The sequence below is a fragment of the Homo sapiens genome, chromosome 12 (assembly GCF_000001405.40).
Source record: "Homo sapiens chromosome 12, GRCh38.p14 Primary Assembly".
Classification (NCBI taxonomy): Eukaryota; Metazoa; Chordata; class Mammalia; order Primates; family Hominidae; genus Homo; species Homo sapiens.
In genome coordinates, this window is record NC_000012.12 from 40,692,028 (window position 1) to 41,162,315 (window position 470,288).

The window sequence follows — 470,288 nt, forward strand, 5'->3', positions numbered from 1 at the left end:
TCCCACATAAGTATCTTATTATTTCCTAATCGAAGCTCATTCTTCTCTATGAGGCGCTGGCTTGGTATTTTCGCCTGACAAATCTCCCGGAGCAGATGGTCCCTTCAGGGAAGCTTCAGGAAAGTGCTGGGTGTCTAGTTATGCCTGGACCCTCCCTCCCTCTTGGGGCCCCAAATGACAAGTCATCAAACCAGTTTCTCTCCAGCAAGGGTCCTTGATCCGGTAGCAGCAGGTTTGGGTTTCAGGCACTGCAGAGACCCTTTGCAGTTGGGTTTAGCAGCTACCCAAGTCTGCAGCCTGCGCTGGTCCTGGGGGTGAGAGTGATATCCCTGTTGTCCAATCAGAGAAGCGGGTTTCCCTGTGGTCCCCGCCCCACTTTCCCTGCTGCCCCAATAACCGCCCTAAAAGGCCGGGCTTCTGCTGTCAAGTAGCCAGGGTGGGCTCCGCCGAGGCGAGGAGGGGCGCCGGTGGGGAGATGCGCTCCCAGGTGTTTGCAGCGGAAGTGGGAAACCTGTAGGGTATGGTCCAGCTGTGCCGCACCGAGGCGAGCAGGAGCAGGGAACAGGTAGGAAGCTGGACTTTTCCTTCTTTGCAGATAAAATAAAGAATGCGCATTTCCATGCTGTTGCTTCCCTTCCCCCAGCCCCGCCCAGCCCTCGTCACCCCCAAATCTCCTGTGGTCCCTGCAGCTCTCGCCGTGCGGCGCGGGAAGGACTGGGGCGGAGGTGGCTGGGGTGCGGGGAAGCAGGGGTGCGGGATGCCGGAGCCCTGGGGTGCCGGGCAAGGCAGGACGGCAGTGCCCTAGAAGAGGGCTCCGAGCTCGGGGTCTGTGTCTCGTCAACTTTCCTTTCGGAGGCTGCCGCCGCCAGCGCCGGGAACTCGCCCCAGGGATGCCATATCGCCTCGGCAGGGGAGGGGTGGGGAAGCAGAGAGGTCGGCAGCCCGGGGCCTGCAGGTCTTTTTCTCCCGACGCCGGCCCGCACCTGCTCATCTTTCCCATCCCACCTGGGCGCCTGGCTAGCGCATCCCGGAAAACCTGGGAGCGGTTGCGGAGAGGGGAGGAAGCGACTTGTTTGTCCCCTGACCCCTCTGTTAAGATCTAGCTCCCTTCAGGAGATGGGGGTGGGGAAGAATCCCTGCAACTCGAAGGGCACGTTCCGATTAATTACGTCTCCGTTGAGAAGGCACCGGCCCTTCTCCACGATCTGCGGCAGGTGGGAGGGAGAGACCGCGGAGCCACGGCCCCTTCCCTCCTAGCCTGGCGCTGTCTACGGGAACCACCTTCACACCTAGTTTCTGAAAGGTGGATTTGGCTTCAGGGATTTCCAGGGAGTCAAGTGATTGTGCCCGGATGGGCTCCGAGCGGCTGCGAGGCTGCCTCCCTAGGTGACCGCATCTGGGTAGTAGGTGTTGGCCCAGTGCCGGTTCCTGCAGGAGTCAGATTGCTGGGAGCAGTAGGCAGAAGAATTGCAGAGAGATCCGACGCTGCATCACCCTCTGGGACTGATGACACCCTGCTTTGAAAATTCCTGAAAAATTGGGATGATGGGAAAGAGGGAAAGCGGATAGCTGCGACCTTTCCTTATTTATTTATTTATTTTCATGCCAAACCGGGCATGGGTATTCGTACGTGTGCTTGTGTGTGCACATCTCCAAGGTGGAGCTATATATAGCTCCTGCATACCCAGCCCGGCTTCCCTGCTGCTGAGCCGGCTGCCTTGGCCTTCTCAAGCAATCTGGAAGCACTGAGTGGGCGGGGCAAAAGGGAATCCAATTCTCCATTGGGGGAAAAGCCGGAGAAGAAGCATTCAGACTGCTGAAACCCTGCGTGAAATAATGTTTTTGTAACTCACGTAAAGATCAATATTTCATATTTCATGTTTTCAATATGTCATATTTCATGTTTTCAATATTTCAGTATTTTGCAAACATTCTTAGAGTGCCAATATAATCTTCATCCATTTCGCCGCATTTTTCGGTTTCTAAGTGTACATATGAACCTTACCAGCCCGAAGTGTAACGCAAATCAAATTAATACATGCCGTATCTGGGATATTTTATTAGACTCGGCATAATGGTTTGGTTATTTGGTAGTAAATTTATTTCAGTGGTAACTTATGGCTAACAGCATTTGGGGATCTGGGAATGGATCCACCCACTTTCCAGGACTAAGGAACTGCTAGAACCCTTGCGGGGGTAGATGTGAGGTATTTCTTTGTACAGATTTTACATGTGGACCTGATATTTAAATTTGTACTGCTTTTTCATATCACATCTATTTGTACTATGTGAACTTTCTTTTATAGATTGATGTATGTGCATTTATCTTTGCCATTCCCTGAAATTACTTATTCCTGATGACAACCTTTCCATTTTCACAGATGAAGAAACTAAGATTCAGAAGACACAAGTGATTGGTTGAAAGTCTTCTGAAAACTTTAATATTCCAACAACCTGCCGTGTAATTATACTGCATAGCAGTTTCCCCTCAAATAGAATACTTTTTAGCTTCCCAGGATTTTTGGTCCTGGCAACAAAATGTGGTTAATGTTGATACCAGGAACAATATAAACCAAGTTTATTCGGTTCTAGTCTGACATGTATCCCTACAAAATTTAATTCTGTGTTTTAAGAACAAAATTCTAACTTGCCAAGTCATTTTGAAGATAAATTATTTAATCTACCAAGTTACCATCATAGGCAGTGCGAGCTGGCTTTTAATTTTGCTCTGCAACTTCCTGATGATCTGATTTGGAGCAAGATAATTAAACTCTGAGAATCTGTTTTCTTGTCTTCAAAAGGAATTTTATAGCATTGAAATTTCAGGTTGCTATGAGGGCCATAAAAAGCATGCATGTTTCTATCATGGGGATGGGCGCATAGTGGGTCATTAATAAACAGGGCTACTGGTAATAATAACAATACATAGGTATGTATCAACTAAATGCATTTTAAAATTCATGGTTCTAACAAAACGATCACTCCTCTTCAGAATCTCTAGTAGACTATTTTCACTTGGGAACTTAATCATACTTAGTCTTATTTTGTTGCTTAATCCTCATTTGTATGTCTGATTTGTTTTCTAATTAGGAAGTACTTTGCAGAAAAAGACTACACTTATAATCTTTTTGTATACCCCACCACATTGAACACAGTCCTATAATAAGTAGCCTTAAAGATTCTTGTTCAGGAAGCATCATCCTAAGAAGCTGGATGGGTGCAGCAATGATTTGGGGATATTTTTTTGGTAGAAGGCTATGCCTTGGGAGGAAACTTCCTCTGGCTTTATGATCCTCTCCATGAGGAGTAATGGATGACATAAGGTGTTTCTATATCTTTTCATAGAATGACTCGGTTCTACAGTAGGGATTATGACTATGTACTGGTTCTATGTATTCTCTTGTATCTTGTGTCCCTTGAGACCAACTAGGAAGAGCTGAAATAGACAATTTATATTTCTGTATACAAAATATGTCCTGTAATTGCCTTATTTCAAAAAAAATCAACAAATTCTCCAATTTCCATCTATTTCTACATGTAAATTGGCCATGGTCTCTATCATATCCCACAACTTATTCTAACTCACCAGTAAGCTCCTCCTCAATTCCAATGTTTGTTTTCTTTTTATTGATGTATTATCGATTGTTCTCTTCTGACCTTCTATTTTCCATATTGTCCATCTTCTTGAAATTTTGCTCCTTGACACCACAATGCTCTGATAGCGTACTTTTTTCTTAATTTTTCTAACTTTCCTTTCTTTGTCTCCCTCTTATCTTCTCTTTCTACTTCTAGCTTTCAAGCAAATCCCCCAAATTGATGACAATTTATCTTATTGAAAATAAAGTTCTCCTTCTGCATTTCCATTCCTAATCTCCCTCCCATTAGCCATTTCCTTTACACTTACCCTATCGGCTAAGAGCACAGGCTTTGGGAGGAAGCCTGCAGGTGTTAATATTTATGTATCATGATGCAGTTAAGCGAACATCAGCAAGTCAACTGGGGATTATCATAGCACTTACGTGAGAGGATTTTGTGATTTGTAAAATATTAAGTGAGATAATGCGTGTTAAACATTCAAAATAAGGTTTGGCCCATGGTAATTACTCATAAAGAATAGCTATTAATAATAGAAGTGCTATTGTAGCAATTGTAATGCACAAGGTGAAAACTGGTTTTGCTTTTTCCCCATCAATAGGCATCATTCCTAAACTGGCTTTTATCAATGGAGACTACAACTTTACAGGCTTTCTGGCTTGTGGTTAGTTACTTTTTAAGACTTTCTTTCCTCTAGTCCAAGTGTTCACCATATAGTCAGTAATTGATTCATTTTTATTTTCAACTCTAATTTGTATCTTTCTCTGCTTATTCCAGCACTAGTTTCTTCTGGCACTCCATGCCTGGATGAGTCCAGTAGGCAAGTTATCAAAACTTCCAATTTATAAGTCTATCTGCTTTAATCTAAGATGCCATGTATTATTGGTATAATGTGTTTTCAATTTTCATTAGTGCTTCTACTTTCCTTTGAAACTTTCACTGTACTTTAGTTCGTATCTTAAAAAGCACTGATTTTGGAGCAGGAGACTCAGGTTCAACTCCTGACAACAGGACTGATCCGTTGTGTGACCTTGGAAATGTAGCAGCAGGAGGATGGGGCATTATTTCACTTCAATAATATGAATGACCAACTGTGTAAAGTTACACTCAAAAGTCTATCTATTTAATATTCAATTGAAAATAATATCTTATTATTATAAGGACATCTAAAATCATTAAAGAAATACTGGGAATAAAGAAAAATCCACCAAATTCCGCAGTACAAAGAGATCCTATTTCAATCTTCTAGTCTTATTTCTATTAATATAAATAGGTATTTTTCAATTATAGATTTGAGTTTACAGTGAACATTCACTTTTGTATTTAGCTTTTTAAACTTAATATACCATAAACATTTATTCATTTCATTTAATATTCTTACTATCCATGTGTTTTTTGGCTGTCAATATTCTATGATAGATCTTCAGATTGTTTTCAGTTTTGCATCGTCAAGAACATGAACCTTTGTATACATTAATATTTGCATTTCTGACCATTTCCTTATGACACCTTAGAAGTTACCCAGGCAAAAGTGTAAATATTTTTAGCCTCATAACACTTACTGCCAAATTGCTTCCCCCAAAATGTAAGCACAGATTTATTCTCTACCAGTGGTTGTACCAGTTTGGCCATACTCTCATTAACACTTGATATTATTTTTAAAAATTGGGATCATTTTGATAGTACAAATTGTGTATCTAGTTATTCTTCTGAGTTATTGTTCCTATGATTTTGGATGAGTTCAAAAATGTTATATTTATAGGTTCTTTGTATTTTTTAATTTGTGAATTTCATTTGACTCTTTATTGGAGTGTTCATATTTTCTTCATGTAATAGGAAATCTGAGGTATACTGCAAAAATTGTCTGCATCTTGTTCTTTGCATTTTAAAAAATGCTTTCTAACACACAGAAATGTATAGCTTTACTGTAGTTTATAAATCTATTTGCAGTAGTGTCTCTTTGTAGCTTTCAGGTTCAGAAAACTTTCTACCACTTAACGGAGAATTGAATATAAAAACAACATGTGACGGTGCTATTGCTGAACTTCTTTCCTCCTTTGAAGCAGAATCTGGCTTATGTATATCATATGTATATCCCAGTGCGAAATGGCTCTGGGGACACATAAAATCCACTCAGTCTATTAAGATCCTATTATTCTTTAGGCAGCTCTCCCATGAAGTGAATAGTACCTTAATTCTTTCTGAGCTACTATTGTCCATTTTAAAAGAGCCACAGGGCAGAATGCACTATGGAAGATATTAATGGCCAGGTTACTCAGCCAGAGCAGGGCACATTGTTTGCACAATTATCTGAATGACTCAGGCACTAAATCTGCTTCTGCCAGGATTATCCAGATGGTCCTTAACTCAGTAGATAATTTTTCACTCCTGTACTTGATTTTGATGGTGTAGACCTGAGCATGTCACCACTTTTCCTGCACTGTCTTGTTACTACTCAATTTGCTTAGGGCTGGTTGCTTTAGTTTCTTTTATGAGAGGCAGGTTTGCCCGGTTCTCCAGAGCATAGGTGTTAAGAGTTATGCAGAGCTTTGCATGAAACCTAGCTCAGTCAGTTACTAGCAGCGTGCTTTGAGGCCAGCCACTTAATTTTTTTTTTTTTTTTTTTTTTTTTTTTACGGAGTCTCGCTCTGTCGCCCAGGCTGGAGTGCAGTGGCGTGATCTCAGCTCACTGCAAGCTCCGCCTCCTGGGTTCACATTATTTTCCTGCCTCAGCCTCCCGAGTAGCTGGGACTACAGGTGCCCATCACTACGCCCAGTTAATTTTTTTGTATTTTTAGTAGAGATGGGGTTTCACCGTGTTAGCGAGGATGGTCTTGATCTCCTGACCTTGTGATCCGCCCGCCTCGGCCTCCCAAAGTGCTGAGATTACAGGCGTGAGCCACCATGACCGGCCATGAGACCAGCCACTTAAATTTTTTTACAACATTGTTTTCTGTGTAAGAAACATATTCAGAGTTTGAAGTCCCTATTTCATTCTCCTCCCTCATAGTCGCCTTCTTCTAAGTACATTCTATATGTCATAACCACAGTTGTCTTTCTAAAACCAATTTCATCGTATTCTTCCTCTGCTGAAAATTTTTTGAGTTAGTTCCCCTTTTTTTGTATTAGTAAGATGTCTGAAGTCTTTTGCATTGCACCTAAAGTCCTTTATTAAATGGTACGTGGTAACTTCTCTAGATTCATTTTCTGATTAATCAAATTTCTTCCATCTCCAATCTCCCGTAATGTCAATCAACTGAACGGTTTGCCTTCTCCTAATGCATCTTGTTTCCTCTTTTCTCGCAACACCCTCCCATGTTCCCCATGTTCTATTCTCTACTATAAATAACCTGTTTTCTTGTCTGCTTTTTAACTGACCTAACCTTTTCATGCCTTGGGTCAGGTGCCACCATTTCTTGGAGGACTTCCCCTGAATTCCCAGTCTTAAATTTTGACTCCCTGTGGATATCCCTGCCGTGTCACTTACCATACTATATTGTACTGATTGGTTACTTGTCTCTTGCCTCCACCGTAAGTCCTTGAGGATAGACACCATATGTTATTTTTCTTTGTGTCTGATAGAGGACCTGACATAGAGTTGATACTTAATAAATATTTTCTGAAGAAATGAATAAAAGAAGGTTAAGACTAAATTAGTTTTTAGGATTTCAACAAATGAAGGATTCATATCTTTACCCTGGAAACCAATCAATAAAAGCTAAAAATTATGTCAATCTTCACAATATTTCAAAAATTAACTTCCTGGTTTTGTTGATTTATACAGAGTAAATAAAAGAGAGTTTTTTTTTAATGAGGAATTTTGTAATGAAAAGCATGCCTAGGACAGCCAATAATTCCAAATTGCTAAATCAGTCAATAAATATCTTTTAAATAATTCTGCATTTTAAAAGGAAAGAGGAATGCATAGTTACATGGATAATGTCGATGTATAAATTTAGCTGTGTTGGAATTAAATAATGGCAAAGTTAATTTCACTTTTCTTTATTTAATAAAAGGTCTTCCATTGGTGTCATCTTTGGTAGATTACAAAGCATGGTCACATGCATAGCCTTATTTGATCCTTCGTAACAGTTTTGAAAGTTAGATTCAAAGGCATGGTTATCCACATTTACAGATAAAAAAAAAAAGCTCAGAGAAGTAACTAATTTGCCCAAGGTTACACGTTAGTGGCAAATCTGGACAAGTAAGATGATCTTGCTCATAGTTGAGTGTCCCATGTGTTATGGTTGGCCCAGAACATTTCACTGAGAGATGACTGCCATGATTTTGTCTAGGTTAAGGACAACAATCTTGATAATAATAATCCCCTGAAAGTCCTGAGCAATCTAGTAAAAATGTATTGCATTATTACCTATATAGGGTTTTTACTTAGATTTTTAGTAATCTGAGAAGAAACCAGCTGACAGAACTTTTTGCTTTAAACATATTTTAAAGTCTTATATTTAGTTACTTGATCATTTAGAACACACACACATACACACACACACCATATTACCCTTTCTTTTGTTTGTTTTGAAGTATTTGCCTTTTATATTAGGTGACAAGTACAATGCTCTTTCCCTTACTTTTTTTTTAAAACTTGAATTATTAAAATATTTTTTTCAGCCAGGCATGGTGGCTCACGCCTGTAATCCCAGCACTTTGGGAGGACGAGGCGGGCAGATCATGAGGTCAGGAGTTTGAGACCAGCCTGGCCAACATGGTGAAACCCCATCTCTATTAAAAATACAAAAATTAGCTGGGCATGGTGGCACATGCCTATAATCCCAGCTACTCAGGAGGCTGAGGGAGGAGAATCATTTGAACCCGGGAGGCAGAGGTTGCAGGGAGCTGAGATCATGCCATTGCACTCCAGCCTGGGTGACAGGGTGAGACTCTGTCTCAAAATAAAAAAAAAAATAAAAAATAAACTGGATTTTCTTTGTTTAGTAGACAATGTTCAACTTTAGTCTTCAGGTTTTGGCTTAGCATATATTCTGTGTAATCTTGGAGAACCAGATAGGTCAAATGCATTTTTTAGGAAATAGCACAAGTGATGAAAAAGAAATTTATGAAAAACAGATGGGTACTTAGTAAGAATGGCAATCTATCCTAGTTTGAAAATTACAAACACCGAGATATAAGATTGATTTTTAAAAATTGACTTGTGCAAACATCTTCTCTATAATTGCACCTCAATTACTAACAATCACTTATTGAGCACTCACTCTGTGTTGGGCATTTAAAAAAAAATGTGTTGCACATGACCATCTCAAAACTTTACAAAACCAGTGAAAAGGATTTTTAAAGTTTATTATTCCGATTTTGCAGATCAGGGAAGTTAGTTATTAAAAAGTTAATGCATGGAGAGGCTAGAATTCACACCCAGATTGTCTGACTCTGAAGTCCAAGTTTTTAATTGCTGTGTTATTCAGCACCAACCCCCAGTGCTCATGATAGCTGGTTTTAGTACTTTGTGAGTCACGGTTTAAAATGCTGCTATTCTAAGTGACCGGAATCTATCCCTAGACCCTCAAATAAATTTAGTATTAATACAAGGAATTAAATCATTCTAAATTTGCATATGTTTTATTTATGAATATCTTATTGATATCTTTCACTACAGTAATTTACATGGTGCAGTTTCCCAAGCATGAATTGGACCATTACAATGTGTCATTTAAATATGCCTCTAATAGGCCAATCATTTGAATTTTGACACAAGCACCAGAAGTTTTTATGCATTTCTGCCCTAATTTTGCTTTCTAACATCTCAAACCATAAACAGTAATTCTCTCCTAAGGCTTCTAATCTGATAGTATTTAATTGTCATGGTTACTAAAAGTACAGATTTGTTAACTGTAACAGACAAGATGAATATTATAAATAATATTTATAATATTCTAGCTTGAAAAGCTGTTTACTGTAATAGAATTTTATCTCAGATAAAACTTTCCTTTGTAGAGTATTTTTATACATTAAATGTGGTGTAATATAATTTAAAATATTTGTAAATGCCTAATGGATTGACTTTATTTTTCTTTTGGTCTACTTATATTATTTTGGAGAGCATAACAACTTTCAGATTGCTTGAAAATTAACCTGGTTTCTCAAAAAATGTTATTTTCTAATTTTGGTTTCTGCACAAGTTGAGTGGTAATGAACCTAAGACATCAACTTTAAGTAAAACACTGTATTATTACATTCTTTCCTTTTCCCTTTTTCATTAAAGAATGGCAGACATACAGAAAACATTTGGCCCAATGAGCTATAACAAAGTATTCATACTATGAAATCAACACTCATTTCAGAAGAAAGAATCTTGTCAGCACCCAGGTACCCCGCTTCCAGCCCCACTTAATCACTATCGCCTTACTGTTCTCCAAAGATAGCTTCTGACTAATAAGACTGTAGAATAGTTTTGTCTGTTTTTAGAATCTACATAAACGGAATCATGAAGTATGCATTTTTGTATCGGATTTTTTTTTTTTTTCCCTAGAGACAGGGTCTTGCTCTGTTGCCCAGCCTGTTCTCGGACTCCTGGTCTCAAACGATCCTCCCTGCTCAGCCTCCCAGAGTACTGGGATTACAGGCATGAGCCATCATGCCTGGCCCAGATTCCTTTTGTTCAAAATTTTTTGTGAGCTGTGTCAATATTCTTGCATGTAGCAATAATTTATTTTCATTGTACTGTAGAATTCTATTGAATGAATGCCCCCAAAATATACATATTTATTCTATTGTTGAATACTTGGGTTGTTTCCAGTTTTGTGTTATTACTGATAGTTCTCCTATGCATGTTTTCAAATTTATTAGACATTCTTTTTCTTTTTTCTCTTTGAGACAGCGTTTCGCTCTTGTTGCCCAGGCTGGAGTGCAATGGTGCGATCTCGGCTCCCCGCAACCTCTGCCTCCCAGGTTCAAGTGATTATCCTGCCTCAGCCTCCCAAGTAGCTGAGATTACAGGAGCCTGCCACCATGCTCCGCTAATTTTTTGTATTTTTAATAGAGGCCATGTTGGCCAGGCTGGTCGTGAACTCCTGACCTCAGGTGATTCACCCACTTCAGCCTCCCAAAGTGCTGGAATTGCAGGCATGAGACACTGTGCCTGGCCCAGAATTGAATTATGCTATATACGGTGTTCTGCCACTTCCTTTTATCTTGGACAACTTTTTCTTTCCACATAGTATAGTGCCAACACATTCTTTTCAGCACTTGCATAGTAACCCTTTGCATAAAACACAATTTATTTGTCTCATTGTTGGAACTTTGGGTAATGTTTCCAATGTTTTTTAAAAAAGAATGCTACAGAAACATTATTCTACGTGTAGTTTTGTATATTCCTGGGAATATTTTTCTAAGATATTTCCAGAATGAAATTGCTAGCCAAGAGGTATATATATATTTTTTACAGATTATTGATATTTCCAAGTTGCCCTATAAATTATATAGTATAAATTACTATGGTAATTTATAATCTTAGAAACATGAATAAGAATGTCTGCTTTTGCATATTCTCCCTAGTACTATTATCAGTCTTTCAAATATGTTTGGATTTTGTATTTCCAAATAAAATTATTACTGAAAAAATAATATAAATGAAGCATAGCTGTGTGCTAAAGAGATCATAAAACATAACATTTGGTATTTCCCTATAGACTAAATTTTGCTATTTTATATAAAAATATTTCAGTTATTTTTGGATTTGTAAAAACATTTCAGTTAATTTAAGTGGATCCTAAGTTAAACTCCCCTGCTTTCATCGTTATTTTTAGTATTACAGCTTTTCAATGGATAAAGATTTAAATCTATATTCTGGCACGTAGTAGATACGTAATTTTGGAAAATTTACTCAGTTCCTCTTACTTTGTGTGCCTTCATTTTCCGAAGTCATGAAAATAGATATGGAAGTTAAGTTTGCTATATCGCTCTCATCTGATTGTTTTCCAGGTTTGATTTAGGGAATTAGGCTACTTAGGCAGGTGCCTGTTTCTCACTGACCTATTTATGACCCTCTCAAAGCTGCTTGTTCTTCAGTGAGAAGAGTTTCTAGACATGTAAAGGGGCCTGTTTCCTATGAATAATCTACAAAGTAGTCTCTTCTGCTAGTTAGAAATGGAAAGAAGTGACGTGAATAATATTTCCTTCTTTCCTTCATTTATATTGTTGGTGAGAGGAGGGAGAGAGAGAGAACAGAAATGCAGATCTACCATGTGGTAGACGTTGCATTGGGGCTAGAGATACAGTAATGATTAAGTGAGACTTTCTCTTGCCTTCAAGAGTCTTCTAAACTAAGTGTGTAAAATAGATAAAAAGGTAGTTCAAAACTGCAAATGGGTGCCAACATGCTAGGGGAATTGTTCTATGCAGAGGACAAATAAAGACCTGGAGGCAAAGAACAGCATGACTGGTTCAAATAACAAAAAGAAATAAAGAAATATGGTATAGTATAAATTATACAGTAGCAAGACAAATGGCTGAAGAGCAGAAAAAGAAAGTTTCTTTAAAGTGTTGAAGTATGTGTCTTATTCTCGGAGCAATGGTTTAAAGAAAGGCAGTGATTTAATCAGATTTCATAATTATTTTTTAGGATTTAACAAAGTAAAAGACACTAGCTATGAAAGGGCTGTAATTTCAAAAATGTTAAAATAAGTCTAGATTTGAAACAGCATATCTAGATCATTCTTGATAAGAAAAGAAATTTTGAAAAATTGGCAGGCCTATACTCTCCAAATTATCTTTTAATAAGATCTAGTAGTAATTTTATTATTGACTTCATCTTGCTGTTAGGTATCTTATGAAAACTCCCTTTGAGTAGTTAAGAAAAGATAATTAAACATAGAGTCATATTTTTTCATCTTCATCTTTTTCACAGCTTCTTTGATTTCACAGCTTCTTTCTTGATTTTGGCTAAGACACATATATTTTAAAAGCCATAAAAATTCACGGATGTCCTAGACTTAGGATTTTATCCCTAGCTATGGCTTAGAATACTACCTTGCTTATTTTTATAAACACGTATGGTTTCCTGTTTGTATACAATCATATCTGTTATGGGGGTATAAGAAATAGTCATTTACAATATGACTAAATCACTAAGGAAAAGATGTACAGTAAAACTTGGATTTTGGAGATATTTTAAACTGATGGTTTCTATAAAATGCTATTCCCTGGAACTTCTCATGCCTCACATCACCAGGCTGAGAATTTTTTTGTCTTATTTATTTTTACAATGGTAAAGTGATTAGTTGTAAAGAGGAAAAATTGCCATTGCTACTGACCTAAATGATTGTTAGTCATACTGAAATGTGCTCAGAGAATCATTGCTCAACATGTGAAAAGCTTATCCTTGCAATAAAAATCCCTCTATTTTCTGATACTCTGATAACATTATATATTGAGAAGTCACAAAGATTTACTGATATATAGCAAGTGTAATTTCTTCTTTGTTTCCTCTTTACTTTCTGTCTCTTTTTAGTGCCTTCATTGTTCAGGGAAGTGTCATGCCAAGGTATATTGACAATACTGGTCCTTTTTGAGCATCCAAAAACAGTGGTATTTCTCGAAGCTAATGATTGCCTATTATTTGTTTCATTAGGGAATTAAAATTTGTCAGCCTTTTCTCCAGGATTTTGTTTCATCCAGAGAATATTTTCCTTCCCAATTGCTTGCAGTTGACACCACTATTTGAATCCTGATGAATTATTTCTGCTTCATGTTTGCCATAGACCTTCTGCTCAGCTTGCGTATGCTTATATACTTTACTTATCATAAACTTCCTTGTGTTTGAGATGGGGTAAGCGTTGTTGATGATGGGTAGTAATAGAGAATTATTCCATCTACATCAGATCACAGTTTTTTTTTTCAATGTTTAATAATAGGTTTTAGAATTCTGGGCAAAAGTAACATCTCTTTTTTTTTTATTATACTTTAAGTTTTAGGGTACATGTGCACATTGTGCAGGTTAGTTACATATGTATACATGTGACATGCTGGTGCGCTGCACCCACTAACTCGTCATCTAGCATTAGGTATATCTCCCATGTTGTGTTAGTCCATTCCTGCATTGCTATAACAAAATACCTGAGACTGGGTAATTTATAAAGAAAAGAGGTTTAATTGACCCACGGTTCTGCAGGCTGTACAGGAAGCATAATGCAGGCATTGCTTCTGAGGAGACCTCAGGTAGCTTCTAATCATGGTGGAAGGTAAAGAGGGAGCAGGTATCTCACATGGCAGGAGCAGGATCAAGAGAGAGTGGCGGGGAGGTGCTGCATGCTTTAACAACCAGATCGGTCAAAAGAACTCACTCACTGTCTTGAGACAGCAGCAAGGTGTTGGTGCTAAACCATTCATGAGAAATCTACCCCAGGATCCAATCATCTCCCACCAGGCCACACCTCCAACATTGGGTATTAAGATTTGACATGAGATTTGGGTGGCAACAGAGATCCAAACTATATCATTTGATGCTTTATATATATATATATAGATATATAGATATTTTTATTATACTTTAAGTTCTAGGGTACATGTGCACAATGTGCAGGTTTGTTACATATGTATACATGTGCCATGTTGGTGTGCTGCACCCATTAACTCGTCATTTACATTAGGTATATCTCCTAATGCTTTCCCTCCCCCCTCCCCTGATGCTTTAACCAGAGAGAAATCTTTGCCTGTGTCTTCACTGTATATCTGGTAAACATCTGCTCATTTCTCAAGGTTCCTCCATGCCATTTTTCAGGAAGGTTCTCCTGGCCTGACTTCTCCCAGGCAGATCGACACCTCCCTCCTACGTTCCTAGTGTATCTTGTATAAACTTCTCACATAGCCTCTTTAACACTTCATTATCCATACTTATGTCCATGTCTCCCTTTCTTTACTAGATTGTAAGAGTGGAGAATATGTCTTTTCAATTTTTATTTTGAATCTTCAATGCCTAGAACACTGCCTCAAACTTATAGGACCCCTCAAAACACAGTAATGTTTTGGATGTTTTTAAGTAAACAAAGAGAATATTTTAGAAATGTTCTTTTGTAATAATATTTCATATTCTGAAAATCCCAGAGGAAGGTTGTCTATTTATTAGCAGATGCCCACACTACTTCTTCCATATTGGTAGATATGATCATGATAATATATGTGCTGTATAACTGATACATTATAAGGCACTGGCTGTTCTCAATATTTACAGTTCATAAGAATTACCTGAGATTGTTAAAAAGGAGGAATCCTGACTCTCATCCCTACAGACTCCGGCTTAGTAGATCTGATATGGGACCCAGGAATCTGCATTTCTAACAGTGTCTCTGTTGCTTCTAAGAGCACATTCCAGAAACAAAAATTTTGATCAACCTAGATGGAGTTAATGCTTGTGCTTCAACAAAACATACATATAAAGACGTGCGCGCGCGCGCTTGCGCACACACACACACACACACACACACACACACACACACACACACCCCTGCTCAGATTAAGACTATAGAATTGCTTTTAAATACCTCAAGGATCACCACAATGCCAGAGCCATCACCATTACTTCTTTCTCTTACTCTGTTCATTGCTTTTCTCCTTTTCCTCTTTCATTTCTTTTCTTTTTCTTTTTTTTTTTTTTTTTTTTTTTTTTTTTTTTTTTTTTTGAGACGGAGTCTCGCTCCATCGCCCAGGCTGGAGTGCAGTGGTGCAATCTCAGCTCACTACAAGCTCCGCCTCCTGGGTTCGCGCCATTCTCCTGCCTCAGCCTCCCGAGTAGCTGGGACTACAGGCGCCTGCCACCACACCCGGCTAATTGTTTTTTGTATTTTTTAGTAGAGACGGGGTTTCACTGTGTTAGCCAGGATGGTCTCGATCTCCTGACCTCATGATCTGCCCGCCTCGGCCTCCCAAAGGGCTGGGATTACAGGCTTCCTCTTTCATTTCTATTATCTTTCTTCTTTTCTAACAAAGGATGGCTCTTTACAAACATTGCTAGCCAATCTGAGCATCCCTTTCCTTTCATGTTAAATACTAATTTATTTCAGTGCACAAAATGTTCTAATCTACTGTGCTTGTCCAGATATTTTTTTTGATGACTGATAATGAGTGACTGATTTGTCTCTAAAGGAAGTGTTTCATTGTGAGATGAAGAGGAAAATATGAGGAATAAAAAATACTTTGAAGTCTTCAGTTTCTTGGGTGGCCATTGGAAAGATGGTTTCTATATTGCTAATTTTAAAGTAAGATATTTTTAGTCAACCAAATTCTCAATGTGGCTGCAAAATGAAGCATAATTTATGTACAAACTAAGAGCAAAGGCCACTTGCTGTAATTTTTACATAACTGTTATCAAAAATTGATGCATTATTTTATAATATTAACTCTTCCAATGACTTTTTAGTCCTAGATACTTTTCTCAAATAGAAATTATATTATGATCCAGAATTTTGAATATAATTTGAAGTTACATTTTCTTCCATTTGTTAAATTTTACATTAAAGAGAACTTATGGTATATTACTCATACTATGCTTTCATTTTGGAAGTCAAAATTGTACCACTAAGACTCTCTATTAACATTTCTTAATTAACTATTGGGTTTCTGGCAAGCTATGAGCATACCTTGTAGCTTTTGTGGGTTTAGTTCCAGACCACTGCAATAAAGCCAGTATTTCAATAAAGAGAGTCACACACATTTTTTGATATTTCAATGCTTATAAAAGTGATGTTTACACTGTACTGTAGTCTATTAAGTGTGCAATAGCATTATGTCTAAGAAAATGTACACTCCTTAATTAAAAAATACTTTGTTACGAAAAATGCTACTAATTGTCTGAGCCTTCAGCCAGCCATAATCTCTTTTTGCTGGGAGAGGGTCTTGCCTAGATGCTGATTTCTGAAGACTGATTTAGGGTGGTGGTTGCCAAAGGTTGGGGTGGCTGTGGCAATTTCTAAAAAGATGACACTGAGGTTTGTGAGATCAGTTGACTCATCTGTAGCATGCAATTCTGTTTTATAGCCTTTTACCCACAGTAGAACTTCTTTCAAAATTGGAATTGATCTCTCAAATCTTGCTACTGCTTTATTCACTGAATTTATGTAGTATTCTGAGTCCTTACTTGCCATTTCAACAATGTTCACAGCATCTTCAAGAGGAGGAGATTCTATCTCAAGAACCACTTTCATCCATAAGAAGCAACTCCTCTTCTGTAACAGTTTTATCATGAGATTATAGCAATTCAGTCAAATATTCGAGCTCCACTTCTAATTCTATTTTTCTTGCTATTTCTACCACTTTTGCATTTATTTTCTCCACTGAAATATTGAACTCCTCAAATTCAACTTCTTCCAAACTCCTGTTAATACTGATACTTCGATTTGACTTCCTCCCAAATGTACTCAATGACATCTAAAATAGTAAATTCTTTTCAAAAGATTTTTAACTGATTTTTTCCCAGATCCATCAGAGGAATTAGTATCTATGCAGCTAAAATCTTATGAAAGGTATTTCCTAAATAAAAAAAACTTGAAAGTCAGAATTACTCCTTGATTCATGGCTGCAGAATGGATGTTATGTTAGCAGTCATGAAAATAACAGCAGTCTCTTCATACATCTCCCCCAGTGCTCTTGGGTGACCAGGTGCATTGTCAATGAGCAGTAATATTTTGAAAAGATTGTTTTTTTTCTGAGCAGTCGGTCTCAACAGTGGGCTTAAAATATTTAGTAAACCATGCTGTAAACAGATATGCTACATCCAGACTTTGTTGTTCTATTTACAGAGCACAGGCAGAGTAGAGTTAGCGTAATTCTTAAGTGCCCTAGAATTTTCAGAATGCTAAATGAGTATTGGCTTCAGATTAAAGTCAGAAGCTACATTAGCTACTAACAAGAAAGTCAACCTGTCTTGAAATTTTGAACCCAGGTGTTGACTTCTCCTTTTTAGCTCTGAAAGTCCTAGATGGCATCTTTTTCCAGTATAAGGCTGTTTCGTTTACGTTGAAATTATGTTGTTTAGTGTAGCCACCTTCATCAGTGAGCTTAGCTAGATCTTCTGAATAACTTGTTGCAGCTTTTACATCACCACATCCTGCTTCACTTCACATTTTTATGTTATGGAGATGACTTCTTTCCTTAAACCTCATGAACCAACCTCTGCTAGCTTCCAGCTCTTCTTTTAGCATTCATACAATGGAAGAGAGTCAGGGCCTTGCTCTGGCTTAGGCTTTGGCTTAAGGGAATGTTGTGGCTGGTTTGACTTCTATCAAGGCTACTCAAACTTTCTCCATTATCAGCAATAAGTCTGATTGTCTTTCTTATTTGTGTGTACACTAAAGTAGTACTGTTACATTTTTTCAAGAATTTTTCCTTTATATTCACAACTTAGCTATTTCGCCAGGAGCCCCAGGTTTTTTCTTAGCTTTCCACATAGCTTCCTTACTAATCTTAATAATTTTTAGCTTTTGATTTAAAGTGAGAGATGTGGGACTCTTCCTTTCAATTGAACACTTGGAGGCCATTTTATTTGACTTTTTTCCCAGAACCATCAGAGGAATCACTATGGCAGCTAAAATCTTATGAAATCTTATGAATCTTAGAGGCCATTGTAGGGTTATCTGAACTAATTTCAATATTGTTGTCTCAAGGAATGGGAAGGCCTGAGGAGAGGGAGAAAGATGGAGGAATTAGCCCTTGGTGGAGCAGTCAGAACACCTATTGATTAAGTATCAATTAAATCTTACGTAGGTGCAGTTCATGGCACCCCAAAACAATTACAATAGTAAAATCAAAGATCGCCAATCACAGATCACCATAACACATATAATAATAATGAAAAAGTTTGAAATATTGTGAGAATTACCAAACGATGACACAGAGATAAGAAGTGAGCTCATGCTGTTGGAAAAATGATGCCAGTAGACTTACTTGACACACGGTTGCCACAAAACTTCAATTTGTAAACAAATGTAATGTCTGTGAAGTGCAATAAAGTGAAGTCCAATAAAATGAGGTATAGCTGTACTGATAAATTTCCACTGAATATGGAAATCTAATATCTGATCTAAGGTGGTAGATATGAATATAGTGACTGGTATTCATTTAAGATATTTTTTGAGTACAGACTTGTAAAACAATGTTACAACTGTTTTTACAAATATTATTTATTCATATTGTCCTCTATTTCTAAAAAGAATACTGCAAAACCAAGGAATTTCTTATGGGTTCTTGCAAATATACAGGTAGAGACAATCTTGCTGTTCTCAACAATTATTTTATCTTTTTAGATTTCATAGTGTAACTCACACATAAGCTAGTTATTTCTACTTTTGAATTTTAAATTCAGCCTTTTTCCACATGCTTTGGAACCTCTTCTAGAAGAAGACACTAATACTTATATTGCTAAAAATATCACTCTGAGGTGTAATATCTTAGTTAAATTCGGCTTCACCTCAGCATCACTATTTCTACAGCTATCCTTTAAACCTGTCAGAGAGAGGAATCTCTTCTCTTTCATATTTCTAATCCCTCTACTGGTGCTGTGGATCTCAACTTTCCACAACATGAAGGGAAATTTTCTCTTGTGCTCAGAAGTTTCTACTCCAGAAATTTCAGTCTTTCCCTGTCAATTCTAGAATTCTCCTGCCTTCAAACTTTTGGGTTATGTTTCTCTACTAACTTTTCTAGCTATGTTTTTCTTTCATTTTTCTCTTCCCTTTTCAGAATTACTGGTCTGTAGTTTCAAAATCTCTTCCACCCAATTTATTGTAGAGAAAAAGTAAAGCCAATTTTGGTCAAGTCTTCTTTCTCCTCTTGGGTTCTGGGTTATATCCCTTCACATTTTTAGGGACCTCACTGTATTCATTATCACTTCTTCCTTGTATCCTAAACCTTACCCTCTCTATTGACTTCCTGATGTCAGGATTTATGCTTGGCTAACTCTCTTTATCTTAAAAACAATGCAGAAGAAATTAAACAAACGAAAACTCTCCTTAAACTTTTGCACCCCCAACTAATGACCACAGTCATTTCTCCTTCTTCTCTTTTGTAGCCAAATTTCTTTCTTTCTTTGTTTCTTCTCCTCCTCCTCCTCCTCCTCTTCCTACTCTTCCACCTTTTCTTCTTTTTTTAAGAGACAGGATCTTGCTCTGTCTTCCATGCTGGAGTGCAGTGGTATAATTAATAGCTCACCATAACCTCAAACTCCTGAGCTCAAGTGATCCTCCCATCTCAGCTTCCCAAGTAGCTGGCACTACAGGCACTTGCCATTATGGCTAGCCTGTTATTTTTCTTTGTAGAGAAGAGGTCTTGCTATGTTTGCTATGTTTTCCAAGCTGTTCTCTAACTCCTGGCCTGAAGTGATTGTCTTGTCTCAGTTTCCCAAAGTGTTGGTATTACAGGAGTGAGCCAATGTGCCCAGCCCCAAATTTCTTTAAACATTCATCTATGCTTACTTCACGGTTCTTTGCCTTGAATTCACTCTATACCTCTGAAATCTGCTTTTTATTATTTTATTAAAGCTGCACTTTACTAGGTCACTAAAATATCCTTATTTCATAAATTCTATGAATACTTTTCAGATGTTATCTTACTAGACCTTTCATCACTAATTAACACTGTTCAATTTTTCTTCTTGGAAAAAACTTTTGATAGTTTGGATTTGTTTTTCAGCAAATTTTCATTTATCTTCTATTCCTACTGTGATAGAGCATACTGCCATGTCAGTTGATGTTGTGCTAGGCCATATGATTTTCTGTGACCAATGTAATAGTAGTGGATAGGAACTAAGTAGAGGTTTCAAATGTGTATCTGCTATTTTATTTTATTTTATTTTATTTTTTTACTTAAAGACTAGTGTGATAGTAATGCTTGGTTCTTATACTCTGTCATCTGCCTTGAGAAGCACATATGCTAGGAACCTGCTGATCCAAGGTGGATGTGGAGAGATCTGAGCAGAGTTGAACTCAATACAAAGCTTAGAGCAAGCCCAACCAACCCCATAGCCTAACGTGTAACTGGCCCAGTCAAACTGTGGACCTATGAGCAAGAAAAAAATAAATGCCTGTTGTAATTTGGGAATGTTTATTTTGCAGCATTATCAGACAATAGCTGATTGATATAACTCAATTCCTAGAAATTTAATAAAACCATCTTCTGGATTTTTCTTTTAAATTTCAGGAACCATTGTAATATGCTATCGTTTGGATGTTTGTTCCCCAAAACCTCATTTTGAAATTTAATTCCCAATGTTGGTGGTGTAGCCTAATGGAAAATATTAGGGTCATCAGGGAGGATCCCTCATGAACGGCTTGCTGTCATCCTGCAGGTAATCGGGGGATGTGAGTTATTTCTTAATTCCCATGAGAGCTGGTTGTTAAAAAAAAGTCTGGCACTTCCCTTAGCACTCTTGCTTGTATTGCTATAAAGGAATACCAGAGGCTGTGTAATGTATAAAGAAAAGAGGTTTATTTGGCTCATGGTTCTGCAAACTGTGCAAGAAAAACACCACTAGCTTCTGCTCCTGCTCAGGACATTATTTTTGCATTCATTTCAAAACCAAGTACATTCCATTAAAAAGTTTTTAAATGAACTGAGCCTTTTATTTTGAATCCTATATCATGGCTTTTTTTTTTTTACTGCTTTCTCAAAAATATAATTGAAGTGATTTATGTCATCTAGAGGAGTATTTTTTCTCCCTCAAGTCATGGATTGATATAGTTCATGGGAATAGTTACAGGGATTTATTGAGCAGAAATTTAAATAAACTTGATGTTGGACAAAATCAATACTGTCATACTGAGGAGCATTTTATCATGGTTGTTATCATACTTGTTTATATTATACTAAATAAAGTATATATATATATATTTAAATGCAGAATAAACTTACTCAGTGATTTCTGTTTCTTTATGCTAATAACCTATTGATTATTTGGAATATTATCATGGGTTGATTTTTCTATTTATATAGAATGACATAACACATATAAATGCCCCCCACACACCATAAAAAACATTTGACTAATGAAAGTGCTAGAGAAGTTGGCTGTAGATGTAATATTTTTAAGGTCCTATCATGTTAAAAATATGCCATAAGGCATAGGAAAAGAAAGTCAGTATTTAGGGAGAATGAAGGAACTCTATATGTTCCCAATACAATAAACAAAAAAGTAAATGAAATGTCCAATCCAAAACCCCTGTGCATTATTACTATGAGAACCACTGAAAAATAGAGTCATATGTCTTTTCCACATTTAGTGCTTTGGTCAAATCTATTGTTTAATGACAGAATCATACCTTTTTCCCCTGTATTATGAAATTACGCTCTTCTCTATTTCTCACTGCTAAGAGGAACAGGATTAGGTCAAGTGACCTCCCTGGTGGGTAACTGGGATTCTGCCGATCACTGGAAAGATCTTATTTTATTCTTTGACTATCTATGTGGTGTGAGATGGGAATGATTACCAGCTGTTTTATTTTTTGTTTGTGTTATTCAGAAAATAGCATTCTCTACTTAAAGAACTTACAATTGGAATTTGACTTAGCATCTTGTCTGTTTGAAAATTCTTCACAGATAGACACATATTAAAGATTTTTGGATTTTCAAAAAGCAGATTTTCACTTTAAACATTAATAAACTCAAGAAAGTCAAGCAGTTTGGGCACTTCATGAAGAAAAGTGGAACAGTATGTGTGTTTCTGGAATCAATGGGTTGCTGGATAGTAACTGTAAATCTTACACAAATGATCCCATATTACTGAATAATAGCACCTTCCCCCATCTCTCCAACATAGGCATGATTAAAATGTTGATTATTTGTGAAGTTACGTTATCCATCTTTATTGGAAAATGAAAAGATACAGTAGCATGTCTAATCCTTTATTATCAAGATGCTCTTATGTTTTATATCTTCACAGAAATAGAGGTTGAGATCAATATTATATATTATTTGCTTTAAGAAGTGACATGTTGAATCAGCTTTCCTGCAGGCTTTCATTTATTCAGCCTTGAACTGATTACCTTGTAAGATGTCAGGGTTGTCAAAAATGCTATTTAACATGAATTTTTTTTATAGAAATGAAGCAACTAAAATGCAAGATTATATTTCAGTGAGCTAAAAGTGACTATATCATATGAATATTCTGCAGCTTCTGAAACTTTGGGATTTTGTACTATCCAGTTCCCGAGGGATTCTTACTGCCTCAGGACCTGCTGAAACAAAATATGCCTTTGATATTTAACTCTATGCTCTGTATGTGATCCACTCAAAAATAGACTGAAAGTCTTTTGTTTCTTAAAAAAGAGGTAAATATTGACTTTAGACAAGAACTTCAAGTCCTCATGGTCATTCTGCAGTGGATTGAAAAATTCTCTGTGAAAGAAAACTATTTTGTAAGCATTTTTGTAGAAAAATTAAAAAATGGATGTAGAAAGACATGCGATAAGAAAATCTAATACCATGGATTAAGAACTGAATTTCGTTTGTTTTAGATTTCCTCTAAGCCCATGATTGTTAAGCATAAATGTACATTGAATATCACTGGAATTGCTTGTTAAAACAGATTCCTTGACCCCGCTATCGAAAAGTCTAATTCATTAGGTCTGGAGTGGGGCCTGATAATTTGCATTTTAACAAGCTCTCAGGTGATGGTGGTACTGCTTTTTTGAGAGCCTCCTTTGGGTACCACTGCCCTAAGTAGTAACTTTAGTGCCAACACTTCTCTGTTAACTGGTAACTCTTATCTCAGAAAATGATAATGATGCCAAGAGTATTAATGGGAGAAAAGAACAAAACAGATTCGTTTATGCATAGGATAGCCGCATTAGCAGGATTTTTTTTGCCTTCATTTAACATTACTAATTTTTTTTATTAATTGGTGCAAAAGTAACCGCATGAACTTTTGCATGAACTTGATATTAAAAAACAACTAAATAGTCTTCCAGGGCTTGATTTGATTCCCCTTGTGTTGGAGAAAATATTGACATTCCTGTTGCTTTTAAGCAATAAATCTGTTAGGGTCTCAAGTTTTTATTACAATCAAGCCTTTGGGAGAGCCAGTGGAACAGATCTGAAGCTTTTTCATTAACTGATTTCAAATCTCTTATAATTTAGCAGTCAGAGGAGTTGATGTAATTTGCCATCACAAATCACTAGTAAATGCACCCTTGAGATTAAGAATCAAATTCCACAGATATCTGTAATATTTTAAAAGTCAGGATGGTAGAGTGACTCACAACCTAGTTGAATGTTAAAATCACCTGGGTAACTTTAACAATACTGATCTGATGCCTGGACACCACCATTCAGACATTCAGAGTTAGTTAGTTTGGGCTTGCATCTTGACATAGGGAGATGGATAGAGGATAATAGTTAAGGAGGGAGAGGTGCAGATATGAAGACAACTACCATTTCTTGAGACCTACTTTCTTTATGTCAGGCACTACAGAGGGCATTCTAAAAATACTATCTCTAAGCCTCACATAAACTCAAAAGGTAACTTTAAAAAAAATCTAAGGAAAGAAGCTTGAAAAAAAGGATAAACTTTTCCATGGCAAGAGATTGTTAAGTAATGAGGGACTGGCCCCAGCATCCTTGCAAGGGTACTAGATGCTTCCATTCCTTCTCTCTCTCTCTGTGTCTCTCTCTCTCCTTTTCTTCTTCCCTTCCTTCCCTCCCTCCTCCTTTCCTTCCTCTCTCTCCCTTTCTTCCTCCTCTCTCCTTTCCCTCCCTTCCTTTCCTCCTTCCCCTTCCTCCTCTTCTCCTCCTCCCTTTTCTTCTTTCTTCTTCCTCTTTTTTCTCCTCCTTCTCCTTCTCCTCCTTTATTCTTCCACAAATCTAAATACCTTGGGACAAGAGACAACCTCTAACAAATGTTGAAAGTCCCATGTAAGGAGGAATGTATCCTTCAAAATATACACTTGATAAAGCTTTGCCTACACCACCTGGGTGTTGGACATGGGCAATTACAAATGTATCTAGAGACTGAGACACTAGCTGCATTTCCAAGTATATCTGAAACTCATTGGCTTAGCCTTCAATGAAAAGGGCATTGGAAGATACATAGATAGTTTAGATTGAGAATTTGGCAACAATTATTACTGTAATTGTAGTTGAAAACCATCTGTGATCTCATTACGTAGTTACAGGGACAAGATGAGGGTAAACCTCTGATACTAAGAATAAATGAACCATATCAGAGAGAACACCAGAAATTCTTTCTTCTCTGATGTTAAGGAACCCATGTAGAAATCAGTCTACTTAAAAACAGATAAATATAACCTGCTCCCATGTATATTAACAACACTTTAAAGCTAACAATTACAAAGCTCTTTTAGATGTGTTTTATAATCTTATTTAATCTTCACAACATCTTTTTAGAGCAATGGGGAAAGAGAAAATAATGGTTTATATATTAATAGATGTGTACAAAGTCTTTTGTACATATTTTTATGTAACCCTCACAGCTAGCCAAAAGTGTTATTTTTTTTCTGTTTTATAAGAAAGGCTCAGAAAAGTGAAATAACTTGCACATAGTCATTGATTCAGTAACTACTGGAGACTGAGATCAAAACCTGAACCCAGTACAAGCAAAAAGTTGACTAAAATTACTACTCTCACTCTCTTTAACAGTCATTTGTATTAAGCTGAAACACAGTTGAACCTCTGTATAGAAGCTGTTGTTTTACCTAAATGTATATATAAATAAGAAAATCAATACAGGACATTCATTAACCTAAAATTATAAATAATAAATCCATTAAACTCAACTAAAATGAACACTGAGCTACTTTTCACATAAAGGGCTTTGAAGAATGTCATAGGGTATAGTTATTATATTCTTGATATGCATTGGATTTCCGACCTAAAAATTTTTTTCTTCCTTTCAGTTCCAAAGTACATTCTTATTTAAACTTCAGCTACCCATCCAAATTGGTATTTAAAATAAGTGAATTTGTGCTCATTCACCTGGTGTCAATATTTGTAAATATAAAATCATTTTCAGATGAACTTCATTTATTTTATTTCAAGTCAGTTTCTTGAAGGAGCCTTATGACATCATGAGGAAAGTCATTTCACAGTTTTATGTAGAAATATAGTTTTGTTTTTCTAGCATTGGTTAAGTTGAAGCTTTAGAATTGCGGGCACCACTGGATAAAATTGCTCCTGTAAACATGGGACACCTGGTGGATTACTTCAGCAAAATAGGGCCTTGTTGAAAAGTAATTGTGCCCATGAATTCTCACAAAACTAGGTTCATCATCTTTAGGTCTATATTAATCAGCTTTAGTGAGCTTTGAAGTTACTAAGAAAATGAGACTTTTTTGTAAATAGGTTATATATTTTGTCTTTAAAGAAGAAAGATTCTAAATTTTAATTGAATGACTTAAAAGTAGATTAAGTTTTAATTTTTTCTCAGTGTTTTATTTATGTTTTCACATGGAATTGGGTCTATTTAGTTTCTTTTATCTCATCTGACGGATATCTCTTTCTTAAAGTAATGTGCATTCTCATTTGAAACCAAGAACATGCTGAATAATTGTAAGGATATTTCCTGAGGTTCATGAAAGGTTTTTTGTTTTGTTTTGTTTTGAGACAGAATCTTGCTCTGTCGCCAGGCTGGAGTGCAATGGCGCAATTTTGGCTCACTGCAACCTCCACCTCCCAGGTTCAAGCGATTCTCCTGCCTCAGCCTCCTGAGTAGCTGGGACTACAGGCACGTGCTACCATGCCCGGCTAATTTTTTTTTTTCTTTTTTGTATTTTACTAGAGATGGGGTTTCGCCGTGTTGGCCAGGATGGTCTCGATCTCCTGACCTCATAATCCGCCCGCCTGGGCCTCCCAAAGTGCTGGGATTACAGGCGTGAGCCATCATTCCCAGTGTTTTTCAGTGCCTTCTCCGATAAGGAACCCGAGAGGCTTCCAGTCAACACTGGGGGCTGGGTTCAGTGAATTCAGTCATGCTGGTAGAGCCCACTATTTTTGTCCTAGTGGGCAAAAAAGGAAGCCTCTAGGGGCAATGACTAAAGTGTTCTAAAACCCATCATGTTGCAGCAGTACAACTAAATAGAGTCCTCACATGGCACTGTGAGGTAGACTACTATCCCCTATTTAAAGATGAAGAAACTGAGGTCAAGTGAGGTTACAAGTTTAGAGTCAATAAGTGATAGGGCTGGGATTCTGAGTCACATCTGATGGACGTCACACCTGCCCTTCAAAACTTTCTCTCACCCTACTGTTATCTTTATTTGAAAAGGCCTTTGTGTGCATTTCTGGGCCCTGGCTATTCATATGATGAATATCTGGGATTTTTTTTTTTCCCATTAGAGAACATTTTCCAAAGATGCCCTTAGAAGGATGGTTTCATCACATTTTCTTTCCCCTCACCTTGGATGTTTGGAGGGGTTGATTTTTTTTTAACAGAGGCTATTTGAGATCAGCATTATTTGGTTACCTGCATGTTATTACGGTTCAAAACTTTTTAAACACTGAACAACTGAAGTTAATCATTTACTTATTTGTCCCTTGAACAAGTGTTGCCCATTCAGTTAGAAATAATGTGCTCAATATGGAAAAATTAACAGTTGCTGAGTCATCAAAGGAAATAATGCAATTTATGGATATTCTTTTTTTATAATATTAGAGTTTGCTAAATAAATCAGTAATATATGAACACAATGGGAAGATGAATTAATAGTTACTTTGATTTAAGATTGAGGATAATTGTATTTTCGGAGTATGGTATTTATGGAGGCTTTATATATAGGCCTAATCATTTAGACATCATAAACTTCTTTAAGCTCAAAAATTGCTGTATAATTTCTAAGCTTTTTATAAGCAAATTCTAATTAGTTGTCCTTCTTAACCTGATGATCGATCGGGCTTATAAAAGAGTTACTAAATGTCACAACTGAAAGAAAAGAAGCAGTAGCTTTTATGAAAAAAGAGAATCTATCTTTGAATCAAGACTGAAACCTTAACTATATTCCATGTGTAATTGTGAAACTTAAATTATCTTATCGTGCTTTGAGATCAATAAGATATATCATCCTTATTTGCTTAGTATATTCTTGCATGGTTCAAATGAAATACATAACATGCTTGCTACATAACTGTAGATCTTAGACAACGAAGCAAATATTTATTATTTACCATGTGTCAGTACCATGCAAAGTTAAAAGAGTAGAGTTTGTTAAAAGATTTATCTTGGTCCGAATAGTTCGACATTCATCAATGTGGCTTTCTGTTTTTTTTTCTTTTGAGACGGAGTCTCGCTCTATTGCCCAGGCTGGAGTGCAGTGGCGCGATCACGGCTCACTGCAAGCTCCGCCTCCTGGGTTCAAGCAATTCTCCTGTCTCAGCCTTCTAAGTAGCTGGGATTACAGGCGCATGCACCACGCCCGGTTAATTTTTTTTTTTTTTTTTTTTTGTATTTTTAGTAGAGATGGGGTTTTACCATGTTGGTCAGCCTGGTCTTGAACTCCTGACCTCGTGCTCTGCCTGCCTTGGCCTCCCAAAGTGCTGGGATTACAGGCATGAGCCACCGCGCCAAGCCTAATGTGGCTTTCTTAGACTTGTCTACTCATGACTAGTCTAAGAATTAGACTATTTGTTTTTATTTTCACCTATATTTATCTCTAAAATATGTTAGAATCAAAAGAGTAAGTTTTGAAAAACATATTTATTGGTACTAATTTGGTCTCTTCGGTTCTAGTTTTTTTCATTGACTTTTAAAGACTTAATTAAGAGTATGCTTATTTCATTGTTAAATACTATAGCTAGATCACAGGATAAGTAACACTCATCTCAAAGGGGTGTGTGTGTGTGTGTGTATGTGTACACACACACGAGTCATGCAGTACAACCAGTGAATTAAGGCACAGAGTCAAATACCATTTCGTTTATGTGACTGTTTGTTTTGTGTTTTTGAGAAGTGAATTGTATTTGAAATGCAAAGACAATACAGTAGATGGATAATTGAATGATATTTTAAATCTCCTTGAAAGTTTAATAATCATAACAATTTTTTGTGTAATTAAAATATATTGTCAGGCCAGGCGCGGTGGCTCATGTCTGTAATCCCAGTACTTTGGGAAGCTAAGGCGAGTGGATCACGAGGTCAGGAGATCAAGACCATCCTGGCCAACATGGTGAAACCCTGTCTCTACTAAAAATACAAAAATATTAGCTGGGCGTGGCAGTGCATGCCTGTAATCCTAGCTACTCGGGAGGCTGAGGCAGGGGAATCCCTCGAACCAGGGAGTTGGAGGTTGCAGTGAGCTGAGATCGCACCACTGCACTCCAGCCTATTTGTAACAGAGGAAGACTCTGTCTCAAAAAAACAAAAAAAGAGAAATATATATATATATGTGTATATATGTTATAACATATATACACATATATTTATACATATATGTAGTCAGATTGTTTAAACTGAAATCCAGCTATGAATGTGTAAAATATAAAGTGAAATATGTTTTTTCTCATTTAAGAAAACAAATGCATTAGTTGAATCTCTCTCTCCTCTTTCGGAATCCCAGGCATCACACTTATCTAGACATCTCACTTATCAGAATTATGTTTCACACAGTGATACTTACATAAAGGATATAATGCATTCCATCTCCGTCCTCTTTCATAGCAATCTCATGTGCCAGTTTGTCATGTTTCTTATCACATTCTCTGCCCCAAAATGGCAAAGTAGCTACATGGATGATGACTATAAAAATAGGCAGGACCACCTCCTTTTTTTTATATTGAACCTTTTTTTCTAGGTTTTAAGGTTCTTTATGTCATATAAAGGTCTCTAAAAACATCAACTTATTTTCCCTGCCAAAGAGAAATGCCAAAGAAAAATTTGACTTTGATTCTCAATCTCAAAACTTAATATATTCATTTTTATAATTTATCATGAAGGATGCTGTCTGCTGAATTGGGACATCTTACATTAATTATTATTATTATTATTATTATACTTTAAGTTTTAGGGTACATGTGCACAATGTGCAGGTTAGTTACATATGTATACATGTGCCATGCTGGTGTGCTGCACCCATTAACTCGTCATTTAGCATTAGGTATATCTCCTAATGCTATCCCTCCCCCCTCCCCCCACCCCACAACAGTCCCCAGAGTGTGATGTTCCCCTTCCTATGTCTATGTGTTTTCATTGTTCAATTCCCATCTATGAGTGAGAACATGCAGTGTTTGGTTTTTTGTCCTTGCGATAGTTTACTGAGAATGACGATTTCCAATTTCATCCATGTCCCTACAAAGGACATGAACTCATCATTTTTTATGGCTGCATAGTATTCCATGGTGTATATGTGCCACATTTTCTTAATCCAGTCTATCATTGTTGGACATTTGGGTTGGTTCCAAGTCTTTGCTATTGTGAATAGTGCCGCAATAAACATACGTGTGCATGTGTCTTTATAGCAGCATGATTTATAGTCCTTTGGTTTGAGCCGTGGGGAACAACAGGCTTCTCTCCATCAGCTAACAAACACCTTGTAGGGGAGCTAAGCAGGGACAAAAGAAGTACAGGTCCACATTTCCTTCCTTATAATATGGAAATTCAAACTAAACATGCAGTGTCTGTGGCTCATTTGGTGACAAAAATTTGATCTTGACCTGAACTCACTTGTTAGGATAACCTGTTCTGAACTGGTTTAAGGCAATTTGTATCTTATCTATTCCACTTGGTGTGAATATTCACAATATTCAGTTTTTGCTGAAGAAATATGGATGTCTTTGATTATATGTTGTTATTCCAAACATGTATATACACACATATACACAAGTTTCTAAAAATTATAAAAAATACCTAGGTCCAAAACATATCTGGCCCTATGAGCTTTGGAAAAGTGGTTGTAAGGTCTCTATTAGATATTGTCCATGTCTTCAAGCCACTTGTAGTTTATTGAGATTCGTGACAGTAAACTCCACTCTCAAACAGAGAGTCAAAATAGTTATTGAAAGTCTAACAGTTGGCCGATATATACATATACATACATACGTACACACACATGCACGCACACACTATCCATGTTTTATATATATTATATATAGTATGGATTTTGTGGTACAGGAGAAAAGTAGTGTTAATGTAGAATAAGTCTAGTAATGTAAAATATTTCAGAGAGTAATAGAACTGGTTCTTTCTTTACTAAGTGTATTTGAATTTATTTCTTAATAAAATAAAGCAAAACCACAGCCAGTAAGAAAACCTCTGCATATATGCTGAAGGAAAATGTATATAAGGCAGTAAAATTTTCATGAGAGCCCTCCAACAAATGCATTTTTTTTCCTATGTAAAGGAAAGGTGTTTTGAAGATAGAGTTGTGTAATCAGTTTAGAGCAAAGAACTAAATAGAATTTATTGGCTTTCACTCTCGCCTTACTAGATCTGACTTTAGGCAAGTTACTTAAAATCTCTCAGCCTGCTTTATTGTCTATGAAATATTAATAATAAAAGTAGCCGCCATAGAGAGCTGTTAGAGGATGACATGGGATAGTGCATGTACTGGCGGGAGCCTGGCACAGAGGAGGTAGGCCGACTTCGCTCCTTATCTGGAAGCTGTTCCATCCAGGCCTAACAGATGATGTTTTTAGACTGTGGAATTCCACATAATTAATTCTTAGCTATTCAGGATCATTATTTTCATTGCATATTAGATTTCCCTTTGCTGGGCTAAATTGTTCCATAATCTTTTAAGATTTCATCTCTAATAACTAAAGTAGTTGTCTGGTGAAGAAGCCAACCTCAGCTGCTTTACGCTTTCAGTTTTATTAACCCGAAAGCCTCCAAGATGACTCTCATGAGACTTCCAGATTGAACCTTCAGAATTTTTCCAGAGAGTGGAGGAAACTGGAACTAAGTGGAATATGGCTATATAAATGTTCATCTGAGTGATTTTTGAGCTTTGAAAGAATATATACTTTATTATCCCTGATTTGTTTTTTAAAGTGTTTTATGAAACACTTGATGTGTTATTCATGGACTTAGAGGTGACTGAAACTTTTATAGCTGTTATTCATTCCAGGCATGAAGTGATCACACCTTTTGCCCTATTAGGATTGTACCACAGTAAGCAATAAGTTACAAAAACAGGGGATATATGGCAATGGGTGATATTCACAACTAGAAACTCCAACATATTTCTGCTAGATATAGTGAAGTCATACTAGTTTGAAGGAACTACTGATGTGACCAAGAATCTCTGCATGTGTTTAAATGGTTTATCTAAAAGGTAAGTGGAAGAGACGGTAGCAGGGCCTCATTATGACTTTCATGGACCCTAGACACTTCTAACTGCCTGGGCCTCTCCTTCCAATAGAAAGAGAAAGAGAATTATAAATTATAAAGGAGAAGCAGAGACAGAGAGAGTTACAAATTATATTCTGCCTTGGTATAAAGACTGGATTCATTATTATATATTCATTATTTTATATATACTATTCCTTGTATGTTGAGGCTGGATTCATTATTATATATTCATTATCTTTATATTTTTTCATTTCTAATTTAAAGACAAATTAGAACATTTTTGAACCTCTAAATGTAACATGTACCCTAGGCACTGTGCCTTCTGTGCCTGCCTAATGTGTAAGTCGGTCCCGGATACTAGGAGAAGTTTGCTAATCCTTTCTCTTAAAAGCCAGTTATGGTCAGATTCTGCCATATTCTGGGAACAAAGAGAGGGCACCACTGCAATCCCTGGATTTCTACAGGAGTGTCTTTCAGGCATAGAGTAGAGGCTTGGCTCATCCAACTACTGATTTCTTCAACAGAGAAAAAGAAAACTCAGCTTCAATATAGGCTGATAGATCCTGTCTTGACTTCCAACACAACTTAATTTCTGTCTGCCACTATCCTAGGCTATTGGATCTCCTGACTAGCAAAATAAAAATAAAAGAACTTAAAATTATTTCATTCTCCTTTCATTTGTGCTAGAAATATTTTGAAATAGATACATAAGTTTTTTGGAAGAACCTATCTCAATACTCAGTATTGAAAATGCACAGACTGTCCTCCGTGATCATGAGCAAACAGAAGAACACTTACTTTGGTTCAAAAGATAGTAATATTTAAAATAAGACAGTATAGATTTATACATTGTTTACTACAACACACGATAAAGGATTTTTGAATTTATTATGCTGGTATCGAAAATAAACCAAGGACATGCTTTTCCAATTAAGGTAGAATAAGAATCATGGATGAGAAAATACTCTGAAACAATGAGAGATTGTGTGGAATGAAAAGCACTATTGCTACATTTAAAACCTGAAAGAAAATAGAGATCATTGATGGAATTTTACCAAATCAGCCATGTAGATGACAAGTTCAGGAAATTCTCCTGGAACTCAGAAAAATATAAAGAGACCAAAATTACAAAAGACAAATGACATGTGACCAAGAAAGACTTGTTCCACTTACCTTGACTAAATTTGCTTCTTCCTAAGTCTCAGGCCCGTTACCTCCCTTTTCTATGGGATTTACCTTAGAAAACTTGTAATTGGGCCAGGTGTGGTGGCTCATGCCTGTAATCCCAGCACTTTGGGAGGCCAAGGCCGGTGGATCACCTGAGGTTGGGAGTTCGAGACCAGCCTGACCAACATGGAGAAACCCTGTCTCTGCTAAAGATACAAAATTAGCAGGGTGTGGTGGTGCATGCCTGTAATTCCAGCTACTCAGGAGGCTGAGGCAGGAGAATCACTTGAACCTGAGAGGCAGAGGTTGCGGTGAGCCGAGATCACACCATTGCACTCCAGCCTGGGCAACAAAAGTGAAACTCTGTCTCAAAAAAAAAAAAAAAAAAAAAAGGAAAGAAAAAAAAAGAAAATTTGTAATGGGAAATTTTTTCTCTTTTTCTCTATCCCTTTGAGATGTACATAAATCTTTTCCCAGCCCAGCCTCTAGCCAGTTTTACAATCCAGGAATGTCTTTCTCAAGGACCTGGGAGCCATCCCTTTGAAATATAATCATTAAGGAAGATAGTGCCCCTACCCCTATCTCTTAGTTTCTATAGGAGAGTAGAATCTAATTTCAACAAGTGCCAATTAGCAAACACAGTTGACCTAATCACGAGTCTCACCATAACATCCTTCAGTACATGTCCAACTAGCTCACCTCAGCTCTTAAAATCTCTCTCACTTATTGTTTTGGTGGAGTTGAGTCTAATCCCTTTCCACTATTGCAATAGTCTTGAGTAAAGTTTTTCTTTCCTGGTTAAATTTGGCTGGTACAATATTTCTTTGACACAAGGAGGCCAGAACTCTGAGATTACATAGGCGTTTAGTAGGCATTCAATTAAAAAAAAAAACAGCAAACAAGAGAAGCAATAATTTAAAATAGTGAGGAAAAAAATGTTTCATGAGTTCAAGGAAGTCTTGAGTCAGCATTTGTGTAGTAATAACTGATGAGAAGACATCAATACACAGGTATGGTAAAATATCTAACATTTCAAGAAAAATAAAACCTTTGTTTAATGACTAGGGAGGGGGAAAGAATGTGGCAAACAGAAGAAAATAAATTTTACCCACTCCAGAATTAGAATATAACTATTCTTTATTATTGCTGATGTGGTAAAAAGTAACACAAATATTAAAATATTTTAGGAAAATTAACATGTTAAAACAATTCAGAAACTATGTTCTGGTTTAAAATAGTACATATGAAGAAATTTGATAAAAAGGATGTATTAGTTCATTCTCACACTACTATGAAGAAGTACCACACACTGGGTAATTTATAAAGGAAAGAGGTTTCATTGACTCACAGTTCTGCATGGCTGGCAAGACCTCAGGAAACTTACAATCATTGTGGAAGACAAAGGAGAAGCAGGCACCTTCTTCACAGGGTGGCAGGATGGACTGAGTGCAAGCAGGGGAAATGCCAGGTGCTTATACAACCATCAGATCTCCTGAGACTCACTCACTATCCCCAGAAAAGTGTGGGGGAAACCACCACCATGATCCGATTACCTCCACCTGTTCCCACCCTTGACACATGGGGATTATAGGGATTACAATTGGAAGTGAGATTTGGGTGGGGAGGCAGAGCCAAACCATGTTAAGGGATAATTCAACAATTCTTTTCTTTTTATATTAATAATATCAATAAAAGATGTGAAATTTATTTCAAGTTTTAAAAAACTCTGTTGGAATAGAAATAGAATGTTTGCCTTCAAAATCAGTAGACAAACTAATAAAGGAAAATGAATTAAAATAAGTTAGCCATCACAATTTTCATAATGTATATTTTCTCTAAAATACTTATGTTTAAAATTCTCATGTTTTTTATTAGAATTTAAACATTATAATAAAATTAATTATGAAAAATCTAAATAAAATTAAATAAAAAATTCTAATCTGATTTTTAATCTAAAAAGTCTTTTATTATTAGAATTTAAAAATTCTAATAATAAAATTATTTCTTTAAAATACTTCCTCATGTTCTTTTTTATTATAATAATTAAAAATTTCTAATAATAAAAAAGAACATGAGGAAATATTTTTAAAATGCGTGATACACTATAATAAATGTGATGATTACACTTCTTCAAGGACAGTGTCAAAAAAGGAAAAACAATACAAAAATCAAAGACTCTAAGATTGGGGCAAAAAAAAATTCCGGATATATGCTATTTACAAGAGAAAAGTTTAAAAGTTTTTAGTCATTATGTTTAAAATGACATAAAGCTGTAAATAAAATGAGAAGAATGTCAGGCAAATATAATAGCAAATGAAAAGCAGAAATACTCAACAGAATTCAAAGCAAAGAGGATACATGGAATGTAGAGGATTCGTTTTATAAATGGTAAGAAAATGTACATCACAGATTAAAAAAAAAAAGAATGGTCCTGAATGAGCCAGAAAATGTACATGCAAATTTTAAGAACACTATTATAAATACAAGGAGATTCAAATGATAAATAATATAAACATATTGGATTTAAGTGATAGAACTAATAAGATTAACTTACATACTAAACTTGTAACTTATTTAGAAAAAACACTTTATTTTCAAATTTCCATGTAGCCAAACAAAATCAATCCTATATTAGGCCATAGACAAATTGTTGAAAAATTCTAAAAAGCAAAAACTACGCATGCTACACCCTTTGTCTATAAAATACATATAGGATATTTATTAAAAATCCTAACATAAAAATATGCACTGAATTTGATAGGCCTTCCCAGATGCAAGTGATTTATTAAGGAAATATACTTAGGACAAATCTGTAAGTAAGGGAAATAGAATAATGCATTTGAGTGGGATGAGAGACTGAAGTCTAGTCTCAGTCACTCCCAGTGTAAACACACATCCAAATGACCCTGTAGAGGTGTCCGCCCTCAGGCAGAGCAGCAGGGCTTGGCTGGTGTGTCATGCCCAGAGTAAAGCAGATCTTCTTAGGCCAGGACAGTTTCCCAGAGAAGAGTGCAGCTATGTGGTCACAGTAGCTGGGAGACATTCATACTGATTAGTAAAAAAGGATTCCGGGTTGAGGACTGACATCAACAACAGCCATGCTTTCAATTAACATTAATTTTAGCAGCTAGAAGGAGAAAACATAATGAAAGTAGTATAAGTAAGAAAAGGCTTTGTTTTTTTCATGAAACAGGAAGTCCAGAGGCAGGCAGTTTAGATCTGTGCATTAACTCCAGGACATTCTTAAGTATCTCTGCTTTTTCTCCCTGCCTGTCCCGCTCCATAGTATCCTAAGCGTGTGGTTTCATTCTCATGTTGAAGATGACTGCTAAGCCTTTGGGCAAGTGACCATATCCAGGCAGGAACAAGGGGAAGGGTAGAGGACCTAAAAAAAGGCAACTAGTAGTAAGCTCTGTAAGACTTCTTCCAGAGCTCTCCTGGAAATACTACCTAGCGACTTCTGTTAATATCTCACTGGGTAGAACTAGACCCTACTTGTAAGGACTTGGCAAAAATGTTGGCTATCCACATTCTATAGGAAAGGAAGGCAGATGAGAAGTGGGATTTGGAATGGCTCTAAACACCAACAATGTTTACCAAATCAAACCATTTTACATTTGAGATAAATGACTCTCTTAATTAACTCTTAGGAAAATAGTCACTTTTACAATTTTATCATGCTTAGAAAATAACAGAGATTAAAAAGTACATATAAAATGATGCACAAGCGTCCTCCTCCTCCTCTTTCCGGGTGAGTGCTCCCCCAGTAGGCAGGCAGCATGGTGGCCAAGGAGACAGGTGGCTGGAGTCCCCAGGTCAATCTCTATTGTCCTACCTGCATCAACTGGGCATCCAAGGCTTGTAATTCTGCTCACAGAATATTTCAAAGAAAATTGAGCTGCTCACAAATTATTACATAAGAAAGCAAAAGATGAAAAGGAAAAGCAAGAAGTGTCTTTCTGGACTGTAGAAGGTGATATTAACACTGACCCGTGGGCCAGTGTTAATATCCATACACTGGTAAACTTAGGCCACATTATCCACTGATGACAACAAGACTGGTGCCAAGTTATAGGCAAAGATGATTTTACTGATCATTCCTTGGGAATGTCTGAATCTGAACAGGCTCTTAAAGATACTTCTCAAGTTAAATTTTTCTGATCTGAAGATCAAAAGGGATGCGACTTGTATCTAAGCTGCTAGAGAAGTGTTGAATATTGCTGCTGGGCTGGTTAAGCCAGGTGTAACTGCTGAAGGAACAGACCATGCTGTACACTTAGAATGCATTGCAAGAAATTGTTATCCTTCTCCTCTGAATTATTATACTTTCCCACAGAATTCCAGACAGTCCTTGGAAGAAGGTGATATTGTTAATGTCGACATCACTCTTTATTGCATTGGTTATGATGGGGACATGATTAAGACATATTTTATTGGCAGTGTGGATGAGGATGCACGGAAATTTGTTCAGACCACGTATGAGTGCCTCATGCAAGCCATCAATGCAGTGAAACCTGGTGTTTGATACAGAGAATTGGGAAACATATTTCAGAAGCCTGCCCAAGCAAATGAATTTTCAGTTGTTTGAAGCTATTGCGAGCATGGAGTCCACAAACTTTTTCATACAGCTCCCAATGCACTCCATTGTGCCTAAAATAAAGCAGTTGGTGTGATACAATCAAGCCATGTATTTACAGTTGAGCCAATGATTTGTGAAGGTGGATGGCAGGATGAATCCTAGCCAGAAGGTTGGACTGCAGTGAGGAGACAGCTCGGTTCCACTATTCCTTGCTGGTCACAGACACTGGCTGTGAAATGCTAACCTGGCAACTTGATAGTGAATAGCCTCACTACATATCCCAACTTTAATTTCTTCCAAAATAGCACATCTCAATAGTACCTTCTTACTGTACTATGCATTTTTGGGGGAGTAGAGAAAGGAAGGGGACATTTTTTATCATTTGTTTTGTTTTGACCAAAGGTAAGAAAGGACTATAGCAATTTCATATGTGTCCTCAAGAACTTGTTTTGAGTCTAAAAAAGCTGAGAAGATTAAAGGAAACATTGCTCAACTCCTTTCAGTGCTGTCCCCTCCCTCTAAATCTTTCTACACACCCATTTTCTCATTATCAGGCTTTTTAAAGTTTAGATTATGGCAAAAGTAGCCATGCTCCCAGTGGTGGCTGACTGTTGCAGGGCATGAGAATTTTGTAGTACACTGCTATGCCAAACCGCTAGTTGGTCAGAAATGGGAGGGGCAAAGCCCCTTTTCTTCTCTTCTTTATTTTATTTCAAGGGCATACCTTGGAGATTCTCAGAGAAGGGTGGACGGTGCACTGTGGAGGATGATGGGGAAAGAGTTCTAAAGTGTCTCCAGCTGTGAGCACAGTGAGTCAAGTGTGCTGTTAGATTCTGTTTAGTAAACCTGATGGTGACTATAGCAGGGATGTAACTGTCCATGGTATCCTGAAAACACACCTCACCTTTACATAGTTGAGAACCTCATTAGAAATGACCTCAGTTGCCCAATATCTATGTTCCTTTTGACAGTTGTCCAAATAGGAATGTATCCAATGACTACACATCAGATCCTAAAGTCATTGTCATTATTAGAGTGGACTTAATTAATGGGTATTTGCTAACTTTCATGTAATATAATTTCATACCACTGACATGTTATATCATAGTTGTAAGAGAATATCTTTTCCAGAGTGTCTGAGGCCTTATTGTTTTAAAATAGTTATAATAACATTTCCATTGCTTTTATTATTTTATTGATTTAGTAAAGTGACTATATCTGGTTTCAATTTGGGGGAGTATGTGTGTGAAGTTTTCATCAATCTGTAATATTTGTGATGGAATGCCTTGCAATGTAAACGTTAATATAATGTGTAGAATGAGATGTAAAAGTTTAAATGACTATCAAAAAAGATATTATGCAACGGGCATAGTAAAGCCTGAAAATAAGTAAACTAACAATTAAACAAACTAAGCATTAGAAAAAAAGAGTAAAAATATATACTTGAGGAGAGTAAAGAAGAAAAAAGTCACCAAAAACAAAAGTTTAAATTTAAAAATTGGGATAAAAATGGGAAATGCCATTTTTAATTTAATATTTGTTCTTTGACAAGGTCATTAAAATAGACCAATCCTTGGCAAGACATATAGGAAAACAAAGGAGAAAAGAAATGTATAATGTTAGAAATGGTGGTGGGAGGGATATAACAACATATTTTGGGTGTTTTTTCCCTTAACAATAAAGCAAATACTATGACAATTCTATATTTTTTAAAGAGGCCAAACAGGAATGAATTACAAACTTTTTAGTAAACCATAAATGACTAAAATTGATTTGACAGATAATATAAAACCATGGGGAAAATGGATAAAGCAACCGTTAATTTTCAAAACACCATTGGTCAAATTGAAATGGAAACAACAGTCTGAGCAAAAAATCCTCAGCACAATTTAAAAATATAAATTTCAAAAGTTTTTTAAAATGTACATATTCTTTAGATATTTTGCTCGCAGGGATTTTTATTGGGGAAAGAATGAAAAGATATACATAAAGATTGATGTGACCAAGTATGCAATATACCATAGTTTATTAGCACTACTTGTTATAGAAAGTATTGATAATAATTTCAGTATTCAACTGCAGAAAATTAATATATTCCATACAATGGAATATATTAATTAGGTTGAACTGTATCAAATTGCCACTATTGACCATTTCTAATCAACAAAAACAGTGAATTCAAACCTAATAAATACACACAAATACATATTTAAATATCCCAGTAATTTAACTGTGGTTATCTCTGACTGGGGCTCTTTTGGGTGATTTAAACAGTCTAATTAGATTCTAATACAGGAACAAAATAAGCACATAACATGCATGTATTACTTTATAATATTTCACTAAATTATGAACTCTTGGGGAACAGGCATTTGGTTTTGGTAATCATTACATTCTTGGTGCAGAAGGAAATCTGAAAATATTTGTTGAATCAATGACTGAAAAAATATTTGTACTATAAAATAGGAAATGTTAAATTGCAAATGAGAAAAGCTAGAGAAATTGCTCATTAAACCATTTGCCTCACCGTATGGAAGGGTCAGAGCAATTTTAAGCCTATAGTGCTTAATTTAGGCAGTAATTTTTCTGCAAAGTATTCAGTATGTATAGTATCTGATAATGTTATGTCTATTTTCTAGCTATCTTTGAAAACATCTTATTAAATTTCATAAATTTAACATGTGGAGAACTAAGGAAAATTCCAATGATAAATGGGGACATTCAACATTAAGAGAACATTCCCGCATAAAAGTTTGGAACAGAACTGCAGCATAATATTTTAATTTATCATAATGATTTATGAAATTACATCAAATACATTTTACTGTCTCATTATCCAAAATTCTCAAATTTCAAAAATGAAATATTTGAAGATGTCAAATAATTATGTAGACCATGCTGACAGTCTGCCAGGAAACCTTCATTGCAGAATTGTAGTTGAGTTGTTTTCTCCTCTAGTGCATAGAGGGGAATGAGAAACCACTAACTGTGATGGTCTTTAATGTCATGCAAAAGAACATTGAAATCCATATTTGCTCAGAAATCCTATTAGTGTCTCTATTGAGGAAACCTCAAAGAAAAGCACTGAAGTGTTAATGATTTGCCTACAGAATTTTTTGTCCAAATGTTTGGATAAGCTGACAGGAATTAATTCTATAAAAATCCTTTCTTTCAAATTATTTCACTAATATAAAACTCCCTAATCCAGTAGCATTCTTTGACATTTTTCTTAATATCAAAATGCTAATTTTGCCTACATAATATTAATAAATGAAGCAGGCATTTTTTATTACTCTCTCTCCTTACTCATAGGGTTGGTGTATATTTTAATTAGCTGCAAAAGTTACAACTGCCTTGTTATTTTTACTAGAAAATTTATTCTTGTAGTCACCTAATGGATATGATAATCAGTACGGAGCCTAGAAGCTTCTGCATTCTGTTTATAAAAGAGACACAGTTCCTGGGTATGAATTTGGGCTCTGAGTGGAGACAGGTAAACCAGGAGAGAATATTTATAAACACAGTAAGTAGATGTATTTGGTTATAATATTTTGTTGGCTGATGTTACACTTGATTTGCAGTTTTCAAAATACAAAATACAGTGCCCTTAAAATACAATGTTGCCTCCTAACGAAAAGCTTATAAACCTGAATAAGGCTATATTTTTTTTGCTTATTTTTTTTGGTCACAAACAAATAGCTTAAAAATGATGGCTGAAATACGCATTCTAGATGTGGATTCCTTATGTTAAAAGTCAGATTTTTTTTCATAAATTAAAATATATTCAGTGGCAAAATTTGACAGCACAATGTGGGGTTCATATTTTTACTATCAAGCTATTATTCTCAAAAGTGTTCAGGTAAGGAGGTCTTCCTGCCCTCCCCCTTCCCCTGCCAGAGGAAGAGGTACAAGAGATTTTTGGCATCATGAGATAAAGAAAGGCAGCAGGCTTAAAAAGCAACTAAAGGACTTGATTGTGAGGAATTCTTTATTCCCAGTAGTGTTTGTTCAACGTTGAACTAGGAAGGGATTGCAGAATATTTCCAATTTGATAAAAAAAAGTATATAATACATTCTAAATATTTTATATTTAAAAAGAATAAATATTCTTTCTTGTCTTTTTACATTTATCTCTACTGCCACACAGCTCCATTTAATGGAATTTAGAAAGTTTGTCTCTGAAAGAGTACAGTCTTCAATTGATCCTCACGTTTGTCAAGAACACTGATGCTTGATTTGATTGCAGCTCCAGCAGTTAAAGGAGTGTTCATTTCATGATCAAGTAGCCTGAAAACACTTCTTTAAAATGAATGTTTCTTTTATATTTGGTGATTCACTGCTCACCAGGGTCTCTGTTCCTGGGTTTTCCCTGCAACTCTCCTTCTGACATTTCCATTAAACTGTAAAAAGTAAGTGTTGACTGATTAACATCTTAAGAGCTCTGTAAAAAGCCATATTCATGAATCAAAGTCAGTGTGCCCCACTGGTAATTAACTTGACAAAATTCAGCTTTCCAAGCTAATCATCCTCTGGCTGCTTTATGTAATTGCTGTCAATTCAGATCTACAAAACAATTGGAGTCCACTAAAAGGCAGAGAGAGCATAAGAACTAATGATTAGGCCAAGTTCTCTAGCTGAGAACATATTCTGATTAAAATGCTGGAGTATAATGAGGAAACAGAAACATTCAAAATGTTGACTTGAGGGTTCCACATTTATAATTATATGAAAACAGCCTATTTAAGATCAAACTAATGGTAAGGGTTAAGTGGTGAGATTCAATGTAATAAATATCCTAGGGTTTACCACATAAAAGTTACTGAGCAAGACCCTGAAAAGGCAGTAGACCTTTAGGGCACAGCAGGGCATCGTGGATGAAGAGCACTGCTTCTGCACTGAGACATTTAAATACTGGCCTTTGGCTAGTTGTGTGATTTGGGACAAACTGCTCAGCTTCATTCAGCCCACATTTTCTCATTAGGAAAATAGAAAAAATGATTTTACTTAGCTTATACATTTAAGGATTAATGCAAATAATGACTTAATCTGTTACCCGGAATTTCGTAGATGACAAATAACTATCACATATTCTATTATCATTACAATTTATCACTAAGGGAAAAGTCAAGTATGCAAATTAATATAACATAATAAGCATGCTAAGAAAAATACAGATGAAATTGCCCATTGTATTTACAAATGGAGAACCAACATCTGGGTCAGGAAACCTTGAAGGAAGAGAAATTGATTTTGGAGGTGTTTTCTCACAAGAAGTATAATTTATCAACTAAGTTGAGAAGATTTATTTCAGTAAAGTTAGAGCAAAGTCATTCATCAGGAAAAGCATGATGTGCAACAGAGGAACAGTAAAACAATCATTTTACTAGGCATACGATTTTATGATAGTGTAAAAGAAGATTATACTGCAAAGAAGGGTTGGATAACTATTGTGGGTTGACTATTTAAATCATCATTGTTGAATGTTTCAAAGGATATTTTGTTCATTCCTTAAAGACCAGAATATTTCAATACCAAAGAGTTCCACAGAACCAAAACAGGCTTTCTCTCCCCATAAACTCTCAGTAGACATATATTCAATAATTAAAGCTATGTATACTTTCTTAGATTAAAATGACTAGCTTTTATGGAAGTCAATTTAGTACTCTTATTTAGAAGTGACAAGAAACTTCAAACAATGTAAGAAGATTCCTCAAAATACACATTTGGTACACACAAAGAAAGAAACGTAACTAGAATATTTTAAATATTATTAAAAGCCTATATTTGTTTGGCTAAGGCAATGGGCGTCGTTCCCACGGAAAAATCACCTATAGAGTTTATCAAATTAAACATCTCTTGGGCTGAGTCTTAAAAATTCTGATTTCATTTGTTTAGAGTGAAGCTCAAAGCATCAGTAATTTTCAAAGATATAAGGGAATCCTAACTGTGAGAAAGGAGACCAAAGATACTTCCTCTTTCTCTCCTCTGAAATCATGTAAACAAGAATAACAAGAAAAATGTAAACCATGTTTTTGACAAAAATAGGGATATCTATAATCTTGAATCACAATTTAAGATGAAGAGCTGTCAAATGCAATAAATATCAAATCAGCGTGCAGGAAGATACTGACAGAGGGCATATGCAGTTACATATCTCAGACACAGCCAGCCAAATGCAAACATTTTCCAGAACATTGGGGGATGCTAAAGAGGAAAATCTACAGTCCTCGGTTTGAGTCAATAGAAACAACATGTTTGAGCTGGCTGTAGAAACTCTCCTGTCCACCATTTGTTACTAAAGAGAGGTGGGGGAGGTAGGTCTCATTGAGGAAATCACATTGCTTGCCATCTTTGCTGGAAGAGACATGTGGAATAAGCAGAGGAGAAAACATCTATTGTGATTACCCTGCAGCTGTCTCAGAAAGATGGGGCAAGACATGCTGGCCTCATACAAACATCCAATCCCCAGGGTAAGCTGAAGGAAAAGGCAGCACTCTGTGAGCCAGGGCCAGTTTCTCTTAAATAGACCACTATTCGGACACACACAGACACACATACAGAATCAATCAATCAAACATGAGCACTTGGAAGTGTAAAAGGTATATAAATTATAATGAAGATCTGGCAGTCATTAATACATAGGCACAAGTAAAATGGACAGAAATATAGTAATACAATATTCTAATTTATATAGGATATTCTAATTTATCTCTCAGACCACGGCAAACAAATAGACCAAAAGTAATGCATAGATCTTAATAATATAAGTATAAGATATGGTTTAAGAAGCTCTTGCAATATTCACATGAGAAAAAAAATAATAGATTAGAAAGAAATCGCTAACATATTTCCCAAAGGAAAAGAATTAGCTTCACTGATCACAGTGAAATAAGTGGCTCTCACAAGTGGCTTTTGGGTTAAAGATGAAGTTCAGAGCAAAAGAGCAGATTACTTGGAAAGTAAATATAATAAAGCATTATATATGAAGACCTATGGTATACAATTTAGTCACAGTAACTAGAGACAAGTTCCTAGCCACAACCACTTGCATTGATAAAGAATGAAAATAAATAATTTCGGTAACTAACTCACACATAATAAAATAAGTTAAACAAATGAAAATATTTAATAATTTAAAGCAGAAAGTAATGTCTTAGAGAACAGACAAAACAGAGCTAATAAATCAACCCAATAACTGGGTCTTAAACAAACAAACAAAGGAAAAACAATGGCTAACCTAATCAGGACGCTGATGGTGAAAGCACAAATACATTAAGAATTGGAAATGGGAAAATATCTCAAAGGCAGAAGACATTAAAAGAATTGCATAAGGTTAGTTTTTTCAACATTATAAAAATAAATTTTAAATCCTACACGAAATCAGTATTTTTCTAGGAAAATAGAAATGAGTGAAACTGATCCTTGAGAACACAGACCAATTGCTAAAGAAAAAAATTCAAAAACTTTATCATGGAGATATTCCCCCTTCCAAATCAGTATAAATCCAGATTGATTGGTGGATTTTATATATAAATTTTTTATCTTCAAATAGTTTGAAGCACTACAAGAAACAGATGCTTGTAGCACTTCAAGCTATTTGAAAAGATAGGAAAATAAATATTTACACTTGTATTAGTCAGGGTTCTCTAGAGGGACAGAACTAATAGGATATATATGTGTGTGTGTGTGTGTGTGTATATACACATATACATGGGAGTGTGTGTGTGTGTGTGTATATATGTGTGTGTGTATATATATATATATATATATATGAGTTTATTAAGTATTAATTTACATGATAGCAAGGTCCCACAGTAGGCTGTCTGCAAGCTGAGGAGCAAGGAGAGCCAGTCTGAGTCCCAAAACTGAAGAACCTGGAGTCCGATGTTCAAGGACAGGAAGCATTCAGCATGGGAGAAAGACGTAGGCTGGGAGGCTAGGCCAGTCTCTCCTTTCACTTTTTTCTGCCTGCTTTATATTCGCCGGCAGCTGAGTAGATTGCACCCACCAGATTAAGGGTGGGTTTGCCTTCCCCAGTCCACTGACTCAAATGTTAATCTACTTTGGCAGCAACCTCACAGACACACCCAGGATTAATACTTTGTATCTTTCAATCCAATCAAGTTGACACTCAGTATTAACCATCACACAATTATATTTTCTAATCTAGCATTACATTACTACCAAAATCTGACAAATTAAAAAGATATATAGACAATAGAACTTGAAACAAAGATCAAAATAAAAGACTAGCAACTAGAATGAAACATCACAAATAAAGAGTAATATACCACCACTAAGTGTGGCTTACTCTAGGAACTCTAATATGGTTCTGTATTGAGGCATCATATTAAGAGATCATAAGAGAAAAATCAAATATTTAAATACATAGAGACTGAAATTATTTGCATAATTCAGCATATATTCTGTATTTTTAGAAACTTTTAATAAGATAGTAATAGGCTTGTGTATTCTTAATAAATAATCTATAAATCCCAAAGTGATTTTGAAGAACAAGTGAAGGGGAACTGCTGTATCACATACCAAATTTAGCATAATTTCATAATAATATGATATTTGTTCAGAGTGTACAATGTTGAACAAAACATAGAGCTCGGAAACTTATATTGATGTCATTATATGGATACACCAACTAGTGCGGGAAAAGAAAACTATTCCACAAATGGCACTGGGAAAATTGCTGTTTTATTTTGGGAGATGGGGCAGAAATTTTTACTTCATACTAATAAAATCAAGTCCATTAGAATTTTGAAGGGTAAAAAAAATTTAATCTTTAGAAAAACAATTTATGAAAATATGTGGGTGACTTTTGTGTTGTGAAGCATTTCTTAAACAAATTACAGAAAGCAAAAGGGAAAGATTAAAAATGTAAAGCTTCATTTTGACAAAGGACATCATTAAATACAGTTTGAAGTCAAGCCATAAACTAGCGAAAGTAATATACAAGACCTACAATTGAAAAGGAACCACAAACAAGATATAAAAATTTTATAACTCAGTAACTGAGAGATAAATGACCCGTTAATAAAGGGTCAAATATTGTGAACAGGCATATCAGAGAAGAGAAAATCTCAATAGTCAATAAATACATGAAATGAGGCTCCATGGCACTAACAGTCAAAGAAATGCAAAATAAAACTACAGAGATTTAATGTTTTGTGTCTACCAAATTTGCAAAAATTAAAAAGCATAGCAGTGGAGAGTTGTACCTGTAGTCGATGGGATTTTGAACTAGTAAAAGCACTCTGGAGCTCAATCTGGCAATATTTAGTACCATAGAAGATTCATAGGTTCACAGAAGATTCATAGATTCAACCTAGCAACTTCACTTCTAAAAATATATGCTGGAGAAGAACAGTGGTTCTTAACCTTGGGTGCACATGACAGTCATACCAGTACCCAGGCTGCACTACAAACCAGTTAAATCAGAAATACCAGAGACATTTTTCTGGCATCAGTATGTTATAAAGCTCCTCAGGGGATTCTAGTGTGCAGTGGAGCTTAAGAACCCATGTAGGAGACTCTCTCACAAATACCTAAGAAAAATGAGAAGAAATCTATGAGCATATTAATTTTAATCTTGTTTGTAGTAATGAAAAACTGCATTTCAAATGAGTAAAAAACTTGGATAGTCAATAAGGATAAATCTCAAAATCTCAGCATTTAGTTTAAAAAGCTAGTTGCAGAATGAAACATATTGTACCATTTATATAAGATTTGAAGGCATGCAAAACAATCCTCTAAAATGTTCTTGATCACATAATGTGCAGCGTTTTGAAATGTGTAAGAATGATTAAAAAACAATTTCAGGATATTTCTAGACCTCAGGCATAAGGATGTCAGATTTAGCAAATAAAAATACATTCAAATTGTATATCATATGAGACATACTTATACTAAATATTTATTCATTGTTTATCTGAAATTCAAACTTAACAGGGAGTCTTGCATTTTATATGGCAATCCCACTTGGGAGGGGATCTGGAAAGGTAAACAGAGGCTTCAGCCATATCTGTAATGTTTTATTTCTTTAAGAAATAATTGAAACAAGTATGGTCAAATGCTAGAGTTTGACAGAGGTTGTTTACTACAGGGGTAACTTATATTTTTCTGTGTCCTTGAAATACTATTATAAACATATTTTAAGGAAAATACAAGGAAAGAACAGACCTCAGTTGTAGTAACAATACAAAGGAGAAACCATATTGAAATAAACATTAGTAAATGTCCAAGATCAATAAGAAGAAAACATATTACACTACCAAGGATTAGAAAGGAGGATATGAATAGACAGACATGCCATATCTTGCTTTTGGATTGTTAGACTTTACAGTGTAAAGAAATCTGAGCTTCCTCTGTTAGTCCATACATTCAATAAATTCCCCTCAAAAATTCAACATAAATTCTTATGAACTACACAAAATAATGGATTCTAAACTCATAAGGGTAAATAAATTCACAAGATCTGCCAGATAAATCTGAGTGATGAAAAATAAAGGGTAGATAACTCAACCTTGTAATGAAACATGTTATAAATCTACTGTAATTAAAACAGAGGAGTATGTAAATAATCATAGTTACATTTGAGCTGAAGTTGTGACCTTTGATTTGGATGGCTATAGAAGTAAAATTGTGTCAATCATTGCAAAATGCAGATTTACCCCAGTATATTTTAAAATCTATGCCATCCTCCTTATCTTTTTACTTTTTGCCCCAATTCAGATTTATGTCACCTTTCTTCTGGAAATTATAGTAACTCTAACTGCTGTTCATACTTACAGTATTTTCTTCTTCAAGTTTCTCCTAAAACCTTAGCCAAAATGATTGATCATAAACACAAAATGTGTCAACTCCTTACATAAAATAGTTTAATGCCTCTTCATTGCATCCTTGGCAAATGTCAGGCATGGTAACATGGAATAAAAGACAATTTAGGGCCCAGCCTTGGCCTCCCTCTTCAGCCTCATCTCTAGCACTGAAATAACTCTGAGAGCTTCCTCTTGTCCCCTCCTGATATGGTTTTATTGTGTCCCCACCCAAATCTCATCTTGAATTGTAGCTTCCATAATCCCCACATGCTGTGGGAGGGACCCAGTGGGAGGTAATTGAATTATGGGGGTGGGTTTTCCCATGTTGTTCTCGTGATACTGAATAAGTCTCACAAGATTTGATGGTTTTATAAAGGGCAGTTCCCCTGCACACACTCTCTTGCCTGCCGCCATGTAAGATGTGCTTTTGCTCTTCCTTTGCCTTCCACCCTGATTGTGAGGCCTCCCCAGCCATGTGGAACTGTGAAGTCATTATACCTCTTTTTCCTTATCAATTATTCAGTCTTGGGTATTTCTTCTTAGCAGTATGAAAATGGACTAATACCCCTCCTATACACCTGGCCATTTCTCACTGCCTGGAACTTTTACCTTTTTGCACTCATTTCCTAGCATCCTATATATATAATTGATGGTTAGTAAATGAAGTGACCTATGGAATATCCACTGAAGTCTTTTCAATAAACAATTGCATACATGCCCAAACAATTGATATTTAAAATAGACAAAAAACAATAAACTTCCTGGGATAGCAAGCTGGACAGATATTTCTAGTTTTATTGACTATGTCCTTACACTGGTTTATTTACTTCACTTTAAATCAGCTTTAATAAATCTGTTTTTTGATATCAGTTAAATGTAGAAGAATCAAACCATAATCCGTATTTCTTCATTTTACAATGGTGGTTCCAAGAAAAACTCTAATGAGGAAGCTTCCCTCATCTTTTTGATCCATCCCTTTTTCTTCCTATATATGCTCTATAAATTATCATACACCACAAAAAGAAATAAAAGTGATAAACTAAAACAATGGGTTTAATTAGAAATAATCTGATCATTTAACTTTAATTACAAGGCTATTGGTGTATTTAAATTTCATTTTAAATGACATCTATTGAGCAACTATTTGCACCGGATATTATAAATATCAACTTAATACTTGAAATAGTATGTGCATTAGGCATTAATTCTATTTTACAGATGATGAAATGTGACATTGAGTTACCACTAGTAAATGCCAAATCTCAGAGAAGTAGACATTATATCATTTCACTTCAGACTTATTTTCCTTGATACAAGTATTTATCCTATTTTTACTTATCTTTTGTGATGGATATTTACAAATAACAACTATTATTAGATGAAATAAATTTTAATGGAAAATTTTTGAAAATTCTAGAAATGAATTCATAATGTATTATCATTTCTAATTGAATACATTTGAACTTGCTATTATGTTTTTTTATTTTTTCTTTGAGAAGCAGAATTTATTTTCCTTTCTTTCCCTCTTTACTGTAGGGGGAAAAAGTCTAAGCTTTCAAAACTTCCAAGAGTTTTGTATATATATTCTGAAGAAATGAGACAAAACTCCTTCTATTTATAATAGGGCTTTTTCTCAAGTCAGACAAACTGACCCAATAATATCACATTACAGTGGGATTTTGGCCTAAAGTACTTAAAATATAACCCGTGTAACCTAGCCACAACTGAATGAAGCCAATAATGCTCTCCTACTGTTCAATGATAAAAAGAACTTCAGGAAAGTTTCATTTATCCTGCTCTTTCACTGTTCAGCAAGGTGACTGCCAAGTTGAGTTTACAATAGCTTAAATGGGCTAAAACTAAAAGCATTTGGTAGAGTGGTATTTCACCATAGTAGTTCTTGTGCTCAACAGCTGAACTGAATTTACACGAAAAGGGAAGGAGGAAAATGGTTTGTCTTTTTTTGCAGAGAATTCTATCCAAATTCACTTGCATTTAATTACTTCATATTTTGGAAATGACATTTTCAAGTGAGTAAAGTTTGTCTTTGCTGCTTTTCAACTCTTTCATCTTTCTTCTTTAAGTGTATATTTTTAATTTAATTTTTTTTTTTTCTGTGAGACAGAGTTTCAGTCTGTTGCCCAGGCTAGAGTGCCATGGTGTGATCATAGCTCACTGCAGCCTCAAACTTCTGGACTCAAGCAATCTTCCCTAATTTCTATATCTTGTCTTCTCTCATGTCCTTTGACTTCTATTCCTAGAGACCTGTCAGCCTTTGCTATTAATTCTCTTATAAGGCCTTATAAGCAATCAGTTTTCAGTCCTTAAAAAGTGATTCATGGTGCTATGATAATTTTCCTCCTCAATCATTAATCAAATATGCCAGGCACTGAGTGAAGCATTAGCATATGGTGGATGAGCAACTAATATTGGATGAGACAATGATACAATAATGAGTAAGACCCAATCCCTACTCTGGATGAGATTATTATTAAGTAAGCAAGATGGAATAGCCAGTAATTAAATTCTGTTACCTTACAGTAGGTAATGAGTTAAATATATGAAAACTGTATTATGGGAATGCGGCGAGCAGGACAAATTATTCTGCAGGTTGAGGCCGGGGGAATGGGAGGCTTCATTAAAGAAGAAATGTCTGAGTCTTGTTGTGAAGGATGTCTAGGGAGAATAATTGGGACAGTTTTCTAACCAGTTGAGGTATTCACAAGCAATGGGGTTGGGCAAGGACCAGTTGTGTCCTGAGTCTTTCTATTGAGTTTGGAACGAACACAAGGTGTGGGGCGGGAGTGACAAGTGATAAACTTGGACAGTTAGACTTGCTCTAGACATTCAAGGACTTTCTTTGTGATGCTATTGAGTTTGAATGTAATCATGTGGGCAATGCAAGACAAAATAATTTTAAAAAAAATTGCAATGAGTGACATAGAGGCAGGGAGATTGTTGGAATAGTTAAGGTTGCCAGCTCTGCCACATACTAGCTGTGTTATGAAATTACTTATCTTTTTGTACATCAGTTTTGTCAACAATATGGTGCTAATACATATGACTGGTGTAAAGATTAAATTAGGTAACAAAGGCTAAGTATTTAGAATGGGTGTTTAGGAAAAAACAAAACATGTTTCTTGGCCACATAAATGTCTTCTTTTGAGAAGTGTTTGTTTATGTCCTTTGCCCACTTTGTAATGGGTTGTTTTGTTTTTTTTCTTGTAAATTTTTTTAAGCTCCTTGTAGATTCTGGATATTAGATAGATTGCAAAAATATTCTCCCATTTTGTAGGTTGTCTGTTTGCTTTAATGATAGTTTGTTTTGCTGTGCAGAGTTCTTTAGTTTAATTAAGTCCCATTTATTAATTTTTGCTTTGGTTGCAATTGCTTTTGATGTTTTCATCATGAAATCTTTGCCTGTGCCTATGTCCTGAATGGTATTGCCTAGATTTTCTTCTAGGGTTGTTACAGTTTTGGGTTTCACATATATGCCATGGAACACTACGCAGCCATGAAAAAGAATGGGATCATGTCCTTTGCAGGGACATGGATGGAGCCAGAAGCCATTATCCTCAGCAAACTAACACAGCAACAGAAAACCAAACACCACATGTTTTCACTTATAAGTGGAAGCTGAACAATGAGAACACATGGACACAAGGAGGGGAACAATACACACTGGGGCCTGTCAGTAGCAGGGGTAGAGGGAGGGAAAGCATCAGGTTAAATAGCAAATGCATGTGGGACTTAATACCTAGGCGATGGGTTGATAGGTGCAGCAAACCACCATGACACACATTTACCTATGTAACAAACTTGCACGTCCTGCACATGTATCCTGGAACTTTAAATTAAATTAAATAAAAAAAAAATAAAAGAACAAAACAAAACACGGAGATGAATGCATGAAGGGAATGAGGGTGGAAAAGATCCATCAATTTCAGTAGATTTCTGGAATGGAATAGCCTGCATTTGGGAACTGGTGTGTTGTGATGGGAAAGGTAGAGAAAGAAGTGAAATTTGCGCTGAGGTTTTCTAGCATGGTAGCATAAAATGCTACAGAGGGCCACAGGTGATTGAAGGAATTCCTGTTAACATTTTTGTACAAAAGATGCTACAAATCTTTGCAAGAAACTGCTGTATCTTTCAGTTGATATTAGAATACATAGGACTGAAACTTAGAATAGAAGTAGTAGTTAGAAAAGAAATATTTGGGAACTAAGGGCGTAAAAGACAGCTGTTAAAGGCATTCAGGTTGAACGTGTGGATTAAAAGGTGGAAAGAATTGTTTGTTACAGCAGTTTTTAAGGATGACCAGAGGAGAAATTGCTAATGATAGATTCATAGATATATTGGGAAGGGAGATCTTTTGGTGCAAGAACTTCTCATGGAGGCGTTTAACACCTATGTTACATATCAGGAAAATAAAATTACTGTTTTGGAGAACATTTGGAAAAATAATCATATTTATTTTATGTGTTTATTTTCAGCCCTTTGTTTCCTAAACAAATGTTTCCTTACATGTTTGTGATTGGACTGTAGCAATGTATAATCTGCTTCATTCACTTAATATTTGATGCGATCCATATTGTCACATAATCTTCATAATCACCGTATTTAGCAGCTATAAAAAGCCCATATTGAATTGCACCAAATTTCCTTGACTATTTCCCAACTGGGAGATATGTTAACATTTTCTTCATTTTGTTCTGCCAAATATCTTCAGAACTAAAATGACTTTATCAGTTTCTCATTTTTCCTTATGTTGATGAAGAGTCAAACTCTGTAAAATATTTGAAGAGATTTATTGTGAGCCAAATATGAGTGACCATGGCTTATGACACAACCCTCAGGAGATGCTGAGAACATGTGCCCAAGGTGCTCGGCCCACAGCTAAGTTTTATACATTTTAGGGGGCCATGAGACATCAGTCAATACATGTAAGATGTACATTGGTTCTGTCTGGAAAGGTGGGATAACTGGAAGGGGGCCAGGTTTCCAGCTTATAGGTGAATTTAAAGATGTCCTGATTGGCAGTTGGTTGAAAGAGTTTATCTAAAGATCTGGAATTAACAGAAAGAAAATGTCTGGGTTAAGATAAGGGATTATGGAGAACAAGGTTCTTACTATACAAATTAAGCCTCCAGGTGGCAGGCTTCAGAGAGAATAGAATGTGAATGTTTCTTATCAGACTTAAAAAGGTGCCAGCCTCTTAGTCAATTCTCTCCTGGATCAGGGAAAAGGCCTGGAAAAGGGCAAGGGAATTCTCTACAGAATGTAGTATTTTCCCCACAGAAGACAACTTTGCAGGGCTATTTTAAGATATGGCAAAGAAACATATTCGGGGTTAAAATATTTTGATTTCTTTCCTTATCTGTCATGTGATGTTATGCCAGAGTCAGGTTGGAAAGTAAGGTATGTTGTATAGGGTTAAATAAAACCCCTCTGATGAGACTTTGTGGTTTGTAGGGAGTGACTCCCTGGTCCCTTGGATAGGAATTTGGGCAAGAGAAGGAAAAAAATCAAAGTTTAGTTCTCACGTAGGTAGTCCTATTTATGAAACTGGATATAAATCACAAAATGTCTATTCCACAGAATTGATATTTACTTTAACAGTAAAACATATTCAACTTTCCAACAATTATTGATGCAACAACTTAATTATTGGTGGCATTCTCACTTGCATTATTGTCATTTTCCATCAAGGTACAGGTATTGGCATCAAATGCTCCTTTTTAAAAAAGACCAAATATTAGCAGTCTTACTACTACCAAATTATACTTAACTGTTAAAACATTTTAAGGTATCAAAATCTGCTTCAAATAATCTTGGCTATTCCAATACTTATTAACGAGCTTGATTCTGTATTTATTATTCACTAAAGAATCAACCATATAAGCCATTATCATATATGAATACATTATTGGCAGCAAATCTATAAGGGTCTGCAGCAATCTCAATTCTTGCCTCCTTAGAAGAAAGAATTTGACTGAGGGGCATAAGGCAGAAAAAGAGACCAAGGTAAGTTTAAGAGCAGGAGTAAAAGTTTATTTAAAAGCTTTAGAGCAGGAACAAAAGGAAGGAAAGTACTTTGGAAGAGGCCCAATAGGTAACTTGAAGGAAAAGTGTGGGGTTTGATCTTTTGAGTTGGGGTTTTATATATTGGCATACTTCCAAGGTCTTGCATCCCGTTTCCCTTGATTTTTCCCTTGGGGTGGACCGCCTACATGCACGGTGGTCTGCTAACACTTGGGAGATGAGTATGCGCAGTGTGCTTACTGGAGGTGTAGGCACGTTCACATGAAGCATTCTTCCCTTTTCCGGTGGAATGCCCGCGGAAGGTCATATACCAGTTAAACTCTGCCATTTTGCCTCTGAAGTGTGCATGCTTGAGCCCACTCACCCAGTTCCTGAGGTCTTATCAGGAAACTGTCAATCACCAGGTTCAGGTGTTTTTATCTATTAGGAAATTGCCTTTCCCTGATGCTGGCTGTAACCAATTATTACTTTAGAGAGGCAGTGTGACAACTGCCTGGCCATCACCTGATGGTTGCCTGACATTCCTGGTGGGGTACGGGGAGCCCTCTCCTGCCCCACTCCTACCTGACTATCTACTGTAACAAATATAGCCTAGACACATTACATCTAATGGAGATAATTAATCTGATAACATAGATCAATGTGAAAACTCATTCTGTCTCTATCATTTAGTTTCCAGTTGGGAAATTCATGTTTTTGTTTGTCTCACTGGGTGCATAGTTTACAAATGAAGTAATTATCATACATGGCATTTCTATCTCGCTTTTTCAAACCAGTTGAATTTTGTACATATTATAATAGTATTCCAATATTTTGTGAAGGGATGTGTGTGTGTGTGTGTGTGTGTGTGTTAGTGACTATTTTAGATAAGGTGGTCAGAGAAGGTATCTTCAGAGAAGCAAGCCGTGCAAAGACATGGGAGAAGAATTATAGACAAAAAAAGATGATAAAATACAACATGCCAGGAGCCTAGTGAGCAAAAGCCAAGTGATAAATTCCAGAGCACAAGTGATGAGGTGGCTGGCCTGGTGCACAGTGATGCATGATGCTTTTGCCTTGTGTTCTAAGTATGTGGACCCACTAGTGGATTTTAAGTGGAGCTGTTACCTAATACTATTTGCACTTTTAAAATATCAGTTTGGCTGCTGGATGGAGAATAGCTTGCAGAGGGGAGAGGAAGTAAGGAATCTAGTCAGGAAGATATTGTTGTAAATTAACAGAATAAATAATAACACACGGAGTGGTAAGAAAAATTAGCCATATTAATGTCGATGGACTTGACTGTGATTTGATGCCAAAAAAAAGTGTTTCTTAATAGGAAGTTGAGATACAAATAAAGACAAGTACATTACAAGCAACAAAAAACTACTTTGGTAACAAAGGCTTCAATTTGCATGACTTCTTTCTCAGCAATCAGTAGTCTGAGTTGAGTGAAATGGTGTATTCATGAAAGGAGAGTATTAGATACTAAATTAGATCTCTGTGCAGGCAGAGAGACCCACATTGTGGAGGGCATAAAATACGAAGTTCAGAAGTTTGTACTTCATCCTGTAGGCAGTCGTATTAAATGCAAATATTTGAAGAGGACCATGGAATGTACAATTTGGTGCTTTAGGCAGTGGTTTTTAGTATGTTTTGAGGGAATAAGAGTGCACACAAGAAGACTTACTGGGGAATAAAATAATAGATGGGATATAAATGAATATCTGAGCAGAAGCCAGGTTCATTGTTAACTGTTAGGTGAGAGACATTGGAAGGGACTGTCTGTAGGGTTGAAGAAGGTAGAATGAAGGGTAACTCCATTTTATTTACATAAAAATTCATCATTAATCCCTGCAACAAACTCGTGAGGTAGGTAAGATTCTTTTACAGAAGAGGAAACTGAGATGGCCATGGCATAGTAGCTTGCTAAATTCTCACAAATAGTGAGGGACAGAGTGGGATTTCTAAGCCCTGGTAAATTATATAACACAGTCTCAAAATCTGCTGAAATAATTAAAACTTTCTAAAGATTGATTGTGCACACTTATTGTACATATTCTCAGAATATTTATTTCCTTGCTGAAATAGTTGTTGTACTTGAAAACTGTTGTGCTTATTTACATTGTTGTTGCTAAGCTATTTAAAACACAATGTAAAATCAAAACTTTATTTAAATAGAACTTTGGCTTTTATCCTCAGTGTATTCATTTAATCACAAAAAGTAATGTTAATGTGTTTGTTCCTAAAGTCTTTTGTATTGCTGTTTTGTTAAATCTATTTGCTTACTGATTTAATTAATGATTTGTCTATGACAGACCTAATTGGAGATTACTATGCTTAAAAAAATGGGATAAAGTCAAAGAAATAAAGCTGTAGAAACAATTTAGTGGAAGAGAAAATGCTTTGACAATAAGCAGTAGTCTAAAAATTTTAAGTGCGATATATATTTTTTATCTATGTTTTCTTGCTAAGTTAAAATTAAAATGTGCTAGACTTGAAAACAGACAAAACACCCCTGAGGTTCTTTTACCTGGTTTTATACCACAGTATTCTTTGATATTAGTGAATTATTTCAGTTTGCTTCTTTGCATTGTTATAGGAATGATTAACCTGGTGTTCTCCTGATTTATTAGTGCTATCTGAAAAGCACCAATACTTTATTATCTCCCTGGAATTCTTTTTCATTTTGTAAGAATCATTGAGAGACTGAGCTATATAATACTTGTATAGAGCTGTGTCTTCTTAAAGATTTAAGGTTAATCATTATAAATTAATAGTCATTGATTTCACATAGTGGACCAGTCATTGTAGCAAACTGAATGTACAGTAAACAGCCTATACCTCTATTGTCCACCTTTCAGTTAACACACCACAATTCACTGATTTCTTTGACTGAAAAAATATTTCTTTTTTTATCCTTATGCTTAGTCCTGCACAGGAGTGTACAGATATTGTGATGTATGTTAGTACTACTTGAGACGTCTTTCAAATGAACAAAATAAGACTTCCTCTGGGTAAATAAGAGCCAGAATATAAGTATAATTCAATATTTTTTTTGTTAATAACCTGGTAGGACTAGGGTGAGGTCATAAAGAAAATGAGGAACTATCTATACAATGGTAATAGTAGTAGTTACATATGTGGTTTTGTTTTTTGTGTTTTGTTTTTTTATTTTTTTTTTCATTTAATCCTTGAAACCACTCAGGCAACCAGCTTATTTATAATCATGCCATTTTCATGGATAATAGAAAATAAAGTTCTGATAGGTTAAGTAACATGACCAAAATCACAGAGTTTACATTTCATGAAAAGTAAATCTATATGTCGTGGCAATAGGTGTTGTGCAGGGCTTCAGTGAAGCGGTGTGAGGGGGAGAGCCTGGTGAAAGAGAAGAGTTGGAGTCTAGGGTGTTAGGGATGAGGTTTTTCACTATTTTACGTATGTGGTTAGGAAGTTCTGACTCTCAAGAAGGAAGGAGTGATCCACTGTCTCAAATTCTCCTACTAGTCCCTATAAGATGAGAACTGAAGTTTGGACCTTTAATTTGGTGGTGTAGAGGTCACTGAGGCTGTGAAAAGAGCTATTTCCTGGAGTGTTAAGAAGATAAGCCTGATTGAATTGGTTCAGAAGAATGAGAGGAATGGAGACAGTATTAACAGCTCTTAAATGTTGCTATAAAGGAAAGCAGAAAAATGGGACAGTAACTGGATGAGGATGTGGGATCTAGGAAGGCTGATTGTCACTTCTAAGATGGAAAGTTTTTTAAAAATCAGGTTTGCATGATGATGAGTTCATCTACTAGAGAGGAATTATCAATGAGGCAGGAGGGGAATATTCTGGAGCATTGCCTCTAAGTAGATATAAAGGTATGGATGTGTTCTAATATATAGGGAGGGATTCACTGTAGGTAAAGTAGGGAAGCTCATGTATTTTAACAGAAGAAAAGACATGATGCATGAATACAGATGAAAGTTAGTTGGTGGGTGTGGTGCTGGTGATATTTGAAAGTTCTCTTTTGATTGCGTTTTTTAAAAAAGAATTAGAAAGCATGGGTATTAGCTGTGCATGGTGGCTCACACCTGTAATCTCAGCTCTTTGGGAGGCTGAGGCCAGAGGATCGCTTGAACCCAGGAGTTTAAGAACAGTCTAGGCAAGATAGTGAGACCCCCATCTCTATTTTGAAAATAAAAAATAAAAAATAAATTAAAAAGCATGGACACCAGTTGAGAATCAGAAAAGAGGAAAAATGCTACTAAGGGAAGAGAAATGAGACAACTCAAGAAAAGGCACTTTGGAGAAAAGAAAATATATTTATCTTGAGGATCTTATGTTTGAGATCCTCTGGTCATTCAAGAAGAGAGGATATCTAATCCTTTTGCTCAGTCAGGAGATGAAGTCTAGAGATAGATTTGGGTATTTATGGCACAGATATGGTAATTTAAACCATGGTGTAAAATATATGGCCAGGGAGAACTAGCAGAGTGAGAAGAAGCCAAGGTCATAACTTGAAGAATTTCATTATTTGTTTAAATAATGGAAGAGGAGCCAGCACAGGAGGAAGAAAACAAAGATGGGTAAAGAAAAGTAGGATCAAACAGCAATGGCAATGACAAAATGGACATTTATAGAGTGTTCAGTTTTTAAATGGAATCTAATAGGATGAAGACCAAAAAGAGACCACTGCATTTTTTAAAGTTAGGAAGTTATTGATTATCTAACTGGGAATTATTTCAGAAGAGTGATGGGTTTGAAATTACAATAGTGTTGGCTGCAGATTTGATATATTTGACTATGAGAGTGAAATGAAACATCCTGGGATGTTAATAGTTTAAACTGAGTCAGAGGAAGTTTTATGTTTTTATAAAAGTTAACTAAGTATCTCCTGTGTGCCAGACACTATTCCCAGTAGCCTTGGACAAAATGGACATTGTGGAAAACATATAGACAAAAATTTCTATCCTCAAATTTCTTACATTCTAGGTTAGGTTCTTTCTTTTAGCCTGGAAATTTTGTATCAGGAGAAGGAGTCAAAGGAGAGAGAGAAATAAAGGAGGTGTCTCCAGGGCACTGCAGAGCTAAGAGAAATTCACAAAGTGTTTAGATTACATCACAAGAGGAAACCATGAGAAACTGTAAACCAGGCAACCCTGGTTTTCAGTTTATGGCTTTTACATGAACAAGGATTTTGTAAAGAAACACTATAATTCAGTGAAAACAACAATATACTAGGGTGTCAGAAGACTGTGGTATCAGACCCACAGCATTACCAGTTATATGAGTTAAGGAAAGAATCCTGCAGAGCCATAGCTTCTTCTCTGCTAAGTAGCGATAACATCTACCTATTGACCTCCAAGTGTTGTTACATTGGTCAGATGAAATTATATGGTCTCTAAAGAGCCTCATAAATTAAAGCGTTTACTATAAGAAGGTGCTAATTGACAAAGCACATCTTCAGAATCTTGTGACCCATATTTTGTGGTTCTCAAATTGAAGCCATTTTTATTATCATTATTTATTCGTATTTATCTGAGTTCTACTGGAGTGAATTTTTTTCATCTTCTTGATGTTTTTATTCTTAAATTTAAATTTGTAAAGTATTTACAAAACATTTTATTAAGTTTTTTTATGAGCCATTAACAAAATAAATTTGGAATATATAATTCTCCTTGACAACTGTGCACTAACACAGAAACAAAGGCTTTATTATGCCCTGTATGGTCACGTGTTTATAATAGATGAGCCTTGGCTTACAATGACTGCTTTGTTTGATGTTTATTAGCCCATGCCTTGGTGCAATTTAACTTGTCCTAAATTCACTGTTTCAGAACTACAACGTGTGTAGCACATTCATTGTCCTTTGAATAATACTCTGTTGCTTGAGTAGAATCTCAAGAGACTATAACCTTGGGATTTTAAGGTTCTTTCCTTATATGCTCTAGAAAACCCTTAATGAATGTCGATTATGTAAAGGCATTAAAACATTTTAAGTGGTAGAAACTGTCCTTATATGATTTTGAAAAAATGTCTGTTTTTAAAAAATATCTACGTAGAGGATCGGGCTTACCTCACATTCTCCCCTTAGTGCTGATGTTAATGAATGTGATCCAGGTGTCAACTTCAACTAGTGGTTATTTTATCCAACTTCAAATAAGACAATTCTACGGTATAGTATATTGTTTATAATTCTAATCTTGATTCCAGGAAGTTTCCATAATTTTGATGATTATTACTTAATGTTTTACAATGGTTTCACAAAAGTTAAAGACAAAAACATTTTAAACATAACATTTTAAACTCTAGAACACTTTCTTTTTAGATACCCTTGATTTATAAAAACAGAATTTGTTTCTCCTTATTTTCCTCAATATTACTAAATAAAACAAACGGGTAATTAAGGTACTAAGGTAATGAGATTATCTCATTCAATCAATTTATGTTATAATTAAAACTGAAGTTTAAAAATATTCTGTGACTGCCCAAGCTACATGATTGGAATGTAGAACCTAGAATCCCTTCATTACCAGAGTATATGTCATTGCCTTTGGTGGTTTTCATAATTAAATATCTTCACATATGGTAGTGGTAGTTATGGTGAGGAAAGAGTGGGGTTGACCACAATCCTGCCATGTTAATTTTACCTTGCAGGGGCCTGCAACCATGTGAATACTCTGAAGCTCTAGTAATTTTGACCAATTCCCACTAAAAGGAGTGAAGAGAGGCAAACCTTATTCTTCCCTCCTCCTCATCTCCTTCCTTTTCATCTTCTTCATCTTCACTATTTGTTGCTTTCTTAACTTTCTGAATATACTGCTATAAAAAAGAGGAAAATGCTGAAGAAAATTACAATGACCTATAACTCCATGACTCAGAAATAGCCACTCTCTTTATTCTCCTATCTTATCATTATTTTTATTAGTCAGTTTTCATACTGCTATGAAGAAATACCCAAGACTGGATAATTTATAAAGAAAAAAAGAGGTTTAATAGACTCACAGTTCCACGTGGCTGGGGAGGCCTCACAATCATGGCGGAAGGGGAAGCAAACACGTCCTTCTTCACATGGTGGCAGCAAGAAGAAGTGCCAAGCAAGAGGGGAAAAGCCCCTTATAAAACCATGAGATCTCGTGAGAACTCACTCACTATCCAGAGAGCAACGTGGACGTAACTGCTCCCATGATTCAGTTACCTCCCAATAGGTCCCTCCTATAACACGTGGGGATTATGGGAACTACAATTCAAGATGAGATTTGGGTGGCGACATAGCCAAACCATATCATTATTTTTCTGATGCATTTTTTGTAACAGATATTTTAGAAAATTGAGACTATATATTTCACACTATTTTATAACCTGCACATAGATTTGACAGTGTCTGGAGCAACATCAAATATGCTTACATGTTCTTCAATATTATGAATTTTAATTGTTCTATAACATTTTAATATAAGGATATATTATAATTTAATTCATCTCCTATTGTTGGAAATTTATATTGTTTCTATTATTCACTGTTATGAAAATCAAATTTTTTAAACTTTGCTTCATATCGTTAAATTACCTTCAGAAAGTTATCAGTTGATATTCCACCAGTATGAAAGCCCTCATGTTCTTCTATGCTTCACAATATTTGGTACACTATAGATGTGTGTGCATATACACATATATAGGATAAATTATAATATATGTTTAAATAAGTTAAATACATAAGTCATAATAGTACCTCATTTTTTGGTTTTGTTTTACATTATTATATATTGGCAAGGCTAAATACCTTTCATATACTACTGGCTATCCCTATAGTCATCCCTTGTATCTACAGGGAAATTGATTTCAGCACCGTTACAGGTATCAAAATTCACAATGTTCAAGTCCCTTTTATGAAATGACATGGTATTTTCATATAACCAATGCACATTCTCCTGCATACTTTAAATCATGTCTACATTACTTACAATTCCTAATACAATGTAAATGCTATGTAAATAGTTGTTATACTGTATTTTTTTATTTGTACTTTTTTTTACTGTTGCATTGTTTTTTAATGGTTTTGAAAAATCCTTTTTTATCCACAGTTGTTTGAATCTGTGGATGTGGAAAGCGCATATACAGAGAGCAACTGTATCTTCTTTTGCATTTCTTAATCATGCATTGCCAGGTTTTTCTTTTGAGCAATCATTTCTAACAGTTATTTGTATTTTGATGATATTTTCTCTTTTTCTAGTATTTATGTTGCAAGTTTTTTCTCCAGTTGTCAATGTTATGTTCATAGTTTTAAAAATTAAATCTACCTGTATTCTTTTTTGCTTTATCACATCTATTATTAGGTCCCTTTCTGTACCTCTACTCTGTGAAAAAGAACTCTATGCCTTCTATTAGTACCATTTTCAATATCGTTGTTGCTTTATAATATGTCCTCATATTTTAAAACTGATTTCTATACATTTAAAAAAATTTCTTGGTTGAGGCTGGGTGCTGTAATCCCGGCACTTTGGGAAGCCAAGGTGGAATATCCCTGGAGCCCAGTCATGATCAGCCTGGACAACATAGTGAGACTCTGCCTCTACAAAACATAAAAAAGTTAGCTGGGCATGGTGGCATATGCCTGTAGTCCCAGTTACTTGAGAGGCTGAGGTGGGAGGATTGCTTGGGCCTAGGAAGTTGAAGCTGCAGTGAACCATGATTTTTCCACTGCATTCCATCCAGGGCAACAGAGTGAGACCCCACCTCAAAAAAAAAAAAAAAAAAAAAAAAAAAAAAAAAAAAGAAGAAAAGAAAAAGAAATGGCTTGGTTGTTCTTACTATTTATTTATTTATTCCAGAAATAAAAATACTTTTTCATTTTCTTATTTCTTATTTATTTATTCTTCCAAAGAAACTTATCTGGGAAAAGAGAAGTAATAGCAAGTTTGTGTGTTGATAGGAATTAACAATGGGTGTTGGAAAACATTGATGATACAAGAAGAAAAAGAGCTGGGCAAGGCGGGTCACATGATAATCCTAGTACTTTGGGAGGCTAAGGTGGGAGGATTGCTTGGGGCCGGGAGTTTGGGATCAGCTAGGGAACATAGTGAGATCCTCTCTCTACAAAATATTTAATTAAAAAAAAACAGCTGGGCTTGGTGTTACAATCCCAACTACTTGGGAGGTGGAAGCAGAGGATACCTTGAGCCTAGGAGTTTGAGATTACAGTGAGCTATGATTGTACCAGTGCATTTAAACCTCAGTGACAGAGCGAGACCCTGTCTCTACAAAAATTAAAAAGGGGAGACTTCCTGGAGTGATTAGAGTAGGTGAGAGGGATAAGATCTTATGTATAAGGGGGAAGTTTTGATCTTGTAGAATACAGTCTTGTAGACCCTTATTATTATATGGTACTTGCCTAGTAAGGGTGGAATTGAGGGAAGGGATATTAATAGCTTAAGGAGAGAAGAGTTAAGTTTGAAATACTAATCTAGAAGAATGGGAGCAATGAATGGTTTGGTTGGTTCAATTTCAGGAGATTGTTCATAAATGTAAAGTGAAAACATTCTGTATGATTATATGGTGTGTTTTGTTTTTCTAGCCACATTTAGATACATAGTTGCAAGCACAGAAAAGGTGTAACTGATTTTAACTAGGGTTGGATCCAGTCAAGGATACAGTGAAGCAGGAGAGGAGCAAGGGAGTTTTATATAATGAAGTGATTTTTGTAATGTGTCATGAAATTTAAGCCAAATAAGGAAAATAGTAAGAGCATGAGTTGGGGGTGAGGGAGCAGGTAGTAGGATCTATGGATTTTAGGTCTTGGTGTGGTAGAACCATTGGAGTTAAGGAACTTAGAGCGAGTGATCTGGGAAGAAAGAAGGCCATAGTCAGAGAGTACAGTGCTAGAAATTGAGATTATAAGGGGAGTGTCCTCATTGGTGTAACCATAGGAGCTGCAGTGGCATGGATGACAAAATTACCAAATGATAGGAAGTCAATAACTAAAAGGTCAGTGTTTCAGAGGAGCCATGTGTATAGCTATTGGAACTGCCAAAAATTACAATAAAATTAGCATTGGAGATTGTGACAGTGGGCAAAGATGTCTGAGAAACTAGTAGGTAATTGCAACAAGAAGCAGTACTGGATGGTACCGTCAAAGGCCATGAGTTTCAAAGCTGAGGGTTGTTAGGAAAGGCATTTGCACTAGGTGTTCCCCGAGCCTAGAATGCTTTCCCCTAGATCTTGCAAATAGTTTGCTCCTCTTTATTAATTAGTTCTTTGTTCACATGTCACCTCCAAGAGGCTTCGCGTCATCATCCAATTTGAAGTAGTCCCTCAAGTCATTCTCTGCTTTGTTGCTTGCTTTATATTTTAACAGCACTTATAACTAACTGAAACTATCTTGTTTATTTATTTGTTTTTATATACTGGACACTCCTTCTTAGGGGATATATTTTGAAAACAGTTTTGCTAGTCTTTTTGTGTGGCTAGTTCCCAGACTTGTGATTACAGCCACATAGTAATCAGTCAATAATTAGTTTTTGATTGAATGAATGAATATTTATAGGATATCTTGGTCAGCTTGGGCTGCAATAATAAAATTACATAGACTGAGTGGCTTAAACAATAATGCAGTTCCTGGTGAGGGCTCTCTTCCTGATTTGCAAACGTCAGCCTTCTTGCTGTAACCTCATATGGCAAAGAAAGAGTGACTCTGGTCTCTTTCTCTCCTTCTAAGTATATTAATCCCATCATGGGGGTTCTACTCCTATGATCTCATCTAAGTATAATTATTTTCCAAAGGCCCCACCTCCTAATGCCATCACGTTAGGGGTGAGGGTTTCAATATTTGAGTTTGGGAAGGACAAAACTTTCAGTCTATTTCATAGATGAAATATTATCTTCCACATTCCTGTGACTTCTTTCAGAATCCAAATATATTTTTTAAAGCATCCTCTAGCTCAGAGCATTCATTCTTATAAGAATTCCTATTATTGACCCTTTCCTCAAGAAACATGAATTAAAATATAAGAAGAAATAAAGTATAAAGGTAAGGCTTGCTCTGTGATAGTTAAGTTTTCAAAGTTAGGACTCACAGATATTGTCAGTTATTACTTCAAGCAATTCTCACCAGTGTGTTAATGAACTTGAAGTACAGTTATCTTTTGATGTATTGGTTTCAGCTTCCACTATGCTGTTTTGCTCAGCCAATGACAACCTTCCATAGATTTTCACCACACAAGGATAACCTTGTTGCTCCCCTCACTATGACATTCTTTCAGAATTCTTTGCACATTCTTTTAGAAACCAGGGTGAGCATGAATTGAAAATCTCATTGGTAAGAAAAAAATAAAACCATTTATCTATCTTAAGTTAGTCTTTCTTTATTAAAATAATCAAATATCTTTATATTTTTGTGCTAAATACAAAGTACTATAGATTTATTTTCTTATGGCTTGACAATAAGCAGACATATTAGGTAATTAACATGCTATTTAGTTTATATATAGAAAAGTAGAAATAGCATGGTATAGTAGAATGAGCACTTGGTGTTGTCGAGGATTAATTAAGATAACAAATGTAAATCTGTCTCCCCTTCTTTTCTCTTTAATGGACTAAATATGTGTTATTCATCTTCTTACACTTTAATTTGGTGCCTTAGAGAAAGAAATTTTTTCCACATTGTAGATAGTTATTATCTAGTATGATTCTAATTGTTGCTGCCCTATTTTTATAAAATGCCATTCTGTAATCACATCAGTGATTTAATGTTTCTAATAATTTACATTTTTAAGCCTCTGGTGTTATGAATATTTTATACAGTAGTTGATTTCTATTTATATATTCAGAATATTTGAAGTTCAAAACAAAGTGTTTTTTTTTTAATTTGTTGGTGTTCTGAGAATTTTATAGGAGATTTGAAGAGAAATATGTCACCATTTTAAATTCTGCAACCAGTTACTGAACACCTACCAACTGAAAGACCTTGGTCTTTTTCGAAGTAAAAATTACTGAGACAATAATTGCAAAGGTTATTTAATTTCCTGTTACAATGTAATTCTTTATATCTGCTTAAAAATTGTGTCTTCTGTAGATTTTGAAACATTTATGGACACTCCACATTGTAATATTTTGCATCCCAGCAAACTGTGTAATCTGTTTTTGTTTTATTTTGTTTTTATTATGAAAAACTTCAAATATGTACAAAACTAGATGAAAGAGTATAATGAACTGCTACACATACATAATCCAGTTTCAACAGTTATCAACTCAAGATGAATCTGATTTTTTTATACCGCACCCACTTATATATAACTTACCTCTTTGAACAAAAGTTCTCAAAAAACAAATCTGAAGGAAAGAGACTTTATTCCAGTGAAGAGTTTGCAAACCAGGGGAGACACAGCCTTCTTGTAATGAAAGTACATTCCAGACAATAGAGAGAGGATTCAGGTTTTATATATATATATATATTCTTTTTTTTGTTTGTTTTTGAGATGGAGTTTCACTCTTGTTGCCCAGGCTGGAGTGCAATGGCCCGACCTCAGCTCACTGCAACCTCCCACTCTGGATTCAAGCTATTCTCCTGCCTCGGCCTCCCAAGTAGCTGGGATTACAGGCATGTATCACCATGCCTGGCTAATTTTGTATTTTTAGTAGAGATGGAGGTTTCATCATGTTGGTCAGGCTAGTCTCAAACTCCTGACCTTAAGTGATCCATTTGCCTCAGCCTCCCAATGTGCTGGAATTACAGGCATGAGCCACTGTGCCTGGTCAAGTATTCAGGTTTTATAGCAAAAGTTCCTGCTCAGTTTCCCAATAAGGTTTGTTTATACAAATGGAGGATTGAAACTTGCTTAGTTCTGATTGGTTGATAGAACTGAGCCCTGATTGGCTGGGTCAAGGGAGCTCTGATTGGTTGGTTTCCAAGCCCAAAACCAGAGGTCTCTGTTAGGTATTTTGTCTTTTTCTTTTTCCTTTTTTTCTCTTTCTTTCTCCCTCCCCTCCCCTCCCCTTCTTCCCTTCCCTTCCCTTTCCCTTTCTCTTTCTCTTTTTTAGACAGGGTCTCACTCTGTCACCTAGGCTGGAATGCGGTGAAATGCTTATGGCACACTGCATCTTCTACCTCCCAGGCTCAAGTGATCCTCCCACCTGAGCATCCCAAGTAGCTAGGACCACAGGCACCCACCATCATACCTGGCTAATTTTCTGTATTTTTTTTGTAGAGATGTGGTCTTGCTGTGTTGCCCAGGCTGGTCTTGAACTCCTGGGCTCAAGAAATCTGCCCACCTCGGCCTCCCAAAGTGCTGGGATTACAGGCGTGAGCCACCTCACTTGGCCCAGATATTTTTTTTTTTTTTTTTTTCAAAAAGCCACTGTGGGACTGGGGAGTGAATCAGGCAACAACTTATCTTGGCACCTACAACAGGAACTGATTTGACTTTATTATAGAAAGGAAGTCCTGTGATACTTTTATAACGTCTTTCTGAGAACACAAGAGTAGGTGACCACTCCCTTACCCAGCTATGGCCACCAGGTTCTGTCTTAAATATAGACATCTCAGTTAGCCACGGGGGTCCACTTTGCCTGTTGGTCAGGGACATACTTTAATACCTTAGATCTGGAATCAACCACTCCTCCAAGTTCTGATTGCCTTAGTATTGCAAGCCCTTAATCTGGGTGCCAGGGGATTTTATTGCTACCAAGCTGGGTTTGTTTTGGTTTTTTGCTTTTTTTAGTTGACAGTATAGGAAATATGTTTTGTTTTGATTTTGAATATAAAATATATTTTCAGTTCATACTGGCTTTTACAATGGAAATTTAAGGTTTCTGAATTTTTAATTACTTCTTACATCTGTACATCCTTCTTCCATGTGAAGCATCCCATGTGTCATGAAAACAAGAGATGACTATATATCAAAATTATATCACAAATTTATATCACAAAATTACACATTTGTTTTATCCTATAAAAAACACACAAGAATATCTACAATACAAACACTGCTACCAACATTATTATTATTGACAGCAGTTAATGTTTTTTTTTTTGCAGTTCTTTTGCAGTTCCTTAGATTATAGCTCACTAGGCGTGTGCAAATTATTGTGTTTTAAAATCGCTTGGAACTGCTGTTCGCAGTGTGGCTATACCAGTGACTGGATACACATTTGGATCTATTTATTTCATATTATTTTGTGATTTTAAAAGCTTTTTATTGAAAATTGGATTTTATTTTCTAATTACCCAAAATATTTACATGGTTCAATGAAAAAATACAAAACAAATTATATTTAAGTAAATCTAGTTGATAGCTCACACCCTGAACTCTATTTTTTTATCCCCTTATAGGTGACAACTTCAAAAAATAAATAGTTCATACTTACATTGTTGGTCTTTCAAAATAATGCACACACACACACACACACACTTCCACTTTGATATCATAAAGGCCAAGGATGTAGTCCATGTTACCTGTGTTCCCCTAACTTAATTTAATTTTATATGATATGCTCCAGAACACTGAATTGTTCCCTTGGAAAAAAATTACTCTGTCAAATAAAATTTAGAAAAATGGATTTGTCAAACTAAATAGGTTTTCTGGAAATGTGCATTATAATCTTCAGAGAAGATTATCATACATGTAGCATTTCACAAATGTATTTCATAGGTAATCTATTTGTAAATCAACATGATAAAATCTCTAAGTGAAATACAGTTTGGAAAATACTGACTTAATTCATGTACTATGGAGTTGTCAACAGATTTATCTAAAGACTTCCAATTTTTAAATATTTTTCATCTATACCAATTTTTAGAAAAACATACTCAGTAATTTAGTGTAGTAACACTTCTTTTTAGTTAGACACCATTTAATTTTCTCATAAAATAGTAGTGGGTATCTTTTAAAAGCATCCTAGACTTGGGAAATTATAATAAGATTTGTTCTTCTACCAATCTTCACTGGAGCACTTCTGTTCTTTAATCTGCGGTTTCCTTTTCTTTTTCTTGAAAAGTTTTAGTAAACTATTTTTAAATATATGATTCAGTCAGTTTTGATTCCTGGTTCTCAGTTTGGTTGTGGACATGTGGCATTAAAACATATTTTGGTTTTATTTTATTTCTTAGATAGATCAGCTTAAATACTTTAAAAGGTAAGGTTTTTTTAAAAATCTACTGGTTGGTAGCTGTTGCTTGTATGAGTATTTATATTTCAGTTATTTTACTTGTATTATTTTAAATTTAACATTTTTTTCTCCATAGTTAGAGGGTTTTTTGTTTGCCTGTCTGTTTTACTGTTCACTTGGATTTTGGGGACTGTTTGTGTCTTCAGTGAACAATCATCAAAGGCTAGAATCATAGAGAAATTAAAATGTTACTTTAGAATAGGCTAAACTTCTAAGCTTAATTAAACTTTCAAATTAATATCAGAATCCTAATTTAAGCTGAATGGCAATGCAGGATAACTGATTTCTCTGTTTTTGTTAGGGACACTTTTACAATACAATCCTAATTTAAGCTGAATGGCAATGCAGGATAACTGATTTCTCTGTTTTTGTTAGGGACACTTCTACAATACACATTGACTAGCACAGACATCACAAGGTCTTTACATTCCAGACTGTATACACTTGTTCCTCTTTAATTCACAATCAGCCTCAAATATATTAATCTCTGGGTAACTACAAGTAAGTATATATTTAAAGAAAGCTAGACTTTATTTTCTTTCAAAGGAATAGTAAGTACAAACATTATGAATTTTACTGTTACACATATACAAAGATCACCTCTAATATAGCCATTTACAAGTACAATGTCCAAAGTAGAAATAGCCTTAAACTACCACAAGAGGGATTTAGGGCAAACCTTTGACATTTTGTAGAACACCTTCATCAGTGACGAACTGCTAGATATACTCTTTAACTGTGAGTAAAAATCATGATGATAAGACAAGGAATTGGTCCATGGACAAATAGAAGTCATCACCTTAGAAAACAGATTAACATTTAAATGTTCTTAAGAATTCAGAGAAATAGTCAGAACTTATCCAAAATAACAGTATATTTAGGCAAAAACTTTACAAAATTTTAGATAAGTAATATGTACTATCATAAAAACTGAGCATAAGTTCAAAACAAAAAAAAGTAAACATCTTTATATAATATATGAGGATAAACGTTCTACTGCATAGAATAGTAAAAGAAGGAAAGGACTTGTGTCCTAGCAGCTGGGTTTGAATCTTCACTCATGCATAAGAGCTGTCTGAGTCCCTGCTTTGTGCTATACTGTGTGCAGGTACCACAGATAAAATGATGAGTAAAATTATACATGGCCCCTTTTCTTTTGTGGCTTACATTATAGTGGCTAAGACAGGAATTGAGTAAATAATAATAATAATGAAAGCATGTAATTAAAAAGTGAAATGGGTGCTCTGAAATTAAAATATAGTTTGAATATTTGTCCCCTCCAAATCTCATGTTGAAATCTGGTCCCCAGTGTTGGAGGTGGGGCCTAGTGGGAAGTGTTTGGGTCATGGGGCAGGAGCCCTCATGAATAGCTTGGCGCCCTCCCTGCGGTAACGATTGAATTCTCACTCTGTTAGTTCATGTGAGAGCAGGTTGTTTAAAAGAGCACAGTGCCCATCTTCACTTCTCTTCCTCTCTTTCTAGCCATGTGACAAATCTGCAGCCCCTTTGCCATGATTAAAGGTCTCCTGAGGCCCTGACCAGAAGCAAACGCTAGTGCCAGGCTTCTTGTACAGCCCGCAAAACTGTGAGCCAAATAAACTCCTTCTCTTTATAAATTACCCAGACTGTTTATAAATTACCCAGCCACCTTTATGGCAGTGCCAAATGGACTAAGACAGTAGGCAAATAAAATGAGCTTAGAAATCTTCATATTAATGGAAACTTAAATCTTGAGCAAAGGTCAGGAAAGAGTTCACTGATGGAGGAATTTAAGGGGAGATCTGAAGGTTAAGTAATATATTTATTAAGTAAATTTAGTAAGTAAATGAAGGGTGAGGGGCTTGTGCAGCTGACAATATTCTAGAGTGGAAAAATGTAGTAAGAACAAACGTTTTGCAGAGGGAAGAAACACATTGTATTAGGAAAATGGAAAGAATGTCACTGTGGCTAGTGTACAGAGAAAGGAAAGAAAATGAAAGGAAGGTGAGGCTAAAGAAAGGAGAAGAGGATACACCACAGAAGGCTTTGTAGGCCATTTAAAGTATTTGGGTCTTTGTCTAGGGTGCCACAGAATAAAATGAGGAAAACAAAGTGGGGCTTCAGAGCTATGTAATATCCATGACTAATTTATTGAAAAGTGAATTTCAATGAACTTACTGAAAATATGTTGAATTATCCTCACAATCACAAAATCTTATTGGCTTCTAAGTACACTTATTTCCCACTCAATGGTCTGAACATTTCCTGTAGCAGCTCTGCTCCAGATTTCAGACTCTAGGCCTGGGATCTCTCAGAATATCTCATTAGGGACTCAATATCTACCTGGACAATACTTTTCTTATAGCATGGGGTGTAGGAGATGGGGGCGGAAATAGCATGAGCCAAGCCAAACCATGGAAACACTTTTAAGGCTCTGTTTAGAGATGGTTTATTTCCATCTGTTCACATAAATGCTTTCCATTAACTGAAGCAAGTCACATGGCTAAATTCAAACTTAATAGAAGGGGTACTCCTTCCATAGAGGGAGTGTGGAGAAATGTGATTATTTATTGAACCATAATATCTACCTGAAGGATTTTCTGGAAGCTATGGGTTAGGAACGTTAAAGAACAATAGCACCAGGCAGATTAAGCAGGCAAGGAAGACTTTATTCAAGACTATTGCAGTATGGGAGAAAGACTGTTGCAGTAGGGGAAAGAGATTAGCCTCAACTCCAGTGAAACAAAAGGCAGAAAATGCTGAGATGAACTAATGCTGAGATGAACTAATGGAATAGTACTGAAGGACATTAAGAAAAGAGGTTTGTCTATTTGATTAAGCCATCTGTGTTTTCTAATTGTTTTTTATTGATGTTAGGCTCCTACTCTCCCACAGAGACTGGTAGATAAAGGTATTAATACTATCTTTTTTGATGACTACATTTCAAAGAAATGGCCTCCAGGCCCTTGAGAAAGACTTTCCTGGTATAGAAGATTTACTTCTCAAAAGTGCAGAGAAAGAACTCACAATTGCAAGTTTTAAAAAAGCAATGGTCTGAGAAAAGTGAAGTCAGGGGCTTATTGTTAGGAAGAAACCTGCCTAAATTCTAATAAAGTCGAGGGAAAAATGTAAGACTGTCTTGGTCAGAAGAAGGAACAACCATATGCTTAGAAGCATTTCAGCAATGTCCCTTAGAATTCCACCTTTCATGAGAAGATACTCTCCAGGCATTGTTGGATTTCTTCTTTGAACCATTGATTGTTTAGCAGCATATTGCTTAATTTACCAACATTTGGGGATTTTCTAGTTATCTTTTGGTTTATGATTTCAAATTAAATTTCCATTGAGATTAGAGAACATATTTTATTTTATCTGTGAGTCTGCTTTACAAAAATATTTGTAAAATGTTCCATAAGCACTTGAAAATAATGTGTTTTTGTAGTAATTGGGTACAATATTTTATATTATATATATTAGGTCATATAGAATATATATTTTATATATGTATATAAGGATATTAGGTTAATTGAGGATATTGTTGACAAGATTGATAATGGATATATATGCAGAATATGGTAAATAAAGGAATCAAGAATAACTCTAGATCCTTGCTTTGTGGCTTGACTTGAGTTGCAGTGTGAATGATGAGGACATTTTTCTGAGAGGAAAACTCAGAAAGGAACAGGTTCGAGTAATATGTCAAATTTGGCCATGCGAAGTTTAGATGTCATTTGACATACAAGTGGAGATGTCAATCCAGGAGTACAGTATAAAAGTTTGGAGCTCAGTGAAAGGATAGGAAGCTGATTCACAGATTTGGGAGTCTAATAGTATCACCTGGACAGAGCATTTAGCTAGAGAAGAGTCCTAATGTATTTCAACTTCAGAGATAGAACAGAGGCAAAGGAACAAGCAAAGGAGAACAAGAATGAGTCTTTAGGAAAGTGAGAGGAAAATAATAAGTTTGGTTAACAGAGTCAAGGGAAAAAATGTGTTTTAAGATGGAGTTCAGTGGCTAACTGTGTCAAATATTTCTAAAAGGTGAAGTAATATGAGAACAGAAAAATGACTATTGATTTTGACAATCCAAGACCTTTGATGACCTTGACAAGAATAGTTGGCAAAAGATGGTATAACACCCATATTTTTTGCCAATAGAAAATTTAAAACATTGTTTAATTCTGAAAGAATAAATAAATTCACACATTTATCAATCTCCTGCTGTATACAGGTCACTGGGGACACAAAGATAACAAATGATGTTTTAAGCTTTGATGGAGCTCATAGTGTTGGAGGGAATCAGACATGCAAAAACAAACTAAAACAAAATTTTACAAGTCCTGGGCAAAAGATATATCCAATGTTGTGGAAGCTGGAGATGCCTATGGTTATTTTAACTGTGGGAAACTAAGAGGAGGAAAGACTGGGGCTTGAGAAGTGCTTGACGGTTTTCTTGGCAAACATTAGAGGAAATTGCATTCCAGGCTGGGCACGGTGGCTCACGCCTGTAGTCCCAGCACTTTGGGAGGCCGAGGCCCGCAGATCACTTGAGGTCAAGGGTTCGAGATCAGTCTGGCCATCATGGCGAAACCCCATCTCTACTAAAAATACAAAAATTAGCCGGCATGGTGACATGTGCCTGTAATCCCAGCTACTTGGGAAGCTGAGGCAGGAGAGTCACTTGAACCCGGGAAGTGGTGGTTTCAGTGAGCTGAGATCATGCCACTGTACTCCAGCCTGGGTGACGGAATGAAACTCCGTCTTAAAAAAAAAAAAAAAAAGAAAGAAAGAAAAAGCATTCCAGCATTTCAAAAGCATTGAAGAATGTGCTCTAAAGGCTCAGAGGCAGAGCATTTAATGAAATAATCAGAGAACTGTACCATCACCTCTGAGATAATTAGAAATGTGTGTATGTATTGGATGGGGCTTGGTCCTGCAAATTTTAGGTGTTACTGGCCTTTAAAAGGGGTGGAGGGTACTAAATATCCTGTAATCCTTGGGTGGATTCTCTTGATCAACTTATCTGATGCACCCCAATAGGGTGTTTCCCTGTGGAATTGTAATAGAATATATTAGAGTGTGATACATGGAAGGACAGGTGGTGGTGGAGGATGAGAAGAGATGTTGGACAGTAGAGAGATGCAATGATAAATAATGGCAGATATTTTAGAAATAGAATACATTTAACCTGGAGACCAATCAGTTGGGTCTGAGGTCAGGCAAGGTTGTGACTGCCACCTTTTAGATGTGAGTCACTGTGTGGATAGTGGTGCTTCTCAATCAGACAGGAATATATGGACAGAGCAGATGTGAGCCTGTGGGAGATGTTGAATTTATTTTTGAACAGGTTAAATTTTAGGGGTCTATGGGAAATATTCAAGTATAATGTCCAGTATAAAACTGAAAATAGAAATCTGGACTTCAGAAGAGAGATTGGGAATGGAGATAGATTTGAGAATCATGGGTTAATAATAATGAACATTATAGTAATGAAAAGTTACTTTAAACAAATGTAATGATTCAAGGAAATATATATTTTTAATATGATCAAGGAGAGTATTTAGAAATTTCAAATTTCCAATTTATTTTACATAGTCTCTCCTTGGTCTGAAAATTACTAGGGGTCAAGGGGTCAATAATACTATGATATAAGATGTTTACTTCTTAATTAGTTCTTAATAATTGAATTATCTTATTTCTGCTGACCTTTCCTTTTTTTTTTTTTTTTTTTTTTGAGACGGAGTCTCGCTCTGTCGCCCAGGCTGGAGTGCAGTGGCACGATCTCGGCTCACTGCAAGCTCTGCCTCCCGGGTTCACCCCATTCTCCTGCCCCAGCCTCCCGAGTAGCTGGGACTACAGGCGTGCACCACCTCGCCCAGCTAATTTTCTGTATTTTTAGTAGAGATGGGGTTTCACCGTGTTAGCCAGGATGATCTCGATCTCCTGACCTCTTGATCCGCCCGCCTTGGCCTCCCAAAGTGCTGGGATTACAGGCATGAGCCACGGCTCCTGGCCCTTTTTTTGTTTGTTTGTTTGTTTGTTTGTTTGTTTGTTTGTTTGAGACGGCGTCTTGCTCTGTCGCCCAGGCTGGAGTGCAGTGGAGCGATCTCGGCTCACTGCAAGCTCCACCTCCCGGGTCTACTGACCTTTCTTTATATGTTACTTAAATACTACTTGAAAAGTTATCAAACTGAGATAATTTTCTTTCCACTTTTCTTATTAATTTATATTTTAGTAAGTAAAAATAAAGTGTTTTCCTTAAACAATTGACTTTTCTAACCTAGTAAATTATAAGGCCCATTAATGTTTCTTTAATACTTTGTATTCCCAAAAAGGAAAATCTTAATGTAATAAATGATTTTGTTGCAATATTTTATCAGTTATACTTCTAAAGACTGATCATTTCTATACTGATATACTTCTAAAGCTTATACATTTATAGACTGATAAAAATAATTTTAAAATAAATTTCTTCACAGTACAAATGGAGATTGGCTTTACAACGTTACTCATATTCTCGATGTATCCTTTAAATTCCTTTACAACATTTGTATTACAGTTTATAATTTACAAATTATTAATAGTTGCTGTGTTACTTAATTGTTACCACAATTCTCTGAAGTGGATGTCAGTAATGTTATTTCATGGAAAAAGACACTTTAGCTCAGAATTGAAGGTCACGTAGCTGGTAAGGGTTGAGGGGCCCTCAAGTTGGTTCCTCCACCGCGAGCCCGCAGATCTTTGTCCATACCCGGGCAATTTCAAAGCCATGTCAGTACTTTTGTTAAAACACCTGTTTGTACTGCTTTTACAAATCCCTTATAAGCACACACTAATTAGGAAATCATATCCTTTATAGAAAATGGCCAAGACGTGATCCATCTTTTCCTAACCCTCTGTCTTTTTCTCAACTAGGCACTAGTAAGCATCTTGTATGAAACTGAAAAAGTACTACACTTTTTGGGTTATAACAAAGCAAGGTTATTTTCATCTCTAACAGTTCCTGGCTGATCACCGTGTTCCATGCCACAGAAAAGCCTTTAATTCCTTTAAACAACGTACTGAAGCCAAGAATTAGCATTCTTTCTGGCTGAATTGCAACTGCACACAGGTTGGCCTCTCATTTTTACAACAATGTTTTCATTAGGTCAGCTGAAAGGCTGACTTCTCTGAATGCAAAGTGAGAAACAGACAAGGAAGAGGAGTTTGAGCAAGAAATAATCTCTAGTGAGTCCCTTGTGTACATTTTCTCAAATTTTAAATAGTAAGTTTATTCTTATGTGCAATCAAGGACTATTTATTTTTATTTTATTATACATAAGAATCTTTTATTTTTATGTTATTGCATATGTTCATATATAAACATATATGTTTACATGTTCTTTCAAACTCTGGTGGTGTCCCCAAAACAGTGTGCTGTGATGATCAGCATGAACCAATCATCCCAAAGCAGGGTCTACAGAAGGTCTGAGTGGGTATAATTGCTTTCTAGTGGCAATTCATTATTGCAAATTACAAAGTCAGATATACCATAGTGCATCTGTGTGGAATTATAAAGTATTCATTATTGTTATTTTCATTCCTAGATTCAACATGCTTTAAAAAAAACATAAAATAAAAATAAGCAGAATAATTCTATGAAGATGAATTTTAGTAGTTGTAAACAATATATCTTTTTTTCTGAAACACATGAGCAATTGATTTTTATTAGTGGGAGGGGAAGAATAACATTGCACTAAATTCAATCTTCTGATAAACATGATGTTAATGTTATTAAATATCATAGCCAATTGTAATTATTTTGGAAACAAGAGCAGACTATGAAGTGCATCTTGTGTTTGCCCATGGCCAACAATTAAAATTCAATTTATACAGGAGAAAAAAATAAATACATTATAGATTTGGTGTTTAATGATATTTATTCTGACATTTATGAACTGAACTCTAGTATGTTTCAATTAACCCAGTGTAAGAGGAAACAACCAGCAATGTGAGGGCTTATTTAGTTAGATACAGTGCATAGGAACTTGTCTTCATTTAAAATTTTTGTGTTTTGTTCATCATGAATTTTTGCATCAATTTTGCTGCTTTAGGATATTGCATTAAAATATTATTTATCTTTATTAGGGATTTTTTTTGGAGTTCCCTTAAATTTTGCACCTGAGGCAAGTGCCTTATTGTTTCATCCTGGTCCTGGCCCTGTACTGTTTAGATATTTTAAAGGCAATAATAAATTGTAATATTTATAGAAATATACCTCTAGGAAAGGTTTCATCCTTGGCCCAGTAATTAGTTATGTGTAAATATCTCTAACAGAACATTATTAAAAATAAAAAACGGGAAACATATGTAGAGAGGAGAAGACCTAAGGGCCTATGAACTCTGTTGCAGAGAAGTGAGAAGAGAGTTCTGTTAGGTTGTTTTGCACTCAGGCACAGTGTTCTTTTGACAGGTAGTGAAACAAAAACTGTAACCCTATTGAGATTGGAGGAGCTCTATAGCCTTAGTCATGCCAAGCTTTGTATTTTGTTAAATACTACCAAATCCCTCTTTATAAAGCAATCAACTTTTTTTAGCGCCTCAGAGTATGCCACTGTTACCTGGAAAGAGGGGGTTCCTTGGAGAATAAATTGGCAGTCTTTGTAACCTCAGTTATTCTGGAGAGGCATTCACCAAATCAGTGATCCAGAGAAAGAACAGCCCTCAGGCCCAGGGTTGCATTCAGAAAATTTTCAGAGGAAATCATTAAAATCTCTTTGAGTCTTTTCTAAAGGGCCAACTTAGATGCAATATTATCTGGAACTGGAAATAAAACTAGCACTAGAATAATAAAATTTTCAGTAATAAAGCATATATAAATGGAATCAGAACATTTCTATGGTAAACTTTTGTTAAAATACAGCCATTAGATTTTCATATGCATGGATGTGTGTATATGTGCATGTGTGTGAATGTGTGTATTTTCAATGCTTTAGGTATTGAAGCCATGAAAAGAATTAGTAAAGGGTGTATATATAGCCTATACCAATTCACATATTGGGTTCAAATAGGAATTTTAGAGTCTAGATGCCATATAAGGAATACATAAAGCTTAACATATAATATGCCATTAACAAAAATATAATCACAAATATTTCTAAAATGTGTATAAAGAGGGGATGATCAGAGATTGTGCAAGAGACTGAGACTGGCCTGACTTGATTCATGCTTTTTCTGTTACGTGAACTTTATTGGATAGTCTAAAGCACATGGTATATGCAAAATAATAAATATAAAATATGAAGCTATTACATTTTACTAGTGACAATGAAATAAGCAGGGGCGGGTGCATTATGAAACTAATGAGGTGGAAACTCCCTTATTAGTGTTTCAATTTTAATTCATTGTTTTCCAATCCTGTGAGCTGAGTCTTGCTTTGCTTATTGAGTCAGAAACCTCAGTGCATTTTCATTTGTTCATAATTATAGTCTGTCCATGTACTAAAGAAGCCTGCTCTAAGAGAAACCCAGGAAATAAATTCAATAGGATCTCATGAAACTTTTAGAATATTCTAATAAGAAATCACATTAGACATAAATTTAATTCTGCTACAATTAGAGAAAAGATTGAGGCTTGTGAAAGCTTGTTGAATTAGGATCACACTCAGAGAGTATTAGAATCTGGGCTAGAACCATTTCTCAGGCTTGCAAACTAAAATTCTTTTCTTCATATCAGTCTGTCATCCTGTATTCTTTCCATGAATGGTCACTATGTATATTTTTTACTTTGGCTTTAGGATAATTTGCCGAGAAGCTTAATTTTGAAGTAAAATAAAGTCAATGTCTAGTGTTATTTATTTCTTTTATAATGTTGTTCTTGCAAATATTCTGCTAGATATGGGAAACTCTATATATTTAAGAGGGATATGTTCTTATTTAGACAGCCCAGACAGAGGAAACCTGACTATTTATCTAATCTGTGCTGATGCAGAAAGTCCTCAATTCAGGATTAGTCAATGATAGTGTAAATAAGTGGGAAAGATATGTATTGCTGCTTTCATGAGCAACTGAGCTGCAGAATTAATAAGCACAATAGGCACCTATAAGCTGTGGGTTGCCTATGGCCCTACCCAAGGAGAACGGCCAGTTGTAAAATTGGTTAGGGTGGGTGGTGTATTTATGAGGTGTCCAAAAAATAAAATATGAGATCTATTATAATTATTTGGTAATACTAATTATTTAATAATATCAATTTTATATGATTTTTAATTTTTGTTTAAAAGACAATTTAAATGGTCTTGATCTGCACCCTCTTCCTTAATGCTATGCCGAGGGAAATACACACATAGCAATTTGGACAGAACACATGGCAAGTGGCAGAGGAGGATTAGAATCTAAGTCTCCAGGGCTCCTGGCTCCTTAGATTTCTCAGAAAATTATGCTTGTAACTTTATATGGTCAAGTAAATTTACTGGAGGAGAAATCTGGTTATCCAGATACTGGAATACTAATTTTGGCTTCACCTCCAACCCTTCATATAAACTTTTTTCTCATATTTATTTCTTATCTGCAAAATAATATACTGCAGATGTTATATGGAATTGTGAATTATTCACATAATTCGGAATAAAGTTGTTTCTAAATTGCCTTCAAGTATTTGTGCTTTAAAGATAGATTATTTTTTATCCATGTGGTACAAGTAAAAAGCAAAAAGAACATGAACTTTCTTTGGCTGAAGCAATCACGCTCATTTGTTTGTCATCACATATTGTGTCTTATCACAATGTAATAGATGACTTCCATAGTAAGTTACCTAGAGGAATTTTAATTATAATATGAGAAGTTAAAGCCAGAGAATAAAGAATTAAAATCTAATCTGGTATTAAAACTAAGAAGAAGCAAAATAGAGGGGAGATATTAATACTTGCCACAGCGTTATAAGTTTGAAAGATTAACTTTATACCTATACCTGTACAATTTTTGCCATGTTTTCTCTTACCCAGTAATTCAATACTGTAAGTTGAGTATTTAGGCTTATGAAAAATAAATATAAGTATCATTCTGTACCTTGATAATTTCAAAATGAATATTGAGCTGATGTTGGGAAGGCATTGAATATATCTTAACAGGACAATCAGATTATTATGGCTGTGACATAAGAATGTTTCTCTGGAATCAATGCGCCAGATAAACTGGAAAAGGAGGCTAATTAAAAAGTTGTTGTAATTGTCTAAGCAATAGAAAGAAGGGCTTCATTAGCATGGGGACAGTGAGACTAAAAAGATTGTAGACCCCATTAAAATTGCCACTTCACATGCTGTTAATTTCTATGGGAAGTGGAACTAAAATGCACTGTGTCAAGCTCAGGTAAGTGGAAAAGAAGTATACATATCGTGTGTGCGAATATATATCGTGGATTGGATATACGCACATTGGATATACATATATTCCAAACTTTTGTAACTAATCTTAGATAGGCAAATGTGTATAAACTTTGCTTTGGTTGATATATTAGTTCTTTTAAAAATTCATGCAATATATCCACCATATGTTGACTCTAATATTAATGTTTCTGTCAAATAACACCTTCAAATAAGTTTAAACTCCATAAAAATTAATACCTGAGTTAAAGACAACTGAATTCCATATTTGTTTTATGAGACAAAGTGCTGATAAAACACTCTATGTAAGCCTGTAGCCTACTCCTTTTCTGCTCTGACTGGCTTGGCACTTTTCGTTTTAGAAAACGATAGTTAAGTCGTTTTAGTTTTAATTTTACATTCATCCTGTACAACAGTGAGGATTCAGACATTTTTCCATCCTTTCAAATTCTCAAAACCTATATTTATTTTTAAAAATATAAGAATAGATGTGTAAACCTAGGAAATGATTTTAATATACATAGTTAACATTTCATTGACTTTCATATGTTAAATCTGTGCTGTGTGAGCAGCAGGAAGCTACAGAGACTTCCGAAAACAAAACAAAACAGTGTTAGCTTTATGATAGTGCTCAGCATTCTTCACTTTAAACAATGTTTTTCTGACCTCTGACCAGAAACTGTATATATATATATATATATATACACATATATATATATATACACATATATATATATATATACACATATATATATATATATATACACATATATATATATATGTTGCTATTCTAAGTACTTTCTGGCAAGTGTGAGCTGTTATCCCTGTTCTTAACAAGCAAATTTTGCACAAAAATTAGAGCATATTTCCAAAGCAATGTATCAGCAAACATTAGTTTACATTATATATAATTGTTAGAAGCATATCTTTAGTATTGGACACAGAACTCCAGATATGATCTCGTCAAATGCAATTTTCATGGAACTTATTTTTGTCAGCACACTTACCATCTTCTTTCTCTACAATTTAAGCTCAACGACGGAAAAGATGTGTTTGACTTGTTCTCATTGGTTGTCACTGTATTTGCAATGCCCTGAAGAAGCTGGAGTATAGAACAAGCTGAAGTAGGCAGACCCTCATGAGCAAAAACATGTAATTCCAAACAAGGAAGATTGTAAGATAACATAATAACTTGGTTGATATAGGTGGGACGAGTTGATCAGGGAAGAGAGAAGCTCAAAACAAATTGAAGACTACATTTTTTTTTGTAAAATTAAGATCTGTAAGTGAGGATTGGTGACAAAAGGAAGGAGCCTCATATTTGAAAGAGCTCCTCAGAAGGTTGCCAAGTAGTGTGGGGTTTGTATTGTTGGAAAGGCTCTCTAAGGAAGGCAGTCACGATTGTGATGTCTAAAGAGAATTTCAAAGACTGGATTCATCTCTGAATGTTTAAGGGAAGACATCGATCTATCAGTAGTTCAATTATTCATGAGAGGGAAATTTGCAATCTCACAAGACAGCACATATTTAAAGAATGATTATAGAAAATATATGTGATCTGATGAGAGTCTCCTCCAAGGAGAGAAAAACTAATGGTGATTGTCAACTTTCATGAATATTTTAACAAATAAATAAACTCAATGTGATAAAGTCTGCTTTATAACGTATTCTACTGCTTCCTCTCCAGTGTAATTTCATGAATAACTACAGAAATCACACACTTAACTCTCATCTCAATATATAATTTAGCTATTATTGAATCTTCTTGCACTAAGAGAACATTTAAATTATGCTTTTAGTCTTCTACTTTTGGCCTTTTTTTTTTATTACCTTTCTCTAGTTTTTTAAAATCAAAGTTTACTAAAATATTTAAAAGAGAAATTAGAGCAACTAAGTCTTTTTAAATTTTTTATTAGTATGGTTAAATAATAGTTGTACATATTTATAAGGTACATGTGATACTTTGATATAAGTATACAATATGTAATGATTAAATAAGGATAATAGAGTTATCCATCATCTCAAGTATTTATCATTTCTTTGTATTTGGAGCATTCCAATTCAACTGGCTTAATTTAAAATGTACAATAAATTATTGTTAATTTTGGTCACTCTTTTTTGCTACTGAACACCCGCTCTTATTCCTTCTATCTTACTATATTTTTGTACCCATTAACCATCCCCTCTTTATTGTTCTTTCTAATGTTTAATAGGAAAGTGGTTATTTATCTTGATCTACTATATGGAGGAGAGATTTTAAAAATAACTTTAGATGCTGTATTTGGAAGGAAACTAACATATTTAAATGAAGACCACAATTAAATGTTTTTAAATATAATGCATGTTTCTTTAATATAAATGAATTATATATAATGTAATGTATATTTCCTTTGGTAGATATTAATTTGGAAAAATTTTTAGGTATGAGATATAATTACCTAGAGGCCTAGAAACTTGGGTAAGTAGTTTATCTTTAGTTCTATAATTATTTTTTTCCATTATATTTTGGGTACTAAATAAATGTCTCTTTGATTACAGATCTAAGCCTGATATCCTAGTAGGGAATAACATATGTATATTAGGACTAGGCCACGGTTTATCTTTTTTTCTGTTTACTTTTTACTTCATTTGAGAAATCGTTTCTCCTAATCACAAGTAAAATATGAACATACTTTAAGTCTGGAAATCAGCAATTCAAAAACTAAAGTGTACAAATACATAAATCCATGAGTTTAAAGAAAGACAGTAGAAAGACAGAGTTACATAATAAATTTTGTTATGTGTAGGCACCAGCAAGTTTTTTCTTATAAATTAAGACCTAAGTTAGACACAAATAACTAAGACAATGGTGACTTGAAATGCTAGAAACATTGCGGGGTAACATTGCCAAAAACAAGTAAGCAAACAAGAAAAAGCCCCAGAGATCAATGTGAGTCAAAAACGTAGTGTAAGTAGTATGTTGTCACTGCATAGTTACTTCATGAGTCAATTACAGATATAGATAGATTTTTAATAGTATAAAACAAAAGTTTTTTGAATTATACAGTGTAGCTTATTAATTATCCATTGTAAAAGTTACAATAGCAACTATTTAGGGCATTTGCCTCATTCCACATGTTGTATGGTAATGTTATTGCAGCCCAAAGCACTGATATTTCTCTATTATTCCTTTGTTTTAAATTTCTATTCTTTTTTATTTAAAATGGGCCACAAATTATAGTTTCTGTGTTATACTAGCCAGTGTACAGTTGGGACTCATTACTGAGTATAGAATTCTACAACACTGTAAGACAGATAAGATCAAGAGTTCTCAACAAGAGTTGGACACATAAGATAAAAGTAAAGCCTTTATAACAAACCAAAATTCACTGAATTGCACACTTAAAATAGATCAGTTTTGGGGTGTGCAAATTATATATCAATAAAGTTACTTTTTTTTCTTTTGTTTTGTTTTAAGATAGAACCAGGAGAGGATTTCACTTCCAGCCATTATTGATTTGTGACTCGTAATTCTTAGGTCTTCTGTGAAATACTGTGGGGTCAATTACTCATGCCTCATTTTTATATTTTGAATTGCTCCTTTTTTCCAGATACATTCCCAACTTTAAAAATGCCCATTGAGCTTACATTCTTAAAAACAAACAGGAAACAAACAAAAATCTTTCTCTATCCCTACTTCCTTCTTTTCTGACTTCTAAGTTTTAGACTTAAGAAAGGAATAGTCTCTGTATTATTTCAACATCTTTAACACCTCCCTTTACTATTGGGTTGAGAGTGACTTTGCAGAATTCACCAGTTACTCTTGAATTGCCAGCTATAATGATTTCTGTACAATTCTCATTTTTCTAGAACTCTATCAAGTAGGCGACACACTTAAGAAACTCTTTTCATTAAAGCAGTTTTTGTTTTTGGCTTCAGTGACCTATTTTTAACATGTTATATATTTTCTCTGGCCACACTTTTATACTGTTATTTTGTTTTTTGTTTATCTTGTATATCCCACCTCTCCCAGTCTTAAATTCTTCCCACTTATGTCCCCTGATTCTCTTGGCATTAACTGTCACACCTCTATAAAAATGGCATCCCAAACCCTAACTCTAGCCTTGACCTCTCTCTTTACTTTGGGTACATATATTCAACTTCCTTTTTGATCAATATAACATTTCTCACTAAACCTTAAAGCGAAAATCATCTGTCTTTCTCCAGACTCTATCTCCAATATCAAGTAATAGCATATCCATACATCTAGTCAACCATGCTAGGATAGTCAGGGTATCTAATTACTATGTTTTTTTTTTTTAATTCTCTATATCCAATCAGTTACCAAGTCTTATCAATTCTATCTTGAAATTTCTTTTATATATGAAACCTTTCTGTGTGTATATAATAATAAGCTCTTCCTAGGACTTAAAGGAAGGGAAAGGCTAATGTTACATATGCTGTCTGGGAACACAGCATTTCCTGAATACCTTACTCTTTGGTAACACCTAGGCGACCCTCCTGGCACAGAGTTTAGCCTAATGTAAAAGAACAAGTCTTCAGGGTCAGCACAGGATGAGTACTATCACATATGGCATATTGCAGTGAATTAGAAAAAGATTCCTTCTGTAATATACATCCTTCTTTTTAAAAAAGTCACAATGTAAATTTTTTAAGAAAAATATATTTTACTGCCATCTATGGGAAAAAGTCTGGAATGAATATACAAATCTGCATTGTCTATGCTCTGATATGTCGTGTTCTAAGGGGTGCATAAACTGCATGAGCACACATGGTAGCTCTGCGTAATGCTGTGCTTTTCAAACCCCGGTCCAACTGTTTAGTAGCTTAACCTTGGTAATATACTCAACAACTTTGAGCTTCAGATTCATCACCTATGGCATGATTAATAACAGTCTCTTTCAGTCAGTCTTTGGGAAGGGTAAATATGGAAATATGTATAAGTAATAAGCAACTTCAAATTTACCTGTAGATGTTTCCAGTCTACTGCCTCAAAAGCACATCATGACAAGATACCAGATTATGGAAGTCCTTACGCTAATGTAAAGGGGCAATGAAAACACTGTTGGTTTTAACATTTCACTACAAATCATTAAACATGTCTTCAGGAATATTTATTTGAGGTCATTTCAAAAGAACCAGAGGAACAGTCATCCTATTTTTTTAATAACTCAGGATGTAGCCTGGAATCTAATTGTACCTGAATGTTGGACAAAACTATGTGAAGGCTTATTACCAAACTATAAAAAAGTATCTTGGCTTCACCATTTCCATGTTATCATCATATTTTATTGTTCTCCTATTTCAGAGGTCAGCAAAGCACAGGCCATGGACTATATCCAACCCCTGTACTGTTTTTGTAAATAAAGTTTTATTGGAACATAGCCACATGCATTCATTTATATACAGTCTAGGCTGCTTTCCTGATACAAGGGCAGAATTGGGTAGTTGTCACAGAGACCATATGGTCTGGAAAGAACAAAGTATTTATCTGGCCTTTATGCAAAATATTTATGAACCCCTGATTTTTTATCCATTTTAAAATACCAATTCACTTGACTTTCCATTTTGCTCAATTCTACAAATAGACAAAAAATATTATATTAATCTGGAGCATATTGAGTCTCATTTTGCCTTTCAAAGTATCTTTTATGAATGAACATAAACCTAATTATAGCATGCTGGCTTAAACACGAACAATCCCTTAGGTTTTATCTTAAAAAACAAAACAAAACTAACCAAAAAAAACCTAAGACAAAGCAACTTGTTCATTTTTGCCAGATTTTTATTGGAACTACATAGAAAATATTTCCTATAAGAAATTGGCTCTCAACGACTGATTGTTTTGTCATTAAAATATAATAGTGGGGAAAAGTCCATTTAGTAGTTTTAGAAGAGCCATGTTATTTGATGATACAGTGACTGAGTTAGTTGCCTGTTTGAAACTATTTTTGGTTGATAGTCAGGAAATTCCATGAGTGCCTACTTCATTCATTAAATCAAGTAGTTGAAACCTTTCCTTTTCATATGGAAAAATGACTAAAAATTAGGCAGCATATTGTTATGGAAAAATATGAACAGTCAGGTAGATGTAGTCTTACTCAAATACTAGCTGTATAATTTTGGGATAGACTTTAGTTTCCACATTTCTGAAAGCAAAATAAATAATCTTTATTTTTTTAAGGATTTTTGATAATTATGTTAAAATCTTAGTAAATAACAGTTTCTTAATTAATAGTATGGTAAAGATTGAGTTCATTAAGTAAAATATGTCAAATTTACTCAGAATATTCTTCAAAAAGTCTATTTCTCAAATTTCCCCGTCTGTTTGTGTGAATTTATTTAGCAATTTGTTTTGTGTGCTACTTCTCATTCTTAAAAACAAGTTAAGAACTTAACCTTACTCACCTTTTTCCACTTACCTTTTAAAATAATTCTACCAAGGACACTTATAATTTAAAAGCTAGTTGTCTGGTATCATTTGGATGTGTAGATACAGCTAAAGGAATAATTAGTTATGGAGTAAGAAAATAAACAGCAAACCTTAAGAGATTAATTTTTTTATTGAGCTTTCCGAAGTCCTAAACATCAGTGGCCAGGGATTGAACCTTAATTATAAGTACAGCCTCCAAAAGCATTGCTGTCATTTAAGACATTCTTTTAAATGTGTTTCTTTAGAGTTAAGCCATGAAAGTGAAGTTTTCCTATTATTGACTGTAAAACAGTTAAGAGATGCTTTGGAATCCAACATAGAAGTTCCTCAAAGTTAAATGAAAATAAGAGCAGAAGTTAAATCTATTTTTAAAAGAAGAAATTGAATATAAAAAGTGTCATTGCCATTGATATCAAAGTGCAGGTATAATCATAGTTCAGCAGGATATATTTTAGCTAGATTATGAAAGCTTTTCACAGATGAGTGCAGTTCAAAGCAATCTGATTCTGGTTTCTGTTTCTGCCATTGTTATGAGGACTCTTTTACATTGGAAGACTAAATCTCCCCAAACAGGTGTCATTCTGGAGCAAATTGAAAGAGTTTGAGCTTGGATTATAGTGAGGATTCCTAAGATCTTCTGGACCACGTGTCTTTCTCTTGAAAAGCCTTCAGACCGAAGTGTGTTCTCTTTTTATATCCTATTCTAGACCATAGTCCTACCATGCCTAAAAGTGACCTGCTTTGGAGATACGGCTGATCAGTACAGGTATATGGAAGAAATTCTCTGTGAATTTTGTAATTCACAAATTTTAAGAAGTTGCTACAATTGTACAGGATGATCATGGGAAGCTATGTATCTCAGTTTGTCTACCCAAGATGGGCATCCTGGGAGGATGACAGGTGAACTTGTCACATACATATCCCAATTGGGAAAAGGAATAAGGAATTATCTGAATGATTAGGTTTTGAAGTTTAAGACCCCTAGGAATTCAAAATATTCGAGAAGAAAATTCTGACAATGATCAATAATTTATTTAGTTAACAACACTGTGGGCAGCTACAATATGGTTTCAGCTACAATATGGCAGCTACAGTATTTCAATTGATTCCCATGCTACCTATCAAAATAAAATAAAATTTGAAAGTCTTTCTTATATTTGCATGTCTGATATTTTCATAGAGAGTGCCATTGTGTGAGAATAAAATGTCAAATTCTCTATTCTCGGGAGGCTGACATGGAGGGATCACTTGAGGACAGGAGTTTGAGGCCAGCCTGGGCAACACAGTGAGATTCCATCTAAGAAAAAAAAAAAAAAAAACACCAATCCTCATTTCAAGGTTCATCTCAAAAATCCATGAATCAAAAGAGGAGGCCTTTAAGGAGAGGTTAAGGCATTCTATTCAAGCCTCTTTTTTTTTTTCAGAGGTTCAGGGTTTGTTGAGTAGGAAGGTATGATGTGGCTCCTGGAATGATGCTCATACCAAAGGGTAGAATTTTCATTTTTAAAGAATTTTGTGCAAAAATGATGGAAATCTTTTTTTTTTTTAATTTCTAAGGGTGATATGACTCATTAATGCATCAGGCTTTCTTTTACACTAGACAGCAATCACATACTCACTACTAAGGTTACCTCTGTTAGCAAGAGGTATCTCATCTATAAGCAGCTAATAATGGGAACCAAATAGATGAAATAAATCAGATGTGAAACAAATATAAGACCCTCGAAATGTAAGTGACCAGCAAAGAGAATAGTGCATCTTGGGACATAAGCTATGACTATATTAGACCTTCAAAGCCATATTTGCACAGATAGGTAAAGTGCTAGGAACAGGTGAATGCACAACCGTACCTGTGGGACAAAAGGCCTCAGATGAGATAAAGAGTGAAGTCAGAAGAAGAGAGATTTTATATAAGCCACCAGAAGACACAATAGCACTGCACTCTCACACTTGGGTCTCTGTCTCTTTGGACATCTGTCTTGACCATTCCAATAGAAAATTTAAATCTTGGTTCAGGCTGGGCCATTGATCCTGGTCCCAGTCCTCTATTGAGTATGTGTCAGAGATTCCTGGGTGAACTTTCCTCTCTTTTCCTAAGGGTTCCATGGGAGACAAATATTTCTTCTGCATGTATTAGGAACAAACTTAAATGTGGTACAAATTTTGTTATTTTATTATCTTGTATGGGCTAATGGGAGGGTTAGTCATTGTTAAATTTCTGCCTCCCATTAAATTTCATCATTAATCAATTTTTTTAAACCAATATCTGGGTTGAAATGAGTCACCAAGGTGAAGAACTGGAACATAAAAACCCAAAAGCAACATGATCAAGTGAATATAGCAGAATAAAAGGCCCTAAATTTAATTGTTTCTGTGTGTACACTGTGTCTTCTCAATTGTTCTCTATTATAGTCAGAATGGATCCTTATTGATTTATTTAACGCATGTTTATATTTTGGTTTCTGCATCTGATCTCATATTTTCTCAGGAGAATATAATGCTTTTCCTTTAGAATACAATGTTAATTATCAAGGTAACTGAGATTTGGAAATTTAATGGGCTCTTTCTGTTCTCTTCCTACTATTAATTTTTTATTAGTCATCTTGAGAGAATAAATATTTTTAGAATACCATCTGAATATAATTTTGTCTTGTCACATGAGAAATTGTTAATTTTTGAAGTTTAATTTTGTTACATAATAGTAATTTGAGTGAAACCATCCCCTATTACCTATCTATCAATATGCACACATATTTTTTAAAAGTTCCAATAATAGTGTTGTACATCATAAAGTGGGACAAATTCAGCAGTGATATTAAAGTATTATAGTTTTATTTGAAGTATTAATTTCTAATAGAAGTTGATAATGCTGAGTAAGATGGTGTTTTGGATATGAACCATTAACAGGCTTTGAAAAAATAAAAAAAAGGTCAAACCCTTTTAGCTTAAATGTATTTACTGATTTTATAAATGTAATTTATGAATATGCCAAAACCTTATATAATAGTCAAAACAACAACTTAAAACTTCTTAGGGATTAAAATGCAACTGATCTTCTATAGAACAAATTGAAAATTTTTGCTAAAAGTAAGAACATTTTAATCTTCTAGTTAACTAACTATAATTTCATAATTACTGATTTGTAGATATCCACTTTGGATCATTTCTAGTGTAGTTACTAGATGAGGTCTGTCTAACACTGAAATTTGCTGGAGGGACAATTGGAATGATGCATATTTGAGGAAAATTTAGGAAAATTGGGTTACCCAAGTAGATGGAGGTGTATGGACTTATTTTGTTGATAAGAGAAAGTGATTTTTCCAGCTTCATAACTGATCCCCTGATTCCAGTATTCTCTACCTGAAAAATAATGGGCTGCATTTTATAATATCATAGTTGAGTGAAAGAATCCACAATCTATATGGGGTAGCCAAATAAAAAAAATTTAAAATGACGAATTGTCTAGTTTTTCCAAGGTATAAAATGATGACTTAATCCTAACAGAAGCAATAGAGGAAGGGTGTGCATGCTGTTGCCAGAGACATAAAGGAAATAAATATGACAGTATTTATGATAGATTAGATGAAAGGAATAAAGAAAAGAGGAGAGAAATTGGTTTTGGGGTTTCTTCTATAGCATAAGGGAAATTTTCAAATGAATGTAAGTAAGAGTATAAACTGTTTTGTTAGAGAACAATATGAGTTTGGTCTCTATTTTGCTTTTAAAGTACCAGTGGGAGCTCAGCTTCATTTATTCTATAGGACATAGAAAGTCGAGTGAAGAATAGAGTCAAAGATTGAGTCCTAGCTCCATTAAATATATTTATTAAAGATTTTAGAGTGGGTGATTTCTCTGAAAGAATTAGTATAACAATAGAAGAACATAAAGCTGGCATTTTAAACATAATTATCAGATGAACAGTTTTGAATAAAATATAGCTGTGTGAGATCAAAAAATATATGTGAGAAGATGCAAGCTGAAAGCCAGTCTTGCCTCCTATAACTGACTCAAAAATCTCAAAAGATTTTGTGAGTTTTGAATTTGTTTTTTGTTAGTTTGCTTGACCTTAAAATGTTGACTTCTACAAAGTGAATAAAGTAGATTAAAGGCTGATCATCAGACTCCCTTGATAATGCAAATTACATAGAACACAACTCTAGTAAACATCAATTTCAATATGTTATTGACAATGTGACTTCTCTTACCTTAAGCATTTTCTTTCATATGGTATTATCACCATTCCAGTAACAATGTTTCAGGTAAAACATGATTTAAAACAACTTGTATTTTAGAATCACAACACTCCTTTACTCGTTGTGTGAAACACGTAAATCAGGTAATAAAAAACCAAATAGATGAATAAAGAAGGGAAACTCTTCTTATGCTAGAAATTCATTTTGAGAGATGTCATTCATTAATGCTGAGGTAAATATTATAAAAATGAAAGACACTTTTTCTTAACATTAGTAAATAAAATATAGATGGAAATTATATGTGTAACATAGTTACAAATTTCTTACCAATTAATTTCTTTATACTGACCATCTTCACTTGTAGATTAAATTTGTCAATTTTATGCTAAATTTTCAGCTAACAGTAAAGAAAAATAGATATTCTCTTCAAGATTCCCACAGTGTAGTTAAAAATGTCAGCTATGTAAACAAATTATTACAGCATAGTGTAATCCCCTGTTACAGAAGCCCAAAGGGTGCTATTACTCATTTTGACTGGGTGGTTCAGGACTAGGGAAAATATGAATCTTTATCAAACTTCTAAAAGAAAATATAATTTCTGAATTTAGACCTGCATTTGTCTGGAGATGAGTCTTCATATGGCGCTATCAATATATTTTTAGAAAGTGGGGATTTAAAATGTGAAACTTGCACCTGTGGTCTGCTACTTACTTTTCTCACACAGCAGTTCCCCCAATAGTAGTACTTTAGTTAAATGCATTAAGAAATTGAGTGGAAAAGCTTTGGTAATTGTTTTATTTAAGGTAATGGAACTTATATACAGGCAATGCAATGAGTCACTTCAGTTTTTCAAGATAAATTGAGATAGTTTTAAAGATTATATCGAGGGTTCTCTTTCTGGCAGGTTATAAATGAAAAACTCTAAAATGTGACTGTAAGAAACTTGTTTTTAAATGTTTTGCTGAGCGGGCTAGAAAAGAAAGTATTCCAAGAGGATAAAGATGAAGTGAAAGCAGGGACCCTGAGAGGCAAGCAAGTGCCAAGCTTGGAATGTAAGATAAAGCCTGGTTTGCCCAAGTTGGAGACTGATAGAAAAGCTCCCCAGAGAGCAGGATCCCAAAGGGCAATACTGTAAGAACAGGTTCAACAGGGTCGTGTTCTATATGGGAAATAAACCTATCACTGGGAATATACATCAAAGAAATGTACTTACCCACACCTTCCCACTGATTGGATTGGCACAAATCTGCCCTTAGAATTCAGAAATATAAGGTAGCTTTCACTCAGGTTTGGGGGCAGAATTCACCTGCGTGGTCCAACAAACCTCAACTGATACTTTTGTGTGGTTACAGATTCATAGTCATGGGGTGGATGCAAAAGGAATCCTTCGTAGTGTGAACCTAAATTCAAGGCATTTCCTAGATACAGTTCTAAGGAAATGAGTAAATCATCTGAAAATTATAAAATGTAAAAAATAAAATAGACTTAAAGCTAACAAAAGCATGACAGGAGATCTAGACTTACAAAGATTTCAGATATTGGAAGTATCAGACACAGAAAAAAACTATTTAGTATTATATTAATTTTCTTTTGCTGTCTGTATTGTTCCATTTTTGCATCACTATGAAGAAACACCTACAGATGGGGTAATTTATAAAGAAAAGAGGTTTAATTGGCCCATGGTTCTGTAGGCTGTACAGGAAGCATGGTGCCAGCATCTCCTCAGTTTCTGGTGAGGCCTCAGGGAGCTTTCACTCATAGTGGAAGACGAAGTGGGAGCAGGCACGTCACGTGGCAAGGAAGGGGGTGAGAGAGAAGGGGGAGGTACTGTCTCACCTGTCTGTGTGAAGAGACCACCAAACAGGCTTTGTGTGAGCAACAAGGCTGTTTATTTCACCTGGGTGCGGGCGGGCTGAGTCCAAAAAGAAAGTCAGCAAAGGGTGGTGGATTATCATTAGTTCTTGTAGGTTTTGGGATAGGTGGTGGAATTAGGAGCAATGTTTTGTGGGCAGTGGGTGGATCTCACAAAGTACATTCTCAAGGGTGGGGAGAATTACAAAGAACCTTCTTAAGGGTGGGGGAGATTACAAAGTACATTGATCAGTTAGGATGGGGCAGAAACAAATTACAATGGTGGAATGTCATCAGTTAAGGCTATTTTCACTTCTTTTGTGGATCTTCAGTTGCTTCAGGCCATCTGGATGGCTTAGCTTGGGCTCAGAGGCCTGACAGTAGGATACTCTTTTAAACAACCAGATCTCACATTAACTAACTGAGGGAGGTTCACTTATTACCATGGGGATGGTGCTGTCATGTATGAGGGATCTGCCCCCATGAGCCAATCACCTTGACCTGGCCTCACCTACAACATTGGGGATTACATTTCGACATGAGATTCAGAAGGGACAAACACCCAAACTACATCACTGCCATAACAAATTATCACGCACATTGTGTCTTATGACAACAGCTCTGTAAAAACATAGTTCTGTAGGTCAGACGTCCAGTATGGACATTACCAGACTAAAATCGAGGTATTGTTAGGTTATATTTCTCTCTTGAGACTCTATGGGAAAATCATTCTCCGACTCATTTGGGTTATTGGCAGAAGTCAGTTTCTGTGGTTATAGGACTGAGCTCCTTATTTTCTTGTGCTGCTCTAGGTTGAAGGTTGCACTCAGCTTCTAAAGGCCAAAGAATGCCTTTGTGTACCACCTCTTCATCTTCAAAGCCAGCAACAGCTGATTAAGTCCTTCTCACATCACATCTCTCTCTAGCCCTTTCAGTCTAATCTGGCAGTGTTTCTGGTGATATGAAATTCTCAACAACTCTGTGAGTGTCTTGTGTATGTCACAGGGCTTTACTTCATTAGATAAGAGGCATGTCCATGGATCTTTCCAAGGTGATCCCTTCATTTTTGGCTTCTGCTGAGATGGCTGAAGGGACTTATAAGGTAGAAGATGTTTACAAAGTGGTTGCTTTGAATATTATTAGTAGAAGTATGGGCATTAGAGACTGTCCAATCTTCAGAACTGGAAATCCAAGGGAAACTGAAGCAGGATAAATTAAAAGAAAATTATGCCTAAACACATAAAAATAAAATGCAGGACGTCAACAATAAAGAAGAACTGGAAGCAGAGAAACAAGGGAAAGCATCAGTGAAGGAAAGGCAATTGGACTGATAACTTCTAAATTGCAACAATGGAATCCAGAAGATACTAGAATGTGGGATCTATCTAGAAGATTCCATCTCTCTGTCAATACCTTCCATGTCACTCTGCTCACTTCCATCTTTCAGTTATACATTATTTAACCGGCCTCATTATTGTATTTATTCCCTTGTCCTTTAAATTCAGTTTAGCACTTCTAATATCTAATAAATGAGTATAAATCTGTGTCACATATTTAATTATTCATTTATTCAACCAATATTTGTCATCAGCTCACTATGATGTTCGTTATAGGCCAAGATTTACTGGAATACTGGGGATATATTAAAAAATCTGCCTCTATATCAAGTTATTTATTTATATCAATTTTTCCAATTTAGAAGTTGTAAGTATAAAGTCATACTGTTCATCTTATTTATAATATAACCTCTCAATTGTTTATCACTTAAAAACCTTTATCTTTATAACTTTTATCTTATATAATTTTCGAACAATTCCATGGTCTCTCCTAAATGTTACAGTTGACTCAGGACTTGGCAGCTATCATCAATCAACAATAATTTGTTTAGCACCAAATATGTGCTCACTACTCTGCTTAGCACTTTTGGGCACACGGGGAAAAGTGTTACAGCACAGCTGCATCTTTCAGTGTCATTAGAGACTATTCATTATATTGCATTTGGCAGACTCTGCTTTTTGTTATTTTTATAATTGAATTATTTTGGATTTTTAATAACTTCTAGTTCCTCATCACTTGTATTAGAATAAATTATAGAATAGATGTTCAAAGTTGTTGCTTTATTTTTCTGAGCATGACTAATATAAGAAAATCTCATGACTTTTCATTTCATTTCATCAAAACAAGAATTCCTTATTAAGTAAAAGTAAATCCAGGCAGTCACAGGGATTTAGTGCCTGAGATTCAATGAAGAATAAAATAAAATAACTGTGAATTTTTTCATAAAGCAAACATAAGCTTTATTTTTTCCCAGAATTACACAATGACATTCACCTGGAATGTAGGAAAACATTTTGCCAAATTCTAGATGAATTTCATTGTGTGATTCATCTGGAATTTAACATTTTGCTGAATTTAATAATTTACTAAATTTTGCTGGATGTATAATTTTATCTGGAAAATATATAATGTGGCATCTCTTATGTAGAGGATAGAATATTAGTGTTAAACAGAATTGGTTTGAACCCTGGCTTTGCAAACTACTAGCTGTGGTTGCTTAGGCAAGCTGTGTATCTCCCCTGAGCCTCATCTCACTATTAAAAATAAAAAAATACTAGAATTCAAACTCAGTCTTTTTTATTTTGAATTATATTAACTCCAAACTTGGCATGAGCATATTTGCAGAAAGTCCAATGTCTCCTCCCATCGTCCAAGATTCCTAGAGAATTGCTCCATCTAATGTTATCTGCCCTGCTTCCAAATGCCAGGCTCAGAGAAAACCAGGAAGTTCATCCATTGATTTCTGTCACTATACACACAGCCGCTATGGAAAAATAGTTCCCAGCACATTCTAACTGGTGATTTTGCATGCTACTGAAACGGATTCCTCAACACTTGCGAGCTTCATGATACCATCTGTCATGTAGAAGCACCTCAGCCAGTGTTCCTACATGTCCACCCTGATGCAGTAGCCAGGACAGGAAAGGCTGCCAGCTTCAGCCCTTCTGCAGGAGCCTCTAAACCACAGTTCTGAGCCTGGCCATGCTCTCCTTTGCCTCATGGTGACCTATTTGGGGCTCCTGATAGCCTTTCCTGCCAGCAGCCTCAGTCAAGAACAGAAAGACTTCAAAGAGGTTCCGGTAGCATTAAAATCACAAAAGGATCCTTCTCCAACAACCCCAAATGACCCCTTGGAAAATTTGCTAACACCTCTGTGACCCAATCTTGAGGAGGCTTGAGTCAGCCATAATTTAGCAGATCATAAAAGGACCTATTATTACCTTCCCCCAGGGAAATAGATACCTCCTAGGTGACTAGAGGCAAGTAAAGTGACTGTTTAAAGTTCTTTCTAGGTTTAAGTTCACTAGTAAAGCTTCTCTTTCTTTTATGTTCTGCCTCATCACATATATCATACATCGTGCTATTGTTAGGATTAATGAGATGACATATGTAAAGTACCCGCTACATAGTAGACACTTTATACATGTTAATTTTCTCTCGTGTTCGATATTCTTAATTTTTAATTTAGATCTTCATTGCTATTTTTCATTTTCACTATATCCCACATGAGATTATAGAATCTATAGAGGGAGTTATGTCTTATATATCTTTCACATCCACAGATTATTTAGTATAATTCCTTGCAGTTACATATTAATTGCTATATAATTATTATTTCAGTGAATACTTTGAGATTGATTTTTTCCATATATAGATAATAAAATCTGCTTTTTAAATTTCTTTGTGTGACTTTCTGCTATGAAAGTTATTACTCTGAGAAGAAGCTTGGCAAGGAAAGGAGATGAATTTCTAATCCAACTATTTGCATTTTGATAACTGAATCACCCATCAGTCAATAACACTTAAATTGCTTAGAAATTTTCTTGAACACTTGAAATAATGGGTTCCCTTCTTTCTCAGAAATGGTGAGGCAAGAATACATTTGTAAGAGGCATACTGTTGCAATGAAAACAACCTAAAGAAATTGAAATTTGAATTCTGAATCTCCACTGATACTGACAAGGGAACAGGCAAGTCATTTAGTGATCCTTATTTGGCAAAAAGGGGATGACAATGAAAAGATCATTATAAGGATTACAGAAAATACATGCATGCTGTGCTGTGATAGGAACTCTTTAATTTAAAAAATGCACACACATGTTGAAAAAGTTGGAAAATAAAAGAAATAACTCATAATCTCATATCTCATGGATAAGCTTTTGTTAACATTTTGAGATATTTTGAGTTCATATATACCTAAATTTTAATATCCTATTTTTTACTTCATGTTTCATTGTGTTGAATTTTGAACTTTTCCATGTTGTAAATTCTTCAAAAATATTATTTTAATGCTATACTTTATATAATGTGGACATTTCTCATGGTTATACCAAATTTTTTCTATTGTTTAACTTAAAATAATTGTATTATCATTTTTGTAAAATTTCCATATTTCTGTATATTTCCTTGGAAAATATGATGGGAACACGTGGAAGATTCTTACTTTTTAGATTTACACCTTTGATATCTGCTAACTTAACATTTCTTCTTCCATCTAATCTTGAAATACCTCCACAGACCCATGACTTGTATAAATCTATTATTTTGCTGATCTTCCCACATGTGTGCTGCCCAGGGCTAGTGTTAATAGCATGCACTTTGCCTATATTAAGGAAGTCTAGCAGCTGCATGACCCTCTGCTTCCTTCTAGCTGCAAATTCTAGTACATGGAAAGACTTGTGCAATACATGTGACTCCTGCTCTTAAGGTCCAGACCCAATTGGCCTTTGAGATTTGTCACATCCAGCTGATGCCCCTTGCTTCCTCTAAAAGGCAACACAGATGAACTTCAGGAGCCAGGGAATCTCCCCGACAACTTCCAGCGGTGGGCAGTGTTATGGATAGGAAGCCACATGCCCAACTTGACCCAGTGAGCTGTTACCACCTTTATGATATGATCACTTCATTCTACCAGAAGAGCTCTTAGAAAACTTGACCCCTAGATTAGAGCTTTCAATGAACATCTATGGAGAATTTAAATGAATAGGCACTAGGAATTTTCTCTGCGCATCACTATCTCCCTTAGAAAAATAGACTGCTTTGTCCTCATCTCACTGCCTGTATGTACCTCCTTGCCTTCTCACTGCTGTCCAGACTTTGGACCCTAGCAGCACTGAAAATACCAGGGATACTGCTGCCCAGTAAACTGCAGGCAAGAAGGGTGTACAGCACCCCTCATTCAAAACCACTTTCCAATCTTAGGGGAGAATTTTCTGTCCACATCTCCTGTCCCACCGCCAACCAACACAAGAAAGGCTGCGATGTGAATCTTTTTTTGTCCATACATTCTTCTCTCCAAGTCTGTTTCTGAAGCCCCTTTAAAAATTCTTTCCATGTTAAAAAATCCCCCAAAACTAATTCTACCTAATTCACATCAATGACCTTAATTCAAACTCAAGGAAGCCCCTTGTAATAATTAAGGTCTGGGCTTTTATTCTCAGTTAGCCAAGGATTGTCTTCATAGAATCCCTGCGTTTTAGTCTCAGCCACAGTTTGTAAAAGAGAGGCTTTCCGGTAGTCTATGCCTGGGGTTAGGAAAGAACACTTTCCTCAAATTCTTTATTTCATATTCTCACAACAATTTTGTTATTACTTGTTTCCGTTAGCGTTAATAACTACCCTTTTTAAGTGCTCTGTTTCACAAATTTAATATTTGCACACATTGATGCCTATGATAGATATTTAGTTCATCAACTTTTTTTGTTTTATATTTTAGCAAATGAAAAGAGACTCACTTTTAACATGGCATTAGTTACCTTTGATTTTGCTTAACCCATGTCATTGTCTTATTTCCAGAGATGGTTTATCACCTTGTTCCTGACAATACGTATACGTAGAGTAATTGCTCACCTCAATTACCAAAATATGTCCCAAATTCTCTGCTATGGTCTAAAATTCCTGTGGTCAAATTTACCACTTGAATTGTTCTTTGTAACCAAAGTTGGATCATTTTCTCTACTAGACCAGTTAAAATACATGTGGGCACTGAATTTTTCTTTTGATGAAGGGATGTTGATTCAGTTATCAGACTAGCTTAGGAATAAATTTGGGTGGACCTAAGAAATACATGTAGACTATTCCTTTAAATATTGTAGTCATACACCTATATTTTATTACTCTAAAATCTACAATGTTCGTTTACATCTATAATCATTTTTAACCCTCACAAAAAACTGTGAATTATGTAGCTTGTGCACAGAGCTAATAAATAGTAGAAACTACAAGATAACGTAGATGTCACTTTGTTAAGATACGCAAAAATGGTCTCCAAAAATATACTACATGTCAGAAAGTATCCTACCCACATCTTCCCACTGAGCACTGGAAATGATGGCTGACTGCATGATATTTCAATGATTGGGAGAGATGTTTATATTGATGTAAATAAAATAAGGGCTGAAACTCCTGAAGATGTAGTCTGATCAATCTACTCATGTTTCAGAGTACTTGCTATGTGCTCAGCACTGTTTAGAGTTTTATGGGCCATTCAAAAGAACACAATGTTGTTCTATTTATCAAATAGCTCATAATCTGTGTGAGGAAATCAATTTAACCTGAAGAATTATTAGAAAAAATAATCAAGAATTCATAGAAAAAAATTAATATTAGGGTTTGGAGCACTGATCATGCAGGAATTCCGAAAAGGCAAAGAACAATAGGGGCTGGAGTCCTCAGAGGATGATTCCTTGAGGAAATAACACATGAGTTGAGCTTTGGGGAGAAATGGGACCCAGCAGCACCCAAATCTCAGCTCCTCCACCCACTTTTTAATTTTGTTTGGAATGTTACCTAAACTCCTTGAACCACACATGTTGACAGTGGTAAAATGAGGAGGCAATGCTTATTTTACTTATTGTGACTATTAAGTAAGATGTTTTATAGAAAATACAAGTGCTTGATAATAACAAAAATCTCCATTTCTTTTTTACTTTTAAAATCTATTATTTAAACTTGTTTACTATTTAATGACTTTTATTTGTCTTTCTTTTCTTCTCTGGACATGTAAAAGGAGGTAATGAAAAACATTCAAGAAGACAGAAAATGAAAATTATTGTAAACCACAGCACTAAAATAATAGATACAGAAAGCCTTGAGGACACAGACTTATCTGTGGGTTAGTGGAAAAAATAAATTCTTGATTTTCAAAGACTACCTCTCTTCTACTTTTTATCTTGATATATAATTATTTGTCTTATATTTATTATTGAACTATGAGGTGTTGACTTTTGTGGGTCTTTTTAGTTTTAATTGTTTATTTTTATCCTCCAAGACCCTTGGCAAAATTCCTTGCATATAGTTTTTTAGGAAATGTTATTCATTTGTGTATTCATTAAGTAAATATTTCTTCAGCAGTGAAGGAAACCAAAAATATTTCACCCGAAAATATATTTCTTTGGCCTATTTTGAGATGACTATTCAGACGGGTTACAGACCACAGGAATAGCTCTGAAAAGCTTCCCTTTGTGGGGGGAGATTTGCATTTGTAGGGAAAATCTACATTAGTGAAATAAACAGCCAGGCTTTCTCCGGAGTCCTCCTTAGCCTCATCTAAAAAAGATTAACTCACAGAAAAAAAGAGACTCAGAGTCTAACAATCTTAAAGGTCTGATGGAAAAACTTACCACAGGCTAGCGTCTCATCTTTCTGAGGGCTGCTACCTGTGAGGCTTCATCTGAGTAACAAGACCATCTTGCTGGCCACACCTTTCCTCCTTTGCCTTCTGTAACCTGTCTTGCCATGCTCCAATCCTTTATTTTTTCTGTAACCTCAGGATGGTATACAAACTTCAACTATCTGGCTCTTCTTTTGAGTCCCACACTTTATGCATAGTTCCGGTGTCCATATGCACATTAAGAGAAATTTGTATGCTTTTTTCCCCTGTTAGTCTGTCTTTTGTTACAGAAGTGTCCCAGCTAAGAACCTATGAGAGTTAGGGAAAGAAATTACACATTTTGTCCCCGTCAGCACCTACTTGTGGGGAAAAAAAAAAAAAAATCAGGTTGTATATGTAATGTGGAACCAGATCATGAAACACTTTGGACTCTGACATCAACATTTTAAACTTATAAGAAAAACAATAATGCCCTTATCTCTTTCTGTCACTCTAAATTATGCCTTACTCTAGCATTCTTCAAAGAGCATAAGCCAAGCTGTGTCATCCTTTAGTACTTCTTTTATGTGGCTTCCTCTTCCTGGAATCACTCCCCTGTCTGCCACCTGGAAAATATCTACTCTTGTCCCAGCACTTAGATGAATGAAACATTTTCTGACCTTCTCCTTCCCCACCCCTTCAGGGAGGTTATTCTAGTTTCTCCTTTCTGCTTGCTCTGAATCTAGTACTTATTTTTATCACAGCCTTATAACATTATTCCATCCATTCGTTCAAATCTTTTTCTATTATAATGTAGTACTATTAGACCGCAATTACTTTTGCACCAACCTAATACATTAGAAATGTAAATACTAGGGAAGTGGTGGTAAGGGGGAACTCATTTGCATAAATTTAGGTCATTTCTCTTATACATACCTAGTAAGTGTTCCACAATTCAAGGTTTTACCCAGATGTGCGTACAACCTGAAAATCTTCAGGATGCTGGCAAAATAAGAAATTTAGTTTAATAACCCTATCATTGTACAATGAGGAAACCAACTGAGATAAATAGGATCATTGAGCAGCACTTTGCATGAATATTTTTTAGTTATGCCTGTAAGAGACAGCAACATTATTTTTGTATTGCTGAAGTGCTTTGAGAGTAATGCCCTGGTGACAGCATAAACAAAATACAAAGGCCAGTTTGTTTTTATATATAAATGGGGGATTGTTGGTGAAGAGTTGTGCCAGCCAGTACAGAGTGGAATAGTGTTTTATTCCTCTCAAGATAGATAGATGGCTGAATTGCCCAAGTTCCTGCTGTTTTATAGCCTGCCCCTTGAATTTAATAATGAATAACTACTTTTTTTTTTTTGCATGGTTGGTGAGGAAATATATAATTTAAATGAAACTGAACAAATCATATCATCACTAAAAATATGTTCACCTGATATTTTACCTAAATGATATATTGCCAAAAATATTAAATATCCTATTTATTAAACATTATGGGGTTTTCAAAGTAAATTATGTCTTTATTAAAATGGAACTGACACCTTGTTAATGCATTACACTTTTAAAATGTACAGAGGTTTACAGCACAGAGAGATGGAGAAAAGTTACTATAATTCTGAAAAAAGAGACGGGAAAGCTTACTTCTAGTAGCTCCCATTGGGAAGGAGTGATTGGGAAAGGCTTCTCAAACAGAATAAACTTGAAAAGTGAGTCTGCCAATTGAGGAAGGAAGAATTAGAAGATAAGATTTGAGTGGAATCATGGAGGCCATTGCACACTATGAGAGAATTTTATTTTTGTTTGATAGATATAAAGGAGTTGTGATTATTAATTTTATGTGTCAATTTGGCTAGGCTATAGTACTTACTTAACCAAACACTAATTTAGGTATTGTTATTATGGTATTTTGTGGATGTGGGTAATATCTGCAATCAGTTGATTTTACGTAAAGTAGATTTCCCTCCACAATGTGGGAAGATCTCATCCAATCATGTGAAGGTCTTAAGAGAAAACCCTGAGGATTCTCAGATAAGAGAAAATTCTGCTTCAAGACTGTAGGATCACCTACTGCCAAGTTTTGAGCCTTTCAGCCAGCCTTGGGGATTTCTTACTTGCCAACCCTACACCCACATCCTCTGAACCAATTCCTTAAAATAAATCTCTGTAAACATGTCTACATGTATACACACACACACACACACACACACACACACACACACACACACACATTTTTTTTTTTTTTTTGAAACAAAGTCTCGCTCTGTCGCCAGGCTGGAGTGCAGTGGTGCGATTTTGGCTCACTGCGACACACACATTTTATTAAGCAGAATCTATACATTTAACAGAACCTATACATATAGATTATATGTGTGTATATGTGAACCTATATAGAATACATATATTCAAAATAGATGTATTTAGAATATTTAAAATATATGTATTCTATTTATAGGCACATATATATAGGTTCTGTTGGTTCTGAAAAATACACACACACACACACATATAATGCTTATTCTATTGTTTCTCTTAAAAACTAATAAATGGAATCAGGAGTTATAACAAGTTTTAAACAAAACTATACTTATTACCTTTCTGGCAGAAATTAGATTCTGTAATTTTAAGCTCTTATTGGTCATTAGTTTATGCCAGATTTATGCTACATGCAATACAGTAAACAGAAGCATAAAACAATGCCAGTTTTCAGGGATTTCTGTAATCGTTGCTAACAGTTTTTATCACTTGTGTGTGGTAGGCAATGTGCTAAGTGTTTTTTAAATTTTTTACTTAAGTAATCAATGCAACATTCCTATGAGGTGGATATTTTTAACATAGATATTATTATATTTGTAATTTGACAGATGAATTAATTGAATTTACAGCTAGTAAATGTCATACCCAGTGCCAAACCTGGGCTATAATGCATGAAATATGTATTCTGCCACCAAAATGCACATCTGCTCATGTAATACAATTTAACTATGATCGATGACCAGTGAACAATGTAAAACCATGCTTTTAAATATTCATAAAGAAAAACATAGGTAGCTATATTTCTTGTAGAAAAGGGTTTCTAAGCACAGGAGGCTTCATGGGTTGTGGAAGGAGGCTACTGGCTTAACCACTAAGAATAGAGAAATAGCATAGAATGTGATGACCAGCTCTAAGAAACATTAAAGCAATCATGGTATTTCAAAACCTCCATTAACCAACTTCAAGTCATACTTTAATAGATTTGCTTCAGACCTTTAGACTAGGGCTCTTCAGAATACGGCTCTGTGACTAGTAACATCAGCCTCACCACTACCCGAGAGCTTCCTAGAAAAGCAAACTTGGAGACTTCATTCCAGATATTATATATCAAAATCTCTAGGAGTGGGGCCTAGAAATCTGTTTTAAACAGCTAAGTGATCTATGCTTGGGTTAAAGTTCAAAAAGTACTGTACTAGAACAACAGGGCTGACAAAGAAGAGTGCCCTGATGCTGAGGTGAGCTTCCCCAGGGAAAGCAAAATGAAGACATCAAGCTGGAGTGAACTAGAATTAATAATGGTTAACGAATGTTCTGTCTTAGGCATCTTGCAAGGTGGGAATCTGGGACAGAAATAACTTCAGGAGAGACAGAACTTAAGGAGAGTCATGGAGAAAATGAAATTCTCTCACTTAAGTGAAAATGAGTTCGGACAAAAGTCAGAACGGTAACACCACATAGACCAAAAAGGTCAGGACTGTGTGTGTCTAGGATCAAAGCAAGGTTAACAATGAGGACAAAGCTTGGCAAGCCAAGGAGACAAAAGTCCTGGGACAAAAGAATCACTATTCTCAAGAGAAACTAAAGATGTAAGAATTCAGAGCCACAGGTCTGAAGTTGAGTATAAACTAATTATTTGGAAGTAGGCAGCCCACATCTATTAGTTCAACCCTCTCACAGTTGTCAATTCCCCATCTTATTAGCACCTAATAAAATTATATCTTGTGCCACTGGTGCATTCACCTATTGATTCAAAAAATATTTTTGGCACCCCCTATGTGCCCAATACAGTGATAAATAGCAGAGATATGAGGGTAAGTGAGACAAATGTGATCCCAGACATCAGGAAAGAGATACTGAATAAATAATTACACAAGTAAGTATTTAATAACAATTATTCTAAGTTCTACCTAGAAAAAGTATGGATATTGTGAGTATCACAGGACACCTAACCTATCCTGCAAGGAAGACTGGTGGGAATATGATCTGGGAGTTTTTCAGAGGAAGTAAATTTTAAATAACAACCTCAGATAAGGTGTTAGCTAAGAAAAGAACTGGAGAAAAGCATCCCAGGCCAAAAGAGCAGCTTATGCAGAGACAGAGAGTATGTTAGGATAGAGTGGGAGAGTGCCCAGGGTGACTGGAATGTAGTGAGTGGGGGAAAATAGCCAAAGATGAGGCTAGTGATGATACAGGACCTGCCATGGCCTGTTGAAGACATAGCATAGCATCATATGTATAATAAGAAAACATCAAACATTTTTAAGCTAGTAAATAATGATGACACTGACATTGAGAATATTCTTCTAGGTGCTCTGATAGAGTTTTGGTACAGAGAAATCTTTTAGGAGTTTATTGCAATCATTCAAGCAAGGGAAAATGATGGCTTGGACTAGGTTAATGGCGATGAGGAGAGAAAGAATACAATGGATTCGGTATATAGTTATGCAGTACAAAACAAGGTGCTAGTGTCCATAGAGGAAGAAGAAAATATAAACTATGACATCTAAGTGGCAGATGGGTGGAGACTGGTCCCATTAACGAGAATAGGGAGAACTGGAAGATGATCCCATTTTATGGGAAATGTCAAGAGTTCAATTGTGATTGCTTGAGTTTGAGATGCCTGTATATATACCCGAGTGTAATATAAAATACATAAGTGGGTTAATGAGTCTGGAGCTCAGAAAAGAAATTTGGACTGGAGATGTAAGTTTGGATGCATTATACATGATAGATCATGTTATTAGAGTGGATGAAAATATCTAGGGAGAGAGGATGAAATGAGAAAAAAATTCTTATCCTTCAAACTTTAAAGCATGATAATAAAAATGTTGCACTGGGAAAGGAGACTGCAAATGAATGGACAGAGAAGCAAAAAGAAAAGGAGGAGAGCCTGTGTCTCAGAAGCCAGGTGAGATGTTGCTACTGAAGAGTCATTGATTGTGTGACACAGCCCCAGAGGTTTAATCAAATGGAGTGGGACAGACAGATTCACTATCTTTTGTTTTCCTATACTTACTGTACTTTCTTAGTCAATCTTGCCCAACTAAAGACTTTTTTTCAGACAAACAAAGCTGCACAAATTCATTGCCTATAGACCTGCAGCACAAATAATGCAAAGGAAGTTCTTTAGGTGGATGATAGCCAAGGGTGTTCCCCAGAGCAATGGATTACGAAGGCCCAAGGTATAAAAGTCTATATTCTACCACTCAGCCATTAAAAAAAGAACAAGATCATATCCTTTGCAGGGACAAGGATGGAACTGGAGGCCGTTATCCTTAGCAGACTAACACAGGAACAGAACACCAAATACTGCATGTTCTCACTTATAAGTGGGAGCTTAATGATGGGAACACATGGACACATAGAGGAGAACAACAGACACTGGGGCCCACCAGAGGGTGGAGGGTGGGAGGAGGAAAAAATTCAGGAAAAATAATTAATGAGTACTAGGCTTAATACCTGGGTGATGAGGAAATAATCTGTACAGCAAATCCCCATGACATAGGTTTACCTATTTAACAAACCTCCACATGTACTCCTAAACTTAAAAGTTTTCAAAAAGTCCACATTACATCCATGCTACTCTCTAGTCAGAAGCAGAATACAATATAAGCATAACATTCTAACTTATTTTTTAACTTTATGTATATATGTATATACATAAAGATCAGTAAATTGAATTACTGTTCAAGTCTCTTAGGTTATCGGATCATTACTGAAGGAAAACAAGGCATTGAAAAGTTTTTGGAAACATGAGATTTGATAAATCATGGAAAATATATAGGAAAATACCAGTCACAAATAAATCTCATAATCTATAGCCTAATATTGCTTGATAATATATATAATAAAATATATTACTTATAATCAGATGTATTATTTGAAGTTTGTTTAATTAATTGATATTTTTATACTTGATACAATCTATTATTGAGTAATTATTTAATAATCTATATATAATAAAATCCATCACTACATAGAATTTGCACTAAAATTACCTGTATGACCAAGTCAGAGTATACAAAGGGTAAAATTATGATAAATACTGAAATTAAATTACCTTAAATGCCTGATGAGTTTATTTTTTCCTCTCAGCATTAAGAAGTTGGTAAAAATTGATATAAAAATTAGCAAACACTTTAAAATGTGTCCCATTTTTTGGCAGAACATAACCCTTGTGTTTCTACACTTGGCTCTCCTTGTGAGAGATAATATTTTCTGAATCATTGAGACCTGACAAAACAAAAGGCTTCAGAAAATCTGGCTAAATTCATCAGCCAGTCAGTAAGTAAGCATTTATTATAAACCAATTTTATGCAAGCTCTGTACTAGATGTGTACAATACAGAAGCATAAAGCATGGTGACAGCTTGCATAAAGTTTATATATTAATAGTAACTAACAACTAGGAGCACTTACTATATACAAGCACTATGCTTGGTACGTTTTTTTCATGTTCTTTCATTTAATCAGTCCTTACAATATTCCCATGACATAGGCATTATTATTAGTAGTAGTATTTTCATTTGAGAAATAAATACAGTGAGGTTTAATGAGCTTAGGTAACTTGGCTATGGACAAACAATAACTAAGCGTACAATATGACATTAAAGTCCAAAGTGTGAGAAATGAAAGTTCATGCTTTTAACAATTAAATATACTCTCTCTCCCACTTTACAACTAATTGGGAAGGTGATATAGTTTGGTTCTGTGTCCCTACCTAAATCTCACCTTGAATTGTAATCCTTTTTATCCCCACGTGTCAAGGGTGGGACCAGGTGGAGGTAATTGGATCATGGGGGTGGTTTTCCTCATGCTGTTCTCATGACAGTGAGTTCTCACGACATCTGATGGTTTTATAAGTGTCTGGCATTTCCTCTGCTTGCAATCACTCCATCCTGCCACCCTACGAAGAAGGTGCCTACTTCTCCCTTGCCTTCTGCCATGATTGTTAAGTTTCCTGAAGCCTCCCCAGCAATGCAGAACTGTGAGTCAATTAAAATTTTTTATTTTATAAATTACCCAGTCTTGGGTATTTCTTCGTAGTAGTGTGAGAATGGACTAATGCAGAAGGTAAGGAAGATACATTTGAAATAATGAATAATACAAGTTAGGAGGAAAAAGTGCTCTTTAATTATCCTTATTAAAAAATAATATTTTCTACTGTTAAGCAATATTTGTGAAATTATTAAATTAAAAAATCAGCAGGCTTCCCAGACAACTGAGGTTTTCTCACTTTTGATAGAGAAGAAAAGTGACGGCTTAATCATTGAGAGTACAGACATAGATCATACCCTGGAAACAAAAAGTTAGAAAGGTTAAAGGCATAAAGCGTTTTCAATATATCTGGCAGTCGTCTCCACATCAGATGAACACATCAGCCTTAACAACTAGAAAAATAGGAGCCAGCTAAGAACATTCTCAAAGAGCTGAGGAGAATCTCCCTGGAGAAAGCAAAGTGAAAACAACAGACTTATTAGAAGTAATAACAGCTAATCAGTGTTCTGTGTTAGGTTGAGCATGAGCAGGAATCCATAACAGCAGAGAATTCAAGTAGGTTAGGGCATAGGTAGGATTGTGGAGATAAGAAAACTTTCCCACATAAGAATGAGTAAGTTTGGACACAAAGTCAGAGCAGAATGTGGGTAACAGCAGGTCAAACTAGAGTTTTGTTTTTTTTTTTTTTAAGATAGATTTGACAAGCTAGGAAGGCAAAATCCTGGAAGAGACAAGTAGCACAGATTTTTAGAGAGAATAATAATAATAACAAATACCCTTAGCCAAAGGTTTAAAGTTCAAAGTGAACCATTTATTCAGCAGCAAGCATCTCAGTTCTAGATGGTCAACTCCATCACGGTAAATGGTAATTCAAAATTTAAAAATCAGATCATCTGACATTAGCGATAACATACATTGATTCATTTATCCATGCACTCAGTAAGTATCATTTGGTAACATCTATGTGCCTATCACAGTGATAAACACCAGGCCTCTGATAAATGAAAGTCAAATGAAACAATATGTTCTTTGCTGTAGTGGAAATTGCATTATAGTGGAAGAGTTAGGTATTAAATAAATAATTATAAAATTGGGTTGTTAATTATAGTTTTGATCAGAGTAATAGAGATAAGGTAGAATTTTGTGAGCATAAATTGAAGAAGGAAGTTTCCTAGTTTGCAAAGTAGTAAAGAAGATACAACCTCAAATATGAGACTGTTAGCCAAGTAAACATTTGGAGAAACAGCGCTCCTGACAAGGAGCGTAAGTTTCATAATTTGGAAAAGAATAGGGAGATTGCCAGTGTGGCTGGAATGTGGTGAAGGAGGGGGAAAGAGAACAAGATGAGGCTAGAGGGTTGGTTAGGGGCCAACTGGATGTTTTATGCCATATTGAAGATTTAAAATATTAATCGTAGTGGGAAAACACATTTTGAGTCCAGTTGGTATGATGACATCCACATTTTTAAAAGACACTTTGAGGTATTCTGATACAATATTTGGTGTGAATTAGCAAGCAGGAGTGTGAATACGGGGAAATCATTTATAAGGCTATTTCAGGAGTCTAAGCAAGAGATAGATTATGAGGGCTCGAACTTGGTTATTGACAATGAAGATCAAAAAAAAAAGTAGATGGAAGATGGATACAATATATAATTAGGGGATAGAAAAAGGAATTGTAGCTGTAGGCATCAAACATGAGCAGATGGTGTAGGATGATGCCATTTACTAGAAAAGGAAGAACTGAAGGAAGACCAGATTTTGGGAAAATATTGAGAGTTCAGTTATCTCAGAATGAAATAACCAAGTAGAAATATTAAGTGGATGTGTCTACAGTTAGGAAAAGATATCTTGGTTGGAGACAGAGTTTGAGTTCATCAGTATATACATATTCTATAAAAGATGACATCTATAACAGGAAGACAGAAGGAAATCCAAGTTTAGAAAAAGAAAAATGAGTTGTGTATTGCCTGAATTTGAGATGTTTGTATGACACCCAGGTGTAAATATTAAGTATGAGGTAACTTCAGTATGGTCATGAAAAATGGACTTAAAGGTAGAAAAAATATAAACTTTATTTCTCAACACAAGTTCATCAATGACAAGACACTTTTGTAAGCAATGATACCAGCCATTTAGTCCATCTCTAAAGAACTAAGAGTCCTGGGAATTTAATCGTGCCAGTGCAGTCTTTTTTACATTATTAACTGAAGAAAAATGAGTGCCCTTTACAGACTTTTAAGATTAGGAAACAAAAATAAATCAGAAGGAGCCAAATCAGGACCGTAAGATGTATGTCTGATGATTTCCCATCAAAACCCTCCCCAAATTATGCTTGTTTGATGAGAAGGATGAACAAAAAAAGCAGTGGCATGGTGAAAGACTCTATGGTGAAGATTTCCCAGACACTTTTCTGCTAAAGCTTTGCCTATCTTTTCAAAACACTCTCATAAAAAGCAGATATTATCATTCTTGGCACTCCTGAAAGTCAGTAAGCAAAATGCCTTGAGCATGCCAGAAACTGTTGCCATGAACTTTGCTCTTGGCCAGTCTGTTTTGCTTTGACTAGACCACTTCCACCTTGCTTTGATTATCTTTGTCTTTGTCTTCAGTATTTTACTAGTAAAGCCATGTTTCGAATCCTGTCAAAATTGTTTGGAGAAATGCTTTAGAGTCTTGATCCCACTTGTTTAAAATTTCCATTGAAAGCTCTGCTGTTATCTGCAGCTGACCTGGGTGCAATGGTTTGGGTACCTGAGTGGAAATTTTGCTCAACTTTAATTTTTCAGTCAGAATTGTGTAAGCTGAACCAATTGATGTATCTATCATGTTGGCTACTGTTTCTTCTGTTAATTGTAGATCTCTTCAGTTAGGGCATGAACAAGATGAATGTTTTCCTCACAAATTGATGTGGATGTTGTGTCACTGCAGGCTTTATCTTCAACATTGTCTCATCCCTTCTTAAAATGAGTTATTCATTTGTAAACTGCCCGTTTGTGGGGAGGCATTGTCCCTGTAAACTTTTTGAAGAGCATCAGTGATTTCACCATTCTTCCACCCAAGCTTTACCATGAATTTAATGTTTAATTTTGCTTTAATTTTAGCAGAATTCAAGTTGCTCTGATAGGGTCTCTTTTCAAACTGATGTTTTATCCTTCTTAGTGTCTCAAACTAGATCTTGCTTAGACATGTTTTAACAAGCTAGTACAACTTTATTTTGATGCAAAAATAATTGAAACCCATGCTTAGATTTTCACAATATGCATTTTTGAAGACCCCCTTGTATGTAATTTGGCTAAGGGTCTGAATTTCAGAAAAGAAATTTTGGCTAGACATATAAGTTTGAATTTATTATATATGATCTTTCAAGTTACAAGAGTAGATGAGAATATCTAGGGAGAGAACATGAAGGAGAAGAGGAGAGGGGAAGAGGGAAGAGGAGAGGAATGATGAGAAGGATACAGGAAGGGAGGAGAGGAGAAGGAAGGGGAAGGAGAAGATAGGGGAGATAACTTTTGGACCATAGATCTTTGAGGGAATATAAAGTGCATCCACTTTAAAGGCATTAAGCTGATCTTAATACCTGATCACTTACACGACAACAAGCTATGATTCACTTACAATTACCTACCAAGGGTTACTGCATGGTGGAGGTAAAGGAGTGGTTGAGTGTGCTCACTAGGCTAATTTATCTAGTTCCAAACTTTACTGCTACTAATTGCTCTAGAGACTACTGAATGCGGTAATGTGACTCTCATTAAATGAATAAAATAATTCCAAGTGACTTGCACTTCTAGACTTTTTTCTGGAAGTTACATAGAACAAAAGACAGATCAGGTAAAAGCAGTGATTAGGTTGTGGGCTTTGAAATTTCCATCTATTCCTTTGAATATAACAGTAATAATATTGAAGTAGGAAAGGAGTAACATTTATAAATGTTAATAAAATTCAAAACAAATGTTGACAAGATATGTGTACATAAACAGTTCACAAGCCACCTGCCATTTTACAAATGCTAGTCATTTTATTTAATAATTCCATAAAATTTTATTTCAGGTACTATTGCCATTTCGCAGTTGTTGTTTTGAAAACCCTTCAAGAGACTGTATGTTTGAAAAGAAGGTTGGGAAACCAGTTTAATATTCCACTGGTACAAGAGCAGATGGTTGCCTGACCCCGTATTAGACTGAGGGATTGCAGTCACATGCCTCTGTTAATAACAGGATGGGTTGATGGATAGAGGGGAGGGTAAGATTTAAGATGCATCAAGAGAGCAGGGCTTAGGGTAGGAAAGGCAAATTTTAATGGATTCAGGTTATAGGGTCTTCAGAATTTTATCTCAGGGTAACTGGAGCACAGTGGACTGGCTATTTTTACCATTTTAAGAGCTCTTTATATTTTTTTAATGTATAGGCCAAATTTCTCTCCAGCATCACATTCTTTTGGCCTAAAGAAATAATTTTAATATTACTTGTAAATCAGGTGCATTGGAAATGCATTATCTCAGTCTTTTTTTTCTTAATCTGAAAACTGTCTTTATTTTGCCTGCATTTTTGAAAGATTTTCACTGCGTATCAGATTATGGATTGACAGTTGTCTTTATTGTTACTGTCGTTTCCTTCTTCAAAGATATCACTGCTGTGTCTTCTGGTGTACACAGTTACTGACAAAAAAGTCTGACTTTTTAATGTTTGTTCCTTGGTGCACAATACAATTTTCCATATTCTCACTGCCTTTAACATATTTTTAATTTTTATTTTCGTCAGTGTGACTGTGATGTATCTATGTGTTGTATTTGTTTATTCTGGTATTTATAATATTTGAGGTTCTCTGAGCTTCTTGGATATGCGGTTTAGTGTATTTTCTTCTTTTTGGAACATTTTCAATAACTATCATCTCAAAATTTCTTCTACCCCCTTTTCCCTCTTTTCTTCTGGACTTTTGCACGACTGATATTTACCATCTGATATTGTTCCAGAGTCCTTGGAAGCTCTGCACTATGTTTTTCTCCCCATCATTTTTCCTTTTATGTGTCAATTTGGGTGATTTCTATTAGGCTATCCTTAAGTTCATTGAATGTTTCCTGAGCTGTATCAAGTGTACTGGTTGGTCTATCAAAGAAATTCTTAATTTCTAATATTATCTTCTTAAAAAAAAGTCTAGTACTTCCATTTGACTGTTACTTAAAGTTTCCATCTTCCTGCTTAAATTCTCACTTTGTTAAGGAAGGTTTCCCACTGTGCCCTTTATATCTGTTAGCATTTTAATCGCTGATATTTTAAATTCTCTATCTGATAGTTTCAATATCTGAGCTATCTGTGAGTTTGGTTTAGTTGGTTACTTTGCTTTTGAAAATAGTTTGCTGTGTGTGTGTATGTGTGTGTATCTCATAAATTTGAATGCTAAACATTGTGTATGGAACAGTAGAGGCTGAGGTCAATGGTATTTATACCTGAAAATGAGCAGTCCCCTTCTATTGGGTTGTTAGTGTGTGGAAGGAGATCTGAATTTTTAGTTTTTTCTTACCCTGGCTATCTTCAATGGGACACAGGCTTCAAATTTCTCTAGCGTGGCCTGATGCTTAGAGAGAAGGCTGGGTTGCTGTTGCTTGTTTGTTTTCTTTCCTATTTTTTAAATCAATGTTGTAATCTGCTCCCAGCTCTCCGCTGACTCTATGTGCCCTTTGCACAGATGATATCTCTCTCCATGTTCTTTACTGCACTCCAGAGGTAGAATGCTGTTGCTTGATACTCAGTGCTAGGTTATATCGGAGTGCAAGGATAACAGGCTCTCTATTCTGCTCTAATCTCAGCCTTAAAGAGCTCCTGTGTGTCTATGCTTCAAGAGTGCGGGTTTTTCAGCATTTCTGCCCCTCCTCCCCATGAAGGCCAAGCTACCTTATATATGCAACTGGTCTTGGCAGAGAGTTTCCCGCCAATCCTTTAGCAGTAAGAGATTTCAACTTGCTATTTGGTATTGCTATAGAAGCCTAGATCCAGTCCTCCCCCAGAGAGAAGTGTGGTTTTATTTGTTTGTTTGTTTTTACCATTCCCCCAGCTGTAATGTGTCTCTTTGTTCTGTGGTTATGAGACCTTACCCACCCGCTAATGTCATAAAGTGTTTCTTTTGTAAGAAAGGAGAGTTCAGGGAAGTGCATGGCATCACATGTCTATTCCTCCACAGTTCCCAATCATTTCCCACCCAAATGGACCACCAGTGGGGGCTCTCTGGTCTCCTTCCCTAACGCCAATCTTCTTTATGAGCACTTGAAAAATATCCTTGGAGCCTGCAAGTGATTAAAGCTTTTCTTTTTGTCAGATGTCCTGAGCTATTTCAGATTGACATGGTAGCCCATATGGCCTCTGCAGATCTTTAAAATTTTAGCTCATTAAGTCTCAATCACACACATATTGTCCCTAGTGTGGCACTTCTTTCTCCCATACTCCACCACTAATGAGACAGTTTGTGTGCCCTGCTTTTCCTTGGAGGAACTTGTCCCTTTTTGACTTATGGGTTACATGATTACCTTGTAGTCTGAGCTCTCTGACAAACAATAAAATCATTATTTTCTAGTTTATTCAGTTTTTTCATAGTTATGGTAGAAGCAATATTCTTTGCAGCTTTCTACATCCTAAATGAAGGCTAGTTATAGAACTTTTTTGACTATCAGTCATATTGATGTAGAGCAGCCACACTATACCAAGCACAGGAACGGTACAGAATAGTGATAATTCATACAAAATAATCACTGATTCTATACCTGGAGAGGACCCTAAAGGATGGATACTTACCTTGGGCTGGGATCGAGAAGCATAAAATCCCTGGAAATGAAATAACATATATTCCCTCCTCTATAGCTCTTCATTCCTTTCTATTTCACCTCCTCACTTCTGACATATACTTGCAAGAAAAGGGGGTGTCCACATCATATAAATGGTTCCCTCAATTATTATTATTATAATTATTATTATTTTTATACCCCTCCTCTTTTTATCCCCATCCCTACATGGTGAGTAGTTCTCTAGTCTAGAGAGTATGGACCAGAGACTTGATCACCAACAGAGCTAACATGGTAGACATTTCCAAAGAGCTAGCATAAGGAGGGCGAAAGGTGGCTCTAGCCTTGTCTAAAAGCTAGTGCTACCCTCTTCTTACATTTAAGATTTCTGCTGCACCAAAGGCCAAAGCCTCTCATTTTCAAGGACTCTGGAATAGTACTGCAAGTGCTCTAAATGTAGAGTGATTAGAAGATCTTAGTTAATTAAGACAGATACAGGTTAGGAGTGGACTTCATTAGATCCTTCTCAGAGCCTGTCAGAACCTCAAAATTATTTTCTGTTCTTATGTTTCTTCAAGTGGAATCTATAATTCTTATCCTACTTTGTTAAGCCATTGTACTGTTTAAATTACTGTTGTGTATTTTTAGGTAACTACCTTGTAAACCTATTCAACCATAGGAAAAAGGCACATTTGGGGTTAATTTTAAATATAATTACCTTTAACATTTTCTTTTATCTCTTAATGTCTTTTAATATTATTGTCATCCAGGAGGGATGGGAATTTAAATAGGATGGTTCAAAGCATATTTATAGCTAACTTGCATGCCTGTGATGAAGCAAATTTAACCACAATGATTTTCCAAATTCTTTGTTTACTTAGACAGTATAACTGCCTTTGATAGTTTCTTAATTTTCTTCCCTCAACTGTCAATGGTAAAAGTACAGATCTTTTGGAATAAGCATTCCCTGGGTGTTCTTTTAGATTCAGTCATTGTTCAGTTGACCAAAGAGAACTTACTATAGCTCAACTTTTGCCTATCCATACTGGAACATTAGTTAAAATTTTGAGTTGACTGTGTTAAAATCAAAATTTAAAAACACTATGTTTTGGGGTTAGTTACGGTTAATTATCTTTAAATCTCTCAAGTCATTGAATTGTGAGCTGAGATGTGCTGGTAAATGTGTAACAACTGACTCTCCCAGGGAAAAGAGAAAACCCTAATGTGCAGCATTTGCTGATTTTGGTCATATAAATATTTCCACCATGGTTGATTCCAAGCTACCAACATGATGTCATCGAACATCATATAATTGGGAAGAAGTACTCAATAGCACACTATTATACAGAATTTCCACCATACAGATAAAATAGGTGTAAATAATCTCTATAGCATTAATAATATTAAAATGTATAGGAATGATTTAGAGTATTTAGCATTTTAAAAATATAATTTAAAGCTTATCATTTAATTATTAATGATGACTGTGATTTTTTTAAACAACCAGCTTGCAAAATTCCTGAAATTAAAATAGGCTCTTCCATATTGTGACAGGCTGATCTCAACAAACCACTGGTTCTAAGCCTTTGAGGACAAGAGCTTTTAAATTCCAACCACCAGATTGGGTTTTGACTCACAGCCCACATCAGTGAATATTTGCGAAAGAAAGAGCTCAAGTCAAGGTTAGCCAATAAAAACAAACGAACAAATAAACAAACAAACAAAAACCTAGGTATTATTCTTTGAATTCATACATCTGCATGGTCCAAACTGGTTTTTCTTTCACTTCCATTCCCTTGTTTTTCTCTGTGCATGTAATTTAGATTATTTTTCAAACATAATTATTACTGGATCATATAGTGGTCACTCTAGTCAAGAATTTTGCATCTGACGATTTTTCACCAAGAAGGCAGTCTAGATCATGTGTTATTCACATAAATTAGGAATTTTATTACCTACTTTAAATCAATTATTTCTAATTGAAATATTGTGTATTTCTATATAAAGTAACACTTTGTTCAGAAAGATCCCTACAACCATTCCCTAGAACTAAAATATTAGTTGTATTTTCAAGATATTTTTATGACTTCCTCTTTAATTTCATAGGACAGATGTCTGTGATAAAATCTTTTCCAGGAAATTACAGCTGCTAGTTTCAAGATAAAACTCCTTATGAAGAAGCAAAGTTGATTGATTACCTTATGCAATAACTCCACAAAATGAATGTTTTACAAAATAACTTGCTGGTACATTAATATCCTTCTCTGGGGGTTAGTTTGGGGCAGGAAATAAAATGTGTCCCAAAGTATGCATATCAAAAGGAACTTATACAAAATCATCTTATTAAATGAATCAACAAATTTTATATCTTGAACCTATAGTCAAGTAAGAATGGAAAGAATATATATATATAAAACATTTATTGGCCGGGCACAGTGGCTCACGCCTGTAAGCCCAGCACTTTGGGAGGCCAAGGCAGGCGGATCACGAGGTCAGGAGTTCAAGATCAGCCTGACCAGCATGACCTGTCTCTACTAAAAATATAAAATTAGCCAGGTGTGGTGGTGCACGCCTGTAATCCCAGCTACTCAGGAGGCTGAGGCAGGAGAATTGCTTGAACCCGGGGGGCAGAGGTTGCAGTGAGCCGAGATTGTGCCACTGCACTCCAGCCTGGGCAACAGAGTGAGACTCTGTCTCACACACACACACACACACACACACACACACACACAAAAGTCAAAACTCATTTGTAAATGACTCTATATATTTGGAGAATTTTACAACTCTACAGATTGTTTTTAATAAAAATCAGGTGACACTAATCTCTATTGTTAGTCGTCAGGATAGTGGCTATCTTTGGGGCTGGTAGAGGATGGATCAGTGTGCATTATTAGTGTGAACAATATATACTTGTATGCTGTAATCATGGTATGGTTATTTTAAAAAATATATGCAAAAGTTTTTAGATAAGTACCTTTTTAATGATAATGAGGCTGAAAGTCCATAAATGAAGCCTGTATTTTAAATCAAGTATTGTAGCGAATTTTGTTTGGGGCATTTATTCATTCATGCATTCCTATAATAAGCCCTCTTTTATATTCTTCAGCTTTGTTGAGGTATACTTGACAAATAAAAATTTTATGTATTAAAGGTGTATATGAGTCACAAAGTGATGTTTTGATATCTATATACAAATTGCTAAATGATTTCCACAATAAAGTTTGTTAACATAGCCATCATCTCACATAGCTACCTTTTGTCCTTTTTGTGCTGACAATACTTAAGATCTACTTTCTAAGAGAATTTCAAGTGTATAATATGGCATTATTAACTATAGTCACCATGTTTTACGTGAGGTCTCTAGAACTTATTCATCTTACAACTGCCACGTTTGTACCCTTTGACCAACATCTCCCCATTTCCACCACACCCTAACATCTAGTACCTAACCTTCTATTCTGTTTCTATGAGATTGATTTTTTTTTTTTTTAGATTTCACATATAAGTGAGATTACATAGTATTTATCTTTCTGTGTATGACACTTCAGTTAGCATAATGTTCTCCAGGTTCATCCTAGTTGTTGCAAATGACAGGATTTCCTTCCTTTTAAAAATTGAGCTGGAATAGTGGCTCATGCCTATAATTTCAGACCTTTGGGAGGCTAAGACTGCAGGATTGCTTGAGGGCAAGAGTTTGAAACCAGCTAGGCAACATAGTAAGACCTCATATCTACCAAATATAAATAAATAAATAAAGTAGCTAGGCATGGTGGTACATGACTGCTGAGGCAGGAAGATCACTTGACCCCAGAAGTTTGAGGTTACAATCAGCTACAACCATGGCACTGTACTCCAGCCTGGGTGACAGAATGAAAGCCTGTCTCTAAAAATAAATAACAAATAAAAATTGATTAATATTTAATTGCGTGTACATCAAATTTCTTTATCCGTTCATTCATCAATGGACACTTAGGTTGTGTTCATTACTTGGTTATTGAGAATAATGCTGCAGTGAACATGGAAGTACAGATATTTCTTCAAGACAGTGATTAAATTTTCTTTGGATATACACCCTGAAATCGGATTGCTTGATAATATGGTCATTCTGTTTTTAATTTTTTTAGTATCATCCATAATGTATTACATAACCCTTTGCTGGTATTTTATACAGGCAACACAATATGCCTTTTGAAAACACTGAGTTGAGGATATTTGCATCTATGTTTATCAGAATTGGCCTGTAATTTTCTTTTCTTGTAGTGTGTTTATCTGGCTTTGGTATAAGGATAAAGCTGGCCTCATTAAAATGAGTTTGAAAATGTTCACTTCTCTATAATTTTTCAAGCTGTTTGAGAAAGATTGGTGTAAATTCTTTTCTAAATGTTTGGTAGAATTCACCAGTAAAGTCATCCATTTCTGGGCTTTTTTTGATAGAAGATTTTTGATAACTGATTAGATTGCCTTACTTGTATTTGTCTGTTTAGATTTTCTATTTCATAATTCAATCTTGATAGGTTGTATGCTTCTAGGAATTTATTGATTTCTTCTAGATTATCCAATTTGTTTGGATATAATTGTTCATAGTAGCCTCTTAGAATCCTTTGTGTTTTGTAATATCACCTGTTATATCCTTTTTCATTTCTCATTTTATTTGAGTCTTTTCTCCTTTTTCCTTCGTCTCACTGAAGGTTTGTTAACTTTATCTTTTCAAAAAAAAAAAAACTCTTAGTGTCATTGACATTTTCTATTGTTTTTCCATTTTCTATTTCACTTATTTCTGCTCTGATTTTGTTATTTTGTTTCTTCTACTAATTTTAGTCTTAGTTTGTTCTTCTTTTTCTCATTCCTTGAGATGTAATGTTAGGTTGTTTATGTGAGATCTTTCTTTTTTTTTTAATGTAGACATTTATTGCCATAACTGTCTCCTTAGAACTGCTTTTGCTGCATCCCTTAAATTTCGGTATGTTGTGTTTTCATTTTTGTTTGTCTTAAGATATTTTCAAAGTTATCTTTTGATTTCTTTGACTCATTGGTTATTCAGGAGCATATTGTTTAATTTCCACATGTTTGTGAATTTTCCAGTCTTTCTGTTATTATTGACTTCTAGATTTGATTATAAAAGATACTTAATATGATTTCAAGCTTCTTAAATTTGCTAAGACTGATTTTGTGGCCCAATGTTTGATCTATCCTAGAGAATGCTGTGTGTACACTTGAGAAGAATATGTATTCTGCTGCTGTTGGATGGAATGTTCTGTGTATGTCTTGTGTTCACTTTGTCTATAGGTTATTTAAGAAACCTATAGACAATGTTTCTGTTTATGTCTGCTGTTTTCTTACTGATTTTCTGTCTGGATGATTTATCCATTGTTGAAAATGGGGTATTGAAGCCCCTAATACTATTGTATTTGTGTTGATTTCTCCCATCAGTTCTGTTAATATTTGTTTTATATATTTAGCTGCTATAGTATTGGGTGCATATATATTTACAATGGTTATATCTTGATGAATTCACTCTTTTATCATGATATAATGACCTTTGTCTCTTACGACAGTATTTTACTTAAAGTCTATTTTGTAAAAGACCATTTTGTATATTTAGGGTTCCATTTGCATGGAATATCTTCTTACATCCCTTCACTTTGTATGTGCCCTTAAAGCTCTAGTGAGTCTCTTGTAGGTAGCATCTAGTTAGGTCTTATTTTTCTGTTCATTTGTCTGTTTTAATCCATTAAGCTACTCTGTATCTTTTGTTGAGAGAATTTAATCCATTTGCATTCAAGGTAATTATTTTAGGTAAGGACTTAATACTGCCAGTTTGTTAATTTTTTTTTTTTTTTTGGTTGTTTTGAAAATCAATTCCTTCCTTCCTTCCATCCTTTTTCCTTCCTTCCATCCTTTCTTTCTTTCTCTTTCTTTCCTTTCTTTCTTTCTTTCTTTCTTCCTTCCTTCCTTCCTTCCTTCCTTCCTTTCTTTCTCTTTCTTTTTTTCTTTCTTTCTTTCCTTCTTTCTTTCTTTCTTTTTCTTTCTGCCTTCCCCTCCTTTCTTTTCATTTTTTGCTGTCTCCATTTTTGACACAATAATTTCAGTTTTTTCTTATTTGCTTCTAAAAAGAAAAAAAAAAAACAGGATTCATGTGCAGAACATGCAGATTTGTTACATAAGTATACATGTGTCATGGTGGTTTGCTACACCTATTGACCCATCCTCTAAGTTCCCTCCCCTCAACCCCCAACCCACAACAGGCCAGGGTATGTGTTGTTCCCCTCTTTGTGTCCACGTGTTCTCAATGTTCAACTCCTTCTTATGAGTGAGAACATGCAGTGTTTAGTTTTCTGTTCCTGGGTTAGTTTGGTGAGATCGATGCCTTCCAACCTCATCCGTCTCCCTGCAAAGGACACGATCTCATTCCTTTTTATGTCTGCATAGTATTCTATGTTGTATATGTACCACATTTTCTTTATTCAGTCTATCATTGGTGGGCATTTGGGTGGGTTCCAAGTCTTTGCTATTGTAAATAGTGCTGCAATAAACATACATTTGCATGTGTCTTTATAATAGAATCATTTATATTCCTTTGGGTATATACCCAGTAATGGGATTGCTGGGTCAAATGGTATTTCTGGTTCTAGATCCTTGAGGAATCACCATACTGTCTTCCACAATGGTTGAACTAATTTACATTCCCACCAACAGTGTAAAAATATTTCTATTTCTCCACAGCCTCGCCAGCATCTATTATGTCCTGACATTTTAATAATGGCCATTCTGACTGGTGTGAGATGGTATCTCATTGTGGTTTTGATTTGCATTTCTCTGAGGATCAGTGGTGTTCAGCTTTTTTTCATATGTTTGTTGGCCGTGTAAATGTCTTTTTTTTGAGAAGTGTCTGTTCATATCATTTGCCCACTTTTTGATGGTGCTGTTTGTCTTTTTCTTGTAAATACGTTTAAGTTCCCTATAAATTCTGGATATTAGACCTTTGTCAGATGGGTAGATTGCAAAAATTTTCTCCCATTCTGTAGTTTGCCTCCTCACTCTGATGATAGCTTCTTTTGCTGTGCAGAAGCTCTTTAGTTTAATTAGATCCCATTTGTCAATTTTGGCTTTTGTTGCAATTACTTTTGGAGTTTTTGTCATAAAGTCTTTGCCCATGCCTATGTCCTAAATGGTATTACCTAGGTTTTCTTCTAGGGTTTTTATGGTTTTGTGTTTTACATTTGAGTCTTTAAGCCATCTTGAGTTAATTTTTGTATAAGACGTAAGGACGGAGTCCAGTTCCATTTTTTCTCCATATGGTTAGCCAGTTTTCCCAGCCATTTACTGAATAGGAGATCCTTTCCCCATTGATTATTTTTGTCAGGTTTGTCAAAGATCAGATGGTTGTAGATGTGTGCTGTTATTTCTGAGGTCTCTATTCTGCTCCATTGGTCTATATGATTGTTTTGGTACTAGTATCATGCTGTTTTGGTTACTGTAGGCTTGTAGTATAGTTTGAAGTCAGGTAGCGTGATGCCTTCAGCTTTGTTCTTTTGGCTTAGGAATGTCTTGGCAATGCAGGCTCTTTTTTGGTTCCATATGAACTTTAAAGTAGTTTTTTTTCCAGTTCTGTGAAGAAAGTCATTGGTAGCTTGATGGGGATGGCATTGAATCTATAAATTACCTTGGGCATATGGACATTTTCACGATATTGATTCTGCCTATCCATGAGCATGGAATGTTATTCCATTCGTTTGTGTCCTCTTTTATTTCGTTGAGCAGCAGTTTGTAGCTGTCCTCGAAAAGGTCCTTCCCATCCCTTGTAAGTTGGATTCCTAGGTTGATTTTCTTTGAAGCAATTGTGAATGGGAGTTCACTCATGATTTGGCTCTCTGTTGGTCTGTTATTTGTGTCTACCCTTGTGACACAGTGAAAGAGAAACCCAGTTACTGTAGCCTTGTAGTATAGTTTGAAGTCAGGTGGCATCATACCTCCAGCTCTGTTCTTTTTGCTTAGGATTGTCTTGGCTATTTGAGGTCTTCTTAGATTCCATATGAAATTTAAAATAGTATTTTTCTAATTCTGTGAAGAATGTCAATGGTAGTTTGATGGGAATAGCATTGAATCTATAAATTATTTTGGATAGTATGGCCATTTTCACAATATTGATTCTTCCTATCCATGAGGATGGAATATTTTTCCATTTGTTTGTGTTCTCTCATTTGCTTGAGCAGTGGTTTGTAGTTCTCCTTGAAGAGGTCCTTCACATCCCTTGTTAGCTGTATTCCTAGGTATTTTATTCTTTTTGTAGCAATTGTGAATGGGATTTCATTCATAATTTGGCTGTCTGCTTGCCTATTGTAGGTGTAAAGGAATGCTTGTGATTTTTGCACATTGATTTTGTATCCTGAGACTTTGCTGAAGTTGTTTATTAGTTTAGGAAGTCTTTGGGCTGAGATGATGGGGTTTTCAAACTATAAAATCATGTCATCTACAAACAGAGACAACTTGACTTCCTCTATTCCTATTTGGACACCCCTTATTTCTTTCTGTTACCTGATTGCCCTGGCCAGAACTTCCAATTCTATGTTGAATAGGAATGGTGAGAAAGGGCATCCTTGTCTTGTACCAGTTTTCAAAGGGAATGCTTCCAGCTTTTGTCCATTCTACATGACATTGTCTGTAGGTTTGTCATAAATAGCTCTAATTATTTTGAGATATGTTCCATTAATACTTAGTTTATTGAGAGATTTTAACATGAAGCGATGTTGAATTTTATCAAAGGCCTTTATTGCATCTATTGAGATAATCTTGTGGTTTTTGTCTTTGGTTCTGTTTATGTGATGGATTATGTTTATTGATTTGTGTATGTTGAACCAGCCTTGCATCCCAGGGTTAAAGCTGACTTGGTCATGGTGGATACGTTTTTTGGTGTGCTGCTGGATTCAGCTAGCCAGTATTTTATTGAAGGTTTTTGCATTGATGTTCATCAGGGATACTGGCCTGACATTTTCTTTTTTTGTTGTGTCTCTTCCTGCTTTTGGTATCAGGATGATGCTGGCTTCATAAAATGAGTTAGGGAGGAGTCCCTCCTTTTCAATTGTTTGGAATAGTTTCAGAAGGAATGGTACTAGCTCCTCCTTGTATTTCTGGTAGAATTCAGCTGTGAATCCATCTGGTCCTGGGCTTTTTTTGGTTGGTAGGCTATTAATTACTGCCTCAATTTCAGAGCTTGTTATTGGTCTATTCAGGGATTCAAATTCTTCCTGGTTTAGTCCTGATACGGTGTACATGTCCAGGAATTTATCCATTTTTTCTAGATTTTCCAGTTTATTTGCATAGAGGTGTTTTTATTATTCTCTGACGGTAGTTTGTATTTCTGTGGGGTCGATGGTGATGTCCCCTTTACCACTTTTTATTGTGTCTATTTGATTCTTCTCTCTCTTCTTCTCTATTAATCTAGCTTGTTATTTATTTATTTTTTTCAAAAAAACATCCCCTGAATTCATTGATTTTTTTGAAGGGTTTTTCGTGTCTCTGTTTCCTTCACTTCTTCTCTGATCTTATTTATTTCTTGTCTTCTGGCAGCTTTTGGATTCTTTTGCTCTTGCCTCTCTAGCTCTTTTAATTGTAATATTAGAGATTGATTTGAGATCCTTTTAGCTTTCTGATGTGGGCATTTAGTGCTATAAATTTCCCTCTTAACACTGCCATAGCTGTGTCCCAGAGATTCTGGTACATTGTCTCTTTGTTCTCATTGGTTTCAAATAACTTCTTGATTTCTGCCTTAATTTATTTCATTATTTACCCTGGAGTCATTCAGGAGCAGGTTGTTCAACTCCCATGAAATTGTGTAGTTTTGTGTGAGTTTCTTAATCCTGGGTTCTAATTTGATTGCACTGTGGTTTGCAAGACTGTTCGTTATGATTTCCATTATTTTGCATTTGCTGAGGAGTGTTTTACTTTCAATTATGTGGTCGATTTTAGAATAAGTGCCATGTGGCACTGAGAAAAATGTATATTCTGTTGATTTGGAGTAGGGAGATCCATAGATGTCTACTAGGTCCCCTTGATCCAGAGCTGAGTTCAAGTCCTGAATATCCTTGTTAATTTTCTCTCTCATTGATCTGCCTAATGCTGACAGTGGGGTGTTAAAGTCTCACACTATTATTGTGTGGTAGTCTAAGTCTCTTTGTAGGTCTCTAAGAACTTGTTTTATGAATCTTAGTGCTCCTCTATTGGGTGCATATATATTCAGAATAGTTAGCTCTTCTTGTTGAATTGTTCCCTTTACCATCATGCAATACCCTTCTTTGTCTTTTTAGCTCTTTGTTGGTTTAAAGCCGGTTTTGTCAGAGACTAGGATTGCAACCCCTGCTTTTTTTTTTTTTTTTTTTTTTTTTTGCTTTTCATTTCCTTGGTAAATTTTCCTCCATCCCTTTCTTTTGAGACTGTGTGTGTCTTTGCATGTAAGATGGGTCTCCTGAATACAGCACATTGATGGGTCTTGACTCCTTATCCAGTTTGCCAGTCTGTGTATTTTAATTGAGGCATTTAGCCCATTTACATTTTAGGTTAATATTGTTATGTGCGAGTTTGATCCTATCATCATGATGCTATTTGGCTATTTTGCACACTAGTTGATGTAATTTCTTTGTAGTGTCATTGGTCTTTATGTTTTGGTGTGTTTTTGCAGTGGCTGGTACTGGTTTTTCCTTTTAGTATTTAATGCTTTTTTCAGGAGCTCTTGCAGGGCAGGCCTGGTGGTGACAAAATCCCTCAGCATTTGCTTGTCTGGAAAGGATTTTATTTTTCCTTTGCTTCTGAAGCTTAGTTTGGCTGGATATGAAATTCTGGGTTGAAAATTCTTTCCTTTAAGGTTGAATATTGGCCCCCCATCTCTTCTGGCTTGTAGACTTTCTTCTGAGAGGTCTGTTGTTATTCTAATGGGCTTCCCTTTGTAGGTGACCTGGCGTTTCTTTCTGGTTGCACTTAACAGTTTTTCCTTCATTTTGACGTTGGAGAATCTGATGATTATGTGTCTTAGGGTTGATCTTCTCATGGAGTGTCATCTTAATGGCATTCTCTGTATTTCCTGAATTTGCATGTTGGACTGTCTTTCTAGGTTGGGGAAGTTCTCCTGGATAATATACTGAAGTGTGTTTTCCAGCTTGATTCCATCCTCCCCATCTCCTTCTGGTTGTCCAATCAATTGTAGGTTCAGTTTTTTTATGAAGTTCCATATTTCTTGGAGGCTTTGTTCATTCCTTTTCATTCTTTTTTTCTCTATTCTTGTCCGCATGTTTTATTTCAGTAAGGTGGTCTTCAAACTCTGATATCCTTTCTTCCGCTTTGTCAATTCTTCTGTTTTTACTTGTGTATGCATCACGAAGTACTCGTGCTGTGTTTTTCAGCTCCATCATGTAATTTATATTCCTCTCTAAACTGGATATTCTAGTTAGTAATTTCTCTAACCTTTTATCAAGGTTCTTAGCTTCTTTGCATTGGGTTAGAACATGCTCCTTTAGCTCATCATAGTTTTTTATTACCCATCTTCTGAAGCCTACTTCAGTCAATTCATCCATCTGATCCTCCATCCAGTTCTGTGCCCTTGATGGAAAGATGCTGCAATTATTTGGGGGAGAGGAGGCACTCTGGCCTTTTTGGTTTTCAGCATTTTTTCATTAATTCTTTTTCATCTTTGTGAGTTTGTCTAGTTTTGGTATTTGAGGCTGCTGACCTTTGGATGGGGTTTTTCTGGGGGCCTTTTTGTTTTTGTTGTTGATGCTATTTTTGTCACTTTGTCCTTGTTTGTTTTCTTTCAATAGTCAGGTCCCTCTTCCATAGGGCTGCTGCAGTTTGCCGGGGGTTCGCTTCAGGCCTTATTCATCTGATTCACTCCTGTGCCTGCAGATATGATTCAAGGAGGCTGAAGAGCAGCAAAGATGGGTGCCTGCTCCTTCTTCTGGGACCTCTGCCCTTGAGGGGGACTAAGCTGATGTTAGTAGGATCGCTCCTGTATAGGGTGTGTCTGACAACCCCGGTTGGAGGGTCTCACTCAGTTGGGTGGCACAGGAAGCAGGACCTGTTTAAGGAAGCACTTTATCCCTTGGTGGAAAGGGTGTGTTTTGCTGGGGGGAAGCCCACTTCTCTGGGCTGCCCAGAGTCTTCAGAATGACCAGGAGGAGAGGCTAAGTCTGCTGGTCCCCAGAGACTGCGGCCACCCCTCTCACTAGGGGCTCAGATCCAGGGAGCTCTGAATTCTGTCCCTGAGCCTCTGGCTGGACTTATTGGAAATCCTGTAGGAAAGCCCCACCCACTGAGGAAGGATGCCTCAGGGTTAGACCTGAAGAGGCACTCTGGCCGTATTCCACAGCAAGTGTGCTGTGCTGTGGGGCCAAGTCTTGGGACCAAGCTATCCAGTCTTCCTGGCTCCAGCAAGGGAAAAGCACAGCCTGGAGCTATGGAAATAGGTGCCGCCCTTCCCCCCGCCCAGGGAGCTTAGCATGTTAGGCATTGTAGGTCCCAGTGCTGGCTGCTGTTCCTCCCTCAAGGAGCTCAAATGGCTTAGACAGCAGGCAGCTGCAGCCAGTGCTGGTCGCCCCTCCCCCCTGGAGTTCAGTAAGCTTAAGCAGATTCCAGCTGAGAGGCTGTAAGAATCTGCACGTTCTGGGATTGGGACACTAGGCTCTGGTGGTGTGGGTTCACAAGTAGGATCTTCCGATCCGTGGGTTGCACATTTCTGTGGAAAAAGGACAGTTTACCCAGCTGGGTATCGTGCTCACTCACCACCTCTCTTGGCTCGGGGGAGGGGGTTCCCCTTCCTTGTGTCGTTCTCAGGTTGGCTGCCGCACCACACTGTTCTTTCTTCTCTCCGTGGGTCATGCCAGCCTTCTAGTCAATTTTGATGAGAGAACCTGGATACCTTGGTTGCCAGTGAAGGATTCACATGCTTATTATGTTTTTATAAGAAGCATGGCACTAGCAGCTGCATCTGGTAAAGGCCTCAGAATACTTTCAGTCATGGCAGAAGGCAAAGGGGAACCAGCATGTGCAGAGATGACATGGTAAGAGAGGAAGAAAGAGAGAGGGTGAGGAAGTACCAGGCTCTTTTTAACAACCAGCTCTTGTGGGAACTAATTCACTCACCTCTGATGGAGGGCATTACTCTATTCCTGAGGTATCCATCCCCATGACCCAGACACCTCCCATTAAGTTCCACACTGCCACATTGGGGATCAAATTTCAATGTAAGGTTCAGAGGGGACAAATATTCAAACCATAGCAGTGGCTCTGATTCTGAGGTGTGGACACATGTGGAGTGGCAGTGAAGTCAGAGTCCAGAATACAGTTGTGTAGAGTGACTATAGGACCTGGAGTGTAGGTAACTCTCAGGGACTCTGACTCTGGTGTCTGAGACATGGGCACTTACAGTGGAATCATAGAGCCAGTGGTCTGGAACATGGGTACAAGTGGAGTGGTCATGATTCTAGAGTTTGGTGGGGTTTGGGAGGTAGCATCACAATAATAATTCCTTTTTAGGGGGATCACAGCATCTCCCTCTCCAGGTTGTTCACAGTGGCAATGGCTCTTGGTGACCTCAGTGGTGAAAGTTACCAGTGTCCCTTGCAGAGAAGATTCACGGGAAACCATGTTGGCACCTGATGCATGGCTAATACTGATAGCCCCCACCATTCTAGACATCTCTAGATATCTCAGGTGTGCCATTCTTCCCAGTGATTTATTGTGTGATTATTCTGGGCATTTTGTTTATTTATTGTTTGTTTTGTTTCATTTTGTTGCATAGATTCTTTTGAACCTTTGAGCAATCCCAAGGATGTTTTTCTTGCCTTTGTAGGGAAAATAAGGCTGATGTCTCCATCTCTGTCAACTTGATGACGTCACTCCACATTAAATCTTCCTAAAGGAATTACTTACTGTTTGATTCGTAGTTCTCAGAAGCTCAAAAGTTCTAAAATAACCAAGAGTGTACACATATTTCTTGAATAAATAATTTGAGACATAATGAGACAGGTCTAATTGTCTTGAGACTGGAAATGTGTTTAGGCTAAATTATTTTTCAAATATTTAAATGTGTTACTAGAGAAGCTAAGTAGGATGTAATTTTAAAAGCTCTTCCTTAATATGTATCCAGAGAGACAGATTGGCAGGTATCCAAAGCTATTTGGTGACTCTCATGGGGCAGAACTTGTTGCTGAGATTTCTTGATTTAAATATGAGTTGAATATGCCTTCCTCCAGGAGCATTTAGTCACTTAAAAAGAAAAACTGCCTATTTTAAAGTAACTAAAATTAAATATGATTAAATAGAGATTATTAGAATTACTTGTTATACTTTGATAAACTTAAAAGACTTTATGTTTTTCAATTATACTTGTAACCATTAGTAGTAGTATTAGTGGTCTCATTTTACATGGAGATTAAATTGCAATTAGCTCATTTTCATGAAACCTGGGAAATGATTTGGTATATGGATATTTGAAAACTATTTGAAACATTAGGGGAAATCTTGGGCATTTTAATGGAACCAGAAATCCTTTAATGTTACATAAACCATGTACAAGTATCTCAAATTTTGAAACATGTTAGGATACCTGTTCACTATAGATATTTATTTTTAATTTTTTTCTTTAATTGAATCTCTTTCTTAATGATTGGAGAGATGCTTCAAATAGAATTGGATGACATTAGAAGTATTTTTTTTCTCCTGGTTACCATCTTAAAAGGGAAATAGAAACTGAAGAAAGGGGACTCCAGCTATAAAACCAAGGGAGCTGGCTTTATTATATTTTCCTCACTTTTAAAATATATTATTGATATTTCAAGCATTTAGATAGTATTCAAAAACAAAATCAAAATTTGTGTTCCACTACCAGCTTAATAAATAGTACTATGTGCAATTGAAATCTTCTGTGAATTTCTTTCTGGTAATACCCTCCTCTGCTCCCCAGAAGTAACTATGATCCTGAATTTGATATTTATATACTTCTCAATGTTTTTTATAATTTCCAGTCTAGACAAAATATAAATCTTTTTTTTTTTTTTTTTTTTTTTTGAGGCAGAGTCTCACTCTGTCACCTAGGCTGGAGTGCAATGGCATGATCTCAGCTCACTGCAACCCCCACCTCCCAGGTTCAAGCAATTCTCCTGCCTCAGCCTCCTGAGTAGCTGGGATTACAGGTGCCCGACACCATGCCCGGCTAATTTTTGTACCTTTAGTAGAGATGGGGTTTCACCATGTTGGCCAGGCTGGTCTCAAACTCCTGACCTCAGGTGATCCGCTCGCCTCGGGCTCCCAAAGTGCTGGGAAAAAATATTATTATACTATCTTGCTTGTTTTTACATGTTATGATTGGAATTGTGATGTATGAGTTCTTCTGTACATTTTCTTCCTCAACATTAAGCTTGTAGGCTCTATGTTGATACTTGTAGCTCTATTGTATTATTTCTGAGTGAATTTTTAAAAATGCTATTAAAGTGTGATATAACGTAATAAACATGGCTTTTTGTCATATGGAACTCAAATTCTGTCTTATTCCTTATATCTATGTACCTTTAAGAAAGTTATTTAAATGATCTCAGCCAGCTTTAAAAAAAATCTATAGAATAAGGTAATAGCATCTTCTTTTTTCTTCCAAATTTTATTTTAGAACCAGGGGCTACATGGACAGGTTTATTACAAAAGTATACTGCTTGATACTGAGGTTTGGAGTATGATTGAATCCATCACCCAGGTAATGAGCATGATACCTAACAGGTAGTTTTTCTGACTCCTACCCACTTCTCCCTGTCCCTCTTATATTCTCTGGTGTTTGTTGTTACCATCTTTATGTCCACGTGTACCCAATGTTTAGCTCCCACTTATAATTGAGAATATAGCATATTCTTTATAAAGTAGTCTTGGTATAATGATGTAATGGGGGTATATATTTAAACACATATATGTATGTATGTATACACACAAACATATCCACACATATATACAATAATATATTTTAGTAACATAATAACAAATATTAATTCTTTTCCATATTATAATTTTCTTTTCTATCTCTACTTTTTAAAATTAGTTGTGATTACTATAAATACTTTTTATATAACAGGGACTACTTGTTGGTATTCTGGGATATAAGAATGCAAGGAAAAAAATTTGAGAAAAAACATTCTGTTATGTCTGTGGTTCTCAGCAGCTTGATGCAGTGAAAGAGGCCTGAGCTATGAAGTCATAAATCCTGGATGTGACTTCCAGCTCATTGGTTCACGGTTGTATGACTTGACCAAATTACTTAATTTTCTTTTAGCCTGATTTTTCATTGGCAAAATGGAAATAGATGCTACTTAACTAATAAGGGCTTTGTGATGATCAAATTAAATCAGTTTAGTAAAGTACTAAACATTTTTCCAGGCTTACTGTATATGTGTAATGCAAATTAGCAATTGTATATGCAATTGTATATGTGTAATGCAAATTTACCATCAATTTATTAATATGTCAAATATTAACAGAAGTCTTTTGTATATGTTTACTTATCCACATTTCAGGGCTTTATTTTCCATCTTCTTTTCACTTTACACTTTCAAACCCTGAGTTATTTCATGGACTTCCATAGCTTAAGCAGTTCTGGACACTAACAAACCAATGTATTCAACTACAGACTCATTATCCAATAGATTATTGGAAATTTTATGTGCCTAACTCTTCATCTTCCTAGTTTACCTCTCCTTTGTTAAATCTAAAATTATTTTCTCATTATCTCACCATATTCTTGTAATACTTAGTACTACTACTCTAGTGTTTAAATATCTCTAAAATATTTTCCTCATCACCATATCCTTACATTTGCCTTGTTTAGTGCCTCATCACTTCTGGTGGATTAGAAATGATATTTTATTAAATGTATCCCTTGCCCCTGCTTATGGCATCCAGTCTATCATTCCCCTACAAAATCTGGCCATATTACTCTCTTGGTGAAATCTTGAAATATTTATATTTCTGCAGAATAGCATCAAACATCTTAACAGCGTTGAAATTGTCCTATATAATCAATATTTTAACAGTTTTTAAAAGGTCTATATAAATCAGATTCTATATAATTTTGCCGTATCACCTGATAAATTGTCCATTGCATCCAAAGTTCTCATCATAGAGAAACTTGAGTTTCTCAAAGCTTATCATGTAATGTCCTCCCTCCCTAAAAATGCATGTGTTGTTCTCTTTCCTGGAAATGCCTTCAAGCCTTTTCTTCCAACACTAAGCCTTGAGAGGAAATAAATTAATGTTTCTAAAGTCCTTACTGTATCAGAAACTGTGTTAAGTAATGTAAAGACATGGTAATAGTTGAATTTCCTAATAACTCTATGAGGTTGACAATATCTCAATTTTAGAGATGAAGAAATTGAGGCAGGATTTAAACTCTCATTGGCTGACTCCAAAAACTGTATTGTTAACAATTGTGCCCTAAATAATTTATTTAATTCCCACAAAAACCTAAAGAAAGATAGATATTTAAGTTGATTTTTACGCGATAAAACTGATGCTCTTGTAGTACAAATGGTGTATCCTAGTCATATAGTTAAATTCAGCAAAGCCTAAATTTAATATCAAATTTGACAAACATTAAAGCCCATATTGTTTCCATTATAAACCCCTGTGTCTTTAAATATCACCCCTTCCCTCAATGAATCATTTCCCAATGCTCCCATGGGTAAATGATAATGCCAATGTTTCTTCTGCTGATATGCCTCGCATAGTGGAATAAAATAAGAATAATTAACATTTATCTAGCAGTTATTTTACATATAGACACAGTTCTATGTGATTTAGTTAATTATCTAATTTAAATATCTCAATGAGTATCATAGCGACCGTGTGCATTACTCTCCAACAGTGTGGTGGCCTGTTTTCCTTATGCAAGTGTGAACACCTTGGAGGCAACAACTGACTGATACATATTTGACTTCCTAGCATCTAGTGCAATTCCTTGTGTGTAGAAGGTACACAATAAATATTTTTAATTAAATGAATGGGCTATGTTAGAGAGTGTCTATGATATTGGTAGGACACAGAGAGAAAAGTAGAAAGCATGCCTTAAATCTTAGAGAACAAATAAAATCTTCTCCCACAGTACTTATCCCTTGAACTCAGGAATGCAGAATCTTTGGTAGGATGCATTCTTTTCCTAACTTGTCATGGCATTTTTTTTTTATGTTGGAGACAAATTATGCATTTTCCAAATGACAGTAGTCAGTTAGACATCTTAATAGAGATAACAGATTTATACCCAAATTGGCTTTGATTTATACCCAAATTTTGATTTATCTTATTGACCCCATTCATATTATAGAGTTCACTCCTTATTTTACATGCACTATAAAATTCAAAATATTGGAAAGCCTCTTGATCTGCAAAGACATCACATTTGTCTAAAGTGGCCATCTCTGTTTTCCATCCATTTGGAAAGATCGTTTAAGTGTTTTTCTCAGGCATAGCCAGACTTCTGAAAAATGGAAATTGGCTCTTTATTACGACCTTGTCTTTGTTTTATGTGAGAGTACAATTGTCTACTTTTCCTCCATCATTTCCATTCAATGCTTACTTGCTGCATCTTTTCTTTGATTTCCCCAGGATTTACTATCTCCACAGTGTCCCTTGTGCCATATATTTCTCTACTTTGCTGGGTTCTAATTTTCGTCTGTTCTAGGATGATGACAATGATGATGATAATGATGAAATGCTGATGATGATGTGTGTATGTGTGTCTTTGTGTGTTTCTCATCTCTGTCTCCATCTTTAGACAATTGAATCCTGAAACTTAACCAAGCAGATGCAAAGTTGCAGTCTTTGTTTCAGAGTTGGCTATGGAGATTTGTATGTGAGAAACGATATTGGCTTTCCTTCCACTCACTGAAGAAAGAGGGACTAAGCTAATGCTCTTCCCAGCCACCTGGTTATGCACTGTTGAATCATGCCATTTTAGGAAACTGAAATTTCTAATTCTTACATTTGTAATTATCGTAGGTTTTGTCAATAATTTAGATTTCCTAAATTATTGTACTCTATATAACCTTGTACCTAATAAATTTCAAAATATTCAAATTTCTATTTATAAATAAAATGATCTTTTTATATGAAATTGATTCTATATATGATTAAATTGATAAAACTTCTGTGATTTTTCAAAAAGTCTGAGGCCTTTAAATCTTCTATTTAAGGAATAAATAATATTACTCATAGAAGAGAGAAATATTATAAAACAAAGTGTATGTAGTTTACTTGAAGTTTATTAGCTTGGTGACAATACCTGCAAATATGAAAATAGAAGCTACCCGGGGCAGAACAAAACATTGTGGCACATGGAATACATAATAGACAAAGGAATTGTATGGCCAATTTCTCAGACAGCCATTTGGAATGTTTTAGCATCTTTATCAGTCAAGTGCAACTGTCTTCTCTATGGCTCAGCAGGGATTATACTTCACATGCACTTCAACATCTCTGAAGTCTGCACCTATTGTCATCAGCACCCCTACTACCTTCAAGGGCTGATATCAACTGCTATTGATTTGTTGATGAAAATGACCATGATGACACCACCAAGGGTGAACACCTCCCTACAGCATAATTATCAATTGGCAAACTTTGGTTTAACTCTGACAGTTATCCTGTACTCTAACCCTGAGTAATGAACTTGAAGGTTTCACTTTGATTTTACAAATGATCAGGTGGAATGACATAGAAATATGAATTGTGTGTGTGTGTGCATGTATGTGAGAGAGTGTATAAAAAGAGGCTTTGGGAAGACATGACTTTAGTCATCTCAGTGACCTTAATAACATCATGTTCAGTCCACTTTTGGTGGAAAAATAAGGCTTAATTGATTTTTATATCTAAGACACTTTGAAAAATAGACAAGCATTTTATACATATATGTATTTGCTGGTTTACATGAATCTCCCATCCTAGTATTTTTGCAAATACTGTTACGACATTTTAAAATGCTACCTTTGTTTTCCCTTGATGAATATTAGCAAAATTAAATGTACATTTTGTTTTAAAGCCTGTTTTTTTTTTTCAGGCAATGAAAACAATGCTGTGTTCTTAGAAGCTTAAATTCTAAGAGCAAGAGCTCTCAGAACCACTGACACACCCAGAGTAAAGGTGCTTATGTTCCAAAATAATTAATATTGATGAACACTTGTACCCATATTGATGATTTTTAAGAGAAACTCCTTCCACATTTTTGAAATGAAAAATTAATTATTTGTAAATTAAACTTTTCTAAAAAAGGTTATTCAAATGAGTCCTGGTAAAAATCTCCATATTTTATAGCCACATATTTTCTCTTTCTTTCATTTATTTATTTATTTTCTTAATTTTCATTTAGCCTTGTTGATGTTCCAGAAATGATAGCGAAAAGCCAATTCCTTATATCTCACTTATAATGTAAAATATCAGCCTAAACTTGCAGAAAGTATATCTTTTGAATAAAAGACAGCAGATGCTGTAGCATTTCTGCCAAAGAAAGAGTCCAGTATAAACATTCTGCAGTATGCAAATGTCATCTCCTCTATGTGAATATTTTCCCCGAGTGGATGTTGCAGGGTTGGAGGCTTCTGCCTATGATTTAGGTTGTAATTTTATTTGTGGAAATAAACCAATCGTGGAGCTCCAATTGTCTTGGTGGTGAGGTGATCAATAGCCCATTACTGGATAGAACAGCGACTACAGGAAGAGCATTGAAGATTTTAATGCATGAATTATGCATGCAGCGCTCATTCTTTAGTCTCCGAACAGAATGACAGGGTTTGTGAAGTCGCCTCAGATAGTTTCTTGCATTAAGTGACTGCAGTGAAATGCTTAATATTTTCAGGCATAGAAGCAGCATTGACTCGGGCCAGCCGAATTTGGAAGATGTAAATCTCCCAGCTCACAGCACGGAATGCTTTATTTGAAAGTATTGCTATGTAGACAGCCGGCTTTTCTGTCATCTAACCTGCTCTCCCCAGGTTGGCTGAAGGATGGGAGCGGCTGTGCCTGCCTGTGAGGTCACAGCATGAAGTCCTTTTAACTTGCTTTCTGCTGCAGGAGAGAGGCGTATTGTGGTATAACTGTTGCTGTATTTATTCAAATGGACAATTTGCAATAGATATTATACCCAGGACGACAGATAAGTCAACACATAAGGTAAGTCCAAGGTTTTTTTTATAGGTTAGGTAATTGTAAACTAGAATATGCTGAGTTAGGATAATGGTGATGCGATATTAATAAGGTTGACTCAGACCTTAGTATTGCAATGCCAGCATCAGGACTCTCAATTGTTACGTTAAACGAGAGGTGACTTTCTATATTTGATAGTATTGGACCATAGGGTATTTTATCTTGCATGCAAAAGCTTTCCAAGAATGTACTAGAGCTCGAATGTGTAGAAGACTGCAAACTGGGGAGGGGCAGCAGTAGAATGAGCTGAATCAATAAGTGGAAATTACCTCCTTGTGGGGAAGTTTTAGCACGGCTGTGGCATCGCGTTGGCTCAGATTATTTCCTTAATGTCAACATTTTCAAATTCTAGTAAAAGATGTGGGTAGACACCAGAAATGCTCAATCCTTCTCCCAGAAGCAGAGGAAAGCACCGAGGTACTCAAACTCAAATACTGTGTTGCATACAAATTGAGCAGATGGAATTAAAACAATTTGGACTAGCATGTCCTTGAGGGAAGACCTTGCTGTCAAACAAACCATTTGACTTCTACCTGTGCTGGTTTGGTTTTGTTTTTCCCTCTTGTTAAGAATGCCTTACTCCAAAATGTATGGATAGATGACGTGTTGTGACATTTACCCAAAAAAGAGTTTTATTTCTTGTTTTTTTAAAAATTACCCCTATACAATTATAGGACCCACTACATAAGATCCAAATAAAATTTACAAAAACTCTGTAAAACTGAAAAACACAGTACTATACGAGTATATTTGTCAGAAGTCATTGTTAATTAAAGTTTCTTGCTTAAATATCATGGCAAATGATTAATTCCTGAACATTTCTTTAGGATGAGAAAACAGAATTAATAAATATAAAGCAAGAGACACTAGATAAGTAAAATTCTTTAAGGCTACTTTTCAATTTATATTATTAGTGAACATATATTACTAGTGAATATATATACTAGTGAATTTATATTACTAGTGAATATATATGCACACACATACATATATACTATAATTCATAGTTTATAAAACATAATATATGCACTATAATATATAGGTATATCTACTTCCTCATGTATGTTTATTAATACTGTTTTTAAAAGTGTGTTTGCTAAATCATCTATCAAGACCAAGAATAGATAAGGACAAGTATGTTTTGGGAAAAAAAAGTATCACTTTATTTTTTTTAAAAAGAAAGAAATTTAGAGTAATGATGATAATAAGAGCACAGCATAAAATGCTACATTTTATGCATTTCAATTCTGCTACAATGTTGCTATATTATTTGGATTTCCTGTTGTCCAGGTGTTGTGCACAGAACTCCCAGCATTACAGAATGGTTTAAATCTTCAAAGCTGATCTAGTTTAGGTATAAGAGGAAACTCACACCTGAAGTTTTTCCTTAGGGAGGGGAAAAAAGGAAGGAGATATTACTACCTATATATCTTAGAAGTCTCCTGATGCTGAGTCATGGTGTTCAGTTCTGCTGAAATGCCTCCTGGCTGAGGTGGCTGATTAACAGCTAATAAAATGGAATCTAGAGGAAAATGAGAAAGAATGGAGGGGGGCAGAAACTTAAAGATATTTATTGCCTAATGACACACACTAAATTCTGAGTAATAAGTAGAATGGCAGTGCTACTTGTTGGATCTGGCTGAGTTGACAGTAGGAGAATAAAAGCTCCCGTGCTGGGTGACAAGATCATAGCAGTAGAATTAATGGCCTAACAAGGGGAGAGTGTATAAACAAAGGGATTCAAGAAGCACTGCCCTTGTACTTATCTAAACCTCTCTGTCTTCTTTCTAGTCTCAACCCAAGCCATTAGCCAATCTCATTTAAAAGACATAATGTTCAGATAAAGAATAGTTTCCAGATCACGTAAGGAAAATCTAGAATAAGATGTGCTCAGTTCCTGCTTCCCACGGTGGTTATAATTAATTTTTATAGGCTATCAATTGGGAGGAACCAACAAAAAATTGATGAGAATTTTTAAATATCTTGTTTGGTATATATGAGGCACCAAAATGAGTTTAGATAGTGATTATTATGGCAACATATAATCGTATTAGATATAATTGGAAATGGAGACTGAATATATTACAAAAATATATATTAAAAAGGAAACAGGGCAAATGGAATGAGAGAGTAGTGAAACATCAAACATAAGATTTTGAAAGAAAAATGTACTTAAACTGTAGTTGATATACATTATTAGTGACTCAAAATCAATGTATAAAAAATTCTGAAGTAACAGGTTTACTAATATAAGGGTTTATAATTTCTTTAAAAATAAATTTTAAGGGTGACTTAGAGTGAGAAATAATTGACAATAATATTTTAAAGTAGAAAGGTGTAATATTTCTTTATAGGGAATAAATACTGATAGAGCTAAAATATATTTGTACTTATGTTGTAATAAATTGAAGTAGAAATCTCTCTATATATATTGAGAGAGAGGGAGAAAGTATAGTGTATATATATATATATATATATATATATATATATATATATATATACTCTTTATCTGTCTACCTAACTATCTAGTTTTCTACTTAGTAACTACTATAAGTGATCTGTAACTACCATAATCCTAAGTGGTAGTTACATATACATATACATATATATATATATATATATATATATACACACACACACACACACTATATATGAAACATATATACTATAAGTTAATATATAGTATAGTATATATATTTACAGTATATATACTATAAATATATACAATACAGTATATATACTATACATATACTATATATACTATACATATATAGTATACTATATATACTGTAAATATCTATAGTATATATACTATAAATATATACTGTAAATGTATAGTATATATATTTACTTATAGTATATACATTTACACATATAATTAAATGTATATACTATATTTACTTAGGATTGTGGTAGTTACAGATTACTTATGGATGATTAGGAGGCCTACAAGTATTTGAAAAGAGGTAATATACCCATTTTCAACAAAGCAAGCTAATATGAAAATTGAGGAAATCAGAGCTTATGTTTAGACAACAAGAAAATTTCCCATAGGGCACTTCAGTAAACAGTCCTGATGAGTTGCAAGCTTTGTGAAATTCACAGAAAACTTTTGCAAGTATGAATCTACAACAAAGAGTGATTGTTGGGAGATATCATCTTCTTTTCTCTCCTATTCGAGAAAAATGATTAAATTGGTTCCCCCTCAAAATGTTTTCCCTGAGTAATTAACATATGAAACATCTTTCTTTCAGATATGCTCTTAAGGGTTGACTCTGAGGAGTGCCTCAGTTTAATATAGCTTTATGGATGCTTCACCAATTTATTCCCTCTTATTGTAAATATACCTTTTACTCCATTTTCATTGTTCATCAATCTCTTTCTTCTCACAAGACAACTCAGTGCAATAAGGAAGCATTTATTGAGAATCCTCTTGTTTGGTTTTGCTAGGTACTCTGGTTTTGTAGATGCAAAAGATGAAGGGCCTGTGCTTTCAATGGGAACAAACAAGTCAAATGCAGGGGGAAAAAGATAAAACATAGGAGCACCCAAAAATATTTGGTAAAACGTTCTACTGTCATAGGAGAAATGAGGAATTATGCACAACATTTTTTAAATGGCACCTGGAGGAAGAATATGTATAAAAGTATGGAGGCTAAAATTAATAGTATATATTTTAATGTTGGTACTGAAACAGAGGGATTGGATGGGTGGTGTAGTTGAGAATAAACAAGGTGGGGCAGGTTATTAGGAACTTAGCCACCAGAATAACATGTTTAGACTTGACTTAATAGGCAGTGAACACCCACAGACATTGTTTAATCTCACTGGAGGCATTTAATGATAAAGAAGTATCTGACTCCTGAATCAGATAAATTCTCAGCATTTCTTTTTAATGGCTGCTAATTCTAAATTAAATAGTCATGCACCACATAAATATTTTTTGATTGCATATTTGACAGTGGTCCCATGAGATTATAATGGAGCAGAAAATTTCCTGTTGCGTAGTGATATGGTAGCCCTTGTAATGACATAGAGCAACACATTACCTTTTTTCTATGTTTAGATACACAAATACTTACCATTGTGTTATACTTGCCTACAGTATTCAGTACGGTAACATGCTGTTCATGTTTGCAGCCGAGGAACAATAGGCTATGCCATATAGCCTACGTATGAAGTAGGCTAGACCATCTAGGTTTGCGTTAAGTACACTTCGTGATGTTCCCACAGTCAAAATCACCTAACTGCTCATTTCTCAGAATGTATCCTCATAGTTAAGTGATGCATAACTGTATTGTATTAACCATGTCTTTTATTTTCTGAATTCTGATACTTTAGCTTTGCAGACCCTGGAAGGACCACCCTTCCTAGGTGTTAGCTGATTACTGGAGTTAGTATACAACTTGCCCCTGAGTACATTTTTCAAATGCAAACCAACCAATCCAGAGCCCCACTACTACAACCACCTTCCTTATCTGGGCTCTCACACTCTGGGCCACTATCCACTTGGCTAATCACCCCGGGGACACATACCAGACAAGTGACAAATGAAATTTTTCAAACTAGCCAATCCTAAGCACTTACCTGCTCCTGTTCGTTCTGGTGAAAACCACACAGTTCCCCCTCTCTCCCTCTGCCTCCTGACCAGCCCCAGTTCTTCTCCATGTTGCTCCTTGTGGTGTGCTGTGCTCTCTGCTCTGGTGATCTGTGGGTTTAACAAGTTATCTTTTTTTTTTGAGATGGAGTTTCATTCTGTCGCCCAGGCTGGAGTCCAGTGGCGCAGTCTCGGCTCACGGCAACCTCCTGGAGTGCAATGGTGCAATCTCGGCTCACTGCAACCTCCACCTCCCAAGTTCAAGCGACTCTTCTGCCTCGGCCTCCCGAGTAGCTGGGATTACAGGCATGTGCCTCCACATCTGGCTAATTTTTGTATTTTTTAGTAGAGACAGGGTTTCACCATGTTGGCCAGGCTGGTCTTGAACTCCTGGCCTCAGATGATCTGCCCACCCCAGCCTCCCAAAGTGCTGAGATTACAGGCGTGAGGCACTGCACCTGGCCAACAAGTTGTCTTTTCAATGACAGTTGTCTCCAGATCTGTTGTCTTTAACAAACCTAAATAATAAAACCTACATTAAAATAAACATTTAAAAATTTTCTAAATTTTAATACAAACTAACATAAATAGAAATATTATATTCCCAGGACATGAAATAAATTAGCCAAGTCTTTTTTCTTAAAAAAAAAAATCATTACCTTTTTACTAAACTGTTATCTTATTTTGAATTTAAGGATCAATTCTGAATGAATCTCCTATAAAAATAAGCTTAACTATTTTCCAAGTTGTGGTTGATAAAGGGAGGGTATATCCTCTAGAAATGTGAATGGGCAATTAGAAGTTTTCAGTCTTATGTCAAGATACATAAGTCTAAAGTTTTAAATATTTTCCTGAGATTGCTTTAATTTGTAGTATGTCATATCTACTGCATGGAAACAAGCATTTACTTTGTCAAACAACTAAATCAATGCTGAGGGAAAATGCTATCTTTATACTTGAATATAGAAATTTTGAAACTGTAACTACCAAATGCTAGTTTTGTTTACATAATGTCTTTAATATCTGATGAGGAACTACACTACACATCCTAACAAAAATAAATTCTGTTACATTAAGCCACAAAATTGAATTGAATTGCACTCTCTTGAGAACAGTGTCCAAGGAGAGATTGTTAATCAGTGAATGCAAAACTTTAGAACAATGAACCAAATGCAATTAAGCAGAAGACTAACAAGAATCATACCACACAGAAAACCGTGCTTTGAAGAATATGTATCACAAGATCGTATCTTTTGGTGGTGCACTCCATTATTTTAAAACACCATCACTGAAAGAAGAGAACAGTAAACGATTTTAAGAGGTAGAATAATTCAAATATTAAATGCATGTTTGATTTTTACGGCCATTAACTGCCCTTTCACCCGTTCTGCTCCTAGATTGCATTATAAGTTATTACTGTAATCGTAATAGCCCTTTGAGAAATAAACTTTTGAAAAACTCAAGTGGCAAATTGATGGCTTAGGTTGGGAATAGGTTAGAAAAGATACTAGTCATGATAGCAGATGGAAGGGCAGCAAGGTAGGTGGCTGGGAGGGAATCTGGAGGCGGAGCTGTGCCAGAAAGAACATAGGAATTTAAACAGATGGAAGATGATATATCAGTTGGCAGGGAGAGCCGCTGGGTGACAAGCAGACGAATCTATTGAAGAACTGGGTGGATAGGCAGCCAATAAGTGAATTAGATGAACCAGTAATAAAAGAAATAGATCAGTATGAGGGCATCCAAGCTCCAGAACAAATCGACAAGAACAATAGAAAACAACTACAATTGTCCCTTTGCTTGAACCTGAGGAAACGACTTTTATTGTAATCTTTTAAAGTGCTTAGAAGTGATGATGAATAAATGATGATAAATAAGATGATGATCATCTTCTATAGAAGGAAAATTTTAGTATAAAATTTAAAGATGCTTACCACTAAATAAATATATTCTATAAAATTATTATGAGCATACAATTTATTTTATGTCCTAGTTTTGGGTTTCCTATAAATTGAGTTCTGGCCCTGGCTTGGTTAATGTATGAGGCTACGGGGACCTGGCTGGAAAATAATACTGATGCATAGTAAAAGTGGAGAATAAGAACTTTAATTCCTTTCAAAAAAGAGAATTTACCAGACTATGGCAAATGTGAATATGATATTATCTTTATAAAAATAGCTTATGTTGTTTTTGTCTATTAAAAATGATAATAGCAGTGTCTCAATGAGGATAAAGAAGACCATTACAAGTCATTTGGTCTCTCTTCTGCCTTCAGACTTACCTACCCTTAAATCACCATATTCTTAGGCAATTATTCATACTTGCAAGCACTTAGTATAATTGTGTAGTGCAGTTTTGCACTTTTTAAATGACAGCTGTCATTATGGGTTGATAGAAAGTACCATACCCAGGAATATTTGTAGGAAGGACTTGGCTTAATAGGACCATTCTGATTGACCTTCAGATAATTACATGGTTTCTTAGCAGAGAAGATACTTCAATTTGCCACATTATAAGCTTAAAATTCACATTCTTTTTATTCTTCCATCTAACCTATAAACTTATTTTTCTGGTACTGTCAACTATGTTTCTCAGGCCAGTCTATTACTTTCTATTTTACTAGCCAAAGCCCATATGCCATTATGCCTGAAACTGTGTTGTTTTACTGCCAATATGATCATTTCTAAAATATCTGTATTCCCATCAATCCCACACACAGAATCAGGGATCATTTATCTCAAGGGTTGTCTGAGTTATATGAATATTCTTTTCAAGTGAATTTTTTTTAGCTGACACTTTAATCTCTTGAATTAAACTTCTGAGCCCAGGCTAGTAGCAGTGTCTTCCGAAATTCTAAATGCTATTTATACACACACACACACACACACACACACACACACACACACACAAGTTGGAGCAATTTCCTAAAGAACCAGATGAGGCAAATTCTACACATATGCCAGGCACTAGGCCAGACACTGAGGGATACAAGGATAAATAAGATATGAACCTTTTCATCAGAGTTTATATTTTGGTGGATGAACAGGTATATATATGTGTGTGTGTGTGTGTGTGTGTATATATGTATGCATATATATATACACATGTATGCATATATATGTATATGTATACAGGTGTATATATACGTACATATACAGGTATATATATACGTACATATACAGGTATATATATACGTACATATACAGGTATATACACATATATGATAATATATAATCGTATATATGTGTATATATAGTATATATGTATAAATAATATATATGTATATATTGTATATATGAATACATAATCATATATGTATATATTATAATACATATAATATGTATGTATATATAACACATATATGTGTATATATATATAAAATCAGATACTATGGTACACTTTAATAGATGCAATGATATTATATTCATGTAATATATGTGTATATCATCCTCCATAATTGTAAATCTCTTGAGGTTAGGGAACACACTAATTTATTAATTAGTAAATATTTATTAAGCCTCTTTTATGTACAATGGTTATGCAAAGGGAAGATTTTTCCCTGTTGCCATGGGCAAAACAGTCTATTGAAAAAGGGAAAAGAAAGGAGCAAACTTTCTGTGAAATATGATGGTACACAGTATGTACAATAAGTGCATATAAATTGGGCTCTAACCAAAATCAGGAGAGGACATCAAGGATAACTTCCTCAATGAAGAAATCAAAGGATACATAGGATAGTTTTTAAACTATTTAAGTATTTGTATAATGGTTAATTCATTGTTGTTATAAAATAATGGTGTTGACTGTAAACTTCAGATGTTCAGACTAAAAAAGATACATGTATTTAATGAACACAATTTGAAAGGAAGCCAACTATGTGTTTGGTGTTGAGATAATTATTTAAGTATTAGCTCACTTAATCCTCTCCAGAACACTATGATATCCTCACTTTTAAGTTGGATGTTACGCTATTACTAAAACTCTTCAGCTCAGGATTAGGAGATTAAAGTTTCTCTTCCATATCACCATAATTTTGCTAAATTTTCTTGGCACTTTGCAGAAATTTTAAATGTCAATGCATTTATATATTCAGTGATATTTCGGAACCCCTATATTCATTAGATTGTTCATCTCCCTTTCCTTTTAACTAAAATATATATAATGGGGCCAGTACAATGTTGCATGTTAATTTTTATTCAGATGCTATTGATTAGGAGATTGGAGTGGGGCCTCAAGATGGCTGACTAGAAAGAAGCCTTTCATGCCCACCTCCTCCATTTTAAAAACCAAAATAGTGTATAGACAGTCACATATTGAATATATTACCTGAGAGACGGTGGTGGAATTCAATAAGGAAGTGACAAAAACACCAAAAGCAGGAAGGAGAAGGGAGAGAGAGACAGTCTGCCTGCCCAGAATCAGCTGGAAGCTGGGAGTGACTTCCCAGCCCAGGGATTAGGTGAGCAAGACACATCCAATGGCCCACATCACTATCATGGAATTATGCAGTCCTGACTATAGGAGAACCCCTTATTATTCTCAACCCCTGAAACTATCATAGGGAGTTGCCAATAGACTGCAGAAAGAAGGAACTGCTCCAGGGAGGGAGCTTGCACTGGGTCCCACACCCTTTCTGAGACCTAAGTGGCTACAGCAAGGTGCCATTTTTAAACCTAGCTTTTGACAGGCTTTCTGTTGTCCTGGGGTGCAGCAGCGTTGAGTCTGAGGTGTTAGGGAAACTTGGGCTGTCCCTGATGGGACTGAGGAGCAAGCCGAGAATGTTCCTACAGCCAAGGCTAAGAAGCAAGTGAGGTGTGGGCTGTAGCGGCCACTGCCAGGAAGCAAGCACTGCTAGGACAGAGACTGAGACACAAGCAGGATGCAAGTTGACACTGAGACATGGATGCCAGCTGGGTGGACACTCCTGTAGCCAGGGCTAGGGCCTGAGCTAGGCTCAGGCTACCACTGGTAGTGGTGGAGTATGAGACAGACCTGTGTTTTCTACCAGCTATGGCCACTGAGGATAACCCCACCCTCTCCAATGGCAGGGTCTCAGTATCGCTGCTACTGCTTCTCCCCGGAGCATTGCACCTGGCACCTGAGGATTACCCTACCCCACCCACAATGGTTGGTGCTTGCTTTCCCCACTCGGGGTACTGAGCAAAAGGCCACCCAGCCCGGCATTGCATCTGCAAGACAGAGCACGTAGCCTGTGGCCTTGGGGATGGCCCAACCCAATTTACCACTCTGGAACCAGAGCACTCCTACTAGCATCCTGAAGTTGGCTCTAAACTCCCAGCCACTACCACTTCAGCTGGCACTTATCTGCAAGTGCCATCTGTGAGCCTGGAAATGGGCCCGCCTAGCCCATTGCTGCTACCACCAACATCAACACACACCAACTGAGACCCAAATAATTTTTCTGCCATTGCTATTGCCATCCTCCATGCCACACCAGCTACCCAATGTCCAAGTATCTGAACACCCACTTGGCCTACTGCTGCCACTACTGGAATCTGAGCAAGACATCTGGAGTTTCAAGAGTCAGCCCTCCAGTAACTGCAAACAAAAGTACCTGTGTATATCACCCAGTGGAACAAAAATAGGCAAACTCAACCCACTGCTGCCAGCACTGTGGCCTGAACACTGGCCCACCTGATATCCTAGTACCCAGCATAACTTCACCACAGCCTCCACTAATAACCATACCCTAACCCACCAAAAAATGACAGGCATCACTAATGCTGTATGTAGCAAAAGAAATTATACAGAGACACACTTAGAATCAAAGTCAAAGTACCCTACCCGAACAACTCCATAGAAATATCCTTAGGAAAAGTTCTCCCCTACACAAGTAAATTCAAAAATAGGAAGAAGCAACAGTTACACCATATGTGCAGATATCAATGCAAGGATACATGAAGCATGAAAAAACAAGGAAATGTGACACCGCCAGAGGAACACTGTAATTCTCTAGTAATAGATCTTAATCGAAACAAAATGCAACATTTCAGGCAAAGAATTCAAAATATTTATTTTTCAAACACTCAGTGAAACACAAGAGAAGTCTGAAAATGATACAAAGAAATCAGAAAAAACAATCCAGGATATGAATGAGAAATTTACCAAAGATATTTTTTTCCTTAAGAAAAAACAAATAGAAATTCTGGAACTGAGGTACTTTTTGAAGGAAAAACAAAATACATTTGAAAGTATCAAAACTGGAAGCTAGATCAGGCAGAAGAAATAATCTCAGAATTTGAAGATAGGTCTTTTGAAATAATGCAGTCAGACAAAAATATAGAAAAAAAACTTAAAAAGAATGAGCAAAGCCATTTTGACATTTGAGACAACATAAAACCATTGGATAGTCAAGTTACTGATATCTCCAAGGGTGAAGAAACAACAACAAAAAGATTAGAAACTGTTTAACGAAATGATAGATGAAAATTTCCCAAATCTAGCAAAAGATTTAGACATTCAGATAAAAGAGGCTTAGCAATCCCCAGGTTGATAAAATACAAATGTGTCTCCATGGCACATTATAGTATGACTGTCTAAAGCTATAGATAAAAAGCCAATCCTAAAAACAGCAAGAGAAAATATCTAGTCATCTATAAAGGGAACCCCATTAGATTAAAAGCAGATTTGTCAGTTGAACACTTACAGGCCAGAAGAGAATTGGATGATCTACTCAGTGCTGAAAAAATGTCAGTCAAAAATGCTATATCCAGCAAAATTATCCTTCATTAATGACGTAGAAATAAAGTCTTTCCTAGTCAAGCAAATGCTGAGGGAATCCATAACCACTAGACCAGTCCTACAAGAAATGCTCGTCCTAAACCAGAAAGCAAAAGAACAACATTCACCAGCATGAAAACAAGTAAAAGTGTAAAATCACTGGTTAAAATAATAATACAAAGGAGGAAGAGATAAAACTCAAACAGTGCCACTGCAGAAATCCACCAAACAACAAAGAGTATCAATAAGAGAAAAAGAAAAGGACAAGGAATATATACAACAACCAGAAAACAACAATATGACAGGAACAAAGCCTCACGTATCAATAATAATCTTAAATATAAATGAACTAAATTCTCCACTTAAAAGTTATAGACTGGCTGAATAGATTAGAAAACATGAACCAACTTTTGCTACTAATAAGAAACTCACCTTACCAGTGAAGACACATATAGACTGAAAGTAAAGGAATGGAAAAAGATATTCCACATAAAAGGAAACCAAAAGCAAGCAGGAATAGCTACATTTATATCAGGTAAAATGGACTTTAAGTGAAAAGCAGTTTAAAAAAAGACAAAAGTCATTATATAATCATAAAGGAATGAATTCAGTAAGAGAATATAACAATTCTATATATACATGTACTCAACACTGGAGTACCCAGATTTATAAAGAAAATATTACTAGATCTAAAGAGAGAGAGGCTATAAAGAATAATAGTGAGAGACTTTAACACCCCACTCTCAGCATTAGGCAGATTATCTAGACAGAAAATCAGCAAAGAAACATTGGATTTAAACTAGTCTTTAGTCCAAATGGACATAATAGACATTTACACAACATTCTATCCAGCGATGGCAGAATATACATTCCTATCATAAGCATGTGGAAAATTCTCCAGGATAGATCATATGTGAGACAGCAAAACAAGTCTCATCAATTTTTTTTAAAAATTGAAATTATATCAAGTATCTTCTCAGACCACAATGGAATAAAACTAGAAATCAATACCAAGAGGAACACTGAAAAGTAAACAACAAGCTCCTGCATTAACATTGAGCCAATGAAGAAATTAAGATGAAAATAAAAAGGTTTCGAAACAAATGAAAATAAAGACAGAGCATACCAAAACCTATAGGGTACAGCAAAAGCAATGCAAAGAGAGAATTTTATAGCAATAAATGCCAACATCAAAAAAGCAGAAAAATTCACAATCTAAAGGAACTAGAAAAACAAGAACAAACCAAATTCAAAATTAGCAGATGAAAAAAAATAAAAATGAGACCAGAACTAAATGAAATAGAGACTAAATAAACAATACAAAGGATCAGTAAAACAAAAAGTTGGTTATTCAAAAATATAAACAAAATGGATAAACCTGCAGCTAAACTAATCAAGCAGAAAGACCTAAATAAACAAACTAAGAAATAAAAAAGGATATATTACAACAGATACCACAGAAATACAGAAGATCATCAGAGAACTATTATGACCAACTATACACTGAAAAACTGGAAATGGATAAATTCCTAGAAACATACAACCTACCAAGGTTAAATCAGGAGGTAGAAAACCTAAACAGACCAATAACAAGTAGCAAGAGTGAATCAGTAATAAAAAGTCTCTCAACATAGAAAAACCCTGTATCAGATGGAATCACAGTTGAATTCAATCATACATACAAAGAAGAACTAATAACTACCTTCCTGAAACCATTCCAACAAATTGAAGATGAGAGTATTCTCCCTATCTCATTTTATGAGGCCAGCATCAACCCGACACCAAAACCAGACAAGAACACAACAAAACAAGAAATCCCTAATATGTCTAAGGAACATGGACACAAAAATCTGCAACAAAACACTAGCAAAATAAATCCAATAACATAACAAAAAGATAATACACCTTGATCAAGTGGCATTTATACCAGGTATGCAAGGATTGTTCAACATATGCAATTCTATAAAGGTGATACATTACATTAATGGAATTGGGGACAAAAACCATATGATATTCCAATAGATGCAGAAAAAAAATTTGACAAAATTTAATATCCCTTTATGACAACAACTCTCAACAAACTAGGTATAGAAGGAATGTACCTCAACATAATAAAGGCCGTATAGGACAAACGCATAGCTAACCTCATACTCAAAGGGGAAACGCAGAAAGCCTTTTCCTTAAGAACTAGAAGAAGACAAGGATGCCAGCTGTCATCACTCCTATTCCACATAGGATTGATACCTAAATGTCCTGACTTGATCACTGTGCATTATAAACATGTAATAAAAGTATTCATTGCCCCATAAATTTATACAAATTTTTTTTAAAAAAAGAAATAAATAAAAAGATATTTTTAATTAGGAGAAAGTCAAATATAATTTGAAAAATAAGCCACTCATAAACCCTAATCTAAGTTAAGTTAAAAAGGTCACTTTGCTTGAGTATGGAAAATGTGACTGGCAAATACAGAATAAAGTGCCATTTGAGGAAATACGTACATTTTACAAGATGTTTGTTGCATGTACCCTGCTGAAATATCAGTGAGTATCTTGATGAACAAGTTTTCAATAAATTTATATTAATTAGCTTGTTATTGGTTCCTCTAAAATATGTATTGTTAATAGCAGGTAGAAGGAATAAGTTCAGTGTTCAATAATAAAATAGGAAATTGTAGTTAACAATAATTTACGGTATACTTCAAAATAGCTAGAAGAGAAGAATTGCTATGTTCCCAACACGAAAGAAAACATAAATGTTTGAGGTGATGGGTATCCCAATTATCCTGATTTGATCATCACACATTGTATATAGGCATCAAATTATCACATGTACCCCCATAATATATATAACTTATGTATCAATAATCATTGTAAAAGAAAAAATAATAATTTTTAGTTTCCCTGAGGAGATGCTTTAGACACTTTTGCTTCCTTCCTATCTCTGTCAAGCAAAACTAAATATTAAGTAGTAGAGTCTTCTGTGTAAGATTGAAGATTATGGAGGGCAACAATCTGCTTTGTTCATCTTTGTATTCCTAGTGTCTAGCACAGTGCCTTGAACATAGTAGATGTTCAATAAATGTATGTTGAATAAAAGAGCACATGAATTATTAATATGAATACATTATTATTTGTCACACCATCCAATTAATAGACTTTTAGGGATTTGTTATGTTTAATGTACATATCCAATGTAAGATGAATTCTGTAGTAGTCGATCTTGTTTTTTAATGACGAAAATGTGTCTCAAACTAACGTAGGCAAAAGGGGGATTTTATGCAATGATATAATACCACATACCTGAAGGCTGTATAAGCAAATGCTATGAAGGATGGAGTCAAGGTGTAGCTGGACCTAAAGTATACCTTAACTAGAGACATCCAGAATCAACACTGTCAGCTTCTCTGAATACGGGCTTCATTTCCAATGAAAACTAACTCCTTTATGCCTTAGAAAACATACCTGATCCTAAGTCTAGGTATTTTCATATCTTGCAGCACTTCCAATCCCCCTCCTACCAGTAAGTATGTTTTTGTGATAGTTTTTACAAATATTATGTTGTAAATGGCCAGTTCAGGTGATAAAGCATAAATATTTTGTTGACATATTGATTGGAAAATTAATGGGAAAACATTAGGTTGAAAACTTGAACAGATATTCTGTTCAATAAAAGTTCTTTGAATATTTTAATAAAAAAGAAATTGTGGCTTATGCTGAAGTTAATGAATATTAGGGATAAAAGTAATTAAAATATTTTAAATTATTTTAAGTAATATTTGCCATCTTTTCAGACTCCATGGAAACAATATTCTGCTTATCTCTCCATATCCCCAACATTTGGCACATTGCCTGGTGTATTGTAAATTGTTGGTTTACATTTGTTATTAATATATTGATAATAAGGTCTTCTCGGCTCACATATGAATGGACTACAATTAGGCAGTTGTGATAAGAAAGTATGTACAAAACTAGCAAATGCATCCCATATTGTGACCCACTCATACTTAAAGGGCAAATTATATAATACAAATTGTTTAGAGATAAATGCCCTGCAAGATAAGCAAGGATCTAGACCAAAAAGAATATGTCTGGTTGGGCCTGGTTTGTATCATATTCTTAAAAATAGCCTGAAATAGTACATCGTTTCTTTGGAATTCATTGAAGATGTTAAATACGTGGGAAATCCTTGAGAGGAGTAGAACTAAGTAGAAATAATAATAAAGATTTTGAGAGAAGTGGTTATTTCTGCCAAATTAGCTAGAAGAACAAGAACATGGCTAAATATTTTCACATAGATATATTTGGATGAGACTTTTGCAGGAGTGCGTGAATGCCAATATTGTTAATTTTGTAATAAATGCCATATTTTATTGAAAAAATTCTTTGGCACAATGATTTTTTTTTTTTTTTTGAGACGGAGTCTCACTGTGTCGCCCAGGCTGGAGTGCAGTGGCACGATCTCAGCTCACCGCAACCTCCGCCTCCAGGGTTCAAGCGATTCTTCTGCCTCAGGCTCCCGAGTAGCTGGGTCTACAGGCATGCGCCACCATGCCCAGCTAATTTTTGTATTTTTAGTAGAGACGGGGTTTCACCGTATTGGCCAAGCTGGTCTCGGACTCCTGACCCCACGATACACCCGCCTCGGCCTCCCAAAGTGCTGGGATTACAGGCATGAGCCACCACGCCTGGCCACAATGATTTTTTGAAGTTATTGAATGCAAGCAAAATCACAAATATTGTTTTTTTGTGTGTGTTCTTTACTGAAAGTAGAATGTAGCCCTCACCTATGAAAATATGAATGCCTTTAAGCAAAGCCTTCCCTTAATTTAAATTGAACCTAAAAAAATGCTTCTTGCAGTAGTGAAAAAAATATTTTTGGTAATCTAAGAGTGATATTATTTAGAATTTCCCTCTCTAATCCTTCACCAAGAATAAAATGAAATCTTAGAAACGGAAGAAGTCTTATAAAGATTGTGACTAACCCTTTAGTTTTTACAGGTAGAAACTGAATTTCTCATGATTGATTCTTGCTGTCTAAGGACCTACTATTTATGCATACCCATGCAATGAAAACTAAGTTTAAAAGCATAAATAGTTAAAAGTGTAATAATAATTGAAAATTGCAGTAACGTTTTTCTTAATTGTATAATTATTGATTCAAGTTTAATGTTCTTTATGTGAATTACATTTTTAGTTTGAGGGAAAATATTTTTTAATGAATTGTTTTTGCTTTGCTAAGTGATCTATTTCAAGAAACAGTCTTTCTCCAGAAAATAAAGGAAATTTCAATGAAAGAAAAAGCACTCTTCTGTTATTCCAAACATGTATATTTCTTAGATCTTAACCACGGAAGAGTAATGTTGAAAGAAAATCATTCATGAGCATTGATTAGGAAATTGGTGCCCATTGAGATATGCTCAGCATCAATATAAACGTAATTTTTCTTTAAAAGAGCTAGTTGTATGTCAGTTGACTTGCTGAAAATGCTTCGGTTATATTATTAAAAACAGAAATTTCAGTGGCTTTTAACTTAGGAATAAACAAGAGTAAAGGTGAGAAACTTGAAATGCAAGTTTATCAATCTCCCTTTGTCATATAGAAAATTGATTAGAATTGTTAGCCCAGTAAAGTGCAGATATATAATAGATACTAAATGTAGAAAAACTAAGAACATAATATTGGCTACAAATTAGACAATGCAAGAAGAATGAACACAGGTTAATTTAACTTGTTAGTCTCAAATATATATTATCACCTGTTTCACAGCAAAATTATACTATTTATTGTGTTTTATTGACAGAACAGAGTACCAAGTAAAAGAAGAACTATTAGACTATTAAAAAATAAAAAATGCCATCACATCTGAATTTATGTTAATGAGATGGTGTTGAATAAAGCTCCTAGATAGCCTCAAGATGGGGCTAGTCACCAGAAAGACCAAATAATTAGAGAGCTGGAAATTTCATTTCCACCCGCCAGCCTCTGGAGATGAGAGGAGGGCTGGAGAGTGAGTTATATAAACTTTTCACCAATGAGATTCAGGGAGCATCCCACTTGGTGAGCACACTGGGGTATGGGGAGCGTGGTGCACCCAGAGAGGGCACAGAAGCTCTGCACCACTCCCCAACCCCCATAACTTGCCCTATGTATCTCTTCTATTTGTTCCCGAATTGTAGCCTTTATAATAAACCAGTAAATGTAAAGAAAGTGTCAAAAACAATAAAAAATGAATATTAGTGGAATGGAAATTAAATATTCCCCATTAACAGTAAAAAATGATTACCGACAGATTGAGTTGGGGAATGTGAATTACATAGTGACTTTCGAGTGTGATCTAAAATGAATTCAGCAAACAGATCTATGGGAAATAATCAGTTTATAGGTGATAAAAAATTACTTCAGCAATAACACTGCGGAGGAAGTTAGAAAAACAGTAAACTCATACAGATAATTGATACAAAAAGGACAGAGCAAATTCTCCAGTAATTAATAAATAAATGGCAGGGATTGGGGTGAGGGTAAAAAAAAAATGGCTCACGCCTGTAATCCCAGCACTTTGGAAGGCTGAGGCGGGTGGATCATGAGGTCAGGAGACCATCCTGCCTAACACGGTGAAACCCCGTCTCTACTAAAAATACAAAAAATTAGCAGGGCATGGTGGCGGGCGCCTGCAGTCCCAGCTATTCGGGAGGCTGAGGCAGGAGAATGGCGTGAATCCCGGGGGCGGAGCCTGCAGTGAGCCGAGATTGCGCCACTGCACTCCAGCCTGGACAACAGCGAAACTCCGTCTCAGAAAAGAATAAGAACTCAAATGCTTCCATGAAGTCCTGGCAGCATTTTCATTGCTCCCATGTGTCGTCACTCCACATAGCAGTAGAAAAGCTTCACCAGAGTCAAGTCTCCACCACAACAATGCTCCTGCTCATTCATCTCATCAAACTAAGGAGACTTTGGGAGAGTTTCAATCAGAAATGTATAGGCATCCTCATTACAGTCTTTTTCTTTCTAATTTAAATTTTTGTTGTTGTTGCTGCTGAGGCAGAGTCTCTCTTTGTCACCCAGGCTGGAGTGCAGTGGCACATTCTCAGCTCACCAAAACCTCCATCTCCTGGGTTCAACTGATTCTCCTGCCTCAGGCTCCCGAGTAGCTGAGAGTACAGAAACATGCTACCATGCCCAGTTATTTTTTTTTATTATTTTTATTTTTTTCTGAGATGGAGTCTCACTCTGTCGCCCAGGCTGGAGTGCAGTGGTGCGATCTCGGCTCACTGCATCCTCCGCCTCCCAGGTTCAAATGATTCTCCTGCCTCCACCTCCTGAGTAGCTGGGGTTACGGGCGTGTGCCACCACGCCCGGCTAAATTTTGTATTTTTAGTAGAGACGGGGTTTCCCTATATTGGCCAGGCTGGTCTCGAACTCCTGACTTCGTGATCCACCCACCTCGGCCTCCCAAAGTGCTGGGATGACAGGCGTGAGCGACTGTGCCTGGCCCTCCTTATAGTCTTGATTTGGCTACTTCTGCTTCCTTTTTGTTTTCTAATCTTAAGCAATCTTTAAAGGGCACCCATTTTTCTTCAATTAATAACGTAAAAAAGACTGCATTTACCTGGTTAACTTCCAGGGATCCTTAGTTTTTTAGGGATGGACTAAATGGCTGGTCTCATGGCTTATTAAAGTATCTTAAACTTGATGAATAAAGTTTATATTTTTTATTTTTATCTTTTAATTATATTTTTCCACAAACTTTTTGAAGTCCCCTTGTATTTCAATTGCAATTTCTGTAGCAAAGTACTTCAAATCAGCCAAAACTTTTTTTTTGTTTTAACGTTTATATTTCAGGGGAAAAAAACTGAATTCACTAATGGTTGCTCTTAATTTGTGTTACTTTCAAATGTTGTGTTCACTATTTATGCAAATTAAAACTGTAAACTGAAATTTTAATTTTATTAGTTTCATGGAAAAGTTTAGAAAGCAGTGGATTTATAATGTGAATAGCAATTACAATTATATTTTACTAGTTATATCCCAGGCACATTCTTGAATAAGAAGTTGAATTACAGCCTGAAGGAGTGGGCTGTCCCTCTCCTGTTGGGGATCCTCCACTGGGAATCAGTGGCCCCCAACCGTTTTGGCACCAGGGACAGGTTTCATGCAAAACAGTTTTTCCACGGATGGGGTGAGGATGGTTTTGGGATGAAACTGTTCCACCTCAGATCATAAGGCATTAGATTCTCATAAGAAGCGCACAATCTAGATCCTTTGCATCACTTGCACGGGCAGTTCACAATAGAGTTTGCGCTCCTGTGAGAATCTAATGCTGCCACTGATCTGACAGGAGCTCAGGCAGCAATGCTTGCCTGCACTCTGCTCACCTCCTGCTGTGCGGCCCCCTTCCTAACAGGCCACAGACCCATACCACTCGGCAGCCTGGGGTTTCGGGACCCCTGTTCTAGAGTTTCTAAACTCTACAAATATTTTTTCTAGGAATAGTCAGCTTTATGCCTTGACAGAATGGATTCTCCAGGCTGTGATTTGACATCAGAATTCATATAAGGATTCATGTATAAAGAACGCATCTGATACTCTTCTCTACTTCCCTTTAAATTACTATTTCCCCCAATTTCATTTATATTAAGTCAAAATTCCTATAGTGTTTAATGTTAGCAAAAATGGTACTGTGCTCTAGGCTAGATTATTAATTCCTTTCATATTGTTACCTCATTTATTATTGTGTTGAAAGCTTTATTGACTATGTAAGCTGTCACAATTTTTTTGGAAGTATTAGTGTTTATATAATGAAAAATTAAGTAGGTGAATAATGTATGAGTTAGCATCTAGCCCCTCACTTGTTTTGAATGAGTCAAGAGATTCAGATACTATTTTGAAAGTTATAATAAACAGTAATATGACCACATTCAGTTCTCTTTTAAAACGATATAGATGTAATAAAATGAAGGAAGGATATTTCGAAAATGCTCTTTTGATTTTTTTTCAAGTCCTTTCAAGGATGCATGTCACATGTCTGGTTCCTAGCAAAGGTACTTGGTCTTTAGGTCTTCTCAAAGTTGTAAGTCCTACTGAAGTTGTACTGTACTGAGTTATACATGATGGTTTTATATTATAGTTCAGACACTCTAGGGCACCAGGTGTGTTTTTTTTTTTTTTTTTCCAGTAACAGTAGGGACTGGTTATAAAGGAGAAAAATCACTTCTTTCCCTATGGATTAATTGCCCTCTTAAATAAAATAATCAAATACAGTATAAGAATATAATGTAATCATATTTGTGATAGATCCAAATTACTAAGGTAATGAACTATCAAAAGAAAACATTCCTGTGGAGTTAAAAGGATCAATAAATATTAGTGTGGTTGTACCATCAAACACTGGACTAAGAACCGAAGAACCTGAATTTAGTCCCTTGAGATTTTAGACAAATGGCTTAATCTCTCTAAGCTTCAGGCTACTGATCATTAAAATGGGGATTAGTAATACCTGGCTTCACCAATTGTCAAACTGCTCATGAAGTACAAGTGAAATATTCCCTGAACTGCTTATAATCTTTACACTTATTTAAAAAAGGTGTAAAGACCAAGAAGGTAAATTTAACATTAGCAACAACAAGAAAACCTACATACTTGATTAATAAGGGTGATTTTATTTGATTAATATATATGTAAAGTTAGTCATTCAGGGAAAGTAAAACATAAACAAATGTAATAAATACATTAATGACTGACTCCAAAAGAAGCATATTATAGCTTGGAAATCATAGTGAATCTCTCAACCAATTCCTGCAAAACTGACTCATAATTATGCCCCAATCGAGTCTACCCTCTGATTCCCCTAATAGCAATCATGGAGCTTGGTTGTAATTGATTAGGAGAAACAAAGGTAACTGTGCTAGCCATTATATTAGGGTCTCTAATTTATTCTCAAACTATCTGAAGAATTTCTATTAAGGGGACTGAGTCTACATAAAATATGGAATGCTAACAACACTTTCTTAATTACCTTTGTAGTAATTGCTAATGTATAATAATATATTAAACAAATAATAGTGATTTGTATTATTAAAATAAGGATTTTCAATTTCTCAGCATGCCATATGCAGCCAAAGCCAAACAAATTCAAATAAGGAAAAGACTCTTTTTTTAAAGCCTGTGAGACACAGAATACTATTTTAGTGAGATACATATATGGTACATACAGTATATATATAGTACATACAGTATATATGCATCTCACCAAATATATATATCTCACTGTATTCTGTGAAACATAGAATACTATTTTAGTGAGATCTATATATATATATGTGGGTACTATACATATATGTAGTTAAGAATCAATTCCAATCAACTCTTTAGAAAATGATATTGATGTATATTTGTAAATGCTTGTATCTTTAGCATTATAATCTATGCTTGTTGAGTCAATTCTATTTAATTTGAAATTGTGATTTTTACACAGGCACCCAACAATTTGCTAATTTTTCCTGAACTCTCCTTCCATGGACATGCCCTGTAAACCTACCTATATTGCTCATTATGAAATTAACTTATGACAAATCTTTGTTCATTTTACATTTTTCTAAAGACTGTTAGCTTGCATTCATTTGGCTTGAAGTTTCTATAGACTAGGCCACAGTTATTTTTTCTTTCTCTTGATTTTTCAGATATGAATTTGAATTGATTCATTACTTTTCAGCCATTATGTTAGATGCATTCCAAACAGTGCCCTGCAGGGCTATCCAGAAGGAGTTTTGGTAAAAGGAGTGAGTAGTTATTGAAAGCTCTATTCCTTTATATGTTATAAAACAAAATGGATTTGCTAAAGCCTTCCATCTGTTCCTTTATCATTCTTTGCATTAAAAAAAAAAGCTTTTAGAAGATGCAGACCCAGTCTGAATCTTTTATTGTTCCCATTTCAACTGACATAAACAAAATTATTCAGCGATGATATTAAAATATGAGCTAGTCTTTATAAGTTGCATGACTAGATGAATAAGTATAAATAGTTTTTGTATTCTTCAGCTGTCTATGAGATTATGGTTGGTGTAGATTTGTACCAAGTGATCTGAGGGGTTTCTTTAATTGTTAGTGGGAGTTGTGGATAAGGATATTTACTCATTTTTGCATTATTACTGTACTAAATCTAAGCCAATTATAAATGATCAGTCCCCATTTTATTCTTTTTCATTTTGAAATTTAAAATACCATTTTCTTGGCATAAATGGTGTTTGTTTGGCATTTTGAGGTTTACAAAAACCATTTGATTGGCACGAAACGATTTATTTCCATCCAATTGTCTTGAATAGGGAATTACTTTCATCTAGATAACTTTCAGATTTTAGGGCATGAAATGGAAGTATTCCTGCTGGGATTCTGATTGGGACTGTATTTACTGTGCAGTGAACCTTCATTTGCTACAAATCAAGGACTTTTCCAAAGCCTTTGAGTAGACTTCTGATAGTGGTAGTAATTGGGACTCTGGATTAAAGGTGGTAACAGAGTTTCCATGTGCTCTGAGATCAAATAACATTTTAGTAAAATTAGAGCTTAGAAATAGGTGTGACTCTCGTCTCTAGTTTGTATATACTCTTTTCACTTTTCTCTTTCCCTCTCATTGTCCTGGCATTTTTCCAGTGCACTGGGGATGAAAGCCCTAGTTTAGAAAAAAGTATATACGTGCACACTCACATGTGCACACACATGTATTTGCTTTAAATCATATTTCACAAAGGAGTAGGTAATCCGCATGAAATATGCAGTCAAAAAGGAAGTCTTATCCATATTTTGAGACTCTGCTGGGACATCTATCTTTCAGCCATTCTCAGCCTCTCTGGGGTTAGTCTTGCTAGAGAATTATATGCTCATTTTTGTTAAAACAACAAAACTACATTTGTAAAGTTGTTATTCATACTTTTTTCTCCCCTTATTGTTACCAGCCAGGTCCAGGTCCATTCTGACCATGCACAGTAAATTAATCACTGTGACGTGGGTTTTGCAGAAGAGAAATTTATTCACACAGACATCCAGCAAGGAGGCAGGAGCACACCTCTCAAATCTGCCTCCCCAAAGATAAGGCTTAGCGATATTTATGAGTTAGGGAAGTGGGGTGGTCTAAGGCATGGGGAAAGGTGATTCGCAGTGGGGAAAAATGAAGTAATGGGTTTATTCTGTGCAAGTATAGTCAGGATTGATGGCATTTCATAGGACATATGTACAGAAAATGGCAGCATTAGCATAATCTGAGGGTCAAGTTTTGGGCCCTCTGAGGTGAAAAGGACATCTTTCCGGTGCCTGTACAGGCTCCAAGTTGAAGGCTAGGTGGTCTCAACTGGCTTGAACTGGACAGGAGCTGGCCCAAGTTCTTGAAAAACAAATAAATCAACCATTACCATGGTGACCAATGGATGTTGTCTGTAAAGTAACCAGTGAAGGTTAAGTTTCAGCATTCAGCAGAGAGGCCTTCAGCTACAGTGGCTTTCAGCTTCATGGAAAAAAGAAAAAGAATAATAATAATAACAAAAAGCAAGTCAGTGAAAGCAAACAGGGCTGTCAGACCCGATCAAATTAACCCCTCGGTTTCCTTATAGTTACTCAGCCATACTTAAGGTTGGTATGAAAGCCATTTTTCTTCTTATTTTATAGATGAGGAAACGTTCAGAGAAGTTGGCTTTTGGGTTGATCAGCAATGCTTGGTTTTAAACTTGGCTGGCTCTCTCTGGGACCAGTGCTCTTTCAGGTACCTGGTATGACTGTGGCTTGGCTTTCAAGCTCTTTACCAGATTTCCTACATATCATTCATTTACCCAAAAATGTTTATTAGTATTTTAAGAATCTTGTGTGCTGCCTTTTTTTTTTAGTGCCATATTCTCTCAATTCTAAATGGCACATTTTTCCCACTACTAAAATTAATGTCCCAATGGCATTTTTTTTCAAAATCTGAGAATAAATTGATTCAACAGCTGATGTCATAGAAATGAGGAAGAACAATATTTGCGTTCCATCACTATGCCTAGAAAACCTATTACATGTCTTGAATTCCCTCTTCTCCTACCTCTGAAAAAAATGTTTGCTTTTGTGTGAAAACTTTATGTATCTCAGTTACTATTATTTCTATTCTTACAATCTTCCTTTATTAATTTTCATGATTCTAAATTTATTTTTTAAGTCACTCAGTTTTTTCAAGAAATAATCCTTATTGCATAGTTTTTTTTTTATCCTGAGAGAATTTGATCTAGTATCTACTAGTTTTTCAAATGATCTTGCTAAATAGTTACTGAGGTTTTTCAATAATGGCTGGACTTATTGGAATGTATTTTCTCCATTGCGTTAACATAAACATTATCCTGTCTTCAAACTTACTTATATTCCATGACATCTTGTCAGTATTTTTCAGCCCTGGTATGAAAAACAATATGTAAGAAATTAAGTTTTATAATTTCTTGCTGACTTTTTCTGTCTTTGCCTTAACTGCTGGAGGTTTTGTTACCAGATATGACAGGACCTGAGCAGAGTGAAATCAAGGTTGAAAAAAAATTGAATGTCTGAACCATTGACCCTAAGAGCAAGAGGGAAGGAAGAAGTGGAAAGCATTCCAAAATATTATGTTCAAAGGACTATGGAGCTCAAAACCTCAGCATAAAGAATTGAAGTGAAATCAATGGCTCCATTATTAGTGGATTAACTAAAGTATTGAACAGGAGACCAAGACTGGATTTTTGTTGAATGAACCTTGCCCACATGAGAAAAGTTAGTGAAAGACTCAACTGAACGCTCAATCCAAGGCATCCTTTGTATTTGATCTGTGACATCAAAACTGTTTCCAACATGTGATGGTCATGTTTACATTGTCTTAGTCTGGCTTCATTAACTCATTCACCATTTATTTATTCAACACCCACTATCTGTAAGACACTGTGATAAACAAGTGATATACAAGATAAACAAGAGATATACAAGATAAACAAGAGATATACAATCCTTTTTTTTCCCCCTATAGACTGTAGTCTATTGGGAAACTTGGGCAATAAAATAGGTAATTACAATGAAGGCTATAGCTTTGATATCAGGAGTTAGTCTAGCTCCCTCTCTAGCTCTATCCGTCTCCTTTCCCAAGCCCCTCTGCCCTTACTTTTTGTTTAAACAGCTCTGATCATATCAAGTTATTTTGAATAACTTTAAAAAATGCAGGAAGATATACAGTCCACTGACCATATGCCTCAGTAGTGAAAAAATGTGTTTATGTATACCTGCCTCGGAATGAAGCTTCCTGTACCTCCAAATTTATAATAATTTTCCAAATATTTTCTCAGCTTTTTTCAACACTTCTTTTACAGCATCCTAGATCAAAATGATTGATTTTAGAGATTTTTATTAAATATTCTTTAACTCATTCCTACTGTATGCTAGGTACTATGCTATCTCTCAAGGATATAATGATAAGTAAATAGACAGGCTGACATGCTATCTATACTTAGGAAGTTTACAGTCTAGTGGTAAATACACATATTAAATTAAAAATATGCAAATGACAAGTCAGCTTGTCATACATGTTAACAGGGAAATTGCAAGAGCATAGAATTTCCTCATGGGATAAAAGTGAGTGGGAGAGAATTTAGATGAATGTGAAAAGACTGACTCTTGGTGAAAGTTTGATTTATTTTGAATCCTGAAGAATAAAGATTTATTCAAGACACAACATGGGGGAATAATTAGTTATTCCCACATTCTCATATTTAGTTTCATCTCATCTCATATTTCTAGATTTAAAAGTTTGGTCATGGTTTTTTAAAGATGTGAATTACCTTAAGTCTCTAAGTCAAGACTCTGTGTCTCTAAACTTGGATCAGAAACTAGCTGGAGAAATAAGAAAAGAAAAAAAAGACTGTCATGCAAATGTCTAACCATTTAAAATATGAGGATTTAAGGAGCCAAAGGCAGATCAGCAAGTGAAAGCTTTTCACTTCCGTTAACATTTCTCATTCTAAATTGGAAGTTATGTGCTATGACAACATAAGAAGAGGATTTCTAACTCAGAGTAGGAGAGCCAAGGAACATATTCTAAAGCAACTGATTTCAGAATTGAGACCTAAGTGATAATTAGGAGCTAATCAGAAGAGCAGATGGCGGAAGGAGAAAAAGTGGAGGAAGATAGCCCAGAGGAGTCAGGGAGTCAAGAAAGAAGAGGAATTTGAGAACGAGCCCAGAGGCAAGAGGGCTGAAAAGTCCTGTAGTTCAGTACTCGGAGGGTGCTGGTATAGGGGAACAGTGGCAATGTGTCACTGGGGAGGTGATAGGGAAGGCAATGAGAGACCCTTAGATTGTATTAAGAAGACAAGTGACTTGATTGAATTTTTGTCTGCAAGAAAGCTCTGGCTACTGTTGTGAAAACATTTTTGAGTGAGGCATGACTGTGAAGCAGAAAGAATACTAGAGGGTAGTGCAGTAACCTTGGATAGAAATACTAATGACCTAGTCTAGTGGTTACCAAACTTTGTTCCTCAAACACTCCCAAAATAATTTTGTAAAATTGTATATCATCTCATATACTTGTGAATTGACATAAACATTCATCATAAGTTTAAACCGTTGCAAAATGTAATTTTCAGCATATTGTAAATTTTGCCATTTTAAATTGTCTGTTGTATTACTCTTAATAGTATCCATTAGAGTCTGAATAATACCGAGATTCAATGCTCGTCATTATCTATTTAAAAATATTTGATATATCTCTTGCACAACTCTAAAAATTTTGTGCCATTTTTTTCTTTTTAATTTCTATTTTCATTCTCATGGATTTCACTCTTTTATTATATATCATATGCTCAAAAGTATTTAATTATCTAATAATGCATTTTAGTTATAAAATGGTTATAATTTAATTTTAAACATTTCCTATAAGGTTTTAAGTGTTAATTATTTTTCTAGAATGAGTTGTCAATAAAATTTTTATTATTGAACACTTGAATAAATCTATATAACTACATTTCAAATTCTGAAAAAATTGTTACTGACAAAAGAAGTACAACTTTATTGGCAATGTATAGCTTAATGTAACAGACGGGCTTTTAAAATTTTAATCCCTCTACCTTTGGGAGAATGTTACTTATTGCCAAAATTAGACAGAGTTTAATATTAATTCTGTTTTGAATTTGATCTATTGTCAAAAATTATCTTTAATAAACTTAATTTTGTTGAATGCAAAGAAATGGAAATTGCTTGACTTACGAAATAATTTAGTTGCTAGCCATTCACTTTCTCAATAGCCATACCAGTATTTCTCAACATTTATATCAGTTATCTTTTTGTTTGGTGCTCCCAAAGAGTTTACATGCTCAATCAATGCACATTAAATTTTGGGTGGGTGAGAAGTATGTCTTTCTTCTGTAAAATAAGAGGAAGGTAACTAGGAAAGAGGGAGCTGGAAAGTAGAGCCTGCACTTGTGTCTGAAGATAGAGCTGAAGATAAATGTATCTTAAGTTAATTATCTAAAATCTTTTTCCAAGTACAACTTGGAAGGATTTGTATGCCCTCAGGAATATATATACACCAGTTTAAAGACCACTCAGATAGATTGAGGCAGTGACAATGACAGTAGAAAAAAGTGGAAAGACATTAGAAAGAAAGAGAAATATAAGGTGAAAAACTCAATAAATTTCTGTATTGTGTTAGATTGGTAGCATGTATAAAAGTTCTAGAAGTCAACAAGAGTGGGCTACATTTTAAATATTCCTCTGGAGAGTAGAAAATCGCTGAGTAGGGAAATAGAATGATTTGCCTGGTATCTGGAGATAATGAGTTTATAGGGCTGACCTGCAAGGCTGTACAATTTTCTCTGCAGTCATCAGCCACAAGGGTGAAGATGCAGAGAAAGCACAAAGTTGAGGGCTTTGCGTGCTAATTTCAGAAAGTCGATTTTGAGGGATAGTGAATTATTATGAATGAAAATTGATAAATTTCAATTTCTCTGGGCAAGATAAACTAAAAGTGGACTCAAACAGAGGAATGTATGTGTAGTAGTAAGGAAGATTTGCCAAAGTATGTCAGGCAGGGAAAAGAACTTGAGGAAAAAGTCCAGCAGCAGGAGGTCTGGGATGTCCTGCAAGGTTGACTTTGAGGTAATCCATACACAAAAATAACTTGAGAATGCATAGTTCCGAGAAACAACCCCTGCAGATCAAAGCAAAGAAAGCTGCCATAAAAATAATCAGAATGACATTCAGGAGACAAAGTTCTGGAACATTCTAGACTCTCTCTCTCCAATGTTTTACAAACATATACTTAAAGCAACTATACAATATATAACACACTGGACATTATATTATTTGAAACTATTGACATACATATTAATAAGAGTTTAGATGTCAACGTATAATATGCAAAGGGGTACATAACTTTTTAAGGGGGTTTTGTAGGCAAAAACTTTGAAGACCACTGAAATGAAGTACTGAGAACTAGAAGCAGAAATTTAGAGATAATGATGTTTGTCTAGATGCTGGGGAATATGTGATGCTGAAGGTTGGTGCTGGTAGACTTAGAGTCAATTTTAATAACAAATCTACACAACTTTTCCAAAGAATTGTATGACTATGAGTATTCCAAAGGTGTTCACCAAATAAGCCATTCTAAGAATTTGGTAGGGCTGTTGAAAATAGCAAAGGCAGTATGGGCAGGTAATACCTCTTTTAGTGGAAAAGAATTTGATAAATTCATCTTCATTACTACATTCTAGCTTGCAGAGGTTTGTGGGCAGTGGAGATGTCTTAGGAACTTTGATGAAAGTTGACAGAGAAAGCAGCCTGGGGTTAGAAACATTTATACCTTTAAATCATTCACAAGAAATGAATGACCTGAAAGCAGGTGGGTTCTCAGAAAATAGACAGAACTATGGTGCTGCTCCAGTAGAGAAATGAAGTTGCTTCCCGTGGAAAAAGTCAAGTCAGAACCTTGATGCCTTCCAGCAAAATAGTATTAAATTGATGAATTAAATTTTTCTAAATGTGTTTTTGCATACTCATACAAAAGAAAATCTCGGAAAAGTCAGTCATTGTCACCTTCCAGGTACAAAAAGCTGAGCTCTGCATACACAGCCCTTCATATTTCCAGAGATAGCCCAGGCCCTAAACAGGATTTGGCCAGCTTCCTTGACTCTCTGTATGAATCTGCAAGTTCCTTTGTGTTTTGTTTTTCTTGTCTCTGGTAGTGGTGGTGGTGGGATATTACTTTTTAATTCTGTGTACACATTGCCACAAATTTAGCAACTGTTAAAACATACTTGGTTATCTCAATTTCTTTGGGTTAGGAGCATGGGCACAGCTTAGCTGGATCCTCGGTTCAGAATCTCACAAGGTTGAAGTCAAGTTTGGCTGGGCTGTGTTCCCTTCTGGAGCTTGGTGTTCTCTTTCAGTTGTTAGCAGAATTCAGTGCCTTGTAGTTACAGGACTAAGGTCCTGATTTCTTGCTGTCAGCTCTGAGAGGTCACTCCCTATTCTTTGCCCTTCTCACTGCACCTTCATTTGGCCTCTCCCAACATAGCAGCTCACTTCTTCAAGGCCAGCAGGAGACCCCTTTCTCTTCTGGAAGGGCCCAAGCCCTCTTTTAAGGACTTTCACTTGATTAAGACCAGCCCATTCAGAATAATTTCTCTTTCAATTAAGTGAGAACCAACTTATCTGAGACCCTAATTAAGATTAACAAACAATATGAAAAAAAGCTGAACATCACAGATTATTAGAGAAATGCAAATCAAAACCACAATGAGATACCATCTCACGCCAGTCAGAAGGGCAATTACTAAAAAAGTCAAGAAACAACAGATGCTGGAGAGGCTATGGAGATGTTGGTGGGAATGTAAATTAATTCAACCATTGTGGAAGATGGTGTGGTGATTCCTCAAAGATCTAGAACCAGAAATACCATTTGACCCAGCAATCCCATTATTGCATATATACCCAAAGGATTATTAATCTTTCTATTACAGAAATACATGCACACGTATGTTCATTGCAGCACTATTCACAATAGCAAAGACAGGGAATCAACCCAAATCCTCAACAGTGATAGACTGGATAAAGAAAATGTGGTATATATACACCATGGAATACTATGCAGCCATAAGAAGGAACAAGATCATGTCCTTTGCGGGGACATGGATAGAGCTGTAAGCCATTGTTTTCAGCAAACTAATGCAAGAACGGAAAACCAAACACTGAATGTTGTTACTTAGAAGTGAGGGCTGAACAATGAGAACACACGGACATAGGGAGGGGAACAACACACACTGGGGCCTGTCAGAGGGTGGGGTTGGGGGAGGGAGAGCATCAGGAAAAATAGCTAATGCATTCTGGGCTTAATACCTAGGTGATGGGTTGATAGGTGCAGCAAACCACCATGGCACATGTTGACCTATGTAACAGACCTGCACGTCCTACACATGTACCCCAGAACTTAAAATAAATATAAAAAATTTAAAACAGATATAAAGAGGAGATGATGGTGAAAGGGGATGAAAAGGTTAAAGAATATGGAGAATAGACCCATAAGTAGGTAAAATAAATGACTAATAGACTAATAGTTCCAGAAGGCGAGAACAGAATTGAGAGATGAGGAGAGGGGTAAACTATGGACTTTAGTTAATAAATATCAATATTGGCTCATCAATTGTAACAAAAGCCTCACACTAATGTAAGATGTAGGATATAAAAGATAAGATAATAGCGGAAACTGTGTGGGCAGATGAAGGGGGTATATGGGAACCTATCTGATCTTTTTATCACAATTTTTCTGTAAACCTAAAACTGCTCCCAAAAAGTTATTAAAATAAATAAGTAAACAAATTGTGCAATGGAAAAAAAAACAACGACAAAAAGATTTTCTTTTTTTGCACTTTTGCCACACAGTATTTTTTCACTTTTGTGTAACCTAATACAGAGAGTAATATCCCATCATATTGACAGCTTCCACCCACATTCAAGGGAAGAATCAACAGGAGCATTATGCTGGGGGTCAGGGCAAGAATTTTGAGATCTTACAATTCTGTTTACCACAGGAGTGAAGGGTACAGAATTATAGTGATATTTGATTATCTATATCCTGTCACTTTATTATAAAATTACTTGATTCAAGTTTTAATAAATTTTTACCAATGCTAATGTTTTCAATTTGGCTTGCTTAAATAATTCACCATCCAAAACTTTTCTACTTTCAACATTTAAAACTGAAGACTGCTTTTTATAGCTGATGTCAGTAAAAAATCTATTAATATAATTATTAATCATACTTTTCCAAAACTTTTCCAACTATACTGTTTTCCTTGAAATAGAACACCCATTATCTTACATATTACATTTGAAGTCTTCACCTGTTACAAACCCTATAAGACTTTTACATTTTTTCTAATTCTTTACATAATATTGATCAGAAATCGGATTTTTAAACTCATTAGGCTCAATTCAACAGACAAAATTCATCTTTATAAACATATATTGCATACTTTATTAGCTAGTCAGTTTGCCAGGATATAAAACTGAAAAAGATTATTCTGTTCTCAAATAGTTTGTGAAAAATTTCCTGATGATACATTAGGATAATTTTTAATATTTTGTCTGGATGTCTTCTAAGGTCTGGTGCAATATGTGTGATGTCTTCTTTAATAACACTTATCCAGTTTTGATTCTCTGGACACCAACTGGGTGTTCAACAATTCAATTCAATTGTGCCTTTAATTTATTGGAGTTAGTGCAGACCCCACAGGTTAATGGCTCAGTCTTACAAGATTGCCCCCCACTTCAGATGCCAGTTGCAAGCCTCAAGCTTCCTGTATTTCTGATCAACGGGCTACAAATTGCAGGCTCCCACGACATCTTACACAGGTTTAATAAATTGCTGTAATGTCTCATAGAACTCAAAAGAATGCTACTTACTATTACCAGTTTATTATGATGGATGCAACTCAAAAACAGCCAAAGGGAGGAGATATGTAGGGCAAGTATGGGACAAGGGGCAGGAGCTTCCATACTCTCTCTAGGCATGCCACTCTCCCAGTAACTCCATGTGTTCGCCAACATGGAAGCTCTGCAAACCCCAGCATTTAGGGATTTTAATGGAAAGTTATTACTTACACATGATTCATTGGCCATTGGCAGAAAGTTTGAGGTGGGGCTGAGAGTTCCAAACTTCTAATCAAGGCTTGGTATTTCTGGCAACCAGCTCCCTCATCCTGAAGCTATCTAGGGGCCCACAAAGAGTCACCTTATTACTACAAAAGATACTTCCATCATCTTTAACACTCAGGAAATTCCAAAAGCTTTAGGAGCTCCGTGCCAGGAACAGGGGACAAAGACCAAATATCTATGTTACCACTCAGGGTAATGTAACTACCAATTCAGAAATTATCACTGTACAACATAATTTAAATTACTTTGGAAAGAAACACATGGCTACTTTAAAGTTAATTGAAGCCTATTTGCTAACTTAAAGAACATATCACATTTTCTTGACATTTGCCCCAACTGAGTTGGCTTGTCCATGTTAAGTTTTTTTCTCTTTCTGCAGACTTAAGTGTTTTGGCTGCATTTGTCTCAGCCCATTTATAAAACATTAGATGAAATGTTTTATCTAATGCTCCTAGCACTAATCCTTAGGGAACTCTGATTAAAAGTTTTCTATTTAGAAAAAAATACATACTCATGTTTAAATTTGCCTGTTTAAAAAAAAAGTAGAAATGTCTCTCAAGTACCTAGTGAAACATTTTTAAAGTTTTTTAATGGAATCTTGTTTCATAAATTAAGAAAATAAGTGTAAGTAATTTCTACTAGTTTTCTTTCTCTTTGATTTTTTTTTCTCTTAGCCAGAGATTATTTAGGAATGTATCTTCCCCTTGAAATACTGCTGGATTGCTCCCCAGTGCACCATTTTATTGTAGAAGTGAGATTCACTCACTCTATAATAATCCTTAAGAACCGTTCTGTGCCTATTTATATTTACCAATTTCTTTAAAAGAACCCTCTTCAAAAAAGTTATTTTCAGTTTACTCATTAATTTTTTATTGGTTTCCTTTGAGTTTACAATATGTATCTTTACTTAATCACTTTTGAATAATATTATGCCACTTTCTATATAGTACAACCACCTTTACAACAGTGTACTTCCAGTTCTTTCTGCCGTCACTGTTACTGTTGTCATACATGGCATTTTTACTTATGTCTTAAACCTCACAACATATTGTTACTATTTTTGTTCTAGATAGTGAATTTTCTTTTACAGCAATTACAAATTAGGAAAAAGTGGGAGGGTTGCTTGAGGCCAGGAGTTTGAGGGCTAGGAGTTTGAGACCAGCCTGGGCAGCCGAGTGAGGCCCCTGTCTTTACAAAAATAAAGAAAAAAAAAAATAGCTGGGCTGCACCTAGCTTCTCAGAAGTCTGACGTGGAACAATCACTTGTGCCCAGGAGTTTGAGGTTGCAGTGACCTATGATTGTACCACTGCATTCCAGTCTGGGTGACAGAGTGAGACCTTGTCTCTTAATACACACACACACACACACACACACACACGAAATATTTTTCTTATTTACCCTATTTTTACTTTTCTGATCCTCTTCACTTCTTTCTGTAGATCCAGGTTGTGTTCAGTGTCATACTCTTTCTGCTGTGCAGCCCAGTTTCTAACAGGTCACGGACTGGTACCAGTCTACTGCCTTTCACATTTCTTAAAATGTGGGTTTCCCTTTATGGGGTTTACAGAGGTTACTGATTTCTCCTGTAGTCTGACAAAAATAAAATGTTACATGTGTTTCCTCTCCTTTTGGAGAGGTTTGGCTTTTTTTGTTACCCAGGTTACTCGGTGGCTTTACAACTTCAGGTCTCTGATACACTCAAGGAAAGTTATGAATATCATCTGGCTTTTTTCACATTGTTACACAGAGGCGAGATTCTTTGAAGCTTTCAGCATCCAATGCAGAAGCAGAAGTCCACTCACAATTCACTCCTTCAGTGATTGTATGCTGTATTGTCAATGTAAAGGTCATGAAAAAAATCTCCTTGTTATTTCATGAATTTAACACTCTTTTCTGAACTGGGTAAAGACTCCTTCTTTCACTGAATTTGCCTTAATACCAAGCTACATCTGTAATCTTTATAAATACTGAATACATGCTTATTGAAAGTTACAGAGCAAACTGGTTTTTCTCCCCATTTCATCCTAACTGTATACATAATATTTTGAAATCTACCATTACTATAAACTAGAAGCATTTTTATATTTATTAAATATTTACATCTTTTCTCTACCTTATTAAATGAAGATGTATTAAAGAAAGCATGTTTTAACTTTAGTCATTTAAAATATAGCTATCACATATTTGCTGTTTTATAGGCATTGAGGAAGATGTTCATGAGAGCACTGTCCTAATGACAAAAATTGGGTTCAGGGACCTTGATATTTTATGAATTTAAAATGATAATCTTAGAATTATTGCCAAATAGAACTGCAGGAAGTATATTATGTTCAATGCTGGACTGTTAGAGGTTCTGAATTAATGTTTATGAATATAAGATTCATCCATGATACTTAAGAAAGCTAAAATTGTTGGGATTTTCCTTCTATATACTGTTATTTCAGTTAAAATATAATTGATGAATAGATAATTTATAATTCTAATTCTAAAATACTGTAATTCTGTATTAGACAGAATAGGCTAAGATAAAATAGGCAACAATTGTATTAACAAATATCCATAAAACCTTAAGTATTTGACATAGTAAAGGTTTATTGGCTATTCACATCACAGCTAAATGCACTAATATCCTATCTCTTAATTTATGTATAGCAAATAACCTCTAAGGATTCCCTGTAGTAGGAGTCCCCAGCCCCTGGGCAGTAGACTGGTACCAGTCCGTGACCTGTTAGAAACTGGGTTGCACAGCAGGAGGTGAGCAGCAGATGTGCAAATATTACCACCTGAGCTCCACCCCCTGTCAATAGTAGCATTAGATTCTCATAGGAGCTGGAACCCTATTATAAACTGTGTATGTGAGGGATCTAGACTGTGAGTTTCTTATGAGAATCTAATGCCTGATGATCTGTGGAACAGTTTCATCCTGAAATCATTCCTTCTCATCTGTGGAAAAATTGTCTTCCACAAAACTGGGACCTGGTGCCAAAGAGATTGGGGATTGCTGCTGTATAGAACAACAAAGGGCTGGAGGATTAGGTGGGATCTGGACCGACCTTCCTTCCTTCCTTCCTCCCTCCCTCCCTCCCTCCCTCCCTCTCTTCTCCTTCTCCTCCTTCTCCTTCTCCTTCTGCTTCCCTTCCCTTCCCTTCTCTCTGCTTTCCTTTTTTTTTTTTTTTTTTTTGACAGAGTTTTGCTCTTGTTGCCCAGGCTGGAGTGCAATGGTGCGATCTTGGCTCACTGCAACCTCTGCCTCCCAGGTTCAAGTGATTCTCCTTCAGCCTCTGAGTACCTGGGGTTACAGGAGCCCGCCACCACGCCCAGCTAATTTTTTGTATTTTTAGTAGAGACAGGGGGTTTCACCATGTTGGTTAGGCTGGTCTCGAACTCCTGACCTCAGGTGATCTACCTGCCTTGGCCTCTCAAAGTGCTGGGATTACAGGCGTGAACCACCATGCCCAGACCTATTTTTCTTTTTCTTTTAATAACTTTATTGAGATATTATTCACATACCCTACAATTCACCCATTTAAAGTGTACAATTCACTGATTTATAGTTGTGCAATCATTAATCTAATTTCAGAACATTTTTATTCCTTAAAAGAAACTCTATAAGTGTTGGCTTCATTCTGCCCCCATCCCCTCCTCTTACCCCTGAGCAATCACTAATCTACTTTCTATCTTTATGATTTACCTATTCTGGACACTTCATGTGAATGAAATTGCACTATATGATTTCATACCTTTTGTGAATTTTCTTTCACTTAGCATAATGTTTTCAAGGTTCATTGATATTGTATCATGTAAAACTACTTCATTCCTTTTTATTACTGTATAATATTCCATTGTATAAATATACCACCTTTTCTGTATCCGTTCATTAGCTGATGGACATTTGAGTTGTTTATGCTTTTTGGCTATTATGAATAATGCAGCAATGACTATCTGTAAGTTTTGTGTAGATATATGTTTTTATTTCTCTCATGCATACAATTAAGGGTGGAATTGCTGGGGCATATGGTAACTCTATTCTTAAATTTGGAGGCAAAGTTACCACCAAACTGTTTTCCAAAGTAACAGCACTATTTTTACATTTCCACCAGCATGAATAAAGGTTCCTTTTTCTCCACATTCTCACCAAAATTTCTTCTTGCCTTTTTTATTAAAGCCATCATAGTGGGTGTGAAGTAATAGTTTATTGTGGGTTTGATTTGCATTTTCATAATGAGTAATGATAGCAATGATTTGGATGTCTTTTCATGCGATCATTGTCCATCTGTGTATCTTCTTTGGAGAAACACCTCTTCAAATCCTTTGTTTATTTATCTAATTGGGATTTTTGTCTTTTTAAGTATTGAGTTATAAGAGTTCTTTTATAATTCTGGATACAAGTCACTTATTAGATATATGTCTTGCAAATATTTTGTGCTATTCTGTGAGTAGTCTCTTCACTTTCTTGATGATATACTTTGATGCCCAAAAGTTTTCAACCTTAATGAAGTCTAATTCTATTTTTGCTTTTGTTGCTGATGCTTTTTGTATCCTATGTAAGAAATTTTGGCCTAACTCGTGGTCAAAGATTTACTCCTATGCTTTCTTCCAAGAAACATACAATTTTAGCTCTTACATTTAGATTTATGACTTATTCTGAATCATTTTTTTGGTATGGTGTGAAGTAGGGGTCCAAACTTATTTTTTTTGTATTTGAATATTTAGTTGTTTCAGTACCATATACTCATTGAACTGTCTTCACATTCTTTTCAAAATCTATTGACCATAAGGGTAAAGGCTTATTTCCATACTCTGAATTCTGTCCTATTGATCTATATGTCTATTATTACCAAGACTACATTGTCTTGATTATTGTTACTTTGTAGTGAATTTGAAATTTAGAACTGTGAATTCTCCACTTTGTGCTTCTTCTCAGTACTCTTTTGGATATTCTGGGTCCCTTGGATTTTCATATTAATTTTAAGATTGGCTTGTCAAAATTTGCAAAAAAGTCAGGTGAAATTTTGAAAGGGATTACATTCAATCTGTAGAATACTCTTGGGAATATTGACATGTAAAATATATTAAGTCTTCTGAACAACGAACATAAGATGATTTTCCATTAATTTAGGCCTTTTGTTTCTTAAACAATGTTTTGTAGTTTTCAGTGTAAATTTCTTGCACTTCTTTCATCAAATTCTTTCCTAAGTATGTTATTCGTCTTGGTGCTATTGTAAATTTAATTATTTTTAAATTGTATTTTTAGATTGTTCATTGCAAGTATATAGAATATGATTATTTTTTGCATATTTATCATCTACCCTGAAACCTTGCTGAATTCATTTATTAGCCATAATTTTTTTAGTGGATTCCTTAGAATTTTCTAAATACAAGATTATGTCATCTGCCAATAAAAATAGTTTTATTCTTTTTTCCCAACCTGGGTTTATTTTATTTCTATTTCTTATCTATTTGCTCTGTCCAGAACTTTCAGTAAAATGTTCAGTAGAAGTGGTGAAAGAGACATCTTTGTCTTATTCCTGATCATATGGGAAAAGTATTCAGCAATTCATCTTTAACATAATGTTAGCAGTGGATTTTGTGTTGATGCTCTTTATCAAGTTGGGAAAGTTTCCTTCTATTCCTAGTTTAGTAAGCATTTTTATTATAAAAAGTGTTGGAGTTTGTCAAATGCTTTTTCTACATCTATGCAGGGTGATCATATGGTTTTTGTTCTTTATTCTATTAATATGATGTATTGCATCAATTGATTTTTGGATTTTAAACTAACATTGTGTTATTGGGAAAAATCTCACTTGGCTATGATGTATAATCCTTTTTACCTATCTAGCCAGATTCAGTTTGCTAATATTTTGTTGATAATTTTTACATTTGTGGATCTCACTCACCTGTTTATTTTTTTATATATTTTACATTGATAACTAGATGTCTTAGATAATAACATCATAGCAACTCTGGATACTGATTTCTCCACCTTGCTATTGTTATTGTTGTTTAGTTTTTGGTCATTTGTGTATTTGTTTTGTGATCCAGCTGAAATAACTTTGTGAAGTCTTTCTGTGCAGGATGTTTTTAAGGGCCAGGCCTAAAAGTTACATACATCACTTTTGCCCCAATCCCAAATGCCAGAATTTGGACATGTGGTCCACACCTAACTGCAAGAGAAGCTGGGAGATGTAGACAAGCACAGTGTTATTTGGTGAGCACCAGAAGTCTCTACCATCATTCAAACTTCTAGTTATCAAATATCTCTTTTCCACATTTAATGTACCTTGTTGTCCAAGGAGTTCAATCGTAAATCACTGAATTCCAAGTTGAAGAACCCTCAAGTCAGGAAATGCATCCACTTGGTCTAGTGACATAGAAACTAAAAAGACAAGGTCTCCCCACACCCCATCTGCATCCATACATGCCCCTAACCTAAATGGTGGGGCAGGGGAAAGAAAAATATATCTACCATTAATAAAATGGAAGGCTGGATGACACACAATGATCACTAATCTTTCTATGAGATATTGGTCAAAGGACACAACATGTCAGCTAAGTAAGAGGAATAATTTCAACAGCATGGGACTATAGTTAATAACAATGTATTGTATTTGAAAATCTCTAAGAGTCCATGTTAAGTGTTTTCACTACAAAAAACAATAAGTATGTGAGGTAACGCATATATTAATTAGCTCAGTTGAACCATTCCACAGTGTATACATATTTCAAAATGTGTTGTATATGGCAAGTATATATAAATTTTATTTGTCAATTTAAAAATAACTTGTCTGCAGAAATACTAGAATCCTTTAGGACAGATAATTTTTGAAGTTTTTCTGCTCTGACAGTGAGGGAAGTCTCCTGAGACTCATTCATGCTCTGCTCTCCAAGCATGAATTTTTCTCTTTACTTTTCTCTTTACTTTGAATGAATTTTTTCTCTTTACTTTGTTAAACGTTTACTAATATAAAATGGAGTCACACTGGTTCCTTTCTGTAAAGGGAGAGAAGATGGGCTTTCTGAGTTTATTATTATTATTATTATTATTATTATTTTGTTGATATCTTTGGTGGTACTTTTATATTTGTGCTACTGTGGTTAGAAACACCACTGGATTACATCTTAGCTTTGAACCTAATTTTGGGACCTGTTGTAATTTCTGGTTTTAGCTTTACTACTGGAGAAATTATTTGCTTTGAGAAGTTAAAAGTGTTATTGAGTCCCAACTTACTAAGATCTTTTAGATTTTATTATTTCTTGAGATAATAGCTTCTATTTCTTTTCTTTATTTTTATTTCTAATGTATTTCCTTTCTCTCTGGGCATAAGATCTTCACCACCATAAATAAAAATAATTATCCCAATGGAAGTTTTTTATTTATTAGAACTAGGAGGCCGTTTGAATGCTAAGTTTTCTCTATACAAAGATCATTAAGATTTTAATTTGGATGAAAATTTGTAATTTGTAAGTAAAATTTCAAAGCAAAGCTTCTAATCCAGTCTGTTAAACGGGATTACAGAGGATTACATCCTTGGTAGATGGGAGCAGAGATTCAGGTTGAGTCAGTACTTATGTGGTTCAACCTGAATCTGAACCCAGAATGCCAGAGGAACAGTCGCTATAATAATTTCTATAAAGTCTACAAAAGGGTAATTAAGGATGCTGAAAACTGACCTCAGCAGTAGCATTCCTTTACTCTTCACTTCCACGGACCTAACTCCCCTGCTCTCTGCGTTAGCCTCCCGGAACTACTTTCACCTCCTTAAAAATTGCCCTCTTTGCTCCTCTTGATGCTTCTGCACCTGCTCCCTCTGGGTGATAGGTTGCCATTGATCCTGTGGCTGATTGTACTGCATCCCAGCCTGAACACCTATCCCTGACAATTTCATGGTCTTTGTCTCTACGTGCAGTCAATTATAAATTCTGTGTGGATTGAGACCAACTGTGTTTTCTCTTCCCAGCAGCTGTAACCTCACATGTCCCCCGCCACTGGTACTGTGCTAGAAAGCAATAATAGATGCTTTAAAAAGAGTTGTCATATGAATAAAATCTCACCCACTTCTCAGTTTTGCTTGAGTTACGGACCTTGAAGTTAGTTATTTGCTATTTAGAAATTTTGATACTACACTGTCATTATTCATTTCAGATTTTTTTCAGAAATATTAAAGTCAATATTTCTGTGAAAATTGAAAAAAAATTTTATGATTAAATTTCTATTAATTTTGAATAAAATGCTACATTAAGGAATGAATGTTTTGATAGTTTATAAAACACAAAATAATACTATAATAATTTAAGTGATATACAATAATAATTTAAGTAATATTCTTTAAGGTTTGATCTAAGGACACAAATATATGCATTAAATATTGAAAAAAAATAAGGATGACAGGATACTAGATCCATCATTTCATTCCTCTTTTTTTGTTTTTTGAGACAGGGTCTTTGTCACCCAGGCTGGAGTGCAGTGGAGCTATCACAGCCCACTACAGCCTTGCCCTCCCTGGGATCAAGTGATCCTCCCAACTCAGTCGCCAGAGTAAGTTTGGACTACAGGTGTATGCCACCATGCCTGGCTAACTTTTGTATTTTTTGTAGAGACAAGTGTCTCACTATGTTGCCCAGGCTGATCTTGAACTCCTGTGCTCAAGCAGTCTGCCCACTTCAGCCTCCCAAAGTGCTGGGATTACACCTGTGAGCCACCGTGTCCAGTCTTCATTCCTTTTTTATATACATATATTATTATAGTCAATTCATCAGAATGAACTATAGTTCATAGGAAAATATTTTGTATATAGTTTCTTGATAAACAATGCTTGTTATTATGCTAAACCTATTGCAAAATCTATAGTGGTTTTTCATATCATGTTGCTTTCATGGTTTGCAAACCAAACACAAATGAACTATTAGAACCACTAATTATTTTGTCTGTTAGTGAAGATATTGGAATGGAAATTATTTTGAGTTTCAAAGGTAAATGATATACTCTGAAGACAATTATTATTTTTCTCATTTAAAATGTACATTGATATGGTTTGGCTTTGTCCACACCAAAATCTCATCTTGAATTGTAACTCCCATAATTCCCACGTGTTGTGGGAGGAACCTGGTGGGAAGTGATTGAATCATGGGGGTGGGTCTTTCTCATGCTGTTCTCATGATAGTGAGTGGGTCTCACAAGATCTGATGGTTTCAAAAGTGGGAGTTTCCCTGCACAAGCCCTCTTGTCTGCTGCCATGTGAGATGTGCCTTCACCTTCCACCATGATTGTGAGGCCTCTCAGCCACGTGGAACTCTAAGTCCAATAAATCTCTTTTTTTTTTTTCTAAATTGCCTAGTCTTGGGTATGTCTTTATCAGCAGCATAAAAATTGACCAATACATACAGGTTCCATTAGAATTATTCAAAGAATAAAGCAAAAATATTAACATAAAATGACTGAGTTACTGGAAAATGGGACTACTCATGGCAGAATCTGTTGTAACAAAAGACTTCTTTGTCAAAATTGTCATTTCATTTGGGATCTCTTTTTCAATTCTCAAGGCAAAAATAAGATAATTTATATGTATAGTTTAATTTGCAGTCTAGGGAGACTTGGTATATAACTCTAGCCATAATGTTTATTTCAACTTCCATTTTTTTGACATAAGGCACTCAATCAGACAGATAATAGATTTTCATTTCCAAACCTAACATTTCTGGCAGTCCTGGGCAGCACTTTCTGGAGGGAAATCAATAAATCAAATTTTAATCAGTATTTATTGAGCACCTGCTAACATAGATGCTATGGTAGGGAAAGGTTATGGGTGAAGGAATGACAGAGGTTTATGAGATATTGTTGCTGATCTAAAGAAATTTTTATGCAGAATAGATGCACATAAGACACATGCACGCACACACACACATACCAACCCAAACACACCGTCACACACAAATAAATAAAAAGCTTATTATCGTTGAGCTTGGCCAGTTCATAAATGGTTGGTCTGAGTGGAAAGACTAATGAGAACTACAGCATCCTTGGTTTGCAGATGTTTCCATCTTGTGTTATATAGAGTTAGCAAACAAGTATCTAAGAATAAAAGTGAGTGAATAGATGCAGTTCCTCCTTGAAGCATACCTGAATTTTGTGCTCTGTCTACCTGGAGGAGAGAGATGAGTGAGGATTCTGCCAGGACAGATAAACATAAACCACTGTCTCACAACCTTTTATTCCCTGGAATAATCCTAACTAATATTTCTCTTGCTACCATAAAAGACAATTCTTTGTTGGGAGTCAGTTATGTAACTAGTGAGAAATCCCTAAGTAGTGACTTGGATCTGTTACAGAGAAAAAAAAAAAAAAAAAAAAAAAAAAAACAGAAGAAGCAGCTAGAGGATGATAAACACAGGGTATGGTATTCTGTGCTATGTTCAGGAAGCAGGCTGGAGCTGAGATAGATTGAATACTATGGGACTTACATAATACCTAATTGCAATAAGTTTTCATTGTATGACTCTAGGGAGAGGAGAAGTATGGCTTACCCTTTAAAAGATCATTCTAAGCAATTTTATAGAGAGTAGACTACAGGGAGGTCAGTTGGGAGGCCTGGACTACAGTAGTAGTGGAAATATGGGGCAAAGTGGTTGGATTTGGGATATTCTGAAGCTAGACTCTAAACATCTTGCTAATAGATTGGATATCAATGGAGAGAAGAAGGACAATCAGTAATCTCTGTTTTGTGCTTGATCAACTGAGCGAATGTTAGTTTCATTCTCTGAAATGATCCCCAAAGAGACAGAGGAAGAGGTAAAATGTTTTGTATAAAATGTTAAGGTTATATTTTGCATTTTACATTTCCAAAATAGAATTAATTTGGCTAAAAATGATCATGTTCAATGGAGTGAGTCAGACCAACTTGCATAATTCTAAGATAATTTGAATACTCATCTGTTATTTTTCTTTTGGCTGGAGGTTATTGTTGGTGGTGGTAGTTTGACAGAAAAAATGCAGATTTTTTGGCCAACTATGAGAAGGAAAAACTTGACACAGAAAAAATCTGGTTTATTGAGTGATTTCTAGAAATGGAAGGTATTTCTATTTTCCTAAAATGTGAATTTATATTTGTTTTTTGTCCACCACTGAATGAGATTGGATAGTCTTTGAGAGGAAATGATAAAAAACTATTTTTACTTTTATGGGGCCCCTTTCTTGAAGTTACCTCGGAAGTCATCTACTGTGAATCTTGATTTTATAGTAGGAGAAAATTGAGCTATTATAAATACCAAATGAATTTTAAAAAGATCTTACATATTTAATCAGTCAGCACAGACCTTGAGCTTAAGAGATTTCGGTAGGGTTTTTCCGTTGCTTTGTTTGTGTGTGTGTGTGTGTGTGTGTGTGTGTGTGTGTGTGTGTGTGTGTGTTTTCCCTATCATGATACAGAAAATCACAATCATTATTTACAAAATTAAAAACTTTTAGTGTATAGTTATGTCAAGTGTAACAAATCAATATCAAGTATCAAAATCATTAAATGAATTTGTGTGGACTCAAATAAAGGCTTCCACAATATAAATGAAATGCTCTGCTTACCCTGCCTTGAGTATTTCTAACTATATAGTTATCTTGAGAGGGCTTAGCGAAATGCCTCTGATATTCAAATGGCCTTTGAAATACTGATTATACTGTTTACAATAATAGTTTGTATTGCATGTACTAAGCATTTTTTCTTTCTTTTTTTTTTTTTTTTTTTGAGATGGAGTCTGGCTGTCACCCAGGCTGGAGTGTAGTGGCGCTATCTTGGCTCACTGCAACCTCAGCCTCTTGGGTTCAAGCAATTCTCCTGCCTCAGCCTCCTGAGTAGCTGAGATTACAGGTGCACACCACCACGCCCAGATAATTTGTGTAGAGATGGGGTTTCACCATATTGGTCAGGCTGGTCTCGAACTCCTGACCTTGTGATCCACCCACCTCGGCCTCCCAAAATGCCGGGATTACAGTCGTGAACCACCGTGTCCAGCTGTACTAAGCATTTTTATAGTCATTTTCTTGTTGCATATTTACAGCAACCTTATGAATCTGGTACTATTATTACCCCATTTTAAAAAATGCATAAACTTAGGTTGAGAGGAAAGATAATTGCCTCAAACCATAAGAAGGTAAGCAGCCCATCCAGGACTTAAACCCCAGTCAGGCTGACACCAACCCCATGCTGCTGTCTACTCTCCTCTGCAATTTTAGTAGTTAGTAACCCAATAAAAGTATCACAATCATGTGACTAAATTCTTACAGAAAGTGGAACATATTATAATGAAGACAGAGAGGCATTAGGTAAGAAACAGAAAATGCCTAAGTAAAAATTCTAAAAAGTGCTATAAGATATACAAATTATTTTAACCTTTTTACACACAAATTGCAAGAATTATCATTAGTATATATTCCTGAAAATTTTAGCAATTTGATTTCCTGTCATATTATACATTATATGTAATGAAATATGGTGTATTATAAAATGTATAAGACATAAGCTTAACTCATGCCTCAAAGGATAGTTATAATCCTCCTTATTGAACACAACTTTGACAGAGCTTTCTTGGGTTAAGCTTTTGATTATAACACATGTATTTTAAAACATAATATAGATTCTCCATATTGGTTTGATTGCTAAAATATTTTTTAAACCAAAACATGTAAAATTTGAGCAATTTTTCTTTGCTTCTTCCAAATGTTCCTGTTAAAGTTTTAGTGTGTTAGGCCAAAGGATATTTATAATGATATGAAAAGCCTTAACATATGTTTTTGCAGTCCATGATATTTGCCCAAGGATCTTCCTTTTAGAATACAATACAATTTTAAGATGTACCAATATGTTTTAAAGGCCATATCTGTAAAAACCCAAAACATAATTCAATTCTAAATTTCTCCACTCTTTCATCCTCTACATTTTTTTTTGTCAGTTTATTACTCTGTAGACTAAAAATCTGTAATGGTTCCTCATTGCCCCCAAACTAAATATGTAACAATAGCTATCAACTATTGGAATATCTGCTGTGTACTGGGCCCTTTAGTACATTACCTCTCATCCTTCCAATCACCTGCTACATATAGAGACAGGAAAACTGGAGCACAGGGAGCTGACCTTGAAACCCATGTCTATTTGATTTGAAAATCTTGTATTCTTTCCACTAGAAATGATGGTACCTCCTATTTAGTAAATGCCTACCATGTTCTAGGCACTATACTCAGGAGTTTGGGTTCAAATCCCAGCTCTACCATTCCCAACCCATGTATTCTTGGGATCATTACTTAAACTTTCTTTGCCTCAGTTTTCCTATCTATAAAATTAGGTAAATAATAATAATAAGAGTACCTTATAGGGTTATTGGGAGGATAAAATGAATAATCTATATAAAGAATTTAGTATACAACCTAGTAAATACAAATACGTATTAGTTATCATTATTTTTATTAGGAAATACTTCAGATATACAAAAACCTATAATGATAATAAATATCAAAGTCACAACGAAATTTAAAGGATAGAACATTATAAACACAATTGGAGCACATGTTATTTTGTAGCTCAGTATTTATCCTTCTTGTGCATGCTTTTGTTCTTTCATTATAGATGTGTATATTATTTTACAGATGTCTAAATTATAAAGCAATATATAGAAACATTTTCAAATTTTTTAATGGATGAGACCAACTGCATTTTTTCTGTAACCTGCTTTTTATGATAAATATGACGCTTGCAAAATCCATCATAATTGACAAATGAGGCTCTAGTTCATTTATTTTCACTGCTATGCACTATTTATGAATGAAACTGCAGTGAAACTAGAATAAGTCTATTGTAGGAATGAAACTACAGTTCATTCATCCACGCTATTATTGATGTATATTTAGGTGTGTTTTAAAACTTATACTATTTCATAAACTGCTATAGCATAATAAATGATGATAAAAATAATATAAAACACTTTCTAATGCTTACTTCTCAGGCAATGATTTACATATGTTGAATCATTTAATCTCATAAAATCTCATAGGAAGAACTATTATTATCTACAATGTACAGATGAAGAAAGTGGGTCAACTTGACACATCTGGTACATGGTGTTCCTGGAAATAAAAATAAGGTAATCAGGCCAAGATGTAGCTGTCTTGACCACATGTGCCTTTGGGCACACGTATATACAAGAGTGCTCTAGGACTAGTTCTCCATCTTGTCTGCACATTAGGATCATCTGGACACTTAAATATAATGACTCATGCCTAAACCTCTTTCCAGATAAATTGACTCAAAATAGCTGGGGATCAAGTCTAGACATAAATATTGTTTAATCTGATTTTTAATTAAACTTCTTGTTCTGAGATAATTGTAAATTTGCATGTTGTTGTAATACTATTTACCATTTACCCAGTTTGCCCCAGGGATACCATCTTGCAAAACCATAGTAAAACATCACATCCAGGATTGACATTAATACAGTCAAGATCCTGAACATTTCTGTCACCACAATGATCCCTCCTGTTGCCCATTTGTATCCACACCCATTTCCCTCCTGCTCATCCCCTCCTTAACCCCTCACAATCAGTAATTGGTTCCATATTTCTGTAATTTTGTCATTTCAGGAATGTTATAACATTCTATATAAATGGAAAGTCAATTCCAAAAGGTTGCATACTATATAATGGAATTCCATTATATAGGATTATATTATAGGATTCTATTACACAGTGTGGGATCCCATTATATAGGATTTCATTATATATACCCTTTTGGGATTGACCTTTTTTAATCTATCAAAATTCTCTGCAGATTCATCTAGGTTGTTGCATGTATAAATATTTCACTTCTTTTATAGCTTATAGTAGATCATGGTATGTAAGTACCACAGTTGGTTTAAACATTCACCTGTTGAAGGATATCTGGATTGTTTTCAGGTTTTTTTGGCTATTAAATATAAGCTTCTATGAATATTTATTTACAAGTTTTTGTTTGAATGTATGTTTGCATTTCTCTGGAATAAACACCAAGGAATGCAATTACTAGGCCATATCACATCCTGACTTATTCTTGTCTTTTAAGTAAATTGTGTTAACTGGCCAACACCTCTCTCTTTGATCACACTTAAAGGTCAAAAAGTCAGTGTCTATCTCAAGGTAACATTATTTTTTATCTCCAATAATGATTTTACCACCAATATTTTTAATTTTGATATGAATATTATTTCTAAGAAATTGGAGATCACAAAATAGCTACAGGTTAAATATTGCTGACATCATTTAGTAAAAGCCAAAAAAAAAAAACCCAGAAAACAGTTTAAGGTTTTCTAATCTACAGAGCACCCTACAAGGAAATTAATATCTGTATGCAACCATCTCACTAGCTTTGTTTACCAGACACGGCATGTGAGAAAGAAAACACTTCAAGTGTTTAAACATTTCTAAAATCAAATTCAAAAAAGCATACTTTTCTAATGAGATGTTCATTGACTTGAAACCAAAGTAACAAGAATGCTTTGAAGAAAATATACCCAACAATTTGTATAGTAAAGTGAATATAGTGTTCCATTTAAACCTCATAGAACCCCATGAAAAAATTAACCAAGTAAGATTGGATGATATCCACATCCTAGAGGCATGTTTCTTATTTATTGGAAATTTGACTAAACCATCAATATGACCACCTTTATTCTCAGATATTTTTAGGATACTAGAGCCAATGAATATAATGTTCTATTAAGGAGAATATGTTTAAATAATCACAGAAATTAAATATCTTATTCCATTATTATTTAAAAAGTTGTATGTGTCTATTTTTATACCAAAACATTTCCTATTAAACATATATGTATATATAATAACTTTTCTTATTAGCTTTGTTTTTTCCTACCTTCTGCAACCAGAAATTTCTCTGCTTCCTTGAGACAGAAACATAATTGTGTATCTGTTGGACAAATACTATTTTCCTTTTTTAACAAAACTTTTTGATAGAAGAGCTTTATGTTGGCATCATTTTAATGAATTCAATACATTCATTAAAGAAGTGGTAAGCCTAATAATATATTTGCTTCTGTGCATTATTTTTCTCTAAATTTTGGGCTACTTGTCTTTGTATACTGTTTCAAAACCTAGGCACTCAAGTGTGTCATTTTCCATTGCAATTAATCACTTGGTTTTGAGCTGCTCTAAGAACTGAATTTCGCCAAAATAATTGTGAGTATGAACTTTCCTGTTTGTGAGCTTCTTGAACAAGTTGGCATATTTTCCCTTCGACAACTGTCACCATCTGACAATTTGCTATTATAGCTAGACTAACATTAAGATTTAAGTATCTAACTCTGGGCTCAGTGAAGGTCAGGCATATTTAGACAGTTTTCCACAGAAAAGTTTGAAGTTAATACCCTGAGTTTCCTTGAATTGCATTTAATAACTTCCAGGTTAAAACCCCAAATGGTAGAATCAAATAAACAGACTCATGGCATAGGTCCTGAGAGATGAGCAACTGGAGAAAGAGGTTCAGATGAGATTATTTCCTCTGAAAGTACTAGTTCCTATTGTCATGGAGGAAAGAAGATCTAGATGAATATTCATATAACCCAGTTTTCTGCATTGCACATTACAGAAAGTCTACAGAGAACTCTCTGGGAGAGTGAGTCAGAAACCAAAATCAATCTGGGACAATATATCATTTATTTTCATACTGGAATGACTTTCAAATCGTCTACTTTTATTGTTGTTAATGACACAAGTTTCTCCTATGTAACAGTCTCTGAATCAAACTAAGAAAAGGCATAAATATACTGATGAGGTTTATATAACCCATGTCTAAATAATCAGAACAAATCACTAATGGCATTTAAAATATTCCAAAATGCTTGTTACTTCAACTTGTTCTCTCTATACCATTTCATATGCCTGTTTTTCTGATACTTACTTCTTTTGTTGCCTTATCCAATCACAATCAGGATTAAAGCTTGGGAAATTGAGAAGTGACCCAAATTTATTATAGGCAATTATTTTTCCACTTCTGCCTATCTGTCCCTGTAAACTTTCCCCTCATCATCTGATGCCTAATATATTGAAGTCCCCATCCTGCTATCTTCACCTCTTCCTTCCCCACCAAAGAAACAGTTTTTTCCTTTTTTTTTTTTTTTTTTTTTTTTTTGAGATAGAGTTTTGCTCTTGTTGCCCAGGCTGGAGTGCAATGGCACGATCTTGGCTCATAGCAACCTCTACTTCCTGGGTTGAAGCGATTCTCCTGCCTCAGCCTCCCGAGTAGCTGGGATTACAGGCATGCACCACCAAGCCCGGCTAATGTTGTATTTTTAGTAGAGACAAAGTTTCTCCATGTTTGTCAGGCTGGTCTCGAACTCCTGACCTCAGGTGATCGCCGGCCTCAGCCTCCCAAAGTGGTGGGATTACAGGCGTGAGCCACTGCACCCAGCCAAGAAACAATTAAAAAAAAAAAAAGAACCCTGTTCTCTGATCATTCACAGTAAGTTATAAATAGCTCATAAAATTACTAAACATATACAAAAACAAATCACATTTTACAAAGAGGGCAAAATGGTCTAGACTTAACATATAGAAAGCAAGTCAATTTTTTCTCCAACTACAAATGACTGACATGTTCAATTAGTTTTACCATTTTTAAAAAAATCGGAGTCCATTATCCAGAACTCACATGAGGAAAAGTTTAGACAAAAATGGTAAACCCAAATCACCTACGCAAGATCTTTATGAATGGGTGTGATAGTCCATTATGTGTAATGTTACTGAACTAGTAGCTGCAAAACTTTTGTCTATTTTCCATTTTCTGATCCCTCTTAGGAAGTAATAACACATTTTTGTAATTCAATAGCTATCGCCATGATTCCCGAAATAGGGGCCTACTAGAGTATTTTACATTTTTTGAGTGACACCCAACTTCTTTATCTTTCAGATCTCAATATTTTGTTTTATGAAAGAATCAAAGTAAGAAACCTAAGATATGAAAAAACACTTATTTCCAAAGGAAGAGATCATCCTAGTTGTTCGAAGGCTTACATGCTTAATGCACTTTCTATTTGTTAATGAGACTTGTTCACATTATATAGCTTTCAATTAGTTGTTTTGAATTAATTTTTCATAGTCCATATAAAATTATAATATTACAAAAATAAAATCAACACGACTGAGGAGTCTGAAGGGCAGCGAGGTCACATATCCCAGCCTTGGTTTATTCAGAGATTGATTAACAGGCTGTGCCTTGGAGTTGGCTCATGTGCAAGAACTAAATCAATGTCATGGTTTTTCATGTTGAAATTTTAAGGCACCATGATGACTTTAATTATATATATTAAATTTATCAAATATTATAAACAGCACACTTTACTGTTTCTTTATAGAACATTGGTTGGCAGCTCTTTTCGAAAACCAGTCACCCATCAGAATTTTATTTACTACTTCTCCAAAGGATTTTCCAATATTCTTCCTACAGTTAAGTAAAGGCCATTTCTCTGGCATGTGTTTTCTAAAGTCCCTTAGCTTACTCAAATATTCTAAGAAAACAACAAAGATCCTGCTTCTCTAAGCAATACCAGACATAAAATTCCCCAAAGAGAAATAAATTGAGCATTTTATGCTGAACCAAGAATGTTCTCCTTCTCTCTCCTTTTTTATATGTTATGCAAAATGAGCCAAATGATGGGGATTAGGAATGAGAAAAAGAAAATTAAGAAAGGAGTGAGACAAAAATCAAGGGTCTAGTATTATATCACCTAAAAATAAGATATGTGTCAGGCAGCAAGGAGGGAGATTACAGAAACTAACTGAAGGCTGAAATAAAAATATGCATAGATTTGTTCTTGATTTCCTATGTATAGGAGGAAATTATGGTCCTCTGTGAGAAGACAGGTTATGAAGTTCACAGAGACACGTAAATTCTTTGTTACAATCAATCCTACTTGTGTTATGACTTTTGCCTTTTGTGAAACTTTATGTCCTTGTTTTTTTTCTCTGTTGGGCATTTAGAAATTTGTATCAAGATAAAGAAAAAATAGGTAACTCATTAAAAGCAAGAAATTCGTAGTGATTATTGCATGCTACATGAAAATAAACAGCATTGTCTTATCAAACAAGCTGAATAAAGATTGTGAAAAATGTCTGTAGTAATACCTTTGCTCCAAGAATTTTAGTGCTAACTGCTGCAAGGAATACAAAATGGTGTAATACAGAGTGTACTCTCAAGGAACAAATTTATTTGAGGTGACGCAAAGTCATAAATAATGTAAATATTATATAATAAAAAGTAAAAAGCAGATTAGCAATAAGGAAAAGGCAGATTATATAGTGGATACATACTATGAGTGTATTCATTTATTCAACAACTATTTCCTGATTGTCAGTAAACCTAAAATCAGCTAGATTTTAGAGATCCAAAGATTATTGTGAATTGGACAATTTAGGAAATCTGAGTAAGAGGATTTCCTTTTAGTAAGTTTTTATGTACGTTTGAAGGGGATGTAGGAGAATATTCTTTCCTAAGTGGATGTAAATACGTTTGCTGAGTAAATGGTTATAAAGAAAATAATAAAGTCATCAAGTTTTCAGGATATAATGATAAATACCTTTGTCTGTAATGCCAAGTACAAATACATTTCTGCTTAAATGATATAGAAGTGAGAATGCTAGAAAGGAGAGATTTTAATCATTATTCAAAATATTTGCTATTGGTGCTATGTGCAAAAAGAAACTTTACTCTTAAGCAAGTAGATGATGTAGTAAAAGATTGTGCGTCACTTAGTACTCCTTTGACAATAAGTGTCAGAGAACCCAGCTAAAGCTGACCAAGAAAAGAACAGGTTTGTATTGATACATACGACTGAAAAGTTCAGAAGTAAATATGGCTGTACGAATACTCTGGAACACAGATGATTTAATCAGGAACTTGTTTTTATCCTTCTCTTGACTCTATTTTCTTCTCAGGCTCCATGACACTTTTTTTTTCAGTTTTAGGCTTATATCCTCAAAGCATTCAGTCCGGTAGAAAAGAGAGGGAAACTTTGGTTTGCTTCTGAGTAAAGTTACTGTGTTCTATGCTTGGAACTTCTAAGGTCAGAAGCTTATCTCTTAGCCAATCACTGGGGCTAAAACGATGGAATTACACAGATTTACCCGTAGTAGACTACAAACCTATCTTTCACCTCCTGTGAATAGAAGAATTCAGTAATTTAGTGTTATAACTGGATAAGCATAGAATCTATGTGCTCCCACATACATCCACATAGAATGAGAATGGAGGAAGTTTATTTCCCAGAGAATAATTGTTGTACTGGAAACAAGTGCAATGCAGAAGTTTTGTAAACCCACCCAAATATTTACTCCAGGGTGTTGTATAATAGCACTATGCTGAAAGGGTTGGATGAAAGAACACTTGGAGAGAGAATGAACACGTACTATGGCTATAAATTGTGTGAATTTGAGCTATATACATAAACTGGAATGGAAAGGGTGATATTCATGTGCAAAATTTTTTGAAGAATGACCTGGTAGAGCTTGGTGATTGTCTATTAGTTTATCCAATAGTAGATGTTTTCATAGTTACACATATTAGGGCTATACTATGGCCAGAGGTTCCTAAACTTTTGCAAGTTACAGCACTCTTAATTTTTCGGTTATTTTTGCATGGCACCCCTTCACCAAAATAAATGATTAAGAAATACATTTAATAAATATTGACTACTCCAGTAGGCCCCTATTTTGGGTATCACAGCTATAGCTATTGACTTACAAAAATGTGTTATTACTTCCTAAGAAGGATCAGAAAATGGAAAATAGATAAGGGCTTTGCAGCTATTAGTTCAGTAACATTACATATAAAAGACTACCACACCCATTCATGCAGATCTCGAGTAGGTGATTTGGGTTTACCGTTTTGTCTAAATTTTTCCTCATGTGAGTTCTGGATAATGGACTCTGATTTAAAAAATGATAAAACTGATTTCACATATCAGTCATGTGTAGTTGGAGAAGAAATTGACTTGCTTTCTATATGTTAATTCTAGACCATTTTGCCCTCTTTGTAAAATGTGATTTGTTTTTGTATATGTTTAGTGATTTAATATGCTATTTATAATTTACTGTGAGTGATCAGAGAACAGCGTTTTTAAAAAATTGGTTTCTTTGGTGGGGAAGGAAGAGATGAAGATAGGAGGATGGGGGCTTTAATAGGCATCAGATGTTGAGGGGAAGGAGTACAGGGACTGATAGGCAGAAGTAGAAAAAGAATTTTCTGTAATAAATTTGGGTCACTTCTCAGTTTCCCAAGCATTAATCTTGATTATGATTGGATAAGGCAACAAAAGAAGTATCAGGAAAATAGGTAGGCATATGGAATGATATAGAGAGAACAAGTTGAACTAACAAGCATTTTGGAATACTTTAAATGCCATTAGTGATTTGTTCTGATTATTTAGACATGGGTTAAATATACCTCATCAGTATATTTATGCCTTTTCTTAGTTTGATTCAGAGACTGTTACATAGAAGAAACATGTGTCATTAACAAAAATAAAAGTAGATGATTTGAAAGTCATTCCAGTATGAAAATAAATGATATATTGTCCCAGATTGATTTTGGTTTCTGACTCACTCTCCCAGAGAGTTCTCTGTAAACTTTCTGTAACATGAAACACAGAAAACTGAGTTATATGAATATTTATCTAGATAATCTTTCCTCTAAGACAATAGGAACTAGTACTTTCAGAGGAAATAATCTCATCTGGACCTCTTTCTCCTGTTGCCCATCTCTCAGGATCTATGCCATGCCTAATCATATGATAGAGCTGAAAATAGTAGTCCATCTTCACTAAGCCCACCTGGTGTACCTTCTAAGCTTAACATGAGTATCAATATTCATGCATACATAGTCTCCTATTGTAATGCTTTGAATTTAACATATTTCATATTTAGTATAAGTAAAATAGTTTATAATAGCAAAGACCTTTTAAAATTATTTTTTTTCTTACTTGCTTTGCACATATGAAGCTTTGATTTTTACATTTTAGCTTCTTTGTGGTTTTATTATCTGAACTGTACATTTGACTCATTTGAGCAAATCTCCTTACAAGCTAGAATATTTAAGATGCATCTGATCGTCTTTCAGTAATTATTCCAGAATATTTATTCATCACTGACTCTATGTCTTGCACAATATATATGCTTTTAATTAGGCCATGTGTTACAATCACCTGAAGATTTCCTCAAGCCTAAATTTTAATCAAGCCTGACTCCAAACAGAATAACTAGAGTTTTGAACCAGGGGAGGGGTATGTTTTTAGATTCCCAGGTGATCCTAATTTGCATTCATGGTTGAGAATGATCTAATTCAAGCAATGCTTTTTTAAGTTAAATGTATTCTTCAGCTATTTGTTGACTATTTCTGGTATTGAGAAAAATGAGGATGATATAGTCATGGTGTCTGTTCTTTTTCAGTCCACATTCTTGTCAATTAAAAATATTATGAAAGTCATACAACTGTGACAGAGAAATGCAAATGTATTTCTCCAAACTTAAAGCATAAGCGTCATAATATTTCAAAGGAAACAAGAAAATTCTAGTGATTTTTGAATTGATATTCCTTTTCTCCCTTTCCAGCTGCCTGCTACCTAGTTCACATGGTTTAGTCACAGGATAAGAGAAAAGTTTTCAAGCATTTTCTACAGATGTGAATGTTTGATATAAAAAAAAGACACTCTGGTTTAAAGAATGTTGCTAGGAAACACAGTTTGAAGATGAACTCCCCTACAGAGCTGTCTTCCATCCTGTAATAAGAAAGTGTGGTGGTAGCATGTCCTCATTTAAAAGCAAAAAAATAATCTATTAACTGTGTATCCAGAGGGAACTTGTTACAGGCTTATTTAAAACTTATTTGGAAATAGTTTTGGTTTATTATATGCACCACAACTTCCAGGAATTCTTTTGTTTTTTAATTGGTGCAAGGATAAAGTTGTGAGCATATAATATTTTGTCCAAATAATCACTATAAGAGAAATGCACTTAAATACAATAATGAACTCATGTTAATTTTTGCTTTAATAGTAATTTCTATTAAAGTAATATATCCTTTATCATAGGAAAATGTGGATATACAAAAAATATGCTAAGATAATAAGGACTGCCCATAATGCCACCTAAGAGAAATAATCATGCTTTGGTGTTATTTATGTTTTATTTCTTCTAAATACTCAAGGCATGTTGGCTAATTGTTGTTATAGGTTTGTTCTGACACACTGCCATTTAGCAAGTAAAACAGTTTAATCCACTTATATTTATTATAATTTCTTATGTACCTTGATGTATTTCTAAAATCTTATTTTATGTTCTTTTAATTACCCATTTTTTTCTTTTTCCTTATTTTCTGCCTTCTATTTGATTAGTTTATGTACCATGTATTATTGAGGTCATAATATCTAATATTTAGCCCTGCATTTTCATATAATCCAGTATAAGCTTTTCCTGATTCTGATTATTATAAAGCATTTGAAAGTGTAATTTTAAGGCTTCCCTAATATTTTTATCATATTGCTCTATTATATGTAAACACATCAAATTATTTAATCAGAATAGATTTCTCTATGAGGAATCACTGTATCAAAGTATCTGAATACTTTTAAGATACTTGATGCATATTACTAAATTATTTCCTGAAAATGTTGTCTTAGTTACTACTTCTTGTAGCAGTATAGGAAAATATTAATCATTGCATCCACATAAACATCGAGTATTGTTAATTTTAATGCTGTGCAAATTTTATCAAATAAAATATATATACAGCATTAAGTTGCATTTTTTATTCATATGTCATACATGTATGTTCATTCATGTAAGTTTAGCATGTTCTTTATTCATTAGTCTATTAGTATTATAATAGTCTTTCATATATTAACTGCTGTGAGTTCCTTATAGCTATGTCTGTAATCTTTTTGAAGTTTTTTCCCAATTTACATTTTGCCCTTAAAATTCATTCATAACTTTTATATATACAACTTAAATTTTTTCCTTTGTATTTTCTTATATTCAGGGAGTTGGTGTATTTATTTCCTTTTTAAGTTTCTGTAAGTTAATTTGATTTTTATATTTTGACTTTTAATTCATCTGAGTTTTTGTTGATATATGAAGTGAGATTAGAATGCTTATTGATTTTTTTCTAGCTATTTAGTTGCCTCAGTGCCCTTTATTGAGTCGTATTTCATATCTTTACCTGTTAGCACTTTCACAAATAGAGGATGCAAGCAATATAAATGTAAGCCTGGTTTAAATCTTAATTCCACCACTTACTAGTACCAGAAACACCACAATCCTGGGCAAATTGCTTAACCTACATGACTCAGGTGTTTCATCCCTAAAATGGACACAAAGAAGAACCTATATGAAGGTTTTTGTGAGGGGTGAGATAATACATGTAAGGTGTCTGGCACACAATAAATGCTCAGAAAATGTTAGTTCTTATAGAATCTGTTTGTTCTGTAAAGAACACCATTTTTTATGAAGTTTTTATTATGATTTTCAATTGGTGGGATTATAGTTATTTTATTAGCCTTGAGAAACAATTTGGTAGAGTACTTAAGCACATGGACTCTAGAGCTAAACTGCTTGGTTGTGAATCCCAACATGCCTACTAGTTAACTGTGTGACCTTAGCTACTTCACATCTTTGTGTCTCAATTTCTCTATCTGTAAAATTGAGATATTCATAGCATTTACCATAGAGATTTTCTGTGAGAACTCCAATGAGAATTAAATGTATTTACAGTGGTTAGTAGTAAGTGCTATGTATGCATTAGCTATAATTTGTTCCAAAATAGTCTTAATGTCCTTTTCAAACATTTTTCTTCTCTAATAAATTTGAGACTTATTCTTTCAAGTGTAGAGAAATCCCATTTGTGCTTTGATTGAAAGTATGTCATTTTGGAAAACTTTAAGAATATTGAGTCTTGTTATCAGGAGCTGGTATAGTTTTCCAATTTGTCAATGCTTCTTTTAAGTCTATCAATAAATATTTATAGCTTTTCATTTCTTGTACTGATTATTAAAAGTATTTCTAGGTCATCAATCGTGTGTTTGTTAATACTGCAGGCTGAGGCTTCACCTTTCTTATTTCTAAGTAGACATTGTTAGTACAAAAGAAAACTATAGTTTAGTTTATATTTATCTTCTGCTTAGTCACTTTGCTGAACTCTTAATGTTCATATTTTATTTAAATCCATTTTCTTTGATATCCTGGTCTATAATCATACCGTATGCAAAATAATAGTTCTGCATCCTCTTTTTTGATTGTTGTAAATACAATTTTTGCTTCATTTTGAACTATATTTGCCTAAGCTCCAAAACAGTGCTAAATTCTGTGTTTCCAGTATGGTAGAAGACACTGGGATAAAAAACAGACCAGACAGCGATGGGCCCTGTCTTCACAGTGTTTTAAATCTATTCCCATGGACTTAACATAATATTGATCTATCAAATCCTGTGTGTTGGTTTGCATTATTTAGGGGAGATGTTATATAACCTTCATTAGATTATTAAAAGGGCTTATGGCTGTAAAAGTTAAGAGTCTTTTATCGTAGATTCTGGATATTAGCCCTTTGTCAGAGGAGTAGGTTGCAAAAATTTTCTCCCATCTTGTAGGTTGCCTGTTCACTCTGATGGTAGTTTCTTTTGCTGTGCAGAAGCTCTTTAGTTTAATTAGATCCCATTTGTCAATTTTGGCTTCTGTTGCCATTGCTTTTGGTGTTTTAGACATGAAGTCATTGCCCATGCCTATGTCCTGAATGGTATTGCCTAGGTTTTCTTCTAGGGTTTCTATGGCTTTAGGTCTAACATGTAAGTCTTTAATCCATCTTGAATTAATTTTTGTATAAGGTGTAAGGAAGGGATCCAGTTTCAGCTTTCTACATATGGCTAGCCAGTTTTCCCAGCACCATTTATTAAATAGGGAATCCTTTCCCCATTGCTTGTTTTTCTCAGGCTTGCCAAAGATCAGATAGTTGTAGATATGTGGCATTAATTCTGAGGGCTCTGTTCTGTTCCATTGATCTATATCTCTGTTTTGGTACCAGTACCATGCTGTTTTGGTTACTGTAGCCTTGTAGTGTAGTTTGAAGTCAGGTAGCGTGATGCCTCTGGCTTTGTTCTTTTGGCTTAGGATTGACTTGGCAATGCAGGCTCTTTTTTGGTTCCATATGAACTTTAAAGTAGTTTTTTCCAATTCTGTGAAGAAAGTCATTGGTAGCTTGATGGGGATGGCATTGAATCTATAAATTACCTTGGGCAGTATGGCCATTTTCACGATATTGATTCTTCCTACCCATGAGCATGGAATGTTCTTCCATTTGTTTGTATCCTCTTTTATTTCATTGAGCAGTGGTTTGTAGTTCTCCTTGAAGAGGTCCTTCATGTCCCTTGTAAGTTGGATTCCTAGAATTTACAAGAAAAAAACAAAAAACCCCATCAAAAAGTGGGCGAAGGATGTGAACAGACACTTCTCAAAAGAAGACATTTATGCAGCCAAAAAACACATGAAAAAATGCTCGTCGTCACTGGCCATCAGAGATATGCAAATCAAAACCACAATGAGATACCATCTCACACCATTTAGAATGGCGATCATTAAAAAGTCAGGAAACAACAGGTGCTGGAGAGGATGTGGAGAAATAGGAACACTTTTACACTGTTGGTGGGACTGTAAACTAGTTCAACCCTTGTGGAAGTCAGTGTGGCAATTCCTCAGGGATCTAGAACTAGAAATACCATTTGACCCAGCCATCCCATTACTGGGTATATACCCAAAGGACTATAAATCATGCTGCTATAAAGACACATGCACACGTATGTTTATTGCAGCACTATTCACAATAGCAAAGACTTGGAACCAACCCAAATGTCCAACAACGATAGACTGGATTAAGAAAATGTGGCGCGTATACACCATGGAATACTATGCAGCCATAAAAAATGATGAGTTCATGTCCTTTGTGGGGACATGGATGAAACTGGAAATCATCATTCTCAGCAAACTATCGCAAGGACAAAAAACCAAACACTGCATGTTCTCACTCATAGGTGGGAATTGAACAATGAGAACACGTGGACACAGGAAGGGGAACATCACACTCTGGGGACTGTTGTGGGGTGGGGGGAGGGAGGAGGGATAGCATTAGGAGATATACCTAATGCTAAATGACGAGTTAATGGGTGCAGTACACCAACATGGCACATGTATACATATGTAACAAACCTGCACATTGTGCACATGTACCCTGAAACTTAAAGTATAATAATAATAATAAAGAGTCTTTTATCCTAATTTATAGTGATAAATCAGTCTTATTAATAACCCGATTAATTTTTGTGATGATTTATATGTTCTTATTCACTGTTACGGACTTTTTAAAATTTCAAAATAACTGTGATAGTGTTACCCATTTCCTTATACGTGTACTTTATATATATTTCTAATTACCCATATTCTCAAAAAACAATAACTAATTTTTCATAGAGAAATGTTAAAATATGTCGAAAATAAAAAGACTTTAGGTACATTAATTTACATTTTTAAGAGTCTTATTTTGAGTGTTCAAAAGTAGTACTGGAAACATAATTCAGTCTGTAATCATGGCTTGGTCACCTATGGTTTCTGTAAACATAAATATAAATACAGATATGGTTTACAATCTTAACTTGTTTTAGACTCCCGATTACAACGTAAAGAAATGTGATTAACAACAACAACAAAAAAAGGAAGTATATAGAATTTGGTTTTCTTTTGCCAGGAATTAATCTTTTTGTGGACTGCAGAAATACTGGGGAAAGATAGCTGATTGGTAGGAAAGACAGCAAGGTGTTTACTGGGCCTGATAGAGAGACTACGGGCCCATTTTATCAGTTTAATAAACAGAGTTAAGAGTCTAACAAGCTGGGTGGCTTTCCACAAACAAAACAAGTTTGAGAGTTGCAGCAAAAGGAAGAGATCCTTTCCCCTGATTTAGCATCTAGGAGACAACCATTCAAAGGAGGGATACTCATGTAAAGAACACAGCCTTGCTTCCCCTCCTGCCACTCGGTTCACTCCACAGCGTCTTGCCAGTGGGCGTTCAGGCCTGTGCCAGGGATGCGCTCCATGGAGCCAGTCAGCAGAAATCTCTTGAAAGTATTTTGACTGAAGCTGTAAAAAGTTGAACCATTTGAAAATTCCTTCCCAGGTTATTCTCTGTAAGGGTTAAACCTGCTGCCTTGGGAAATTCACTTCCTATCTGTATACCTGTATTTATAGTGGGAGGGAGATTCTTTAATAGGTTGGTGAGAAGTAGCTGGGCCTATAATTAAAATCACTGCTCTTTATTAACTAGATTTTAGCCATAATGTTGAGTGGAAAAAACAAAGATGGGGGATGTGATAAGTGATTAGAAAGAAAACAAAACAAAATTGTTAAGAGTCAAATATAGTGGTCCAGTTTGAATGGAATTGAAGGAAAGAAAAGGGGCAATTGGAATGTCATTGCTTCTCTTTTCAGTCTCTTCAATTTATCCCTTTACATATTCTGTACAAATACTAAGCAATTTTTTTAGATAAGTGGCATAGTTATAACTCTCAAAACAATTTGCTAATTTATACGTTCAGGAATTTAAAAACTGTTTACTAAGCATTTCCCATGTGATAGGTGTTGTGGTAGGTTCTCGGGTTTTTGAAGCCCCAAATCAATGGGAGAGTCAGACACTGAGAATTATTTAATCATAAAATGTAATACTCATCCTTAAAGAAGGGCAGAAATGGTATAAATCTCAATGTATTATTATGAGTATTAAAAAAAGATAATTCACATAAAGAACTGGCAGTGATCGTGGCAGTTTACCTATCATATGTACTCCAGTGATGAGAAGAATCATGAAGACGAGCATTATGCTGAGGATGAAGATGTTAGGGGACAGGTACTGCCATTTATTATCATTGGCAAGCTGCTTGACTTCTCTAAACCTCATTTCTCGATGTGTTAGTTGGAGTCAATAATAGTTACCTACACGTAATTTTGAAGATTAAAGGTATTTGTGAACCACCGGTATTTGAAACAGTGGGTGTTCTATAATTGAGTTATTTCCTTTACTAGACTCCTATCCATGCGATATTAATCTCTAATACTATATGGATATTATCAATAAAAAAGAAATACAGATACATGAGTGGTATATTCTGAGAATAACATTAGATATGGACTATCTCTAAGGTCATTTTTAAACAGAGCGAATATCACCTTTCCTGTGACTCCCCACTGTACTTTATTTCTCCTTATAATTTTGTTATTTTTTAATAGACTTTAAGAGTTTTAGGTTTACAGCAAAGTTGAGCAGAAATAACAGCGAGTTCTCATATACCCCTTGTCTCCTCACACATAGCCTCCCCCACTGTCAACATCCCGCACCAAAGTGGTACAGTTGTTAAAATCGATGAACCCGCACTGATACATTATTATCAACTGAAGTCCTTAGTTTACATTAGGGTTACTCTTGCTGTTGTACATCCTATGGATTTGCATGAATTTATAATGATAGTATCATACAGAATAGTTTCACTGCCCTAAAAATCTTCTGTGCCACTGCATTCCAGCTCTGTGATCTCCCTATTCATTTCTCCCTCCTTGCTAACCCCTAGGAAACACTGATTATTTTACTGTCTCTGTGGTGTTGCCTTTTCCAGAATGTCATATAGTTGAAATCATACAGTATATAGTCTTTTCATATTGAATTCTTTCACTTAGTAATATGCATTTAAGTTTCCTTAATATATTCTCCTGGCTTGACAGCTCATTTCTTTTTAGTGCTAAATAATACTCCATGGCCTCGTTGTACCACAGGTTATTTATTGATTCCTCTACTAAAGGATGGGTTTCAATTTTTGGCAATTATTAATTAAGGTGCTATAAACATCCTTGTGCCAGTTTTTGTACTGACATACATTTTCAACTTCTTTGTGTAAATACTAAGGAGTGTGATTGCTGGATCATATGGTAAGAATATGTTTAACTCTGTTAGAAACTGCCAAACTGTCTTCCCAAGTGGCTGAACCATTTTGCATTTCTACCAGTAGTAAACGAGAGTTCCTGTTCTTCCACATCAAATGCTAGTGAGGATATGGAACAGCAGGAACCAACAACATTTGGTGTTAGATTTTTGCCATTTGAATTGGTATGTAGTGATATCTTTTTATCATTTTAATGTGCAATTTCCTGATGATATATGATGTTGAGCATCTCTTCATATATTGATTTGCCATTTGTTTATCTTCTTTGGTGAGATGTCTCTTCAGGAATTTTGACCGTTTTCTAGTTGAGTTGTTTGTATTCCTATTTTTAAGTTTTAAGAATTTTTGCATATTTTGGATAACACTCCTTTATCAGATGTTTTCACAAATATTTGTCCCTGCCTATGGCTTGTCTTCTCCTTCTCTTGACCGTGTCTTTTGCAGAGCAGGAATTTTAAATTTTAATGAAGTCCTGCTTTGCAATTCTGGTTTTCATGGATTCTGCCTTTATTGCTATATCAAAGAAGTTTGGATTCTGCCCCTATTGCTATACCAAAGAAGTTATTTCCATACCTACTTTCTCCTAGGTTACCTTGTAGGAGTTTTATAGTTTTGCATTTTAAATTTAGGTCCCTGACTCATTTTGAGTTAGTTTTTGTGAAGAGTGTAAGGTACGTAGCTAAATTTTTTTTGTTGTTGCGCATGGATGTCCAGTTATTTTAACACAATTTGTTGAAATGACTGTTTCTTAATTAAATTGCCTTTGTTTCTTTGTCAAAAGTCAGTTGATTATCTTTATATGATTCTATATTTGAACTCTCTATTCTGTTCCATTGATCTATGTATCTGTATTTTTCACCAGTACCACAGTATCTTGGTGACCATAGCTTTATAGTCTTTATGGCTTTAAGTCTTGAGGTTGGACAGTGTCCGTCCTCCAGCTTTGCTCTTTTTCTTCAATATTTTGTTGACTATTCTGCTTCTCTATGTAAACCTTAGAATCACTGTCAATGTAAACAAAATAACTTGCTGCAGCTTTGATTGGAATTGTATTGAATCTGTAGATCAAGCTGGGCAGAACTGATATCTTGACAATTTTGAATTTCCCTCACTATGTTTTTATCTTTGTGTTTTACCTAAATATTTGTTCAAGGAAAGAATAATTTGAACTTTTCCATACTAGAGCCCTGTCTAAAACGTTTACCCTCTTTGCTATCCTTAGTTTTGGTCAAATAACTAGTTGGCTGTGAAGGCTGAGCAAAGATCTACCACTAAGAATTTGTATTGTGAGCCTGTCTGAAGGTGAATGATGTATAGACTGGATGCGAATAGCAAAAAGTGATAAGAAAGACATAGCTACAGTGGAAATGAGCTTCTCTCAGGGTCTAAAATCTGTTACTCTGCATACTCCTTAAAGTGTTGCTCTCAATGGATTTTGTTTGTTTGTTTGTTTCGTAAAATAATATGTGTATTCCAGATGAATCCAGGAAGTTTCTCATTCTAAGAAAAACACTAAATCCCAGCCACATTAGAATTTTTCCATGAGAGGCTGTATTAGGTTACTGACTCCTATTAAAATAAAAATATTAATTACAGAAAACAAAATGGAATCATTCCCAAAGAAGGAGACACAACAAGAAGAGATGAAAAATCATAGCCAAACAATCATTATCACTGGCATATCGGAAATAGTACCTGACTTAGTTAAGATATTGTGCTTCGACAGGAATGCTAATCATGTTTCAGGACATAACTTGTCCAAAAACTATATACTCACAGCTTCCGGAAGGGAAGTCCACTTCTGCAAGGGCAAGAGATTTGAAACCTGAAACTTTGTAATTTTTTTGCTGACAGGGTTGGAGGGTGATTTGCTAACATCTCATTATACAATGTATGTTAAGAGAAATGTAAAGGTCAAAACATGGTGCTTTTTGTTTCTGCTGGAGTGCTCAGTCAGAGAGATTCAGTTCAGCACAATATCAATCATTACAAATTCTTCCCCGAAATTCAAGACACATTAATCAAAACAAATGGAACTCAAGAAAAATGAAAACTGGGGGGGGTGAATAAACAAATACATGATTGAGTTGAAAACATAAAAATATTTATTAAAATACCAAAAATATTAAATAGAAACATTCTGATGTAATGATTTCTGATACAGTTCAAACTTAAATAAAGAATGTATGGTCACATAAAATGTAAGTAAGTATATCACCTTTCACCTAAAGTTTTCCAGTTAAATGCAAAACCTTCCTCTTTACCCTAACTAGGTAGATAATTATATCACTCTGCATAGTCATGTTAGGAGTTTAATTTTCAAGCTAAATCAAAATCACTTAAAATGTCAATGATAGTTTAAAATTTAAGAATAGAAATTTGGACATATCAAACTCAAAATTGATGCTTTATTGAAAAAAACTAAATGTCTTTAAATTGCTATAACAAACTTTATATGTTCAAAATTAGTTAACAAAAATAAAAGAGGACAAATTTCTGCATTCTTCAACCTCCAAATTTCTAATATCTTTATTCTAAGAAACTGCAGCTATTGTAGTGATATTCCTTCAATCCTGAAAACACTCAGGAAGCAATTTTTTTTAAATGTTTTACCTTGGCAGGAACTTTAGATCACAAGTCAAAGGTATCTCTTCTAAACTTGTAAAGAAAGTAAACAATCTACCAAGAGAACAAACAGCTCCCAATAGATACAGCTCTTACTGCTTCCTCCCCTTATTTTGTTTCTTTTAGTTAGAGAGCCATGACAAAGGAAAAACAAAATAATTTCAGATTTATATTTCTGTTGCTTCTTTTTTCTTCCTTCCATTTTGTTCATTGCATAAAACAAATTGATTAGGAGGTTCTCTTGCTGGGCTTCAAATATCATTAATATGTAGATGACTTCCAAGTAGCTATCCCCCACTCCTGTCTGACTTCTAAATTCTGGTCTTATTTATTCAAATGTTTACCTAGTATCTCCACTTGAATGTCTAATGGGAAACTCAAATATAATACGTTCAAAACTAAATTATTGGTCAACTCACTTTCCCATCAAAACTCAAGTTCCCCTTTGTTGAATAGCAACATCCTTACACTCTAATAGCCACCCCAAAAGGCAAACACTCATCCCTGAATTCCTCCCTTTTCCTCATTGTCTGTTCCAATATCTCTACAGGTACTAAGCAGTCAATGTTTATCTTTCACTGGTTCATACCCTCCTTGAAGCCAAGAACCATATTTCTTGGATCTGTTAAATCCCTAGGACCTTTAAAGATTTTAAAACAAATAAAATTACCTATATAACAGCTTCTTCATTTGCTAAGCAAATGATTACTTTTACATACCTACATTGCAAGTGATACTGGCACTTCACTGCATTGAAGAAGTCACTAGATCTTGAAAGATAAGCTCTATTGTATCCTTCCTCCCAATTGTTAAAACCCACAGCAGATATACATGAAGAGTGAATGTTGATTTAAACTGTGAACTTTAGTTAATAATAATGTATTAATATTAGCTCATCAATTGTAACAAATCGACTACAGTAACGCAAAATGTTAATGGAGAAACTATACAGGAGAGAAGGGATATATGGAAACTCTCTGTACTTTCTGTTCAATTTTCTTTAAGTCTAAAACTGTTCTGAAAATAACATATAAAATATGTCACAGAAAAAATATTTCTCTCATTTTATGCCATTGTATTCTCAAGACATCTAGAGACCCATTTTTTCTCCAGTCCCCAATGCCTTGTCTTTTAATACCTAACTTTTTATTTAATATTTTATCTATTAGCTGAGTATATTTCATTTCCCTTCCCACAAGTGAAAATAGATAATATATAATGCTGGCTTCATGAAGACTTATGAAGAAATCAATTCTATGAAATAAAAATATTTCTGAATGAGTTTATTACAACTGAGTGGGGAATTTGAGTGTCATTTCTAGAGAATTTGGTCCATATAAATTCAGTCTTGGCAGCTAGCCATTAGGGGTTTTTGAACTGGCATATTTGAGAAGTGTTCTAACTTCTCAGTGGAATAAAGAAGAGGGGAAAGAACATTATAGAATGATTCTTTTCTTTAATAAATTTCCATATAAAAGGGTTTTGAAAGTCTGGCCTCAAGGTAATTCCAGAAATAGATTTCAAAGACTGCGACTCAAGTTTCTGTGTTATAGTAAGCTTAAGTTTTATAAAGTGTCAAATTGATGATCAGTTATATGGAAGCCTCTATTTATAATAGTATAGTCCATTTTTATACTACTTTTAATTTGCAAAGGTGCTTTCATATATTATCTTATTTGGTATTCATAGTCATCCTGGGAAAATTGTAGAACAGATGCTAACTCCTAAATAGATAACCACAATTTCACAAAGTAAAGAAAAAGAAATGCATGGAAGTATCCTCAGTCCAATTTTATCAGTCCATTTTCTATTGCTTCAAAACACCTGCAACTAGGTAAGTTATAAAGACAAGAAATTTATTTCCTACAGTTATGGAGGCTGAGAAGTCCAAGGTTGAGGGGCCATATCTGGTGAGAGCCTCCTTGCTGGTGGGGACTCCGTAGAGTCCTGTGGCAGCAGCAACACAGGGCGTCATGTGGTGAAGGGACTGCGTGTGCTCGGGTGTTTGCTCAGGTCTCTCTTCCTCTTCTTGTAGAGCCACCAGGCCTACTCCCATGATAACCCATGAATCCATTAATCCATGAATGGATTAAAATTCAATCACCTCTTTAAGGTCTCCTCTTTAAATACTGTCATGTTAGGGAATGTTTCCAACACATGAAATCTGGGGGACACAAGAAAACCATAGCACCAATGTTAACCATTTAATAGTAATTCTTGTGCTTCAAGATTTTTTTTTTTTTTTTTTTTGAGACGGAGTCTGGCTCTGTCGCCCAGGCTGGAGTGCAGTGGCGCGATCTTGGCTCACTGCAAGCTCCGCCTCCCGGGTTCACGCCATTCTCCTGCCTCAGCCTCCCGAGTAGCTGGGACTACAGGCGGCTGCCACCATGCCCAGCTAATTTTTTTTTTTTTGTATTTTTTTAGTAGAGACGGGGTTTCACCGTGTTAGCCAAGATGGTCTCGATCTCCTGACTTCGTGATCCGCCCGCCTCGACCTCCCAAAGTGCTGGGATTACAGGCGTGAGCCACCGTGCCCGGCCGCTTCAAGATTTCTTAATGAAGGTAGTTGCATCGATGTTCATAGGTGCTTTTCTTTTAATTATCAGCTCTATTCTAAGACACCTAAATCTTCTGAACACACACACACTTACATGCTGACACACACATGCTGACACATGCTTACACTTATGCACATGTATTTATTAATCACACACTGTGCAAAGTATTTAAGCCCCAATAGGAATATAAAGATATGTATAAGGTATGTTTTTTTTTCCCTCTCTCTCAGAAACTTATAGTATAGTTAGGGGTAAAGAGAAATGATCACAGGTATCTTACATACATTTTTTATATAATTCTCAGAAGTATGTATTATATTACTATTCCCATTGTACAAACACTGAAATGACTTGCCTAAATCCACTGAGCCATGTGCATCACTTCTGACTAGACTCACAGTCTGTACCCTTGTCTCCTAGCCTCACTGCCTTTTGATAATATAAACATCTAAAATGCTATGAACATAGGCTCAGATTTCCTAGGACAGTTTTATAGTTGGTTATTGTGTTCTATTTATTGTCCATTAAGACATATCAGAAACACCAAATTTCGACAAAGAAAATACTTCTCCAAAATACTTTCTTTCCTCAACCTTTTAAGTTGTCCTCAAATATATTTTTTCTAATTCAGTTTCCCAATATTCAACTGGAAGTGGCCTTGCATTTAAAAAGTAAGCAAGAATATAATAATAAGATACCAGCAGGTGAGACAAAGGACCACTTGAAGATTTTTGACAAGGGAGAAGACCTCAGAGGAGGAGGTTGTCTGAGGAGACACTTTCCTATAAAGATAAAATTTAATCTGGATCCTGAAATAGAGTTGAAATTCTTATTTTCTCATTTACAAACTGAAGCTAATAATAGTAGCTACATCATTTGTTTAGATGAAAATTGAGTTAATACTTAGGCTTTTAAAACAGAGCCTGACTTAGAAGTTGGAAGATGGAGTACATATATCTTAACTACTAAGCTAAATGTTTTTATCTTTTAATTTCTATTGCCTAGCATAATGCCTAACACATAAAAGTATTTAATAGATAATTGTTGAATGAATGATGAAATGATAGTGTATCATTGGTAAATTTTGAGTCAGAGAGTATAGTAAGAGAATTATAGTTTTTGGAGGTCAAATTGACATTTGTATTGTTCACTAAGCTTCAGAGATTTGGATATATGTTCTTTACAATAATAAATGCTTAGACTGTTTCCTCTTGGTGGAAGGGATCAAAAGGTAGATCCATCAAGTTTTCTCTAAAGCTTCTGCCTAACTAGGTGCTAAGCTTTTGAAGTTTGAGAATTTGCTTCTACTGTTATTACTAACTGGGGCTTGTATGAAGCATTTCACATAGCAGGTACTCAGGAAGTATTGATTGATTGATAAGACTTGGATTTGATACAAGGAAATAGTTGCTTACATTCAGGGAGAATAATTAAAGATACCAGAAACTATAGAATCACTTTCCTTTAGATACCAGTTTTTGTATAATATACATCTCTTTCTGTAATTTCATATGACCGGAGGCATGTATTGACCCTTGCCCTACTGACAAATTAATTAATATTTGATATAAATTCGAATAAAAAGGAACAAAGCTCTCTGTATAGCCCAAGACCGTGTTGTGGATATAAGTCTGAAACCTCAATGGTTTGGGGGCACCAGGTTAAGGTAGCCCCGTAATTTCCCCAGTATCTGTTCTGGTAATGAAACCTTTAAAAGGAGCCAGAAGAGCAGAGCCTTCATAAACCAAAGCACTTAGGATTAAATATTATGATGATATTTTCTTGTAGAACTATTCAACAACTCTCTGTGAAAGAAACAAAAGTTCAACACATGGCATTTAAGGTGCCATGATTTTAACACACTTCTCTTTCTCAAATATTTTCACGAGTATATGCCCTAGCCATGCTTATTCTTCAAGGGTCTCTGAATTTGACCTTTATTATTCTCCTTTCTCTATTGCTACTTCCTCCTGGATCTGCTTGCCAAGTATGGAACAATAATTTGTTTTTAGTAATTTCTCAATAAACATATTCAACAGATTTTAATGGAGTATCTTTGATGTGTTAGGCATCATGTTATATGATGTGGGGGGTATAGAAAAAGGAATGAGATAATCTGCTGTTGAGGAGCTTGTAATTTAGAAATTCCCTCCCTGAATAAATCTCTTTGATTTACCAGTACTTATGCTACTGCTACAATATGTCTGGACATGGTAGATACTTAAGAAATATGTATGCAATAAATTAATAAATAATTTTAAATTACCATTCATCTTCCCTTATAGGATTACTTTGTTATATATTCTTCAAAGAAAATGTAATGCATTTCTTGGTCTTCGAACGGGTTTTGAATAAAAACAGATGTCTGCATGGTTAAATTGCACAATCATTGAGATTAACTTATATATGTTTCAAATATAAATACTTGAACAGTTTTAATTGAATTGAAGTGAATTTAACATAAAATTCTCTTATGTTCTTTCTAGAAATGAGGGCCTAAATAATTTTGGTATGAATCACTTATCAGTTTAAGTACTGATACAATGACCTGTATTCAATGACTCTTTTACCTAAAAAACAGAATGTCAATGATTACATCATGCTCCCAGGAGGACTGTACCTTCCATGTTGACGTCTCTTAATCTGAACAGCAGCTAATAGGAGTTATGAGATCATCAGTCTCATTCTCCCTTCAGGGGTGGTCTCGTGTCAGAAGACACTCAGAAGTTTTGTGTACCTTTAGATTTGTGAAGTGGAATAAATGCCTGATATTTTAACAAAGATATTCAGATACTGTGCAGCATGCAGCAGCCTCGAGCATCATAATCCTATGCAGCAGCATTAGGTAGAACGACTTAGAGTGGAACCTCAGAAAGCACAGTGGCAGCAGTGATGAAGCCTTCTTATTAGATGTGGGCATCTCCACAGTGGAGTAAGGCCATACAAAGGGATTATTACAGCACAGGAAGTCTTTAAAACTCTCAGGGTACATTGAGTGAGCTCTTGGATCTGGCACTATTTCTTTACAGGTCTTATCCTTTTATGCTTATATGTGAGAGCAAAAGAGAAAGGAGTTTGAACATTCTATCCTGCTGACATAGGATTTTTTTCTGCTGTATTAAATTCAAAATTCTACTTTGGATCTAGATATGATTCACAGGTATCACAAAGCATATTTCTTTTGTAGTAGTCTACCAATCTCAGATCGGTTTGAATTGCAGTTGAGCAACAATGGTAGTTAAAACACATTCAATCAGGTCATTATCGTCCAATAAGACAGTCTCACATAAAAGTCAGAAACCTTCTAGTTATTAGTCAAAGCAATACATCAGAATGCCTTGTTTATTATGATATGGCAAAATGAATCAGATGTAGACATAGAGGATATTTATTCATCATGTAGACCAAATGCCACACAAAATATACCATAGACATAATTTTAAGAGACAGACTATTAAATATCATGCATCTTCTAATTTTTAGAGATGTGTTGGCTGAACGTGTGGCCCTGGAACACATTTGCATGCACATAGATACCTATACATTGTTCTCTGTGAGCAACGAAAATATTCCAACCTTCACTTAACATACTTACTACGACAATCCTTGAACTTTAGTATGCCTACAAATTTCCCGGAAAACTTGATTAAAATGAAAATATTAAGACTATTCTTCAAGAGTTGCTCAGAAATCGATCTTAACAATCACGTGCCAAGTGCTGTTAATGTAGGTGGCCCTTGGACCACAGTTTGGGAAACACTGACTTATTGTTATGAAAAATATGTTAATTATTAAATATGCAAAATACTGGTTTTTTAAATAATCTAAAGCAAAGACAGATACTAAGTATCTTTTAAAAAAATTAAGTAATAAACGATAAGGGATTTAAATCTGTACGGAATAGAAACCCTTGCTCTGTGCTCTGTTACTAGCTATTTGTATTAGAGCAATCCATGTAATCCCTTTAAGTCAGTCCATCTCTAGAAATGGCTGCTGAGGAGAAAAAAATCTTAAGGCTTTGACAGATATGGATGTTAATTAAGTGCTGACAGGACGGCATGCATTTTACAGAACAACTGACTGCTTACATTTTTGTATAATTGGATTTATAATTAAATTAATTGCTCATTTATTTTTGAAATGATGTAATGCAAGCAGAGGAATGTAAAAATAGTGAAACTTTATTTGTGATATTTATAGCATATATTTTTACTGGGATAATTTAAGCCCATGGTGTCACACAGGACTATAATTGCTACAGCCACACGTATTCCCTGGAATTTCAGGAAACCATCATTTTTAGGTGGTAGCAAAAATAGGAAGGCCCACATAGATTTTTGTCCTACATTTTGGGAGTGTGTGTGTGTATGGTTAGGTGCCTTGTAAAGTTTGAGAAAATGCAGAAAAGCCCTGCTGATTCCAAACTATCTTGCCTGTGGAACTGATAAGGTACCAACTCCACACAGTTATTTTGCTTAGAATTACAAAATTTGACATGCTAATGGAAAATGGAGATAGTAATAATGAACAAATCAAGTGATATTATTTCTTGCTTATCAGCAATGCTGAGAATTACTGATTCAATCAATGAACAAAAGAGGCACTGTTTTAGCAAGCAAGATTTAGAACTCACAAATGTATTTACGAGATTCCACTCAACCTCTTTCCTATCAGTATATTAATAAGAATCAGTTTATTACTCAAGGGCAAAGCTATATTTTAGGTTTGGCAAATAATTGCTGCTTAAAATATTAAATGAATATTAAAGGAAAGATAAAACATGGTAGATAGGTTTCAGTAGGAGTTGCAAAGGATGAGGGGATGTGAAACTGACAACCGCTCTGTTGTCGATGATTTACATGAAGAATCTGTGTAGAAGAGATTGAAGGGAGCCAGGCAATTAATGGGAGTACTGAAGGTGACACAGTAACCTCAGATACATAAATGCAGTAGGAAGTAACAAGCATATCTGCTTAAAATCTTATAAGCCACTAACTTGTACATTTTCGTATCTGATCCTGACCAAATCTCTCACATTTCTAGAGCTGTACTGAGTTAATAGGGATCGTGTAGATTGCCCAAAAATGCATAGCTAGTAATACAGCCAGGGTTTGAATCCTTTTATTCTAGACACATTTAAATTCTCTATGTTTTAGTAGTTTTTTAAAAAGATATTTAAAATCCGTTCTTGATCTAGATCATAAAAAGGATTTTTTATATTCAAAAATTAGCATATTTTTAATAACGCTAAGTCAGTGTTTTCCAAAATGTGGTCCAGGGTCCACTTAACACCATTTGGGGTGCACTTGTTAATTAGACAGATTCCTGAGTAAATCGCAAGATAATAAGGATTTCTATGGAAATAGCTCAAGCATCTGATTTTAATCAAGCTTCCTAAGTAATTTGTAGGCATACTAAAGTTCAAGAATTATTGTAGTAAGTGTGCCAAGTGAAGGTTGGAATGTTTGATACTCTGGGGATGTTACATTTCATGAGATGTTTTAGAATGTGTTGTATTGCTCCTCTTTCATGTATACGGCACACACATTCAAGTGACAGGCTGTTTGAGGGGCTAAGGCTGTTGCCATCTGAAGACCAATGCAGCTCTATCTGCTCATTGAACAACATATTTTATTCTGACAATGGAAGGATACTGTTTGTAATCATTTGCAGAAAAGGGGGTATTCTCCTTGTGTGTGTACTGTATTCCTTGGCTTAGAACAGTATGGTCTTCAGAAATTTTTATGAAATGTATTTGACCACTGCAATAAGCTGCTTAAACATTGTTAATGACTTCATAGAAAATGGTTAGACTTTTGTTTATAGAGTGTAAAGAAATCAGTGTGAGGCTGATCTAAAACATACCATTAGTCAGTTAAAGGGGGTTTCATCACCTATATTTAAATTGTATTTAATAATCCAAAAATTAACTGGAGAGAGATAATATTTATATGAAAGTGCTTAATTGACTTTGTATTTCATTGTATAGTATCCCCTTTTAAAGGGGTAGCAATTTTAAAATTCAAAACTAGTTTTATTTCCAGAAAATTTCATGTATTCGTTTCATGCATTTCACTTTTATGTACATATGCTGCAAAGCTTTACATCCACACACACATATCCATATACATGCATTACCTAAACCTCACAATAACACTCTTAGTAGGAACTTGGATCTTCATTTTAAAGACTGACACCTCAGAAGATGAAGGGACTTGAGCAGCAGAGGAAGAATTTCAGATCGAGTCTGAGAGGAAATTGTCCCTCAGTTTTGAATTGTAGAGTAGGAGATATTGGTGTCTTTTTGTCTGGAATAATATGTGCTTAACTTGAATAAGCTTCTGATAATCTCTTGGAAATAGAACTTTGTAGTGAATGTTGTTCAACATCAAATTTTAGGTTAAATATTTTTTTAAAAAATGAACTTTCACGAGGTTGAAATAGAGGTACAATTTATGGATAAAGGCACATTTTTTTGTACCTGATGTGCCAAAAAATTTTTTTTGTAAAAGTGATATGACCATTTGCTGATATATATGAATATTTCTTCAATATTCTTGAGATGTTCTCTGTCAATGTAAATGATTGTCTAATCATCAGTGCGATGAAAAGCTAGTTTCATTTGTCATGATGGAACACACTTTCATTACATAGCAGTACTAAATTCTTTGTAAATAATAGTTGCTAATATATTGTTGAAGCATTTTATAATAATTTATTTGGACTATCCAGCACCAGAATAAAACATGACAAGAGCTAGATGGAGGTCTGTCCAGCAGAAAAATGCATATCTAGATATAGGACAGATTTCTCAAATGAGAAAACCCTAGTGTTGTCTAAAGGAAAGAGGGAGCAGGAAGAAGAATGACAAGTAGAGGAAGAGAGAAGGAGAAAGAAAGACGAAGATGTGTCATACTGCCTTGCCTTACTATATTGAGAAGTGCTGTTGTTTTAAAATATGTGTAAGAGATTTAGTAAAGGATGCTGGAGAACAGAAGGTGAATTCTCCTGGAAATTAACAGAGTGCCAGTCCATGTCAGGGATCCATCAGTCATGGAGACCCACAGAGCTGCATGAGGTTGTGAGATGCAGCAGCAGCAGCAGCAGTACCTGGCATAAGGCCTGGCTGGGTGTACAAGAGGTCACAGGGCTCTGAAGGCTGACACGTTCAGGGAGCTGGCCAGCACAGCATGGCCTCAGGAACAGGAATGCACCCCCAGTTCCTGCTTCTGGTCCTTCTGTTATTTCAGTTGTTGAGAAGAAACAAGTCTGCTCCTGTGACTGGCACATGTTTGTCAGAGTTGCTTTTTTTTTTTTTTTTGCCTCTGTCACTTCATTTTTTGCAACACTTTCAGGTCCATGGAGGTCAGGGGGCTAGCTGTGAATTACTAAGTGGTGTGGCCTCAAGAGAGAAGTAGTAGGGGCAGTTTCTTCCACATTAGTAGGATGGGCTCAGCTTGCTGCCTTCTCTACTGTGCTGCTGAAGGATGTGATCAGAGAGTCACAAATGATGGGATAACTGGTGACACAATAGAACAGATCACCAGCAGAAAAATAAATGTGTGAACAACATATGAAAGATACTTTTATACCCGAATGGCAAGAAATCTATATCATAAAATAAATTACATGCTGCTGGGGGATGTCTCACTGTCCTAATGAAAGACAAAACATTTTGAAGTGAAGGAAAAGATAGCATGGAATAACACAGAGAGGCTCAAAATAATGAAAATAACTTTTCATTCTGATTAGAGTGTACATATTCAGAACTGGAAAACAGACTTCCAGTAATGCCCAATAAACCACATATTTCAAAATGCTTTTAAATATTGATACTTAAAATATCCTTTTCTGGAGTATATTTATAAACTGCAGGAATCCCTAACAAGGATCAAAGCCCCAGTAATAGACATTTTCTTTCCTTCTTTCTTTCTCGTCTCTTCTCTTCTTTTTGAGATGGAGTCTCGCTCTGTCGCCTAGGCTGGAGTGCAGTGGCGCGATCTCGGCTCACTGCAAGCTCCGCCTCCTGGGTTCACGCCATTCTCCTGCCTCAGCCTCCCGAGTAGCTGGGACTACAGGCGCCTGCCACCACGCACAGCTAATTTTTTGTATTTTTAGTAGAGATGGGGTTTCACTGTGTTAGCCAGGATGGTCTCAATCTCCTGACCTCGTGATCCGTCCACCTTGGCCTCCCAAAGTGCTGGATTACAGGCGTGAGCCACCCCGCCCAGCCCTCTTCTCTTTTTCCTTCTCCTTCTTCTTCTTTTTCCTTCCTTCCTTCCTTTCCTTCCTTCCTTCTTTCCTTCCTTCCTTCTTCCCTCCCTCTTTCATTCTTTCTTTTTTTTTCTTTTTTCTTTCTTTCTTTCTCAGAGTTTCACTCTGTCACCCAGGCTGGAGTACAGTGGCATGATCTCCACTCACTACAACCTCCAGCTCCTGGGTTCAAGCAATTCTCCTGCTTCAGCCTCCCAAGTAGCTGGGATTACAGGTGCATGCCACCATGCTCAGCTAATTTTTTGTATTTTTACTAGTGATAGGGTTTCATTATGTTGGCCAGGCTGGTCTCGAACTCCTGACCTTAGGTGATCCACCCACCTCGGCCTCCCAAATTGCTGGGATTACAGGTGTGAGCCACTGGACCCAGACCCTATTCTTATTTTAGGAAATTAAAGTTCATTTTGGATAGGATTATAGTTATGTACATGGTCCATTCATTTCATCATTTATTCAATAACTCCATATCAAGTGACTTCTGTGTGTCAGGCATTAGCGCCACAACAATGAACAAGATATGTATCCCCTGCCCTGGTTGGCTTACAGCCTAATGGAATAATAAATGGTTACTGAATACTTTCAGTCAACATTTTGCATGCACAACTTTATGCAAACCTTGCAATTGTGCTATGAATTAGATATTCTTTCCATATTAAAAGGTGAAGACAATTAGGTTCAGAGGCTGAGTAATTTGCCCAAAGTTGCAAGCTAAAGAATGGTTGAGCCAAAATTCGGCAAGATATGGCTAACTTTCCCTGTACACATTTATGCATTTTGGCACATGTTCCCATATACTGTGGTCATTATTGAGAAGGAACTGTTAAATTACATTCTAGCCCTAGAAAAGTTGTCTGTATTTTATTTTCAATTTACTGAGATATCTTGCTGTATGTGGACACAACTAATCTTTTTTTAGGCCTATCCCACTTCTTTCCAGATTATCTATACAGTTCATGGGTAAATAGACCAAAATATCACTGATGTACTCTATCAAAATGAAAAATAAGAAGCAAACTTTCACAGAAATTGCTCTTAATTCTTCACCTTTATTTATCTGTTTCTTTTTCTCTCTGGTCAGTGCTGCTTTCTTGCCCCTCAATAGCAACACTGCAGTAGCATCTCTTGCTCTTAAATGTGAATATCTGTGGGAAACATTTAGAATTCTCAAATTATAACAGTTTATTATTACACAAATTAAGATTTCACTCTGTCACTCAGGCTGGAGTACAGTTAGGATTACACAAATTAGGATTTGTGTAATAATAATAAAATTAAAAATAAAAATAATAATATGTCATCTAAGTTAATTTTTACAAAGTCAATTGCTTGATTGGCATTAAAGTTTTGGCATTTTTATGTGTTTGCTTTTTCTAACTTTCTCTTCATTAAAATATAACTTGTCTTATTTTGTATGTGTAACTCAATGAGAAAAATTAGAAACTATCAGGACAAAAAAAGTGATCAAATTCACATTTTTGTGACAAAGTTTAGATAGGCATAACCAGTGTGTACACATTTCAAAAATTTTCACTTAAGTCTATATGTAGATAACGATGTCATGCACAATCAAAATAAAAAGCTAAAAATCTTTCCACAGATCATGTAATTGATTTTCCTGTCCTCTAAAAGAATTGTTGGCCGGGTGCAATGGCTCACGCCTGTAATCCCAGCACTTTGGGAGGCCGAGGCGGGCGGATCACGAGGTCAGGAGATCGAGACCATCCTAACACGGTGAAACCCCGTCTCTACTAAAAATACAAAAAATTAGCCGGGCGTGGTGGTGGGTGCCTGTAGTCCCAGCTACTCGGGAGGCTGAGGCAGGAGAATGGCGTGAACCCAGGAGGTGGAGCTTGCAGTGAGCCGAGACTGCACCACTGCACTCCAGACTGGGCGACAGAGAGAGACTACGTCTCAAAAGAAAAAAAAATTGCTTTTCATTCTTCACCTCTATTAAACTGTTTATTTTCCTCTCTGCCCAATTCTGCCTAGGAAAATAAATTAATAAAAATTTAAAATTTCAGGCTTATATATATTAAAAAGGAAAAATATGTTTATCCTGGCCCATATATTACCATGGTCCAGGTAAAAATTTTGTCCAGCCTCTGCCAAATGCTAGGATTCTTGCAAATCAGGGAGTATATGTGTTCTCAAAATCCATTAAAAAATAAATAGACTCCTATATTTTTCTCTGACATAATAGTATGGTGCAAGCAATCAGTAGGATTTTAATGTTGCTGTTTTAAATATGTTCGACTATATTTATACGTTGAACACTACAACATGTGTTTTCCTTTTAAAATTGTTTTTCATGCTTTTTTTTTGTTTTGTTTTTTTTGAGATGGAGTTTCGCTCTTGTTGCCCAGGCTGGAGTGCAGTGGTGTGAAGATCTCGGCTCACTGCAACCTCCACCTCCCAGGTTCAAGTGATTCTCCTGCCTCAGCCTCCTGAGTAGCTGGGATACAGGCATGCGCCACTAAGCCAGGCTAGTTTTATATTTTTAGTAGAGATGGGGGTTTCACCATGTTGGTCAGGCTGGTCTCGAACTCCTGACCTCAGGTGATCTACGAGCTTCAGCCTCCCAAAGGGCTGGGATTACAGGTGTGAGCCACTGTGCCCAGCCCATGCTCTATCTTAATTTATGTTTTCATTCAATTCTATGTCATGAGATTTCAGTTATGCTATTATATATTCTTTTAAAACAATGATTTAATGTCTTTTCAAGATGAAACCCCTATTGTGTCATTATTGATGAGTGCTCTAATGCCCTAGGCCATATCATTCTTAAGGTGATCCAGTAAGCAGTGGTTGAGGCAGGAAGTCACCAAATGACTCAAATCTAAGAATGCAACACTCCTGTATAAGGCCCTGCCTACCGCAGGAAGGCCCATTCCCACCGTGCTGTGTTTACCATGGTTTCAGTGAAAATGATTAACACTTTTTCACGTTTAATAGCATACAGGTCCACACAACTATGTCATTGCACTGGCTTGTTCACATATCTGTGTACTCTTTTTCTGTGAACTTCTTAAGAGCAAGCAAACTGTGCCTTTCTTTTTTGAGTCTTCATAGCTACATGCTTAGTCACAGTGGTGGATTTTACCACGGAGATGATGAAACTTAAGTAGCAGGGCCCTTCACCTGCATGAGGCTATTCCAGGGTCCTGGGTGAAACTTTAGCAGTGTAATCACATGGTCGTACATGATTGCAAAATTTTTAAAAGCAAGATATTTTAATTAGACTGCTACATGGTTTTGTATTTTCGTTTATATTAGTAATTTTATTTTCTTCTTGTCCTGAAAGAAGGCTCTCCAAATGGACAATTTTGGCCCCACAAAACCTTGATTGTCCCCTGTTGACATGCAAGGAACACTTATTTGCTTTTTTCTTGAATAAGTGAAAGAAGTAAAAGGGATGAGGAGGAATGAATATTTTATTAATTAATATATTGTAACATTTAAAATTAGCATGTCTGGCAAAAATTTTCCTTAAGCCACTAACAGAAAATGCTAACATCATCACCCTTGTGTAATGTCTGTGAGTTTACAAGCTCTTATACAAATGTAACTTCAATTGAATCTTTGAACCAGGCCTTCCGTTAAATGTAACCTTCAATTAAAGTGAATGATATCAAAATGTTTACAACTGTGCTATTTGTAGAAAAGACTTATTATACTCAATGGTTACAGAGGAAAAGAAACCTAAACACATGATTGAGTGACACTCATGATTGCATTGTGTCAATACTAGGATGTCAGCTGAAGCCTTCTGATACTGACTCCAGTCTTTGCATTACACGGTGTTTACAAATATATTTAAATAAATGAAAACTTATTCTACAAACGAAAAGCATAAAGTCACATAGGTTAATAATGTTTTCCTCAAATGATGAACATTTCCAATTTCCTTCCCTTTCTTTCTTCTCCTCTCCTCCTCTCCCCTTCCTTCCCCTCTCCTTCCTTCTAATTCTTTCCTTCTTCTTCTTTTCTTTCTTGATGCAGGTGTTTAAAATTATCCAACTGCCATAGAGCTAAATTCTTTTTTGGAAAATTGAACCGAACTTCTACTGAATACAAGATGAAAATGTGGTTGCTGGTCAGTCATCTTGTGATAATATCTATTACTACCTGTTTAGCAGGTAAGAAATATCCTTTGTATATTCTACATATATTATGTCAACATAATTGATATGCGTGTTTATTAAATGTATTGTATGAAGTAAAAATTCTTATTTTCTCGACATCTGGGTCAGATAAGTAGATAAATATGTATCAAGGGTGACCCTATTTCCTTTTTAATTTCAATTAAGATTTCACAAAACATTGTCAATCTTGGGTAATAGTGTGCTGGTGAATGTTTAAAATCTAGATCTCTGGGGAGATCCCTGGAGTGTAGCATTTGTCTATTACTGGGGAGTAAATTATCCTACCATGGCCAGTTTCAACCTGACATCATTTAATGTGGAACTGGAAAGATGTGCAACCGCTCACCAGTCTGTAGTATTTTCACCACCCTGATATAAGTAACCACAATGGCAAAGAGAATATAAAATATAGTAAATAAAAGAGAGAAAACAATGGGTTTTAAGCATTTATTCCCTTTGTTCTTAGTATAATTTATTCATTTGTAAATTAATACAATTTTTAATACTGGCCATGTTTAACAACTGATTCACAAAATTTCTGAAAATTAATAATCACTTCTTAAGAGCTATAAGCAGATGCAACACACTACTGAATCTTACACAACTCTTTTGCCAATTTGATCAATATAATTTAAAAAATGGATTAAAGTAATCTACAGTGTGTGTAGGGACATAAGACTAATAAAACAATTTTGAGAGTACATTCATTTTAGGACAAAGAAATATTATATTTCTGTCTTTCAAAGGCAAGTGTGAAGCATTCAGACCTATTTCCTACAATGAGAAGCACATCATATCTTTATCTGAAAAACTGATATAATTACCCAACTAGTACTTATTGAGCTAGGTCATTTAGTACTTATTGAGCTAGGTCATTATTATGAAAGTATTAGAAAAATTGAATTCTAACAACCAATTTTTCTAATACTTTCATGATAATGACCTAACCCAGTAGATACTTGTTGAGTGACTGTTTTGTTCAAGACATAAATGGTCCTCATCCTTTTGTATATAAATCCCCATTGATCACTTTAATGATTAATCTGACGGGCATCATTATTAAGAACATAAAAAAATATTATTTTATTTTGGGGAATAATTTTTATTATGCTCACTCCAAAACTCAGAAAAGATCATTTCATTAGTACTTAAGGATTTTAATGACATTGATAAATATATATTTTATAACCAGGGTAATTATGCACACACACCCACATACATAGATGTAATTACATGCATAATATATTTACATATATATAATGTAAATATAATAAAGAAAAAATTTGGTAAAGTCATTGTGAAGTCTTATTTTTGTGAATAAAATAAAATAAAAATTATCTTATTATTACTGAAAATTCATACGAATTCTATTGACTGCAAACTTCGGTGCTGCAACTATCAATGTAAAGATAAGAAATAAGTATCTGCACAGATGTGAAGATACTTCAACCTTTATAGTAAAGGGCCACTACTCTCATTCCATTGTCTAGCATCTCAGCTATTTAAGTAATGTTTGAAACCACAATTCAAATAATTGCTTCAGGATCAAAATTGTTTTTTCTTTCATTTTTAGAGTTTACATGGTATAGAAGATATGGTCATGGAGGTAAGTTGACCAAAGAGTAGACCTTGTAAACATCTTTTCTCTATTGAATCATATTTTATCTCTGCTTTAAACTATTAACTCTCTAAACTTTAAGGCAAATGGTTAATGTTAGATCACTATGAAATTTTGTAAGGTGGTCTTTCTGAGATTATAAGCAAACTGTTTGTTGAATGAGTGGATACATCATAAACAAATATCCTATTAGAGGATTGTAGCAAATGGAAAATATTCAATTTGGCTGGCTTTTTTTCCTGCATGCTTTGTAACAATGCTATGCGACTAAATTTGGAAGCAATATTTTAAAATTTGTAAGCCTTGAACTTATTTTTGAAAGCCTCTTGCTTTGTTGCAAGGGAGATAACTAAAGTTAGTGAAATTGGAATCTTAAGATTCAGTTCAATTAAAAGTCCACAGGTATTGCAAAATTTATTGTTTAATAATCCTTCCAGTTTAGAGCCTACTTCAACTACCAAACAGATATTGCAGAAATAAAGTCAGCATGGTATACTGGAAAAAATACAGAGTCTAGAGTAAGACCAGCCTGAATTTGCATTTTCAGCTCAGTACTTACTAGATGATTTTATTATCTTGCATAAATTATATAACTTCTATGAGTCTCAACTTTCCAATATGTAAAAATCACAGAATTGTTGTGAGGACTAAAAAATGAATTGCAATGATAACTTCTAGCATAATGACTGGCAAGTAGGTGCTTAATGAGTGTAGCAACACTAGTAACTTACAAAAGCCATTGCATGATGGTAGGAGAATGAAAAATCATGAAGAATCACTGAACAACCAGTGCTAGAACTTGCATGCCAAATCAAGGTTACCCATTGTATTAGTCTGTTTTCACGCTGTTGATAAAGACATATCCCAGACTGGGAAGAAAAAGAAGTTTAATTGGACATACAGTTCCACTTGGCTGGGGAGGCCTCAGAATTACGGCAGGAGGCGAAAGGCACTTTTTAATTTATTTATTTATTTATTTTTGAGATGGAGTCTCGCTCTGTCACCCAGGCTGGAGTGCAGCGGCGCGATCTCGGCTCACTGCAAGCTCCACCTCCGGGATTCACGCCATTCTCCTGCCTCAGCCTCCCGAGTAGCTGGGACTACAGGCACCCGCAACCACGCCCGGCTAATTTTTTGTATTTTTAGTAGAGACGGGGTTTCACCATATTAGCCAGGATGGTCTCAATCTCCTGACCTCGTGATCCGCCCGCCTTAGCCTCCCAAAGAGCTAGGATTACAGGCGTGAGCCACCGTGCCCGGCCGCAAAAGGCACTTCTTACATGGCCGCAGCAAAAGAAAAATGGGGAAGAAGCAACAGCGGAAACCCCTGATAAACCCATCAGGTCTTGTGAGACTTATTCACTAAGTATTTTTTAAAAATAGCCTATGGCTGCTTTTTCCAATTCCTTGACCCATATTCTCCTTTTAATCTGCTGCAATCAGTGTTTCCCACGAGCACTCAACAAAAACTGCCTCATTCATGTCTCTAATGTCACACATTGTAAGTCCAGTGGTCAACTCTCAGGCTTCCTACTTAACCGGCTGGCAGCAGTGCTGCAGTTCCAGGTATCACACAGAGACATAACAATGTCTTGTAGGCAAATAGAGCATGCTTGTTTTTTTTCTTGTATCTATCTACCTTTAAAAACAAGGAGACCTTTCCCAGAAACCTTACACTACATGTCCAGAGTTGGGTCACACATTCACCAACAAGCCCATCGCTAGCAAGAGTAATGGCATCACTCCCTGTCAACCTTTACGTCTGAGTCATGTGAGGGATAGGTTGATCCTTGAACTAAGCTGAGCTTTGTCATGAAAGTAAAGGGCAGAAGAGGAGCTGATTAGTCAACCAACAATGTCTGCGAATTACTCAGGTGAATTGAAATTGAGAATTTTCTCACAAATGAAAAAGTTATATCCAATATGTCATCCAGCATATATAATAGTTTTTAATGATTATTTTACAGCAACATTAGTAGCTAGTGTTCAAATATATGTATTAAAACAAAAACATTTTAAATTTGAAAAACAAAGTACATAAAAGATTATAACAAAATCATCAAAACCAACTTCACTCAATGTCTTTAAGAATATTTTTCTTCTTAATTTTTTTTTAGATTTTGTGAAAGCAATATTGTATTCTATTGAGATAAGAGAGCAAATATGAATAAGTTGCACATAATCTGTAATGTTTAGATATTTAATTAATAACTAAATCATTTGACAGCAAATATTTTAGATGCTTTTTTCCACTTGTAGTCTGCATTTACTTTACTTTCAGAAAGAAAAAAAAAAACCTGCAGCTATTGTAGGACCAACTTACACCCAGGCTAATCTAAAATGAAAATAAGTATCTTTCATTCCTTTGTAATTCATTGAGAAAAAGTATCTTAAAAATGAAATAAAATAGCAGTATAATATATATTTTGTAAGAATTGGGATATGAAATAATATATAATTTATACTTTGTACATTTAGAGTTATGATATGACTGTATAATATCCAAAGCTAATATTTAAAAAAAAAAACTATCTTCATTGCTTAGCTGTAGGGAGGACAGGTAGAACATTTCATATATCTTTACAGTACTTGCACCAAGATTTCCTGTATATTTTTTCAACTAGACTCACATCAGTCAGTAAGAATTATTTTCAGTACATATTTCTATCTCTAAATATGATTGACATTTTATAGCAGTCAGTGACCTGTCTCTATTTTGATCTATGGTCCCACATAGCCCCATTAATCAAAATAGACTAGAGTTAGACTGAAACAGGCCAAGTTCTGGAAGTAGGCCCACCAGCCCAGTCATGCTATATATTAGGATGTAGTAAGACGTGAGGTAGGTGTCAGAAGATGCCCAGCCAGGTATGTAAAACAGAATCTAGATGCTTCAGAGGTGGGTCACAGGACAAGGAAGTAGTTCCTCTAGAGAGATGTGACAGGCTCCCCTTGGGCAGGTAAAGCCAAGCAAGGAGAATTTAGTTCACTTAACTTTCATACTAACCTGACTATATTCTTTATTCTAATAACTGTATTTCTGCAAGTTTTTGAGGCCAACTCCTTACTTTGTATGTTTAGTTATAAAAAAGTACTGCAATGTTACCTATTACCCATGACCCTAAAAAACTGGGGCACCAGAGTGTTTAAAGGCTAAGCCCATCTTCTGTTATCAGCAGGAAATGGTTGGCAGTGGAGATAGGAAGCTGTAATATGTGGAAGAAGGATGCTTTGTGACAATTTAAATATTATCTCATTTAGAGAGTTTCAAGAGAGCTTACACCACTCCCCACCCAATAATCACTGTAACACTGTAAATGTAAAAATTTCCATTTTAGTCTTTTGAAATTTTGATGCCATTACCTTTTTCTAACAGATTTTTCCTAGGACTCTTCTTACAACATGCTTATGTAAAATTGTGTTTACTAACTAACAGATTGAGGTGACATATAATAGACTGGGAAGTGGAGTTTGTCTCAAAAAGTATATAAAATGAATACAAATATCTCTGAAGTACAAATCATAATTTTACTTTCAATTCCTGGAAGTAAAATAGAATAGCAATATTATAGTGGATACTCTCCACATAGTGGTAGGTGAAGTAATCCCATTTGAGATTATATAAGTGACTAATTATATTAATGGCGAAAGTGAGAATGAAAGAACAGTAGCTTTTGCCTCTCATTTACATTAGTAAATATGACTGCAAATATTCTTACATTATTTATTTCTATCTTAGTCTTTTTGATCACATTTAAGAAATGTACTTATGTCTGTAATAGATTTATGATAATCACATTATCTGGTAGGAAATAAATGTATTTGCATTAAAAGCAGATCAAAATAGTGATATGAAATGTTAAAGCTTCAATTAGCTTGAGAGGTCATCTATAACTTTGTGCTCCTTTTAAGAAGAATCTATCTAGTAAAAAAAAGGAATGTATTAAAAAATAATTTTAGTTTTTAAAAACACAATCTCTATCTGTGGTTTGTTTCTTATGCCTTTTAACCTCATAATACTTCCAAAGCATCAAAATTTGTCATCTAAGTGTTTCCATGGCTGTAGAAAAAAATCAATAGATGACAGTATTTTCTGTAGGCTGAGAACATAATGCTTACATTACTGGATCCTTTGCTGAGCTTTGTATTGAAATATCCCTCAAAATTCTTCTCCCTGCATCTGAGCACCCTAGTTGAGCTAGCGTGGTCGGAAACTAAGGTACAGCCTGCGAGGGAGACATGAGGATCATATTCAAGAGGTTCATGCTGAACCTGGCAATGCAATACAGATGCTTGTTTTGAGTAATGTTTCTTTCAAGGGCCCAAATATGTTCCTAAAATAAAATATATACAGTAATTTCTAAACCGTCAAACAAAATACATTATGTGACTCAGGCTTGAAAAGTTTAGAAAGCAAGAAGAATATAGTTATGAAATAAAATCCTTAATAGAAAAATGAATGTGACGTGAAGTGTGTCCTATTCTGCTTTTTGTTCTAGGAAAGAGCAAAGGGAAATATCTTAACTGCAATATTCTCTCAATGTGAAAAATAATTTCAGTATTTTCTTGGAGATTCGCTTCTTATTTTAATCCTTGAAAGCTTGCATTGTCTGTTCCTATAAAGGTCAAATATAAGTGGGAGTATTGGGAAATATATACATATAATTTGTGAAAAGTATTGTAACTGAGAAGAAAAAGTAGCATAAGGCACCAATGTTATCCAGTTTGGCCTATAAAATTCACTCCAAAATTGTATATCCCCTTTGAGGGTTTGCTCATTCCTTATATATAGGAATAACCCTATATACACACTCAGTATAACTTTATAGGCATGGCCTCATCATTATTAGTATGTGACATTCTATAATTTTCAATGAAAATTTTCCTTGCTAGCACCTTTTTCTTTTTTTAAAAATACATATTATTAAGATAAAAAAGCTACTTAAAACATATTCTCAGTTTTCTGAAAGCTGACCAACTTTTATCTCAAAAGCATAATATACCTTAAATGAAAGGATACATTATCAAAAGAAATACTTAAGACTACTCATTTCATTAAAATATGAAAATCTACTAATCTTTACATAGAAATATGTTCATGTGAATTTGTCTTTATTGTATTTGAAGGCGCCAAGCAGTACTTTCAGTAATCAAAGCAATTCTGAATGACCATAACTCACCTTACTTCAAAGAGATAAAAAAGCTTCTTTTAAGGAAGCAAATGAAATTATAAATTAAATTTAGAATTCTGGACGATGACCCTCCATATAATGACACTTCTAGAAGCCACTTTAGAAGCAGACACTAGACAGGCCAGGGCTGTCTGTTTCTACATTGGAAGTACAATTGTGTAACTGGTCTTTATTAATGTAAGCCTGTACCTCTTTGAGATGAGTTCATATTTTAGGAAGTCATATTTAATCACTACTATATTCCCCATTATTAAATGAGACTGATATTTAGTTTCTAAAAAATCTTTCCAATGTGCTGCTTGTAGAATGCAAGTCAGAGAAGGTTCAAAGGAAAACTCTTAACCCTGAAGACCTGAGATTCTCTTAACGATGTCTTTCACTGAGCAGATCTTTTGATTTTAAGAAAATCCAACTTAATCCTTTTTTTTTCTTTGATAGATCATGCTTTTGGTGTTGTGTCTAAAAACTTACTGAAGTACCCAAAGTCAGATCAAGGACAGCTAACACCTATAGTGTATCAAATTGTTGCTCCCAACATGACCATCTGAAATTTCTATGCTACCACTGTTGTAAGAAGTGGAAACTCAAGATCCAATCCAGTGCAGATTAGTGGCCTTATGTTTAAAGTGTATGCATACTTGCAACACAAATTCATTTCTCCTTAAATCTCCTTACATGTATAGCCTTCTCCATTGGTAATAACATTTACATCATCACTAGGCTTGTCGCATAAATATCGAAGTACTTAGAAGATCTTTATGAACTTTACACTCCCCTAAGCAATATTTATTTTTAGTTTTCTAAATATTTATGAACTTAGACTTAAAATAAATTGTTTTAAAATAATTCACACTAAAGTCATTATTTATCAAGGATTATAGTGGGAATAGAAATTATCTTACCTTCAAGAAGAGAATCTAGATATATTGATTTCTCTACTTGTCTTTTTAAGCATTTTTATATGCATTGAGAAGAAACAACAAGATCTTCAAAATGGCAGGTGAACTAAATTGCTCCAGTCAGAAACCCTGTGCAATTGGGAGAGACTCAAGGAATAGCTTATGAAATTGTCCAACTGAGAAGAAAAATAGCGTATGATTTTTATCAGAGATAAGCACAAGGTCATTTCTTTCAGAAATCAGAAAATCCAGACCTTCCATAAAAAATGAAAGTCTTCAGTAATCAGGATTCAGGATTCATTTCTCATTTTTTCCCTGCTGTGCTGTTACAACCTGAAGAGCCAGAAAATATCAGGCATCTTCAGTAAAAGTATTAGAAGTGAAGCAGAAAACATTATATTCATTTATGGCTTTTACAGCCTCAAGAAGGATATGGAACTAGAGACAACCTACAACACAACTTTCAAAATTATTAGCAGAGAGCATCTCTGTGACTACCTCATATTTGTAATCTTAATAATAATTGTGGTAGGCACATGGAGTCCTTAGGACATATGCTCATGTTCCTTTCTTTTCTGAATGTACGAGCCCTGTAAAACAAATTGCTTGCCTAAGACAATAACTAGAAAAGTTCATGGCAGGAGCTAAGTCTCAGTTCCTCTCATTCTTCTGATTCTGATCCAGCTATTTCCTATCTGAAATAGGATGGTGGTTATGGAATATGTCTGAGGTCTATAAACTATTGAATAAAAGTTTCAGCAAATTTCAACCAAGAATGAGGCAGCTCCCTTTGAAACATTTTGGGTTAACTTTTTTATTAAATAAATTAATTCTTCATACCAGTGGTGGGGGCGGGGGGGGGGGCAGAACTAACTTGAGGATTTTAGTAACCATCTATATGTACAATAAAAATGTACTGAGTGTCCCAAACAACACAGTGCTAACAGCACCAGAGCCAAAGGAGTGAAAACTTGGCTTTTGGTTTTTAGAAGCTTCATGATTAGTTGAATAGCTTATATACATAAGAAACATAAACAAAATTTTGAAGAGATTGGCAAATTCATGAGAGTGTTTTTAAAATTAGCATTTATTCATTGCTGATTATAAGCTAGGTACATTGCCATCTTTCATGAATTGTCTCAAAATAATTCTGATAATAACCTTTTCAGGTAGATTTTATTATCCCCATTTTATAAAGAGTGATATTGAGCTTTGGAGAGATTAAATAATTTGTCCAAAGGCACACTGATAATGTTACTGAAACAAGATTTAAATGACATAATGAAACTATTTGTTCAAAAGGAAGCTCGAACAGCACTCTCATCTTCAAGTTTAGTGTCAGAGAAGACAAAATATTTGTGTGCCATTGTCTTTACCTCTCTCTTAAAAAACAACTGGAGGAGTGAACCATCGCTTAGATTGGGCAGAGACATTCCAGTGACCTGTAAGAATATTCGTTCTTTCTAGCCACACAGATGATTATTAATTCATTTGAGGCATATGGCTTTGCACTGTGCTCTCTAAATGCTGCCGCAGTGGTGGCATGTGAATGATTTTCTTCTCCTCATCCTGCTATGAAGTGTCACTCTTCCCTGCCAGGGAGAATAGACCATGAGGAATAACTGCTTCTCAACACGGCTGTTTGTGATAAATTTTAAACCAGTTGTTCAGATCCAATATCCGTGTAATTTATTGATTGATTGTTCTAGATGGTGCTGAGTGCCAACGCTAGTCACATGTTTAGAAAAAAATCAACAAAAACTGGCTCAGAAAAGAGACTGATTTTCTCAACATCAAGAAGCTCTCCTTTGCATTCAGACTCTTGTTCAAAAATCATTAGGCTCCTTTTGTTTTCCAGACAACCCAGGAGAATGATGTACACAGATGAAAGACGTAGCCACCTGTTCTCAAGCATTTGCAATCTAGCAGAACAGAAAGTTGTACCAAGAATCATAGCAAGTGTATTAAGTACCATAACCTTTATGGGGAGCTACAGGAACTCAAAAGAGGACCAATAAAAGCCAGGAGAGATGAGAGGTTTTGGCTTCCTGTTGGAACTAACTATGGCTAGGTCACCAAAGGATCATGCAAATTTTGATAGGACAAGAAAAGTAGAATGATGATTCTAGGAAAACCGAAAGCATATGCGGAGGCTCAGGGGCATGAAAGCACAGCTTGTTTGGGGAAGTGGAAAGTAGTTAAGTTTGGCAACACATGGTACATTTGGAAAAATGACAGGAGATGCACAGAAAATAATTTTAAATGAAGAACCTGATGTTTGGCTCAGTATTATGGAGGCAAATATCTTTGTTTTGAATTAAAATGGAGATTCTGTTTCTGATTTTTTTCAAGTAATTTTTTTTCAATGTTCTCAAATTTTCTTTGACTTATAAAGCAGTACAATGTAAAACAATTTCATATTTCTTGTAGTTTCTGAGGAAGACAAAGGATTTGGACCAATTTTTGAAGAGCAGCCAATCAATACCATTTATCCAGAGGAATCACTGGAAGGAAAAGTCTCACTCAACTGTAGGGCACGAGCCAGCCCTTTCCCGGTTTACAAGTAATGTACCTCGCTTCTCTTTTCAGAGTGGAGTGTCAGAGTAATGATCACAGATCAGCATCTATGAACTTGTACAGATGTAATATAGTGCTTTCTGCAAATTCCATGGACATTAACAAAAATATTGGCATACAAACTATTAAAAAAGTTGCCTAATGCTCAAATAGCAGATTTTCTTAAATATATGCAAATAATTCTCTTACTATTTTTTGCACAGATAATGTTACTGGCATTTGACATTATCCACTTATAAATTGTATAATGGAAATCATGTTTTTAGGCCCATGAATGGTTACATAAAATTATGCATAATTTAAATATACAGATTTGAGGATAAAATGTTTTTGTTATGTACTGGCCTGCATAACTCATACCTACAGATATGGATAAATTTTTATATTAAGTACATTTAAAGATCTTGCACAAATAACTGTAGAAAGCACCATATTTTTCAACAGTCTCATATCTATATTCCACCCAACACAGCAAATTTCTTAAATGTCTCTACCTATAGGAAAATCTATATAAACATACCTCTTACTATTTTTCTGGGTTACATATGTATGCTATCTAAAACAACTTTATAAAAAGCAACAATGAGTTTTCCTGCTTCAGATGGGTCATAAAAGTATACTAACAGTTTCTCATCTGATGCAAAGAATGAGATGCAAAAATCAACCAAATGCCAGTGGATTTAAATTTCACCTGTGCAATGGTTCCATGAAGACAAAACAAGTGACTGATGGAGAAATTGGGGGCTCTAGTGTGTTAATGTCACCTGACTTAATTGAAAGTTGTCACTCAACAAAGTTAATTTTAATATTTTTTCCTTGATACAAAAGTAACTTTCTATTATTATAAAAAGTTCTTACAAAAGAGAATATCCCTTTCCACCCATTTGATTCTAACAGTACTCAGTTTTTTCCTGCCTTTGGCTATAATCACAAAATTATTCTTAAGATAAAATTGTGAATTTAGATACAAAATCACCATCCCATTGAAATTATTTTTATCGTTTCAATTTCATACATGGAAATATGATATAAGTAGGTATTTTATAAATTATAAATAACACATTTGTTCTCAAAATATTTGATGGGCTAGACTTATTTCCACCCTTAAGCCATATATAATGAGAGCCTATTTGTCATTGACATGGAATAGTAGAACTAATAGGATCTGTAGAGGAGATCCAATCCAAGAAAATTTTACAGGAGAGGAAGCTGAATCCTGAATAAGTAAATTTGCTTGCTCAAGAACTAGTAAATCACAGATCCAAGACTGAAACACAGTTTTTATGACTTCCAATGAGGTATGCAATTTTTTCATTATTTATCTATCTGGATAGATTGATAGAATCCCAAAAACTCTTTCAGTGACACTTATGCTGTGACACTCTGTTGTTAACAGTCACACAAGGGACCTTAGCAAATCAGTCTCTAGGCTAGAACAGAGGCAACCAAAAGAAAGGGCTGCTCTCAGATAACATTCTAGAAACATGGAAAAGGCTATGCTTCTCCTTGCTGCCCCCATGCCCCCACCCCACAGGCACAATAAAAAGCAAAGCTTTGCTTTGCCAGTAAGTCACCAACTGCCTCTCTCAGGTTGCACCCAGCACTGAAATTCCCACTTTGAGTTTGGCCTGGTTATCCATACACTAATAGACAGAACTGGAGAAGACAGATAGATGTTTAATCTTGTTATGAAGACAGTCTGCATTTGACAGGAAAAAAAAAAGTGGGGGGAAAGAACAGAAAAAAAATCAGCTCATGATGGAAATAGTTTGATGGAAAAGAACATTTAAAGTTTTTAAAATGTACATAATTTCAGGACAAATTATACTAACCTTGGTAATCATCCAATTTTTCATTCATATAGTAGTTATATATTTGTAGCATGTTCTGGGACAACGTGCTATTCATAGCAACATCCTGAGAGGTACAACAGGGTACTTTACTTCTGACTTATAAGCCTTGAGGCTTTCATTATCTTGCCCCCATCCCCAAAGAAACAAGCATTACAATAAAAAAGTATTAAAAGGGATTGTAGCAATAGTCTATGTTTCTGAAACTAGACCAGTGAACTTCTTCAAAGACAGAAAAAGGTAATCCTTATATGATGTCACAAGCACAATCAGATCCATGTGGAGGAAGGTAAGATAATAAACAAATATTTGGAACCAATATAATGAGGGAGAAATTACAAAAATTGGAGCTGCCCAACAAAGAAACCCACTGTCTTGACAAGAGCTAAGCAACTTAACACTAGATGGTTCAGGCAGGGACAATATTGCCATCACCTGGGGGAAGAGGAAGGCTTTATTCATTGGATTGTAATTTAGTAAGTTTTAAAAATGCAAAATCACAGTTTTCTATACTTGCTTTTAAATTATCTCCTATACTGCGAAAATTGTAACTAATAATGTTCCAGTAACTTTGATTTGACAACAGATATTCTAAAGTCATTAGGACTTTTGGGCATGATTATTACTCTAATTAGAAGTGGCCAGGAAATGAGCGATGTGGCCACGAGCCACTACTACTTGAGCGATTTGACCACAGCTCTAGGCTTATGACTTTCCTGAGGACATGGAACTTTAAAGGATAAACCCTGATAAAGAATGATTATAAAATTATACAGTTGGTTCTCTTAGTTGAGAACTATTTTCTACATGCATTCTTTTCATCATCACATCAGAAAGTTAGATCCCTGTTTCCAGTCTATTTATAACACTATCCCTATCAGTTAATGCTCTGATTATCTGCAGCATGTCTTATATTGTTATGATATTATGTGGTTGGGGAGAAAAAGAATTGTTCCTCTTTTTCACTTTATTAAAAGTAATCTTAGAGTAATGAGAAAAGACATAAGTGACCACTAACTCTAGGCTGAGGAAAATCCAGATTTACTTGTATATTTGTGGCTCGGAATAAATTTTTAAAAACCCAACTGACTTTTATCATTTTCAAATTGTGTGACTGACCTCTAGTGGTCAGAATATGTCACTTATTGAGCAGAACCCACTGTCAATTAGTTTGTTTTATTGAAAAATTACTTTGAAATTTAGAGTCAGATATTGATATTTTGTATTTTATTTATGGTAGAACAATGCTTTTAATACTTTATACAGTATATCTGCATATGTATGAATCTAACTGGTGCATAGATGGCTATCAATTACATCCCAAGAAATCAATTTATGGAGAAAAACTCAACAAAATATTTGTCACTTGAGATACCTCACAAAAAAAAGACAAAATACGTCATGTACTTTGATGTTTCCTTGTCTGTACTTGAGCTAAATTACAAATTATGGTCCTAGAGACTCAGAATCATAGAGTACAAAGAAATACCACCTGAATCATATTCTTAATTGTCTGACTTCACATGGAGCCGTACCCAAATTATTTTAGAACTGTGTTAGCTCCGTAGAGTTTCTAGGTCTCATGACCTGTGATATGACCTTTGTGTCTTTTTCTCATAGATGGAGAATGAATAATGGGGACGTTGATCTCACAAGTGATCGATACAGTATGGTAGGAGGAAACCTTGTTATCAACAACCCTGACAAACAGAAAGATGCTGGAATATACTACTGTTTAGCATCTAATAACTACGGGATGGTCAGAAGCACTGAAGCAACCCTGAGCTTTGGATGTAAGTAAACTGTAACTTTTAAAAAAGGGCAAGCGTGTTTAGGTGAGTTCAGCAAGAAGAACAATCAGGAAAGGATAGTGAGAGGAAGGCATCATAGATGAGGTGGATCTTACAAGATGAGTGGACCCTAATTGTGTAATGGAGACAACAAAGCACCACAAGGCATACTATGAATGCACTTGAAACAGTGAAAGATGATGTTGTCAAATAAAGGAAGGCCAGCGTCTGAGGATCTTGAATGACTCTTTAAAAGTTAGCATCAGGCTGGGCGCGGTGGCTCACACCTGTAATCCCAGCACTTTGGGAGGCTGAGGCTGGTGGATCATGAGGTCAGGAGATCGAGACCATCCTGGCCAACATGGTGAAACCCTGTCTCTACTTAAAATACAAAAATTAGCTGGGCGTTGTGGTGCATGCCTGTAATCCCAGCTACTCGGGAGGCTGAGGCAGGAGAATTGATGGAACCTGGGAGGCGGAGGTTGCAGTAAGCCGAGATTGTGCCACTGCATTCCAGCCTGATGACAGAGCAAGACTCTGCCTTAAAAAAAAAAAAAAAAAAAAGACATCAATGGAAGCAACAAGCCATGTATTATCAAAGGGGCACTATCACCCCTAAGGGGGTGAAAATTGTCTTTTGGGGGAAGAAAATGTCACATATTGCAACATAATGTCTGTGACTCTTCAAAGATCAACCCAATATGACAATATTGTATTCCCTAATATTTAACTTCTAATAGTAGGAATAAATTTAATTATATTTTAGTTAATTTATTTTAAATTTAAATTACATGAAACATTTCTTTTAATTAGGGCTAATAATGAAAAACTGTGCTAAGCTAAAAATTAGAGGTTGTTTTGAAAGAAAATTTTACATTGGGAGATGAGTTGGACCAGGTGATCTCCAGTATGTGATTTGTCAGCACTTAAATCTTTTGCAAAATGAATTATAGGATGAAAACAATGTTTTAAGAAGTCCTTCATGGTAGGGTTTATCAGGAGGGAATGAGAAAGGTCCAGGAAGAGAAGTAAGATTAAATTAGTGTGGTGAGAGTGGAAATGTAAATAATATACATTAACCATAAGGAAAGAATTAACAGGTTGCATTGCACAAAAGGAAAGAAGACTGTACATTTTTTTTCCAAGTTATGTCTAGTCAGAGGGTAGAAACATTCTGTTCTCATTAATAATGGGATGGGAGCAAGAAAAACCAATTTCAAGGATGGCAGGAAGCATTTAAATGGTTGCTTCACATGCAGAGGTTATTTTGATATTGAGTTATCCAAGTTGAAATGTCAAGTAAGCTATTGAGGATAGGGATGGCATTCAAGTAAGACACCAGGCCTAGAGAAGTAGATTTGAAAAGTCCTCTGCAAAAAAGTAACACTTAGCATAGATGAATTTTCAGAGGTATACACTTTATACTGAGAAAAGTAACAATTCAATGTTATAATTTGGGTGCCGATCACAGGTTAGGAACAGGAAGAGAGGCAGAAAAAAATAGAATGAGTATCAGTAAAACAAATGAAGAACTGGAAGAATATCAAGGAATCAAGTGAAATGTAAGTTCCAAATACATAGAAAAGAGTAAAGAAAATTAGAACTGAAACAAACCCAGAATTTGAGAAGGAGCAAGAGATTGGTTACTTTCACGTTCCCTAATGAGGGTCCTGCCTTTCACCCTTATTCCTTCCCGATATCCAAGCCCTCCCTCAGGAAGAGAAATACCCTTCAAATGAGTCCATTCCTCTAAGTCATTCCTTCTTACTTACTTTCTTTGGTAGGTCCCTGGTTTGTCTGATTTCATTGTATTTCCAGATACCCTGACTGAGATTCTCCCTAAGTCTGAAACAAAAGTCTTCAGGATATTTGTGATTTTCAGGGTTGTCAGAATTCTTATGCAGGCTGCTCCCAATATCCATAGACTTTGAGCTCATAACAGAACTTTTTAATAGTCTATACAAAATCTCAGCAATGTAAGAACGAGGAGCTGACTTTACTAGGCTTCACCAAACCACTGAGAAGTGCTGTATCTCACGAATGAGTTATTTGCTGAAAGGTAAAATTGATGAATGTCTCTCTTTCTATTGACCAGAGAGTGAATGTTTCTCTTTTTTTCTTTCGTAATTAGATCTTGATCCTTTCCCACCTGAGGAACGTCCTGAGGTCAGAGTAAAAGAAGGGAAAGGAATGGTGCTTCTCTGTGACCCCCCATACCATTTTCCAGGTAAACTTAATTCCTCTCTGACTATTAGCATCTATGAAACAAAATGGACAAGTTTCCATTTTCTTAGTAATAATGCTACATTATTAATAATCATGGCTTATTATTAATTAAATGAGACTGAATATTTGCATACCTTGTAATGTGTCACTAATTGTTGTGGACACTTTCTTTCTTGGCTCAGTCACCTGGCTCTAGTCCCAAGGATCTCTAATCATTTTAGTTTATAAACATATATATATATATATAGTATTATGTCATCATTAAAGTTCCTATTCCATAGGGAAATTCTGTTAGATTTTCTAGAAAATATTCCTGAAATAGAACAGTACCAAGAAAGGATGTATAATCAATCATTTTCTTAACAAGTTAGTATCTATGAAATACTGTGAACTGTATGTAACTAAACCCTAGAAGGGATAAAGACATAATAAATTATTAATCTCCTTAGGAATACCAATCAGCAAGAATAATCATCTACTTTATAAATGGGGCTAAATTAAGTGTCATCTGTTATGAAATTCAATTTTGAATCTATGTTTTCTGTAATTTTATATGGCTAAGACAAAAGCCACCAAAGTGCTAATTAAAAGATGAATTCCTCATATACTTTCACCAATTTTCATTTATTTATCAAATATCTCTTTGAAACAATATATAAATACCTGTTTTCACAATTTAAAAATCATGTTTCTATTCTTTTAGTTCTAATATTATGCCTTAAATTTGACTTTAAACATCTCCATAGAGAATGAAACGTAACAGGCTTTTAAACTCCATACAGGATTTTGTGTGGGATACATCAATCTGATGTGTGTGTATGTACATATACACACACATATATTTCACACAAAATTATGTTATATATTCCACATGAAATTGTGTGTGTGTGTGTGTGTATATATATACACGTATATATACGTATATACGTATATATACATGTATATATATATATACGTGTATATATATATATACACATATATATATATAGAGAGAGAGAGTTGTGGTTGTTTACATATCAAATATTTGTGATTTTCTCCACAATAGGAGAAAGATGATTGCTTGATAAATACAGGAGGTACATATAAAATTCAAAATTTTCTAACACCCTTTCAATGAGAAAAACCTTTTTCTTAAGGAACTATTGAAATTATATATATATATATATATATATATATATGTATGTGTGTGTGTGTATATATATATATATATATATATGTATATATACATATTTTAAAAACCTACCATTTTCATAGTGTTTCCCACAAAGTAATGACCAAAACTATCCAGTGACTACATTTGACCATATTCAATACTGGATGGACTTCACTGCATCACTCATTGACTCAGAAAATCTCTTATGAGTATTTGTTATACAGCAGGCACAATGTATGCCACAGAAATGCCTCAGTGGAGCAAAACAGGAAAAGCTACCAGCCTTCAGAGGTCTTCCACGGGGAGAGTCAGACATTAATAAGATAAATGGCTAAAAGACATGCCATGTTAGATATTGCTAAATAAGGATAGATAGATAGATAGATAGATAGATAGATAGATAGATAGATAGATAGATATAATGCAGGGAAGTGGGGAGAGTAAGTATTGAGGGGAATGACTGAACTCAGGAGGAGCATCACTAGAAGGAAAGTTGGAATAAACACCTGAAGGAAGTAAAGGAGCTAACAATATGAGTATCCGAGAGAAGAGCATGCCAGGAAGATGCTGAGGTCAGACTATGGAAGACCAAGGAAGCCAGGGTGGCTGTCATAGAGTGAATAAGGCAGAGGGTAGTAAGAAATGAAATAAGAGAGGTACAAGAGCTGCATTATGGAGGACCTTATGATCCATAACAATTATTAATACTTTGGCTTTTACTTTGAATGCGATTTACATTGGTGGGCTTTGAGCAGAGGAGACACATGACATGACTTAAGTTATAGAAAGGTGACTCTGGTTACTGTTTTAAGAAAGGACCTGGGGAGGACAAAGGTGGAAACAAGAGATCTGTTTGGAGGTATTGCAATAGTTTAGGTAGCATATGATGGGCCAGAGTGGTGGCAGTGGAGGTGGGAAGATAAATCCAAGCATATTCTAGATAAAATAGAATATACTAAATTCTATATAGAAATCTAGGTATACTTTGGTTAAATTCTAGATATATTTTGAAGGAAAAGCCAATAGGATTTGCTTGTTGACTTTATGTGGTATATAAGATAAATACAAGAGTTGAGGGTGGCATAAAAGTTTTTGCTGTGAGATCCTAAAAGAATGAAGTTGCCATTACTTCAGCTGAAGGAATAGATGTGGACATGTTAAATGTGAAGCATCTGTTAAGCTTCCAAACGGAAATCAAGGTGGCAGTTCTATATGTGTGTAGATGTCGGGGGTGATGGAATATCAATTTATGATTCATCATTCAATAAGTTGTTTTCAAAACTATGGGACTGCAATGTGCTTACCTAGACTTCTGGGGCAAAAGCAAGAAGTGTCATATATCTACCGATAAAAGCAACATTTCTTAAGTATGTGCTGGCACTTACTGAAAAAATAATTTTATGGTTATTTATTGTTTAATCCAGTCTATAATCCGAGGAAAACAGATAGCTTTTGCAAAGATGATTGATTTTATCATCTGTGTGGGGCTAGGAAAGACACAAAGAAGATGGTCTGTTGAGTCCTTGAAAGAACTAGATCAGGGCTTAGCTCTTGATTGACAAAGTCACATCTCATCCGTAAGTCGGAGAGTCAGCGTGGCTATTGCTCTGGTGTTGGTACAGCTTATTTTGGTGATGGTGGGTGGGGAAAGAGGTGAGAACATCAGTTCTGCCTCCCGTTTGCTGTATGACCTCAGGCAAGTCACTTCACCCTATTAGGCCTTGGATCCCCCATTTAAAAATGGCAAGAGCCATTCCTACCTTTGTTGTAACGATTGCTGACAGATTCTAACAAATTGCAATTATTGTTTTGTCCAAGTGAATGGCTTTAAAAATAAGTAAGATTTGTTAAATAAATTTAGATTAATTATATTGCAAGTCCCACAAATCCAAAGGCCACATCTATCTTGTTTAGCAGCACTTGGAAGGTACTTAGATTTTGCAAAATAAGTAAATTAGAGAATCTACATCGGGCATTCAGTCAGTTAGACCAGTTGTTCTATAGTCCAAGACTTATGTTCATACAACATCACGACAATAACTTCTCGGATTTAGCATTTATCCCTTATAAGGATCAAGTACCATCACTTCTTTCATTCCTTTTCACACATCTCTTATGAGTGGGGCACAGGAAAATGTCTTACATTTTAGAGAAACTGAGTAATAGAGTGACTAACTGGCCTGATAAAAAAGTCATACTGAGAATTAAAATTCAGGTCTCTGTATTCACATAACCACTGAGGATTCAGATTACTCTAAATGCATTTTGTGGGCAGTATCTTTCATACATTCTATAGTTACAAAAGTCCTTTCTCTGTAAGGAAATACAAAATTTCTTGACATTTTTGGCTTTGGTGGTGGGGCAGGGGGAGTGGGGATTTAATTTTTAACAGAAATCCTTACAAAATTTGGATTTACATTTCAACTGAGAATAGGAAATATTAATTCAGAATCAGAAAAGATCAAAGTCTTCTTTTAAATGTACTATACATATCAGCTTGGATGAAAGACTACTTAATACTCCTTTCTGAATGTGATACTTCTTTACTTATCCCAGGAGCCCTCATTTAAGAAATTTAAGCAGCTCCCTAAATATTTTCCTATACTAATTATCCTGTGACCCTAAATCAGCAAGAAGAAAACAAATGAAAAGAATTCAATTATTCACAGATATAAGTGCCTAGAAATATATGTTAACCGTAATTCTGAGTTAGAGGCTAATTATGGTAGTCTAATTTTCTGCCTCTTTTTATCTGTATTCTGTTTCTTCAATAATAAACATATGCTGCTGCTTCTATAATTTGAAAAAATCAATGTTGAAAACCAAAAGAATATAATCATATTCACTGCCTGTCTTGATGTTGTATTTTGCTGGAGAAAATTACATAGCTAAGCTAAATATAATGCCCAGGTTATTATTCCCAATTATGTGAAGCTTATATAATGTGCATCTCTTTTAGTTTTTCATAGTCATTGTGCTTTCACACTCTCTTTGAAAGCTTTGCTAGCCACGCTGAGTTCCCGAAAGCAAAATAGCCATTTGTCATGATTATTCATCTTTAAAAGAAGCCTGAGTGCTGTGATTTCTTGGTTTTTCACCATTTTACACCTAAAATCCTATCTAGTCTGACCTAGAGAGATTCCCACTTATATTCTTCCCAGTAGAAATTGTCTTTATGTGATCAAGATGTTTTGAAGGGAATCATCATTTTTTGACCTAAAGGTATGCATTGCCCATTGTCTCCTTGTGTATTTGTTGAATGACTCCTGGGGAGTCATTCATCAAAACAGAGAGGAAAGAAGGAATAGAAAACTATAGGAAATGCAGCAAATTAAGGAGGAAATTCAGTTTTCCATTTAACTAGTTAGTGTGTTCAGCCAAAGGAATTTCATGTGGGTAAGAGTTACCATATGATACATCTCCTAATATTTAATTAAACCAGTACCATACTTTTCCCTGTTTCTGTGGTTTCCCTTTTTAATGTGACCACAATAGGTTATGTAAGCTCATTTCTAACTCTATAAAATAGGTGCACACACACACACACACAAAAAAAAAAAGATAAAGCAATAATATGGTAAGTAATCTTAATTATATTTATAAAATGCAGTTTGGCAGATTAATCATGGCTTTCGAGTTATTAGACATGGATTCAAAATCCTATTTCTTCTTAATAGTCATGACATTCTAAGCAAGTTATGTAACCTCTTCGAGTTTCACTTAGCCCATCAATGAAATGAAAGCAAGAATATAATAGTTTATTAAATAATAGAAATAGATAAATAGATGTAATTGCTTAGTGTAATGCTTATATTCATGTGAAATATGGTACATGTTTAAAAGTGTGCACTGTTTGTCTTGGCTTTCTCCTAACATTTGCTCCACAATAGCCTTTATTAGATTAAGTGATAGCTTGTTACTAGCCTCTATTAAATTATGTAACAACTTTGGGAGAAGCACTTAATATTTAGAAGGCAATATTTTCTCCTAGATGATCTTAGCTATCGCTGGCTTCTAAATGAATTTCCTGTATTTATCACAATGGATAAACGGCGATTTGTGTCTCAGACAAATGGCAATCTCTACATTGCAAATGTTGAGGCTTCCGACAAAGGCAATTATTCCTGCTTTGTTTCCAGTCCTTCTATTACAAAGAGCGTGTTCAGCAAATTCATCCCACTCATTCCAATACCTGAACGTAAGTATTTTATTTGTTACACTCTGTTTTCGCAAGGTTATCTACATATGGTATACTTACCGTAATGAAAAGAAATATCCAGTGAAGACTAGCTGACTTTTCAGGAAGGACAATATAAAAGGGGATGCATGTTGAAGGGGCCAAAGGCTTGGTCCTAAGCTTTTTGCGTTGAGAAGATTTAGCTAATAAAATTGCTGTAAGAAGGTTGAGTTCGGATGAGTTGCCTCTAGCTCGGAAAATACACAGGGGACTGATACCTTAGTCCAGTTCTAGTGTATTGGTTACAGTGGAAATCACTGACATCTACTTTTTGTTTTGTGGCCATTCCTACTTCTTAGTAAGCTCATGAAGAAATCAAAGGATTGGTAGATCAAAACAAACAATAGTAATTGTAGAATTTTTTAAGTCATTTTGATTATTTTGGTATTTTTAAGGAACTATTTACATGATACAAATAAGTAAATAAATGGTCTTTTCTAATCTACATAATCAGCATGAGGTGCTACCCTGGTAGCACCATGGCAGATGACACTGACAATCTGATTGGCCTTTCCCCAGGCTCCAATTGAACTACTTCCCTTTTAAAAAGCACTGCTGCTTAAGAGAATCAAATCACAGTATACTTGCTTACTTTACATTATTTCTATCCAAGTCCTTCTGCTACATTAATATCAGCAAATTCAAGCTCATGAGAGCATACCAGCTTCAGATTAACAGATTTAGGTTTGGCTCCTGCCTTTACCCCTAAGCACAGTGTGATGATGGGAAAAATGCTATAATACCATTGAGGTTCCATTTTTATTTTTCTCTGCAAGGCAACACTCACATAATTGGTATTCAAAAAATATTGTTGACTTTCTGGCTCATTTTTCTTTTCTCAGTTTTAAGAGATAATCTCACCCCCTACTTCATAGACTGAAAAGGAGCCATCATGTAAAAATTCTCTTGATTTTCTTTCTACTCTTCCCCAGAAATATACTTGCAATTCAGCACTTCTATTTATTTTCTTACTTTTTGTCTCCATAGCAGAAATATTTCTCCCCTCGCTCAAGCTAAGTTCTCCAGTTGTTCCGGTTCACATTCCATTTGTTTCAATTAGAAACTTCACTACAACACTTATTTTCTTCTTTCCTGAATCCTCAGATTCTGCTCTACCTCATTATCTCTGCATATTCTCTTGTATTCAATGCAATTTTGAATTATTATGAATTCCTATTTGCTAAATCCAAAGGACACTTTGAAGTCCTTATTCTGTTTGAACTTTGACACTGCCTCTTCTGCCTTTCATGAACTTTTCTTTCTTCACTTAATTTCCTGAACTCTTCATCTCCCTTCTGCCTCTCTGACAAATTTCATAGAATATTCTTCACAAAATATTCTTCTTTCTTATATTTTTCTCTAATCTTTTCCTAGGTATTCTCACCCACTTACACATTTTCAACAGTATACCTTTGCAAGAGACTTCAAGTTCACATCTCCGAAACTTTTCTTGTGTTTAGATGTCAATTCTTCCTATATCCTGGACTTGTCCCCCAGAAAGCTCTCACAGATGTTAAGCTCAAAGTGTCACAAATACATGTGTTACTTCTCTCCAAAACCTTCCTTTTATTTAGCTTATTTAGCAATACAGTTTCATTTCTAATAACTCAAGGTAGCATTATTTATTATCAAATCCCAATTTCCACTGATCTTCAGGACAGCTAACCCTGTGGTTCTTAATTAGTAGGTAAGCACCTGGGGAGTTTTGGGAATAATGCAGGACCCAGAGATACTGATTCAGCAGGCCTGGAATATGACCCAGGAATCCACAAGTTGAACCAGTATCCTAGGTGATTCTGATGATTGAGCCTTTAATCTACACCTTGAGAAACATTGATCCAAGGAGCCGTCCTGTTGATTCTGCCTCTAAAATACAATTTATATTTACTGTTTCCTTTCTGTTTTCACTGTAACTATGCCCTAGTGTTGGCCCTCACCTGTTTTGCCTGAAGTATTGAAACAGCCTTTTTGGACCTCTGAGACTGTCTTCTATATTTCTCCTCTCCATGCTCCATCCTTTAAAAATGCCAGCAAGGTCTTCCACTTAAACCAAAGATAAGATCCATATTACTTCTCTTACCAAGTCCCAATGGTAGTTACCTGATACGATTTGGCTGTGTCCTCACCCAAATCTCACCTTGAATTGTAATAATCTTCACTTGTCAAGGGTGGGGCCAGGTGGAGATAATTGAATCATGGGGGGCTGTCTCCCCCATACTGTTCTTGTGGTAGTGAATAAGTCTCATGAGATCTGATGGTTGTATAAAGGGGAGTTCCCCTGCACATGCTGTCTCTTGCCCACTGCCATGTAAGATTTCCCTTTGCTCTTCCTTAATCTTCCACCATGATTATGAGGCCTACCCAGTTATGCAGAACTGTGAGTCAATTAAACCTCTTTCCTTTATAAATTACCTAGTTTCAGATATGTCTCTATTAGCACCATGAGAACAGACTAATATATTACCTATTGAGAAAATTCATCTCAAAATATTATTTTTTCAGTCCTTCTAGATTGTGGGTTCAAGCTCATATACTTCAGCATCATTTGAGTTCCTAGACCTTTTAAAATTCCTTGCACACTCCTGGAGCTTTGTCGTAATATGGTGTTTGCTCAAGCTAAACTGGTCCAATTTAAATGCCATATTTGCCTCAGAGTGCTATAGCCCTTACCTACTTCTAACTACCGTCCTCATCAGTCACTCTTTCAAAGTACCCATTTTGATTTGGCTTATATATCATTATTTATTTATTTGTCTCTTTAGCATTTTACAGTGTGTGGTACACACTCAATTTGTGATCCTAAACAATGCCTTTCACCTTTCTAAGCCTGATTTTTTCTGTAAGCCTGAAGGATTAATACATCTTTCAGGACTGATGTGCTAAATAAATGAAATAAAGTGTCTAGTTTGAAGAGTGCTGTGTTGTCTGAGTAAATGTTTTCCTTCTTTCCCTCTCTCCTTCTCTCTTTTCAATTTGTTTCCCTTTGCCTTTATCTCTGTGGGCATTTCTTCTTTTCTCCTTAGTTTCTTGCCTTGCGTCTTTCTTTTCTACTCTCTTCTCCTTCTTCTCTTTCCTTCTCCCTCATTTTCTTTCTCCACCTTCCTGAGTTCCATGCAGCACTGATCACAATGTTTGACACATATCTGTTGCTCACTAAAGACAGGATTTTTTTTAGTAAATTGAGTCACAATGGTTATGCAGCTGTCAGAACGAGCCAATATTATTGAAAATACTGAGAAGTTATACTATATTCATACTGTGCATAAACAAACAAGTCTATCCATTATGATATGACCTGTACCTGTACAGAGAAAAGCTTCCATGTTGGAGCAGCTCTAATCCTGTAGAATTACCATGTTTAAGAATAACTAATATTGTGCCTAATAATTAGTGGATATTTGTGTTTCTCTTAATATTAGGAACAACAAAACCATATCCTGCTGATATTGTAGTTCAGTTCAAGGATGTATATGCATTGATGGGCCAAAATGTGACCTTAGAATGTTTTGCACTTGGAAAGTAAGTATACTGACACTTTTATTAATATATATAGAAATAGTACCATTTTAGGAAATAAATAATTGTTTAGCTATAAACATAAAGTAATTGTCTTTTAAGTGTGTGAAACTTTAACCCTTGTATCTTCTATTTAAAGTCCTGTTCCGGATATCCGATGGCGGAAGGTTCTAGAACCAATGCCAAGCACTGCTGAGATTAGCACCTCTGGGGCTGTTCTTAAGATCTTCAATATTCAGCTAGAAGATGAAGGCATCTATGAATGTGAGGCTGAGAACATTAGAGGAAAGGATAAACATCAAGCAAGAATTTATGTTCAAGGTAGATACATTATTTTAATTTTGTATAAATTTCATCAGTATCTTATTTAGAGCCATTTCCATACATGAAAAACTACTATATAATGATTAATGGTTTTAAAAACAGTGATGCATGTTACATCATGGAGAAAGATAAAATATTTCTCATATGTCTAATGAAGTCACAACTATGAGTTATAGAAGTTACGAACTTATTACCAGTTGAACCATAGGTAATAGCAATAGATTGATAGAAGTGTTATTGGTAATTTTCAGAATATACACTTAATGTAGTTTGTTTACTCATTTTATCACTGTCTTTTTTCAGTATCTTTTTATTTATAGAAGAAGCTATGTGTTATGACTTAGTTTAAGTCAGTGGTTTGCAAACTTAAGCATGCATCAAAATCACATGGAGGGCTTGTTAAAACAGATTGCTGGGCCAAACTCTCAGAATTTTTCATTCAGAGGTCTGTTAGGGGCTCATGAATTTGTATTTTTAACAAATTCCCAAAGGATGCTGATAATATTGGTCCTGGAGTCACACTTTGAGAACCACTGGTTTAAGAAATCTTTTTTTTTTTTTTTGACAAAATTATCATGGCACAAACCTTTGATTTTCACACATTAAAATAAACTTACATTTGGGAAGACAGATTTTTTTTCAGGCCACACTGGAAACTTTCCAGACTGAAATAATTTCTATAATGTTCCACAACATGAACTTTGCAGGTCACAAGTGAATAAACATCGAGGGCTTCCACAATATTATTCGTTTTTAACTCTGGCTACTGTCCCATTTCACTTTCTCCCGTCTCTCCCAAAAAGGAATAAAAAATTTGACAGATTCACGCATTCTCTCTAAAAGTGTTGTCTCCATCTCCAGTTTTTCTTCTCTCTTAATTGCACTCCAACATGATTTGCATCTCTGCCTCTCCACAGAAACCTTTCTTTTCATGACCACAGACTTCCATATTGCTAAAGCTAATGATCAATTCTCAGTTGTACTTTTTTTTGATCTAACAGCAGTGGTTGCCACAGTTGGTCCCTCCCTTCTTCATGATTCACTTTCTGCACTTCATGTCTGCAACCTACTTTGTTATTAATTTCCTTGTATAATCTTTCATTCTCCATTGCCTTTCAACTCCATACTTTTCTAACATTGGTGTGATCAGGGTTCCATCTGTGAACCCCATCTCCATTTCAGTCACTCCATTTATGATCCCACTCGTGATCATGGCTTTAGACACACTCTGTACCCTGAATGCTCTAACCCAAACATTTACTCTGAACTTCAGACTCGTATGTCCAATGCCACAGTAACATTAATGCAATACATATCAAGTCTGCATGAAATGGCCTCCTAAAAGGAAGAAAATACTAGGTAAGGTCCTTTAAACTTTTGAAATAAATCCACCACTTTCTACTAGGTTTCTAAAGCTTATAGACCTGTTTTTATTCAACATATTAAGAAAACTACACTCCAGGTTCTCAACAGAGTAAAATTTTGAACTGTCTAATATCTAAAGCCTTAGAAGAACCAAGGTGACAGAGCACATATTTACAGAAGGTAATTTAAGAGAAATATTATTTATTCTTTACTAATGCAGCATACTAAGTATTATCTTTAGGTCTGATCACATCACTAGAAGGTTACATAATTAAGCCATATATAGACTGTGTCAAGCCAATTCAATTATTCATTACATGATGTAATAGAAAATGTCTGTGTTGTCTTTGTGAGGCCAAGACAGGAAGGGTGCTGATATTCCTGTATTATGTATTGCTAAGATTGTATACAAAATAAAACCTTTCTCCCTTACAATGAACATATCCACCAATAGTTTAAAAAATATCTCCCTATGTTACAAATATAATGATGAGTGAAAACATGTACTAAATAAGATTATATATGCTTTAAGATATATAGGTGTACATATGTCTACATGTATAATGTATACATTATAATGTATAATGTTGATGGTATTTGGTGAGATAAAAATGTTTTCTAGTTTTTAAATTTCTAGTATTTTATTACTTGTTAAATGTTTTTTATAAGATGCATATATTGCTTTTGCCATAAAATTAACACAAGTTCCCAGTTTCAAAGAAAATTAAATATTATTCTCCACTCAGGATTCTTTCTTCCTACTTCCTTTTTGTATTAATTTATTTATCTGCATTTATTTGGACTAGATAACTGAAATAATCAAAAAGACTGTCAAATTGTTTATTTGCTTGTTCTCTAAAAATATTTTTTCTTTGGAAAATTTTTAGCATTTTCTCATTTTTATGGATGTCTCTTTAGCTATCAAGTAGATCAGACTAAAGAATGAGACTGAGATCAATTTTACCAATGCATGGATTTCACCAATCATGGCTACTGTATATAGTTTCTAATATGGAAAGAGTATATTTAGGTGTCCAAGTCATTTTTCTAGCGCCAAAGTGAGATGTTACCGTGGCCACTAGCTGAAAGTTCCATCAAAATGAAGATAATGTATACCTGAGGGAGTGGGAAAAATATCTGAGTCTTTATCCAAAATGTTAAGAGATGGTATCATATTGAATTGAGATGTAATTCTTTAAAACCTCAATTATCATTTTGACAGACTTGAAAGGTTTATGTTATGAGCAGAAAAAAATCAGTTATTTTAGTAATAATTATAACTCAGCTTTTCAACAAAACATGATTTACAAATGGAAAAATAATGGCTGAGTTATAGTTACCTCCTGCTGTAATAATACAGGATTTGCGTAGGTTAAGCCTATGCAAAGACAAGGCCTATTACTGAGTTCAGGATGCATACACTATCTGATGTATTCTGCAGAATTAGGTTAACTAAATGTAATATTTATACTCTGGAGATTATGATGGATCTTGAGCCCTTCATTTAACATTTACAATGTTCCTTACTTTTTAGCATTCCCTGAGTGGGTAGAACACATCAATGACACAGAGGTGGACATAGGCAGTGATCTCTACTGGCCTTGTGTGGCCACAGGAAAGCCCATCCCTACAATCCGATGGTTGAAAAATGGATATGCGGTATGTATGTTCAAGTGCTTTGCTGTTCCTGAGTCCCTGTTCAAGCAGTGTTTCAGGGTAGTCCTGGGATAAATTTAGCAGGAGAGACAATACAGAAAGGGCACTTGGGCCCTGAAATATAAAAGCTTCCTAAAAAAGACAAAAACTGAACATAAAGTATCTTCTTTCAGTTTAAACAACTTTCTGTAATCTTACTCTACCTTCTCTCTCTCTCTCTCCTTATTTTTTTCCTTTGTTCCACTTTTCCACCCTCTTCCTACTCATCCATCTCCAATACCTGATATTGTCCTCTTTTTCTTGCCACTATTTTCCTGTACCCCACAGAGACAGAGGTAAGAGTGAAGCTCTAAGTCCTACCTTTGGCCCTGGGGACAAGTAGCAGCAGTGGGATTCTTCTCTACCTTCCCACTGTAATCTCCCAGCTGGTCCAAGAGGGGAAAAGGTGGACTCTCAGCTCTGTAGGATGAATAGAACAAGAGCCTTTGGGCATGGTAAGTGGGTTTTCCTTTCCCATGCCATGAAAATCCCACTCAGTTCATCTTAGGTAACAGTGGGGGCAGATGAACATAATGTATCTAAATGAAAAGACAACCAAACCCAGACCTAAGTGAAAGTATTTCTATTAAAGTTCATTGAGAATATGTTTCAATTTTATTCTTTTCAGTATCATAAAGGGGAATTAAGACTGTATGATGTGACTTTTGAAAATGCCGGAATGTATCAGTGCATAGCTGAAAACACATATGGAGCCATTTATGCAAATGCTGAGTTGAAGATCTTGGGTCAGTATCATTTCTAATTTCTGTTAAACATTGTTAAAGCAATATGTCATATCACACAAAATGTTTATTGAGCCTACACAAAATACCCAGTATTGTGTTAGGTGTACAACATATGTTGGTTGTTTACTGATTTATTTATTGCTAATTATCATAATTCAGACTAACGAAACAATGGAATAGAATGAATCTTTGCCACAACAAAAGTCTTCTTCAGAGCATCAGCAGCAGTGGCCATACCTAGGAGCACATTAGAAGTGCAGAATCCCAGGCTCACCCCAGACCTACTGAATGGACACTTTAAAAAGATACCCAGATGATTTTAATACAAAGATAATTTTGAGAATGACCAGACCAGAGGATGAAGAGTCAAAACCCAGATGAAGATATGCTTAGGCCTAGAAAAGCCTCCAGAAAGTACATAGTTACGGATGATTGTAATGTGTTGAAATATATGGATGAAATCTGCTTGGAGTCTGCCAAGGGAAGAGGAGAGTGAGCAGTGGATTAAATGTGTGGATGCTGAGGAAAGTCTGAGCATGACATCAATGAAGTAACCTTTTTTAAGCCTCTGTATTCTGTTCTAATAATTATTGCTCTGTACTTGGAGGTAATGATGAACTACAAATGATCATGTCTCCTTAATTAGTTGATTAGATCCATTATTCCCATAGCTGTTTATAGATAGATCCTGAAAGCAGGACTCCAATTATTTTGGCATTTTGCAGGGTGTTTGCATACAGATGATGCTCAGTAATTGTATAAAGAAGGAGAGACTGCATTGTTTAATGAAAAGTACATGCTTTGGAAACAGAAGGACCTAGATTCAAATGTGACTCCCACTTATTACTACCTGTGGTACCTTTGCCAAATTAAATAATCCTAATAGATTTCAATTTTCTCATTTATAAACTGGGAATAGTTCATTCAACATGTGGTTTAGAGGATTGACTAGGACCATATGTCAGTGTGTATAATGCTGGTCAATTTTTTCCAGCCTTTCACTTTACTTTCCTTGTGGAATTGAGTCAAAGCAACAGAATTCAGAGTTAATTTTAAGGTAAATGTGTATAAAACATTTGATTGAAATTGAAGTTATTTATTTATTGAGACAGGGTCTCACGGTGTTGCCCAGCCTGGAGTGCAGTGAGGCGATCACGCTTCACTGCAGCCTTGACCTTCTAGGTTCAGGTGATCCTCCACCTCAGCCTCCTGGATAGCTGGGACTACAGGCATGCACCAACATGCCCAGCTAATTTTTTTGTATTTTAGGTAGAGATGGAGTTTTGCCGTGTTACCCAGTCTGCTCTCAAACTCCTGGGTAAGCCATCTGCCCACCTCAGCCTCTGAAACTGCTGGGATTATAGGTGTGAGCCACCCATGCCTGGATTCTAATTAAAGTTTCTAATAATCAATTCAGTTATCATCAAGAATTGTACATTTGAATTGGGTGAATTTTATAAGTCAAAGTTATTAAATAAAAGTTACAAAGCATTAGGTATAGAATGCCTATTGGTGACAGCTGATCATATTTACCGAGATTAATCCTTTCCATTAACTATTAAGGAGAATAAAAGATTCTACAACACAGAAGCAATGTTTAGGCTTTACAAACAGAAAGAGAAAGATAACAATTTGTTTTCTTTTTAGCGTTGGCTCCAACTTTTGAAATGAATCCTATGAAGAAAAAGATCCTGGCTGCTAAAGGTGGAAGGGTGATAATTGAATGCAAACCTAAAGCTGCACCGAAACCAAAGTTTTCATGGAGTAAAGGGACAGAGTGGCTTGTCAATAGCAGCAGGTCAGTGCTGAAACTAGAAATCCAATTGCAAAATCTGTTTGAAAAAGTTTATTTTATAGAAGACTTGTTTATATGTTAATAATGAAAATGTTTTTTGCTCTGAATTTTTTTTTTCACAGAAGATCCTGTAGTTCTAAGATGGACAGAAATACCTATCCCTGTCAGTATCTATTATAATGAAGGTTTAATTAACAGGACTCTATAATGTATAAGGAATTTAGAAAATTGAAGCTCAGAGGTGTTTTTTTGTTGTCTTGTTGTTATAAATTGCCCAATGTCACACAGCTAATAAACAATGGGAAATAAAGTAGGATCTCTCTAACATATTTTTCCCCAGTATAGGCATCTGGCATCTATATCCATTCATATTCAACTGAATTTTGTGCAGTTAGCCTATTAAATATTTTTGTAGAAAAATAAAAAGGTGATTTCAAAGTGCAAATAATCTCTTCCTATCTCAAAATGAACAAGATGTTATCATCATCTTCCTTATAAATGGACCATCTACCAATGTTTTGGTGGTTTGGGGACAAAATGAAAAAGCAGTGTACAACTTATATAGATTATTTGTATAAAAGCCACACTGAATAGTTTATATGTATCCTAGAAGAAGTAATATTGAGTGCAAAAATTATGACGAGGAGAAAGCCAGGATGGGAAATGGGAGGGATGGGATGTGTGGGTTGGCTTGAGGGTGTATGTGAGGGTGTATGTGAGGGTGTATGTGAATGTGAGGGCAGCATGTACAAAGGCCCTATGGTGAGGAGTTTAGAATGTGTAAGAAATTGCAGAAACTGAAATCAGTGTGATTTGTCTTTAGAGGAAAATGGAGGAGACTTTTAAGAGATGAGACATAGTAAGCCACATCATAAATGACAAAGTTTTCTATGCTAAGGGGCTTGGGCTTCATCTAAGAGTAATATAAATCTGTTTAAAGTCTTAAACAAGGGAGGACAAGGATCACTTTTGTCATTTGAAAGACTGTTATTACTCAGATGTAGAAAATACATTATTTTCTTCACAGTAACCCAATAAAGTAACATGGGAATTATCATCCATATTTTGATGTGTCTAAAGCTTGGTAAAGTTAAAGTGACCTTCTGCAAAAATATATTCATGCTATCTAAACTAGAACTTGAAGTTGTAAGACATTGATATAAATTGAGAATATGCCAGCACAGCCCTCTTATTAGGATGAGCACAGGCACGGCTGTTTATGGAATGGGGCAAGAGGGCAGGGACATCAGGGGCTTCCCTGAACACACTGACTTTTAAAGTTAATATGTTTGACCTCAGGGTTGTTAAGATTTTAACAAAATGATACTACAAGAAGGGTTAAAGGAAAAGTCCATTTGTTCAATTTGCCGCTGAAACATTAATGGTCAGACAATGAGCAATGCAGAGACCATGATCAAAGGGCAGCTACATGTGTAGGTGCTTACTCCTTCCACAGCCTAGAGCAGGGCATTCCCCAATGGACAAACCATTAGTTCTCTTCCGTGATAATAAAATCTTTTTCTGATTCTGATGAAGACCCATGTCATGGACCTCTTCAACCAAGGATTTCCCAGAACTATGTTTCATGGACTTGTTTTTCCTAAATATCAATATGTGTTCAAAAAAAGAAGAGAAAGATCTAGCTCCTGAAATTTTACAAGTTTGATTGTGTTCTGATATTTTTAAAGCCTTTGAAATCAAATTGCATTATTTCCTTGATTAAAGAGTCTATAAATCTAATTTTTACTTAGTACTTTAACCCATTACTATCTCAGTGTAAATACTATTTAATAGTAGATATAGTATTCATATGCAAATATATTTGAATTGTAAAATAAGATGTATAAAAAGCTAAACATAAAAATTTTGGTGTCTATTTTGAAAAAGAATACACAAGGACTAACTAAATATTGGTCTTTAAGCATAAATATAATCTTATTCTTCTGAATATAATTATAAACAACATTTCCACGTAACTAAGTTATTTCTGTATCTGGTTAGTGCCTAAAGAGTGGTTTATATGATATTTGGAAGAAGCTATGTATCTTGATAAATAGTAATTAGGTTTTCATTTTATGATTTTATTTTTGGCTCAAATGATATATTTTCTGCAGCAGAATTTCTTTGTAATTAGCAGAATTAAGTTAGTTGCTAATTTAAATTCAATGGATTGCTATTAGCTCTAAGGTCACTTTTATTTAAACCACTTATAGGAAGGGATCTTCATTAGTCTTTTCTACTCCAGAGGTTATTCTGGAGTAATTTTGGTACCAATAAGTGACCAATTGGTTAAAGACCAGATTGTTCCTAGTTTGTTTGACAGCTGATCTATATCATAGTATCTGGAAATAAGGATAAGATCTTGAGAGTTTAGTCTATATTACTTTAAGAATAAAGAGAATTATTACAAAAAAATCAGGTTTTCTAAATATTTTTATTAAAAAGTAATTTTAATCTCAAAGGCAAAGTACCTGAAAGTATAAATGAGACGAATGACACATGGAATTATGTATACCCTTTAAAGATGGTAAAAGATCAATTGAAAACTAACATAAGTAAGCTAAAAATATTAGCATGATTTAAGAAAGAATCATCATTGTTTTTTCCACTGCTACTTCATTATAATTTTTGTTGTGCTTCTTGAAAAATAATTAAATGAAAGGGATGTGGGAACTTGGCTGAGGATTTATACTAGAGGGTAGTGAGAAAAAGTGTGACCCATTAATATTGGTACTGTGTTAATATGTGTCCTCCAAGAAGCTGAAGCCAGGAAGATTAGCTATGTAAGAAATTAATTAATGGCAATGCATGGGAGGGAAAATAGAGAGGAAGCTGGTGGAGGCTTGGAAAAGTATTTTACTGAGATACAGGTCTGATCCCAGATGAAGGACAGAGGGAAGGAAGGAAAAAAGATTGTGTTGAAATGACTTGGACTGCACTGCACTTCTAAGAGTATGGTCATGCCACTGGAAAGTCTTCCATTCAAAAATGCATATCAGAGGAGTTTGCTGTCTTCCAGGAGCAGGCCTGGTTTAAAATTCCTCCCATGGTCAGTCATTGGCTAAGAACAGCCTGTGGAATGTGTGGCTTTGAATAAACACAGTGATGGATTTCTGAGTACGGCGTCTGGGACAGAGAATAAATTACACTCCTCAGAGTTGGAGAGTGGCATATTCTCAGAGCTTCCATGATCTTAAATAATTACTTTTATCATTATATTATTTTGATACTTCATTTCTCCTTCAACAACAAAAAGTACTCTGAAATGAGCTTCAAGTCAGGACTGGATTGTTCAAGAAAGGAAAGGAAATCCTGGACTATAATGTTAGCGGAAATTTTGTTATTTTCTTATATGAAGATTTTTATCAGTAAGGTAGATAGTTTTGCTTCTTTTATCAGACTTTGCCCTTAAAATGGATATACGTTTGCATGTTTTGTGCAAACTTTCAAAGATAATTTAGTTTTGAAAATTATCTATTTAAAGAAAGTAAAAAATCCAATGACAGGCAATTCAATATTTAATCTAAGTGTGAGTTTCTATACAATAAAACTTAGTGAGTTTTTAGTGTCCATCCCCTGAGGAAGAGGCTGACAGGTAGGGAAATATGTGTAGTATGAAAGACTTAGTTTCTGTTCAAAGAAGAATTTCCTAAATATTAATTTGTTCCAGAAGTTGTTACTAAGGAGGTTTTAAAATATTTTTTAAAGTTTCTAAAAATAAAATACATTTATATTTCTCTGTAGCCATGGAAATGGCAATCTGTCCTCACCTCCTAGTCTGAATTGAAGTCCTGAGGTTACATTTCTGGGAGACCGGGGCTCATTTCTTTCAGGCCTATGACTGATTTCAGCCTGTCCCATAGTGGAAGGTCAGTTAGAAGACTACGGCAATAGTTCAAGAAAAAGATGAAAGTGGATTTCCAAAACAAAATGTCAATGATGAGAAAAAATATTATAACTAAAGGCTAGAATTTGTCATCTTACAAAAATGTCTGTGGTCGCATGATTTATATAGAATGTAATAATTGAAAAATATTAGTGTTTGTAATCTAAGACATAATAATGTATTTTACTAAATCAGGTTTGTGAATTATATATATTTTTATTTCACTAGAATACTCATTTGGGAAGATGGTAGCTTGGAAATCAACAACATTACAAGGAATGATGGAGGTATCTATACATGCTTTGCAGAAAATAACAGAGGGAAAGCTAATAGCACTGGAACCCTTGTTATCACAGGTAAGTTAATGTTTGAGGGTGCTTAATTTCTAATGTATTAAAAAACATGATTCAGCACTAAGCATCTAAACAGTCAATGTATTTGTAAGTTTCTTTTTCAAAAGAATTTCAGGCAAGTTTCTTGCTTGATGATATTGTTCTTGGAATTTGGAAGTGAAAACATCTTATTATTTTGCACAAATAAAAATATATTGGTTATTATTTTAATATACCAGATAATATTGTGTCTTATATCTTCTTGAATTGTGCTTTACATTTAAAAATATATAGATCCTACGCGAATTATATTGGCCCCAATTAATGCCGATATCACAGTTGGAGAAAACGCCACCATGCAGTGTGCTGCGTCCTTTGATCCTGCCTTGGATCTCACATTTGTTTGGTCCTTCAATGGCTATGTGATCGATTTTAACAAAGAGAATATTCACTACCAGAGGAATTTTATGGTATGTGTTTTAAGTTTCATCTTATTAACACCCCAGTGATTCCTATGTGTCTGCATTGAAAGTTCTATTACTATAATCACATTTTATATCATCTTTGTTTTTCATGAGACCAAAAAGCAGGCAAAAAAGCTTTCTGTGGTTCTCCTTATATTAACTGTTGTACTGCTAAATCTTTCTAAAATGGCTAGCCCTGAGGATTTTGGTATAAATATTAATCAATTAATATTAATTGGGCTTTAGGTATGATTTCCCCCTTAATTTTAATACAATTGATGTGTATTACATCAGTATATATGTGCCCTTGGTTCTAGTGCCTTCCTTTTTACTTTAAATGAAGAGCATAGAACTTAATCTTTGTTATAATGATGATCTTAAAGCATTTATGTTATGCTTTAAGAGTAAGAAAGAGACAAAATTATATATGTTGGAGAATTTGGAGAATTAGTTTATGTGATTTGAAGAGGGTTAAATGGCTATATTTTAAGAATTGAAAGGTGTTACATTCTACAAGTCCTATAGTTAAACATAGTGATATAGAGAGTCAAGGTGTAGAAAGAAATAAAATAGAGGGAAAAGACTGAGAAGTAATGCAGGCAAAACAACTTGTGTAAGAACATTGTTGGTGTCTTGGTAGGCTGTCTAGGTTACAGTGTATTTAAAAAGTAAATTAATCACTGGCCCTATCAGCCTCTTCTTTAGAAAAGCAAACATTTGTAAGACTAAGGACATATTTAGAACATAGGCATAATTAGGAAAACTTTTATTTTAGAAGTCAGTTATTAATATAAAAAAGAAGCACAAATGAACTCAGTAGGACATTTAGGATTGTTTAAGTCCCATAAAATCTGAAGATTGATATGTACACATTATTATATTATGCTTTCATATTGTCCAGCTATGTTTTTAGCTTTAGAAGAGTTGTAATTTAACTGATCTAGCTACAACTGTACACCTCTAGTAAACATACCAATACTCTTTCAGTTTCTGAACCAAAATTATACTTTAAAGAATAACAATTGAGAATTGGCAGAGAACTGTAAATTTTGTATTTTGACATTATATACCATGTAATATATTTTCCTTATAGATCTGAAACTATTTTGCACATGCCCAAAATTAGTCAAATTGGCACCAAAATCTCCAATACTTTATTTAAAGTGTATTTTATTTTGCAAGAAAAGTAAATACAACTTGGGTTTTATTCATTTTAAAGGAAAAAAGTAAGCTAAACAGGGATCTTACTTTCTCAAAAAGTAGGCTTCTGAATTTGAAAGAATTATCTTTGGTGTTATAAATTGAATAATTTCAAAAGTAAAGTCTAGAAGTTCCACAACCATAGTTTATAAAGTAGTAACTAATAGCTGCAATGAAGTCTATGTAAATAAATTTGCAGACAAAAATTGCCCTAAACTGAAACTTCATATTTAGAGCTTATTTATATTCTTTAAAATACTAATTACATTGTGCTGGTACATGTAAATAATGACTGCAAAAAGAAAATGGAAAAAAAAAGGAATTTAAAGAGAAAGAAAAATAGATCCCAGTCCCCTTTAAAAAAAAAAACAGGAAAACAAAGAAATAACTGGAATACTAATTAGGAAACAAATAATAAATTAGACCATAAAAATGTAAAAGACCTTGTGGCCACTTAGTGCACACTCTCCCTTTTCAGATGATAGCTGCAGAGATTCACATAGTTACCCCTCCAGCTAATCCAGAGCAGAGTCCTGACCGCAGGCTCACCACCTCAGGTTTCAGTTCATTCCATCAAATAATGATCTGACAGTGGGAGCAAACCTACTCAACTGACTAGATAAGCATCTTAATTGAATCAGAATATCAAATGCACATGTTTAGCATGTCATAGATGGACAGATGCATTCAATTATCTCGATTTTTAAAAAGCCTGGATAAGAATCATTTTAAAATAAATAATTAAACTGAATTCTATCTTTCAAACCAACACAAGACTAATGAAGCTATCCCTGGCACCTTCCTTCTCTTTTAAGGCAAACTACAAAGTTAAACTTCACTGGTCAATATGCCATGCAAAATTTAAGTAAAAACGCTATAAATATTTGATCCACCTTTTGGAAGATAGTCCTAACAGCTATTAATTGCTTCTAGGATTGTTAATAGATCATTCTCAGAATTAGTGGCTCCTCCTATGAAAATCTTAGTGAATATATATATGTCTCTTAAATAATGATTTGGTATTTTATGTAGTTCTCCCAATATTTCAACAATTGAATAGCATTTGTTCATTAAGAATATGTACTAAGCACATGCCATAAGCAGACACAGTTGTAGGCACTAGGTTAAATAAAACACTGAAATAGACATGGACACCAGCCCAAAATAAACCAATGATACCCCAAGAGTTTAAGATTCAGATGTAAATGTTTTTTGGTAGCTATTACAGTTAACAAAACCAACATAATTAACATGTTCTAACAATTTTCATTGCTAAAAACTAATACAGGAAGTTCTGACTAATAATAAAAAGGAATAGGGAAATCAAATTTTAAACTTTTTATTTCAAGAACCTAAGTTTTTATTTTCCAATTTAGTTTCAATAATAAATTGAATTCAATAATTAAGTATGCACTGATTTTAGCTTGCTATTCTTGATTTTAACCACTAAGGGGCAACCTTGTATAAGGATTCAAATTTCACAGCCCGGTGTAATTTGGGACTTCTTTTCCTTCATGAAATTAAACAAATGCATTTGCTCCTACTTATGAATAAATTGTGAGATTATAGGTGATTTTTAAATGTCTTCTTTATATTTTTTCTAATTAAAGTTATGTAATTATTAGGAAAAATGTAACTGTACATTTTTAAAGATGTATATTTCTTTTAAGAGTTTAATGGGAACACCAAAAAAGCAAAAATAACACTGTCTTTGTATTTAGTAATCCTACTTTATGTAAAACTTTGGGATTAATTTATTTTTTAATGTAACTTTCAATTTTAAGGCAGTAATTGCACACCTAGTACTGATTATAGAAAAACACTAAGGAGTTAAACATCTAAAAATTTCCTGAGTATTATATTAATATGTAATAATTGTCAGATGTTCCACTGGAACTTGAACTCATGCATGGGGGATGTTAAAAATACAAGCTCGAAGCAGAAATTTAATAAATCTGAGGCTTTGATACAATAAGATATTAAAGCAGTTTATCTGCCATTCTTTTATTTTGTTGATGTTATATGGCAAATGATCATAAATGTTTCAAGTCCAATTATAAAGTGGCTCCTGTTTTGGCTTTCTAATTCAATAGCTACTTAATGCCTTGGAGTAAATACAAAAGGCAGAGCCATTTTATTTATTCATTTAATGTATAACTTTTCTTGTTCCAGAAAAGACTTAAGACAATCTATCAAAAATATGAATTTTAAATATCTCATTTTATTCCTCTTTCAAGGTGGCACCTAACCTGTAGAATTTTTCAGTAGCCCTCAATTTTTGACATTCACTTTGGGTCATTTTCTTTCAACTGTTTAACAACATTCCCTGCTTAGAGCCATTAAGTTAGTTAATTACATGAGTTCCTTAAAATTTCCAGTTTTGGAGATTGTCACTATTTCATATATATATATATATATACACACACACACACACACACACACACACACACACACACACACACACATATGTATTACTCTTATTACAAATACATGTTAAATTTGTAATACTGTGGGACATTATTGCCTGTCTTATATGAATTCATAAATATCACTTGAATTGTTCAGAGATTGTGTCACAAACCAACCTGGGCTTTAGGCTTCATTTTCTCACCTCTTATGTGGTGACTCTGATCCAGGGATTAAAATTCTCTAAGCCTCAGAATTTCCCTCTGTAAAACGTGATTAATCATTCACTTACTTCATTCAGGTTACTTCACTGGGTTTGAAAAACTAGTTACTTCATGAAAGAGTGCATATAGAGACTTGGCACAGCATCTGAGAGTATTGGGGACACGAATAAAGTATATAAGTGGTTATTAATACTTTTTATAAGAGAGCAATCATCCCCCATTGGAAATTCCAGAAGCTTTTGCTAGCTAGTTTTTCTTTCTTTCTTTTTTTTTTTTTTTTTTTTTTTGAGCCACAGATCTCATTTTTCACAATTTAATACTTGCACTGCTTGCTGTGCTGGATACTTAGACTGAGACCAAAAAAAAAAAAAAATCTGGGTATTTCATTGCTGAAGGCAGTGAAGAGGTAATAATAGCCAACATTTATTGTGGGCTTACTGTTTAGACAGAATTGGGTTAAATGTTTTTCACATATTTCTCAGTTGATCTTCACAGAAATCCTCTGTGGAGTGCATATTATTGTGATTTTCTCAGTTTTCAAAGTGAGGAAAGTGAGTATTAGAAAAGTTGAGTAACTGGTCCCATGTAATCATACAAGTCGCTAGAGGCTAACAGAAGATTTGATACCAGGTGGCCTGACTGCCAACCCTGTAATCTCCACCACTTTGATTCATCTTTTGGTTAATGTTCATGTCTGTGTCTATTTAAATAATTCTCCCATAAGTATTTGATGCTCTACAAGGCAATACTGTTCAATTCACATTTTATTCTCTAATCTGGTTTAATGAACCTTGTATGCTCACTCAGATTGCCCAAATTACTTCATTCTCCCTACACTGTTGGCCACCTTTGCAATACACTGTAAGTCATGTCTACACAGTTTCAAGTGGTCTAACTATGAAGTTCCTGGCAATTCCTAATGATCCCCTGTAGACAGGTATGCTAGGTGTGTGTTTGCAGGTATGTGGGTGTGCATTTTTTCTGAGTGCATAAGCAATACCATTCAAGAGAGAAGAAGACAGATTTCTCACCCAAACGTTATTTTCCTTTTTTAAAGAAAAATTTTATTAAACATATCAAAAAAGGTCTTTAGATTTTACAAATATGTATTTAAAACTAGATCATGCTGTGATCTTGTACAGAAATTTTGTTTCTGCAAGACAAGAAAAAGGAGAGGAAAAATGATAAAACAGAAGTCAATTTGTTTTTTTTTTTGTTTTTTTACAATTTAATCTTTTATTTTTATTTACATTTTATGTAGAATGCTTATAACTAGAAAGAAAGGTTTCTTTTTTTATATACTTTAAGTTTTAGGGTACATGTGCACATTGTGCAGGTCACATATGTATACATGTGCCATGCTGGTGCGCTGCACCCACTAACTCGTCATCTAGCATTAGGTATATCTCCCGATGCTATCCCTACCCCCCCTCCCCCCACCCCACAACAGTCCCCAGAGTGTGATATTCCCCTTCCTGTGTCCATGTGATCTCATTGTTCAATATTTCATTGTCTCTATTCACTATTTTGGTTGTTGTTGCTGTTTTTGTGGGTTTTCTTCTTTTCTTTTCTTTCTTTTTTTTTTTTTTTTTTTTTTTTTTGAGACGTAGGTTAGCTCTTGTTGCCCAGGCTGGAGTGCAATGACGCAATCTCGGCTCACTGCAACCTCTCCCAGGTTCAAGTAATTCTCTGGCCTCAGCCTCCCAAGTAGCTGGGATTGCAGGTGCCTGCCACCACACCTGACCATTTTTTTGTATTTTTAGTAGAGATGGGGTTTCACCATCTTGGCCAGGCTGGTCTCGAACTCCTGACCTCAGGTGATCCACCCGCCTCGGCCTCCCAAAGCACTGGGGTTACAGGCATGAGCCACCGCACCCGGCCTCTATTCACTGTTGAACAAGAAGGTTAAGATTATCCAGAATTATGTGGGAGAAAACGAGGACGGTTGGGCAATAATCCTTGGTAAGAATCAGATTCGAGCCGAAAAAAATTAGAGCAGGATACCAGGCAGCCACAGGGAGATCGTGGAAGCCCTGAAGTATTGTAACTTTGGTCCCATGTGGAGACATTTTTGGTTATCACAACTGTAGAGGTGTTGAGAGGGTGTGTGTGTGTGTGTGTGTGTGTGTGTGTGTGTGTGTGTGTGTGTATTGCATCTATTTAGCTATTAAATATCCTATAATGCACAAGACAGATTCCAAAAACCTAGTATTATCTGGCCCAAATTATCGATAGAACCAAGCTTGAGAAACGTCCTCAAGAAAGATATTAAAAAAGAGACTTAGCAATACTGGGACTAGCCACTGCAAGGTTTTAAGCATGATGTATTGGAAACAAAGAGATGTTATATTGTTTTGAGCATCTGAGAGTATTGGGGACACGAATAAAAAGAAACTAGATTTTTCAAAATGCATATCCAAAATAGTTTAAGTAGTAGAGGATGGGTTTTATGTGCTTCTTGAATTTAAGACTCTTAAATTTTGATGAGCAGTGGAAAAGAGGGAGAAATACATAAAAAGTATACAGGCTCCTGGCACAGTCTTGTGACACACAAAACATACAAAAGCATTCGGCCAATGTCAAATTGCTCTATTTTTCTTATCAGTAGTTAGTTGGAAAAGAGTTAATTAGATAATTCTATCATACTTCATTCTGTATGAATATATAACTTTTCTGATCCCCTTTTTACTACCTTAATAAACCTTTACTGATACCTAACTGCTATATTTTATTTGCTATTTACCAGTGTTAAACGAAGGAAGGTATCTATGTTCCTGGGTGTGTTTTCAGTTGGGCTAGCTTCTTTTAAGATCATCACACTTCCCATGTATAGACCATGTTAGCTGATGTCACTCTCTAGCCTAACTTCTCATAGTCCTTACTAAGCATTTGTTGATAAGAATGCCAGGTGAATGGAATTAAGCATATATATATATAAGAATGCCAGGTGAATGGAATTAAGCATATATATATAATATAATATATAAAATGTCCATTCTGATCACTTTTTTCTACAAAGTGGTCCAAGAAGATTTTTAGAACTCTAAAGCTAAGGGGAACCAACTTGAAAACCATATAAATTAAATGATATATGAGTTGTATTTCAACTCTAAAACATAGGTTCCAAATCAAAGGCATTGATGTTTTTGTCCATCATTCAAAATGCTTAGGAGAAACCTCAAAGAAAATGGTCTTTTGAGTTTTCATTTAAAATGGCCAGCTGATCAAAATTGGACTCTTCAGCTGTCATTCTCGTTGTTTATTACATACAAAAATAGCCAAATTTAGAGATTTTCAACACGTCTACTCTTAATTTATATGCAAACACACTCTTAGTAATTATCTTAGTAATCTTAGAAATTATCCTGGACAACTTGCCTTATTTATTTTTTTGTATGTCCAATGACATCACTTCACTTTAATAAGTTGTTTTGTCATTTTATTTATGTTTTTGACTCAATCTTAATATTGATGCATTTCTTAAAATAACCCTAACAAAAACTAGATAACATTAGAGAATTACTGTTAATTATGTTATGTGTGAAAATGGTTTTGCATACAAAAATTGGCCTAGGGTGGTGGTGCACACCTGTAATCCCAGCTACTCGAGAGGCTGAGGCATGAGAATCATTTGAACCCAGGAGGTGGAGGTTGCAGTGAGCCCAGACTGTGCCACTGCACTCCAGCCTGGGTGAAAGAGTGAGACTTTGTCTCAAAATTTAAAAAAAAAAAAAAAAAAAAAAAAAAAGAAGAAAAGGAAAATGGTTTTGTGATTATGTAAGAAAATGACCTCAATTTTTTGAGATTCAAGCTAATGTCTTTAGAAATTGCTGATGAGTTGATGAGTTGAGTAGTATTGATATCATAATATCCGGAATTTATTTTTCAAGTGTTCAGTCCTAGACAGAAAGACAGAGATAGTGGACAGAGAGAAGTAAATATAGAGCTAGTTAGCTAGACAATTAGATAAGGCAAATATGGCAAAAAGTTTACAATTGTTAATCTAGTTGGCTGGTTTATAGATGGTGATAGTACTATTCTTTCTACTTATGCTTGAAAATTTAAATAGCAAAAAAATAAGTAAAATAACAACATATCATATATGAAGAAGCACCACATCTACTTACCAAACACTAAATCCAGTTATCTGATCTATTAAGCACTACCTTGGAAACAGCTTGACTTGGTGAAACTAGGGCTATATATTACCTATGGAGCCTTCCACAAGTAGCTTAATGTAAAATCTCAAGGTCCTTATTTCTAAAATGGGAATATTAATAGTAAATCTTTGGGTAGTGTTACTTCTGGAACTCAGAAGTGAAAAGGAGATAGTCCTAGTTTCATTATTAGGGCTATGAAATTATAAATATAATTACATAAATTGAATAAGAAAATGTATGTAAAGTAGCTAGCACATTGCTAGACATTTAAAAAACATTCAGTAAATTAGATTTGGTAATAGTAGGAGTTCAATAGTAGTATCAGTAGTGGCAGTAACAATAGAAGTTATATTAGCCATTTTAATAGTAATAGGAGCAGTTTTAGTAGTATTAATAGCGACACTAGTAATATTAGTGGCTATAGTTATAGTAGTTTTGTGTCTTCCTCTGTAAAATACAGCTAAAAATAGTACGTATCTCATAGGCTTGTTATTAAGAGTAAGTCAGTTCGCATGTATATTTATAACAACCTTTGACACCTAGTTAACCCTAATTAAATATCTGCTGTTAGTAGAGTTGGTGGTGGTAGTAATGTTTGCAGTTGGATATGACATATTTGCTATAGTATTTTTGCTTTCTCTACTCTAACAAGCCAAAAGTAAAGAAGAAACGTTTTATTATTTCATGGATATAGCATATATCAGACATATTTAATAATTTTTATGTTTGTGAAACATATTCTTTAAAGGATGCACTTCTTTCCAAACATCTATATCTCTCCCTTTACTCTGAACTTGAATGGAACAAATTATTTAAATGACAATTATGAGCTCTAAGTTTTATCTAGACCTTTTCTGTACCATATAGAATCTTTCTTTGTTCACTAAGATTAATTCAATTTGTTAATACAGCGTCATCACTGAGACTCATTTACATTGCAGAAATGATTTTGCAGTTAGTTTACGGGGGAAGGTGAAGGAAGGGCTGGGTATTTATATGTTGGAAGTCTTTTGATTTAAACTTGGGAAACTTCTAAGTGGTCAACCACATATACACTTTGGAACATCCCTGAGCTTTGCTATCACAATTTCCAGTATGTGATTCAACTCTCCTCATCTGAAGGGAGGAATTTTGTAATTGAGCCAAGCTGTGGCTTTTAGTAAAAATACAGTGAGCATTTGTATCTAATTTGTGGCTAGAATGTGCTGAGGCCCATGATCTTTACTTGCTTTGTAAGCGTTCTGCCAACCACTGAGGACCTCAACTTCTCTTGAGGTATGGAAAGTGCTAGTAGTATTTACAAAAACTTTAGGAGTGCTTTCATACATACACAACTATATTGGGAATGATACTTTATATTTTTTCTTCTTTCCTTCTGAGAAGTTTTATTGCTACATGTTCACCAAATGTAGAACCAGTGAGAATAAACATTACAGTTGCTTCTTACTGCTTTATGCAAGTGGGCTTATCGATAAAAGAGTTAATTTTCAAACTAGTTTAACATTAAACTTTTAGAGTAGTTTAAAAATCGTAAAAGAGTTCATGGTGAAAAATTAATAAATATAAATTTAATATAATGTATTCTAGGATATAAAACAGTTTGTGCTTTTTATTACATGTGACAGTATAAGAAGAATGACCACATTATTCCTATCAGAATAAAATAAGTGAATGTATAAACAGCACCATGTTTCAAAGAGAGTTTAGGGAAAAAAGATAGCAATTTCATTAAGAAAGAAAGAAGATTAGATACATCACATAAATATTTTTAAAAGGGCAATTATGATACCACAATATGTTTATTTTTATATTACTTTCTGCCCTCAATTTTTTGTTGTAAAGTTCAATGAAGAAACATTTTAAATTGCTAAGGTGATTTTTTTGAAAATTCAAATCTAATGACATGGCTCATTGAAATAGTGGGAGTTTAGTAACAGGGTTATCTTTCAATTAGACACCGAAGCAACCAAAGTACTGAGTTCATTTAATGAATAAATACCAAAAAAGTGCTTTTTACTTGTATGCAGACATTATTCTTTCCAAATATAACTATCATTTTGTGTCGTAATAGTTTGAAAGATTTTACTTAATACATTTATATTATTGAATATTTAGTATCAAGTGCATTTGTATTAAGGATGTCAAGAAACATCAAAACAGTCTATTTAACAAATATGTAATGTTTATTTTATTTTACAATAATTATTTTATATTTTATTTTTCCTCACTAAAAATTACTTAGACATATATGTCAATTAACTTTTATGATAGACCAAGAAAAACTCATATTTACCTTCTCTATATATGAATCTTATTCTCTGCTTACCTCAAAAAAAATTTTAATATAAGTAATAAAATAACATCTTTTACCTCCTTTGTTAGATGAATTCTATTTAGTATAAGAAGTTAGGCCAGCTGCAAAGTTGGGCACAGTCCCCCAAACCACCCTCACTTCTGACACCAACTGCAAGTTCAAGGGGTTGCAAAAATCACCCTCAGTTTCCATGCTTCGCTAGAAGGTATTCACAGAATTCTCTTAAAGCTGTTATATACATGGGTACAGCTTCTTACAGGAGAAGGATACAAATTAAAATTAGCCAAAGGAAAAAGCACACAGGGCAGAGTCAAGAAGTACAAAACACAGAGCTTCTATTATCTTCTCCCCGTGCAGTTAAAATGCATTACTCTGACTGCTCTGATGTGTGACAGTATGCTTGAAGTACTGCCAACCAGCAAAGCTTACCAAGCCTTTCTGTCCAGAGTTTTTGGGGGGACTTCATCAACTAGACATGATTGATGGACTCATTGCTCACATGGTTAATCTCAGTCTCTAGGTTGACTGATACCACATGAATCGAAGACCCTACTCTAAGTCAAAATGTCCTATTTGTGGCATGACCAGGCCCTTCTCTAAGACTCTACAGGTGTAGTTAACTCTTGCCCGAAATCACATGGTTGGATTTTCCAGTATGACCCAACTCCTACTCTATGACCAGCCCCAGCTTGAAGACTATAGAGGTGTGGCTAACCCCTACTCTAAATCATATGATTGGACTATCCTGTATGACCCAAGACTTCCCAAGCAAAGAAAGATATTATAGAGATTACCTTCTAGAAGCTGAGGGCAATGGCAAGACCTCTCTTTGGGCAAGGCTAAACTCTTTACTACACATAGGGGTGGGAAAAGTTAGAAGTTCAGTTTTCTTGTATGTTAGTGATATTGTTTTCTCTATAAATTTTCACACCTTCCCAATAACCTTTCTATTTTCTTATGAAAATAGTGTATAGATATTTGAAATATATCATTCCTGGTAGTTTATCTCATAGATATGGATAGCAATAGTTTTTCTCAAGTCAGTTATTTTATCTCATAACATTATCATTATCTTACCTGAAAAAACCATTTGAAATTACTGAAAGAATGTCTATTTAATAAAAACACTTTAGATTATTTTAATGTATCTATTCAATATTTGTTGAATTCTCTTGTATGTCAGATATTACATTAAGTACTTTGTATGTAATAATAAATAAGACCTGGTTCTTTCCTTAAGGAATTACAGTCTAGTGGAAGAAATCAACAGTGACACGATTACGGTAGAAAGGAATAGTTACAATGAAACTGTACAGAGGGCAATAACTAATCCAGCCTTACAATTTCAGATATGGGAGGGGTATCCAAAATGTGGGTTGAACATTCATAGCCAAGTAATGGAAGTGGGAGGTGGGGCAATCCAGGCAATGCAAGTGATATATGCAAAGTTTTGACGTGAGAACACATAGCAAAGTATACCCTATTCACTGTGGCTGGGGCACAGGAGTTAGGTGCAGGGGTAATCTGTGGAGGCTGAAGGTGTGTGTACTTCACTCTCACACAAGAAAAGCCTCATTATTTGTTTAGTAAATGCTGTCACTGTCATGGGTTATATGTACTTGCTAACATAATTCTGAATGTAGCTGAAAAGAAGTGAATACATATTATCTTAAGAGCAGATACCAAAATTCTTGACAATTTGACAAGTTCATTCAAACAAGGCATATTTAGCGTGATTATTTGCTTGGCACTGTGCTGGACTTGAGAAGACAGCGCATACAGCTGTATACATATATAACACAGGGATACAACATGTCTGCTAAATAAAACAGACGTATTTCCTCACATCAAACTTATAGTCGGCCAGGGAGAACAACTTCAACCACATAATCACAAAAGTGTTTAACTGCATTTACGATATGTAATATGACAGAAGTTTCATGGTAGCATAATAAAATATAGAAAGGGTACCTGCCTAGTCCACAGAAAATGGAAAGACTTGCTGGAGAAAATGATTTCAACTGGTATTGGGTAGAGGTGAAGGTGATAGGGGAGGGGGTATTGAGGTTATGAGGGGTATGAATCACAATTCCAGAAGACAAGACAATGTGATGAACCAGAGACTGAAGAGAACAAGATACATTTGTGGTCCTAAAAAGAGAATGTTCTGCCTGGAGAGCAGAGTGTGAGTGAGATGGCACACTAGGTGAGCTGGAGCATCAGAGAGAGCCTAGAGAATGGAATCAAGTTGGCTACAATAATGCTATGGCTTTTGTCCCAGGAAAGGGAAATTTTAAAGGTTTCAGTTTATCTGCTTTTATGGAGACAAGTGAGTTGGGCCCAGCTGCATTTTTAAAAGGTTATTCTAGGTAACCAATAGAGGAAAGAATAGAGTGGAACAGTGGTGGAAGTAGTGATCAAATAAGATGTAGGGGTTCAGGTGAGAGATGTGGGTAGTTTGGACAAGAGGCAGTAGTGATGGAAAGAATGGATAAATTCAAGAATTTATGATGAGTTTATGAGAAAGTTGAAGAAAGGGAGGGGTTAAGAATGTCCTAGAAGTTCCTGGAAAGTCAGATGACTAGAAAAAAATGAGTATTTGAGGAAGGAAAGCCAAATGCTATCAAGAAGTCAAATAAGATGAGCTGAAGCAGTGGGACTCAGATGAGAATTGATTGAAGAGTAAGAAATGAAGAAATGGAAAAACTAAAAACAGAATAGATATTGTCAGAATCCAAGTAAAAATCAAACAATCAAACAGCTTAATATGAGAAAATAAGAATTATTTATTTCCAAGAGAAAGAAGAGAAAAGAAGAGAGAAGTAAGAGATTGGTAGTAGGAGTGGCTGCCAACAAGATGGCAGAGCACTGGGAGAGGTGAAGGTTACTGGGAAATTCCCAGTAAATTTACGGCCAACAGGACTTTTAAAAACAGAATTATGCAGTGGATGATACTTTTCAAGGTTGATTTACCCTACCTTTTTTTTTTTTTTGATATAACCAGTTCCAGCTCCTTCAGTTGTTCAGTAAACTAACTTTACTAGGTAAGACTTCATGCTATTTGGTTTTCTGATAAAATAGAGAAAGTGCTGAATTTCTAGTCTGGAGCTCCCTGGTATGACAAAAATAAATAAATAAATAAATAAATAAATAAATAACAGACCAAGAGGACAGAAGGAAAAAAACTCCCCTATTGCAGGAATTTGTAGAAATCTTGGGAACTGTTTCAATTTTTGACCAATCTATACCTCAAGGGACTGGAAGATCTCAATCGACATTAAATTAAGACTGGCTAATATCAAGGATTAAGGTGTGTGGCCACTGATCAGTTCTTTATATGGAGATATTAATATTCTGTTCCAACTAACTATACCAATATGCTCTCTCAGCTATTATTCTTAACCTCATTAATCCAGCAAGGGTTGCAAACCCAAATGTTTTCCAAGAACTGGAGGGAACATGATATATGAAGAGGTTATTGGTAGAACCTATGGTGAAGCAAAACGTTCACTCCATGTACAGTCATGATACATCATAGGTATCTAGATATTTATCACTGAAATAGTAAATCAATATTTTTGGTTCATAGGAAAACCAAATGTCCATTTAAAAATTGAGTTTTCCAAGTTTTCATTCTAAGAAAATATCTTGGAGATAATTAACATGAACTTTGACATGCTCCTGCTACCATACAAGCTGAGTGACCTTAGTTATCTTAGTTAAATTACTTGGATTCCTTAAGTCTAACTTTTACTGTTAATCAAATGGATATAATAAGACCTATCTCATAGGGCAGTTGTCAAAAAAGAATTGAATAAAAGTGTGTGTATGTGTGTGTGTGCCTGTATGTGTGTATGTATGTGTATATGTGTGTGTGTATATATGTGTGTGTGTGTGTGTGTGTGTGTGTGTATGTATGTATGTATGTATATACTTGCACAGACCAGGACCCGGTATAGAGTAGGCATTGAATAACTATTAGCTATTTTTGGAAATTACATTGAAATGGTGTCTCATCATCACAAGCAAAATTTCCTCAAGACTCAAAAATATGTGTTGAACACTCTTGGAGGCAATAGAATAGAGCATTGAACAAAACAAATACTCTTGTCCTCGCAGAACTTATAATTTGGCAACAGAGTACATGTTAGTGGAATTGTACATTTTCTCAATTTCTGCAAACTTTTAGTATCTTTGTAAAATGAACTGTGGCACATATTAAAACTAGTCAATTAGATCAGCTTTGTGAAACCAAATCAATCATTCTTCCAAACCATATAGTATTTGTTTGTACTCATTGATACTTAAAACTTATTGATACTTATTAGACCTTAATATTTCTCTTTAAGAGATATCAATGAAATAGTTTCATCCCTTGAGTTTCTCTCGATATAACCCTCTGATTGTGGAAATAATAGAATGTTAAAGATATGAAAGCTAAAAAATACCTTATCAATAAATTATTCACTTTATTTTTCAGTTGAGAAACTGAAGCCTAGAGCAAGGACATAGAGTTAGCATGTCTAAAACACATTCTTTAAGTGGTGTTCATTTTGTTAGGGGAAAAAACTACCTCTTGGATCTTAAATGCCACATAATTGGTGAAAAATGTACTGATTTGAATAATTGCTGTTTTTGCTAACAGCTGGATTCCAATGGGGAATTACTAATCCGAAATGCGCAGCTGAAACATGCTGGAAGATACACATGCACTGCCCAGACAATTGTGGACAATTCTTCAGCTTCAGCTGACCTTGTAGTGAGAGGTAAGAGTTTCAACATTTTAAAATTACAAAACCAAAAGTATTTGACTTGCATAAACATGTATAATCTTCTGGTAACTCTGGTGCAAATTCTTACATATTTAGAGTCTCAATCCCATGCTTAAGAATGGATCTTAAGCTTCTTCCCATGCCTAAGAATGATCTATGCCAGACAAGTAGTAAACAACACTGATTTTGTTTGTTTTACTAACTACGTATCTTCTAGAAAGTTACACCACATATCTCCTACTAAATGTTTGTGCTTTGTAGACTTACCAAAAGTTCTCGTTTCCTGCTAATACTTTTTAGTGTGTTGTGTATAGTGCTGTTTCCTTTTTTATTTCTATGGAAAAGATATATACTGATGCTGTTTACTATAACCTCAACTGTTATATATTTATCACTTTTGTCTTAGAGTGTAAAGTTAATTTATACATGTATCATGTTTTTATTTGTTGCTGGTTTTTTCAAATTAGTGTTTTCGTTCTTATGAATAATATAATTGAGATTGTGATGGAATATACATTTATTAAAAATGCAACCCCTTTGCTACTGGCCGCTGCCATAGCAGTGAGGCTGGCTGGGAACACAGCACACCTTGTTTAAAATAAAGAGCTGGCTCTTCACTGACTGCCCTTTAGTTTTGCACCCAAGAAGTACCATGTGTTGACCCCAGCTTGCTTACCTTTAATATCTCACTTCATGTAACCAACTCCAACCATCTAACTAATCCACAAAAATACACTTTAACTTCCATGTCAGTTGCTTTATTCACAGTATTCCTTCCATGTCTTTTTCTCATGATTTGTTGACCAAATCTTATTCATCCTTCAAGTCTTAAAGTATATACTAAGTTCATGAATCCTTCTCTTGATGTCCCCAATATGAGCTCCGATCTTCTGAATTTTCATAACATATATTGCTTTCTCTCATATGTTTTATAGCAGTTGGTACACAGTTATCTACTCTCCTAAGTTGTAAAATTCATATATGTTTTTTTTTTAGTGAATGGCAGAGTTCCTTTGCATTGTTTCGTAGCTCTCTCTTTCTGTCTCAGTGTCAGTTAAAATTACTATTTTTTCACATTTCACCTACTAAAAATATTTATTGAACATTAATTGTACATTTTGCCTTTACTTTTCACACTATCAGATAAATTGGCAATAAAATGATATTTGTGGCTTGTTTATTTTAATTCTCCTTCCACATCTGGGTCAATATAATTTTACTCAATCTCATGCAGCTCCTGCATTTCCCTCTAGAGCAATGTTAATATGGGGTCCCTAAGCAACACTGGGCAAATGCTGAAAACTCTTCTACTCCATTTGAATATATTCTCCAATAGAGTTTTAAGAAGTCTAGTTGAAGTTTCTTCATCTGAATGAACTTGGAAATACATTCCACAAACCACTTATTGAATAATAACAAATAAAAATGAGACTACAAAATCCTAAGTCAAACAAAATTCATTTAGGTTCAGTATTTTCATTTATTTTGTTATCTGGGACATTGATTGTTTTCAAGAATTATTAGGGAGAGGGATTAGAGGGATTAGTTCACCATTCTTCCTAGTCAGACCACTAGCTGTTAAGTCATTTCCAGAAGTAGCCAAAGTGTATATTTAATTGAAATTGCTTGCATATGAAAATAATTAGCATTAATATTGCAATAGGAGTTATGTTACAGTGTGTGGACATAAATGTCTTCATATGATTACATTGTAGTAAACTCATAGTACTATTACCATAGAATACTCTGTAATATTCAGAGTGAAGAGGAATTTTACAGATGAAATGCAAGGGTAGTCATGATACTAGCCACACATACTTAGGTAATTAATTATCACCACTATATGTATTTTTATAGAGAATCAATAAAAAGAAGCTATAGCCAATATTATGTAGAAATAAAAACGTATACAGCATTTTAAGTCCTTGCACTATAGTAGGATGCTAATAAAACCATACAGGTACATGAAAATACTGCTTACCTCTGTTAAAGTCAGCAGAGTCATAACCATTCTTCAAACTTTATTTCTAATAATAGAAAAAGTATCCATTTCATATCAAAAGAAATTTGCAATTAAAATAGTCAAATATATTTGACTATTGCAGAACTTGTGTCAAAAACATGTATAGATGTTCTAATATGCTTTATATATTTAAACCAGAAGGTAGACAATTAAACAGTTGTTTTTATTTTTTAATAATAATGGTGAGCAATGTATAAGACATGCCCTGCCTTAAGTGATATTATTATTGGTCTATTTATTCATTTAATTATACTTTTGTATCTAGTTCAGGAAATCATAACCTGGAGTCTATGAACAGGCTTTAAGGGATCCATGGACCACCAGAAATTGTACATAAAATTCTACGTGTATGTACATTTTCCTGGGAAAATGATTTGTAATTTTCATAAGATTTTCGTAGCCAGCAATGTCCCACAAGGCATTAAAAAGCTAATCTATTTTTTATTTCCCCATCTAGATCAAGACTCTCTAATAAAATAAATTGAAGAGATGATTATTCACTTTATGCAAAAGAATAAAATACTAATACATTTCATGTAGTTAAATCTAATAGCACATTTAGATTGTGAATTGCTTTTAAAAGATTCGATTTGCACTCAACCCTTCAAAATTACATGTTTGTAAAAAATATTAAATATGTTATGTAGTAGACAGTAGAAATCTATAAGAACTTTCCATATTTGAGATGGACTAATTTTAATCCATATTCAGATATTGGTAATCTGAACTGCAGCTGCTGAAATTAGTGGTGCAATGAGAAGGACAGTAAACACAGTAGAGGGGAAAGCAATTTCATCTGAGGATCGCTAAAAAATTTTTTATAACAAAATTATTTCTGTGTATAAATGATTATGCCTTATCAGAGAAGACTGAAACAAAAGTATAAATATTTAGACATAATTAAGATTGTGGATTTCTTTTAGCCTACATCACACTGAAGGAAATGAATACATAGTAAGAACAGTGTTGCTGCCCTAATCAACATGTGTGTGTGCGTGTGTGTGCATGTGTGCACGCATTTGTAATTGTGGGTGGAAAAGGGTGAGTATATGCATACAGCATGATGAAAGCAATTTCTATCAGAAAAGAAGTGTGTTTTAATTTATTCCTTGCCTTTTTATTGTATATTGAGCTTAGAATGTAAGCAGTCAAGTAGTTAAATCTGAATGCCTCTAAATATAAAACTAAAATTAAATGTAGGAAAAATATAGTCAATGGAAAATGTAGCATTGGATCTGATTTCATGGGGCCTTTTACTGAGAGAAAACACTCCCGCTGTGAGTTTTTTGTGTCATGTATGGTAGGATTTAGAAATGAAGAAAGCAGTGGCAATTGTCGCCAAAGAAAAACAATCTGTAGAAAATGTCCCCGATAATAAGATATGAACTATTGTAATTCTGTAAAAGCATAAATGTGTACTTATAGAAAGCTATAGCACTTTAATTTATTTACCATATAACTGGGTCCAAAGATGCTTGAGGAAAAGAGGCCAGTAAAGTTGCATGCATTGTCTAATCCTCCAGCTCTGCAAACAACTTCAAATCATGAGATTGTATTGACCATGTAATTTTCACTTTTCTTTTCCAAAGTTGGCTTTTATATGAGTTATATCTGTTAACTTTGGCAACATTTCTGTTAGTCTTTCTATAGTATAGAGATTATTTTTGCAAGAGTAACATTTCTTCAAATGCTGTTGTCCAGGAGGTCTAACATATAAAATCGAAGATGAAGATAAATAAATAAACATTTGTGTCGTCACAACCCTGGCAAAAGCAGATTATCTACTCTGAAATAGGACACCTTCAACCAGCCCCCTAAGGATTCTAACAAATTTAGATAAATAAAATATGAATCTATATAAAAAATGAAAATTGATGGCCAGGTGTGGTGGCTCACAACTGTAATCCCAGCACTTTGGGAGGCCAAGGAGTGCGTATTGCTTTGAGACCAGCCTGAGCAACATGGCAAAAAACCCGTCTCTACCAAAAATACAAAAATAAGCTAGGCATGGTGGCAAGAGATTAAAATGCTATGCTTGATATGATGACATTTAAATAACTTATAGAAGATTTTAGTGAAAGTTTATTTTTTTCCTATGAAGAACACATATTGACCTCAATTTTCCAATTTTCCAAATAATATTGTTGGTGAAAGGAGTAATTTCAGAATCACCCCTTTAAGACAGGGGTTTGTATAATATACCTGAAGGAATTTAGAACTTAAATCACTATAGATTACTTAATATTTAAGAGGCCTTAAATATGTTGCGTTATGTTTAAAATGTTTAAAATATTTATATTTTAAAATGTTAATATTAATATTTAAAATGTTAATATTTAAAGGTCTTAAATATGTTGCCTTATATTGCCTTAGCTTTAAAATAAGAACCAGGTATTACACTTCAGATGTTTTTAGGCTTCTGGTATAAAAGTCTACATTAAGAGTATTGATACAAATTTCCTCTGTTGTTGCAATAAAATTTTTATTTCTTAGGTCCCATAAAAGTATATTTCGGGTTGCCTCGTCAAAGTAAGTGTCTGATGCTTGTGAACAGCCCTGTATGAATATTTTTTAGCAAACAACATTTCTAAAGCTCTTCAGCTAAAAGAGTGTCATTTAGAGGCAAGAGTTTTGCAGGATTTATACAGCAAGATTTATTTTGGAAACCTATGTGCAGCTTGCCAAATCTAAATTCTCATTCATGAGTGCACCTTTGGACAACATTCAAAAATAGACCATAAAATTAGGCCCCAAATGAAAAAGAAATTAGGCTTTAACTTGTACATGTATTACCACTTTCTCTGGTATTTCTGATGTATTATAAATATTTTGGCAATGCTTCTGGCTAAGGAACACTTTCCTGCCACCTGGGTGAACAAAACATGTTTGCCACTGAAATTGCCAAAATAGAAAATGCAATTAAGATTATATCTTATATACTATATATTTGTTTACATCTTATGTGTTACATTAAATGACGTTTGTTCACTCAAATCTGAGTTTAAAAACAAACAAAAGAAAAAGAAAACGACTTTGCTATCTAAACTTTTTCTTTTGGCCTGGTTCTCAACTCTAACATATGCTGTATAGAATTTTAAAATGTTTTGGAAAAAGAGTAGCTGAAACTAAAGCAAATGATATGAAAACTCTGTAAATCATTTTCTCCTCAAAAGAAGTTTGTGTTGTTTACATTATTACATTAGAAGCTTATTTATTTAACCTTACGTGGACTTGTATTTAGGTGAAAACACCGTGTAAGTGAGTGTGTGTGTGTGTGTGTGTGTGTGTGTGTGTGTGCATGCAGCTTTCCACTTTATTTCTAAGGAAAAAATACAGTTACAGAATGGAGAGAGATATTAGTTAGAGGTCATCTTTATTGATATACCCTGTTAAGGTTTTTATTGCTTAGCCTAATGACGTGGTTACCAGATTTTTTCTTAAGAAGGCTATTTAGTTGATTACTAAACCACTTTTAAACTCTTGGATAAGTTAAAGTAACACGGTCGAACAAATAAATAAGCCAATAAGCCTGATGGAAGCTGTCAGTATACGTTTTAGCTGGAATAATATTGCAGTATTTTAAAGTACTATAATAGTTGCCTAAAGGTCTTTTCTATGGAAAATGCTCTTGGGTATTTTACTCCCAGCTGGTTTACATTAGCAGAGTTAATATCCAGAGTATCCCACTCTTCACTGTCCAGACAAAATTAGTTCTGAAGCATTTACTTGGAGATGATGGTCCAGGAAAATTAGTATTCTTTTTTTGTAAGAAATATGGAATAGATAAACATTTTCTTTCTCTAAGATAAAAGTGTTCTAATGGTCCTATTATTGGCAAATCATGTGTTAGTTACGTCTTTTCTCCTTCCCACTTTTTCACAGTAACTATATGAAATCTCTGCATTTATGTTCAAATTTGAAAATACAATTTTAAATGTAGAACTAATCCTATGGGTTATCTAGAAAGTTCCTACCCCTTCATTTAACAACTTGGACTCTGAGAGAAAGAGTTCCTCCCCTGTATTTTCCATCTACATGGTGGCAAACAATAATCTTGGGACCCCAGTCCAGTCTTCTCATTGTACTAGACTTTCTCCAGAAAGTATGGATAAATAAAATCTATAGTTAATTTCTAAAACTCACTATACCAGAAAGATTATCAAGTCTATTCTGGAGCTGGTAGGACAAATTCTTTTACTAATTTTTACTAAATAGTAAAAGTTATTGATTTCAGTTTCTGCTCTTTTCTCTTTCTGTTCCTACTATCTGGCATATGCTAATACAAAATATATAATTTTTAAAACATTGTAGGAAAAATAAAGCCAAAGACATGCATTATAAACAGATGTAATCATTAATTCTTGGATTATTTAGGGTTCTATTTGCATGACTAGCTCAGGGACCTTGGATATTAGTGAGGGCCACAGGACCGCATGTTGCCATGTGAAAAGTTTGTGTAACTCTTGGTGCTAAATCAGATTTTAAGCTTCTGTGGTATCTGGCATAAATGTTCACATTGTGTTCAAGAATCCTTACATTCAACATATTCTTAAATAAGCAAATATGGCTTTATGTTTGAAATTATTATTAAGGTATGGCAGGCCAAAATAAATTAAAAAGGACTTTTAAATTAAGCAATTTAAGTATTATGTAGTTGAGAAGAATAGACATAAAAGTTCTATATAATATACACACCAAGTTAAACAGGCGTGTAAGTATACACACCTCATCACACCACACACACACACACACACACACACACACACACACACACACGCACGCATTGGAAGAGATCCAGGAAAGAGACGATCATATAAAGGCAGAAAGATCTGGGTCCAAATCATCACAGTCAAATCAAAGAGAATGGTTGAGGTAGTTTTTCAAGTATTTGGGGCAGAAAAACACACATTTACCTCAGATATTTGGATAATTGCCTCCACTTTCCACTTGCTCTGGCCAACGAAGTCTTGCCACAGAGACAGACTAGAGATTCCATCTCATCAGCCTTGCAGAACTGAGACAGGAAAATGGTCCTTGCTGCCCACACTGGCTGGAACAATGACAACTGGGCGCCATTCTGAGCCATCCTGACCCCACTCTGCACTAACCACAGCAATGCATCCATTGATAGCAAAACCTGCCTAGAAATTAAGCCTTCCCCTTCCCACTGAGAATCAACAAATTCAGATCAAAGAAATACGACTGGGCTGGTTCTCCATAATTGTAATACACAAAAGCTAAAATATTGAGCTGAAATGCATATTTGGTTATAACAAATGCAGAATTTAGAAAATTTAAAGTCAGAACTTAGTGGTTATTTAAACAAAAACTCTAGTAAAAATGACAGCTTTCCCAATTACTTCTGGAATTTTAAAGTACATCAATAATTTGAAATTGTATTTTTCAATGCAAGTTCAGCGTAAATTGAGGTACACTCAAGAATTTTTTCAAATATGGCCACAAAATAGGTAATTCACTCAGAATGATTCACATTATTTTAAATTTTAAGATAGGTCTTGAAAATTATCTAGATGAACACTTCATCTTACAAATTCAAAACTTAAAATATAAGGATAAGAAGATACTATGTTATGCGCTAATATAAATTTAGATTTTTCTTTCCCTCCACACTAGAGTACAGTGAGAAAAGCTCCCGTGGAGGATTTCTTCTTTTCTGCAATTAATTACTCCCGGGTCTCTTATAATCAAACTGGTCAGCTTTTGGCAAACTGGAATTTCTTTTTTTGCTGCACATTTAGTGTGTACCCATGGCTCCCTTAAAAAATAATCGGCCAGGGGAGGCAGAGGCAGGAGAATTGCTTGAACCCAGGGGGCGGAGGTTGCAGTGAGCTAAGATCATGCCACTGTACTCCAGCCTGGGCAGTAGAGCGAGACTCCATCTCATCTCAAATAATAATAATTATAATAATAATAATCAGCCTGGTGCAGTGGCTCATGGCTGTAATCCCAGCACTTTGGGAGGCCAAGGCGGGTGGATCAGGAGGTCAGGAGTTCGAGACCAACCTGACCAATATGGTGAAACCCCATCTCTACTAAAAATAAAAAAATTATTGGGTGTGGTGGCACATGCCTGTAGTCCCCCCTGCTTGGGAGGCTGAGACAGGAGAATCACTTGAACCCAGGAGGTGGAGGTTGCAGTAAGCCGAGATCGTGCCACTGCACTCTAGCCTGGGCGACAGAGTGAGACTGTCTCAAAAAAACAAAACAAAACAAACAAACAAACAAAAAATAACCCTTCTACCACTCAGTTTGATTCCAGGGAGACAGTAGGAAAGCTTTACAGAACTTAGCAGGCCTTGGGAGCTTTTAGACACTGCATGCATTTCAGTGCTCCATAGTGATTCATACATCCATGCGTATTTACCAGATAATTATGCCAAATTAGGCTACAATTATGCCAATAATGTCAAAGTTCAAGAGCAATACAGATAATCAGAGATACCTACAAGTCTCGAAGAATATGAATAAATGGCAATTAGTTCATATTTTGAAAGTAATTGTGATGTATGTTGGTAAAATACTACATTTTTCCAACTCAAATCTTTAGGCTGTGAAAAGGTATTTATATAAAATGATGAATATAAAATGAAAATAAAGATATATAATTATATAATTTAATATATAATGACAGAATGTAACTACATAGCATGTTATAATAAAATATATATTATATGTCATATAACATGTATTGATTATATCATAAAATGATATATAACATTTATTAAAGACATTGTTTACCAGATTTAATTTTAAAGGACAGGTATCGTTACTGTATTATATTCATTTTACACATGAGAAAATTGAATCTAATGAGGCTAAGTTAATCACTAAAGGTCACAAAGCTACTAAGTGGAAGAACAAGGTTTGAATGCAGACAGTCTAATTTCAGGTAGAACACCCAGCTCATGGCTGTAGCACACTATAACTAAAACTTAATTCAAATATATTCAATGTGATAAAATAATCAGTGTGGAAAAGCTAAGCTGCTGGCCTTTTACTTTCTTGGCAATAAATGTTTATTCTATAGAGTGTCACTGATACTGATCTTGCTATTTTATTTTTGCTCATGTTATATTTATGGCTGGCCTATTACAAGGGAAACTATAGTAGTTATTTTTTTTTCAGCTACTCAACTTTACACAGTTATAATTACAATAGCAAAACCAATAAATGAATTGTACTAGATGGCTTGAAAGCTTGATTTTATAATGTGCTCTTTGGCCTAAAAATAGGTAAATGAAATTTTGATGTGTGTTTTCCTGCTTTTTAAAATAATGTATAATTCATACAGTTAAAAATAGTTCATTCAGAATATTTAAATATCTTAGATTATAATGTCTACACTTATAGGATTTTCCTATAAATTTTACCACGTCATCCTACAAAATTGCTGTGAGGTGGTAGTACAAGGACTGTTATTCCCATTTCATAGGCAAAGGAAGTTTAAAAAAGAAAAAAAATATATTTTCAACTATCAGTTATAAAGCCAGAATGTGGCCAGATACTAGTGTTCCAAATTCAACTACATGAATATGCTTTTCCCTTCTTGATGTTTAATGTTCCCAAAGACAGAAGTCAGACCATATAATTTTGTATTGTGCATCTCTATCATTGTTGGTACATGGTTTGTCAAATTAATTAGGTAATTCCCTCAAAACACTCTGAGTTATTGATAATTCCAAGTTAAGTTAGAGAGTAGAGTAACATTTTAGCTCGTTTAAAATTAGAATTTCATTAATAGTTTCCCTTTTCAGCTCATTTTACTAAATAAGACAAAAACACCTTAGCCTCATTGCTGAAAATATAACCAAGAAAAAACTTAACGACGTAAAATCCCTTTCGAGCAGTTTTATTACCTATGATTTTTGTGCAGTCTGCCATTTCCAGTCTCGTGACTATGCAGTGCTTTCTTGAGGGAGCCTTTTGTGGGCTTGCTTTCCACCCAGTTTCTGGAAATTTAATTTGGTCACAAAAGTTTGGGCATATTAGAATGAAGGAAACTCAGAAAAAGCTTTTACCCTCTAAACTCATCATCGGTTTATGAAGCTACAGAGAGATTTTAGTGCTTTTGAATTCCTACAATAGCTTCTCCAACTCTAATTGTCACTACTGGGATTAAATGAAACATACACAGAGAGAGAAAGAAATGTTTAAGTATTCTGCAACTGACGCTTAGCTAGGATACCCCATTAGATCAGAGCAGCAAGGCACAGTTCTAAATCTTTTCTCTGCCAGAGTGCTTTTCCATCATCATGTTTAACTGTACACTATACTCTCATAACTGATTGCAGATTTTGGCATAAATCCAAAAAAACCTTTTTCCCCTAAAAAGCACAACACTATTTTAATTGTTATTTGCTTAATGCCAGCTAACAGTGATGATCATTGTGTGGACATGGGAAGACATAAGGGAGTGGCTGAGGTTCATGTGCATTTTCCAGGGCACCCCTGAAGAGCCAACACCTTCACCTAAAAGTGCATTGGGATGCAAGTGAGTGAGAGTTAGCATGCTACCAGGATAACTTTGAATCCACTTTATCCTTTGGGAAAAAAATGCAGAAACTTCTGAATTCTCAATCTTATTAGTAGCAAATTACTTGTGACACACCAGAGTGTAGAGATCCCTTGTGTAATTATTCCCAGAATGGTCTAACGTCCGTCACTCTGAAGAACCCACTTCTGAGCATCTGCTTCCTGCACTCTTAGCGACTCTCAATAATGAGAGCTTGACCCCGCCCCTCCTTCACACATTCCTGAGAATTTCTCGAGAAGAAAGGAACTGTTACTGATAGAAATATGTCAGATCCCGCTGATGTGTAGGGTCTAAGCAACTTGGAGGACCACTATTTGATATCTTTCTACATTGTCTGGTAGATACAGTGACTAATTCAAGGAAATGGCACCCCTCTCTGGAGGAGTTTAGGAAGGCTCCCTTGGTGACTGTTCACAGCACCCCCTTTTCAGACTTAAAATCTCAAATCACAGATAAGCAAACTCTGGTAAAATACCAAAAACTACCCAAACTGCGTTCAAAAGAAAAAAAAAAGAATATATCTAAAATTAGGATTTTCAGTTCTCATCAAAAGGATTTAAAATTTTATATGCTTAAAATGTCAAATGTCTTACGACCTTTTTTTTACTATTTACCGTAAGGACTGAATTTACAACAAGCAGTCAGCATAGGCAAGTTTTCCTAGTTTCCGTTTCTTCTATTTAAATAGCTATCTCCAGGGGGCAGTAGTGGCTATAAAATGGTATAATTCTAATAATAACTATCCTTAGTTATGCGTAGGGGAATGAGGTAGGTGATCACTCTGTTAATTACATGGTTTTCTATAACAATATTGCTGTATTAATATACACATACTGTTGTTAAATGATTACATGGTTTTCTATAACAATATTTCTGTATTAATATACACATACTGCTGTTAAATGATTTGCATGGTGTGATCTAAAAGCTGTGGCCTTTGGTATTAGGTAAATCGATTAGATATCCACTTTGCCTACCTAACCTATGGTCTTAGGCTAGTCTATTAATCACTGTAAGCCTCAAGTTCCATATTTATGAAAGAGAATATGAGTAGTTACAGTCCATACATTGTTCATGGCAACTTTTTATAAACATTGTCCTTTACTTCCTTCCCTTTACTATGAATGTATATATCGACATAAGAAATAAATAAAATATAACTCAAGACACAGTTCTCACAAAACAGCCTTAACCGTTGATTAACTTTTTCAAACCATTGCTTCAATCTATCCTTATTACTTTTATTCTTAGAAGTCTTCAAGGCATAACCATATGTTTCAGTAGATAGACTTGCACTCTGTGGAATGAAATTTACAAAGGATCCACGAGATTTGTTTCATTTATTTGTTTTTTGAGGAGAGACTTCAGTTACAACGCTTGCTCCTTAGAAAGTCAGTCACTGTGTATGAGGGAAAGGTTTTAATTGGGCCACAGCTTGTGGCATCGGTCTTCTCCCTTTGGCCCCCCGTCCTCAGTGTGTAGGGGAAGATACCTTTCTGTGTTTATTCTTTCACCTTACCCATCAAGGAAATAGGGCAAATCCCCCAAGTGCATGGCTTCCTGCCCCTAATTGGGCATCCACACTCTCCCTTCAGCCTTGATCTTTCCTCTTGCAGGTAAAAACAGAAAAGGTGGAGAGAAAAACATGGTGGATTCCTTTCTCCCCGTCTGTGCAAGCCTGCCTCCAACCTGGTGATCGTTGACACTCACCATTTCTGTGAAAGACTTTTTTTTTTTTAACATATTATACTAGATTTGACTAACTCAATCTTGTAGCTTCTGCAGTTCTCCCCACCCCCAACCTAGTTCTTAGAGTATGTTTCCCCTTTTGAAACATGTAAACATACTTTGGGCATAAATATTTTTTAAAATATAACTATAATGCTTCACTAATACCTTAAAAATGCCTAGTGAACTAACTCAGTACATTATATAATGGCCAAGTGAAAGTTTTGTGTTTTCATGTCCTGTTTTTCTTTGAAATTATATAGCCCAGAAATTAGCTCATTATCTGAAAAACGTATGAAGAACTGATGAATTGTATAATACAGGAGTATTGCCATTGAATGTACTGTTTGATTTATTCAAGCAGGTAATGAACAATGTTGTCAAACTCTCTAATGAGACATCATAATTAGGACATAAGCTAAAAGGGGCATTACTCCGGCAGTCTTTTTTTCTTAATCCTAGTACCATACATATTCTTTGGCATGAAAGAATGAAAAGCATTAGTAAACAACTGAAGTCCTACCATGGCTCTGTAGGGTTTTTGGAACAATTCCTGGAATTGGAAAGTGAAAATGGATAGCATGTGGGGGAAACCCTCATCTGAGTAGCAAGATTTTAGTAAAGATGACTAAGCCATTAACAGCATGCATTCATATTTAATTTTATTGACTCCTGCCATCAGCTTTTGTAGATCGTTTGGGTGGAAGGTTGTGATTTTTACTGGGAGGACTTGAGTAGAAGTGGATGATTAAAATTGAGGAGTATATAATTCTTTCTGGGACTGCTTAAATGTTATTGTTTGAAAATACCTTCACTTTCCCCCTTTGGTCAAAGAGATGTGCTTAAAATTCTTATTCCTTCACAATAAATAATTTTGATTTTCTTAGACAGGTTTGTGTTTAGGTATGAGTTTCTCTTTTACTTCATCTAGCAATTCTCTCTGTGGTCAGAAGAACTCTGAAGAAAGCTTTGAGGGAAATGAATATAACTCTTAAATTATTATATGTGTGTGTATATATATAGTTTAACTTTAAAAATAATTTATTAGTCATCATAAAGAAATAAATGTCTCTGGCTCAAGATGTTACTTATTTCCTTCTTTTATATTTTCTAGTCTCAATTACTGTTCCAAAAGGAGCTATCTTAGAACTTAGACTAGAGATCCAGATTAATTGCCATTTTTGTAAGATGTTTAAAATCAATTTGAGAATTTTCATGTGTCTGTAAACAGCACCATGGAGACATGTATGAATCGTATTAAGGGCATCTTTCCATGTAGTCCATACTGAAATTATACAACCAAGACCAGATAGGAATATTTTTTATTTTATTTTATTATTACACTTCAAGTTTTAGGGTACATGTGCACAATGTGCAGGTTAGTTACATATGTATACATGTGCCATGCTGGTGTGCTGCACCCATTAACTCATCATTTAGCATTAAGTATTTTGTTTTTTAAAGAAATAATAAAAATTCTAAAGGAAATCATAGGACAGATGTGACTTGTACCAGAAAGGGAAGGACAACCTTAAACTATATCAATATCAAGTAGAAGAATTATACAGGTTCATTTATCTTCCTTTAGTCTTGTTCTTATTTCTAACTGGGATCTAAATTTACCTTTATCAATATCAGAGGTTAAGAAAATTACCATATTCCTATTAAATGGTAGAGATATTTAATAAGATTCAGCTTCATCTTAGTACAACTTCAAACATCAACATGATCAGAAAACATTGATTTATATTTTAAAATAGGATATTGGAGCCATTGTCTTAGATAATTTTCAAGGCAAGAACAAGCCTGCAATAAATAATGAGACTTTGACATTCCTTGGCGAAGAAGATGTCTCCTGCCCTAATATGACTGTCACTCAGCAATTTCAATTTTATGTTTACTTGATTTAAAAAGGGAGGATAAATTGTTCTGAAAAGTTTTTTGTTTCCTTAACATTTCAAAGTTTTCACTGAAATTTGTTGTTTTGGTAAAAATAAACAGTTAACTACAGAATATTTTTACGTGGTGCTTTGCTTTTAATTACTTACTAGGGAATTACCAGTGGAAAAAAGAATGTCACCAGTGTTTTTCCTACTTACACCAGTTCTGCAGCATGAATATTTATATTAAATGTATGTGCTATATGAATTCCCCAAAGGGTCAGTAGTTTTGGGGGGTTTATTTCCAACTATAGTTGTTTAGAAAGCCAGTGTTTAAGAGGGAGAGAGCAGGTTAGGGCTACTATCTAAGTAGTGGCACCAACTCAAATGATACGTGGGGTGTAGTCACAGCTACTTTACATCCTGTTTATAAATTGAGACACGAGGATCTTAATTTCTAGTCTTCTATCCAATTTGATTTATCAAAAAAATGAATCTTGATTATTGATTAAGAAAATATGGTCAGCTTACTATGTGTGAATGGTCATTTGGAAAATTTATATATTGTTTTCTCACTATCTTTCCTCAAATGTCTAAATTCCTCTTCATTGAATGTTACTACATTTTTAAAGCAGAAATGACAGAACTGATTAACTATATTTCTCCTCATTTTTAAAAATTAGTTTACATATGAATGAAAACTGAGTAAAAATCAAATCTATATTTTGTTCATACATAGGTATGTTTTTCTAAAAACATTAGTAAAATCCAGGAAAGATTACCAAATATATTTATAGCAATCAATAAAGAGTGGGAATGTATTGAATATGAATTTATAAATGGATGATGTGTTTATCTTTACTTATCTGAGTTAACACTGAAACAAAGATTTAAAAAGGCATGATTGGCCAGGCATGATGGTACACACCAGCACTTTGGGAGACTGAGATGGGATCACATAAGCCCAGGAGCTCAAGGCCAGCCCAGGCAACGTGGTGAAACCTCATCTCCATAAAAATAAAAAATAAAAATAAAAAATAAAAAAAAGCTATGATCAGTATGTTACAGTTTTTGTCATATTTTCCAAAATATTCACTTGTATACAAGTAATTCATATTCTTCCCAAAAAGAAAAGTCAGCAACGGAAACCTAATAACATTTTTGAATGTGATACTGACAATGCTGTTTTAAAAATATTGTTTTTAGGATAGTTGTTGAAAATTTGGTCTCATGACAAATTGATTAGGCTCAGATTCTAACTTTGACATTTACTTGCTGGGTGAACGTGGCCATTTTATTTAACCTATTCCTGTCTGTTTCCTCACCTGTAAAATAGGAAAAATAATAGCACTTACATCATAGGGTTATTGGTAAGAATTATAAAAGATTTGGCAGTGACTTCAATATAAGTACTCAGAAAAAAGCATAATTTTTATTAAAATGTACAGTATAAATTTCCCCTTTTTGAATGACTAATAATTTTATACCATGTAAATTTTATATTGTTAGCAGTTCAAGTCCAAAGAGAACAATAGTGTAGACTTGTTGTCATCCAGGTAATTACTTGGAAGTCTTTTGCAGACAGGCACATTTAAGCTGTATAATCTAAATTTGAAAATAGATGTTTTCTCATTTTGAGCGTGTTATACCAGAAAACCCTGTCTTTGATCCCATCTCTGTACTCTGTCACTGATTAGCTATGTATCTCTGACAACAGCCCTTATAGACTTCGGTGTCCTTTTGTAAAATGGATTATATATATATATATATATATATATATATATATATATATATATATGTTTTAGTGGACTCTTAAATGTATGTGATCTACCTTAAATATTGAAATGTTTCTATTATTTGTCTGTAGTGCATGATTTAATTGTAAAAATGTTGAAAACATAAATTTAGAGAAAGAGAGTAGGGGTGTGGCAAATGAGACTCTGCATTGAACCATGAATGACAGAATGACAGGAGATCATTCAGGCCGTTTCCCCAGTCCTTTACTAGGTTAAAAAGTGACAGAAACAGGTCTCAGTAGCTGTTCGTAAACTTGTTTTTAGTCAACTTTGAAGAACCCCCAAGGTAAGAAACATAACACTAACAAGGACTTTGATAGATCATTATTTTTGTATGCCCCATAGGTGAAATTTTATGGAACATTCTCAGTCAGCATTCTCTAAGAGGAATTTTTAAAGTGAGAGTGAAAGAATATAATGGGTGCAAAACAAGAATAGTAAGAGAGGGGGTCATGCAAATAGGAAAGAAAGAATAGTCCATAGAGGCAGCCACCATCTGAAGTACAGAAAGGTAGCCCAAAGAAGGGTAGCAATTTGAACACTATGATTTTGAATGGGAAAATAAGAATCAAAAAAATCAACACTGAAGTTTGTCCTGCCAACTGCAATGAAAGAGGAATTCAATCAGCTGGATAGGCTGAGCACAATTAGTGGTATCCACTCTTGATGACATCCTGTGAGCATTTGAAAGAATCAGGAAACAGAAATAGCATAAATAGTAGGGATATGATATATGAGCGTAATAAAATGTATTTCAAAAACTCGAGAGCATGGGTAGGGGGAGGTGGTGACAAGAGAGGAGTGAAGATAAAACTGTATTTATAAAAGCATAAAACAAAAAGCATGCTTTAAATAACTTTTTATTCCCTCCTCCATATTGTTCTTTTTCTCCTCTTTCACCTCTTTCTAACTCCCCAATATTAATGTTAGTGAGAAAAATGGATAAAAAGACTTTGCCAGGTCTAGTCAGAAATATATTTCAGTTCTTTTTCCCCTAACTTCAGATCTTTAATAATTACAGCCAAAGAAAGAAAAAAGAAAAACAGAAGACAAATTTGTCATCTAATGTATCTAGGCATTTAAAATCAGGTCAGATTCCAACAGTCTTTTTCAACTGACCAATTTCTCTCTTTTATGTTAACTTTGGGGTAAACAGTTCTCAGAATCCTTAGCTATCTGGCTGAGAACAGCCTAAGAAACTGGAAGGAGATATCAGTAAAGTAATAGTGAAATAAGCTGCATGCATCAGGCCATTTGCTTACATTTTCCCTGGTTTCCTGAAGGATTTATTGAGAGCGCATGGTAATGGAAACTAAAAAAAGAAAAAAAAAAAAGAAAGAAAGAACTCAGGGTTAGAATTATGTATGGTTGGGTTTTTTTCATTGACAAAAGAATCAGAAGAGTGGTCAGTTCTTAAATGCCTTCCTTTGTGCTGAGAACAAAGTAGTTTTGTCATTTTATTTTCTACCTCAACACTTTTCTGTCCATTCTAAACAAAAAAAATAAGCAAGTAACATCAGCCTACACTGCTTGAAAACCTTCCTGCTGAGAGACACTGCAGGGCTGGCCCTGGGTTGAAGTCCGACCGTCCACGTTTGTCTCCGTGCTCTATTTTTTGCCACAAACTGATTCCTTAATACACAGAGTATCTTCACATTCCCAAATTTTCCTCACCTACATCAAAATTACTGGAAAACATTTTACTTTCTATGTTGTCCTATAAACCAAAGAGTATCTGAGACAAGTCTCAAGAAAGTTTATTTTGCCAAGGTTATGAATGCACCTGTGACACAGCCTCAGGAGGTCCTGACGACCTGTTCCCGAGGTTGCTGGGATACAGCTTGGTTTTATGTATTTTAGGGGGACATGAGATATCAATCAACACATGTAAGATGTACATTGGTTCCATCTGGGAAGGTGGGACAACTCAAAATGGGGGGCTTCCAGATCAGAGGTAGATTTAAGGATTTTCTGATTGGCAATTGGTTGAAAGAGTTATTACCAATAGAAAAGAATGTCTGTATTACCATACAGACTTGTGGGTGGCGGAAATCAAGGTTTTCTCCCGCAGATGAAGCCTTCAGGTAGCAAGCTTCAGAAAATAGATTGTAAATGCTTCTTATTAGACTTAAGAAGTCTGTTCTATCAATAATTCCCAAAGGGAGGAGGGTGTAATGAGGCATGTCTGGCTGCCCCTTCCCATCACTTCCTGAACTAGTTTTTCAGGTTACTTTTGGACTGCCCTTGCCAAGAAAAGGGTTCCTTTCAGATGGCTGGGGGGCTTAGAATTTTATTTTTGGTTTACTGTCCCTGCTTTCTTTTAAGTAATAAGTGGTAAATGAATACTCTGTAAACAGATCCCTGGAATGACTGACAAAGTACTAATTAATAACTCCTGCCAGGTAGCTAAGATGCTCAGAAATCTTTTAAAGAAGTAATGACAATAATAATATTGTTAATAGATAAGGTTTCCTGATGGCTTTCTATGTACCAGGCTGAGAACTACATTCTTTAAGGACATTATTTCAGTCCTAACAATCATCTGTTTTGTTTTGTTTTGTTTTGTTTTGTTTTGTTTTGTTTTGTTTTGTTTTGTTTTGAAAAGGAGTCTCACTCTGTCACCCAGGCTGGAGTGCAGTGGCGCAATCTTGGCTCGCTGCAACCTCTGCCTCCCAGGTTCAAGCAATTCTCCTGTCTCAGCCTCCTGAATAGCTGGGATTATTAGGTGTGTACTGCCATGCCAGCTGATTTTTGTATTTTTCGTAGAGATCCGGTTTCACTATGTTGGCCAGGCTGTTCTTGAACTCCTGACCTCAGGTAATCCACCTGCCTTGGCCTCCAAAGTGCTGGGATTATAGACGTGAGTTACCACACCTGGCCTAAAAACAATCCTATATGTTCGGTTTTTATTACTCTTGTTTTACAGATGAGTAAACAGGAACTTAACGATTTTAAGAAACTTGCCCAAGATAAATCAGGGCACAGAACTGAAAGCTGAGTCTATCTTAATTCTAAAATCCCTGTTTTTTAATACAATTATGATTTTAATAGTATTATTTTTCTCAGGCATTTTTGGGGAGATATTTGTAGGCAATTACTAGATGGAAAAATCTACTTCATATCAGTGGAACCATTACCGAGTAAAATTCCCACACCAGGGTTTTGAAGATACCAACACAACCCTTTCCATTTGTCTTCTCGATTCCACCTCTTCATGATGATATAGTATTTCAAGACAATTGGAAAAATGAAGACTGTATTGTGGATGACAATTATGTTTACAGAACTGCCTGAACATTAATTATAATAAATTTATTTATCTATACACCAAATATTTATGAAGAACCTACCATAAGCCAGACATGTATCCGAGAAAACAATGGACAAGTATAATTATAGTGTTTTGCTCAACAATATTACCCTTAAATGAGTGGATGACTGAATTATTATGCATATAATGTCTCAACAAATACACTAATAATATGCAGCTTTATTCTGACCTTTATGAAATATTACTCATTTGACACCTCAAGAACATCAGAGAATAACAGCAGGGAAATGATTTACATTTTAATGGTTAATGACTAACCTATGATAATTTTGTCTTAAATTCCCTTTAACGTTTTCTGAATGCCATACCCCTATGCTCAGAAAAAGTAACTGAATGCATGCATTACAGGGCTTTTTCTTCATTTGAGAAATTCTTTTATTATTCACCTCTAATTTTTTATTTTAACACTCTGAAATATTCTACTTAGTAATTGACTTAGGATGCTGCATTATGTGAAGTAATGAACTTCTTGGTTCTGATCAAGAATGTACACTGTATTTCAATGTGTTTTCTTACATATGAAAAATGCAATATGTTCTCTCTGAATATCAAATGTGTTCTGTTATGTGTCTATTTTCAATTATTTAACATTAAGAAGTCTAAGTATACTATTATAGGTTACAAATTTATAAAAGTTCGCTTGCTTTTCTTATATGTGATATATTTCCAAATAATAAAATTTACTGTCATGGATAGGGTATGTGTCTTGTGTTATTTTAACATTGGTGGTGATGTGTTTTTGTTGATCTGCACACACTTTCTTTCTTGGGACCACTTTAAGGAAATGGGTGAAGGTTTGGGGTGTTGGCCATACCTCTGCAAATACCAATGTTCTTATAAAGAAAAAGGCCATCTAAGCTAAGCAACCCAACTGATATATAAATATAAAGGTATATATTTCAGCTGAAAGATAAAGACAAATGTCCTCTTTAGTATTACATTAATTATGAAAAATGATGGTGCTACTTAATAAAAATTATTAATTATTATATTAAATATGCCTAAATCAATTGGGGGTGGACTCCTTTCTGGTGCAAATAGAACAAGTGATATGTATGTTTAGTTATAAACATTCTGAAATGTCTATACTAGGAGCTGTCTATTAACTGAGAGACTTCTTTAGCTTTTGAAGTGATAGATGCCACTTCACCACTTAAAGGACATTTTTCTCTTATTTTTATTTGTCTTATTTGAAGACAAAAAGCTCTTCAAAGCCCAAAAAGTTGTGTCTCACTTATCTTTTAATTTCTATTTCCCAGCACAGTGCACTGTTGAAAGGAAAAAGGAATCATATTGGTACTGAGTTATGAAGCATCTATGAAAACCTATTTTTAACATTGTTTTTTGTTCTGCCAGAACAATTCTTCTAAGACTCTTCAATATAATTTGAGGTTTTAAGAGCATTCCTGGTATATCTCTGAATTGACAATTATTTTCTATATATTATATAAGTAGAAACATTTTTAATATTACTTATTCTTATGACTATAACTAACATGAAATGTATTATGCAAAATGATACATGAAATTATTCCCAGAAATTTCCACTTCAAGTAAAATGAATTACCTATAACATTTAGAGTTATAAGAAAGTATGTGGGCCAGTGCGGTGGTTCACACCTGTAGTCCCAACACTTTGGAATGCCTAGGCATGAGGATCACTTGAGCCCAGAACTTGGAGACCAGCCTGGACAACACGGTGAAACCCAGTCTCTGCAAAAGAGTACACACATGCACACAAAAATTAGTTGGGTGTTGTGGAGTGCTTGTAGTCCCAGCTACTTGGGCGGCTGAGCTGGGAGGATCTCTTGAGCTGGGGAGGCAGGGAGAGGCTGCAGTGAGCCATGATCATCCCCACTGCACTCCAGCCTGGGTGACAGAGTGAGACCCTAACTCAAAAAAAAAAAAAAAAGCCACAAAGAACAAAGAGGATGTGTTCAGTTCTGGGGAGGCAGAATGACAATAGACCAAATGTTCCCATATCTAAACTGAATTGTGCTACCATCTGATTCATGCATTCAGCAAGAATTCATTAAATCATGCTATGCTACAATCTGTTAGGTCCCCTTGGTGCCAATTGCATATAATGAGTCAGAGATTACTATATCTGCATAACAATGTCATTTTTAAATGATAGCATTTATCCCCTTCCTTAAAAAGAGATACATGAAATCATTCAGTGAAAACTACAAATGATATCACTTCTTATAATCTATATTTAAAAGAAATGCAGACACACTGATTATATTGGACAAATGTTCTTTAGATTAATGGTTAGAAGACATTTTTATATTCTAATGTGTGTTTGACTCACTAGATGGAATTCACTGATTCATTACCCACATTTTCATTTCAGGCCCTCCAGGCCCTCCAGGTGGTCTGAGAATAGAAGACATTAGAGCCACTTCTGTGGCACTTACTTGGAGCCGTGGTTCAGACAATCATAGTCCTATTTCTAAATACACTATCCAGACCAAGACTATTCTTTCAGATGACTGGAAAGATGCAAAGACAGGTGAGTTTTATTTGTCTGATTAATCCGTGCATGTTTTCAAAGTGAATTCTTTTCTCAAAAACAAAAATTTGGAGGTTTTAAAAATGTCATTATCTACCTTGAAAGGCTTTCTTTCTTAAATTTTTTAAAATGTATTCTAATATTTTGGTAATGAAGAAAATTACATAGAATTTACACATTTAAATGTGTTAAAGCTATAGAAAAAGAAGTATCATTTCTAAATCAATATATAATGGAAAGCAAAATGAGGCCTCCTGGGTTTCTTACTTGAGTTTTGTGTGAGATTTACTGCCCCAAAATCATCGGGAAGTCTATTTTTGAGCAAATAGCATTTATAGCATAGTATTTATGACCCTTTTTATTTGGGTATATATGTACTATAGTTCTGAATTTCTAAAAAACCACATTGATCATAAATCTTAAATTAAGCATCCAAATCTTACTACTATAACCCTTTATGTGAATGATCTCACCCGGTTTGAATTTCCTCAAAACAGATTTTTAAAGACATTTTGGATCTTTCAACCTTTTTCTTTTCTTATATTAAGATTTTCTAAAGTTGATCGGGAAAAATTAACTAAGAATAAGTGGGTACTTTCCTTTGTCTACAACTTTGCCATTTGTCATGACTAGCCTACAATATCACACATTAATACATATATTTTCTCCTGTAAAATGGAAGATTGAAGACCTTTTTGATAAAATAACCTGTTTATCTTTGTAACTTTTGACAATATTTTTAAACAAACTTGTCATTGCCAGAATTCTTTAAGATGGAAAAGAGGAGACATAGAAATATTTTCCCAGTTGTCACAAGAGGAGAAATGAGACACGAGTGTGTGAATAAAATGTTCCTCCTTTTTAAAAAACTAAAAAAAAAAAAAATACTCTAATCTCCCAAATCTGCTTTCATTTTAGATTTATCTTAACATAATGGAAATCCCATTTCCAAAATGCCTATATTTGTATTGCTCACTAAGATATTTTAATTTAAATTTACTTCTATTTGATACTTCTCTCCCTCCAGGGAAATAAATCAAATATAAACTTGAGGTCTGTTGCAAGGATTTAGGATATATTTTAATATCAGATGATTCCCCACCTAAGTGTATAAAGTTGCAATAAATTAGAAATAGGTGAAATATTTCCATTACATTATGCTTATTGTTTTAAGAATTATCTGTAAATATTCTTGACAAAATCAGATCATCTGAAAAATAATTTTAAAAACCTTTTAGATACTTTATAAACCTAAAGCATGGGCAGTTTCTACTTTTCTGAAGAGAATGGAAAAGTATGATAATAATGAAACTATTAGAAATCTAGCCACATTAAAATAAGTAAATGGTTTAAATTTGGTTTGGCCCTGAAAAAAGAAATACTAATTGCAATCATTTTCATTATTTATGTATGCTTACTATGTAGCTCAATTTAAATATGCTTCTTATTTTAAAATATCCACTAGAAAGTAAGTTCCATGAAGGTAAAAACTGTTTTATTCACTGTTCTATCTCTAGCACCTATATCAGGGCCCACAGTGCTCATTCATTAAACATGTTTATTGAGTCCCCACTGTGTGCCAGAACCTATTCTAGATGCAGTATGTATAGGTGAGTAGCAGTGAACATAATAACAACAATAAAACCTGTCTTCAAGGAGCTTATATTATAGTAGAAGAGATGCCAATACAGAATTAAAATATATAGTAAGTCATGTGGTGATGAATGCTAGAGAGAAACAACAGAAAAGAGGAATGGGGAAGTAGGAGATGTGTTTTAAATAGGGTATTTCTCATATTCTCACTCATAGGTGGGAATTGAATAATGAGAACACTTGGACACAGGGTGGGGAACATCACACACCGGGGCCTGTCTTGGGGTGGGGGGAGGGGGGAGGATAGCATTAGGAGATATACCTAATGTAAATGATGAGTTAATGGGTGCAGTAAACCAACATGGCACATGTATACATATGTAACAAACCTGCACATTGTGCACATGTACCCTAGAACTTAAAGTATAATAAAATAAATAAATAAGTAAATAGGGTACTTCTGATATTAGTAATAGCCACTGCTGCTTTCTGAAAGTTCCTATTTCCATTATATATCTTTTCCAATTCTTCTACTTTCATTGAATTTGGGTCTTTGAATCTAAAGTATGTTTTCTGTTGGCCACATATAGTTGGATTTTTCATCCAGTTTGATAGTCTCTGCCTTTTGATTGAATTAATCAATTAACATTTAATGTTATTATTGATACAGTTGGATTGTAGCTGCATTGTATTTTTGCTTTCTAAATATTTTACTATTTTTGTTCCTCTTTTCCTTGTTCACTGCTTTCTTTTGGAAGAAGTGAGCATTTTCTAGTGTAACATTTTAATTCCTTTGATGATATTCACCGTGTGTGTGTGTGTGTGTGTGTGTGAGTGTATGTGTGTATGTGTGTATATGTATAATCCTGCTCTGAAGGGAAGTTTATATTCACTATACATGTGTATATTCAAACACATACATACTTAATGAATACTCTAGGGCTTACCAGATACATTTGAATTTATCAGAATAGGTTTTATAATTTTATTAGCTTAAATTTTCAGTGAATATGAAAGTGTTTCTCCTACATAGTTCTATTTCATTCTTCCTCTTTTGTGCTATTACAGTACTATATATATATACTATATATTATATTACTATATATTAATAGCATATATAGTAATATAGTTATATATTACTATAATACTGTATATTAATATTTTGTTATATATGCTATTATAGCATATTTTATTATATGCTATTATAGCATATTTTATTTTATGCTATTATAGCATATTTTATTATATGCTATTATAGCATATTTTATTATATGCTATGTCATATATAGTAATATATATATTGCTATAATAGCATATAATATATGATATTAATATTTAGTAATATATTATTAAATATATTACTCACACACAGAGGATTAAATATATTACGCACAAAAGAGGAAGATGAAATAAAGCTATCTAGGGGAAACACTTTTATACTCAGTGAAATATATATAAATATATATATTACATCTCTATATGTCACAAACCCAATAATCTTATATTAATATTATCACTTTCTATAAATGTTTGCCTATTAAACCAATATGTTTATATTATCCTTTGTTAATTTGTCTGTTATATTATCCTTTATATTTACTACTTCTAATCCTCCTCACTTGTTCATGTTGATTTGAATTTCATCTGTCTAAGTCTATTTTGCATTGCTATAAAGAAATATCTGAGGCCGGGTGATTTTGAAAGAAAAGAGTTTTATTTGGCTCACAGTTCTGCAGGATATACAAGAATCATAGTGCCAGCATCTGCTCCTTGTGAGGGCTTCAGGAAGCTTTCATTCATGGTGAAAGCAAATTGGCTTGTCACATGGTGAGAGAGGGAGCAACAAAGAGAGAAGCAAGGTGCTAGGCTCTTCGTAACAATCAGTTCTTGCATGAGCTAATAAAGCAAGAACTCACTCATTATTGGAAGAAAGGCACAAAGTCATTCATTGGGAATCCACCCCCATGACCCAAACTCCTCTTATTAGGCCCCACCTCCAATATTGGGGATCAAATTTCAACATGAGATTTAGAGTGGACAAATATACCAACTATGTATCACCATCTGATATGATTTCTTTACAACTTTGCTCCTACCTGTCCCCTTTGTGCAGCTAGTATCAAATATATTACATTTAAATATATTATAGATCCAATAAGACAATTATATATATACATGCATATATAAATGCACAACATATGTGTGAATATATATACATACATATATAGTTTTCTACAATTACTTTTAAATAAGTTAAGAGAAGATAGAAGAAAAAATAAGTATTTATATCATCTTTTATAATTACAAAATTACCTTTACCAATGCTCATTATTTTGGGGGAGTTTATTCAAATTGCTGTTTGGGATCAACTACTTTCAACTTGAAGAACTTTAATTTTTTTTTGTAAGATAAGTCTTTTACTAACAGTTTCTCTCAGTTTTTGTTTATCTAGGAGTGCATTTTGCCTTTGGTTTTAAAATATATTTGCTTGGATATGATATTCTTGGTTGACAGTTTTTGTTTTTCTTTTCTTTTTCACTGCTTTGAATATGTCATCTTAGATGCCTTTTTTAGGCTGAGAAGATTGTTTTCTATTCTATTTGCTGAAAAGTGTCTCAAAATCCCTTTATATTTACCAGTATATTTATTATATCTGGGTTCCTCATTCCTTTCTGTAAAACTCTTTTTTTATCTGGTATAATTTGCATTACTAAGAAACTTATAGCATTTCAAATTGTTCAGGTTGTTGGACTCAAAGGTTTTTACATTTTTTCTATCAGAAAATGTCTTTAATTTCATCTTTAAGTATTATTTTTATTTCATACAAAATCCAAATTGCTCTTCATTTTACTTTGATCACTTTAAAAACATTGTTCTGTTGTCTTTTGTCTCCATTGTTTTGGGTGAGAAGTCAGTTATTGTTTTAATCATAATTCCCTGCACTTGATATGTCCCTTTTATGTGACTGCTTCAAGATTTCTTTTTGTATTTGCTTTTCAGCTTGATAAAATGCATTTATCCTAATGGAGCTTGGCTTCTTGTATTCTTAGGTTGATATTTTCTTCAACTTTGGAAAATTCTTAGCCATTCATTACCTCTTGAAATATTTCCTCTGCTCTACTCTCTCTTCTTGGTTTCTCTTGACACATATGTTAGATTGTTTGATGTTGTTCCACAGATAATGGACAGTGTGTGTGTGTCTGTGTGTGTGTGTGTGCACGCACGCATGTGTCTGTTTATCTGCGTGTCTGTGTTTCTGTATGGATAATGGCTAATTTCCTCTCTTGCTTACATAGATAATTTATTTTGTTGGATTCGGTCTGTGAATAATCCCATTAAAATACTTTTGACCTTCTGCTTTATTGTGTTCAGGAATTTTTATTTCTAGCATTTGGCTGCTTTTAATATTGTTCACATAATATTCCATGGGAATTTCCTATTTGTTTATACAAGTTGTGCATGTTTTCCACTTGACATTTTTACATACTTAACATAGTTATGCTAAAACCCTATGAGATGATTTAAACATCTAGACCATCTTAAAGTCTAGCTCTGTTGATTTATTTTTTCTTTCTTGACAGTGGGTCATATTTCTTTGTTTGCTCATGTGTCTGATAACTTTTTGCTCAATTCCAAACATTGTGTATAGAAGAACAGTGATTACTAAAGTAAATATTAATTGATGTCTGGGAAAGTGCATGTCATTACTTTAGGGACTGAGTCAATCAGATTTGTAGTTGAGATGATCTGAGCATTGTTAGATTCAGTTTAGCACAGGCTTCAAGTAATTCGAATGTATGATCAGACCTCCTACATATCTGAGTGTCTGGAGGTTTTCCTGTCCTGCTATCAGATTTCGGCAGACTCTTCTACGTTGGACCCCACAGAGGGCTCTTTCAGTTCCCCTGCTTCTGCCCAGATACCTGCTGCTGATAATCAGTCTAAAGCCCAGAGTGCTCGGGCTTTTTACTCAGTTCTCCTTCTCTTCCCTTAGACTTCAACAGGTCCAAAGCACCTGTCCCTCAAGGGGAAGCAGATCTCTCTCAGCACTCCTGCCACTATCTCATGTTTGTAGTATCGGTGCCGCAGAGGGAAGTCTTTTTTGGCTCTTTTGTTCTGCCCCAAAACTTTCTTGAGTACACATGATGAAGGCCTATGAAAAATAATTGTCAAATTACTATAGATTCTCCTTGTTCTTTGATCTCCCCACGTTTTTAAACAGCCATACCAGCCTATACTTTGTCTGTAAATATCTGTTAGAAGTTAAACTGTTTTCTTCTTGCTAACATCTGTGACTACAACCTTCTTTCATCACTGTTCTACCAATGATGAATTTTAGTCCATTGTGTCTTCACAAACTCAGCTCTCTAATGGGCTTTGAAAGATGGTGGTTTATAGATTATCTATGTGTTGTTTTTGTTAGTGTACTAGTGAAGTTCTCTTGTGACTGCATCCTAAGTGGAAGTGAAAAATATTTTCTGCAACAAATACAGAAATAAAAATCATATGGTTTTTATTTATAATGTGACCACTAGGAAACAAAGGTACAGGATTAAATTCAGCTTCATGAAGGTAAATACTTAAGATATGAAATAAATATGTTTCAAAGATATCAATTTTCAGTGTTCCAAAGATTAAATTTAGAATAATGAGATGAAGAAATAGACTATGTACTTTTAAGGCAATCTATTGTAAATTTTACTTCTCTTGGACTGTTTTTAGCAGATGGACAGCAGACAGCTTGATGCTGTTCCTGGAGTTGTACAAGATGCTCAGGTCGTTGTTAGAAAATTGTGTTTGATTCTATGCTGTTGTTTTCAGCGGACAAATGATAGAATATTGTTAGTGATGGTGTGTGTGTATGTAAGAAGATGTTGGCCAGAACATGAAGAGGCATAGTAACCATGCTATGAGAAATAGTTAAGAGAACCTGGAATAGATTATGCAACATGAAGAAAATATGTTTATATTTAAATTTCTGTGTTATGTAAGACTGAGTTGATTATTAAAATTTTTCTGCAGTTAACATCTTTGCACATAAATGTTTCTCTATACTTTAGATTATTTCCCTAAAATAGATATTTGTAAATTAAATTGTTGAGTGTAAACAGCCAAAACCCATGAGCTGTATTATATAATCGCTCTGCAATAAAGTAGAACCAGTTTTTATTCCCATCATCAGTATTTGAGTATCTCTTCTGCCATATCTTTACCTAGTATTAGTATTATCTTTTTAAAAATGAAAACTCTCTAGGTTTATTGTAGGACAGTATCCTTTTTTTTTTTTTGCCTTTCTGTTTCTTCAGTTTTTGTAGTTCTCATTTCAAACATGAATTTCTAGATTTTTATGAGGCTACATTCGTATTTCCCTTAGAGAAGGATCAAGGATTCACACCTTCTGAGATGCCAGAACACAGCTTGCTTTACTTTTGCTTCATGGAAATTTGCCTAACCTATGGCTCCTTCCAGAGTCCTGCCAGGCGATCCATGGGTTGGGTCTAGGACCTGTAACATAAGACTGAGTAGGTGCGTTAGAACCAGTGAGAAGCCTTTAAATTCTCATTTCCAGTCTCAAACAGACACCTGAATTTTTATTTAGAATCTCTGAGTGAGTAGGTTTGTTCTGCGTACTTACAAATATTTGGGTTTTAGATTGAAATGGGGGACATCAAAGATTCTGCTTGTGTTCGGATCTTAAAGAAATACCAGGACTCACTCAGGTAACTTGTAAAAGTCTACAATGGAGGGGCTTACATTGGCTGGAGTTATTCTTGACACAATCTGTTTTTTAGTCCTGAAGTCATTCTGGCTGTTTCCAAAGCTGCTCAAACAATTAATCAGTGTGCTCTAAAGGCAGGGTACCACGAGCATGATTTCCAGGCAACTAAAACACAATGAATTATTGGTCTTATGATACCCATGAGGCTTGATTCTCTTTTCCTCAAAGAATGGTGGAAACTTCTTTTTATTCTAAGCCTTAGGGCCTCAAGGCATTTGTAAATAGATCTTTGAATTATTGCTTACAGCTGGTTGCTAAACTGAGTACTTTGGCCTAAGTACTAAAGTAAGAACTAAGGTCTCCTGCTTTATATCTCTTTGCTTAAAATTTACACTAAAAGTAAAACAAATTTTTAAAGAACTACCCATTTAATACACAAAGTTTAGTTTTTTTTAAAAGAGAGATGCCTCTAACAGGCATTATACTGTTAAGATCTGATTTTTCACTGCTGAGATTAACTGTATTGCCTGACTCAGAACTGACCCGGTTAAAAATCAGGTCTAGAACAAGGTCTGCTCCTGATCCATCCCCAGTATTTGCCTCCATTATGCAAAGTACTTTACTCTCTTTCTGGCTCCAAGAATAACAAACAGGTTGCAAGGAACTTGGCTGAAGAAAAAGGACACAAAGTCTCTCCGTTCCTGTTTCTCTTCATTTGGCTTGAGGCATAAATCTGCTTCCAAAGCAAAGCTGACTTCTTTAGGGAGCAGGCCTCTGCTCCCAAACTGCATAGGTGATTTTGGAAGCAGTAAAAAAAGAAGAAAGAGAAGAAGAGAAAAGGATCCAATAGTTCCTACCAGGGCTTAAGGAATAGGAAAGAAGATTGCATTAGGTACAAGTCCATTTATGAAGACATTTAGGGCTCACAATAAAACATATAAAATGTGTTTTAAAAGTAAAACCATGTTTTTAAAAAGCATACAAAGCGGCAGTGGAAGAGATAAATGAGAATCAACTCACAATTGAAGGGAAAGGAAGAGGCCTTAAGAAGATAGAGTAGTACTATCTGCTTTAGACAGGACAGGACAATTTATGGGCTGAATACATGACAATATAGAGTCATGGAGTGATGGATATTATGTGGTGGGGCAAGGTAAAACAGTGCCCTCCTTCTCTTACCTGCCTGATTCAAGGATGGAGAAGACACTAAAGTGATTGATATAGACAAAGCTATGCTTCTTGCATTGAGACACTGTCCACTCTAAATAGACACAAACTTTAGAATTTGTATTACATATATATTTTAAGCAAAAATGTATTAAGTACTTCTATTTGTAAAACATCATGCTGGGCATACTAGGCCCTGAGGGGTTTCAAAACATGAATAAAAAGTAGAAGAAATGTATACATGGCCACAAATGATAGCTAGGAACAAGCAAGGGGGAGACAGAAGAAGTATATTGAGTGTGGGCCTCATGTGGACCTAGCCAGTCTTGGAGTTCCATTTGTAGTGATGATATGGGCTACTTAGCTCAAGATAAGAGCTGGGAAAATAGACAGAAAGTGTTTTAAATTATGTACTTCTGATGTGGTTGGGGTCAGAAGTGCCACCGAGATTTGCAGAAGTGAAAGCAGCTTAGAGAGAAGAGACACTTTTAATTCTTGGTACATCTTTTAAAAATGATAGACGTTAATCATGTTTTTGCTAAATTATTCCTACTACTTACATAGATGGTTTTATTGAGGGGATATTATAACTATCTACCAAAACATGTTTGTTTTAGATATTTGTATTCTCGTAGGTACTGATGTTAATATAAATTATCAAGAAGAAGAATAATTGGGTTTGTTCTAAAAAGAAGAGTTGTCAAGCTATTAGTAATCCTGGTGGGAATACTATTTTTAAATATTTACAGCAAATTCCTTCCTTAATAATTCAGAATGTCCATTCTGGAATTCCATCCCCTTAACTTGCACTTCGTTTTCCCCCTTTGAGAGAGTTTTATGCGTCTTTGGACCAAGGGGTTCTTCCTAGGGTCCACCTGCTTGAGGTCATGACTCTGAGTCTGGTTGCTTATTCTTCCTTTCTTCATCTCACTCGTTAAAATCAAAGCCTTGGCTCCTCAGCTGGAATCCAGATCTAGCATAAAATGACTCCTGTTGACTTTTCTTGCCTTACCTACCATCATTCCTTCACATATTTTTGGTGGTCAACTATGATCTTCTACTTTATGAAAATGTCTTCCATTTGTTTGGGATATTTTCATACTGGATCCTCACACTTTTTATATGCACTCAAAATCAGTCAATCAACTGCAGCTTCTCCACACATCCACCTGGTTCTTCTTTGTCTGTCCTAGCAGATACCTGCCCTTACCTGTTGACCTCCCAGCTTCCTGGAAAAGCCCCAGTGTAGCCTTGACTATCATAAGAACACAATATCCTCATTCTTTAAAATGCTTCCAACATTTCCATCCTTAAAACCCTTAAATTGTGCTGGAGTTTTGGGACTAGGAAGCAGGGGAGCAGGTCAGACTGCCTCAAGCCTCCTAAAACACTTTTGTACTGTACACCCCTCAACCCCTGCCAAACTCAAGAATTATAAACTCACAAATAGCTCCATCAGCTTCTGCCTTTAAGGTTCAGTATTAGTTTTCTAGGGTTGCCAACAAATTAACATAAACTTGTTAGCCTAAAACAACAGAAATTTACTCTCTCATAGTTTGGAGACCAAAATCAAGGTGGTGGCAGGGCTGCATCCTCTCCAAAGGCTCCATTCCTTGCTTCTTTCAGCTTCTGATGGCTCCACATATCCCTTGGCTTGTGGCTACATCACTTTCATATCTACCTTGGTGGTCTCATGGCCTTCTGCTCTTCTAGGTGTGACTCTTCTCTGTGTCTTTCTTTTATAAAGACATTTGTCATTGGATTTAGAGCCCACCTAGAAAATTTAGGATAATCCTACCCTAAGATTCTTAACACTTACAACCTTAATTTGAGGGTCTGCCAAGCCTTTTTTTTTTTCCATATAAGATAACATTTACAGGTTCTGGTAATTTGGACATGGACATTTTTTGGGTGGAGAAAGGTACCATTTAACCCAATACAGCCTGTTTTCTATAAGGGGTTAAAATCATTGAAAAGTGTCCAGTAAAAAAGGGCTACCTTGGCCGGGTATGGTGGCTCACGCCTGTAATCCCAGGACTTTGGGAGGCCAAGGTGGGTGGATCACGAGGTCAGGAGATCAAGACCATCCTGGCTAACACGGTGAAATGCCGTCTCTACTACAAATACAAAAATTAGCCGGGCCTGGTGGCATAAGCCTGTAGTCCCAGCTACTCGGGAGGCTGAGGCAGGAGAATGGCGTGAACCCAGGAGGCAGAGCTTGCAGTAAGCAGAGATCACGCAACTGCACTCCAGCCTGGGTGACAGAGTGAGACTCCGTCTCAAAACAAACAAACAAACAAACAAACAAAAAGGCTACCTTACTCAGCGTTATCAGTTATCACTTCACTCTGTAAACAGCCCTTCACAAACCAAAACTTCACTTTACTTCTTTCAATTACCTAGAAAAATGTCCTTATGCATGTGAATTAAAACAAACAGTTTCCGATTTGGTGTGAGGGAGGAGTGAAAGAGGAGATAAAGAGGTAGAAATCCTTAATGAATCTTAATAAATCAAAACAGAGGCGAAGGTAAAGGGAAAATTTTAATCAGAAAGTCAAAAATATATGTCAAATCTACAGAACAAATCCATAACAAAATAAGAAATTAGATGGCAAAAGTAGTGTCTAGCAGAGTTAAAATTATGGCAGGGTGAGATGGGACAGTCTGAGCCATGCGAGAATTTGTCCAAAAGTAGAAACTGGACCCTGGGGTGCTTAGCATTTATTGTGTTGATGGACACGTCATCTTTAAAAATTATGTATTCATGGTCTACATTGCCAGATAAAACTTCCCTAAATGATAAGATATTGCGTCATAGACAAGCCTACAGGTACAGGTATTTATATGGATAGGTTGATTATTAAAAACTCGTGGAAATATTTGAGGCAAGCTTATAATAATGCACAGATCTACCTTGGTTGCATGTTTTATTATACCTCAATTAAATAAGCAAGCTAAGATCACATTCCACCCATAATTTATCATCTAATCTATATTAGTATCTAGTAGCATGAATTCTGAGGGATACTTAACAAATCTTAATAAAATTATTATGACATTTATTATCACTTGTCCAAATGATTTGAGTATAAATCTATAAAACCAAGTAAAAAGGATATAAACATTAACCTTTTCTACCTAGTTATAAATCGTTTGCTAGCCATAGACTATATCAGTGGCAATACATAAAATTTTGCTGCTCCAATTGTACCTTTATCTCAGGAAATCTTTTTAGATTGCACCTTCAGAATACAGCTCCTTGCTATTCAAGGTGCAGCTCATGGACTAGCACCAAGCCTGGAGGCTTGTTAGACATGCAGAATTGCAGACTCCCTGCCTCAAACTTACTTACATAGGTGATTCATATGCATATCACTCTTTGTAAGTTTATTATATATTAAACCTCTTCTCTTACTCCCTTGAATTTAACATTTTGTCATTCCTAGTTGTAGTTTTTACTTCAACTCAGTGTAATATATACCATTCTCCCTGAAATAGTAAAATAAAAAGGGAAGTTATAAAAGTGATAAGTTAATCAACCTGTATTCTCTATTTACTATTTATTTTATTCAGATCCCCCAATTATTGAAGGAAATATGGAGGCAGCAAGAGCAGTGGACTTAATCCCATGGATGGAGTATGAATTCCGCGTGGTAGCAACCAATACACTGGGTAGAGGAGAGCCCAGTATACCATCTAACAGAATTAAAACAGACGGTGCTGGTATGTATATACAAGAAACTTGAAATTTTAAAAGATTTCTAAATACAGTGCCACTTTCATATATGGTTGAATGTATTTGAAAATAATGCTCTGAGGTAAGTGATTCATCTGAAAAGCATGTGTGTGTATTTCACTATCAAGACAGTCAAAAATCAAAAGAGGAAATATGAAGTTTAAGAATATTTTAAGACAGTCAAAAATCAAAAGAGGAAATATGAAGTTTAAGAATATATTAATTAAGAATTAATATAGAGGAAGAGGTGAATAGGAACTACTGAAATGCCACTGGAGACCATTGGAATGACGTAAGTATTTAGATTATAAACTTTAATGTAAATTCTGAATCTTAACTAGGCAGACTCTTGCTTGATTAAACATGTTTCATGATTTAGAAGGTTCATAATTCTGTGTCTCTCTCGAACTCATTTATAACTGAATGGCCAAGTCGGTGGATATTTTATGGTAAATACCAACTGCAATTAAATAGTGCCAAAATTTTAGGTTTGATATTACTTGGAAATAATTTTTTCCTAACATTTAAGGATAAGTAGACATCATGGTAAATATTCTTCAGAGTTACATGCGAACCACTGATAGTGAGCATATCACTTCTAGATATGATCTTAAGTATTCAGAGTCCAGAGTGTTCACCATTACCCCGTGGAACCAGCTCTAGATATGATCTTAAGTATAAATTATATTCAGACATTTAGGTATGAAAGAATTAGATTGAATCTCTCCGAGACATTGTTTTTGTTATTATTATTCTTAAAAAATATTTAATGTTGTCACTTCTACTTTGAGATTAAAAAATAATTTAAGACAGATCTTATGGTAATCATGTCTAGATGATGAGCCTATATATTGTAAAGAAATCATTTTCTGAGATAAATAATACAGATAATATTTGCAACAAAATTCCAAGAAAGAAGGAGGGAGGCCTACATCTATTATCAGTGTCAAAGAAAGTATCCTTTCTCTCTGACGATTTTTACTTCAAAGAATGGTGTTCAGCTAAGACTTAGGTCATATTGTATTAGTCAAGAAATCACAGAAAATTAATTAAACTCCATGATTAAAGGTCTGTATTTGAGATAGGTAAGTAAAAATATTTTACCTGAGATGTTTGTTTAGACCAATTTAATCACTTAGTATTTTTCTGCAATTTTAGTGAATGCTTGTTAAATCAAATCAAATACATGATCTGTCAGTATAAAATTACATAGGTAAACCACCAGTGGAATCATGCCACAGTTTCTTTATATTTTTGTTTTTAAAGAAAGAGCAACAGTGTTCGGTCCATAATACAGAAGCCTCTATTACAAACATATGCAGCTCTAGGGAATAATAATAAAAACCAAACACAAGAATCCTGGCTATGTGGTATCTGTCTCCTATAAAGCTTCATCTTAGATTACCTACATATCCTGATGAAATTTCTGTGAGGTAGAGAAAAGCAAACACTAGTGTTCATTTTGTAGGTGGATATGCTAACACAAAAAATTTAGTGTTTAGGTCATATCTAGTATCATAGTTAAGGTTGAAATCTAAGTTTCTATTAGAACTCTAATAAAGATTCATATAAATAGATGTGTTTCTAGAATCCTGCTTGAGAAGCCGACTTTGAGAAAACTCAATGTATGAGAACAGCTGTCAGATCTAAATTTGAATTCTGAATCTTGCAATTAGTCATATTAACTTAGATAAACTATTTAGTGTCTCTGAGTTTATTGCCCATTAATGAACATGAGCATAGGACTACCTATGTCAAAATGTTATTATGAGGATTAAATGAAATGGATGTGAAAATATTGAACATAGACCAAGTATTTTAGTGCTTTGGCCCCTTAATTTCAGAATTATCCTTTTTTATCTAATAAATTACATTAAATTACATGAAACTTTAAGAGATAGTTTACTTATAGCAGTCCCTGTTTAAAGACATTAGAACTCATAACTATATTTAGAAGTTAGGCCAAGGAACTGAGGTAAACAGAAATGTAGAGAAGTGATATTAAGAGATCACAGTAGCATTTTAATGGAACTCTGCCATTCATTTAAAATCTTCTCTACACCATCTAAAACACTGAAGTTTGGCAAGTCCTAGTCAAATGAGCTCAGAGAGGCTACATTTTTTTTTTGATATAGGGAATAATAAAAGAAGAGCTATCATTAGAATCAGAACAACATTTTTCCTTAGTGATATAGGGGAGAAGGAAAAAATAATAGAGTATTTCCTGCTCTAAAGGCACAGTTGTTACTTTAAACCAACTTATTTTTGTCATCACCTTCTTTAGGCATCACCTCTTACATTTTCTCAAATGGTATTTTGTTAAGGACTTAGTTCCCCATCTGATGTGCTTACAAAATAACTTCCCTTACAAGCCATTAGAGCCAAGGCCAAAAGCAAACACACCTATTCACAGAGTAAGATACAACCTTGTAGTGATATGAGATGATTCATTCTTCTCAATTGTAAAAAAAAAATTAATTCTGTAACTTCTAACACATTTGTTAATCTATCATCAGAAAATATTTTGAGATCTTTGATTAATAAACTCATTACTATAGTTTACACATTTGCAGTATATTGTCAGACACAGTGCTTAGTTCTCTGTTTGCATTGCTTAAGTTAATTCCCACAATAACTTTATGAAACAGATGAGGAAGTTAAGATTACACCCAGCTAATGTGAGGCAGAGCTGGGATTCAAATCTAGGTGTTTCTCATCTAAAGGCTTTGCTCCTAAACCACTTTCTGAAGACAGTGGGCAGTATTGTGGCTCCGGGCCACTGATCCTTTGGTGGAATGCCCGCATTATTATCTAAAAGCTATGTAATTTGAGGCACATTACTTAACCTCTGAGCCTCACTTTTTTTTTTTTTTAGACAGTTCAGTGGCTCTTTTTTTGGAGTGCAGTGGCACAATCACAGCTCACTGCAGCCTCGACCTCCAGGTCTCAAGCTACCCTACTGCCTCAGCCATCCTAGTAGCTCGGATTACAGGGGCTTGTCACCACGCCCAGCTATTTTGTGTGTTTTTTGGTAGAGACTGGGTTTCTCCATGTTGCCCAGCTGATCTTGAACTCCTGGGCTGATGCAATCCACCCACCTTGGCCTCCCAAAGTGTTGGGATTACAGGCATGAGCCACCGGGTCTGGCCTGAGTCTCACTTTTTTCATTTCTAAATGGGAATCATTTATCTTAAGGGATGATTTTTATGTTTACAAACATATTAGGAAAGCAGTTAGCACTGCACTGCATAGTATTTGCTCAATAAAATTTATTTATTATGCTATTAAATGTCCTTTAAAAATTTAATATGCTTACAAGAAAATATGGTCTCCTGTCTACTTTGTAATGGATTACCCATTTAGCAATACATTTCCAATTTTTATAAGCATAGAAGAAAGATCATATAATTTTATGTAATTTTCAATAATCTTTTAAAAGTCATTTTATGTATTTGATATAAAATTCTACAGAATTTCTCTACTGTTTTGCCATTTACTTGCTTTATTAAAATTGAATATGCATCAAATTGGACATTTACATTTTTCATTTTTATAAGAAAATAAAAATACTTTCTAAATGAGGGATGTTTGTCTTGTCGTGTACCATTATAACAACTCTCTAAGAGATGCCAGCATATGCTATGTGGGACAAAGGCTGGTTCCCATTTGATGGAAAGGTTGGTCCCCAGCCTCATTATGCTGATTGAAAGACATGACATTATCCAATGCCACACATGCCCTTATCTGTCCAATTACTTAATGTTAAGATCTCAGCGCACACTTGGGTGCATTCTTTGGATTCAGACACGTGCATTATAAAATGGATGCTCCCAAATGAAAAATTAGAAGATGTATTTGTAATTCATTTTAACCCATTTAATTTTGACTGTAGAAAAGAGATAACAAAAGTACCCTTTGAAATAATGTGTCATTGTAAGACATGCCCCCATGGCTAATAGCTCTGCAGGTTCAGTTGGTGAGTCCACATCCTAAAATGGTACATTCAGGTTTGTTTTAACAGCTTTCTTTATTAGCCAGATCAAGCCAGTCAAAGAAAGGAAAGAGAAAAAAGAATAAAACCAGGAACAACACTTTCATATTATGTATAAAGCCTTGATTTCATGCCTAATGAAGGTCTGTTGTTCTTTCATTTAGTATTCTTTCTCATTCTTTCTTTTTTCTTTCTCTTTTTCACACATATTTGATAAAAGAGAAGAATAGAACTAAGAAAATATTTTATAGCTGGTAAGGTACTATGTGATGTTAGTTGCTGTCATTAATACTTAAATAGATAAATCTTTAAAAGAAGCAAAGAGGATAGATTTTTAAGCCATCTGAAGACCTGAATTAAAGATGGCAGCTTCTCCACATGTAAGCAGTATAATCTGGGCAAGTTAATTAGTGTATTCGGGACACATTTGCCTTTCCTATTAAGAGAGGGGATAATGCCAATTCTCCATGATGCTGATCTGGGTATCCAATTAGATGAAGTATATGAAAATAACTTCTAAGTTCTAGATGTGTGTATTATTAAGCTGAGATCATTCATTCAGCAAACTTTTATATTTAACATATCGAATTAAAACTAGTTGTACATATTTATTTTTTACCACTATGAGAAAATCATATCCAGTACTGGAATCTGATTTTATTCATATTGTTATCTTTAGTGCTTCACACAACACAATGTCCATAGTTGGTACTCAAAAATATTTGTAGAAGATAAAAAGGAGAAACCAGGAGGGTAAGATGATGATTGGGGCTATTGGAAGTTAATTGAGGATGATGAAAAAAAAAGGAGTGATCAAGGCAACAATAGATTTGCATATTATAATTTAGAAGAATCTATTGCCAAATACATTGTGTTTTGATGATTGAAAACAAGTTTAACATATACATTCGATGCTATTGTCCATATACTGATGAAAGAAGAAAGCGGTCATTTTTTAACTTAATTTAAACAAATAGTCTGTAACTGGTTTGGATTCTTCATAAGAATTTTACTGTGGATAATTATAATTTTAATGTAAAGAATTCTTTTCTGCCCATCCAAACATTTTCCCCAACTGACTTATTCTTAGATTATCATTTCATTGTGCAACTAAAAACTCATTCTGCTTCACCTATTTAAATTTCTTGTTTGAAAACAAGGCCTATAACAATAAACAAACCTACAATTTCTATCTGATGAGACATAACTATCTGTGACCCTCTATCTTTTTAAGCTACAATGGGAACATCATTTTAACATGGTGGATTATATTAGGGGTGTTAGCAATCCACTCCTCTATCAGAGCAAGCGCTCAGAAGAGTTGCAAAGAACTATTCTCATTTTAATATTAAAATATTATATAGTTCATTTGATTTTTTTGATAGCTCTTCAGAATTATATACTTAAGTGCTTAAAGTATAATAAAAAAGAATGTATGTATAAATATAGAATTAATGCAGGTGTTAGACTTCAGTCCTTTTGGTTTTCCAAACTAGAGCACTATTTACATAACCATGTTGAATCTCTTACTAAAAAAATTGTATTAAATCACCATGAAATTCCAATGCAAGTTAAAGTAAAAAGTTACATTCATGATTAACTTTTCATCTGTAAAAATGACTGTATAAGTTAAAGTTATAATTAACAAGAATTAAAGTAGTCAATATGTTTTCAATCAAGAGCTTATCTTCATATACTTTATAATTTTTATAATTTAGGATTTGTCACAAGCCAATTTGTACATTCTTAAATAAAACATCAAAGCCCAAAGAGATACTTATATGCAAATTATTTAAGCATTCAGATCTGAAAGGAAAATTGGCAGCATTAATTTCTTTTCATGGGAAAGAATAGTCATGGCATTGGCTTGATTTTCTTTAAAAAAAATTTTTAGATCTATGACTGAAATACAGAAGCACTCTTATAAGCATCATAAGGGAATTACTATTAAATAGAAATTAAGACAAAAGGACAAGTTAAAGCAGCTCACTATTTTTAACCGTTCACAGTAAAATTATACATGTTATTAATAAATGATTAATAATTCAATAATTTTTCTGAATAGTTTAAATTCTTTTTAATGATTTATTGTGTAAAGAATGTCTAGTTTGTTTCCTGTTAAGTGCACTGGAGCCTAAACTTAAGCTTCCTTGTACTTAGGGTGATTTACTTCCCTGAAACAAATCATGCTTTGGCCAAGTCCCCATTTCTGCAGGGCTGAGTGCAAATAGAGCACCTAACTCCTCTATTCTCAGATTCATGTTAAATATGTAGGTTTTGTGTCAATTCCACCTGTGAAAAACTTTTTCTAATATGCTAAGGCTACAATTGAACATTCAAAGCTAAATGAGAGAAATTAAATCAATAATCCAAGTAAGATATAAAAACACTTTATTAAGAGAAGCAGTTACTGTTCTTCTGTGCTTTTTTTTTTTTTTTTTTTTTTTGAGACAGCATCTTGCTCTGTCGCCCAGGCTGGAGTGCAGTGGCAGGATCTCGGCTCACAGCAAGCTCTGCCTCCCAGGTTCACGCCATTCTCCTGCCTCAGCCTTCCAAGTAGCTGGGACTACAGGCGCTCACCACCACGCCCAGCTAGTTTTGTTTTTGTATTTTTAGTAGAGATGGGGTTTCACTGTGTTAGCCAGGGTGGTCTTGATCTCCTGACCTCGTGATCCGCCCGCCTCAGCCTCCCAAAGTGCTAGATTACAGATGTGAGCTACCATGTCCGGCCTATTCTGTGCTTTTGTTTATGTCCCATTTTCCATGGACTGAGCTCAGTGAATGATCTCTGAAGAGCAAATCAGTCTTGAAAATATATTACAAAGTGCTTAAAAGAAACATGATAAAATGGAAAGAGATATTCAATCTAATTTAAACATACTCCATTTTTAGGTCTGTTCCAAATAAAAAGGCTAATATTGCTTATAATGAAAAACATTTCAGTAAAATGCTTTAACAAATAATACTTGTCCTAAGGAAGGCAATATTTGATTCAACAAATTGCAGTATAATATTTTAGAGTTATTTTTGAAATTATTTGCCTGTGACTACTATACTTGTACTTAAACACCCTTATTGTTTGATTATAGGACAACTTACTTTTTGTTTTCCTATAGCATGAAAAGTTTTAACTTCAGAATATGAGTTATAGGGGTAAAAGAGTTCCTAGAAGTTATTTTAATACTCCAGCTCTTAATATATATTATATCTAAAGTGCTACAAATTATTTTTTAACCCTGTGTAGTCAGTTTCATTTTCTAACAGTCATGTAATCACAGTTGAATAGTAAAATAAAATCTCTCAAACTTCATATTATTAATAATTTCTCTATGGGGAAACAAAATAATCATATAGTTTTATTTTTTTTAATTTTAAGTTAAGAGGTACATGTGCAGGTTTATTATATAATGTAAACTTCTGTCATGGGGGTTAGTTGTACAGATTATTTTGTTAACTAGGTATTAAGCATAGTACCCATTAGTTGTTTTTCCTGATTCTCTCCCAACTTCCACCCTCTACTCTTCAATATGCCCCAGTATGTGTTGTTCCCTTTTATGTGTCCAGGTGTTCTCATCATTTAGCCTCCACTTATAAGTGAGAGCATGCAGTATTTGGTTTTCTGTTCTTGCACTAATTTGCTAAGGATAATGACTTCCTGCTCCATCCATGTCCCTGCAAAGTACATGGTCTTGTTCTTTTTTATGGCTGCATAGTATTCCATGGTGTATATGTACCACATTTTCTTTATGCAGTCTATCACTGATGGGCATTTAGGCTGATTCCATGTCATTGCTATTGTGAATAGTGCTGCAATGAATACTCATGCATGGGTCTTTAGAATAGAGCAATTTGTATTCTTTTGGGTATATACTCAGTAATTGGATTGCTAGGTCGAATAGTATTTATGTTTTCAGGTCTTTCAGGAACTGACACACTGTCTTCCACAATAGTGTATAAGTGTTCCCTTTTTCTCCACAACTTTGCCAGCATCTGTTATTTTTTGACTTTTTAATAATATCCATTCTGACTAATGTGAGATAGTATCTCATTATGGTTTTGATTTGCCTTTCTCTAATGATCATTATGTGGAGCTTTTTTCATATGATTGTTGGCCATATGTGTGTCTTCTTTTGAAAAGTGTCTATTCATGACCTTTGCCCACTTTTTAATGGGGTTGTTTTTTCTTGTAAATTTAAATTCTTTATAGCTGCTGGATATTAATTAGACTTTTGTCAGATGATTAGTTTGCAAAATTTTTTTCCCATTCTCTAGGTTGTCTGTTCACTCTGTTGTAGTTTCCTTTGCTGTGCAGAAGCTCTTTAGTTTAATTAGATCTAATTTGCCAATTTTTGCTATTGTTACAATTGCTTTTGGCATCTTCATCATGAAATCTTTGCCCATTCCTATCTTCTGAAATCTTTGCCCATTCCTATGTCCTGACTGGTATTGCCTAAGTTGTCCTCCAGGGTTTTTATAGTTTGAGATTTTACATTTATGTCTTCAATTCATCTTGAGTTCATTTTCATATATGGTGTAAGGAAGGGGTCCAATTTCAATCTTCTGCATATGGCTTGCCAGTTATCCCAACACCATTTATTGAATACGGTGTCCTATCCCCATTTCTTGTTTTTGTCAGCTTTTTCAAAAATCAGATAGCTGTAAGTGTGTGACCTTATTTCTGGGTTCTCTATTCTGTTTCATTGGTCTATGTGTCTGTTTTTATGTACCAGTACCATGTTTTTTTTGATTACCGTAGCCCTGTAGAATAAAGTTGGGCAGTGTGATGCCTCCAGCTTTGTCCTTTTTACTTAGGGTTTGCTTTGGCTATTTGGGCTTTTATTTTATTTTATTTTTTTGGTTCCATGTGAATTTTAAAAGAGTCTTTTCTAGTTCTGTGAAGAATCTCAATGGTAATTTAATAGGAATAGCATTGAATCTATAAATTGCTTTGGGCAGTATGGCCATTTTTATAGTATTGATGCTTTCTATCCACGAGCATGGAATGTTTTTCCATTTGTTTGTATCATCTCTGATTTGTTTGAGCAGTGGTTTGTAGTTCTCCTTGTAGAGATATTCATCTCCCTAGTTGTCTGCATTCCTAGGTATTTTATTCTTTTTGTGGAAATTATAAATTGGATTGCATTCCTCATTTGGTTCTTGGCATGACTGTTGTTGGTGTATAGGAATGCTAGAGATTTTCCCACATTGATTTTGTATCTTGAGACTTTGCTGAAGTTGTTTATCAGCTTAAGAAGCTTTTGGGCTGAGACTATAGGGTTTCTTTCTTTTTTTTTTTTTTTTTGAGATGGAGTCTTGCTCTGTTGCCCAGGCTGGAGTGCAGTGGTGCAATCTCCGCTCACTGCAACCTCTGCCTCCCGGTTTAACGCCATTCTCCTGCCTCGGCCTCCTGAGTAGCTGGGACCACAGGTGCCTACCACCACGCTCGGCTAATTCTTTGTATTTTTAGTAGAGATGGGGTTTCACCATGTTAGCCAGTGTGGTCTCGATCTCCTGACCTCGTGATCCGCCTGCCTCGGCCTCCCAAAGTGCTGGGATTACAGGCATGAGCTGCTGCACCTGGCTATGGGTTTTCTACATATAGGATCATGTCATCTGCAAACTGATATGGCTTGACATCCTCTCTTCCTATGTGTATGTCCTTTATTTCTCTTGCCTGATTGCCCTGGCTAGGACTTCCAATACTGTGTTGACCAGGAGAAGTGAGAGATGGTATCCTGGTCTTGTGCCAGTTTTCAAGGTGAATGATTCCAGCTTTTGCCCATTCAGTATGATGTTGGCTCCGGGTTTGTCACAGATAGCTGCTATTATTTTGAGGTATGTTCCTTCAATACCTAGTATATTGACAGTTTTTACATGACGGGGTGTTGAATTTTATCAAAAGCCTTTTCTGTATCTATTGATTTAATCATGTGGTTTTTGTCTTTAATTCTGTTTATGTGATGAATCACATTTACTGATTTGCATATGTTAAACAAGCCTTGCTTCCCAGAGATAAAGTCTACTTGATTGCCATGGATGAGCTTTTTGATGTGCTGCTGGATTTGGTTTGCCAGTTATTTTTTTTTGAGGATTTTTTCGTTGATGTTCATCAAGGATATTGGCCTGAAGGTTTCTTTTTTGTTGTATTTCTGCCTGGTTTTGGTATCAGGATGATGCTAGTCTCATAGAATGAGTTAAGGTGGAGTCCCTCCTCCTCAATTTTTCGGAATAGTTTCAGCAGGAATGGTACCAGCTCTTCTTTGTACATTTGGTAGAATTCAGCTGTGAATCTATCTGGTCCTGGGCTTTTTTTTTTTTGGTTAGTTGGCTATTTATTACTAACTCAATTTTAGAGCTCATTATTGGTCTGTTCAGGGATTCAATTTCTTCCTTGTTTAGTCTTGGGAGAGGGTATGTATCCAGGAATTTATCCACTTCTTCAAGATTTTCTAGTTTATGTGTATAGAGGTGTTCATAATATCCTCTGGTGGTTTCTTATATTTCCGTGGGGTAAGTGGTAATATCCCTCCTTGTCATTTCTGATTGTGTTTATTTGAATCCTCTCTCTTTTCTTCATTAGTCTAGTTAGCAGTCTATTTTATTTTTTTCCAAAGCACCAGCTCCTAGATTTGTTAATCTTTTGAATGAAATTTTGTGTCTCAAACTTCTTCAGTTGAGCTGTGACTTTGGTTACTTCTTGTCTTCTGCTAGCTTTAGGATTTGTTTGCTCTTTGTTCTCTAGTTTTTTTAGTTGTGATTTTAGGTTTTTAACTTGAGATCTTTCTAACTTTTTGATTGGGCATTTAGTGCTATGAATTTTCCTCTTAACACTGCATTAGCTGTGTCCCAGAGATTCTGGTATGTTGTATCTTTGTTTTCATTAATTTTAAATATCTTCTCGATTTCTGCTTTAATTTTATTATTTACCCAAATATCATTCAGGAGCAGTTATTCAATTTTCATGTGATTGTATGGTGTTGAGTGAATTTCATTCTTGATTTCTAATTTGATTTTGCTGTGGTCCAAGAGATTGTTTCTTATTATTTCATTTCTTTTGCATTTTCTGAGGAGTGTTTTATTTCCAATTATGTGCTCAATTCTTGAGCATGTGCCATGTGGCAATGAGAAGAATATATATTCTGTTATTTTGGGGTGGAGAGTTCTGTAGGTATCTATCAGGTCCATTTGATCCAATGCTGAGTTCAGGTCCTGATTATCTTTGTTAATTTTCCATCTTGATGATCTGTCTAATATTGTCAGTGAGGTGTTAAAGACTCATTATTATGTGGGAGTCTGAGTCTCTTTAAAGCTCTCTAAGAATTTGCTTTATGAATCTGGGTGCTCCTGTCTTAGGTGTATACATATTTATTATAGTTAGATTTTCTTGTTGAATTGAACCCTTTACCATTATGTAATTCCCTTGACTTTTTTTATCTTTATTGGTTAAAAGTCTGTTTTGTCAGAAACTAGGATTGCAAACCCTACTTTTTACTGTTTTCCATTTGCTTGGTGGATTTTTCTTCATCACTTTATTTTGAGGCTATGAGTGTCATTGCATGTGAGATGGATCTCTTGAAGACAACATACCAATGGGTCTTGGTTCTTTATCCAGCTTGCCACTTTGTGTGTTTTAATTGGGGCATTTAGTCATTTACATTTAAGGTAACTGTTGATATGTGTGGATTTTACACTGTCATTATGACGTTAGCTGGTTATTTTGCAGACTTGTTTATGTGGTTGCTTTATAGTGTCACTGGTCTGTGTAATTCAGTGTGTTTTTGTGGTGTCTGGTGCTGGTCTTTCCTTTCCATATCTAGTGATTCCTTCAGGAGCTCTGGTAAGGCAGGTCTGGTGGTAATAAATTCCTTCAGTGTTTGCTTATCTGAAAAGGATCTTATTTCTCCTTGGCTTATGAAGCTTAGTTTGGCTAGATATAGAATTCTGGTTTGGAATTTCTTTTCTGTAAGAATGTTGAATATTGGCCCCAAATCTCTTCTGGCTTGTAGGGCTTCTGCTGAAAGGTCCATTTTTAGTCTGATTGGCTTCCTTTGTAGTTGATCTGACCTTTCTCTCTAGCTGTCTTTAGCATTTTTTCTTTCATTTCAATCTTTAAAAATATGATGATTATGTGTCTTGGGGATGATCTTCTTGTGAAGTACCTTACTGTGGTTCTCTGCATTTTCTGAGTTTGAATATTGGCCTCACTAGTTAGGTTGGGGAAGTTCTCCTGGATGATATCCTGAAATATGGTTTCCAAGTTAGTTCCATTCTTCCCATCTTCTTTTCCAGGGACACCAATGAGTTGCAGATTCAGTCACATATTTTTTGAATTTTTTTCATTTCTTTTTATTCTTTTTTCTCTATTCCTGTCTGACTGTCTTATTTCAGAAAGCCAGTCTTCAAGCTCTGAGATTATTTCCTCTGCTTGGTCTATTCTGCTGTTGATACTTGTGATTGCATTATGAAATTCTTGTAGTGTGTCTTTTAGCTCTATCAGGTTGGTTACATTCTTTTCTAAACTGTCTATTTTTTCTGTCAGTTCCTTCATTGTTTTATAATTATTTTTAGCTTCCTTACCTTGGGTTACAGTATACTGCTCTAGCTCAGTAATCTTCATTCCTGTGGATAATCTGAATTCTATTTCTGTGAATCCAGCCATCTGAGCCCAGTTCAGAACCTTTGCTGGAGAGGTGATTCCATCATTTGGAGGAAACAAGGCACTCTGGCTTTTTCAATTTTAAGCCTTCTCAGAGGATTCTTTTTCATCTTTGTGGGCTTATCTACCTTTAAGCTTTGAAATTGACAACCTTTGATTTTTTTTCTCTTTTATCCTATTTGATGACCTTGAGGGTTTGATTGTGGTATAAGGTAGATTCAGTAGACTAGCTTCTGCAAGATTTTATGGGGCCAACATTCACCTCCCAATTCCTGGACTGCATGCTATAACTCTGGGGGACTCATATTAGGCCCTGACTTTGTCCTCTGGCTCCTCAAGGTTTGGAATCCACTGCACTGGAAGGGAGGGCTAAGGTGTAGCAGCTGTAGCAGAGTGCTAACAAGTGCTGGGGTATCTGCCTCCCTGCAGGTGTTCACCACAGTGGCAGAGGCAACACAGCTGGCAGGCAGGAGCAGAGGACCCCTGCTGGAGACTGTGTGTGGGCATGCTGGAGGTGGTATTAGCTCAGGGGCTGGGTACTGGTGGGAAAAGTCTGGATGTCTTCTCTGTGTCCCCTAAGCAGGTGTGATCCACCATATAGTTCTGCATATAGTTTTATTTGTTTCTGTGCAATTAATGTACATACTTCACCAAAGAATTTACATAGCTAATATCAGAAGTTTTCATGTAGGTATCTTTGAATCACAATTATTAGGAGCTACAATTCAGTAAAAGGATACCTTGCTTTCAGCACTCTAAGGAAGATGTGGCTATTCCAAAATGGGAGGGCATTTGGGGACTAATATTTCATCTCTTTGAAATGTTAACAGATTTGAGGATGGTATGTCAGACTGAGTCAAAGCATTTGCATGGGAAAAGGTATGTCCTCTATAGAAACATGGACTTCATCCAGATGGCTGGGTAGCTGGGTGGTGCCCAGATTGCAGGAACAAACAATGAATACTTTGTTCATCTGTACAAGGCCAGTTAGGTGCTAAGCATACAAATCCAATAAGGTACAGTGCTTACCTGAAGGAGTTTGAAGGAGAGAGAAAAACTTGGAGAGAATCAATGAAGAGGCCATTGGACTTGGCAGTTAAAAGCAGTTTTGTGTGGTTTTTTTTTTTTTTTTTTTTTTTTTTTTTTTTGAGACGGAGTCTCGCTCTGTCGCCCAGGCTGGAGTGCAGTGGCGGGATCTCGGCTCACTGCAAGCTCCGCCTCCCGGGTTCACGCCATTCTCCTGCCTCAGCCTCCCAAGTAGCTGGGACTACAGGCGCCCGCCACTACGCCCGGCTAATTTTTTTGTATTTTTAGTAGAGACGGGGTTTCACCGTTTTAGCCGGGATGGTCTTGATCTCCTGACCTTGTGATCCGCCCGCCTCGGCCTCCCAAAGTGCTGGGATTACAGGCGTGAGCCACCGCGCCCGGCCAGTTTTGTGTGTTTTTAAAGAGAAATTTCAGTTATTTAAAGAAATGGATATGAAGCAGCTATATCACCTGGGGTATATACCCTGGGGTTTGTCATCTTGCACCAGGAAAACTTAGGACATGGACTCACACGAGGAGTTTAGCAGCAGAGGTTTAATAGGCAGAAGAGAAGTGAAAGAGAAACAGTTCTCTCTCTATAGAGAGAGGGGTCCCTCAGTGGAAAAGACTGGCTGTCAGTGAATGTGCCAAATTTTATAGTCAGGTTTGAGGAGGCGGTGCCTGATTTACATAGGGCTCACAGATTGGTTTGATCAGGTATGACGTTCACACAATGCATGCGGAAGGTGGTTGTCCCACTCTAATGTTAGCATGCAAATGGGCTTTCCAGTTGACTGGTGCCATCTTCTCTGCTTCTCACTGTACACTTGGCCGACAAAGGGAAGAGAAGATGGACCATCTTGAACATGTATAGTCCTTACTTCCTGCCAGCATTCACCCATGCAAGCTCCCAGCTTGCTTGTTTATGTCTGCAGCTCAACTTTACAGGCTGCTCTTTGTTAGAAAATGATTTGTGGCTGCCTTTCAATAAAAAGCAAAGCCTTACCAAGGACTCTCATTCAGTTACTTTCTGCCTAAGTGATTTCTTAACTTCTATATCGTTCCCCCCTCTGGAGTGGTAACCCTAATTGCTGTTAGTGGTCATTTGAATGATGACTCTTTCTGGCAACTTCCTCCTATAAAGGGGCATTGTGTGGGGAACAGCAGCTATGGCTCCTCCTGGGGTCAATCTAAGGGTCCTTGGAAGAAAGGCATGTCCATGTATGGTTCTGTCTGCAGCACCATTTGGAGTTTGATTGTTTCTAAATGAGAAGAGATGAATGTTAGTTCGAATATGACTATTAAGATTGCCACTATTAGTGGAGGTACCATAGGCCACAATCATAACAGTAGGGTTTGTTACCTGTCAGTCATTTTGATGAAATGAAATACTGGTTTGCTTCTACCAAATGTTGCTGTACTTTATCAGAAGTGTTGATATAAAAGCAACATTTTTTTTTCTTTGAGAAAAACATATATACCCCCGTTGCTTTGCCATTAGGGGATAATTTCTGGTCTAGGTCATCTTTTTTAACTTGCAATATGATTGGGAGAAATATGTCATTGGGTGGCTAGTGTAATTTTAGTGTTAACCCTAGCTAAATCTTTCCTGCAATTAATTCCTTCACAGCTTCCACCAACTATCTATGACATGCTTAAACTTTCTGGCTTGTCCTAAACATCCTTCTTTTTAAACAACCAACTATTCTTTTTAGGACATGTATTTACCATCCTTCTAATCCTTTCATGACTTCCATGAACCATCTATGACATGCTTAAACCTTCTGACTTGTCCTAAACATCTCTCTTTTAAACAACTAGCTATTTTCTTTAGGACAAGTATTTCTCATACAAGATCCCTTCTTATATAAAATCTCTTTCCTTTATAACCTTCTTTGCACCAAACGGTAGCATGAGCATGGAGAACTAAAAAAGCATACTTGGAGTCAGTGTAAATGTTAGCTACCTTTACCTTGCTTAACTCAAGTGCTCTTGTAAGAGCTATCAGTTCAGCTGGTTGAGCACTTATGCCTGGAGTGAGAGACACACTTTCAATAACATTCAGAGTGACTACTGCATATCCTGCCTTCTGTACTCCTTGCTCTGTAAAGGAGCCTCTGTCCATGAAGAGGGCCCAATCTGGATTTTCTAGGGGAGTTTCCCTGAGATCTTCCCTGGCCGCATAGGTCTGTACCACAACTTGTTCACAGTCATATTCAGGTCCTCCAGTTCCCTTGGGGAGAAAGGTGACTGGGCTTAAGCAAAAACAAGTTTTTAACTGGATGGTGGAACCCTCTGATAGTAGGGCTTGATATTTAAGGAGCCTGCTGTCTGTTAACCAAAGGCTTTCCTTAGAGGACAGTAATCCCACCACATTATATGGGGTATAAATAGTCATGTCATTTCCCAGGATTAATTTGGAGGCTTCTGGGACCAGTAGAGCCACTGCAGCAATGGATCAGGGGCATGCTGGCAATCCTTTAACCATCAAATTAAGTTCCTTACTCAGGTAACCCACTGGCTGTTGAGCTGGTCCACAGACCTGTGTTAAAACTCCCAAGGTCATTTCCTTCCTTTCTGATACATACAGATTGAAGGCCCTTCCTATGGAAAGGCTGTGACTATGGCCTCAGTGAGATGGAAGTCCTGAAGTAGTCTTCATTCCCCATTGAGTTTTATGTGCTCCTAACATTGGGGTGTTGAATGGGCTGCTTCAGGTTTTGAAGAGGCCCTGCATCATCAGGTTATTAGTAATGGCTTCTAGCCCTTTCCTAGCCTCTGGCTTCAGTGGATATTGTTTCTGGTTAGGAAAAGAAGTGGGATCCTTAAGATGGATCTGGACTGGCCTAGCAGTTACAGCTCAACTCATTGTTCCTTCAGTTGCCCACACTTCTGGATTGATATTAGCTTCTACCAGGGGGTGACAGAGTTTGTCCTGGGGCTATAAGGATGCTGGTCTGCCTGCAAGTAAAATATCTCTACCTAATAAAGGAGTGGAACTTTTTGGCATGATTAAAAAAGCATGTGTCAATAATAGGTTTCCCCATCTGCAACCTAAGGGGTTGTGAAAAATATTGAATTAGACTTTTTCCTGAGATGCCCTGTGATGCCTGGTCATGCTACAGAAAGAGGGGAGGCCTGGATTAGAGAGGAGAAGAGAGAGAGAGACTGGCTCTAGTGTTCACAAGGAGATCTACCTTCCTTCAATTTCCAGAATCACCCAGGGCTCCTGTGCTGTATGTTGGTTTGAGCCACTGGAGCTCCGGGACCCATCAATCCTGTTGGACAATCTGTGAGACTGGTTTGGAACCCGGTGACCTTCATCTCTGGGGGCAGTCCGACTTCCAATGGTTCCTTCCACAGGCTAGACAAGGTTAAGGTGGTTTTTTCTTGCTGCCTGGGCACTCTTTCTTAAAGTGCCCTGACTTGCTGCACCTATAGAAACTAGCAGATGTACCTCAGGGATCCTGGGCTTTGTATGTTTGCAGAGCAGCTATTAGTGCCTCTGTCCTTCTCTTTTGCTTCCTCTCTTTCTCCTGGATCTCCTCCTCCTGGTCCCTATTATAAAACACCAAAGTGGTCACCCTTAGGAGGTTCTCCAAGATGCTATCTGGTGCTATAGCCTCCTTCTGTATTTTCCTTCTAATATTGGGAGGTGCCTTTTTAATAAACTTGTCCCTTAGGATGAGCTGTCCTCGACTGATTCAGGGGATAAAGGTATGTTTTATGAGTGCCTATCAGTCTTTCCATAAAGGCTGCAGGATTCTCATCTGGTTTTGTTCTATCTTGGAAAGTATAGAGTAATTAATAGATTTTGCCCTTGCTCTTCATAGGCCCTCCAATATGTGCATTAAATGGTGTTTCCTTTTCCATCCATCTGTGGCATCACCGGTGTTCCAACTAGGGTTTGTTTTTTTTTTTAGAGGAACTGCTTCCCTTCCTATCGGGAATGGTGTTTCCATTATTTCTTTGCCTTCCTTATCTCCTTTTTCCTTTTTAATCTACCACAGGAGACATGTTGTTCATCGCCAGAATTTTCTGCTGCCTGCAGAACTGCCTGCTTTTCCACTGTGGTTAGGATTTGGCTTAAGAGCAGCAAAACATCTCTCCGTGTGTGGTGAAACACTTGAGTTAAATTTTGGAAGGGTTCTATATACCTATCAGGATCATCAGAAAATTGGCCTAAATCTTCCTTTATTTGCCTAAGATTCTGTAATGAGATGGGAACTTGAGGTGACCCCAAATAACGGGGATTCTCAGATGGCTCCTCTGGAAGTTGCTTTTCTAGTCTTAGGGAATCATTCCCTTTGGGCCTGCCTGATATGATTGCTACACTTGCAAAGGTCTAGTAAGAAGGCCATGCCCTTGTGCAAAAGAAAATGAGCCATTTTTTCTTCAAAGTCTCAGGATCAAAGGAGTCCCTGTGCTTCAGAATGCACTCCAGAGGAGTACAGGCCTTAGATGATAAAGAGAAGGAAAAAAAGGCATCCCTTTAGTCTCCTTCCTTTTGATGTGACCCAGGGTGGGAGAAAGACAGTGGGGGTGTCCCCCTGTTGTTTTCTCTCCATGGTTCCTGGCATCCTGGCACCTTGTTAAATGTGCTGCCCATGGTTGCAGGTGTGGCTTCCCCAGCCATGGAACCAGAGGAACTAAGTGGTGGGTTTTAGTCACCCTCACCCATGCAACTCTAGTCCTCTGCCTAGACTTTGGGGCTCTCTGAAAAATGGATCTTGGGAAAGACTATGTAACAGTTGCATTTGGGCAATTGTTGCACTCGCCTCCTTAATGGAGGAAGCGTGCTGGTTTGAGCTCTATATCCTGCTATTATGGCCCATGCTAAAGTGTTTACCCTTAGAGAATCATTCCAGTTAACTTCTGACTTAAAATCCCCTTACTAATTAAGTACCATTCTAATTGGAGGCAGAATAGGTATCTTAAAAGAATGTAGGGACCAAATGGCCATTTTCCTGAAGGAAGGACAGTATTAAGACTAAAATTTGGTTTTGGAGGACATTTTACTCCTAATTGCTGAAGGCAGAGTTTTCCCATTCACAGAAACAGCATAAAGCCTGGTTTCTAGTAGAGAGGCGTAAAAAGGGGAGAGAATTGGGAAGCTAGAGTGCTTGGGTAAAGGAGAGGATTCCTATTCCACTAGGTGGTGCTGCTGACTTTGAGATGCCATGTGCTCTCCAGACCAAGGGCAGAGTGACCTTGACATGCCATGTGCTCTCCAGATCAAGGGCAGAGAGAGAGAGACCTGGAAATGCCATGTGCTCTCTAGAACAAGGGCAGGGAGAGATGCTCACTGGGGGTACCCTCTGTTTCTAGAACATCACAAAAACACCTTCCCTTGAGCTATATGCCCATTTACTATGACATTATCTGATCTTGCCAAACAGGATTCCTTCCCTGAACCATAAATCTTCCCACACATTGCATACACAGAGAGGATAAGAGTTATGACAGTTGCCAACAGGAAAGAAAGAAATTATGATAGGAAAGTTGGAGATCTTGTGGCCGATAGCCCATCAGTGGGGACAGAGGCTGGGGTCAGTCCAGTAGCCTTTGGATAACACCAGGGATAGCCCCAGCCAGAAATCCTCAGTTGCTCCAGGACTCCTTCCAGCCCCACATGACGGCTGAGTACTCCATGAAAGGAAGCTGGTTCAAACATGGCCAATATGCCAAGCAACCCATGGGTTCTCCATGTTCTCCCCAGTAAGCCTGTCCCCCAAGTCTTATATGGCTGGCAGCCACGCTAATTATTTTATGGCTGAAGGGGGTCCAGTATTTGGTTTGATTTGGTTCTTAAATGGAGGCCAATAGCCTCTGAATGAAAGGACAGAGTTGGAGTCTGCTCCTCTACTCATTGTTTCAATTAATGTTGTACGCTGGTATCATGGATGAGGTCCCCAGTATGAAATGGCTATGTTGTCTGGGGTATATACCCTGGGATTCATCATCTCACACCAGGAAAACTTAGGACATGGATACACACAAGGAGTTTAGGAGTGGAGATTTAATAGGCAGAAGAGAAGTGAAAGAGAAACAGCTCTCTTTCTGTAGAGGGAGAGGGGTCCCCGAGCAGAAAAGACTGGCTGGCGTTGAATGCGCTGGATTTTATAGTCAGGTTTGAGGAGGTGGTGTCTGATTTACATAGGGCTCACAGATTGGTTTGATCAGGTATGATGTTTACATAGTGCGTGGGGAAGGTTGGTCACTGTACCCTAATCTTATTATGCAAATAGGCTTTCCAGTTGATCAGTGACATCTTGTCTGCTTCTTACTGTACATGTGGCTGAGAAAGAAAAGGGAAGATGGAGCCGCCATCTTGAACATGTGTAGTCCATAGTTCCTGCCGGCATTCACCCGTTCAAGCTCCCAGCTTGCTTGTTTATGTCTGCAGCTCGACTTTACAGGCTGCTCTTTCTTAGAAAATGATTTGGGGCTGCTTTTCATTAAAAAGCAAAGCCTTACCAAGGACTCCCATACCCTTACTTTCTGCCTCAGTGATTTCTTCTTAACTCCTATATTGGATATATTGTGGGTTGTTAAAAAGTGATTATGGAGTGAAGTACAAAAAAAAAAATAGCCATATATCAGTTCTTCCATGCAGTACAGTGGCAGAAAAGGATGTGATGGCTTAGGGATTAAGAAGAAAGCAGTATGACAGAAAGATTTTTAAGATCAGAGACTACAAAGGGTCTTTCTAGCAGGGAAACTGATACTACAAGATGATATAAGAGAACGGGGGAGAGAGTACTTTGGAGTCACTGACGGCGCAGTTTCAGAAAAAATTGGGGAATTGAAAGTGAGAGCATAAGAGACGATATTAGATTTATAATATTTCTAGATATTTGGGGAAACATTATCCAATACAAATGCATGGTTTCTTAACATTTATTTGTAGAATGAAGCATGAAACTAACACAACATTAAGTTGTTAGAAGTTCATAGGCTTCAAAAGTAAAAGTGGCAAAATCTTTTTCCAACAGTCTATGTAATCTTTCAAAATCATACTAACTGAAAGGACAGGAAATGGGCACACTTCCTATGGCACCAAATCAATTTTTATCTTGGCAGAAAAACTGATTATTACAGCTACTGTGAGCCATTGTTATTATAATTGAGTGGATCATTTGTCCAGTATGTTTTTCCTAGTAAAAGAAAAACATTTGTGGTTTCTGTGGTGAATAAGAATTCTAACACCAGGAAAAAAATGCAGGCCCTCTTTTTGTTGTTGTTTTGCATATATTTGTTTGTTTGTTTCAGCACCAAATGTGGCTCCTTCAGATGTAGGAGGTGGAGGTGGAAGAAACAGAGAGCTGACCATAACATGGGCGGTAAGTATTGATGAGTTGCACATATTATAGGTTGCTGTATCTATATTTAACTTCCACCCCATTTTGTTTCCTGAAATAAATTGAGATGAAAGTGACTGCCTACTGCACAAGCAAGAATATATTACTATTTTTTTTTCTTAAATGCAAATCAGATTTTATCTGGCTTACTGTGGCTTAGTGTGTAGCTCCTATGCAAGAATGAATCCTGGATGCTAAGAGATCTGTTAGCCTAGATGATTAAACATTCAGCTGTCTGATTCCAGAGATACTTTGATCATTGTAGTCTGGTAATCTAATTGTAATTTTAAACATTGTCTCTGGACATTCTAAATTCCAAAGATTCCATTTACAAACTTTGTATCAAAACCCATTTTTAAATTGGAGACTGCCTCCTCACTTGAAGCTTACTTTGATCACTGGTGTAATCTAGCATGATAGGTCAGTCTTAGAAGTCACCCATGGGACTAGTTACTGAGGTATCCAAAGCATTTTATTACAGTTTCGTGAGTCAAAGAGTTCTGTATCAGAGACTACAATCTCTAGAAAACAATACATCTTGGCTGGATTTTTGAAATAGGAAAGATATTGGGAGGGGTGGGAAAAGTTGTCTGACAAAACTGTCTGACTTAGACATCTGGCATTTATCCAGATAACATGGTTTATACAGATTCATTTATTCATTAAATACACTTAGTGTTGAATCACTGCAGATAGTCAAAGAGCACAATTTAGGCTCCAAAGGATTTTGAAGACTGTGGAAAAAATGACAGGTTTTATTCTTTGCATTGGTCAAATGGATTTATTTAATAAATGAATGTTTAGCAAAACTTGACTCACTGTGTGCTTTGTAGTCATTTTCTATACTTAGCATTTAAATCACATTTTAAAGCAAGATTTAGCAAAAAAAAACTAATCTGAATCGTAAAATATTTATTTCTAAGTTTAACTGCCAATGAAATGTCCAAAAATGCAAATATTATAAAAATTAGAACATTTCGCTCTTTCTCTTATGGCTTTTTATAAATTCTGTGGATATCTGCTACAGAATAAGATGGGCCTTATAAAAAATTCAGTATTGGAAATTCTCCTCCAAAGATTCAAATTCAGGTTTCTGGAGATAGAGCCCGAGAGTTGTTATTTTTGAAATTTTCATAGCTGATTCTGTTATACTCTAAATTCCAAAAACTAAGTAGAGAACTATCAATAAGAAAAATGTTTAAACTATTGTAGAAATGTTAGGCTATACTATCTAATAATCTAAAATCACATACCTATTAATATATTGTGCAACCACATACAGCTTCTACCATTTGACCTTTCCACATTTCTATATCTTCCTATTTAATATAAGTATGTCCAAGCAATAGTGTTATATTTACTTCAAGGTTTTGCCTCAAGACATCTTAAATTTGATTTTCTGGTAAAAAAAAAAAAAAGTAAATATACAATGTGCACATTTACCTAAATTGCCAAAAAAGGCTAACTGACAAGTACTCACTAGAAGTAGCTGTAAGTCAGTTTTTATTAATAATAGGTGATTAGGGCTGACATAGACTTCTTTATAAGGCAATTTACATGAGTGACAAGAAACCTTGAGAAAATGATGAAAAACCAAGCACTTGCTTTAGAATTGGAGATAGAAACCCAAAGCCATCCTCCTACAAATGAGTGCAATATTGTCCCTTCCTCCTTGTCACCTACTTTTATTCCTCTTACCAGTTTCTTTTCGATCACAAGGTAGATATTCTAGGCTAGAGTCTTATATAACTCTCTTACCATTGCCTTTCAATTCTAATGAAATTCATTTGCTCATCCCTTTAATACATATTACTTGAAGCCCTGTTCTAGGTGCTAGGGATAAAGAGGAAAACAAAACTGACAAAAACGCTGCATTCATAAAACGTGTATTCTAGTAGTTGAGAGAGACAATAAAGTAGATAAATAAGTAAACTGTATAGACTTTGTTAGGGTTAAAGAAAAACAATAGGTAGGGTGCGGGACATGGAGCATTGTGTTGGAGTCTTGCAGTGGCAGAACCTGTGGTCGGAGAAAACGTCGAGGTGATTTTACCTCGGGAAAGTGAGGGGGTGGGAGGAGTCACATAACATCTAGGAGAACATTCTAGGCAGAAGAAACTGAAAGGAAAAAGGCCCGGAGTGAGAGGCCCCTGAGGTGTTCTAGGAGTAGTGAGGCTACAATTTGGTAAATAAGATCATCCCATGTTTAAGTATGTTTTTCCTCTGACATTTGGAACCAGCACTAATGTATGAACTGTGTATGTTTTTACAAAGAGCACGCCTCCGTGTGTGTCATTATCCCCATAGCATTTCCTCCCTGTTACCTGTATTACTAAAACCTACTCAATCTTTTAATTTCTATTTAGCCTTTGTCAAGAGAATACCACTATGGCAACAATTTTGGTTACATAGTGGCATTTAAGCCATTTGATGGAGAAGAATGGAAAAAAGTCACAGTTACTAATCCTGATACTGGCCGATATGTCCATAAAGATGAAACCATGAGCCCTTCCACTGCATTTCAAGTTAAAGTCAAGGCCTTCAACAACAAAGGAGATGGACCTTACAGCCTAGTAGCAGTCATTAATTCAGCACAAGACGGTAGGTGAAAGAAAGACCTTCTTACCTGAGGAGGGAGGAAAAACGTATTTCTCTAGCAGGCATTTAGTTTGTTTCCTTTCAGGCCTTACTTATTAAGACCTTTTTATAGCATTATGCATTTAGTAAATGAGTACTATTTTGAACCAAATTAAACATCACCCTCTTCATCTAAATGATGAGAATGTTGCTAGAGTCTTTTTCATCATTTAGATCATGCCCATGGTATGAGGAAATCCCCATTAAAATAATTGGCTCTGACTTCCATTTTTGGGCTCTTGATTATAATTTTGTAGTCAGAAACTCTCCATACTTGAACAGAATCTCAACATGTCTGTATATTCATAAAGTTTATAATTTAAAACTTCTATAATATGGCCGGGCGTGGTGGCGCATGCCTGTAATCCCAGCACTTTGGGAGGCGGAGGCAGGCAGATCTGTCTGGAGGACAGAGCAAGACTCCGTCTCAAAAAAAAAAAAAAAAAAATTTCTGTAATGTATATATTATATATATTATTTGTAAAATGGCCCCAAATTCTAACCTAAAAATGTGTTTAATTGCAGCATTTACGTAACTTTTTATTACAATACAGAACACAAATTTTGTTAAAGGGAATCTAGACATAATTATATGAAAAAGAGGTCAGTTGAAATTGTTTTCTTGAAAAGGGAAAAATTTGTCCTGTAGGGCATTTAGGAAAAAAACAATGCTAATACCAGCTCTTTTTGTTTTTCTAGAAACTTTAACTTAACTAACCATGGTCATAGAAGACTTTATATATTTATACAAATGATACACAGTTTTAGATTGAGCATAATTACATTATTTTCTCTGATTTCTGTTTAAGCTGCTATACTTTTGTTATTTATATTCTTGTTAAAAATAATACCTTTCTGGCCTGGCATGGTGGCTCACGCCTGTAATCCCAGCACTTAGGGAGGCTGAGGCAGGTGGATCACCTGAGGTTGGGAGTTCGAGACCAGTGTGACCAACATGGAGAAACCCTGTCTCTACTAAAACTACAAAATGAGCCAGGATTGGTGGCACATGCCTGTAATGCCAGCTACTTGGGAGGCTGAGGCAGGAGAATCGCCTGGACCCGGGAGGTGAAGTTGCCGTGAGCCGAGATCAGGCCATTGCACTCCAGCCTGGGCAACAAAAGCGAAAGTCCATCTCAAAAAAAAAAAATAATAATAATAATAATAGCTTTCTTTATTCATGTGCACTGTGTAAATAATTAATGACTAGAAAAACAAATAGAGATGTCATTGCCTTCTGATCTTTGGCAATGTACATTTACCCTTGGCCAAGTTTCTCTTTGCACATGTGTGAGAAGCACAAATAGAAGAGCTTGAAAACTAAAGGTGTGTGAGGTACTCTTCTATCATTAGAGGAAATGGGCTCTATTGGTTCACCCAACTTCCATTGTTTTCACTCCAAGATAGACATTTAGCCATGCCTTATACCTCAACAGAAATTCTCACGTATATTCATCGGTCACAGAATTATTAGTTTTAGTATTTGTTAAAAATGTAATATATAATTAAATCATCCTATGATCTTTACTTTTATTAAACACCATTGTATTCTATATATGTATGTCATAATACCATGTCATATGTCTTAAATATACATAACAAAATTTAATATAAAAGGCAGTTATTCATATATGTTAAAGTATATATGTGTGTATATATAAGTATATATGTATATATTTAAAGTTATATATATACTTTTTACTATATTTTTTACTGCATACAAAAGTATGTGTATTTTAATATATGTGTGTGTGTGTGTGTATGTGTATGTGTGTATTTTTTTACTTTTAAGTTAGCACAACCAAATATGTCAAAAGAATAAAATGTAGAAATAATTTGTTTATTATCAAACAGTGGAAAAGTCCTGATGACAAACTTATATTCTCTATGCTTGTGCTCATTCAGCAGAAATATGATAACTTGGCTGAGCGTGGTGGCTCATGCCTATAATCCCAGCACTTTGGGAGGTCGAGGTGGGCGGATCACCTGAAGTCAGGAGTTCGAGACTAGCCTGACCAACATGGAGAAACCCTATCTCTACTAAAAATACAAAATTAGCCAGGTGTTGTGGCACAAGCCTGTAATCTCAGCTACTCAGGAGGCTGAGGCAGGAGAATCACTTGAACCTGGGAGGTGGAGGTTGTGGTGAACCGAGATCGCGCCATTGCACTCCAGCCTGGGCAACAAGAGCGAAACTCCATCTCAAAAACAAAACAAAACAACAATGAAATATGATAACTTCACTCAGTTTTAATAATTTGAAGAACGAGTACATCTTACAGATAAAATGAGTGTCTTAAGCATTTTACAAGTTACCTTCTCACCTTTTTACTGCTTTACTTGATGCTAAAATAAGTTTTCAGGCAAATAGCTTGTCATCTATTTAGTCATGGCTATTTGTATTTAATTATATTTCTTTCCTAAATATTTCATGAGTCTCATAAAACTTGCATGTGTTGAAACTTGTATAAGTGTTAATCTCTTCTTCCACTGCTGAGAAATCAATCATAGTGCTACACATTTGCCTTGTTTTAGAAAGTCAACAGTGTTCATGTGTAGAACATTTTTAAACATTAAATAGGATTATGGCATTTTAATGAAAGACAATAAAAATTGATCACCCCTGCTTAAAGCCTTCATTGGTTTCTTTGTGTAAATTTCATAAGGGATGTCAGTTACTTTTTTTCTGTGAACAGAGACCTTTTTGATACATATTTGACTTGATGCCCAGTTGGAAGATTAGACATATAAAAGCTTTCTTGAGCCCAGGAAACAGTGGATGTTACAACTTGTTTCAAAGGCTCTTAAAAATTTTTTTTTAAAGATCTTAGCTTGAACATAAAAAGGGAAGTTTTATTAATAATATTGCTGTTTGTAGTTAGTTCACACAAATAGCAAATAAGAGAAAATGTATTATATTGAACAATTTTCTATAATTCCAAATTTCCTATTTCTGATAATATAGAGTTGACAGCTAAATATTAATAATTTTAATTTGCATCAACAGGCTTTCTTAAGCATATCAGTTGAGAGAAATTAAAAAAATAGTTTTTTTTTGCTCACAGATGTAATAGAAATTGATGAAGCTTTCTGTATTTGGTAAAAGTGTGTGTGGGAATGTGTATGTGTATATGTCTATATTAACATTTATGTAAATGAATGTGTGTGTGCACATGTATCACTAATGCCATAAAATAAAGTAACATTAGAAAAATACAGGAAGAGGTAATGAAATAATTGCACTTAGTTTGAAAATAGTAAAGCTATTTTAGAAACATTAAAATTAAAGTATGGTCCAACATCATTCATATAGCAAATGATGCTATTCGAATTTCTTAAATGTAAATATCTCACTAATAATATAATGTTCTCATAAAATTTCAGCTCCCAGTGAAGCCCCAACAGAAGTAGGTGTAAAAGTCTTATCATCTTCTGAGATATCTGTTCATTGGGAACATGTTTTAGAAAAAATAGTGGAAAGCTATCAGGTACGTTAAATTTTTATCAAACTAAATACATTTATTCATAAATATATAAGCATACGTTTTCAAATGTGTTGTATGTTTCAATGTCCCATTAATTTATGTGGCAACTAATACTTTATTCTCTGTGTCTAGTATTGTGGTCATATATAAGTTAATTGTTAAGAATAAAACAGGGGTTCCTAACTGGCCTATCTAGGGGAGATGTAAAGAAACCTAAGTCCTGGCAAACAATTGGCCAAAATAAAAACTATGGTAATAACACTTATGATTACCCAAGGTCTTTTTAGGAAAACATTCTCATAAAAAGCTAGTGAATCTCAAGTTTTTTGGAAAGCATTTTGGTAATTTATAGAAGCATCCTGAAAATAGTCATCCTCTTTGAGTCAGTAGTTCCATTTCGAAAAGTCCCTCCAAAGTAAACAATTTTAAATATACCGAATATGTCTTATGTTATCTATGAAGTAACAATCAAAATGACCCAAATAAAACTTCCCTTGAGCTTAATTTTAAAGAACCAGTAAGAATCAGTCAGACGCAAATGAGAAAACTTGTCTTAGTCAAGGGAGTAAAAACTGGAAAATCAAAACTAGAGAGATTAGTTAGGGTCTTTAATACAATGCTAATGCAATTTAGACTGAGTTATGTAGGAAATGTGAAATCATCATCTCACATTTTTAAGTGCAAGAAGTGAAAATTCAAAGGAATTAACATGGTTTTTCCTTTACAGATGAGCAAATGGATACCAAAGAGATTTGACAACTTGCCTGAGTTGTCACTTACAGAAAGTGTCAGAGCAGTGTCTAAAACTCAAGTTGTCTGATTCAAAGTTCGGGGTTTTATTGCCACACATCACAGACTTCCCTGTTTTTTTTTTCAGTGAGTGCTGTCTAGGGCTGCCTCTCCACCCACCCCACTCCCCCAGCCAGCTTGCATTCTCAGCTTCAGCACCCTCCCTTATCCCTTGTCCATGGAATATTAGCCCCATGAGGGCAGGGTATTGTTCTATTCTCAGTGCCATGCAAGACCAGTGCTGAGCACCTGGCAGGCTCTAAATAGATATTAATTGAATACTGATAGGAATAATGAAGTATGATTAAATAAAATGTTACAATTGGGCTTTCTCAAGGCCATGTTTCTGAGATGTAGCTGTAAAAGAAACTCAAGGCTTTGAGCAGACACACCCAGACCAACAGGAAGCTTTTTTTTTTTTTTTTTGACACAATAGGTTATAATTTGGGAAGATCTTAAAGAGCCCTCAGATCATCTATGCAAGGGTTCAGCTGAATTTATTACAGTACACAGAAGAGTAGACTGGGAATAATTAGACTGAGAATACCCAATATTCATAACTTACTAACCTGACAATTGTGTTTGCGGCTAGTAGGAAAGAGAGAAATTCACTAGATGTTACAAACCCCTGTAATAAATACGCCTGAGGTATCTTTGGGAGAAGACATCAATGTGTAGAGCTTGGAAAGTAAAATTTTGGAGCACAGGATTTTTTTCTTCTTTTATATTATTTATTTCTAACTAATAAATATTGAAAAAAGGATAATTTAACATATAACCCATATCATTGAGTCAAAATGCCAAATATATGACATATTTTACTTTATTTAAAACATGCTAGAAAATTATATATTATCTTTGTTAATGCCAAGAATTATATATTGACGATTTGCTTACTTTTAACAAGAAGAAGACAAAAGAAATAAGAGGTAGGAAGCAACATAGTGGAACCAATGATTCAGATGATAATTAAATTAAATATGCTTTTTTAATTGGGAACTAAACCTTGATTAAGGATTTTCACATAGTCAGTAAAAAGTAATCTTTATCAAAGAAGATTTTTTTCAAATGATAATTTCAAGGGAAAAGTATGTACCATGAGGAGTTGGTTTCACAGATGTCTGACCTTTTCCAACTTACATTAAGTAAAAACTTATGCACTTTGCTGCTGAGCAAACATGGGTTTATATTTCAGCTCTGTCACTTAAGAATTTTGTAGAAAATTGATTTGAACTTTGAGTTTCCTCACCTATAAAGTGAGAAAGTAACCACTGCCTCATAGAACTGTTATGTGAAAGATATTAAATAACCTGTATTTAAGAATTTTCCCTGTTTATGTCATTGGGCATTCCAAGATGGTGGTGATGATGATGATGCTGATGGCAGTGAGGAAGATGATGATGATGTTAATGATGAAAAGACTGATAACACGTCTTGAGTTCTTATTGTGCTAAACACTTAACTAAGCTCATTTTATTAAATCCACACAACCCTAGAGGATAGACACTATTATTATCCCTATTTTAGAGATGAAGAACTTGAGGATTAGAAATGTTTGTCTGAGTAATAATTGTCATAATCAGATTTTAATCTAGTTCTTGCCTCTCCAGAGAACGGTTGATTAAAATTGCTGGAAGTAAATCATAGAATTATTCTTCCCATTCATTCTTTCTTAAAATCCTTTTAAACCTTTTACACAGGGTCTTGGATATCAAAGAGACAAGCACGAACACTTAAAAGAGAAAAATCCATATTATTTATTGTTCTGCAGGAAATGCTCCTGTGACTGTGGCCGGTAGGGGGGAGGGGGGTCTTGACTGACTATAATGTGGTTATTGTTTCCATTTTAAAATATGATGGGAGAAGCCAATGGTTTAACAAGATAGATGATGGTGAAAACCAATACCCCAATGCACTTCCCATGAAAATGTACGATGGATCTCTATTTTTCTGTGTATAAAGATACACAGAAAGAAAGCAGCACATTGAAAACATAAAATATAAAGCTGGAAAGCCCTGACTCCTGCCTGATTGACACCATCTCAAGGTTCATTTCCTGACATTTCAAATGAGAATTGTGAGCAATTGAATTTAAAGACAATCTCTTCCCTTGTGGTTTTAAAGTGTATCTCAGTAGAATGTTTATGTCACTTAGTATTTTTTTATCTTACTTGGTTAAAGAGCTCCCCACTTTCAATCTTAATACCCAGGGAGTTTTTCTATAGTGTAGGTAAGCTAGAAGAATACAAGAAGTCTTTCTTATCAAGGGCATTTTGGAACTTTGGGCTCTTGCCCAGGAATCCACAAAAGACTTAGTTTGCTCACACAGTGGGTAAAATATTCACTTAATTAATTTAACAAAAATGAGTAAAATAGGCTACCAGGAATAATGAATGCAAAAACTTTAGCACCTAAATTAGAGATTAATGCAGATGACTGATTTCAGTCATCATAAAAGATGAACAATCCTGTATAGTCTACTCAAATATTTTTAAAGTTTAAATTATTATGGTGAGCCGAAACTGATTACTTAGAAAGTGCTTTATTTTCTTATTTTGGAGAAGACATCCGTTTTGGTCTGAATCTCTTTGAAACAGAGCCTCAAACAAAGATGTGGAGAAAGGTTGTTTATTATTGTTGTTAATTGTTTGTTTTCAATATGATCCTAGGAAGCAGGTATGAGGAAAAGGCAGAGTGAACAGGAAAGAGGGGAGCTCAGATACAAACGTGCTATTTGTCTTGTTGGCAACCACTGTGGGCAACTGGTACTCCATCCCTTGAGACCTTTGAGGAGTTTTATAAATGTGCCTCTGAAGCTGCCCTGCTTGGGATGAAAAGGGAAGCATTCATCCACTTCTGAATGTCCAGAAATGTGCTCATTCAACACATAAACCTCACTTTTGTGAAGTGAATTTGAGCCATCCTGTTGCACTTCATAATAGTTTCTTACATGTTTATGTAAATAAAAAATGCAGGATTATATTATTATTAGACATTTTAATCTAGGCATTTTGGTTAATTGTGAAATTACAATCCCGTTATTTTATAGACAGGGCATCTAAAATATGTAAAATATCAGGATAGTTACAAATAATCCTTTTCTTTTTATTCTTATATTACATATAACATATTTTTATTCATTTTATTCATACCTTAGATATAATTATAAATCTTGAATGCAAAAAAGCCTTTATTTAAAGATGAAAATTATAATCCATAACTTTTCTTAAACTTTAAGAGAAAAGTAATCCTGTAATTATTTGACAAAAGTAATCATTTCTAATGAAAAAATCGATAACTTTTTTAAAAATTATTTTATGGGTAAATAATTTCTACAGTTTATCCAGTTATTAGATATATTTCTTTGATATCTAGCTTCTATATGGGTTCAAAGGAAATAACATTAGATACTTCTGAAAGGAGGCAGAAGAAAGTATTACTTTAGCGTATTCTAGGCCACATAGTAACTATTTTTATCCAGCAAAATTATATTCCTCTCCAACTGCTTTAAGAATGGCTCAGAAGAAGTTTGAAATCATGCAAACAGAAGTAAAACAGGAAATAAATGATAAAAATTATAGTGACAAATACTTCCAAATGGAGACCACTTTTATATTTTGAAAGTAAGTCTGCTTCAAAGTTTTTGGGATTTTTAAATTTTTTATTTTTTATTTTTTTTAGTCAATGTAAAACAATTTTGGGCAATGAAGTAAGACTTTGATTCGCTTTTGGCATCTTTAGTCATTCCTGCCCTGTATGCTTTACTATATTCTAAGGCTGATAAAAGGGTAGATATCATTAAGAAACATTTGAAAATATGATGATCAGCCAACACCAATGGTAATAGAACCAGTTGAAGAGAACTTTTCATAGCTGAAGACTCTAAATCATGGCAAAATATAACTCATCCTGAATGTTTGCAGATTCGGTATTGGGCTGCCCATGACAAAGAAGAAGCTGCAAACAGAGTTCAAGTCACCAGCCAAGAGTACTCGGCCAGGCTCGAGAACCTTCTGCCAGACACCCAGTATTTTATAGAAGTCGGGGCCTGCAATAGTGCAGGGTGTGGACCTCCAAGTGACATGATTGAGGCTTTCACCAAGAAAGCACGTGAGTCTCACGTTTTGTTTTTAGACTTGTCAAAAACTACCACTGGATTCAATCATGATACGAATATATTTGAAGGAAATTTCCTACCTAGCTACCTGAGCACATTTTTCAATATCCTTTACAGCCACACAAGATTTCCCTTAAAACGTGAATTATTGTAGATGATGAAAAAATGTGAAAAATACCCTCACACGTTAAATATTCCATTATAGAAATAAAGTTAGAGAACTATCCTTTTGTAAAGGCTGTCCTCTCAAATTCTGTGCCATTAACTTGTCTTTACCCTGTACTTATTAATTTAAACATTGTTTTCATAGGAGTACATCAACAGCATGTGAAAACTAAAATTCTGCTTATTTTTACATGCTTTAATTTATAAACCTCTGTCATTGCACAGTGCAATGCAAGTTAAGTGTGTAGCATTATGCTTACTCTCTTATTACTGTATGTTCTAGTACTGTATGTTTTAGGTGGTTCATAAAACAAGACCGCCTATCCCTGCTCACGTTCTGGTCATTCTAATCTCTCTGGGTTCATTTTGATATCTCTGTTCTTGAACCCAAGTGGAATAAGTAAAAAGGAGAATTTTTATGTAGGACTCTAGGGAATGTCTCAAGAATCTGAAGATGTGATTACCATTAGAGTGTGAAAATTTATGAAATTCACTTTGGGACAGAGACTCTCCCAGTGAGATGACAGAATGTAGTGACAAGAACTAGAATTTGGTGTCTAACATGTGTTTGAGATCTGTCTCTGCCACTTGCTAGATGTATGACAATAGATAAATTACCTATTTAAACCTCAGTTTTCTAATTTGTAAAAGGAGCATTCATTTTTGTTCTTTTTCCATTTGTTCATGTATTTATTCATTCATCAAAAATATGCTGTGTGCTCAGCACTATTCTTGATGGTGAGGATACAAAAGGGATCAAACCAGTCCAAGGTGCTATTCTCGCATGGTTTACAAGCTAATGAAATGAGATAGAAACTTCAAACAAACACAAACTCTGACAAATAAATAAGTGGGATTAAAGCAGCTGACAGGGCAATAAAATGAATAAATAGACAAAAGTAAAGTGACTTAGATAAAAGTGAAATTCTGATTGGGTGGCCAGGAAAGGCCTCTGAGAAGATGCCAGTTAAGCTATGATTTGAGTGATAAATGATAAGAAGAACCCACTATGTGAATAGCTTTAGGCAGAGCCTTAAGGTTCTTTGCACTCTAAGTAGTACAAAACCTTAAGGTGAAGAGCACTTAAAATATTTTAGGTGTGGAAAGGCCACTGGGTCCAGGGCATAGGTTCTGAGTAAGGAGGGGGAAGTGTTCTGGGGCCCAATTACGGAGAACCTTGTAAGTAATTGTGATGAGTTTGAGTTCTTTCTAAACATGATAAGAAGCCATTGAAAGATTTTAAAACAGAGAGTGATATCTAATTTATGATGTTGTTTTTAAAAAAGTCATTCTGGCATCTGTACAGAAAATGGATTGTGGTGGGTTAACAGTGGAAGCAGAAAAGCCAGTTAGGAGACTATTTCAGCAGTCAAGGAGAGAATTGATAGTGGCTAGCACTAAGTGAAAATGGAGACAGAAGTGGAAAGTTTTCTGTAGGCAGAGTTGACAACTTGCTGCCAATTTGGATGTTGGCAATGAGTGGGATGAGAGACTAAATACCAAATTTCTGCTTGAGAAACTAGGGGGTTGGTTGTGCCATTTGCTGACGATGGCAAAGAGTCATTGGAGAAAGATTTGAGGATACTCGACATTATATTACATTTGAAAAATGTATTACATTTGATTATATTACATTTGAGAAATCTTTTAGAGACTCAAGTAGAAATAGGCTGATATCTGCCTAGACAGAGAGACCTATAGCCACATATGTCTAGAGGTTGAAAGAGAGATTAGGGCTAGAGACAGAACTGTGAATATTTAAAGCCATGGGCCTAAGTGTCAGTACTTAGGGAAGATCCACAGAGAGAGTAGAAAAGGTACATAGATGAAGTCCTAAATCATCCAACAGTTACAAGTTGACAGAGGGAGCCAGCTAAGCATGAATAATGGGAAGCAGCAGCCCATGAGGTAGAAGGAAAACCCAGTTGTTAAGATCTGAATTTAAGAAAAAATGAGAGATTCAAGAAAGAAGATGGTCAATTCTGTGAAATGCTCCAAAAATGTTAAATTTAAAAAAGAATAATCAAGTGACATTAGATTTAACCAAGTGGAGGTGATTGATGACCTTGCAAATAGCAATTTCAAAAGACTAGTGGAGAAAGAAACCCAAGTGGAGCATGATGAGAAGAGAATAAAAGTCATATTACCTAGCTCACAGGGCCATGGGGTACATTAAATGGACTCATGGATGTAAAGTGCTTAGCATAGTGCCTGGCATATAGTAAACACTTATTAAAACTAGATGGTGGTGGTCATTATCATCAGCATTATAATACCTGATGCAATAGAGTATGCAGAATTGAGATTGGATATAGTGACCACTGATTGCATATTACTACTTTTCACAGCTCCTAGCCAGCCTCCAAGGATCATCAGTTCAGTAAGGTCTGGTTCACGCTATATAATCACCTGGGATCATGTCGTTGCACTATCAAATGAATCTACAGTGACGGGATATAAGGTATATACAAATAGTGATGATTAATGTTTGCAATTCTTGCTATTTCAGTGAAACCCAAGATGGGTTTCTTTTCTTTTTTTGAGATGGAATTTTGCTCTGTCACCCAGACCGGAGTGCAGTGGTACAATCTTGGCTCATTGCAGCCTCCACTTCCTGGGTTCAAGTGATTCTCCTGCCTCAGCCTCCCAAGTAGCTGGGATTACAGGTGCCCACACCCACACCCGGCTAATTTTTGTATTTTTAGTAGAGACAGGGTTTCACCGTCTTGGCCAGGGTGGTCTCGAACTCCTGACCCCAAATTATCCACCTACCTCAACTTCCCAAAGTGCTGGGATTACAGGCATGAGCCACCACGGCTGGCCCCATTCAACTTTCTTATTCTATTTAATAGTTGTAGAGCAGAATCAGATAACGTAGTGCCATGATACATTTTGAAATGGAAAACATTATCTTCAGTGAATTTCAGCAAAATGTTATGTCAAAAGTGTAAGATAAGTAGAATACTTTAAAGATAAAATAGAATAATCAGAGCTTAAGGAGGAGAGAGAACGAAACTATTTTTGTTTGGCAATGATTATGATAGGGTTGCCCAGCACCCAGAAAACTCCTTGATAAACTGAGTTACTGTTTATAAATGAATAAAAAGGAGAAAAGCTTATTTTAAATATATTCTTTATATCACACACTATCACATTTTTCACTGGATACCAAATTTTATGGAAAATGGTAAAAATAAAAATTGAGAGACAATTTTCAGACCATTTCAATATATTTTAAAAGTTCTCATTTTGGACTTTTTTCTTAAAAAGACTCATTCTTTCTATATTTTTATTTTGGGTCATCTCAAAAAATAAAATTCAGATGCTTAAGTCACATCTCCTTGGATAATCCTACAAACTTGCAAAAATCAACTATTGTGAATTGAAACTAACATGATTTTTTTCATCTAGTTTTAAATTTAGTTTTTCCTCTTGTTTTAAATTTATTACTTTTTGTTAATCAAAGTATAAGCATTTTTATTCTGGTTTTAGTGTTAGAGCATTGGCTCATTATTATGACTTTACTGCATATTTACATTTCTGTACTTTATAAGGTACTCTACAGACCTGATGGCCAGCATGATGGCAAGCTGTATTCAACTCACAAACACTCCATAGAAGTCCCAATCCCCAGAGATGGAGAATACGTTGTGGAGGTTCGCGCGCACAGTGATGGAGGAGATGGAGTGGTGTCTCAAGTCAAAATTTCAGGTAAGTGAGTCATTTAAGACACATTTCAACTAAGTACTTGTGAGTTTCTAGACCCTGTGGATTCCCAAGGGTAGGGATAAGCCTGATACACCAGTGTCCATATTTTCCTAAGTAGATTGGACATATCAAGGATTCCCTGAAACTTGGTATTTCTCCTCTTATGAGTCACAAAAGTAAGTCTGTGACATACCACATACTTCTTGATTATTATCTGGATGTCAAAGCACAGTTGAAATCTTTCAGACATAAGACGAACGAGTTTTTGGGATCCAATATACAGTATGGAACATATTAGTTTATTTGATTGTGGTAATCATTATACAATGTATACATATATCAAATCTTCATGTTGTTCACCTTGAATATATTTAATCTTTGTCAGTTAAATATTTTCAAATAAAAAGCACAATTAAAATGGCATAATTTATTGAATACTATATAATACTAGGCTATTATTTAATAATAACCAAACTTCTATCAAAAGGAAATACACTAGGCTATTTTTAATACTCTTATAACTCTTTCACTTGGACTATAGATATTGATATAGTAGTAAAAGAGAAAAACACTAAATTATAGCCCCTTTGTCTTTTCTCTTTCTCTATCTTATCTATTCCTTTTCTACAAACTCTATTTCTCACACCTTTGTTTGATTTGGAAATACATATATTTGAGGCAGTCATTTCTTTTTTTTTATTTCTGGCAATCTGTTATTTAATTTTTGACATATTTTTCTTAACCTATATGCATGATATAGTTTAATTATACTGAATTTCAATAGATGTTAATTTGAGAAATGTATGAGAGGCTTTGACATTACCAGAAGATCCTAGAACAAAGATGATAATAAATAATTTATAAGAAAATTTGGTTAATCTGTACAACAAACCCCATGACACAAGTTTACCTGTATAACAAATCTGCACATATACCCCTGAACTTAAAATAAAAGTTAAATTTTAAGAAAACTAAAAAAAAAGAAAATTGAAAATTTGGTGATTTTGATATAAAGAAATAAATATGCTATATATTAAACCAACAAAAAATCCTTTACCACAATGCCAGAGTATTTAATGGTATTTAATAAATGCTGGCTTCAATTGTATGCCATGTTTTTGTGAAGTTTGCCACAATACATATATACATCCTTTACAAATCAAAATAGAACTTTGATTTTTTTTAGTTTAATCATCAGCAATTTTGTCTTTTAAGAAAATAGAGAAATTACAGAGATGTGAAAGGAAAAGAAAATAATCATGTTCCAAATACCCTAAAATAGCTACTGTTAATGCTTAGTTGAATTTACTTATAGTCACTCTGTATACATATATAATTTCATGTTTCAGCTTCCATTTTTGTAAATTATTTAAAAATTATAAATGATATTCTTTCAAACAAATATGCAAACTCATTAAAGTTTTTTTCTATCATAAATAATACTTTTAGAGTCCATTTTCATAAATTAATCTTTCTTCTGGTTAAATTTAAGACAAAGTGTTTTAGGTTGCTAAATTTCTTCAAAAACACTTACTAATTTCTATTCCTATTATCATTGAGTATAAGTGCTTTTCTCACTGTACCACTCTAATATTATTGTCTTTTTAGTCATTGCTAATTTGACAGGGGAAAATAGAATTTTCTTATTTTTGAAACATTTTCTATATTCAGAACTTTGTCAACATCTTCAATAGTTTTACACTTAGTGGGCAGTTTCACAAAAGGAAATCAGAGGGAAATATGGCCATTATTTCAAGGAAGGTAAAGCACAAATAACTAAATAAATTGCTCTTGAACCCTGGGCCTTCTTTCTCTTGTGTAGAAGCCAGCCACAGCGAGCTTTTGCTCTCTGTACTCACCCTTGGTTCATCATTCCTCACCGAAAGGAGAACCTAGCTTCTGGGATTTAGACTAGAGGTTTTCAGCAAGAGATGATGTAGCAGTGATGGTAACATCAGTTTACCTATCACTAATGGCACTGGTAAATGTTAAACAGTAGAATCACTAGGGATAGGGGAAAGCCCTGTTTATAATGTTTGCCTGTTTCTGTGGTGTAAATATTCTCATTATGTGTGATTTCAAGCTTTCCAAGTGATGTCACTTAATATGGAGCTGTGAAGAGCTACCCAGTAGCACATCATTATATGTAATTGCCACCATACAGGTATAATAAGAACCTAAAAAACATTTGACAACATTATAATATAGTAAAATATTAAGAAATGATGGGTTTTGAGTATTTACTACATTTGTTTTAAGCTTTTAAATTTAAGTTTACATAAATTCTATTTTAATAATTACATTTTTAACACATTGCTCATACATTTCCTAAAAATTTAACAATTGGATTTCAGGGGTTGTATCGGTTGATTTCAGCATACCACAGCTGTAATTTGATATTTCAGTATATATAGCTCATGTATAGAAGAGTATTTTTTTAATCCCAAACTTAGGATATTTTTCATATTTTTCTCTTTTTGCCAACTAATGGACAACATTCTTATTGATTTTAGAATTTCTATTATTTATCTCTTATTCTGACCATAACTGTACAAATAAACTGTAGAATTAACGTTATGAAATGTCAGATGCTTGGTGAATAACACCATTCTAGAATATTCTTGTTTTTAAGTTTGGATTTTCAAATCATTTAAATTATTTTAATGAGGCAAATGTGTAAATACAAACAGAAATTACAGGTTTTTTTCTAAATTTAAAAGACTCTTAGTACTTTCTTTTGGTTTTCATGCCCTAAATACGTAGCCAGGATTATAACACACTACTAGATCTTAATGTTTATAAGCATTATGCTGTTTGTTCATTCATTCATTCAACAAATAGACATTAAATGCCTACAATACAGCAATCACAGTTCACATATTTAAAATGTGCTAAGATTTACATATTTCCACATCTCTGCCTGGCCCTGCTGCAATTCTAATGATCCTCTTGCCTCCCAGTGTTGGCCTCTCAAGGCCTATTATCTATGCAATAGACAGGGGGGTTTTTTAAAACACAAATCAAATCATATAACTCTCCTGTTAGAAAGATGGCTCACAGGGAATGGTGTGAACCCTGGAGGTGGTGCTTGCAGTGAGCCGAAATCGCGCCACTGCACTCCAGCCTGGGCGACAGAGCGAGACTCCGTCTCAAAAAAAAAAAAAAAAGAAAAAGAAAAAAAAGAAAGAAAGATGGCTCACAGGTAACATCTACATTTCTTACTGTGGCCTATAGTGGTCTATATAATCCACCCTCTCTCTCATCTCAATTAAGTGCTTTGTCCCTTTCTCTGTTGACATTTCTCTTCTTGAACACACCAGTGTTATCCCTGCCTTGAGGCATCTCTACTTGTTCTCCCTTCTGCCTGGAATTCTCTGGATCTTGGCATGTTAGTTTCATTCTCATCATTCTTGTTTCTGTTCTGATGTCACTTCCTCAGAAAAGCTCTATATATGGCCAGCAATTAAGGTAGCAGGCTACTCTGAGTAAATCTTCCTTATATCATAGCACTGTTTACTTTTCATCCTAATGTTAGTAACCATGTAAAATTATCTTATTTATTAATTTGTATTTGTTTATCATGTCTCTCCATCCTTACTTGAAGCTAAGCTCCATGGGAGCAAGCTCTTGTTTGCCTCAGTTGACCTTTGAATCTCCAGCACTTAGGGGACTATCTGGCATGTAGCAGGGTTTTAAAAAATAACTGTTGAATTAATTCATGATTTCTGTATAGAGAAAAGCCCACTAACAAGAATAACTTGGGCAACTTAAAACTATAGTTTTCATCTCTAGAAAACTGATATACTTCCCCATTAGGTTCATGATTTATATTATTTCATGTGCTGATCCGCAAATTTGATTCTTAAAAAAATAAGACTTCCTTTTAGACATATTTTGGAAATATTTCAGATTTGATTATCTGTAACTGCACTTCTATCTGACTTGAACACTGTTATCCATTGCTTTAATAACTTATTCCTTATTGAATATTTGTAGTGCATATCAAGGCAAATGTAACACCACAAATGTTTCATCACACATATACTATCTCTAATAATTCTATATTATCCTTCAAAAACCGTTTTTAATAATTATGAGCAAATTAAGAAAATATACATATAGCTATAATTTTCAATATTAATTTCCATAAGCTAATTTGGATTACTACATATTTTCTATAAATTTTAGAATATCAATTGACAAGGATCCTTGGTCATAAATAAATATCCTCAGAGAAGCACATATTTAATTATTTGTAGTGAGCATGCATATTTTAAGTCTTTACTTTTCTTTTTAGTTTTAAATAGACTATAGATAGCTGAATCAAGAAAGACTGCAGAACATTTTAGAGTCTGAACATTTTTCTACGGAAAAGAAGTAGTCATTTGAAATTTTTAAGGTAGGAGTAACATGATCAGATTTTCTCACTTGGAAAATCATATTGGTGATTGTCGAAAATATGTATAGGAGGGGACTAAGATATAAGGAGATGAAGTACCAGGTTATTGCCATAGAATGATTAAAAGATAATGATGTCCTGGGCCGGGTGCAGTGGCTCACGCCTGTAATCCCAGCACTTTGGGAGGCCGAGGCAAGCGGATCGCGAGGTCAGGAGATTGAGAGCATCATGGCTAACATGGTGATACCCCGTCTCTACTAAAAATACAAAAAAAAAAAAAAAAAATTAGCCGGGCGTGGTGGCGGGCACCTGTAGTCCCACCTACTCGGGAGGCTGAGGCAGGAGAATGGTGTGAATCCAAGAGGCGGAGCTTGCAGTGAGCTGAGATTGAGCCACTGCACTCCAGCCTGGGCGACAGAGTGAGACTCCACCTCAAAAAAATAAAAATAAAAAAATAATGATGTCATGATGTCCTGAACTGGAAAGAAGGCAGTGGTGGATGTCTAGGGTAGATTCTAAAAGAGCAAGGCATTTTTTCCATTTGATTTAAAGTTACTATATATTCATTTTGTGTATTTTGTCTTCTAATAAATCTGTAATTTATCCTGATATTACCACTGATGATGTAATCTGTATATTTAACCTAATATTTTTGTTAACTCCAAGATATTAAGTTAAACTGTATAACCAAACCCACTGACTTAAACACTGTGATGGAAAACACATTTTGTTGTTTTGCTTTGTCCTCTCCTGCCAGTAGCAGAAGAAGGTCTAGAAAACTATTTTTTGGGTAGAACTTTTATATGTTTAACTCCATCACTACTCCTGTCCTCCCTTCTCCATTTCCTAAGTATTGCAGTGTAAGAGGGACAAGAGGATAGTAGGATGTTTAGATTCATTTCATATGTTATTACATTTAGTCTGTGATTAAGATACAATCAGATATTATCATTCAGGAAATGCTGTCTCTTCAACCATCTTGAAATAACCAAATATTTTGTTTTCCTTTACCCCATTTTTCATGGGATCAATTTGAGTATTCAAGTATATAAATCTAGCCTATATATTTTAGATTGACAAATAGCTTACATTTAAATTACCTCTAAAATGCATATTCTCTTCATTACCATTGAATCATGACTAATCACTCAAAGCCTTGCCTAACCACATAAATGTACTTAGCACTCCCAGTTTTGTAACAAACATGAAGTTGGAAGATAAATTATTTGGACAAAGTAATATTGTGTGAGTCTCTAAATTCAACTTTGGGAGGCAACTCATAGCCTTGATGATTATTAACATAACTCCTGCAGTGACTAGGTTTGATCCAGCAGTTGTTGGACAACTCCCAGCACAGGGAGTTTCCAGAGCCTTAATTGTCCTTCAGAAGCTTTGAGTACAACTTCTAGAAGCACATTTTAATATTTTAACTATATGTCAGGCCGTGAACAGCACCTCTGTATCTAAACTAACCTAGGTTTTTTCAAATTTTCCCTAAGGTTTCCATTAGCTGCTACCAAGTTCTCACAACAACTTCAATATTTTATTTTGCTCATTTAGTTAGACTCAGAAATAATTTTGCTGAAACATTCCTTGATGGAACACATGTAAGAATGGAAAGGAAATTTTAAAATAATCCTCCAAGATGTACTTTCTACCAGAATAATTTTCATTAATGAAATAAAGTCTTAGCCTCCAGAGTTATATTTTAGTATTATAATGTGCCAATGATTTTTTTCTACGATAAAATAAAACTTACTCTTCAAACATTACAGATTTTCAAAAACATTTTGTTCTCTAGTAAATTAATTCATTCAATAAGTGTCTAAACACCAACCATATGTCAGGCATTCTGCTGGGCTATTGGTTACAATAATTGCAAACCCTCCTGAAGCTCCCATTCTAATGGATATCAGAAGAATAAAGAACCAACAAACAAATAATAAAACAATTAGATTTAATAAAAACACAAGGAAAAATGAGTGGCTCTTTATATTTTTCTTTATATTTAAAGAGAAAAACAGGTACACAAGTTTTTGGTAGGATGATTAGGTCAAGCCTCACTAAGAAGGTGATGTAGGCTGAAATCTAAAGGACAGGAACTAGCCATATGACAAAAGTGTGGGTAAAGGAAGAGCTTGTCATGTCAAGGACCTGAAAGGAGGCTGGTGTAACTAGTGTGTAGTGAGGATACAGAGTCATATGGGATGAGGTTGGAGAGGTAAGAGGGGTAAAGTTATGAACAGCCTGGCATTGATTACATCTAAAAGGCAATACTCAGATGTTTGTAATTTCTTGTAAGTTCAATAGAAAAATGTTGATGTGCTTTCAGGAGATGAAGGACATGATCTAATTTAAGATCATTTGCTGCTTTTGTGCAGAAAATAGATTGGAGTGAGACAAGAGGGGAGGGAGTTGATAGAGCTAGTGAAAAGAAAGCAAGTCTGAGACACAATCAGAACAAGGCACTCTCTTTCAGAAATAATTAATTTATAGGCTACTGTAGGTTTTTTTATGACTCTAAGAAGCAAAGCAAATCATGACAAGATCTTTTCCAGGATAAATGGTTAAAGAGTGTATGTGAAGACTCCAGCTTCTTCTTTTCTATGACTTCCCAATTCTTCCCCTTCTGCCTTTTGGTGGCAGGAGAGTCTGGAGGGAATGTAGTGTCCACATTTTTACCCCAGGGAGATGCAGGAGGGCATTGAGAGCAAGAAGAATGATGCTGAGATTCTGAGAGAAAATGCTTCATACCTTCTAAAAAAATAAAGAGTTTTTTATGGTAATCATCAAGACTAACTTAGAGAACCAAGCCAAATGTGGACTTTTTAGGAAACATGAAATGAAATGAAAGAAGGACAATAAATTAGCTCTTAGCTTCTAAATCAGTTTCATGGTATATAAATTGATATTTTTAGTAGCACCATTAAAATTATAGAACAAAAGCTCCAGATGTTGAAGTGATATGATGATGATATTTACAAGCAAGATTTACCCAAGATTCAGAAAATAGTGATTAATATAACCTAATCACCAAGGCCCACAGATAATAGTGTAGCCATTATATTTAGTTACTTCCCATATTTTCATTTTCAGTATTATGATAACCTCATAATGGATATCTTTGTATATAGACCTTTTTTCTGGATTCCCAATTATTTTCTTAGAATGATTGCTAGAAGTGCAATGACTGGATTAAAGGGAATGACTTTTTAAAGGCTTGGCATATACTTGCCAAACTGTCATCTAAACAGCAATGCCTGCATTTTATCATTAAACAAATTTTTGTAGCATTTTGTCCTTTTAAAAATCTTTGTTAAGCAAAAATACTATTTCACTATTTTTTGTTACTATTAATGTAAATATACAGATGTATTTGACAGCTGTTTATAGTTCCATTTCTGTAAAATTCTGTTCATGCCCTTTCTATGTTTCATGTTAAGAACTTTCTTTAAAATGTTATAATCAATGTATAAAGGAAGATTATAAAACTTTTCCTGCCATATTTGTGTAAATATTTTTCCAGGTTTGTTTTTAAATGTTATTAATGATGGATTGGTATGGTTTATTTTTATGCAAAATGATGAATTCTGATTATAAAAGTTCCCAAATATTTAACGTTGAACATAAACAGAAAGTCACAAAATAATACATATAAGGTCATGCATCACATAACAAAGTTTCCATCAATGATGTACCACATATAAGATGGTGGTCCCATAAGATTATAATTCTACACTTTTGCTGTACCTTTTCTATATTTATGTATGTATATATATATACAAATACTTGCCATTGTATTACAATTGGCTACAGTATTCAGCACAGTAATATGCTTATGCTGTGGAGGTCTGTATCCTGAGAGCAATAGGTTATAAATACACTATGCCTTCTAGGTATAGTCATATGTTCGCACAATGAGGAAGTTGCCTAATGACATTTCTGTGAAGACATTCCTGTCATTAAGCAACGCATAACTATAAGCCCATTTATATGAAGTTTAAAATTAGAAAATACATTGATGTTTAAAGGGGTTTGTGTGTTTAATACACACACACACACACACACACACACACACACACACACATATTTATATATAACATGTGAAACTTCCTCAAAAAATTCAGTCCAGTGTTGCCTCTGTGGAGTGATGGGGGAATTATCAGGAAGAGGCTTCTGGGGTAGTGCCTGTGTTCTATTTATTTGCCTGGCTGGTGAGTACAAAGGCATTGATGGTATTGTTTTTAAATTATGTTTTTAGGCCAGACATGGTGGCTCATGCCTATAGTCCCAGCACTTTGGGAGGCCAAGGTGGGTGGATAACTTGAGGCCAGAAGTTTGAGACAAGCCTGACCAAAGTGGTGAAACCCCATCTCTACTAAAAATATGAAAATTAGCCGGGCATGGTGGCACACACCTGTAATCCCAGCTACTCAGGAGGCTGATGCAGGAGAATTGCTTGAACCCAGGAGACTGAAGTTGCAGTGAGCCAAGATGGCCACCACATGCTAGCCTGGGCAACAGAGTGAGAGTCCATCTCAAAAATAAATGAATAAATAAATAAATAAAGTTTTAAAAATTACTAATTTACATAATTTATTTTAAAGTGGCAAAAGTCAAAAGAAGGTTGAAGTAGTTGAGTAAAGGATAGTTAGTTTGGCACTTTGGAGGTCTATGTATTAGTTTTCTAGAGCTGTCATGACAGTACACAGACTGGGTGGCTTTGTTCATTTTCTCAATTTTGGGGGCTAGATCAAGATGTTGGCAGGGTTGGTGTCTTCTAAGGTCCCTCTCCTTGGCTTGTAGATGGCCGTGTCTTCCCATGGCCTTCCCTCAGTGTGTGTGTGTGCAAGCATGTGTGTTGTACTTTCTTCTTCTTATAAGGACTGATTTGTATTGCTTTAGACCCACTCTAATGACTTTATTGAAAGACCCTATCCCAAATGCAGTCACTTTCTGAGGTACTAGGGGGTTAGAACTTCGATATATGAACTTGAGAGGGACAAAATTCTGCCCAAACAGAGGTCATTGGTAGGTTCAAGAGAGCAACTTTCACAAAATAGTGTGGGTGAAAGTCTTATTTCTCTAAGCAAACCTCATAGAACTCACATTTTAAAGCGAGGAGGCAAAATAAATAATATATAGCAATACATAAAGTTTTGTCAGATAGTGATAGTATCTGAAGGTAGCTGAGGAAGGTAAAGAGAGGTGGGAGAGAGCAAGGGCATCTGTTTTCACTAAGAGTGCAGGGAGGGGCTTATTCTGATAAGGAAATGCTTGAAAAAAAATGGAATAAAGTGAGAGAAAAGTTGAAGAAGTTATCTGGAGAGAAGGAAATGTATTCCCACCAGAACAGTACGAAAGCCCTGAACTGGCTGTATGTTTAGATGTTCAAGGAACAGCAAGGAGACCAGTACGGCTGGGGCCAAGCAAGCCATGAGGTGAATCTGAATCATAGAGTTTTATAGGTCCTGATTAAGGACTTTAGATTTTATCCTAAAGGTGATGAGAAGCCATTGAACCAGTTTAAGGTGGGAAGTGACATGATCAGATTTATATTTTACAATAGAGCATCTCAACCACTCTTTGGAAGGGAAGTAGAAATCTCATGAATGGTGGTGCAAATCTCTGTGAATCTCTGGAAACAGGGGGATCAGTTAGGTGATAGTCCAAGCAAGAGATGAAGATAGCTTTGACTAGTGTACTAAGAGTAGAAGTGGGAGGCAGTTATATTAAGGATTTATATGGAGGAAGACCCAACAGTATTTTCTGATGATTTTATGAGGTATGTGAAATGGATATGGCAGAACTTTAAGGATTTAGACAGACCAGCACAATCATCTCCTGAAACAACTAGCAGAATTATATATTAAAACAGAATCATCTACTGAAAATACATGAAGAAAAGAAGGAGTACTTCAAATTTTGACAAGCTGAGTTCAATATGCTAGTTCAATATGCCTATGAGACATCCCAGTGGAGAGAGAGAAAAAGAGAATCATCTAGCAAAACTGAGAAAGCAGCTGAGGTCAGATGACATAAACTTGTCAGAGAACCAACTGGCATAATTATATAACTTTATTTGCAATGCATACCAGCCTGGATGGAGATGGAGGAAACAGAGATAGCAGATGTTTCTTGGTGTTGCCCAAAGTTGGCAAATGGCATGGTTAATATAAGTGGAGATCAAGGAAAACAAGGATTTATTACTTCTAGTTAAAGAATAATTAAAATTGCTGAACAGAGTCAGTATTATATATTATGAATATTAGAATATTTTCAGCTGTTAGTAACAAACTCTCAACTCAACTCTCAACTCAAAATTGCTTAAGAAAGCCCCTGTGGAATCAGTGTCTCAAAAATATAACTAAAGAACAATTTTTCCCCATTTCTCCACTTGAGAGGCCTCAGCTTCATTCTAAGGCTTGTTCCCTCTGTGGTTGAAAGATTCTGCAGATGTGTTAGGAATCACACAGACCCTATAATGTCCAAGAAAGAAGAGGGTCTGTCTCTTTTGAAGCTTCATCTTCAAAGGAAGCCCAGCTTTTAACAGAAGCTCCTCAGAAAAACCTTCCCCATAATGTTCAGAAGTGTGTCAAAAGTCTTTCCTTAAACTAGTTAAATATCATTTCTATAATTGCTCAAAGCGATCAAGATTCATGGCTGGTCTGTGATTGAGAAAACCTTCCTTGATGAGTGAATAATATCTGAACAAAATATGAAGAGTATTAGCAAAGAAGCAGAGAGAGAAAGATTTTTTGCATGATGTTCAAAGTTAAATAGTGAGGTAAATAAACACAGACATAGGATATACATTTAGAGAAATTAGAGACGAGGAAATTAGGTCAAAGAGCAGCTTCATAAAAATGCAGAGAAAGTTACTTTGGGCAGTATGGCCATTTTCACGATATTGATTCTTCCTACCCATGAGCATGGAATGTTCTTCCATTTCTTTGTATCCTCTTTTATTTCATTGAGCAGTGGTTTGTAGTTCTCCTTGAAGAGGTCCTTCACGTCCCTTGTAAGTTGGATTCCTAGGTATTCTATTCTCTTTGAAGCAATTGTGAATGGGAGTTCACTCATGATTTGGCTCTCTGTTTGTCTGTGATTGGTGTATAAGAATGCTTGTGATTTTTGTACATTGATTTTGTATCCTGAGACTTTGCTGAAGTTGCTTATCAGCTTAAGGAGATTTTGGGCTGAGACAATGGGGTTTTCTAGATATACAATCATGTCATCTGCAAACAGGGACAATTTGACTTCCTCTTTTCCTAATTGACTACCCTTTATTTCCTTCTCCTGCCTAATTGCCCTGGCCAGAACTTCCAACACTATGTTGAATAGGAGTGGTGAGAGAGGGCATCCCTGTCTTGTGCCAGTTTTCAAAGGGAATGCTTCCAGTTTTTGCCCATTCAGTATGATATTGGCTGTGGGTTTGTCATAGATAGCTCTTATTATTTTGAGATACGTCCCATCAATACCTAATTTATTGAGAGTTTTTAGCATGAAGGGTTGTTGAATTTTGTCAAAGGCCTTTTTTGCATCTATTGAGATAATCATGTGGTTTTTGTCTTTGGTTCTGTTTATATGCTGGATTACATTTACTGATTTGCATATATTGAACCAGCCTTGCATCCCAGGGATGAAGCCCACTTGATCATGGTGGATAAGCTTTTTGATGTGCTGCTGGATTTGACTTGCCAGTATTTTATTGAGGATTTTTGCATCAATGTTCATCAAGGATATTGGTCTAAAATTTTCTTTTTTGGTTGTGTCTCTGCCCGGCTTTGGTATCAGGATGATGCCGGCCTCATAAAATGAGTTAGGGAGGATTCCCTCTTTTTCTATTGATTGGAATAGTTTCAGAAGGAATGGTATCAGTTTCTCCTTGTACCTCTGGTAGAATTTGGCTGTGAATCCATCTGGTCCTGGACTCTTTTTGGTTGGTAAACTATTGATTATTGCCACAATTTCAGAGCCTGTTATTGGTCTATTCAGAGAGTCAACTTCGTCCTGGTTTAGTCTTGGGAGGGTGTATGTGTCAAGGAATTTATCCATTTCTTCTAGATTTTCTAGTTTATTTGCGTAGAGGTGTTTGTGGTATTCTCCAATGGTAGTTTGTATTTCTGTGGGATCAGTGGTGATATCCTCTTTATCATTTTTTATTGCGTCTGTTTGATTCTTCTCTCTTTTCTTCTTTATTTGTCTTGCTAGCGGTCTATCAATTTTGTTGATCCTTTCAAAAAACTAGCTCCTGGGGGCTTTAATTTTTTGAAGGGTTTTTTCTGTCTCTATTTCCTTCAGTTCTGCTCTGATTTTAGTTATTTCTTGCCTTCTGCTAGCTTTTGAATATGTTTGCTCTTGCTTTTCTAGTTCTTTTAATTGTGATGTTAGGGTGTCAGTTTTGGATCTTTCCTGCTTTCTCTTATGGGCATTTAGTATTATAAATTTCCCCCTACACACTGCTTTGAATGTGTCCCAGAGATTCTGGTATGTTGTGTCTTTGTTCTCGTTGGTTTCAAAGAACATCTTTATTTCTGCCTTCATTTCGTTATGTACCCAGTAGTCATTCAGGAGCAGGTTGTTCAGTTTCCATGTAGTTGAGCAGTTTTGAGTGGGTTTCTTAATCCTGAGTTCTAGTTTGATTGCACTGTGGTCTGAGAGACAGTTTGTTATAATTTCTGTTCTTTTACATTTGCTGAGGAGTGCTTTACTTCCAACTGTGTGGTCAATTTTGGAATAGGTGTGGTGTGGTGCTGAAAAAAAATGTATATTCTGTTGATTTGGGGTGGAGAGTTCTGTAGATGTCTATTAGGTCCGCTTGGTGCAGAGCTGAGGTCAATTCCTGGGTATCCTTGTTGACTTTCTGTCTCGTTGATCTGTCTAATGTTGACAGTGGGGTGTTAAAGTCTCCCATTATTATTGTGTGGGAGTCTAAGTCTCTTTGTAGGTCACTCAGGACTTGCTTTATGAATCTGGGTGCCATCCCCCTCAAGCTACCAATGACTTTCTTCACAGAATTGGAAAAAACTACTTTAAAGTTCATATGGAACCAAAAAAGAGCCTGCATTGCCAAGTCAATCCTAAGCCAAAAGAACTAAGCTGGAGGCATCACACTACCTGACTTCAAACTATACTACAAGTCTACAGTAACCAAAACAGCATGGTACTGGTACCAAAACAGAGATATAGATCAATGGAACAGAACAGAGCCCTCAGAAATAATGCCGCATATCTACAACTATCTGATCTTTGACAAACCTGGGAAAAACAAGCAATGGGGAAAGGATTCCCTATTTAATAAATGGTGCTGGGAAAACTGGCTAGCCATATGTAGAAAGCTGAAACTGGATCCCTTCTTTACACCTTATACAAAAATTAATTCAAGATGGATTAAAGACTTACATGTTAGACCTAAAACCATAAAAACCCTAGAAGAAAACCTAGGCATTACCATTCAAGACATAGGCATGGGCAAGGACTTCATGTCTAAAACACCAAAAGCAATGGCAACAAAAGCCAAAATTGACAAATGGGATCTAATTAAACTAAAGAGCTCCTGCACAGCAAAAGAAACTACCATCAGAGTGAACAGGCAACCTACAAAATGGGAGAAAATTTTTGCCACCTACTCATCTGACAAAGGGCTAATATCCAGAATCTACAATGAACTCAAACAAATTTACAAGAAAAAAACAAACAACCCCATCAAAAAGTGGGCAAAGGACATGAACAGACACTTCTCAAAAGAAGACATTTATGCAGCCAAAAAACATGAAAAAATGCTCATCATCACTGGCCATCAGAGAAATGCAAATGAAAACCACAATGAGATACCATCTTACACCAGTTAGAATGGTGATCATTAAAAAGTCAGGAAACAACAGGTGCTGGAGAGGATATGGAGAAATAGGAACACTTTTACACTGTTGGTGGGACTGTAAACTAGTTCAACCATTGTGGAAGTCCGTGTGGCAATTCCTCAGGGGTCTAGAACTAGAAATACCATTTGACCCAGCCATCCCATTACTGGGTATATACCCAAAGGACTTTAAATCATGCTGCTATAAAGACACATGCACACGTATGTTTATAGAGGCACTATTCCCAATAGCAAAGACTTGGAACCAACCCAAATGTCCAACAATGATAGACTGGATTAAGAAAATGTGGCACATATACACCATGGAATACTATGCAGCCATAAAAAATGATGAGTTCATGTCCTTTGTAGGGACATGGATGAAATTGGAAATCATCATTCTCAGTAAACTATCGCAAGGACAAAAAACCAAACACCGCATGTTCTCACTCATAGGTGGGAATTGAACAATGAGAACACATGGACACAGGAAGGGGAACATCACACTCTGGGGACTGTTGTGGGGTGGGGGGAGGGGGGTGGGATAGCATTAGGAGATATACCTAATGCTAAATGACGAGTTAATGGGTGCAGCACAACAGCATGGCACATGTATATATATGTAACTAACCTGCACATTGTGCACATGTACCCTAAAACTTAAAGTATAATAATAATAAAATAAATAAAAAAATAAAATAAAAAATTCAGAGAAAGAGTAATGGAAATTTACAGAAAGGCTAGGATGTTAGCTTCAAAATGCAGGATTGTTTTGGATTCAAGAAACAGAAATTGCTGACAAGATGGATACTGAGATTAAAACAATTTATGATGCTGGGTAAATTGCCAAGGATTATGTCAATAAGTTGAGTTGTAAGAATTCTGGTGCAAACAAAGTCAGTAAACACAGGTTTATCCTTTAAAAATATATTATTTGGCTCTATCACTGTTAAATAACATTTAAGTAGTCAAGTAGAGAGGAATATTTAAGGATTGGTTTACATCATTAATGACATAAAAATTGTAAATGTTTTTGTTTTGTTTTATATTTTAGATTAGTTATTCCACAATTTTGAAATCTATGAGGCAAATCCTTCACCTCAAATAACTGCATTTGGTGATGTGTTCTAAATTTAGAATGTTATACTGGGAGGGTAGAATCTGGAAAGAATATTGCTGAAGGAACTAAAATTGGAATCTAGCATGAGGAGGAACTCCCATATATAGTGAGTGCTTTGGAAAAGGACGTCAGAAATTAAAGAAATTAATCATTTTTGGAGAATGTAATTATAGTGAAGAATTTTCGGAGAATGAACCAATAGTCCTAAGGGAGATACCTTTATTCAAAGATGATTTCATTTTTCTGAGTATTGGGTATTAGCAAAATTTTAATTTTACTAAAAAGTAATGTGTTTCTCTTACCTGTAAGTATAACACCAAGGTTTGAGAAACTTCGTTGTAAAGTTTCAACCAATTTATGATATATGCATGAATAAATTATTCATGAGAAAATGGATAATCTTTTACAATGATTTATATGAAGAATTTTAATTATTGGTAAGCCTAATTTTGTATTTTTCTATGAATGTTGATTTACTAATGACATAAAAAGTTACATTAAGATATCTATTCTTTACACTCAAGTGGATTGAAAACATCCTGTTCCTAAGGATGAACTAAGATACACCTACCCCCGCCCCAAATCATAGGATATTACTTTACCTTCTCTTCTGAAATAAGAGCAACACAAAAGTTAATTAAAACAATCAGATTATCTTTAATAGATATATGCATCAACCATCAGAACAAGACTTCAAAATTCACTTTCCTTTGAAACATTATAGGCTGTGTTGAAATTTGTAACCCTCTTAGGAAAATATAAAAACAATTGTCTGTTCTGAGAAAGGGAGTTGGGTTTTAAATTTTCTCTCCTGAGGTTTGACACTTATTCACTATAACATAAATTTGAAAACCATTTAGAAAGGAAAGTGACTTTGTGATTTTTAAAAATAAAACCCTTGAAATTTCTCATAAATATTACTGGAAGCCTTTAATGCCATAGTAAGAGGGAATATAAAATGCTTAAACTGGAAAGTGATATGTCAACATATTAAAATGGTCCATTCGATACTACATTAGGGACCAGCTTTAGTGATTTATGAAGGAGCATTTAGGTCTCAAAGTAATTCCCATAGTTGGGTAAGGCTAGAAGCCAGGCCTCTTGGTAGATTCTTCACAGTATGAGAGCAGTGCAAAGGACATTCCAGAGGCAGTTTTTATAGACACATTCTGCAAAATCATCCAGACCAAAACAAAATAAATAATTTAGAACAATTTCAAGAGTATGAGATTATCCAGCCAGTAGTCCTTCTTCTATAACCTTCCATTTTAGGGCCTGCATACTTGACTCTCACTTCTTTTTCTTAAAAATGGGCTCAAAAGCAAATAATCAGTCTTGGGTCACATGGCCAGGAGAAGTAAGAAGAGTGAAGGTTATTGAAGGTTACAGAAAATGCAGGAAGAGTCGAGGGTGTGGCAGAGTACAGAGACTAACTCCTCAAGTCCCTTAGCCCATAGAGATGCCTTAGAATTCTGATGTGCCTGAAAGTTGTGAATCTTTAGGATATCAACATCCATGTAGATGATTCATCCAATGCCATAGCTTCTTAATTTATCTAACTTTTCTTTTCTGATGATCTTGTCCTGTGTCCTGCCTCAGCCACCCACTCATGATCACAACCGAAACAGGAATTCACAGATTTCAGTGTGAATTTGAATTTGAGGGATTTCTGAAACTTGGATGGTAAAAAATTACATTATAATTTTCATGAATTTCTAACTGAAATTTGGCATTTTAAAATATATGAATTTAGGTCACATATTACTCTGTCACCAATAACAATCAAACATATTCTCATATATTTCAGCTGTTGAAGTATTACTTCAATAATACATTTCTTAAATCTGCTCCTAGATCCTGTTATTTAATGTGTTAATAAGCATACTATTTGAATGTGTTAGTAACTTACATTTGGTTTCTTGATACTTTTATAAATGAATTTCAATACAATAGGTTTTTAAAAAACTCTATGTATTATATTTTATGCATGTAATAAGAGCATTATTCTCAGTATTTTCAGAAATCCACAGACCACTAAACGGGTCCATGACACCAAAAAGTTTAAGAACCCCTGTAAATCTTAATATTACTAATAACTGCAAATTTTTTTCTTTAATTTTGATTTTAAATACTGTGTTCTCTGACCACTGATTCTTCTTTTTCTAGTTTATTTCCTTAAATCTCCTCCCAACTCCAGCAGTTCTTCTACTTTCCCCTACCCAGACTACCAGTGATCTTATTGCTTATTTCTTTTTTTTTTTTTTTTTTTTGTCCTTCATTCATCCTCATGTCCTCAGCTCCTGCCTTGAATGTCAGCTCAGATTCCACGGTTCATATTGAAAACAACTGCCCTATATACCTTGTCCCTTTCCCTCTTTATGCTTCTCACTTGGCCAAACCCAAACTCATATTAAATATAACTGTTCACATTTTATGTGTCCACATCCAGGCAGAAGGCAGAAGCCATATGCCCCTACCAAGATCTCCCCTTTGCATTCCCATCCCCCTTGCATTCCCATCCCCAACATTCACCCTCTCACCAGCACCACATACCTAGAGACTCTGAGATATAATCTGTTCATGCCCTTCAGCCTTGTTTATGACAGTCACCTACAGAAACCCAGGAGTCTCTGATTAACACGGATCCAGGTGCCCATTTTCTGACATCTCTATTCATACTTTACTCTTAAAACCTTCCCACTGTTCCCTCTAAAACTCACCATCAGTTATCAGTAGAGTCTTCTGTAACTTCCATCTACTCACTGAGTGCTTCCTTCACCTTTTAACTTTATCTGAAGTCTTGCTCTCCCTGATGACATTGCTCCTTCTGCAGTCTATTCAAAAGTGGTGGTTCTCTCTCATACCCCTTGAAGGCTGCACCTGGTGGAGGGTAGTTGACCTTCCTTTTTGTCACTTCTACAGTATTCTCTTTCTCTCTTGCCTAAAAAGCTCTGCTTGGAATCATACCATCACCCTCTCCCACCCATTTCCCCTTCTTGTCCAAGTTTTCTACTAGCCTCTAGGGCCACTCTTACTCATTCCATGGAGACTTTACTTTTCAGATAATTTTCATTCTTTCCAAATGACATTGGAGAGAATGCCATTCTCTTTTATACTTCTTTCATAAGTTCTAGTGATACAATGTAGGCATAAATGATTTTTGCATTACTCTGTCCTCTCCATTTCTTTCTCTTATTGATGTTCTTCCCACGGTTCTACCCTAGCCCTTTTCATTACTATCTACATAATCTCAAACATCCTATCCTCTGCCCACTTCCTATCTTTACTCTTACCTCTGGTACTCAGACTCCCAAAAGTTTTTGACCTATCAGGAAGGACAAGCCATTGATCTGACCACTGTCTGTGTCCCTTACCTTCCTTGTATCCTCACTCTTTCCATATCCAGCTTAAATCCCACAGCCATATAATATAATTATTCCCTTGCATAGACCACCCATTCCACCCAGAAGTTCCCTTTTGCTACTCTAACTTCACCATACTCACTTGGCTAAAGGAGTGGATTAAATTTAACTCACTACTTGCTCCAAGCCTACACTTTCATGGCTAAAGGTGGCCAGAGAAGAATGCCAACACGAACACTGGTTTCACCTTGAATTCATGACCACAAAACTTCAAGTGGGCCCATAGTGCTGCTGGGCCATTCCACTAGATTTTCCTAGCACATCCACTCTTTCTTTCACCTAGAAACCTATTTCACACCTTCTTTTTTTCTTTCCTTTAATTTCTAACACATCTTTACCATCTTCTCTCTTTAGTCAATGACCTTGCTTCCTATTTCTCTGAGAAATAAAAGCAATCTGAAGCAGTCGACACCTACACATACGCCCATGTGACCTGCCTTTCTTTCTAAGATCCTGGCTGAATGTTCTATGTTCCTAAGGACACCCCTCCACATGGAAGCCAGATTCTAACACCTCTCGTTAATTCAAGAATATTGCTTCAACTACCCTTTCCTTCCTCTTCTACATCATTATATTTCTTTTTTTCTATTTGATTTTTCTCATCACCATACAAGTATTCTGCAATATTGCCCACTTTTAAGGGGGGAAAATACAAATAAGACAAAACAAAACAGAGCAACAATTGAAAGAAAGAAGAAGGAAAAAAATGAAGGAAGGAAAGAGGGAAGGAAGGAGAGAAAGAGAAGAAGGAGAGAAAGAGAAGGAAGGAAGGAAGGAACGAAGAAAAACAAAAAAAGAAAATCTCTTCCAGTAACTAACGCATGTTCTATTATCTTCTTTGGAGTAAAATTCAACAAATAATTTATCATCTTCACCACCTAATTCCTCTTCCAAAATTCTATCTTAAATTTGTTCCAATCAGATTTTCACCACAACACCCTGTCAAAACAGCTCTTGTCGAGGTTGCTAATGACCTCCATGTTTCTAATTTAGGAGTAGTCCTCTCCTTACTCAAGCTCTCAGCAGCACTGATGCATATGGCCACTTTCTCTTTCTTGGCTTTCTGGGCACCAGTCTGTTTTGATTTTTCTTTTCCCCTTAAGAGCTGCCATTCTCAGTCTCCTTTTCTGGTTTCTGGTAATCATTCCAACCTTTGAACTTTAAAGTCTCCCAGGACTCAGTACGTCAGTAATTCTTTTCCTCTTAGCCCTTAGGTAATCTCATGCAGTCTCGAGGCTTTAAGTGCATGACATGTATTTGTAGAAAACAATCAAATGTCAGTCTTCTCTGATTTATTCAGCTGCCTGATTGCTATCTCCATTCAGACATCTAATTTAAACTCTTCCCCATCTCCCTTTGTTTGCTTTTTCTGCAGTTTTACCCATCTCAATAAAGTATCTCCAATCTTCTTTGAAGTAATTTTTGGCATCATTTTCTTTAACACACCACATTCATTTCATCAAGAAATCCTGTTGGTTTTACCACTAAAATAAATGTATTGAGAAACATCCACCTCTGCTGCTACCATCATAGGGTCCAGTCACTGTGCCTTGTCTCCAGGATTGTTGCACTAACCATCTAATTGTGCTCTTCGCTTGGTGCTTAACACCTACAATTCATTCTTAATATAATGACCACAGTGATTATTTTAAAATATGTCAGCTCTTCTCATGTCTCTGCACAAAAACCTTTAATGGCTTCCTATCTGAGAAGGGGACTAGATCATATTCATATTTGTATTTTGCCTGATCTCTGCCAATCTGGGTCACTACCATTAACTCCCCAGCTCATGACATATAAACCAGTTTCTGGAAAACATAAGCCTGTTTATTTTATTTCCCAATGTCCTGCAAAATTTGATTTAACTAATTAAGATGTCTGTAATTTTTTTGTTTTGAGATGGAGTCTTGCTCTATCACCCAGTCTGGAGTGCAGAGTAGCACAATCTCGGCTTACTGCAACCTCCACCTCCCAGGTTCAGGCAGTTATCCTGTCTCAGCCTCCCAAGTAGCTGGGATTACAGGTGCATGCCACTAGGCCCAGCTAATTTTTGTACTTTTAGTAGAGACAGGGTTTTGCCATGTTGGCCAGGCTGGTCTTGAACTCCTGACCTCAGGTGATCCGCCTGCCTCGGCCTCCCAAAGTGCTGGGATTACAGGTGAGAGCCACTGCACCCAGTCAAGATGTCTATAATATTATTATAAATTTATGTATGTTTTTATTATTTATATGTTGCATTAGTCCATTCTCATACTGCTATAAAGAACTACCTGAAACTGGGTAATTTATAAAGAAAAGAGGTTTAATTGACTCACAGTTTCACAGGCTGTGCAGGAAGCATGGCTGGGAAGGCCTCAGGAAACTTATAATCATGGCAGAAGGGTAAAGGGGAAGCAAGCACATTTGCACACAGTGGCAAGAAAGAGAGAAGGGGGAAGTGCTACACACTTTTAAACAACCAGGTCTCATGAGAACTCACTCACTATCACAAGAACAGCAAGGGAGACATTCATCCCCATGATCCAATCACCTTCCACCAGGTCCCTCCCCCAACACTGGGGATTACAGTTCAATCTGAGACTTGGGTGGGGACACAGCCAAACCATTATCATATGCCTTGATTATTTAACATAGGTATGTTCTCTTTTTGCATAAATGAGAATAATGGTGTCTACCTTTGATATGAGCCATAAATGAATAAATTAAACCTGTTTTTATATATCTTAAACCTTTGCCACCCAATTATAACCGGAAGTATGAGTGGGAAAGACAACACTCTATATCAGCATTTCTCAAACTTTCTTCATTATTGCCTCCCTAGGAAGCCTCGTTACATATTATTTTTCCAAGTGTTACCACTTATGAAATTTTAATACCAAAAATCTACTGTATAGCTGTTTATGTTATGTGGCCCTTTAGAGATCCAAAACTATTATGAGATTTCAGATTTTCCCACCCCACAAGAACCAACTTTCACTTAGTTGGAGGCCATGTTGGCCCTATTGAGAATGCATGCTCGGTGGAGATTCTCACTCATTCCACTCCCTGGAGACACAGTAAATTCTATGAATCAATCAGTCCAAACCTTCAGTGAGCTGTGTTTTTAGAACATATTGCTTTGTGATCTTTTTTTTTTTTTTTTTTTTGAGACGGAGTCTTGCTCTGTCACCCAGGCTGGAGTGCAGTGGTGAGATCTCGGCTCACTGCAAGCTCTGCCTCCCAGGTTCACGCCATTCTCCTGCCTCAGCCTCCCAAGTAGCTGGGACTACAGGTGCCCGCCACCATGCCCAGATAATTTTTTTTTTTATTTTTTAGTAGAGACAGCATTTCACCGTGTTAGCCAGGATGGTTTCGATCTCCTGACCTCGTGATCCACCCACCTCGGCCTCCCAAAGTGCTGGGATTACAGGTGTGAGCCACCGCACCCAGCCTGTTTTGTGATCTTATATAATTAATTTTGTATTGAATTGTACTTTAGTCTTATGCTATTGGCTTAGACTGAGGGCAATTAAAAATAAAGTAGAGAAACAAAACCAAAAAAAATACACAAAATCTACTATTATATTATTCTACAATTGTTGAGGATATATTTCTATAAAACACATACAAAAATGTCCTCTTTTTAAGGAACTGTGAATGAAAGTTCTCTCAGGTAGGGGTGAACCTATAGAAGTGAGCACCCTGGTCTAGGCCAATAAATAAATATTTAATGTCTAAATAAAATAATTTAATATTAACATTAAATTAGTCTTGAAATTCCTGCATACTATGTATTTAATGGAGAAGATGAGATCTTGTAAGAGGAAGAATGCAAGGAGGATCACTTCTGTCTAAACTCTGGAACAGTTCATCTCCTAACATCCACCCCACACAAACACACACACACACACACACACACACACACACACACACACACACACAAAGAAACCTACAGTTAAATAATCCATTCTCTGTGAGCAGTGTAGATATTACTTATTGGAATGTATTAAATAGCAGACTCACTCTCCACACACACACACTCTAAATAGCTTATCAGCATCTTCCTTCAGTAGAGAACTGTGGGGGTAGAATACTGTGATAAATATGCTTTCCCAATTTCTTGTATTTCTAGTACTGTGTTGGCATCCAGTACAGTTTATATCCCGGATATCTGCCCAACTAGACTGTTCCATAAACTTTGTCTCTGGTCTTAAGACCAGAAGTAGATAAGCTCTTCCTGAGACATTACTTGTTTTTATCTTTTGGATAAAGACATTGGAAACTCAATGGCTGATGTATTTCCGTGTTTGCACTGCATGGCCAAAGCTCAGAGCCAAATCTGCTACATGCCTATAGCAAAATATATAAAGTATTGTATATTTTACTTTAAAATGTCTGAATATATATGCAGTGGCTTTAAAAAGTGCCTGGAACAACACAGACACAATAAATATTAGCAATATTTGTACTAGCTTTAGTTGATGTTGCTGCTATTTTGGTATTACCTCTTATTTTGTATCATGTTTCCTAACTTTATCTTTTTTCCTCTCAATTTTCTTATTTGTTTTCTTTATCATACTTTATCTATCTTTGTAAACTATCAGAAAGTCTTTTTAGAATGAAGTAGCCTATAACTTATAAGTAAATATTTATATTTTATCCCCCAAAGAACCTGGCAAACCATTTTGACTCAGTGTTTGTTTTTTCAATTTAACTAGCAAAAAAAGTTCTCTAGATAAATACTGTTGGATTACAATATCTGGAAGACTTCAATAGTAAATGTCTTAAGAACATTTATTTATCCTCAAGAACTACAAAACATGAATCGGATTTCCAGTATATGCTTTATAATTAAATTTAAGCCAAAAAGAATTCTTGAAATATTATTTAAAGTTATAAAGAATGCATCTAAAATGTGAGAGCCAATAAAATCTAAAGAGAAAATTCTTAAAATAAAATGGACACAAGAAGAAAAATGAATTAAAAAGCACTTACATATTTAGTAAAATAAATGTGCTTAGAAAATAGAGAACTGGCATGTGTGATCCTAAGACTACATAGATATTATAATCCAAGCAGAAGTCTAAAATATAAAGCAAACCAATTTGATAGAGAAATATTTGAAGTAGAAAAAATAATGATGCCATCACATTTGAAAAATATAGTCTTCATAATTCTTACATTCTTTCAAGTATCCCAAGTGCTTTCGTGACATTATATAGTCTGAGTTTATTTTTAGAAAGCCTTGGTTTTTATAAATAAAAAGACATTCTTTCTTTTTATAGAGTCACTATGAATGGCTGACTAAACTTCTAAACATATAAATACACTGCCATGGATATATGATACCCAAAATGAATTTGATGTAGAGGAAAAAGTAGTTCACAGACAAAATTTATTTAGATTTTGTCTCTTTCATGTTTTCACTAAATATATATATATATATATATATATATATATATATATATATTTGCCAATAATGCAGTGTCAGTTCTTTATAAGGTGGCTTATTCCTGGAAACTCTTGTTATTTTGTAATTTTGTTAATTATGTTGCCCTTTATATTGATGATTTAGATGTTTGAACATATCTTTTGTAGCTCTCTGCAGCCACATGTTATTCTTTTTGCTTTTGCTCCTGGGACTGAAAACTGTCGTCATCAAGAACTTTTAACTAATCTTTAACAGATTTTAAAATAACTAACATATATTTAAATGTCATTACAAATAATATAATGCTAGCTCATATTTATTATTATACTTGTTGAACTTTGGATTCAGTTAAAGGAATAAAGAATTATTTAACTTAGCATTTTCTTACTCTGACTTTTTAATCCTTTTTTACCCATTTTTAAAATAAATACAGTGTACCACTAAGGCAAAAGTCCCCAAAACTCTATTGTCTTCTTGTTCTTTCATTCTTTAAAAATATATATTGTATGCCAGCTCTTAATTGTGTTCATGGAAACTTGTAAAACACTAATCAATATTCTATAAGCCAGATAAAATAAATATAAAAGGAAACATTTTATATCTGAATTTTAGAGGCTAATTCCCTTTCCTCAAAGAAAGAGAAGTTATATTATTCTCAAATTAAAGTGAAAATGAGTATGCTTTCTTATTGCTACTTGATTATTTAGGACTATATAGTGCCTTAAAGTCTCTATACTATCCTTTCTGGTATAAGATTTATTTTTCTAAAATTTGAGAATGATAAAATTAGTAATAAATTTTGCTAGGAGTTATAGCATCGATATTGGGAAAAAATAAGGCAACTATATTACAGGCACTAGTAAACATAGTATTATACATATTTCCTAGAACATATTTGACTATAAACATTTTTCTACAAATTAAGTAGATATTGTTGTCAATGCCTAATATCTTACCTATTTTTCATGGAACATAACATGTATGAGGCAAGGTTAGTTATACACAAGATGAAAAATCATGGTGAAAATATGATTAGAGTATCTGCTTTAGCAAAGAGAGAAATGGTAATTCTCTCCTCATTTTAAACATAAACAAGTTTCCTATCTTTATAATTAACCTATTGATAATATAAACCAAAGCACTTATCACAGAACATAGCAGTTGCTCAATTATTTTATTGATCTTCAGCAGTTACTAATACATTCTGTAAGCTAGCACACAAATAAGGTACTTCACATAGAATAATGTCTTTAAATTACACTATCAGTTGCCATGTCACATTTAAAGAACTCATTCTCTAGTTATTAGATGTACTTGAATGTACTTATGTGATTTAGAGAATGTCAAGTCATGCAATATATTTTTGCAAATTTGATGAATTTTCATTTATATGTGTTAATTTTAAAATATTGTTTCAATCATTTAATATATTTTCTACACAGCTCTGCTGCATGGTCAATGAACAGTATGTCATTTGTGGTTTATCGTCAGCCATTTTTAATTAGACGAAATCCAACATTGCAAGTTTTAAAACTGAAGATTAGGCATCATTCCAAGTAGCAAATATTTTTGTTTTGGTTTTCTTCTAGGTTAATAACTTCTCTGACATTTGCACAACTGTGTTTGAAATATAGTCTAATAGAATATGTATTTGCCTTCTATAAAATTAATGTCCTAGACGATGATAAAATATGTTGAAGTTTTAAGGGAATTATTTTTTTTATTATCTTGGATTGGTCTATGAATTAATGAAATGGAAATTAATATACATGAGAGGATCAACTATAACTTTACATTAATTTAGAGTATTATAAGCAGTGGCTTAGAATAAGAGTTTACTTTTTGTGAATATCCAGGATAACTTTCACTAGCTTCTCCCTTTTTCACAATGCATTTCTTGGTAAATATTTTGTTATCATCACGACAGTGGGTGTTTCTAAAACCCATTCATATATTTTGCCCCATCTCTTCTTCCTTAGTGTGTTTTCCTCCTCCTCCAGGAAACCCCTTTTCTGCTGCCACCTGGAAGTACCCTCCTTTTTGCTCCCCTCATATCTTTGGCATTCTAAGTGCAATTGTGTTTACCACACCGTACTACAGTTGTGGTTTACTATCATTCAACCAAGATCTCTTGAGAAGAAGAAAGGCCATTTCTGCACCCAGTACTGACCACAGAAGTAGTGGGTTCTTATTAAATTGAAATTCATGAATGGAGGTTTGGCAGTTAAGTTTTTTCCTGTTATATTAAAACTGAGAAGCAATCCTAAAGAAAGAAAAATGACTTGGATAGAAACTCACATTTTAATCACATTTAGATGGTTCCTGCCCACTTAGTTAAAACAACTAGCATCTTTATCTATAAGTTGGATCATGTCAATGTACCTTTCTCAGCAGTGACTTCCTCTCTCTTCCCTCTCAGCTTCCCACACAGGGACATTACAGCCACGGATTTGCTCTTACTTTGAAGAAGCACGGGTACCTCAGTACCTAGATCTTCTTTTGAGTTTGCACAACCTTGGAGATGCAGAGTAGTTAAGTTGTAGTCAGAAGAGCCCTGATTCCTCCCGGCTTGGATTAAGTGGTACCCTAAATCCTAAATACCTTCTAATGCCCTTTAGTCTGGGCCTGGCCAGATACTTCTTTCCTGAGTCCATTACCAGAAATCTTTGGAATGTGGCCTGCAGAGACCACAGACAATTGGCACTCATTTTTCAACAAACAAAGTAGGTTAGAAAATAATTTTCCAGCTATAATAATACAAAGAGCCACCAATCATGAAATATTTATTTATAATAGCAATGCACTCTGTATCTTTGTTAAAATAACACAATTAGCTAATTGTTACTATCACCATTTTACTGATGAAGTCACTGAAATTCAGAGAGTTTATGTAACTTGTCCAAAGTCCTACAGCTGGTTAAGCTAGGAGCCAGAATTCAAATGATTTAGTTCTAACACTAAAGCATGTGCTCTTAATCTGTATACTATGTTAGGATGGGATTAGTTCCATATGGCAATTTTTAGCAAGAACCTGATATTGGGACATGACATAGCAACAAGAGAAGAGAAACAGAGATACCCAGAAATACACAGGTCATTCTATAAGTAACTACTATATTGCAGAATAAATAGTGAATGCCAGATAGGCACAGCTAAAATTTCTAGCACTCCAACTCCAAACCAAATTTTGTTAACTATTTGGGAGAGGACCTGACATAGCTTCTGCCATTATCTAAACAGACAGAATCCACATGATTCTTGGAGGAGGAAAAAATTAAATAAACTCAGATTACTTTCTTTTAATCTTCTAGACTCCATCCGTACAAGTGGAAAATTCATCTGACTCAGTTAAAACTAACATATTTAAAGCACCAATTATATAGTCCAATTAAAGTATTATCTAAATATAACATTTAGATCATAATTTATTATATTATAAATATTTGGATATTTATAAATATTATATTTAGATATTTATAAATATTTATAATATTTAGATATTTATAAATATTTATAATATTTAGATATTTATAAATATTATAAATATTTAGATATTTATAAATATTATAAATATTTAGATATTTATAAATGATATTTATAAATATTATAAATATTTAGATATTTATAAATATTATAAATATTTAGATATTTATAAATATTATAAATATTTAGATATTTATAAATATTATATTTAGATATTTATAAATATTATATTTAGATATTTATAAATATTAAGATATTTATATTATAAATATTTAGATATTTATATTATTATATTTAGATATTTATAAATATTATTATAAATATTTAGATATTATTTATAAATATTTAGATAATATTTTATTTCCTCTAAAGAAAGAGCCATGTATTCCTGGTCCAAGATTATATTCTAAACACAGGCTTAACTTAAAATAGACCATGATCACTACAAAAAGGAAGAAAGGTGATAAATAACACTTAAAAATCTCACATGTACATTAGTAGACCCTTTACAAGGAAAATATTATTAAAGTTTAATGTGCAACTAATTTAGCTCGGTGAAATATTTTTGATATGTATTAAAAAATCAACCTATGGCTAGCTAACAATGTAATTCTCAGAATATGCAATATCAACATAAGACTCTGTTCATATTTCTGAATTAAGCACTTTAGTGGATATTGGTTTAGATGGGCTGATTGCTTGATTTTAAATCTTATTTGATGAATTTGGAATGGAAGATTAAGAAATAAAGGTAGAGAGGTATGATTGGAGTATAAGTTATATTTAGACTGTGAAAAGGGAGAAGATTAAGTTTGTGGTCTTTGCTTTTTGTTTTCTGGCGTTTTGGCGTGATTTTTTTTATTTTTATATTTTGCTTTTCTTATACATAAGCATGAGATGATGAGATCCTAAACTTCTAATGCACAGGCAATAAAGGTGAAGAGTCGTGAGAGATTCTAGAGCTATACTGGAGATCAAATCAGTTGGACTTGGCACCCAAGTTGATATATTACAGGCGAGGAAGAAAAAGCACTTTGCAAATGACGGCATTTTCTATTATGAATAATTAAGTGCATGGTACCTCATGAACTGAACTAAGTAGTGCAGGAGGATGGACAATTTTTATAGGAGTAGTGGCAGGAATAGGGAGTATAGAGGGAGAGAGAAGTGGTCCTGTGACAAACGCAAGAACCTCAACATGGAAAAACAGGTAAAGTGAACAAGAGATAAAACAATCCAGGTAAGACATAGTAAATCCAAAATGAGTCAATGCTCCCAAGCTTCTTTTTAGGTTTCCTAACATTTCTCTCAACACCTAGAAAATTCATTATGAATTACTTCATACATGTTACTATATCATCATTGACAAACACCTAAAAGTCCCTGTTTCCACTGTCAAGATAAATGAGTATAATAAGACACAAGTCTTGAAAAGAGAAAAAGCAATAATAACCAAAAATTGTATGATGGAATGAATAAAAGAAGCCTGGCAATACTGATAGAAATGCTGGTATTGAAGGAATTTCAGTTCCATTCACTTGTGGGAATTTGATTTGTTCAATGTAAACAAAATGGTTTCTTAAAGAATTTCCCAGAATTCCAAATGGTTAGAAAGAAGTAACTACTCTGCTGATTTTATAAATAAACTCCTGCAAAAGTGATGAAAGTTAATCTTTTTTTCCCCTTTTTTTAACTTAAAAAGAATTTGAAAAGAACTTAAAATTTCAAGGTTTAACACCATGAAACTATGACTAAGGATGAGCCTTTTCAGAAAAGAAGGAAGTCTGAAAAATATATAAACAGAACCAAGGAAATTCTGTGCAGATACAATCCAAGGTGATTAGAATTATTTTATATCTTCAGGTTGAGAAACTGAACAAGCACAATCTCTTAGAAATTTTTTAGACTAGTCAATGTCCAATTCTAGCCAGTGACTCCTTACACACTTCAGACTATAGTTAAAATAGCTGAAAAATTATTTCTGCTGTGAAAGTACAAAGAGAAGATTCAGCTTGTTATGATCCTCTTAATAGTTTCAGTGATTCAATGAATTTGGACAATTTCTTATAAGAACTTCATGTGCATATAGCAAAACAGAGAGACACCAATTAATCCTTTTTGATAGATGGATGACACTGAATTGTGAAATAAGGTCCCAAGATCTAACAAACAAATGAATTCAAGGTCATAAAAAGAAGAAAAATCTTAATAGCAAATACCAAATACCAATACACTAGGAGAAAAATCTTAATACCAAATACCAAATCTTAATGCCCTTAATACCAAATACCGATCTTAATACCAAATACCAAAATACAGCCTCAAACAGGTGAATCACTCATTTGTCATAGCCTCAAAGCCAAAGATGACTGAAGACCAACAGAACTTTTTGCCCCAGTTTTATCCTGAGAAAGTTTCCAGGGTAGTTCTGTCTCTGCATCACCATTTGAAACCAGTGAGAGAATGGGATTATTGGCTGTCATTGCTATTGAGGCTTTTAGAAACCTCTAGTCATTTTCAACTCTCAACTCATTACATTAAGGAAGGCGGCATCACTGCATTCTCTAGTAATGTTTAAAGATGTTTATGAAGCAGCCAGGATGTAGAGGAAATAGTACTGGGCTTAGATTCTGGTTTATGTTCAATACCTAAGTTTACTGTCTTTTAGGTATGTAAATATAAGCCCTAGGTCCCTAATCTGTAAATACAAATAATGATACATACTTTAACTGTATCTTATAAGAATTTAGTAAAATAAATGTTGTAATGTGTCCTAGACAAATTAGGCACTTACTAAGTGGTTTAAAAGAATTAAAAAATCCATTGAACAGGCCAAGTGCAGTGGCCTGAGCCTGTAATCCGAGTACTTTGCAGGGTCGAGGTGAGAGGATTGCTTGAATCCAGGAGTTCCAGACCAGCCTGGGCAACATTGTGAGACCCTATATCTACGAAAAATATAAAAACTTAGCTGGGAATGGTCATGCATGTCTCTAATCCCATCTACTCAGAAGGCTGAAGTGAGAGGATCACTTGAGCCTGGGAAGTAAAGGCTTTGGTGAGCTGTGATCGCATCTTTGCACTCACTCAGGCAACTGAGTGAGTTTGTCGGAAAAAAAAAATGAACAGATATTTGTTAATGACATATTATGGATCAGGCTGTCCAGAATCTTATGAATAAATGAAATAATTTTAAGGAAAATTGAGTCTCATGGCCAGTTAGTTTCACTCTTTCTCTTTATTGTCAATACCCACAAACACCAGCCAGTCTCCACAAAAAAAGAGAAGCAAAGCAATAGAACGAGCAATTTTTGTGGTGGGGGATGATTGCAAGGGACAGTCTTTCTTTGTATGTAAATAAACCCACAGGGCCATGTATCTGTTGAAAATGTCCAAGAAGTCCTAGTCACAGTGCTCAACTGGTCCTTCAAGACTTGCACTGAAGAGGAACCATTAACCTTGGCATAGTGGAACATGTAAATTTTCAAACTTTCTCTCTGGTTCTACTTGTCTCTTTGCCTCAAAAACTAATTTGGAGAAGGCAAGGTAGAGGCAGTGGAAGGAATAATTTAGCACTTGTTTTTATAAGTATGGCAAAATGGAATGGGCATTTGAAGTTGCCAGTCTTTCTAACTTTGATTGAGGCTGAGAAAAGTTACTCCTGGTGATAACTCAGTGTATTTCACAAAGTTGGGGCTGTAAATGTGAGAACATTCTGTCAAATAGCTATTTCCAAAGCCAAGTGCACAGATTACCTAATAAACTGGCTCTGGTTGTTGGTTAATTAATCACAAATTAAAAACTTGAATGTTATTTATAAAATATTTTGTATACGTTGGGAATAAAACAAACCCATGAAACCCATTATACATAATTCTATGTATTCTATAGAACAGAACCCAGATACCAAGGTCTGAGTCTCTTCTGTCTTATTCCAGACTGAGTATGTTCTCACTAAATACTCACTAAAAAATCAAATATCTTTTTAAATGAATGAACTACATTTAATATTGCAAATTCACAATTCATAGATGGTTTTTACTTTGCATTTTAACCCCATTATGTAAGTATTAGACTCCCAATTTTACAAATAAGTAAATGGAGCACAGAGAGATTTAGTACCTTATGAGAGGCCACACACTCAAGTGAGTGGTAACAGTATGCAGATAGAATTGTCTCACCTCAAGTCTCATGCTTTTGTGTAAATGTCACCTTGCATTTCTAAAGAAGTAGGTAAGCCAGTTTTAAAAGTCCTCATAATTATGGTCTCACCTTGCCCCAAAATATCAAAATTGGGCTTGTTGAGCATGTGCTTATTGGCCAGCTTCTTATAAAAGCTAGAAGTTGCTTTTATATTTCCCAGCAAATCAACTGGTCATCACTCTATTGGAAATGCTCACTCCTTTCTCAAAGAGGAAATGCATCCTGGTGATCTGGTGTTTTCTGACAGGGAAAGGGCCAGAGTCAACAGTAAGGAACAAATACAACTGCCAGGATAAGCTGCCAGAAAACCATGTACCTCTGCCAAACAAACAAAGATCTATTTTGCTTGGCATGTGGGTTTGGGTTCACAATTGCCAAACGAATAGGAGCAGAAAGATTAGTGGGCTTCACTGGATGGAAAAACCCACCGAAGCCACTAGCACTTAGATGATCAAGCACTTAATGTATATTTATAAACTAATATCAACTTTGATTAGCATAAATAAGGGAAAATGTAACAAATATGTTTGCAAATTTTATGGCTCAATGCTTGATATTCTCAAATATATTATGGTTTGCCTAGAATTACAGACTCAGGGCTGTAGTAGGAACCTTAAAACTTATAACATTAAACCCTATCATTTTACAGAAGGAAAATCCACATCCTTGAGAAGTAAAACAGCCAAAGATCACAGAAGCATCAGAACCATGTCTTGAGCCCAAATATTCTCTGTTGCTAAAGTTATATAACTAGCTATTGACAGAACTAGAGGTAGGTCTTAAGCTGTCTTTTTTCTTCTCTACCTAGCTTAGTATTTGAGTGTTGCTATCTCAAGTAGGCAAAGGGAAATAAAATCATCAAAAGCAAAATAAGCAAGCTGATACACAGACAATATCATAAAATAGATATTTTAGGGAAAAAACAAAAATCATCAAATGTGCAAAAATTCTGCTGAACCTCAAAGATCAAACCCATTTTATTTTCTGATTTCTCTTTGGGTCTCTTCTTTAGAAACTCTTAAAACCAATTAGTGTGACTATCCATTACTTTATTTTGTCAAAGTCATGAAGTTAATGCTTATAATAATCTAAAATTGAAAATTACATTAACGTTTTCCCCAAGAAACTGGTTTGAAGCCAATTCAGCTAACTTTCTAAAAAGACACCTCCTTTGTTAACATTAGACCATTCATAAAAATAACAATTTTGATATATAGTTCAAAGAAAATGTTAACAGTAACCTCACTGAATTACAGCAGTGTTACTGAAAATTGTATGCTAGTTTCCAGGCAAGTACAACTTTTCTACCTTACAGATTTGCAAGTTTTACATCTCAACTCTAGTCTATACTTGCATTGTTGATAACATTTAGACAGGATGGAAACCTGGAAAGAAAAAAATTATGCAAGAGAAAATGTGCAAGGAGAAAGAGACAAAGATGAGACAGAAATGCTAAAAATGAATCAAGCAATAATTCAAAGATTCCTTTGTTTCAGACATTTCATAAAATCTCAGTTAATACATTTAAAACATTTGTTTTTACCTCAATAGCTTCACATTGACCAAGTGTTAATTCAAGGAAGTAAATGGGACTGCATGAATTTTTTAAAATTATCATTGTCAGAAAATTAACCATACAATAAAGTAGATTTCAGTGTCTCAAAGTAAAACATACCTCTTCTTCTTTTAATGTTTGTTTTTATATATTTCTGCCACAAAATTTAATAAAATAAATACCTAACTGATTTCCTCACCTAGTTCTGACAGCAATCCAATGGAGAAACAAACACAATTCAGTAATTTGCAGAATGGAACACCACCAGTAAAAGAACCCCAGAAAATTCCCAACTGATTAGACTAAGTCCAAAACAAAGCTCTTCACCATAAATTTACCATTTTTTCAGACAAATTCTTATGAGTGACTAAATTTGCAAAGTGGCAAACTCACACCAGGCCTTTCTGTACAAATAAATAAGATAAAAAATGCTGAAAAATTCGAACGCTGCACCTACCTTGACTGCGTCCCAGTGGTTACTCATAAAAATGGATCCAGTACTCTGACAAGTTCACTGAAAGTGTTGTCTTCAGTAGCTAAAGAGAGCACTTGCTTTTCTTGTGTTGATTAGCCTCAAGCAATTGGGAAAATAGCTAAAAGCTGAGAAAGGCAAATTAGAGAGGTTTTAAATGATACAGGTGAGCAAAGTCCTGAAACACGTTTTTCCAATTACCACAAATTTACCAGAAAACGTACTTTTCCACAGCTATGGGCAGAATATAATTCCTGTGTGATGGTCCTTGATAGAAAGTTACTGTGGTCAACAAGTTTGGGAGATACTGATTATCCTCTGTTGCTTTGATGATTCTCAACATGCATTTATTTGCACTTTTTAGATGAGAGTAGTCTCTTTTTTGCCCCAGAACTCCTCTTTTGCTCCTGGATCCACACAGCCCTTTCACTGGGCAAAGTACCGTTCCTCCTGAGATAAGAATGAAAGCTACCATCTTCTTACATGGCCCTGCTTCCTTGGCCAGAGTGATTGGTTGAGTGATGGAAAGCTTCTCCAAACTAGTTCAATCAAAGAAGCCACTAACTCAGCCACAGTTATTGGTCTGGGGATAGGTGTGTGACCTGATGTTTGCAAAGCAGAGCCTTTCCTTAAGAATTTTTCATTAGTGTTGGGGTAAAACGATAGCCCAGTCTGTTTGTTCTTAAGAATACGTGATGTGAGCTAGGAGCTCATATCTCTCTTGAGAGAAGTCAGTCTGAGAATGTGAGGCAACAGGCCGGGCGCGGTAGCTCACGCCTGTAATCCCAGCATTTTGGGAAGCCGAGGCGGGCGGATCACGAGGTCAGGAGTTGAGACCATCCTGGCTAGCACAGTGAAACCCCATCTCTACTAAAAATACAAAAATTAGCCGGGCATGGTGGCGGGCGCCTGTAGTCCCAGCTACTCGGGAGGCTGAGGCAGGAGAATGGCGTGAACCCGGGAGGCAGAGCTTTCAGTTAGCCGAGATCGCGCCACTGCACTGCAGCCTGGGCGACTGAGTGAGACTCCATCTCAAAAAAAAAAAAAAAAACAATGTGAGGCAAATTGTAAAAGAACAAGAGGTGAAAGCCAGAGACTTGGAAGATGCAGGCATTCAATTATCTGCTCCAGTGTGCCTGTAAAACATCAGCTGTTAGGTTGGGGTTCTGTTTCTTAAAACCAAAGATCCCTGACTACCATGCTACACAAACACTGGAGCTGGAAGCTAGACTCTTACAGAAAAACTCAGTATGCCCAGCTTATGCCATTGTTTGCTTTATTTTATCCAACTACTTTTCCAGAAATACAGTGCAGGTCTAGAACAAGAAATAAACTTCATGAAATGTAGTAGGAATTGCTACCATTTACTGGGAGTTATCTATTAATCATGCATTTCTGAAATGCTTTACATAAAGCAGTTGTTTTCAAACCGTGATAAGCAGAGTCCCACATGTTCCATGGGGTGATAGAGTTGCGGGAAGTACAGGTGCCAGCATGAAAATAGAGAAGACAAAAATCTGGTGGTTTCCTGCTCTTAAACCCATCTTTGAGTAAAGCATCCCCCTTTCACCCAGTTCAATAATGGATTTCCACATATAATTACTTCTGAAGAAAGGTTATGCTACCTCTCTAGATAGATAGATAGATAGATAGATAGATAGATGCCATGAGACATATTATTATCCCTATTTTATAGTTGAAGGAAAAAGGTTTAATTTTTTTTTAATTTTTTCAAATTAAAAAAATTAAAGAACATGCTCAAGATTACCCAGATTATGCAGCCAGTAAAAGGCAGAGGTAGAGTTTGAACTTTGCTTTGCCTGTTTCCAGAACGTCTGACTCAGCTGCCATGTGATACTGTTCCCAATATATCCTTGTGGCTCCTACTAGGACAGGCACTCATTGCTTGCTTTATTTTATTTTTTTATTTTTTTGAGACGGAGTCTCGCTCTGTCGCCCGGGCTGGAGTGCAGTGGCGCCATCTCCGCTCACTGCAAGCTCTGCCTCCCGGGTTCACGCCATTCTCCTGCCTCAGCCTCCCGAGTAGCTGGGACTATAGGTGCCTGCCACCAAGCCCGGCTACTTTTTTGTATTTTTAGTAGAAACGGGGTTTCACCGTGTTAGCCAGGATGGTCTCGAACTCCTGACCTTGTGATCCACCCGCCTGGGCCTCCCAAAGTGCTGGGATTACAGGCGTGAGCCACCGCACCCGGCCTCATTGCTTGCTTTATTGATACTCATATTAGCCAGCTTGTCCTGTTAAAATTAAATAGCCAAAGATCAAACAGAAACCTGTAGTCCGACAAAGCCAGAGTTATTGACTGGATGTAGCAAGGAAACACACACCAGAGCAATCATGGAATACCATGCAGGTGCGAAGGAGAAGTGTCTTATGTAAGGTTTGAGTTCCTGCTGAAGAATTCTGAGGAGGGTGGAAATAAACTGGCAGTCAGATCTGGATTAGTTCTGTTTCTGAAGTGGGAATAGGAGAAGCAGGAATTAACTAGAGCTGGGGCTGTCATGAGGGGAGTGCAGTCCAGCAATTGGGTATTCCCACTAATAGGTGGGACAAGAAGAGCAGAGCTGGGGCATCATTGGTAACAGCACCATCCACTTGGTGAGGAGGTCATGATGGCATTCTACAGCAGCTCTGTGATCTTGGTAGTGTTTCCTGTGAACTTTACAGTTGGCATTATCCATGTCTGTCATACGAATCTGAATAAAGGTTTTGTTATTTTTCTGCCTCAGCTGATTTTCACTCTAATCATAGGGATGTTTTTACTCTTTCAGTTCTCAAACGTGCTGTCCCAGCAGGAGTTTTATTGAACTCAACAATTTTCAACGCAAGCATCCATTCATGTGTACCTAATATACCTCATATATATTAGGCACACCTCTAGGCAGTGGGGAATCAACCATCTAATAAAAACACTTTCTTCCATATGGCCAGGGCCATTAATAGACCTCGGAAGAATAAAAAATAATGTCGGACCAGGACTAGTTGGAGGACTCCTGGACTGAGTAGTAAAATCATTGCCTTCTGATATTATATTATGAATTTTTAATATTATCTCTTTAATAGGAAAAAACTATTTTCTGAGGAAAAGTAATCATAGGAAGGTATAACCCCTTTCTTTGTCCAGGTTCCTAGAAGTTAGAGAGATTATGCAATATAGAATAAAATAAAAAGAAATATCAGGGGTCACACTGAAGGTCACAGTGGTTTCCTCTAACCATCTTCTTCCTTAGACCCCCTGTGCTCTGTAATAAGAAAAAATTCAGGGCCTACAATGGAGGCATAACTCAATCATTTAACATTATAGGTTGAGTACTTTCTATGCACTAGGCTTGGTATTAGTCAACACAGCTAAAACATAATTTGGATATCATCTCTGTCTTGAAGTTGTTCATAATATAGAGATATTAGCAGTTGTGGTCACAAAATGTGACACCACAAAGAGAAAATTCTAAATGTTATGGCATCGTCAGCAATAGGCAAGCAGTAGAAACAAAGACTGCATCACAGTGTCCAGATTGAAGAATCAGAAAGGAAGTTTGTATTAAAAACCAAGTAGAGCAGTTTTCTACTTATCAGAAAGCCTGCAGTACTGCTCAACTTTTAATTGAAATGTCTGTTTTCAGCATCACTCTCCATATAGCGGGAATTCTCCCTGAAGGAAGTATGAAATCAAAGTTTAGATTTAAAAAAAAATCAAGAATTCCCATGGAAGAGATATAGTACTCCAAATTGGTTTTACATTTCTTCTGATAGAGAAAAATTATTCACAAGATCAATGATTTGTTCAGGTTTAACATTCATCAGCTATGTGAAAAGCAAAATATGTGTTTACTATATAACACATAAGTACCAGAATTATGATTGATAGCAGTATTCTGATATATATGTTGTTAGATTCAAAACCAATATATATTGAAAAACTCCTCAAGAATATATGTCATTTAAAATGACATTAGATAGTACTTCAATTCGGTCTCTAATTTCTGTTTGGAATGTGGGATAGAAGTAAAGATGAAGACCAAAATTACATAAGCTTGAGCCATTAGAGAAATTAAATATAACACACGTAAACATGGAGAGTTTATTTCAAATATCCTGATGTCAAAGCCACAAATTATGAAATTGTATTTGGTTTTCATACTAGTACCAAAACATCAAGATGGCATCCACAATTCACTAAATTTCTTTCGAGCAGCCACAGTTTGTACTTTGCCAACCCACATATTCAGCCAAGTACATAAACATGTCCCCATGATAGATGTAATTTGTGGTCAAAAGACAGAGCATTGTGGAGACCCTGCAGTCATCCTCAGACAAAAAAGGCTTCAGAATGATGATTTCCAATTCCTATCACAAGAACAAAAAACCAAACACCGCATATTCTCACTCATAGGTGGGAATTGAACAATGAGATCACATGGACACAGGAAGGGGAATATCACACTCTGGGGACTGTGGTGGGGTGGGGGAGGGGGGAGGGATAGCATTGGGAGATATACCTAATGCTAGATGACGAGTTAGTGGGTGCAGCGCACCAGCATGGCACATGTATACATATGTAACTAACCTGCACAATGTGCACATGTACCCTAAAACTTAAAGTATAATAAAAAAAAAAAGGCTTCAGGATGGATCATTTACACTGGGTCAAACATTGACGTTTAAAGGTTTTACTGTGTGATTGAGGTTTATTATTGGGCATCTTATCAGAATAAAATAATGTGTGGTCTGTGGCATATTTTAAAAAATTTGTAGAAAAGTAGAAGATAAAAAAAATTACAAGAATACAAAGATCTCTTTGAAACAGTTTATGTGTTAGCTTTTTTCCATATGACATTTATTATTTTCCTTCTGTGCCCTTGCCTTGATACATTAAGTGCAGAGCGCAGTTTCCTTCTGCATTTCTAAAACCAGTCCCTTGCTAAAGCTACCTGCAAGAACACGGCAGAGAGGTCAAAAGTGCATGGCCTTTGCAGCTGGACAAATTTGAATTCTAATCCCTTCTCTGCCCTCTAGTGACTATTGGACTTGAGCAACTCATTTTACCTGACTCAGTTACAAAATATATAAAATTAGGGTAAAAGACCTACCATTGTAGGTTGTTGTAGTCATGTCATAATCTACATAATGAGCCAACATAGTCTTGTAGCTGGCTGTAGGGCAGTAAGTAGCATCTCTCAAAGTAATGATAAGTTTACTATTGTTATTGATAGTGTCCTTAGGAGCTCTGCTACTTGAGGGCTGTTTATATTCCCCTTGTTATCTGCCCTCACCTTTTGACCCTCACTTTCCTGCTCATTTCTAAGAACTACTTTATCTGTATCCGATAAAGCTTTCCCTCTTATGTTTCCAGGCAGCTCCAAAAGCCCCAGGCAGGGCAATGTTGAAGACAAGCAAGCAGACAGACACTATTATCTTCCACCTTATAGGGAACATGAATGTGCTTTTAATGACCAGAGATTCAGGAGAAATGCACTAAATCTCCCTGAATATAAAAGGACCATGCCAAAGAATGAGCTGTTTATGGTCACTTTTAATGTGATAGATAATAATAATTTATTTGGTGGTTTCAAATTTAGAGAGTAAACTTCCAAAAATTAATGAAAACTGTTATATTAGTAAGCCATTGACTAAATTTTTTAGGTCTTCACTCATTCTAGCAGCATGTTCATTGAAGATAGTGCCAGCCAGGCATGGTGGCTTATGCCTGTAATCCCAGCACTTTGGGAGACTGAGGCAGGAGGATCACATGGGCCCAGGAGTTTGAGGCTGCAGTCAGCTATGACTGAACCACTGCACTCCAGCCTGAGCAATAGAACAAGACCCTGTATCTTAAAAAATAATAATTAATTTATTTAAAAAGAAGATAGTGCCTAATAGTTGTGGACATTGGGAAGAAAGAGTATGACTTTTTGGTCCTACTTTACAATAGTTTCTCAAAAATTCTCATGTCGGCAGGACACGGACCCATAAACTTACTTGACTACAGGAGTAGCCCTTCTAAGTGTCACCCAAGACGTAAATTAAGTCCATAGCATATTATAATACATCATTTCAATTTTTAATTCACAGTGTAATATCTCAGGGCAATTGTTCTTTAGATAAAAATTGAATGAGATTATTTAATATCAGAAATACATTACTTAAGTCATTCTGTATAAATGTATAAATGTCTTAAAACCATTGGGATGTGAAATTATGCAAGATTTACCTAGCATACCTATGTTGTCATTGTTTCAGGAAAAATTATTAGTATTTTTACTGTATCTCTTTTTTTACATTTTATTATTATTATACTTTAAGTTTTAGGGTACATGTGCACAATGTGCAGGTTTGTTACATATGTATACAAGTGCCATGTTGGTGTGCTGCACCCATTAACTCGTCATTTAGCATTAGGTATATCTCCTAATGCTATCCCTCCCCACTCCCCCCACCCCACAACTTTATCTTATTTTTAAAACTTACTTTTTTAATGCATGTATATATGTTTCTTGACATTTTGCCTTCTGGTAGGAATTTGGGACTGCTGGATCATAGGGACAGCATACACATTTGTGATCATATTATTTTAAATGATTAATCATGTTGTGTAAACAGTTCACATGGTCTCACACAGAAAATCTTTGATCAAAAGCTTTTGTTTTTCTTAAATCATGTAAGAATAAGAGATTCTGTTTTGTGAAAGGACCCATTTGTTTTCCAGGGCTATGCAATCTCGCCTTAGCTGAAGCAGACTAAATGAGCAATAGTGACATGTATCAATGAAATAATATGCACACTTTTGGTTTACCTTGCAGGTGCACCCACCCTATCCCCAAGTCTTCTCGGCTTACTGCTGCCTGCCTTTGGCATCCTTGTCTACTTGGAATTCTGAATGTGTTGTGACAGCTGCTGTTCCCATCCCAGCTCAGAAGACACCCTTCAACCCTGGGATGACCACAATTCCTTCCAATTTCTGCGGCTCCATCCTAAGCCAAATAAATTATACTTTAACAAACTATTCAACTGATTTACAACACACATGATGACTGAGGCATTCGGGAACCCCTTCATCCAAAAGAATAAACTTTTAAATGGATATAAATGATTTTTAACTCGTTCCAATATGCCTTATAAACCACTTAACCTGATTCTGTGACAGTTGCATGATTTAACCCAATGGGACAAGTTACAGTGTTCAATTCAATACTATAGGCTGTAGAGTGAAAGTCAAATCACCATATACAGGTGCTTTAAATTTAATAACAAGTTGTGAAATATAATAGAGATTGAAATGTTGGTTGTATGTGGTAAATGTAAGAGTAATACAGTCTCTTGTACTTTCCTCACTGTTTTGGGTACTGCATATTATTGAATGGCCCCTATCATTCATGACATCTTGAGTTTTCTTGAAAAGACAATAGAGTGTAACAAATATTTTGTCAGAAATCCCATTATCAAATCATGAGTTGAAAGATTTTGACTATTGAAAACCAAATTCTAGAACTTACTATCAGTATTCTTATTTTCAAAGGAAATAATTTTCTAAATATTTGATTTTCAGAATCAGTTTTTTAATAGTAAAGTTAACATACCATATAGATTTTTTTTTACTTTTATATTCTACTCTGAAGTTATTTTATGCTTTTCTTATCAATTTCAAATCTCAAAAATCACAGCTCTTATCTAGAGTATCATAATATTGCTATATTTGTTCATATGTGGAGTGACAAATTTTGAAAAGTAGAGTGCTTCCTTTTTTATTGAGATGTGACAGTCTTTACATGGTTAGGAATAAGTGACAGTTAAGTGAATATCACAATTACTAGTATGTTGGTTTTTCTGCTTCATTCCTAAGTATTACGTTTCTTTATTGCAGATGTCAGATCAAAAAGTCACCTGTAGGTTGAAAAAGCTACCGTATTCCATTTTGTAAAAATAACAATAATAATAATAATAATAATTAGTTTTAAGCTCATTTCCCACTTCAATGCAATACTGAAAACTGGCTAAAAATACCAAATCAATATACTGCTAATGGTACTTTGAAGAGTATGCAAAACTGGAAGGCCAGGAGGAGGCAAATAATATGTCTTTCCGATGGTGTCTCCCAAGTGTTGGTGCTTTGGGTTTTTATAAGTTGTGAAAAGGAAGATGCACATTTCTTCATTCTCCATGGTGTGCATGGAAATGTGTTTGAGTGTGGATGTAAAAGAAATCGAGTAATAAAGAATTAGCTGGCTTGTGAAATAGTGCAGTGTTGGATGCTTCAAGAGGTATAATCCTATTTTATTAGCACAAACTTGCTAGCTAATTAGAGTTTATCTTTTTAGAAAGGACACCGTATAGGTTCGTAAAAAATATTTACAGGAAGCAAAATAGATCTATTACTACTTTACCGACTTTACCCCCTTTCTTTAATTTGTATAATTTTTGTACTATATATCGATGTGTAAATGTTTAGAGTCTTCATTATGAAAATATCAATAAATATTTCATTAGTTTACATTTAACTCTGGTATAAAATGAAACTTTTAAAAATAAGTGAAATGGATGATTTCCCAGTGGAAGTATGTCAACAGTCTTAAGATCATTGCCAGATTTCATAAAATATTTAAGTATTTGAAAAAGAAACAAAATGTCTTCATACTTTAGGGAAACGAATACCCTGTATACCTTCTGTACAAATGTTTGTGTTTTCATTGTTACACTTTGGGGTTTTACTTTTGCAATGTGACCCATGTTGGGCATTTTTATATAATCAACAACTAAATCTTTTGCCAAATGCATGCTTGCCTTTTATTTTCTAATATATGATAATAACGAGCAAAACTGGTTAGATTTTGCATGAAATGGTTCTGAAAGGTAAGAGGAAAACAGACTTTGGAGGTTGTTTAGTTTTGAATTTCTGACAGAGATAAAGTAGTTTAAAATCTCTCGTACACTGATAACTCAAGCTTTTCATTTTCTCATACAGTTGTACAGATTTAACTGGGACCATCAGTTTTAAACTGTTGTCAAGCTAACTAATAATCATCTGCTTTAAGACGCAAGATTCTGAATTAAACTTTATATAGGTATAGATACATCTGTTGTTTCTTTGTATTTCAGGAAAGGTGATAGTAGTTTTATTTGATACTGATAAATATTGAATTGATTTTTTAGTTATTTTTTATCATTTTTTCAATGGAGTAGTATAGGACTGTGCTTTGTCCTTTTTATGAATGAAAAAATTAGTATAAAGTAATAAATGTCTTATGTTACCCAAGAAAGAACAACTGTCCTTTCAATTTACCTCAAGTTTAAATTTTTTAGAAGGTTTTCATTACAAGTTCGATAGCAGGGAATAAATATTCTGGTTAAGCAACAGTTCAGTATTTGAAGTACTACAAAAAGTACACACATAGAAACACACACAGAGTCATTATTACATTGAAATAAGTTCACCTGGTAAATAACTTCAACCCATAAAGATGTCAGTGAATATCATTCAATGTAAAGTGAAACACTAAAGCCAGCTGCTAGATGCTAAGAAAATGAGACTTTGTAACCCTGAATGAGCGAGTCTGGAATAGAGGTATCTGCATAATGGCATGAATCTATAGGAGGAGTCTGCTACAGGTAAAGCTTCTGAGTCCTGAGACAGGCTGGGCCCAGAAAACTGCATCCCACGGCTGCCTGTGTCCTGCCTTCCCATTTTCTCCTGTGTTCTGATCGTGGTTTCGCATTGGAATTCTCATCTCCCTTCCTGTTTCATGAAGCTTGCTTCACCCTGGATTCTGGTTTTCCTTTTTGGACGTTGTCTCTGTTTCTAGACCTTAAGTATTAGATTACTTCCCTTCTAATATTTTGTATTTGGTATTTGACCTTCAACTGACCCCAGCTCAGATTCTCCAGGCTTTGGGAGATCAAAGCTTCTTTCTGCGAGAGTGTGTTCCATGTTAATGATTCTCAAACCTGGTTGCCCATCACGATCACCTGGAGAATTAGAAAAATTAAAATGAATTCCCTGGACCCCAGTCCAGATTTACCAAATAAGAATCTGGGGAGTGAGCTATATTTTGGAGGGAATGTTCAGTACTATCTTACAGGGAGTTGGGTTTGAGGTTTTCATGATCACTGCAGGCTAGATTAACTGATAGTGTCAACTGAAAGAAGAATATATTTCAATAGCCTGTCTACATAACTTAATATCTCTTCAGAAAAAAAAAGAATCCATAAACTTTGCTTGCTTAAAATGCTGATTTGTTTATAATTATTCTTATCTTTTGTTCTACATCTTAATATCAAAATACAATACACTTTTTGTCTGGCAAAAATATCCCCTACCTTGTTTGTATCCAGACTGCAGACAAAAATGCACCTCAGAAGATTTCTTCTCTAAAGGAATGTGGACTTTTTCTTTTTCCTTCATGATACTTGGAAAATGAATTACATTTTAATACTTAATTTCCTGAGTCTATCATCTTCTGGAGGTTGCTAATAAAAAAAAATGATGAAAGCCTCCCTCAAACTTCAGAATAGACACATGATGACTTTGAATGAATTGACTTGTAAACTAGTTTATAGGTTTCACCATTGCTCATCCTATTTTAAAACCAAGTTTCACTTTTCCATTACTAGAAATAAGTCTGCTACCTGGGGTAATTATATCAGTTCCTACAATGTCATTACTAATTTTGCTCTAGAATTCAGTCAGGCGCATCTTAAAGCACAACCGTGAAGTTAATCCTTTTTCATTCAGGATCATTTTCTTTGACACATGCTGCCTTGAAAGCAAAGTCAAATATCTTAATCTTTTCTTGCATTTGTTTCCCAGAACTGCAGTAAAAATTAGCACAAACCAAGGGGTTTACAACATAACTTATTTTCTCACAGTTCTTGGAGCTGTAAGTCTAAAATGAAGGTGTCAGCCTGCCTTCTGGAGACTCTGAGGGAGAATCTGTTCCACACCCCTCTTTCGTAGCTTTTCATGGTTGCAGGCAGTGCTTGGTATTCCTTGGCTTGCAGCTGCAACACTCTAATCTCTACCTCTTGTCATACGGCATATTCCCTGTGTGTCTTGGTGTCCGCATTTCTCTCTTTTATCAGGACACCAGTCACTGGATTATGGACCACCTTAATATCCAGCATGACCTCAATTTAATTACATATGCAAAGACCCTATTTCTAAATAAGGTCACATTCACAGGTACTGAGTGGACATATATTTTGTCTCAACCTAGTAGTTCTCATTTCCTCTTTTTAAAACCTGATATGCATCACTCACACTAATGTGGATATGACTGAAATGCTGCTCTAAGCATCTTTTCAGAAAGCATTTATGTTGATAATTTACAACAATATGGATGAAACTCAAATGCATTATGCTAATTGAAAAGAAGCCAGATTCAAAATGCTGCGTGATGCCATTTATAGAACATTCTGGAACAGTCAGAATGCTCGTGGTTGCAAGGAGTTGAGAGGAGGTGGAGGGTCTGACTGCGCAGAAGCAGCATGAGGGAACTCTTAGGGGCAGTAGAACTGGTTGTGGTGACTCAAATCTATGCATTTGTCAAAACTCACAAAATTGCCCATCAAAAGGGTGAGATTTACAGTATGTACATTAAAACAACTTTTTAAAAAATGAAATTTTGAAAAGATCATGACCATTGGACAGATCTGTGATAATATTTTAATGCTACCTGTTATTACCTGTAAGATCTTGGAGAAGAAATGTAACCTTCTGAGGTTCAGTTTCCTCTTCTGTAAAATAGGGATAATACTTCTCCGTTGTTCAGAATTCTTTTAGTTGCAAATGACAGACACTCAACTCCAATAGCTTTAATAAAAAAAAAAAAGAGAGTCTATTGGCTCAAATAATGTAGTCTCTAAGATGGAATAGATATAAGGTCTTTAGTAATGTTCTCAGGGTTTCTCTTCATCAGTGGATTCAGCATCTCTGGCAGGCTATCTTTTTGTGGGAGGAATCCGGGGTGCTGACAGTTCCAAACCTACATCCTCCTGATCAATGGCCCAAAAGTATTAGAGCCTCTCTCATTCTGACTCAGCATACATAGAAAATCTCAGTGAAGACTCAGATTATCCCCAGGAATTTGGTATATGTTATTTGCCATTTTGGATATCCTGTCCACCCTTCTGAGTAGTCAAAAGGTGGCACAAACATTGTAATAGAAATACCCACCAGCCAGGAGTGGTGGCTCATGTCTGTAATCCCAGCACTTTGGGAGGCCGAGGAGGGTGGATCACCTGAGGTCAGGAGTTTAAGACCAGCCTGCCCAACATGGTGAAACCCCACCACTACTAGAAATACAAAAAAATCAGCTGGTGTGGTGGTGTGTGCCTGTAATTCCAGATACTCAGGAGGCTGAGGCAGAAGAATTGCTTGAACCCCGAGGGCAGAGGTTGCAGTGAGCCGACATCGTGCCACCACTGCAGTCCAGCCTGGGTGACAGAGTGAGACTCTGTCTCAAAAAAGAAAGAAAGAGAGAAAAGAGAGAAAAGAAAAAGAAAGACAAAGGAAGAAAGAGAGAAAGAGAAGGAAGGAAGAAAGGAAGGAAGGAATGAAGGAAGGAAGGAAGGAAGGAAGGAAGGAAGGAAGGAAGGAAGGAAGGAAAAGAAATTAATTCCCACCATGACTAGATGGAGTGGAGAAAGATGGTTCCCCCAGAAGAAATATCAGGTGGCTGTCAGCACGAAGACCCTCCTTTTACCACATTTTAAATGTGCACTATTCCTGGTGATGAAAGGTGAAGGAAAACCATTGTCAATCAGTCCCATCTACACTGCTTTTATTATTTCTAAGAATGACATGAATATCCAAGGGACTTTGAAACTTCATTAGAAAAGCTTATCCACATTACTCAGGCACTTCAATTAATTACAGGGAAGAGACGTGTCACATTAAAGTGCTGCAAACACATGCACTATTTTAAGTGAACTATATTCGTTATCCACAAAACCTCAGTGGCATATAACAATAAAAAAATTGCTCACACATTTGGACAGCAGTAGGTCAGATACGTGGCTTTGCTTATCTGAACTGAACTCCCTCACATGTTCGGGAGTCAGCTGACTGTCAGCTGTTCAAAGCTGCCCTTAGATGGGGCCTTTAGGATAACTTGGCTCCGCTTCACTTTTCTCCCATTCTCCATCAGGCTAGACCTAGCACGTTCTCACGGCTGACAGAGGTGCAAGAAAGCGAGTGGAAACATGTAGCTACTCTCTCAAGCTTTTGCTTGCCTTATGTCTGTTAACATCCTATTGACAAGATCGAGTCATATTATAAACCCAGAGCCAAGAGGCAAGGCAGGTCACCCACATATGTGGGTGGGCACTTTAAAGGTACAGCAAAGTGTGTGGATATAGGGAGTGTTGAAGAATTGGAGCTAAATGATGTAATGTACCACAGATACTTACCAAATTCCACTGGATCTAAGAGGCCATCAATTTTACTATTAAAAAAGAAAAAAATTTATAATTAAACTATAACACAATGCTTGTTTATCATGTAGAATTGTTATTCTTATTGAAACAGCTACTTATTTGGAAATATGTTTTTATGGTTTGTTATGCATAGACAATGAAGAAACTATACAAAAATTGTGCTAACATAGTCCTACAAATTCTCCACATTTAGAATAAGACTCTCATAAATCATTCCTAAACTCTGAGTAGTTGATGTTTGTATTTTGTTACAAAATGTCATATTTTGGTGGTATTGGTGTCTACATCATTACTTAAAGGATGCTCCAATATTTCTTTCAAGCTTCTGATGCCCATTCTGCCAGTGTTTTCTTAATCTTATGAGACATCAACAGAAAGTTATTGTGGCCATTGAAAAAAACATGTTCATAAACTCTTCTCTTCAAGAGGTGGAATGTAATTCTGGTCCCCTTGAGGGTGTGCTGAATTTAATGAATCACCTCTAGAGAATGGGATAAAGCAGAAGTGACAGTGAAGGACTTTGGAAGCTAGGTCATTAAAAGCCAGTGTGGTCTCCATTTTAATCATTCTCTCTCTCTCTCTCTTAGATCAATGTCTCTTTGAGAAGCCAGTTGTTATGTTCTGAGGGAATTCAGTCAGCCCTGTGGAGATACTCATATAGTGAGAAACTGATACCTCCTGCCAGCATCCCTGTGAGTGAGCCATCTTGCAAGCATATCAGCCTCAGTCAAGCCTTCAGATGAATACAATCTAGGCTGAAAGCCTAACTGCAATGTAATGAAAGACCTTGAGCTAGAACCACCCAAATATCTGCTCCCAGGTTTATGACCTTCAGGAACTATGTGAGATAATAATTATTTGTTGTGTTAAGCCACTACATTTTGGAGTAATTTATTATATAGTAATAGATAACTACACAATTGGCATATGATTAAGACTCTTAAGTGACTTGTTGACAAAAATTTAAAAAAATGAAGTTGTCCAATTTGACCAATAGAAATAACAAAGGTAACCCTATATGCCCAGCTACTCTATTTTCATGTATTTCTGTATGCTATTATTTAATTTCAGTGCTGAATTATAAGACACTTAAAAAGCATTCAAACTCCTGTGTTATCTCCAAAATATTTCCAACTCAACTGAAGTAATGATAATATAAAAAGTTATGATAAGGTGACTTATGTGTAAGCAGTAACAACTCTGCCATAGTTGTCTCCTGGCTAAGTGCAATTGAAAGATACCATTAATTTTAAGATGCATCCTATTTTAAGAGATGTTAACATATTTTAAAAATGTGTGGAATAGAAATATGGTACTTATCAGTTCTTATGAACACTTGCAGCTTCTTTGACTAAATTTAGGGTAAAGAAGATGAAAGTTATATTTAGGTTAGGATGTTGAAAAGTAATTGGTTTACTGAAGATGCAAGACTCCAGTTTGGCTGTCTGGGATCCCAGTGGGAGCTGAGATGAGCATGGCTGTCCAGGGAAATAGTTTTTACCTTTATAGCTATCATAAAGGCAACAGCTCAAAGAGTTATATTTAACTCAACTGTTTCACTATTTCTTTACATCTTCACACATTAGTACAAGCCCATGCATGAAATAAGGACTCAACACATATACAATGAATGGATTGTTGAATAAAAAACAGAGGTTTTAGATTTTCAGTGTTTTAGCATATTTTCTAGAAATATTTTTATGTTACTTGATTGATAATGTGCTTATTTCACATATTCTAATATCGCGAGAACTCTTTACTAAAATAACAATCGGCTTTTGACAATGCTATGTTTACAGGTTTAAGTCTGTAAAAAATTGCAGGTGGAGAAAAGGCTCATTGAAGGGTGATCACTAGAGAGGAAGAAATGTATCTATAGTTGTACACCCAGGACATATCCAGGACCTCCTCTTCTGAGTATTGTTTCTGCAACATTTCATTTCTAAATGTTTGCACCATAGGCATGCTAGATCATATTAACATAAGCAATAATACTCTAAAATTTGTGGCACACACTAACGCCCTATGCACAATGTCTCATTTATTATTTATTTTTATGTATTTATTTATGTATTTTATTATGTATTTCTCTATTTTATCTCCAATCCCACATCACACCATGCTTTCACTGTCATGTATTCAATGTTTGTCCTTTCAATTAATCTTCTTTATTTTATTTATATGCTATTACATGAACAATAAATAGGATTCATATATTTGGTTTTATTTATATAAATTATATTTTGCTGCATATTCTATTCTGCTTCATAGCTCTTTTGGTTAACATTACTTTTTCTGATATATCTATATGTATTTCTAGTTTATTCCCCTGGTTAATTTTGGTACACTTTATCACTTTGTTCCCATTCTGTCTTATAATCTCCCCACTGGAGATAATTTTACAGTAAACATTTTGCATGCTTCTTCATGTAACTCTATGGGAATTTTTCTGGCTACCATTCAGTAATAGAATTACTAGATTATTGTACATGTGTATAATATACTATTTATCATGCATATTCATTCATTCAACAGCGTACTTCTCCTCTCCATGTTGAGGATACAGCAATGAGAAAAATTAAGTTTGAAAAAGGTGACTCCAATTTTCACTTCTTTCAACACTTGAGGATTTCCATTTTCTCATCCAAGCTTGATATTATATAGATACAAAATTTACCCAATCTGGTCGTGTGTAAAGTGTTTTAATTTACATTTCTCTGATTACTAAATGTTCTGACCGCCTCTTTGTATAATTATTACTTATATATTTTTCTTTTGTGAATCATCTGGTCATAACAAAACATTTTAACATTCTATAGAAATCTTAAACATACACATACTGATATGGTTTGGCTGTGCCCCCACCCAAATCACATCTTGAACTGTAGTTCCCATAAAGCCTATATGTCATGGGAGGGACCCAGTGGTAGGTAATTGAATCTCAGGGACAGGTTTTTCCTGTGCTACTCTCCTGATAGTGAATGGGTCTCATGTGATCTGATGGTTTTATAAAGGGCAGTTCCCCTGCACATAGTCTCTTGCCTGCCACCATGTAAGACATGCCTTTGCTCCTCCTTCACCTTCTGCCATGATTGTGAAGCCTCCCCAGCCATGTGGAACTGTGAGTTGATTAAACCCCTTTTACTTTATAAATTACCCAGTCTCAGGTATTTCTTCATAGCAGTGTGAAAATGGACTAATACACTAAATTGGTACCAGTAGAGAGGGGTACTATAAGGATATCCAAAAATGTAGAAGTGACTTTGAAACTGGGTAACAGGCAGAGGCTGGAACAGTTTGGAGGGCTCAGAAAAAGACAGGAAAGTGTGGGAAAGTTTGGAACTTCCTAGAGACTTGATGAATAGCTTTGACCAAAATGCTGATAGCGATATGGACAATGAAGGCCAGGCTGAGGTGGTCTCAGATGGATATGTGGAATTTGTTGGGATCTGGAATAAAGGTGACTGTTGCTATATTTTAGCAAAAAGACTGGTAGCATTTGTCCCTGCCCTAGAACGCTGTGGAACTTTGAACTTGAGAGACATGATTTAGGGTATCTGGTGGAAGAAATGTCTAAGCAGCAAAGCATTCAAGAGGTGACTTGGTTGCTGTTGAAAACATTCAGTTTTATGTGTTCACAAAGGTATGGTTTGGAATTGAAACTTATATTTAAAAGGAAAGCAAAGCATAAAAGTTTGGAAAATTTGCAGCTTGACAATGCAATAGAAAAGAAAAATGCATCTTCTGAGCAAAAATTCAAGCTGACTGCAGAAAATTGCATATGTATCAAGGAGCCAAATGTTAATTGCAAGACAATGGAGAAAATGTCTCCAGTCCATGTCAGAGGTCTTCATGGCAGCCCGTTCCATCAAAAGCTGGTAGGCCTAGGAGGAAAAAATGATTTCGTGGGCTCAGCCCACAGCTTTGCTGCTCTGTGTAGCCTCAGGACTTGGTGCCCTACATCCCAGCATGGCTAAAAAGGGTCAATGTACAGTTCAGGCCACTGCTTCAGAGGGTGCAAGGCCCAAGTCTTGGTGGTTTTCACATGGTGTTGGGCCTGCGTGTACACAGAAGTCAAGAATTGAGGTTTGGGAACCTCTGCCTGGAGTTCAGAGGATGTAGGGAAACACGTGGATGTCCAGGCAGAAGTGTGCTGCAGGGTCAAAACCCTCATGGAGAACCTTTGCTGGGGCAGTGCAGAAGGGAAATCTGGGGTGGGAGTCCCCACAGTGGGTCTCTACTAGGGCACTGCCTAGTGGATCTGTGAGAAGAGGACCACCATCCTCCAGACCCGAGAATGGTATATCCACTGGCAGCTTGCAACATGTGCCTGGAAAAGCCACAGACACACAATGCCAGCCTGGGAAAGCAGCCAGAAGGGGGCTATACCCTGCAAAGCCACATGGTCCCAAAGATCATGGGAACCCACCTCTTACATCAGCCTGACCCGGATGTGAGACACAGAGTCAAAGGAGATCATTTTGGAGCTTTAAGTTTTGACTGCCCTGCTGGATTTTGGACTTGTGTGGGGCCTGTAGCCCCTTTTTTTGGCCAATGTCTCCCATTTGAAATGGGTGTATTTACCCAACGCTTGGGCCTTCATTGTATCTAGGAAGTAACTAACTTGCTTTTGTTTTTACAAGCTCATAGGTGGAAGGGACTTTCCTTGTCTCAGGTGGGACTTTGGACTGCGGACTTTTCAGTTAATGCTGAAATGAGTTAAGACTTTGAGGAACTGTTGGAAAGGCAAAATTTGTTTTGAAATGTGAGAACATCAGATTTGGGAGGGCTAGGGGCAAAATAATATGGTTTGGCTGTGTCAGCATCCAAATCTTTTTTATTTATTTATTTATTTATTTATTTATTTATTTATTTATTTATTATTATTATAAGTTTTAGGGTACATGTGCACAATGTGCAGGTTAGTTACATATGTATACCTGTGCCATGCTGGTGTGCTGCACCCACTAACTCCTCATCTAGCATTAGGTATATCTCCCAATGCTATCCCTCCCCCCTCCCCCCACCCCACAACAGTCCCCAGAGTGTGATGTTCCCCTTCCTGTGTCCATGTGTTCTCATTGTTCAATTCCCACCTATGAGTGAGAACATGCGGTGTTTGGTTTTTTGTCCTTGCGATAGTTTACTGAGAATGATGATTTCCAATTTCATCCATGTCCCTACAAAGGACATGAACTCATCCTTTTTTATGGCTGCATAGTATTCCATGGTGTATATGTGCCACATTTTCTTAATCCAGTCTATCATTGTTGGGCATGTGGGTTGGTTCCAAGTCTTTGCTATTGTGAATAATGCCGCAATAAACATACATGTGCATGTGTCTTTAAAGCAGCGTGATTTATAGTCCTTTTGGTATATACCCAGTAATGGGATGGCTGGGTCAAATGGTATTTCTAGTTCTAGATCCCTGAGGAATCACCACACTGACTTCCACAATGGTTGAACTAGTTTACAGTCCCACCAACAGTGTAAAAGTGTTCCTATTTCTCCACATCCTCTCCAGCACCTGTCCTTTCCTGACTTTTTAATGATTGCCATTCTAACTGGTGTGAGATGGTATCTCATTGTGGTTTTGATTTGCATATCTCTGATGGCCAGTGATGGTGAGCATTTTTTCATGTGTTTTTTGGCTGCATAAATGTCTTCTTTTGAGAAACGTCTGTTCATGTCCTTTGCCCACTTTTTGATGGGGTTGTTTTTTTCTCGTAAATTTGTTTGAGTTCATTGTAGATTCTGGATATTAGCCCTTTGTCGGATGAGTAGGTTGTGAAAATTTTCTCCCATTTTGTAAGTTGCCTGTTCACTCTGATGGTAGTTTCTTTTGCTGTGCAGAAGCTCTTTAGTTTGATTAGATCCCATTTGTCAATTTTGGCTTTTGTTGACATTGCTTTTGGTGTTTTAGACATGAAGTCCTTGCCCATGCCTATGTCCTGAATGGTAATGCCTAGGTTTTCTTCTAGGGTTTTTATGGTTTTAGGTCTAACATGTAAGTCTTTAATCCATCTTGAATTGATTTTTGTATAAGGTGTAAGGAAGGGATCCAGTTTCAGCTTTCTACCTATGGCTAGCCACTTTTCTCAGCACCATTTATTAAATAGGGAATCCTTTCCCCATTGCTTGTTTTTCTCAGGTTTGTCAAAGATCAGATAGTTGTAGATATGTGACATTATTTTTGAGGGCTCCATTCTGTTCCATTGATCTATATGTCTGTTTTGGTACCAGTACCATGCTGTTTTGGTTACTGTAGCCTTGTAGTATAGTTTGAAGTCAGGTAGTGTGATGCCTCCGGCTTTGTTCTTTTGGCTTAGGATTGACTTGGCGATGCGGGCTCTTTTTTGGTTCCATATGAACTTTAAAGTAGTTTTTTTCCAATTCTGTGAAGAAAGTCATTGGTAGCTTGATGGGGATGGCATTGAATCTGTAAATTACCTTGGGCAGTATGGCCATTTTCACGATATTGATTCTTCCTACCCATGAGCATGGAATATTCTTCCATTTCTTTTTATCCTCTTTTATTTCCTTGAGCAGTGGTTTGTAGTTCTCCTTGAAGAGGTCCTTCACATCCCTAGTAAGTTGGATTCCTAGGTATTTTATTCTCTTTGAAGCAATTGTGAATGGGAGTTCACTCATGATTTGGCTCTCTGTTTGTCTGTTGTTGGTGTATAAGAATGCTTGTGATTTTTGTACATTGATTTTGTATCCTGAGACTTTGCTGAAGTTGCTTATCAGCTTAAGGAGATTTTGGGCTGAGACAGTGGAGTTTTCTAGATATGCAATCATGTTGTCTGCAAACAGCGACAATTTGACTTCCTCTTTTTCTAATTGAATACCCTTTATTTCCTTCTCCTGCCTAATTGCCCTGGCCAGAACTTCCAACACTATGTTGAATAGGAGTGGTGAGAGAGGGCAACTCTGTCTTGTGCCAGTTTTGAAATGGAATGCTTCCAGTTTTTGCCCATTCAGTATGATATTGGCTGTGGGTTTGTCATAGATAGCTCTTATTATTTTGAGATACGTCCCATCAATACCTAATTTATTGAGAGTTTTTAGCATGAAGGGTTGTTGAATTTTGTCAAAGGCCTTTTCTGCATCTATTGAGATAATCATGTGGTTTTTGTCTTTGGTTCTGTTTATATGCTGGATTACATTTATTGATTTGCATATATTGAACCAGCCTTGCATCCCAGGGATGAAGCCCACTTGATCATGGTGGATAAGCTTTTTGATGTGCTGCTGGATTCGGTTTGCCAGTATTTTATTGAGGATTTTTGCATCAATGTTCATCAAGGATACTGGTCTAAAATTATCTTTTTTGTTTGTGTCTCTGCCCGGCTTTGGTATCAGGATGATGCTGGCCTCATAAAATGAATTAGGGAGGATTCCCTCTTTTTCTATTGATTGGAATAGTTTCAGAAGGAATGGTACCAGCTCCTCCTTGTACCTCTGGTAGAATTCGGCTGTGAATCCATCTGGTCCTGGACTCTTTTTGGTTGGTAAGCTATTGATTATTGCCACAATTTCAGAGCCTGTTATTGGTCTATTCAGAGAGTCAACTTCTTCCTGGTTTAGTCTTGGGAGAGTGTATGTGTCAAGGAATTTATCCATTTCTTCTAGATTTTCTAGTTTATTTGCATAGAGGTGTTTGTAGTATTCTCTGATGGTAGTTTGTATTTCTGTGGGATTGGTGGTGATATCCCCTTTATCATTTTTTATTGCGTCTATTTGATTCTTCTCTCTTTTCTTCTTTATTAGTCTTGCTAGCGGTCTATCAATTTTGTTGATCCTTTCAAAAAACCAGCTCCTGGGTTCATTAATTTTTTGAAGGGTTTTTTGTGTCTCTATTTCCTTCAGTTCTACTCTGATTTTAGTTATTTCTTGCCTTCTGCTAGCTTTTGTATGTGTTTGCTCTTGCTTTTCTAGTTCTTTTAATTGTGATGTTAGGGTGTTAATTTTAGATCTTTCCTGCTTTCTCTCGTGGGCATTTAGTGCTATAAATTTCCCTCTACACACTGCTTTGAATGTGTCCCAGAGATTCTGGTATGTTGTGTCTTTGTTCTCGTTGGTTTCAAAGAACATCTTTATTTCTGCCTTCATTTTGTTATGTACCCAGTAGTCATTCAGGAGCAGGTTGTTCAGTTTCCGTGTAGTTGAGTGGTTTTGAGTGAGATTCTTAATCCTGAGTTCTAGTTTGATTGCACTGTGTTCTGAGAGATAGTTTGTTATAATTTCTGTTTTTTTTACATTTGCTGAGGACAGCTTTTCTTCCTCAAAATGTGGTCAATTTTGGAATAGGTGTGGTGTGGTGCTGAAAAAAATGAATATTCTGTTGATTTGGGGTGGAGAGTTCTGTAGATGTCTATTACGTCTGCTTGGTGCAGAGCTGAGGTCAATTCCTGGGTATCCTTGTTAACTTTCTGTCTCGTTGATCTGTCTAATGTTGACAGTGGGGTGTTAAAGTCTCCTATTATTATTGTGTGGGAGTCTAAGTCTTTTTGTATGTCACTCAGGACTTGCTTTATGAATCTTGGTGCTCCTGTATTGGGTGCATATATATTTAGGATAGTTAGCTCTTCTTGTTGAATTGATCCCTTTACCATTATGTAATGGCCTTCTTTGTCTCTTTTGATCTTTGTTGGTTTAAAGTCTGTTTTATCAGAGACTAGGATTGCAACCCCTGCCTTTTTTTGTTTTCCATTTGCTTGGTAGATCTTCCTCCATCTTTTTATTTTGAGCCTATGTGTGTCTCTGCACGTGAGATGGGTTTCCTGAATACAGCACACTGATGGGTCTTGACTCTTTATCCAATTTGCCAGTGTGTGTCTTTTAATTGGAGCATTTAGTCCATTTACATTTAAAGTTAATATTGTTATGTGTGAATTTGATCCTGTCGTTATGATGTTAGCTGGTTATTTTGCTCGTTAGTTGATGCAGTTTCTTCCTAGTCTCTATGGTCTTTACAGTTTGGCATGATTTTACAGCGGCTGGTACCAGTTGTTCCTTTCCATGTTTTAGCACTTCCTTCAGGAGCTCTTTTAGGGCAGGCCTGGTGGTGACAAAATCTCTCAGCATTTGCTTGTCTGTAAAGTATTTTATTTCTCCTTCACTTATGAAGCTTAGTTTGGCTGGATATGGAATTCTGGGTTGAAAATTCTTTTCTTTGAGAATGTTGAATATTGCCCCCCACTCTCATCTGGCTTGTAGAGTTTCTGCCGAAAGATCCACTGTTAGTCTGATGGGCTTCCCTTTGAGTGTAACCCGACCTTTCTCTCTGGCTGCCCTTAACATTTTTCCTTCATTTCAACTTTGGTGAATCTGACAATTATGTGTCTTGGAGTTGCTCTTCTTGAGGAGTATCTTTGTGGCGTTCTCTGTATTTCCTGAATCTGAATGTTGGCCTGCCTTTCTAGATTGGGGAAGTTCTCCTGGATAATATCCTGCAGAGTGTTTTCCAACTTGGTTCCATTCTCCCCGTCACTTTCAGGTACATCAATCAGACGTAGATTTGGTCTTTTCACATAGTCCCATATTTCTTGGAGGCTTTGCTCATTTCTTTTTATTCTTTTTTCTCTAAACTTCCCTTCTTGCTTCATTTCATTCATTTCATCTTCCATTGCTGATACCCTTTCTTCCAGTTGATCGCACCGGCTCCTGAGGCTTCTGCATTCTTCACGTAGTTCTCGAGCCTTGGTTTTCAGCTCCATCAGCTCCTTTAAGCACTTCTCTGTATTGGTTATTCTAGTTATATATTCTTCTAAATTTTTTTCAAAGCTTTCAACTTCTTTGCCTTTGGTTTGAATGTCCTCCCGTAGCTTGGAGTAATTTGATCATCTGAAGCCTTCTTCTCTCAGTTCGTCAAAGTCATCCTCCGTCCAGCTTTGTTCCGTTGCTGGTGAGGAACTGCGTTCCTTTGGAGGAGGAGAGGTGCTCTGCTTTTTAGAGTTTCCAGTTTTTCTGCTCTGTTTTTTCCCCATCTTTGTGGTTTTATCTACTTTTGGTCTTTGATGATGGTGATGTACAGATGGGTTTTTGGTGTGGATGTCCTTTCTGTTTGTTAGTTTTCCTTCTAACAGACAGGACCCTCAGCTGCAGGTCTGTTGGAGTACTGGGCCCTGTGAGGTGTCAGTCTGCCCCTGCTGGGGGGTGCCTCCCAGTTAGGCTGCTCAGGGGTCAGGGGTCAGGGACCCACTTGAGGAGGCAGTCTGCCCGTTCTCAGATCTCCAGTTGCATGCTGGGAGAACCACTGCTCTCTTCAAAGCTGTCAGACAGGGACATTTAAGTCTGCAGAGGTAACTGCTGTCTTTTTGTTTGTCTGTGCCCTGCCCCCAGAGGTGGAGCCTACAGAGGCAGGCAGGCCTCCTTGAGCTGTGGTGGGCTCCACCCAGCTCGCACTTCCCGGCTGCTTTGTTTACCTAAGCAAGCCTGGGCAATGGCGGGCGCCCCTCCCCCAGACTCGCTGCCGCCTTGCAGTTTGATCTCAGACTGCTGTGCTAGGAATCAGCGAGATTCCTTGGGCATAGGACCCTCCGAGCCAGGTGCGGGATGTAATCTCCTGGTGTGTGGTTTTTTAAGCCCGTCGGAATAGCGCAGTATTTGGGTGGGAGTGACCCGATTTTCCAGGTGCCATCTGTCACCCCTTTCTTTGACTAGGAAAGGGAACTCCCTGACCCCTTGTGCTTCCCGAGTGAGGCAATGCCTCATTCTGCTTGGGCTCGCTCACGGTGCACGCACCCACTGACCTGCACCCACTGTCTGGCACTCCCTAGTGAGATGAACCCGCTACCTCAGATGGAAATGGAGAAATCACCCGTCTTCTGCGTCGCTCACGCTGGGAGATGTAGACCGGAGCTGTTCCTATTCGGCCATCTTGGCTCCTCCCCCCAAATCTTATCTTGAATTGGAGCTTCCATAATCCCCACATGTTGTGGGAGACAACCAGTGGGAGGTAATTGAATCATATGGCTGTTTTTTTCCCTTGATGTTCTCATGATAGCGAATAAGTCTCACAAGGTCTGATGGATTTATGAAGGACATTTCGCCTGCACGTGCTCTCTTGCCTGCTGCCCTGTAAGATGTGCCTTTGCTCCTCCTTTGCCTTCCACCATGATTGTGAGGCCTCCCCAGCCATGTGGAACTGTGAGTCCATTAAACCTCCTTTTCTTTATAAATTACACAGTCTCAGGTATTTCTTCTTAGCAGTATGAATGTGGCCTAATGCACATATCTTATGAGCAAGTGATTTCACTTATGGGTATATATGATAGAAAAATGTGTGCATATGTGCACCAAGTATAAGAATGTTCATGCTAGCATTGTTCCTAATAGCTCAAATTTAAAATTGACCTAAATGCCCATCAATAATAGCTTAGATAATACCATATGGTATTGTATTAGTCAGGTTCTCCAGAGAAACAGAATGAATAGGATAGAAAATAGATAGATGAAAGACAGATAGATAGACAGAGATTTATTATGAGAGACTGGCTCACATGATTATGAAGTCCCCCCATTTCCTATCTGCAAGCTAAAGGCCCAGGAAATGTGGTGGTATAGTTCCAGTTCAAGTACAAAGCCTGAGAACAAGAAGTGCTGATGTCAGGGCAGGAAGTGATGGATGTCCCAGCTCCAACAGAGAGAGTAAATTCACCCTTCCTCTACCTCTTTGTTCTACTTAGGCCTTCAACAGATTGGATGATGCCCAGCCACATTGGTGAGGACCATCTTCTTTACTCAGTCTACTCACTTAAATGCTAATCTCTTCAGTAAACATCCTCAATGGCATACCCAGAAATAATGTTTTGGCAGCTATCTGGGTATCCCTTAACCCTGTCAAACTGGCACATAAACTTAACCGTCACAGGTAACTTTCATGTAATAAAATATTATACGACAATGAATATGTAGAGCCTATTGCTACATTCAACAGGAATGTATCTTACACACATAAATAGGATGGAGAAGCCAAACACAAAATAATACATGCTGTAAGATTACTTTTTAAAAAGTTCAAGGACAGTAATTGCCATGGTTTGATCATTACACATTTGAGCACGTATCAAAATATTACACATACCCCCAAAATATGTACAACTATTATATATCAAAAAAAAGTACAAGAACAGGAAAAATTGGTCTATTTCATCAGGATATTGTTTATATTTGGAAAGGCAGGTGAGGGTAGTGAGTGATAGGGAGCGTGAAGGGACTTCTAGGGAGATGGTTTTTCCTAATCTGGGTGGTAATTGCAGTGTGTGAAAATTCATTAAGTTTTACACTTATGACTTGCACAGTTTTATATATATCCATGTTATGTTTCAATAAGATACTAAAAATTCACTAAACCTAGTTGTACATAACTCTGCATTTCTAATTATGTCCTAAGGTAAAATTGTTAGAATAGGGAGTGTGGCTATTTCATGCACATATCTCCTACAAGGGGCTTATAAAAGTTATTATTCTTGGTTAACAAGAAATACAGATGACTAAAGAACAAATTATAATCAAGTGTGATAAGTCCTATGATAGGGAAGATTTAAGATGCTTTGAAAATGGAGTGGGCTTGGCAGCAGCAGTCTAGGAATCAGGAGAAGTTTCTCAGAGGGAACAATGGATATGAGACTACCTGAAAAGAAAAAAGCCTGGGTATTACATGGGGACCAATGAGGAGAAGAAGGTGCCCAGCAAAAAGAAAGGCACTGTGAAGGCACCAAATTGAGAGAAGCCTAGTGAGGCTCAGAGGTTGTAAGAAGGACAGTATGGCTGGAGTATGAAAATTGAGGCCGGAGTGATGGACAAAAGTGGATGGTGAGTGCTTTATAGACCCCGCTAAAAAAAAAATAATAATAAATAAATAAATAAAAACTGTGCTTTATCTAACAGGTAATAGGCCACCTTGGAGGGCAAACAAATGGTGAAATAATAATGTTCGCCTTTTACACCTAATTCAGACTACAGTGGAGGACAGCTTAATGCATGTTAGTCTGTAAAGTAAAAATCTGAAATATCATCATGACTCTACAAAGAACTTGCTTAGATAAGCAGAAATACGTTATATTGCTTAAAAGTTTCTCTCTCTAATATTTCATTGTTTGTAAATGATGAGATTCTCCTTTAGAGAATATTGTCATATAGATATTTTAAAAGTGGATAGATCAACATTTCCCTCCTCACTTAATCTGCTGTGCCCAGAAACATTGACTGACTACTTACCTATTTTCCATTTCCAAAACCAATTATTGGGATGAAAACTACTGGTATTGAGTGATTTGCAAATTACCAGAAGGACAAACTCTCTGATGAATTGTAGATTTCTATATAATTATCTTTCTTTCCTTTAAACTAGTGTCCCTTAAATTTGAGGAAACCACAGCTGAAATCAAACAAATCAACTCAACAATCACAAGCTATTCAGTTGACTAAAATTATTATTAAAATGTTATTTAAATATATACAATGTAAAATCAGTTATAGACTTCTTGTTCTTGTAACTCATATCAAAACAAATTTAAAAATAAAACGAAGATACAAGGCCAGTAATATTAAAATTAATAACTGATTTAATATGACTACTGATGTTGTTTTGCTGAAATTACATTGCTGCCCATGGGCCTAGATATCTGAATCCTTCCACCGTACTTTTCTGTCCTAGTTTTTGGCAGACAGTGCTGACATTTGGACATCACTTAGTGCAAAATCATTATTTATCATTAAGTTCACATCTGTTCCTTTCTTATTAACCAGAGATTGTACCAATGAAATTGGCACTTGGCACCAATGAAATTGTAAACACATACTCTAGGAATACAATTATAGGAAACATTTAGTTACCCCATGGTCATCTAGAAGATCCAGAATATGCCTGCATTATTTTTAAAGATATCATCCAAAGATAATAATCAAATGATCAGAAGTTTTAAATTCTCCTTAGTACTCTCAGAATTTGTGGGAAGCATGTTCTTAGACCAGAACCAGCTTGAAGAACCCTAAATTAAGTCGTTATAGGCAAGAGTTAAAATGCAAATATTATTTGTAAAGAATAGCACAGGCAAACTTTTCACATCCTAACGCAAAATAATTTGAGAAGAGAAGGGCTTTGAAGAAAAGGAAATACAACCTTTTTTGGCTTGATTCAGGGATTAGAAATGGTCAATATTTAAAGCATTTGTAGTGGTCTGAAGCTTTCAGAAGGTGCTAAAATTACAGAGTCCACAGTGATCATCATCCAGGATAAAGAAGGTGATTAAAGAGGGGCTGAGGAAGAATGTAAAGCATAATGTGAATGTCTAATAAAAATTATTCTTAACATTAGTAAATACGGATACAGTTACACTTTTCATTTCAGATACACTTGTGTAGAATTAAAGTTATTCAGGAAAGTAAAGAGGCAGATTTAGAAAATGACGTCAGGCCCCAGCGGGACTGTGTACCTTGCTAATGCAAAAAAGCTCTCAGATAAGATTGACCGATTGACATTTTTGGCACTTGAGACACTATTGATCCTGTATATTCATGACTTTCTCTTACTTAAATTGTAACTCCTGTTCTTAAAAAAGTAGTCTTATTATGGATTGGCAGATTGCTTATTTCTGAAATGGCTCATATGGCATGAAATGGCATAATCTAAGCAATCCAGTTTGGGAGGATTTGAAAAACCACTTGAAAATCTTGGAAAACACAGCAACTCTTTAGGAAAAAAAAATACTAGCAGACTTAAATGATAGAGTGGAATTCCAGATCTGGAGATATTGACCTAGATACATGATCCTTGTGAATTTCAGGTTTGTTCACTCTAATAGGTGGGAGTTTACATAAATAATTACTGGCTCAACCTCTCTATATCATCAAATCAAGCAGAAAGATACATTTCCTCCAACTTGTATCCCAAAGTTCTATAATATTAATATTAGACAAAAAGACAAATAAATTATGCCTCCCTCTAATTATTCACTTGGATCTCACATCCATCATATAAAGAGTATTTCTATCTCACTCCATATATATGCTTGGTCCTGAGCACTCGTGGGCTAAGTCCTAACTGACAAGCAATCTCTTTCTGTGCTTTGAATGCAGGAAGAAAAGTACAATATATTTTTATAATACTATTTTCATTATCTCAATCTGTAAAAAGAAATCGCAGCCTTTCTTATTACTGACACCTAGAACTTTACAGTGAATTTATTTTTCTGTTTATTTTGCATAATCAAACACTGTTTAGCCAGAGAAATACTGCCTTCAGGCCACTATGAAGTTATACAAAATCATGATTCATTAATGATTAAATAAAGAATGCTACCTATTCAAGTTAATAAAATTTTTTTCTTTTAGAAACAGGGTCTCACACTGTCAGCCCAGCTGGAGTGCAGTGGCACAATCATAGCTCTCTGAAGCCTAGAACTCCTGAGCTCAAGCCATCCTCCCACTTCAGCCTCTAGAGTAACTAGGACTATAGGCATGAGCCACAATGTCTGACAATATATTTTTTCAGAACTTTTTTTTGTTTTACTTTTTTTCCTTTCTTTCCTTGTTTTTTTTAAATTCTGATTAGCATAAGATAGTGATGAATCTTCAAGGGGAGCACTCTGTTCTCTGGCACTCAGAAAAGCTCAGTTTGGGTGGCCATACTAGAGAGGCATAAAATGCCATGTGGGTCAGCAAGCCCAGATTAAAGAGCTGCCTCAGACAGATGTCTGTCCCCAGAATAACCACAGGAAGCCCTTTGACCTCCAGGTTGTCCCATCACTCTCCACCTTCTGTGACAGGCTGCTCTTTGGGGTTGGGTTCCTGAGCAGCTGCCTCTTTTCTGCTCATTCTCTAGAATCTGCTAAGGACAAATGTCATCTTATTAAATGTCATCTTATTCATCATTCCTTCGAATACCTTCATTTACCTGTGTCTTCTGATAACACCTCTCAGAAAGCTATAGTTCTTGAAAGTTTCTATAGGATTTCTAAAATTTCAAATATGCAGTCACTTAAAAAAAAACCACACCACAGAAAATCTGGCAATTGCTATTCAGGAAAAAAATTTTAAAAGATGAGCAATCGGGCTATGCTGGCTTTGAAGAAGTAGACTCATAAAATCAGGAGAAGGTGGGAGTTAAGTAGTGGAAAGCAACTTCTTCTCATGAGCTGAAGAGCAGCTGACAACTCACTTGAATGTTACCATGCAGACCTTTTTTTTAAATTTTTTATTTTATTTTATTATTATTATACTTTAAGTTTTAGGGTACATGTGCACAATGTGCAGGTTAGTTACATATGTATACATGTGCCATGCTGCTGTGCTGCACCCATTAACTCATCATTTAGCATTAGGTATATCTCCTAATTCTATCCCTCCCCCCTCCCCCCACCCCACAACAGTCCCCAGAGTGTGATGTTCCCCTTCCTGTGTCCATGTGTTCTCATTGTTCAATTCCCACCTATGAGTGAGAACATGAGATGTTTGGTTTTTCGTCCTTGCGATAGTTTACTGAGAATAATGGTTTCCAATTTCATCCATGTCCCTACAAAGGACATGAACTCATCATTTTTTATGGCTGCATAGTATATTCCATGGTATATATGTGCCACATTTTCTTAATCCAGTCTATCATTGTTGGACATGTGGGTTGGTTCCAAGTCTTTGCTATTGTGAATAGTGCCACAATAAACATACGTGTGCATGTGTCTTTATAGCAGCATGATTTATAGTCCTTTTGGTATATACCCAGTAATGGGATGGCTGGGTCAAATGGTATTTCTAGTTCTAGATCCGTGAGGAATCGCCACACTGACTTCCACAAGGGTTGAACTAGTTTACAGTCCCACCAACAGTGTAAAAGTGTTCCTATTTCTCCACATCCTCTCCAGCACCTGTTGTTTCCTGACTTTTTAGTGACTGCCATTCTAACTGGTGTGAGATGGTATCTCATTGTGGTTTTGATTTGCATTTCTCTGACGGCCAGTGATGGTGAACATTTTTTCATGTGTTTTTTGGCTGACCATGCAGACCTTTTTAAGGCCTCTAAAATATATTTTCTCATTAATTATTTAAAGGGTCTACCAGATTTGATTAAGTGTGGTTTGGATTTTTAGTTACGATCTCTGGAAAGTTGATTCTAAAGATTTCTAACACATGTGAGGCTAAATATGGACTTACTTGAACTTTCATAGTTAATTTCTGTTTATCTGCTCTCATAAACATTGGCATTTAAGAATTAAATAATTGTAGACCACGTACAATAAGACAACTCATAAAATAATTTTCAGTGCATAATCTCTTAGATGGCAAAATCGATGATTGCTTTAAAAAATATGCCATTCCCTTTGACAACTGTATTTATTTCTTATGACCACTGTAAGTAATTACCACAAGCTTGGTGGCTTAAAATAACAGAGATTTATTCTGTCACAGTTCTGGAGCCAGAGGTTCCAAATCAGTGTCAGTGAACCAGAATCAAGACATTGTCAGGGTCATACTCCCTCTAAAGGATCTAAGGAGAATCCATCCCTTGCTTCTTCTAGCTTTTGGTGACTGCTAGAATGCTTTGGCTTGTGGTCACATCAGTCCAACATTTACCTTCCTCCTCTTTGCCTTTTCCTCTTCTATACATGTCAAATCCTCCTCTGTCTCCCGCTTATAAAGACATATATTGAATTTAGGACTAATCCTGATAATTTAGGATAATATTCCTACCTCAATATCCTTAATCACACATGTAAAGTCTTTGCCACATGAATTAAAATTTGCAGTTTCCAGGGATTGAGACCTGATATCTTAGAGAGCTACTACTCAGTCTTCTGTTTTTCCAACTTAGGCTTCTTCTCTTGGAGTGATAATCTCAATAAAAAATTCCCATAAGCAACGTGATTGTTTCACAGTTAATAAGTTTATGTTACTATTCCGAATAACAAAACATGTAAAACATTATACTATAAATTACCTGGCAAACTTTTCAAATGGTTTCAAAACAATGTTTCTCAGAGGTGCTGTTTTACAAAATGACCTAACATTATGTATTTCATACCTGAATCAGTATATTTGCCACATAAATTTCCCCAAATATTCATCATTAAGAAGTATTGAGTGATAAATACCCTAATTTTTCTATTCCCATTTTTTCCTAGTTCTCCTGGACGTAGGTAAAATAAAGTACAAACTTTAAGCTTTATTTAATATCTATAACTAAATAATTCTATTTGTTACATAAATTGACATTAAATATGTAGATTCTAAATCTGAGAATGCACTAGATACTGTCAATCCAAAAATCCATTCATCTTACCTCCACCACTGATAGTTCATCTCTTTCCTGTACTGCCATGCACAATTTCTCGGGAGCTTGCTCCTGTATTGGGGCTTTAATCTTTTTCAATGATACTACTACATGAGCTGATTTTAAGCCCCTCCTAGACTCGTAGTAGAAATGTCTCCATTGAGATGAATAACTCACATGTTTTCCAGGAACGATACTCACAGGTATGCAGTCTGAAACAGCCACAAACATGTTCTCACATTTGTTTCAACTGAGCTTTCCTTCCATCATCAAGCTACCAGGACTACCATTTCTTCATTTCCCGAATTCATCCTTGGATGCATCCCTAAACACTCAACATAAGGAAACACACTACACAAACTCTTCAAAAATTCCCAAGGGAGAAAACTAAATTCCTTGGCTGTAAGTCTTCATTTGTGTCTTTTTCCTCTTCAATCACTTTCTATCCATGATGTATGCCACTCATTCTCTATGTACTTATATTTTACCTGGTCATTTTCTTTTTCTACCTCTCTGAGCAGTTTTTTCCAGACTTCCATTTACAGACTCCATTGCTAAAGCAGCTGTTATTTACTGCCCAGCAACCCTTTCCCCACATTCAAGGGCATAACATCTCAGTTTTCCTCCTCTAAGCCAGATGATTAGGTTAATTTAAACCCCATCCTCATTACTAAAAGTTGGCCCTGATTGACTTAAACCAGTTGTATCCTGCTGGCTCTAGAGATTGGTGCAGGGGGGTGCATTAGAGTTAAGATGTGTTTCAATGCAAGCAACATAAAACTCATCTAATAGGACATTTATTGTTGTCTCATCAAAAATCACAAAGACAAAAATATTCAACTCGTATCCATAACAAACAAAGTAAAACAGCAGTAGAGCTGCCTTTCAAGAAACCTAAGGAAAGAAAATGCAAACCACAGGTCTTCATATATCAAAGCTGAAGAAACATATTTTGAACATGGAAGAACTCATCCGATGCTCTCCACCTGTGCCCTTTTTGAGGAATCTACTGCAGGGTAAGCTTTATACAACCTAAAGCCGACTGGAAAATTCCAGCAAAGGAACTGATGGTGAATACTGCACATAACTGAAAAGCTAAAACGTAAACCGTAGTGAGGTTATAGAAGAATAATTTCCAAACATTATACTTTCTGACAGAGTAGAAAGAATGCAACTTTAAACAGGTGAAAACAAGGGAGAAAGAATGTAGAAAGTAGAATGATATTATTAACTTTTGTATAGGTAACAGGCCTCAAAAGATACGATTTAAAACTAATATGGGAGATAGCAAAAAGGTTAAATACAGAAAAAATCATATTAAGGGCATTATAAAATGTATTAATGTAAAATTAGCCACTAGAATAAAATATAAAGCTTTTTAAATACCAAAACTATTTTTTAAAAAAGGAAAAAAGACACACCAAAGAGAAAAAGAAACAGTAAATATTACATAATTTGCATATATACAACTTAAGATGATACAGCATAATAGAGCAGACAAAATAATAAGGACATGAAAGATCTAAACAACATAATAATATAGATCTTTTTGGGTATATATCAAGCACTACACCCAAAAGTTTAAAAAAATCATTTTTCTCAAGTATGCATGAAATAGTCACAACAATTGACTCTATATTAAGGCACACACAAAAACATAGTAACTTTCATGCAGTGGAAATACTCTGTAAACACTTATCTCAGTGCAATATGACCAGAAACTAAAAATAAAAGCAAAATATAAAAATGCACGACCTAGAAGGGACATAAAATGTGGAATGGGGCAAGGCAAGAAAGAACCCTATTGGAATGGATTAGAATTTCTAAAATATGTGTGTATGATGTATATATGCATGTACATGTATGTATATATAAAAATACAGATGTATGTGTATGTGTGTATGGTTTTCTACCCACATATACATATCCTTGTTTATGTGAACATGCATACGATCTATGTGGGTAGTATGTATGTATGAGTATACACATGCATATATTTTCTAATTTAGTTCACTGAAAGGGCAAAGGTCCCCAACAGCAATGACTGCAATGAGCATGTCTAGATACCAGATCTTAGTCTCTACTACCACTCAACCTAAAAAGGAACCAGGGCTCTTCTGAGTAATGACTAATTCCAGGGTTAGGGCAGGGCAGGTACAAGATGAGCCTGGAACATTAGTTCTGCCAGAAAGTAAGAGCTATCCAAAACATGATGTGGAACATTTCACAAGAAAATAAGAACCAATTTGAAGACCATTTGAACAAGATAAATAAGGACAGCAATGAATTATAAATCATTGAAAAAAATAATATATGAGTCTATCATGATGAGAGAGAGAGAGAGAAATGGGAGAATTAATGAGGTCTCTTGCTCACAATAAAATGCTAGGTGCTGACAAGCAAATGATCATATTTTGTTTCTTGATCAGTTAATATGGTGAATTACATTGACTGATTTTCAAATGATAAACCAATATTGTATTCTTGGGTAATCCATTTTTATACATTTTATTAGGGATTTTTGTGTCAATTTTGTATGTTCATGAAAGACATTTATCTGTAGTTTTTTCTTCTTTTAAAAGTTTTGTCTGGCTTAATGTCATGGTATTCCTGGCCTCATAAAATGAGTTAGAAAATGTTCCTTCTATTTTCTAAAAGAATTTTTGTAGAATTGACTCCTTTTTTCCCCTTTGTTCACTAAAATATCATCATGGGACAGAATAATTTTTAAGAATGTTTGCACCTGATTTAAGGCCTTTCTTCTTTTCCATGTAAGGATTTAAAGAAATGCAAATCAAAACCACAATGAGGGGACAGGTGCCATGGCTCACGCCTGTAATTCCAGCACTTTGGGAGGCCGAGGTGGGCGGATCACGAGGTCAGGAGATGGAGACCAGCCTGACCAACATGGTGAAACCCCATCTCTAGTAAAAATACAAAAATTAGCTGGGTGTGGTGGCACGCACCTATAATCCCAGCTACTCAGGAGGCTGAGGCAAGAGAATCACTTGAACCCGGGAGGCAGAGGTTGTAGTGAGCCGAGATTGCACCACTGTACTCCAGCCTGGGTGACAGAGCAAGACTCCGCCTCAAAAAACAAACAAACAAACAAAAAACGAGATACCATCTTATGCCAGTCAGAATGGCAATTATTAAAAAGTCAAGGGTCAAAAAACAACAGATGCTGGCAAGGTTGCAGAGAAAAAGAACACTTCTACACTTTTGGTGGGAATGTAAATTAGTTCCTCCATTGTGGAGGACAGTGTGGCAATTCTTCAAAGATCTAGAAGCAGAAATATCATTTGATCCAGCAATCCCTTTACTGGGTATGTGCTCCAAGGAATATAAATCATTCTATTATAAATATACATGCACGTGTATGTTCATTGCAGCCTATTCTCAATAGAAAAGACCTAGAATCAATCCAAATGCCCATCAACAGCAGACTAGATTTTAAAAATGTGGTACATATACAATAAGAAATGGTATGCAGCCATAAAAAGGAACAAGATCATGTTCTTTGCAGGGACATGGATGGAGTTGGAAGCCATTATTCTCAGCAAACTAATGCAGGAACAGAAAACCAAACACCACATGTTCTTACTTATTAAGTGGGAGCCGAACGATGAGAACACATGGACACATGGTGGTGAAGAACATACACTGGGGCCTGTCAGGGGGCCGGAGGGAGGGAGAGCATCAAGAACAGCTCATGGGTGCCAGGCTTAATACCTGGATGATGGGTTGATCTGTGGGACAAACCATCAGGGCACATGTTTACCTATGTAACAAACCTGCACATTCTGCACATGTACCCTGGAACTTAAAATAAAAGTTGATTAAAAAATAAGTAAATATAAAATAAAATACTAAAACTATAATAAAATGATAACTTCTCTCTAACCAATGTTCTAATTGCATTGCACTATGTTCTGTTTTCACTATTATTTAGGTTAAATATTTCCAAATTCTTTTGCGATTTTTGAACCATGAGTTATTTAGTATTTGAAATTGTTCAATTTTCAAATACTTTAAGCCCCCATTGTTCAGCTCTCACTTATAAGTAAGAACATTCAGTGTTTGTTTTCTGTTCCTGTGAGATTAAAATCCATTTTACGAGACAGGCGCTTTAACCAACTAAGTGATAGAGCCACGCTAAAATCCATTTTAATTGATTTTAATTTAATATAATTGTGGTGATCTCTCTATGATTTTATTCCCCTTAAATATATTGGGACTTATTTGATGGTCTAGAATATGGTCTCTCTTGGTGATTAGTCAATGTGCACTTGAAATAAATGCGCATTCTGTTGTTTTGTATGAATGGTGTTCTATAAATATCATAGGCCACGTTGGTTGTTAGTATTCTTCTGATCTTCTATATCCTTACCAATTTTCTGTATTCTATAATTAACTGAGAGAGGAGAGTTGCATACCCAATTATAACTTTGAATCTGCCTATTTCTCCTTTCAGTTCTATTGGTTTTGGTTTTGGTGTTTTGTGTGTGTGTGTGTGTGTGTGTGTGTGTGTGTGTGTGTGTGTGTTTTCTTTTTTTTTTTGTATTTTGAAGCTCTGTAATTGGGTACAAATACAATTAGTATTGTCACATATACTTGATGACTTGATCCTTTTAAAACAATATCTCTTAATATCTCTAGTAATATTTCTAGTCTTAAAGTTTACTTTGTCTCATACTAATAGGTCCACTACAGTTTTCTTATGATTAGTGTTCCCTCTTTGCATTCTTTTATTTATTTACTATTTTTGTCTTTCTATTTAATGTGCATTTTCTGTATAGAGTTTTATAGTTCTTCCCCTTTTCTGTTATTAGCCCTACCACTGCTGTTTTCATCTCCATGCTTTTGCTTACTGAAGCCTTCACATGACTCAAAGAATTGAAGAATGTTTTGCAACTCACAAAAATGTGTAACAGAATTATGTGATCTTCAGCTCTTTTTAATTTCTAGCCACAGACATATACTCTTAACACAGACATATACTCTTTTGTTTGCTTGTTTTCAAATACTGCTTAGAATATGGCTTGTCTTTTTCTCGTACATGCTTCCTGAACAACCCCAAATATGGACAACACTTTTCTTCATTCTGGTATTCTGCTTGGTAACTTAAACCTCAGCAGCCACATTATATAAGATGCATGGAGCTACAGGAGGCAGTTTAATGAGCTGCTTTGCAAAGCCTAGCAAGTTTCTCAGTTTTTAAATTTAATTTTCCAAGTTAACATTAGCTTCATATGCAGATAATATTGGTTTTAAAAATACAGAAATATATTTCTTTTCCCTTAGAAATGTGGAAGAAGAAAGAGGAGAACTGGTTTGGCAGTTTTGTTCCACAAAGTATTTGAGAATTTAGGCTCCTTCCATTTCACCAATCTGTTTTTTCTAGTCTTCAAGATTTAAGAGGGTTCCAGGCAGTGGAGCAGAAGAAGATGGGGGGAAAAAACAGCAAAGGGCATGTTTTGGCTGCTTTTAATGAAGCTTCCTGAAATCTACCAAGTGACAAAGTTCTACCTTCTTCTTAGGGAAGCTGATAAATGTAGTCCTTTTTCCCTAGAAGGCCATATACCTTAAAAATGAAGGCTGAGGCAAGACAGTCCTCTGACTTCTTTATCTTACTTTGTATTTATTTACCTTACCCAAACTGAATGATGTCCTGCATTTATTTATTTATTTATTTTTGGCCTGCGCTGTCTTTTTCACTACTTGCCAATGAATTTCATGTGAAATACTGGATTCCTGGCTTTTCTTGAAAAAGCTGACAGATCTAGCAACAATGGGATATGTGTCCACCAGGAAACAGCTGGAATTGAGTACAGCCTCCCTCTCTAAAGGAGGCCTTCACTCTGCAGATAGCAGAGGTTGCTGGGCCTTCCTATTCCTAATCCACTGGCCAGCTGCCTGGCCCCACAGGCATTTGTTGATACTGCTCCTGTTTCACACCCTTTCCCCAGGGCGATGACTGCCAGGTTAGCTTATACTTCATAGCTAAGGAAGGTCACTAGAGAAGTGTCTTGGGTCACTATGCAGCTTTAACACTGAAGCTGGTTATAATTTAGTTTAACATGCCATGTATAGTTTAATTTCTCTTTTACTAAAAGATATTTAGACTGCTTCCAATTTTTATTACATAGAATTTTGTATATACTTGTATGTATTATATATGTTCTTTATATATTTTATATACACAGTTGGCCCTCCATATCTTTGAGTTCCACATTTGCTGATTCAACCAATAGCAAATTAAAAATAGTTGGAAAACACAGTAAAAATAATACAAATTTTAAAATATACTATAACAACTATTTACATAGCATTTACAGTGTATTAAGTATTATAAGTAGTCTAGAGAAGATTTAAAATATACAGCAGGATGTGTGTAGGTGATATGCAAATATTACTATGCCATTTTATATAAGGAACTTGAGGATCAATGAATTTTGGAATTCACAGTGGGTCCTGGAACCAATGCCCCCATACCAGGTACAACTGTAGTATTATACATATACACAGACACACTGTATCTACCTCATATGGTGTGTCAAGAATTCTAATTACATAACCCATGTAAAGCACTTAGGCGAGTGTCTGAAACATATAAGAACTGCTAAATTAAGAAAAGTCTGAAAGATCAGGTTTTAGAGATTATAGGCACTATGACATCACCAATATATAAAAAAAATATATTTAATCAATTCCAAGCTGAAGTTTTTTTTTATATTTTAGCATCTGTAACATTGGGATGTGTCTTATCATTGATGATATCTCACAATTATGGTCATAAAAAAGGCTTTTTTTTCAAGTACATGACCTTGTGTGAGTGCTTGAGAACTTGGTCATGACATTAGTACTGTGCTCACGACAGCTAAGTAACAAGCATGGCCTACAATTGGAGAACCACACCTAATGGTGTTTACATCCAGAACATCTTGATTATATTATGAACTGGTGTTTATTGAAAAAGCTACTGTGTATGCAAAAACACATAAAAGCAGCAGCAGTGCATATATTTTATATTGGTGAAGTAAATATTCAGTGTTGAAGAAATGACTGCAAGTACCAAAAGTTGCTGAATGGATGTCAGAGATTTGGAAGAAAATATGTGAGACTAAAATGTGCTCCATCATCTGCTGTCTTTATGGCTCAGAGAATTAAGAACACTAAGTACTCAGAGTCAAAAACTGATTTATAAGAGAACACTGAGTCAAAAATGATTCACAAAATGAAGAGGATTTAGGCATACCTCAGCCAATTTATTTCATTTATATTTTTCTTTTTGCATGCAAGAGTAATATATTTCTAAGTACATCTAAAAGAGCTCTTTTGCTAAAGAGAAAATTTATAAGTGGTAAGAAAACATTGTCTGTAAAATTGATACCTTTTTCTAAGTGATACGTACAGTAATGGTATATCTAACATATATAACATCATAGACTGATGAAATCTATAAATGAACAATTTCTTTAGCACTTCAGTGTTTTTAGATCCTGGTCGAGATTTAAAGTCCAAGGAGGGGGGTATGAATAGCCCTGTTTAAACCACATGCCAGCCTATTGTCCTTGAATAGGGTGGGGTACCTTGATTGGCAGTTCCAACACAATTTAATTCGATAAAGATGGGAGAGATTTCCAAAGAAATATCAGAATCTTATTATAAAAAAAGGAACACGAATATTGAGCAAGCAATATAATTGGGTTAAAAAAAGTGCATTATGAATTTTGACAGCTTGACCACTGCCAAGATCTATTGTAAAAAAAAAAAAAAAAAAAAAAAACTGAAGCAATTTAAATTAATCAACAGTCATGAGATATAAATTTACCAGAATCTTCATCAGCATGATGGCCATACTCTAATTATTGTCTGTTATGTGTTGTTACATATATTTTCCAGTCTGTCATTTTACTTTTAACTTTGCTTGCATGGTGCTTTTTCATACAGATCATTGTTATTTCGGTATTGTTGAGCATCTAGAACTCCCAACCCATGAAAAGAAAGGGATTTAAGCTCAGCAGAGTATGTTATTTTGAAAGCAGCCGGTATAACTGGGTTCAGTGCAGCTAGAGAATGGAGACAGATCCTCCAATATGCTGAGGAGATAACTAACTGGACTATTCAAAATAGTGAGTTGGAGATTTCACCCTAGGTGTCAACAGAGGGGCAAGCCCTTCGTAGATTACTGAATCTTCATCTCCGTCTTCCCTTATGTTGTGTTGTAAAAAACGATACATAGAAAACAGACTACACAGGGTCACCCTTGATCCTTGGGGATCCCAAAATTTCCAGAAGGCGTGGAATCCTCTCAAGCCCCTACAATGAAGTTAAACAGTCCATGTGTATCACCAAACACCCATGTCCAATACTGACTTTATTCCTTTATTTCCATGATCTCTTTCAAAAGAGGGGATCATGAGCATATGGAATTTTATCCCTTAAGACATCTAGATTTTTTCTGTCTGGGCTAAACTTCAACCTCAGTAGTAAAGCAATAATTATGTAAAGCCAGTATTTATCCCAAGTACTTTTTTATTAAATATTCAAAAATGCTAACAGAAATGGAAAATGTGTACATACAACTTTGTAATTTAGAAAAAAAGACCGATAATCATTCAACCAAATATTTTGACTCAGAGGTTCTTTTTTATAAAATCTGATTTTACTTTTGGTACTTTATAATTGGTGTGTTTATTTTAGTCTGTAAACAAATATTAAGAGAGAGAACAGAACTCTTAACTCCCGAAATATAATTTAGAAGACCACATTTTTATTCATACAACATAAAACATTAAATCATGTCTTTATCCTTCATGCTTCATGATGACAATGTGTTTGCAAACACATACTTAAAAACTCGAAAAATGTTTTGAAACCAAATACCTGAACTAATGCCGAGGAGAGGGAATCATTCTGAAACAAAATGTGTAAAGAATAAACGATTGCAACATCAGTCTCCCCACAAGTTTATGGAATGTTCACAGAAAGCAATTCCGAGTTCACACAATAATCCACTTTAAATGCTGGTGATTATGATTTGTTTGTGATTCTGGAAACCATAAGTACTATTATTTTTGAAAAGCAATTAATATAATACAGCAGTATTAAATGTGTGTCAACAGAATTACTCATTAATATAAATGCTTTTCACCAGTTATGGTGAGAGGTGTTGATTATTTGTAGGCAGAGCAAATTAAATTAAATAAACCCTAATATCTAGGGACTTGCCATTTTGCTTCGTAAGCAAGAGATATTTTAAGTTAATCCTTGAGGTTGATTGGCTGACTGCCATTATTAGATCAAATCCTGGGTTTCTAGTGGGGAAATTTAGTCCTAAGAAAAAGTTATCTCCTATGGTACCTTAAATGTAGTTGATACAGGTGTCATTTAAATTTCCAGATATAGAAAAATTAAGTCAAACGTTTGAGAATGAATTTTCAATACGTCTGGTAGATACTTTATAAACTTTTGTAAAATGCTTCATTAAAAAGTATAAAATAATGACAAAGATTTTGCACTTAATCTGAACTATAACTTATGTGATTTCCTGTCATTAGCCTAGACTTATAAATAAACTCTATGGACAATTCTTGTGGGCTCAAAGACCAAGATTTGAAGATTATTCAAGATTCTTTTTTTTTTTTATTGAGGCAGAGTCTCACTCTGTCACCCAGGCTGGTGTGCAGTGGTGCGATCTTGTCTCACTGCAAGCTCCACCTTCCAGATTCAAGCAATTCTCCTGCCTAAGCCTCTCAAGTAGGAAAATAAAAAAAAAAAGATTGTTGTTAGCCCTAACACCAGAGCTTTGTCGACAAGGTCATCATCATTTGAAGTCAGTTTTAATGTGTTTTCACAAGTTATTTTTGTAATTCTATTCCAAATTCTCAAACTTGTCAAATCACAAGATGATATATAATACGTCTTGCTTTTTATGAAATGACAATTTTCAAAAGTGACCTAGATAAATAACTTAAAAGAGAGATAACACACTTTAGAGAAACATTTCAAAAAACTTTCTGCATGGAACATACTGGTTTCAAACCAGCACTGCCCCCTCAAACATTCTGAGATGATGGAAATATTCTATATTTGCACTGTCTAAAGGGGCAGCCACTAGCCAGTGAGAACTTGAAACATACCAGTGTGAGGAGAAACTAAATGTTAAGTTTAATTATTATTAATTTAAATTAAAATGGCCTCATGTGACTCATGGCATGTTGGATGTCAAAGCTCCAGGATATAGATTTCCTATTCGAATAGCCATGATCACTCATCATTTGTTAATCATAAGAAAGAGGAAACAGTGAAACTATATCAAAGCAACTCAGCTCTTCTGGGTCGCAATGAATATGGACACTGAATTAAATCATCCCAAAATGGTGTCAAGAATTCTGGTAATGAATAATCCAGTCCCATCAATTAATGTGTTAAATCACTTTCCCAAACAGAATTATATATTAATCACTTCAGACAGTGGTGTTTACTTATAAGGTTAACACCACTTACCTAGTAATACACATATAGATATGTGTATTTATGAGTCTGGCTTGGAAATCAGTTTCCCAGAGGTACTCTCAGTCATTCAACTGTTATTTTGCAATTTTTGTTAATATAGAATAAATAGAAAATGCTTTTATTACTTGTACTTTATTACCCATACCTATTGTAACAAATGCATATTTATTGATTATAAAAATTTGCATGTTTAAAAAAATCCAAGCCATACAACATAAAAAATAAAGTTAAAAAATTCTATCAACTAGAAATAATTGTTAAATTTGTTACCTTAATTCCAGACATCTCCATTCATAAAGAAACATAGAGGTATAGATAACTAGATTGAGATCAAACTAATATTATTAAAATAGAATTGTACTTGCTATTTTCATTTTCAAAATTATGACATGCTATTTTATTTTAATTTAAAATTTAAAAGTGAACAATGCTGCATTAAAATGAAATGAATTGTTGTTAAATTTTTAGTAATTGTTTCTTCATCAAAAAAATACCATGACCTAAAACATTCATCTAAATTAAATTTTAAATGATCACCACAAAATTTAAGTTGTTAAGTCATTTTTTTCTTTTTAGCTAAATATCTCAGTTGCAGGCAGTAGATGAATAGCTCCTATGAAGACGAGGAAATGAATGTTCAAACACTGCCTCCTACCACCCCTCTTCTTTCACCTAAAATTAGTGATCCTGTTTTTGTTTTTTGTTTGTTTTTATTTCATTTTATTTTATTTTAGTTTAGTTTAGTTTACTTTGTTCTGTTTTAAATTATATTCTGAAGGTATATCACTTACACTCTATTCTGTAATATTTGGATTCTTAATGATAATTCAAGCACAATATGACCAGCTTTCAGCTCTCCAGTAGATTAAAACTTGCTCTTCCTAATGTCTTGGCCATTTGGGTCATAAGCAGCTTCAGGCTTCCACTTGCTCAGTCCATAAAACTTGAAGTCATTCAACATTCTTGAGTCCTCTCCATCTCCCTCACTCCAATTCCAGACCATATTCTGCTGGCTCTACCTCCTAAATGTCTCCAGAACCTGCCCACCTTCCAGCACCTTCACTGCCATAACTTGGTCCAGGTCACCATCCCTCGCCCTCAGATCCTTGCACAGTCTGCCACCTGGCCTTCCTGCTCTGCTCTGGCCCTGGCCCCTCAGTCACATCTCAACACAGCAGACAGAATGATGCTCTTACAAAGACAATACAGTGATTTTAACCCTTTGAGCAAAACACTTCAAAGCCCTAACGTTGGCCTAGAAAGCCCAATGCAATTTTGCCCTGTTACTCATTTCATCCCATCTCCTACTATTTCACTCCAGGCACACCGGCCTTCCCAACTATACCAGGTATGTTCCCGCCTTATGCTTTTCGTACTTGATGTTTCTTCTTTCTGGAACCACTTTGCTTCAGACTCTGTCACCATGAAAGATTTACTCAGATGCCAACTTCTCAGGGTGGCCTTTCCTGACCACCCCATTGATTGATTGATTTAAATATTTTATTGACACAAGTATGTGTATATATTTATGGGTTACATGTGATGTGATATTTTGTTACAAGCATAGGCTGTATAACCATTAAGTGAGGATGTTTGGGATGTCCATCTCAAGGATCTATTATTTTACATGTTGGGAACATCTCAAGTCCTCTCTTCTTGTTATTGTGAAATATACAATGCATTGTTGTTAACTATAGCCACCCTCTCTGCTATCGAACATTAGAACTCATTCCTTCTATCTAACTGTGTGTTTTTACCCATTTACCAACCTCTCTTCATCACCATCTCCCCAACACCCAAACACCCTTCCCAGCCATCATCCTACTGGTAACCATCATCCTACTCTCTAACTTCATGAGATCAACTTTTTAAGCTCCCACATATGAATGTAAACATGCAATATTTGTCTTTCTGTGCTTGACTTATTTCATTTAACATAATGCCCTCCAGTTCCATTTATGTTGCTGCAAATAGTAGGATTTAATTCTTTTTTATGGCCAAATATTATTCCATTGTGTATATATACATTCCATATTTTTTTCTATTCATCTGTTGACAGACACCACTCGGTTGATTCCATATCTTGTTATTATGAATAATGCTGCAATGAACATGGTAGTCTATGTACCTCTTTGATATACTGACTTCCTTTCCTTTGGATAAATTCCCAGCAGTAGGATTGCTAGACTGTATGTTAGTTCTGTTTGCAGTTTTTTGAGAAATTGCCATACTGTTCTGACCTCCCAACTTAAATCACAGTCCTCTCTTCAAACTTTCCATCCATTTCTCTCTCTAGCTTGTTTTTCTCCATAGAACTTATCACCATCTGACATATTGTGCATTTTGCTTACTTTGTTTATTGTTTGCCATCCCCTTATTAGAATGTTTCCACAAGGGCAGGAAAATTTCCCTGTTCTGTTCACTGTTTTAGGTTCAGTGCCTGGGACAATAGTGTCATATAGGAACTTGATATTTGTTTACAGAAAAAAATTGAGTGAATAATTGCTGCAGGATTTTTTAATGGTTTTTGTTCTTGATTATTCATATCTCCTATTTTTATATAAATTCAGCCCCTCACCGTATTGCCATTGTTTATATATTTCTGAATTGTCTGGAGATTTTAAAATTTTCTGTTGCGATGTAGCAAATTACTGCAAACTTAATGATGTAACACAATACTCATCTAATAACTCACAGTTCTATAGGTCAGAAGACGGGCACAGCCTCCCTGTTTCCTCTGCCAAGGGAATCACAGGCTGAAATCAAGGTGTCAGTCAGGGTGGGTTCTCATCTGGAGGCTCTGGGGAAAAGTCAGCTTCCAAGCAATTCTAATTGTTGGCAGAATTCTCATCCTTGCTTACTGAATGTCAGCTGGGGCCGTTCACAGCAACTAGAAGCTACTTGGCTGCCTTGCCTTCTGTCTTCAAGCCAGAAATGTTGAACCACTTTCTTCTCGTGCTATAAATCTCTGGCTTTTTTCTTCAGCAACGAGTGGGAGAAAGCACTCTTTTTAAAGGTTTATGTGATTAGGTCACACCCACTTGGAAAATCTTCATATTGTAGGAACAACTGACCTGGCACCTTAATTATATGTGTAAAATCTGTGTACCTAGATTGGTGTTGAATTGAATAACTGGGAGAAGGTGTGTGTATTGCAGGGGCTGGGAACCTTAGAGGGGCATTTTAGAATTCTACCTACCTCAGATTTCAGTATAAGATTTTTTTCTTCTTCTCCCAAGAAAGGTTTGTAAGATCTGTATTCCTGAATTGCTGCAAACTTGAGAAACTTGTCTCCTAATGGGGCAAACAATTATTTACTTTTTTACCAACCAAAATGCTATAGACCTTGCTCCTCATATTTCCTGCTATTAGCTGTCTCACTGATTTTTGCTACTAGTTTTCCACTCTTCTTCTGATTTTCTGGATTTAATCATTCGGTCATTTGGGTTGTGTTTTTCCAAGAAGTAATCATGGGCACAGTAATTCCTGAATTTTTTTAGTATTTCCAAAATGCTTGTTCAGTGAATAAAAAAAAAAACAAAACTGGCCATAATATTCATTCCTTCAAGACTTTGTGAACATGATCTGTTATCTTCTGATACTGATTATTGTTGTAAGAATGTTCAAGTCCAGCCTGATCTCTTTGTTGGTAACTTTCTTTTTCCACATTCATGCCGAAAGTTTAATAACAGCCAGAACACATCTTGATATTTGCATCTTTCACATAAACTTTTAAAATACAGATTTAGCTCTTACATCAAATAAATTATTTTCTATTATATCTTCAAATCACTTTATTTGGGGGCTTTCTACTTCAAAAACACCAATTATCATCCACAAGCATATTTGTCTTCTTTTCTTTTAAAGGACTTCCAGCTTTCTCTTAGGTTGTTAATTAGAACTTTTTCTTTCTTTGTTCTCTTCCTTTCTGCAAATTCAGAACAGAGTCCTATAGAATATTGAGGCCTGGTGACATTTTTTTTTTCCCAGCTAGAACACAGCAATGATAATTGCTCTGTCTTTCACAGCTCTGCCCTTGTCTTTCAGAGCTTTCCTCCAAGCTCCCACTTTCCCCTGCATCCACTTCTCATTAAGTAAACATTTCCTGAATTTTTTCAGCTTTTGAGTATCACATTTGGCACATTTGGGAGGTAACAGCAGGGATAGGTTTGGGAACAGTACTAAGACCTGAAAGAACATCTTGTTTATTTCCTTTCTGTTACTTTTTAAGACAAAGTACTAAATTATACCTTTCCATTGTTGGGTCTCTCTTGGTGAGATTGTTTTTCCTAATTTTGAAGTTTTTGCTTGTTTACTGATTTGCATGTTTGCTGTTTGTTTAGTATATTTTTACCTTTGTTATTATGATGTCGAAGGCAAAGAAAATGATCAATAAAATATAATTGTACAACTCAATAAATTATTACAATATGAATATTTCTAGGATGGATAATTTTCAGTAACCAGAAATTCTCCTCCTCCTTATTATTTCCTTTAAAGGTAACCAGTATCCTGATTCCTAACACAATAGTTCATTCTTGCCTGTCTTAAATGTTATATGAGTGAAATAACAAGGTATGTATATTTTTTCTGGTTTCTTTCAGGCTATGTTATATTTTTAAAATTCGTCCGTCTGGCTGCATATAACTTACTTGTTTTGTTTGCTCTTTAGTATACCATTGTTTGAGTCTACCATAATTTAGGTATTATTTATGGTCATTTGGATTATTTCCAGGGTATGCCTACTACAAATATTTGAGCCGTGGACATTATAGCATGGTCTTTGGTACATGTGTTTACATATTTTTGTTGGATATATTTAAAAGTGAATTGAGTCACATGATATGCATATGGTCAACTTAATAGAAAGTGCCAAATTTCTTTCCAATGTGGTTAAGCTAATTATACTAATTCACACTTCTACACTTTTATGAGGACTACTATCACTCAACATACTCACCAACACTTAGTATTGCCAATCTTTTTACTTTTAGCCATCTAATGGGTGTGTAATGAACCTGTACATAGGTTTGTTTCCTATTTTGCTGATTAAAAATGAAGTTGAACACTGTTCTGAATTGAGTGTATTAAATTTAGCATCCCTACTAAGATATTTTCTGTATGACAGAGGGTAAACCAGAGACTACAGTCCTAACAACCACCTGTCTTATTTTGCATTGAAGTCTAACATTTAGAGGCAATTCCTAGAAGGGAAGGGAAGGTCATATTCTTCAGAAGAGGTTGTAGCAAGACTCATAGGCAGACATTAGATTCATAGAAGCCTGTTGAGAACTATTATATGGAGAACACAAACTCTTGGGAACTATTGGCTTTACTGATGTAGACTGAGAGGGTGGGAGCTTCTCTGAGCTCTACTCTTCCAGCTCTCTAAATGTTTTTATAAGCTTCTAATTCCCTCTAATAAAGCCCTTCACACCTGGAATACATAGAGTAGCTTCTGTTTTCCTGTGCAGATCCCTGATGCTATATATATTCTGTCATATGTATTGGCCCTTGAGGTATTTTTGTGAGGTGCTTGTTCAAGTCTCTTGCCTTTTTCTCCTTGCTGGGTTGTCTTTTTCTTAATGATTGGCAGGTGTCTTAGTCAGCTTGGACTGCCATCACAAAATATCAGACTGGGTGGCTTAAGCAGCAGAAATTTATTTTCTCACAGTGCTGGAATTGAAAGTCCATGATCCAGGTGCCATCAGGGCTGGATTTTAGTGAGGCTCCTTCCTGGTTTCCAGACAGCTGCCGTCTCACTGTATCCTTAATAGCCTCTTCTCTGTGTGGGAGTGGCAGACTCTGTTTTGCTCTCTTCTTACAAGAACATCAGTCGTATCATATTAGGACCCCACTCTTATGACCTTAAAGGCTGTATCTGCAAACACAGAAACATTGGAAGTTAGGGCTTCAACATATGAATCTTCAGAGGACACAATTCAGTCTGCAATCGTAGGAGTCCTTTATATTATTCATAAGTTCAGTTATAGATGAAGAAAATAGTTATCTCACTTTGTAGCCTGTTTTTCAGCCTCTCAAATGGTGTAGTTTGATTAAAAGTACTTAATTTTGAAGTAGTTAATGAATTTATGATTGTGTTTATGTTTTATTTTAAAAGTTACTTCCTAACAATAGTCATGAAGATATTCTCCTCTGTTATCCTTATTTAGATGCTTTATTATTTTGCCTTCCATATTTATGTCTAGTGTCTACCTAGAAATAATTTTTTGGTAAGACATCTTTCCCATATAGTTATCCAAACAACCTAGTACTCTCTATTGACTAGAGTATTCTTTCTTGTATTTCTCTAAAGTACAAATGTTTGCATAAATCAAATATCTATATCTATGTGAGCCTTTTTCTGGGCATCTATTTCATTGCATTGGTTTACGTGTCTATAGTTGATGCAGCCCCACTCTCTCTTAATTATCTACCATATAGCAAGTCTTGATATCCATAAAGCAAGATTTCTTACACATAAGAATGTGTAATGCAAGATTGTCTTAGCTACTCTTGTTCTTCTGAATTTCCATATAAATTTTAGAGTCAGATTTTCAGTTTCCATTTTGAAGCCCTGCTAATCTATTTTTGTTATTTTCTGTTTTGTTCTATTTCCATTTGAGTTAGCTTCTTGGGGCTGGGGGATGGTGGGGGTATGAATCTATGGTCCCTGTTGCCAGAGTTATTGGTCTAATGCATAAATAAATATAATCTGAAATTAAAAATTAAATATATATAATTTTAACTTCTAAAATCACCTTCAAGGTAAGATGTAAAATACTTAGACAGTTAAATGAGATGCTACATTGGCTTGTCCTGGCCTTTATTTCCAACCACAACACTGGCTCTGTATCATCCTTCATCTGACATTTTTGAATACTTATTATATACCAAGAATAGAGCTACAAGTTGAACTTATTCTCTTCCATTAGATATTAGCCTGGGTGTCATGTTTTCCAGAAGTCTTTCCTGAGTTTCTTCAGTAGGGATAAGGACTCTCTTCTCTGAGCCAGAGGTAATTGTCCCTATCTATGTTAGCCTATAGCCTTAAAATTCTTTAGAAATTATTTCCATCTCCCTAAAAAGGGGATGGAGATACAATTTAGTCATCTTGAATAACAAAAACTTAGGGCAAAAGCCTGTGGTTTAGGGAATATATATCAGAGAGAGTGATAGAGAATATATGTATAAATATGGAAAGAGAGGAAGAGAGTTCCCATTTTGTTTTACTATCATAATAGTTTGCATTATTTTTCTATAAGGCATTGCTATGAACTTCTTTTGATTATCATAAAGGACACTGGGAGCACATATTTTAGAAGAGTATTGAAAACAAACAGGGGGTTCCGTAGGGAAATGGCTCTGCCATGGTACCCTGGCAATCTTGCATAACTCCACGCAGGGCAATGCTTGACCATAGTCTGACTTAAGGCTTGATGGCGAGTTCTGTGACTCTCTTTTTGGTGTAAGGGGAGGTACACCTTTTAAGGAGTTGCTGTAAGGCAGTTTCTCATTCCAATCATGTGGAAGACTCCCACAAGATGATTCTGGCTTCAGTTGAGTAAAGGACTTTTCTACCTCACCTCACCTCTTTGAATACAGTTGCAGACTTCTTGACTAAGTGTATAAACCTGCTTGGCTGTAGTATAGAGGCTGCTCCTCCATGACAGAGTGACACTTCACTGATGTCACTCATCATCTGACTCTTTGGGGTTAGTGTCATAATTTGGAACCAGGAACATGGGGAGCTGACATCATCATGCTGATGTTGCTTTGCTTTTGCATAAGAAGCAAACTGTCGGGATCTCTCTAGGATTGTTGACTCCTTACTAGCCAAACCTATGGAAGAGTGTAAGCCAACCTCACAACTGTAATAGTCATCCTTGTGGTCTTTTTAGTTACTGTGCTTCTGCTTCGAGAATGCTTGACCACTTGATAGATTCTCCTTAAAATGTCAGCCAATTAGCAAATCTTCCTTCAGATTCTGCCAAAAATACTTATTAATATGATTTTAAGATTGAAAACTCATGATGACACTATAAAGAAGATCCTACTGTCTACTTGCTGAAATAGAACTGGCAAAATAAAACAACAATAAAAGGGGTGACGGCCTTTGTACATCAGGTTCACTTGTAGGAAAAATTATGCTTCATTTTTCCTTAACTAAATGGTTTCTTTTTCAGACACATGAGATTGGTGCCAAGTTCTTTGCTACCCCCGGGCATTTAACAGGCTGTGTTCCCACTGCCTGCTCTCCAGCCCTGTTCTCACCTGACAACCACATTTATGCTCGGCACATGGTTAACCCCTTCTCCTTCTTTAGTTCTCAGCTTAAATGTCATCTACCCAGAGAATCATTCTTAATCCTCGACTACTTTCCCTTTCTCTATGCTTTTCCTTTGTCATATTTACCACAATTTTTCATTAAAAATGAAAGAGAGACATTATGATTATTCATGTTTATCTCTCCCATTGGAATGTAAGGTCTATGAAAATAGAGATCATAGTTTTTGTTTTCTCATTATTACCATGGTATTTCCAGTACCTAGCTCAGTTCTGGCATATAGTGGAGCTTAATAAATATTTATTGAATAAAATAATAATCATGGAGTGAAAAACTAGAAAAGTGGCCACCCACCTTTGGTTTTTTGGGTGTTAAATCATGATTGCTATATTTCTCCTACCAGTTAAAATTTCTCTTTCCTGCTGTATGTACTCAAGGACTTAAATTCCAGAAGTATTTGACAAAATGCATATGGTGGGGTGGGTGGGAGTGTTGAGTTAGGGATTCTGTGATGTTATTGAGGAAACTGATGTTACTGAGGGAGAAGGATAAGAAGAAAGGATACTGAGAATGTCACACTGAGGACTTGGAAGTAGAATCCCCACAGTTAAATTATGTAGATGGAGAGCACTCAAGAAAAAGGTGAAAGTATTTGAAATTAGGGTGTGTAGCTTTTAAAAATAAGTCTTTTATTGCTAAGCATGGTGGCTCATGCCTATAATCCCAGATACTTAGGAGGCAGAGGCTGGAGGATTGCTTGAGGACGGAAGAACAAGACCAGCCTAGGCAACATAGTGAGAACCTATCTTTAAATAAATAAATATTTGTCTTCATATAAAAAATAACGGTCTTAGGAACTGTAAGATGTTCTCGCATTTGTCCCTCAAATCTGAATTAGACAAAAGTCTGCTAGACATTTGTTTTGGAGTTCACATCAACCAAGTAAACAGAGCAAATCACCAATTTTAGTTATTTATCAATATCATGTTCTGCAATGACTTCTATGAAGACAGGAATGAGGTACACACACATACACAGAGCACACACACAAATAATCAGGCAACCTTATTGCAGAGCAAGTAAAAAGAATCAGTATCCTAAAGATTCAGAGGAATACCAATATTTACTAAGCCAGATGAACATTTTGGGAAATTGACCCCCTTAATTCAAGAGGTAAAGATCCAGCCCAGGAAGAGAGACAATTATAAATGCAAGTATAGATGTAAAGGTCACAAACAAAAGAATGTAAGTGTAATAGATACAGATAGGGTGGAGGAAAACTAAAAATCAAAACAAACTAAAATACTAAGTAACAATGAATATCAATGGTTGGAAGACAAACTTGAGATGCTCCCAAGAAGTGCAGAAGAAAAAGACAAATGAAAATAGTAAGATATAAGGGAGAGATAATAGTGAGTGAACTCAAGTATTAGAATTATTATTGGGAAAGCTACCAGAACTACTACAAAATAATCTAAAAATCTATCCTGCAAAAATTATAAAAGTGATCTTTACTCAAGAGAGGTAATATAGTTTGTTCAAATGAAAATAGATTTATCTTGATATAAACAATTGGAAGAGAAACAATATGTAGCACATGAGCTTCCCCATTAAAAAAATGGCCATCAGTATTCTTATAAAAGTATTAACACAGAGAAGAATAGACTCATGTAGTGGATATAAGAGTTCCAAGAGGGAAAAACAAAAGACCGCGAATCTAACTAAACTCAGATCACAGGATTCCAAACCACGGGATTTTACTATGTGTATATCACACATGTCTGTCCTTTTTTAAAAAATCTACTCTGCCTTTGATCTTCTACCTATCAAATTTATATTGACATTCCCCCGTTAGCTATACCAAAGTTATTTTGTGGCAAGTTAAAAAGTATTGTTTTAAATACTTCAGAAATAGTTTGCAGAATTAGGGAAATGGAAGAAGCTCACAGTAAAAACAAATGAACACACACAAACACACACACACACACACACACACACACACACACAAAACAAAAAGATAGAAAATGGAAAACCATTTTATAAGAGTTATAGATATATTGTGGAATGTTGGTGTGTATATTTCAAAAATAATTTTAAATTGAGCCTCAAACACTACCAGAGGAGATTGACTAAGAATTACTTTGATAAACATCTATGGAATTTAACAAATTACCAGCAGTTTGTATAACTTTAAGTAAATAAGTTATAGAAAATAATTAGTGGATAAATGGATAAAGACAGCTGTTCTGCAAGTAGCATAAAGCCCAACCTTTACAAAATACGTTTTCACTCTAAACCACCAGACTACAGTAATATGCCCCTTTTAAACTGTTTTAATAATACAGGTTCAGTTTATTATTTTTTATAGGTAAGTCATGTCAGTTCATAGACCATAATTCTTTAGGTATTTTTCCTGGACAAAACCTCGGAAATTGTAGAAAAATGACATGATCTCATCACTCAATAGAACAGCTATAATCAATTAGCTATAATCATATCCAATAATTTTTTATACATTACTTCACTTGCTTGCAGTCATTACGTGCATGTAATTTTATAAACTGGTTTTTATACAATGAGCCCTTTAACATGTGACAACATAGTCTTCATAATTATTTTCATAGCTACATAATATTCTGTTGAGTAGAGGTTTTGTAATTGTCTTATCTACTTTTCTTCATTTCAATATTCAAGTAGACCATGGATGAAAAGTTTGTGTCCCTTACAAAATTGATATGTTGATATCTTATCTCTAATTTGATGGGGTTTGGAGGTGCGGCCTTTGAGAGGTGATTAGGGCATGAAGGTGGTTAGGCTCATGAAGGAGCCATCCTAGGTGAGATTAGTGCCTTTATAAAAGGACCCTGAGAGCTCCCTGGTTCCTTCTGCCATGTGAAGATGCAGCCAAATGACAGCCATGTATGAATCAGAAAGTGGACCCTCACCAGACACCAAATCTGCCAGCGCCTTGATCTCAGACATCTCAGCTTCCAGAACTGTGAGAAATACATTTCTCTTGTTTATAAGCCACTAAGTCTATTGTATTCTGTTATAGCAGCTCAAACAGACTAAGGCAAATAGCTTCCTATTTTTATTGATGACAGGAAGCAAATCATACACATTGTTTTTATATAAAGTTTATTATTTCTTTAAAAGGTTTGTATCAATGTTACTGCAAATCAAAATACATTATTAATCTTGATCTATGTTGCTCAATCAAGTGAAAATATAGTTTTGCCAATATTCATGTATGAGTACCATTTTACTTCACATTTATTGTTATTTATCATTGAATTTTTACCTGTTTTATTATTTTATTTTCATTATTGTTTCATTATTTAAAAAATTTCTTTGAAAACTAACAAAATTGGCATTGATCTTTGTTTATTATTTGTATTAACTACCAAAATTTGATAGAAGTGGAACGCAAAAAATAAAAAAATCTAAAATGTGGCATTGACTCAGTAGAGGTGGAGGGGATATAAATATTGGAGCTTGGAAGCCTGGTGACTTTTGTTAAGAAATTGCATGTGACTTTATAGCAGCATGATTTATAGTCCTTTGGGTATATACCCAGTAATGGGATGGCTGGGTCAAATGGTATTTCTAGTTCTAGATCCCTGAGGAATCGCCACACTGACTTCCACAAGGGTTGAACTAGTTTACAGTCCCACCAACAGTGTAAAAGTGTTCCTATTTCTCCACATCCTCTCCAGCACCTGTTGTTTCCTGACTTTTTAATGATCACCATTCTAACTGGTGTGAGATGGTATCTCATTGTGGTTTTGATTTGCATTTCTCTGATGGCCAGTGATGGTGAGCATTTTTTCTGTGTTTTTTGGCTGCATAAATGTCTTCTTTTGAGAAGTGTCTGTTCATGTTCTTCGCCCACTTTTTGATGGGGTTGTTTGTTTTTTTCTGGTAAGTTTGTTTGAGTTCATTGTAGATTCTGGATATTAGCCCTTTGTCAGATGAGTAGGTTGTGAAAATTTTCTCCCATTTTGTAGGTTGCCTGTTCACTCTGGTGGTAGTTTCTTTTGCTGTGCAGAAGCTCTTTAGTTTAATTAGATCCCATTTGTCAATTTTGGCTTTTGTTGCCATTGCTTTTGGTGTTTTAGACATGAAGTCCTTGCCCATGCCTATGTCCTGAATGGTAATGCCTAGGTTTTCTTCTAGGGTTTTTATGGTTTTAGGTCTAACGTTTAAGTCTTTAATCCATCTTGAATTAATTTTCATATAAAGTGTAAGGAAGGGATCCAGTTTCAGCTTTCTACATATGGCTAACCAGTTTTCCCAGCACCATTTATTAAATAGGGAATCCTTTCCCCATTGCTTGTTTTTCTCAGGTTTGTCAAAGATCAGATAGTTGTAGATATGCGGTGTTATTTCTGAGGGCTCTGTTCTGTTCCATTGATCTATATCTCTGTTTTGGCACCAGTACCATGCTATAAATCATGCTGCTATAAAGTCACATGCACACGTATGTTTATTGTGGCACTATTCACAATAGCAAAGACTTGGAACCAACCCAAATGTCCAACAATGATAGACTGGATGAAGAAAATGTGGCGCATATACACCATGGAATACTATGCAGCCATAAAAAATGATGAGTTCATGTCCTTTGTAGGGACATGGATGAAATTGGAAATCATCATTCTCAGTAAACTATCGCAAGAACAAAAAACCAAACACAGCATATTCTCACTCATAGGTGGGAATTGAACAATGAGAACACATGGACACAAGAAGGGGAACATCACAGTCCGGGGACTGTTGTGGGGTGGGGGGAGGGGGGAGGGATAGCATTAGGAGATACACCTAATGCTAAATGACGAGTTAATGGGTGCAGCACACCAGAATGACACATGTATACATATGTAACTAACCTGCACATTGTGCACATGTATCCTAAAACTTAAAGTATAATAATAATAAAATAAAAAAAAGAAATTGCAAAGCATTGAGTCAAAATATTGCTTATCAAATTAATGCAGGAACAGAAAGCCAAATACCACATGTTCTCATTTATAAGCAGCAGCTAAGCATCAGGTACTCATGGACTTAAAGATGGCAATAATAGACACTGGGGAAGAATAGAAGAGGGAGCAGGGGAAGGGTTGAAAAACTAGCTGTTGGGTACTATTCTCACTATCTGGATGATGGGATCAGTTGTACGCCAAACCTCAGCATCACACAATATACCCACATAACAAACCTGCGTAGGTATCCCCTCAATTGAAATTAAAAGTTGAAATTATTTTTGAAAAACATATTGCTTACTATACTTTGGAAGATAAATGAACTATCGGCCAGTGCTATGGCCTTGGGTAAATAAGTGGGAAAAAATCAGAATGTGTTTGTGTGCTGGCTGCTTCTTGAAACTTCCAGCAGACAATTGTATCACAAAATTCCAGCAGCAAAATTTCAGGTTAGAGTGAACTAGTCTGCAAGTAGAGACAAAAAGGCAATAGATCTTTGTTAGGAAGCATACTGCCTGTGGCCTGCAGACTAAATTTGACTAGGAATCCAGAAATGTGTAATCTTGTTGAACGATAAAACCAGCTATGTCTACATACGAATTTAAGCTATTAGGCACTAGTTCCCCGCCCTACAAACTATGCCTATATACGAATTGAAGCTCTTAGGCACTTGTTTCCACCCTACAAATTTTGTGAGAGCACTGACAAAAGCAGAATTAGGGAGAATGCCTTTATTACTCCTGCTCATCACTTCAGAGTTGGTGGAGAATGGGAGGTAGACTATAGGCCAGAAACCAAAAACCATGTTCTGTGTCTAAATAAAAATGTTAATAGTAGTTACCCTTACAGAGAGAATAAATTCTGATTTCTTTTGAATAACATACAGTACATTCCCATATCCTTACGGTCTCGTCTGTTTCATCCTCCGTGGCCATCTCTCCACTCCCGACTAGACTGCAGATGCTCAGGACCTCCATTTCCCAATGTGCCTTGCTTTACTGAAAGTTCATTTATTTGTAGAGATAGCTCCCTGTGGCTGTCATCCTTTTTCTCCCTTTGCCCTAAATAAACTTCTATTCATCTTAGCATCCATAATAATGTCTCTCACGGTGCTATAAACCAAGAAATAATTTTTTTTATAAAATCGAATTGGAATGAATCACCAGAGAAAAGTGCCTCCTGGCTGGTGATTCATGATGGTAGAGGAGGCACCTTAATGTAAGTGGAACTGTTTAATGATATTTTTCCAATTATCTCTCTCTCTTAATTATCTCTCTTAAACACACACACACACACACACACACACACACACACACACACACCAGGCACATTATAGACATTACTACATGAAGCATGTTAGCTGGATGTAAACCACATATCTCAAACTCTACTACCAAAAAAAAAAAATACTGAAAACCTGCTTGAATTTAAACGTGGTAAATTATGGCATATTGTTTTGTTTTTTCATAGATCCCATTTTCCCTGTATTTTTCTCTTTTTGTGTTATAATAGGAACCTCAGAAAGTCTTCTTTCCATAGGGTACCCCTACAGCATCCAGAGAATGCTCTGGTAAACAAATGAATGGAACAACACAAAAGACTCAGAATTACAAATTGTATCCCATTCCAGATATAGATCTATTCCCCATCTTAAAATGACATTTTCCCTTTTAAAGAATAGCAAGCCAAATGTGATCAGATTCACAAAACAGCCAGCTGAATAGCATGTGGAATGCTGAAGAAATAATAAACAAAAATGCAAATGAAGCTGGGCACTCTGCCTGGAAAACAGAATCTGTGTGCAAACAACACATATTCATGCCAATCGTTAAACCCCTTAAAAGGACCTTCACCTGTGCCTCTCTCTAAGCATAAAGCCAAAGAGGAAATAGGTGAATTTTCCACCAGCACACAGTGGGAAGGTTGTAACGAGTGAAGATCTTACATCTAGGAAAGACTGGGAAAAAATAATTGATTTAATTTAATTTAATCTTGATGAGGATTAAGTCAAGCTTCACCTCTAATCTGACAGGTTGGCATGTCAACATAGGAATAACTACTATCATTACCCAAGAGCAATTCTCAGAAATTGCCTTATAATTGAGCTCCATATTTTAAACTTTATTTTGGTCAAAGTCTTTTTTAAAAATAGAGGTGTTAAAGACCTCAAGAACTAGAGTTAGTCTTATTCTAGATTATATGATTGGGCAAATCACTTTTTTCTGGTTCCACCCACATAACAAAGTTAACCATTTTGCAAATTCACAAGTATAAGGCATTCTGTATATATCAGGTGCTATTATTGTTATAGTTAGCAAGGGAGAGGAAGTGCATTCCAGACAAAATAATGATGTCGTCTAAAGCGTGGCAGTAAGAAAGAAGGCAGGCACAGCTATGGAATAGGTATTCACTTGTTTGGCTGGCCCAATAAACTTTACAAATCTTTTTAAGGCCTCCACTAGTCTGTCATTATTGGTTGAGAGTAATTATCTCTTCCTTTGATTTTAATGACTTTTCAAATTTATTTCATCACAGACAACTATTTTCTTGCTATAATTATTTTCTGGACATTAGGAAGAACAATCCTCTGCCTGACTGTGAGGTCCTATGACCTTAGTTTCTCTTAATTCCAATCCAATATGTCAAGATTTCTCACATACAGTTTTCATGTACCTGCTGAAGATTTTACAAGAGTTCACTTTAAGAGGCTACTATTATAGATCCCTTCACTACCAGGATTTCAAAGTCCTTCATTCTCTGCCCTCACTCAAACAATCTAAAATCATTTCCCATTAAACTCTAGAGAGAACAATCCCTTTCACTTCTGGAGAATATTCTTAACCAGGCCTATGTCTCCAAGGCTCAGCCTCTTCCTCCACCTGAAATTTCTTTCTTTCCTTCCAATATCTTTTTTGCCCACTCATCAAAAACAGGTGATCTTGAAGTCTCTACAAGTGTTGTAGCTGACTTACTCCTCTGAATTCATTTAGTACTTCCTGATTCATGACACCATTTAACACTTGTTTATATTTTATATTTCAAGATGACCCAATTTGATTGCACAGGGATTTTGCTTCTCCCATACATATTAGATGTCTCAAAATACAACTGATTAGTGTATTAACTGATTGTGAGTGAATCCGAAAAGTGGTTCAGAAGTCTCAAAAATACAACAAAGCCACTCCTATTTAACATTCATATTCACAGACTTGCCCACTATCTCCTCTGCCAAAAGCCTATTGGCCTTAGGACAATATCTAAAAAAGTACATGAATATCAATGGAGGTAAAGAAAGTTTTCATGAAATCAGATTTGTAGGCTTATGCTGTCACTGTAAGGAAAGAACACTTATTTAGGATAACAAACTGTATCTTTTGAAGTTTGATGATGGGATATGCAATAAGTTTCCTCTGAGGGTTGAGATAAAATTTAAGTGAATAAATGATACATAGGGCTGCTATAAAATCAGAAATATGGCTTTCTGAAATTAAAACTACCTATCTGTCTCAGTGTAGACCATATGGTATGTGCATTGTAAGCATTATTTATATTTAGTATTTAGGTTTTATAAGGAATGAAGAAAAGTCATACCACACCTAGAAAGGGTGTGAACATAGAAGGCAACACTCATGGAAAGGTCTGTGTCTTGACAATATTTTTGATCAAAAGTTGTTTCCATAGTTATAATACTATTACCCTTATCTTACATGAAGTAATAAATCACTGTATTTTTTAATGTTACTTAGTTACTAAAATATAAAATTTCTGTAAAGCCAAATTATTATGTAAATTCATATTGAATATTTATTTGAAAATAAGCCAGCACAACTACTATGCTTTTTCTGTTAGTGAAAAAGACATGCTGCATTAATGTTTCTTGCAAGTTAGATTTCTGGAAAGAGATATGGGTGGATCTATTCTCAGACAAATTACTTCATCTAAAGAGCTTAATTTGAGAGCTATGTTTATTATTAATATTTGATTTTACTATTAATTTATTAAGTAAAATAATACTATGATAAGAAAAGAATCAGTTCTCTGACTTTGCAGAATACTGTTTGTTATCATCATAGTTACCACCTCCTTCAAAACAAATTTAGGCTTGCAGTTTATGGAGAAATTTAGAGAGGAGATGAAGAATAGAGGCTTCAGCCACTCAAAGGAGTTATTACACTATTCCTTCTGACAGTGTTTGGTTTTTAAAGCTTTAATTTGATGTATTTTGAAGGGCCATGGCATGAGGTCATACTAAAAAGATTTATTATGTGACTGAAATATTGCATGCCTGATACTTTTAAACTTGGAGAATTCCCTTCTTAGATAAAATAATCTGAACAGCAATTTAGAGGAGTGCAACAGCTTGAGTTAGAGCACATGATATGTAAAAGTTTGGAAAAGCAAGGCTGACAGTTTTGGGTGAAGGAAAGGGCAAGGTGGAAGAGTACAGAGAGGACTTGCTCAGAGGGTGTGGTCTCCTGTAGCACCCCGTTCTCTGGCAAGGACGTCCACCGGGACAGCCAAAAACTTAATCAAATCATGCAATAGGTGAAACAGAGAGCAGCTGACTGGATTAGAGTTCCTCCAATTATTTCCTCCTGCAAAGAACTTTTGTTACCATTAGAGAAACAAAAGCACATTTGTGTCCCCCACCTTCCATTACTCAAATTCCCTATACTATATCTATCAACTAAGTATTTACATTAAATTAAATAGATGGGCACAGATATCAGTAAGTGGCTGCAAAGTTTATGCAACAACAGCAAGCAACAACTAACCTGGTCTGATCCACCTGTCCAAGCCAAGAAGGCCAAAGTAATTACTATTTTACTATCCCTGCACCTGGATTCTGTATTACATTTCAGGTAGAGTTTTATATGAATTTTACTTTAATTTAATACTGAAACCATGAAATGAAGTAATCCCTAAAAGCACTATGTGGACTCTGGTAAGTCATATGCTCTGACGGATATTCACAGTTATATATTATTAAAAATAAATTTAGAGCTATTACAACCCAATGTTTTTTTCAAGTAAATATTCATAAAATGTTAATGTCCACATAATTTTCCCAAAGGAAACTAATTTCTCTGCATGGCATTATGACAGTCATGGTACTGTTTAAAACACGACGGTAATTGTATCTGTGATTCATGAATTTGGGTGAGCCATATGGTATATATGGTATTAATTGAGCTGGTTGAAATCCAGAAGCAGTGAAATGTTCATCTTCCTCTGACTGTACAAAAGTTCTGAATTCTGAAGCATTATTTATTAGCACATCAGACACTTCATGCTCAGAAATGCTCACAAGTACGTCAGCACTTTCTGCCTAAATCCTTGAATGTCTCTATCAAATTTTCTCTCTCCTTTTACCCTGTCATTGAACTCTTTGTCTCTCACATACACACACAAACAGATGGACACACAGCTTGTACTTATCTCAGTTTGCAATGCTTTTGCTTTTGTAAATTTGAGTGCTCAAGGGGATTTGGAGACTTTTGGTCATATTTGTTTTTTATTTTTTTACTGAAAAAAAATAGCTTGAATGAAAAAGGTGTTCTGTCAAGGCTTTGCCTTCTACTAGGGCACAATTTTCCTCACTCAAGAAGAAAGTACAATTGACAGCCCCTATTATGACACAGCTACTCTCTTAGGTAGCTGTATGTACTTATTTCATATAATCCTTATAATCACTCCAGAAAATTCACTCATTTTATTCTTATCTCTATTCAAGCATTACCATGTCAGGAAAGCCTTCTATACTAAACTAAATAGGAACTGCCCCTATTATCTCAATCCCTTTTTTTCTATTTTTATTCTTAGCACTTACTATCACCTGACATATTATACAAACTTTGTTTGATTATTTTGTTTCATCCCTATTATAACATAAGCATTTTAGAGTAATCATTTGTCCTGCCTTTATTACTAGATATACTAGGTATCTTCATTGTTTACAAGAGTAGCTGACACGTAGTAGATGCAAATAAATATCTGCAGAATGAATGATAACCTATCAACCAAGGGTTAAAGAACAAAGACTCTGTAGTCTTAATGTATGGGTTCAACTCCCTAAAGATGAAATATAAAATAGTGGCTAAGAGTGTAGCCTTGGAGTCAGACTGCTTAGGTTTGAATCCCAACTTTACCATTTGGTGACTACATGACTGATATGGTTTGGCTGTGTCACTACCAAAATCTCATCTGGATTGTAGTTCCCATAATTCCCACGTGTTGTGAGAGGGACCCTGAGGGAGGTAATTGAATCATGGGGACAGGTCTTTCCCATGCTGTTCTCTTTACAGTGAATAAGTTTCATGAGATGTGATGGATTTATAAAGGGCAGTTCCCCTGTACAAGCTCTCTTGCCTGCCACCATGTAAGATGTGACTTTTCTCCTCATTTGCCTTCCACCATGATTATGAGGCCTCCCCAGCCTTAAGAAACTGTGAGTGAATTAAGCCTCTTTCCTTATAAATTACCCAGTCTTGCATATGTCTTTATTATCAGCAGGACAACAGACTAATACAGTGATCTTGGACAAGGTATTTACCTTTCCTGGGCTCCAGTTTCCCCATGTGAATGGTGATAATAGTAGCAACCACCTCATAGGTGTGGTGGGTAATGTGAAGTCTAGGGCCCATTGGCCTTTGGAAAGCTGAATCACGTGCTAAGGCCCCCAGTGTGTGATGAATGAAATAATGGATACTGCATGCTTAGAAGAGTACCTGGCACTTCATGTTAAAATTATCATTAACTTCATTCACTTCAGTTCATAGATGAAGATACTGAGGCTCAGAGAAGTTAAACAACGTATTAGGTGGTAAAATAGGCCTTCAGACAGAGCTGCTTCTGTTGTTACAGGTGTTTTTTTTTTCTTTCCTAAACCGGATTTCTTCTCCTCGTCTTATTCTTTTTTCTTATCATTTTAGTAATGCCGTTATTAAAAATAATAATTATTATAGATATTGAGGTTTTACTCAATGTGAACATTATAGATGGTAAATAAAGTAGAGGTCTCTTTTAAGGAAAATATGTAGAACAGTACACTTGGATATATAAAAGGAATTACACTTCATATTCTATTTTCCTCTAAAATCTCTGAGTATTGAATTTTCTACCTACAGAGATAATTTTCACTTGCTTATTTAAAAATGCTTAACGACAAAATGTTAGGCTGAGAGGACTACAAATATAGATACTTTGATAGTTAATAAGGTCTTTTGATTGTTAATTTTACTAGTGTTGCCTTTGCCCTTTCACGTGATAAAAAATTTCATTAGCTTTATAGATTACATATTTTAGCATCTACCTTTTATTCTATCACAATAGTCATTTCTCTGATACCCTATAGTAGTTTTTCACACATTTTGTTTTCTAGAGAATCTTTTCTTCAAAAAGCAGTTTACTAGGAAGTTCTCTATAGAATGAATATATCTGAGTGGGGTTGCTCTGATGGGAATAATAGATGTTGTAGAATACAGATTAATTAATTCATTTTTCACCGCCTCCCAGGCAGCCTCTAAAATTCAGAGAAGACTCCAGAGTAAGACAGAGTAAGACAAGCATTTCAAAAGAAATATTGTGAATGAAGACAGATTTCTTATGCTATGGAGTAAAGTTTACTTAAAGGAGATTTTAAAAGAAACATAGATTTTAAAGAGACACTTTTAGAAGCTTACATGTATTCATCAGTGTTCTCCAGACAAGCAGAACCAATAGAATATCCTTCTTTATCACAAAGTATTGGCTCAGATATGGAGGCTGAGAAGTCCCATGATCTGATATTGCTGTCTGCAAGCTGGAGACTTAGGAAAACTATTGCTGTAGTCTGAAGGCCTGAGAGTCGGAGGTCAATGGCATAGATTCCAGTCCAAGTCTGAAGTCCTGAAAACCAGGAGCACCAAGGGCAGGAGAAGCTCCATGTCCCACTTCAACCATCAGACAGAGAGGGAATTCAATGTTCTCTGCCTTTTTGTTCTATGCAGGCCCTCAACAGATTGGATGATATCCACTCACGGTGGGGAATCTTATCTGCTTTATGCAATTGACCAGTTCAAATGTTTATCTATTCTAAAAATACCCTCATAGACACTCCCAGGAATAATGTTTAACCAAATATCTGGGCATCCCATGGTCCAGTCAAGTTGACACATAAAATTAACAATCACAATTAAGATGAGCTTCAAAACAGTTAATTTTCCTTTAGTTCCGCCTTCTTATTCTAAGGTTGATTTATTACCGTCATTTGCCTTTTTAAGAAACACTCAGTGACTTCTAGAGTATTCCAATTATTAAAGCTTTATCTTAAAACTCATCACTGTCTTCTGACTTATTTTTAAAATGAGATTAGAGAAATGGCTGATACAGTGATCTGGATTGATTCTTGCTATATGTTCATCTCTTCCTCTCCACTCCACCTGGCTTCCCCCTGCCCATTCCAGGTTTCAAGCATTAATCCTATAGCCAAGGTGTGTAAAAACCAGAGAGAATATAGCAGAACTGAAAGTAGATGCAGCCTAAAGGCAAGAGTTATTCTGGGTTTACGGCACTGATAAGGTGTGGTGGGTAATGTGAAGTCTAGGGCCCATTGGCTTTTGGGAAGCTGAATCAAGTGCTAAGGACCCCAGTCCAGACCAGCCTGGGCAGTGAATGACAGAGCTACCACAGGTCAGGGACTGCCTGTTCACCTGGAAAATGAGAATTTGAATACATTCAAGATTGCAGTTCAGGGCCCTTTCTCTGATGGGCTTTCTGTGATGGAAAGGAAATGTAAATCTGGACATTGCCTCTATTCATGACTAAAAATCCATTTTTCATAGGTTCAATATGATGGGAGTTTATTTAAGCAGAACAAGAAAAATAATTTTTTTGCACACTGTGTTTGTGGTCTAAAATGAATCTGCTGCAAATAGTTTAAAAGTATTTATTTTAATTGTGTAATGTTTTTCTGAAAATCATTAAATGTACAAAATTATTTCATCTGGGTTTGTGTACAGTTCTGTGTGTGTGTGTGTGCGTTCCCACGCTTGAATATTAACTTGATCTGTTGAGCTAATTAATAGAATTTCAAGTAAAGCAGTGAGTTATCAAAGACTGATTATGAGTTGATAGTAATAGGATTCATTGGCCCTGACTCCAGACCATATATGTGTGAATATTTTACATTATGTTTAATGAATATTGTCTCCTATATATGTCCAATTTCCAACCTGAAATTTGGATTTTAGTACTAATTTGCTAGCGAATACTTTTAAAGAGTAAAATGTTAAAAGTTTATTAAACACGAGTCCAGCTACAATTACGTGATGAATTATTACAAGTTGTATTAAAGTTTTGTTGTATTTACAAACGTGGGAATGTTAAACAAAAGACACTGATAATCAGCATTAATAGAAGTGCTTTTAATCTTATAAAATAGAAGAAAAGATAAACACAAGAGTATCTGCATATAATTTCAGAGATATTTAATTTTCTCTCTAAGAATATCTGATGCTTTCATAAAGGTTACAATTCTCTGCACAGTCCCATGGATAGGGGCTTTGTAACTAATTTTTCTTGATGAGGAATAGAGGATGATTGATTAGGAGGAGAATTCATCTTAGTTAATGTTCTTTGTACTTTGTATTACAAAGAATTAAAGTAGCTGTGATCACTAGCTTTGTGGGAGTTTGTAGCTGAAAACATGTTAGGTGACTGGTAGCCACATTGAGATTTCATAAAGACCATGCTTTGATTTTGACTATTGCTTGTTAATAGCACTTCTTTTTTCTTTTTAAAAAGTCATCCTGTTTTCTGTTTGGCTTCACCTCAGCTTGTCTTATGTCACCTCATCCATCATACAGGCAGGGTTGTTGGCAGGGAGAGCAGTTTCTCAAAGAATTATAATATGACATACTGTGAAACCTCTTTCTCTGTCCTTTAGCAATAGGTTTGACCTATTCCTCTTGCTTAGAGTGGCTATGCACCAACTATACCCTATTAGCCATTCCCTCAGTAAAATTTATTATTATTACAATTAAAATGATGCCTATGTTGAGTAGTTCATGAACCAGGCCCAGTGCTAACCATCCCAGGCTCCTTTGTGTATCTTTATTATATAGATGTTGAAACAGAGAGATAAGGTAAGTTTTCCATGGTTAGTATTAGGTAATGTGTGTCAAAAGTGGGACTCAAACATAGATCCAATCTAAAGTCCATTTTTTTTACCTCTTGACAAGATGTCGCCTCCATATATCCAGCCTGTGTCTTTGTTTTAGTTTATTAATTCATTGGTTTATTTAATAAACATTTATTACATACCTAGGACAAGGTGTTGGAATCTAAAGATACATAGAACAGAGTGGCTGGCCTCCCCAGCCTTTACTCAAGATTGCAGAGAGAAAAATTAAAAATCAAAATTAAAAGAAATCATTGTTTAGAGTAGGAAGAGAAACACAATTCAGTTTTTCTTGTGAAACCCAAGGATAAACTTTGCAAATTAGGGTGATATTGGAGCTGATTCTTGAAGGATGAGTAGGTATTGAGATAGGAAAAAGGAAGCTTTTTTTGAAGAACATCAAGAATGGAAACTAAATTAGCAAAGCTTGAGAGGTAGACAAAGTCTGTATCTTGTTTAGCATCCTAATGGGAATGTATTTTCTTCTAGATGTAGATATAGGATAAACATGGAAGCATTTTATGCAGAGGATTTTGATGAAGTGAACATTTTGTAAAGATTACTATAGAAAAAGAATGCCTGAGAATATGAAGCCTCCTTGAAAACTGGCTGATTCTGGATCTCAATTTTTATAATTCCCTTTTCTTCTAGAAAAGAAACAATTATTTTTGGAGTACTTGTAATAAAATACTCATGTATTTGTTTTTCCTTTGATCATATTTATTCTTTTGGGGTTGGGTAGAAAGTTTGAAGAAACTGAAGAAGCAACAAGCTTCTGAATGAAAAGGCATCAGTAAAATGTATGTAAATGAATTCTAAAATGTATTGGAGTTGTAGTTAGTAAAACCAGGTTTCAATTTTGCCTCTGGTAATTAGGACAGCTTTTTTTTTCTTTGTAAAATAAGAATATTTTTCTCCCCCCTCTCATGGCATAATTTGAGCTTCAAAGGATAATATCTGTGAAATTTCTTTGTGAATTTTATAAATATCATAGAAAAGCTGAACTGGAGCTTATAATTTTTGCAGAGGCTTGAAGTAGATGTCTCTTTGCCTTCCACTTTCAAATGGCTTTAAAGTTTTAGTGTAGTTTATAGTGTAGTAATTGTCATGCTTAGTACTGATCACAGTCAATAAATCTTCTCTTGTGACTGGCATGATCTAGAAAATATCTCTCTGAGTGATGGGGAAAAAAATCCCAGAGATGAGAGAGAACTCATAAAGTAAAGGAAAGCTGTGGCAAAGGAAAGTACAACAGTTTTTCTCCCATGTTTATGGATTTAAATCTTCTCAACAGTCAGCCAAGGGCTTCTCAGTCAATATTTGGACCTAAATTTATACACAAGATTTTCTAATATAGAGTTTTAACTTTGGAGTTTCCTTCCCTTTTGAATTTCCTTCCCTTTTGAATATGCCATAGCAGAGCACAGCCACATGAATTTTATAATGACTAAAGAAATTATTACAAAAAATCATTTCAACTTATTAGACCTATTAATTTTATCCTTTATGTTATGAATGGAATTTTGTCCCCTGAGAATTCATAGGTTGAAATCTTAACCCCCATTGTGACAGTAAGTAGATATTGGACCTTAAAGGAGGTTATTAAGATTAAATGAGGTGATAAGGGGGGAGCCATATTTCAATATGCCTGGTGTCTTCATAAGAAGATGAAGAGGCATGAGATTCTTCTTGCTCTCAGCATGCATCAAGAGAAAAAGCCATGCCAGGATCCAATAAGAAGGCAGGCATCTGCAAGCCAAGAAGAGAGACCTCACCAAAAATCAACCCTGAAGGAACCTTCCTCTTGGACTTCTAGCCTTCAGAACTGTGAGAAAATAAATCTCTGTAGTTTAAGCCACACAAGCTGTAGAATTTTGTTATGACAGCCCTAGCAGACTAAGCTCTGTATTTCAAGATCTGTAGTCCTGTGTCATGAGAGTCAGGGCATGTTAACTCAGATTTTTAGGATGCCTTGAGTAACTTACAGGAAAAGCGTTCTATTTGAACAAAATAAAAATAATAAAATGCCTGTATCAAAAGGGAGAATGATATAGTTTGTATATTTGTCCCTGCCCAAAAGTTATGTTGAATTGTAGTCCTTAATATTGGTGGTGGGACCTGGTGGCAGGTGAATGGATCATGGGGGTGGATTTCCCATGAATGGTTTAGCACCATCCTCTTGGTGCTGTCCTCATGATAGTGAGAGACTTCTTTTAGGATCTGGCTGTTTAAAAGTGTGTGGCACACACTCTCCCTCTTGCGCCTGCTTTCACCATGTGAAGTGCCTGATTCTAAGGACTCCCCAGAAGCAGATGCCACTATGCTTCCTGTACAACCTGCAGAACCGTGAGCCAATAAAACCTCTTTTCTTATAAATTACCCAGTCTCAGGTATTTTTTTTATAGCAGTGCAAAAACAGACTAAAACAGAAAATCGCAATGCAAGAATGGCCTAATGCACACTTTATCTTGGATTTTTTTCATTATTATATTTTCTGCTTCTATTAGTTTATTTTATTTTCTCATGGTTCAGTTAGTAATACATTCTATGTTAAATAGAGAATCCATGATATCAGTGGTCAGTCTGGAACGGAAAAACAACAAAACAACACAATAAGTACAAGGCATTTCTTCCAATTGTCTGAGAAAGCCATGTAAAGAAGGGTAAAATCTTTGCAGAAAATATTTGCTAATGATATTAGAAGTAAATTAGACCTAAAGCTACTATTTCAAAAGAGTGAACAACATGTAAAGCTAACTTTACTTTTCTGCATGTTATTATATAACTTCTAAAGAAACAAATACATAAATTAGCCTCAAGACTCTATAGATGAAAGCATTGGTTTGTAAGGACTTCATGACCGAAGAGTAGGTTCCCCTGCATGAAGAATCAAGGGTAACTCATAATGATATCATTTGGTTGCCATGTTCCACAAGAATTGTTGGTGTAAAGATCTAATATATTTATATCTATACATGTATATGTGTATATGTACATATATACATATATGATACTCTCATTTTATATTATACTCTTCAAAAGGGTTGCATTATATTAATATTTATTAAGCCACGTAGCCAAGCATATTTTACACATGCTTCATAGAAAATAAAAATGTTCATATTTTCCTTCTGTATCATAAGTGTTACATGTGATTTAAGATGTGGGATTTAATGTCTCCTGTAATAGACATTTCCCATTAGTATATTGGACTATCATAAAATGTTTGCTCCATGAGGACATCGCCCCAATCCAACATCAACACATACCTTTTTTCTCAAATAAGGGGAGGTTTATTCATTTATTTATTTATTTCTTGTAAGAAAAAAAAAAGAAACATTCACTCTCGAGACCTAGTTTATATCTATTTGTCCTTGGAAGAGTGAGCAGTTGGGCAAGCATCATAAGTAATAAACTTGTCATCAATCTCAGTATTGAGTCAGTGACATTCACTACTCCACCCTTGGGGAATTAATGAAGGAGGGAGACACACAGTTAACTGATCATTATGATATGTCATTTGACCTAAAGTTGGAATGAGCACAGGGTGCTGTGGAACATAGAACAGAAGGATCCAGTCCAGTGTGGAGCAGACAGGGAATGCCCCTGCCCCGGAATGGAGGAGATGATGCCTTCAAACCTCACCACAAGTCTTCAGGGTGATTTGGGACAGGCCAGCTTGCTTGTCCTGTAGTGAAGAACTAGTAAGGTGATAGGAACCCTCTTCTAAACAAAGTGTGACATCTTCAAGAAAGTGCCGTTTCTTCATTTTCTCAGAGTAGTTCTTCATAAAAATAAAAGTAACAAGAGATGGTCAGATTTGCAAAAGAAGAGTAAGGCAGGAATAAGAAGAAGAGAAAAAGAATAAGAATAACTTTAACCTTGGGGACAAAGAGGGAAAGAAGCAGACATGAAAAGAAAACCACAGCAGTAGTTGTTCTCTATCACCACTGAACCAGAAACCGGAGTATGATGTGCTTTGCATTTAACATACATTGTCTCATTTAATCCTCAAACCATCCATGAGATCTTCACTATTTTACATATAAGGAAAATAAGAAACAAAGAGGTCAAATAGCCTACACAATGACTATTAGCAGACTGGAGATTTCAGCTCAAGTTTATCTGATGCCCTGATGCCATGCCATCTGTCTCCTTGGTAGCTCTTTTACCAGTCTCATCCTCTCTGCCATTTTTTTGGATCGGTCTGTCATTAATTATCTCCTAGAAAATGGCAATGGCTTCCTAATTACTCTTCTAGCCATTTGCCAAAGTAAGAAGGGTCAGACCAACCCCCTACAGTCCCTCTAGTGCTGTTCTCTGGGCCATCAAGTTCTGTTTCTGCTTGAATTTGCATTTGGCAACATGGTTGGCATAAGCTATAACATAGCAAACCTATCTAAAATGTTTGACTATTTTAAAATATATTTGCAGCTGGGTGCAGTAGTTCACACCTATAATTCCACAACTTGGGAGGCTGAAGTGGGAGAATTGCTTGAGGCCAGGAATTCAAGACAGCCTGGACAACATAGAGAGACCCTATCCCTACAAAAGAAAACATTTCATTTAGTTAGCCAGGCATGGTGGCACACTCCTGTAGTCCCAGCTACACAGGAGTCTGAGGTGGAAGGATCACTTGAGGCCAGAAGTTCCAGGTTACAATGAGCTATGATTGATTGCATCACTGTACTCAAGCCTGAGCAACAGAGTGAGACCATGTTTCTACAAAAATGGAATAAAATAAAATATATTTGCAAAGATATGGTTGCCAAGAAAACCACAAAATTCATACTTGGAAGCTGAGATTTCACTACCCTTAAAGATGTCCTTTTCCATATAAAATGACAGCTTCCCTCTAATTTCTAGCGCTGATGATTTTTTTTAGTTCTGGATGTTGAACTGCTGTTGAAGAAAATGCAACTTTAACACAGTGGTAGAGTTGCCTCCAGTTTCTTCAAGCAAGTCCATTATGCACACGGCTCTTAGGGTGACCTTGCTGAAATATTTATTTGATCTGTATAGGCCCTTATAATGATTCATCAAAACCTTCACAACAAAGTTCAAACTACTTAGCTTAGTGTATAAGTGTTAGGAGCCTGGTCTCTGCTTTCTCCAGGAGCTTATATCCTATTATTCCCTCACACAGAACCTATTTTTCCCCCATCTATACCAATCCACCTGTGGTTCCGTCAAAGTAATTACACTCTTCTTTGCCTTCACCTGCTGGTCCCTGGAATAGTTTATCTCCATATTGGTTTAGTCAAATACCAGTCATCTTTCAAACTTAAGCTCAGGTATGTTTCTTCAGGGCCCTTCTCTTCACCTCCTTGTCTGATTGACTCTTCACTGTGCTTCCATTACACTTCAAGTATACCTCTATGGAAGACTGATCATGTTTTGCTGCAAGTCAGAGTTTCTTTACTCATCTCTGCAATAAAGGGTCAGTTCTCCAAGGACTCTGTATGCCAGCATTCAGCACTGTCCCTACCCTTTTAGTAGGTGCTTGGTAAATGTTTTCTGATTTATTAAATGGGATACAAGAAAGAGATGTAAGGAATTCAAGTAAAGTAAATGAAGAAATTCAGAGAAAAGCCCATTGAAAAAGAAAAATAAAATGGCAGGTATCCTCCGTTGAGAATATCTTGTGTGCAAATAAGGCCTATGCATTATGTATTATTATTATGTATTGACTTTTAAAAAATGAATGGATGAATATTTGATGGGTAACTGGAGGAAAAGTGAGAGAATAGGCAGTAAAGTGTACAGAAAATTAGAAAATGCTGCAGATAAAGTGTGAATGGGTACAGCAATGATGACAAATTTTTTCTGATACTTCATATGATGAATTTCCAAATGAAGACTCCCAATGATAAATTACTTAAAAGTCATAAGACCAGTATCCAACTCCTCCGATTAATTAGTTGTTTCATTTAACTTTAGTAGTAAGAATAAGTTAACCTTTGAATAAATTGTTATTTTGTAAAGGGCTTTCATATGCATAATCTCATTTAATTGCACAATAGTTACGTGAGAAACTCAAGGCAGGTATTGCTGCTATTTTACAAATGAGGAAGCAGAGCTGAATTAAATGATTTGTCCAATGGTACTTTCCAATCTGTGTTGTAACCAGAATGGATCTTTAGATCATGGCAGCCAGCCACTCATTTTGTAGATAAAGAACAGCGTAGGAGATATGCCTGGACTAGCTCAGGGTTAAGTAAGTGGTAGCCAGGTTTACCCATTTCATATCTCCCAGTCAGGTGCATTTCTAATCAATCTAAATTGTTTCTTTATCATTGTTTATATCATGTGCTTTTAAATGCCAAAATATAATTCTTTATCTTTGTGCTATATTTTCAGATTGATAGTATCCCTGCATTAAAATGTTGTATCTCATAACCTTGTCTCTGGGAACTATTACTTGCAAAAACCCTGACTGGTAAGGTTTGTGAAAATTGACTGTCTAAGAAAGTGAACTGATCCTGTTCTCTCTTAGTTCCTAGCTGAATCAGGACAATGGGAAGCATTTTCAAGTAAAAACAAAATATCTGATATGTCATGTCCTACTGGCATAGCCTCAATCTTGAACCTCATGCCCCACAACACCCCACCGTGACTGCCAACACCTGCTTTATTGAGGAGGAAATGCAGGGGGTGAAATTAACATGCTGCCTAGTTCTGTGCAAACACATTTATACCTCACCAACCACAATCCCATCCAACCACACACATACACGTATAATTAGAATTCCTTCTGCTCATTAGCTACCACTATTGTTTCCAAATTGCTGAAGACTCATTACTGATTATGTAAAAACCTAGAACATATCTACATCTAACAAAGGAGATAATTGCATGCCTAACACCTTATTTTATTAAAAGCATTGTTTTATGGATATTGCATTCAGAAAGCATCTACAGGCAATGGAAGTGATGCACTTCAAATCTAGGGAAAATATAGACCTCACTGGAGATGGGGAAAAAAAACGAAGACAAAACTTACCTCAAGGGGTGGTTGTGAAGGTTTATGAAACATGTTAAGAATCTGTCTTGAAAGATATATTGCAAGCAAAAATTTTTAAATATTGCCACATAGTTCCATATTACCATGATGTGAAATTACAGGTTTTATGTGTGTGCAATCAAAAGCTTACTGCTCAGTTTGAAAAGTTTTGCAATCACTACTCCACCAGTGAGGGTCAACCTTCAAGGCACCTACCTCAATTCAGACATCATGCTGTGAGGCCAGTAATAAGGAGAGTAAAAGTCTCTGCCTCCTATCTATTTATTTGTGTCTTTGGGGCCCATAATCTTTAAATCTTTAAATATTTTGAAGGAAACAAGTTTATTTAATGTTCGCCACCTAGCTGCAACATTAAAGTAGAGATATTTGTAAACAAAACCGTGACTATTGTGAGAGAATTATATTAGACTTGACTTGTTTTGCTTCTACAACTCAATTTGTGTGCCAATATAAGGATGATAATGCACTATAGAAATTTATCAGAGTGTCTAATTTCATAACTATTTTTACCTAAAAGTTTCTGCCAAGATTCACTTAACTAAGCTTTGCCACAGAGAGATGCAGAATTAAGATGATTTCTAGGTAAAATGCAGAGTGACTCAAATAATCCAAGAGAAAACTTTGTAGAGAAGAAAGAAGAGAAGGGAGAGGAAAGAGGGGAGGCAGAAAGGGAGAATAAGGTCACATTTTCTGCCTGTTTGACATACATCTTCCCTTACAAGCCCTTCATCTCATAGGTATGGCAATTTATAGAGTAGTAGAAATCATGGTTATATCTGTCCTTATCCATTCCCTCAGGAAACCATCTTTTCTGTCTCCAAGGGCTCCTGGTAGAACTGTAAATTATGATGCCCTACCCATTCCCAAAGATATGTATACGAGCATCCTTAACCTGAAGTTCTACACACCTCAGGATACTGTGATTTATACAGAAGCATATATGTGTCCTAGCCTGAAAGCATCAGAGTCTTTCTAAAGACTATGAGAAAGGTCTCAACTCTCTTTGGACTATGAGATATAAGAATTCAGGTTGGAGGCTGGCAGCATTCTTCTTTCTGTCTATATAGAAAGATGTTGCCTGAGAATTAAGCTCACAGACAAACCTAGGTGATATCATTTAAGTTCCTAGGTCCAACTCTGCATGGAATTCTCAGTTACATGAGTCAGTATGTTTTGTATTCTTTTCTTTCTTAACTAGGTTAATTTGTGTTGAGTTTCTTGCTACTCAAAAGATGTGACTAATACAGCCTTTATATGGGTTTTTCTTAAGTAATCCTCTTGAAAACCTAATTTTACAGATGAGAGGCTTAGAGAGGTTAAGTAAATTATCCAGTTAACATCTAGGAAGTGTCATCGCTAGATACAAATCCAGATAGGATTTCCTTGAACATAAACCCAAAGACATTCAGAGTGGACCATGGGGGCCTGGCATTCTTGATAGTTGTATTCTTTGTCCTTTTTATTTAATTTTAATTTTCACTTATTATTTTCTTTAATTAACATTTCTTTCTTTTTATTTTAATGTATCTTTCGCATAAAAGTTCAGATGGCTGAGTTTGTCCCACGTCAGTAGGAATAACTCACCTTCTGCAAATATGAAAACTCTGTTGCAATGCTTACTGTTGTATAATGTGATCATTTAGAATAATTTGCAGTGGTAAAGAAAAAGCCAAACAATGACTCACAATTCTCTATTTATTATTTTGCCATTAAAAGTAATGGAAAAAAAACTACAATTACTTTTGCACCAACATAATATATTACTGATTTCATGCACATTTATACCTCTATCACATTTCTGATACTTTTTTCCTAAGATTTTTAAAGGAAATATTGAGAGAGAATTACTAGGCAGCAAAAGATTTCTATGCTCCCAATATGGTCCTTCCTTCTGTTACTAAATCCAGCCTATTCTTTCTTCACCTATAAAATCTTTACTCCAATGCCTTGACCCCCAAATCTTTTCATATGTAAATTTAAAACTTCCTTTTTCTAACCCTCTCTTATTTCTCCTCCTTAGCCCCACTGTTCTATTCACTGCTACAAAATTTATATGAAATTTAATTTTTATGCCTGCCTACTTGCTTTGCCACATGTGAAGAAATCATACTAATTAGGGCCTTCCACTGTGCTCAGCCATGGATATGCAAAAATTATGATATGATTCACAGCCTTTAAGAGCACTATGTTTAGTTGGAGAGACAGGCATATTAATAAAACTTCATAGCAAAGTCAATAATTAGTCTTATGATATGGATATATACGCTTGCAAAGGGGGCCCAAACATAAAAGCAACTAACACAAATAAGACCCAATGGGAATGTTAGATTTCATACATAATTGGAGAGGGAGCATTGGTGTCAAACAGAGACATGCTAGACATAAGATGTAACAAACACAAAGACATGAGGCATAAAGGAACTTAGCTTGGGTCACAAAGACATTTTGGAATGTCTGTCCTGCTTATAATAATACCATTCAGGACACAGGCATAGGCAAAGACTTCATGCCTAAAACACCAAGAGCAATGGCAACAAAAGCCAAAATTGACAAATGGGATCTAATTAAACTAAACAGCTTCTGCACAGCAAAAGAAACCATCATCAGAGTGAACAGGCAACAGAACATGAGAAAATTTTTGCAATCTATCCGTCTGACAAAGGGCTAATATCCAGAATCTACAAAGAACTTAAATAAATTTATGAGAAAAAAAACAAACAACCCCATCAAAAAATGGGCAAAGGATGTGAACAGACACTTCTCAAAAGAAGACATTTATGCAGCCAACAGAAGTATGAAAAAATGCTCATCATCACTGGTCATTAGGGAAATGCAAATCAAAACCACAATGAGATACCATCTCATGCCAGTTAGAATGGCAATCATTAAAAAGTCAGGAAAAAACAGGTGCTGGAGAGGTTGTGGAGAAATGGGAATGCTTTTACACAGTTGGTGGGAGTGTAAATTACTTCAACCATTGTGGAAGACAGTGTGGTTATTTCTCAAGAATCTGAACTAGAAATGCCATTTGTCCCAGCAATCCCATTACTGGGCATATACCCAAAGGATTATAAATCATGCTGCTATAAAGACACATGCACACGTATGTTTATTGCAGCACTATTCACATAGCAGACTTAGAACCAACCCGAATGCCCATCAATGTAAGACTGGATAAAGCAAATGTGGCACGTATACACCATGGAATACTATGCAGCCATAAAAAAGGATGAGTTCATGTCCTTTGCAGGGACATGGATGAAGCTGGAAACCATCATTCTCAGCAAACTATCACAAGATCAGAAAACCAAACAATGCATGTTCTCACTTATAAGTGGGAGTTGAACACTGAGAACACAGGACACAGGGAGGGGAACATCACACACTGGGGCCTGTCGGGGGTTGAGGGGCAAGGGGAAGGGTAACATTAGGAGAAATACCCAATGTAGGTGACGGGTTGATGGGTGCAGCAAACCAAGAGGGCACTGTATACCTATGTAACAAAACTGCACATTCTGCACATGTAACCCAGAACATAAAGTATAATAAAATAATAATAATGGTAACAAAATCTTTAACAGCAACATCCCTTCCATCAGAATTTAAAATGTGGCTTAATTTTTTTAAAATTAATTAATTAATTATTTATTTTGAGACAGGGTCTTACTCTGTCACCTAGGCTGGAGTGCCATGACACAATCATGGCTCACTGCACTGCAGCCTTGACTTCCCTAGGCTCTGGTGATCCTCCCACCTCATCCTTCCCAGTAACTGAGTAACTGTGGCTACAGGCTCATGCCACCACACCTGGCAAACTTTTTTTTTTTTTTTTTTAATTGTGAGATGGGGTTTCACCATGTTGCCCAGGCTGGTCTTAAACTCCTGAGGCTCAAGTGATCTGCCTGGTTTGGCCTCTCAAAGTGTTGGGATTACAGGAAGGAGCCACTGCACAGGGCCTAAAATTTGGCTTAAAAGAGAAAGGAAGGAAAAGAAAGAGCGATCTCAAGCTGTTGGATCTATAAACTGTGAGTTTCTCCATTGCAACTGCTATGTGGAAGACAGAGGCAAAGAAAGCCATGAAGCCATGAAAACAATAATAAATCATACTAAAACAAAGATCTGAAGCATTCTTTCATATGTTCAAGTGTATTATGAAATCACGATAGGGCAGGCATTGTTAGAAGTTCAGAAAACAAAAATGCAGGCCCTGCTCTCATGAAACCAACAACCTAATGCAAAGAACAGACAATAAACAAACCAACAAGAATACATCAGATAGTGATTAGAGCTATGATGCAATTAATCAAGGGGATGTAGTAAAGAGTGTTTGGGGCATTGATTTAAATTAATGGTTCAAAAAAGGCCTCTATAAGGAAGTTGCATCTAAGCTAAGATCTTAGTGACAAAAAAAGAAACCAAAAAAAACAAAAAACACTAGTGATGATTCAGAGGAGGAATTTTCTAAGCTGAGAGTACAGGAAGGAGTAAATATAGCATATAAACAGCATAGAAAGAAGGTCACAGTGATTAGAACTTGGTGAGTGAAGGCAAGAATAATAAGAGGTAAGGCAGAGAGGGAAGCAGGGGCCAGATGAGGTAGGACCTCTATTTCAGGGTAAGGATTTTGGGTTTTATTTTACACTTAATCATAAACCATTAAAGTAGACTAAGTAGATGAGTGCTATGTTCAGATATAAGTATCTAAAAATAACTTTAACTTGCAGGAGGGAAGCAGTGAAATCAGGTCACAGAAAACCTGAAACAGCTCAGGTTAGAGAATTTGGTAACCAGGTAACCAGGCTGGTATCACCGTAGATGTAACAAACAGGACATCTGGAGATAGAGAAATGGCTTGCTAATCAATAAGATGAGATGAAGAAAAAGAGAAAGCAAGAATGATTCATAGGTTTTTAGCTTAAACAATTAAGTGGATGAAGATGAAATTTTCTGATGGGTATGACTGTGAGAAAAACAAGTTTTGATTGACTGGAGTGAATTAAGAGTTTCCTTTGGGCTGGGCCTGGTGGCTAATGCCTGTAATCCCAACACTTTGGGGAGCCAGGGTTGGTGGATCACCTGAGGTCAGGCATTCAAGACCAACCTGGCCAACATGGTCACACTCCATCTCTACTAAAAATACAGAAATTAGCCAGGTGTGGTGGCACATGCCTGTAGTCCCAGCTACTCAGGAGGCTGAGGCAGGAGAATCTCTTGAATCTGGGAGGCAGAGGTTGCAGTGAGTTTAGATCGTGCCACTGCACTCCAGTCTGGGTGATGGAGTGAGACTCTGTCTCAAAAATAAATAAATAAATAAATAAATAAGAGTTTCCTTCGGATCATTCTAAGCTTGAGATGACTACTGGACATGCAGGTGGGTATGTCAAGTGAGCAATTACATATTCAAGTCTGCAGCCCAGGAGACCAGTCTGGGGTGAAGCTATAAACTTGTTGTAAATCATCATGCAGATACTATTTAAAGCCCTGAGCTGGAGGATATTACCCAGCCAAAAAACACACACAGAAGAAAAAGCTCTGGCCATCTAGAGATTAAGACAAGGAAGAAAAGTCAGCAGAGGAAACTAAAAAAGATGTCAGTGTGATAGAAGATAAACACTAGAGTGTGATATTTCAAAAGCCAAACGAAGAAAGGGTTCAATAATCAGAGAATATATAATTATGTTGAATAGTTGGAGAAGTTGAGTAAGATGAGGCCGCAAGTATAACTATTGGGTTTGGAAATGAGGAAGACTTTAACACTTTGATGGTATCAATTTTAGGATAGTGATAGAGATAGAAATTGTACTGGAGTAAGTTGAAAATAAGAAAGAGAAATTATTTAGTAGAGAGATTACACTGGTACGATTTTCAAGATTCTATTTTTAAGAATACCAGAAATATGCTGGAAGAGCTGAAGGAACAAATTCCTACAATATGTATGTGTGCTGAGGAAAATGAACCAGCAGAGTAGCAGAGATGGTGACATTGGGGATGCAGGAGAGGGAAGGGACGGGGTGGGAGGCTCTTGAGAGGGTGTTAGGGGATTAGAGGACAGGATCAAGGAGTAAGTGAGGGAGTGTACCCTTTGATGTGTTACAACAGATGTGGGGGCACTGCATCTGTTGTAACAGGACAGACACAGGCTGCAGAAGAGTGGTGGATTTGGGGGTATATAGGTATGGGAGCTTCTGCCTAATTGCTCCTATTTTCCCCTTGAAGGTATTAGCTAAAAAGGAAGGAAGAATGTTGGAGTTTGAAAAAAGGGAGGTAATTTGAAATAAATATTTTAGATAATAGGAGAACATATGTTCCAGAGTGACAGAGTAGGATTTCTGACCAAAGTTGAGCCCTCACTTGAGATTTGTGGTTGTGAATATAAGGTGAGACTACTTGGTACAGTTGTGTGTTTTTTCCAGCAACATTTATATGCTCAAGTATTTAATATGGGAATTGATGCAGGATTTTTTTGCTCCTTAGTTCAGCGAACATCTGGGTTCTTGTCACACGACCAGGAAAGATTAGGCATGCAGACACATTGAAAGGCAAGGAGAGCAGAATTTATTAAAAGAAAGTTCTCAGTGGTAAAAAGAAGGGGTCCTGCCAACAGGCTCCTACCTCACAGATTGAATACCAGGCCACCACACACAAGAGCTGAAGAGGCCAGGCTCCTCCCCACTGCATAAGGTGCAAAGCACCGGTGGCTCCACCCCATTTTTCCAGTGTACAGGTGGGCCCCCAGTCTGTTGTGGGCATGCACAGACAAGGCCTGGAGCAGTTTCCCTAATCTGCATAAAAGCATGTGATGTAAACACCTGTGGAGCAGGTTGGAGATCCTCTGGGGATCCTCCCTTATCTGCCTCCTGCATCTATCAGAATGGCTGAGGTTTACCACCCTTGGAGTTTTCCAGGCAGATATTGAAGGAAGGAGACAGATGCATGAAAATTAAGAGTTTTTACAAGTAAGTATTTTTAATTATTGGCCATGAAATCTAAGCTGTATAACCATAGCAATGAGAATTACAGGAATGTAGTTGCTATAGAAAACAGTTGTAAAGAATTAAAGGTTTCAATGAAGGCAAAGAATTGCTAGAGTAGGAGAACAAGACTAAGTAAGCTAACTGTAGGAGGGGGGCAGTGAAAGTCAAAAGATTGAAATAAAAATTCTGGTGGTGTTTAAGTTTCATATAATTATAATGTGGAAAGACCATGTTATTGTTAAATGAGATGGGGTGAAATTTTTAAAAAATACTGGTGAGGTCAAGGAATTAAGAAAGCAAGGTATTTGGTAGATCATCCAAGCAGACATAGAATCAGCAGGAACAGTTCCAGAGTGAGTATGCTGAGGAAGGCAGGGAACAACCACTGAAGTCACCATGAATGAAAGGGGTGTGGCCTGGAGGCTGACAGGTGAAACTCAGAAGGAGGGTGGCAGTTGATAAAGCTTGCTGGCACAAATTTCAAAGAGCCTGCTGTATTGGAATGAGAAGGATGGAGAATGCGTGGAAACAGCCCCAGGAATGGCAGAAGACACGCCTTCCCCTTTTCTGAGCCCTGAGGTATGTTCAAGGAAAACAAAAACAAAACAAAATACTCTTTACTCCAGAGTCTTGCCAGGTATGCAGTGTCAGCAGGATTCGATGGCCACATTTCTTTTTTTCTTTTTTTTTTTTTTGAGACAGAGTCTCGCTGTCGCCCAGGCTGGAGTGCAGTGGCGCGATTTCGGCTCACCTGCTCACCGCAAGCTCCGCCTCCCGGGTTCACGCCATCCTCCTGCCTCAGTCTCCCGAGTAGCTGGGACTACAGGAGCCTGCCATCGCGCCCTGCTAATTTTTTGTATTTTTAGTAGAGATGGGGTTTCACCGTGGTCTGGATCTCCTGACCTCGTGATCCACCCGCCTCGGCCTCCCAAAGTGCTGGGATTACAGGCGTGAGCCACCGCGCCCGGCCACATTTCATATAAGACAAGAGAAGAGAAGGAATGTTCAGAAAATAAGTTACTGAAAAAGGGATTGGCTATTTGTTCCAAAGGGCAAAATGGAAGAGATCTGGAGGGTGAGGTCTGAAGAAAGGGCAGATTAGATGCTGCAGTGTTAGGTTATAATCCACCTAAAGAGTAAGTTTACATTAAAAATCCAGCCCACAAACATAGCGTGTCCACAGATAAGAAAGCAGAGTCTCACAGACCACTCTCTCAGTTAGTATGTGTGAAGAACTTCGATCAGTTGTATTCTATTTATATAAAGAGAAAATGCCATTCGGGGCGCTCTAAATCATGTTTATGACCCACAACCCGGTGTTAGAAAACCAATGGAATGGCTGTTGATTTTGCTTCAGGTTTCTTTTTCAGAGAGGTTTTCCCATTGTTTCCTAAAGTGGCCTACCCGGTTATTTTCTATCTTCTTTCCATGTTTATTAGCTTTGCGATGCTTATAACCAACAGTCATCCTGCTTCTCTTTCTAGTTAGTATTGTCTACATCCCCTCCAACATGTGAATTTTATATGGGCAGGGCATGTCTGTCTTGTGTATCTTTTCACCGCCAGCACAGTACCTGGCATGAAACATGCTCTATATAAATAGTGAATTGATGGATCATTGGGAATACCAATTTTAGGTGTTCTAGACTACAAAGTTTCTTAGTTGTCTCTAGAACTGTATTAAACCTCTTCTATGCTTACTAAATAAATATCCTTTGGAAGGTATCTAAGAAAGTTTTCTTTATCCTTTAGCTTAGACTATATGTCAAACAGTAAAATGAAAAAGAAAAGCCCACTAGATATGCACCATCAGTCCCTCCAGACTTTCTTCCCTTTCCGTCCTGTTCTGTGACCCTTTGTTGATTGCTGGGTCCAGGGAATAAAAGCACCGATAGGAGATCCAGAAGTAAGGGAAGCTGGAGAACAGGTGTTTATTCTCCGACTCCTCCTCCTGGGAATGGGTTGCAATGGCTGTGCTCCTCTGTGGAAAGATCTCTCAGGTTTTTGTAATTGCTCCTTCCCCTTTCTCCTTGAGGTCTAGAGGTGATAATAGTTCTCCCCTCACCCTTAGACGCAATCCCTTGTCCCATGCTCTTTACTCTGCCCACGACTTTCTAAATAGTTCTGTCCTTAAACTCTCCCCAATTACCTCATTTGTCTCATGCCTGGATTCTGATTGAAACACAAATATTTTTATTTAAAATAGTCCAGTACCATCTGAGGTGCCTCTGGGTTTAAAAGTCATGCCAAGGGCATTTCGGAACAAGTCCATAGATGCCTAAGAAGATACGTTTTCCACTCTCCATTTCTAAACTTATGGAATTGAGAGGGTGTTTTCTAGCTACAGGCAAACATTCCATTTTCACCATGCCAGTGTCATTCCTTCAATCAAAACCATTTATCAACTACCTACTGTGTGCCAGGTTATGCTAGGCACTGAAGATACAAGTAGTCAAATAGGCCTCAGTGCCTGACATTAAGAAACTTATGACGTTCTTCTGAAAAATCTATCCCGTGTTTGGTATTCAAAGCAAAATTAGGTTGAGTGCAACATTATGAAACACAAAAAATACCCAATTTGAAAGCTGTGGAAAGAACAACTAAATATATACATATAAAAAGTCTCAGTTTGATAATTAGAAGATATTTAATATTTTCATAGATAAGTAATAAAAATATTAATATATTACTTTTTGAAACATACACATAACTGTGGTTTGATATGAAATTCAAAAAAGAATCAGAAATAATATATGCACCTATATATGCATACATACATATATGTACATATATATATTTCATTTGATTAACAGTAAAACACAGCTATAAAGCAGAAAGCAATTAGCTCAATTTTTTCAAATTAGGTAAGTCACTGTCTTCAATGTAATATTCAAATAGGCAGTGCTTGCACTCCTAATTTAGGATCTATTGCATAAAGCAATTTTTATTAGGGCCCATTAAGTTTATTTTGTGGTATGCCCATCGATTTGACCTAAACTGCTTAGCTATAGTAAACTTTTTCATCCTGCTAGCCTCAAGGGAATACTGGGTATGACTCATGAAATGGAGTTTGAGATATCAAGGTTTTATTACAGGTTTCCAAAGTAAACTTTAATTTAGATTTAGATTCAAGCCTTAGCAATCAGTTTACTTTTTATCATGAGTGAAAAACTAGGTTGATAATTTAATGTACTTTAACACTTGCTAAAACATTTCTTCACATTACATTTTTGTAAAGCAGAAGCCATTATTGATACTTGGATATTTTTTCATAAATTGTTCCACTTACATAGAAAAATATGCAAAATCAAAAAGGTACCCATATCATAAAAACTAAATTCAATATTATTTGAAAAAGTAAAATCCATTTAAAAACCACCTTCAAATTAAAGTGATGTTGGATTCATTAAATTTCTGTTAAGACTTCATAAAACCTTTCCTTTTTTCCTAGAAATTAGAAAAATGTGCCAATTAAAATAGAATAAAGTTTGAAGCTAAGTGTATCTCAGGATGGCTAACATAATTGGTATGTGTTGTGGGGTTGAATTGTGTCCTCCTAAAGATATGTACCTGTGAATGTGACCTTATTTGGAAATATAGTCTTTACAATGAATCAAGTTAAAGTGAGATCATACTGGATTAGTCTGAGCCTTAAGTCCAATGACTGATGACGTTAAAAGAAAAAAGGAATTTGGAGACAGACAGACAGACAGACACACACACACACACACACACACACACACACACAGAGGGAAAGAGTCATGTGATAACGATGGGAGCAAAGAATGGAGTGATGCAGCTATGAGAGGAGGAACTCCAAGGATTGTTGCATCCACCAGAAGCTAGGAAGAGGCAAGGAAGGATTCTCCCCAAGAACCTTAGGAGGGAGTGTGGCCCTGCTGACAACTTTCTATTGAACTGCTTGCCTCTAGAACTGTGAGTGAATACACTTCTGTTGTTTTAAGCCACCCAGTTTGTGGCACCTTGTTACAACAGCCCTAGGAAAACTAATATAGTATACAGGGTTTTCACAGATGACCATATTTTTCTCTTTCATGGGGATAGAAGGCCAATGACATGTATTTAGTTAAAATAAACAAGCAAAATATATGTAATTACAAACAAAGCATAAATTAGGCCATCCAGAGAAGCCTGCCAGAGTAGCTAAAGAGTTCTGCATGTTCCACGACAAAACATTTATAGTATATTCAGCTGCAATTTAAGGATAGTTCTGATATCTTAAGGAGCATAAAGTTCTTTTTACAACTTATTCTTTAAAAGATGTTAAACATTGAGGAACTAACATTAGAGAGTGTCTATCATATGCCAGGCCCAGTGAAAGACATTTTATTTTTTGGATGTAATCTAATCCTTATGTTTTAGTTGGTTCTCACACTACTATGAAGAAAAACCTGAGACTGGGCAATTTACAAAGGAAAGAGGTTTAATTGACTCACAGTTCCACATTGCTAGGGAGGCCTCAGGAAACTTACAATCATGGCAGAAGGCACCTCTTCACAGGGAGGCAGCAGGGAGTGAGTGCAAGCAGGGGAAGTGCCAGACACTTATAAAACCATCAGATCTAATGAGAACTCACTCACTATCACAAGACTAACATGAGGGAAACCACCCCCATGATCCAATCATGTTCCACCAGGTCCCTCCCATGACACATTGGGATTATGGGAACTACAATTCAAGATGACATTTTGGTAGGGATACAGCCAAACCATATCATTCCATCCCTGGCCCATCCCAGTCTCATTTGTTCACATTTCAAAACACAATAATCCCTTTCCAACAGCCCCACAAATTTTAACTCATTCCAGCATTAACCCAAAAGTCCAAGTCCAAAGTCTCATCTGATATAAGGCAAGTTCCTGCTGTCTATGAGCCTGTAAAATCAAAAGCAAGTTAGTTACTTCCTAAATACAATGAGAGTACAGGCATTGGGTAAATAGACATGTTCTGAATGGGAAAAAATGGCCAGGATGAAGGGACTACAATTCCCATGCAAGTATGACATCCAATAGGTAGTCATTAAACCTTAAAGTTCCAAAATGATCTCCCTTGACACCATATTTCACATTGATGCAAGAGGTGGGCTCCCAAGGCCTTGGCTTTGCAGAGTACAGCCCCCTCCTGGCTGCTTTCATGAGCTGGTGTTGAATGTCTGCAGCTTTTCCAGGCACACAGTGCAAACCGTCAGTGGATCTACCATTCTCGGGTCTGGAGGACAGTGGCCCTCTTCTCACAGGTCCACTAGGCAGCGACCCAGTGGGGACTCTGTGTGGGGGCTCCAACCCCACATTTCCTTTCTGCACCATCCTAGCAGAGGTTCACCATGAGGGTTCTGCTTCTGCAGCAAACTTCTGCCTGGACATCCAGACATTTCCATACATCCTCTGAAATCTAGGTGGAGGTTCCCAGATTTTAATTTTTGACCTCCATGTACCCACAGGCTCAACACCACATGGAAGCCACCAAAGCTTGGGGCTTGCACCCTCTGAAGCAATGGCATGAGCTGTACCTTGGACCCTTTTAGCCAAAGCTGGAGCTGAAGCACTTGGGATGCAGGGTACCATATCCCTAGGCTGCACAGAGCAGGGGAGCCCTGGGCCCAGCTCAGGAAACCATTTTTTCCCTCCTATGCCTCCAGGCTTGTGATAGGAGGGGCTTCTGTGAAGGTCTCTGACATGCCCTGGAGACATTTTGCCCATTGTCGTGGTGATTAACATTCAGATGCTAATTGATTATGCAAATTTATGCAGCAGGCTTAAATTTCTCCCCAGAAAATGGGTTTTTCTTTTCTATCACATCCTCAGTCTGCAAATTTTCCAAACTTTGGTGCTCTTGTGGTGAAACCCTGTCTCTACTAAAAATACAAAAATTAGCTGGGCATGGTGGCAGGTGCCTGTAATCCCAGCTACTCAGGAGGCTGAGTTAGGAGAATCACTTAAACCCAGGAGGTGGAGGTTGCTGTGAGCCAAGATCACACCACTTCACTCCAGCCTGGCAACAGAGTACGACTCTGTCTCAAACAAAAAAGGAAAAGAAATTTCTTCCACCAGATACCCTAAATCATCTCTCTCAAGTTTGAAGTTCCACTGATCCCTAGGGCAGGGGCAAAATGCTTCCAGTCTCTTTGCTAAAGCATAACAGGAATGACCTTTGCTCCAGTTCCCAAGAAGTTCCTCATCTCCATCTGAGACCAACACAGCCTGGACTTCATTGCCCATATCACTATCAGCATTTTGGTCAAAACCTCTCAACAAGTCACTAGGAAGTTTCAAACTTTCCCATATCTTACTGTCTTCTTCAGAGCCCTCCAAACTGTTCCAGCCTCTGCCGTTACCCAGTTCCAAAGTTGCTTACACATTTTTAGATATCTTTACAGCAGCACCCCACTACCTCATATCAATTTACTATATTTGTCTATTCTCACACTGCTATGAAGAAATACCCAAGACTGGGTAATTTATAAAGGAAAGAGGTTTAATTGACTCACAGTTCCTCATACCTGTGAGGCCGCAGGAAATTTACAATCGTGGCAGAATGTACCACATCACAGAGTGGCAGGAGGGAATGAATGCAAGCAGAGGAAATACCAAACACTTACAAAACTGTCAGTTCTCATGAGAACTCACTCACTATCATGAGAACAGCATAGGGGAAACCACCCCCATGATCCAATCACTTCCCACCAGGTCCCTCCCACGATACATGGGAATTATGGAAACTACAGTTCAAGATGAGATTTGGGTGGGGACACAGCCAAACCATATCACCTTACTCTGATATTGAAATTACAGTATCTTCACTTTCCAAATAAGGACATTATAGAGTAGTTGCCTAAATTATAAGTAACTTCCCTAAGATCACACCATAGTAAGTAGCAGGGGTAAAATCTGAACCTAAGTCTAAGGCAGATCTAGGTTTTGTGGGACCTAAGCTTACACAATAGGTAGGGGGAGAGCAAAAGACAACAGAACATGAAATGCATTGCCTTGTGCTAGTGAGAGGCCCTCAAGCTTAAGCTTTATCTGGTTAGCTCCTGCCTGAGCGTCCCTGACGTCCAAGCATTTTATTTTTCCAGGCATTAGACAAGTAATACAAGTTAGTTATAGAAAAATAATAAAATGCACTCATCATTTTTATTTATTTAATTTATTTATTTATTTTGAGACAGAATCTCCCTCTGTCGCCCAGGCTGGAGTGCAGTGGCACAATCTTGGATCACTGCAACCTCCACCTTCCGGGTTCAAGCGATTCTCATGCCTCAGCCTCCCAAAGAGCTGGGATTACAGGTGCCTGCTACCATGATTGGCTAATTTTTGTATTTTGTATTTTAGTAGAGGCTGGGTTTTTTCATGTTGGCCACGCTAGTCTTGAACTCCTGACCTCAGGTGATCCACCCCCCTTGGCATCCCAAATTGCTGGGATTACAGGTGTGAGCCACTGTGCCCAGTCTACACTCATTTAAAAATCACTCAACATTCTGCCAGCCAGAGTTAATTGCTGTTAAGTACAGATTGTATACATCCTTGAAGAGATCTTCCTATACATTTTATATCTTGTTTCTTTTTCATTTAATATATTATTGACATTGAAAACATAAGCCACAACACAACAGTTTCCTGTTTATAAATATGTAGTGGCTTCTATATCAATTTTTATTAGTTTTTTTGTATCAAAATAACATGTTATTAATTTAAAAATAAAATATTGCTGTTAAGCTTACAGCTAATAACAGGAACCCCTGTAACTCCATCATCCAAACTCATACCCTAGAAGCAATCTTTTTCATCTCTAGCTATTTTTTCTTGCATTTCCTCTAAAATTTAAGATATTTATCTAATATTCTCTAAGATATTATCTACTGACCTTCTAATATGGAATACATGAACTTAATATTTTCCCATTTCTCTTAATTTTTTGTTCTTTCATTTTTCTAAACATTTTAGTTCTTAATATTCAGAAATTACCTTTTTATCATTATGCTAATGTCATTCATTGACAAATCAAGAGATACATATTTTCTTTCTTGTGCAACATATTTTCTTCTGGAATTAATAATGGTCATTATTTATTAGTTATCATTTATTCCTTTGTTACCAGTTCTTTCAAATACTCAGGCAGAACTCTGAACCCTTCTGAACACTACATTCTACATGGTCACACGTTAAATAAACTTTTCATTCCAGTTTGTTGTTGTTTTCAATAAAGACATTCCTGCTGGTCTTCCAAATATACTGCTGTTTTCTAGGCCTGCAACTCAGCTACCGACGTGAGATCTCCCTGGGCTCTTTTATGATGATTCCAGTTTTCTTTGCTCCAACATTTAATGTCCAAGTTGTTCTCTTTATTCACTCCCTCATTTTGGTGGAATATATCCTGATAATAGTTTCCAAAGCATGTGTATATGGAAGACAAATTATTTGTGAAATGTGAGTGCCTGAAATGTCTTTATTCTCATATGTGTTTAATAATGTCTGGCTACAGATTTGAAGCTCAGAAATAACTTTCCAACAGGATTTTGAAATCATTACTCTATGGCCTTTAAGCTTCCAACATTGATGAGGAACCCAAGGTCATGCTGATTCTCAATCTTATCTAGGTTACCAGCTTTTATTCCCCACTCCCCAGAAGATTTTAGGGTTCTTGTTTTCCCCTTAGTTTCCAATATTCCTAATGATGTGCCTGATGTCATCTTCCATTCATTGGTCAAAAATTCAATGATCTCTTCTAGTTTAGAGACTCACATGTGTCTATTCTAAGAATATTTCTTGTATTATTTCTTAGATAAGCCCATCTTCTTTGTTTTTTTTTTTCTGAAGCTCTAATTTTATTGAAATATTTTGTTTAAATAAAATATCAATATATTTAATCATGTATTTTGTTATTTATTCCATTTTTATCACTTCATTATTTTATTATTATTAAATAAATTGACTCCAATTTTGGTATTTGTTTTTAGCCACTGTATGGTTTCATATATTTCACTGAACTTAAGGCATAGTTTTCCTTTAAATATCTTGACTTTTTAAAAATTTCTTTTCTAACTTTTCAAGTTAGCATATTTGGGTTAGTGATGAATACGAAAGAACAAGTTGAACACAGGTTAGCAGGGAGAATGAGTAATGTTTGGCTACTTACATAAGTATTACAGCAAAACAAACTTGTGATGTCCTAAGCTCTTTTAACGTTGATGAGCTGCTGTGTTCTGACAACTGAATTAGTCATCTTTCGTGCTACATCATGGTGTGGAAGAATCCCATGAAAATGTGCATTATTCACTTATGGAATACCAAACATCCAGTCTTCTTTGTTCATGGTTAGCTTTACTTTTTTAACAGGAGAAAAATGATAATTTTTTGAAGATTTTTTTCTCTATTATGATATGTCACAATAGCCACCAAAGCAATGATTTTTTTTTCCTTTTGAAAGAATAAGATTGGTGAGCACTTTCAGAATGTTCTAGGTAACATGCAAACTCTCTCTCACATTTTTTTTTAAATATTTATCTCTCCAAAAATTGCTGCCAATTTTATTTAACAAATCTACTCATTCTGGTCTTTGTTCCCATTTCTCAAATGGTACCAATGACTTGACGCTTATTAATCCAATGTTAATTTTTATCTCACTCAAGCTGCCTTGATACTGTTAACTATTCATTAGCCACTGAGTGAATGAAATGAGTAATTTTCCTGCATCACTCAGTACTACATCCTTGGTCCTTTGCTTCTGACCCTAAGTCTAGTTGCTCAAGTTTGTACATGTTCATAATTTAAATTGCCATTTGCATGCTAACAACTACAATATTCAAAACAACCTATATCATTTTTCATCACATTAAGCTCTTGTATCCTAAACAATTGATATGCTGCACAGTTACCTATCTCTGTGCCAGTTCAGCTGTGTAGGGAAGCTAATTTGCAGGGACAAGGGGAACCACTGAAATACGTTCCATTCCCACATTCTCTTTAAATTAACCTTTTATGAAATGTTATTTTCTGGCCATGACGATTCTTATAGTTCCCTTTAGTCTCAGATCTCCTATAGCGTTCAGTTTTAGCCATTGAGCTTTTGTGTTTTGCTTTAAATCTGCTTGTTTTCTTTACCCAGTCATATTGTAAATTCATGGTAAGCAGAGATTATATTCTCTACCATTATATCCCTAAGAGCGTCCTTCACTGGGCAAGGGTAGGTACTCATTAAATACTCATTGAAAGTTTTTAATCAAATTGGTGGGATTTTCCCCATATTTTGAATTCAGCTCAAACATCATTTAATACATATCCATTTTTAGTTTAAAAAAATCACAAACTAAGACTTTTTAATCTGGTTACTGGCCTTTAATTTAATGTTAACTGCCACTATTAGGTTGCATTACTGATCCAAAGAAAATACTGACTGTTGGTTATTTTCTGGCTTGTGATTGATGAAATGTTATTGAGTAACATTAGGTCATATTCTTTGTCAGAATGTGACTTGGAATTTGGCAGCTACACCATCAATTAGCAATATTGCTGATAACCTGTATTTTATATAGCAAGTAATTTGTTTTTCCATAGTAGCTGGTAGAAGGAGAGAAGAAAATGATAGTTAATCATCACCACAAGTCATCTGTAGTAAAAATAATACATTTGAAATATTCTTTAATGCTCTTTTTAAAAATCTCTTAAAATCTTTATGTGGTTATGTGTGTGCACACATGCATGAGTATCTTGGTAGGATTTCTGATCCAACATTAAGTATTAATTTACTTTATTGCCCACTTTTAATCTAGCAATTTGATGCTTCATTTATTACCTAAATTTTTGAATCAGAGTCTAATATTCATGTTGCCATACCAAGGTTCCAGGAGCATTTACATTGCCAAGCCAAAGAGTTGCTAACTTTGCCTATTTTTTGTTTCCCTTTTCTGAAATGCATTTTATTGAAACAAACTCAGATTTCACTGCTTTTCACATTTTAAAGTAAGTGAAAAAGTGTTTAATGTCTACTATGTATCAAGTAATGTGGTAGGTACTTTTCATAATTCAAAAAAAAAATAGGACCTAAATAACTTAGACCAAAATAATGCACAGCTTGTTAGGTACCCATCTGATTTTTATTCTTCAATCTTTTCTGTTCTCAAGTCCAACTTTCAACTATTGATCCACCACTAACACAGACATTACAATTTTCTGCTACATACTTCTAGAAATATAATTGATATTGAAATTCTCAGGCCCACATTGAATAATAATGTTATGACTTTGAACTAGCACAAACTAATACTGTGTAACATTGATTGACTAACAGTACATTAGAATGAAGTAACCAAAAAATCTGGGAGGGAAAAACTATTTTTCAGTGTTCTAAGTAACATAATTAACATGTCATCAATGATAAGAGTTGCCCAGTTTGGAATTAGACTATCAAAATCATGCACATTCATGGCATTAACTCAGTTACCCTACCCCATAAAAATAAAAATATTATAGATTTCCACTTATTCAACCCACTTTTATTTTCACCAAGACTATCAATTTGTATTCTAAAGAGCATAAATAATATATCCCATGCCTCAAAAGTGAACATGTATACAAAAGTAGACAGGAAGAGCAATAAGCTTTTTTGAAAGAAACTAAAGCAGTTTGGGAAAGTTATATACTTAACAGTTCTTAATGAAGAAGCCACTATTTTTAAAAGTTCTTGCTTTAGAATTTATGACCCAATTGATAATGAAATAAAGGATTAATTGCTTCAAGTCAGATTTACAAATCTAAGATGCTGCTATAATTCATTCAAGATTTTCTATGTATAAACTAATACATTTTATAAAGTTAAGAATTATTAATTTCCATGAACCTTTACTTCTTAGTGTATACTAGCCAATTAATAACCATTGACCAACTATTCTGAGACTCTGTCCTATCAGCATTCACAAGCTGCCATGCCTACAGACCTATGGGTGATAATCAGGCATACATTCAATGCTTGGTGAGGCATATTCAGGCATACATGAGTTTATGGACTATAAATGCAGTAATTGCATTTTAATGTAATTTTCTTAAAAGTAAATTTTTCTGAGCTACATCTGTGTTGATATTCTGAATTATAGTTTTTCTAAATAGTTATTTGAGAGTGACAGTAATCAAACACACCCAACCTATAATATTTAAGAATGATGTGGGCACATTTTCTGCATTTCTTTCCAAATGGGCCTTTTAGACAAGTACACCTATCTCTGGCTTAATTATTTTAATTTTTTCAGGAAAACTCTTCTGCTGGGTGAAAATTTTTAAGTGAAAAAAAATCCATGTATTCTAATAGGAAAAATTATTAGATATCGCCCCATTCCACCCAAAGATATCCAGTTTTCATAGGTAGAAAAACGTTTCAATTGAATGAGGACAAGTTTATATATTTTAAAGGATTTGAAAATAAATACATAAAGTTTGTACATAAAAAGCAAGGTAATAAAGGTTTATTACATCCATCAAAGAATATTTGATAGTGGGCTAAGGTTGGTAGAGTTAGTGAAGGAGGATGCAAAAGAGTCATTCTTTGGAAGATGGTAGAAACTCAAGGAATGAGACTTGATCTTTGGATTTATCAACATGAAAGTCATTGATGGCCTTGAAAAGAAGAATTCCTATAAAGACTAATGAAATGTTAGTAAGTTATCTCTTTATTTATTTATGTTTTCAATACAGGGTCTCGCTCTGCCATCCAGGCTGGAGTGCAGTGGTGCGATCACAGCTCACTGTAGCCTCGACTTCCAGGGTTGGCCTCCCACCTCAGTCTCCAGAGTATCTGCTGCTACAGGCATGCACCACCACACCTGGCTAATTTTTTGTATGTATGTATGTATGTATGTATTTACTTACTTACTTATTGTAGAGTGGGGGTTTCACCATGCTGCCAAGGCTAGTCTCAAACACTTGGGTTTAAGCAATCTGCTCACCTTGGCCTCCCACAGTGGTAGGATTACAGGTGTGAGCCACCATGCTTGGCTTCTTTTTAATATTTTATTTGTGGTAGGTGTTAATTGTTCTTCTGGAGTATATTAGCCTAATTATTTTTTTTAAAAAAAACAGTATAGTTATTTAAAATAATCAGATATTCCTTGTTGTTGTTTCAGCACCAATATTTAATTACCAACCCCTTCTTTCTTTCAACTCTTGTGTATCTCCTGTGTACTATGTTCACTTTTTAATATAGGAAGTTAAATGAGGTACATCATATCTGATCTCTTAAAAGCTTTATAACAGAATGAGACAATTTATGGTGAAGAGGTAGTAAAGAGTAAGACAAGACTTAGTTCAAATCCCAGCCTGAGTCCTCTTCAAGAGGACTAATTATATTGTGAATATATGAGTGTAAAATACTATTAGTTAATTGATCCCACAGTAAATGTTCTCATCTAGTGTGAGAAAAACATCTTAATGTGTCCAGTACAGCCACCAACACCTAATAAGTGAGGGATGCTATACATTCCCCAAACCCTTAAGTCACCAACAGTGATAAACCTCATTTCATTCATAAGACATGTTTAAAAACAATGAAATTCCTTTAAAAATCTAATTCAGATTTTTTACAAATTAACATTAGCATATTGACAACTTAACCAAGTTGTGGAAACACTTAACTAAAATTAAATCATAAATTCACTGAAGTGTTCCAGTTCTTTATTATGATGTATATTTTACACATTTTGTTTGTATTGACATGTTGAAATGGTGGGTTTTTAAAATTTTTGTCTTTATTTTAAGTTCTGGGATACATGTACAGGATGTGCAGGTTTTCTTACATAGGTAAACATGTGCCGTGGTAGTTTGCTGCACCTACCAAACCATCACCTAGTTAATAAGCCCAGCATGCATTAGCTATTATTCCTGACACTCTCCCTCCCTTCACCCCACCCACTGACAGGTGCCAGTGGGTGTTGTTCCCTTCCCTGTGTCCATGTCTTCTCATTGTTCAGTTCCCACTTACAAGTGAGAACATGCAGTGTTTGGTTTTCTGTTCCTTTGTTAGTTTGCTGAGGATAATGGTTCCCCATTCCATCCAGGTCCCTGCAAAGGAAATAATCTCGTTCCTTTTTATGGCTTCATAGTATTCCATGATGTATATGTACTACATTTTCTTTATCCAGTCTATTGTTGATGGGCATTTGAGTTGATTCCGTGTCTTTGCTATTGTGAATTGTGCTGCAATAAACACAGAGGTGCATGCATCTTTGTAATAGAATGATTTGTATTCTTTTGGGTACATACTCAGTAATGAGATTGCTGGGTCAAATGGTATTTCTGATTCTAGATCTTTAAGGAATCACCACACCATCATCCACAGTGGTTGAACTAATTTACATACCCAACAGTGTAAAAGCGTTCCTATTTCTCTGCAACCTCGCCAGTATCTGCTGCTTGTTAACTTTTTAAAAATTGCCATTCCAACTGGCATTAGATAGTATCTCCTTGTGGTTTTGATTTGCACTTCTTTAATGATCAGTGATGTTTAGCTTTTTCCTGTTTGCTGGGCACATGAATGTCTTCTTTTGAGAAGTGTCTGTTTATGTCCTTTGTCCACTTTTTAATGAGGTCTTTTTTTAATTGTAAATTTGTTTAAGTTCCTTGTAGATTCTGTATATTAGACCTTTGTCAGATGGATAGATTGCAAAAATTTTCTCCCACACTGTAGGTTGCCTGTTTGCTCTGATGATAGTTTCTTTTGCTGTGCAAAAGCTCTTTAGTTTAATTAGATCCAATTTGTCAATTTTTGCTTGTGTTGCAATTGCTTTTGGTGACTTTAACATGAAATCTTGGCCCGTGCCTAAGTCCTAAATGATATTGTCTAGATTTTCTTTTAAGGTTTTTTAAGGTTTTGGGTTTTACATTTAAGTGTTTAATCCATCTTGAGTTAATTTTTGTCTAAGGTGTGAGGAGGGGGTCCAGTTTCAACGTTCTGCATATGGCTAGCCAGTTTTCCTAGCACCATTTATTAAATAGGGAATCCTTTCTTCATTGTTTGTTTTTGTCAGGTTTATTGAAGATCAGATGCTTGTAGATGTGCAGTCTTATTTCTGAGCTCTGTATTCTGTTCCATTGGTCTATGTGTCTGTTTTTGTACTGGTATTATACTGTCTTGGTTATTGTGGCCTCGTAGTATATTTGAAGTCAGGTAGCATGATGCCTCCAGCTTTGTTCCTTTTGGTTAGGATTGTCTTAGCTATACGAGCCCTTTTTTGGTTCCATATGAATTTTAAAATAGTTTTTTCTAATTCTGTGAGAATTTCAATGGTAGTTTAATGGAAATAGCATTGAATCTATAAATTACTTTGAGCCGTATGGCCAGTTACATGATATTGATGCTTGCTATCCATAAGCATGGAAAGATTTTCCATTTCTTTTTTTTTATTATTATTATACTATAAGTTTTAGGGTACATGTGCACAATGTGCAGGTTTGTTACATATGTATACATGTGCCATGCTGGTATGCTGCACCCATTAACTCGTCATTTAGCATTAGGTATATCTCCTAATGCTATCCCTCCCCCCTCCCCCCACCACACAACAGTCCCCGGAGTGTGATGTTCCCTTTCCTCTGTCCATGTGTTCTCATTGTTCAATTCCCATCTATGAGTGAGAACATGCAGTGTTTGGTTTTTTCTCCTTGGGATAGTTTGCTGAGAATGATGGTTTCCAGTTTCATCCATGTCCCTACAAAGGACATGAACTCTTCATTTTTTATGGCTGCATAGTATTCCATGGTGGATATGTGCCACATTTTCTTAATCCAGTCTATCATTGTTGGACATTTAGGTTGGTTCCAAGTCTTTGCTATTGGGAATAGTGCTGCAATAAACATACGTGTGCATGTGTCTTCATAGCAGCATGATTTATACTCCTTTGGGTATGTACCCAGTAATGGGATGGCTGGGTCAAATGGTATTTTTAGTTCTAGATCCGTGAGGAATTGCCACACTGACTTCCACAATGGTTGAACTAGTTTACAGTCCCACCAACAGTGTAAAAGTGTTCCTATTTCTCCACATCCTCTCCAGCACCTGTTGTTTCCTGACTTTTTAGTGATTGCCATTCTAACTGGGGTGAGATGGTATCTCATTGTGGTTTTGATTTGCATTTCTCTGATGGCCAGTGATGGTGAGCATTTTTTCTGTGTTTTTTGTCTGCATAAATGTCTTCTTTTGAGAAGTGTCTGTTCATATCCTTCGCCCACTTTTTGATGGGGTTGTTTGTTTTTTTCTTGTAAATTTGTTTGAGTTCATTGTAGATTCTGGATATTAGCCCTTTGTCAGATGAGTAGGTTGCAAAAATTTTCTCCCATTTTGTAGGTTGCCTGTTCACTCTGATGGTAGTTTCTTTTGCTGTGCAGAAGCTCTTTAGTTTAATTAGATCTCATTTCTCAATTTTGGCTTTTGTTGCCATTGCTTTTGGTGTTTTAGACATGAAGTCCTTGCCCATGCCTATGTCCTGAATGGTATTGCCTAGGGTTTCTTCTAGGGTTTTTATGGTTTTAGGTCTAACATATAAGTCTTTAATCCATCTTGAATTAATTTTTGTATAAGGTGTAAGGAAGGGATCCAGTTTCAGCTTTCTACCTATGGCTAGCCAGTTTTCCCAGCACCATTTATTAAATAGGGAATCCTTTCCCCATTGCTTGTTTTTCTCAGGTTTGTCAAAGATCAGATAGTTGTAGATATGTGGCATTATTTCTGAGGGCTCTGTTCTGTTCCATTGATCTATATCTCTGTTTTGGTACCAGTACCATGCTGTTTTGGTTACTGTAGCCTTGTAGTATAGTTTGAAGTCAGGTAGTGTGATGCCTCCAGCTTTGTTCTTTTGGCTTAGGATTGATTTGGTGATGCAGGCTCTTTTTTGGTTCCACATGAACTTTAAAGTAGTTTTTTCCAGTTCTGTGAAGAAAGTCATTGGTAATTTGATGGAGATGGCATTGAATCTATAAATTACCTTGGACAGTATGGCCATTTTCATGATATTGATGCTTCCTACCCATGAGCATGGAATGTTCTTCCATTTCTTTGTATCCTCTTTTATTTCCTTGAGCAGCGGTTTGTAGTTCTCCTTGAAGAGGTCCTTCACATCCTTTTAAGTTGGATTCCTAGGTATTTTTTTCTCTTGGAAGCAATTGTGAATGGGAGTTCACTCATGATTTGGCTCTCTGTTTGTCTGTTATTGGTGTATAAGAATGCTTGTGATTTTTGTACATTGATTTTATATCCTGAGACTTTGCTGAAGTTGCTTATCAGCTTAAGGAGATTTTGGGCTGAGACAATGGGGTTTTCTAGATATACAGTCATGTCATCTTCAAACAGGGACAATTTGACTTCCTCTTTTCCTAATTGAATACCCTTAATTTTCTTCTCCTGCCTGATTGCCGTGGCCAGAACTTCCAACACTATGTTGAATAGGAGTGGTGAGAGAGGGCATCCCTGTCTTGTGACAGTTTTCAGAGGAATGCTTCCAGTTTTTGCCAATTCAGTATGATATTGGCTGTGGGTTTGTCATAGATAGCTCTTATTATTTTGAGATATGTCCCATCAATACCTAATTTATTGAGAGTTTTCAGCATGAAGGGTTGTTGAATTTTGTCAAAGCCTTTTCTGCATCTCTTGAGATAATCATGTGGTTTTTGTCTTTGATTCTGTTTATATGCTGGATTACATTTATTGATTTGCATATGTTGAACCAGCCTTGCATCTCAGGGATGAAGCCCACTTGATCATGGTGGAAAAGCTTTTTGATATGCTGCTGGATTCGGTTTGCCAGTATTTTGTTGAGGATTTTTGCATCAATGTTCATCAAGGATATTGGTCTAAAATTCTCTTTTTTGGTTGTGTCTCTGCCAGGCTTTGGTATCAGGATGATGCCGGCCTCATAAAATGAGTTAGGGAGGATTCCTTTTTCTATTGATTGGAATAGTTTCAGAAGGAGTGGTACCAGCTCTTCCTTGTACCTCTGGTAGAATTCGGCTGTGAATCCATCTGGTCCTGGACTTTTTTTGGTTGGTAAGCTATTGATTATTGCCACAATTTCAGAGCCTGTTATTGGTCTATTCAGAGATTCAACATCTTCCTAGTTTAGTCTTGGGAGGGTGTATGTGTCGAGAAATTTACCCGTTTCTTCTAGATTTTCTAGTTTATTTGCATAGAGGTGTTTGTAGTATTCTCTGATGGTAGTTTGTATTTCTGTGGGATCAGTGATAATATCACCTTTATCATTTTTTATAGACTTAGACTCCCACACAATAATAATCGGAGACTTTAACACCCCACTGTCAACATTAGACAGATCAATGAGACAGAAAGTTAACAAAGATACCCAGGAATTGAGCTCAGCTCTGCACCAAGCAGACCTAATAGACATCTACAGAACTTTCCACCCCAAATCAACAGAATATATATTTTTTTCAGCACCACACCACACCTATTCCAAAATTGAACATATAGTTGGAAGTAAAGCACTCCTCAGCAACTGTGAAAGAACAGAAATTATAACAAATTGTCTCTCAGACCACAGTGCAATCAAACTAGAACTCAGGACTAAGAAACTCAATCAAAACCACTCAACTACATGGAAACTGAACAACCTGCTCCTGAATGTCTACTGGGTACATAACAAAATGAAGGCAGAAATAAAGATGTTCTTTGAAACCAATGAGAACAAAGACACAATATGCCAGAATCTCTGGTACACATTCAAAGCAGTGTGTAGAGGGAAATTTATAGCACTAAATGCCCATGAGAGAAAGCAGGAAAGATCCAAAATTGACACCCTAATGTCACAATTAAAAGAACTAGAAAAGCAAGAGCAAACACATTCAAAAGCTAGCAGAAGGCAAGAAATAACTAAAATCAGAGCAGAACTGAAGGAAATAGAGACACAAAAACCCTTCAAAAAATTAATGAATCCAGGAGCTGGTTTTTTGAAAAGATCAACAAAATCGATAGACCGCTAGCAAGACTAATGAAGAAAACAGAGAAGAATCAAATAGTTTTTCCATTTCTTTGTGCCCTCTGATTTCCTTGAGTAGTGGTTTGTAGTTCTCCTTGAAGAGGTCCTTAGCTGTATTCCTAGGTATTTTATTCTCTTTGTAGCAATTGTGAATGGGAGTTCGTTCATGATTTGGCTCTCTGCTTGCCTGTTGTCAGTGTATAGGAATGCTTGTGACTTTTGCGCATTGATTTTGTATCCTGAGACTGCTGAAGTTGCTTATAAGCTTGAGAAGCTATTGGGCTGAGATGATGGAGATTTCTGGATATAGGATCATGTCATCTGCAAACAAAGACAGTTTGTCTTTCTCTCTTCCTATTTGAATACCCTTAACTTTTTACTCTTGACTGATTGTATACTTTACATACTTAAAGCCATTTGTATTAAGTTTCATTCCATAAACGTTTAAAAATTATTTAGTAAAAAAAAAAACTCCTAGTGATAAGGCTATTTTTTTCACTCTCTAATTTTAATAATTAGAC

At 35.6% G+C, this 470,288-nt stretch overlaps 1 protein-coding gene and 1 pseudogene across 11 annotated transcripts; both read left to right on the forward strand.

The window, feature by feature from the left end:
• CNTN1 (contactin 1) lies at positions 412-380,388 on the forward strand. 11 transcript variants are annotated; one of them, XM_011537926.4, is made up of 25 exons: positions 412-565; positions 71,069-71,171; positions 216,330-216,466; positions 218,046-218,078; positions 226,612-226,744; positions 230,229-230,401; positions 232,530-232,625; positions 237,769-237,975; positions 241,434-241,533; positions 241,670-241,851; positions 244,754-244,878; positions 245,543-245,660; positions 247,308-247,458; positions 251,570-251,697; positions 251,968-252,143; positions 267,087-267,207; positions 288,882-289,040; positions 301,093-301,242; positions 322,201-322,271; positions 324,655-324,889; positions 328,310-328,413; positions 333,123-333,309; positions 335,830-335,942; positions 337,036-337,192; positions 377,932-380,388. In XM_011537926.4, the coding sequence occupies exons 3-25, from the start codon at positions 216,406-216,408 to the stop codon at positions 378,006-378,008; spliced, it is 3,057 nt and encodes a 1,018-aa protein (XP_011536228.1). In that variant the 5' UTR covers positions 412-565; positions 71,069-71,171; positions 216,330-216,405; the 3' UTR covers positions 378,009-380,388. The 11 variants fall into 11 exon arrangements, with proteins under 11 accessions (XP_011536228.1, NP_001834.2, XP_024304611.1 ...); NM_001843.4 differs by lacking the exon at positions 71,069-71,171; XM_005268651.3 differs by lacking the exons at positions 412-565; positions 71,069-71,171 and adding an exon at positions 136,157-136,274.
• On the forward strand, positions 36,755-37,340 carry LOC100420117 (methionyl aminopeptidase 1 pseudogene; annotated as a pseudogene).

What these genes read in the sequence shown, in the direction of transcription:
- CNTN1 (XM_011537926.4), top strand. Translation starts at nt 216,406, where the DNA reads ATGAAAATGTGGTTGCTGGTCAGTCATCTTGTGATAATATCTATTACT. An exon ending in AGCAACCCTGAGCTTTGGAT is followed by an intron (nt 230,402 to 232,529) that starts GTAAGTAAACTG and finishes TTTCGTAATTAG; the next exon opens with ATCTTGATCCTTTCCCACCT. An exon ending in CATTAATTCAGCACAAGACG is followed by an intron (nt 324,890 to 328,309) that starts GTAGGTGAAAGA and finishes ATAAAATTTCAG; the next exon opens with CTCCCAGTGAAGCCCCAACA.